The sequence below is a fragment of the Mustelus asterias genome, chromosome 13, assembly GCF_964213995.1.
Source record: "Mustelus asterias chromosome 13, sMusAst1.hap1.1, whole genome shotgun sequence".
NCBI lineage: Eukaryota > Metazoa > Chordata > Chondrichthyes > Carcharhiniformes > Triakidae > Mustelus > Mustelus asterias.
In genome coordinates this window covers 57,311,108-57,765,503 of record NC_135813.1, presented here as the reverse complement: position 1 = coordinate 57,765,503, position 454,396 = coordinate 57,311,108, and the positions used below count along the sequence as shown (strand labels likewise).

Genomic DNA, 454,396 nt, shown 5'->3' with positions numbered 1-454,396 from the left:
TAGGTCAATGGACCTTTGCATAGTCCATTCCGCACCCCCCCAACAACGCCTGCGGTGGGCGGGGACAGCAGGGCCGAACATTTCATTCTTTGCCTTGTGTCAGCGTGGTGAATTCCGATCCATTTCTCAGGTCATGCGTTCAAATCCCACTCCTGACATTTTCCTTTAAAACAAATGCCCCCACCAGTCTGGCAATGACTGCAAGACTCGAATGCAATTTGCATGATGGGTTGGATGATGGGTTGTTTTGGAAGGAGTTGCGTTTGAGTGGCAGCTGTGTTGCTTGGGTTCGGCGAAGCTGTAGATGCAAAAGGGACTGAGAAAAGCATGTTTCCCAACAGATTGTAAAATGGAGTTGGTGTGCAAAAGCTGAGTGAGTGCAGATTGTTTGTGGTGCAGGAATGGAGAGTGTTTGGCACTGCCTGTTCAATCAGGTGGGATGAATGAATAGTTGTGCTTTGTTTTTGCACAAATGAAATGTGTGAGCGCCTGTTCAGTTAGAATACAGAATATGTAGCACACAGTGGAAAGTCTAAGTAAGAGCAAGTTGTCAGGATGGCCGAGTGGTCTAAGGTGCCAGACTCAAGGAGTGTGATTCCTTTCCTTGTGTTAAGGCTGGTGAATTCTGGTCCCTTTCTAGGGGCGTGGGTTCAAATCCCACTCCTGACATTTCCATTTTACATGACAAATGTCGCCACCAGAAACACAATGTCTGCAAGACTCGAGTGCAATTTGCCCCTGCCTCCTTTTACTGCTTCAATGCTATTTACAATTCAAAACAAACACAGCTTCCGTCTCCACAACCATATCATTCACACACAAAACTTTACACACACACATTTGTCTCAATCTTCATGCACCGAATCACAGTGCTTCTTTCAAACTTTAAGATTCAATTCTACAAGCAGCAATCTTAGGACGGCTCAGCTGTGACCACCTGCTTGCTGCATTGCACATTGTTTTCCACCATTATACCTTTCAATCCCATTGAGCACACTGCTGCTTCTGACAAACAGGCCAAGTATCCAAGAATGCAACTTGGTGTGCACAAAGACAACTGGGTTCATAAGATCATAAGAACTTGGAGCAGGCTGCTCGAGCCTGCTCCGCCGTTCAATAAAATCATGGCTGATCTTTTCGTGGACTCAGCTCCACTTACCCGTCCACTCTCCATAACCCTTAATTCCTTTACTGTTTAAAAATGTATCTCTCCTTGCCTTAAAAACATTGTGAGGTAGCCTCAACTGCTTCACTGGGCAGGGACTTCCACAGATTCACAACCCTTTGTGTGAAGAAGTTCCTCCTCAACTCAGTCCTAAATCTGCTTCCCCTTATTTTGAGGCTATGCCCCCTAGTTCTAGTTTCACCCACCAGTGGAAACAACTTCACTGCTTCTATCTTATCTATTCCCTTCATAATCTTATATGTTTCTAAAAGATCTCCCCTTATTCTTCTGAATTCCAAAGAGTATAGCCCTAGTCTACCCAGTCTCTCCTCATAAGCCAACCCTCTCAACTCCGGAACCAACCTCGTGAATCTCCTCTGCACCCCCTCCAGTGCCAGTATATCCTTTCTCAATTAAGGAGACCAAAACTGTACACAGTACTCCAGGTGTGGCCTCACCAGCATCTTATACAGCTGCAACATAATCTCACTGTTTTTAAACTCTATCCCTCTAGCAATGAAGGACAAAATTCCATTTGCCTTCTTAATTACCTGCTGCACCTGCAAACCAACTCGAGATTCCTGCACAAGGACACCCAGGTCCCTCTGCACAGCAGCACGCTGCAATTTTTTACCATTTAAATAATAGTCCATTTTGCTGTTATTCCCACCAAAATGGATGACCTCACATTTACCAACATTGTACTCCATCTGCCAGACCCTCGCCCACTCACTTAGACTATCTATATTCCTTTGCAGACTTTCAGCGTCCTCTGCACACTTTGCTCTTCCACCCATCATAGTGTCATCTGCGAATTTTGGGACACTACACTTGGTCCCCAACTCCAAATCATCTACGTAAATCGTAAACAATTGCGGTCCCAACACTGATCCCTGAGGCACACCACTAGTCACTGATCGCCAACCAGAAAATCACCCATTTACCCCCACTCTTTGCTTTCTGTTTGTCAACCAATCCTCTATCCATGCTAATACATTACCCATAACACTGTGCACCTTTATCTTATGTAGCAGTCGTTCAACTGTTCAACTGTTCGTGATGGAGAGTGTTTGGCACGGCCTGTTCAACCAGTTGGGATGAATGAATGGTTGAGGTTTGTTTTTGAACAAAGGAAATGTGTGTGCTCCAAGTCAGTAAGAATAAAGAATATGGAACACACACTGGAAAGCATATGTTGCAGAAAATTGTCAGGATGGCTGAGTGGTGTAAGGCGCCAGACTTAACCAGTGTGGCAGTATCCTTTGTGTTGTCCAGTCAAGGCACAGCTCCAATCAAGATCGACCGGACATCCCCCAACGCAGAAGCAAGTCAAGTCGCAAGCGCGTGCAGCAAAGTGTGGCGCAGTGATTGTGCGAGTTTTGGAAACAAGCTGTATTATTACCTGACATTGATCAACAATTGTGTTTGATTGTCAGACAGGAGACGTAGAGACTGCTGGAATGAATGCATGCGATTATATCTTTTTAGCATTGAATGTACAGATTTTAACTCAGGTGGGACCAGCAACTGAGGTCCTTCAGCGTTCCCCGCGGGAGGTCCGTGTTAATACTTACTTATATATGGCACACACACATATGCTAGATTGGCCAGTCAGGTGAAGTGTTGGGCATGTTTGCACATCCCCATACATGCAGGAGGAGGAATACCATTACAGCGAATGCCCTTAACATGCTCAGAGTTAGTAATGGTGGATCAAACAGCCCAGGATGATACAAAGATGAGTGGGAAAGCGAATTGCGTGGAGGATGCAGAAAGTCTGCAGAGAGATTTGGATAGGCTAAATGAGTGGGCGAGGATCTGGCAGATAGAGTATAACGTTGACAAGTGTGAGGTTATCCACTTTGGAAGGAATAATAGTAAGATGGACTATTATTTAAATGGTGAAAAATTACAACAGAGGAACCTGGGGGTCCTTGTGCATGAATCGCAAAAACTCAATTTGCAGGTGCAGCAGGTGATCAAGAAGGCAAATGGAATGTTGGCCTTTATCGCGAAGGGGATGGAGTATAAAAGCAGGGAGGTCCTGCTGCAATTGTACAAGGTACTGGTGAAGCCACAACCGGTGTACTGTGTGCAATTTTGGTCCCTTTATTTGCGGAGGGATGTGTTGGCCTTGGAGGGAGTACAGAGAAGGTTCACCATGTTGATACCGGAGATGAGGGGGTTAGCTTATGAGGAGAGATTGAGTAGATTGGGCCTGTACTCGTTGGAGTTTAGAAGGCTGAGGGGAGATCTTATAAAGACATATAAGACAATGAAGGGGCTAGACAGGGTAGAGGCAGAGAGATTCTTTCCACTTAGAAAGGAAACAAGAACTAGAGGACACAGCCTCAAAATAAGGGGGAGTCAGTTTAGGACAGAGTTGAGGAGGAACTTCTTCTCTCAGAGGGTAGTGAATCTCTGGAATTCTCTGCCCATTGAAGCAGTGGAGGCTACCTCGTTAAATATGTTTAAGTCACAGGTAGATAGATTTCTGATCAATAAGGGAATTAAGGGTTATGGGGAGCAGGCGGGTAAGTGGAACTAAACCACTATCAGATCGGCCATGATCTTATTGAATGGCGGGGCAGGCTCGAGGGGCTAGATGGCCTACTCCTGCTCCTATTTCTTATGTTCTTATGTGGAATTCCAAGTATTCTGGACACCCAATACCAGGATCCATCAGTCGAGAGGGAATGAAAGAATTTCATAACACTGAGGCTTATGCAGGGAGGTTGGGTCATTTAAACATCTAGACACCTATCTAGAACCTAGGCAAACCAGCTCCTAGTTTAGTTTTAAAACAGCCAACACCAAAACCAAAGGGGATGGATTGTGTTAGAAACATGGAAGGCCAAGGGGAAAACTTGGGCATGAGAGAATGTGAACACATGGTAGATTGAACCACCCAGCTATGCCTGAGTCCACCCAGTAATGACCAATCTTGCAATATTTATTATTGCTTTAGACGAGGCACCACTTATCCACTCTCAATGGAACATATTGGATTTGTGGGGATAGGGCATATCCTTGCTCCTTGTCGGATGGAAGGGGTGTTACCTTGGATATGTAATCCCATCCATATATCACCCTCCAAAACTCCCTCCGCTGCCAAGACATCAACAAGCTATTACAGAAACAGAATGGTTTTTTGGCATATTGTTTCCCCAATATGGAGCAGCTAAATTAGGAGAGCGAGAAGGGGTCATGAGAAGACCTTGGCGGGTAAGATTAAGGAGAATCCGAAGGCTTTCTACAAATATGTCAAGAGTAAAAGGATGAGATGTGAAGGCATAGGACCCTTAAAAGGTGAAGGGGGAAAGGTTTGTGCGGAACCGTTAGAAATGGCGGAGCTGCTTAATGAATACTTTACCTCGGTATTCACGGTGGAAAGGGATCTGGGTGGTTGTACTGCTGGTTTGCGGTGGACAGAAAGGATCGAGCATGTGGACATAAAGAAAGAGGATGTGTTGGAACTATTGAATGGCATCAAGGTTGGTAAGTCGCCGGGACCGGATGGGATGTACCCCAGGTTACTGTGGGAGGCAAGGGAGGAGATTGCGGAGCCTTTGGCGATGATCTTTGCATCGTCGATGGAGACGGGAGAGGTTCCGGAGGATTGGAGGATTGCAGATGTGGTCCCTATATTCAAGAAAGGGAACAGGGACAGCCCGGGAAATTACCGACCAGTGAGTCTAACCTCAGTGGTTGGTAAGTTGATGGAGAGGATCCTGAGAGACAGGATTTATGATCATCTAGAGAAGTTTAGTATGATCAAAAGTAGTCAGCACGGCTTTGTCAAGGGCAGGTCGTGCCTTACGAGCCTGGTTGAGTTCTTTGAAAATGTGACCAAACACATTGACGAAGGAAGAGCGGTGGATGTGGTCTATATGGACTTCAGCAAGGCGTTCGATAAGGTCCCCCATGCAAGACTTCTTGAGAAAGTGAGAGGGCATGGGATCCAAGGGGCTGTTGCCTTGTGGATCCAGAACTGGCTTGCCTGCAGAAGGCAGAATGTGGCTGTGGAGGGGTCTTTCTCTGCATGGAGGTCAGTGACCAGTGGAGTGCCCCAGGGATCTGTTCTGGGACCTTTGCTGTTTGTCATTTTCATAAATGACCTGGATGAGGAAGTGGAGGGATGGGTTGGTAAGTTTGCTGACGACACCAAGGTAGGTGGTGTTGTGGATAGTTTGGAGGGATGTCAGAAGTTGCAGCGAGACATAGATAGAATGCAAGACTGGGCGGAGAAGTGGCAGATGGACTTCAACCCGGATAAGTGTGTAGTGATCCATTTTGGCAGATCCAATGGGATGAAGCAGCAGTATAATATGAAGGGTACCATTCTTAGCAGTGTAGAGGATCAGAAGGACCTTGGGGTCTGGGTCCATAGGACTCTTAAATCGGCCTCGCAGGTGGAGGATGCGGTCAAGAAGGCGTACGGCGTACTAGCCTTCATTAATCGAGGGATTGAGTTTAGGAGTCGGGAGATAATGCTGCAGCTTTATAGGACCCTGGTTAGACCCCACTTGGAGTACTGCGCGCAGTTCTGGTCACCTCATTACAGGAAAGATGTTGAAGCCATTGAAAGGGTGCAGAGGAGATTTACAAGGATGTTGCCTGGATTGGGGGGCATGCCTTATGAGGATAGGTTGAGGGAGCTTGGTCTCTTCTCCCTGGAGAGACGAAGGATGAGAGGTGACCTGATAGAGGTTTACAAGATGTTGAGAGGTCTGGATAGGGTAGACTCTCAGAGGCTATTTCCAAGGGCTGAAATGGTTGCTACGAGAGGACACAGGTTTAAGGTGCTGGGGGGTAGGTACAGAGGAGATGTCAGGGGTAAGTTTTTCACTCAGAGGGTGGTGGGTGAGTGGAATCGGCTGACGTCGGTGGTGGTGGAGGCAAACTCGTTGGGGTCTTTTAAGAGACTTCTGGATGAGTACATGGGATTTAATGGGATTGAGGGCTATAGATAGGCCTAGAGGTAGGGATATGATCAGCGCAACTTGTGGGCCGAAGGGCCTGTTTGTGCTGTGGCTTTCTATGTTCTATGTTCTAAATCAATGCGTGAAATCCTGGTTCTACACTGCATTTTGGAACAAGTCGCCAATGATACAGCAACTGCCCTTGCTGAGGTTAATGATGAGATGGTAGCCATGCGCACTGTGGTACTTCAACACAGATTGGCATTGGATTATGTCTTGGTGGCAAGGAGTGGGACTTGTGCAGTGATTGGGTCAGAGTGTTGCACGTACATACCAGATAGTTCAGAAAACAGAACTAATCTGGTTAATCGTATCAGGAAAGAGGTGGAGAAACTCACAGACCTTGAACCATTTACCTTAGGTGGTTGGCTCTCAGGCTGGCTGGGTTCCTGGGGAACATCAATCCTACAAGGGATTGCAATATTCTTCATGCTGATCTTGGCATTGATGGTGCTTGTCAATGTAGTTAAGCGTGCCTGTGCAAGGTTGTCCAAGTCCACAGAAGGGATAGTACCAGTGATGGGAGTTAAGTTGAGCAAGCAAGGATACGAAGGGACCAGTCGTCCTTCAGGACACAGGAACAAGTATTGGGACATTTGTATTTAGTGGCCTTATCTTGGGCGATAACCAAGGGTCAAAAGCAGGGACTGATGGGGGGTAGTATAGATTTCTAGTATGAGGCCTTTCATTTTAGTTTTACCTTAATAAGTAGACTAGGTTAAGGTCATTATAAAATGCCATATATATAGTGAGAATTCACAATGTGTCTCAAACAAAATGTGCAAAGGTATTATAAACTGTACAACCACAAATTAACCAAGTCTTATAAGCTTAAACTGTATTTTCAATATATATGCATTGTGCACCTTGGCCAACTTTGTTCTGAATGCAGCATGATGGGAAACACAGTGGTAGACAGACCAACTTCTTTTCATACAATGGAGCACAGAAAGGCAGCTTCTCTTCCCGTTTTTGGATATGCGAAAACAAGTTGAATCATGGGCCTGCTATTTCAGGGAATAAATTTGTTCATGGGTAGCGAGGCTGGAGCAGTCTCTCAAGCTGATAAAGGAGGTCCCGATTCCAGCGAAAGAGTGACTCCGTTCACCAATTAAAAATCACAGATGTTAGCTATGGCCTTGGACACTCGGAATGATGTGGGTTAGGTTTCCGAGATAACGAGAAAGGAACCTACATGGGCAATAAGTTAATAATCTCCTACTCCTGTTGACAGGTGGAATATTATTCGCTCAGGTTATAATGGGTAATGTTGTGATTGGTCCCTCCAGTCTGATTGACAAGACTGGGTGGGATAGTGAAATGTTCAGAATCAAATAAGAATTCTACCTTGCAATATTAGCTCAGAGAGGACATTCTAACCTCATTGACTGTGTCTCCCTCCTGATGCATGCATTAGCAAATCAATTCGTTATTGTTCATTAACAATGCAGTCTATGTATTGGTTGAGTGAGGTTCAAATAATACAGGGCAACCCAGTGGGAGGACACCTCAGAAAATTCCTCCCAAAGTAAAAGCTGAGTGAGTGCAGATTGTTTGTGGTGCAGGAATGGAGAGTGTTTGGCACTGCCTGTTCAATCAGGTGGGATGAATGAATGGTTGAGGTTTGTTTTTGAACAAAGGAAATGTGTGTGCTCCAAGACAGTTAGAATAAAGAGTATGTAACACACCCTGGCAAGCATGCACTGCAGAAAATTGTCAGGATGGCCAAGTGGTCCATGGTGCCAGACTTAACCAGTGTGGCAGTATCCATTGTGTTGTTGTGATGAGTTCTGGCCCCTTTCTTGGGTCGTGGGTTCAAATCCCACTCTTGACATTTTGCACGAAAACAACAAATGCCCCCACCAGTTAGGCAACGTTTGCAAGACTCAAATGCAATTGGCACCTGCCTCCTTTTACTGCTTCAATGCTATTTACAATTCAAAACAAACACAAAGTACATGTCCACAATCATATCATTCACACAGAAATCTTTACACACAACACATTTGTCTCAATCTTCATGCATCGAATCACAGTGCATCTCTAAAACTTTAAGATTCAATTACACAAGCAGCAATCTTAGGACGGCTCAGCTGTGACCACCTGCTTGCTGCATTGCACATTGTTTTCCACCATTATACCTTTCAATCCCATTGAGCACACTGCTGCTTCTGACAAACAGGCCAAGCATCCAAGAATGCGACTTGGTGTGCACAAAGACAACTGGATTCAACTGTCTCACTTTCGTAATTATCTGCAAGGATACCAGTGACTTTCACATTGCAACTCAGTCCAACATTGGAAGCACAAAGCTGCCAGAATTGATGCCTTTGAAGTTTGGGTGTTTCAGGTGGAAATGTTCAGATTAATGCCACTGGGTAGAAGGTCAGGGTGTGCAAATTTCCTTTCTTAAATCTCCAGGATCAGGATGTGCTGGTCATTGTTTGCGGAGAAGTCGTTGCAGATGTATCACGTGAATGTGTTGGAATCGAGGAATGGCATGGGAATGAGAATGTGAAATGTTGAATTGGGAAGATGGCTGGATTATGGGTTTTTTTGGAAGGAGTTGTGGTTGAGTGGCAGCTGTGTTGCTTGGGATAGGCGAAGTTGTCGATGCAAAAGTGATGCGCTATTCAGACACGAGGCTTGAAGCTCAGTCAATGAAAGGCTTTTATTTACTGTTAACGAAGCTACCAGAACTTATATACACTATCCCAGACTGAAGGGGTCCCGGCCAGAGCAGGGACTCTTATACCTCTCCCAGGAGGCGGAGCCCGACTGGGATGTGCCACAACACTACAGTACAAAGGTGTAACAACCCCACCCTAACCCCAACAGCAACAATAGCACAACCCAACAGTAACATATGTACATCCTTGTAGTACTGGCCAGCCCCTGGCTCAGCACTATCCAGTGGGAACCAACGATGGTTCACCACAAAAAGGGACTGAGAAAAGCATATTTCCTAACAGATTGTAAAATGGAGTTGGTGTGCAAAACCTGAGTGAGTGCAGATTGTTTGTGGTGCAGGAATGGAGAGTGTTTGGCACTGCCTGTTCAATCAGGTGGGATGAATGAATGGTTGTGCTTTGTTTTTGCACAAAGGAAATGTGTGCACGACTGTTCAGTTAGAATACAGAATATGTAGCACAGAATGGAAGTCAATCTCACCGCAAGTTGTCAGGATGGCCGAGTGGTCTAAGGTGCCAGACTCAAGGAGTGTGATTCCTTGCGTTATGTTAAGGCTGGTGAATTCTGGTCCCTTTCTAGGGGCGTGGGTTCAAATCCCACTCCTGACATTTCCATTTTACATGACAAATGTTGCCACCAGAAACACAGTGTCTGCAAGACTCGAGTGCAAATTGCCCCTGCCTCCTTTTACTGCTTCAATGCTATTTACAATTCAAAACAAACACAGCGTCCATCTCCACAACCATATCATTCACACACAAAACTTTACACACACACATTTGTCTCAATCTTCATGCACCGAATCACAGTGCTTCTTTCAAAATTTAAGATTCAGTTCTACAAGCAGCAATCTTAGGACGGCTCAGCTGTGACCACCTGCTTGCTGCATTGCACATTGTTTTCCACCATTATACCTTTCAATCCCATTGAGCACACTGCTGCTTCTGACAAACAGGCCAAGTATCCAAGGATGCAACTTGGTGTGCACAAAGACAACTGGATTCAACTGTCTCACTCTCGTAATTATCTGCAAGGATACCAGTGACTTTAACATTGCAACTCAGTCCCTCATTGGAAGCACAAAGCTGCCAGAATTGATGTCTTTGAAGTTTGGATCTGTCAGGTGGAAATGTTCAGATCAATGCCACTGGGTAGAAGGTCAGGGTGTGCAAATTTCCTTTCGTAAATCTCCAGGATCAGGATGTGCTGGTCATTGTTGGCGGAGAAGTCATTGCAGATGTATCACGTTAATGTCTTAGAATCGAGGAATGGCATGGGAATGTGAATGTGAAATGTTTAATTGGGAAGATGGTTGGATTATGGGTTGTTTTGGAAGGAGTTGTGTTTGAGTGGCAGCTGTGTTGCTTGGGTTCGGCGAAGTTGGCGATGCAAAAGGGACTGAGAAAAGCATGTTTCCCAACCGATTGTAAAATGGAGTTGGTGTGCAAAAGCTGAGTGAGTGCAGATTGTTTGTGGTGCAGGAATGGAGAGTGTTTGGCACTGCCTGTTCAATCAGGCGGGATGAATGAATGGTTGTGCTTTGTTTTTGCACAAAGGAAATGTGTGCGCGCCTGTTCAGTTAGAATACAGAATAGGTAACACAGAATGGAAGTGTACACAAGAGCAAGTTGTCAGGATGGCCGAGTGGTCTAAGGCGCCAGACTCAAGGAGTGTGATTCCTTGCCTTGTGTTAAGGCTGGCGAATTCTGGTCCCTTTCTCGGGGCGTGGGTTCAAATCCCACTCCTGACATTTCCATTTTACATGACAAATGTCGCCACCAGAAACACAATGTCTGCAAGACTCGAGTGCAATTTGCCCCTGCCTCCTTTTACTGCTTCAATGCTATTTACAATTCAAAACAAACACAGCGTCCATCTCCACAACCAGATCATTCACACACAAAACTTCACACAGACACATTTGTCTCAATGTTCTTGCACCGAATCACAGTGCATCTTTCAAAATTTAAGATTCAATTCTACAAGCAGCAATCTTAGGACGGCTCAGCTGTGACCACCTGCTTGCTGCATTGCACATTGTTTTCCACCATTATACCTTTCAATCCCATTGAGCACACTGCTGCTTCTGACAAACAGGCCAAGTATCCAAGGATGCAACTTGGTGTGCAAAAAGACAACTGGATTCAACTGTCTCACTTTCGTAATTATCTGCAAGGATACCAGTGACTTTAACATTGCAACTCAGTCCCTCATTGGAAGCACAAAGCTGCCAGAATTGATGTCTTTGAAGTTTGGATCTGTCAGGTGGAAATGTTCAGATCAATGCCACTGGGTAGAAGGTCAGGGTGTGCAAATTTCCTTTCTTAAATCTCCAGGATCAGGATGTGCTGGTCATTGTTGGCGGAGAAGTCATTGCAGATGTATCACGTTAATGTCTTAGAATCGAGGAATGGCATGGGAATGTGAATGTGAAATGTTTAATTGGGAAGATGGCTGGATTATGGGTTGTTTTGGAAGGAGTTGTGGTTGAGTGGCAGCTGTGTTGCTTGGGTTCGGCGAAGTTGGCGATGCAAAAGGGACTGAGAAAAGCATGTTTCCCAACCGATTGTAAAATGGAGTTGGTGTGCAAAAGCTGAGTGAGTGCAGATTGTTTGTGGTGCAGGAATGGAGAGTGTTTGGCACTGCCTGTTCAATCAGGTGGGATGAATGAATGGTTGTGCTTTGTATTTGCACAAAGGAAATGTGTGCGCGCCTGTTCAGTTAGAATACAGAATAGGTAACACGGAATGGAAGTCAATAAGGGAGTGAGTTGTCAGGATGGCCGAGTGGTCTAAGGCGCCAGACTCAAGGAGTGTGATTCCTTGCCTTGTGTTAAGGCTGGTGAATTCTGGTCCCTTTCTAGGGGCGTGGGTTCAAATCCCACTCCTGACATTTCCATTTTACATGACAAATGTCGCCACCAGAAACACAGTGTCTGCAAGACTCGAGTGCAATTTGCCCCTGCCTCCTTTTACTGCTTCAATGCTATTTACAATTCAAAACAAACACAGCGTCCATCTCCACAACCATATCATTCGCACACAAAACTTTACACAGACGCATTTGTCTCAATCTTCACGCACCGAATCACAGTGCATCTTTCAAAATTTAAGATTCAATTCTACAAGCAGCAATCTTAGGACGGCTCAGCTGTGACCACCTGCTTGCTGCATTGCACATTGTTTTCCACCATTATACCTTTCAATCCCATTGAGCACACTGCTGCTTCTGACAAACAGGCCAAGTATCCAAGGATGCAACTTGGTGTGTGTGGTGAACCATAGTTGGTTACCACTATGAGTGCTGAGCCATGGATGGTCAGCACTATGGGTGTTTGTAGATATGTTACTGTTGTTACTGTTGGGGTTAAGGTTGGGCTGTTCTACCTGTTGATATTGTTCTGTGGTACACTCCAGTTGGCTCCGCCTACCTGGGGAGGTATAAAGGTCACTGCACTGCCTGGTGACCTTTTAGTCTGGGATTGTATTGTTTATAGTGTGCTCCATTCTTGTCAGTAATAAAAGCCTTTATTTCCCGGGTACAATCTCGCCTCCCGAGTGATTTAATCACGCATCAATGTGAACAAAGACAACTGGATTCAACTGTCTCACTCTCGTAATTATCTGCAAGGATACCAGTGACTTTAACATTGCAACTCAGTCCCTCATTGGAAGCACAAAGCTGCCAGAATTGATGTCTTTGAAGTTTGGATCTGTCAGGTGGAAATGTTCAGATCAATGCCACTGGGTAGAAGGTCAGGGTGTGCAAATTTCCTTTCTTAAATCTCCAGGATCAGGATGTGCTGGTCATTGTTGGCGGAGAAGTCATTGCAGATGTATCACGTTAATGTCTTAGAATCGAGGAATGGCATGGGAATGTGAATGTGAAATGTTTAATTGGGAAGATGGCTGGATTATGGGTTGTTTTGGAAGGAGTTGTGGTTGAGTGGCAGCTGTGTTGCTTGGGTTCGGCGAAGTTGGCGATGCAAAAGGGACTGAGAAAAGCATGTTTCCCAACAGATTGTAAAATGGAGTTGGTGTGCAAAAGCTGAGTGAGTGCAGATTGTTTGTGGTGCAGGAATGGAGAGTGTTTGGCACTGCCTGTTCAATCAGGCGGGATGAATGAATGGTTGTGCTTTGTATTTGCACAAAGGAAATGTGTGCGCGCCTGTTCAGTTAGAATACAGAATAGGTAACACAGAATGGAAGTCAATAAGAGAGTGAGTTGTCAGGATGGCCGAGTGGTCTAAGGCGCCAGACTCAAGGAGTGTGATTCCTTGCCTTGTGTTAAGGCTGGTGAATTCTGGTCCCTTTTTTAGGGGCGTGGGTTCAAATCCCACTCCTGACATTTCCATTTTACATGACAAATGTCGCCACCAGAAACACAGTGTCTGCAAGACTCGAGTGCAATTTGCCCCTGCCTCCTTTTACTGCTTCAATGCTATTTACAATTCAAAACAAACACAGCGTCCATCTCCACATCCATATCATTCGCACACAAAACTTTACACAGACGCATTTGTCTCAATCTTCATGCACCGAATCACAGTGCATCTTTCAAAATTTAAGATTCAATTCTACAAGCAGCAATCTTAGGACGGCTCAGCTGTGACCACCTGCTTGCTGCATTGCACATTGTTTTCCACCATTATACCTTTCAATCCCATTGAGCACACTGCTGCTTCTGACAAACAGGCCAAGTATCCAAGGATGCAACTTGGTGTGTGTGGTGAACCATTGTTGGTTACCACTATGAGTGCTGAGCTATGGATGGTCAGCACTATGGGTGTTTGTAGATATGTTACTGTTGTTACTGTTGGGGTTAAGGTTGGGCTGTTCTACCTGTTGATATTGTTCTGTGGTACACTCCAGTTGGCTCCGCCTACCTGGGGAGGTATAAAGGTCACTGCACTGCCTGGTGACCTTTTAGTCTGGGATTGTATTGTTTATAGTGTGCTCCATTCTTGTCAGTAATAAAAGCCTTTATTTCCCGGGTACAATCTAGCCTCCCGAGTTATTTAATCACGCATCAATGTGAACAAAGACAACTGGATTCAACTGTCTCACTCTCGTAATTATCTGCAAGGATACCAGTGACTTTAACATTGCAACTCAGTCCCTCATTGGAAGCACAAAGCTGCCAGAATTGATGTCTTTGAAGTTTGGATCTGTCAGGTGGAAATGTTCAGATCAATGCCACTGGGTAGAAGGTCAGGGTGTGCAAATTTCCTTTCTTAAATCTCCAGGATCAGGATGTGCTGGTCATTGTTGGCGGAGAAGTCATTGCAGATGTATCACGTTAATGTCTTAGAATCGAGGAATGGCATGGGAATGTGAATGTGAAATGTTTAATTGGGAAGATGGCTGGATTATGGGTTGTTTTGGAAGGAGTTGTGGTTGAGTGGCAGCTGTGTTGCTTGGGTTCGGCGAAGTTGGCGATGCAAAAGGGACTGAGAAAAGCATGTTTCCCAACAGATTGTAAAATGGAGTTGGTGTGCAAAAGCTGAGTGAGTGCAGATTGTTTGTGGTGCAGGAATGGAGAGTGTTTGGCACTGCCTGTTCAATCAGGCGGGATGAATGAATGGTTGTGCTTTGTATTTGCACAAAGGAAATGTGTGCGCGCCTGTTCAGTTAGAATACAGAATAGGTAACACAGAATGGAAGTCAATAAGAGAGTGAGTTGTCAGGATGGCCGAGTGGTCTAAGGCGCCAGACTCAAGGAGTGTGATTCCTTGCCTTGTGTTAAGGCTGGTGAATTCTGGTCCCTTTTTTAGGGGCGTGGGTTCAAATCCCACTCCTGACATTTCCATTTTACATGACAAATGTCGCCACCAGAAACACAGTGTCTGCAAGACTCGAGTGCAATTTGCCCCTGCCTCCTTTTACTGCTTCAATGCTATTTACAATTCAAAACAAACACAGCGTCCATCTCCACATCCATATCATTCGCACACAAAACTTTACACAGACGCATTTGTCTCAATCTTCATGCACCGAATCACAGTGCATCTTTCAAAATTTAAGATTCAATTCTACAAGCAGCAATCTTAGGACGGCTCAGCTGTGACCACCTGCTTGCTGCATTGCACATTGTTTTCCACCATTATACCTTTCAATCCCATTGAGCACACTGCTGCTTCTGACAAACAGGCCAAGTATCCAAGGATGCAACTTGGTGTGTGTGGTGAACCATTGTTGGTTACCACTATGAGTGCTGAGCTATGGATGGTCAGCACTATGGGTGTTTGTAGATATGTTACTGTTGTTACTGTTGGGGTTAAGGTTGGGCTGTTCTACCTGTTGATATTGTTCTGTGGTACACTCCAGTTGGCTCCGCCTACCTGGGGAGGTATAAAGGTCACTGCACTGCCTGGTGACCTTTTAGTCTGGGATTGTATTGTTTATAGTGTGCTCCATTCTTGTCAGTAATAAAAGCCTTTATTTCCCGGGTACAATCTAGCCTCCCGAGTTATTTAATCACGCATCAATGTGAACAAAGACAACTGGATTCAACTGTCTCACTCTCGTAATTATCTGCAAGGAGATGAGGGGTTTGGATTATGAGGAGAGGCTGAGGAGATTGGGTTTGTACTCGTTGGAGTTTAGAAGGATGAGGGGGATCTTATGGAGACTTATAAGATAATGCGGGGGCTGGATAGGGTGGAGGCGGAGAGATTCTTTCCACTTAGTAAGGAAGTTAAAACTAGAGGACACAGCCTCAAAATAAAGGGGGGTCGGTTTAAGACAGAGTTGAGGAGGAACTTCTTCTCCCAGAGGGTGGTGAATCTCTGGAATTCTCTGCCCACTGAGGTGGTGGAGGCTACCTTGCTGAATATGTTTAAAGCGCGGATGGATGGATTCCTGAGCGGTAAGGGAATTAAGGGTTATGGGGATCAGGCGGGTAAGTGGTACTGATCCACGTCAGATCAGCCATGATCTTATTGAATGGCGGGGCAGGCTCGAGGGGCTAGATGGCCTACTCCTGCTCCTATTTCTTATGTTCTTCTACCAGTGACTTTAACATTGCAACTCAGTCCCTCATTGGAAGCACAAAGCTGCCAGAATTGATGTCTTTGAAGTTTGGGTCTGTCAGGTGGAAATGTTCAGATTAATGGCACTGGGTAGAAGGTCAGGGTGTGCAAATTTCCTTTCTTAAATCTCCAGGATCAGGATGTGCTGGTCATTGTTTGCGGAGAAGTCATTGCAGATGTATCACGCTAATGTCTTAGAATCGAGGAATGGCATGGGAATGAGAATGTGAAATGTTTAATTGGGAAGATGGTTGGATTATGGGTTGTTTTGGAAGGAGTTGTGTTTGAGTGGCAGCTGTGTTGCTTGGGTTCGGCGAAGTTGGCGATGCAAAAGGGACTGAGAAAAGCATGTTTCTGAACAGATTGTAAAATGGAGTTGGTGTGCAAAAGCTGAGTGAGTGCAGATTGTTTGTGGTGCAGGAATCGAGAGTGTTTGGCACTGCCTGTTGAATCAGGTGGGATGAATGAATGGTTGTGCTTTGTTTTTGCACAAAGGAAATGTGTGCACGCCTGTTCAGTTAGAATACAGAATAGGTAACACAGAATGGAAGTCAATGCACGAGCAAGTTGTCAGGATGGCTGAGTGGTCTAAGGTGCCAGACTCAAGGACTGTTAATACTTGCCTTGTGTTAAGGTTGGTGAATTCTGGTCCCTTTCTAGGGGCGTGGGTTCAAATCCCCATCCCTGACATTTCCATTTTACATGACAAATGTCGCCACCAGAAACACAGTGTCTGCAAGACTCGAGTGCAATTTGCCCCTGCCTCCTTTTACTGCTTCAATGCTATTTACAATTCAAAACAAACACAGCGTCCATCTCCACAACCATATCATTCGCACACAAAACTTTACACAGACGCATTTGTCTCAATCTTCACGCACCGAATCACAGTGCATCTTTCAAAATTTAAGATTCAATTCTCCACGCAGCAATCTTAGGACGGCTCAGCTGTGACCACCTGCTTGCTGCATTGCACATTGTTTTCCACCATTATACCTTTCAATCCCATTGAGCACACTGCTGTTTCTGACAAACAGGCCAAGTATCCAAGGATGCAACTTGGTGTGTGTGGTGAACCATAGTTGGTTACCACTATGAGTGCTGAGCCATGGATGGTCAGCACTATGGGTGTTTGTAGATCTGTTACTGTTGTTACTGTTGGGGTTAAGGTTGGGCTGTTCTACCTGTTGATATTGTTCTGTGGTACACTCCAGTTGGCTCCGCCGATCTGGGGAGGTATAAAGGTCACTGCACTGCCTGGTGACCCTTTAGTCTGGGATTGTATTGTTTATAGTGTGCTCCATTCTTGTCAGTAATAAAAGCCTTTATTTCCCGGGTACAATCGAGCCTCCCGAGTGATTTAATCACGCATCAGTGTGCACAAAGACAACTGGATTCAACTGTCTCACTCTCGTAATTATCTGCAAGGATACCAGTGACTTTAACATTGCAACTCAGTCCCTCATTGGAAGCACAAAGCTGCCAGAATTGATGTCTTTGAAGTTTGGATCTGTCAGGTGGAAATGTTCAGATCAATGCCACTGGGTAGAAGGTCAGGGAGTGCAAATTTCCTTTCTTCAATCTCCAGGATCAGGTTGTGCTGGTCATTGTTTGCGTGGAAGACATTGCAGATGTATCACGTTAATGTCTTAGAATCAAGGAATGGCATGGGAATGAGAATGTGAAATGTTTAATTGGGAAGATGGTTGGATTATGGGTTGTTTTGGAAGGAGTTGTGTTTGAGTGGCAGCTGTGTTGCTTGGGTTCGGCGAAGTTGGAGATGCAAAAGGGACTGAGAAAAGCATGTTTCTGAACGGATTGTAAAATGGAGTTGGTGTGCAAAAGCTGAGTGAGTGCAGATTGTTTGTGGTGCAGGAATGGAGAGTGTTTGGCACTGCCTGTTGAATCAGGTGGGATGAATGAATGGTTGTGCTTTGTTTTTGCACAAAGGAAATGTGTGCACGCCTGTTCAGTTAGAATACAGAATATGTAGCACAGAATGGAAGTCAATGCAAGAACAAGTTGTCAGGATGGCCGAGTGGTCTAAGGTGCCAGACTCAAGGACTGTGATCCCTTGCCTTGTGTTAAGGTTGGTGAATTCTGGTCCCTTTCTAGGGGCGTGGGTTCAAATCCCACTCCTGACATTTCCATTTTACATGACAAATGTCGCCACCAGAAACACAGTGTCTGCAAGAGTCGAGTGCAATTTGCCCTGCCTCCTTTTACTACTTCAATGCTATTTACAATTCAAAACAAACACAGCTTCCATCTCCAGAACCATATCATTCACACACAATACTTTACACAGACGCATTTGTCTCAATCTTCATGCACCGAATCACAGTGCATCTTTCAAACTTTAAGATTCAATTATACAAGCAGCAATCTTAGGACGGCTCAGCTGTGACCACCTGCTTGCTGCATTGCACATTGTTTTCCACCATTATACCTTTCAATCCCATTGAGCACACTGCTGCTTCTGACAAACAGGCCAAGTATCCAAGGATGCAACTTGGTGTGTGTGGTGAACCATAGTTGGTTACTGCTATGAGTGCTGAGCCATGGATGGTCAGCACTATGGGTGTTTGCAGATATGTTACTGTTGTTACTGTTGGGGTTAAGGTTGGGCTGTTCTACCTGTTGATATTGTTCTGTGGTACACTCCAGTTGGCTCCGCCTACCTGGGGAGGTATAAAGGTCACTGCACTGCCTGGTGACCCTTTAGTCTGGGATTGTATTGGATATAGTGTGCTCCATTCTTGTTAGTAATAAAAGCCTTTATTTCCCGGGTACAATCTAGCCTCCCGAGTGATTTAATCACGCATCAGTGTGCACAAAGACAACTGGATTCAACTGTCTCACTCTCGTAATTATCTGCAAGGATACCAGTGACTTTAACATTGCAACTCAGTCCCTCATTGGAAGCACAAAGCTGCCAGAATTGATGTCTTTGAAGTTTGGATCTGTCAGGTGGAAATGTTCAGATCAATGCCACTGGGTAGAAGCTCAGGGTGTGCAAATTTCCTTCCCTAAATCTGCAGGATCAGGATGTGCTGGTCATTGTTTGCGGAGAAGACATTGCAGATGTATCACGTTAATGTCTTTGAATCGAGGAATGGCATGGGAATGAGAATGTGAAATGTTTAATTGGGAAGATGGTTGGATTATGGGTTGTTTTGGAAGGAGTTGTGTTTGAGTGGCAGCTGTGTTGCTCGGGTTAGTCGAAGTTGTAGATGCAAAAGGGACTGAGAAAAGCATGTTTCTGAACGGATTGTAAAATGGAGTTGGTGTGCAAAAGCTGAGTGAGTGCAGATTGTTTGTGGTGCAGGAATCGAGAGTGTTTGGCACTGCCTGTTCAATCAGGCGGGATGAATGAATGGTTGTGCTTTGTTTTTGCACAAATGAAATGTGTGCACGCCTGTTCAGTTAGAATACAGAATATGTAACACACAGTGGAAAGTCAAAGCAAAGCAAGTTGTCAGGATGGCCGTGTGGTCTCAAGGAGTGTGATTCCTTCCTTGTATTAAGCCTGGTGAATTCTGGTCCCTTTTGAGAAGCGTGGGTTCAAATCCCACTCCTGACATTTCCATTTTACATGACAAATGTCGCCACCAGAAACACAATGTCTGCAAGACTCGAGTGCAATTTGCCCCTGCCTCCTTTTACTGCTTCAATGCTATTTACAATTCAAAACAAACACAGCGTCCATCTCCACAACCATATCATTCACATACAAAACTTTACACAGACGCATTTGTCTCAATCTTCATGCACCGAATCACAGTGCATCTGTCAAACTTTAAGATTCAATTATACAAGCAGCAATCTTAGGACGGCTCAGCTGTGACCACCTGCTTGCTGCATTGCACATTGTTTTCCACCATTATACCTTTCAATCCCATTGAGCACACTGCTGCTTCTGACAAACAGGCCAAGTATCCAAGGATGCAACTTGGTGTGTGTGGTGAACCATAGTTGGTTACTGCTATGAGTGCTGAGCCATGGATGGTCAGCACTATGGGTGTTTGCAGATATGTTACTGTTGTTACTGTTGGGGTTAGGGTTGGGCTGTTCTACCTGTTGATATTGTTCTGTGGTACACTCCAGTTGGCTCCGCCTACCTGGGGAGGTATAAACGTCACTGCACTGCCTGGTGACCCTTTAGTCTGGGATTGTATTGGATATAGTGTGCTCCATTCTTGTTAGTAATAAAAGCCTTTATTTCCCGGGTACAATCTAGCCTCCCGAGTGATTTAATCACGCATCAATGTGAACAAAGACAACTGGATTCAACTGTCTCACTCTCGTAATTATCTGCAAGGATACCAGTGACTTTAACATTGCAACTCAGTCCCTCATTGGAAGCACAAAGCTGCCAGAATTGATGTCTTTGAAGTTTGGATCTGTCAGGTGGAAATGTTCAGATCAATGCCAGTGGGTAGAAGCTCAGGGTGTGCAAATTTCCTTCCTTAAATCTGCAGGATCAGGATGTGCTGGTCATTGTTTGCGGAGAAGACATTGCAGATGTATCACGTTAATGTCTTTGAATCGAGGAATGGCATGGGAATGAGAATGTGAAATGTTTAATTGGGAAGATGGTTGGATTATGGGTTGTTTTGGAAGGAGTTGTGTTTGAGTGGCAGCTGTGTTGCTTGGGTTAGTCGAAGTTGTAGATGCAAATGGGACTGAGAAAAGCATGTTTCCCAACAGATTGTAAAATGGAGTTGGTGTGCAAGAGCTGAGTGAGTGCAGATTGTTTGTGGTGCAGGAATGGAGAGTGTTTGGCACTGCCTGTTCAATCAGGTGGGATGAATGAATGGTTGTGCTTTGTTTTTGCACAAAGGAAATGTGTGCGCTGCTGTTCAGTTAGAATACAGAATATGTAGCACAGAATGGAAATCAATGCAAGAGCAAGTTGTCAGGATGGCCGAGTGGTTTAAGGCACCAGACTCAAGGAGTGTAATTCCTTACCTTGTGTTAAGGCTGGTGAACTCTGGTCCCATTTTAGGGGCGTGGGTTCAAATCCCACTCCTGACATTTCCATTTTCCATGACAAATGTCGCCACCAGAAACACAGTGTCTGCAAGACTCGAGTGCAATTTGCCCCTGCCTCCTTTTACTGCTTCAATGCTATTTACAATTCAAAACAAACACAGCTTCCGTCTCCAGAACCATATCATTCACACACAAAACTTTACACAGACGCATTTGTCTCAATCTTCTTGCACCGAATCACAGTGCATCTTTCAAAATTTAAGATTCAATTCTACAAGGAGCAATCTTAGGACGGCTCAGCTGTGACCACCTGCTTGCTGCATTGCACATTGTTTTCCACCATTATACCTTTCAATCCCATTGAGCACACTGCTGCTTCTGACAAACAGGCCAAGTATCCAAGGATGCAACTTGGTGTGTGTGGTGAACCATAGTTGGTTACCACTATGAGTGCTGAGCCATGGATGGTCAGCACTATGGGTGTTTGTAGATATGTTACTGTTGTTACTGTTGGGGTTAAGGTTGGGCTGTTCTACCTGTTGATATTGTTCTGTGGTACACTCCAGTTGGCTCCGCCTACCTGGGGTGGTATAAAGGTCACTGCACTGCCTGGTGACCCTTTAGTCTGGGATTGTATTGTTTATAGTGTGCTCCATTCTTGTTAGTAATAAAAGCCTTTATTTCCCGGGTACAATCAAGCCTCCCGAGTGATTTAATCACGCATCAGTGTGCACAAAGACAACTGGATTCAACTGTCTCACTTTCGTAATTATCTGCAAGGATACCAGTGACTTTAACATTGCAACTCAGTCCCTCATTGGAAGCACAAAGCTGCCAGAATTGATGTCTTTGAAGTTTGGATCTGTCAGGTGGAAATGTTCAGATCAATGCCACTGGGTAGAAGGTCAGGGTGTGCAAATTTCCTTTCTTAAATCTCCAGGATCAGCATGTGCTGGTCATTGTTTGCGGAGAAGTCATTGCAGATGTATCACGTTAATGTCTTAGAATCGAGGAATGGCATGGGAATGAGAATGTGTAATGTTTAATTGGGAAGATGGCTGGATTATGGGTTGTTTTGGAAGGAGTTGTGTTTGAGTGGCAGCTGTGTTGCTTGGGTTCGGCGAAGTTGTCGATGCAAAAGGGACTGAGAAAAGCATGTTTCTGAACAGATTGTAAAATGGAGTTGGTGTGCAAAAGCTGAGTGAGTGCAGATTGTTTGTGGTGCAGGAATGGAGAGTGTTTGGCACTGCCTGTTGAATCAGGTGGGATGAATGAATGGTTGTGCTTTGTTTTTGCACAAATGAAATGTGTGCACGCCTGTTCAGTTAGAATACAGAATAGGTAGCACAGAATGGAAGACAGTCTCAAAGTAAGTTGTCAGGATGGCAGAGTGGTCTAAGGCACCAGACTCAAGGAGTGTGATTCCTTGCTTTCTATTCAGGCTGGTGAATTCTGGTCCCTTTCTCGTGGCGTGGGTTTAAATCCCAATCCTGACATTTCCATTTTACATGACAAATGTCGCCACCAGAATCACACTGTCTGCAAGACTCGAGTGCAATTTGCCCCTGCCTCCTTTTACTACTTCAATGCTATTTACAATTCAAAACAAACACAGCTTCCATCTCCACAACCATATCATTCACACACAAAACTTTACACAGACGCATTTGTCTCAATCTTCATGCACCGAATCACAGTGCATCTTTCAAAATTTAAGATTCAATTCTACAAGCAGCAATCTTAGGACGGCTCAGCTGTGACCACCTGCTTGCTGCATTGCACATTGTTTTCCACCATTATACATTTCAATCCCATTGAGCACACTGCTGCTTCTGACAAACAGGCCAAGTATCCAAGGATGCAACTTGGTGTGCACAAATACAACTGGATTCAACTGTCTCACTCTCGTAATTATCTGCAAGGATACCAGTGACTTTAACATTACAACTCAGTCCCTCATTGGAAGCACAAAGCTGCCAGAATTGATGTCTTTGAAGTTTGGATCTGTCAGGTTGAAATGTTCAGATTAATGCCACGGGGTAGAAGGTCAGGGTGTGCAAATTTCCTTTCTTAAATCTCCAGGATCTGGATGTGCTGGTCATTGTTTGCGGAGAAGTCATTGCAGATGTATCACGTTAATGTCTGAGAATCGAGGAATGGCATGGGAATGAGAATGTGAAATGTTGAATTGGGAAGATGGTTGGATTATGGGTCGTTTTGGAAGGAGGTGTGGTTGAGTGGCAGCTGTGTTGCTTGGGTTAGTCGAAGTTGTCGATGCAAAAGGGACTGAGAAAAGCATGTTTCCGAACAGATTGTAAAATGGTGTTGGTGTGCAAAAGCTGAGTGAGTGCAGATTGTTTGTGGTGCAGGAATGGAGAGTGTTTGGCACTGCCTGTTGAATCAGGTGGGATGAATGAATGGTTGTGCTTTGTGATGTGCGATATAACTCACGAGGCTAGAGATGCTCGAGGAAATAAAGGCTTTTATTGACTACTACAATAGAGCTACCATATATAATACACGATCCCAGACTGAGGGGTCCCAGACAGAGCAGTGACCTTTATACCTCTCCCAGGAGGCGGAGCCCGACTGGGATGTACCATAATAACTATATTACAGGTAGAACAGCCCAACCCTAACCCCAACAGTAACATGTAGAACAGCCCAACCCTAACCCCAACAGTAACATATATACAGACTCATAGTACTGGCCAGACCCTGGCTCAGTACTACCTGGTGGGAACCAATGATGGTTCACCACATTCACCCCTCCTTTGAAGACAAAGGCCGGCGGGGTACAAAAAAAACACAGAACAATTGGTCATCAGTCGATAAGTTCAGACGGTCAGGGGGACTGCACCGTCGTTGTGACCTCCTCAACACCGGCGATGACACCGGTGTAGACACTCGCGGTGGCGTTCTCCCCAAGGCGATGTCCAACGGCTCCTCCAATGTCTCACGGGCTGGTTGACCCCGAGGTGGTGACAATCCGCTGAACTCGGACACGCCTTGAAGTGGCGACCATCTCCTGGACTCAGGCAAGCTGTACACGGGAGTAAAAGGGTTAAGTGATGGTCCCGATGCTGCCCGTGCCGTGTCAGGAGGGGAAACAATAGTTGGGGGGTCTCTAACAGGAGGTATGGGAGCGACAGGGGTTTCCAAGCCGCCTGCTGGCGCCAGGTCTCGAATCGAGACCGTGTCCTCTCGCCCGTCAGGGTATGCCACAGAGGCATACTGAGGGTTGACGTGGAGGAGATGGACCTGTTCAACCAAAGGGTCGGACTTGCGGGTCCTAACATGTCGCCGCAGGAGGACAGGTCCTGAGTACGTCAACCAAGACGGTAATGAGGTCCCAGAGGAAGACTTCCGAGCGAATGAAAACAGTCTCTCATGGGGAGTAGCGTTGGTTGCCGTACACAGGAGTGAGCGTATGGAGTGGAGCGCATCAGGGAGCACCTCTTGCCAACGGGAAACTGGAAGGCCTTTTGACTTCAACGCCAGTAAGACAGCCTTCCAGACTGTAGCATTCTCACGTTCCACCTGTCCGTTACCCCTAGGGTTGTAGCTCGTGATTCTTCTAGAGGCAATCCCGTATGAGAGCAGGTGTTGCCTCAAGTCATCGCTCATGAACGACGAGCCCCTATCGCTGTGGATGTAACAGGGGAACCGAACAGGGTGAAAAGATCACGAAATGCCTTGATAACCGTGGCAGCGGTCATATCAGAACAGGGAATGACAAAAGGGAATCGTGAGTACTCATCAAGCACATTGAGGAAGTACACATTCCGATCTGTCGAGGGAAGGGGGCCCTTAAAATCCACACTCAGTCTTTCGAAGGGACGAGTGGCCTTAACGAGTTGTGCCCTGTCAGGTCGGTAAAAGTGCGGTTTGCATTCCGCGCATACCCGGCAGCTTCTGGTTATGGACCTGACATCCTCCACCGAGTAGGGTAGATTCCGGGCTTTTATGAAGCGGTAGAGCCGAGTGACCCCTGGATGGCAGAGGTCATTGTGGAGAGCCTGCAATCGATTCTCCTGCATACTGGCGCATGTTCCACGCAACAGGGCATCCGAGGGCTCGTTGAGTTTCCCTGGACGATACATGATGTCGTAATTATAGGTGGAGAGTTCAATTCTCCACCTCAAGATCTTATCGTTCTTGATCATGCCCCGTAACATGTTATTGAACATGAACGCCACGGACCGCTGGTCCGTGAGCAGGGAGAACCGTTTTCCCGCCATGGAATGGCGCCAATGCCGGACGGCCTCCACAATGGCCTGGGCCTCCTTTTCCACCGCTGAATGTCGAATTTCGGGGCCTTGGAGGGTGCGAGAGAAAAAGGCGACGGGCCTGCCCGCCTGGTTAAGTGTGGCGGCCAGGGCGAAATCAGATGCATCACTCTCCACCTGGAAGGGGATGGACTCATCAATTGCGTGCATCGTGGCTTTCGCGATGTCGGCTTTTAGTTTTTCAAAGGCCAAACGAGCCTCTGGTGCTAGGGAAAAAGTGGTAGACTTGATGAGCGGACGGGCTTTGTCCGCGTAATTGGGAACCCACTGTGCGTAGTAAGAGAAGAAGCCTAAGCATCTTCTCAGTGCTTTTACGCTAGTGGCAGGGGAAGTTCGAGGAGGGGACGCATACGGTCTGGATCAGGGCCAATGACCCCGTTTTCCACCACGTATCCGAGGATAGCTAGGCGGCGCGTGCAAAATACACACTTCTCCCTGTTGTAGGTCAGATTCAGGCGCGATGCAGTGCGTAGGGATCTCAGAAGGTTGGTATCGTGGTCCTGCTGGTCATGGCCGCAGATGGTGACGTTATCCAGGTACGGGAAGGTAGCCCGCAGTCCGTTATGGTCCACCATTCGGTCCATAGCACGCTGGAAGACCGAGACCCCATTGGTGACACCAAAAGGAACCCTTAGAAAATGGTACAAGCGACCATCCGCCTCAAAAGCCGTGTATTGTCGGTCCTCTGGGCGAATGGGGAGCTGGTGGTAGGCAGACTTTAGGTCGATGGTGGAGAACACCCGGTACTGCGCAATCTGGTTGACCATGTCAGAAATGCGCGGGAGGGGATACGCATCCAGCTGCGTGTATCTGTTAATGGTCTGACTATAGTCTATGACCATCCGGGGTTTGTTCCCACTCTTGACCACCACGACCTGCGCTCTCCAAGGACTAGCGCTAGGTTGTATGATCCCTTCCTTGAGGAGCCGCTGAACCTCAGATCGAATTAAGATCCGATCCTCAGCGCTGTAACGCCTACTCTTAGTCGCGATGGGCTTGCAGCCTGGCACGGGGTTCTGGAATAAGGAGGGTGTGGTAATCTTAAGTGTCGAGAGGCTGCATGTTGAACGCGTTGGGCAATGTGGAGACTGCTGTTCTCCCACTGAAAGCGGAGGGAGTGGCCCACCGTACTGTAGGGTTACACTCTTCAAGTGGACCATGAAATTTAGTCCGAGGAGTATTGGCGCGCAAAGGTGCGGTAACGCCAGGAGCTTGAAGCTCTCGTAAACCGTGCCCTGCACCGTTAGATTTACCACGCAACTCCCTAGCACGGTGACAGACCGGGACCTTGACGCCATCGAAATTGTCTGCTTGACAGGCTGGATCTGGAGGCCACACCGCTTCACGGCGTCTGGGTGAATAAAGCTCTCCGTGCTCCCGCTGTCAAACAGACAATAAATCGTGCGTTTGTTTACCTGTATGTCCATCATGGACTTGTCGAGTCTGTGAGGCTTTGCCTGGTCCAGGATGATCGACGCCACCGTTGGTTCGTGAGCGCCACTGCAGGCAGCTGAGATGGATGATGGCGACCCCTGCTGGTCATTCGCGGTCGGTGCCGACCAAAACGGCTGCTCCCATAGGTCGCATGTGGGCGATGGCGCCAAAATCAGCGACCCCTGGTGGTCGTGCGTCTCTTGCGACTCCGTCGTCTGGAATGGCGATGTCCTGGCCTCGCACGTGGAAGAAACCCTTGACGATGCCGACGACGAGGAACCCGGCTCCGGGGAGTCACACGCCGCACTGCTGTTCCTGGATGTAAGTTTGGATCGACATACCTTCGAATAATGCCCCTTCTTGCCGCAGGCAGAGCACAACACCGCTTTAGCGGGACATCGCTGCCGAGTGTGTTTCACTCCCCCACAGAAGTAACACCGCGGGCCGCCTGGAGCTGCTGCCGTCGTCAGGCCCGAGGGTGGGAACGCAATCACGCCGCTTTTCGGACCCGCTGGATGAAGTGGGGTCTGTGACTGCCCCTGCCACGCTGTCTCCACGTGGTCGTCGGGATTTATCGCCAGGCTTTTGGAGGCCGTTTCTAGCGTATCCGCTAACTCTATAGACTTAGTGAGATCGAGATTACCTTGCTCCAACAGCCGAAGTCGGATATAAGACGATCCGATTCCCGCCACAAACGCATCTCGAGCGAGGTCGTTCATGTTCTGGTCCGCCGACACTGCTTTGCAGTTACAGCCCCTGGCTAGCTGTAGGAGCTCGCACGCATACTGTTCCGTCGCTTCACCGGGCTGCCGTCGTCGAGTGGCTAAGAGATATCGAGCATGCATCTCGTTTGGCGGTTTAATGTAGCGCTTCTTAAGAAGCTCGAGGGCCCCTTTGTAGTCGGTGGCCGCACGGATCGCGAGATATATGGCGTCGCTTACCCTCGCGTGGAGGACCCGGAGTCTGTCGTCGTCCGTGGTGACCGCTGCGGAGGCTTCGAGGTAATCCTGAAAACATTTCAACCAGTGGTCGAAGGTGTTGGAGGCGCCCGCCGCACGTGGATCCAGCGTAAGACGTTCGGGTTTAAGCATTTGCTCCATGCTCTCTGTATCGTTTTCTTTTTTTTTCAACGACGAGAGTTCAATTAGTAGTCAATAAAATTGATGTGCGATATAACTCACGAAGCTAGAGATAAAGGCTTTTATTGACTACTACAATAGAGCTACCATATATAATACACGATCCCAGACTGAGGGGTCCCAGACAGAGCAGTGACCTTTATACCTCTCCCAGGAGGCGGAGCCCGACTGGGATGTACCATAATAACTATATTACAGGTAGAACAGCCCAACCCTAACCCCAACAGTAACATGTAGAACAGCCCAACCCTCACCCCAACAGTAACATATATACAGACTCATAGTACTGGCCAGACCCTGGCTCAGTACTACCTGGTGGGAACCAATGATGGTTCACCACACTTTGTTTTTGCACAAAGGAAATGTGTGCGCGCCTGTTCAGTTAGAATACAGAATATGTAGCACAGAATGGAGGTTAATGTAAGAACAAGTTGTCAGGATGGCCGAGTGGTCTAAGGTGCCAGACTCAAGGAGTGTGATTCCTAGCCTTGTGTTAAGGCTGGTGAATTCGGGTCCCTTTCTAGGGGTGTTGGTTCAAATCCCACTCCTGACATTTCCATTTTACATGACAAATGTCGCCACCAGAAACACAGTGTCTGCAAGACTCGAGTGCAATTTGCCCCTGCCTCCTTTTACTGCTTCAATGCTATTTACAATTCAAAACAAACACAGCGTCCATCTCCACAACCATATCATTCACACACAAAACTTTACACACACACATTTGTCTCAATCTTCATGCACCGAATCACAGTGCTTCTTTCAAACTTAAAGATTCAATTATACAAGCAGCAATCTTAGGACGGCTCAGCTGTGACCACCTGCTTGCTGCATTGCACATTGTTTTCCACCATTATACCTTTCAATCCCATTGAGCACACTGCTGCTTCTGACAAACAGGCCAAGTATCCAAGGATGCAACTTGGTGTGCACAAAGACAACTGGATTCAACTGTTTGTGATGCAGGAATGGAGTTTGTTTGGCACAGCCTGTTGAACCAGTTGGAACGAATGAATGGTTGAGGTTTGTTTTTGAACAAAGGAAATGTGTGTGCTCCAAGTCAGTTTGAATAAAGAATATGTAACACACACTGGAAAGGATACATTGCAGGAAATTGTCAGGATGGCTGAGAGGTCTCAAGCGCCAGACTCAAGGAGTGTGATTCCTTGCTGTTGTTGCACCTGCCGCACAGTCTGTTTTAACCCTCATACAGTGGTCAAAGAATTGCACATAGACTTCTTGTACGTACAATAATATTTATTGACACACAATTATTAATCACTCATCCAATCAGCAATAAGTTATCTTCCAGGATACTAAAGTTCATGTCCAATACTAGAATTTCACTTCGCTTTTGCGTGACTGGCAAGTACCCAGGCAGATATTGGCCTTTATCCGCGTGTTGGTCTCTGCAGTCCTCTGCGCAGTCTGGTCCTTTGGTCTGGTCTGGCACTCTGGCTCTGGCCTTCCTTCCTTCTTGGGTGTGGTGGCTCTCCTCGTGCTGGTCGTTGCTGCTGATGGTCACCGTTGTTGTTGTTCATTTGTTGGGGAAGAGAGAGAGAGAGAGATGCTTCCATTGTGCAGCATCTTTTATCTCTCCTTGGTTTTGTGTCCTTTTGGGCGGTCTCTTGATTCTTGTCAATCAATCGATCAGGCCTTGATCACCCTGATCGATAAGAGTCCAATCAGGTGCTGCCACATGGATCTCTGGGTGTGGACACAACGGCCATGCCTGTCGGTGCTGGAGGCACGTAGGTCACATACCTCCCTCCCAAATAAGGGGTTAAGACTCCCCTTTGTCTGGTAAACAAGTCTGTTTGACCAGAGAGTGTCCATTGACTTTGGGGCGGCCTGTTTCCAGTGTATTCAGTTGTCTGAGTGGTAGCCTGTTTATCTCTGTCCAATTTCTTTTGAGGTTGCAGCCTGTCTGTTTCAGTGCTTGTCCAATTATCCCAGCGTGCTCTGCAAACCACCATCTTAGGTGGCCCGTTTGGCCACACTCCCTCCTGTTGATCCTGAACGCGAAACGTGATGGATCACATACTCAGGACCAGTATCTGTCAGGAATTCCCCAGTCACTCCACAGTCAAGCAAGGCCCAGGCATTGGCATGTACAGTAATAATACATCCCGACAACATATTTACATTCCAGAAGCTACAGACAGCAAACATTCTACTGTGACAAACAACCACACATTCTCATACAAGATTGTTACAATAAGCCCATTACAAACAACCAAAACATGCAAAGCAAAACATTACAATAAAGTATTCACCAATCCGGTACATTCCAATATTAAGATTTCCAACTGTCCATTAGTGCAAATGGCAATCCGGCAGGTTTCCTCTAAACATTGCTCTGCTGAATTCGAGGGCACCGCCATTCGAGTGGGGACCCGCCGTCTTGCAAGCCACCATCTTAGGTGGCCCGTTTGGCCACATTGCCTTTTGTAAGCCTGGTGAATTCTGGTCCCTTTTGATATGGTGGTTACAGGGCAGACATGTGACCTAATGAGAAGTGCGGCCTGCGCTGGAGACACTGGACTCAGTTAAAGCCGTCCCCCGGTGGTAAGCCCCAAGATAGTGAGTCTGACGCAGCGATTGAATATTTATTATAATAATAGAAGTAGAGAGAATCTGATCAGATCGAATTTATTCTGATTACTAAATTTAAGGTCGTGAGGCAATCTGGATTCTGTTACAGATTATGTGCACAGAAGATCTCTGACCTGCCGCAGCTGCAGTCAAGGCACAGCTCCAATCAAGATCGACCGGACATTCCCCAACGCAGAAGCAAGTCAAGTCGCGAGCGCGTGCAGCAAAGTGTGGCGCAGCGATTGTGCGAGTTTTGGAAACAAGCTGTATTATTACCTGACATTGATCAACAATTGTGTTTGATTGTCAGACAGGAGACGTAGAGACTGCTGGAATGAATGCATGTGATTATATCTTTTTGGCATTGAATGTACAGATTTTAACTCAGGTGGGACCAGCAACTGAGGTTCTTCAGCGTTCCCCGCGGGAGGTCCGTGTTAATACTTACTTATATATGGCACACACACATATACTAGACTGACCAGTCAGGTGAAGTGTTGGGTATGTTTGCACATCCCCATACACGCAGGAGGGGGAATACCATTACAGCGAATGCCCTTAACATGCTCAGAGTTAGTAATGGTGGATCAAACAGCCCAGAATTCCAAGTATCCTGGACACCTAATACCAGGATCCATCAGTAGAGAGGGAAGGAAAGAATTTCATAACAGTGAGGCTTATGCAGGGAGGTTGAGTCACATAAACACCGAGACACTTATCTATAACCGAGGCAAACCAGCTCCTAGTTCAGTTTTAAAACAGCCAACACCAAAACCAAAGGGGATGGATTGTGTTAGAAACATGGAAGGCCAAGGGGAAAACTTGGGCATGAGAGAATGTGAACACATGGTAGATTGAACCACCCAGCTATGTCTGAGTCCACCCAGTAATGACCAATCTTGCAATATTTATTATTGCTTTAGACGAGGCACCACTTATCCACTCTCAATGGAACATATTGGATTTGTGGGGATAGGGCATATCCTTGCTCCTTGTCGGATGTAAAGGGTTGTGTTACCTTGGATATGTAATCCCATACATATATCACACTCCTAAACTCCCTCCCCAGCCAAGACATTGACAAGCTATTACAGAAACAGAATGGTTCTTTGGCATATTGTTTCCCCAATATGGAGTAGCTAAATCAATGCGTGAAATCCTGGTTCTACACTGCATTTTGGAACAAGTCGCCAATAATACAGCAACTGCCCTTGCTGAGGTTAATGATGAGATGGTAGCCATGCGCATTGTGGTACTTCAACACAGATTGCATTGGATTATGTCTTGGTGGCAAGGAGTGGGACTTGTGCAGTGATTGGGTCAGAGTGTTGCACGTACATACCAGATAGTTCAGAAAACAGAACTAATCTGGTTAATCGTATCAGGAAAGAGGTGGAGAAACTCACAGACCCTGAACCATTTACCTTAGGTGGTTGGCTCTCAGGCTGGCTGGGTTCCTGGGGAACATCAATCCTACAAGGGATTGCAATATTCTTCATGCTGATCTTGGCATTGATGGTGCTTGTCAATGTAGTTAAGCGTGCCTGTGCAAGGTTGTCCAAGTCCACAGAAGGGATAGTACCAGTGATGGGAGTTAAGTTGAGCAAGCAAGGATACGAAGGGACCAGTCGTCCTTCAGGACACAGGAACAAGTATTGGGACATTTGTATTTAGTGGCCTTATCTTGGGCGATAATCAAGGGCCAAAAGCAGGGACTGATGGGGGGTAATATAGATTTCTAGTATGAGGCCTTTCATTTTAGTTTTACCTTAATAAGTAGACTAGGTTAAGGTCATTATAAAATGCCATATATATAGTGAGAATTCACAATGTGTCTCAAACAAAATGTGCAAAGGTATTATAAACTGTACAACCACAAATTAACCAAGTCTTATAAACTGAAACTGTATTTCCAATATATATGCATTGTGCACCTTGGCCAACTTTGTTCTGAATGCAGCATGATGGGAAACAGTGGTAGACAGACCAACTTCTTTTCATACAATGGAGCACAGAAAGGCAGCTTCTCATCTCGTTTTTGGACATGCGAAAACAAGTTGAATCATGGGCCTGCTATTTCAGGGAATAAATTTGTTCATGGGTAGCGAGGCTGGAGCAGTCTCTCAAGCTGATAAAGGAGGTCCCGATTCCAGCGAAAGAGTGACTCCTTTCACCAATTAAAAATCACAGATGTTAGCTATGGCCGTGGACACTCGGAATGATGTGGGTTAGGTTTCCGAGATAACGAGAAAGGAACCTACATGGGCAATAAGTTAATAATCTCCTACTCCTGTTGACAGGTGGAATATTATTCGCTCAGGTTATAATGGGTAACGTTGTGATTGGTCCCTCCAGTCTGATTGACAAGACTGGGTGGGATAGTGAAATGTTCAGAATCAAATAATAATTCTACCTTGCAATATTAGCTCAGAGAGGACATTCTAACCTCATTGACTGTGTCTCCCTCCTGATGTATGCATTAGCAAATAAATCATTTTTCGTTCATTAACAATGCAGTCGATATATTGGTTGAGTGAGGTTCAAAAAAAACAGGGCAACCCAGTGTGGGGGGGGGCGGGGGGGACACTTCAGAAAATTCCTCTTACAGCAAAAGCTGAGTGGGTGCAGATTGTTTGTGGTGCAGGAATGGAGAGTGTTTGGCACTGCCTGTTCAATCAGGTGGGATGAATGAATGGTTGTGCTTTGCTTCTGCACAAAGGAAATGTGTGCACGCCTGTTCAGTTAGAATACAGAATATGTAACACACAGTGGAAAGTCAAAGAAAAGCAAGTTGTCAGGATGGCCGTGTGGTCTCAAGGAGTGTGATTCCTTCCTTGTATTAAGCCTGGTGAATTCTGGTCCCTTTTGAGAAGCGTGGGTTCAAATCCCACTCCTGACATTTCCATTTTACATGACAAATGTCGCCACCAGAAACACAGTGTCTGCAAGACTCGAGTGCAATTTGCCCCTGCCTCCTTTTACTGCTTCAATGCTATTTACAATTCAAAACAAACACAGCTTCCATCTCCACAACTATATCATTCACACACAAAACTTTACACAGACGCATTTGTCTCAATCTTCATGCACCGAATCACAGTGCTTCTTTCAAACATTAAGATTCAATTATACAAGCAGCAATCTTAGGATGGCTCAGCTGTGACCACCTGCTTGCTGCATTGCACATTGTTTTCCACCATTATACCTTTCAATCCCATTGAGCACACTGCTGCTTCCGACAAACAGTCCAAGTATCCAAGGTTGCAACTTGGTGTGCACAAAGACAACTGCATTCAACTGTCTCACTCTCATAATTATCTGCAAGGATACCAGTGACTTTAACGTTGCAACTCAGTCCCTCATTGTAAGCACAAAGCTGCCAGAATTGATGTCTTTGAAGTTTGGGTCTGTCAGGTGGAAATGTTCAGATCAATGCCACTGGGTAGAAGGTCAGGGTGTGCAAATTTCCTTTGTTAAATCTGCAGGATCAGGATGTGCTGGTCATTGTTTGCGGAGAAGTCATTGCAGATGTATCACGTTAATGTCTGAGAATCGAGGAATGGCATGGGAATGAGAATGTGAAATGTTGAATTGGGAAGATGGCTGGATTATGGGTTGTTTTGGAAGGAGTTGTGTTTGTGTGGCAGCTGTGTTGCTTGGGATGGTCGAAGTTGTCGATGCAAAAGGGACTGAGAAAAGCATGTTTCTGAACAGATTGTAAAATGGAGTTGGTGTGCAAAAGCTGAGTGAGTGCAGATTGTTTGTGGTGCAGGAATGGAGAGTGTTTGGCACTGCCTGTTCAATCAGGTGGGATGAATGAATGGTTGTGCTTTGTTTTTGCACAAAGGAAATGTGTGGGCGCCTGTTCAGTTAGAATACAAAATAGGTAACACAGAATGGAAGTCAACATAAGAGCAAGTTGTCAGGATGGCCGAGTGGTCTAAGGCGCCAGACTCAAGGAATGTGATTCCTTGCCTTGTGTTAAGGCTGGTGAATTCTGGTCCCTTTCTAGGGGCGTGGGTTCAAATCCCACTCCTGACATTTCCATTTGACATGACAAATGTCGCCACCAGAAACACAATGTCTGCAAGACTCGAGTGCAATTTGCCCCTGCCTCCTTTTACTGCTTCAATGCTATTTACAATTCAAAACAAACACAGCTTCCATCTCCACAACCATATCATTCACACACAATACTTTACACAGACGCATTTGTCTCAATCTTCATGCACCGAATCACAGTGCATCTTTCAAAATTTAAGATTCAATTCTACAAGCAGCAATCTTAGGACGGCTCAGCTGTGACCACCTGCTTGCTGCATTGCACATTGTTTTCCACCATTGTACACTTCAATCCCATTGAGCACACTGCTGCTTCTGACAAACAGGCCAAGTATCCAAGGATGCAACTTGGTGTGTGTGGTGAACCATAGTTGGTTACCGCTATGAGTGCTGAGCCATGGATGGTCAGCACTATGGGTGTTTGCAGATATGTTACTGTTGTTACTGTTGGGGTTAGGGTTGGGCTGTTCTACCTGTTGATATTGTTCTGTGGTACACTCCAGTTGGCTCCGCCTACCTGGGGAGGTATAAAGGTCACTGCACTGCCTGGTGACCCTTTAGTCTGGGATTGTATTGTATATAGTGTGCTCCATTCTTGTTAGTAATAAAAGCCTTTATTTCCCGGGTACAATCTAGCCTCCCGAGTGATTTAATCACGCATCAGTATGCACAAAGACAACTGGATTCAACTGTCTCACTCTCGTAATTATCTGCAAGGATACCAGTGACTTTAACATTGCAACTCAGTCCCTCATTGGAAGCACAAAGCTGCCAGAATTGATGTCTTTGAAGTTTGGATCTGTCAGGTGGAAATGTTCAGATCAATGCCACTGGGTAGAAGCTCAGGGTGTGCAAATTTCCTTCCTTATATCTGCAGGATCAGGATGTGCTGGTCATTGTTTGCGGAGAAGACATTGCAGATGTATCACGTTAATGTCTTTGAATCGAGGAATGGCATGGGAATGAGAATGTGAAATGTTTAATTGGGAAGATGGTTGGATTATGGGTTGTTTTGGAAGGAGTTGTGTTTGAGTGGCAGCTGTGTTGCTTGGGTTAGTCGAAGTTGTAGATGCAAAAGGGACTGAGAAAAGCATGTTTCCGAACAGATTGTAAAATGGAGTTGGTGTGCAAAAGCTGAGTGAGTGCAGATTGTTTGTGGTGCAGGAATGGAGAGTGTTTGGCACTGCCTGTTCAATCAGGTGGGATGAATGAATGGTTGTGCTTTGTTTTTGCACAAAGGAAATGTGTGCGCTGCTGTTCAGTTAGAATACAGAATATGTAGCACAGAATGGAAATCAATGCAAGAGCAAGTTGTCAGGATGGCCGAGTGGTTTAAGGCGCCAGACTCAAGGAGTGTGATTCCTTACCTTGTGTTAAGGCTGGTGAATTCTGGTCCCTTTCTCGGGGCGTGGGTTCAAATCCCACTCCTGATATTTCCATTTTACATGACAAATGTCGCCACCAGAAACGCAGTGTCTGCAAGACTCGAGTGCAATTTGCCCCTGCCTCCTTTTACTGCTTCAATGCTCTTTGCAATTCAAAACAAACACAGCTTCCATCTCCATATCATTCACACACAAAACTTTACACAGACGCATTTGTCTCAATCTTCATGCACCGAATCACAGTGCATCTTTCAAACTTTAAGATTCAATTTAAGGAGCATCAAACACTTTCGACCACTGGTTGAAGTGTTTCCAAGATTACCTCGACGCCTCCACAGCGGTCGCCGATGACGCCGACAGACTCCGGGTCCTCCACGCGAGGGTAAGCGAGACTGTATACTTAGCGATCGGTGGGGCCACCGACTACAAATGGGCCCTCGAGCTTCTCAAGAAGCGATACAACAAACCGCCGAATGAGATCCATGCTCGATACCTTCTAGCCACTCGACGGCGGCAGCCCGGCGAAACGACGGAACAGTACGCGTGCGAGCTTCAGCAGCTAGCCAGAGCCTGCAACTGCAAGTCAGTGTCGGCAGACCAGTACATGAGCGACCTAGCTCGAGATGCGTTCGTGGCGGGAATCGGCTCATCGTACATCCGCCTTCGGCTGTTGGAGCAAGGTAACCTCGATCTCACTAAAACCATAGAGTTAGCTGACGCTCTAGAAACGGCCTCCAAAAGTCTGGCGATGTACCCCGACGACCACGTGGAGACAGTGTTGCAGGGGCAGTCGCAGACTCCACTTCATTCAGCGGGACCGAAAAACTGCGCGATTGCGTTCCCTGCCTCGGACCTGACGATGGCAGCAGCTCCAGGTGGCCTGATGTGTTACTTCTGTGGGGGGGTGAAACACCCTCGGCAGCGACGTCCAGCTAAAGCGGTGTTGTGCTCCGCCTGCGGCAAGAAGGGGCATTATTCCAAAGTATGCCGGTCCAAACCTCCATCCAAGAACAGCAGTGCGGCATGTGACTCCCCGGAGCCGGCCTCCTTGTCTTCTGCGTCTTCAAGGTCTTCTACCATGTGCGATTCCAGGACATCGCCATTCCGAACGACGGAGTCGCAAGACACGTGCGACCTGCAGGGGCCGCAGGTTTTGGCGCCATCGGCCACGTGCGACCTATGGGGGCAGCCATTTTGGTCGGCACCGACCGCGAATGACCAGCAGGGGTCGTCATCAACCATCTCAGCTGCCTGTAGTTGCACCCACGAACCAACGGTGGCGTCGATCATCCTGGACCAGGGCAAGCCTCACAGACTCAACAAGTCCATGATGGACATACAGGTAAACAGACGCCCGATTTATTGTTTGTTTGACAGCGGGAGCACGGAGAGCTTCATTCACCCGGACACCGTGAAGCGGTGTGGTCTCCAGATTCGGACTGTCAAGCAGACAATTTCGATGGCGTCAAGGTCCCGGTCTGTCACCGTGCTAGGGAGCTGCGTGGTCAATCTGACGGTGCAGGGCACGGTTTACGAGAACTTCAGGCTCCTTGTGTTACCGCACCTTTGCGCGCCAATACTCCTCGGACTAGATTTTATGGTCCACTTGAAGAGTGTAACCCTGCAGTACGATGGGCCACTCCCTCCGCTTTCAGTGGGAGACCCGCAGCCTCTAAATTGCCCAACGCGCTCCACATGTAGTCTCTCAACGCTTAGGATTACCACACCCTCCCTATTCCAGAATCTCGTGCCAGGCTGCAAGCCCATCGCAACAAAGAGCAGGCGTTACAGCGCTGAGGATCGGATCTTCATTCGATCTGAAGTTCAGCGGCTCCTCAAGGAAGGGATCATCCAACCTAGCGCTAGTCCTTGGAGAGCGCAAGTCGTGGTGGTTAAGAATGGGAACAAACCCCGGATGGTCATAGACTATAGTCAGACCATTAACAGATACACGCAGCTGGATGCGTATCCCCTCCCGCGCATAGCTGACATGGTCAACCAGATTGCGCAGTACCGGGTGTTCTCCACCATCAACTTAAAATCTGCTTATCACCAGCTCCCCATTCGCCCAGAGGACCGACAATACACGGCCTTTGAGGCGGATGGTCGCCTGTACCATTTTTGAAGGGTTCCTTTTGGTGTCACGAATGGGGTCTCGGTCTTCCAGCGTGCTATGGACCGAATGGTGGACCAAAACGGGCTGCGGGCTACCTTCCCATAAATGGATAACGTCACCATCTGCGGCCATGACCAGCAGGACCACGATGCCAACCTTCTTAGATTCTTACGCACTGCATCTCGCCTGAATCTGACCTACAACAGGGAGAAGTGTGTATTTCGCACGCGCCGCCTAGCTATCCTCGGATACGTGGTGGAAAACGGGGTCCTTGGCCCTGATCCAGACCGTATGCATCCTCTCCTCGAACTTCCCCTGCCCACTAGCGTCAAAGCACTGAGAAGATGTTTAGGCTTCTTCTCATACTATGCACAGTGGGTTCCCAATTACGCGGACAAAGCCCGTCCGCTTATCAAGTCTACCTCTTTTCCCCTAGCAACAGAGGCTCGCTTAGACTTTGCAAGAATAAAAGCCGACATCGCAAAAGCCACGATGCATGCTATCGATGAGTCCATCCCCTTCCAGGTGGAGAGTGATGCATCTGATTTCGCCCTGGCCGCCACACTTAACCAGGCGGGCAGGCCCGTCGCCTTTTTCTCTCGCACCCTCCAAGGCCCTGAAATTCGACATTCGGCGGTGGAAAAGGAGGCCCAGGCCATTGTGGAGGCCGTTCGGCATTGGCGCCATTACTTGGCGGGAAAACGGTTCACTCTACTCACGGACCAGCGGTCCGTGGCGTTCATGTTCAACAACACGTTACGGAGTAAGATTAAGAATGATAAAATCTTGAGGTGGAGAATCGAACTCTCCACCTACAATTATGATATCATGTACCATCCAGGGAAGCTCAACGAGCCCTCGGATGCCCTGTCGCGTGGAACATGCGCTAGTATGCAGGAGAATCGATTGCAGGCTCTCCACAATGACCTCTGCCATCCGGGGATCACTCGGCTCTTCCACTTCATAAAAGCCCGGAATCTACCCTACTCGGTGGAGGATGTCAGGTCCATAACCAGAAGCTGCCGGGTATGCGCGGAATGCAAACCGCACTTCTACCGACCTGACAGGGTACACCTCGTTAAGGCCACTCGTCCCTTCGAAAGACTGAGTGTGGACTTTAAGGGCCCCCTTCCCTTGACAGATCGGAACGTGTACTTCCTTAATGTGGTTGATGAGTACTCACGATTCCCTTTTGTCATTCCCTGTTCTGATATGACCGCTGCCACGGTTATCAAGGCTTTTCGTGATCTTTTCACCCTGTTCGGTTACCCCTGTTATATCCACAGCGATAGGGGCTCGTCGTTCATGAGCGATGACTTGAGGCAATACCTGCTCTCATATGGGATTGCCTCCAGTAGAACCACGAGCTGCAACCCAAGGGGTAACGGACAGGTCAAACAAGAGAATGCTACAGTCTGGAAGGCTGTCTTACTGGCGTTGAGGTCTAAAGGTGTTCGTCTCCCGTTGGCAAGAGGTGCTCCCTGATGCGCTCCACTCCATACGCTCACTCCTGTGTACGGCAACCAACGCTACTCCTCATGAGAGAATGTTTTCATTCCCTAGGAAGTCTTCCTCTGGGACCTCATTACCGTCTTGGTTGACGTACTCAGGACCTGTCCTCCTGCGGCGGCATGTTAGGACCCGCAAGTCCGACCTTTTGGTTGAACAGGTCCATCTCCTCCACGCCAACCCTCAGTATGCCTACGTGGCATATCCTGACGGGCGAGAGGACACGGTCTCGATTCGAGATCTGGCGCCAGCAGGGGGCGTAGAAACCCCTGTCGCTCCCACACCTCCTGTTAGGGACCCCCCAACCCTTATTTCCCCTCCTGACACGGCGCGGGCAGTATCGGGACCACCACTTAACCCTCTTACTCCCGTGTACAGCTTGCCTGAGTCCAGGAGATGGTCGCCACTTCAAGGCGTGCCCGAGTTCAGCGGATTGTCACCACCTCGGGGTCTACCGGTCTGTGAGGAACTGGAGGAGTCGCTGGACACCGCCTTGGAGAGAAGGTCACCGCGATTGCCTGAACCAGTGTCATCGCCGGTGTTGAGGAGGTCACAACGACGGTGCGGTCCCCCAGACCGTTTGAACGTATAGACTGATGAACAATTGTTCTGTGTTTTGTACCCCGCCGGCCTTTGTTTTCAAAGGAGGGGTGAATGTGGTGAACCATTGTTGGTTCCCACCAGGTAGTGCTGAGCCATGGTCTGGCCAGTACTATGAGTCTGTAGATATGTTACTGTTGGGGTTAGGGTTGGGCTGTTCTACCTGTTAATATAGTTGTTATGGTACACCCCAGTTGGCTCCGCCTCCTGGGAGAGGTATAAAGGTCACTGCTCTGCCTGGTGACCCTTTAGTCTGGGATCGTATACTGTATTCATCATGGCGGATGGAGTTTAATGCGGAGAAGTGTGAGGTAATTCACTTTGGTAGGAATAACAGATGTGTTGAGTATAGGGCTAACGGGAGGACTTTGAATAGTGTGGAGGAGCAGAGGGATCTAGGTGTATGTGTGCATAGATCCCTGAAAGTTGGGAATCAAGTAGATAAGGTTGTTAAGAAGGCATATGGTGTCTTGGCGTTTATTGGTAGGGGGATTGAATTTAGGAGTCGTAGCGTTATGTTGCAACTGTACACAACTCTGGTGCGGCCGCACTTGGAGTACTGTGTGCAGTTCTGGTCCCCACATTACAGGAAGGATGTGGAGGCTTTGGAGAGGGTGCAGAGGAGGTTTACCAGGATGTTGCCTGGTATGGAGGGGAGATCCTATGAGGAGAGGCTGAGGGATTTGGGATTGTTTTCGCTGGAAAGGCGGCGGCTAAGAGGGGATCTTATTGAAACATATAAGATGATTAGAGGTTTAGATAGGGTGGATAGTGATAGCCTTTTTCCTCTGATGGAGAAATCCAGCACGAGGGGGCATGGCTTTAAATTGAGGGGGGGTAGTTATAGAACCGATGTCAGGGGTAGGTTCTTTACCCAGAGGGTGGTGAGGGATTGGAATGCCCTGCCAGCATCAGTAGTAAATGCGCCTAGTTTGGGGGCGTTTAAGAGATCCGTAGATATGTTCATGGACGAAAAGAAATTGGTTTAGGTTGGAGGGTCACAGTTTTTTTTTTTTTAACTGGTCGGTGCAACATCGTGGGCCGAAGGGCCTGTTCTGCGCTGTAATGTTCTATGTTCTATGTTCTATGTATATAGTAGCTCTGTTATTGGTGGCAATAAAAGCCTTTATTTCCCGAGTACATCCAGCCTCTCGTGTGTTATATCGCGCATCACACAAAGACAACTGGATTCAACTGTCTCACTCTCGTAATTATCTGCAACGATACCAGTGACTTTAACATTGCAACTCAGTCCCTCATTGGAAGCACAAAGCTGCCAGAATTGATGTCTTTGAAGTTTGGATCTGTCAGGTGGAAATGTTCAGATCAATGCCACTGGGTAGAAGGTCAGGGTGTGCAAATTTCCTTTCTTAAATCTCCAGGATCAGCATGTGCTGGTCATTGTTTGTGGAGAAGTCATTGCAGATGTATCATGTTAATGTCTTAGAATTGAGGAATGGCATGGGAATGAGAATGTGAAATGTTTAATTGGGAAGATGGTTGGTTTATGGGTTGTTTTGGAAGGAGTTGTGTTTGAGTGGCAGCTGTGTTGCTTGGGTTCGGCGAAGTTGTCGATGCAAAAGGGACTGAGAAAAGCATGTTTCTGAACAGATTGTAAAATGGAGTTGGTGTGCAAAATCTGAGTGAGTGCAGATTGTTTGTGGTGCAGGAATGGAGAGTGTTTGGCACTGCCTGTTGAATCAGGTGGGATGAATGGATGGTTGTGCTTTGTTTTTGCACAAAGGAAATGTGTGCACGCCTGTTCAGTTAGAATACAGAATAGGTAACACAGAATGGAAGTCAATGCACAAGCAAGTTGTCAGGATGGCTGAGTGGTCTAAGGCGCCAGACTCAAGGAATGTGATTCCTTGCCTTGTGTTAAGGCTGGTGAGTTCTGGTCCCTTTCTAGGGGCGTGGGTTCAAATCGCCCTCCTGACATTTCCATTTGACATGACAAATGTCACCACCAGAAACACAGTGTCTGCAAGACTCGAGTGCAATTTGCCCCTGCCTCCTTTTACTGCTTCAATGCTATTTACAATTCAAAACAAACACAGCGTCCATCTCCACAACCATATCATTCACACACAAAACTTCACACAGACGTATTTGTCTCAATCTTCATGCACCGAATCACAGTGCATCTTTCAAAATTTAAGATTCAATTCTACAAGCAGCAATCTTAGGACGGCTCAGCTTTGACCACCAGCTTGCTGCATTGCACATTGTTTTCCACCATTATACCTTTCAATCCCATTGAGCACACTGCTGCTTCTGACAAACAGGCCAAGTATCCAAGGATGCAATTTGGTGTGTGTGGTGAACCATAGTTGGTTACCACGATGGGTGCTGAGCCATGGATGGTCAGCACTATGGGTGTTTGCAGATATGTTACTGTTGTTACTGTTGGGGTTAAGGTTGGGCTGTTCTACCAGTTGATATTGTTCTGTGGTACACTCCAGTTGGCTCCGCCTACATGGGGAGGTATAAAGGTCACTGCACTGCCTGGTGACCCTTTAGTCTGGGATTGTATTGTTTATAGTGTGCTCCATTCTTGTTAGTAATAAAAGCCTTTATTTCCCGGGTACAATCTAGCCTCCCGAGTGATTTAATCACGCATCAGTGTGCACAAAGACAACTGGATTCAACTGTCTCACTCTCGTAATTATCTGCAAGGATACCAGTGACTTTAACATTGCAACTCAGTCCCTCATTGGAAGCACAAAGCTGCCAGAATTGATGTCTTTGAAGTTTGGATCTGTCAGGTGGAAATGTTCAGATCAATGCCACTGGGTAGAAGGTCAGGGTGTGCAAATTTCCTTTCTTAAATCTCCAGGATCAGCATGTGCTGGTCATTGTTTGCGGAGAAGTCATTGCAGATGTATCATGTTAATGTCTTAGAATTGAGGAATGGCATGGGAATGAGAATGTGAAATGTTTAATTGGGAAGATGGTTGGATTATGGGTTGTTTTGGAAGGAGTTGTGGTTGAGTGGCAGCTGTGTTGCTTGGGTTCGGCGAAGTTGTCGATGCAAAAGGGACTGAGAAAAGCATGTTTCCCAACAGATTGTAAAATGGAGTTGGTGTGCAAGAGCTGAGTGAGTGCAGATTGTTTGTGGTGCAGGAATGGAGAGTGTTTGGCACTGCCTGTTCAATGAGGTGGGATGAATGAATGGTTGTGCTTTGTTTTTGCACAAAGGAAATGTGTGCACGCCTGTTCAGTTAGAATACAGAATAGGTAACACAGAATGGAAGTCAATAAACAAGCAAGTTGTCAGGATGGCCGAGTGGTCTAAGGCACCAGACTCAAGGAATGTGATTCCTTGCCTTGTGTTAAGGCTGGTGGATTCTGGTCCCTTTCTAGGGGCGTGGGTTCAAATCCCACTCCTGACATTTCCATTTTACATGACAAATGTCGCCACCAGAAACACAGTGTCTGCAAGACTCGAGTGCAATTTGCCCCTGCCTCCTTTTACTGCTTCAATGCTATTTACAATTCAAAACAAACACAGCTTCCATCTCCAGAACCATATCATTCACACACAAAACTTTACACAGACGCATTTGTCTCAATCTTCACGCACCGAATCACAGTGCATCTTTCAAAATTTAAGATTCAATTCGACAAGCAGCAATCTTAGGACGGCTCAGCTGTGACCACCAGCTTGCTGCATTGCACATTGTTTTCCACCGTTATACCTTTCAATCCCATTGAGCACACTGCTGCCTCTGACAAACAGGCCAAGTATCCAAGGATGCAATTTGGTGTATGTGGCGAACCATAGTTGGTTACCACTATGAGTGCTGAGCCATGGATGGTCAGCACTATGGGTGTTTGCAGATATGTTACTGTTGTTACTGTTGGGGTTAAGGTTGGGCTGTTCTACCAGTTGATATTGTTCTGTGGTACACTCCAGTTGGCTCCGCCTACATGGGGAGGTATAAAGGTCACTGCACTGCCTGGTGACCCTTTAGTCTGGGATTGTATTGTTTATAGTGTGCTCCATTCTTGTTAGTAATAAAAGCCTTTATTTCCCGGGTACAATCTAGCCTCCCGAGTGATTTAATCACGCATCAGTGTGCACAAAGACAACTGGATTCAACTGTCTCACTCTCGTAATTATCTGCAAGGATACCAGTGACTTTAACATTGCAACTCAGTCCCTCATTGGAAGCACAAAGCTGCCAGAATTGATGTCTTTGAAGTTTGGATCTGTCAGGTGGAAATGTTCAGATCAATGCCACTGGGTAGAAGGTCAGGGTGTGCAAATTTCCTTTCTTAAATCTCCAGGATCAGGATGTGCTGGTCATTGTTTGCGGTGAAGTCATTGCAGATGTATCATGTTAATGTCTTAGAATTGAGGAATGGCATGGGAATGAGAATGTGAAATGTTTAATTGGGAAGATGGTTGGATTATGGGTTGTTTTGGAAGGAGTTGTGTTTGAGTGGCAGCTGTGTTGCTTGGGTTCGGCGAAGTTGTCGATGCAAAAGGGACTGAGAAAAGCATGTTTCCGAACAGATTGTAAAATGGTGTTGGTGTGCAAAAGCTGAGTGAGTGCAGATTGTTTGTGGTGCAGGAATGGAGAGTGTTTGGCACTGCCTGTTCAATGAGGTGGGATGAATGAATGGTTGTGCTTTGTTTTTGCACAAAGGAAATGTGTGCACGCCTGTTCAGTTAGAATACAGAATAGGTAACACAGAATGGAAGCCAATGCAATAGCAAGTTGTCAGGATGGCCGAGTGGTCTAAGGCGCCAGACTCAAGGAATGTGATTCCTTGCCTTGTGTTAAGGCTGGTGAATTCTGGTCCCTTTCTAGGGGCGTGGGTTCAAATCCCACTCCTGACATTTCCATTTTACATGACAAATGTCGCCACCAGAAACACAATGTCTGCAAGACTCGAGTGCAATTTGCCCCTGCCTCCTTTCACTGCTTCAATGCTATTTACAATTCAAAACAAACACAGCGTCCATCTCCACAACCATATCATTCACACACAAAACTTTACACAGACGCATTTGTCTCAATCTTCACGCACCGAATCACAGTGCATCTTTCAAAATTTAAGATTCAATTCTCCAAGCAGCAATCTTAGGACGGCTCAGCTGTGACCACCTGCTTGCTGCATTGCACATTGTTTTCCACCATTATACCTTTCAATCCCATTGAGCACACTGCTGCTTCTGACAAACAGGCCAAGTATCCAAGGATACAACTTGGTGTGCACAAAGACAACTGGATTCAACTGTCTCACTTTCGTAATTATCTGCAAGGATCCCAGTGACTTTAACATTGCAACTCAGTCCCTCATTGGAAGCACAAAGCTGCCAGAATTGATGTCTTTGAAGTTTGGGTCTGTCAGGTGGAAATGTTCAGATCAATGCCACTGGGTAGAAGGTCAGGGTGTGCAAATTTCCTTTCTTAAATCTCCAGGATCAGGATGTGCTGGTCATTGTTTGCGTGTAAGACATTGCAGATGTATCACGTTAATGTCTTAGAATCGAGGAATGGCATGGGAATGAGAATGTGAAATGTTTAATTGGGAAGATGGTTGGATTATGGGTTGTTTTGGAAGGAGTTGTGGTTGAGTGGCAGCTGTGTTGCTTGGGTTCGGCGAAGTTGTCGATGCAAAAGGGACTGAGAAAAGCATGTTTCCCAACAGATTGTAAAATGGAGTTGGTGTGCAAAAGCTAAGTGAGTGCAGATTGTTTGTGGTGCAGGAATGGAGAGTGTTTGGCACTGCCTGTTGAATCAGGTGGGATGAATGAATGTTTGTGCTTTGTTTTTGCACAAAGGAAATGTGTGCACTCCTGTTCAGTTAGAATACAGAATAGGTAACACAGAATGGAAGTCAGTATACGAGCAAGTTGTCAGGATGGCCGAGTGGTCTAAGGCGCCAGACTCAAGGAATGTGATTCCTTGCCTTGTGTTAAGGCTGGTGAATTCTGGTCCCTTTCTCGGGGCGTGAGTTCAAATCCCACTCCTGACATTTCCATTTGACATGACAAATGTCGCCACCAGAAACACAGTGTCTGCAAGACTCGAGTGCAATTTGCCCCTGCCTCCTTTTACTGCTTCAATGCTATTTACAATTCAAAACAAACACAGCGTCCATATCATTCACACACAAAACTTTACACAGACGCATTTGTCTCAATCTTCTTGCACCGAATCACAGTGCATCTTTCAAAATTTAAGATTCAGTTCTACAAGCAGCAATCTTAGGACGGCTCAGCTGTGACCACCTGCTTGCTGCATTGCACATTGTTTTCCACCATTATACCTTTCAATCCCATTGAGCACACTGCTGCTTCTGACAAACAGGCCAAGTATCCAAGGATGCAACTTGGTGTGTGTGGTGAACCATAGTTGGTTACCGCTATGAGTGCTGAGCCATGGATGGTCAGCACTATGGGTGTTTGCAGATATGTTACTGTTGTTACTGTTGGGGTTAGGGTTGGGCTGTTCTACCTGTTGATATTGTTCTGTGGTACACTCCAGTTGGCTCCGCCTACCTGGGGAGGTATAAAGGTCACTGCACTGCCTGGTGACCCTTTAGTCTGGGATTGTATTGTATATAGTGTGCTCCATTCTTGTTAGTAATAAAAGCCTTTATTTCCCGGGTACAATCTAGCCTCCCGAGTGATTTAATCACGCATCAGTATGCACAAAGACAACTGGATTCAACTGTCTCACTCTCGTAATTATCTGCAAGGATACCAGTGACTTTAACATTGCAACTCAGTCCCTCATTGGAAGCACAAAGCTGCCAGAATTGATGTCTTTGAAGTTTGGATCTGTCAGGTGGAAATGTTCAGATCAATGCCACTGGGTAGAAGCTCAGGGTGTGCAAATTTCCTTCCTTATATCTGCAGGATCAGGATGTGCTGGTCATTGTTTGCGGAGAAGACACTGCAGATGTATCACGTTAATGTCTTTGAATCGAGGAATGGCATGGGAATGAGAATGTGAAATGTTTAATTGGGAAGATGGTTGGATTATGGGTTGTTTTGGAAGGAGTTGTGTTTGAGTGGCAGCTGTGTTGCTTGGGTTAGTCGAAGTTGTAGATGCAAAAGGGACTGAGAAAAGCATGTTTCCGAACAGATTGTAAAATGGAGTTGGTGTGCAAGAGCTGAGTGAGTGCAGATTGTTTGTGGTGCAGGAATGGAGAGTGTTTGGCACTGCCTGTTCAATCAGGTGGGATGAATGAATGGTTGTGCTTTGTTTTTGCACAAAGGAAATGTGTGCGCTGCTGTTCAGTTAGAATACAGAATATGTAGCACAGAATGGAAATCAATGCAAGAGCAAGTTGTCAGGATGGCCGAGTGGTTTAAGGCGCCAGACTCAAGGAGTGTGATTCCTTACCTTGTGTTAAGGCTGGTGAATTCTGGTCCCTTTCTCGGGGCGTGGGTTCAAATCCCACTCCTGATATTTCCATTTTACATGACAAATGTCGCCACCAGAAACGCAGTGTCTGCAAGACTCGAGTGCAATTTGCCCCTGCCTCCTTTTACTGCTTCAATGCTCTTTGCAATTCAAAACAAACACAGCTTCCATCTCCATATCATTCACACACAAAACTTTACACAGACGCATTTGTCTCAATCTTCATGCACCGAATCACAGTGCATCTTTCAAACTTTAAGATTCAATTTAAGGAGCATCAAACACTTTCGACCACTGGTTGAAGTGTTTCCAAGATTACCTCGACGCCTCCACAGCGGTCGCCGATGACGCCGACAGACTCCGGGTCCTCCACGCGAGGGTAAGCGAGACTGTATACTTAGCGATCGGTGGGGCCACCGACTACAAATGGGCCCTCGAGCTTCTCAAGAAGCGATACAACAAACCGCCGAATGAGATCCATGCTCGATACCTTCTAGCCACTCGACGGCGGCAGCCCGGCGAAACGACGGAACAGTACGCGTGCGAGCTTCAGCAGCTAGCCAGAGCCTGCAACTGCAAGTCAGTGTCGGCAGACCAGTACATGAGCGACCTAGCTCGAGATGCGTTCGTGGCGGGAATCGGCTCATCGTACATCCGCCTTCGGCTGTTGGAGCAAGGTAACCTCGATCTCACTAAAACCATAGAGTTAGCTGACGCTCTAGAAACGGCCTCCAAAAGTCTGGCGATGTACCCCGACGACCACGTGGAGACAGTGTTGCAGGGGCAGTCGCAGACTCCACTTCATTCAGCGGGACCGAAAAACTGCGCGATTGCGTTCCCTGCCTCGGACCTGACGATGGCAGCAGCTCCAGGTGGCCTGATGTGTTACTTCTGTGGGGGGGTGAAACACCCTCGGCAGCGACGTCCAGCTAAAGCGGTGTTGTGCTCCGCCTGCGGCAAGAAGGGGCATTATTCCAAAGTATGCCGGTCCAAACCTCCATCCAAGAACAGCAGTGCGGCGTGTGACTCCCCGGAGCCGGCCTCCTTGTCTTCTGCGTCTTCAAGGTCTTCTACCATGTGCGATTCCAGGACATCGCCATTCCGAACGACGGAGTCGCAAGACACGTGCGACCTGCAGGGGCCGCAGGTTTTGGCGCCATCGGCCACGTGCGACCTATGGGGGCAGCCATTTTGGTCGGCACCGACCGCGAATGACCAGCAGGGGTCGTCATCAACCATCTCAGCTGCCTGTAGTTGCACCCACGAACCAACGGTGGCGTCGATCATCCTGGACCAGGGCAAGCCTCACAGACTCAACAAGTCCATGATGGACATACAGGTAAACAGACGCCCGATTTATTGTTTGTTTGACAGCGGGAGCACGGAGAGCTTCATTCACCCGGACACCGTGAAGCGGTGTGGTCTCCAGATTCGGACTGTCAAGCAGACAATTTCGATGGCGTCAAGGTCCCGGTCTGTCACCGTGCTAGGGAGCTGCGTGGTCAATCTGACGGTGCAGGGCACGGTTTACGAGAACTTCAGGCTCCTTGTGTTACCGCACCTTTGCGCGCCAATACTCCTCGGACTAGATTTTATGGTCCACTTGAAGAGTGTAACCCTGCAGTACGATGGGCCACTCCCTCCGCTTTCAGTGGGAGACCCGCAGCTTCTAAATTGCCCAACGCGCTCCACATGTAGTCTCTCAACGCTTAGGATTACCACACCCTCCCTATTCCAGAATCTCGTGCCAGGCTGCAAGCCCATCGCAACAAAGAGCAGGCGTTACAGCGCTGAGGATCGGATCTTCATTCGATCTGAAGTTCAGCGGCTCCTCAAGGAAGGGATCATCCAACCTAGCGCTAGTCCTTGGAGAGCGCAAGTCGTGGTGGTTAAGAATGGGAACAAACCCCGGATGGTCATAGACTATAGTCAGACCATTAACAGATACACGCAGCTGGATGCGTATCCCCTCCCGCGCATAGCTGACATGGTCAACCAGATTGCGCAGTACCGGGTGTTCTCCACCATCAACTTAAAATCTGCTTATCACCAGCTCCCCATTCGCCCAGAGGACCGACAATACACGGCCTTTGAGGCGGATGGTCGCCTGTACCATTTTTGAAGGGTTCCTTTTGGTGTCACGAATGGGGTCTCGGTCTTCCAGCGTGCTATGGACCGAATGGTGGACCAAAACGGGCTGCGGGCTACCTTCCCATAAATGGATAACGTCACCATCTGCGGCCATGACCAGCAGGACCACGATGCCAACCTTCTTAGATTCTTACGCACTGCATCTCGCCTGAATCTGACCTACAACAGGGAGAAGTGTGTATTTCGCACGCGCCGCCTAGCTATCCTCGGATACGTGGTGGAAAACGGGGTCCTTGGCCCTGATCCAGACCGTATGCATCCTCTCCTCGAACTTCCCCTGCCCACTAGCGTCAAAGCACTGAGAAGATGTTTAGGCTTCTTCTCATACTATGCACAGTGGGTTCCCAATTACGCGGACAAAGCCCGTCCGCTTATCAAGTCTACCTCTTTTCCCCTAGCAACAGAGGCTCGCTTAGACTTTGCAAGAATAAAAGCCGACATCGCAAAAGCCACGATGCATGCTATCGATGAGTCCATCCCCTTCCAGGTGGAGAGTGATGCATCTGATTTCGCCCTGGCCGCCACACTTAACCAGGCGGGCAGGCCCGTCGCCTTTTTCTCTCGCACCCTCCAAGGCCCTGAAATTCGACATTCGGCGGTGGAAAAGGAGGCCCAGGCCATTGTGGAGGCCGTTCGGCATTGGCGCCATTACTTGGCGGGAAAACGGTTCACTCTACTCACGGACCAGCGGTCCGTGGCGTTCATGTTCAACAACACGTTACGGAGTAAGATTAAGAATGATAAAATCTTGAGGTGGAGAATCGAACTCTCCACCTACAATTATGATATCATGTACCATCCAGGGAAGCTCAACGAGCCCTCGGATGCCCTGTCGCGTGGAACATGCGCTAGTATGCAGGAGAATCGATTGCAGGCTCTCCACAATGACCTCTGCCATCCGGGGATCACTCGGCTCTTCCACTTCATAAAAGCCCGGAATCTACCCTACTCGGTGGAGGATGTCAGGTCCATAACCAGAAGCTGCCGGGTATGCGCGGAATGCAAACCGCACTTCTACTGACCTGACAGGGTACACCTCGTTAAGGCCACTCGTCCCTTCGAAAGACTGAGTGTGGACTTTAAGGGCCCCCTTCCCTCGACAGATCGGAACGTGTACTTCCTTAATGTGGTTGATGAGTACTCACGATTCCCTTTTGTCATTCCCTGTTCTGATATGACCGCTGCCACGGTTATCAAGGCTTTTCGTGATCTTTTCACCCTGTTCGGTTACCCCTGTTATATCCACAGCGATAGGGGCTCGTCGTTCATGAGCGATGACTTGAGGCAATACCTGCTCTCATATGGGATTGCCTCCAGTAGAACCACGAGCTGCAACCCAAGGGGTAACGGACAGGTCAAACAAGAGAATGCTACAGTCTGGAAGGCTGTCTTACTGGCGTTGAGGTCTAAAGGTGTTCGTCTCCCGTTGGCAAGAGGTACTCCCTGATGCGCTCCACTCCATACGCTCACTCCTGTGTACGGCAACCAACGCTACTCCTCATGAGAGAATGTTTTCATTCCCTAGGAAGTCTTCCTCTGGGACCTCATTACCGTCTTGGTTGACGTACTCAGGACCTGTCCTCCTGCGGCGGCATGTTAGGACCCGCAAGTCCGACCTTTTGGTTGAACAGGTCCATCTCCTCCACGCCAACCCTCAGTATGCCTATGTGGCATATCCTGACGGGCGAGAGGACACGGTCTCGATTCGAGACCTGGCGCCAGCAGGGGGTTTGGAAAACCCTGTCGCTCCCACACCTCCTGTTAGGGACCCCCCAACCCTTATTTCCCCTCCTGACACGGCGCGGGCAGTATCGGGACCACCACTTAACCCTCTTACTCCCGTGTACAGCTTGCCTGAGTCCAGGAGATGGTCGCCACTTCAAGGCGTGCCCGAGTTCAGCGGATTGTCACCACCTCGGGGTCTACCGGTCTGTGAGGAACTGGAGGAGTCGCTGGACACCGCCTTGGAGAGAAGGTCACCGCGATTGCCTGAACCAGTGTCATCGCCGGTGTTGAGGAGGTCACAGCGACGGTGCGGTCCCCCAGACCGTTTGAACGTATAGACTGATGAACAATTGTTCTGTGTTTTGTACCCCGCCGGCCTTTGTTTTCAAAGGAGGGGTGAATGTGGTGAACCATTGTTGGTTCCCACCAGGTAGTGCTGAGCCATGGTCTGGCCAGTACTATGAGTCTGTAGATATGTTACTGTTGGGGTTAGGGTTGGGCTGTTCTACCTGTTAATATAGTTGTTATGGTACACCCCAGTTGGCTCCGCCTCCTGGGAGAGGTATAAAGGTCACTGCTCTGCCTGGTGACCCTTTAGTCTGGGATCGTATACTGTATATAGTAGCTCTGTTATTGGTGGCAATAAAAGCCTTTATTTCCCGAGTACATCCAGCCTCTCGTGTGTTATATCGCGCATCACACAAAGACAACTGGATTCAACTGTCTCACTCTCGTAATTATCTGCAACGATACCAGTGACTTTAACATTGCAACTCAGTCCCTCATTGGAAGCACAAAGCTGCCAGAATTGATGTCTTTGAAGTTTGGATCTGTCAGGTGGAAATGTTCAGATCAATGCCACTGGGTAGAAGGTCAGGGTGTGCAAATTTCCTTTCTTAAATCTCCAGGATCAGCATGTGCTGGTCATTGTTTGTGGAGAAGTCATTGCAGATGTATCATGTTAATGTCTTAGAATCGAGGAATGGCATGGGAATGAGAATGTGAAATGTTTAATTGGGAAGATGGTTGGTTTATGGGTTGTTTTGGAAGGAGTTGTGTTTGAGTGGCAGCTGTGTTGCTTGGGTTCGGCGAAGTTGTCGATGCAAAAGGGACTGAGAAAAGCATGTTTCTGAACAGATTGTAAAATGGAGTTGGTGTGCAAAATCTGAGTGAGTGCAGATTGTTTGTGGTGCAGGAATGGAGAGTGTTTGGCACTGCCTGTTGAATCAGGTGGGATGAATGAATGGTTGTGCTTTGTTTTTGCACAAAGGAAATGTGTGCACGCCTGTTCAGTTAGAATACAGAATAGGTAACACAGAATGGAAGTCAATGCACGAGCAAGTTGTCAGGATGGCTGAGTGGTCTAAGGCGCCAGACTCAAGGAATGTGATTCCTTGCCTTGTGTTAAGGCTGGTGAGTTCTGGTCCCTTTCTAGGGGTGTGGGTTCAAATCGCCCTCCTGACATTTCCATTTGACATGACAAATGTCACCACCAGAAACACAGTGTCTGCAAGACTCGAGTGCAATTTGCCCCTGCCTCCTTTTACTGCTTCAATGCTATTTACAATTCAAAACAAACACAGCGTCCATCTCCACAACCATATCATTCACACACAAAACTTCACACAGACGTATTTGTCTCAATCTTCATGCACCGAATCACAGTGCATCTTTCAAAATTTAAGATTCAATTCTACAAGCAGCAATCTTAGGACGGCTCAGCTTTGACCACCAGCTTGCTGCATTGCACATTGTTTTCCACCATTATACCTTTCAATCCCATTGAGCACACTGCTGCTTCTGACAAACAGGCCAAGTATCCAAGGATGCAATTTGGTGTGTGTGGTGAACCATAGTTGGTTACCACGATGAGTGCTGAGCCATGGATGGTCAGCACTATGGGTGTTTGCAGATATGTTACTGTTGTTACTGTTGGGGTTAAGGTTGGGCTGTTCTACCAGTTGATATTGTTCTGTGGTACACTCCAGTTGGCTCCGCCTACATGGGGAGGTATAAAGGTCACTGCACTGCCTGGTGACCCTTTAGTCTGGGATTGTATTGTTTATAGTGTGCTCCATTCTTGTTAGTAATAAAAGCCTTTATTTCCCGGGTACAATCTAGCCTCCCGAGTGATTTAATCACGCATCAGTGTGCACAAAGACAACTGGATTCAACTGTCTCACTCTCGTAATTATCTGCAAGGATACCAGTGACTTTAACATTGCAACTCAGTCCCTCATTGGAAGCACAAAGCTGCCAGAATTGATGTCTTTGAAGTTTGGATCTGTCAGGTGGAAATGTTCAGATCAATGCCACTGGGTAGAAGGTCAGGGTGTGCAAACTTCCTTTCTTAAATCTCCAGGATCAGCATGTGCTGGTCATTGTTTGCGGAGAAGTCATTGCAGATGTATCATGTTAATGTCTTAGAATTGAGGAATGGCATGGGAATGAGAATGTGAAATGTTTAATTGGGAAGATGGTTGGATTATGGGTTGTTTTGGAAGGAGTTGTGGTTGAGTGGCAGCTGTGTTGCTTGGGTTCGGCGAAGTTGTCGATGCAAAAGGGACTGAGAAAAGCATGTTTCCCAACAGATTGTAAAATGGAGTTGGTGTGCAAGAGCTGAGTGAGTGCAGATTGTTTGTGGTGCAGGAATGGAGAGTGTTTGGCACTGCCTGTTCAATCAGGTGGGATGAATGAATGGTTGTGCTTTGTTTTTGCACAAAGGAAATGTGTGCACGCCTGTTCAGTTAGAATACAGAATAGGTAACACAGAATGGAAGTCAATAAACAAGCAAGTTGTCAGGATGGCCGAGTGGTCTAAGGCACCAGACTCAAGGAATGTGATTCCTTGCCTTGTGTTAAGGCTGGTGGATTCTGGTCCTTTTCTAGGGGCATGGGTTCAAATCCCACTCCTGACATTTCCATTTTACATGACAAATGTCGCCACCAGAAACACAGTGTCTGCAAGACTCGAGTGCAATTTGCCCCTGCCTCCTTTTACTGCTTCAATGCTATTTACAATTCAAAACAAACACAGCTTCCATCTCCAGAACCATATCATTCACACACAAAACTTTACACAGACGCATTTGTCTCAATCTTCACGCACCGAATCACAGTGCATCTTTCAAAATTTAAGATTCAATTCTGCAAGCAGCAATCTTAGGACGGCTCAGCTGTGACCACCAGCTTGCTGCATTGCACATTGTTTTCCACCGTTATACCTTTCAATCCCATTGAGCACACTGCTGCCTCTGACAAACAGGCCAAGTATCCAAGGATGCAATTTGGTGTATGTGGCGAACCATAGTTGGTTACCACTATGAGTGCTGAGCCATGGATGGTCAGCACTATGGGTGTTTGCAGATATGTTACTGTTGTTACTGTTGGGGTTAAGGTTGGGCTGTTCTACCAGTTGATATTGTTCTGTGGTACACTCCAGTTGGCTCCGCCTACATGGGGAGGTATAAAGGTCACTGCACTGCCTGGTGACCCTTTAGTCTGGGATTGTATTGTTTATAGTGTGCTCCATTCTTGTTAGTAATAAAAGCCTTTATTTCCCGGGTACAATCTAGCCTCCCGAGTGATTTAATCACGCATCAGTGTGCACAAAGACAACTGGATTCAACTGTCTCACTCTCGTAATTATCTGCAAGGATACCAGTGACTTTAACATTGCAACTCAGTCCCTCATTGGAAGCACAAAGCTGCCAGAATTGATGTCTTTGAAGTTTGGATCTGTCAGGTGGAAATGTTCAGATCAATGCCACTGGGTAGAAGGTCAGGGTGTGCAAATTTCCTTTCTTAAATCTCCAGGATCAGGATGTGCTGGTCATTGTTTGCGGTGAAGTCATTGCAGATGTATCATGTTAATGTCTTAGAATTGAGGAATGGCATGGGAATGAGAATGTGAAATGTTTAATTGGGAAGATGGTTGGATTATGGGTTGTTTTGGAAGGAGTTGTGTTTGAGTGGCAGCTGTGTTGCTTGGGTTCGGCGAAGTTGTCGATGCAAAAGGGACTGAGAAAAGCATGTTTCCGAACAGATTGTAAAATGGTGTTGGTGTGCAAAAGCTGAGTGAGTGCAGATTGTTTGTGGTGCAGGAATGGAGAGTGTTTGGCACTGCCTGTTCAATGAGGTGGGATGAATGAATGGTTGTGCTTTGTTTTTGCACAAAGGAAATGTGTGCACGCCTGTTCAGTTAGAATACAGAATAGGTAACACAGAATGGAAGCCAATGCAATAGCAAGTTGTCAGGATGGCCGAGTGGTCTAAGGCGCCAGACTCAAGGAATGTGATTCCTTGCCTTGTGTTAAGGCTGGTGAATTCTGGTCCCTTTCTAGGGGCGTGGGTTCAAATCCCACTCCTGACATTTCCATTTTACATGACAAATGTCGCCACCAGAAACACAATGTCTGCAAGACTCGAGTGCAATTTGCCCCTGCCTCCTTTCACTGCTTCAATGCTATTTACAATTCAAAACAAACACAGCGTCCATCTCCACAACCATATCATTCACACACAAAACTTTACACAGACGCATTTGTCTCAATCTTCACGCACCGAATCACAGTGCATCTTTCAAAATTTAAGATTCAATTCTCCAAGCAGCAATCTTAGGACGGCTCAGCTGTGACCACCTGCTTGCTGCATTGCACATTGTTTTCCACCATTATACCTTTCAATCCCATTGAGCACACTGCTGCTTCTGACAAACAGGCCAAGTATCCAAGGATACAACTTGGTGTGCACAAAGACAACTGGATTCAACTGTCTCACTTTCGTAATTATCTGCAAGGATCCCAGTGACTTTAACATTGCAACTCAGTCCCTCATTGGAAGCACAAAGCTGCCAGAATTGATGTCTTTGAAGTTTGGGTCTGTCAGGTGGAAATGTTCAGATCAATGCCACTGGGTAGAAGGTCAGGGTGTGCAAATTTCCTTTCTTAAATCTCCAGGATCAGGATGTGCTGGTCATTGTTTGCGTGTAAGACATTGCAGATGTATCACGTTAATGTCTTAGAATCGAGGAATGGCATGGGAATGAGAATGTGAAATGTTTAATTGGGAAGATGGTTGGATTATGGGTTGTTTTGGAAGGAGTTGTGGTTGAGTGGCAGCTGTGTTGCTTGGGTTCGGCGAAGTTGTCGATGCAAAAGGGACTGAGAAAAGCATGTTTCCCAACAGATTGTAAAATGGAGTTGGTGTGCAAAAGCTAAGTGAGTGCAGATTGTTTGTGGTGCAGGAATGGAGAGTGTTTGGCACTGCCTGTTGAATCAGGTGGGATGAATGAATGTTTGTGCTTTGTTTTTGCACAAAGGAAATGTGTGCACTCCTGTTCAGTTAGAATACAGAATAGGTAACACAGAATGGAAGTCAGTATACGAGCAAGTTGTCAGGATGGCCGAGTGGTCTAAGGCGCCAGACTCAAGGAATGTGATTCCTTGCCTTGTGTTAAGGCTGGTGAATTCTGGTCCCTTTCTCGGGGCGTGGGTTCAAATCTCACTCCTGACATTTCCATTTGACATGACAAATGTCGCCACCAGAAACACAGTGTCTGCAAGACTCGAGTGCAATTTGCCCCTGCCTCCTTTTACTGCTTCAATGCTATTTACAATTCAAAACAAACACAGCGTCCATCTCCACAACCATATCATTCACACACAAAACTTTACACAGACGCATTTGTCTCAATCTTCTTGCACCGAATCACAGTGCATCTTTCAAAATTTAAGATTCAGTTCTACAAGCAGCAATCTTAGGACGGCTCAGCTGTGACCACCTGCTTGCTGCATTGCACATTGTTTTCCACCATTATACCTTTCAATCCCATTGAGCACACTGCTGCTTCTGACAAACAGGCCAAGTATCCAAGGATGCAACTTGGTGTGTGTGGTGAACCATAGTTGGTTACCACTATGAGTGCTGAGCCATGGATGGTCAGCACTATGGGTGTTTGTAGATATGTTACTGTTGTTACTGTTGGGGTTAAGGTTGGGCTGTTCTACCTGTTGATATTGTTCTGTGGTACACGCCAGTTGGCTCCGCCTACCTGGGGGGGTATAAAGGTCACTGCACTGCCTGGTGACCTTTTAGTCTGGGATTGTATTGTTTATAGTGTGCTCCATTCTTGTTAGTAATTAAAGCCTTTATTTCCCGGGTACAATCTAGCCTCCCGAGTGATTTAATCACGCATCAATGTGAACAAAGACAACTGGATTCAACTGTCTCACTCTCGTAATTATCTGCAAGGATACCAGTGACTTTAACATTGCAACTCAGTCCCTCATTGGAAGCACAAAGCTGCCAGAATTGATGTCTTTGAAGTTTGGATCTGTCAGGTGGAAATGTTCAGATCAATGCCACTGGGTAGAAGGTCAGGGTGTGCAAATTTCCTTTCTTAAATCTCCAGGATCAGGATGTGCTGGTCATTGTTTGCGTGGAAGACATTGCAGATGTATCACGTTAATGTCTTGGAATCGAGGAATGGCATGGGAATGAGAATGTGAAATGTTTAATTGGGAAAATGGTTGGATTATGGGTTGTTTTGGAAGGAGTTGTGTTTGAGTGGCAGCTGTGTTGCTTGGGTTCGTCGAAGTTGTCGATGCAAAAGGGACTGAGAAAAGCATGTTTCTGAACAGATTGTAAAATGGAGTTGGTGTGCAAAAGCTGAGTGAGTGCAGATTGTTTGTGGTGCAGGAATGGAGAGTGTTTGGCACTGCCTGTTCAATCAGGTGGGATGAATGAATGGTTGTGCTTTGTTTTTGCACAAAGGAAATGTGTGCGTGCCTGTTCAGTTAGAATACAGAATATGTAGCACAGAATGGAAGTCGATATACGCGCAAGTTGTCAGGATGGCCGAGTGGTCTAAGGCGCCAGACTCAAGGAGCAAGAATCCTTGCCTTGTGTTAAGGCTGGTGAATTCTGGTCCCTTTCTAGGGGCGTGGGTTCAAATCCCACTCCTGACATTTCCATTTTACATGACAAATGTCGCCACCAGAAACACAGTGTCTGCAAGACTCGAGTGCAATTTGCCCCTGCCTCCTTTTACTGCTTCAATGCTATTTACAATTCAAAACAAACACAGCGTCCATCTCCACAACTATATCATTCACACACAAAACTTTACACACACACATTTGTCTCAATCTTCATGCACCGAATCACAGTGCTTCTTTCAAAATTTTTATATTCAATTCTACAAGCTGCAATCTTAGGACGGCTCAGCTGTGACCACCTGCTTGCTGCATTGCACATTGTTTTCCACCATTATACCTTTCAATCCCATTGAGCACACTGCTGCTTCTGACAAGCAGGCCAAGTATCCAAGGATGCAACTTGGTGTGCACAAAGACAACTGGATTCAACTGTTTGTGATGCAGGAATGGAGAGTGTTTGGCACGGCCTGTTGAACCAGTTGGAACGAATGAATGGTTGAAGGTTGTTTTTGAACAAAGGGAATGTGTGTGCTCCAAGTCAGTTTGAATAAAGAATATGTAACACACACTGGAAAGGATACATTGCAGGAAATTGTCAGGATGGCTGAGAGGTCTCAAGCGCCAGACTCAAGGAGTGTGATTCCTTGCTGTTGTTGCACCTGCCGCACAGTCTGTTTTAACCCTCATACAGTGGTCAAAGAATTGCACATAGACTTCTTGTACGTACAATAATATTTATTGACACACAATTATTAATCACTCATCCAATCAGCAATAAGTTATCTTCCAGGATACTAAAGTTCATGTCCAATACTAGAATTTCACTTCGCTTTTGCGTGACTGGCAAGTACCCAGGCAGATATTGGCCTTTATCCGCGTGTTGGTCTCTGCAGTCCTCTGCGCAGTCTGGTCCTTTGGTCTGGTCTGGCACTCTGGCTCTGGCCTTCCTTCCTTCTTGGGTGTGGTGGCTCTCCTCGTGCTGGTCGTTGCTGCTGATGGTCACCGTTGTTGTTGTTCATTTGTTGGGGAAGAGAGAGAGAGAGAGATGCTTCCATTGTGCAGCATCTTTTATCTCTCCTTGGTTTTGTGTCCTTTTGGGCGGTCTCTTGATTCTTGTCAATCAATCGACCAGGCCTTGATCACCCTGATCGATAAGAGTCCAATCAGGTGCTGCCACATGGATCTCTGGGTGTGGACACAACGGCCATGCCTGTCGGTGCTGGAGGCACGTAGGTCACATACCTCCCTCCCAAATAAGGGGTTAAGACTCCCCTTTGTCTGGTAAACAAGTCTGTTTGACCAGAGAGTGTCCATTGACTTTGGGGCGGCCTGTTTCCAGTGTATTCAGTTGTCTGAGTGGTAGCCTGTTTATCTCTGTCCAATTTCTTTTGAGGTTGCAGCCTGTCTGTTTCAGTGCTTGTCCAATTATCCCAGCGTGCTCTGCAAACCACCATCTTAGGTGGCCCGTTTGGCCACAGTCCCTCCTGTTGATCCTGAACGCGAAACGTGATGGATCACATACTCAGGACCAGTATCTGTCAGGAATTCCCCAGTCACTCCACAGTCAAGCAAGGCCCAGGCATTGGCATGCACAGTAATATCATATCCCGACAACATATTTACAGTCCAGAAGCTACAGACAGCAAACATTCTACTGTGACAAACAACCACAAATTCTCATACAAGATTATTACAATAAGCCCATTACAAACAACCAAAACATTCAAAGCAAAACATTACAATAAAGTATTCACCAATCCGGTACATTCCAATATTAAGATTTCCAACTGTCCATTAGTGCAAATGGCAATCCGGCAGGTTTCCTCTAAACATTGCTCTGCTGAATTCGAGGGCACCGCCATTCGAGTGGGGACCCTCCATCTTGCAAGCCACCATCTTAGGTGGCCCGTTTGGCCACATTGCCTTTTGTAAGCCTGGTGAATTCTGGTCCCTTTTGATATGGTGGTTACAGGGCAGACATGTGACCTAATGAGAAGTGCGGCCTGCGCTGGAGACACTGGACTCAGTTAAAGCCGTCCCCCGGTGGTAAGCCCCAAGATAGTGAGTCTGACGCAGCGATTGAATATTTATTATAATAATAGAAGTAGAGAGAATCTGATCAGATCGAATTTATTCTGATTACTAAATTTAAGGCCGTGAGGCAATCTGGATTCTGTTACAGATTATGTGCACAGAAGATCTCTGACCTGCCGCAGCTGAAGTCAAGGCACAGCTCCAATCAAGATCGACCGGACATCCCCCAACGCAGAAGCAAGTCAAGTCGCGAGCGCGTGCAGCAAAGTGTGGCGCAGTGATTGTGCGAGTTTTGGAAACAAGCTGTATTATTACCTGACATTGATCAACAATTGTGTTTGATTGTCAGACAGGAGACGTAGAGACTGCTGGAATGAATGCATGTGATTATATCTTTTTAGCATTGAATGTACAGATTTTAACTCAGGTGGGACCAGCAACTGAGGTCCTTCAGCGTTCCCCGCGGGAGGTCCGTGTTAATACTTACTTATATATGGCACACACACATATGCTAGACTGGCCAGTCAGGTGAAGTGTTGGGTATGTTTGCACATCCCCATACACGCAGGAGGAGGAATACCATTACAGCGAATGCCCTTAACATGGTCAGAGTTAGTAATGGTGGATCAAACAGCCCAGAATTCCAAGTATCCTGGACACCTAATACCAGGATCCATCAGTAGAGAGGGAAGGAAAGAATTTCATAACAGTGAGGCTTATGCAGGGAGGTTGAGTCACATAAACACCTAGACACTTATCTATAACCGAGGCAAACCAGCTCCTAGTTCAGTTTTAAAACAGCCAACACCAAAACCAAAGGGGATGGATTGTGTTAGAAACATGGAAGGCCAAGGGGAAAACTTGGGCATGAGAGAATGTGAACACATGGTAGATTGAACCACCCAGCTATGCCTGAGTCCACCCAGTAATGACCAATCTTGCAAAATTTCTTATTGCTTTAGAGGAGGCAACACTTATCCACTCTCAATGGAACATATTGGATTTGTGGGGATAGGGCATATCCTTGGCTCCCTGTCAGGTGGAAAGGGTTGTGTTACCTTGGATATGTAATCCCATACATATATCACACTCCTAAACTCCCTCCCCAGCCAAGACATCGACAAGCTATTACAGAAACAGAGTGGTTCTTTGACATATTGTTTCCCCAATATGGAGTAGCTAAATCAATGCGTGAAATCCTGGTTCTACACTGCATTTTGGAACAAGTCGCCAATAATACAGCAACTGCCCTTGCTAAGGTTAATGATGAGATGGTAGCCATGCGCACTGTGGTACTTCAACACAGATTGGCATTGGATTATGTCTTGGTGGCAAGGAGTGGGACTTGTGCAGTGATTGGGTCAGAGTGTTGCACATACATACCAGATAGTTCAGAAAACAGAACTAATCTGGTTAATCGTATCAGGAAAGAGGTGGAGAAACTCACAGACCCTGAACCATTTACCTTAGGTGGTTGGCTCTCAGGCTGGCTGGGTTCCTGGGGAACATCAATCCTACAAGGGATTGCAATATTCTTCATGCTGATCTTGGCATTGATGGTGCTTGTCAATGTAGTTAAGCGTGCCTGTGCAAGGTTGTCCAAGTCCACAGAAGGGATGGTACCAGTGATGGCAGTTAAGTTGAGCAAGCAAGGATACGAAGGGACCAGTCGTCCTTCAGGACACAGGAACAAGTATTGGGACATTTGTATTTAGTGGCCTTATCTTGGGCGATAACCAAGGTCCAAAAGCAGGGACTGATGGGGGGTAATATAGATTTCTAGTATGAGGCCTTTCATTTTAGTTTTACCTTAATAAGTAGACTAGGTTAAGGTCATTATAAAATGCCATATATATAGTGAGAATTCACAATGTGTCTCAAACAAAATGTGCAAAGGTATTATAAACTGTACAACCACAAATTAACCAAGTCTTATAAGCTTAAAATGTATTTTCAATATATATGCATTGTGCACCTTGGCCAACTTTGTTCTGAATGCAGCATGATGGGAAACAGTGGTAGACAGACCAACTTCTTTTCATACAATGGAGCACAGAAAGGCAGCTTCTCTTCTCGTTTTTGGACATGCGAAAACAAGTTGAATCATGGGCCTGCTATTTCAGGGAATAAATTTGTTCATGGGTAGCGAGGCTGGAGCAGTCTCTCAAGCTGATAAAGGAGGTCCCGATTCCAGCGAAAGAGTGACTCCTTTCACCAATTAAAAATCACAGATGTTAGCTATGGCCGTGGACACTCGGAATGATGTGGGTTAGGTTTCCGAGATAACGAGAAAGGAACCTACATGGGCAATAAGTTAATAATCTCCTACTCCTGTTGACAGGTGGAATATTATTCGCTCAGGTTCTAATGGGTAACGTTGTGATTGGTCCCTCCAGTCTGATTGACAAGACTGGGTGGGATAGTGAAATGTTCAGAATCAAATAAGAATTCTACCTTGCAATATTAGCTCAGAGAGGACATTCTAACCTCATTGACTGTGTCTCCCTCCTGATGCATGCATTAGCAAATCAATTCGTTATTGTTCATTAACAATGCAGTCTATGTATTGGTTGAGTGAGGTTCAAATAATACAGGGCAACCCAGTGGGAGGACACCTCAGAAAATTCCTTCCAAAGTAAAAGCTGAGTGAGTGCAGATTGTTTGTGGTGCAGGAATGGAGAGTGTTTGGCACTGCCTGTTCAATCAGGTGGGATGAATGAATGGTTGAGGTTTGTTTTTGAACAAAGGAAATGTGTGTGCTCCAAGACAGTGAGAATAAAGAGTATGTAACACACCCTGGCAAGCATGCACTGCAGAAAATTGTCAGGATGGCCAAGTGGTCCATGGTGCCAGACTTAACCAATGTGGCAGTATCCTTTGTGTTGTTGTGATGAGTTCTGGCCCCTTTCTTGGGTCGTGGGTTCAAATCCCACTCTTGACATTTTGCTCGAAAACAACAAATGCCCCCACCAGTTAGGCAACGTTTGCAAGACTCGAATGCAATTGGCACCTGCCTCCTTTTACTGCTTCAATGCTATTTACAATTCAAAACAAACACAAAGTACATGTCCACAATCATATCATTCACACAGAAATCTTTACACACAACACATCTGTATCAATCTTCATGCACCGAATCACAGTGCATCTCTAAAACTTTAAGATTCAATTACACAAGCAGCAATCTTAGGACGGCTCAGCTGTGACCACCTGCTTGCTGCATTGCACATTGTTTTCCACCATTATACCTTTCAATCCCATTGAGCACACTGCTGCTTCTGGCAAACAGGCCAAGTATCCAAGGGGATGCAACTTGGTGTGCACAAAGACAACTGGATCCAACTGTCTCACTTTCGTAATTATCTGCAAGGATACCAGTGACTTTAACATTGCAACTCAGTCCATCATTGGAAGCACAAAGCTGCCAGAATTGATGCCTTTGAAGTTTGGGTGTTTCAGGTGGAAATGTTCAGATTAATGCCACTGGGTAGAAGGTCAGGGTGTGCAAATTTCCTTTCTTAAATCTCCAGGATCAGGATGTAGTGGTCATTGTTTGCGGAGAAGTCGTTGCAGATGTATCACGTTAATGTGTTGGAATCGAGGAATGGCATGGGAATGAGAATGTGAAATGTTGAATTGGGAAGATGGCTGGATTATGGGTTTTTTTGGAAGGAGTTGTGGTTGAGTGGCAGCTGTGTTGCTTGGGATAGGCGAAGTTGTAGATGCAAAAGTGATGCGCTATTCAGACACGAGGCTTGAAGCTCAGTAAATGAAAGGCTTTTATTTACTGTTAACGAAGCTACCAGAACTTATATACACTATCCCAGACTGAAGGGGTCCCGGCCAGAGCAGGGACTCTTATACCTCTCCCAGGAGGCGGAGCCCGACTGGGATGTGCCACAACACGACAGTACAAAGGTGTAACAACCCCACCCTAACCCCAACAGCAACAATAGCACAACCCAACAGTAACATATGTACATCCTTGTCGTACTGGCCAGCCCCTGGCTCAGCACTATCCAGTGGGAACCAACGATGGTTCTCCACAAAAAGGGACTGAGAAAAGCATGTTTCCTAACAGATTGTAAAATGGAGTTGGTGTGCAAAAGCTGAGTGAGTGCAGATTGTTTGTGGTGCAGGAATGGAGAGTGTTTGGCACTGCCTGTTGAATCAGGTGGGATGAATGAATGGTTGTGCTTTGTTTTTGCACAAAGGAAATGTGTGCGCCTGTTCAGTTAGAATACAGAATAGGTAACACAGAATGTAAGTCAACAAAAGAGCAAGTTGTCAGGATGGCCGAGTGGTCTAAGGTGCCAGACTCAAGGAGTGTGATTCCTTGCCTTGTGTTAAGGCTGGTGAATTCTAGTCCCTTTCTCGGGGCGTGGGTTCAAATCCCACTCCTGACATTTCCATTTTACATGACAAATGTCACCAACAGAAACACAATGTCTGCAAGACTCGAGTGCAATTTGCCCCTGCCTCCTTTTACTACTTCAATGCTATTTACAATTCGAAACAAACACAGCTTCCATCTCCACAACCACATCATTCACACACAAAACTTTACACAGACGCATTTGTCTCAATCTTCATGCACCGAATCACAGTCCATCTTTCAAAATTTAAAATTCAATTCTACAAGCAGCAATCTTAGGACGGCTCAACTGTGACCACCTGCTTGCTGCATTGCACATTGTTTTCCACCATTATACCTTTCAATCCCATTGAGCACACTGCTGCTTCTGACAAACAGGCCAAGTATCCAAGGATGCAACTTGGTGTGTGTGGTGAACCATAGTTGGTTACCACTATGAGTGCTGAGCCATGGATGGTCAGCACTATGGGTGTTTGTAGATATGTTACTGTTGTTACTGTTGGGGTTAAGGTTGGGCTGTTCTACCTGTTGATATTGTTCTGTGGTACACTCCAGTTGGCTCCGCCTACCTGGGGAGGTATAAAGGTCACTGCACTACCTGGTGACCCTTTAGTCTGGGATTGTATTGTATATAGTGTGCTCCATTCTTGTTAGTAATAAAAGCCTTTATTTCCCAGGTGCAATCTAGCCACCCGAGTGATTTAATCACGCATCAGTGTGCACAAAGACAACTGGATTCAACTGTCTCACTCTCGTAATTATCTGCAAGGATACCAGTGACTTTAACATTGCAACTCAGTCCCTCATTGGAAGCACAACGCTGCCAGAATTGATGCCTTTGAAGTTTGGGTCTGTCAGGTGGAAATGTTCAGATCAATGCCACTGGGTAGAAGGTCAGGGTGTGCAAATTTCCTTTCTTAAATCTCCAGGATCAGGATGTGCTGGTCATTGTTTGCGGAGAAGTCATTGCAGAGGTATCACTTTAATGTCTTGGAATCGAGGAATGGCATGGGAATGAGAATGTGAAATGTTTAATTGGGAAGATGGCTGGATTATGGGTTGTTTTGGAAGGAGTTGTGTTTGAGTGGCAGCTGTGTTGCTTGGGTTAGTCGAAGTTGTAGATGCAAAAGGGACTGAGAAAAGCATGTTTCCCAACAGATTGTAAAATGGAGTTGGTGTGCAGGAGCTGAGTGAGTGCAGATTGTTTGTGGTGCAGGAATGGAGAGTGTTTGGCACTGCCTGTTCAATCAGGTGGGATGAATGAATGGTTGTGCTTTGTTTTTGCACAAAGGAAATGTGTGTGCGCCTGTTCAGTTAGAATACAGAATAGGTAACACAGAATGGAAGTCAACGTAAGAGCAAGTTGTCAGGATGGCTGAGTGGTCTAAGGTGCCAGACTCAAGGAGTGTGATACCTTGCCTTGTGTTAAGGCTGGTGGATTCTGGTCCCTTTCTAGGGGCGTGGGTTCAAATCCCACTCCTGACATTTCCATTTTACATGACAAATGTCGCCACCAGAAACACAGTGTCTGCAAGACTCGAGTGCAATTTGCCCCTGCCTCCTTTTACTGCTTCAATGCTATTTACAATTCAAAACAAACACAGCGTCCATCTCCACAACCATATCATTCACACACAAAACTTTACACAGACGCATTTGTCTCAATCTTCATGCACCGAATCACAGTGCATCTTTCAAAATTTAAGATTCAATTCTACAAGCAGCAATCTTAGGATGGCTCAGCTGTGACCACCTGCTTGCTGCATTGCACATTGTTTTCCACCATTATACCTTTCAATCCCATTGAGCACACTGCTGCTTCTGACAAACAGGCCAAGTATCCAAGGATGCAACTTGGTGTGTGTGGTGAACCATAGTTGGTTACCACTATGAGTGCTGAGCCATGGATGGTCAGCACTGTGGGTGTTTGTAGATATGTTACTGTTGTTACTGTTGGGGTTAAGGTTGGGCTGATCTACCTGTTGATATTGTTCTGTGGCTCCGCCTACCTGGGGAGGTATAAAAGTCACTGCACTGCCTGGTGACCGTTTAGTCTGGGATTGTATTGTATATAGTGTGCTCCATTCTTGTTAGTAATAAAAGCCTTTATTTCCCGGGTACAATCTAGCCTCCCGAGTGATTTAATCACGCATCAGTGTGCACAAAGACAACTGGATTCAACTGTCTCACTCTCGTAATTATCTGCAAGGATACCAGTGACTTTAACATAAGAACATAAGAACATAAGAAATAGGAGCAGGAGTAGGCCATCTAGCCCCTCGAGCCTGCCCCGCCATTCAATAAGATCATGGCTGATCTGACGTGGATCAGTACCACTTACCCGCCTGATCCCCATAACCCTTAATTCCCTTACCGATCAGGAATCCATCCATCCGCGCTTTAAACATATTCAGCGAGGTCGCCTCCACCACCTCAGTGGGCAGAGAATTCCAGAGATTCACCACCCTCTGGGAGAAGAAGTTCCTCCTCAACTCTGTCTTAAACCGACCCCCCTTTATTTTGAGGCTGTGTCCTCTAGTTTTAACTTCCTTACTAAGTGGAAAGAATCTCTCCGCCTCCACCCTATCCAGCCCCCGCATTATCTTATAAGTCTCCATAAGATCCGCCCTCATCCTTCTAAACTCCAACGAGTACAAACCCAATCTCCTCAGCCTCTCCTCATAATCCAAACCCCTCATCTCCGGTATCAACCTGGTGAACCTTCTCTGCACTCCCTCCAATGCCAATATATCCTTCCTCATGTAAGGGGACCAATACTGCACACAGTATTCCAGCTGTGGCCTCACCAATGCCCTGTACAGGTGCATCAAGACATCCCTGCTTTTATATTCTATCCCCCTCGCGATATAGGCCAACATTGCAACTCAGTCCCTCATTGGAAGCACAAAGCTGCCAGAATTGATGTCTTTGAAGTTTGGATCTGTCAGGTGGAAATGTTCAGATTAATGCCACTGGGTAGAAGCAGTAAGAAGTTTAACAACACCAGGTTAAAGTCCAACAGGTTTATTTGGTAGCAAAAGCCACACAAGCTTTCGAAGCTCTAAGCCCCTTCTTCAGGTGAGTGGGAATTCTGTTCACAAACAGAGTTTATAAAGACACAGACTCAATTTACATGAATAATGGTTGGAATGCGAATACTTACAACTAATCAAGTCTTTAAGAAACAAAACAATGGGAGTGGAGAGAGCATCAAGACAGGCTAAAAAGATGTGTATTGTCTCCAGACAAGACAGCCAGTGAAACTCTGCAGGTCCACGCAACTGTGGGCGTTACAAATAGTGTGACATGAACCCAATATCCCGGTTGAGGCCGTCCGCGTGTGTGCGGAACTTGGCTATCAGTTTCTGCTCAGCGACTCTGCGCTGTCGTGTGTCGCGAAGGCCGCCTTGGAGAACGCTTACCCGAATATCAGAGGCCGAATGCCCGTGACCGCTGAAGTGCTCCCCAACAGGAAGAGAACAGTCTTGCCTGGTGATTGTCGAGCGGTGTTCATTCATCCGTTGTCGCAGCGTCTGCATAGTTTCCCCAATGTACCATGCCTCGGGACATCCTTTCTTGCAGCGTATCAGGTAGACAACGTTGGCCGAGTTGCAAGAGTATGTACCGTGGACCTGGTGGATGGTGTTCTCACGTGAGATGATGGCATCTGTGTCGATGATCCGGCACGTCTTGCAGAGGTTGCTGTGGCAGGGTTGTGTGGTGTCGTGGTCACTGTTCTCCTGAAGGCTGGGTAGTTTGCTGCGGACAATGGTCTGTTTGAGGTTGTGCGGTTGTTTGAAGGCAAGAAGTGGGGGTGTGGGGATGGCCTTGGCGAGATGTTCGTCTTCATCAATGACATGTTGAAGGCTCCGGAGGAGATGCCGTAGCTTCTCCGCTCCGGGGAAGTACTGGACGACGAAGGGTACTCGGTCCACCGTGTCCCGTGTTTGTCTTCTGAGGAGGTCGGTGCGGTTTTTCGCTGTGGCGCGTCGGAACTGTTGATCAATGAGTCTAGCGCCATATCCTGTTCTTATGAGGGCATCTTTCAGCGTCTGGAGGTGTCTGTTGCGATCCTCCTCATCCGAGCAGATCCTGTGTATACGGAGGGCTTGTCCGTAGGGGATGGCTTCTTTAACGCGTTTAGGGTGGAAGCTGGAGAAGTGGAGCATCGTGAGGCTATCCGTGGGCTTGCGGTACAGCGAGGTGCTGAGGTGACCGTCCTTAATGGAGATGCGTGTGTCCAAGAATGCAACCGATTCCGGAGAGTAGTCTATGGTGAGTCTGATGGTGGGATGGAACTTGTTGATGTCATCATATAGTTGTTTCAGTGTTTGTTCACCATGAGTCCAAAGGAAGAAAATGTCATCGATGTATCTAGTGTATAGCATCGGTTGAAGGTCCCGTGCGGTGAAGAAGTCTTGTTCGAACCTGTGCATGAAGATGTTGGCATATTGAGGTGCAAATTTGGTCCCCATGGCTGTTCCGTGTGTCTGGATGAAGAACTGGTTGTTGAAGGTGAAGATATTGTGGTCCAGGATGAAGCGGATGAGATGTAAAGTTGCATCTGGAAACTGGCAGTTGTTGGCGCTGAGCACTGAGGCCGTTGCAGCAATGCCATCGTCATGGGGGATGCTGGTGTAGAGTGCCGAGACATCCATAAGAGCAGGGGACCAGAGGTGGCACCTTGGCTTCGACTACCAGGAGAATTGTGCTTTATGACCCAAAGATACCAGATGGTCTCTAACCATGATCCAGAGACTATCAGAATTTTAGATTATAGAATAGATTATAGAACAGTACAGCACAGAACTGGTCCTTCAGCTCACGATGTTGTGCCGAGCTTTATCTGAAACCAAGATCAAGCTATCCCACTCCCTATCATCCTGGTGTGCTCCATGTGCCTATCCAATAACCGCTTAAATGTTCCTAAAGTGTCTGACTCCACTATCACTGCAGGCAGTCCATTCCACACCCCAACCACTCTCTGTGTAAAGAACCTACCTCTGATATCCTTCCTGTATCTACCACCACGAACCCTATAGTTATGCCCCGTTGTAACAGCTCCATCCACCCGAGGAAGTTGTCTTTGAACGTTCACTCTATCTATCCCCTTCATCATTTTATAAACCTCTATTAAGTCTCCCCTCAGCCTCCTCCGCTCCAGAGAGAACAGCCCTAGCTCCCGCAACCTTTCCTCATAAGACCTACCCTCCAAACCAGGCAGCATCCTGGTAAATCTCCTCTGCACTCTTTCCAGCGCTTCCACATCCTTCTTATAGTGAGGTGACCAGAACTGCACACAATATTCCAAATGTGGTCTCACCAAGGTCCTGTACAGTTGCAGCATAACCCCACGGCTCTTAAACTCCAACCCCCTGTTAATAAAAGCTAACACACTATCTCTCTGTTCCTCCACAGTCTTCAGAACCCTACCTTTGATGCTGTAATCCACATTTAAATTAGTCCTACCAAAATGAATCACCTCACATTTATCAGGGTTAAACTCCATTTGCCACTTTTCAGCCCAGCTTTGCATCCTATCTATGTCTCTTTGCAGCATACAACAGCCCTCCACCTCATCCACTACTCCACCAAGCTTGGTGTCATCAGCAATTTTACTGATCCACCCTTCAGCCCCCTCCTCTAAGTCATGAAGCTGTGAAAGGAACTATAATTTATGATCAAGGACTGTTAACTGGACTTTGCTTTATGGCTTGTATTGGGAACCCTGATGTATAAATATCCACGCTTCTTGTGTTCAGGGAGAACTTTGGCTTCCGCTTTCAAGGGGTCAAGTTCTCCCATAAACTTGTGAGAATAAAGCCTGACTGTATTTTGACTCATACCAGCCTCAAGAGGTATATTTTCCGACTTCAACAAGAATGGAGCATACTGCTTAACAATACAATCCCAGACGAAAGGGTCACTAGGCAGTGCAGTGACCTTTATACTCCTAGAGGTAGGCGGAGCCAACCGGAGTGTACCACAGAACAATACCAACGGGTAGAACACCCCAACCCTAACCCCAACAGTAACAACAGTAACATATGTACAAGTACCCATAGTGCTAACCATCAATGGTTCAGTACCCATAGTGGTAACCATCTATGGTTCACCACATCCTGCACCACAAACAATCTGCACTCACTCAGCTCTTGCACACCAACACCATTTTACAATCTGTTCGGAAACATGCTTTTCTCAGTCCCATTTGCATCTACAACTTCGACGAACCCAAGCAACACAGCTGCCACTCAAACACAACTCCTTCCAAAACAACCCATAATCCAGCCATCTTCCCAATTCAACATTTCACATTCTCATTCCCATACCATTCCTCGATTCCAAGACATTAACATGATACATCTGCAATGACTTCTCCACAAACAATGACCAGCACATCCTGATCCTGGAGGTTTAAGAAAGGAAATTTGCACACCCTGACCTTCTACCCAGTGGCATTAATCTGAACATTTCCACCTGACAGACCCAAACTTCAAAGGCATCAATTCTGGCAGCTTTGTGCTTCCAATGAGGGACTGAGTTGCAATGTTAAAGTCACTGGTATCCTTGCAGGTAATTACGAGAGTGAGACAGTTGAATCCAGTTGTCTTTGTGCACACTGATGCGTGATTAAATCACTCGGGAGGCTAGATTGTACCCGGGAAATAAAGGCTTTTATTACTAACAAGAATGGAGCATACTATATACAATACAATCCCAGACTAAAGGGTCACCAGGCAGTGCAGTGACGTTTATACCTCCCCAGGTAGGCGGAGCCAACTGGAGTGTACCACAGAACAATATCAACAGGTAGAACAGGTAGAACAGGGACAACAGCCCAACCTTAACCCCAACAGTAACAACAGTAACATATCTACAAACACCCATAGTGCTGACCATCCATGGCTCAGCACTCATAGTGGTAACCAACTATGGTTCACCACACACACCAAGTTGCATCCTTGGATACTTGGCCTGTTTGTCAGAAGCAGCAGTGTGCTCAATGGGATTGAAAGGTATAATGGTGGAAAACAATGTGCAATGCAGCAAGCAGGTGGTCACAGCTGAGCCGTCCTAAGATTGCTGCTTGTAGAATTGAATCGTAAATTTTGAAAGATGCACTGTGATTCGGTGCATGAAGATTGAGACAAATGTGTGTGTGTAAAGTTTTGTGTGTGAATGATATGGTTGTGGAGATGGAAGCTGTGTTTGTTTTGAATTGTAAATAGCATTGAAGCAGTAAAAGGAGGCAGGGGCAAATTGCACTCGAGTCTTGCAGACATTGTGTTTCTGGTGGCGACATTTGTCATGTAAAATGGAAATGTTAGGAGTGGGACTTGAACCCACGCCCCTAGAAAGTGACCAGAATTCGCCAGCCTTAACACAAGGCAAGGAATCACACTCCTTTACTCTGGCGCCTTAGACCACTCGGCCATCCTTGCCTTGTGTTAAGGCTGGTGAATTCTGGTCCCTCTTTAGGGGCGTGGGTTCAAATCCCACTCCTGACATTTCCATTTTACATGACAAATGTCGCCACCAGAAACACAGTGTCTGCAAGACTCGAGTGCAATTTGCACCTGCCTCCTTTTACTGCTTCAATGCTCTTTGCAATTCAAAAGATAAAAAGCTTCCATCTCCACAACCATATCATTCACACACAAAACTTTGCATAGACGCATTTGTCTCAATCTTCATGCACCGAATCACCGTGCTTCTTTCAAACTTTAAGATTCAATTCTACAAGCAGCAATCTTAGGACGGCTCAGCTGTGACCACCTGCTTGCTGCATTGCACATTGTTTTCCACCATTATGCCTTTCAATCCCATTGAGCACACTGCTGCTTCTGACAAACAGGCCAAGTATCCAGGATGCAACTTGGTGTGCACAAAGACAACTGGATTCAACCGTCTCACTTTCGTAATTATCTGCAAGGAGATCAGTGACTTTAACATTACAACTCAGTCCCTCATTGGAAGCACAAAGCTGCCAGAATTGATGTCTTTGAAGTTTGGATCTGTCAGGTGGAAATGTTCAGATCAATGCCACTGGGTAGAAGGTCAGGGTGTGCAAATTTCCTTTCTTAAATCTGCAGGATCAGGATGTGCTGGTCGTTGTTTGTGGAGAAGTCATTGCAGATGTATCACGTTAATGTCTGAGAATCGAGGAATGGCATGGGAATGAGAATGTGAAATGTTGAATTGGGAAGATGGCTGGATTATGGGTCGTTTTGGAAGGAGTTGTGGTTGAGTGGCAGCTGTGTTGCTTGGGTTCGGCGAAGTTGTCGATGCAAAAGGGACTGAGAAAAGCATGTTTCCCAACAGATTGTAAAATGGAGTTGGTGTGCAAAAGCTGAGTGAGTGCAGATTGTTTGTGGTGCAGGAATGGAGAGTGTTTGGCACTGCCTGTTCAATGAGGTGGGATGAATGAATGGTTGTGCTTTGTTTTTGCTCAAAGGAAATGAGTGCACTCCTGTTCAGTTAGAATACAGAATATGTAGCACAGAATGGAAGTCAGTGGCCGAGCCATTTGTCAGGATGGCCGAGTGGTCTAAGGCGCCAGACTCAAGGAGTATGATTCCTTGCCTTGTGTTAAGGCTGGTGAATTCTGGTCCCTTTCTAGGGGCGTGGGTTTAAATCCCACTCCTGACATTTCCATTTTACATGACAAATGTCGCCACCAGAAACACAATGTCTGCAAGACTCGAGTGCAATTTGCCCCTGCCTCCTTTTACTGCTTCAATGCTATTTACAATTCAAAACAAACACAGCTTCCGTCTCCACATCCATATCATTCACACACAAATCTTGATACAGACACACTTGTCTCAATCTTCATGCACCGAATCACAGTGCTTCTTTCAAACTTTAAGATTCAATTATACAAGCAGCAATCTTAGGACGGCTCAGCTGTGACCACCTGCTTGCTGCATGATGCGCTATCAATAAGGCGAAAGACTACCGATATGCCAATATAAGTGTAGGCTTTTATTCACAACAGAATCAGGAGCAGATCCCATCAAATAACCAACCTGGACTGAACAAGGGGGAGGAGACAGCCACCTTTATACTAGGTGCCGAGGGGAGGAACCAAACTGGAAGGGGATGTGTCCAGGTATGACAAACACACACAACGGTGGTCCATATAGGACAAAGGCACAACTGAGGTCCACCACACTGCATTGCACATTGTTTTCCAACATTATACCTTTCAATCCCATTGAGCACACTGCTGCTTCTGACAAACAGGCCAAGTATCCAAGGATGCAACTTGGTGTGCACAAAGACAACTGGATTCAACCGTCTCACTTTCGTAATTATCTGCAAGGATACCAGTGACTTTAACATTGCAACTCAGTCCCTCATTGGAAGCACAAAGCTGCCAGAATTGATGTCTTTGAAGTTTGGATCTGTCAGGTGGAAATGTTCAGATCAATGCCACTGGGTAGAATCTCGGGGTGTGCAAATTTCCTTTCTTAAATCTGCAGGATCAGGATGTGCTGGTCATTGTTTGCGGAGAAGTCATTGCAGATGTATCACGTTAATGTCTTGGAATCGAGGAATGGCATGGGAATGAGAATGTGAAATGTTGAATTGGGAAGATGGCTGGATTATTGGTTGTTTTGGAAGGAGTTGTGGTTGAGTGGCAGCTGTGTTGCTTGGGTTAGGCGAAGTTGTCGCTGCAAAAGGGACTGAGAAAAGCATGTTTCCCAACAGATTGTAAAATGGAGTTAGTGTGCAGGAGCTGAGTGAGAGCAGATTGTTTGTGGTGCAGGAATGGAGAGTGTTTGGCACTGCCTGTTCAATGAGGTGGGATGAATGAATGGTTGTGCTTTGTTTTTGCACAAAGGAAATGTGTGCACTCCTGTTCAGTTAGAATACAGAATATGTAGCACAGAATGGAAATCCATGTCAAAACAAGTTGTCAGGATGGCCGAGTGGTCTAAGGCGCCAGACTCAAGGAGTGTCATTCCTTGCCTAGTGTTAAGGCTGGTGAATTCTGGTCCCTCTTTAGGGGCGTGGGTTCAAATCCCACTCCTGGCATTTCCATTTTACATGACAAATGTCACCAACAGAAACACAATGTCTGCAAGACTCGAGTGCAGTTTGCCCCTGCCTCCTTTTACGACTTCAATGCTATTTACAATTCAAAACAAACACAGCTTCCATCTCCACAACCATATCATTCACACGCAAAACTTTACACAGACGCATTTGTCTCAATTTACATGCACCGAATCGCAGTGCTTCTTTCAAACTTTAAGATTCAATTATACAAGCAGCAATCTTCGGACGGCTCAGCTGTGACCACCTGCTTGCTGCATTGCACATTGTTTTCCACCATTATGCCTTTCAATCCCATTGAGCACACTGCTGCTTCTGACAAACAGGCCAAGTATCCAGGATGCAACTTGGTGTGCACAAAGACAACTGGATTCAACCGTCTCACTTTCGTAATTATCTGCAAGGAGACCAGTGACTTGAACATTACAACTCAGTCCCTCATTGGAAGCACAAAGCTGCCAGAATTGATGTCTTTGAAGTTTGGATCTGTCGGGTGGAAATGTTCAGATCAATGCCACTGGGTAGAAGGTCAGGGTGTGCAAATTTCCTTTCTTAAATCTCCAGGATCAGGATGTGCTGGTCATTGTTTGTGGAGAAGTCATTGCAGATGTATCACGTTAATGTCTGAGAATCGAGGAATGGCATGGGAATGAGAATGTGAAATGTTGAATTGGGAAGATGGCTGGATTATGGGTCGTTTTGGAAGGAGTTGTGGTTGAGTGGCAGCTGTGTTGCTTGGGTTCGGCGAAGTTGTCGATGCAAAAGGGACTGAGAAAAGCATGTTTCCCAACAGATTGTAAAATGGAGTTGGTGTGCAGGAGCTGAGTGAGTGCAGATTGTTTGTGGTGCAGGAATGGAGAGTGTTTGGCACTGCCTGTTCAATCAGGCGGGATGAATGAATGGTTGTGCTTTGTTTTTGCTCAAAGGAAATGAGTGCACTCCTGTTCAGTTAGAATACAGAATATGTAGCACAGAATGGAAGTCAATGGCAGAGCAATTTGTCAGGATGGCCGAGTGGTCTAAGGCGCCAGACTCAAGGAGTATGATTCCTTGCCTTGTGTTAAGGCTGGTGAATTCTGGTTCCTTTCTAGGGGCGTGGGTTCAAATCCCACTCCTGACATTTCCATTTTACATGACAAATGTCGCCACCAGAAACACAATGTCTGCAAGACTCGAGTGCAATTTGCCCCTGCCTCCTTTTACTGCTTCAATGCTATTTACAATTCAAAACAAACACAGCGTCCGTCTCCACATCCATATCATTCACACACAAATCTTGACACAGACACACTTGTCTCAATCTTCATGCACCGAATCACAGTGCTTCTTTCAAACTTTAAGATTCAATTATACAAGCAGCAATCTTAGGACGGCTCAGCTGTGACCACCTGCTTGCTGCATGATGCGCTATCAATAAGGCGAAAGACTACCGATATGCCAATATAAGTGTAGGCTTTTATTCACAACAGAATCAGGAGCAGATCCCATCAAATAACCAACCTGGACTGAACAAGGGGGAGGAGACAGCCACCTTTATACTAGGTGCCGAGGGGAGGAACCAAACTGGAAGGGGATGTGTCCAGGTATGACAAACACACACAACGGTGGTCCATATAGGACAAAGGCACAACTGAGGTCCACCACACTGCATTGCACATTGTTTTCCACCATTATACCTTTCAATCCCATTGAGCACACTGCTGCTTCTGACAAACAGGCCAAGTATCCAAGGATGCAACTTGGTGTGCACAAAGACAACTGGATTCAACCGTCTCACTTTCGTAATTATCTGCAATGATACCAGTGACTTTAACATTGCAACTCAGTCCCTCATTGGAAGCACAAAGCTGCCAGAATTGATGTCTTTGAAGTTTGGATCTGTCAGGTGGAAATGTTCAGATCAATGCCACTGGGTAGAAGGTCAGGGTGTGCAAATTTCCTTTCTTAAATCTGCAGGATCAGGATGTGCTGGTCATTGTTTGTGGAGAAGTCATTGCTGATGTATCATGTTAATGTCTTGGAATCGAGGAATGGCATGGGAATGAGAATGTGAAATGTTGAATTGGGAAGATGGCTGGATTATGGGTCGTTTTGGAAGGAGTTGTGGTTGAGTGGCAGCTGTGTTGCTTGGGTTAGGCGAAGTTGTCGCTGCAAAAGGGACTGAGAAAAGCATGTTTCCCAACAGATTGTAAAATGGAGTTGGTGTGCAGGAGCTGAGTGAGTGCAGATTGTTTGTGGTGCAGGAATGGAGAGTGTTTGGCACTGCCTGTTCAATGAGGTGGGATGAATGAATGGTTGTGCTTTGTTTTTGCACAAAGGAAATGTGTGCACTCCTGTTCAGTTAGAATACAGAATATGTAGCACAGAATGGAAATCCATGTCAAAACAAGTTGTCAGGATGGCCGAGTGGTCTAAGGCGCCAGACTCAAGGAGTGTGATTCCTTGCCTAGTGTTAAGGCTGGTGAATTCTGGTCCCTCTTTAGGGGCGTGGGTTCAAATCCCACTCCTGACATTGCCATTTTACATGACAAATGTCACCAACAGAAACACAGTGTCTGCAAGACTCGAGTGCAGTTTGCACCTGCCTCCTTTTACTGCTTCAATGCTCTTTGCAATTCAAAACAAACACAGCTTCCATTTCCACAACCATATCATTCACACGCAAAACTTTACACAGACGCATTTGTCTCAATTTACATGCACCGAATCACAGTGCTTCTTTCAAACTTTAAGATTCAATTATACAAGCAGCAATCTTCGGACGGCTCAGCTGTGACCACCTGCTTGCTGCATTGCACATTGTTTTCCACCATTATGCCTTTCAATCCCATTGAGCACACTGCTGCTTCTGACAAACAGGCCAAGTATCCAGGATGCAACTTGGTGTGCACAAAGACAACTGGATTCAACCGTCTAACTTTCGTAATTATCTGCAAGGAGACCAGTGACTTGAACATTACAACTCAGTCCCTCATTGGAAGCACAAAGCTGCCAGAATTGATGTCTTTGAAGTTTGGATCTGTCAGGTGGAAATGTTCAGATCAATGCCACTGGGTAGAAGGTCAGGATGTGCAAATTTCCTTTCTTAAATCTCCAGGATCAGGATGTGCTGGTCATTGTTTGTGGAGAAGTCATTGCAGATGTATCACGTTAATGTCTGAGAATCGAGGAATGGCATGGGAATGAGAATGTGAAATGTTGAATTGGGAAGATGGCTGGATTATGGGTCGTTTTGGAAGGAGTTGTGGTTGAGTGGCAGCTGTGTTGCTTGGGTTCGGCGAAGTTGTCGATGCAAAAGGGACTGAGAAAAGCATGTTTCCCAACAGATTGTAAAATGGAGTTGGTGTGCAGGAGCTGAGTGAGTGCAGATTGTTTGTGGTGCAGGAATGGAGAGTGTTTGGCACTGCCTGTTCAATCAGGCGGGATGAATGAATGGTTGTGCTTTGTTTTTGCTCAAAGGAAATGAGTGCACTCCTGTTCAGTTAGAATACAGAATATGTAGCACAGAATGGAAGTCAATGGCAGAGCAATTTGTCAGGATGGCCGAGTGGTCTAAGGCGCCAGACTCAAGGAGTATGATTCCTTGCCTTGTGTTAAGGCTGGTGAATTCTGGTTCCTTTCTAGGGGCGTGGGTTCAAATCCCACTCCTGACATTTCCATTTTACATGACAAATGTCGCCACCAGAAACACAATGTCTGCAAGACTCGAGTGCAATTTGCCCCTGCCTCCTTTTACTGCTTCAATGCTATTTACAATTCAAAACAAACACAGCGTCCGTCTCCACATCCATATCATTCACACACAAATCTTGACACAGACACACTTGTCTCAATCTTCATGCACCGAATCACAGTGCTTCTTTCAAACTTTAAGATTCAATTATACAAGCAGCAATCTTAGGACGGCTCAGCTGTGACCACCTGCTTGCTGCATGATGCGCTATCAATAAGGCGAAAGACTACCGATATGCCAATATAAGTGTAGGCTTTTATTCACAACAGAATCAGGAGCAGATCCCATCAAATAACCAACCTGGACTGAACAAGGGGGAGGAGACAGCCACCTTTATACTAGGTGCCGAGGGGAGGAACCAAACTGGAAGGGGATGTGTCCAGGTATGACAAACACACACAACGGTGGTCCATATAGGACAAAGGCACAACTGAGGTCCACCACACTGCATTGCACATTGTTTTCCACCATTATACCTTTCAATCCCATTGAGCACACTGCTGCTTCTGACAAACAGGCCAAGTATCCAAGGATGCAACTTGGTGTGCACAAAGACAACTGGATTCAACCGTCTCACTTTCGTAATTATCTGCAAGGAGACCAGTGACTTGAACATTACAACTCAGTCCCTCATTGGAAGCACAAAGCTGCCAGAATTGATGTCTTTGAAGTTTGGATCTGTCAGGTGGAAATGTTCAGATCAATGCCACTGGGTAGAAGGTCAGGGTGTGCAAATTTCCTTTCTTAAATCTGCAGGATCAGGATGTGCTGGTCATTGTTTGTGGAGAAGTCATTGCTGATGTATCATGTTAATGTCTTGGAATCGAGGAATGGCATGGGAATGAGAATGTGAAATGTTGAATTGGGAAAATGGCTGGATTATTGGTTGTTTTGGAAGGAGTTGTGGTTGAGTGGCAGCTGTGTTGCTTGGGTTAGGCGAAGTTGTCGCTGCAAAAGGGACTGAGAAAAGCATGTTTCCCAACAGATTGTAAAATGGAGTTAGTGTGCAGGAGCTGAGTGAGTGCAGATTGTTTGTGGTGCAGGAATGGAGAGTGTTTGGCACTGCCTGTTCAATGAGGTGGGATGAATGAATGGTTGTGCTTTGTTTTTGCACAAAGGAAATGTGTGCACTCCTGTTCAGTTAGAATACAGAATATGTAGCACAGAATGGAAATCCATGTCAAAACAAGTTGTCAGGATAGCCGAGTGGTCTAAGGCGCCAGACTCAAGGAGTGTGATTCCTTGCCTAGTGTTAAGGCTGGTGAATTCTGGTCCCTCTTTAGGGGCGTGGGTTCAAATCCCACTCCTGACATTTCCATTTTACATGACAAATGTCACCAACAGAAACACAGTGTCTGCAAGACTCGAGTGCAGTTTGCACCTGCCTCCTTTTACTGCTTCAATGCTCTTTGCAATTCAAAACAAACACAGCTTCCATTTCCACAACCATATCATTCACACGCAAAACTTTACACAGACGCATTTGTCTCAATTTACATGCACCGAATCACAGTGCTTCTTTCAAACTTTAAGATTCAATTATACAAGCAGCAATCTTCGGACGGCTCAGCTGTGACCACCTGCTTGCTGCATTGCACATTGTTTTCCACCATTATGCCTTTCAATCCCATTGAGCACACTGCTGCTTCTGACAAACAGGCCAAGTATCCAGGATGCAACTTGGTGTGCACAAAGACAACTGGATTCAACCGTCTCACTTTCGTAATTATCTGCAAGGAGACCAGTGACTTGAACATTACAACTCAGTCCCTCATTGGAAGCACAAAGCTGCCAGAATTGATGTCTTTGAAGTTTGGATCTGTCAGGTGGAAATGTTCAGATCAATGCCACTGGGTAGAAGGTCAGGGTGTGCAAATTTCCTTTCTTAAATCTCCAGGATCAGGATGTGCTGGTCATTGTTTGTGGAGAAGTCATTGCAGATGTATCACGTTAATGTCTGAGAATCGAGGAATGGCATGGGAATGAGAATGTGAAATGTTGAATTGGGAAGATGGCTGGATTATGGGTCGTTTTGGAAGGAGTTGTGGTTGAGTGGCAGCTGTGTTGCTTGGGTTCGGCGAAGTTGTCGATGCAAAAGGGACTGAGAAAAGCATGTTTCCCAACAGATTGTAAAATGGAGTTGGTGTGCAGGAGCTGAGTGAGTGCAGATTGTTTGTGGTGCAGGAATGGAGAGTGTTTGGCACTGCCTGTTCAATCAGGCGGGATGAATGAATGGTTGTGCTTTGTTTTTGCTCAAAGGAAATGAGTGCACTCCTGTTCAGTTAGAATACAGAATATGTAGCACAGAATGGAAGTCAATGGCAGAGCAATTTGTCAGGATGGCCGAGTGGTCTAAGGCGCCAGACTCAAGGAGTATGATTCCTTGCCTTGTGTTAAGGCTGGTGAATTCTGGTCCCTTTCTAGGGGCGTGGGTTCAAATCCCACTCCTGACATTTCCATTTTACATGACAAATGTCGCCACCAGAAACACAATGTCTGCAAGACTCGAGTGCAATTTGCCCCTCCCTCCTTTTACTGCTTCAATGCTATTTACAATTCAAAACAAACACAGCGTCCATCTCCACATCCATATCATTCACACACAAAACTTTACACAGACGCATTTGTCTCAATCTTCATGCACCGAATCACAGTGCTTCTTTCAAACTTTAAGATTCAATTATACAAGCAGCAATCTTAGGACGGCTCAGCTGTGACCACCTGCTTGCTGCATGATGCGCTATCAATAAGGCGAAAGACTACCGATATGCCAATATAAGTGTAGGCTTTTATTCACAACAGAATCAGGAGCAGATCCCATCAAATAACCAACCTGGACTGAACAAGGGGGAGGAGACAGCCACCTTTATACTAGGTGCCGAGGGGAGGAACCAAACTGGAAGGGGATGTGTCCAGGTATGACAAACACACACAACGGTGGTCCATATAGGACAAAGGCACAACTGAGGTCCACCACACTGCATTGCACATTGTTTTCCACCATTATACCTTTCAATCCCATTGAGCACACTGCTGCTTCTGACAAACAGGCCAAGTATCCAAGGATGCAACTTGGTGTGCACAAAGACAACTGGATTCAACCGTCTCACTTTCGTAATTATCTGCAAGGAGACCAGTGACTTGAACATTACAACTCAGTCCCTCATTGGAAGCACAAAGCTGCCAGAATTGATGTCTTTGAAGTTTGGATCTGTCAGGTGGAAATGTTCAGATCAATGCCACTGGGTAGAAGGTCAGGGTGTGCAAATTTCCTTTCTTAAATCTGCAGGATCAGGATGTGCTGGTCATTGTTTGTGGAGAAGTCATTGCTGATGTATCATGTTAATGTCTTGGAATCGAGGAATGGCATGGGAATGAGAATGTGAAATGTTGAATTGGGAAAATGGCTGGATTATTGGTTGTTTTGGAAGGAGTTGTGGTTGAGTGGCAGCTGTGTTGCTTGGGTTAGGCGAAGTTGTCGCTGCAAAAGGGACTGAGAAAAGCATGTTTCCCAACAGATTGTAAAATGGAGTTAGTGTGCAGGAGCTGAGTGAGTGCAGATTGTTTGTGGTGCAGGAATGGAGAGTGTTTGGCACTGCCTGTTCAATGAGGTGGGATGAATGAATGGTTGTGCTTTGTTTTTGCACAAAGGAAATGTGTGCACTCCTGTTCAGTTAGAATACAGAATATGTAGCACAGAATGGAAATCCATGTCAAAACAAGTTGTCAGGATGGCCGAGTGGTCTAAGGCGCCAGACTCAAGGAGTGTCATTCCTTGCCTAGTGTTAAGGCTGGTGAATTCTGGTCCCTCTTTAGGAGCGTGGGTTCAAATCCCACTCCTGGCATTTCCATTTTACATGACAAATGTCACCAACAGAAACACAATGTCTGCAAGACTCGAGTGCAGTTTGCCCCTGCCTCCTTTTACGACTTCAATGCTATTTACAATTCAAAACAAACACAGCTTCCATCTCCACAACCATATCATTCACACGCAAAACTTTACACAGACGCATTTGTCTCAATTTACATGCACCGAATCGCAGTGCTTCTTTCAAACTTTAAGATTCAATTATACAAGCAGCAATCTTCGGACGGCTCAGCTGTGACCACCTGCTTGCTGCATTGCACATTGTTTTCCACCATTATGCCTTTCAATCCCATTGAGCACACTGCTGCTTCTGACAAACAGGCCAAGTATCCAGGATGCAACTTGGTGTGCACAAAGACAACTGGATTCAACCGTCTCACTTTCGTAATTATCTGCAAGGAGACCAGTGACTTGAACATTACAACTCAGTCCCTCATTGGAAGCACAAAGCTGCCAGAATTGATGTCTTTGAAGTTTGGATCTGTCGGGTGGAAATGTTCAGATCAATGCCACTGGGTAGAAGGTCAGGGTGTGCAAATTTCCTTTCTTAAATCTCCAGGATCAGGATGTGCTGGTCATTGTTTGTGGAGAAGTCATTGCAGATGTATCACGTTAATGTCTGAGAATCGAGGAATGGCATGGGAATGAGAATGTGAAATGTTGAATTGGGAAGATGGCTGGATTATGGGTCGTTTTGGAAGGAGTTGTGGTTGAGTGGCAGCTGTGTTGCTTGGGTTCGGCGAAGTTGTCGATGCAAAAGGGACTGAGAAAAGCATGTTTCCCAACAGATTGTAAAATGGAGTTGGTGTGCAGGAGCTGAGTGAGTGCAGATTGTTTGTGGTGCAGGAATGGAGAGTGTTTGGCACTGCCTGTTCAATCAGGCGGGATGAATGAATGGTTGTGCTTTGTTTTTGCTCAAAGGAAATGAGTGCACTCCTGTTCAGTTAGAATACAGAATATGTAGCACAGAATGGAAGTCAATGGCAGAGCAATTTGTCAGGATGGCCGAGTGGTCTAAGGCGCCAGACTCAAGGAGTATGATTCCTTGCCTTGTGTTAAGGCTGGTGAATTCTGGTTCCTTTCTAGGGGCGTGGGTTCAAATCCCACTCCTGACATTTCCATTGTACATGACAAATGTCGCCACCAGAAACACAATGTCTGCAAGACTCGAGTGCAATTTGCCCCTGCCTCCTTTTACTGCTTCAATGCTATTTACAATTCAAAACAAACACAGCGTCCGTCTCCACATCCATATCATTCACACACAAATCTTGACACAGACACACTTGTCTCAATCTTCATGCACCGAATCACAGTGCTTCTTTCAAACTTTAAGATTCAATTATACAAGCAGCAATCTTAGGACGGCTCAGCTGTGACCACCTGCTTGCTGCATGATGCGCTATCAATAAGGCGAAAGACTACCGATATGCCAATATAAGTGTAGGCTTTTATTCACAACAGAATCAGGAGCAGATCCCATCAAATAACCAACCTGGACTGAACAAGGGGGAGGAGACAGCCACCTTTATACTAGGTGCCGAGGGGAGGAACCAAACTGGAAGGGGATGTGTCCAGGTATGACAAACACACACAACGGTGGTCCATATAGGACAAAGGCACAACTGAGGTCCACCACACTGCATTGCACATTGTTTTCCACCATTATACCTTTCAATCCCATTGAGCACACTGCTGCTTCTGACAAACAGGCCAAGTATCCAAGGATGCAACTTGGTGTGCACAAAGACAACTGGATTCAACCGTCTCACTTTCGTAATTATCTGCAATGATACCAGTGACTTTAACATTGCAACTCAGTCCCTCATTGGAAGCACAAAGCTGCCAGAATTGATGTCTTTGAAGTTTGGATCTGTCAGGTGGAAATGTTCAGATCAATGCCACTGGGTAGAAGGTCAGGGTGTGCAAATTTCCTTTCTTAAATCTGCAGGATCAGGATGTGCTGGTCATTGTTTGTGGAGAAGTCATTGCTGATGTATCATGTTAATGTCTTGGAATCGAGGAATGGCATGGGAATGAGAATGTGAAATGTTGAATTGGGAAGATGGCTGGATTATGGGTCGTTTTGGAAGGAGTTGTGGTTGAGTGGCAGCTGTGTTGCTTGGGTTAGGCGAAGTTGTCGCTGCAAAAGGGACTGAGAAAAGCATGTTTCCCAACAGATTGTAAAATGGAGTTGGTGTGCAGGAGCTGAGTGAGTGCAGATTGTTTGTGGTGCAGGAATGGAGAGTGTTTGGCACTGCCTGTTCAATGAGGTGGGATGAATGAATGGTTGTGCTTTGTTTTTGCACAAAGGAAATGTGTGCACTCCTGTTCAGTTAGAATACAGAATATGTAGCACAGAATGGAAATCCATGTCAAAACAAGTTGTCAGGATGGCCGAGTGGTCTAAGGCGCCAGACTCAAGGAGTGTGATTCCTTGCCTAGTGTTAAGGCTGGTGAATTCTGGTCCCTCTTTAGGGGCGTGGGTTCAAATCCCACTCCTGACATTTCCATTTTACATGACAAATGTCACCAACAGAAACACAGTGTCTGCAAGACTCGAGTGCAGTTTGCACCTGCCTCCTTTTACTGCTTCAATGCTCTTTGCAATTCAAAACAAACACAGCTTCCATTTCCACAACCATATCATTCACACGCAAAACTTTACACAGACGCATTTGTCTCAATTTACATGCACCGAATCACAGTGCTTCTTTCAAACTTTAAGATTGAATTATACAAGCAGCAATCTTCGGACGGCTCAGCTGTGACCACCTGCTTGCTGCATTGCACATTGTTTTCCACCATTATGCCTTTCAATCCCATTGAGCACACTGCTGCTTCTGACAAACAGGCCAAGTATCCAGGATGCAACTTGGTGTGCACAAAGACAACTGGATTCAACCGTCTCACTTTCGTAATTATCTGCAAGGAGACCAGTGACTTGAACATTACAACTCAGTCCCTCATTGGAAGCACAAAGCTGCCAGAATTGATGTCTTTGAAGTTTGGATCTGTCAGGTGGAAATGTTCAGATCAATGCCACTGGGTAGAAGGTCAGGGTGTGCAAATTTCCTTTCTTAAATCTCCAGGATCAGGATGTGCTGGTCATTGTTTGTGGAGAAGTCATTGCAGATGTATCACGTTAATGTCTGAGAATCGAGGAATGGCATGGGAATGAGAATGTGAAATGTTGAATTGGGAAGATGGCTGGATTATGGGTCGTTTTGGAAGGAGTTGTGGTTGAGTGGCAGCTGTGTTGCTTGGGTTCGGCGAAGTTGTCGATGCAAAAGGGACTGAGAAAAGCATGTTTCCCAACAGATTGTAAAATGGAGTTGGTGTGCAGGAGCTGAGTGAGTGCAGATTGTTTGTGGTGCAGGAATGGAGAGTGTTTGGCACTGCCTGTTCAATCAGGCGGGATGAATGAATGGTTGTGCTTTGTTTTTGCTCAAAGGAAATGAGTGCACTCCTGTTCAGTTAGAATACAGAATATGTAGCACAGAATGGAAGTCAATGGCAGAGCAATTTGTCAGGATGGCCGAGTGGTCTAAGGCGCCAGACTCAAGGAGTATGATTCCTTGCCTTGTGTTAAGGCTGGTGAATTCTGGTCCCTTTCTAGGGGCGTGGGTTCAAATCCCACTCCTGACATTTCCATTTTACATGACAAATGTCGCCACCAGAAACACAATGTCTGCAAGACTCGAGTGCAATTTGCCCCTGCCTCCTTTTACTGCTTCAATGCTATTTACAATTCAAAACAAACACAGCTTCCGTCTCCACATCCATATCATTCACACACAAATCTTGACACAGACACACTTGTCTCAATCTTCATGCACCGAATCACAGTGCTTCTTTCAAACTTTAAGATTCAATTATACAAGCAGCAATCTTAGGACGGCTCAGCTGTGACCACCTGCTTGCTGCATGATGCGCTATCAATAAGGCGAAAGACTACCGATATGCCAATATAAGTGTAGGCTTTTATTCACAACAGAATCAGGAGCAGATCCCATCAAATAACCAACCTGGACTGAACAAGGGGGAGGAGACAGCCACCTTTATACTAGGTGCCGAGAGGAGGAACCAAACTGGAAGGGGATGTGTCCAGGTATGACAAACACACACAACGGTGGTCCATATAGGACAAAGGCACAACTGAGGTCCACCACACTGCATTGCACATTGTTTTCCACCATTATACCTTTCAATCCCATTGAGCACACTGCTGCTTCTGACAAACAGGCCAAGTATCCAAGGATGCAACTTGGTGTGCACAAAGACAACTGGATTCAACCGTCTCACTTTCGTAATTATCTGCAAGGATACCAGTGACTTTAACATTGCAACTCAGTCCCTCATTGGAAGCACAAAGCTGCCAGAATTGATGTCTTTGAAGTTTGGATCTGTCAGGTGGAAATGTTCAGATCAATGCCACTGGGTAGAAGGTCAGGGTGTGCAAATTTCCTTTCTTAAATCTGCAGGATCAGGATGTGCTGGTCATTGTTTGTGGAGAAGTCATTGCTGATGTATCATGTTAATGTCTTGGAATCGAGGAATGGCATGGGAATGAGAATGTGAAATGTTGAATTGGGAAAATGGCTGGATTATTGGTTGTTTTGGAAGGAGTTGTGGTTGAGTGGCAGCTGTGTTGCTTGGGTTAGGCGAAGTTGTCGCTGCAAAAGGGACTGAGAAAAGCATGTTTCCCAACAGATTGTAAAATGGAGTTGGTGTGCAGGAGCTGAGTGAGTGCAGATTGTTTGTGGTGCAGGAATGGAGAGTGTTTGGCACTGCCTGTTCAATGAGGTGGGATGAATGAATGGTTGTGCTTTGTTTTTGCACAAAGGAAATGTGTGCACTCCTGTTCAGTTAGAATACAGAATATGTAGCACAGAATGGAAATCCATGTCAAAACAAGTTGTCAGGATGGCCGAGTGGTCTAAGGCGCCAGACTCAAGGAGTGTCATTCCTTGCCTAGTGTTAAGGCTGGTGAATTCTGGTCCCTCTTTAGGGGCGTGGGTTCAAATCCCACTCCTGACATTTCCATTTTACATGACAAATGTCGCCACCAGAAACACAGTGTCTGCAAGACTCGAGTGCAATTTGCACCTGCCTCCTTTTACTGCTTCAATGCTCTTTGCAATTCAAAAGATAAAAAGCTTCCATCTCCACAACCATATCATTCACACACAAAACTTTACATAGACGCATTTGTCTCAATCTTCATGCACCGAATCACAGTGCTTCTTTCAAACTTTAAGATTCAATTCTACAAGCAGCAATCTTCGGACGGCTCAGCTGTGACCACCTGCTTGCTGCATTGCACATTGTTTTCCACCATTATGCCTTTCAATCCCATTGAGCACACTGCTGCTTCTGACAAACAGGCCAAGTATCCAGGATGCAACTTGGTGTGCACAAAGACAACTGGATTCAACCGTCTCACTTTCGTAATTATCTGCAAGGAGACCAGTGACTTGAACATTACAACTCAGTCCCTCATTGGAAGCACAAAGCTGCCAGAATTGATGTCTTTGAAGTTTGGATCTGTCAGGTGGAAATGTTCAGATCAATGCCACTGGGTAGAAGGTCAGGGTGTGCAAATTTCCTTTCTTAAATCTGCAGGATCAGGATGTGCTGGTCGTTGTTTGTGGAGAAGTCATTGCAGATGTATCACGTTAATGTCTGAGAATCGAGGAATGGCATGGGAATGAGAATGTGAAATGTTGAATTGGGAAGATGGCTGGATTATGGGTCGTTTTGGAAGGAGTTGTGGTTGAGTGGCAGCTGTGTTGCTTGGGTTCGGCGAAGTTGTCGATGCAAAAGGGACTGAGAAAAGCATGTTTCCCAACAGATTGTAAAATGGAGTTGGTGTGCAAAAGCTGAGTCAGTGCAGATTGTTTGTGGTGCAGGAATGGAGAGTGTTTGGCACTGCCTGTTCAATGAGGTGGGATGAATGAATGGTTGTGCTTTGTTTTTGCTCAAAGGAAATGAGTGCACTCCTGTTCAGTTAGAATACAGAATATGTAGCACAGAATGGAAGTCAGTGGCCGAGCCATTTGTCAGGATGGCCGAGTGGTCTAAGGCGCCAGACTCAAGGAGTGTGATTCCTTGCCTTGTGTTAAGGCTGGTGAGTTCGGGTCCCTTTCTCGTGGCGTGGGTTTAAATCCCACTCCTGACATTTCCATTTTACATGACAAATGTCGCCACCAGAAACACAATGTCTGCAAGACTCGAGTGCAATTTGCCCCTGCCTCCTTTTACTGCTTCAATGCTATTTACAATTCAAAACAAACACAGCTTCCGTCTCCACATCCATATCATTCACACACAAATCTTGATACAGACACACTTGTCTCAATCTTCATGCACCGAATCACAGTGCTTCTTTCAAACTTTAAGATTCAATTATACAAGCAGCAATCTTAGGACGGCTCAGCTGTGACCACCTGCTTGCTGCATGATGCGCTATCAATAAGGCGAAAGACTACCGATATGCCAATATAAGTGTAGGCTTTTATTCACAACAGAATCAGGAGCAGATCCCATCAAATAACCAACCTGGACTGAACAAGGGGGAGGAGACAGCCACCTTTATACTAGGTGCCGAGGGGAGGAACCAAACTGGAAGGGGATGTGTCCAGGTATGACAAACACACACAACGGTGGTCCATATAGGACAAAGGCACAACTGAGGTCCACCACACTGCATTGCACATTGTTTTCCAACATTATACCTTTCAATCCCATTGAGCACACTGCTGCTTCTGACAAACAGGCCAAGTATCCAAGGATGCAACTTGGTGTGCACAAAGACAACTGGATTCAACCGTCTCACTTTCGTAATTATCTGCAAGGATACCAGTGACTTTAACATTGCAACTCAGTCCCTCATTGGAAGCACAAAGCTGCCAGAATTGATGTCTTTGAAGTTTGGATCTGTCAGGTGGAAATGTTCAGATCAATGCCACTGGGTAGAAGGTCAGGGTGTGCAAATTTCCTTTCTTAAATCTGCAGGATCAGGATGTGCTGGTCATTGTTTGTGGAGAAGTCATTGCTGATGTATCACGTTAATGTCTTGGAATCGAGGAATGGCATGGGAATGAGAATGTGAAATGTTGAATTGGGAAGATGGCTGGATTATTGGTTGTTTTGGAAGGAGTTGTGGTTGAGTGGCAGCTGTGTTGCTTGGGTTAGGCGAAGTTGTCGCTGCAAAAGGGACTGAGAAAAGCATGTTTCCCAACAGATTGTAAAATGGAGTTGGTGTGCAGGAGCTGAGTGAGAGCAGATTGTTTGTGGTGCAGGAATGGAGAGTGTTTGGCACTGCCTGTTCAATGAGGTGGGATGAATGAATGGTTGTGCTTTGTTTTTGCACAAAGGAAATGTGTGCACTCCTGTTCAGTTAGAATACAGAATATGTAGCACAGAATGGAAATCCATGTCAAAACAAGTTGTCAGGATGGCCGAGTGGTCTAAGGCGCCAGACTCAAGGAGTGTGATTCCTTGCCTAGTGTTAAGGCTGGTGAATTCTGGTCCCTCTTTAGGGGCGTGGGTTCAAATCCCACTCCTGGCATTTCCATTTTACATGACAAATGTCACCAACAGAACCACAATGTCTGCAAGACTCGAGTGCAGTTTGCACCTGCCTCCTTTTACTGCTTCAATGCTATTTACAATTCAAAACAAACACAGCTTCCATCTCCACAACCATATCATTCACACGCAAAACTTTACACAGACGCATTTGTCTCAATTTACATGCACCGAATCACAGTGCTTCTTTCAAACTTTAAGATTCAATTATACAAGCAGCAATCTTCGGACGGCTCAGCTGTGACCACCTGCTTGCTGCATTGCACATTGTTTTCCACCATTATGCCTTTCAATCCCATTGAGCACACTGCTGCTTCTGACAAACAGGCCAAGTATCCAGGATGCAACTTGGTGTGCACAAAGACAACTGGATTCAACCGTCTCACTTTCGTAATTATCTGCAAGGAGACCAGTGACTTGAACATTACAACTCAGTCCCTCATTGGAAGCACAAAGCTGCCAGAATTGATGTCTTTGAAGTTTGGATCTGTCAGGTGGAAATGTTCAGATCAATGCCACTGGGTAGAAGGTCAGGGTGTGCAAATTTCCTTTCTTAAATCTCCAGGATCAGGATGTGCTGGTCATTGTTTGTGGAGAAGTCATTGCAGATGTATCACGTTAATGTCTGAGAATCGAGGAATGGCATGGGAATGAGAATGTGAAATGTTGAATTGGGAAGATGGCTGGATTATGGGTCGTTTTGGAAGGAGTTGTGGTTGAGTGGCAGCTGTGTTGCTTGGGTTCGGCGAAGTTGTCGATGCAAAAGGGACTGAGAAAAGCATGTTTCCCAACAGATTGTAAAATGGAGTTGGTGTGCAGGAGCTGAGTGAGTGCAGATTGTTTGTGGTGCAGGAATGGAGAGTGTTTGGCACTGCCTGTTCAATCAGGCGGGATGAATGAATGGTTGTGCTTTGTTTTTGCTCAAAGGAAATGAGTGCACTCCTGTTCAGTTAGAATACAGAATATGTAGCACAGAATGGAAGTCAATGGCAGAGCAATTTGTCAGGATGGCCGAGTGGTCTAAGGCGCCAGACTCAAGGAGTATGATTCCTTGCCTTGTGTTAAGGCTGGTGAATTCTGGTCCCTTTCTAGGGGCGTGGGTTTAAATCCCACTCCTGACATTTCCATTTTACATGACAAATGTCGCCACCAGAAACACAATGTCTGCAAGACTCGAGTGCAATTTGCCCCTGCCTCCTTTTACTACTTCAATGCTATTTACAATTCAAAACAAACACAGCTTCCGTCTCCACATCCATATCATTCACACACAAATCTTGACACAGACACACTTGTCTCAATCTTCATGCACCGAATCACAGTGCTTCTTTCAAACTTTAAGATTCAATTATACAAGCAGCAATCTTAGGACGGCTCAGCTGTGACCACCTGCTTGCTGCATGATGCGCTATCAATAAGGCGAAAGACTACCGATATGCCAATATAAGTGTAGGCTTTTATTCACAACAGAATCAGGAGCTGATCCCATCAAATAACCAACCTGGACTGAACAAGGGGGAGGAGACAGCCACCTTTATACTAGGTGCCGAGGGGAGGAACCAAACTGGAAGGGGATGTGTCCAGGTATGACAAACACACACAACGGTGGTCCATATAGGACAAAGGCACAACTGAGGTCCACCACACTGCATTGCACATTGTTTTCCACCATTATACCTTTCAATCCCATTGAGCACACTGCTGCTTCTGACAAACAGGCCAAGTATCCAAGGATGCAACTTGGTGTGCACAAAGACAACTGGATTCAACCGTCTCACTTTCGTAATTATCTGCAATGATACCAGTGACTTTAACATTGCAACTCAGTCCCTCATTGGAAGCACAAAGCTGCCAGAATTGATGTCTTTGAAGTTTGGATCTGTCAGGTGGAAATGTTCAGATCAATGCCACTGGGTAGAAGGTCAGGGTGTGCAAATTTCCTTTCTTAAATCTGCAGGATCAGGATGTGCTGGTCATTGTTTGTGGAGAAGTCATTGCTGATGTATCATGTTAATGTCTTGGAATCGAGGAATGGCATGGGAATGAGAATGTGAAATGTTGAATTGGGAAGATGGCTGGATTATTGGTTGTTTTGGAAGGAGTTGTGGTTGAGTGGCAGCTGTGTTGCTTGGGTTAGGCGAAGTTGTCGCTGCAAAAGGGACTGAGAAAAGCATGTTTCCCAACAGATTGTAAAATGGAGTTGGTGTGCAGGAGCTGAGTGAGTGCAGATTGTTTGTGGTGCAGGAATGGAGAGTGTTTGGCACTGCCTGTTCAATGAGGTGGGATGAATGAATGGTTGTGCTTTGTTTTTGCACAAAGGAAATGTGTGCACTCCTGTTCAGTTAGAATACAGAATATGTAGCACAGAATGGAAATCCATGTCAAAACAAGTTGTCAGGATGGCCGAGTGGTCTAAGGCGCCAGACTCAAGGAGTGTGATTCCTTGCCTAGTGTTAAGGCTGGTGAATTCTGGTCCCTCTTTAGGGGCGTGGGTTCAAATCCCACTCCTGACATTTCCATTTTACATGACAAATGTCACCAACAGAAACACAGTGTCTGCAAGACTCGAGTGCAGTTTGCACCTGCCTCCTTTTACTACTTCAATGCTATTTACAATTCAAAACAAACACAGCTTCCGTCTCCACATCCATATCATTCACACACAAATCTTGACACAGACACACTTGTCTCAATCTTCATGCACCGAATCACAGTGCTTCTTTCAAACTTTAAGATTCAATTATACAAGCAGCAATCTTAGGACGGCTCAGCTGTGACCACCTGCTTGCTGCATGATGCGCTATCAATAAGGCGAAAGACTACCGCTATGCCAATATAAGTGTAGGCTTTTATTCACAACAGAATCAGGAGCAGATCCCATCAAATAACCAACCTGGACTGAACAAGGGGGAGGAGACAGCCACCTTTATACTAGGTGCCGAGGGGAGGAACCAAACTGGAAGGGGATGTGTCCAGGTATGACAAACACACACAAAGGTGGTCCATATAGGACAGGAATGGTTGTTGGACGTTCCGGGGTATAGATGTTTCACTAAGTGTAGGGAAGCTGGTAAAAGAGGTGGAGGAGTGGCATTGTTAATCAAGGATAGTTGAACGGCTGCGGAAAGGCACTTCGTGGGGGATCTGCACACTGAGGTAATATGGGCTGAAGTTAGAAATAGGAAAGGAGCGGTCACGTTGCTAGGAGTTTACTATAGGCCCCCAAATAGTAATAGAGATGTGGAGGAAGAAATTGCTAAGCAGATTATGGATATGTGTGGGGGTCACAGGGTAGTTGTCATGGGGGACTTTAACTTTCCAAATATTGATTGGAACCTTTGTAGGTCAAATAGTTTGGATGGGGCAGTTTTTGTGCAGTGTGTGCGGGAGGGTTTCCTGACACAATATGTGGATGGGCCGACAAGAGGTGAGGCCACATTGGATTTGGTACTGGGAAATGAACCGGGCCAAGTGTTAGATTTGGTTGTGGGAGAGCAATTTGGAGATAGTGACCACAATTCGGTGTCTTTTGTTATTGCAATGGAGAGGGATAGGGCCGTACGGCAGGGCAAGGTTTACAATTGGGGGAGGGGTAATTATGATGCGATTAGGCAAGAATTAGGGGGCATAAGTTGGGAACAGAAACTGTCAGAGAAAGGAACTAATGAAAAGTGGAATTTTTTCAAGGAACAAATACTGGATGTCCTTGATAGGTATGTTCCTGTCAGGCAGGGAGGAAATGGCCGAGTGAGGGAACCATGGTTCACAAAAGAGGTGGAATGTCTTGTGAAAAGGAAGAGGGAAGCTTATGTAGGGATGAGGAAACAAGGTTCAGATGGCTCGATTAAGGGTTACAAGTTAGCAAGGAATGAGCTGAAAAAGGGGCTTAGGAGAGCTAGGAGGGGACATGAGAAGTCCTTGGCGGGTCGGATCAAGGAAAACCCCAAGGCTTTTTACTCTTGTGTGAGGAATAAAAGAATGACCAGGGTGAGGTTAGGGCTGGTCAAGGACAGTAGTGGGAACTTGTGTATGGAGTCAGTAGAGATAGGCGAGGTGATGAATGAATACTTTTCTTCAGTGTTCACCAAGGAGAGGGGCCATGTTTTTGAGGAAGAGAAGGTGTTACAGGCTAATAGGCTGGAGGAAATAGATGTTCGGAGGGAGGATGTCTTGGCAGTTTTGAATAAACTGAAGGTCGATAAGTCCCCTGGGCCTGATGAAATGTATCCTAGGATTCTTTGGGAGGCAAGGGATGAGATTGCAGAGCCTTTGGCGTTGATCTTTGGGTCCTCGCTGTCCACGGGGATGGTGCCAGAGGACTGGAGAATGGCGAATGTTGTTCCTCTGTTTAAGAAAGGGAATAGAAATGACCCTGGTAATTATAGACCGGTTAGTCTTACTTCGGTGGTTGGTAAATTGATGGAAAGGGTCCTTAGGGATGGGATTTACGACCATTTAGAAAGATGCGGATTAATCCGAGATAGTCAGCACGGATTCGTGAAGGGCAAGTCGTGCCTCACAAATTTGATAGAATTTTTTGAGGAGGTAACTAAGTGTGTTGATGAAGGTAGGGCAGTTGATGTCATATACATGGATTTTAGTAAGGCGTTTGATAAGGTCCCCCATGGTCGGCTTATGATGAAAGTGAGGAGGTGTGGGATAGAGGGAAAGTTGGCCGATTGGATAGGCAACTGGCTGTCTGACCGAAGACAGAGGGTGGTGGTCGATGGAAAATTTTCGGATTGGAGGCAGGTTGCTAGCGGTGTGCCGCAGGGATCAGTGCTTGGTCCTCTGCTCTTTGTGATTTTTATTAATGACTTAGAGGAGGGGGCTGAAGGGTGGATCAGTAAATTTGCTGATGACACCAAGATTGGTGGAGTAGTGGATGAGGTGGAGGGCTGTTGTAGGCTGCAAAGAGACATAGATAGGATGCAAAGCTGGGCTGAAAAATGGCAAATGGAGTTTAACCCTGATAAATTCATTTTGGTAGGACAAATTTAAATGTGGATTACAGGGTCAAAGGTAGGGTTCTGAAGACTGTGGAGGAACAGAGAGATCTTGGGGTCCATATCCACAGATCTCTAAAGGTTGCCACTCAAGTGGATAGAGCTGTGAAGAAGGCCTGTAGTGTGTTAGCCTTTATTAACAGGGGGTTGGAGTTTAAGAGCCGTGGGGTTATGCTGCAACTGTACAGGACCTTACTTAGAGGAGGGGGCTGAAGGGTGGATCAGTAAATTTGCTGATGACACCAAGATTGGTGGAGTAGTGGATGAGGTGGAGGGCTTTTGTAGGCTGCAAAGAGACATAGATAGGATGCAAAGCTGGGCTGAAAAATGGCAAATGGAGTTTAACCCTGATAAATTCATTTTGGTAGGACAAATTTAAATGTGGATTACAGGGTCAAAGGTAGGGTTCTGAAGACTGTGGAGGAACAGAGAGATCTTGGGGTCCATATCCACAGATCTCTAAAGGTTGCCACTCAAGTGGATAGAGCTGTGAAGAAGGCCTGTAGTGTGTTAGCCTTTATTAACAGGGGGTTGGAGTTTAAGAGCCGTGGGGTTATGCTGCAACTGTACAGGACCTTGGTGAGACCACATTTGGAATATTGTGTGCAGTTCTGGTCACCTCACTATAGGAAGGATGTGGAAGCGCTGGAAGGAGTGCAGAGGAGATTTACCAGGATGCTGCCTGGTTTGGAGGGTAGGTCATATGAGGAAAGGTTGAGGGAGCTAGGGCTATTCTCTCTGGAGCGGAGGCGGCTGAGGGGAGACTTGATAGAGGTGTATAAAATGATGAAGGGGATAGATAGAGTGAACGTTCAAAGACTATTTCCTCGGGTGGATGGAGCTATTACAAGGGGGCATAACTATAGGGTTCGTGGTGGGAGATACAGGACGGATATCAGAGGTAGGTTCTTTACGCAGAGAGTGGTTGGGGTGTGGAATGGACTGCCTGCAGTGATAGTGGAGTCAGACACTTTAGAAACATTTAAGCGGTTATTGGATAGGCACATGGAGCACACCAGGATGATAGGGAGTGGGATAGCTTAATCTTGGTTTCAGATAAAGCTCGGCACAACATCGTGGGCCGAAGGGCCTGTTCTGTGCTGTACTGTTCTATGTTCTATGTTCTATATAGGACAAAGGCACAACTGAGGTCCACCACACTGCATTGCACATTGTTTTCCACCATTATACCTTTCAATCCCATTGAGCACACTGCTGCTTCTGACAAACAGGCCAAGTATCCAAGGATGCAACTTGGTGTGCACAAAGACAACTGGATTCAACCGTCTCACTTTCGTAATTATCTGCAATGATACCAGTGACTTTAACATTGCAACTCAGTCCCTCATTGGAAGCACAAAGCTGCCAGAATTGATGTCTTTGAAGTTTGGATCTGTCAGGTGGAAATGTTCAGATCAATGCCACTGGGTAGAAGGTCAGGGTGTGCAAATTTCCTTTCTTAAATCTGCAGGATCAGGATGTGCTGGTCATTGTTTGCGGAGAAGTCATTGCAGACGTATCACGTTAATGTCTTGGAATCGAGGAATGGCATGGGAATGAGAATGTGAAATGTTGAATTGGGAAGATGGCTGGATTATTGGTTGTTTTGGAAGGAGTTGTGGTTGAGTGGCAGCTGTGTTGCTTGGGTTAGGCGAAGTTGTCGCTGCAAAAGGGACTGAGAAAAGCATGTTTCCCAACAGATTGTAAAATGGAGTTGGTGTGCAGGAGCTGAGTGAGTGCAGATTGTTTGTGGTGCAGGAATGGAGAGTGTTTGGCACTGCCTGTTCAATGAGGTGGGATGAATGAATGGTTGTGCTTTGTTTTTGCACAAAGGAAATGTGTGCACTCCTGTTCAGTTAGAATACAGAATATGTAGCACAGAATGGAAATCCATGTCAAAACAAGTTGTCAGGATGGCCGAGTGGTCGAAGGCGCCAGACTCAAGGAGTGTCATTCCTTGCCTAGTGTTAAGGCTGGTGAATTCTGGTCCCTCTTTAGGGGCGTGGGTTCAAATCCCACTCCTGACATTTCCATTTTACATGACAAATGTCACCAACAGAAACACAGTGTCTGCAAGACTCGAGTGCAGTTTGCACCTGCCTCCTTTTACTGCTTCAATGCTATTTACAATTCAAAACAAACACAGCTTCCATCTCCACAACCATATCATTCACACGCAAAACTTTACACAGACGCATTTGTCTCAATTTACATGCACCGAATCACAGTGCTTCTTTCAAACTTTAAGATTCAATTATACAAGCAGCAATCTTCGGACGGCTCAGCTGTGACCACCTGCTTGCTGCATTGCACATTGTTTTCCACCATTATGCCTTTCAATCCCATTGAGCACACTGCTGCTTCTGACAAACAGGCCAAGTATCCAGGATGCAACTTGGTGTGCACAAAGACAACTGGATTCAACCGTCTCACTTTCGTAATTATCTGCAAGGTGACCAGTGACTTGAACATTACAACTCAGTCCCTCATTGGAAGCACAAAGCTGCCAGAATTGATGTCTTTGAAGTTTGGATCTGTCAGGTGGAAATGTTCAGATCAATGCCACTGGGTAGAAGGTCAGGGTGTGCAAATTTCCTTTCTTAAATCTCCAGGATCAGGATGTGCTGGTCATTGTTTGTGGAGAAGTCATTGCAGATGTATCACGTTAATGTCTGAGAATCGAGGAATGGCATGGGAATGAGAATGTGAAATGTTGAATTGGGAAGATGGCTGGATTATGGGTCGTTTTGGAAGGAGTTGTGGTTGAGTGGCAGCTGTGTTGCTTGGGTTCGGCGAAGTTGTCGATGCAAAAGGGACTGAGAAAAGCATGTTTCCCAACAGATTGTAAAATGGAGTTGGTGTGCAGGAGCTGAGTGAGTGCAGATTGTTTGTGGTGCAGGAATGGAGAGTGTTTGGCACTGCCTGTTCAATCAGGCGGGATGAATGAATGGTTGTGCTTTGTTTTTGCTCAAAGGAAATGAGTGCACGCCTGTTCAGTTAGAATACAGAATATGTAGCACAGAATGGAAGTCAATGGCAGAGCAATTTGTCAGGATGGCCGAGTGGTCTAAGGCGCCAGACTCAAGGAGTATGATTCCTTGCCTTGTGTTAAGGCTGGTGAATTCTGGTCCCTTTCTAGGGGCGTGGGTTCAAATCCCACTCCTGACATTTCCATTTTACATGACAAATGTCGCCACCAGAAACACAGTGTCTGCAAGACTCGAGTGCAATTTGCCCCTGCCTCCTTTTACTGCTTCAATGCTATTTACAATTCAAAACAAACACAGCTTCTGTCTCCACATCCATATCATTCACACACAAATCTTGACACAGACACACTTGTCTCAATCTTCATGCACCGAATCACAGTGCTTCTTTCAAACTTTAAGATTCAATTATACAAGCAGCAATCTTAGGACGGCTCAGCTGTGACCACCTGCTTGCTGCATGATGCGCTATCAATAAGGCGAAAGACTACCGATATGCCAATATAAGTGTAGGCTTTTATTCACAACAGAATCAGGAGCAGATCCCATCAAATAACCAACCTGGACTGAACAAGGGGGAGGAGACAGCCACCTTTATACGAGGTGCCGAGGGGAGGAACCAAACTGGAAGGGGATGTGTCCAGGTATGACAAACACACACAACGGTGGTCCATATAGGACAAAGGCACAACTGAGGTCCACCACACTGCATTGCACATTGTTTTCCACCATTATACCTTTCAATCCCATTGAGCACACTGCTGCTTCTGACAAACAGGCCAAGTATCCAAGGATGCAACTTGGTGTGCACAAAGACAACTGGATTCAACCGTCTCACTTTCGTAATTATCTGCAATGATACCAGTGACTTTAACATTGCAACTCAGTCCCTCATTGGAAGCACAAAGCTGCCAGAATTGATGTCTTTGAAGTTTGGATCTGTCAGGTGGAAATGTTCAGATCAATGCCACTGGGTAGAAGGTCAGGGTGTGCAAATTTCCTTTCTTCAATCTGCAGGATCAGGATGTGCTGGTCATTGTTTGTGGAGAAGTCATTGCTGATGTATCACGTTAATGTCTTGGAATCGAGGAATGGCATGGGAATGAGAATGTGAAATGTTGAATTGGGAAGATGGCTGGATTATTGGTTGTTTTGGAAGGAGTTGTGGTTGAGTGGCAGCTGTGTTGCTTGGGTTAGGCAAAGTTGTCGCTGCAAAAGGGACTGAGAAAAGCATGTTTCCCAACAGATTGTAAAATGGAGTTGGTGTGCAGGAGCTGAGTGAGTGCAGATTGTTTGTGGTGCAGGAATGGAGAGTGTTTGGCACTGCCTGTTCAATGAGGTGGGATGAATGAATGGTTGTGCTTTGTTTTTGCACAAAGGAAATGTGTGCACGCCTGTTCAGTTAGAATACAGAATATGTAGCACAGAATGGAAATCCATGTCAAAACAAGTTGTCAGGATGGCCGAGTGGTCTAAGGCGCCAGACTCAAGGAGTGTAATTCCTTGCCTCGTGTTATGGCTGGTGAATTCTGGTCCCTCTTTCGGGGCGTGGGTTCAAATCCCACTCCTGACATTTCCATTTTACATGACAAATGTCACCACCAGAAACACAATGTCTGCAAGACTCGAGTGCAGTTTGCCCCTGCCTCCTTTTACTGCTTCAATGCTATTTACAATTCAAACAAACACAGCTTCCATTTCCACAACCATATCATTCACACGCAAAACTTTACACAGACGCATTTGTCTCAATTTACATGCACCGAATCACAGTGCTTCTTTCAAACTTTAAGATTGAATTATACAAGCAGCAATATTCGGACGGCTCAGCTGTGACCACCTGCTTGCTGCATTGCACATTGTTTTCCACCATTATGCCTTTCAATCCCATTGAGCACACTGCTGCTTCTGACAAACAGGCCAAGTATCCAGGATGCAACTTGGTGTGCACAAAGACAACTGGATTCAACCGTCTCACTTTTGTAATTATCTGCAAGGAGACCAGTGACTTGAACATTACAACTCAGTCCCTCATTGGAAGCACAAAGCTGCCAGAATTGATGTCTTCGAAGTTTGGATCTGTCAGGTGGAAATGTTCAGATCAATGCCACTGGGTAGAAGGTCAGGGTGTGCAAATTTCCTTTCTTAAATCTCCAGGATCAGGATGTGCTGGTCATTGTTTGTGGAGAAGTCATTGCAGATGTATCACGTTAATGTCTGAGAATCGAGGAATGGCATGGGAATGCGAATGTGAAATGTTGAATTGGGAAGATGGCTGGATTATGGGTCGTTTTGGAAGGAGTTGTGGTTGAGTGGCAGCTGTGTTGCTTGGGTTCGGCGAAGTTGTCGATGCAAAAGGGACTGAGAAAAGCATGTTTCCCAACAGATTGTAAAATGGAGTTGGTGTGCAGGAGCTGAGTGAGTGCAGATTGTTTGTGGTGCAGGAATGGAGAGTGTTTGGCACTGCCTGTTCAATCAGGCGGGATGAATGAATGGTTGTGCTTTGTTTTTGCTCAAAGGAAATGAGTGCACGCCTGTTCAGTTAGAATACAGAATATGTAGCACAGAATGGAAGTCAATGGCAGAGCAATTTGTCAGGATGGCCGAGTGGTCTAAGGCGCCAGACTCAAGGAGTATGATTCCTTGCCTTGTGTTAAGGCTGGTGAATTCTGGTCCATTTCTAGGGGCGTGGGTTCAAATCCCACTCCTGACATTTCCATTTTACATGACAAATGTCGCCACCAGAAACACAATGTCTGCAAGACTCGAGTGCAATTTGCCCCTGCCTCCTTTTACTACTTCAATGCTATTTACAATTCAAAACAAACACAGCTTCCGTCTCCACATCCATATCATTCACACACAAATCTTGACACAGACACACTTGTCTCAATCTTCATGCACCGAATCACAGTGCTTCTTTCAAACTTTAAGATTCAATTATACAAGCAGCAATCTTAGGACGGCTCAGCTGTGACCACCTGCTTGCTGCATGATGCGCTATCAATAAGGCGAAAGACTACCGATATGCCAATATAAGTGTAGGCTTTTATTCACAACAGAATCAGGAGCAGATCCCATCAAATAACCAACCTGGACTGAACAAGGGGGAGGAGACAGCCACCTTTATACTAGGTGCCGAGGGGAGGAACCAAACTGGAAGGGGATGTGTCCAGGTATGACAAACACACACAACGGTGGTCCATATAGGACAAAGGCACAACTGAGGTCCACCACACTGCATTGCACATTGTTTTCCACCATTATACCTTTCAATCCCATTGAGCACACTGCTGCTTCTGACAAACAGGCCAAGTATCCAAGGATGCAACTTGGTGTGCACAAAGACAACTGGATTCAACCGTCTCACTTTCGTAATTATCTGCAATGATACCAGTGACTTTAACATTGCAACTCAGTCCCTCATTGGAAGCACAAAGCTGCCAGAATTGATGTCTTTGAAGTTTGGATCTGTCAGGTGGAAATATTCAGATCAATGCCACTGGGTAGAAGGTCAGGGTGTGCAAATTTCCTTTCTTAAATCTGCAGGATCAGGATGTGCTGGTCATTGTTTGTGGAGAAGTCATTGCTGATGTATCATGTTAATGTCTTGGAATCGAGGAATGGCATGGGAATGAGAATGTGAAATGTTGAATTGGGAAGATGGCTGGATTATTGGTTGTTTTGGAAGGAGTTGTGGTTGAGTGGCAGCTGTGTTGCTTGGGTTAGGCGAAGTTGTCGCTGCAAAAGGGACTGAGAAAAGCATGTTTCCCAACAGATTGTAAAATGGAGTTGGTGTGCAGGAGCTGAGTGAGTGCAGATTGGTTGTGGTGCAGGAATGGAGAGTGTTTGGCACTGCCTGTTCAATGAGGTGGGATGAATGAATGGTTGTGCTTTGTTTTTGCACAAAGGAAATGTGTGCACTCCTGTTCAGTTAGAATACAGAATATGTAGCACAGAATGGAAGTCAATGGCAGCGCAATTTGTCAGGATGGCCGAGTGGTCTAAGGCGCCAGACTCAAGGAGTATGATTCCTTGCCTTGTGTTAAGGCTGGTGAGTTCGGGTCCCTTTCTAGGGGCGTGGGTTCAAATCCCACTCCTGACATTTCCATTTTACATGACAAATGTCACCAACAGAAACACAATGTCTGCAAGACTCGAGTGCAGTTTGCCCCTGCCTCCTTTTACTGCTTCAATGCTATTTACAATTCAAAACAAACACAGCTTCCATTTCCACAACCATATCATTCACACGCAAAACTTTACACAGACGCATTTGTCTCAATTTACATGCACCGAATCACAGTGCTTCTTTCAAACTTTAAGATTGAATTATACAAGCAGCAATCTTCGGACGGCTCAGCTGTGACCACCTGCTTGCTGCATTGCACATTGTTTTCCACCATTATGCCTTTCAATCCCATTGAGCACACTGCTGCTTCTGACAAACAGGCCAAGTATCCAGGATGCAACTTGGTGTGCACAAAGACAACTGGATTCAACCGTCTCACTTTCGTAATTATCTGCAAGGAGACCAGTGACTTGAACATTACAACTCAGTCCCTCATTGGAAGCACAAAGCTGCCAGAATTGATGTCTTTGAAGTTTGGATCTGTCAGGTGGAAATGTTCAGATCAATGCCACTGGGTAGAAGGTCAGGGTGTGCAAATTTCCTTTCTTAAATCTCCAGGATCAGGATGTGCTGGTCATTGTTTGTGGAGAAGTCATTGCAGATGTATCACGTTAATGTCTGAGAATCGAGGAATGGCATGGGAATGAGAATGTGAAATGTTGAATTGGGAAGATGGCTGGATTATGGGTCGTTTTGGAAGGAGTTGTGGTTGAGTGGCAGCTGTGTTGCTTGGGTTCGGCGAAGTTGTCGATGCAAAAGGGACTGAGAAAAGCATGTTTCCCAACAGATTGTAAAATGGAGTTGGTGTGCAGGAGCTGAGTGAGTGCAGATTGTTTGTGGTGCAGGAATGGAGAGTGTTTGGCACTGCCTGTTCAATCAGGCGGGATGAATGAATGGTTGTGCTTTGTTTTTGCTCAAAGGAAATGAGTGCACGCCTGTTCAGTTAGAATACAGAATATGTAGCACAGAATGGAAGTCAATGGCAGAGCAATTTGTCAGGATGGCCGAGTGGTCTGAGGCGCCAGACTCAAGAAGTATGATTCCTTGCCTTGTGTTAAGGCTGGTGAATTCTGGTCCCTTTCTAGGGGCGTGGGTTCAAATCCCACTCCTGACATTTCCATTTTACATGACAAATGTCGCCACCAGAAACACAATGTCTGCAAGACTCGAGTGCAATTTGCCCCTGCCTCCTTTTACTGCTTCAATGCTATTTACAATTCAAAACAAACACAGCTTCCGTCTCCACATCCATATCATTCACACACAAATCTTGACACAGACACACTTGTTTCAATCTTCATGCACCGAATCACAGTGCTTCTTTCAAACTTTAAGATTCAATTATACAAGCAGCAATCTTAGGACGGCTCAGCTGTGACCACCTGCTTGCTGCATGATGCGCTATCAATAAGGCGAAAGACTACCGATATGCCAATATAAGTGTAGGCTTTTATTCACAACAGAATCAGGAGCAGATCCCATCAAATAACCAACCTGGACTGAACAAGGGGGAGGAGACAGCCACCTTTATACTCGGTGCCGAGGGGAGGAACCAAACTGGAAGGGGATGTGTCCAGGTATGACAAACACACACAACGGTGGTCCATATAGGACAAAGGCACAACTGAGGTCCACCACACTGCATTGCACATTGTTTTCCACCATTATACCTTTCAATCCCATTGAGCACACTGCTGCTTCTGACAAACAGGCCAAGTATCCAAGGATGCAACTTGGTGTGCACAAAGACAACTGGATTCAACCGTCTCACTTTCGTAATTATCTGCAAGGATACCAGTGACTTTAACATTGCAACTCAGTCCCTCATTGGAAGCACAAAGCTGCCAGAATTGATGTCTTTGAAGTTTGGATCTGTCAGGTGGAAATGTTCAGATCAATGCCACTGGGTAGAATCTCGGGGTGTGCAAATTCCCTTTCTTAAATCTGCAGGATCAGGATGTGCTGGTCATTGTTTGCGGAGAAGTCATTGCAGATGTATCACGTTAATGTCTTGGAATCGAGGAATGGCATGGGAATGAGAATGTGAAATATTGAATTGGGAAGATGGTTGGATTATGGGTTGTTTTGGAAGGAGTTGTATTTGAGTGGCAGCTGTGTTGCTTGGGTTAGGCGAAGTTGTCGCTGTAAAAGGGACTGAGAAAAGCATGTTTCCCAACAGATTGTAAAATGGAGTTGGTGTGCAGGAGCTGAGTGAGTGCAGATTGTTTGTGGTGCAAGAATGGAGAGTGTTTGGCACTGCCTGTTCAATCAGGTGGGATGAATGAATGGTTGTGCTTTGTTTTTGCACAAAGGAAATGTGTGCACTCCTGTTCAGTTAGAATACAGAATATGTAGCACAGAATGGAAATCCATGTCAAAACAAGTTGTCAGGATGGCCGAGTGGTCTAAGGCGCCAGACTCAAGGAGTGTAATTCCTTGCCTAGTGTTAAGGCTGGTGAATTCTGGTCCCTCTTTAGGGGCGTGGGTTCAAATCCCACTCCTGACATTTCCATTTTACATGACAAATGTCGCCACCAGAAACACAATGTCTGCAAGACTCGAGTGCAGTTTGCACCTGCCTCCTTTTACTGCTTCAATGCTATTTACAATTCAAAACAAACACAGCTTCCATCTCCACATCCATATCATTCACACACAAAACTTTACACAGACGCATTTGTCTCAATTTACATGCACCGAATCACAGTGCTTCTTTCAAACTTTAAGATTGAATTATACAAGCAGCAATATTCGGACGGCTCAGCTGTGACCACCTGCTTGCTGCATTGCACATTGTTTTCCACCATTATGCCTTTCAATCCCATTGAGCACACTGCTGCTTCTGACAAACAGGCCAAGTATCCAGGATGCAACTTGGTGTGCACAAAGACAACTGGATTCAACCGTCTCACTTTCGTAATTATCTGCAAGGAGACCAGTGACTTGAACATTACAACTCAGTCCCTCATTGGAAGCACAAAGCTGCCAGAATTGATGTCTTTGAAGTTTGGATCTGTCAGGTGGAAATGTTCAGATCAATGCCACTGGGTAGAAGGTCAGGGTGTGCAAATTTCCTTTCTTAAATCTCCAGGATCAGGATGTGCTGGTCATTGTTTGTGGAGAAGTCATTGCAGATGTATCACGTTAATGTCTGAGAATCGAGGAATGGCATGGGAATGAGAATGTGAAATGTTGAATTGGGAAGATGGCTGGATTATGGGTCGTTTTGGAAGGAGTTGTGGTTGAGTGGCAGCTGTGTTGCTTGGGTTCGGCGAAGTTGTCGATGCAAAAGGGACTGAGAAAAGCATGTTTCCCAACAGATTGTAAAATGGAGTTGGTGTGCAGGAGCTGAGTGAGTGCAGATTGTTTGTGGTGCAGGAATGGAGAGTGTTTGGCACTGCCTGTTCAATGAGGTGGGATGAATGAATGGTTGTGCTTTGTTTTTGCTCAAAGGAAATGAGTGCACTCCTGTTCAGTTAGAATACAGAATATGTAGCACAGAATGGAAGTCAATGGCAGAGCAATTTGTCAGGATGGCCGAGTGGTCTAAGGCGCCAGACTCAAGGAGTGTGATTCCTTGCCTTGTGTTAAGGCTGGTGAATTCTGGTCCCTTTCTAGGGGCGTGGGTTTAAATCCCACTCCTGACATTTCCATTTTACATGACAAATGTCGCCACCAGAAACACAATGTCTGCAAGACTCGAGTGCAATTTGTCCCTGCCTCCTTTTACTGCTTCAATGCTATTTACAATTCAAAACAAACACAGCGTCCATCTCCACAACCATATCATTCACACACAAAACTTTACACAGACGCATTTGTCTCAATCTTCATGCACCGAATCACAGTGCATCTTTCAAAATTTAAGATTCAATTATACAAGCAGCAATCTTAGGACGGCTCAGCTGTGACCACCTGCTTGCTGCATGATGCGCTATCAATAAGGCAAAAGACTACCGATATGCCAATATAAGTGTAGGCTTTTATTCACAACAGAATCAGGAGCAGATCCCATCAAATAACCAACCTGGACTGAACAAGGGGGAGGAGACAGCCACCTTTATACTCGGTGCCGAGGGGAGGAACCAAACTGGAAGGGGATGTGTCCAGGTATGACAAACACACACAACGGTGGTCCATATAGGACAAAGGCACAACTGAGGTCCACCACACTGCATTGCACATTGTTTTCCACCATTATACCTTTCAATCCCATTGAGCACACTGCTGCTTCTGACAAACAGGCCAAGTATCCAAGGATGCAACTTGGTGTGCACAAAGACAACTGGATTCAACCGTCTCACTTTCGTAATTATCTGCAATGATACCAGTGACTTTAACATTGCAACTCAGTCCCTCATTGGAAGCACAAAGCTGCCAGAATTGATGTCTTTGAAGTTTGGATCTGTCAGGTGGAAATGTTCAGATCAATGCCACTGGGTAGAAGGTCAGGGTGTGCAAATTTCCTTTCTTAAATCTGCAGGATCAGGATGTGCTGGTCATTGTTTGTGGAGAAGTCATTGCTGATGTATCACGTTAATGTCTTGGAATCGAGGAATGGCATGGGAATGAGAATGTGAAATGTTTAATTGGGAAGATGGTTGGATTATGGGTTGTTTTGGAAGGAGTTGTGGTTGAGTGGCAGCTGTGTTGCTTGGGTTAGGCGAAGTTGTCGCTGCAAAAGGGACTGAGAAAAGCATGTTTCCCAACAGATTGTAAAATGGAGTTGGTGTGCAGGAGCTGAGTGAGTGCAGATTGTTTGTGGTGCAGGAATGGAGAGTGTTTGGCACTGCCTGTTCAATGAGGTGGGATGAATGAATGGTTGTGCTTTGTTTTTGCACAAAGGAAATGTGTGCACGCCTGTTCAGTTAGAATACAGAATATGTAGCACAGAATGGAAATCCATGTCAAAACAAGTTGTCAGGATGGCCGAGTGGTCTAAGGTGCCAGACTCAAGGAGTGTAATTCCTTGTCTAGTGTTAAGGCTGGTGAATTCTGGTCCCTCTTTAGGGGCGTGGGTTCAAATCCCACTCCTGACATTTCCATTTTACATGACAAATGTCGCCACCAGAAACACAATGTCTGCAAGACTTGAGTGCAATTTGCCCCTGCCTCCTTTTACTGCTTCAATGCTATTTACAATTCAAAACAAACACAGCTTCCATTTCCACAACCATATCATTCACACGCAAAACTTTACACAGACGCATTTGTCTCAATTTACATGCACCGAATCACAGTGCTTCTTTCAAACTTTAAGATTGAATTATACAAGCAGCAATCTTCGGACGGCTCAGCTGTGACCACCTGCTTGCTGCATTGCACATTGTTTTCCACCATTATGCCTTTCAATCCCATTGAGCACACTGCTGCTTCTGACAAACAGGCCAAGTATCCAGGATGCAACTTGGTGTGCACAAAGACAACTGGATTCAACCGTCTCACTTTCGTAATTATCTGCAAGGAGACCAGTGACTTGAACATTACAACTCAGTCCCTCATTGGAAGCACAAAGCTGCCAGAATTGATGTCTTTGAAGTTTGGATCTGTCAGGTGGAAATGTTCAGATCAATGCCACTGGGTAGAAGGTCAGGGTGTGCAAATTTCCTTTCTTAAATCTCCAGGATCAGGATGTGCTGGTCATTGTTTGTGGAGAAGTCATTGCAGATGTATCACGTTAATGTCTGAGAATCGAGGAATGGCATGGGAATGAGAATGTGAAATGTTGAATTGGGAAGATGGCTGGATTATGGGTCGTTTTGGAAGGAGTTGTGGTTGAGTGGCAGCTGTGTTGCTTGGGTTCGGCGAAGTTGTCGATGCAAAAGGGACTGAGAAAAGCATGTTTCCCAACAGATTGTAAAATGGAGTTGGTGTGCAGGAGCTGAGTGAGTGCAGATTGTTTGTGGTGCAGGAATGGAGAGTGTTTGGCACTGCCTGTTCAATCAGGCGGGATGAATGAATGGTTGTGCTTTGTTTTTGCTCAAAGGAAATGAGTGCACGCCTGTTCAGTTGGAATACAGAATATGTAGCACAGAATGGAAGTCAATGGCAGAGCAATTTGTCAGGATGGCCGAGTGGTCTGAGGCGCCAGACTCAAGAAGTATGATTCCTTGCCTTGTGTTAAGGCTGGTGAATTCTGGTCCCTTTCTAGGGGCGTGGGTTCAAATCCCACTCCTGAAATTTCCATTTTACATGACAAATGTCGCCACCAGAAACACAGTGTCTGCAAGACTCGAGTGCAATTTGCCCCTGCCTCCTTTTACTGCTTCAATGCTATTTACAATTCAAAACAAACACAGCTTCCGTCTCCACATCCATATCATTCACACACAAATCTTGACACAGACACACTTGTCTCAATCTTCATGCACCGAATCACAGTGCTTCTTTCAAACTTTAAGATTCAATTATACAAGCAGCAATCTTAGGACGGCTCAGCTGTGACCACCTGCTTGCTGCATGATGCGCTATCAATAAGGCGAAAGACTACCGATATGCCAATATAAGTGTAGGCTTTTATTCACAACAGAATCAGGAGCAGATCCCATCAAATAACCAACCTGGACTGAACAAGGGGGAGGAGACAGCCACCTTTATACTCGGTGCCGAGGGGAGGAACCAAACTGGAAGGGGATGTGTCCAGGTATGACAAACACACACAACGGTGGTCCATATAGGACAAAGGCACAACTGAGGTCCACCACACTGCATTGCACATTGTTTTCCACCATTATACCTTTCAATCCCATTGAGCACACTGCTGCTTCTGACAAACAGGCCAAGTATCCAAGGATGCAACTTGGTGTGCACAAAGACAACTGGATTCAACCGTCTCACTTTCGTAATTATCTGCAATGATACCAGTGACTTGAACATTACAACTCAGTCCCTCATTGGAAGCACAAAGCTGCCAGAATTGATGTCTTTGAAGTTTGGATCTGTCAGGTGGAAATGTTCAGATCAATGCCACTGGGTAGAAGGTCAGGGTGTGCAAATTTCCTTTCTTCAATCTGCAGGATCAGGATGTGCTGGTCATTGTTTGTGGAGAAGTCATTGCTGATGTATCACGTTAATGTCTTGGAATCGAGGAATGGCATGGGAATGAGAATGTGAAATGTTGAATTGGGAAGATGGCTGGATTATTGGTTGTTTTGGAAGGAGTTGTGGTTGAGTGGCAGCTGTGTTGCTTGGGTTCGGCGAAGTTGTCGCTGCAAAAGGGACTGAGAAAAGCATGTTTCCCAACAGATTGTAAAATGGAGTTGGTGTGCAGGAGCTGAGTGAGTGCAGATTGTTTGTGGTGCAGGAATGGAGAGTGTTTGGCACTGCCTGTTCAATGAGGTGGGATGAATGAATGGTTGTGCTTTGTTTTTGCACAAAGGAAATGTGTGCACGCCTGTTCAGTTAGAATACAGAATATGTAGCACAGAATGGAAATCCATGTCAAAACAAGTTGTCAGGATGGCCGAGTGGTCTAAGGCGCCAGACTCAAGGAGTGTAATTCCTTGCCTCGTGTTAAGGCTGGTGAATTCTGGTCCCTCTTTCGGGGCGTGGGTTCAAATCCCACTCCTGACATTTCCATTTTACATGACAAATGTCACCACCAGAAACACAATGTCTGCAAGACTCGAGTGCAGTTTGCCCCTGCCTCCTTTTACTGCTTCAATGCTATTTACAATTCAAAACAAACACAGCTTCCATTTCCACAACCATATCATTCACACGCAAAACTTTACACAGACGCATTTGTCTCAATTTACATGCACCGAATCACAGTGCTTCTTTCAAACTTTAAGATTGAATTATACAAGCAGCAATATTCGGACGGCTCAGCTGTGACCACCTGCTTGCTGCATTGCACATTGTTTTCCACCATTATGCCTTTCAATCCCATTGAGCACACTGCTGCTTCTGACAAACAGGCCAAGTATCCAGGATGCAACTTGGTGTGCACAAAGACAACTGGATTCAACCGTCTCACTTTTGTAATTATCTGCAAGGAGACCAGTGACTTGAACATTACAACTCAGTCCCTCATTGGAAGCACAAAGCTGCCAGAATTGATGTCTTCGAAGTTTGGATCTGTCAGGTGGAAATGTTCAGATCAATGCCACTGGGTAGAAGGTCAGGGTGTGCAAATTTCCTTTCTTAAATCTCCAGGATCAGGATGTGCTGGTCATTGTTTGTGGAGAAGTCATTGCAGATGTATCACGTTAATGTCTGAGAATCGAGGAATGGCATGGGAATGCGAATGTGAAATGTTGAATTGGGAAGATGGCTGGATTATGGGTCGTTTTGGAAGGAGTTGTGGTTGAGTGGCAGCTGTGTTGCTTGGGTTCGGCGAAGTTGTCGATGCAAAAGGGACTGAGAAAAGCATGTTTCCCAACAGATTGTAAAATGGAGTTGGTGTGCAGGAGCTGAGTGAGTGCAGATTGTTTGTGGTGCAGGAATGGAGAGTGTTTGGCACTGCCTGTTCAATCAGGCGGGATGAATGAATGGTTGTGCTTTGTTTTTGCTCAAAGGAAATGAGTGCACGCCTGTTCAGTTAGAATACAGAATATGTAGCACAGAATGGAAGTCAATGGCAGAGCAATTTGTCAGGATGGCCGAGTGGTCTAAGGCGCCAGACTCAAGGAGTATGATTCCTTGCCTTGTGTTAAGGCTGGTGAATTCTGGTCCCTTTCTAGGGGCCTGGGTTCAAATCCCACTCCTGACACTTCCATTTTACATGACAAATGTCGCCACCAGAAACACAATGTCTGCAAGACTCGAGTGCAATTTGCCCCTGCCTCCTTTTACTGCTTCAATGCTATTTACAATTCAAAACAAACACAGCTTCCGTCTCCACAACCATATCATTCACACACAAATCTTGACACAGACACACTTGTCTCAATCTTCATGCACCGAATCACAGTGCTTCTTTCAAACTTTAAGATTCAATTATACAAGCAGCAATCTTAGGACGGCTCAGCTGTGACCACCTGCTTGCTGCATGATGCGCTATCAATAAGGCGAAAGACTACCGATATGCCAATATAAGTGTAGGCTTTTATTCACAACAGAATCAGGAGCAGATCCCATCAAATAACCAACCTGGACTGAACAAGGGGGAGGAGACAGCCACCTTTATACGAGGTGCCGAGGGGAGGAACCAAACTGGAAGGGGATGTGTCCAGGTATGACAAACACACACAACGGTGGTCCATATAGGACAAAGGCACAACTGAGGTCCACCACACTGCATTGCACATTGTTTTCCACCATTATACCTTTCAATCCCATTGAGCACACTGCTGCTTCTGACAAACAGGCCAAGTATCCAAGGATGCAACTTGGTGTGCACAAAGACAACTGGATTCAACCGTCTCACTTTCGTAATTATCTGCAAGGATACCAGTGACTTTAACATTGCAACTCAGTCCCTCATTGGAAGCACAAAGCTGCCAGAATTGATGTCTTTGAAGTTTGGATCTGTCAGGTGGAAATGTTCAGATCAATGCCACTGGGTAGAATCTCGGGGTGTGCAAATTTCCTTTCTTAAATCTGCAGGATCAGGATGTGCTGGTCATTGTTTGCGGAGAAGTCATTGCAGATGTATCACGTTAATGTCTTGGAATCGAGGAATGGCATGGGAATGAGAATGTGAAATATTGAATTGGGAAGATGGTTGGATTATGGGTTGTTTTGGAAGGAGTTGTATTTGAGTGGCAGCTGTGTTGCTTGGGTTAGGCGAAGTTGTCGCTGTAAAAGGGACTGAGAAAAGCATGTTTCCCAACAGATTGTAAAATGGAGTTGGTGTGCAGGAGCTGAGTGAGTGCAGATTGTTTGTGGTGCAGGAATGGAGAGTGTTTGGCACTGCCTGTTCAATGAGGTGGGATGAATGAATGGTTGTGCTTTGTTTTTGCTCAAAGGAAATGAGTGCACTCCTGTTCAGTTAGAATACAGAATATGTAGCACAGAATGGAAGTCAATGGCAGAGCAATTTGTCAGGATGGCCGAGTGGTCCAAGGCGCCAGACTCAAGGAGTGTGATTCCTTGCCTTGTGTTAAGGCTGGTGAATTCTGGTCCCTTTCTAGGGGCGTGGGTTTAAATCCCACTCCTGACATTTCCATTTTACATGACAAATGTCGCCACCAGAAACACAATGTCTGCAAGACTCGAGTGCAATTTGTCCCTGCCTCCTTTTACTGCTTCAATGCTATTTACAATTCAAAACAAACACAGCGTCCATCTCCACAACCATATCATTCACACACAAAACTTTACACAGACGCATTTGTCTCAATCTTCATGCACCGAATCACAGTGCATCTTTCAAAATTTAAGATTCAATTATACAAGCAGCAATCTTAGGACGGCTCAGCTGTGACCACCTGCTTGCTGCATGATGCGCTATCAATAAGGCGAAAGACTACCGATATGCCAATATAAGTGTAGGCTTTTATTCACAACAGAATCAGGAGCAGATCCCATCAAATAACCAACCTGGACTGAACAAGGGGGAGGAGACAGCCACCTTTATACTAGGTGCCGAGGGGAGGAACCAAACTGGAAGGGGATGTGTCCAGGTATGACAAACACACACAACGGTGGTCCATATAGGACAAAGGCACAACTGAGGTCCACCACACTGCATTGCACATTGTTTTCCACCATTATACCTTTCAATCCCATTGAGCACACTGCTGCTTCTGACAAACAGGCCAAGTATCCAAGGATGCAACTTGGTGTGCACAAAGACAACTGGATTCAACCGTCTCACTTTCGTAATTATCTGCAATGATACCAGTGACTTTAACATTGCAACTCAGTCCCTCATTGGAAGCACAAAGCTGCCAGAATTGATGTCTTTGAAGTTTGGATCTGTCAGGTGGAAATGTTCAGATCAATGCCACTGGGTAGAAGGTCAGGGTGTGCAAATTTCCTTTCTTAAATCTGCAGGATCAGGATGTGCTGGTCATTGTCTGTGGAGAAGTCATTGCTGATGTATCACGTTAATGTCTTGGAATCGAGGAATGGCATGGGAATGAGAATGTGAAATGTTGAATTGGGAAGATGGCTGGATTATTGGTTGTTTTGGAAGGAGTTGTGGTTGAGTGGCAGCTGTGTTGCTTGGGTTAGGCGAAGTTGTCGCTGCAAAAGGGACTGAGAAAAGCATGTTTCCCAACAGATTGTAAAATGGAGTTGGTGTGCAGGAGCTGAGTGAGTGCAGATTGTTTGTGGTGCAGGAATGGAGAGTGTTTGGCACTGCCTGTTCAATGAGGTGGGATGAATGAATGGTTGTGCTTTGTTTTTGCACAAAGGAAATGTGTGCACTCCTGTTCAGTTAGAATACAGAATATGTAGCACAGAATGGAAATCCATGTCAAAATAAGTTGTCAGGATGGCCGAGTGGTCTAAGGCGCCAGACTCAAGGAGTGTCATTCCTTGCCTAGTGTTAAGGCTGGTGAATTCTGGTCCCTCTTTAGGGGTGTGGGTTCAAATCCCACTCCTGACATTTCAATTTTACATGACAAATGTCGCCACCAGAAACACAGTGTCTGCAAGACTCGAGTGCAATTTGCCCCTGCCTCCTTTTACGACTTCAATGCTATTTGCAATTCAAAACAAACACAGCTTCCATTTCCACAACCATATCATTCACACGCAAAACTTTACACAGACGCATTTGTCTCAATTTACATGCACCGAATCACAGTGCTTCTTTCAAACATTAAGATTCAATTATACAAGCAGCAATCTTCGGACGGCTCAGCTGTGACCACCTGCTTGCTGCATTGCACATTGTTTTCCACCATTATGCCTTTCAATCCCATTGAGCACACTGCTGCTTCTGACAAACAGGCCAAGTATCCAGGATGCAACTTGGTGTGCACAAAGACAACTGGATTCAACCGTCTCACTTTCGTAATTATCTGCAAGGAGACCAGTGACTTGAACATTACAACTCAGTCCCTCATTGGAAGCACAAAGCTGCCAGAATTGATGTCTTTGAAGTTTGGATCTGTCAGGTGGAAATGTTCAGATCAATGCCACTGGGTAGAAGGTCAGGGTGTGCAAATTTCCTTTCTTAAATCTCCAGGATCAGGATGTGCTGGTCATTGTTTGTGGAGAAGTCATTGCAGATGTATCACGTTAATGTCTGAGAATCGAGGAATGGCATGGGAATGAGAATGTGAAATGTTGAATTGGGAAGATGGCTGGATTATGGGTCGTTTTGGAAGGAGTTGTGGTTGAGTGGCAGCTGTGTTGCTTGGGTTCGGCGAAGTTGTCGATGCAAAAGGGACTGAGAAAAGCATGTTTCCCAACAGATTGTAAAATGGAGTTGGTGTGCAGGAGCTGAGTGAGTGCAGATTGTTTGTGGTGCAGGAATGGAGAGTGTTTGGCACTGCCTGTTCAATCAGGCGGGATGAATGAATGGTTGTGCTTTGTTTTTGCTCAAAGGAAATGAGTGCACGCCTGTTCAGTTAGAATACAGAATATGTAGCACAGAATGGAAGTCAATGGCAGAGCAATTTGTCAGGATGGCCGAGTGGTCTAAGGCGCCAGACTCAAGGAGTATGATTCCTTGCCTTGTGTTCAGGCTGGTGAATTCTGGTCCCTTTCTAGGGGCGTGGGTTCAAATCCCACTCCTGACATTTCCATTTTACATGACAAATGTCGCCACCAGAAACACAGTGTCTGCAAGACTCGAGTGCAATTTGCCCCTGCCTCCTTTTACTACTTCAATGCTATTTACAATTCAAAACAAACACAGCTTCCGTCTCCACATCCATATCATTCACACACAAATCTTGACACAGACACACTTGTCTCAATCTTCATGCACCGAATCACAGTGCTTCTTTCAAACTTTAAGATTCAATTATACAAGCAGCAATCTTAGGACGGCTCAGCTGTGACCACCTGCTTGCTGCATGATGCGCTATCAATAAGGCAAAAGACTACCGATATGCCAATATAAGTGTAGGCTTTTATTCACAACAGAATCAGGAGCAGATCCCATCAAATAACCAACCTGGACTGAACAAGGGGGAGGAGACAGCCACCTTTATACTCGGTGCCGAGGGGAGGAACCAAACTGGAAGGGGATGTGTCCAGGTATGACAAACACACACAATGGTGGTCCATATAGGACAAAGGCACAACTGAGGTCCACCACACTGCATTGCACATTGTTTTCCACCATTATACCTTTCAATCCCATTGAGCACACTGCTGCTTCTGACAAACAGGCCAAGTATCCAAGGATGCAACTTGGTGTGCACAAAGACAACTGGATTCAACCGTCTCACTTTCGTAATTATCTGCAATGATACCAGTGACTTTAACATTGCAACTCAGTCCCTCATTGGAAGCACAAAGCTGCCAGAATTGATGTCTTTGAAGTTTGGATCTGTCAGGTGGAAATGTTCAGATCAATGCCACTGGGTAGAATCTCGGGGTGTGCAAATTTCCTTTCTTAAATCTGCAGGATCAGGATGTGCTGGTCATTGTCTGTGGAGAAGTCATTGCTGATGTATCACGTTAATGTCTTGGAATCGAGGAATGGCATGGGAATGAGAATGTGAAATGTTGAATTGGGAAGATGGCTGGATTATTGGTTGTTTTGGAAGGAGTTGTGGTTGAGTGGCAGCTGTGTTGCTTGGGTTAGGCGAAGTTGTCGCTGCAAAAGGGACTGAGAAAAGCATGTTTCCCAACAGATTGTAAAATGGAGTTGGTGTGCAGGAGCTGAGTGAGTGCAGATTGTTTGTGGTGCAGGAATGGAGAGTGTTTGGCACTGCCTGTTCAATGAGGTGGGATGAATGAATGGTTGTGCTTTGTTTTTGCACAAAGGAAATGTGTGCACGCCTGTTCAGTTAGAATACAGAATATGTAGCACAGAATGGAAATCCATGTCAAAACAAGTTGTCAGGATGGCCGAGTGGTCTAAGGTGCCAGACTCAAGGAGTGTAATTCCTTGTCTAGTGTTAAGGCTGGTGAATTCTGGTCCCTCTTTAGGGGCGTGGGTTCAAATCCCACTCCTGACATTTCCATTTTACATGACAAATGTCGCCACCAGAAACACAATGTCTGCAAGACTCGAGTGCAATTTGCCCCTGCCTCCTTTTACTACTTCAATGCTATTTACAATTCAAAACAAACACAGCTTCCATTTCCACAACCATATCATTCACACGCAAAACTTTACACAGACGCATTTGTCTCAATTTACATGCACCGAATCACAGTGCTTCTTTCAAACTTTAAGATTGAATTATACAAGCAGCAATCTTCGGACGGCTCAGCTGTGACCACCTGCTTGCTGCATTGCACATTGTTTTCCACCATTATGCCTTTCAATCCCATTGAGCACACTGCTGCTTCTGACAAACAGGCCAAGTATCCAGGATGCAACTTGGTGTGCACAAAGACAACTGGATTCAACCGTCTCACTTTCGTAATTATCTGCAAGGAGACCAGTGACTTGAACATTACAACTCAGTCCCTCATTGGAAGCACAAAGCTGCCAGAATTGATGTCTTTGAAGTTTGGATCTGTCAGGTGGAAATGTTCAGATCAATGCCACTGGGTAGAAGGTCAGGGTGTGCAAATTTCCTTTCTTAAATCTCCAGGATCAGGATGTGCTGGTCATTGTTTGTGGAGAAGTCATTGCAGATGTATCACGTTAATGTCTGAGAATCGAGGAATGGCATGGGAATGAGAATGTGAAATGTTGAATTGGGAAGATGGCTGGATTATGGGTCGTTTTGGAAGGAGTTGTGGTTGAGTGGCAGCTGTGTTGCTTGGGTTCGGCGAAGTTGTCGATGCAAAAGGGACTGAGAAAAGCATGTTTCCCAACAGATTGTAAAATGGAGTTGGTGTGCAGGAGCTGAGTGAGTGCAGATTGTTTGTGGTGCAGGAATGGAGAGTGTTTGGCACTGCCTGTTCAATCAGGCGGGATGAATGAATGGTTGTGCTTTGTTTTTGCTCAAAGGAAATGAGTGCACGCCTGTTCAGTTAGAATACAGAATATGTAGCACAGAATGGAAGTCAATGGCAGAACAATTTGTCAGGATGGCCGAGTGGTCTAAGGCGCCAGACTCAAGGAGTATGATTCCTTGCTTTGTGTTAAGGCTGGTGAATTCTGGTCCCTTTCTAGGGGCGTGGGTTCAAATCCCACTCCTGACATTTCCATTTTACATGACAAATGTCGCCACCAGAAACACAGTGTCTGCAAGACTCGAGTGCAATTTGCCCCTGCCTCCTTTTACTGCTTCAATGCTATTTACAATTCAAAACAAACACAGCTTCCGTCTCCACATCCATATCATTCACACACAAATCTTGACACAGACACACTTGTCTCAATCTTCATGCACCGAATCACAGTGCTTCTTTCAAACTTTAAGATTCAATTATACAAGCAGCAATCTTAGGACGGCTCAGCTGTGACCACCTGCTTGCTGCATGATGCGCTATCAATAAGGCGAAAGACTACCGATATGCCAATATAAGTGTAGGCTTTTATTCACAACAGAATCAGGAGCAGATCCCATCAAATAACCAACCTGGACTGAACAAGGGGGAGGAGACAGCCACCTTTATACTCGGTGCCGAGGGGAGGAACCAAACTGGAAGGGGATGTGTCCAGGTATGACAAACACACACAACGGTGGTCCATATAGGACAAAGGCACAACTGAGGTCCACCACACTGCATTGCACATTGTTTTCCACCATTATACCTTTCAATCCCATTGAGCACACTGCTGCTTCTGACAAACAGGCCAAGTATCCAAGGATGCAACTTGGTGTGCACAAAGACAACTGGATTCAACCGTCTCACTTTCGTAATTATCTGCAATGATACCAGTGACTTTAACATTGCAACTCAGTCCCTCATTGGAAGCACAAAGCTGCCAGAATTGATGTCTTTGAAGTTTGGATCTGTCAGGTGGAAATGTTCAGATCAATGCCACTGGGTAGAAGGTCAGGGTGTGCAAATTTCCTTTCTTAAATCTGCAGGATCAGGATGTGCTGGTCATTGTTTGTGGAGAAGTCATTGCTGATGTATCACGTTAATGTCTTGGAATCGAGGAATGGCATGGGAATGAGAATGTGAAATGTTGAATTGGGAAGATGGCTGGATTATTGGTTGTTTTGGAAGGAGTTGTGGTTGAGTGGCAGCTGTGTTGCTTGGGTTCGGCGAAGTTGTCGCTGCAAAAGGGACTGAGAAAAGCATGTTTCCCAACAGATTGTAAAATGGAGTTGGTGTGCAGGAGCTGAGTGAGTGCAGATTGTTTGTGGTGCAGGAATGGAGAGTGTTTGGCACTGCCTGTTCAATGAGGTGGGATGAATGAATGGTTGTGCTTTGTTTTTGCACAAAGGAAATGTGTGCACGCCTGTTCAGTTAGAATACAGAATATGTAGCACAGAATGGAAATCCATGTCAAAACAAGTTGTCAGGATGGCCGAGTGGTCTAAGGCGCCAGACTCAAGGAGTGTAATTCCTTGCCTCGTGTTAAGGCTGGTGAATTCTGGTCCCTCTTTCGGGGCGTGGGTTCAAATCCCACTCCTGGCATTTCCATTTTACATGACAAATGTCACCACCAGAAACACAATGTCTGCAAGACTCGAGTGCAGTTTGCCCCTGCCTCCTTTTACTGCTTCAATGCTATTTACAATTCAAAACAAACACAGCTTCCATTTCCACAACCATATCATTCACACGCAAAACTTTACACAGACGCATTTGTCTCAATTTACATGCACCGAATCACAGTGCTTCTTTCAAACTTTAAGATTGAATTATACAAGCAGCAATATTCGGACGGCTCAGCTGTGACCACCTGCTTGCTGCATTGCACATTGTTTTCCACCATTATGCCTTTCAATCCCATTGAGCACACTGCTGCTTCTGACAAACAGGCCAAGTATCCAGGATGCAACTTGGTGTGCACAAAGACAACTGGATTCAACCGTCTCACTTTTGTAATTATCTGCAAGGAGACCAGTGACTTGAACATTACAACTCAGTCCCTCATTGGAAGCACAAAGCTGCCAGAATTGATGTCTTCGAAGTTTGGATCTGTCAGGTGGAAATGTTCAGATCAATGCCACTGGGTAGAAGGTCAGGGTGTGCAAATTTCCTTTCTTAAATCTCCAGGATCAGGATGTGCTGGTCATTGTTTGTGGAGAAGTCATTGCAGATGTATCACGTTAATGTCTGAGAATCGAGGAATGGCATGGGAATGCGAATGTGAAATGTTGAATTGGGAAGATGGCTGGATTATGGGTCGTTTTGGAAGGAGTTGTGGTTGAGTGGCAGCTGTGTTGCTTGGGTTCGGCGAAGTTGTCGATGCAAAAGGGACTGAGAAAAGCATGTTTCCCAACAGATTGTAAAATGGAGTTGGTGTGCAGGAGCTGAGTGAGTGCAGATTGTTTGTGGTGCAGGAATGGAGAGTGTTTGGCACTGCCTGTTCAATCAGGCGGGATGAATGAATGGTTGTGCTTTGTTTTTGCTCAAAGGAAATGAGTGCACGCCTGTTCAGTTAGAATACAGAATATGTAGCACAGAATGGAAGTCAATGGCAGAGCAATTTGTCAGGATGGCCGAGTGGTCTAAGGCGCCAGACTCAAGGAGTATGATTCCTTGCCTTGTGTTAAGGCTGGTGAATTCTGGTCCCTTTCTAGGGGCCTGGGTTCAAATCCCACTCCTGACATTTCCATTTTACATGACAAATGTCGCCACCAGAAACACAATGTCTGCAAGACTCGAGTGCAATTTGCCCCTGCCTCCTTTTACTGCTTCAATGCTATTTACAATTCAAAACAAACACAGCTTCCGTCTCCACAACCATATCATTCACACACAAATCTTGACACAGACACACTTGTCTCAATCTTCATGCACCGAATCACAGTGCTTCTTTCAAACTTTAAGATTCAATTATACAAGCAGCAATCTTAGGACGGCTCAGCTGTGACCACCTGCTTGCTGCATGATGCGCTATCAATAAGGCGAAAGACTACCGATATGCCAATATAAGTGTAGGCTTTTATTCACAACAGAATCAGGAGCAGATCCCATCAAATAACCAACCTGGACTGAACAAGGGGGAGGAGACAGCCACCTTTATACGAGGTGCCGAGGGGAGGAACCAAACTGGAAGGGGATGTGTCCAGGTATGACAAACACACACAACGGTGGTCCATATAGGACAAAGGCACAACTGAGGTCCACCACACTGCATTGCACATTGTTTTCCACCATTATACCTTTCAATCCCATTGAGCACACTGCTGCTTCTGACAAACAGGCCAAGTATCCAAGGATGCAACTTGGTGTGCACAAAGACAACTGGATTCAACCGTCTCACTTTCGTAATTATCTGCAAGGATACCAGTGACTTTAACATTGCAACTCAGTCCCTCATTGGAAGCACAAAGCTGCCAGAATTGATGTCTTTGAAGTTTGGATCTGTCAGGTGGAAATGTTCAGATCAATGCCACTGGGTAGAATCTCGGGGTGTGCAAATTTCCTTTCTTAAATCTGCAGGATCAGGATGTGCTGGTCATTGTTTGCGGAGAAGTCATTGCAGATGTATCACGTTAATGTCTTGGAATCGAGGAATGGCATGGGAATGAGAATGTGAAATATTGAATTGGGAAGATGGTTGGATTATGGGTTGTTTTGGAAGGAGTTGTATTTGAGTGGCAGCTGTGTTGCTTGGGTTAGGCGAAGTTGTCGCTGTAAAAGGGACTGAGAAAAGCATGTTTCCCAACAGATTGTAAAATGGAGTTGGTGTGCAGGAGCTGAGTGAGTGCAGATTGTTTGTGGTGCAGGAATGGAGAGTGTTTGGCACTGCCTGTTCAATGAGGTGGGATGAATGAATGGTTGTGCTTTGTTTTTGCACAAAGGAAATGTGTGCACTCCTGTTCAGTTAGAATACAGAATATGTAGCACAGAATGGAAATCCATGTCAAAACAAGTTGTCAGGATGGCCGAGTGGTCTAAGGCGCCAGACTCAAGGAGTGTAATTCCTTGCCTAGTGTTAAGGCTGGTGAATTCTGGTCCCTCTTTAGGGGCGTGGGTTCAAATCCCACTCCTGACATTTCCATTTTACATGACAAATGTCGCCACCAGAAACACAATGTCTGCAAGACTCGAGTGCAGTTTGCACCTGCCTCCTTTTACTGCTTCAATGCTATTTACAATTCAAAACAAACACAGCTTCCATCTCCACATCCATATCATTCACACACAAAACTTTACACAGACGCATTTGTCTCAATTTACATGCACCGAATCACAGTGCTTCTTTCAAACTTTAAGATTGAATTATACAAGCAGCAATATTCGGACGGCTCAGCTGTGACCACCTGCTTGCTGCATTGCACATTGTTTTCCACCATTATGCCTTTCAATTCCATTGAGCACACTGCTGCTTCTGACAAACAGGCCAAGTATCCAGGATGCAACTTGGTGTGCACAAAGACAACTGGATTCAACCGTCTCACTTTCGTAATTATCTGCAAGGAGACCAGTGACTTGAACATTACAACTCAGTCCCTCATTGGAAGCACAAAGCTGCCAGAATTGATGTCTTTGAAGTTTGGATCTGTCAGGTGGAAATGTTCAGATCAATGCCACTGGGTAGAAGGTCAGGATGTGCAAATTTCCTTTCTTAAATCTCCAGGATCAGGATGTGCTGGTCATTGTTTGTGGAGAAGTCATTGCAGATGTATCACGTTAATGTCTGAGAATCGAGGAATGGCATGGGAATGAGAATGTGAAATGTTGAATTGGGAAGATGGCTGGATTATGGGTCGTTTTGGAAGGAGTTGTGGTTGAGTGGCAGCTGTGTTGCTTGGGTTCGGCGAAGTTGTCGATGCAAAAGGGACTGAGAAAAGCATGTTTCCCAACAGATTGTAAAATGGAGTTGGTGTGCAGGAGCTGAGTGAGTGCAGATTGTTTGTGGTGCAGGAATGGAGAGTGTTTGGCACTGCCTGTTCAATCAGGCGGGATGAATGAATGGTTGTGCTTTGTTTTTGCTCAAAGGAAATGAGTGCACGCCTGTTCAGTTAGAATACAGAATATGTAGCACAGAATGGAAGTCAATGGCAGAGCAATTTGTCAGGATGGCCGAGTGGTCTAAGGCGCCAGACTCAAGGAGTATGATTCCTTGCCTTGTGTTAAGGCTGGTGAATTCTGGTCCCTTTCTAGGGGCCTGGGTTCAAATCCCACTCCTGACACTTCCATTTTACATGACAAATGTCGCCACCAGAAACACAATGTCTGCAAGACTCGAGTGCAATTTGCCCCGCCTCCTTTTACTGCTTCAATGCTATTTACAATTCAAAACAAACACAGCTTCCGTCTCCACAACCATATCATTCACACACAAATCTTGACACAGACACACTTGTCTCAATCTTCATGCACCGAATCACAGTGCTTCTTTCAAACTTTAAGATTCAATTATACAAGCAGCAATCTTAGGACGGCTCAGCTGTGACCACCTGCTTGCTGCATGATGCGCTATCAATAAGGCGAAAGACTACCGATATGCCAATATAAGTGTAGGCTTTTATTCACAACAGAATCAGGAGCAGATCCCATCAAATAACCAACCTGGACTGAACAAGGGGGAGGAGACAGCCACCTTTATACGAGGTGCCGAGGGGAGGAACCAAACTGGAAGGGGATGTGTCCAGGTATGACAAACACACACAACGGTGGTCCATATAGGACAAAGGCACAACTGAGGTCCACCACACTGCATTGCACATTGTTTTCCACCATTATACCTTTCAATCCCATTGAGCACACTGCTGCTTCTGACAAACAGGCCAAGTATCCAAGGATGCAACTTGGTGTGCACAAAGACAACTGGATTCAACCGTCTCACTTTCGTAATTATCTGCAAGGATACCAGTGACTTTAACATTGCAACTCAGTCCCTCATTGGAAGCACAAAGCTGCCAGAATTGATGTCTTTGAAGTTTGGATCTGTCAGGTGGAAATGTTCAGATCAATGCCACTGGGTAGAATCTCGGGGTGTGCAAATTTCCTTTCTTAAATCTGCAGGATCAGGATGTGCTGGTCATTGTTTGCGGAGAAGTCATTGCAGATGTATCACGTTAATGTCTTGGAATCGAGGAATGGCATGGGAATGAGAATGTGAAATATTGAATTGGGAAGATGGTTGGATTATGGGTTGTTTTGGAAGGAGTTGTATTTGAGTGGCAGCTGTGTTGCTTGGGTTAGGCGAAGTTGTCGCTGTAAAAGGGACTGAGAAAAGCATGTTTCCCAACAGATTGTAAAATGGAGTTGGTGTGCAGGAGCTGAGTGAGTGCAGATTGTTTGTGGTGCAGGAATGGAGAGTGTTTGGCACTGCCTGTTCAATGAGGTGGGATGAATGAATGGTTGTGCTTTGTTTTTGCTCAAAGGAAATGAGTGCACTCCTGTTCAGTTAGAATACAGAATATGTAGCACAGAATGGAAGTCAATGGCAGAGCAATTTGTCAGGATGGCCGAGTGGTCTAAGGCGCCAGACTCAAGGAGTGTGATTCCTTGCCTTGTGTTAAGGCTGGTGAATTCTGGTCCCTTTCTAGGGGCGTGGGTTTAAATCCCACTCCTGACATTTCCATTTTACATGACAAATGTCGCCACCAGAAACACAATGTCTGCAAGACTCGAGTGCAATTTGTCCCTGCCTCCTTTTACTGCTTCAATGCTATTTACAATTCAAAACAAACACAGCGTCCATCTCCACAACCATATCATTCACACACAAAACTTTACACAGACGCATTTGTCTCAATCTTCATGCACCGAATCACAGTGCATCTTTCAAAATTTAAGATTCAATTATACAAGCAGCAATCTTAGGACGGCTCAGCTGTGACCACCTGCTTGCTGCATGATGCGCTATCAATAAGGCGAAAGACTACCGATATGCCAATATAAGTGTAGGCTTTTATTCACAACAGAATCAGGAGCAGATCCCATCAAATAACCAACCTGGACTGAACAAGGGGGAGGAGACAGCCACCTTTATACTAGGTGCCGAGGGGAGGAACCAAACTGGAAGGGGATGTGTCCAGGTATGACAAACACACACAACGGTGGTCCATATAGGACAAAGGCACAACTGAGGTCCACCACACTGCATTGCACATTGTTTTCCACCATTATACCTTTCAATCCCATTGAGCACACTGCTGCTTCTGACAAACAGGCCAAGTATCCAAGGATGCAACTTGGTGTGCACAAAGACAACTGGATTCAACCGTCTCACTTTCGTAATTATCTGCAATGATACCAGTGACTTTAACATTGCAACTCAGTCCCTCATTGGAAGCACAAAGCTGCCAGAATTGATGTCTTTGAAGTTTGGATCTGTCAGGTGGAAATGTTCAGATCAATGCCACTGGGTAGAAGGTCAGGGTGTGCAAATTTCCTTTCTTAAATCTGCAGGATCAGGATATGCTGGTCATTGTTTGTGGAGAAGTCATTGCTGATGTATCATGTTAATGTCTTGGAATCGAGGAATGGCATGGGAATGAGAATGTGAAATGTTGAATTGGGAAGATGGCTGGATTATTGGTTGTTTTGGAAGGAGTTGTGGTTGAGTGGCAGCTGTGTTGCTTGGGTTAGGCGAAGTTGTCGCTGCAAAAGGGACTGAGAAAAGCATGTTTCCCAACAGATTGTAAAATGGAGTTGGTGTGCAGGAGCTGAGTGAGTGCAGATTGTTTGTGGTGCAGGAATGGAGAGTGTTTGGCACTGCCTGTTCAATGAGGTGGGATGAATGAATGGTTGTGCTTTGTTTTTGCACAAAGGAAATGTGTGCACTCCTGTTCAGTTAGAATACAGAATATGTAGCACAGAATGGAAATCCATGTCAAAACAAGTTGTCAGGATGGCCGAGTGGTCTAAGGTGCCAGACTCAAGGAGTGTCATTCCTTGTCTAGTGTTAAGGCTGGTGAATTCTGGTCCCTCTTTAGGGGCGTGGGTTCAAATCCCACTCCTGACATTTCCATTTTACATGACAAATGTCGCCACCAGAAACACAATGTCTGCAAGACTCGAGTGCAATTTGCCCCTGCCTCCTTTTACTACTTCAATGCTATTTACAATTCAAAACAAACACAGCTTCCATTTCCACAACCATATCATTCACACGCAAAACTTTACACAGACGCATTTGTCTCAATTTACATGCACCGAATCACAGTGCTTCTTTCAAACTTTAAGATTGAATTATACAAGCAGCAATCTTCGGACGGCTCAGCTGTGACCACCTGCTTGCTGCATTGCACATTGTTTTCCACCATTATGCCTTTCAATCCCATTGAGCACACTGCTGCTTCTGACAAACAGGCCAAGTATCCAGGATGCAACTTGGTGTGCACAAAGACAACTGGATTCAACCGTCTCACTTTCGTAATTATCTGCAAGGAGACCAGTGACTTGAACATTACAACTCAGTCCCTCATTGGAAGCACAAAGCTGCCAGAATTGATGTCTTTGAAGTTTGGATCTGTCAGGTGGAAATGTTCAGATCAATGCCACTGGGTAGAAGGTCAGGGTGTGCAAATTTCCTTTCTTAAATCTCCAGGATCAGGATGTGCTGGTCATTGTTTGTGGAGAAGTCATTGCAGATGTATCACGTTAATGTCTGAGAATCGAGGAATGGCATGGGAATGAGAATGTGAAATGTTGAATTGGGAAGATGGCTGGATTATGGGTCGTTTTGGAAGGAGTTGTGGTTGAGTGGCAGCTGTGTTGCTTGGGTTCGGCGAAGTTGTCGATGCAAAAGGGACTGAGAAAAGCATGTTTCCCAACAGATTGTAAAATGGAGTTGGTGTGCAGGAGCTGAGTGAGTGCAGATTGTTTGTGGTGCAGGAATGGAGAGTGTTTGGCACTGCCTGTTCAATCAGGCGGGATGAATGAATGGTTGTGCTTTGTTTTTGCTCAAAGGAAATGAGTGCACGCCTGTTCAGTTAGAATACAGAATATGTAGCACAGAATGGAAGTCAATGGCAGAACAATTTGTCAGGATGGCCGAGTGGTCTAAGGCGCCAGACTCAAGGAGTATGATTCCTTGCTTTGTGTTAAGGCTGGTGAATTCTGGTCCCTTTCTAGGGGCGTGGGTTCAAATCCCACTCCTGACATTTCCATTTTACATGACAAATGTCGCCACCAGAAACACAGTGTCTGCAAGACTCGAGTGCAATTTGCCCCTGCCTCCTTTTACTGCTTCAATGCTATTTACAATTCAAAACAAACACAGCTTCCGTCTCCACATCCATATCATTCACACACAAATCTTGACACAGACACACTTGTCTCAATCTTCATGCACCGAATCACAGTGCTTCTTTCAAACTTTAAGATTCAATTATACAAGCAGCAATCTTAGGACGGCTCAGCTGTGACCACCTGCTTGCTGCATGATGCGCTATCAATAAGGCGAAAGACTACCGATATGCCAATATAAGTGTAGGCTTTTATTCACAACAGAATCAGGAGCAGATCCCATCAAATAACCAACCTGGACTGAACAAGGGGGAGGAGACAGCCACCTTTATACTCGGTGCCGAGGGGAGGAACCAAACTGGAAGGGGATGTGTCCAGGTATGACAAACACACACAACGGTGGTCCATATAGGACAAAGGCACAACTGAGGTCCACCACACTGCATTGCACATTGTTTTCCACCATTATACCTTTCAATCCCATTGAGCACACTGCTGCTTCTGACAAACAGGCCAAGTATCCAAGGATGCAACTTGGTGTGCACAAAGACAACTGGATTCAACCGTCTCACTTTCGTAATTATCTGCAATGATACCAGTGACTTTAACATTGCAACTCAGTCCCTCATTGGAAGCACAAAGCTGCCAGAATTGATGTCTTTGAAGTTTGGATCTGTCAGGTGGAAATGTTCAGATCAATGCCACTGGGTAGAAGGTCAGGGTGTGCAAATTTCCTTTCTTAAATCTGCAGGATCAGGATGTGCTGGTCATTGTTTGTGGAGAAGTCATTGCTGATGTATCACGTTAATGTCTTGGAATCGAGGAATGGCATGGGAATGAGAATGTGAAATGTTGAATTGGGAAGATGGCTGGATTATTGGTTGTTTTGGAAGGAGTTGTGGTTGAGTGGCAGCTGTGTTGCTTGGGTTAGGCGAAGTTGTCGCTGCAAAAGGGACTGAGAAAAGCATGTTTCCCAACAGATTGTAAAATGGAGTTGGTGTGCAGGAGCTGAGTGAGTGCAGATTGTTTGTGGTGCAGGAATGGAGAGTGTTTGGCACTGCCTGTTCAATGAGGTGGGATGAATGAATGGTTGTGCTTTGTTTTTGCACAAAGGAAATGTGTGCACGCCTGTTCAGTTAGAATACAGAATATGTAGCACAGAATGGAAATCCATGTCAAAACAAGTTGTCAGGATGGCCGAGTGGTCTAAGGCGCCAGACTCAAGGAGTGTAATTCCTTGCCTCGTGTTAAGGCTGGTGAATTCTGGTCCCTCTTTCGGGGCGTGGGTTCAAATCCCACTCCTGACATTTCCATTTTACATGACAAATGTCACCACCAGAAACACAATGTCTGCAAGACTCGAGTGCAGTTTGCCCCTGCCTCCTTTTACTGCTTCAATGCTATTTACAATTCAAAACAAACACAGCTTCCATTTCCACAACCATATCATTCACACGCAAAACTTTACACAGACGCATTTGTCTCAATTTACATGCACCGAATCACAGTGCTTCTTTCAAACTTTAAGATTGAATTATACAAGCAGCAATATTCGGACGGCTCAGCTGTGACCACCTGCTTGCTGCATTGCACATTGTTTTCCACCATTATGCCTTTCAATCCCATTGAGCACACTGCTGCTTCTGACAAACAGGCCAAGTATCCAGGATGCAACTTGGTGTGCACAAAGACAACTGGATTCAACCGTCTCACTTTTGTAATTATCTGCAAGGAGACCAGTGACTTGAACATTACAACTCAGTCCCTCATTGGAAGCACAAAGCTGCCAGAATTGATGTCTTCGAAGTTTGGATCTGTCAGGTGGAAATGTTCAGATCAATGCCACTGGGTAGAAGGTCAGGGTGTGCAAATTTCCTTTCTTAAATCTCCAGGATCAGGATGTGCTGGTCATTGTTTGTGGAGAAGTCATTGCAGATGTATCACGTTAATGTCTGAGAATCGAGGAATGGCATGGGAATGCGAATGTGAAATGTTGAATTGGGAAGATGGCTGGATTATGGGTCGTTTTGGAAGGAGTTGTGGTTGAGTGGCAGCTGTGTTGCTTGGGTTCGGCGAAGTTGTCGATGCAAAAGGGACTGAGAAAAGCATGTTTCCCAACAGATTGTAAAATGGAGTTGGTGTGCAGGAGCTGAGTGAGTGCAGATTGTTTGTGGTGCAGGAATGGAGAGTGTTTGGCACTGCCTGTTCAATCAGGCGGGATGAATGAATGGTTGTGCTTTGTTTTTGCTCAAAGGAAATGAGTGCACGCCTGTTCAGTTAGAATACAGAATATGTAGCACAGAATGGAAGTCAATGGCAGAGCAATTTGTCAGGATGGCCGAGTGGTCTAAGGTGCCAGACTCAAGGAGTATGATTCCTTGCCTTGTGTTAAGGCTGGTGAATTCTGGTCCCTTTCTAGGGGCCTGGGTTCAAATCCCACTCCTGACATTTCCATTTTACATGACAAATGTCGCCACCAGAAACACAATGTCTGCAAGACTCGAGTGCAATTTGCCCCTGCCTCCTTTTACTGCTTCAATGCTATTTACAATTCAAAACAAACACAGCTTCCGTCTCCACAACCATATCATTCACACACAAATCTTGACACAGACACACTTGTCTCAATCTTCATGCACCGAATCACAGTGCTTCTTTCAAACTTTAAGATTCAATTATACAAGCAGCAATCTTAGGACGGCTCAGCTGTGACCACCTGCTTGCTGCATGATGCGCTATCAATAAGGCGAAAGACTACCGATATGCCAATATAAGTGTAGGCTTTTATTCACAACAGAATCAGGAGCAGATCCCATCAAATAACCAACCTGGACTGAACAAGGGGGAGGAGACAGCCACCTTTATACGAGGTGCCGAGGGGAGGAACCAAACTGGAAGGGGATGTGTCCAGGTATGACAAACACACACAACGGTGGTCCATATAGGACAAAGGCACAACTGAGGTCCACCACACTGCATTGCACATTGTTTTCCACCATTATACCTTTCAATCCCATTGAGCACACTGCTGCTTCTGACAAACAGGCCAAGTATCCAAGGATGCAACTTGGTGTGCACAAAGACAACTGGATTCAACCGTCTCACTTTCGTAATTATCTGCAAGGATACCAGTGACTTTAACATTGCAACTCAGTCCCTCATTGGAAGCACAAAGCTGCCAGAATTGATGTCTTTGAAGTTTGGATCTGTCAGGTGGAAATGTTCAGATCAATGCCACTGGGTAGAATCTCGGGGTGTGCAAATTTCCTTTCTTAAATCTGCAGGATCAGGATGTGCTGGTCATTGTTTGCGGAGAAGTCATTGCAGATGTATCACGTTAATGTCTTGGAATCGAGGAATGGCATGGGAATGAGAATGTGAAATATTGAATTGGGAAGATGGTTGGATTATGGGTTGTTTTGGAAGGAGTTGTATTTGAGTGGCAGCTGTGTTGCTTGGGTTAGGCGAAGTTGTCGCTGTAAAAGGGACTGAGAAAAGCATGTTTCCCAACAGATTGTAAAATGGAGTTGGTGTGCAGGAGCTGAGTGAGTGCAGATTGTTTGTGGTGCAGGAATGGAGAGTGTTTGGCACTGCCTGTTCAATGAGGTGGGATGAATGAATGGTTGTGCTTTGTTTTTGCACAAAGGAAATGTGTGCACTCCTGTTCAGTTAGAATACAGAATATGTAGCACAGAATGGAAATCCATGTCAAAACAAGTTGTCAGGATGGCCGAGTGGTCTAAGGTGCCAGACTCAAGGAGTGTAATTCCTTGTCTAGTGTTAAGGCTGGTGAATTCTGGTCCCTCTTTAGGGGCGTGGGTTCAAATCCCACTCCTGACATTTCCATTTTACATGACAAATGTCGCCACCAGAAACACAATGTCTGCAAGACTCGAGTGCAATTTGCCCCTGCCTCCTTTTACTACTTCAATGCTATTTACAATTCAAAACAAACACAGCTTCCATTTCCACAACCATATCATTCACACGCAAAACTTTACACAGACGCATTTGTCTCAATTTACATGCACCGAATCACAGTGCTTCTTTCAAACTTTAAGATTGAATTATACAAGCAGCAATCTTCGGACGGCTCAGCTGTGACCACCTGCTTGCTGCATTGCACATTGTTTTCCACCATTATGCCTTTCAATCCCATTGAGCACACTGCTGCTTCTGACAAACAGGCCAAGTATCCAGGATGCAACTTGGTGTGCACAAAGACAACTGGATTCAACCGTCTCACTTTCGTAATTATCTGCAAGGAGACCAGTGACTTGAACATTACAACTCAGTCCCTCATTGGAAGCACAAAGCTGCCAGAATTGATGTCTTTGAAGTTTGGATCTGTCAGGTGGAAATGTTCAGATCAATGCCACTGGGTAGAAGGTCAGGGTGTGCAAATTTCCTTTCTTAAATCTCCAGGATCAGGATGTGCTGGTCATTGTTTGTGGAGAAGTCATTGCAGATGTATCACGTTAATGTCTGAGAATCGAGGAATGGCATGGGAATGAGAATGTGAAATGTTGAATTGGGAAGATGGCTGGATTATGGGTCGTTTTGGAAGGAGTTGTGGTTGAGTGGCAGCTGTGTTGCTTGGGTTCGGCGAAGTTGTCGATGCAAAAGGGACTGAGAAAAGCATGTTTCCCAACAGATTGTAAAATGGAGTTGGTGTGCAGGAGCTGAGTGAGTGCAGATTGTTTGTGGTGCAGGAATGGAGAGTGTTTGGCACTGCCTGTTCAATCAGGCGGGATGAATGAATGGTTGTGCTTTGTTTTTGCTCAAAGGAAATGAGTGCACGCCTGTTCAGTTAGAATACAGAATATGTAGCACAGAATGGAAGTCAATGGCAGAACAATTTGTCAGGATGGCCGAGTGGTCTAAGGCGCCAGACTCAAGGAGTATGATTCCTTGCTTTGTGTTAAGGCTGGTGAATTCTGGTCCCTTTCTAGGGGCGTGGGTTCAAATCCCACTCCTGACATTTCCATTTTACATGACAAATGTCGCCACCAGAAACACAGTGTCTGCAAGACTCGAGTGCAATTTGCCCCTGCCTCCTTTTACTGCTTCAATGCTATTTACAATTCAAAACAAACACAGCTTCCGTCTCCACATCCATATCATTCACACACAAATCTTGACACAGACACACTTGTCTCAATCTTCATGCACCGAATCACAGTGCTTCTTTCAAACTTTAAGATTCAATTATACAAGCAGCAATCTTAGGACGGCTCAGCTGTGACCACCTGCTTGCTGCATGATGCGCTATCAATAAGGCGAAAGACTACCGATATGCCAATATAAGTGTAGGCTTTTATTCACAACAGAATCAGGAGCAGATCCCATCAAATAACCAACCTGGACTGAACAAGGGGGAGGAGACAGCCACCTTTATACTCGGTGCCGAGGGGAGGAACCAAACTGGAAGGGGATGTGTCCAGGTATGACAAACACACACAACGGTGGTCCATATAGGACAAAGGCACAACTGAGGTCCACCACACTGCATTGCACATTGTTTTCCACCATTATACCTTTCAATCCCATTGAGCACACTGCTGCTTCTGACAAACAGGCCAAGTATCCAAGGATGCAACTTGGTGTGCACAAAGACAACTGGATTCAACCGTCTCACTTTCGTAATTATCTGCAATGATACCAGTGACTTTAACATTGCAACTCAGTCCCTCATTGGAAGCACAAAGCTGCCAGAATTGATGTCTTTGAAGTTTGGATCTGTCAGGTGGAAATGTTCAGATCAATGCCACTGGGTAGAAGGTCAGGGTGTGCAAATTTCCTTTCTTAAATCTGCAGGATCAGGATGTGCTGGTCATTGTTTGTGGAGAAGTCATTGCTGATGTATCACGTTAATGTCTTGGAATCGAGGAATGGCATGGGAATGAGAATGTGAAATGTTGAATTGGGAAGATGGCTGGATTATTGGTTGTTTTGGAAGGAGTTGTGGTTGAGTGGCAGCTGTGTTGCTTGGGTTAGGCGAAGTTGTCGCTGCAAAAGGGACTGAGAAAAGCATGTTTCCCAACAGATTGTAAAATGGAGTTGGTGTGCAGGAGCTGAGTGAGTGCAGATTGTTTGTGGTGCAGGAATGGAGAGTGTTTGGCACTGCCTGTTCAATGAGGTGGGATGAATGAATGGTTGTGCTTTGTTTTTGCACAAAGGAAATGTGTGCACGCCTGTTCAGTTAGAATACAGAATATGTAGCACAGAATGGAAATCCATGTCAAAACAAGTTGTCAGGATGGCCGAGTGGTCTAAGGCGCCAGACTCAAGGAGTGTAATTCCTTGCCTCGTGTTAAGGCTGGTGAATTCTGGTCCCTCTTTCGGGGCGTGGGTTCAAATCCCACTCCTGACATTTCCATTTTACATGACAAATGTCACCACCAGAAACACAATGTCTGCAAGACTCGAGTGCAGTTTGCCCCTGCCTCCTTTTACTGCTTCAATGCTATTTACAATTCAAAACAAACACAGCTTCCATTTCCACAACCATATCATTCACACGCAAAACTTTACACAGACGCATTTGTCTCAATTTACATGCACCGAATCACAGTGCTTCTTTCAAACTTTAAGATTGAATTATACAAGCAGCAATATTCGGACGGCTCAGCTGTGACCACCTGCTTGCTGCATTGCACATTGTTTTCCACCATTATGCCTTTCAATCCCATTGAGCACACTGCTGCTTCTGACAAACAGGCCAAGTATCCAGGATGCAACTTGGTGTGCACAAAGACAACTGGATTCAACCGTCTCACTTTTGTAATTATCTGCAAGGAGACCAGTGACTTGAACATTACAACTCAGTCCCTCATTGGAAGCACAAAGCTGCCAGAATTGATGTCTTCGAAGTTTGGATCTGTCAGGTGGAAATGTTCAGATCAATGCCACTGGGTAGAAGGTCAGGGTGTGCAAATTTCCTTTCTTAAATCTCCAGGATCAGGATGTGCTGGTCATTGTTTGTGGAGAAGTCATTGCAGATGTATCACGTTAATGTCTGAGAATCGAGGAATGGCATGGGAATGCGAATGTGAAATGTTGAATTGGGAAGATGGCTGGATTATGGGTCGTTTTGGAAGGAGTTGTGGTTGAGTGGCAGCTGTGTTGCTTGGGTTCGGCGAAGTTGTCGATGCAAAAGGGACTGAGAAAAGCATGTTTCCCAACAGATTGTAAAATGGAGTTGGTGTGCAGGAGCTGAGTGAGTGCAGATTGTTTGTGGTGCAGGAATGGAGAGTGTTTGGCACTGCCTGTTCAATCAGGCGGGATGAATGAATGGTTGTGCTTTGTTTTTGCTCAAAGGAAATGAGTGCACGCCTGTTCAGTTAGAATACAGAATATGTAGCACAGAATGGAAGTCAATGGCAGAGCAATTTGTCAGGATGGCCGAGTGGTCTAAGGTGCCAGACTCAAGGAGTATGATTCCTTGCCTTGTGTTAAGGCTGGTGAATTCTGGTCCCTTTCTAGGGGCCTGGGTTCAAATCCCACTCCTGACATTTCCATTTTACATGACAAATGTCGCCACCAGAAACACAATGTCTGCAAGACTCGAGTGCAATTTGCCCCTGCCTCCTTTTACTGCTTCAATGCTATTTACAATTCAAAACAAACACAGCTTCCGTCTCCACAACCATATCATTCACACACAAATCTTGACACAGACACACTTGTCTCAATCTTCATGCACCGAATCACAGTGCTTCTTTCAAACTTTAAGATTCAATTATACAAGCAGCAATCTTAGGACGGCTCAGCTGTGACCACCTGCTTGCTGCATGATGCGCTATCAATAAGGCGAAAGACTACCGATATGCCAATATAAGTGTAGGCTTTTATTCACAACAGAATCAGGAGCAGATCCCATCAAATAACCAACCTGGACTGAACAAGGGGGAGGAGACAGCCACCTTTATACGAGGTGCCGAGGGGAGGAACCAAACTGGAAGGGGATGTGTCCAGGTATGACAAACACACACAACGGTGGTCCATATAGGACAAAGGCACAACTGAGGTCCACCACACTGCATTGCACATTGTTTTCCACCATTATACCTTTCAATCCCATTGAGCACACTGCTGCTTCTGACAAACAGGCCAAGTATCCAAGGATGCAACTTGGTGTGCACAAAGACAACTGGATTCAACCGTCTCACTTTCGTAATTATCTGCAAGGATACCAGTGACTTTAACATTGCAACTCAGTCCCTCATTGGAAGCACAAAGCTGCCAGAATTGATGTCTTTGAAGTTTGGATCTGTCAGGTGGAAATGTTCAGATCAATGCCACTGGGTAGAATCTCGGGGTGTGCAAATTTCCTTTCTTAAATCTGCAGGATCAGGATGTGCTGGTCATTGTTTGCGGAGAAGTCATTGCAGATGTATCACGTTAATGTCTTGGAATCGAGGAATGGCATGGGAATGAGAATGTGAAATATTGAATTGGGAAGATGGTTGGATTATGGGTTGTTTTGGAAGGAGTTGTATTTGAGTGGCAGCTGTGTTGCTTGGGTTAGGCGAAGTTGTCGCTGTAAAAGGGACTGAGAAAAGCATGTTTCCCAACAGATTGTAAAATGGAGTTGGTGTGCAGGAGCTGAGTGAGTGCAGATTGTTTGTGGTGCAGGAATGGAGAGTGTTTGGCACTGCCTGTTCAATGAGGTGGGATGAATGAATGGTTGTGCTTTGTTTTTGCACAAAGGAAATGTGTGCACTCCTGTTCAGTTAGAATACAGAATATGTAGCACAGAATGGAAATCCATGTCAAAACAAGTTGTCAGGATGGCCGAGTGGTCTAAGGCGCCAGACTCAAGGAGTGTAATTCCTTGCCTAGTGTTAAGGCTGGTGAATTCTGGTCCCCCTTTAGGGGCGTGGGTTCAAATCCCACTCCTGACATTTCCATTTTACATGACAAATGTCGCCACCAGAAACACAATGTCTGCAAGACTCGAGTGCAGTTTGCACCTGCCTCCTTTTACTGCTTCAATGCTATTTACAATTCAAAACAAACACAGCTTCCATCTCCACATCCATATCATTCACACACAAAACTTCACACAGACGCATTTGTCTCAATTTACATGCACCGAATCACAGTGCTTCTTTCAAACTTTAAGATTGAATTATACAAGCAGCAATATTCGGACGGCTCAGCTGTGACCACCTGCTTGCTGCATTGCACATTGTTTTCCACCATTATGCCTTTCAATCCCATTGAGCACACTGCTGCTTCTGACAAACAGGCCAAGTATCCAGGATGCAACTTGGTGTGCACAAAGACAACTGGATTCAACCGTCTCACTTTCGTAATTATCTGCAAGGAGACCAGTGACTTGAACATTACAACTCAGTCCCTCATTGGAAGCACAAAGCTGCCAGAATTGATGTCTTTGAAGTTTGGATCTGTCAGGTGGAAATGTTCAGATCAATGCCACTGGGTAGAAGGTCAGGGTGTGCAAATTTCCTTTCTTAAATCTCCAGGATCAGGATGTGCTGGTCATTGTTTGTGGAGAAGTCATTGCAGATGTATCACGTTAATGTCTGAGAATCGAGGAATGGCATGGGAATGAGAATGTGAAATGTTGAATTGGGAAGATGGCTGGATTATGGGTCGTTTTGGAAGGAGTTGTGGTTGAGTGGCAGCTGTGTTGCTTGGGTTCGGCGAAGTTGTCGATGCAAAAGGGACTGAGAAAAGCATGTTTCCCAACAGATTGTAAAATGGAGTTGGTGTGCAGGAGCTGAGTGAGTGCAGATTGTTTGTGGTGCAGGAATGGAGAGTGTTTGGCACTGCCTGTTCAATGAGGTGGGATGAATGAATGGTTGTGCTTTGTTTTTGCTCAAAGGAAATGAGTGCACTCCTGTTCAGTTAGAATACAGAATATGTAGCACAGAATGGAAGTCAATGGCAGAGCAATTTGTCAGGATGGCCGAGTGGTCTAAGGCGCCAGACTCAAGGAGTGTGATTCCTTGCCTTGTGTTAAGGCTGGTGAATTCTGGTCCCTTTCTAGGGGCGTGGGTTTAAATCCCACTCCTGACATTTCCATTTTACATGACAAATGTCGCCACCAGAAACACAATGTCTGCAAGACTCGAGTGCAATTTGTCCCTGCCTCCTTTTACTGCTTCAATGCTATTTACAATTCAAAACAAACACAGCGTCCATCTCCACAACCATATCATTCACACACAAAACTTTACACAGACGCATTTGTCTCAATCTTCATGCACCGAATCACAGTGCATCTTTCAAAATTTAAGATTCAATTATACAAGCAGCAATCTTAGGACGGCTCAGCTGTGACCACCTGCTTGCTGCATGATGCGCTATCAATAAGGCGAAAGACTACCGATATGCCAATATAAGTGTAGGCTTTTATTCACAACAGAATCAGGAGCAGATCCCATCAAATAACCAACCTGGACTGAACAAGGGGGAGGAGACAGCCACCTTTATACTAGGTGCCGAGGGGAGGAACCAAACTGGAAGGGGATGTGTCCAGGTATGACAAACACACACAACGGTGGTCCATATAGGACAAAGGCACAACTGAGGTCCACCACACTGCATTGCACATTGTTTTCCACCATTATACCTTTCAATCCCATTGAGCACACTGCTGCTTCTGACAAACAGGCCAAGTATCCAAGGATGCAACTTGGTGTGCACAAAGACAACTGGATTCAACCGTCTCAGTTTCGTAATTATCTGCAAGGATACCAGTGACTTTAACATTGCAACTCAGTCCCTCATTGGAAGCACAAAGCTGCCAGAATTGATGTCTTTGAAGTTTGGATCTGTCAAGTGGAAATGTTCAGATCAATGCCACTGGGTAGAAGGTCAGGGTGTGCAAATTTCCTTTCTTAAATCTGCAGGATCAGGATGTGCTGGTCATTGTTTGTGGAGAAGTCATTGCTGATGTGTCATGTTAATGTCTTGGAATCGAGGAATGGCATGGGAATGAGAATGTGAAATGTTGAATTGGGAAGATGGCTGGATTATTGGTTGTTTTGGAAGGAGTTGTGGTTGAGTGGCAGCTGTGTTGCTTGGGTTAGGCGAAGTTGTCGCTGCAAAAGGGACTGAGAAAAGCATGTTTCCCAACAGATTGTAAAATGGAGTTGGTGTGCAGGAGCTGAGTGAGTGCAGATTGTTTGTGGTGCAGGAATGGAGAGTGTTTGGCACTGCCTGTTCAATGAGGTGGGATGAATGAATGGTTGTGCTTTGTTTTTGCACAAAGGAAATGTGTGCACTCCTGTTCAGTTAGAATACAGAATATGTAGCACAGAATGGAAATCCATGTCAAAACAAGTTGTCAGGATGGCCGAGTGGTCTAAGGCGCCAGACTCAAGGAGTGTAATTCCTTGCCTAGTGTTAAGGCTGGTGAATTCTGGTCCCTCTTTAGGGGCGTGGGTTCAAATCCCACTCCTGACATTTCCATTTTACATGACAAATGTCACCAACAGAAACACAGTGTCTGCAAGACTCGAGTGCAGTTTGCACCTGCCTCCTTTTACTACTTCAATGCTATTTACAATTCAAAACAAACACAGCTTCCATTTCCACAACCATATCATTCACACGCAAAACTTTACACAGACGCATTTGTCTCAATTTACATGCACCGAATCACAGTGCTTCTTTCAAACTTTAAGATTGAATTATACAAGCAGCAATCTTCGGACGGCTCAGCTGTGACCACCTGCTTGCTGCATTGCACATTGTTTTCCACCATTATGCCTTTCAATCCCATTGAGCACACTGCTGCTTCTGACAAACAGGCCAAGTATCCAGGATGCAACTTGGTGTGCACAAAGACAACTGGATTCAACCGTCTCACTTTTGTAATTATCTGCAAGGAGACCAGTGACTTGAACATTACAACTCAGTCCCTCATTGGAAGCACAAAGCTGCCAGAATTGATGTCTTCGAAGTTTGGATCTGTCAGGTGGAAATGTTCAGATCAATGCCACTGGGTAGAAGGTCAGGGTGTGCAAATTTCCTTTCTTAAATCTCCAGGATCAGGATGTGCTGGTCATTGTTTGTGGAGAAGTCATTGCAGATGTATCACGTTAATGTCTGAGAATCGAGGAATGGCATGGGAATGAGAATGTGAAATGTTGAATTGGGAAGATGGCTGGATTATGGGTCGTTTTGGAAGGAGTTGTGGTTGAGTGGCAGCTGTGTTGCTTGGGTTCGGCGAAGTTGTCGATGCAAAAGGGACTGAGAAAAGCATGTTTCCCAACAGATTGTAAAATGGAGTTGGTGTGCAGGAGCTGAGTGAGTGCAGATTGTTTGTGGTGCAGGAATGGAGAGTGTTTGGCACTGCCTGTTCAATGAGGTGGGATGAATGAATGGTTGTGCTTTGTTTTTGCTCAAAGGAAATGAGTGCACTCCTGTTCAGTTAGAATACAGAATATGTAGCACAGAATGGAAGTCAATGGCAGAGCAATTTGTCAGGATGGCCGAGTGGTCTAAGGCGCCAGACTCAAGGAGTGTGATTCCTTGCCTTGTGTTAAGGCTGGTGAATTCTGGTCCCTTTCTAGGGGCGTGGGTTTAAATCCCACTCCTGACATTTCCATTTTACATGACAAATGTCGCCACCAGAAACACAATGTCTGCAAGACTCGAGTGCAATTTGTCCCTGCCTCCTTTTACTGCTTCAATGCTATTTACAATTCAAAACAAACACAGCGTCCATCTCCACAACCATATCATTCACACACAAAACTTTACACAGACGCATTTGTCTCAATCTTCATGCACCGAATCACAGTGCATCTTTCAAAATTTAAGATTCAATTATACAAGCAGCAATCTTAGGACGGCTCAGCTGTGACCACCTGCTTGCTGCATGATGCGCTATCAATAAGGCGAAAGACTACCGATATGCCAATATAAGTGTAGGCTTTTATTCACAACAGAATCAGGAGCAGATCCCATCAAATAACCAACCTGGACTGAACAAGGGGGAGGAGACAGCCACCTTTATACTAGGTGCCGAGGGGAGGAACCAAACTGGAAGGGGATGTGTCCAGGTATGACAAACACACACAACGGTGGTCCATATAGGACAAAGGCACAACTGAGGTCCACCACACTGCATTGCACATTGTTTTCCACCATTATACCTTTCAATCCCATTGAGCACACTGCTGCTTCTGACAAACAGGCCAAGTATCCAAGGATGCAACTTGGTGTGCACAAAGACAACTGGATTCAACCGTCTCACTTTCGTAATTATCTGCAATGATACCAGTGACTTTAACATTGCAACTCAGTCCCTCATTGGAAGCACAAAGCTGCCAGAATTGATGTCTTTGAAGTTTGGATCTGTCAGGTGGAAATGTTCAGATCAATGCCACTGGGTAGAAGGTCAGGGTGTGCAAATTTCCTTTCTTAAATCTGCAGGATCAGGATGTGCTGGTCATTGTTTGTGGAGAAGTCATTGCTGATGTGTCATGTTAATGTCTTGGAATCGAGGAATGGCATGGGAATGAGAATGTGAAATGTTGAATTGGGAAGATGGCTGGATTATTGGTTGTTTTGGAAGGAGTTGTGGTTGAGTGGCAGCTGTGTTGCTTGGGTTAGGCGAAGTTGTCGCTGCAAAAGGGACTGAGAAAAGCATGTTTCCCAACAGATTGTAAAATGGAGTTGGTGTGCAGGAGCTGAGTGAGTGCAGATTGTTTGTGGTGCAGGAATGGAGAGTGTTTGGCACTGCCTGTTCAATGAGGTGGGATGAATGAATGGTTGTGCTTTGTTTTTGCACAAAGGAAATGTGTGCACTCCTGTTCAGTTAGAATACAGAATATGTAGCACAGAATGGAAATCCATGTCAAAACAAGTTGTCAGGATGGCCGAGTGGTCTAAGGCGCCAGACTCAAGGAGTGTAATTCCTTGCCTAGTGTTAAGGCTGGTGAATTCTGGTCCCTCTTTAGGGGCGTGGGTTCAAATCCCACTCCTGACATTTCCATTTTACATGACAAATGTCACCAACAGAAACACAGTGTCTGCAAGACTCGAGTGCAGTTTGCACCTGCCTCCTTTTACTACTTCAATGCTATTTACAATTCAAAACAAACACAGCTTCCATTTCCACAACCATATCATTCACACGCAAAACTTTACACAGACGCATTTGTCTCAATTTACATGCACCGAATCACAGTGCTTCTTTCAAACTTTAAGATTGAATTATACAAGCAGCAATCTTCGGACGGCTCAGCTGTGACCACCTGCTTGCTGCATTGCACATTGTTTTCCACCATTATGCCTTTCAATCCCATTGAGCACACTGCTGCTTCTGACAAACAGGCCAAGTATCCAGGGTGCAACTTGGTGTGCACAAAGACAACTGGATTCAACCGTCTCACTTTCGTAATTATCTGCAAGGAGACCAGTGACTTGAACATTACAACTCAGTCCCTCATTGGAAGCACAAAGCTGCCAGAATTGATGTCTTTGAAGTTTGGATCTGTCAGGTGGAAATGTTCAGATCAATGCCACTGGGTAGAAGGTCAGGGTGTGCAAATTTCCTTTCTTAAATCTCCAGGATCAGGATGTGCTGGTCATTGTTTGTGGAGAAGTCATTGCAGATGTATCACGTTAATGTCTGAGAATCGAGGAATGGCATGGGAATGAGAATGTGAAATGTTGAATTGGGAAGATGGCTGGATTATGGGTCGTTTTGGAAGGAGTTGTGGTTGAGTGGCAGCTGTGTTGCTTGGGTTCGGCGAAGTTGTCGATGCAAAAGGGACTGAGAAAAGCATGTTTCCCAACAGATTGTAAAATGGAGTTGGTGTGCAGGAGCTGAGTGAGTGCAGATTGTTTGTGGCGCAGGAATGGAGAGTGTTTGGCACTGCCTGTTCAATCAGGCGGGATGAATGAATGGTTGTGCTTTGTTTTTGCTCAAAGGAAATGAGTGCACTCCTGTTCAGTTAGAATACGGAATATGTTGCACAGAATGGAAGTCAAGGGCAGAGCAAGTTGTCAGGATGGCTGAGTGGTCTAAGGTGCCAGACACAAGAAGTGTGATTCCTTGCCTTGTGTTAAGGCTGGTGAATTCTGGTCCCTTTCTAGGGGCGTGGGTTCAAATCCCACTCCTGACATTTCCATTTTACATGACAAATGTCACCACCAGAAACACAGTGTCTGCAAGACTCGAGTGCAATTTGCCCCTGCCTCCTTTTACTGCTTCAATGCTATTTACAATTCAAAACAAACACAGCTTCCGTCTCCACATCCATATCATTCACACACAAATCTTGATACAGACGCACTTGTCTCAATCTTCATGCACCGAATCACAGTGCTTCTTTCAAACTTTAAGATTCAATTATACAAGCAGCAATCTTAGGACAGCTCAGCTGTGACCACCTGCTTGCTGCATGATGCGCTATCAATAAGGCGAAGGACTACCGATATGCCAATATAAGTGTAGGCTTTTATTCACAACAGAATCAGGAGCAGATCCCATCAAATAACCAACCTGGACTGAACAAGGGGGAGGAGACAGCCACCTTTATACTAGGTGCCGAGGGGAGGAACCAAACTGGAAGGGGATGTGTCCAGGTATGACAAACACACACAACGGTGGTCCATATAGGACAAAGGCACAACTGAGGTCCACCACACTGCATTGCACATTGTTTTCCACCATTATACCTTTCAATCCCATTGAGCACACTGCTGCTTCTGACAAACAGGCCAAGTATCCAAGGATGCAACTTGGTGTGCACAAAGACAACTGGATTCAACCGTCTCACTTTCGTAATTATCTGCAATGATACCAGTGACTTTAACATTGCAACTCAGTCCCTCATTGGAAGCACAAAGCTGCTAGAATTGATGTCTTTGAAGTTTGGATCTGTCAGGTGGAAATGTTCAGATCAATGCCACTGGGTAGAAGGTCAGGGTGTGCAAATTTCCTTTCTTAAATCTGCAGGATCAGGATGTGCTGGTCATTGTTTGCGGAGAAGTCATTGCAGATGTATCACGTTAATGTCTTGGAATCGAGGAATGGCATGGGAATGAGAATGTGAAATGTTGAATTGGGAAGATGGCTGGATTATTGGTTGTTTTGGAAGGAGTTGTGGTTGAGTGGCAGCTGTGTTGCTTGGGTTAGGCGAAGTTGTCGCTGCAAAAGGGACTGAGAAAAGCATGTTTCCCAACAGATTGTAAAATGGAGTTGGTGTGCAGGAGCTGAGTGAGTGCAGATTGTTTGTGGTGCAGGAATGGAGAGTGTTTGGCACTGCCTGTTCAATGAGGTGGGATGAATGAATGGTTGTGCTTTGTTTTTGCACAAAGGAAATGTGTGCACTCCTGTTCAGTTAGAATACAGAATATGTAGCACAGAATGGAAATCCATGTCAAAACAAGTTGTCAGGATGGCCGAGTGGTCTAAGGCGCCAGACTCAAGGAGTGTAATTCCTTGCCTAGTGTTAAGGCTGGTGAATTCTGGTCCCTCTTTAGGGGCGTGGGTTCAAATCCCACTCCTGACATTTCCATTTTACATGACAAATGTCACCAACAGAAACACAATGTCTGCAAGACTCGAGTGGAGTTTGCACCTGCCTCCTTTTACTGCTTCAATGCTATTTACAATTCAAAACAAACACAGCTTCCATCTCCACATCCATATCATTCACACGCAAAACTTTACACAGACGCATTTGTCTCAATTTACATGCACCGAATCGCAGTGCTTCTTTCAAACTTTAAGATTGAATTATACAAGCAGCAATCTTCGGACGGCTCAGCTGTGACCACCTGCTTGCTGCATTGCACATTGTTTTCCACCATTATGCCTTTCAATCCCATTGAGCACACTGCTGCTTCTGACAAACAGGCCAAGTATCCAGGATGCAACTTGGTGTGCACAAAGACAACTGGATTCAACCGTCTCACTTTCGTAATTATCTGCAAGGAGACCAGTGACTTTGACATTGCAACTCAGTCCCTCATTGGAAGCACAAAGCTGCCAGAATTGATGTCTTCGAAGTTTGGATCTGTCAGGTGGAAATGTTCAGATCAATGCCACTGGGTAGAAGGTCAGGGTGTGCAAATTTCCTTTCTTAAATCTCCAGGATCAGGATGTGCTGGTCATTGTTTGTGGAGAAGTCATTGCAGATGTATCACGTTAATGTCTGAGAATCGAGGAATGGCATGGGAATGAGAATGTGAAATGTTGAATTGGGAAGATGGCTGGATTATGGGTCGTTTTGGAAGGAGTTGTGGTTGAGTGGCAGCTGTGTTGCTTGGGTTCGGCGAAGTTGTCGATGCAAAAGGGACTGAGAAAAGCATGTTTCCCAACAGATTGTAAAATGGAGTTGGTGTGCAGGAGCTGAGTGAGTGCAGATTGTTTGTGGCGCAGGAATGGAGAGTGTTTGGCACTGCCTGTTCAATCAGGCGGGATGAATGAATGGTTGTGCTTTGTTTTTGCTCAAAGGAAATGAGTGCACTCCTGTTCAGTTAGAATACGGAATATGTTGCACAGAATGGAAGTCAATGGCAGAGCAATTTGTCAGGATGGCCGAGTGGTCTAAGGCGCCAGACTCAAGGAGTATGATTCCTTGCCTTGTGTTGAGGCTGGTGAATTCTGGTCCCTTTCTAGGGGCGTGGGTTTAAATCCCACTCCTGACATTTCCATTTTACATGACAAATGTCACCACCAGAAACACAATGTCTGCAAGACTCGAGTGCAATTTGCCCCTGCCTCCTTTTACTGCTTCAATGCTATTTACAATTCAAAACAAACACAGCTTCCGTCTCCACATCCATATCATTCACACACAAATCTTGATACAGACACACTAGTCTCAATCTTCATGCACCGAATCACAGTGCTTCTTTCAAACTTTAAGATTCAATTATACAAGCAGCAATCTTAGGACGGCTCAGCTGTGACCACCTGCTTGCTGCATGATGCGCTATCAATAAGGCGAAAGACTACCGATATGCCAATATAAGTGTAGGCTTTTATTCACAACAGAATCAGGAGCAGATCCCATCAAATAACCAACCTGGACTGAACAAGGGGGAGGAGACAGCCACCTTTATACTAGGTGCCGAGGGGAGGAACCAAACTGGAAGGGGATGTGTCCAGGTATGACAAACACACACAACGGTGGTCCATATAGGACAAAGGCACAACTGAGGTCCACCACACTGCATTGCACATTGTTTTCCACCATTATACCTTTCAATCCCATTGAGCACACTGCTGCTTCTGACAAACAGGCCAAGTATCCAAGGATGCAACTTGGTGTGCACAAAGACAACTGGATTCAACCGTCTCACTTTCGTAATTATCTGCAATGATACCAGTGACTTTAACATTGCAACTCAGTCCCTCATTGGAAGCACAAAGCTGCCAGAATTGATGTCTTTGAAGTTTGGATCTGTCAGGTGGAAATGTTCAGATCAATGCCACTGGGTAGAATCTCGGGGTGTGCAAATTTCCTTTCTTAAATCTGCAGGATCAGGATGTGCTGGTCATTGTTTGCGGAGAAGTCATTGCAGACGTATCACGTTAATGTCTTGGAATCGAGGAATGGCATGGGAATGAGAATGTGAAATGTTGAATTGGGAAGATGGCTGGATTATTGGTTGTTTTGGAAGGAGTTGTGGTTGAGTGGCAGCTGTGTTGCTTGGGTTAGGCGAAGTTGTCGCTGCAAAAGGGACTGAGAAAAGCATGTTTCCCAACAGATTGTAAAATGGAGTTGGTGTGCAGGAGCTGAGTGAGTGCAGATTGTTTGTGGTGCAGGAATGGAGAGTGTTTGGCACTGCCTGTTCAATGAGGTGGGATGAATGAATGGTTGTGCTTTGTTTTTGCACAAAGGAAATGTGTGCACTCCTGTTCAGTTAGAATACAGAATATGTAGCACAGAATGGAAGTCAATGGCAGAGCAATTTGTCAGGATGGCCGAGTGGTCTAAGGCGCCAGACTCAAGGAGTATGATTCCTTGCCTTGTGTTCAGGCTGGTGAATTCTGGTCCCTTTCTAGGGGCGTGGGTTCAAATCCCACTCCTGACATTTCCATTTTACATGACAAATGTCGCCACCAGAAACACAGTGTCTGCAAGACTCGAGTGCAATTTGCCCCTGCCTCCTTTTACTGCTTCAATGCTATTTACAATTCAAAACAAACACAGCGTCCATCTCCACAACCATATCATTCACACACAAAACTTTACACAGACGCATTTGTCTCAATCTTCATGCACCGAATCACAGTGCATCTTTCAAAATTTAAGATTCAATTATACAAGCAGCAATCTTAGGACGGCTCAGCTGTGACCACCTGCTTGCTGCATGATGCGCTATCAATAAGGCGAAAGACTACCGATATGCCAATATAAGTGTAGGCTTTTATTCACAACAGAATCAGGAGCAGATCCCATCAAATAACCAACCTGGACTGAACAAGGGGGAGGAGACAGCCACCTTTATACTAGGTGCCGAGGGGAGGAACCAAACTGGAAGGGGATGTGTCCAGGTATGACAAACACACACAACGGTGGTCCATATAGGACAAAGGCACAACTGAGGTCCACCACACTGCATTGCACATTGTTTTCCACCATTATACCTTTCAATCCCATTGAGCACACTGCTGCTTCTGACAAACAGGCCAAGTATCCAAGGATGCAACTTGGTGTGCACAAAGACAACTGGATTCAACCGTCTCACTTTCGTAATTATCTGCAATGATACCAGTGACTTTAACATTGCAACTCAGTCCCTCATTGGAAGCACAAAGCTGCCAGAATTGATGTCTTTGAAGTTTGGATCTGTCAGGTGGAAATGTTCAGATCAATGCCACTGGGTAGAAGGTCAGGGTGTGCAAATTTCCTTTCTTAAATCTGCAGGATCAGGATGTGCTGGTCATTGTTTGCGGAGAAGTCATTGCAGATGTATCACGTTAATGTCTTGGAATCGAGGAATGGCATGGGAATGAGAATGTGAAATGTTGAATTGGGAAGATGGCTGGATTATTGGTTGTTTTGGAAGGAGTTGTGGTTGAGTGGCAGCTGTGTTGCTTGGGTTAGGCGAAGTTGTCGCTGCAAAAGGGACTGAGAAAAGCATGTTTCCCAACAGATTGTAAAATGGAGTTGGTGTGCAGGAGCTGAGTGAGTGCAGATTGTTTGTGGTGCAGGAATGGAGAGTGTTTGGCACTGCCTGTTCAATGAGGTGGGATGAATGAATGGTTGTGCTTTGTTTTTGCACAAAGGAAATGTGTGCACTCCTGTTCAGTTAGAATACAGAATATGTAGCACAGAATGGAAATCCATGTCAAAACAAGTTGTCAGGATGGCCGAGTGGTCTAAGGCGCCAGACTCAAGGAGTGTAATTCCTTGCCTAGTGTTAAGGCTGGTGAATTCTGGTCCCTCTTTAGGGGCGTGGGTTCAAATCCCACTCCTGACATTTCCATTTTACATGACAAATGTCACCAACAGAAACACAATGTCTGCAAGACTCGAGTGGAGTTTGCACCTGCCTCCTTTTACTGCTTCAATGCTATTTACAATTCAAAACAAACACAGCTTCCATCTCCACATCCATATCATTCACACGCAAAACTTTACACAGACGCATTTGTCTCAATTTACATGCACCGAATCGCAGTGCTTCTTTCAAACTTTAAGATTGAATTATACAAGCAGCAATCTTCGGACGGCTCAGCTGTGACCACCTGCTTGCTGCATTGCACATTGTTTTCCACCATTATGCCTTTCAATCCCATTGAGCACACTGCTGCTTCTGACAAACAGGCCAAGTATCCAGGATGCAACTTGGTGTGCACAAAGACAACTGGATTCAACCGTCTCACTTTCGTAATTATCTGCAAGGAGACCAGTGACTTTGACATTGCAACTCAGTCCCTCATTGGAAGCACAAAGCTGCCAGAATTGATGTCTTCGAAGTTTGGATCTGTCAGGTGGAAATGTTCAGATCAATGCCACTGGGTAGAAGGTCAGGGTGTGCAAATTTCCTTTCTTAAATCTCCAGGATCAGGATGTGCTGGTCATTGTTTGTGGAGAAGTCATTGCAGATGTATCACGTTAATGTCTGAGAATCGAGGAATGGCATGGGAATGAGAATGTGAAATGTTGAATTGGGAAGATGGCTGGATTATGGGTCGTTTTGGAAGGAGTTGTGGTTGAGTGGCAGCTGTGTTGCTTGGGTTCGGCGAAGTTGTCGATGCAAAAGGGACTGAGAAAAGCATGTTTCCCAACAGATTGTAAAATGGAGTTGGTGTGCAGGAGCTGAGTGAGTGCAGATTGTTTGTGGCGCAGGAATGGAGAGTGTTTGGCACTGCCTGTTCAATCAGGCGGGATGAATGAATGGTTGTGCTTTGTTTTTGCTCAAAGGAAATGAGTGCACTCCTGTTCAGTTAGAATACGGAATATGTTGCACAGAATGGAAGTCAATGGCAGAGCAATTTGTCAGGATGGCCGAGTGGTCTAAGGCGCCAGACTCAAGGAGTATGATTCCTTGCCTTGTGTTGAGGCTGGTGAATTCTGGTCCCTTTCTAGGGGCGTGGGTTTAAATCCCACTCCTGACATTTCCATTTTACATGACAAATGTCACCACCAGAAACACAATGTCTGCAAGACTCGAGTGCAATTTGCCCCTGCCTCCTTTTACTGCTTCAATGCTATTTACAATTCAAAACAAACACAGCTTCCGTCTCCACATCCATATCATTCACACACAAATCTTGATACAGACACACTAGTCTCAATCTTCATGCACCGAATCACAGTGCTTCTTTCAAACTTTAAGATTCAATTATACAAGCAGCAATCTTAGGACGGCTCAGCTGTGACCACCTGCTTGCTGCATGATGCGCTATCAATAAGGCGAAAGACTACCGATATGCCAATATAAGTGTAGGCTTTTATTCACAACAGAATCAGGAGCAGATCCCATCAAATAACCAACCTGGACTGAACAAGGGGGAGGAGACAGCCACCTTTATACTAGGTGCCGAGGGGAGGAACCAAACTGGAAGGGGATGTGTCCAGGTATGACAAACACACACAACGGTGGTCCATATAGGACAAAGGCACAACTGAGGTCCACCACACTGCATTGCACATTGTTTTCCACCATTATACCTTTCAATCCCATTGAGCACACTGCTGCTTCTGACAAACAGGCCAAGTATCCAAGGATGCAACTTGGTGTGCACAAAGACAACTGGATTCAACCGTCTCACTTTCGTAATTATCTGCAATGATACCAGTGACTTTAACATTGCAACTCAGTCCCTCATTGGAAGCACAAAGCTGCCAGAATTGATGTCTTTGAAGTTTGGATCTGTCAGGTGGAAATGTTCAGATCAATGCCACTGGGTAGAATCTCGGGGTGTGCAAATTTCCTTTCTTAAATCTGCAGGATCAGGATGTGCTGGTCATTGTTTGCGGAGAAGTCATTGCAGACATATCACGTTAATGTCTTGGAATCGAGGAATGGCATGGGAATGAGAATGTGAAATGTTGAATTGGGAAGATGGCTGGATTATTGGTTGTTTTGGAAGGAGTTGTGGTTGAGTGGCAGCTGTGTTGCTTGGGTTAGGCGAAGTTGTCGCTGCAAAAGGGACTGAGAAAAGCATGTTTCCCAACAGATTGTAAAATGGAGTTGGTGTGCAGGAGCTGAGTGAGTGCAGATTGTTTGTGGTGCAGGAATGGAGAGTGTTTGGCACTGCCTGTTCAATGAGGTGGGATGAATGAATGGTTGTGCTTTGTTTTTGCACAAAGGAAATGTGTGCACTCCTGTTCAGTTAGAATACAGAATATGTAGCACAGAATGGAAGTCAATGGCAGAGCAATTTGTCAGGATGGCCGAGTGGTCTAAGGCGCCAGACTCAAGGAGTATGATTCCTTGCCTTGTGTTCAGGCTGGTGAATTCTGGTCCCTTTCTAGGGGCGTGGGTTCAAATCCCACTCCTGACATTTCCATTTTACATGACAAATGTCGCCACCAGAAACACAGTGTCTGCAAGACTCGAGTGCAATTTGCCCCTGCCTCCTTTTACTGCTTCAATGCTATTTACAATTCAAAACAAACACAGCGTCCATCTCCACAACCATATCATTCACACACAAAACTTTACACAGACGCATTTGTCTCAATCTTCATGCACCGAATCACAGTGCATCTTTCAAAATTTAAGATTCAATTATACAAGCAGCAATCTTAGGACGGCTCAGCTGTGACCACCTGCTTGCTGCATGATGCGCTATCAATAAGGCGAAAGACTACCGATATGCCAATATAAGTGTAGGCTTTTATTCACAACAGAATCAGGAGCAGATCCCATCAAATAACCAACCTGGACTGAACAAGGGGGAGGAGACAGCCACCTTTATACTAGGTGCCGAGGGGAGGAACCAAACTGGAAGGGGATGTGTCCAGGTATGACAAACACACACAACGGTGGTCCATATAGGACAAAGGCACAACTGAGGTCCACCACACTGCATTGCACATTGTTTTCCACCATTATACCTTTCAATCCCATTGAGCACACTGCTGCTTCTGACAAACAGGCCAAGTATCCAAGGATGCAACTTGGTGTGCACAAAGACAACTGGATTCAACCGTCTCACTTTCGTAATTATCTGCAATGGTACCAGTGACTTTAACATTGCAACTCAGTCCCTCATTGGAAGCACAAAGCTGCCAGAATTGATGTCTTTGAAGTTTGGATCTGTCAGGTGGAAATGTTCAGATCAATGCCACTGGGTAGAAGGTCAGGGTGTGCAAATTTCCTTTCTTAAATCTGCAGGATCAGGATGTGCTGGTCATTGTTTGTGGAGAAGTCATTGCTGATGTATCACGTTAATGTCTTGGAATCGAGGAATGGCATGGGAATGAGAATGTGAAATGTTGAATTGGGAAGATGGCTGGATTATTGGTTGTTTTGGAAGGAGTTGTGGTTGAGTGGCAGCTGTGTTGCTTGGGTTAGGCGAAGTTGTCGCTGCAAAAGGGACTGAGAAAAGCATGTTTCCCAACAGATTGTAAAATGGAGTTGGTGTGCAGGAGCTGAGTGAGTGCAGATTGTTTGTGGTGCAGGAATGGAGAGTGTTTGGCACTGCCTGTTCAATGAGGTGGGATGAATGAATGGTTGTGCTTTGTTTTTGCACAAAGGAAATGTGTGCACTCCTGTTCAGTTAGAATACAGAATATGTAGCACAGAATGGAAATCCATGTCAAAACAAGTTGTCAGGATGGCCGAGTGGTCTAAGGCGCCAGACTCAAGGAGTGTAATTCCTTGCCTAGTGTTAAGGCTGGTGAATTCTGGTCCCTCTTTAGGGGCGTGGGTTCAAATCCCACTCCTGACATTTCCATTTTACATGACAAATGTCACCAACAGAAACACAATGTCTGCAAGACTCGAGTGGAGTTTGCACCTGCCTCCTTTTACTGCTTCAATGCTATTTACAATTCAAAACAAACACAGCTTCCATCTCCACATCCATATCATTCACACGCAAAACTTTACACAGACGCATTTGTCTCAATTTACATGCACCGAATCGCAGTGCTTCTTTCAAACTTTAAGATTGAATTATACAAGCAGCAATCTTCGGACGGCTCAGCTGTGACCACCTGCTTGCTGCATTGCACATTGTTTTCCACCATTATGCCTTTCAATCCCATTGAGCACACTGCTGCTTCTGACAAACAGGCCAAGTATCCAGGATGCAACTTGGTGTGCACAAAGACAACTGGATTCAACCGTCTCACTTTCGTAATTATCTGCAAGGAGACCAGTGACTTTGACATTGCAACTCAGTCCCTCATTGGAAGCACAAAGCTGCCAGAATTGATGTCTTCGAAGTTTGGATCTGTCAGGTGGAAATGTTCAGATCAATGCCACTGGGTAGAAGGTCAGGGTGTGCAAATTTCCTTTCTTAAATCTCCAGGATCAGGATGTGCTGGTCATTGTTTGTGGAGAAGTCATTGCAGATGTATCACGTTAATGTCTGAGAATCGAGGAATGGCATGGGAATGAGAATGTGAAATGTTGAATTGGGAAGATGGCTGGATTATGGGTCGTTTTGGAAGGAGTTGTGGTTGAGTGGCAGCTGTGTTGCTTGGGTTCGGCGAAGTTGTCGATGCAAAAGGGACTGAGAAAAGCATGTTTCCCAACAGATTGTAAAATGGAGTTGGTGTGCAGGAGCTGAGTGAGTGCAGATTGTTTGTGGCGCAGGAATGGAGAGTGTTTGGCACTGCCTGTTCAATCAGGCGGGATGAATGAATGGTTGTGCTTTGTTTTTGCTCAAAGGAAATGAGTGCACTCCTGTTCAGTTAGAATACGGAATATGTTGCACAGAATGGAAGTCAATGGCAGAGCAATTTGTCAGGATGGCCGAGTGGTCTAAGGCGCCAGACTCAAGGAGTATGATTCCTTGCCTTGTGTTGAGGCTGGTGAATTCTGGTCCCTTTCTAGGGGCGTGGGTTTAAATCCCACTCCTGACATTTCCATTTTACATGACAAATGTCACCACCAGAAACACAATGTCTGCAAGACTCGAGTGCAATTTGCCCCTGCCTCCTTTTACTGCTTCAATGCTATTTACAATTCAAAACAAACACAGCTTCCGTCTCCACATCCATATCATTCACACACAAATCTTGATACAGACACACTAGTCTCAATCTTCATGCACCGAATCACAGTGCTTCTTTCAAACTTTAAGATTCAATTATACAAGCAGCAATCTTAGGACGGCTCAGCTGTGACCACCTGCTTGCTGCATGATGCGCTATCAATAAGGCAAAAGACTACCGATATGCCAATATAAGTGTAGGCTTTTATTCACAACAGAATCAGGAGCAGATCCCATCAAATAACCAACCTGGACTGAACAAGGGGGAGGAGACAGCCACCTTTATACTAGGTGCCGAGGGGAGGAACCAAACTGGAAGGGGATGTGTCCAGGTATGACAAACACACACAACGGTGGTCCATATAGGACAAAGGCACAACTGAGGTCCACCACACTGCATTGCACATTGTTTTCCACCATTATACCTTTCAATCCCATTGAGCACACTGCTGCTTCTGACAAACAGGCCAAGTATCCAAGGATGCAACTTGGTGTGCACAAAGACAACTGGATTCAACCGTCTCACTTTCGTAATTATCTGCAATGATACCAGTGACTTTAACATTGCAACTCAGTCCCTCATTGGAAGCACAAAGCTGCCAGAATTGATGTCTTTGAAGTTTGGATCTGTCAGGTGGAAATGTTCAGATCAATGCCACTGGGTAGAATCTCGGGGTGTGCAAATTTCCTTTCTTAAATCTGCAGGATCAGGATGTGCTGGTCATTGTTTGCGGAGAAGTCATTGCAGACGTATCACGTTAATGTCTTGGAATCGAGGAATGGCATGGGAATGAGAATGTGAAATGTTGAATTGGGAAGATGGCTGGATTATTGGTTGTTTTGGAAGGAGTTGTGGTTGAGTGGCAGCTGTGTTGCTTGGGTTAGGCGAAGTTGTCGCTGCAAAAGGGACTGAGAAAAGCATGTTTCCCAACAGATTGTAAAATGGAGTTGGTGTGCAGGAGCTGAGTGAGTGCAGATTGTTTGTGGTGCAGGAATGGAGAGTGTTTGGCACTGCCTGTTCAATGAGGTGGGATGAATGAATGGTTGTGCTTTGTTTTTGCACAAAGGAAATGTGTGCACTCCTGTTCAGTTAGAATACAGAATATGTAGCACAGAATGGAAATCAATGGCAGAGCAATTTGTCAGGATGGCCGAGTGGTCTAAGGCGCCAGACTCAAGGAGTATGATTCCTTGCCTTGTGTTCAGGCTGGTGAATTCTGGTCCCTTTCTAGGGGCGTGGGTTCAAATCCCACTCCTGACATTTCCATTTTACATGACAAATGTCGCCACCAGAAACACAGTGTCTGCAAGACTGGAGTGCAATTTGCCCCTGCCTCCTTTTACTGCTTCAATGCTATTTACAATTCAAAACAAACACAGCGTCCATCTCCACAACCATATCATTCACACACAAAACTTTACACAGACGCATTTGTCTCAATCTTCATGCACCGAATCACAGTGCATCTTTCAAAATTTAAGATTCAATTATACAAGCAGCAATCTTAGGACGGCTCAGCTGTGACCACCTGTTTGCTGCATGATGCGCTATCAATAAGGCGAAAGACTACCGATATGCCAATATAAGTGTAGGCTTTTATTCACAACAGAATCAGGAGCAGATCCCATCAAATAACCAACCTGGACTGAACAAGGGGGAGGAGACAGCCACCTTTATACTAGGTGCCGAGGGGAGGAACCAAACTGGAAGGGGATGTGTCCAGGTATGACAAACACACACAACGGTGGTCCATATAGGACAAAGGCACAACTGAGGTCCACCACACTGCATTGCACATTGTTTTCCACCATTATACCTTTCAATCCCATTGAGCACACTGCTGCTTCTGACAAACAGGCCAAGTATCCAAGGATGCAACTTGGTGTGCACAAAGACAACTGGATTCAACCGTCTCACTTTCGTAATTATCTGCAATGGTACCAGTGACTTTAACATTGCAACTCAGTCCCTCATTGGAAGCACAAAGCTGCCAGAATTGATGTCTTTGAAGTTTGGATCTGTCAGGTGGAAATGTTCAGATCAATGCCACTGGGTAGAAGGTCAGGGTGTGCAAATTTCCTTTCTTAAATCTGCAGGATCAGGATGTGCTGGTCATTGTTTGTGGAGAAGTCATTGCTGATGTATCATGTTAATGTCTTGGAATCGAGGAATGGCATGGGAATGAGAATATGAAATGTTGAATTGGGAAGATGGCTGGATTATTGGTTGTTTTGGAAGGAGTTGTGGTTGAGTGGCAGCTGTGTTGCTTGGGTTAGGCGAAGTTGTCGCTGCAAAAGGGACTGAGAAAAGCATGTTTCCCAACAGATTGTAAAATGGAGTTGGTGTGCAGGAGCTGAGTGAGTGCAGATTGTTTGTGGTGCAGGAATGGAGAGTGTTTGGCACTGCCTGTTCAATGAGGTGGGATGAATGAATGGTTGTGCTTTGTTTTTGCACAAAGGAAATGTGTGCACTCCTGTTCAGTTAGAATACAGAATATGTAGCACAGAATGGAAATCCATGTCAAAACAAGTTGTCAGGATGGCCGAGTGGTCTAAGGCGCCAGACTCAAGGAGTGTCATTCCTTGCCTAGTGTTAAGGCTGGTGAATTCTGGTCCCTCTTTAGGGGCGTGGGTTCAAATCCCACTCCTGACATTTCCATTTTACATGACAAATGTCACCAACAGAAACACAGTGTCTGCAAGACTCGAGTGCAGTTTGCACCTGCCTCCTTTTACTGCTTCAATGCTATTTACAATTCAAAACAAACACAGCTTCCATTTCCACAACCATATCATTCACACGCAAAACTTTACACAGACGCATTTGTCTCAATTTACATGCACCGAATCACAGTGCTTCTTTCAAACTTTAAGATTGAATTATACAAGCAGCAATCTTCGGACGGCTCAGCTGTGACCACCTGCTTGCTGCATTGCACATTGTTTTCCACCATTATGCCTTTCAATCCCATTGAGCACACTGCTGCTTCTGACAAACAGGCCAAGTATCCAGGATGCAACTTGGTGTGCACAAAGACAACTGGATTCAACCGTCTCACTTTCGTAATTATCTGCAAGGAGACCAGTGACTTGAACATTACAACTCAGTCCCTCATTGGAAGCACAAAGCTGCCAGAATTGATGTCTTCGAAGTTTGGATCTGTCAGGTGGAAATGTTCAGATCAATGCCACTGGGTAGAAGGTCAGGGTGTGCAAATTTCCTTTCTTAAATCTCCAGGATCAGGATGTGCTGGTCATTGTTTGTGGAGAAGTCATTGCAGATGTATCACGTTAATGTCTGAGAATCGAGGAATGGCATGGGAATGAGAATGTGAAATGTTGAATTGGGAAGATGGCTGGATTATGGGTCGTTTTGGAAGGAGTTGTGGTTGAGTGGCAGCTGTGTTGCTTGGGTTCGGCGAAGTTGTCGATGCAAAAGGGACTGAGAAAAGCATGTTTCCCAACAGATTGTAAAATGGAGTTGGTGTGCAGGAGCTGAGTGAGTGCAGATTGTTTGTGGTGCAGGAATGGAGAGTGTTTGGCACTGCCTGTTCAATCAGGCGGGATGAATGAATGGTTGTGCTTTGTTTTTGCTCAAAGGAAATGAGTGCACTCCTGTTCAGTTAGAATACAGAATATGTAGCACAGAATGGAAGTCAATGGCAGAGCAATTTGTCAGGATGGCCGAGTGGTCTAAGGCGCCAGACTCAAGGAGTATGATTCCTTGCCTAGTGTTAAGGCTGGTGAATTCTGGTCCCTTTCTAGGGGCGTGGGTTCAAATCCCACTCCTGACATTTCCATTTTACATGACAAATGTCGCCACCAGAAACACAGTGTCTGCAAGACTGGAGTGCAATTTGCCCCTGCCTCCTTTTACTGCTTCAATGCTATTTACAATTCAAAACAAACACAGCGTCCATCTCCACATCCATATCATTCACACACAAAACCTTACACAGACGCATTTGTCTCAATCTTCATGCACCGAATCACAGTGCATCTTTCAAAATTTAAGATTCAATTATACAAGCAGCAATCTTAGGACGGCTCAGCTGTGACCACCTGCTTGCTGCATGATGCGCTATCAATAAGGCGAAAGACTACCGATATGCCAATATAAGTGTAGGCTTTTATTCACAACAGAATCAGGAGCAGATCCCATCAAATAACCAACCTGGACTGAACAAGGGGGAGGAGACAGCCACCTTTATACTAGGTGCCGAGGGGAGGAACCAAACTGGAAGGGGATGTGTCCAGGTATGACAAACACACACAACGGTGGTCCATATAGGACAAAGGCACAACTGAGGTCCACCACACTGCATTGCACATTGTTTTCCACCATTATACCTTTCAATCCCATTGAGCACACTGCTGCTTCTGACAAACAGGCCAAGGATGCAACTTGGTGTGCACAAAGACAACTGGATTCAACCGTCTCACTTTCGTAATTATCTGCAATGATACCAGTGACTTTAACATTGCAACTCAGTCCCTCATTGGAAGCACAAAGCTGCTAGAATTGATGTCTTTGAAGTTTGGATCTGTCAGGTGGAAATGTTCAGATCAATGCCACTGGGTAGAAGGTCAGGGTGTGCAAATTTCCTTTCTTAAATCTGCAGGATCAGGATGTGCTGGTCATTGTTTGTGGAGAAGTAATTGCTGATGTATCATGTTAATGTCTTGGAATCGAGGAATGGCATGGGAATGAGAATGTGAAATGTTGAATTGGGAAGATGGCTGGATTATTGGTTGTTTTGGAAGGAGTTGTGGTTGAGTGGCAGCTGTGTTGCTTGGGTTAGGCGAAGTTGTCGCTGCAAAAGGGACTGAGAAAAGTATGTTTCCCAACAGATTGTAAAATGGAGTTGGTGTGCAGGAGCTGAGTGAGTGCTGATTGTTGCCACCAGTGGTGAACCATCGTTGGTTCCCACTGGATAGTGCTGAGCCAGGGGCTGGCCAGGACTACAAGGATGTACATATGTTACTGTTGGATTGTTGCTGTTGGGTTAGGGTGGGGTTGTTACACCTTTGTACTGTCGTGTTGTGGCACATCCCAGTCGGGCTCCGCCTCCTGGGAGAGGTATAAGAGTCCCTGCTCTGGCCGGGACCCCTTCAGTCTGGGATAGAGTATATAAGTTCTGGTAGCTTCGTTAACAGTAAATAAAAGCCTTCATTTACTGAGCTTCAAGCCTCGTGTCTGAATAGCGCATCAATTTTATTTACTGTCGTTAAACTCTTGTCGGAAAAAAAAAGATAGAGAGTATGGAGCAAATTCTCAAGCCGGAACACCTTACGCTAGATCCACGTGCGGTGGGCGCTTCTAACGCCTTCGACCACTGGCTGAAGTGTTTCGACGACTACCTGGCAGCCTCCGCAGCGGTCACCACAGATGATGACAGACTCCGGGTCCTCCATGCGAGGGTAAGCGACACTGTCTACCTCGCGATCCGTGCGGCCACTAATTACCCTAAGGCCCTCGAGCTTCTAAAGAAGCGCTATACCAAACCACCTAACGAGATACACGCTCGTTACCTCCTAGCCACTCGACGACGGCAGTCTGGCGAAACGATGGAGGACTATGTCAATGAGCTCCTACAGCTAGCCAGGGGCTGTGACTGCAAAGCTGTGTCGGCTGAGCAGAGCATGTACGACCTCGCCCGAGATGCGTTTGTGGCCGGTGTCGGATCGTCGTACATTCGACTTAAACTGTTGGAGAAGGGTTACCTTAATCTTACCCAGGCCATCGAGTTAGCAGAGATGCTCGAGTCGGCTTCAAAGAGCTTAGTTTTATATCCGGAGGACCACGTGTGACAAGGTGGCAGGAGCAGTCGCAAATCCCTCCTCGACCCTCGGGTTCGAAATGCTGTGTAATGGCGTGCTCCCATTCGGGCCAGACGACGGCTGCTGCCCCGTGCGGCCCGCGGTGCTACTTCTGTGGAGGAGCGAAGCATCCCCAGCAAAAGTGTCCCGCTAAAGCTGTATTGTGCACCGCATGCGGTAAAAAAAGGCATTATGCAAAGGTGTGCCGATCTAAACCCAGGAACGGCAGTGCGGCCTGCGATTCTTCAGAGCTTGGGTCATCATCGTCGAAGTCGTCGCGGGGTTCGTCCACGTGCGAGACCAGGACGACGCCATTACGGTCGACGGAGTCGGAGGAGTATGACCACCAGGGGTCGCTGAGTTTGGCGCCCTCACCCACGTGCGATTCATGGGGGCAGCCATGTTGGTCGACACTGACCACGAATGACCAGCAGGGGTCCTCTGCATCGATTTCAGCTGCCTGCAGTGGCGTTCATGAACCAACGGTGGCGACGATCATCCTGGACCAGGCCAAGCCTCATAGACTCGACCGTTCGATGATGAATATCCAGGTAAATAATCATGTGATTTATTGTCTGTTTGACAGCGGGAGCACCGAGAGCTTTATCCACCCAGACACTGTGAAGCGGTGTGGACTCCAGATTCAACCTGCCAAACAGACAATCTCTATGGCATCGAGGTCCCGGTCTGTTGCCGTGCTAGGGAGTTGCGTGGTAACCTTGAAAGTACAAGGCACAGTTTACGAGCGCTTCAAGCTCCTTGTGTTGCCGTATCTTTGCGCGCCAATACTTCTAGGACTAAACTTCATGGTCCACTTGAGGAGTGTAATCCTACAGTACGGTGGGCCACTCACTTCACTGGCAGTGGGAAAACAGCGGCAGCCTCCAAATTGCCCAACGCGCAGCCTCTCGACGCTGAAGATCACCACACCCTCCTTGTTTCAGAATCTTGTGCCAGGCTGCAAGCCCATCGCGACTAAAAGTAGGCGTTACAGCACTGAGGATCGGATCTTCATTAGATCTGAGGTTCAGCAGCTCCTCAAAGAAAGGATCATACAATCCAGTGCTAGTCCGTGGAGAGCGCAGGTCGTGGTGGTCAAGAGCGGGAACAAACCCCGGATGGTCATTGACTACAGTCAGACCATTAACCGATATACGCAGCTGGATGCGTATCCCCTCCCGCGCATATCTGATATGGTCAATCAGATTGCGCAGTACCGGGTGTTCTCCACCATAGACCTCAAGTCTGCCTACCACCAACTCCCCATTCGCCCAGAGGACCGACAATACACGGCCTTTGAGGCGGATGGTCGCTTGTATCATTTTCTCAGGGTTCCCTTTGGTGTCACCAATGAGGTCTCGGTCTTCCAGCGTGCTATGGACCGAATGGTGGACCAGAACGGGCTGCGGGCTACCTTCCCGTACCTGGATAATGTCACCATCTGCGGCCATGACCAACAGGACCACGACACAAACCTCCTGAACTTCTTACGCACTGCATCTCGCCTGAACTTGACCTACAACAGGGAGAAGTGTGTGTTTCGTACGCGCCGTTTAGCCATCCTAGGATACGTGGTGGAAAACGGGGTCATTGGCCCTGATCCAGACCGTATGCGCCCCCTTGCTGAACTTCCCTTACCTACTAGTGCAAAAGCACTGAGAACATGCTTAGGCTTCTTCTCTTATTATGCGCAGTAGGTTCCCAACTACGCGGACAAAGCCCGTCCGCTCATTAAGTCCACGACTTTTCCCCTAACACCAGAGGCCCGATTGGCCTTCGATAAATTGAAAGCCGACATTGCGAAAGCTACGATGCACGCGGTAGACGAGTCCATCCCCTTTCAGGTGGAGAGCGATGCATCTGATTTCGCCCTGGCCGCCACACTTAACCAGGCGGGCAGGCCCGTCGCTTTTTTTTCCCGCACCCTCCAAGGCCCCGAAATTCGGCATTCAGCGGTGGAGAAGGAGGCCCAGGCCATTGTGGAGGCCGTCAGACACTGGCGCCATTACTTGGCGGGAAAACGGTTCACCCTGATCACGGACCAGCGGTCCGTGGCGTTCATGTTTAACAACACGCAGAGGGGCAAGATCAAGAATGACAAGATCTTGCGGTGGAGAATTGAACTCTCCATCTATAACTACGATATCATGTATCGTCCAGGGAAACTCAATGAGCCCTCGGATGCCTTCTCGCGTGGAACATGCGCTAGTATTCAGGAGGACCGTTTGCACGCCCTCCATAATGATCTGTGCCATCCTGGGGTCACTCGGCTCTACCACTTTGTAAAAGCCCGCAACCTGCCTTACTCGGTGGAGGACGTCAGGTTGGTAACAAGGAGCTGTCGGATTTGCGCGGAATGCAAACCGCACTTTTACCGACCTGACCGGGCACATTTAGTCAAGGCCACTCGTCCCTTCGAGAGACTGAGTGTTGATTTTAAGGGCCCCCTTCCCTCAACAGATCGGAACGTGTACTTTCTCAATATCATCGATGAGTACTCTCGGTTCCCTTTTGTTGTTCCCTGCTCGGATACATCCGCTGCCACGGTGATCAAGGCATTCCGTGATCTTTTTACCCTGTTCGGGTTCCCCAGCTACATCCATAGCGACAGGGGCTCGTCGTTCATGAGCGATGACTTGAGGCAATTCCTGCTCTCATACGGGATTGCCTCTAGTAGGAGCACGAGTTACAACCCTAGGGGTAATGGACAGGTGGAACGCGAGAATGCTACAGTCTGGAAGGCTGTCTTACTGGCGTTGAAGTCAAAAGGTCTCCCGTTGGCAAGAGGTGCTCCCTGATGCGCTCCATTTTATTCGCTCCCTCCTGTGTACGGCAACCAATGCTACTCCCCACGCGAGGATGTTCTCATTCCCTCGGAAGTCTTCCTCGGGGACATCATTACCGTCTTGGTTGACGTACTCAGGACCCGTCCTCCTGCGGCGACATGTAAGGGCCCGCAAGTCCGACCCGTTGGTCGAACAGGTCCATCTCCTCCACGCCAACCCTCTGTATGCCTATGTGGCATACCCTGACGGGCGAGAGGATACGGTCTCGATCCGAGACCTGGCGCCAGCAGGGGACGTAGCAACCCCTGTCGCTCCCATACCCCCAGTAACAAACCCATTATCTCTTATTTCTTCCCCGAACACGGCGCGGGCAGCATCGGGACCATTGCTTAACCATTTTACTCCCATGTACAGCTTGCCTGAGCCCAGAAGATGGTCGCCACCGCAGGGCGTGTCAGGATCACCTGGACTACCGTCACCTCAGGGTCAACCAGCCTGTGAGTCCGTGGAAGAACAGCTGGACACCGTTTTGGGGAGAACGCCACCGCAAGTGCCTACTCCGGTGTCACCGCCGGTATTGAGGAGGTCACAACGACGGTGCGGTCCCCCTGACCGTCTGAACTTATAGACTGCTGACATTTTATTCTGGTTTTTGTACCCCGCCGGCCTTTGTTTTCAAAGGAGGGGTGAATGTGGTGAACCATCGTTGGTTCCCACTGGATAGTGCTGAGCCAGGGGCTGGCCAAGACTACAAGGATGTACATATGTTACTGTTGGATTGTGCTATTGTTGCTGTTGGGTTAGGGTGGGGTTGTTACACCTTTGTACTGTAGTGTTGTGGCACATCCCAGTCGGGCTCCGCCTCCTGGAAGAGGTATAAGAGTCCCTGCTCTGGCCGGGACCCCTTCAGTCTGGGATAGTGTATATAAGTTCTGGTAGCTTCATTAACAGTAAATAAAAGCCTTCATTTACTGAGCTTCAAGCCTCGTGTCTGAATAGCGCATCAGTGTGCAAAAGCTGAGTGAGTGCAGATTGTTTGTGGTGCAGGAATGGAGAGTGTTTGGCACTGCCTGTTCAATGAGGTGGGATGAATGAATGGTTGTGCTTTGTTTTTGCACAAAGGAAAAGTGTGCACTCCTGTTCAGTTAGAATACAGAATGTATAGGACAGAATGGAAGTCAATGTCAAAGCAAGTTGTCAGGGTGGCCGCGTGGTCTAAGGTGCCTGACTCAAGGAGTGTGATTCCTTGCCTCGAATTAAGGCTGGTGAATTCTGGTCCCTTTCTAGGGGCGTGGGTTCAAATCCCACTCCTGACATTTCCATTTTACATGACAAATGTCGCCACCAGAAACACAATGTCTGCAAGACTCGAGTGCAATTTGCCCCTGCCTCCTTTTACTGCTTCAATGCTATTTACAATTCAAAACAAACACAGCTTCCATCTCCACAACCATATCATTCACACACAAAACTTTACACAGATGCATTTGTCTCAATCTTCATGCACCGAATCACAGTGCATCTTTCAAAATTTAAGATTCAATTCTACAAGCAGCAATCTTAGGACGGCTCAGCTGTGACCACCTGCTTGCTGCATTGCACATTGTTTTCCACCATTATACCTTTCAATCCCATTGAGCACACTGCTGCTTCTGACAAACAGGCCAAGTATCCAAGGATACAACTTGGTGTGCACAAAGACAACTGGATTCAACTGTCTCACTTTCGTAATTATCTGCAAGGATACCAGTGACTTTAACATTGCAACTCAGTCCCTCATTGGAAGCACAAAGCTGCCAGAATTGATGTCTTTGAAGTTTGGATCTGTCAGGTGGAAATGTTCAAATCAATGCCACTGGGTAGAAGGTCAGGGTGTGCAAATTTCCTTTCTTCAATCTCCAGGATCTGGATGTGCTGGTCATTGTTTGTGGAGAAGTCATTGCAGATGTATCACGTTAATGTCTGAGAATCGTGGAATGGCATGGGAATGAGAATGTGAAATGTTGAATTGGGAAGATGGTTGGATTATGGGTTGTTTTGGAAGGAGTTGTGGTTGAGTGGCAGCTGTGTTGCTTGGGTTCGGCGAAGTTGTCGCTGCAAAAGGGACTGAGAAAAGCATGTTTCCCAACAGATTGTAAAATGGAGTTGGTGTTTTACACCAGCCCGGCAGGTTTTCAGTTTTACACTCGTCCGGAAGATAATGACTGTTACACCAGCCGGGGAGGTTTCCAGTGTTACACCCTTGCGGAAGGCGTTCACTGTTACACCGGTGAGCAGGTGCGCCGGACTAGTTGTCCGGAGTGAAACACTGGCTGCTGGAAGGTTGTGATGAAGCTGAAGGCTTGAGACCGGGACCCGGCTTTGGTTTCAACATGAGAACCAACCGAGTTTATAAACTGTGGATCCACAAGAAGGGATTTGGGGGCAGCGGTGAGTCTGAGAGCGGCTGGAAGCTGCCTGTGCAGCCGGGGGGCGGGACAGAAACCACCCAGTTTAAACCTCAGTCACCCCATCTCCGCTTCTCTGTTTACCAAGCTCTCGCTCTTCAGACTTTAAAAGGGGCTGGGTAGAGTCTGTGACAGCAGGTTCCTTGTGCTGTAATGGAAGGAGGGAGCTTGATGGGCTGAATGGCCGTTTCTTATTCATTGCTGATATCACTGTCATAGTTGCACAGATCATTATATTTAACTGGCAATACGTCGTCAGTGAATTTCGTGCCTGGCCGACCCCTCCATCTCACCCCAGTGCTCACTATGTTGTCCAGCTGGGTGTAACTGCGTATTCCCTGTTCTACTTTTGCCATGGGCAAATGGTGGCACAATGGTTAGTATTGCTGCCTCACAGCGTCAGGGACCCGGGTTCGATTTCTGATTTGGGTCACTGTCTGTGCAGAGTCAGCACTTTCTCCCCATGTCTGCGTGGGTTTCGTCCGGGTGCTCCGGTTTCCTCCCACAGTCTGAAAGACGTGCTGCTTAGGTGCATTGGCAGAAAACACAGCATCCAGGTGGGCACGATGGCGCAGTGCTGCCTCACAGCACTAGGAACCCGGGTTCACTTCTGCCCTTGATGACTGTCTGTGTGGAGTTTGCATGTTCTCCTGTGTGTGCGTGGGTTTCCTCCGGGCGCTCCAGTTTCCTCCCACAGTCCAAAGATGAGCAGGTTAGGTAGATTAACCATGGTAAGTGTTGGAGCTGGGGATCTGGGTAAAATACTTTTTCAGATTGTCGGTGCAGACTTGATGGGCCATGAAAAGGTTGAAAAGCACAAATTTAAAAATCACATGAGTTGAGGCTGAATTTCACTCTCGGGCTATCTAATTGAATGATGCTGCAGTTCATATCTGCCCACTCTAACAAGGAGCAGTGGAAAGGGAAGTTGAGATACTATTGGTCAGAGATATAGATACAAGTTTTAATTGGACATTATACCCTTCTGTATGCATGATGTAAAGATAACTATGATTGGCTAGAGAACTCCTATTCTGTTAATGATGCATGCTAATTACTTGTAATCAATGCTGAGATTTTAATTGCCTTTCCATTTCTGAATTCAGGGTGTTTGTTTTTTTCTGTTAATAAAAATGTTTGTGGTTGAGCCTAAAAGCCTGTCCAAGTTTGTCCTTTATAAATTCCAGGAGTGTGTACCCCTTGCACAATTCATACTCGTGTTTCAGGTTTTGCAGTGAGGGGTACATGTTTAGTACCTTTAAGATACCAAACATGTCCAGATGTTTCACAGCATGATCAGACAAAATTTCTCAGAGTCACATTGAGGTGAAAAAGCAGATGACCAGAAACCTCATCAAAGAGGTCAGTTTGAACACTAAAGAGGAGAAGGGTGAGAGGTGGAGAGAGGGATTCTGGGGTTTAGGTACTTGAAGGCAGAAGCCTCCACATCCAATGGCTCTGCAATGCTCAAGAGGTTACAGTTGGAAGCGCACAGATCTTGGGAGAGCTTTGGGCCTGGAGAAAATTACACAGACACAGGATTTTGAAATCAAGGGTGAAAATTTTTAAATGGAGGCTGAACCAGGTGTCAGTGAGCACCGGGGTGAAGGGTGAACAGCACTTGCTGTCCACCCTGTTCATACCCCTCATAATTTTATAAACCTCAATCATGTCTCCCCTTCGAATTCTCTGCTCTAAAGAAAACAATCCAAGCCTATCCAGTCTCTCCTCGTATCTGTCATGCTCCATCCCAGGCAACATCCTGGTGAATCTCCTCTGAACCCCCTCCAGTGCAGTCACATCCTATAGTCAGGTGATGAGAATTGCACACACTACTCCAGCTGTAGCCTAACCAATGTTCTGTACAGCTCCAACATTACAACCTTGCTCTTATCCTCTATGCAACGACTGATGAAAGCAAGTGTCCCATATGTCTTGTTAACTCCCTATTCACTTGCCTTCAGGAATCTGTGAATAATGAATTGTCTGCTGGTCACTTTTCCTCTCTGAGATAGTAATGTCCCGATGTTAACTTGACTTCAGCCTCAGTGTGTTTTGGAGATTAACCCCCTACAGAGTTTCACCTGTTTGCAGTTTGTGCCCGTGAGGGTTTGGAGTTTTTTTTTATCGGAGGAGATTCCGATCCTACAAAGAGTGGATCAAAACAGAGTGAAGTACGGGGAGAGTCCTTATGTCCTGGGCCACTTTGGTTACTGTGAAAGCCTTTTAGGAACCCAGGAAATACTCAGTAGATGGGGCTCTGGCAAACAAGTCCTCAATGGCCAGACAGGTGTGTGCCATCTAGAATGTCTCCATGGCTGTTCTGTTGAGTGAACACAGTAAGAAGTCTCACAACACCAGGTTAAAGTCCAACAGCTTTATTTGGAATCACAAGCTTTTGGAGCACTGCTCCTTCTTCAGGTGAGTGGAGAGGTAGGTTTCAGAGACACAATTGCAAGGTACTGGTTGGAATGTGAGTCTTTTCAGGTAATCAGCGATGCTGTGTTTGTGAAACTCTCCTCTCCACTCACCTGATGAAGGAGCAGTGCTCCAGGAGCTCGTGATTCCAAATAAGCCTGTTGGACTTTAACCTGGTGTTGTGGGACTTCTTGCTGTGCTCATCCCAGTCCAACGCCGGCATCTCCACATCACTCTGTTGAGTGAAGGCTGCAGCAGTATGAAATTGTCAACCACCTTGGTTTCTTTGCCAACGGATCCAGATTTTGTTCTGTCCGGACATGTGTGGAAGCTGATGTTTCTCTTGACTAAAAGCTGTCACCCACCATCATCCTTCTCTCTGTGCGCAGCTCTCAAGCCCTTGGGCAACCTGCAAATGGCGGTGGGAGCGGGATTGTGACGTCTGGAAGTTTTTTAGTAACGCACAACCAGACATGATGACATATGCCCTCCATTACCACAATGTCCGCAGATCCCGAATCAGCCTTACGAGCCATCTTGGACGATCGTCCGAGCTTCCGAGAGATCCTGTAATTCTAACGATACGAGTTGTCTTTATACTTCCTGTTTCTTGTTTCTCTTTAGACTATGAGTTGATGGTGAACCCCAAAGTCTTCCTTCAGGTGAAGCTGGGCGATATTGTGGAGATTGCACATATCAACGATGAGTACAGGTTAGCAATATTTGCATAAACTGCTTTCTGTTAAATGCTGCTTGTTTTGACATACGGGACCTTTCCTGGGACACTTGCAACCCAGGAAGCTTAATGTCTTGATGGAATGTATTGTTAATTAACTTTGAGTTACCATATCTGTGTAAACCCACAAGAATTCTGTCGTCTTATGGGACATGAACAACTACATCTCTGCTTGTTTAGCTTGTAGTAATTTAGATTTATGTTGACAATTTGGTGTGCGTGTTAAGGGATGTCAGAAAGATGTGTGGCTCCGGTGCACTGCAGATGTCACCTAGTCTCGGCTGCTGTCTGTGCTCATGAGCAGGATTGAGGTGGGAGTGACAGAACGGGGTAGCACGGTGGCACAGTGGTTAGCGCTGCTGCCTCACAGCGCCAAAGACCTGGGTTCAATTCCCGGCTTGGGCCACTGTCTGTGGGGAGTCTGCACGTTGTTCCTGTGTCTGCATGCGTTTCCTCTGGGTGTTCCGGTTTCCTCCCACACTCCACAGATGTACAGGTTAGGTGGATTAGCAATGCTAAATTGCTCCTTAGTGTCCAAAGATGTGTATGTTAGGAGGATTTGCAGGTTAAATATGTGGTGTTATAGGTATCGGGTGAGGGGTGGGCCTGGGTAAGATTCTCTTTTGGAGAGGCAGTACAGACTTGATGGGCCAAATGGCCTCATACTGTACTGCAGAGATTCTAATGCATGGTCGTGCTTTTAAACTTTGCTAAAAGGGCATTACATCCCCTCCAGGACAATAGCTCACAGCTTTACAGTATGCATTATTAGTTCAACACCCCGAGTCCCTCTTTGTGGAAATAAGAGGTGGGCCTTTACATAAAACTACCCAGAAAGCCATTGACTAACCAGGACACCATTTCCATTGGCAATCTGTGTCTCAAACAGCTGTCAATAAAAGTGACTGACACTTGGGTTCAGTGTATCAACTGAGTTTGAGTTAATGATGCCCCTTTAGCTGACGGGCAATAAAGTGTGTATTTTTCTTTTTTGGTAGGATGGCACGGTGGTTAGCACTGCTGCTGCACAGTGCCAGGGTCCCGGGTTCAATTCCCAACTTGGGTCACTGTCTGTGTGGACTCTGCACATTCTCCCCGTGTCTGCGTGGGTTTCCTCCGGGTGCTCCGGTTTCCTCCCACAGTCTGAAAGACGTGCTGGTTAGGTGCGTTCGCCATGCTAAATTCTCCCTCCGTGTACCCAAACAGGCGCCGGTGTGTGTCAACTGGGGGATTTTCACAGTAACTTCATTGCAGTGTTAATGTAACTACTTGTGAAACTAATAAATAAACTTTAAATTATGATGCTGTTTTGTAGAGAAAGGGGGTGTAACTTGTTTCTGAGAGGGGTGGATTACATTGTCAGGCGCAGACTATGGGACACTTTTCCACTCCTCCCGGGAGGTGCGGGTCTGCCCCTGTCACCAGAACTTAGAATTGAAGAGTTCTTCAGAAAGATCACACGGCAATCCATTCGAGATGTCCATGTGACAGTCCCAGTGTATGAGGGCTTTCAGCTGGTGCTTTAACTCCTAAATCTCGGATGACCGATTACATTAACTGAACCTCCCTCTGGTTGCTGCCTTGTGATCACTCTTTAATGAGATTTGCTGCCCAATATTTAACTCCCAACCACTATCACCGGCACAGATGATCTGGCCAGTCTCACCCTGCTGCTGGTGGGAGCTTGCTGTGTACAAACCAGTTACTGCATTCTCTACAGGACAGCAGGGCCTGTAGATGTGAAAGGTGCTGTGAAAATGCATGTATTTTCTCTCTTCCTTTCCTGTGCTAATTAAGATATTGTCTCTGCTATTCACAGCCCTCTTCTACTTCAGGTGAAGTCTTTGAAAGAAGACCTGCAGAAAGGTAATACTGTGAATTATTTTGAGTTGTGGCTGAACGGGTATTTTAATAATTCTTTCACAGGGTGTGGGCGTCACTGGCTGGGCCAGCAGGTTTTATTGCCCTTCCCTAATTGCCCTTGAGAAGCTGGTGGTGAGCTGCCTTCGTGAACCGTTGCAGTCCCTGTGGTGTAGGTGCACCAACAGAGCTCTAACAAAGGGTCATCCAGATCTGTGCTGTCAGACATGCTGAGATTTGCCAGCATTTTCTGTTTTTGTCTCCTGGCTCTACATTTTGCTGTTGATCTGTTGAGTTCCTCACAGTCAGGAACTATATCTTTACAGATGATAGTCTGGATCTGATCCTGTTTTTATTTGTACTGAATGCACTGTCTGAACTCTTCCATTGACTGCCTCTTTATTCATCATGGAATCATCGAATCCCAACAGTGCAGGAGGTGGCTATTCGCCCATTGAGTCCGCACCGATAACAATCCCACCCAGGTCCTAATCCCTATAACCCTATATATTTACCCTGCTAATCCCCCGACACTGAGGGGCAATTTAGCATGGCCAATCAACCTAACCCGCACACCTTCGGAGATCTTGCTAATCTAATCTCGCCCTTTTCCGAATTTTCCCTGTACTTTGTAAAATTCCTGTATTTTGGTGTGTTTAGCTCCCGACATTGCTCGGACTTCAGCCAGATTTCTGCAATTGCATTCTGCTGAATTCTCCTCCCGCCCCTGGTTGTTTTCAAGCTTTTCCCAGTCCAGACTTTAAGAGCTGCAATTCTCCCCCAATTCTCTATTTCCACTCTCTGCGTGGACATGGATGTTGGTTTGATTTACCTGTCTTGTTGGTACAGCTCCCCACACCCCCAACCCGCCTTGACCTTGCCTCTTGCTCACCCCCACCAACTTCGCTCCCCACCCCCCCCCACTCCGTTGCCCCCCACCCCTCCCACTAACCTCTACCTACTGAGTGAGGAGTCTAAAACCTTCACAGGAATGGATTAAGAGTGGAGAGATTTGGGACTGTGTTGCTGAAGACCCCATGTTTATATTAATTGTATCTGCGCATCCACTTTGTTATTCAAAGTATGTGAGATCCATTGTGAAATCAGTTTTAATTGCATGCTTTGCCCTTGTTTTTTGCCTCAGAAACTATTAGTGTGGACCAGACTGTGGCCCAGGTGTTTAAACTCCGAGCTTACCAAGATGTCTATGTTAATATTGTGGATCCCAAGGTAAGTGGTGTGTTTTGTCTTCGTTTCCTCCACCCTGGCTCCTCTATATTGGTTGTTTCAGCAGCTTTTTATACCCTTTCTCCCGGGTTTCTGCTGAAGTCACAGTGGGAGATTACGAAAATGTACAGAAATTCTGCCTGCTTCTGATTATTTTTGATTTGATTTATTATTGTCACATGTATTAGTATACAGTGAAAAATATTGTTTCTTGCGTGCTATACAGACAAAGCATACCGTACATAGAGTACATAGGGGAGACGGAAAGGAGAGGGTGCAGAATGCAGTGTTACAGTAATCGCTAGTGTGTAGAGAAAGATCAACTTAATATATGCTAGGTCCATTCAAAAGTCTGACAGCAGCGGGTAAGTAGCTATTCTTGAGTCGGTTGGTACATGATCTCAGACTTTTGTATCTATTTCCCGACGGAAGAAGGTGGAAGAGAGAATGTCCGGGGTGCGTGGGATCGTTAATTATGCTGGCTGCTTTGCCGAGGCAGCGGGAAGTGTAGACAGAGTCAATGGATGGGAGGCTGGTTTTCGTGATGGATTGGGCTACATTCACAACCTTTTGTAGTTTATTGTGATCTTGGGCAGAGCAGGAGCCGTACCAAGCTGTGATACAACCAGAAAGAATGCTTTCTATAGTGCATCTGTAAAAGTTGGTGAGAGTTGTAGCGAACATGCTAAATTTCCTTAGCCTCCTGAGAAAGTAGAGGCGTTGGTGGGCTTTCTTAACTATAGCGTCGGCATGGGGGGGACCAGGACAGCATCAGGAACAACTTCCAGCTTTTCTTGCAGCTCTCTGAGGCAATCAGTCAAACTTCTCTTAAATAAAAACAGAAAGTGCTGGAATTCCCAGGCAGAATCTGTGGAGAGAGAAACAGTTCACGTTATGAGTTGAATATGATTCTTCTTCAGAAGAAGTCATAGAACCATAGAAATCATACAGCACAGAGGGGGCCATTTGGCCCATCTTGTCCATGGCGACCTAAAGACACCCAGGTGCCCTTTCTAATCCCCACCTTCCTGCAGACAGCCCATTGCCTTGCAGCTTACAGCACTTAAGGTGCAAATCCAGGCGCTTCTAAAAAGAATTTCGGGTCTTTGCCTCCACCACCACCTCAGGCAGCGAATTCCAGACACCCACCACCCTCCGTGTAAAAACAGTTTTTCCTCATGCTCCCTCTAATCCTTCAGCCTCTTAGCTTCAACCTATGATCCCTGTTTTTTGAACCCTCTGCCAAGGGAAACAGGTTACTCCTGTCTACTCTGTCTGCATCCCTCACAATTTTGTATACCTCAATCATATTACCCTTCAACCTTCTCTGTTTCAAGGAAAACAACTCCGACCTCTCCAATCGCTCCTCATAGCTACAATTTTCCAGCCCTGACAACCTTCTAGTAAATCTTCTCTGCATTCTCTCCAGAGCAATTATGTCCTTCCTGTAATGTGGTGAGCAGAACTGCACACAATACTCCAGTGTGGCCTCACCAGTGTCTTACACAGTTCCGTTATTATGTCCCAACTTTTATATTCTATACCTCTGCCAATGAAGAAGAGAATTCTTTACAATCTTATCTATCATATTGGACACAACACATTGACTCTGTTTCTCTTTCCACTGACCAGAGCTGCTGAGTAATGTGCAGCATCTACAGTATTTTGCCTTTATTTTATTATTGTGCCTGGGGAATGGTATGAAATGCACAAATTGCCTCATCAGGGTCAGATATTGGGAAACAGCTCCAAAAACCCCAAGGAGTTTAATGCAGCACGACTGTGTCATAAAGCTCTGATTCATTTGAAGATGATGCTATCAGTTAGTCATGATCCAAGGACCAGCCACTCAGCTCTCAAAACATGATTAGCCAACCAACCACATAAAGGTCCAGAGGCTGAATCTGGAATCCAAGCAGCTCACATGTCCAAGCTCTTACTGTGTGTCGCTCAATTCACACTCAGAGCAATCTCTCTTATTTCAACTCACCCCGACAGAAAAAAAGTTCTTCCCTTACAGGCGGCACAGTGGTTAGCACTGCTGCCTCACAGCGCCAGGGACCCAGGTTTGATTCCTGGCTTAGGTCACTGTCTGTGCGCAGTTTGCACATTCTCCCCGTGTCTGCGTGGGTTTCCTCCCACAGTCCAAAGATGTGTGGGTTAGGTGGATTGGCCATGCTAAATTGACCCTAGTGTCAGGGGACTAGCAGGGTAAATATGTGAAGTTATGGGGATAGGGCCAGGGTGGGTCTGTGGTTGGAGCAGACTCGATGGGCTGAATGGCCTCCTTCTGCTCTGTAGGGATTCCATGATGATTCTTATTCCAGCCTGACTGCCTCCTGTCTTCCATTGAAACTCTGTTCCTGATGTCTTTGAAACTTGCTAAAGGCACCGGTGACACCGCTCAGGAGAACACTTTTTGGGTGTCCACTACTGCAGGGTAAATAGGGCCTGTTACATCGAACACATTCCACTGCCCATACTGTGAGTGCCCCTCTATCAGAGTTTCTCTGGTATATTCTATAACAGAACAGATTTGAGAGCATCATGGAGTGCCTGTCCTGTCTTGTTAAGAGGATCCAATTTGTTTGTTCAAGCAGAAACCAAGACAGAACTTTTCTTTATCAAGAGAGTTTATTGGCTTTGTTCAGTCTCACAGCTCTCCTCCCACATGCCCAGTGTCCCAGATATCCCCTATCTCTACTCACTTTTGATTAAAACAAATCTGTAAAACAGACAAGTTAATAGAGGGGTGACAGCTCCTGGTGGGGCACTGTAACTAAAATAAAACGCCAGGAGGAAAGTTAGTTAATTAAATCAAAAAGTCATTCCCTGCATACTCAGCCCCTGTGGTGCCCACAGTCACGGACGGCTTGAAGCATGTCAGTGGACAGGACATGCTCCTTATCCAAGCCAACCTGGCCACCAGTGTAGCCGCAGCAGAGAGGCAGACCGTTGTGTCCAGTGACCTTCCTCGACCACCCACTACCTGGAACTACCCCCCATTTGCACACTTCTGGTTGAACAAAAGAAAATGGATAAATGAGAAGGGGTGGCATGTCCCTTATTTGCACTCTTTTTAAGAAAACAGTAATCGGTAAATTAAATGCAAATGGCAGGGTTAATAGCCCTGGCTGCAGCACTGTAACTAAAGTAAAACATCAAAAAGAAACTCCACACAGACACTGACCCAAGCTGGGAATTGAACCCGGGTCCGTGGTGCTGTGAGGCAGTAGTGCTAACCACTGTGCTACTATGCCACACTATTATCCCCTGTTTATAAACTATTTTCAGACTGTTTCCTGCAGCATAGAACTGAATAAGGATAAAGCTATTTTAGGTCGACTGTCAAATTTCGGCAGTGGTTTCATAATCATGATCAGACTTCTAACTTCAGCTTTCATTGGACTCAACTTTCATCCTCTGTTATGGTTGGATTCGAACCCTGAATCCCCAGAGCATTACCGTGGCTCTTTGGATTACAGGACCATGACAGTACCGCTGGGCCACCATCCTCATCCCATATTCACATGTGCTCAAAGTACTCCATTAAACAATGCCTTTCTCCTCTCTATCCTAACAATATCATTCGCGTACAATTCGCCTGTATATCCCCAGAGTTCACTGGGTTTAGAAAAATTTCTTTTTTTGCCATTGCCAGTCTTCAGAAACGAGGTGTTTATTCTCAGTTGTATCCTGGTTATAAATATTCCCCTGTGCTCTTTGTCTGAATATACAACAGGACATTACCCTCGACTTGGTGGAGCTTACCTTCAAAGACCAATACATTGGGCGCAGTGACATGTGGCGGTTAAAGAAAAACCTGGTAAGCTGTCCATCTTTCATTACACTTCACTGTGGCCCCAAACCGCTCCTGAATTACTATTTTGCTGCAATAATCATGGAGTCAGCCCCCTGCCTTGGGCTGATTGAGGCTTTAAGTTACCAATTAGAGGCTCATTCCGAGCCTGTTTCCACTGGAGAAAGGTGAAGGAAAATGGACAGCCTCCTACATTCCCAACTCGGGTAAAAGATGGGAAGGAAACCCTTTGCCCATCAGGTGCACCCCCCTCCTTCCCCCTCCTCCTCCCTCCCTCCCTCCCTCCCTCTCCTCTCTCCCCCCCCCCCCCCCCCCCCCCCAACCCCCAATTCGGCCCATCGAGACTGCTCTGCCATTCAATCATGGCTGATTGGATTCTTATCCCCATTCTCCTGCCTTGATCCTATCTGTCTCTGTCTTAAAGACACTCAATGACCTGGCCTCCACAGCCTTCTGCGGCAATGAGTTCCACAGATTCACCACCCTCTGGCTGAAGAAATTCCTCCTCCTCTCAGTTTTAAAGGAGCGTCCCTTCACTCTGAGGTTGTGCCCTCGAGTTCTGGTCCCACCCACTAGCGGAAACATCCTCTCCACGTCCACTCTATCTAGGCCTCTCAGTATTCTGTAAGTTTTGACTAGATTCCCCCTCATCCTTCTAAACTCCATCAAGCTCCAGACTCCTCAACCACTCCTCATATGACAAACCTTTCATTCCTGGGATCATTCTTGTGAACCTCCTCTGGATCCCCTCCAAAGCCAGCACATCCTTCCTTAGGTATGGGGCCCAAAACTGCTCACAGTATTCCAAATGGGGTCTGACCAGAGCCTTATACAGCCTCAGCAGTACTTCCCTGCTCTTGTATTCCAGCTCTCTAGAAATGAATGTTAACATTGAATTTGCCTTCCTAACTGCCGACTGAACCTGCATGTTAACCTTAAGAGACTCCTGTACCAGGACTCCCAAGTCCCTTTGTGCTTCAGATTTCCGAAGTCTTTTAGAAAATAGTCTAAACCTCTATTCTTCCTATCAAAGTGCATGGAGGCAAAGGGCCAACCTGGTTTGGGGAGTAGCTACTGTCGCTTGCACTTGTACAGGTTACTGGTAAATGATGCTCATGAGTGTAATCCACGCTGCCGTTGACACTGGAAGAATGAACTGGAAGCAGTAATCCATCAGGTCAATCTCCAAATTGTAACGTTCAGGTGGTGAATGTTTCTAAAGTGGGACAATAGTTATCTCTGATTTTGTAAGGCTTACCTTTCTCTTCCAGGTTAACACCTGTGCTTACGTTACACAGAAGGTGGAATTTGCTGGAATAAGGTCAGTTTTGTAGTTCTGTTCCATTCCGATCTGGGGAATTGACCCGGTGTCGGTATATAGCATTATTGGTGGTTGGGCTATTGTTTGGCCCTTCATTTTGCACCCTCTGTGCCCCCAGAATAAATACCGCTGGCCTCCTGCCTTTGGTTAGAGCCCCGCGGTATTTATTTTGGGGGCATAGAGGGTGCAAAATGGGGTTGCAGTGTTTGTTGTCAGGGTTCTTCACTCAGCAGCTCCTGCCACCTCGCAGTCAGCTCCTGATAGCTTTGGCACCATCTCAGAGGTGGGTAAGCTGCCACTGTGACTGGGGAAGAGCAAATAAGGACACTGAAACTGAACTTCTATGAATCACTGGCTGGATCTTAGCCGGAACATGGTGTTCTGTTCTGAGCAGCCCTGTTTGGGAAAGATGTCAAGGCCTTTGCGATGGTGCAGGAGAGAGTTACTAAAATAATACCTGGGATGAGAGACTTTGGTTCTGTAGTGAGACTGGAGAAGCTAGGCTTGTTCTCCTTCGAGCAAGGAAGGTTATGAAGAGACTTAATGGAGGCGGTAAAAATGACGACAGGTTATAAAAGAGTAAATAAGAAAACTCTGTTTCAACAGCAGAAGAATCAGTAACTAGAGGACAAAGTTATAGTTATTGGTTTTTAAAAAAACAAAGGGGAGATCGGATTCCTTATGCAACAATAAAACATCCCACGTTGCTTCACAGGAGCATTATAAAACAAAATCTGACACTGATTTATCTATGGAGATATTAGGGCACATGGCCAAAAGTCTTCTCAAAGGTAGCATAGTGGTTAGCACTGCTGCCTCACAGTGCCAGGAACGCAGGTTCGATTCCCAGCTCAGATCACTGTCTGTGCGGTGTCTGCACATTCTCCCTGTGTCGACGTGGGTTTCCACCGGGTGCTTTGGCTTCCTCCCACAGTCTGAAAGACGTACTGGTTAGGTGCATTGGCTGTGCTAAATTCTCCCTCAGTGTACCTGAACGAGCGCCGGAGTGCGGCGATGAGGGGATTTTCACAGTAACTTCATTGCAGTGTTAATGTAAGCCTACCTGTGACACACTTAAAAAAAACTTCAAAGATTTTAAAAGAGGAAAGGGTGGTAAAGAGGCAGAGGGGTTTCGGGAGAGAATTTCAGAGTTTACAACCAAGGCAGCTGAAGGCACAGCTGCCAATGGTGGAACGATTAAAATCAGAGCTGCTCAAGAATGAGGGGCGCGCAATTATCTGAGGATTGGTCGTTGGAGTAGATTACAGATAGAGAGAGAGATGAAGCCGGAGAGAGATACAAAAACAAGGTTGAAAATTTGGGGTGGCATGGTGGTCAGCGCTGGTGCCTCACGGCGCTGGGATCTGGGTTCAATTCTGGCCTCAGATCACTGTCTGTGTGGAGTCTGCACATTCTCCCTGTGTCTGCGCGGGTTTCCTCCGGGTGCTCCGGTTTCCTCCGACAGATGTGCAGGTTAGGTGGATTAGCCAAGGCAAATGTGTGGGGTTGCAGGGATATGGTGGAGGAAAGGGCCTGGGTAAAATACTCTGTCATAGAATTGGTGCAGGCTTGATGGGCTGAATGGCCTCCTTCTGCGTTGTCGGGATTCTATTAAATGGGAGGCAGTGTAAATTGGTGAGCACAGGGATGATGACCGAATGGGTCAGTGCACGTTCAGACACAGGCAGCAGAATCCTGTGACGTCAAGTTGATAGAGGATAAGAAATGGGTGATCGCCAGGAGGGAATTGAAGTAACAAAGGGTTGAGTTGGGGTTTTAGGAGCAGATCGGCGATGGTCGACAGAGTCTGGGTGAAGTATTGGAGGTGGGAGCAGGTGAATGAAGTGATGGTGCCGATATGTGGTCAAAAACTCACTTCTGGGTCAGAGATGGAGCCAAGGTTGTGAACAACTGGATTCGGCCTCGGGCAGCTGTCAGGAGGAGCGAGAGTGTCAGTGGTGATGGAATGGTGTTTATGATGGGGACCAAAGACACAAAAAAAAATCTTTCCAGTATTTAATTGGAGGAAATTTCTGCTCACCCAGTACTGGATTGGAACAAGCAGAATGGTGATGGAGTCCAGCGAGGTGGTGGGGACGGTGAACTAGGTGCCATCAGTCCGCAGGACGTGTTTGTGGACAATGTCACTGAGGGCTGGGGAGAGGGTGTGGCAACAAAGACCCTGGGGGACATCAGATTTTAAAAGAGGAAAGGGTGGTAAAGAGGCAGAGGGGTTTCGGGAGAGAATTTCAGAGTTTACAACCAAGGCAGCTGAAGGCACAGCTGCCAATGGTGGAACGATTAAAATCAGAGCTGCTCAAGAATGAGGGGCGCGCAATTATCTGAGGATTGGTCGTTGGAGTAGATTACAGATAGAGAGAGAGATGAATTAGCAGCATGAGTAGGCCATTCGGCCCCTCGAACCTGCTCCACCATTCAGTAAGACCATGGCTGATCTGAAGGTACACAAACCATTGTTGGTGATTCCCTGACAGCAAGCTCTTTGGATCTGGATTGAAAGGGTGGTGAAAGCAGATTCAATTTTCACATTCGAAAGAGAACCAGGTAAACACAGGGCAATGGGAAAAGAGCAGACGAGAGCGATTTATTGAGTATTCTGTCAAAGAGCTAGCACAGACACGTTAAGGCTGAATGGCCTCCATTCAGTGGTGCTGCGGTATTGTGTTGATGAGAATATTATGTGAGAATGGAGGAGGAGAACGTTGGAGTGCACTCTCGAGATTGAGTTGTGAGTTTCTAGGATTATATTTGAGGAATGTCTGCGCTCTGTTTGCTTGTAATTGAACCCTGGCAGAGAACCCTGGCACTTTCTTGCTGTTTTACTGCAGACTCTTGGTTTCTGTACCACTGATTAAGATGCGAGTGATGTCTGTTTATTGCTTTTAGAGCACAAGCGAGTGAACTGTGGGTTAAAGGTGAAAAGGTTACCTGTGGATACATAAGTGAAGATACCAGGGTAAGACTTTATCTGTGGCTTATTACATTCCCCTTCCCTTGGGGCACGATACTCATTTGTAGAAGCCCCCACTAAATTTTTAAATGGTGGGACATAGCTTTTGCTAACAAGATGGGAAATAATTGTCCATCCTAGTTGCCCTGAGAAAATGGTGTTGCGAGGCTTTTTTAGTGGTTTTTGTAATGGTGTTAAATTAAACTGTCTGTGGAGTCTGCCCGTTCTCCCCATATCAGCATGGGTTTCCTCTGGATGCTCCGGTTTCCTCCCACACTCCAAAGATACGCAGGTTAGGTGGATTGGCTATGCTAAATTGTCCCTTAGTTTCAGGGGATTAGCAGGGTAAGTATGTGGGGTTACGGGGATAGGGTCTGGGTGGGATTGTTCTTGGTGCAGGCTCAATGGGCTGAATGGCCTCCTTCTGCACTGTAGGGATTCTATGGGATTTTATGGTCACTAAACAGATTCTTGTTTAAGATGAAAACATCTTTTAAATTTAGAGGCTTCATTTTCTTTCAGATGTTAGGATGCTATTAAAATGAATGTATAGTTTTTAGCACAAGTAAAATCAAGCTGCCATGCATTTGGTAAACCATGTCTGGCAAGCACCTCAGAGCAAGAAAAGAATGGGGTGTTCTTTGCAATTGATACAATTAGTAGTCCGAGTACTGTGAGCCAGGAAGCAGTTTAGATGTAGATGAGGTGTTGAAGAAGCAGCAGCAAGAGAGAGGGGGGCAACCGTCTTTAGGGAACAGCTCAGCTAGAGATGAAGTGCTGAAGGCAAAAGCCAGTTGCAGAAAAGATCATTTTATTTGCGGAACGGAAGACCATTCCCAGGTCCTGGTCAGTTAAGCTATCACTGACTAGATTTGACTAATAGGCCTATGGTTGTTCCTTGGGAAATGGGATCTGAGCAGAGTTTAGAATTATGGGAGAAGCAGATACTTTTGGGTTTTCAGCCTGTGAGGGACTAAATGCTCATTGTTTGCTGAGGTATAAGATTGTTCTTTGTTGTGTTTTATTATCTTCTATTTTAATAAATACTTTTATTGTTGTTTAACGAAAGAGAAGTTTGAATTCTCATTGTTTCTGCAAACGCTCCTTGCTGATATCCTAAAGACAATCCACCACAGGAAACCAGTACTTCAAGTTGGAATACTCCCACACATAACATCAGCGGGGTTTCATAACAGTGCTTTGAGCTTTGACACAACTGAGTGGCTTACTCAGTGACATAGGTGCCAGCTACAAGTCAACCACGCTGATGTGGGTCTGGAGTCATGTATAGGCCAGACTGGCAATGCATTTTGGGTTTCCTTCCTGAAAGTCACATGGGCAAATGTGTGGATTCATTAAGGAAGGGCAGCACAGATTTGTTAAGGATTGATTGTGCTTAACTAAATTGCTGGCGTTCTTTGATGACGTAACCATGGTTAGGTTGACTGGCTATGTTGAATTGCCCCTTAGTGTCCAGAGATGTGTAGGTTAGGTGGAGTTGCCATGGGAAATGTGTGGGATTATGGGGATAGGACAGGAGGGGGGCCTGGATAAGGGTGGCACAGTGGCACAATGATTAACACTGCTGCTTCACAGTACCATGGACCCCGGTTTGATTCTGGCCTTGGGTGACTGCTGTGTAGCGTTTACACATTCTCCCCGTGTCTGTGTGGGTTTCCTCCGGGTGCTTTGGTTTCCTCCTACAGTCCAAAGATGTGCAGGTTAGATGGATAGGCAATGCTAAATTGCCCCTTGGTGTCCCAGGATGTGAGAGTTAGGGAGATTAGCAGGGTAAATATGTGAGGTCACAGGAATAGGGTCTGGGTGAGGCACTCTGTCAGAGAGTTGGTGCAGGCCTGATAGACCAAATGGCCGCCACCTGCACAGTAGGGATTCTGTGACACGAGGAAAGTCTTTTTTGACACAGCAACTGATTAGGATCTGGAATGTGCTTCCTGAGATTATTGGAGGCACACTCAATCAAAGCCTTGAGCAAGCATTTGAAGGGCTAAGGGGATAAGGTATGAGAGTGGGATCAGGTGGGGGAGTGGCACTGGATGAATTGCTCTTGCAGAGAGCCAGCACAGACGCGATGGGCTGAGTGGCTTCCTGCTACGCTGTGACGATTCTATAAAAGGACCATGGCTGAATCAGTTGGGTCTCAGTGACTGCTCCAGCTGCAGTCCACTCCCTCAGCACAGACAGCAATGAAACCTGGAGCCATTTGCACCGTGTGCTGCTTCATGTGTTGCAGTCACCCAGTGTGCCTCTGGGGGAACCATGTTTTAAATCTCAATTCCTTGTGTCACTCAGTGTGTACGGGGTGACTGCAGCATTCGATGTCACAGGCTGGTTGAACTTTCATTGACCTTTGCCAAAGCTTGACCATTTTTGGTTCAGTGCTTGGCATCATTATAAAGAGTTGTTCCTGTTTCAGGAGTGTGTTAGAGGGAATTTCATGCTGGCATTTAGGAGGAAAGAACGGAAATCCCAACAAAACCCAAAGGGAGATGTTCAAGGGCAGGACTAAAGGAGTCGGATTGAGGTTATTGAGAAATTTCACAGACGGAACCATAGAATCCCTGCAATGCAGAAGGAGGCTATTTGACCCATCGAGCCTTCACTGACCACAATCCCACCCAGGCTCTATCCCCGTAACCCCAGGTATTTACTCTGCTAATCCCCCTGACACTAAGGGTCAATTTAGCATGGCCAATCCACCTAACCCGCACATCTTTGGAATAAGAATATGAGATCATTGCCAGAGATTTCCCATTTGAGATGTAGGGCGATGAGACAGGAGTGTTTTTGAATCTGACTTTTCACACCGTGTTAATTAGCCGATTGCATGCACAGGAAAATGGTTATATTGCGATTAACATTGTTGGTGTCCTTTTTGAAGGTGGTGTTCCGATCTGCCTCTGCCATGGTCTATATCTTCATCCAGATGAGCTGTGAGATGTGGGACTTTGACATCTATGGTAAGATGGTGTTAAAAGAACTGGAACAGATCCTAGCGTCATGAAAACAGAAGTCAGGTTCTATGACAGTACTTGTCGTGGCTGTAACTCTGTTTCAAGTTAACAGTGAATCAAGGATTTTCGATGTTCATTAATCTGAGAGGAGGGTTTTGCAGTTCATGTGGATGCAGCATGATAATGTAGCGCACACACCTTCACACTTTACCCCTGCTGATGACCCTGGTAAGCTCGGCTGGGAATGCTAGCGACATGGCAAACTGACAGCTCGGAGCAATTGAATTATTTGAAGTTGGTATTTCGAAAGGGCACGCCCTTAAGGTGAGAGGGGACAAGTTCAGGGGAGGAGCAAGTGTTTTTACACAGATAGTGATGTCTGGACAATGTTGCCAGGGGTGGTGATGCAGGCAGGTACGAAAGGGGCGTTTTAGGTAAGTACATGAATATGCATATGGACCAAGGGCAGGCAGAAGGGATTAGTTTAATTTGGCGTCATGTTTGACACAACATCGTGGGGCCTGTTCCTGTGCTGTACTGTCCTATGTTCTATAACAAAACTAAATAGTTTGGTCTGTGTTCTGACTAAGTATTGGCTTTCCATTCCTGAAAAGCTCAGTTGCTCTCAAATACTGAGGTCATATCGGCTCTGAGTTCTGTCACTGTGAGCTTTGGCCAGAATCTGAAGCTGAGCTCAATTATTTGCTATTAAAACCATTTTAGGTGATGTGTGTGATATGATACGATATAGAATCCCTATAGTACAGAAAGAGGGCATTCAGCCCATCCAATCTAAACTGACTCTCCAAAAGAGCATTTCACCCAGGCCCAACCTATCTCCATTAGCCTGTGCATTTTACTATGGCTAATCCACCTAACCTGTACATCGCTGGACACTCTCGGTGGCACAGTGGTTAGCACTGCTGCCTCACAGCGCCAGGGACATGGGTTCAATTTCCGGCTTGGGTCACTGTCTGTGCGGAGTCTGCACGTTCTCCCCGTGTCTGCGTGGGTTTCCTCTGGGTACTCTGGTTTCCTCCCACAGTCTGAAAGACGTGCTGGTTAGGTGCATTGACCATGCTAAATTCTCCCTCAGTGTACCCGAACAGACGCCAGAGTGTGGCGACTGGGGAATTTTCACAGTAACTTCATTGCAGTGTTAATGTAAGCCTACTTGTGTGATACTAATAAAATTAACTACTAAGGGACGATTTAGCATAGCCGTTCCACCTATTCCATCTTTGGACTGTGCGAGGAAACTGGAGCACTCGGAGAAAGCCCACGCAGATACTGGGAGAACTGGGCCACAGCTGCCTCACAGTACTAGGGACTCGGGTTCAATTCCGGCATTGGCTGACTGCCTGTGTGGAGTTTGCATATTCTCCCATTATCCCTGTGTCTATGAACGTGCAAACACCACATAGACGGTCACCCAAGGCCGGAATTGAACCTGGTTCCCTGGTGCTGTGAGGCAGCAGTGCTAACCACTGTGCTGCCCCAGTTGTTGAAACATAGAGAATTCTTACAGGGCTGGACAGGATAGAAGCAGAAAGGATGTTTCCCCTGGCTGGGGGAGAGATCTAGAACCCGGGGTCACAGATTCAGGGTAAGGAACAGGCCATTGAGGACTGAGCTGAGAAGAAAGTTCTTCATGGTGGTAAATCTTTGGAGTCCTCTACCTCAGAAAGCAGTGGAAGCTCAGTCATTGAGTATGTTCAAGACAGCTCGATCGATTTCTACATATTAAAGACATCAAGGGATATGGAGATTGTGTGGGGTAGATGGCATTGAGATAGATTTTCATCCATGATTCAATTGAGTGGCAGAGCAGGCTCAAGGGGCTGAATGGCCTACTCCTCCTATTTCCTGTGTTCCCATGCTCAACTTGGAATTTTTGCCTACTCCACCAGTGAATGAGGAAAGGCAATGACCAGAATGCAGATATTTCTCCTCATATTTTGCTGTTATCTAACCATCCTGTGTGTTTCTTTCTCACTTAGGTGACTTGTACTTTGAGAAGGCTGTAAATGGTTTCCTTGCTGACCTGTTTGCCAAATGGAAGGTAAAAAGAAAGGAGCATGGAAACTGATTCCGTCTTCCACTTTCAGTTATAGAAGGAATATAACTGAAAGTGGAAGATGGAATCAGTTTTGCATGTAGTACTTATACTAAATGTTTGCATTTTTCTGCAGTACACCTGTATCATAAAATCTGTAGGATCCCTATATATCTTTGGACACGAAGGAGCAATTTGGCATGGCCAATCCACCTAATAGAATCCCGACAGTGCAGAAGGAGGCCATTTGGTCCATCAAGTTTGTACCAACTCCCCAACAGAGCATCTAGACCCTGTCCCCCTAACCCCATGTATTTACCCCACTAATCCCCCTAACCTACACAGCTTTAGACACTAAGGGGCAATTTAATATGGCCAATCCACCTAACCTGCACATTTTTGGAGTGTGGGAGGAAACCAGAGCATCCAGAGGAAAATGGATGGATTCTCGTTGAATCTGGAAAAGGGGAACATGAGAATACCGCCATTATTACAAGATGTGGCAGTGTACACTCTGGTATACAGGAGCCAATAAGCCAAGAATTCTTGCACCACACCAAGACTGTTAATACAATAAACCCCATTCCTTGCCAGCCATATCAGAGGCACCGTTCAGATCGCACCATCACCGGAAAACTTAAACCATTTTCCACCAAGGCAACCCTACCAGCAAGGAGAAGAAAAATTGTCAAGACATCTATCAATGGGATATCTCTGGGAGAAATACAATTCTCCTTCTCTTGACATTGAGGAAAGTGGGCTACTATTCCGAGGAATTTAGGTGATCTCATTGAAACCTATTAAATGCTTCAAGGCTTGAGGGGTTGTAAGGATGCTTCCCTTGCCGGGGGAGTCAAGAATTGGAGTCACCATCTCAGAATAAGGAGTCAGCCATTTAAAAGGTTGTTAATCTTTGGAATTCTTTACCCAGAGGGCTATGGCTCTGCAGTCATTGAAAAGGTTCAAGACAGAGCTGGATATATTTTTGGATATGAAGGGAATTAAGGGATATGACGATAGTGCAGGAACGTGGAGTTGAGATCAAAGGTCAGCCAGATCATATTGACTGGAACAGCGGGCGCAAAGGGCTGAGGGGCCTACTGCTGCTTCTGTTTCTTGTATTCAGAAGCATTAATATATTGGACAACTCCTCACTCAGTGTGCTTAGTTATGTAACAGGAGGAATGAAAATATTAAATAAATATTCAAAAGTGGATAACCTTGCTGTGCTGATTTATGCAACACTTCCCTCTGTTTTAATTTCAGGAGAAGAATTGCAGCCATGAAGTGACAGTAGTTTTGTTTTCCAGAACTTTCTACGATGCCAAGTCACTGGGTGAGTTAATCCTTTGTCAGTGGTACAGTGAGACTTTGAGTTAAGACCTGACCAAAGATTGCATCAATGCGCTTCATCTGTTGCATGGTATAAAAGTAGTTTAGCCTGGGAATTCACACCAATGGCGCCATCGGTTATCATTGCTGCAACATTGGAAGTGAACTGCAGAGAAATCCATAATTGATTCAAGTGCAAAATTACATTTGCTTTCAGTTCTATCAAGCAGATCCAGTGTGAAGCCAGAACTCTGATCAATGTTGCTGTATTTGCAGTTCATTATCTTTGGCCTGCCATTAAGAAAATAATTAGCGTGGTGGGTAAATCCATTCACCAGTTATAGAAATTGCCATAATTCTTTCATAAGTCATCAACTGGAGCATATTGAGCAAAAAGGCCTTTGCTTGTTTTTGCTGCCACAGTTCACAGCGATATGCTCTATGCTTCAGCTTTGTGGGGCTCAGTTGTTTGCGAGCCTGCCTCTGAGTCAGACCTTTGTGCCTTCAAGCGAGTGGGGGTGGGGTGGAGGGGGCAGGGGGGTAGTCTATCTGATCACCCTACCTCGGGTCAGAAAGGGAGAGTGAGGGCGGGAGGGCCTCCTTCCCAAATCAGGCCTCTCCCACAAGATTCTGGCACTTTGACCCTGGATCTGTTTGTCATCCTAGCAAATGTCGCAGCCTCCAATCTGAGGCCAGAGCGAGGAACAGAAGTCTTGCTTTCAATCAATTAAAGAATGCTCCTTGGAATATTAAGTGGCTGTGAGGAAGCCAAAGTGGCCTGAATGAACAGCCGCTCAGCATGTCTTCGGAATGACACTTAACCTCCTACCCCTTGCTAATTTCCGATACATAGATGATGCATTTGTTGTAACTGCATCTGCCACTGCACGGTAAGGATTTCCTCCCACATCTTAACAGGCTCCAACCTGTGCTCAAATTCACCTTTGAAATGGAGCTCCCTTTCCTTAAAGTACCAGTTGGGAAGCATGCCAATGGATTCTCGACTGTCTACCATAAAACTACCTTCACTGGATAATATGCTTGTTGGGATCGCTGCAGTTCCACACGCTATAAAATTGGCCTCTTCGGCAACTGTGTAAACAGGGCCCAAGTGATTAGCTCACCTTGCAAACTCGATGCCAAAATAGGGCGCATCAAAGCCTTCCTGTGGGATAATGGCTACCCTGAACAGATCATGGCCCAGTGTACATCACGTAAACTCATGAATGGGCTCAAGGTGAACTTTGGTCCTGTAAAATTCCCAGTTATACCTCAGATTACGCTAGAAGGATAAAAATTGGAGCAAGAGGTGAAACCAACCGTTTCACACTCGACGATGCAGCAACAACACGAGTGATATTCTCCACAAACAGGATGCTGCCATTGAGCCAAAAAGACTTTCTGCCTATCACACAAATTAATAATATGCTAGATGAATTTCAGTGCCAGTCTGATGCCAGATATGCAGGCCACACATTCCAACAAGTGGCACATTGTATAAAACAGCATGTCCCTTTGATTGCTTGTAACAGGCAAAGTACTGACCATATCCAAACAGCCTGTGCTCAGAACATAATGTACAATATTAGATGAGATTCCATGATTGAACAGCACTTGTTAAACAATCCTGATTGTGTTCAGAATTACATTGACAACCAATTTAAGATCATCAGTCGGGCTTGTAGTGAGGCTCACTTAACGCATGTTAGAAGCTACATATATTCACACAGGGGCCTGACCTCTGTAGAGAGAAAGAACATGTCTGTGCATTGTTGCCTTTTTCAACCAGAGAAAAGCCTGTGAGACAACCATTCCTTGGTTCTTTTCCCGTGGCAATGCCTTGACCAATCAGAATTGATCAACCTGGTTTGAGTTCAAACAAAAGCTTGGCAGTTAACTGTTCCCTGGTGCATTCTCAACAAGAACACCTCTGCCAATCAGAGTTCACTTGTCAAACAATCTCATGCAGCATGAATTGTTGCTCCCTTTGAAATTTGAGTATTCTTGCAAATGTATCCTAATGAGTGCAGGACCAAAAGATTCAACAGTGTGTCTGTTTTTATCAGCAATCTAGTCACCTTAATTCTTTGTTTCCTTTCTGTCAACTGACTTTGCATATACACTGCCAAATTTTAATCCTTGCAATCGGTTGCAATTTTTGTGAGTTGTCTTATCCAATGTTTTCTGACAGTTCATATGAGCTGTATCTATTGGATTCCATTTAGCTAATCCCTCACTTCTCCCAAAAACATGCCTTGTCTTTACTACATTTCTGCCGGCCTCAGTACTTACCCCGTGCATTTCTAAATGTTCGCTGATTATATAGAACATAGAACAGTACAGCACAGAACAGGCCCTTCGGCCCACGATGTTGTGCCGAGCTTTATCTGAAACCAAGATCAAGCTATCCCACTCCCTATCATCCTGGTGTGCTCCATGTGCCTATCCAATAACCGCTTAAATGTTCCTAAAGTGTCTGACTCCACTATCACTGCAGGCAGTCCATTCCACACCCCAACCACTCTCTGCGTAAAGAACCTACCTCTGATATCCTTCCTGTATCTCCCACCACGAACCCTGTAGTTATGCCCCCTTGTAATAGCTCCATCCACCCGAGGAAATAGTCTTTGAACATTCACTCTATCTATCCCCTTCACCATTTTATAAACCTCTATTAAGTCTCCCCTCAGCCTCCTCTGCTCCAGTGAGAACAGCCCTAGCTCCCTCAACCTTTCCTCATAAGACCTACCCTCCAAACCAGGCAGCATCCTGGTAAATCTCCTCTGCACTCTTTCCAGCGCTTCCACATCCTCCTTATAGTGAGTTGACCAGAACTGCACACAATATTCCAAATGTGGTCTCACCAAGGTCCTGTACAGTTGCAGCATAACCCCACGGCTCTTAAACTCCAACCCCCTGTTAATAAAAGCTAACACACTATAGGCCTTCTTCACAGCTCTATCCACTTGAGTGGCAACCTTTAGAGATCTGTGGATATGGACCCCAAGATCTCTCTGTTCCTCCACAGTCTTCAGAACCCTACCTTTGACCCTGTAATCCACATTTAAATTAGTCCTACCAAAATGAATCACCTCACATTTATCAGGGTTAAACTCCATTTGCCATTTTTCAGCCCAGCTTTGCATCCTATCTATGTCTCTTTGCAGCCGACAACAGCCCTCCACCTCATCCACTACTCCACCAATCTTGGTGTCATCAGCAAATTTACTGATCCACCCTTCAGCCCCCTCCTCTAAGTCATTAATAAAAATCACAAAGAGCAGAGGACCAAGCACTGATCCCTGTGGCACTCCGCTAGCAACCTAGCATGGGATTGAGGGTGATTTTGCGGTTTGGATCAGGAATTGGCTAGCTGTAAGAAGACAGAGAGTGGTGGTTGATGGGAAATGTTCATCCTGGAGTTAGAACATAGAACATAGAACATTACAGCGCAGAACAGGCCCTTCGGCCCACGATGTTGCACCGACCAGTTAAAAAAAAACTGTGACCCTCCAACCTAAACCAATTTCTTTTCGTCCATGAACCTATCTACGGATCTCTTAAACGCCCCCAAACTAGGCGCATTTACTACTGATGCTGGCAGGGCATTCCAATCCCTCACCACCCTCTGGGTAAAGAACCTACCCCTGACATCGGTTCTATAACTACCCCCCCTCAATTTAAAGCCATGCCCCCTCGTGCTGGATTTCTCCATCAGAGGAAAAAGGCTATCACTATCCACCCTATCTAAACCTCTAATCATCTTATATGTTTCAATAAGATCCCCTCTTAGCCGCCGCCTTTCCAGCGAAAACAATCCCAAATCCCTCAGCCTCTCCTCATAGGATCTCCCCTCCATACCAGGCAACATCCTGGTAAACCTCCTCTGCACCCTCTCCAAAGCCTCCACATCCTTCCTGTAATGTGGGGACCAGAACTGCACACAGTACTCCAAGTGCGGCCGCACCAGAGTTGTGTACAGTTGCAACATAACGCTACGACTCCTAAATTCAATCCCCCTACCAATAAACGCCAAGACACCATATGCCTTCTTAACAACCTTATCTACTTGATTCCCAACTTTCAGGGATCTATGCACACATACACCTAGATCCCTCTGCTCCTCCACACTATTCAAAGTCCTCCCGTTAGCCCTATACTCAACACATCTGTTATTCCTACCAAAGTGAATTACCTCACACTTCTCCGCATTAAACTCCATCCGCCACCTCTCGGCCCAACTTTGCAACCTGTCTAAGTCTTCCTGCAAACTACGACACCCTTCCTCACTGTCTACCACACCACCGACTTTGGTGTCATCAGCAAATTTGCTAATCCACCCAACTATACCCTCATCCAGATCATTAATAAATATTACAAACAGCAGTGGCCCCAAAACAGATCCCTGAGGTACACCACTTGTAACCGCACTCCATGATGAATATTTACTATCAACCACCACCCTCTGTTTCCTATCCGCTAGCCAATTCCTGATCCAATTTCCTAGATCACCCCCAATCCCATACATCTGCATTTTCTGCAGAAGCCTACCATGGTGAACCTTATCAAACGCCTTACTAAAATCCATATATACCACGTCCACTGCCTTGCCCCCATCCACCTCCTTGGTCACTTTCTCAAAAAACTCAATAAGGTTAGTAAGGCACGACCTACCTGCCACAAAACCATGCTGACTATCACCTATCAATTCATTACTCTCCAAATAACTATAAATCCTATCCCTTATAATTTTTTCCAACATCTTGCCGACAACAGAAGTGAGACTCACCGGTCTATAATTCCCGGGGAAGTCTCTGTTCCCCTTCTTAAACAATGGGACAACATTCGCTAACCTCCAATCTTCTGGTACTATACCAGAGGCCAACGACGACCTGAAGATCAGAGCCAGAGGCTCTGCAATCACTTCTCTTGCCTCCCAGAGAATCCTTGGATAAATCCCATCCGGACCAGGGGATTTATCTATTTTCAGACCCTCCAGAATATCCTGCACATCCTCCTTATCAACTGTAATACTGTCTATTCTACTCCCTTGCAACCCAGTGTCCTCCTCAGCTATATTCATGTCCCCTTGCGTGAACACCGAAGAGAAATATTGGTTCAATGCTTCACCAATCTCCTCCGGTTCCACACATAACTTCCCTCTGCCATCTATAACTGGCCCTAAACTTGCCCTAACCAACCTTCTGTTCTTGACATACCTATAGAACGCCTTAGGATTCTCTTTAACCCTATCCGCCAAAGTCTTCTCATGTCCCCTTTTAGCCCTTCTAAGCTCGCTCTTCAACTCCCTCTTAGCCAATCTAAAGCTTTCTAGTGCACTACCCGAGTGCTCACGTCTCATCCGAACATAAGCCTCCTTTTTCTTTTTAACCAACAAAGAAACTTTTTTGGTGCACCACGGTTCCCTAGCCCTACCAATTCCTCCTTGCCTGACAGGGACATACCTATCACAGACTCGCAGTAGCTGCTCCTTGAAAAAACTCCACATGTCGGACGTTCCCAGTCCCTGTAATCTCCTAGTCCAACCTATGTTTCCTAATTCTCTCCTAATAGCCTCATAATTACCCTTCCCCCAGCTAAAACCATTGGCCCGAGGTTCATGCCTATCCCTTTCCATCACTAAGGTGAACGTAACCGAATTGTGGTCACTATCACCAAAATGCACACCAACTTCCAAGTCTAGCACCTGGTCTGGCTCATTTCCCAGCACCAGATCCAATATAGCCTCACCTCTAGTTGGCCTGTCTACATACTGAGTCAAAAAACCTTCCTGCACGCTTTGAACAAAAACTGACCCCTCTAACGAGCTAGAGCTATAACAATTCCAGTCAATATTAGTCAAGTTAAAATCCCCCATAACAATTGCCCTATTACTTTCACTCCTAAGCAGGATTGACTCCGCAATCCTTTCCTCAACCTCTCTAGAACTTTTAGGAGGTCTATAAAAGACTCCCAACAGGGTGACCTCTCCTCTCCTATTTCTAATCTCCGCCCATACTACCTCAACAGATAAGTCCTCATCAAACCTCCTCTCTGACACTGTGATACAATCTCTGACCAATAATGCTACCCCTCCCCCTCTTCTACCTCCTTCCCTACTTCGACTAAAACATTTGAACCCCGGGACCTGCAGCATCCATTCCTGCCCCTGCTCTATCCATGTCTCTGAAATAGCCACAACATCGAAGTCCCAGGTACTGATCCACGCTGCAAGTTCACCCACTTTATTGCGAATACTCCTGGCATTGAAGTATACACATTTCAAACCCTGCTCCACCCCACCTCTGCAATGCCATGCATTGCAGTCCCCATCCATGCATCCCTCACTTTCAGCCCCACTACTCAGGATCCCTCCTCCCCCCCGAATCAGTTTAAACCTCCCTGCATGGCCTTAGCAAATTTACCCCCCAGGATATTGGTCCCCTTCTGATTAAGGTGTAGACCATCCTTCTCATAGAGGTCACACCTTCCCCAGTACGAGCCCCAATTGCTTAAGTACCTGAACCCCTCCCTCCTGCACCATCCCCTCAGCCATGAATTCAAACCTTCCCTCTCCCTATTCCTCTCTAAACTATCCCGTGGTACAGGCAAGAGTCCAGAGATAACCACTCTGTCAGTCTTGGCCTTTAGTTTCCACCCCAACTCCATAAATCCCTGCCTAATATCCCCTTCCCCTATCCTCCCTATGTCGTGTGTCCCCACATGTACAATAACTTGTGGTTTATCTCCCTCCCCCCTAAGAGTCCTGAATACCCTGTCAGACACATCCCGGACCCCAGCCCCTGGTAGGCAACACACCAACCCTGAGTCCCTACCTTTAGTTCCGACCCTCCTATCTGTCCCCTTAATTGTGGAGTCCCCAATCACAAGGCCCAGTCTTTTACAGCCCCTAACCACCTGAGCTTTCTCACTCGGCTCACCCCCAGAGATCTGCTCTCTATGCTCAGTTGATTCCTCCTCAACTGTAGCCTCCAGCACCGAAAACCTATTATGGAGGGGAACCGCCCCAGGGGATTGTCTTCCCGATTGCTTCTTACCCCTCCTCCTGGCATTGACCCAAGCCTCATTTTCAGTTACTAGTGGTGTACCGCAAGGATCTGTTTTAGGGCCACTGCTGTTTGTCATTTTTATAAATGACCTGGATGAGGGCGTAGAAGGATGGGTTAAATTTGCGGATGACACTAAAGTCGGTGGAGTTGTGGACAGTGCGGAAGGTTGTTGCAGGCTACAGAGGGACATAGATAAGCTGCAGTGCTGGGCTGAGAGGTGGCAAATGGAGTTCAATGCGGAAAAGTGTGAGGTGATTCACTTTGTAAGGAGTAACAGGATTACAGCGTACTGGGCTAATGGTAAGATACTTGGTAGTGTGGATGAACAGAGAGATCTCGGTGTCCATGTGCATAGATTCCTGAAAGTTGGCACCCAGGTTGATAGGGTTGTTAAGAAGGCGTATGGAGTGTTAGCTTTTATTGGTAGAGGGATTGAGTTTCGGAGCCAGGAGGTCATGTTGCAGCTGTACAAAACTCTGCCTCCAGTCCGAAAATTTTCCATCCACCACCACCCTCTGTCTTCGATCAGACAGCCAGAGATTTCCACCAACTCCAATAGGTCGTGCCTCACAAACAGTTTTGAGTTCTTTGAGAAGGTGACCAGAGAGGTGGATGAGGGTAAAGCAGTTGATGTGGTGTATATGGATTTCAGTAAAGCGTTTGATAAGTTTCCCCATGGTAGGTGCGGCTGCACTTGGAGTATTGTGTACAGTTCTGGTCACCGCATTATAGGAAGGATGTGGAAGCATTGGAAAGGGTGCAGAGGAGATTTACTAGGATGTTGCCTGGTATGGTGGGAAAATCGTATGAGGAAAGGCTGAGTGACTTGAGGTTGTTTTCGTTAGAGAGAAGGTTAAGAGGTGACTTAATAGAGGCATACAAGATGATCGGAGGATTAGATAGGATGGATAGTGAGAGCCTTTTTCCTCGGATGGTGATAGCTACCATGAGGGGACATAGCTTTAAATTGAGGGGTGATAGATATAGGACAGATGTCAGAGGTAGGTTCTTCACTCAGAGAGTAGTAAGGGCGTGGAATGCCCTGCCTGCAGCTGTAGTGGACTCGCCAACATTAAGGGCATTTAAATGGTCATTGGATAAACATATGGATGATATTGGAATAGTGTAGGTTAGATGGGCTTTAGATTGGTTTCACTGGTCGGTGCAACATCGAGGGCCAAAGGGCCTGTACTGAGCTGTAATGTTCTATGTTCTAACACGATGCCACCACCAAACACATCTTTCCCTCTGCTCCTCCCCTCCATCAACATCCTGAAGAGGAGCCCTGATCCACTCCTCTGTCACCCCAAACCCAACATCCTCTTCCCACAACACCTTCCCGTACAGTCATAGGAAGGTGTAACACTTGCCCCATCCCTCCCTCTCACCGTCCACTCCTCCAGGTGAAACAGCGATTGACTTGTATAATTTAGTTTATTGCATTCAATGCTCACAATGTGGTCTCCTGTTGAGTAGGGAGACCAAATGCAGACGGCGTGACTGCTTTGCGGAATATCTCTGCTCAGTCCACATGCATAATTCTGACCTCCTAGCTTCTTGCCATTTTAATTCACCATCTTTCTCTCATGCTCATATTTCTGTTCTTGGCCTCCTGCAACGTGCCAGAGAAGCCCAACGCAAATTGGAGGAACAACACCTCACTTTCCAATTAGGAACTTTACAGCCTCCTGATCTAAACATTGAATTTAGCAACTTTAGACGAGGAACTCGGTTCTCCATTTTAATTAATCTGACCTTTATTCTGCTATTAACACCTACTCACTACCTGTGCTTTTTTTCCTTTAATACAACCATTACCATTTCCTTTCCCTTACATGACATCTCTGTTTGAACCTTCCCCCTCCCTTTAATCTTCACTCTTGTTCCACCTGACCTTCCCTCCTTTTTCCACCCATCATATTTCTATCTCTTTTCAGTTTCAAAGAAGTCATATTGGGCTCGAGACGTCAATTCTGTTTCTCTCTCCACAGATGCTGCCAGTCCTGCTGAGCTTTTCCAGCATTTTCTGTTCTATGTTGAATTGACTCTGTGCATTGTAGCAGATCAAAGCTGACCTGCCTCTTTAAACAAGCTTTTAGTCACCTGCCCTCATATCTTCCCACGTAGTTTGGTGTCAAATTGTGCTTCAGAATGCTCGTGGTGAAGCATTTTGGGGAGTTTTATTACACTGAGGGCACCAAATAAATGCAAGTTGGTGGTGTCAGGGGCAGAAAGACCACAGATTCTCCTTCTGGGGACATTTGTAGCTTGGGCTGCTTTACCCCTCCTGTGGTTGCCTCTGCATGCTCCTGACAATGCTCTGATGATGTATCACTTGTATTTTGGCTCAGTCTGTACTCAGGCCAGTTGTGTTTGTTACAGATGAGTTTCCTGAGAGTCACCGGCCCTCCATTCAGCAGGATCACGAGGGAAGATTCTACGAAGACTTTTATAAGTGAGTGTTGCTGTTGGTGATTTTCCTTCCCCCCCCACTCCACTCCAGGTACACACCCCTGGGTTCACCTCTCAGCTGTCGATTCCAGGGAAAATCTGTGTCCAAACTGAAACGGCTAACACCTGACTGAACAGCAATAGATCCTTTGTGCTACTACTATCAATATATTGTGGGTGTAAAATGAAGAGATATTTATCTAATTGGCCTCGATGGGTATTTTAGAACAGAGAACAGTACAGCACAGGAACAGGCCCTTCGGCCCACTGAGTCTGTGCCGACACAGATGCCTCTCTAATCTAATATTTTCTTGCCTCTACGTGGTCCATATCCCTCTATTCCCTGCCTATTCATGTATCTATCCAGATGCCTCTTGAATGTTGCTACAGAATCTGCTTCCACCGCCTCCTCCGACAATGCATTCCAGGCACTCACCACCTTCTGTGTGGAAAAACTTGCCCCTTACATCTCTTTGAAACTTTCCCCCTCTCAATTTCATCCTATGCCCCCGAGTAATTGACCCTTCGACCTGGGAAAAAGACTCTAACTATCCACTCTATCCAAGCTCGTCATAATCTTGTAAACCTCTATCAGGTCCCCCCTCATCCTCCAACCCTCCAGTGAAAACAATCCAAGTTTGCTCAACCTTTCCTCATAGTCCATATCTTCCAAACCAGGCAACATCCTGGTAAATCTCTTCTTCACCCTTTTCAATGCACCAACATTCTTCTGGTTATGTGACAACCGGAATTGTACATAATACTCCAAATACAGCCTAACCAAAGTCTTATACAGCTGCAACATGATTTTCCAATTCCTATATTCAACGCCCCATTGAATGAGGCGCCCCAACGCCTCATTCGACTGATGAAAGCCAGCATGCCATATGCATTCTTGACCACCTTGTCCACCTGAGTCGTCACCTTCAGGAAACTGTGGATCTGCACGCCTAGATTCCTCTACGTTTGACTGAACTTACAGAATGTTGCTTGCAGGTAAATTTGGTTCACACTGAATCCTGGAGAGAGAGACAAGCAACTGCAATGTTTGTGATAACTGGTTGGAATAGCTGGTGAATGAGCCATTTGGGAGCTAGTCCCATGTACCCTGTCAGTTTTGAGGCGATGGAGGCTCTTTAACTCTTTAGACCCCACTTGGAGTACTGCGCGCAGTTCTGGTCACCTCATTACAGGAAAGATGTTGAAGCCATTGAAAGGGTGCAGAGGAGATTTACAAGGATGTTGCCTGGATTGGGGGGCATGCCTTATGAGGATAGGTTGAGGGAGCTTGGTCTCTTCTCCCTGGAGAGACGAAGGATGAGAGGTGACCTGATAGAGGTTTACAAGATGTTGAGAGGTCTGGATAGGGTAGACTCTCAGAGGCTATTTCCAAGGGCTGAAATGGTTGCTACGAGAGGACACAGGTTTAAGGTGCTGGGGGGTAGGTACAGAGGAGATGTCAGGGGTAAGTTTTTCACTCAGAGGGTGGTGGGTGAGTGGAATCGGCTGACGTCGGTGGTGGTGGAGGCAAACTCGTTGGGGTCTTTTAAGAGACTTCTGGATGAGTACATGGGATTTAATGGGATTGAGGGCTATAGATAGGCCTAGAGGTGGGGATGTGATCGGCGCAACTTGTGGGCCGAAGGGCCTGTTTGTGCTGTGGCTTTCTATGTTCTATGTTAACACAGTCCATTGTAGTTTGCACCTTCAGTGTTGGAATGGTCTTCATCCAGTACTCCCAGCTGAGGTGAGCTTGGCTAACGGACAGAACTCCAAGCCAGCAGTAAGGAACTGCTCTCAGAAACTAAAAGGAACAAGAGGTTTAATTTTTGCTGCCAGTTCAGTCTCATGTTGCCAACTTATCCACCATTTTTAGAAGCAAATTGAGTTAGAGAATCAGAATCCTTGATTTGAGTTGGTGTTGAGTTAGCCTTGTGCTAAGTTAGGGGATGCAGTGCTGCAGTTGTATTGTTGTCAGACTAGTAATCCAGAGACCCAGGGTAATGCTCTGGGGACCTACTTTATATTAAGTTGGTCTTTCTCTACACCCTAGCTATGACTGTAACACTACATTCTGCACTCTCTCCTCTCCTTCTCCCCGATGTACTCTATGAATGGTATATTTTGTCTGCATAGTGTGCAAGAAACAATACTTTTCTCTCTATCCCAATACATGTGACAAATCAAATCAAAATGGCAGATGGTAAAATTTGAATTCTATGAAAATCTGGAATTAAAAGTCTACGGATGACCTTGAAACCATTGTCGATTGTTGTAAAAACCCATCTGGTTCACTAATGTCCTTTAGGGAAGGAAATCTGCCATTCTTACCCAGTTTGGCCTACATGTGACTCCAGAGCCACAGCAATGTGGTTGACTCAGGGCTGGGCATTCGTCCGTTCATGTCCCATGAATGAATGAAAGAAAGGTCAGGGTTGGTTTGCGTGTTATAAATGGGTTCAACATCCCACACTGGAGGGGGTCAAACAAAAATACCTGACTGACTTGGACATGAGCAGGTTCAGCTATAAAACCCCCACAGGTCAAAAAACTCTCAGCCACTTCATTTAATTTATTCACTCATGGGACATGGGCGTCGCTGGCTGGCCAGCATTTACTACCCATCCCTAGTTGTCCTTGAATTGAGTGGCTTGCTAGGGCATTTCAGAGGGCAATTGAGAGTCACATTGTTGTGGCTCTGGAGTCGCATGTAGGCAACGACCAGGTAAGGATGGCAGATTTCCTTCCCTAAAGGACAGTAAAGTTTAAAGTAGTGAACCAGATGGGTTTTTCCGACAATCGACAATGGTTTCATGGTCATCAGTAGATTCTTAAATTCAGATATTTTTTATTGAATTCAAATTTCACCATCTGCCGTGGCGAGATTCGAAGATCCCCAGAACATTAGCTGATTTTCTGGATTAATAGTCTGGTGATAATACCACTAGGCCATTGCCTCTCCTGAAGGCAATTGTAATCCCTCTTTTGTTGACCTAGGTAAGATCTAGTTTCAGCACAGGTGTAAGGTATAGAGTAACCCAATGTAGCCCACTGAACCAAAACACCGAGAATGCTTATGCTCTTGAATAAAAGGGAAGTCGAATGGAAAACCCTTTCATAACTTTCCTTTGAGCAGTCCCCAGAGTTTGCTGTGCATGATGTAATGCTGTTAAACAGCAGTAAGAAGACACCAATGCCGTGGGGCTGATTGCATCAACTTCATTAATAAATTTAATATTTTCACTTATGAACTTGGAGATCTACAGAGACTAGAACAATTGTGGCACATGATTTAACTCGGAGCTTTGAATTACGCCAGCTCTCACGAAACAGACTGCTGATAGAAGTCAACATCAGGCTGTATATAAATGTTGTCCACTAGCTAGCTAATCGCTGGCTACGTTTTTCATCGGACCCAGCTGTTTATTTCCACGGGAGGGTCGGCACTTTTTGTAGAAATATATCAATTTAATCCTTGGTCTAAATGACCTACAAAATCAGCAGGCCGAAATCGGGACTGATGATCTTCCTTTGTTTTCCGATCGTTTTTGTTTCCGCAGAGGCGTTGTCCAGAATGAAAGACGGGAAGAGTGGACTTCACTACTCACAACAATTAAAAAGCTTTTCATTCAGTATCCTGTGCTGGTGCGGTTGCAGGAAGCAGGTATATCTGACAGTAACTATATGAAAGTGGGGAAGATGTTGTACAGTCCACACTGGGAATATTTTGAGGTCCGGTCTCTGTGGCCGACAGATTACTTTTGGTTAGAATGTCGAGTGATCCAAGATTGCAAATTACCATTCCTGCGCTTGAAAATTTCTTTCCTCAAGTCCTGGCTTGTCTTATCTTGCCTGTGTGTCGTGTGAGGGTGGCGTTGGGTTCTCACCAAGCTGAGGGTTTCAGCAAGTGCACGCTTTGATTTTTAAAAAAAATCATTTATGGGACATGTCGTCGTTGGCTGGCCAGTATTTATTATGTGGAGATGCCGGCGTTGGACTGGGGTAAGCACAGTAAGAATTCTCACAACACCAGGTTAAAGTCCAACAGGTTTATTTGTAGCAAACACCACTAGCTTTCGGAACTGGCTGTCCCTTCGTCAGGTGGGTGAGAGTTCTGATCACAAACAGGGCACAAAGACACAAACTCAATAAACATGAATAATGATTGGAATGTGAGTCTTTACAGCTAATCAAGTCTTAAAGGTACAGACAATGTGAGTGGAGAGAGCATTAAGCACAGGTTAAAGAGATGTGTATTGTTTCCAGACAGGAAAGTTAGTGAGATTTTGCAAGTCCAGGCAAGTCGTGGGGGTTATAGATAGTGTGACATGAACCCAAGATCCCGGTTGAGGCCGTCCTCGTGTGTGGAACTTGGCTATCAGTCTCTGCTCAGCGACTCTGCGCTGTCGTGTGTCGTGAAGGCCGCCTTGAAGAACGCTTACCTGAAGATCAGAGGCCGAATGCCCGTGACCGCTGAAGTGTTCCCCAACAGGAAGAGAACAGTCTTGCCTGGTGATTGTCGAGCGGTGTTCATTCATCCGTTGTCGTAGCGTCTGCAATGTCTCCCCAATGTACCATGCCTTGGGACATCCTTTCCTCCAGCGTATCAGGTAGACAACGTTGGCCGAGTTGCAAGAGTATGTACCGTGTACCTGGTGGATGGTGTTCTCACGTGAGATGATGGCAACCGTGTCGATGATCCGGCACGTCTTGCAGAGGTTGCTGTGGCAGGGTTGTGTGACCATGCAGACGCTACGACAACGAATGAATGAACACCATTCAACAATCACCAGGCAGGAGTGTTACCTTCCAATCGGGGAACACTTCAGCAGTCACGGGCATTCAGCCTCTGATCTTCGGGTAAACGTTCTCCAAGGCGGCCTTCACGACACACGACAACTCAGAGTCGCTGAGCAGAGACTGATAGCCAAGTTCCACACACATGAGGACGGCCTCAACCGGGATCTTGGGTTCATGTCACACTATTTGTAACCCCCACGACTTGCCTGGACTTGCAAAATCTCACTAACTGTCCTGTCCGGAGACAATACACATCTCTTTAACCTGTGCTTAACCCTCTTTCCACTCGCATTGTCTGTACCTTTAAGACTTGATTACCTGTAAAGACTCGCATTCCACCCATTATCTTGTAAATTGAGTTTGTGTCTTTATACGCCCTGTTTGTGAACACGAGTCCTCACTCGCCTGAAGAAGGGGCTTGGGGCACCGAAAGCTAGTGCTGCCAAATAAACCTGTTGGACTTTAACCTGGTGTTGTGAAACTTCTTATTGTGCTTACCCCAGTCCAACGCCGGCATCTCCACATCAAGAAGAAACAACTCTCAGCATCCATAGAGAATGATTTCTATTCAACTACCGGACTACCCCTCACGCAATGACAGGAATTGCCCCAGTGGAATGGTTAATGGGATACAGGCTTCGGACGAGGCTCCGCCTATTGTTCCCAAATCTGGGGGAAGGGTGAAGTCCCAACAAAAGAACCAGAATTGAAATCATAATTCTGCAAAGACAGAAAGAACGTCCAAACTGGCGACCCTGAGGAACGTTGCAGACATTTTCAGCTGGGTCCATTCTGAGGGGGCTTAACTAGGTCGATGTTATGAGGACGTTTCCTCCTCTGGGGGAATCTGGAACTTGGGGGCGAGGTTTAAAAATAGAGGGTTTCCCATTTCATGTGGAAGGTTTTTTCACTCAGGGTTATTAGTCAGTGGAATTATTTTCCCCAGAGAGCAATGGAGGCTGGGTCATTGGATATTTTTAAGGCTGAGTTAGGTAGATTTTTGACTGACAAAAGGGTTCAGGGGTGGACGGGGATGTGGAGTCTCCAATCTGGATTGCCATGATTTTATTAAATGACAGAGCAGGCTTAAAGGGCCTGTTGCTGCTCCAGGTTTGTATGTTTGTCTGTTATTTGAGGACAGGATTGTATTCTTTTCCAGATTGTAAAATGAAAATAAAGATTTCCATTTATATCGTGTTTGTCACAGCCTGGAGACACCCCCAAGTACTTTGCAACCAGTTAAGTATCTTTGGAGTGTAGTCATTATTGCAAATGTAGCAGCAAATTTGTGCACAGCATGATCCCACAAACAGTCATGAGATAATGACCTGGCAATAGATTTCATGACATTCATTGATGGGTAAATATCAGCAGGGTTACCGAGGAGAACTTGATTGTCCCTCAGCAAGATTAGGGCAACGAGCTTTTAGAGAGTTTAAAGTCCGTCCGAGAGATGGAACCATCGGCAGTGCTTCACTCCCTCAGCGCTGCACCGCAGCATATAGGTCAGTCTGCATTGTGTTTGAATTTCTGGAAAATGTTGCCTTTAAATCCATGACCTTCTGACAGAGTCAGCAGTGCTACATGCTGGACCAAACCTGTTTCCCTGCAGTCAGAACATTTGCTGACAGTCCACTGTGGCGCTTCACACTTGACCTATTGCCACATGAGTGAGATACCAGAGTACAACCTGGTTTCCCCGGCAGGAGATGAGTGTTTGCAGAAGGGGATGGGTGGGGGGGCGGGGGGATGTGGCGTTCAGTAAGCAAGCACGGGAAGTTTTCCTAGTTTTGTCCATGTCCGTAAGTTTGGACAGAGAGTGGTGTTTTCAGTGTATAATTTGAGAATCTTTGTTTCTGGGTGTTGTAACCGCTTCCCCTGAGGCTAGGGGAGCTGCATTGCCAGTCTGTGCAGGCAGGCTGATTTACTCAGGCTCCTTGTGAGCCCATTGCAGATGGTGGGCTCTGCTCTCCTTGGTGTTATCTGAGCTACAACCCACGGTGCTGTGGTCTAGGAGCTGTCAGCGATATCCATCCCTTCTGCATTATCTTGCTGCTTCCAGTTCTATTCAATTTACAGCTCCGAAGTCAGCACTCTTGTCATACTCCCAGTTAAAAGTAAAGTTGGGTTTCCACCCAATCACTGCATGTTGATAAGTGCTATCAACACCAGTATCAAAGGATGGTAGCTCTGGGGAGAGATTAGATAGCTTCGGGTGATTTTCCTTGGAACAAAGAAGGCTGAGGGATGACTCAATAAAGGTGTACAAAATTATGAGGGAAGAGATAGAGTGGATAGGATAAAATTGTTTCCCTTGGTGGAGAATTCGAGAACCAGGAACATAGATACAAGCTAAGTGAGAGTAGGTGTAGAGGGGACATGAGGAAGAACTTTTATAAGCAAAGGGTGGTGGTGGGTGTCTGGAATTCACTGCCCGAGTTGGTAGTGGAGGCAGAGATCCTAAACTCTTTTTTAAAAGTATCTGGATCTGCACCTCAGGTGCTGTAAGCGAAAGGGCTATGGGCCGGATGCAGGAAGGTGGGATTAGAAAGGGTGTTCTGGAGCTGGCATGGACAAGATGTGCTTTAACTTTTCTATGGTTCTATGGATTTAGCTTGTGACTGCAGAGTGAATGGTCGTTGATGGAACTGTAACACACTAAAAGCTTTGCCATTGTACAAACTGTGCTGCTGCTTTCCTTCCTTTCCTAGATGGTTTTCCACGTGGACAGAACTCTACAGCGGCCCAAGGAAACTATTTGGAGGCTATCAACCTCTCCTTTAATGGTACGTACCCGTGTGTGGCTTGATTCATAAAGGGTGACGTTAACCAGCTTGTCCCCGTGACACTGACAGCTGCGGCTCTGACCCTGAAAGACTACAATAGTCCAGGTGAACTCTGAGTCTGTGCAACCTGGCTGATCACAGGCACTGCAACTTTGTGTCCCTGGACTGACGAGGGAGACATGAGTCAGTTATCCCACCCTGATGGCTGTCCAGTGTCTGCCACAGGAGGCAGTAAGAGGAGCAGCTCTGGACAGGGGCCTAATGCCATCCTTTTCCTCCTATCCCTGGTGTTAAATAGCTCTCCCACCCTCTCTCTCGGAGCCCACGTACATGACAAACAAGAGGGCTGCTGTCACCCATGGATCTGTGCTCAATATGAATTGGAGAAAAAACAATATTCCATTATTCTCGGTCTGTTTGTGATGATGATAACCCAGATGTGAAAATCCTCTTCTGTGAAACTCAGGGATTTACACAGCCTTCAATTGTGGATGTGACCAAGAGTTAATGTTGGCTATTCTGGGCTCTTTAAGTGGGGTTGTGAAGATGGCGGTAGAGGCTATCTGGGTCAAAGTAGTATTTCCAATCTCAGATGTAATCGACATAGGAACCCAACACACTGGGAAGAGAGACGTGCTATCACTTGTAACTGGCTATCCTCCTGTTCTTCCCACACAGTTGGAGTGCTCCCACTGTCATGTACCATCATTAAGAAGCAGTGTGAAGCTGGATCCCAGCACAGTGTGTGTTAGCCCATTGAGCCACCAACTGCCAGCCTCAAAGGCACAATTCAAGCAAAACCAACTTAACGTGTGGCTGTATGTTGATCTCCTACAAAGACTTTTTTGGGTGTTTATATAAAATATTTCTTTCTTTTTTGTAGTGTTTGACAAGCATTACATCAACAGAAACTTTGACCGAACCGGCCAGATGTCTGTGGTGATCACACCGGGGGTGGGAGTATTTGAAGCTGACCGATTGTTAATGATTCTCACCAAACAACGGATGATCGACAACGGTAAGCTTCGATCACGTGGAATGTTTTTAAGGGTGGGTGGGGGGTTGGGTGTAGGGTGGAGGGGCGGGTATAGGTTGGGGGGAGTGGAGGGTGGGGTGCGAGGCAGGGATTGGTATGTCAATTGGACAGAAACTGCAGCTTTAGAGTTAACGAACGTGTCTGATTGCTGCGCAGGCTGTGTGGGGAAGGGCAAAGCAACATCAATTGAATCTACAATGGTGTGTATCCCGTCCGATCGGGATAATGTGTGACAGGAGGAGACAGGGTAGAGAGATGTACAGCTGCTGCATCTGTTGTTTGAAGATGTATGTGTACACTTTAAAAACCAAAATGACATCCGATGTACACATACACACTCTGCTGGGTGCCACCTTGCTGAAGATAATGGCACACTCAGAGCACCCCCCCCCCCCGCCCCCCCCCCCCCGCCCCCCCCCAAATCAGTATGCAATGCTGATTTGACGTTGTGTCTTTTTGGACGCAAATAGATTCTCTTTCTGTACAATCCTCCTGACAAATCCCTGGATGTTCTCATGCTGTCCGACCAGTAACTGATAACTGGAAGCAGATGACATATTGAAATATGACAGGGCAGGGCATTATGCAGTCAAAACCGTTCTCTTTTCATTGGATGGGAGTTCGGAGAATGGCAGGGAAATTGGATTCAAGAAATGAAGACAAAATGCATTCAGAAAGCTGCAGTTTAGGTGCGACAAAGCTTCCAGCAATCACTGGCAAGATAGACAAAATTTGATAAGAAGCGTTGGCTGCTCAGTAACTTAATTTAAGCAGAACTCTCCTGCCAGCATCCCCTCAACCTCACACAACTAATACATGTTAAGTAGCAGGAGAGACAGCCCTTCCATTGCTATTTAAAAGGGGCCAACTATTTACAGATTGGCCGCTGGTTCATTTCTTCAGCTGTTTGCACGATTCCACAAGTTTCTTTGGTTCTTTCAAGTTGCGCAGGTCTGCATGGAGGGGTGTAGTAGGTGCTGAAGGAGCTTTTCCTGATATAAGGTTTCTGCACAAGTCACGGGGCGGCACGGTGGTGCAATGGTGAGGTCTGCTGCCTCACAGCGCCAGGGACCTGGGTTCAATTCCCGGCTTGGGTCACTGTCTGTGTGGAGTCTGCACGTTCTCCCCGTGTCTGCGTGGGTTTCCTCCAGGTGCTCCGGTTTCCTGCCACGCTCCAAAGATAGAACATCGAACATAGAAAAGCTACAGCACAAACAGGCCCTTCGGCCCACAAGTTGCGCCGAACATGTCCCTACCTACTAGGCTTACCTATAACCCTCTATCTTACTAACTTCCATGAACTTATCCAAAAGTCTCTTAAAAGACCCTATCGAATCCGCCTCCACCACCACTACCGGCAACTGATTCCACGCACCCACCACCCTCTGAGTGAAAAAACTTACCCCTGACATCTCCTCTGTACCTACTCCCCAGCACCCTAAACCTGTGACCTCTTGTGGCAACCATTCCAGCCCTTGGTAAAAGCCTCTGAGAATCCACTCTATCACTACCTCTCAACATCTTATACACCTCTATCAGGTCACCTCTCATCCTTCGCCTCTCCAAGGAGAAAAGACCTAGCTCTCTCAACCTATCCTCATAAGGCATGCCATCTAGTCCAGGCAACGTCCTTGAAAATCTCCTCTGCACCCTTTCTATGGCTTCCACATCCTTTCTGTAATGAGGCGACCAGAACTGGGCACAGTACTCCAGGTGGGGTCTGACCAGGGTCCTATACAGCTGCAGCATTATCTCCCGATTTTTAAACTCAATTCCTCTATTGATGAAGGCCAGTATTCCATACGCCCTCTTAATTACAGCCTCTACTTGCGACGCTGCTTTGAGTGTCCTATGAACCCGGACCCCAAGATCCTTCTGATCTTCCACACTGCCAAGCGTCTTACCCTTAATATTATATTCTTTCATCCTATTTGACCTGTCAAAATGAACCACCACACACTTATCTGGGTTGAAGTCCATCTGCCACTTCTCCGCCCAGTCTTGCATCTTATCTATGTCTCGTTGCAACTGCTGACATCCCTCTACACTATCCACAACACCACCAACCTTTGTGTCATCAGCAAACTTGCCAACCCATCCTTCCACTTCCTCATCCAGGTCATTTATAAAAATCACAAAGAGCAAGGGTCCCAGAACAGATCCCCGGGGCACTCCACTGGTGACCGACCTCCATGCTGAAAAAGACCCATCTACAACCACTCTTTGCCTTCTGTGGGCAAGCCAGTTCTGAATCCACAAAGCAATGTCTCCTTGTATCCCATGCCCCTTCACTTTCTCAATAAGCCTTGCATGGGGCACCTTATCAAACGCCTTGCTGAAATCCATATAAACTACATCTACCGCTCTTCCCTCGTCTGTGTGTCTAGTTACATCTTCAAAAAATTCAATTAGGCTTGTAAGGCATGATCTGCCTTGGACAAAGCTGTGCTGGCTATTTCTGATCATACTATTCCTCTCCAGATGTTCATAAATCCTGCCTGTCAGGATCTTCTCCATCAACTTACCAACCACTGAGGCTAGACTCACTGGTCTATAATTTCCCGGGCTATGTCTTCTCCCTTTCTTGAATAATGGAACCACATCCACAATCCTCCAATCCTCCGGAACCTCTCCCGTCTCCATTGATGACACAAAGATCATCGCCAGAGGCTCAGCAATCTCTTCCCTCGCCTCCCACAGTAACCTGGAGTACAGCCCATCCGGTCCCGGCGATTTATCTAACTTGATGCTTTTCAAAAGCTCCAACACATCCTCTCCCCTAATGTCCACATGCTCAATCTTCTCAGTCCAGTGCAAGTCTGTGCTGCAACTACCAAGATCCTTTTCCACTGTGAATACTGAAGCCAAGTATTCATTGAGTACCTCTGCTATTTCTACTGGTTCTATACAGACTTTCCCACCGTCACATTTGATAGGTCCTACTCCTTCACATCTTATCTTCTTGCTCTTAACATACTTGTAGAATGCCTTGGGGTTTTCCTTTATCTTGTCTGCCAAGGCCTTCTCATGACCCCTTCTTGCTCTTCTAATTTCCCTCTTAAGTTCCTTCCTACTAGTCGTATACTCTTCTAGATTTCTAACATTACCTAGCTCCCTGAACCTTTTGTAAGCTTTTCTTTTCTTCTTGACTAAATTTGTTACAGCTTTCGTGCACCATGGTTCCTGTAACCTACCATAACTCCCCTGTCTCATTGGAACGTTGCTGTGTAGAACTCCAGACAAATTTTCCTTGAAAATTTGCCACATTTCTTCTGTACATGTCCCTGAGAAAACCTCCTTCCAATTTATGCCTCTAATTTCCTGCCTAATAGCCTCATAATTGCCCTTACTCCAAATAAACACTTTCCTAGCTTGACTGATCCTATCTCTCTCCAATGCTAATGTAAAGTAGATAGAGTTATGATCACTATCCCCAAAATGCTCTCCCACTGAGAGATCTGACACCTGCCCAGGTTCATTCCCTAATACCAAATCAAGTACAGCCTCTTCTCTTGTAGGCTTATCCACATACTGTATCAAGAGGCCCTCCTGAACACACCTAACAAACTCCTCCCCATCTAAACCCCTTACCCTAGGGATATTCCAATCGATATTTGGGAAATTAAAATCTCCCATCACGACCACTTTGTTATTATCACATCTCTCCAGGATCTGCTTCCCAATCTGCTTCTCCACATCCCTGCTACTATTGGGCGGCCTATAGAAAACACCCAGTAAAGTTATTGGCCCCTTCCTGTTGCGAACCTCCACCCACAGAGATTCCGTAGACAATCCCTCTGTGGCATCCATCTTTTCTACAGCCGTGACACTATCCATGATCAACAGTGCCACTCCCCCACCTCTTTTGCCTCCTTCCCTGTCCCTCCTGAAACATCTGAAACCCGGCACTTGAAGTATCCAGTCCTGTCCCTGAGATAACCAAGTCTCTGTAATGGCCACCACATCCTATTTCCAAGTAGTGATCCACACTCAGCTCATCCATTTTGTTCACTACACTCCTTGCATTAAAATACACACATCTCAACCCTTCGGTCTGAGCGCTCCCCTTCTCCGTCACCTGCCTATCCTCCCTCTGACACCATCTACAAGCCCCTTTTATTTTTAAGCTAACCTCCTCTCTCCCAGTCACCTCATTTTGATTCCCACCCCCCCCAACCATTCTTGTTTAAACACTCCCCAGTAGCCTTAGCAAACCTTCCCGCCAGGGTATTGGTCCCCCTGGGATTTAAGTGAAACCCGTCCTTTTTGTACAGGTCGCACCTGCCCCTAAAGAGGTCCCAATGATCCAGGAACCTGAATCCCTGACCCCTGCTCCAACCCCTCAGCCACGCATTTATCCTCCACCTTATTCCGTCCCTTCCCTCACTGTCCCGTGGCACAGGCAGCAATCCCGAGATTACTACCTTTGCGTTCCTTCTTCTTAACTCCCTACCTAACTTCCTATATACTCCTTTCATAACCCCTTCCCCTTCCCTGCCTATGTCAGTGGTCATGATGTGGAGATGCCGGCGTTGGACTGGGGTAAACACAGTAAGAAGTTTAACAACACCAGGTTAAAGTCCAACAGGTTTATTTGGTAGCAAAAGCCACACAAGCTTTCAGACCTCCAAGCCCCTTCTTCAGGTGAGTGCACTCACCTGAAGAAGGGGCTTGGAGCTCCGAAAGCTTGTGTGGCTTTTGCTACCAAATAAACCTGTTGGACTTTAACCTGGTGTTGTTAAACTTCTTACTATGTCAGTGGTACCAGTATGCACCACGACCTCTGTCTCCTCTCCCTCCCACTTCAGGATTTCTTGGATACGGTCAGAAACATCCCTGATCCTGGCACCAGGGAGGCAAACCACCATCCGCGTTTCTCGATTTCCTCCACAAAAATGTCTGTCTGACCCCCTCACTGTAGAGTCCCCTATCACCACTGCCTTCCTCCTCCTTTCCTTACCCTTCTGTGCTACAAGGCCGGACTCAGCACCGGAGGCACGACCACTGTGGCTTCCACCAGGTGGGCTGTCCACCCCAACGGTACTCAAACAAGAGTACTTATTTTTAAGGGGCACAACCACTGGGGTACTCTCTACCACCTGACCTTTCCCTTTCCTGACTGACCCACTTGCCTGCTTCTTATGGCCCCGGTGTGACCACCTGCCTATAACTCCTATCTATCACCTCGTTTTCCCTGACCAGACGAATGTCCTCAAGCTGCAGCTCCAGTTCCCTAACTCGGTCCCTTAGGAGCTGCAGCTCGACGCACCCAGCGCAGATATGCACTTCTGGAGACTAGGAGACTCCATGACCTCCCACATCCGGCACTGAGAACAGCAAACCGGCCTCACATTCATAAAGCCCCTTTTCCTCAGATTCCACACGGAAAGAACTAAGATTTAAAGTTGAGAAACCTACCCTCCCTCGCCCGTTTCCTCCTAAACCCGTTGAGCCAAAGCCCTTCAGCTCTCACTCTGCTACCTGCTCACTCCGCTGCCCAGAGGTGATGTGCAGGTTAGGTTGATTGGCCGTGATAAATTTCCCCTTAGTGCCAGGGGGACTAGCTAGGGTAATTATGTGGGGTTACCTGAATAGGGCCTGTGTGGGATTGTGGTCGGTGCAGACTTGATGGGCCGAATGGCCGCCTTCTGCACTGTATGGATTCAATGATTTTATGATTCTAAGCCAATCATGGATGCCCCAGTAGGCCTTGCCCTTAGAATAATGGCGACTGGGAGAATGAGCGGAGGCCACGCAGAGTGGAACAAGCTGCTGGAAGAGGAGGAAAGGAACTAGCAATCTCGGCAGCCCCTTTCTGTCCAGGCCATGCATGAGAAACGGCTGAGAGTCGGATATATGTATCATATGCTCGTGATCTGTTTGTCACCAAGGTTCAAACCGTCTGGCTGCATCTGTCATATCCCTCTCTTTCCTGTGCCTACTGGGTATAATTTCCTTTCAGGCTCCCCCACTCTCCCAATTCTAGCCTCAAACTCATTTCCTTCTCTAGTTTCTCTCCAATCTGAGATCATCTTGTCCATGAGATTCATTTTCTGCTCTCTCGACCCAATTGTCACTAAACTATTGACGACCTAACTTCCCTTCCTGGCTGCTATGTTTGGTGACAATGGCTCTCTGCTGAGGTTTAGCCTCTTTCTCCTTCAAATATGCTGTCACCATCCATCTCCTCATAAAACCATTCCTTGGCCCTTCCACCCTTGCGAACAATCGCCTCAACTCCAAACCTTCTTTCCCCTCAAGTCCTTGAACGTGCTGTTGCCACCCAAATGCATGTGCATTTTTCCCAGAACTCGGTTTTTGAATCTGTCCAATTGACTTTCTACCCACGTCACAGAACCGTAACATTCAAGTCATCAGTGATAGCTCTGTGACTGACAAAGATAAACTACCTTTCCTCATCCTTCCTTCTCAACCTGTCTGCTGCCTTTGACCATCCTCCCTCAGTACCCTTCCGCTATCCAACCAGTGCTTTCATTCTGACCCACCTTATTGTAGCCAGAGAATCTCCGTCCAATGCTGCTCGTTCCATTCCTGTCTGCTTACCTTTGATGTCCCCAAAAGATTTATCTATGGACCACTCCACAAGTTATCCCTTGACGACGTCATCCAAAAACAGTTAGTTTTCACATGTACACTGATGACACTCAACTCTACTTCACCACCTCCTCTCCAGCTCCCTCCAATTTGTTTAAACTTGTCCAACATCCAGCACTGAATGAGCAGAAATTTCCTCCAATTAAACATTGAGAATATTGAAGTCATTGCCTCGGATTCCCACTCCAAACTCCGTTCCCTAGCTGCTGACTCTGTCCCTCTCCCTGGCAGCTGCCTGAATCAGAACAAAACTGTTCTCCACCTTGGGGTCATACTTGACCCCGAAATGAACTTTCAACCACAAGATTCGTGCCATTGTTAAAACTGCCAGCTTCCAACTTCTGCAACATCACCCACCTTGGTGTCTGCCTCAGCTCTCTGCTGCTGAAACCCTCACCTGTGCTTTTCTCGCCTCCTAGATTTGACCATTCTAACACAATCCTGGCTGCCCTCCAACATTTTATCCTCTGGGGATTCAGTGCCGCTCCCACGGGCCAGCACCTCAGCAATGCTGGTAATTTGTTGGGTGGGTGATACTGTGTCCAAAATTTAAAATAAATAGAACATAAAACATCCCTCACCACTCTCTCAAAGGCTCCCCATGTTCCATCCTTGCCAACCTATGCCCCTCCACTCACCCCCCCCCCCCCCCCCATGGTTCCTTATATCCTCCATGCCAATCTATGCCCCATATCCATCCCCCATGGCCCTTTATAATCCCAATGCCAACTCATGACCGCCTATGTACCCCCATCTACCATGGCAACTCACCCAACATCCACCACGCAGACCTCGGGATCCACGCAGAAATAAGATAAAATAAAGTTCCGAGTGGCACGGTAGCACAGTGGTTAGCACTGCTGCTTCACAGCTCCAGGGTCCCGGGTTCGATTCCTGGCTCAGGTCACTGTCTGTGTGGAGTTTGCACATTCTCCTCGTGTCTGCGTGGGTTTCCTCCGGGTGCTCCGGTTTCCTCCCACAGTCCAAAGATGTGTGGGTTAGGTTGATTGGCCAGGTTAAAAATTGTCCCTTAGAGTCCTGAGATGCATAGGTTAGAGGGATTAGCGGGTAAATATGTGGGGGTAGGGCCTGGGTGGGATTGTGGTCGGTGCAGACTCGATGGGCCGAATGGCCTCCTTCTGCACTGTAGGGTTTCTATGATTCTATGAGTGTCTACTGCAGACTTCACTATATTGAAAAAAAATCCATGTTCCTAAAAACCCATTTATTGCATTTATATTCCTTCAGCTACCTAAAGCCTTCAAACAACAGACATTTCATTCAACTGTATAATCCCTTTTAGCAACAAGCACCGGAATTCATAGTCCCATTTCAAAGTGTATATAACCACTTGGATTGGGCAAACAAACTTGATAATGAATATTTGTGAAATCAGTCCTGTACCAGTAATCCAATAATAGAAGCTCTCCAGCTTATGTCACTCGACAGGGTGAAATAGTGAGCAATGATTTAAAGACATTTTTTTTCAAATATTTAAAAGGCAGGACTTTTAAATGCCAATGACACTTTGACAGCTGCCTTTAACAAGTGCTTTTGACAATTTCCCTCGACATGTTTGACAAGTCCTCTTGACAGATGGTTTTTGCAGTTTTGACAGTTTATTATGATAGCTCTGTTGCCAGTTCCAATGAGCATGACAGTGAATGAGTTTATGCACTTTTTTTGCACATTTCATGATTACTTTTAACAAAGGGCACCTGACCCCCCCCCCCCCCCCCCCCCACACACACACACACACACCCTTTAAAAGGTGACCCAGGACCACAACCAAAGATATATCTTACCCTTCCAACAAATTCACAATGTCCAGACCTGATCGTACCTGGCCTACTCTGTACACTTGGTGTTTCACACTCCTGAGCTACCAAGATCTCCCATCAACGCCCCTCCATCCCCATGTGAAAACAGGAAGTACCATGTTTGGAGGCAGGACCTTATTGGACATTTCTGCCTTTTTTAGCAGGATGGAGAGGCTCTGATGAAAGGTCATCCAGACTTGAAATGCTGGCTCTATTCTCTCTCCATAGATGCTGCCAGACCTGTTGAGATTTTCCAGCATTTTCTGTTTATTGTTGGAGAGGCTTAATGTTATTGCAAAGATTTGGGCCTAAGCCTCTATTAGACTAAGAATGAAGAACATGTTTTTTTAAGCAAAGCTGTTAGTTTCTGATTTTTTTTAAAGCAGTGATTTCCTTTCTGCAGGTATTGGTGGTGACCTGGTGTGTATGGGCGAACAGCCCCTCCACGCTGTACCATTGTTTAAGGTAAGCAAAGCTGAGAGACTCGGCCTGTAACTGTGGGTACACCTGTTTAAAGAGACACACATGATCAAAATGGTTCAGAAACCTGTGAAAGTTTCAAATTCAGTCTGATAAAATAGTGCAGCAAAACAGCAACTCGAGAACAATCGCTGACCCAGTTTATAGGTGAGAATTTCAGTTTGTGAATCGGCCGTGTGATCTGGTGATGATGGAGTGGGTGTTCAGAGGGAGTAAGCCTGTCACTGGCCTGGCTGAGCAAACATTTGGAGACCACCCGATGCTTTTTGCTGGGAATACATCAACAATTAACCGGCTGCAGGTCGCACCTCAACCTTGGCTCTTGTCTACATGGACTTCTTTTCTTCAGTTCAGCAAATGAGATGTGCCTTTACAGAGATCCACTTCATATCAGCCAAATAGAAACTACTCGTGCACAACATCTGAAGAATGCATCTGTTATAGGAACAGCCATTCAACCCCCAAAGCCTGTTCTGATTTGATTTGATTTATTATTGTCACATGTATGAGTATATAGTGAAAAGTATTGTTTTTTTGCGCGCTTTACAGACAAAAAATACCATTCATTGAGAAGGAAAGGAGAGAGTGCAGAATGTAGTGTTACAGTTATAGCTAGGGTGTAGAGAAAGATCAACTTAGTGCGAGGCAGGTCCATTCAAAAGCAGCAGGGAAGAAGTTGTTCTTGAGTCGGTTGGTACATGACTTCAGACTTTCGTATCTTTCTCCCAACAGAAGAAGGTGGAAGATGGAATGTCCGGGGTGCGTGGAGTCCTTAATTATGCTGATTGTTTTGCCGAGGCAGCGGGAAGTGTAGACAGAGTCAAGGATGGGAGGCTGGTTTGCGTGATGGATTGGGGTTCTGCTGGTCACTGTCTGTGTGGAGTTTGCACATTCTCCTCGTGTCTGTGTGGGTTTCCTCCGGGTGCTCTGGTTTCCTCCCACTGTCCAAAGATGTGCGGGTTAGGTTGATTGGCCATGCTAAAATTGCCCCTTAGTGTCCTGAGATGCGTAGGTTAGAGGGATTAGCAGGTAAATATGTAGGGATATGGGGGTAGGGCCTGGGTGGAATTGTGGTCAGTGCAGACTCGATGGGCCAAATGGCCTCTTTCTGCACTGTAGAGTTTCTATGATCAAGGCTGACCTTTGCTTTAACATAATCTTTCCGACCTGATTGTGTAATCTTCAATACTCTGTCCAAATTGAAGTCTTTCCATCTCCGTTATGAAACTTTCAATGAACGGGCATGTTTCAATGGACGGCACGGTGACACAGTGGTTAGCACTGCTGCCTCACATTGCCAGGGACCCAGGTTCGATTTCCGGCTTGGGTCACTGTCTGTGTGGAGTCTGCACATTCTCCCCGTGTCTGCGAGGGTTTCCTCCGGGTGCTCCTGTTTCCTTCCTCAGTCCAAAAGATGTACAGGTTAGGTGGCATGGCCATGGGAAATGTGTGGGGTTACAGGGATAAGGCAGGGAATTGGGCATGGGTAAGATGCTTTTTTGGAGGGTCGGTGCAGACTGAATGGACCGAGTGGTCTCTTTCTGCAGCATAGAGGTTCAATGGTTCTAACCCTCAGCCTCAACATCTTCTTGGAGGTGAGGATTCCAGATTTCCACCACCCTTTTTTTGTGAAGTAATGCTGCCTGACATCGTTCCTGAGTGGCCTGGCTCAAATTCTGCTGACTGGAAACAAGCCACAAAATAATAGAAAAAATTCCCGATGCCTCCCCACCTTGCCACTTCATGATGGCAGTAATACCATCGTCATGAAGGCCGATTTGAAAAAGCCTCCCATACAGGACTTCAACGCAAATTCCACCTGAACAAATAAATGGGAATCATTGGACATGACAAACAAGTACCTGGTCTCAAACTCAACCCAACGGCTGCCTGGTTTCAACCTTCCAACGAAAGAATGGTCCATCCTCAACAGGGTTCAGGACTGGCCACGGCCCCTGCTCAGCCAACCTCCACACATGGGGCATTAGTGCCAGCCTCCTATATGCCTGTGGGAGAGAGCAAACTATGCAGCACATCCTAGACTGTCCAATCTACAGATTCAGGGGAGACCTATCTGCACGCAACCCAGCAGGCCCAGAAGAAACTGCTTGGCTTTGGGACTTTGCATTTGCTAAATAACTAAAATAATTTTAAGATTGTGCCTGCTTGATCTGAGTTTCTCCCACCAGAAAACATTTCTTTCTACCTACCGTTATCACATCCTTTAAGCTAATTAAACAACTCAATTTGGTCATCTTTCCCCATACTTGAGGGAAGACCAGCTTGGCCTATGCAGTATCTGGAACTGGGCAGACAACAGATGTCCCAGAATAAATTCAGTTTCTGAACCAGCCTGATGAAAACCTGTTCAGCTTTATCAGCAGAAAAGCTGACTGCAAATGCATGAGCTCCAATGCATGCAGTTTTGGTATCCTTATCTGAGGAAGGATGCCCTTGCTATAGAGGGAGTACAGCGAAGGTTTACCAGGTTGATTAGTCAGTTAGGATTATATTCACTGGAGTTTGGAAGAGCGAGAGGCGATCTCAAAGAAGTTTATAAAATTCTAACAGGGTTAGACAGGGTAGATTCAGAAAGAATGTTCCCAGTGGTGGGGGAGTCCAGAACTAGGGGTCATAGTTTGAGGAGAAGGGGTAAACATTTTAGAACTGAGGTGAGGAGAAATTTCTTCACCCAGAGGATGGTGAATGTGTGGCATTCACTACCACAGAATGTGGTTGAGGCCAAAACGTTGTCTGATTTCAAGAAGAAATTAGATACAGCTCTTGGGGCTAAAGGGATTCAGGGATATGGGGGGAAGGGGGGGGATCAGGATATTGAATTTAATGATTAACCATGATCAAGATGAATGGTGGAGCAGGCTCGAAGGGCCGAATGGCCTACTCCTGCTTCTAGTTTCTATGTTTCTATGACAGTTATATCTTTTTTAAATTCAGCACGTTCAGAATGAAAGGGAAAAGCATTTTCTCTTGCTACCTATACATGATCAGCTTTTACAAGCATGAAAGCTACTTACCCGGAATTTCACAGGAGTTATTATAGTGTGTTGTCTGTTTGCCATCTATTGCATATGCTATTTTTCAGATCAGCCAAAGCCCATAAGTCTAATCTGTGTTTTTGGACCTGATGCCTGTTTACTGTAAGCATTGCCTTTCACTAAGCAAACACCATAGATCAAACCGCTCTTGTGCAGTATCTCCATCTTGAAGGCATGTCAAAAGCTACATTGATATTAATGACATGGAAATTCATTTATTCACTGAGCTTCTTACAGAATGGCACACAGTTGATGCTGCAATCAAACCAGTACTTGATTAGAAATGGATATTTGAATGGCTCAGAATTTCTAAAGCTCCTTGTCAGCAGTGAGTAGCTGAGCCATCCGCACTGGAGTATACGCTAAATGATTTAACTTCAGCTGGGCAGTGAAATGATTGTGATGTTTGGTTCGAGTCTTTCTTGATTGAGCGCTGGAAAAGTCGGCCAATTTCTACAGATGAACCATAGGAAGCATCATTTCTGGTTGTATCACAGCTTGGTGCAGCTCCTGCTCTGACCAAGACCACAAGCAACTACAAAGGGTTTGAACATAGCCCAGTCCATCACGCAAACCAGCCTCCCATCCATTGACTCTGTCTACACTTCCCGCTGCCTCGGAAAAGCAGCCAGCATAATTAAGGACCCCACGTACCCCGGACATTCTCTCTTCCATCTTCTTCCATCAGACTTTTGAATGGGCCTACCATATATGAAGTGAATCTTTCTCTACACCCTAGCTATGACTGTAATACTGTATTCTGCACTCTCTCCTTTCCTTCTCCCTTATGTACGCTATGAATGATATGCTTTGTCTGTATAGTGTGCAAGAAACAATACTTTTCACTGTATCTCAATACATGTGGCAATAATAAATCAAATCAAAAAGCTGACTATCCAATAGTGTCTGCTCAACTGCCTCGCTCCTGATTAGCTATCACTCAGGTGAGGACTGGACTGGTTTACCTCCCCTTGTCACATGACTAAGTAGCCTGCTAACAGTAATCAACAAGAATTTACATTTACACAGCACTTTCAGCATGGTGAAAGCATTGTCAGACGAGAACAATGATACTGAAACAAAGAAACGGACATGGGAAAATGGTGTAGAAGATGGGAAGATGTAGGGAGGGGTTTCCTGGGCTTGGGGACCAGGCAACTGAGGATATGTTTGCGAATGGCTGGATGGAGGAAATCGGAAATAGAGGATGGCAGAGATCTTTGAGGGTTTTAGAGCTGGAGATGGTGACAGAGATGGAGAGGGACTAGAATTTTAAAATCAAGGCGTGGGTGCTAGGGTGCTTGCTGTCCGTTGAATTGCATTGGAGCAGGGAATCGTTGGGGGGGGGGATGATGGTGTTTTAATCCAAGTCAGCCGAGATCATAAGTTTTGCACTTTGAATTTAGCACGGGTAAGCGTAAGATGTCCCACTCCAGATATGATTCAAATGACCCACTAGGGAGCTATTATCAAACAAAGTTTAAGAATAAACTATAATAAGAAAATCAGCAATAATTTTTACCAATTCCAAAAACACAATCATAACATTGTATAAACCTTAACAGCTAAATATACTGTTCCAAACCAAACAACCCCCACAAACTTAAACCCTGTCCTAGGCTTAGCACAGAAAGCAAGTATGCTCACATGATGCTGGATCTTGCAGCTTTGCAACACCTGCTGTGAATTAGTCCTTTGGATATGGAATTGAACCGCTGAGGCTTTCCTCCCCTAGAACTTTCAGCACACTTTGAGAGACAGGGACACCGCTTGCCTCTAGCTTCTAGCTAGCCAGCCACCAAGAGCTGAATTTCCAATACCAGGGACAGAGACACAAACACTGTTTCAGTATTCTCCCAACAGCTTCTGCCCAACTGAAGGTAAAGACCTTTGGATTTCTCCTGTGAGAAAGAAACTGTCCCAAATTATCACCTGATCTGTCAATCAGTCGAAAGTCAACAATTTTCAAAATGAATAAACTCCAGAACACTGCATTAGTCCAAATTAGAAATAAACGACATATCTATTATTACGGCTTCAGCAACAGTAAAAGATGCCAGTTCACAGACAGTTTCGGTGCCAAAATAAAAAAAAACAGGCCTGCTTAAAAAGCTGCAGAGAACTTGATTAAAATACATTTTTTAACTGCACCGTAGCATCACTATGGGAAAGGATTGTCAGGAAAAGTACACTTTTCAAATCAAAATACTCTGGATGCTAAAAGTGTTGGAAAAGCTCAGTGGGTCTGGCAGCATCTGTGACGAGAGAAACAGAGTTAACGTCTTCAGTCGAATATGACTATTCAGAACTTCTTCAGCTGCTGCTGCCAGACCTGTTGAATATTTCCAGCACTGTTTGTTATTACTCCTTCCCTTGTTGCCTCTTGAAAACTCGCATCTGCTGATTGTCTTGGAGAGATATTCACTGTTCCGCTTCATTGGTTGGTTTCCACCATCCCCATTTCCGGTTTTATAGTTTTTGCCACTCTCTGTGTGACAGACAGTTGCTGAAACACCCGTCCACGGGCACTGGCCAAGCTCGGCCAGTACTCGCCCAAATGACCCCTCTACCCGTGTTAGCCTTTGCTGATGAATTATTGGACTGGCGAGCACTGCGGCGAGACCTGTTCACCCGCCCTCACTCTGCAGCAGCTGTTAACGGTGCATTCACAGTGCTGCATTTGGAACAGTACAACTCCATTTGAAGGCTTCGATCTCTCCCTTGGGAAATTTTCTGCAGTGAAAACAAATTAAGGCTCATAAAAACAATTGAATCCGAATCGTTCTCACCACTTCTCTTTTGACAGTCTCAGTAGGAAAGGCTACTTTTGAAGATAAAATGCTCATTTCAAATGTGGCTTCGAATGGCCTCCTCCTGCACTGTAGGGATTCTATGATTCAATGATCCGTTTTGGGTGGAAGGAATGTTCTTGATTTGCAGGGCTGCAGGTTTTGTCCTCTAAATCAATCCCAGGAATTGAATCACCTCATTGATAACCATGTCCCATTGATTGGAGAGTTAGCGTCATCGATAATTAGCAGAAATTAATGGAAACCGTAGAATCCCTCCAGTGCAGAAGGAGACCATTCAGCCCATTGCATCTGCACCGACTCTCTCTGACAGGCCCTTTCCCCCACCCTATCCCTGTTACCCCACAGATTTCCCATGGCCAATCCATCTAACCTACACCTGGGTTTGAATCCTGGCTCAGGTTGCTGTCTGTGTGGAGTTTGCACATTCTCCCTGTGTCTGCGTGGGTTTCCTCCGGGTGCTCCGGTTTCCTCCCACAGTCCAAAGATATGCGGGCTAGGTTGATTGGCCTTTCTAAATTGCCCCTTAGTGTCCTGGGTTGCATAGGTTAGAGGGGTTAGTGGGTAAATATGTAGGGATATGTGGATAGGGCCTGGGTGGGATTGTGGTTGGTGCAGACTCGATGGGCCGAATGGCCTCTTTCTGCACTGTAGGATTCTATGATCTTTTGGGTGCTAAGGGGTGATTTAGCACAGCCAATCCACCTAACCTGCACATCTTTGGAGTGTGGAAGGAAACCGGAGCACCCGGAGGAAACCCACGCAGACACGGAGAGAGCGTGCACACTCCACGCAGACTGGGATTGAACCTGGCTCCCTTGCGCTGTGAGGCAGCAGAGCTAATGTTTCATTATCTTGCATTTGTACAGATTAAAATCCACCCATCATTTCTGGTATAGCTGAGAACACGGGCAGGATTTTATGGCTTTGCTCGTCCCAAAACTCTAAAATCCCGCTTGAGGTCAATGGATCTTTCCGTGGTTCGCCCCTCGCCCACTCCGATTCCCGTGGCGGGCGGGACGGTAAAATTCCGGCCCAGGTGTATGTTGTGAGGATTATTGTTGCCAAGTCAAAGAGTGCCAGAGTTCTGGTGCATTTAGCTACAATGCAATCCTTTATTGTTACGTGCAGGGAATGGTGTACTTGCTTGCAGCCATATTGCTGGTTAGCGGAGGAATAGGGGCAGGGTTTCCTGTCGCTTCATTATTGTCACTCAATGCCTGGTGCAGCTCACAGACATATTTCATCAGCTGCACCAGATGTTCAACCTGATGCACCCATCCCCCGTGAAGGAACTGAAACTTGTCGTAACTTTGCTTGAGTCTGAGTGGCATTTTTTGGTTGTGTGTGTAAATTCCCTTTAAGAGAAATTGGAGTGATTTGCAGGGTCGTTTTCACTTTGTTTAAACAGTATGGTAGGTATCGATGCCTAACGCACAATAGTATCCTTTCAGCCGTGTAGCAAAGCTATACTTAATCTTCAGTTTACCAATACAATCCCATTAAGAGTTTTATTATCCTCGCTACAATTTATGGCTTTTGTAGCCATATGGCATGAAAAATTATGTGGCGTTTACGTTTAAGATCCGCGATCTGAAGATCGGGAGATGTGACCATTATAATTAGTTACTGTGTACTTTTTTTTTTGAAGAGGAACACATTTAATAGTGAATGATAAATTACACTCTTGAGCACCTGCTCAGAAAACCATATTTCAGAATTAGTGTGAAATGACAACCTTAAGTAATGAGGATTTTCATCATGGGGTTGTTTATTGAAGTGTAACAGATACAGAGGACCAGAAAAAAACCCAGCCCCCAGCTAGAAGCTTCCAAAAATATCCTGCGTTACTCACTCTTACTCACCTTGCACTCCCACTTGAATTTTCCAATGTATCCCGCTCCACCACCTCCCTGGCAATCTGCTTCATAGAATCATAGAATAGAATCCCAGGGCAGAAGGAGGCCTTTTGGCCCATTGAGCCTGCACTGACAACAATCCCACCCAGGCCCTATCCCCATAGCCCCATTTATATACCCTGCTACTCCCTCTGACACTGAGGGAGAATTTAGCATGGCCAATTAATCTAACCCACACATCTTTGGACTGTGGGAGGAAATTGGAGCAGCCAGAGGAAACCCACGCAGACACGGGGAGAATGTGCAAACTCCTCACAGACAGTGACCAAGGCCGGGAATTGAACCCGGGTTCCTGGCGCTATGGGGCAGCAGTGCAAACCACTGTGCCACCGTGCCGCCCTTGATTTCCTATATTAAACCTGAAAAATGCTGAAAACATGGGTCAGCTGACATTTGTGGAAAGAGAAGTTAATGTTTTACACAGTAGCCTTTTGTCAGAACTCAGGATGTATGATCTTCTGAGTCGAATGCATGATGTGTAAGCTGCTGTTCACTGCACTCCACTCTGAAACTAATGGCCATACCCTCTCATCTTCATTTCATCTTGTATTTGAACTCCTGATGAGTTCCTGCCTTCTGGCCAGCAGAACACAGACTGTTTCAGATGTTTACTACCCTCGGTGTAAAACACATTCAATCTGAATTGTCTGCACACCTGCCAGCTCCCAAGAAACAAAGATAACTTGCATGTTTATTGTACCTTTCAGGTCCAAACACCCATTTGGCCTTGTTTCTGAAGTGTGACCTCTGGGAAAGCCGTTGAGTCTAATTGGCCAGAAACTGCATTAGGTGGTTTGTGTTTTCAAATTGATTTGTTGGATGTGGGCATCGCTGGCAAGGCCGACGGTCAGAACTTTCCGGTAGTTCTCACCGGCAGGATCATCCAGTCCCGCCACGGCTTTCACGATGGCAAGGGGTGCATTCAATTGGAAACCCTGTTGGCAACAGTGGGACCATGATCCTGCCGCTGGCCAATGGTGGGCTGTCTTGGTGGTGGCTTGCGCAGTAAATCCCGCCCATCGTTTATTGCCCAACTCCAATTACTCTTGAGAAGCTAGTGGCGAGCTGTCACCTTGATCCACTGCAGTGCATGGGTTGGAAGTATTGCCCCGTCCTGTTAGGTAGGCTGTTCCAGTATTTTGACCCAGCAACAGTGAAGGAACAGCAATTTCTTTCCAAGTCAGAAAGATGTGTGCCTTGGAGGGGAACTTGCAGGAGGCAGTACATAACGAACGTACAAATTTGGAACAGGAGCAGGTCATTCGGCCCTTGAGCCTGCTCTGCCATTTGATACGATCATGGCTGATCAGATTGCGGTCTCAACTCCACTTTCCTGTCAACCCCCCGTGACCCTTTGACTCCCATGTCAATCAAAAATCCATTAACTCAGTCTTAAAAATACTCAGTGACCCAGCCTCCACCACTCTCTCTTGGGGAAGAGAATTCTCCTCATTTCCCAGCAACCAGTGAAGGAACAGCAGTTTCTTGTTGCTCAGCCTTGAATGGGAGACCTCTTATTTTTAAATTGTGTTCCCTATAGAATCATAGAATCCCTACAGTGCGGAAGGAGGCCGTTTGGCTCATCCAGTCTGCACCGACCACAATCCCACCCAGGCCCTATCCTTCGTTCCAGTCTCTTCCACAAGGGAAACAGCCTCTCAGCATCCACCCTGTCAAGTCCCCTCAGGATCTAATAGGTTTCAACAAGATCATCTCTCTCTTCTAAACTCCAATAGAAACAGGCCTGACCTTTCCTCAGGAGACAATCCCTTCATCCCAGGAATCAATCAAGTGAACCTTCCCTGTGCGGCTTCTAATGAATTCATATTCTTTCTTAAATAAGGAGACTGTACCCAGTACTCTGGATATGGTCTCAGCAACACCCTGTATAACTAGCAAAACTTCCTTCTGTTCCTTACAGGCAGGGTCACTGTCGGTGTGGAGTTTGCACTTCCCGTGTCTGCGTGGGTTTCCTCCAGGTGCTCTGGTTTCCTTCCGCAGTGCAAAGATGTGTAGGTTAGGTGGGTTAGCTACGAGGCTACAGAGAATGGGCAGGGGAGTGGGCTTAGATGAAGTGCACTTTCAGAGGGTCAGTGCAGATTCGATGAGCCAAATGGCGGCCTCCTCCACTGTAGGGATTCTGAGTCTTCAATGAGTTAATTCCCCTTGCAATAAATAATTCCATTTGCCTTCTGAATCAGTTGCTGTGGCTCCATATTAACTCTTTGTGATTCATGTAGAGGACACCCAGTTCCTTCTGCATCGCAGAATTCAACAATCTCTCACCAGCTTATTAAAATGCGCCTTTTCCAATCTACCTGCCAAATTCGCATTTTTCCCACAGTATGCTCCATTTGCCACATCTTTGCCCACTCACTTAGTCCTTCTATATCACTTTGCAAACATCAGCAAATTTAGCAACCGTACATTCAGTCCCTTCATGCAAGTTATTGATATGGATTGTAAATAGCTGAGTACTTATCCCTGTGGCACTCCACTCGTTACATCTTCCCAACCCAAAATGACCCATTTATACCTACTCTCTGTTTCCTGTTCACTAATCAATCCTCTGTAGTGTTCCCATGTGCCTGCTGCCTGTTTCATTCTGGGTGGCAGAGGTCACGGGTTTGAGATGTATTGTTGAAGGAGCCTCGATGAGTTGCTATGGTGTATCTTGTAGATTATGCACATTCCTGCCACAGTATGCTAGTTATGGAGGGAGTGAATGTTTAAAGTGGTGGATGGGATGCCAATCAAGCGGGCTGCTTTGTCCTGGATGATGTTGAGCTTCTTGAGTGTTGCTGGATCTGCACCCATCCAGGCAAGCGGAGAGTATTCCATCACACTCCTGACTTGTGCCTTGTAGATAATGGCCAGGCTTTGGGGAGTCGGGAGGTGTTACTCACTGTAGAATTGCTCTTACAGCTAAATATTTACACGGTTAGTCCAGTTCAGTTTTTGGTCAGTGGTAACCTCCAGGGTGTTGACGGTAATGCCATTGAACGTTCAGGGGAGGTAGACGTTCTCTTGCTGGAGATGACCATTGCCTGGCACTTTTGCATCTGGAATCTCACCACCCCTCAAGCCAAGCCTGCTTGTTGTCTGGGTCTTGTTGCATGTGAGCACAGACTGCCTCAGTATCTGAGGAATTTGAATGGATTCAGCAACCTCTTCAACAATCACTAACTCATGGGTAGGCAGCTCTTCACAGCCAGTGAATTACTTCCAAGCCCCTTGTTGTGTTAAGCGCACTAACCAATCTGTCCCACAAAGAGCAAAAGAGACATGACCAGGTGATCAGCTGGCTACCCTGCGAAGGGAATGTTGTTGAAATAGCGCTACAGGAACTTTAATGTGCTTACCTGGGCAGGTGCGTTGACTTCTAGTGATATGCTGTATTTCCATCCCCCCACTCCCCTCACCAAGAGGGGAGTGCCCTACATTCCGAGCACCAGTTTTTGTGTATTGATTTTGTTGAAGAAAGGGAATATATTCAAGTTGAGCTTCAGTGACAAATCTATCCATGTTTCTGAGGGCCTCGAGCACCCTAGTTCATAAAATCATAGAATCCCCACAGTGCAGAAGGAGGCCATTCGGCCCATTGAGTCTGTACTGACCACATCCCACCCAGGCCCTATCCCCATAACCCCACGTATTTACCCTGCTAATCGCCCTGATACTAGGGTTAATTTAGCATGGCCAATCCACCTAACCCGCACATCTATGGACTGTGGGAGGAAACCGGAGCACCCGGAGGAAACCCACACAGACACGGGGAGAAAGTGCAAACTCCGCACAGTGACCTGAGACTGGAATCGAATCCAGGTCCCGGGCACTGTGAGGCAGCAGTGCTAACAACTGTGCCACCGTGCCGCCCTGTAGCAGTTCTTTTATATTTCCTTGACTTCCTGTAGTTCTTTGTCAAGCCTTTTTCCTAAAAAGAAATCTTCATGACAAAGCATCTTAATTCTGTTAATCATCCTACAGCAAGTGAATCTTTTCAGAGTTGTGTAGAAAGGTTTATGGTCCCTGTTCACCGAGTTTCCCTGGTTTTATATTCTTTTGTGGGCTGGCCAGGCCAAGGTGTGTTGCCCTCAAGAGATGCTCAGCTTCCCATGTCCAGTGTTTGAGTTCCTTGTGTCCTTTCTTTAATGATGTAGGGATTCAATTCTTGGAACTCATTTCTATTTTTCTTGTTATAATCGCGTTAAGTTACAGGCTTTTCTGCTCTTTAGTAAATTGGAAAAGTAGAGATTATTTTGTCTCTTTGTGTTACTGAGATGTTGCTGCTTTTCCATCCACACTTTATCTGCCAGTTGAACCCACGGTGGTTCAGCATCAGTTTGCCCTTCAGGCATCATGACCATTCCGTGCTATGTTACCTCCTTTCCTTTCCCTGCAATGATAATACTCTCTCAAATTGTTTTGAGGGCGTTAGTCATTTTGGCTGTCAGAGCTTTTGTTCATTCTTGCTAATCCTGCCTACTCGGAATCCTCATTTCACACAGGTTACCAGCTGTGTGCCTCATTTTGGAGCTTTCTGAGATGCTTTCACATGGATGGCAGGAGCTGTCAGCAAGAACAGCTCCCCTTCCCATTGTCATCGGCACCTGGCAACATAAAGTCACCAAGCTCTGCTCTGCAGCCTCCATTATTAAACCGGGACTGTGGGAGGCAGTGCAAGGGCTTTGTTAATTCTTTCATAGGAGTGGGCGTCACTGGGAACTGAAAATGGATGAGATTTATACTGTTGTGGCGGGGCAGGAGGTGGAGATAAGCTGTAGGGACTGGATAAAGGGCCAGCGATAGGTGGAGGCTAGGGAGAGATTGATAGAGATGTCATGGATAAAAAGACACAAGGAATGTTCATAGTTTTGTATCATCTACAAGCTTCTTGAAGACTCCCCCAACATTTACATCCAAACCATTTAAATATACCACAAAAATCAAAGGAACCCGTACTGAATCCGGCGGAACCCCACTAGAAGCATTCTTACAATCACCAAAATATCTATCAGAATTGACCCTTTGTTTCCAGCCACTGAACCAATTTTGCATCCAGCTTGCTACATTGCCCTGAATCCTATGGACTTGTATTTTTTTAACTAGTCTGCCATGTTTATTTATTAATGTCACAAGTAAGCTTATTGCAATGAAGTTACTGTGAAAATCCCCTAGTCGCCACACTCCGGTGCCTGTTCGGGTACACTGAGGGAGAATTTAGCATGGCCAATGTACCTAACCAGCCCATCTTTTGGACTGAGAGAGGAAACCGGAGGAAACCCACGCAGACGGGGAGAATATGCAAACTCCACACAGACAGTGACCCAAGGCTGAAATTGGACCTGGATCCCTGGTGCTGTGAGGCAGCAGTGCTAACCACAGTGCCACCAATGGGACCTTGTCAAAAACCTTGCTAAGATCCATGTAGACCACATCAACTACGTTACCCTCATCCATCCTCCTTGTTGCTTCCTCAAAAAAGTTCAGTCAGATTAGTCAGACAAAACCTTCCTTTAATAGATCCATAACTATTCCTGATTAATCCATCTTTCTAAGTGGCAGTTTATCCTGTCCCTCAGAATTGATTCAAGTAATTTGCTCTCTACTGTGTTGAGACTGACTACTCTAATTTTTCAGTCTATCCCTCGCTCCCTTTTAAAACAAAGGTACAAATTAGCAATACTCCAAACCCCCAACACCAAACCTGTATCCAGTGAGGATTGGAAAATGATAGTCAGATCCTCCACAATATTCACCCTGGCTTATTTTAGCAGCCTGGGTTACATTTCCCCCTGCCCTTTATCTACTTTCAAGGATGCTAATCCTCTTTAATAACTTCCTAATACTAATGACCCTTTGAGAGAAAAAAAATCATCTCATCTCCATCTTAAATGGTAGACCTCTTGTTGATAGAATCCCAACAGTGCAGAAGGAGGCCATTTGTCCCATCGAGCCACATTGGATTTGGTACTGGGAAATGAACCGGGCCAAGTGTTAGATTTGGTTGTGGGAGAGCACTTTGGAGATAGTGACCACAATTCGGTGTCTTTTGTTATTGCAATGGAGAGGGATAGGACCGTACGGCAGGGCAAGGTTTACAATTGGGGGAGAGGTAATTATGATGCGATTAGGCAAGAATTAGGGGGCATAAGTTGGGAACAGAAACTGTCAGAGAAAGGAACTAATGAAAAGTGGAATTTTTTCAAGGAACAAATACTGGATGTCCTTGATAGGTATGTCCCTGTCAGGCAGGGAGGAAATGGCCGAGTGAGGGAACCATGGTTCACGAAAGAGGTGGAATGTCTTGTGAAAAGAAAGAGGGAAGCTTATGTAGGGATGAGGAAACAAGGTTCAGATGGCTCGATTGAGGGTTACAAGTTAGCAAGGAATGAGCTGAAAAAGGGGCTCAGGAGAGCTAGGAGGGGACACGAGAAGTCCTTGGCGGGTCGGATCAAGGAAAACCCCAAGGCTTTTTACTCTTGTGTGAGGAATAAAAGAATGACCAGGGTGAGGTTGGGGCCGGTCAAGGACAGTAGTGGGAACTTGTGTATGGAGTCAGTAGAGATAGGCGAGGTGATGAATGAATACTTTTCTTCAGTGTTCACCAAGGAGAGGGGCCATGTTTTTGAGGAAGAGAAGGTGTTACAAGCTAATAGGCTGGAGGAAATAGATGTTCGGAGGGAGGATGTCCTGGCAGTTTTGAATAAACTGAAGGTCGATAAGTCCCCTGGGCCTGATGAAATGTATCCTAGGATTCTTTGGGAGGCAAGGGATGAGATTGCAGAGCCTTTGGCTTTGATCTTTGGGTCCTCGCTGTCCACGGGGATGGTGCCAGAGGACTGGAGAATGGCGAATGTTGTTCCTCTGTTTAAGAAAGGGAATAGAAATGACCCTGGTAATTATAGACCGGTTAGTCTTACTTCGGTGGTTGGTAAATTGATGGAAAAGGTCCTTAGAGATGGGATTTACGACCATTTAGAAAGATGCGGATTAATCTGGGATAGTCAGCACGGATTCGTGAGGGGCAAGCCGTGCCTCACAAATTTGATAGAATTTTTTGAGGAGGTAACTAAGTGTGTTGATGAAGGTAGGGCAGTTGATGTCATATACATGGATTTTAGTAAGGCGTTTGATAAGGTCCCCCATGGTCGGCTTATGATGAAAGTGAGGAGGTGTGGGATAGAGGGAAAGTTGGCCGATTGGATAGGTAACTGGCTGTCTGATCGAAGACAGAGGGTGATGGTCGATGGAAAATTTTCGGATTGGAGACAGGTTGCTAGCGGAGTGCCACAGGGATCAGTGCTTGGTCCTCTGCTCTTTGTGATTTTTATTAATGACTTGGAGGAGGGGGCTGAAGGGTGGATCAGTAAATTTGCTGATGACACCAAGATTGGTGGAGTAGTGGATGAGGTGGAGGGCTGTTGTAGACTGCAAAGAGACATAGATAGGATGCAAAGCTGGGCTGAAAAATGGCAGATGGAGTTTAACCCTGATAAATGTGAGGTGATTCATTTTGGTAGGACTAATTTAAATGTGGATTACAGGGTCAAAGGTAGGGTTCTGAACACTGTGGAGGAACAGAGAGATCTTGGGGTTCATATCCACAGATCTCTAAAGGTTGCCACTCAAGTGGATAGAGCTGTGAAGAAGGCCTGTAGTGTGTTAGCTTTTATTAACAGGGGGTTGGAGTTTAAGAGCCGTGGGGTTATGCTGCAACTGTACAGGACCTTGGTGAGACCACATTTGGAATATTGTGTGCAGTTCTGGTCACCTCACTATAAGAAGGATGTGGAAGCGCTGGAAAGAGTGCAGAGAAGATTTACCAGGATGCTGCCTGGTTTGGAGGGTAGGTCTTATGAGGAAAGGTTGAGGGAGCTAGGGCTATTCTCTCTGGAGCGGAGGAGGCTGAGGGGAGACTTAATAGAGGTTTATAAAATGATGAAGGGGATAGATAGAGTGAACGTTCAAAGACTATTTCCTCGGGTGGATGGAGCTATTACAAGGGGGCATAACTATAGGGTTCGTGGTGGGAGATACAGGAAGGATATCAGAGGTAGGTTCTTTACGCAGAGAGTGGTTGGGGTGTGGAATGGACTGCCTGCAGTGATAGTGGAGTCAGACACTTTAGGAACATTTAAGCGGTTATTGGATAGGCACATGGAGCACACCAGGATGATAGGGAGTGGGATAGCTTGATCTTGGTTTCAGATAAAGCTCGGCACAACATCGTGGGCCGAAGGGCCTGTTCTGTGCTGTACTGTTCTATGTTCTATGAGCCTGCACTGACCACAATCCCACCCAAGCCTTATTCTGTAACCCCACACATTTACCCTGCTAATCCCCCTGACACTGGTGGCAATTTAGCATGGCCAATCAACCTAACCCGTACATCTTTGGAGTGTGGGAGGAAACTGGAGCACCTGGAGAAATCCCACGTGGACACGGGGAGAACGTGCAAACTCCACACAGACAGTCACCCAATTGGAATTGAACCCGGGTCCTTGGCACTGCGAGGCAGCAATGCTAATCACTGTGCCACCGTGCTTTCTCCTCTGATTCTCTTCTCTCTCGCAAGGGGACACATCCTCCGAGGATTTGATATGTTTCAATAAGACAGTTTCACATTCTTCCAAACTTCAATGGGTGCACCCCAGCCTTTCTTCATAGGATAAGCATGTCATCCCAAGAATAAGTCGCGTGAACCTTCTCTGAACTATTTCGAACAAAATTATATATTTTTTCAAGTAAAACTTTCCTACTTCTATATTCCATTCTGCTTACAATAAACGCTAAACTTCCACTTGCCTTTCTCATCATTTGCTGCACCCATACGTTAACCTTTTGTGATTCATGTACCAGGACACCCAGATCCCTCTGCACCACAGTTCTTCAATCTCTCTCTCGCTATTTAAATCGTATATTGCTGTTGTTACTCTTCCAGCCAATGTGGACAAGTCACATTTTCTCACATTATACTGCATCTGCCAAACGCAACCTGTCGACATTTTAAGTTATGAAGAGAGGTTGGGTAGGCTTGGGTTGTTTTCGTTGGAGCAGAGAAGACTGAGGGGTGACCTGATCGAGGTGGACAAGATTATGAGAGACATGGACAGGGTGGATAAGGAGCAGCTGTTCCTCTTAGTTGAAGGGTCAGTCATGAGGGGACATAGATTCAAGGTGAGGGATATGAGGCTAAGGGGGAATGTAAAGAAAAACATTTTTACCCAGAGGGTGGTGACAGTCTGGAATGCGCTGCCTGTGAGTGTGGTAGAGGCGGGTTGCCTCACATCCTTCAAAAAGTATCTGGATGAGCTCTTGCCACGTCATAACATTCAGGGCTATGGGCCAAGTGCTGGTAAATGGAATTAGGTGGGAGTTCTGGTGTTTCTCGTGCGTTGGCGTGGACTCGATGGGCCGAGGGGCCTCTTCTGCACTGTATGACTCTAAAGTATCCCTTTTCGGACTCTTAATTCCTGATACCCAAGAATCAACAGTGACTCATAACAACAGCATTCATTTATGTTAGTTTACAGTGCCATATTACTGTGCATTTCAAAATACTGAAAAAGTTGGAAAAATCAAAATTTCCCATGGGACAACATTGATGGGCTACTCATCAGGAATAAAATTAATACAGCGATCAATTTCTTCCTTCAAAAAGAATTCTAAATTTGCCACTACAAAATTTATACTTCTGTGCTTTTCAATGCTTTTCCCCTGTTATAGATCTGACAGAATACTTACTGGGCACGGCTGCCACAAAAAAAAACACTGTTATTTCTACTTCACTCTCATTGTCACTGTCACTTTTGGTACAACGTTTCAGTTTTCAAGCCAACAGAAACGCCAAAAGTAGTTGCAAACACTGCTGAAATCCACAACATAGATAGGAGGTTGCCACAAAACAATGGCCTTAATCAAGAGTAAACTTAACCAAGACCACAAGGAACTACAAAAGGTCATGAATGTAGCCCAATCCATCACGCAAACCAGCCTCCCTTCCGTTGACTCTGTCTACAATTCCTGCTGTCTCGGCAAAGCAGCCAGCATAATTAAGGACCCCAGGCACTCTGGACATACTCTCTTCCACCTTCTTCCTTCGGGAAAAAGATACAAAAGTCTGAGGTCACATACCAACTGACTCGAGAACAGCTTCCTCCCTGCTGCTGTCAGACTTTTGAATGGACCTGCCTCGCACTAAGTTGATCTTTCTGTACACCCTATCTATGAATGCAACACTACATTCTGCACTCTCTCCTTTCCTTCTCTATGAACGGTATGCTTTGTCTGTACAGCACATAAGAAACAATACTTTTCACTATGTTAATACATGTGACAATAATAAATCAAATCAAATCATGGGCCTTTATTCATTAACTGTTTCTCAGTTGCAGCTTTTTTTTATAGTTAGCATTTTAAAGTTGTTCATTGAGCTTTCAGTTTTGTGAGTTGGTGCAACTGGAAAATCAGATAATATTTACATGGGTGGCACAGTGATTAGCACTGCTGACTCTCAGCGCCAGGGGCCTGGGTTCGATTCCCGTCTTGGGTTACTGTCTGTGTGGAGTCTGCATGTTTTTCCCCATGTCTGCATGGGTTTCCTCCGGGTGCTCTGGTTTCCTCCCACAGTCTGAAAGGCGTGCTGGTTAGGTGCATTGGCCATGCTAAATTCTCCCTCAGTGTACCCGAACAGGCGCCAGAGTGTGGCAACTAAGGGATTTTCAAAGTAACTTCATTACAGTGTTAATGTAAGCCTCCTTGTGACTAATAAATAAACTTTAAAGTTAACTTTAAAACTTAAAAAAAAAACTATTGTGCAAACTTCATAGGAAAGGGCGGCACGGTAGCACAGTGGTTAGCACTGCTGCTTCACAGCTCCAGGGACCTGGGTTCGATTCCCGGCTTGGGTCACTGTCTGTGTGGAGTTTGCACATTCTCTTCCTGTCTGCGTGGGTTTCCTCCGGGTGCTCCGGTTTCCTCCCACAATCCAAAGATGTGTGGGTTAGGTTGATTGGCCATGCTAAAATTGCCCCTTAGTGTCTTGAGATGGCGTAGTTAAGAGGGATTAGCGGGTAAATGTGTAGGGGTATGGGGGTAGGGCCTGGGTGGGATTGTGGTCGGTGCAGACTCGATGGGCCAGGTGGCCTCTTTCTGCACTGTAGGGTTCCTATGATTTCTATGAAAGCTTTTACCCTGTGCTGATCATGTGTCTGATGCTGAAGGATCACTTTTAAGCAGTTTGGAGTTTGTTATTAATTGCTTTATGTCTATTCCCTTAAGTTTGAAAACCAACATCAACTAGTCAAATGTTAGTGATTGGAATTGGGTGTTTATAGAATGCTTGATAAGTAGCAAAGAAATCGCTCTCTGAATTCATGGTGTGGTCCTGATGTAAAAGGAGCCATACATGCTCGGCCAAGTGAATGTAAAGTGTCGCAGAGGCACATCAGACCTCAGTCTCGTGTGTCCAACAATGCTGTGTATTATAGATGTGGCCTCTGCACGATCATCTTTCAATGGTAGTACATTGGTAAATAAATGCTGGTGTTCTGGCGCTATAGAAGACAGTCTGACACCATCATGAAAACCTCTGTTTGTTCATGCAATTCCTAGTTTCACTCTTTTTGGTAAGTGTGGTGGACCTCAGTTGTGCCTTTGTCCTATATGGACCACCGTTGTGTGTGTTTGTCATACCTGGACACATCCCCTTCCAGTTTGGTTCCTCCCCTCAGCACCTAGTATAAAGGTGGCTGTCTCCTCCCCCTTGTTCAGTCCAGGTCGGTTAATTGTTGGGATCTGCTCCTGATTCTGTTGTGAATAAAAGCCTACACTTATATTGGCATATCGGTAGCCTTTCGCCTTATTGATAGCGCATCAGTAAGCACCCACCAACAAGCATCAAGAGTGTGAGGGAATAGGTGGGGCAAACTTTCACCTCACCCGCCCACTGGGAAACGGCTCCGACTGGGTGCGTGGCTGGGTTAACACCCTCCCTGATTTCACTCCCCACAGGACAGTAATATTGGTCAATGTGCAAAGCCAGTGTCCCACCCAATCCTGTTGATTTCCTGCCTGATGAGTTAGGTTAAAATCATCCTTTAATATTTAAAAAAAAAATCCCTGTAATGTTCTCCAGTTCAATTCTGCTTGCCAGACCACCAGAAGGATGTGGAGGCTTTGGAGAGGGTACAGAAAAGATTTACCAGGATATTGGCTGGTATGGAGGGCATTAGCTATGAGGAGAGTTTGGAGAAACTTGGTTTGTTCTCACTGGAATGACGGAGATTGAGGGGCGACTTGATAGAAGTCTACAAGATTATGAGGGGCATGGACAGAGTGGATAGTCAGAAGCTTTTTCCCAGGGTGGAAGAGCCAATTACTAGGGGGCATAAGTTTAAGGTGCGAGGGGCAAGGTTTAAAGGAGATGTATGAGGCAGGTTTTTTACACGAGGGTGGTGGATGCCTGGAACTCGCTGCCGGGGGAGGTAGTGGAAGCAGATACGATAGTGATTTTTAAGGGGCGTCTTGATAAATACATGAATAGGATGGGAATAGAGGGATATGGTCCCCGGAAGGGTCGGGGGTTTTAGTTCACTCAGGCAGTATGGTCGGTGCAGCCTTGGAGGGCTGAAGGGCCTGTTTCTGTGCTGTAATTTTCTTCGTTCTTATAATATTTCAGCTTTTCCTCTTTTTTTTAAACAGTTGCACAATCGAAGTATCCCTGGAGATTCTCGTCTGGGTGACGATTACAATATTCCCCACTGGATAAACCACAGGTTGGTGGTGGTTTCTGTACAGTTTCCTGTGTTGGTGATGTAAATGGGGAGATGTGCTGTGACTGTTGTAGGTTTGCTACAAAGACCGACACTCTGAGTGCCGTGGTCGAGTGGCAGCACTCTCAGCTCTAGGTTCATTCCAGAGACTTGAGCATGTCACCCAGGCTGGCACTTCACTGTCGTATTGAGGGAGTGCTGCACTGTCAGAGGTGCCATCTTTCAAAAGAAAGGTTAGGCAACAGATCTGTCTGCATTCTTGGATGAGCATAAAAGATCTCAAGTGGGAGCACAGAGTTCTCCAGTGTCTTGGCCAACATTCATCCCTCAACCAGCATCACTCGAACAGATAATCTGGTCATTATCACCTTGCTGTTCATCAATAAAATCCTGCAGCACCCAGAAGGAACCCACGCAGATATGGAGAGAACAGGCAAACTCCACACAGACAGGCACCATCGAAACCCTACAGTGCAGAATGAGATTATTCGGCCCATCAAGTCTGCACCGACTCTCCAAAAGAGCATCCCATCCAAACCCATACCTGCATCTCCACATATTTATCCTACTAATCCCCTTAACCCACACATCTTTGGACACTAAGGGACAATTAACCATGGCCAATTCACCTAACCTGCGCATCTTTGGACTGTGGGAGGAAACCGGAGCACCCGGAGGAAACCCACGCAGACACGGGGATGACATACAAACTCCACACTGTCAACCAAGGCTGGAATTGAACCCGGGTCCCCGGCGCTGTGAGGCAGCAGCTGTAATCGCTGTGCCACCAGCCCTGTTTCGTTCAAGGGATGTGGGCATCGCTGGCTGGGCCAGCATTTATTACCTATCTCTGGGGGATTTAAACGTCAACCACATTGTGGGTCTGGAGTCGCATGAAGGCCAGACCAGATAAGGACAACAGTTTACCTTCCCTAAAGGACATTAGTGAAGCAGATGGATTTTTACAATAACTGACAATGGTTTCGTGGTCATCAGTCAACTTTTAATTCAGATTCAGATAAGGGGGAGCTGATGGCCTAGTGGTATTATTGCTAGACTATTAATCCAGAAACTCAGTTAATATTCTGGGGACCTGAGTTCAAATCCCGCCATGGCAGATGGTGGAATATGAATTCAATTAAAAATAGCTGGAATTAATAATCTACTGATGACCATTGTTGTTTGTTGGAAAAACCCATCCGGTTCACTAATGTCCTTTAGGGAAGGAAATCTACCGTCCTTACCTGGTCTGGCCTACATGTGATCCCAGAGCCACAGCAATGTGGCTGACTTTCAACTGCCCCCTGAAATGGGCTAGCAAGCCACTCCATTCAAGGGCAACTAGGGATGGGCAATAAATGCTGGCCAGGCAGCAACGCCCGTGCCCCACAAATGAATTTTTAAAAATTTGCTTGACAACAAACAGCAAGGGTAAGTACCCCGAGATCGCCGGAACTCCAGAACAGCTTCCTGGTCTGTTTAGCATTGGGAGTTGCCACCTCAGCCTGGGCTTTCAGCGCCGGGACTCGTTGAACAAGTAGTAATTTGCAAAGGGTTGTGGAGAAGTCTGAGGCTACCCCTCCCCCATGCCCCCCCACGAAAGAAAAAAAAATTGTTTTGTTGAATTCAAATTGCACCATCTGCCGTGATGGGATTCGAACCCGGGTCCCCAGAGCATTACCCTGGGTCTCTGGAGTATTAGCCCAGTAACAACACCACTGCCTCCCTGCTTTTTGCAACCACTGAACATCTCAAAGCACATTACAGCCACTGAGTCCTTTTTGTAGTGCACTCACTGTTGTAATGTAGGAATGAGTGAATTAGAGAGTGGGGTAGAATGAGAGAGAGAGAGAGAATTGGAGAGCTGATTTTTATTCTTGTCTCTGGACTTCTCCAGGCGGAAATCAGCCAGTTCTCATCGATAAGAAACATGGACGCGGCTGCCCTCAATCCGCCTCCAAATCATTTTGCTGCAGGCTCTCTGTCTCCCCCAAATTGATAACCATTGCAATCTTTCCACCCTCCCACTTCCGTGGATTGTTGTGACGCGCCACACATCCGAGGCAGAGAGAGTGGAAAGAGGGATGAAGTCAGCCTTGTGCCGGTCAGCATTTGCAATAATGAACTCAATCCTGTGAGCCGTTCGTAACATTTTTTTAAAAATGTGTTTTTATTTGGTGTTTGGAATCAATGTCCACATTGTGGGCAGCTTCCTGTTGGACTGACCCGGTCTCATTGCTTTATTTGCAGCTTCTACACATCCAAGAGTCAGTTATATTATAATAGTTTCACTCCTCGCATTAAACTTGCAGCAAGGAAGGTGAGTTGAGGCCTGGTTGAAGACACACTGTGGTCGCGTTTGAAAAATGATAGTTATTAGCTTCTGGCTGCTATTAAAGCCTGCCATTATTCATCCAAAGTGAGAGGCGGCAGCTTTGTATTGGCTGTTTGTGTGTATGATGCATTGCTTTGTTCTCCACAATTATTTCTAATTCAGCGACATTAAGAACGTTCCTCAGAGGGCCACCGGGTGGAACCAGCATTTAATATAACTGAATGACGCACGGACTAGAAGGTTCCAGATTCTGGTTCTGAGCTGTGTTCAGTTGGTCTGAGCAGGGCTGCAGGTTGCTGCATTGCGAAGGAAAGAGAAAGTGCAGCCAGGTTTACTGACTTCTGTTCAGCACTTCCCTGTGGAACTTGTATTTGTGTTTCCCAGCACCTGACTGAGATGTAATCATCATGGACAATGTAGATGGGCCAATCGTATAAAATGTTTGTTGCCGATCTGGCTTTGGATTATTCTAGTCCAGCATTTTTTGATTTGATTAATTACAGTCTCATCTATCGGTATACAGTGAAAAGGATTTAAAAAGGATTTAATCATATTTTGCATTCACTAGCCTTTATAAAATCTATTTAGTGCGATTGCATCCCCTGTGCAGTTGGGAGAATTACACAATCCACAGTCTAACTGTTCAAAGATTTCCTACAGTGCAGATAGAGGCCATTCAGCCCATCTATTCTGCACTGACAACAACCCCAGCCAGGCCCTATCCCCGTAGCCCTGCGTATTTACCCTGCTAAGCATGGTAGCACAGTGGTTAGCACTGCTGCCTCACACCAGGAACTCGGGTTCGATTCCCGGCTTGGGTCACTGTGCGGAGTCTGAACATTCTCCCCGTATCTGCATGGGTTTCCTCTGGGTGCACCAGTTTCCTCCCACAGTCTGAAAGACGTGCTGGTTAGGTGCATTGGCCATGCTAAACTCTCCCTCAGTGTACCCGAACAGGCGCCGAAGTGTGACGACTATAGAACATAGAACAGTACAGCACAGAACAGGCCTTTCGGCCTACGATGTTGTGCCGAGCTGTATTTGAAACCAAGATCAAGCTATCCCACTCCCTATCATCCTGGTGTGCTCCATGTGCCTATCCAATAACCGCTTAAATGTTCCTAAAGTGTCTGACTCCACTATCACTGCAGGCAGTCCATTCCACACCCCAACCACTCTCTGCGTAAAGAACCTCCTCTGATATCCTTCCTGTATCTCCCACCATGAACCCTATAGTTATGCCCCCCTGTAATAGCTCCATCCACCCGAGGAAATAGTCTTTGAACGTTCACTCTATCTATCCCCTTCATCATTTTATAAACCTCTATTAAGTCTCCCCTCAGCCTCCTCCGCTCCAGAGATACAGCCCTAGCTCCCTCAACCTTTCCTCATAAGACCTACCCTCCAAACCAGGCAGCATCCTGGTAAATCTCCTCTGCACTCTTTCCAGCGCTTCCACATCCTTCTTATAGTGAGGTGACCAGAACTGCACACAATATTCCAAATGTGGTCTCACCAAGGTCCTGTACAGTTGCAGCATAACCCCACGGCTCTTAAACTCCAACCCCCTGTTAATAAAAGCTAACACACTATAGGCCTTCTTCACAGCTCTATCCACTTGAGTGGCAACCTTTAGAGATCTGTGGATATGGACCCCAAGATCTCTCTGTTCCTCCACAGTCTTCAGAACCCTACCTTTGACCCTGTAATCCACATTTAAATTAGTCCTACCAAAATGAATCCCCTCACATTTATCAGGGTTAAACTCCATTTGCCATTTTTCAGCCCAGCTTTGCATCCTATCTATGTCTCTTTGCAGTCTACAACAGCCCTCCACCTCATCCACTACTCCACCAATCTTGGTGTCATCAGCAAATTTACTGATCCACCCTTCAGCCCCCTCCTCCAAGTCATTAATAAAAATCACAAAGAGCAGAGGACCAAGCACTGATCCCTGTGACACTCCGCTAGCAACCTGCCTCCAGTCCGAAAATTTTCCATCCACCACCACCCTCTGTCTTCGATTAGATAGCCAGTTACCTATCCAATCGGCCAACTTTCCCTCTATCCCACACGTCCTTACTTTCATCATAAGCCGACCATGGGGGACCTTATCAAACGCCTTACTAAAATCCATGTATATGACATCAACTGCCCTACCTTCAACACACTTAGTTACCTCCTCAAAAAATTCTATCAAATTTGTGAGGCACGACTTGCCCTTCACGAATCCGTGCTGACTATCCCGGATTAATCCGCATCTTTCTAAATGGTCGTAAATCCCATCCCTAAGGACCTTTTCCAGGGAATTTTCACAGTAACTTCATTGCAGTGTTAATGTAAACCTACTTGTGACACTAATAAATAAAACTTAAAAATCCCCTTGACACTAAGAGGCAATTTAGCTCAACCAATCAAGCTAACTCGCACATCTTTGGACTGTGGGAGGAAACCGGAGCACCCGAAGGAAACCCACGCAGACACGGGGAGAACGTGCAAACTCCACACAGACAGTGATCCGAGCCTGGAATTGAACCTGGGTCCCTGACACTGAGAGGCAGAAGTGCTTGTCACTGTGCCGCCCACAATCTAAGCCTTTGCCCTGGTGTACCCTCTAAGAGGAACTTGTCCGACCCAACTTTTTTGTTTCATTTCCAAGAATGGAAGTTTATCTTCTTTTTGTTCTGTGTTTGTTTTGAGGGGCCCATTTGCTAAATGTGAAATTTGATTCCCAGTATCTTGCACAGCGTTTGGATTTTGATTTGTGCCAAGATTGTCTTACATCTGCTCTCTGTGTTTCTAGGCGCCAGCAGAGAAAGGCAAGAATAATAAAGATAACAGTAAGTGGTCGCATCGTTTTGTACTCTCCCATTGTCATGGAGACAGCAAGCCCCTTGTTGAAGTTGGATAGTGGGCCCTGGCTGTGATATATTCGTCATGTTGTCATGTTGGAGGCTCCTTGGGTTCCTGTGGGAGGGATTGCTTTTGGATTTTTTAGCTTTCTACTGGTCAATAATCCTGCTGCCTTTAAGTTTAGAACTCTGCTGGATGGCTGCCTGGAGGTTTCATAACTTGATCTCCTGGCTCGAAGCACGCTGCTCACACACTCTCACATGCACGCACACACAGACTCATGCACAGACTCGCATGTAGAAATGCACGTGGACACACAGACACATGCAGACAGACACACACGCAGAGACACACAGACAACACGCACACAAGCTGACGCGCACACACACTTTCACCTTTGACCCATTTTTTCATGCTGATTTGAGATTGAACAGACTCTGTTACTCAGCTTGATTAGTCTTGACTGTTAGTGATGGAGCCTTTAATCCCCAGCGCCAATACTTTTATCACTAATAAATGAATATAAATCATAGGGAGCTCGTTTTTCTCCAGAGTCACTGCCACCAGTGTTTTGGAATTTAGTCTTCTAATTCGTGGAGACTTCAGGCCAATCCTGGAGAGTTGGTAAACTGAGGCTCATCCTTCCCTGAACAAGAGTGGGATGAACCAAGTAACATGGGCTCTTGCATCCCAGTGGTCTGGCACTGAACTGGACGGATTGGATTCCTGTTCTGTGCCGACTGAGCCAAGGTGGTGATGAGAGGACCCCTGTGTGAGAGGCAGGGAAAAGCTGAGAGGTTTTCTGTGTCCGATTTGTTACTTCCTGCTCTGAAAGTACCAGCACGTAGATGTCGAGTGCGGACTGTGCGGGATTTGGTGGTAAATTGATAACATGCTAACATTGATTGTCACAATGAATTCTAGCCATCTGGGTGAGCAACAAGGAAGCTACCAGTGTCTGTGCATTGATAGCTCTCAAAATAGGAACGGCGAAAAGTAGAGAGATCTCTGAAATAATTTATTGGTAAAGAAAGGAACACTTGGTGGTTTTTTTTTAATTGTCACGTTCAGGATTATGTGCCCTCAAGTGGGACATAATCCACTTTCCTCAACCCTTACAGAACATCCTTGCTCCATCCGCTGTCTCTGTTTCCTACCCTGACACCCCAGTGGCTTCTCGGGAGTGAGACTGCCACTTTAGTACTAGGGAGTTTGTACCCTCTGGGAATCGGATTTGATTCTGCCCAGGCTTGTTTCTCTGGCAACGCTCGCAGCCAGCGAAGTGGAGAGACAGAGTGTGAGCAGTGTGCTAACCAACAACGCCATCCAGTGCCCACTATAAACCTGCGCTCTGATCCATTCATCACCTGGGATTATATTCATTGGAGTTTAGGAGATTGAGGGGAGATCTGATAGAAACTTACAAGATAATGAACGGCTTAGATAGGATGGACGTAGGGAAGTTGTTTCCATTAACAGGGGAGACTAGGACGCGGGGGCACAGCCTTAGAATAAAAGGGAGTCACTTTAGAACAGAGATGAGGAGAAATTTCTTCAGCCAGAGGGTGGTGGGTCTGTGGAATTCATTGCCACAGAGGGCTGTGGAGGCCGAGACGTTGAGCGTCTTCAAGACAAATTGATAAATTCTTGATTTCTCGAGGAATTAAGGGCTATGGGGAGAGAGCGGGTAAATGGAGTTGAAATCAACCATGATTGAATGGTGGAGTGGACTCGATGGGCCGAATGGCCTTACTTCCGCTCCTATGTCTTATGGTCTTATGATCACCTGGTTTGTGATGGATCCGAATTAACAGCCACTTGGGAGTGAGTTCCAAAACGCCTGTTTGCTTCAGGGAATATCCTTGGTCATGAGCAGAAAACTCTGAATTGGTTAAGAATCAGTTTAGCACTAAGATTATAATAGTACTGACAATTGTATTTTCCAGCACATATTATAAAATCTGTATGTAGGGTGAGAGATATTGTATTTGGAGTTTTTCTCTGGTTGCTGTAACTACTTCATGTCATGAATATATGGTGAACACAATAATTTATTGATGTTTTGTGACCTCAGTATTGACCATGGATTTGAGATGACTATATGATGATTAGCGGGAGAATGTGTATGTAGTGTGACTATTTGAATGTCGTCATTCTCTCGGATTTGAGGCCAATTAGCTGATTTATATTGTGCAGTAACCATGCTAGTGGGAGCAGGGCTCTGCACACCAGAATCACACAGTAACCAATTGTAATCCCACCGGGAATAGTTTTCGTGCAGAGCCCTTCTCACCATGGACTCCACAAAGCTGAAAATCTGAAATAAACAACCCAAAATGTAGGAAACATTCTGCAGGTCAGCGAGTCCCAGCAGAGAGAGACAAAGGTGTGATTAACTTTGTAGCTGACCTGAAGTGTGTACTCTGCCGTTTCCTCCTCGCACGTGCTGCCTGACTGGAGTGCTTCCAGTTTTCCCTGTTTTTATTACATGATGCTGTGTGGGTGCTGACTGTCAGACTGCACGGGAAGCTGATGCCTCTAGCACGCTCTCAGAAGCATTGATGTGACTTCAGAATGTGCTGCTGAGACCCATAGTCTGGCGCTCTCCTCTGCTCTCTTGTGGTCGCACTTGCTCCTACCTTCTTTCCTTGTGCTTCCTTTTGCTTCTGTTTAAAGTTTATTTATTTGTGTCACAGGTAGGTGGCACAGTGGTTAGATGCATTAACCCAAACAGGCGCCGGAGTGTGGCGACTAGGGGAATTTCACACTAACTTCATTGCAGTGTTAATGTAAGCCTTACTTGTGACTAATAAACTTTAAGTTTAGTACTTTTACTTTGGTTGGTACTACTGCCTCACAGCGCCAGGGACCCGGGTTTGATTCCCAGCTTGGGTCACTGTGTGGAGTCTGCATGTTCTCCCCGTGTCTGCGTGGGTTCAATGTAAGCCTAAAGTTTATTTATTAGTGCCACAAGTAAGGCTTATATTAACACTGCAATGAAGTTACTGTGACAATCCTCATGCTGCAACTGTACAAAACTCTGGTGCGGCTGCACTTGGAGCATTGCGTACAGTTCTGGTCGCCGTATTATAGGAAAGATGTGGAAGTGTTGGAAAGGGTGCAGAGGAGATTTACCAGGATGTTGCCTGGTATGGTGGGAAAATCGTATGAGGAAAGGCTGAGGGGCTTGAGGTTGTTTTCGTTAGAGAGAAGAAGGTTAAGAGGTGACTTAATAGAGGCATACAAGATGATCAGAGGATTAAATAGGGTGGATAGTGAGAGCCTTTTTCCTCGGATGGTGTTGGCTAGCACGAGGGGACATAGCTTTAAATTGAGGGGTGATAGATATAGGACAGATGTTAGAGGTAGGTTCTTTACTCAGAGAGTAGTAAGGGAGTGGAATGCCCTGCCTGCAGCAGTAGTGGACTCGTCAACATTAAGAGCATTCAAATGGTTATTGGATAAACATATGGATGATATTGGAATAGTGTAGATTAGAGGGGCTTTAGATTGGTACAACTGGTCGGCGCAACATTGAGGGCCGAAGGGCCTGTACTGCGCTGTTATGTTCTATGTTGCCACACTCCGGTGCCTGTTCGGGTACACTGAGGGAGAATTTAGCATGGCCAATGCACCTAACCAATCTTTTGGACTGTGGGAGGAAACCAGAGCACCTGGAGGAAACCCACACAGACACGGGGAGAATGTGCAAACTCCACACAGACAGTGCCCCAAGCTGGGAATCGAACCCGAGTTTCTGGCACTGTGAGGCAGCAGTGCTAACCACTGTGCCACTGTGCTGCCCAGCTTGCTCTCACTTTCGTTTGCTCTTGTCATCAATCTTGCTTAATCTCACTCTCACTGTTGCCCTCACTCTCACCCTTGCCCACACTCGCATCTCACTCTTGCCTGCTCTTGTCCTCGCTTACTCACACTCCGCTCTCGCTCCCACTCTCTCTCCACTCTTGCTTTCACTGTCCCTCTCGCCCCATTCTCATTCCCTCTCTTGCTCTGCTCTCACTCTCACTCATTCTCTGTTGGTTTCACTCTCACTCTCGCTTACACTCTGACTCTCACTTACTCTCTGAATGCTGTCTCAGTGGCTGCATGCCCCAGCAGAGGAATCGGGGCGAATCTCTCTCTCTTTTTCATCATAGTGGAAGTATTTCAGTTGGGAGGTTTTGCTTTGAATGTCTGAATCTTATCCAGTTGCGACAGTAATACAGAGCTTTAATAAGACTCACACCCTGAACTCTGTTACAGAATTCCATTTTTATCTTGATGGTCAGAACATAAATATTTCAAAAGCTTGTGAGCTGAAGCTTGCTGCCAGCTCTGTGACTTGGTACAACAGGGCATTCTGTAGGTCTCTTAAGGATTTATATGTGATTTTGGCAGTGATATTGTGACCCTGTGTTCAGAGTTCCCACAACCTCAGAAAATACTGAATATTTGCCATTTATTAACTGGTGCATTTCTTCCTCTTTAGCAATTGGGGCCAGCAGTCCAAAGGACTCTGAGAATAGCCTCCCAATCCAGGTGGATTACGATGCGTATGATGCTCAGGTATTCCGGTTGCCTGGTCCATCTCGAGTCCAGCGGCCCACCTCCTTCAGGTGAGTTTTCCATTGGTTCCAGGAGACGTCTGGGGTCCAAGATGCACTCTTGAAGTAGTTTCCTCCTTGAGTTTCGCAGCTCCTCTGTCACAGAGTGGTGAGCTGCTACTTGCTGCTTCTAACCCTTTGCTGTGTTGATCTGCAACAACAACTTGCATTTATATATCAACTTTTACGCAGTCAAATGACAGGAAGTAGGATATAAATAACCTGGGCGAACTCATCCACTGATGCTTGCTTTTTTTTTATGACATCCATCGAACCATAGAAAAGTTATGGCACAGAAGAAGGCCATTCGGCCCATCTTGTCCATGCCAGCCCAAGGAAACTCGGGTGCCCTTTCTAATCCCACTTTACTGCACCTGGCCCATAGCCCTGCAGATCCAGGTACTTTTTAGGGTCTCTGCCTCTACCACCAACTCAGGCAATGAATTCCAGATACCCACCACCCTTTGCGTGTAAAGGTTCTTCCTCATGTCCCCTCTACACCACCTGTCACTTATCTTAAATCTATGTCCTTGGTTCTAGAATTCTCCACCAAGGGAAACAATTTTACCCTGTCCACTCTATCTCTACCTCTTATAATTTTGTACACTTCTATCAAGTCATCCCTCGGCCTTCTTTGTTCCAAGGAAAATAACCCCAAACTATCCAGTTTCTCCTCATAGCTACACCTTTCTAGCCCTGGCAACATTCTTGTAAACCTCCCTGACCTGGACATTTCCCCACAAGTCACGAGCTGTGTGGGGATTGTTAACGGTGGGGTTGCTGAGTGATGGTATTCCGTCACTATGCTGTCACATTTCTTTGTGTTCTGCCTGTTAGGAGGTTATGAAATTTCCGTTCTTTTGTTCCTTGCAGTTATGTTGCAGATGATGGTTGGCGCTGCCTGAGTGATACTGTGTGCTGATCTCCATTTATTGTCTCTGACCTCAGGCCTGTTCGAGAAAGCCACACCAGGAAAAGTTCCAGCTCCTACGACGTCTCGAACAGCCCGCCCCACCACAGGGGGACCCTGCCCCTGGAGGAGGTCAGGAGCCAGGCCTCTGACGACAGCTCCCTCGGCAAGATTTCAAATATCCTCCTGATCCCACGGCCTCACCTCCACCAGTATGAAGTTAGCAGCTCCCTGGGGTACACCAGCACCAGGGGTAAGGAACAGGCTGCAGTTTCGTATTTTCAAATGGCTTTCTCCTGGGCGCTGTCTGTTGTGCAGGGTTTTTAGGAGGGGGGGGGGCACGAGGAAGGGGTAGCCTCCGACTTCTCCACAACCCTTTGCAAATTACTACTTTCTGTTCAACAAGTCCCAGCGCTGAAAGCCTGGGCTGAGGTGCAACTCCCAGTGTTAAACAGACCAGGAAGCTGTTCTGGAGTTCCGGTGATCTCGGGGGTACTTTGGTATTGTGCACCCTTGCTGTTTGTTGTCAAGCAAGTTTTTTTATTCATTCGTGGGACATGGACGTTTCTCGCTGGCCAGCATTTATTGCCCATCCCTAGTTGCCCTTGAGAAGGTGCTGGTGTGCTGCCTTCTTGAATCGCTGCAGTCCATGTTCTGTGGGTTGACCCACAATGCCGTTAGGGAGGGAATTCCAGGATTTTGACCCAGCGATTGCGAAGGAACGGTGATATATTTCCAAGTCAGGATGGTGAGTGGCTTGGCGGGGAACTTGCAGGTGGTGGCGTTCCCATGCATCTGCTGCTCTGTTCTTCTAGATGGAAGTGGTCTTGGGTTTGGAAGGTGCTGTCTAAGGATCTTTGGTGAATTGCTGCAATGCATCTTGTAGATAGAACACACTGCTGCTACTGAGTGTCGATGATGAGGGAGTGGATGTTTGATGAGGGAGTGGATGTTTGTGGATGTGGTGCCAATCTGGTGGGTTGCTTTGTCCTGGATGGTGTCAAGGTTCTTGAGTGTTGTTGGAGCTGCAGCCACGCAGGCAAGTGGGGAGTATTCCATCACACTCCTGATTTGTGCCTTGTAAATAATGGACAGACTTTGGGGAGTCAGGAGGTGAGTTACTCGCCGCAGTATCCCTAGCCTCTGACCTGCTCTTATAGCCACTGTGTTTATGTGATGAGTCCAGTTGAGTTTCTGGTCAATGGTGACTCCAAATCTGGCACCCTGAGTGTAAGCAAGTTATTGAACATACAAACCAAGAGGAGGAAGCCATTCTACCCCTCTGTCCCCCTAGCCTGCTTCACCGTTTATTAAGATCATGGCTGATCTGATTGTTGCTTCAAATCTGCATCCTGCCTATTACCCGATAGTCTATCAACCCCTTGCTTACCAAACTACCCCAGTCCAACGCCAGCAACTCCACATCAAGACTCTATCCACCTCCTGACTTTAATCAAAGACTCTGCTTTCACTGCCCGTTCAGGACGAGAGTTGCAAAGACTGACGACCCTCTGAGATGAAACATTTCACCTCTATCTGAAATAAGCAATCTGTTTATTTTGAAACTGTGAGCCCTACTTTTAGATCCTCCCACAAGAGGAAGCACCCTCCCCACATCCACCCTGCTGAGACCCCGCAAGATTATTTTTGTTTCAATCAGGTCATCTCTTACTCTTCTAAACTCAAATGGATACAAGCCTCACCTGTTCAACCTTTCCCCTCACAAGACAACCCACCCAACCCAGGTGGACTGCTTCAGAAGATTAGGAGATCACAATGTAGGGTTGCAATGACACTCATCAACTTGGCAATTGGCAGGAAAAAAGTTGGAAATCATTTGAATTCATTTTCACAACAGGTACCCTTCCTGTAGAAATGTCTCTATTGGGACACTCAGCGTAGGCTGTTGTTTGTTTGTTAGGCCAGTTCTATGATCACACTTGTAGTAGAAATACCCACATGCCGTATGAGCTGGGAACAAGTATCTTTATTGAAAATGTGCCACTGTCAAAATACTTTATAATAATACCGATGCTCACACCTCTGCTTCCAGTCTTTACCTTTGACCCTCAGTCTGCATTCACTGAGTGTAATTGGGCCTCATCATAGAAACCCTACAGTGTAGAAGGAGGCCATTCAGCCCATTGAGTCTGCACCGACTCTCTGACAGAGCATCTTACCCAAGCCCGTGCCCCGCAACCTATCTCCATAACCTCACCCATTTACCCTGCTAATCCCCCTAACCTACACATATTTGGACACTAAGGGGCAATTTACCATGGCCAATTCAGCTAACCAGCACATCTTTGGAGTGTGGGAGGAAGCCAGAGCACCCAGGGGAAACACAGACACGGGGAGAATATGCAAACTCCACACAGACAGTCACCCAACTCATGACCCAAGTCATTCAGGTTAACATTGAGTGAAAAGACACAAACAGAGAGAGTTGCTCCTGATTGGAGATCTGCCCGGCCTCCACAGCAGGAATGCAAGAGCAAGCCACACTTGACCTCTCATAGGAAAGGACCATTGAAATTATAATAATATGGGACTCGGGCAAATGCTGCACTGTTTGCAGGCATACCTGGCACAAGTGAAGAGGTTATTGGGGGGTCAATCATCTCAGCTCCAGGACACCACTGCAGGAGTCCCTCAGGGTAGTATCCTAGGCCCAACCATCTTCAGCTGCTTCAACAATGACCTGCCCTCCAATATATGGTCAGAAATGGCGATGTGCATGTTCAGAACCATTCACAGCTCCTTAGATAGTGAAGCTGTCCATGTCCAAATGCAGCAAGACCTCGACAATATCCAGGCTTGGGTTGACAAATGGAAAGTAACGTTTACGCCACGCAAGTGCCAGGCAATGGTCATCTTCAACAGGAGGAAATCTAACCATCGTCCTTTGACATTCAGTGGCATTACCATCACTGAATCCTCCACTATCAGCATCCTGGGGGTTATCATTGACCAGAAACTGAACTGGACTCGCCATATAAATACTGTGGTTACAAGAGCAGGTCAGAGGCATGAATCCTGTGGTGAGTGACTCACCTCCTGACTCCCCAAAGCCTGTCCACCCTCTACAAGGCACAAGTCAGGAGTGTGATGGAATAATTCCCTCTTCCCTGGATGAGTGCAGCTCTAACAACACTCAAGAAGCTCAACACCATTCAAGACAAAGTAGCTCCCTTGACTGGTATCCCTTCCATGAGCATTCAATCCCTCCACTACCAACGCACACTAACAGCAGTGTGTACCACCTACAAGATACACAGCAGGAACTCACCAAGGCTCCTTAGGCAGCACCTTCTGAACCCATGACCACTATCATCTGGCAAGCCAAGAGCAGCAGACACAGGGGAACACCAGCACTTGGAGGTTATCCTTCAAGCCACTCACCATCCTGACTTGGAAATATATCGTTGTTCCTTCACTGAGTCAGATTCTGGAACTTCCTCCCTAAGAGCACTGTGGGTGTACCTACACCTCGGGGACTGAGGCAGTTCAAGAAGACAGCTCACCACTACCTTCCCAAAGGCAATTAGGGATAGGCAATAAATGCTGGCCTAGCCAGTGAATGAATATAATAAAAATAAAGTCTGCCTCTTGGGAGATACCAACCAGAAAAGGTCACAGCCACATTGAAAGAAATGCTGTCTTACTCCTCAATGTTGAGAGTTTTTCAGACTCTGGTACAGTCCCAGTAAAGAATAAAGTCTGTACTATGGAGCCTGGTACGATGGTTTCTCGAGACTAGCATCCCCACCCCAGACCACCTCACATGTATTGAAGAGCTCTGGCTCCCTCCCTCAGCTAAAACTAGCAAACACTGACCTGCTGGTCTACAGTTGTTCTGGTTTCCATGTCAGCCAGTGAGTGAATTAGCAGCAAGATTGTTGAGGAGGGCACAGACCATCTAGTTGTGGGCGATCTTTTGAATCCATTCTAATGTTAGAGCCTTTGAAAGCTCACATCACCTCAGCACCTCAGCCTGCTCTCAGAATGCTGCTGCTCCTTCAGACCTCACAGTGCCCTTGGACTAATGGGGTTTTCACAGTCCCTATTGTAGTGACCCTGTGAAGAAGCTCCCTTCCCCCCACTGTTTTCCCCCAGTTGATAGCCTCAGGTTTGTTGTTAATTTCTGGGGGTGAATATGCCTGCCCAGTCGATGTGATTAACTGTTTAGGTGCTGATTGCAAAGAACTCAGTCTGACTGGCTTCCTCGAGTTTCAAAGAAGGGTTAGTTTTTTCACTGAGTGAAAAACCACCCCTGAAAATATATTAAAATAGCAATACATTTACACGTCCCGCTGCGGCAATACTGGCCTGGGAGGGGGAATGTTTGGTGGTGAGGGGGAGGGAGTGATAGCAAGGTAGATGGGGAGAGGGTGGCAGTGACAGGTAGAGTGCGAGGGGATAGCAGTGAGGGGCTGAGGTGGTAGTGAGGGGTGAGGTTGGGGGCAGAGGGAGGGAGGGCCATGAAGTGTCCTTGAGAAGAATTGAAGTCTGGGGGTAAGTATTAATGGGCAGAAAGCCGCAGAATGGGCTGGAATGGCAGTTTTACCCACTAACTGGTTTTATGCTGATTAGTGGAGATAAAACAAAGACACAGTTTCTTTGTACACTGGAGCGAGATTATTGACAGTTCACATTACGCTCTATCCAGTGTTACTCTCCATTTCAGTACCTACCTGACTGCGTGCATGTGCGTGCGGGGGTTGGGTGGGTGGGAGGGGGGGGGGGGGGGCGGCCGTGTGCACACGCAGAGTGCAGCTTAACGTTGCCTTGCTAACTGTCCACAATCTGTTAGTTGTGCTGATTCTGAGCTTGACTTTGCAGATATCCTGGAGAGAATGATCGATTCACAGCAGAGGGATTCCAGTGCCCCAGGGCGTTTCCACGTGGGCAGTGCTGAGTCCATGCTTCACATTCGACCAGGCGGATACACCCCTCAGCGGGCACTCATTAATCCCTTTGCACCTTCCCGGATGCCAATGAAGCTGACATCAAACAGGAGGAGGTGGATGCACACATTCCCAGTGGGTAGGTCAGACAGACTGGCAGCTCAATGGGCAGGGCAATGAATTGGGGAGGTGGGGGGGGGGGGGGGGGGGGGCGGGGAGGTGGTGGTGTATGTGAGGTGTGGGGAACATGCAGACTCCGCACAGACAGTCACCCAAGGCTGGAATTGAACCTGGGTCCCTGGTGCTGTGAGGCAGCAGCGCTAGCCACTGTGCCACCGTGCTGCCCAAAATAATGGGTGCAATCCCCAAATGGCCCATGTCTTCCTGACTCAGAGGCAAGATTGCCATCACCAGAATCAAAGCAGCACTTTAAACTTCAGACTGGATGAAATCATTTCCTTCCTTGCAATGTATATTAGCTGGGGTTTGTGTGTGTGTGTGTGGTTGCCATGGTGTTCAGTGTGACTGTACATTCTCTTTGCAGGTCCCTCTGGAGAGGCGATCCAAATCCATCACCAGACCAGGCAGCATATGGCAGAGCTTCAGGGAAGCAGCATGCGAGATCCCACCCACACCTCCGCAGAGCTGCTGGAGCTGGCGTACCATGAAGCGACTGGCAGGTTGGCATGGATGAGAGCATTGGCAATTCACAAAGACAAACCCATGTTGTGGTGCATCAGGAACTAGGAATGTTGACGTGTACCCAGCCTGTTTGCCATTCTTCCTCTCTTCCTCCTGTTTACCTTGCACCATTTGCAGCAGCTGATCATCCCCCGGATATCCTGAAATGTGTCTAAAGTTACGAATGAGATCATAGAATCCCTACAGTGCAGAAGGAAGCCATTCGGCCCATCGAGTCTGCACTGACCGCTGGTCCCCCTGACACTAAGGGGCAATTTAGCATGGCCAATCCACCTAACCCGCACATCTTTGGAGATGTGAATTGTAAACAGTGGTTGTTACATAGGAAACGTAGCAATCAGATTGAATACAGCAAACTCTCTCACACAGCAAATTAGGTCAAAGTTAACAAAAACAGAAAATGCTGGAAAACCTCAGGAGGTCTGACAGCATCTGTGGAGAGAGAATAGAGCCAATGTTTCAAGTCTGGATGACCCTTCAGTTATCCAGACTTGAAACGTCGACTCTATTCTCTCTCCACAGGTGCTGTCAGACCGACTGAGATTTTCCAGCATTTTCTGTTTTTGTTTCAGATTCCACCACCTGCAGCATTTTGCATTTATCTTGGATCAAAGTTAATCCAGTTTTGCTGCTGCTATTTAAGAGAGGAATGTTGACCGGGTCTCCCGGATAGTGCCACGGAGTTATCTTTGTCCATTTGGCAGGGCAGATTCAGCTTGAGTAGAATGTCTAATTTCAAAGATAGTAGCTCCCAGAATGCAGCATTCTGTACCTCACTGGAGCCAGCCTCCATTATAGGCTTCAGACCCAAGGTGTGATCCACAAAGTTTCGTAAAGGGGATGCTTCCGCTAAAGGGACGTCCCCAGTAAAGGGCTTTTCCCATTAAGGGGACATTCCTGGTAAAGAGGATTTTCCCGTTAAAGGGACTTTTCCAGTTAAAGGGACAGTCCCAGTGCAGGGATGCCCCTGGTCAAGGGATGCTGCCAAGTTAAAGGGATTTTCCCGTTAAAGAGACATACCTGATTATTCAAGGGCGTCCCAGATGTAACCCATAGCAGATTAGCAATGGTGATGCTGTGGAAAGGTTTGCTTCATAGACAGGCTGCATTGTTTTAATCGCTGTGAATCAAAATCCACAGAAAATCACAAATACTCGTGGTTACAATTAACTGTATGAGGAGGGTATGCATCATCTCCTATTGCTGATCACTGATCTCCGGTAAGACCCAGAAGAGCAGCCTTCACTTTTGGGATGGGCGGGTAGATAGGATTTGTTGCTATTTACACAGTTGCACAAACGGGTGAGAATATAACAACCCATTCTTCCTAATTTGTGATATGATTGGAATGGAACCTCACGGCGCAAGAGAGCTACAGAAGATGTCTATCCCACCGGCTGTGTGGGATCAGTGAGCAGAAACAGGATATGGGAGAGAGACGGGGCCAGAACACCGATCCTCCCTCAGACACCTTTTGTTCAGTCTGTGCCTCTCCTTTATCCTAATCTGTGGTTCAGGGTTTTAATCACGTATAATTAGTCTAAACTTTGACAGGCCATGACTTCTAAAGTTGGTTTAATTCTGAAGTATTAGCGTTGACAGTAAAGAGTACAGTTTACAATTTGTCCATTCCTAGAATTACAATGTGATCAGTGTGATGTCTAACATCCTGAATCTTGGCTGGAAAGCCAGTGAGCGTTTGCGATCTTGTCACTTTTGTCCTTCACCTCTCCAGGAATTTCTAATCACAGCCTGTCTTCCATCTGGCAAGACTTTTTCGACTTTGATCAAAATTAAAAAGTGATAGTAAGATGATGATTCTGAATGTGTCATTGTATAGCGTTAGAGAGTTCCTGCTGCTTATTGTAATGTATCTCTGGTGTGTATCTCTTCTCTCTCTGCCCCCCCCCCCCCCTCCCCCAGGCGGAGCACTGCCAAGCAGGCTGTCGATAACCTATCTTTCCTGGGGTGTACAGGAGCAGAGGAGTTTGCCACAAGTCCTGCCAGCAGCCACAGTGCAGGTGAGAATATGAAAGGCCTGGAGCTTGTTCTCTTCTTGGTCTGTCTCTATGATCATAGAACCATAGAATCCTACAGTGCAGAAGGAGACCATTTGGTCCATTGAGTCTGCACCAACCACCCTATCCCCGTGACCCCACATTTTTACCCTACCAGCCAACCTGGCACTAAGGGGCAATTTATCATGGCCAATCAACCTAACCCATACATCTTTTGGACTGTGGGAGGAAACCGGGGCACCCGGAGGAAATACACGCAGATACGGGGCAGACTCCACACAGACAATGACCCAAGGCTGGAATAGAACCTGGGTCCTGGTGCTGTGAGGCAGCAGTGCTAACCACTGTGCCACCACCCGTAGGTTCATTTAAGTATCAGTTTCACTGTTTCCCATGACTACTGACTTCAAGTGTTGAGTTGAGACATGCTAATACAGAACTGGAAATGCGATAATACCCACAATGCACTTCAACGAGCTGAACAGAGATTAGCCTTTGGGCCTCCTCCCAGCCATCCGATGAGGTTATGGCTGATCTATATCCTAGCCCCCGATACCAGTGCTTGCCCCATGTGTATAATATTTCCATTTACTAAAAATCTAACACTTACAGCTTTAAGTTTCTAACAGCTTTAAGTTTCAACAAGTTATCTGACATCAAATGCCGTTTGCGGAAGAGAATTCCAAGTCTCGTGTGTGTGTGTGTACGTGTGTGTGTACGTGTGTGTGTACGTGTGTGTGTACGTGTGTGTGTACGTGTGTGTGTGTACGCACGTGTACGTGTGTGTACGCACGTGTACGTGTGTGTGTGTACGCACGTGTACGTGTGTGTGTGTACGCACGTGTACGTGTGTGTGTGTACGCACGTGTACGTGTGTGTGTGTACGCACGTGTACGTGTGTGTGTGTGTACGCACGTGTACGTGTGTGTGTGTACGCACGTGTACGTGTGTGTGTGTGTACGCACGTGTACGTGTGTGTGTACGCACGTGTACGTGTGTGTGTGTACGCACGTGTACGTGTGTGTGTACGCACGTGTACGTGTGTGTGTACGTACGTGTGCGTGTGTGTGTACGTGTGTGTGTACGCACGCGTACGTGTGTGTGTGTGGGCACGTGTACGTGTGTGTGTACGCACGCGTACGTGTGTGTGTGTGGGCACGCGTACGTGTGTGTGTGTGGGCACGCGTACGTGTGTGTGTGTGGGCACGCGTACGTGTGTGTGTGTGGGCACGCGTACGTGTGTGTGTGGGCACGCGTACGTGTGTGTGTGTGGGCACGCGTACGTGTGTGTGTGTGGGCACGCGTACGTGTGTGTGTGTGGGCACGCGTACGTGTGTGTGGGCACGTGTACGTGTGTGTGTGTGGGCACGCGTACGTGTGTGTGTCTGGGCACGCGTACGTGTGTGTGTGTGGGCACGCGTACGTGTGTGTGTGGGCACGCGTACGTGTGTGTGTGTGGGCACGCGTACGTGTGTGTGTGTGGGCACGCGTACGTGTGTGTGTGTGGGCACGCGTACGTGTGTGTGTGTGCGTATGTGTGTGTGTGTGGGCACGCGTACGTGTGTGTGTGTGGGCACGCGTACGTGTGTGTGTGTGGGCACGCGTACGTGTGTGTGTGTGGGCACGCGTTCGTGTGTGTGTGTGGGCACGCGTTCGTGTGTGTGTGTGGGCACGCGTTCGTGTGTGTGTGTGGGCACGCGTTCGTGTGTGTGTGGGCACGCGTTCGTGTGTGTGTGTGGGCACGCGTTCGTGTGTGTGTGTGGGCACGCGTACGTGTGTGTGTGTGGGCACGCGTACGTGTGTGTGTGGGCACGCGTACGTGTGTGTGTGGGCACGCGTACGTGTGTGTGTGGGCACGCGTACGTGTGTGTGTGTGGGCACGCGTACGTGTGTGTGTGTAGGCACGCGTACGTGTGTGTAGGCACGCGTACGTGTGTGTGTGTAGGTACGTGTGTGTGTGTAGGCACGCGTACGTGTGTGTGTGTAGGCACGCGTACGTGTGTGTGTGTAGGCACGCGTACGTGTGTGTGTGTAGGCACGCGTACGTGTGTGTGTGTAGGCACGCGTACGTGTGTGTGTGTAGGCACGCGTACGTGTGTGTGTGTAGGCACGCGTACGTGTGTGTGTGTAGGCACGCGTACGTGTGTGTGTGTAGGCACGCGTACGTGTGTGTGTGTAGGCACGCGTATGTGTGTGTGTAGGCACGCGTACGTGTGTGTGTGTGTAGGCACGCGTGTGTGTGTGTGCGTGCGTGCATGCGTGTGTGTGCGTGTGTACGTGTGTGTGTGTAGGCACGCGTACGTGTGTGTGTAGGCACGCGTACGTGTGTGTGTGTAGGCACGCGTACGTGTGTGTGTAGGCACGCGTACGTGTGTGTGTGTAGGCACGCGTACGTGTGTGTGTGTGTAGGCACGCGTACGTGTGTGTGTGTAGGCAAGCGTACGTGTGTGTGTGTAGGCACGCGTACGTGTGTGTGTGTAGGCACGCGTACGTGTGTGTGTGTAGGCACGCGTACGTGTGTGTGTGTAGGCACGCGTACGTGTGTGTGTGTAGGCACGCGTACGTGTGTGTGTGTACGCACGCGTACGTGTGTTTGTGCGCACGCGTACGTGTGTGTGTGTGCGCACGCGTACGTGTGTGTGTGCGCACGCGTACGTGTGTGTGTGCGCACGCCTACGTGTGTGTGTGTGTGCGCACGCGTACGTGTGTGTGTGCGTGTGTACGTGTGTGTACGCACGCGTACGTGTGTGTGTACGCACGCGTACGTGTGTGTGTGTACGCACGCGTACGTGTGTGTGTGCGCACGCGTACGTGTGTGTGTGCGCACACGTGTGTGTGTGTGTGTGCGTGCGTGCATGCGTGTGTGTGCGTGTGTACGTGTGTGTGTGTACGCACGCGTACGTGTGTGTGTGCGCACGCGTACGTGTGTGTGTGTGTGCGCACGCGTACGTGTGTGTGTGTGCGCACGCGTACGTGTGTGTGTGCGCGCACGCGTACGTTTGTGTGTGCGCGCACGCGTACGTGTGTGTGCGCACGCGTACGTGTGTGTGTGTGCGCACGCGTACGTGTGTGTGTGTGCGCACGCGTACGTGTGTGTGTGTGCGCACGCGTACGTGTGTGTGTGTGCGCACGCGTACGTGTGTGTGTGTGTGCGCACGCGTACGTGTGTGTGCGCAAGCGTACGTGTGTGCGCACGCGTACGTGTGTGCGCACGCGTACGTGTGTGCGCACGCGTACGTGTGTGCGCACGCGTACGTGTGTGCGTATGTGTGTGCGCACGCGTGTGTGCGTGCGTACGTGTGTGTGCGTGCGTACGTGTGTGGTGCGTGCGTGCGTACGTGTGTGGTGCGTGCGTACGTGTGTGGTACGTGCGTACGTGTGTGTGCGTGCGTACGTGTGTGTGCGTGCGTACGTGTGTGTGCGTGCGTACGTGTGTGTGCGTGCGTACGTGTGTGCGTGCGTACATGTGTGTGCGTGCGTACGTGTGTGCGTGCGTACGTGTGTGCGTGCGTACGTGTGTGCGTGCGTACGTGTGTGTGTACGTTTGTGTGCGTGTACGCGTACGTGTGTGTGTACGCGTACGTGTGTGTGTACGCGTACGTGTGTGTGTACGCGTACGTGTGTGTGCACGCGTACGTGTGTGCGTACGTGTGTGTGTGTACGTGTGTGTGTACGCGTACGTGTGTGTGTACGCGTACGTGTGTGTGTACGCGTACGTGTGTGTGTACGCGTACGTGTGTGTGTACGCGTACGTGTGTGTGTGTACGCGTAAGTGTGTGTGTGTACGCGTAAGTGTGTGTGTGTACGCGTAAGTGTGTGTGTGTACGCGTACGTGTGTGTACGCGTACGTGTGTGTGTACGCGTACGTGTGTGTGTACGCGTACGTGTGTCTACGCGTACGTGTGTGTGTACACGTGTGTGTCTACGCGTACGCGCGTGTGTGTGTACGCATACGCGTGTGTACGCGTACGCGTACACGTGTGTGTACGCGTATGCGTGTGTGTGTACGCGTGTGTGTGTACGCGTGTGTGTGTGTACGCGTGTGTGTACGCGTGTGTGTGTGTACGCGTGTGTGTGTGTGTACGCGTGTGTGTGTGTGTACGCGTGTGTGTGTGTGTACGCGTGTGTGTGTGTGTACGCGTACGTGTGTGTGTACACGTGTGTGTCTACGCGTACGCGCGTGTGTGTGTACGCATACGCGTGTGTACGCGTACGCGTACACGTGTGTGTGTACGCGTATGCGTGTGTGTGTACGCGTGTGTGTGTACGCGTGTGTGTGTACGCGTGTGTGTGTGTACGCGTGTGTGTGTGTACGCGTGTGTGTGTGTGTACGCGTGTGTGTGTGTGTACGCGTGTGTGTGTGTGTACGCGTGTGTGTGTGTGTACGCGTACATGTGTGTGTACACGTACATGTGTGTGTCTGTACGCGTACGTATGTGTGTGTGTGTATATCCGTATATGTGTGTGTGTGTGTGTAAGCGTACGTACGTGTGTGTACGCGTATGTTTGTGTGTGTGTGTACGCGTATGTTTGTGTGTGTGTACGCGTATGTTTGTGTGTGTACGCGTACGTGTGTGTACGCGTGTGTGTGTGTGTATGCGTACGTGTGTGTGTACGCGTACGTGTGTGTACGCGTACGTGTGTGTACGCGTACGTGTGTGTGTACGCGTACATGTGTGTGTACGCGTACGTGTGTGTGTACGCGTACGTGTGTGTGTACGCGTCCGTGTGTGTGTATGCATGCGTCCGTGTGTGTGTATGCATGCGTCCGTGTGTGTGTATGCATGCGTCCGTGTGTGTGCATGCATGCGTCCGTGTGTGTGTATGCATGCGTCCGTGTGTGTGTATGCATGCGTCCGTGTGTGTGTATGCATGCGTCCGTGTGTGTGTATGCATGCGTCCGTGTGTGTGTATGCATGCGTCCGTGTGTGTGTATGCATGCGTCCGTGTGTGTGTATGCATGCATCCGTGTGTGTGTATGTGTACGCGTCCGTGTGTGTATGTGTACGCGTCCGTGTGTGTGTGTACGCGCCCGTGCGTGTGTACGCGCCCGTGCGTGTGTACGCGCCCGTGCGTGTGTACGCGCCCGTGCGTGTGTACGCGCCCGTGCGTGTGTACGCGCCCGTGCGTGTACGCGCCCGTGCGTGTGTACGCGCCCGTGCGTGTGTACGCGCCCGTGCGTGTGTACGCGTCCGTGCGTGTGTACGCGTGCGTGCGTGTGTACGTGTGCGTGTACGCGTGCGTGTGTGTGCGTGTGCGCGCACGCACGTGTATTGTGTGTGTGGAGAAGTATTGCCTAAAGTACTGGCGCTAATGTTTAGACTCTGCCCCCATAATCCTCGGCTCAGCAGAAATAGTTGCTCTCTATCCACCCAAACTGTTTCTTTTAATATCTTGAAAACTTGGATCAAATCAGCCCCTGTCTTAATTCTAAGGAATGCAACCCTAGTTTGTGGAAGCGCTCTCGTAATTTAACACTTGTTGTCCGGGTCTCATTGTGGTTAATCTGCGCTGCACTCCCTTCATGGCCAATGTACCCTTTCTAGGATGTGGTGTCCAGAAATACACTCCATGCTCTAATCGGGGCTTTCTATATCTGAAACATGACTGCTATCCCCTCTAGATACAAAGACCAGTATTCTGTGGGTCATGTTGATTATATTCCCCATCATGACATTTTGGAGTCTCAGTACCAAGATCATTGGAGTTTCCTGGGAGCTCTGTGTTTAGAAAGTCCCTGTCCTTTCCTTTTTGGTTCAAAGTGGGTGATGTCATATTTCCCTCCATTGGAATCTATTCATCGGAAAAGCAGTGTGACAGACAATTCCGAGACAGTGGAAGGGTCAGGGGAGGTCGTGCTGGGTGTCACCGGTGTACATGTGGATCCTGACCTTGTGTTTTCACATGATGTTGCTGGGGGGGGGGGGACAGCAGAGGTCACTGCAGATGATTCTCCGGCTGTGATTGGATGGAACAGGATGAGTGCAGTTGGGTAACAGTGCAGGGAGATTCTGGATAATGTTGTGAGCAGCTGCAGACAGGTTTGCGAGAATGAGGAAAGGATTGTTTACCAAGATAACAGTCACACAGGATGTCATCTGTAACTGCGATAGGAGCCGCTTTGACACACGGGTGAGGCAGAAACGTGATTGGAAGGTTTCAGACACGAGGTTGCAGGAAAGATGGGCCCGAATGAGGGAGATAACAACATGGTCACGGACTTTGGAGTGGAAAGCAATGCTTTGCTTAAATTGAGAGACATTAGGGGAGTTCTGGGTTCCTCCCTGCGATGTACTGAGTCAGCCGATCTTGCAATGCCACTTAGTTGGTGTGGGAGGTGTTTTGGGAGGGGGGAGTGGGAGGGTGCCCCAGCTCCTACACGGGGCGAGACACGGAAGGGCCATGTTGGAAATGTGAAGTTGTCGACTGAGGTCAGAATTTACATTTTACTTGTGTCCTTTTCTACAGTCGAATAGCCTGTCAATACTTTGGATGGCACAGTGGTGCTTCCTCACAGCGCCAGGGACCCGGGTTCAATTCCCGGTTTGGGTCACTGTCTGTGCGGAGTCTGCACGTTCTCCCCATGTCTGCATGGGTTTCCTCCGCGTGCTCCGGTTTCCTCCCACATCCAAAGACGTGCTGGTTAGGTGCTTTGGCCGTGCTAAATTCTCCCTCAGTGTACTTGAACAGGCGCCGGAGTGTGGCAACTAGGGGATTTTCACAGTAACTTCATTGCAGTGTTAATGTAAGCCTACTTGTGACACTAATAAATAAACTTTAAACACCTTCCCTGCCAATCCCTTAAGCATGCTACCTCCTTGTGGAAATAACCATGAGTTTGGATGTGCTGATTTGGCACAGTTATGGGTGTGGAGGTGGTGAGGGTTTGAGACGGGGGGGTCTTGCCATTCTTCCAGAGAGGAAAATGGTGTTGATTTAGCGCAGCGCAGTCAGTTTCAGGTGCAGGACAGGCACCTGGAGAAGGACAGTGGAGGTTTCAGTTCAATAAAGAGTAGCACTACCCCACATCGGGCTAGTAACAAACTTGTGGTTAGTCTTTAATTTGAACCAGTGATTGGCAAACGGGCTGAATTTCTCTGTGCCGTGCGGTCCCCGATTCTATACCATTTTGGATTGAACCTCCTGCAGGCAGTTTCTGATTTCATTGGACAATAATAAATTACTCGCTGGAGTCCGCTATCTGATTAATACAGTGTGGTGACCTTTCGTGAATGTAGCCCAGGGTGACCCAGACTCCGGGATCCAGCCTGATGTCAGAATCTGTCTGTGCGCACGCTGGTTTCTCAGGATAGGCAGAGGGAAAGACCCAGAAATAAGGCCCTTGCTTAAAAATGTCATCTGATTGCAGCTGTATTGTATTACTGAGAGGAGTTTGCTTAATGTAAAATACAAAAAGGGGATGCCTGTTCAGTGTCAGTGAGCAGAGAAGCTCCAAACCTGTCCTGTTCAGTACAACTGGGGCCACTCCAACTGTCATTGTAGCAAACAAACCGTGTGCAGTTTGGGATTCTTGTGAGTGGAGTGATGTGTCTGACCCAGGGGAACATGTTTTATCAATGGAGAGAGGGGGGAGGGGGGGGGGAAGATGATTCATTCCAAGCATTGTTTCAAGCCAGAATCATCTAGTGTCACAAACACTGCATGATAAAGTGGTTTTGGGAAGATGGGACTTTGTGAGGTTGTTTTCTTTGGTCTGATTTAGTTGCATATCTGTGAGAACTGACCAGTCTGTTAGTACCTGCTGATCGGGGCAGCACAGTGGTTAGCATTGCCGACTTACAACTCCAGGGACCCAGGTTTGATTCCAGCCTTGGATGACTGTCTGTGCAAAGTCTGCACATTCTCCCCATGTCTGCGTGGGTTTCCTCCAGGTGCTCTGGTTTCCTCCCACTGTCCAAATATGTGCAGATTAGGTGGATTGGCCATGCTAAATTGCCCCCTAATGTTGCAAGTTGTACATTGGGAGGATTATCGGGGTAAATGCATGGGTTTGCGTGGATAGGGCAGGGTTAGGGTTGGCTCAGATGCTCTGTCAGATAGTCAATTAAGACTTGATATGCTGAATAGCTGCCTTCTGCAATGTAGGGTTTCTATGATTCAGTGAGAAGAAAGCTTGCAGTGGCATTGTTGGTGAGGTTAGAAGCCAGTGTGATGATACAGCGCTATTTATATATTTCATGTTTCTTTAGAATGTTTTAAAGTTGTGTGTTTTTACAGGGAGTTGGTATGTCTGGAAAACATACAGCTCAGATGCTGGGAAATTACTCATTTTAGCCATGTAGTGTTTACTTAGGGTAAAGCTAATAGGCTTTTGTTTAGAAATGGGAAAGAACTCTTTTTCTATTAAAGAAATGGAATGTGAATATCGAGTTGTGAGATACTAGGTTAATGGGAGGAGCTAGGTTTGTAGTAGTGAATCAGTTTCTCTTTCATTTTCATTTTTCAAGTGAGTTGATGGCTAGAGCTGTTTAAAGACACAGCCTGCTCTGAAAATCAGAACCTCTTTGAAGGCTTCAAGGCTGTTAACCGTGCGGGCGGCACAATGGTTCGCACTGCTGCCTCTCAGTGCCAGGGACCCGAGTTCGATTCCGGACCCGGGTTACAGTTTGTGTGGAGTTTGCACATTCTTCCCGTGACTGCATGGGTTTCTTCCAGGTGCTCCGGTTTCCTCCCATACTCCAAAGATGTACGGGTTAGGTGGATTGGCCATTCTAAATTGCCCCTTAATGTCATGGGGATTAGGAGGATAAATATGTGGGGTTACAGAAATAGGACCTGGGTGGGATTGTTGCTGGTGCAGACTCGATGGGCTGGATAACCTCCTTCTGCACTGTAGGTTCTATGATTCTGTGATAAGCCATGATTGTATCGAATGGCAGGGCAGGCTCGATGGCCTATTCCTGTTCCTATGAATCAGCAGAATACAGTGGGAATACTGGGATCGCCAGGATATGTTGAGAATACGGGGATCAATTGGACACGTTGGGCATCTTGGAAAATTGCCCCTTCTGAGACACCAGGTCAGGTTTAGTGACAGATTGTTGTCAGTATAGGCTCGATGGGTCAAATGGCCTCCTCCTGCACTGTTGATTCAATGATAACCAATTTAAAGCAAGTATGCCTGGGTTTGATAACTATATTTAAAGTGGGTTTGAGTCTATGGGAAGACTGGTGCTTAATAGGAACTGAAATAGTAATAAGTTAGAAATTAGAGTTGTTTCTTTTCATGTTTAAAGATTGTTCAAAAGTTAAGAGTTAAACTGTTTCATTCTGTTAGCGTTATATGTAAACTGAGTTCTGAACAAAGCTTGTTTTAATAAAATATCCCTAGTTTGTCAGTGGAGTTACTCCTGGAGCAAAGCAACTTTCATCACATTTATGCCAAAATAAAAAAAAATTAGGGTCTAGCCTAGCTTCACAATATACCTTGGGGTCTGGTCTGGAATCTTAACACCAGCTGGGAACTTAACACCACCCGAACAGGCGCCGGAGTGTGGCAACTAGGGGATTTTCACAGTAACTTTATTGCAGTGTGAATATAAGCCTTACTTGTGACACTAATAAATAAACTTTAACTTTACTTTTAGTTTTAAAACACACAGTATTACACATCTCCTTGCCTTCTGACTCTGCACCGCCTGCTCGAGGTCTAAGTGACTGATAATGTCTGTTTTTGTTCCAGGGACCCCGCTGAACCAGGCCTCATCCTACGAGGACCCTTCTACTGGCCGCGATCCAAGTGAGTTATAGACATTCAGGGAGTGCATGGGTGAACTGCAACAATTGTTTATTTCTGTCTGGCACAAAGTAAAACAGGAAAGGTGGCCAAACCAAGGTCTACAAAGGAAATTAGAGATAGTATTAGATTCAAGGAAGAGGCACACAAATCAGCCAGGAAAAAACAGCAGACCTGAGGATTGGGAGCAGTTTAGAATTCAACAAAGGAGGACCAAGGGAATGATTAACAAGGGGAAAATAGAGTACGAGAATAGGCTTATGGGAACATAAAAGCTGCCTGTAAAACCTACAAGTATGTGATGAGAAAAAGATTAGTGAAGACAAATGTAGGTCCTTTACAGTCAGAAATAGGGAAATTTATAATGGGGAACAAGGAAATGACTGGCCAACTAAGTGCATTCTTTGCTTTTGTCTTCACAAGGGAGGACACAAATAACATACCAGAAATGTTGGGGAACACATGGTTTAGTGAGAGGGAGGAACTGAATGAGATCAGTATAGCAGAGTAATGGTGTTGAGGAAATTGATGGGATTGAAGGCTGATAAATCCCCAGGGCCTGATAATCTACATCCCAGAGTACTTAAGGAAGTGGCCCTAGAAGTAGTGGATGCATTGGTGATCATCTTCCAAGATTCCAAAGACTCTGGAACAGTTCCTACAGAATGGAGGGTAGCTAATGTAACCCCACTGTTTAAACAGGGAGGTAGAGAGAAAATAGGGAATTATGGACCAATACGTTTGAGGTTGGTAGTGGGGAAAATACTGGAGTCCATTATCAAAGATTTAATAGCAGAGCGTTTGGTGAACAGTGGCAGAATTGGACAGCATCAGCACGGATTTATGAAAGGGAAATCATGCTTGACAAATCTACTGGAATTCTTCAAGGCTGTAACTAGTAGAGTTGATGAGGGGGAGCCAGTGGATGTGGTTTATTTGGACTTTCAGAAGGCTTTCGACAAAGTCCCACATAAGAGATTAGCGTGTAAAATTAAAGCGCACGTAATTGGGGGTCATGTATTGAGATGGATAGAAAACTGGTTGGTAGACAGGAAACAAGCAGAATAAACAGGTCTCTTTCGAATGGCAGGCAATGACAACTAGGGTACCGCAGGGACCAGTGCTGGGACCCCAGCTATTCACAATATAAATGATTTAGATGAGGGAACTAAATGTAATATTGTCAGGTTTTCAGGTGACATAAAGCTGGGTTGGAGGGTGAGCTGTGAGGAGGATGCAGAGATGGTTCAGTGTGATTTAGACAAGCTGAGTGAGTGGGCAAATGCATGGTAGACACAGTATAATGTGGATAAGTGTGAGGTTATCCACTTTGGTAGCAAAAAACAAGAAGGTAGATTATTATCTGAATGGCTATAGATTGAGAGAGGAGAGCATGCAACGAGACCTGTGTGGTCTCTTACACCAGTCACTGAAATTAAGCATGCAGTTGCAGCAAGTGGTGAAGAAGGCAAGTGGTATGTTGGCCTTCATAGCGAGAGGATTTGAGTATAGCGGCAGGGATGTCTTGCTGCAATTATACAGGGCCTTGGTGAGGCCACGTCTGGAATACTGTGTGCAGCTTTGGTCTCCCTTTCTGAGAAAGGTTATTCTTGCTATAGAGGGAGTGCAGCGAAGGTTTACCAGACTGATTCCTGGGATGGCGGGACTGACGTATGAGGAGAGATTGGGGGTCGATTAGGATTGTACTTGTTGGAGTTTAGAAGAATGAGGGGGGGGATCTCAGAGTAAACTACAAAATTCTAACAGGGCTAGATAGAGTAGATGCAGGAAGGATGTTCCCGATGATGGGCGAGTCCAAAACCAGGGGTCACAGTTTAAAGATATGGGATAAACCATTTAGGTCTGAGATGAGGAGAAATTTCTTCACCCAGCGAGTGGTGAGTCTGTGGAATTCGTTACCACAGAAAGCAGTTAATGATGTTTTCCAGAAGGAGTTAGATGTAGCTCTTGGGGGCAAAGGGATCAGAGGATATGGGGGAGGGCGGGCTGATCATTTGGATGGTCAACCATGATTATAATAAAGGGTGGAGCAGGCTCGAAGGGCTGAATGGCCTACTTTTGCTCCTAGTTTCTTTGTTTCAATTGAGCCAAACTGCAGAGGAGTAAAAGCAAATGATGTGAATGTGGAGAACGGTGAAAGTAGATTGCAGGCCAACCATATCTAACTGAGGAAAAAACAGGTTCATGTCCAGGAGGAGACCAATCAGAATTCTGAGGAAACATGAATCTGTGTCTCTTCATTCAGATGCTGCTGTGAATTTACAGCATTTTCAGTTATAACCAGAGAGCTTTTCCTCCCTCTCCCTCAGCCAAATGTTAACAGCTAAATAATTTAATCATTTTCAGACGTCTGTGGACTGTGAGCTGTAGAACTGCATTTCACAGTGATGCATTGCATCTTTTTCTCAAGATGTTTTGATTTTTATCTTTTTGTCCCCTTTTTTTCTGCCCGTCAAGTCTAATCCTTCGCCCAAGTTTTAAGTTTATTTATTAGTGTCACAAGTAGGCTTACATCAACACTGCAATGAAGTCGCTGTGAAAAAATCCCCTAATCGCCACACCCCGGCTCCTGTTCGAGGGAGAATTTAGCATGGCCAATGCCCCTAACCAGCACACCTTTCGGACTGTGGGAGAAAATCAGAGCACCTGGAGGAAACCCACGCAGATACGGGGAGAACGTGCAAACTCTGCACAGACAGTGACCCAAGCCGGAAATCAAGCTAACCACCGTGCCACCCAAAGAACGTGAGCTCACGGCTTCCTCTTTGTCGCCTCTGATAAGTAACAATCCGAGGTCGGGAGAGAGACAGGCCATGACTGACTGACTGCCTGTCTGGCTCTCCTCTGCTTGTGGGGAGTTGGAAGTGGCTTTCACACAATGTCTCTCAGCTTGGGGCAACACGAGGGGATCGGACATTGGCCATTGTCTGCCCTACTCCACTTGTCCTTATACATGGGGCATCTTCCCCAACTGCACACCCATCGTCACCGCCCCATCCCAGTCTGTATATTGTATTCAAAAAAATATAAGTTCGTCTTTTTACTGCCAGCATTTATTTTTACATTAACTGTAAAACTATTACATGCTGTTGTGATATTTCCCCTGCGGTTGTGCCCACACTCTGTCCCTGAAGTGCCTTTAAGCTGAAAGCACATTAGTCTGACCTATTGCTTTGTGTGAAGTGATAATGAAGATGTGCTTTAGCAGGGCCTGGGTGGGTAGCCAGCCGCCTTCGAAAGCTTTACTGCTGCCAAAACCTCACAATCCTGGAACAGTGAATTTAATGTTTGTGTTGGGCCCGAGTCGTGTTGATAGCATTACATCAGAACAGAGGAGTTAGAAGCAGGAGGCCATTCAGCCTTTCGAGCCTGCTCCGCCATTCAATAAGATCATGGCCGATCTGATTGTGTCTCGACTCCACTTTCCTGTCTGCCCCCAAACCACCACCCCCCCCCCCCCCCCCCCCCCCCTCACCCCCCCCTGCTGCGGATGTTGGGATTTGAAACAAAAACAGTAAATGCTAGAAAGTCTCAGCTGATCTGGCAGCATCTGTGTCCCCGGACCCCTTATCTCTGAAAAATCTAACTCAGCCTTGAATAAATCCAATGATTGAGCCAATGACTGAGCCACCACTGCTCACTGCAGAGAATTCCACACATTAACCACCCTCTGAGAAAAAAATTCTCCTCATCTCCGTCTTAAATGATAAACCCCTTATTTTTAAACCTGTGTCCCTCTGGTTCTAAACTCTCTCACCAAAGGAAACATTCTCTCAGAATCCACCCTATCAAATCCCCTCAGGATCTTGTATGTTTCAGTAAGATCACCTCTGAGTCTTCTAAACTCTGATGAGTATAGACCCAAACCGGTTCAAACTCTCTTCATAAGATAAGCCCCTCATTCCAGGAATGAGTCGAGTGAACCTTCTCTGAACTGCTTCTGGTGAAATTATAATGCAATTTATGCATTGAGGGTGCAGTATATTTTAAAGTACTGTTTAAAAATAAAACTTACAACCACCCATCTGGTGTTGATATGTCACCTTTTTGACCCTGACCTTGATACCATTGCTTTACGCTGACTAGTTTATTTTAATCTACGCCCTTCGCACTGCTCTCCTGTTCCAGACCTCCTTTCCGCTTGCTGACTGGCTCTGAGACTTAGATTCTGCAGCTGGGTTCTTGTGTGTAATGCTGGTATTGATATCTGAAACTCCTAGAGGCGGAAACCAGTAACTGAACTGGAATCACACCACCCCATCTCAGCTTTGAATTGCAATGTAATCACTCCTGTTCACATTCATAGAATCATAAAATCCCTGCAGTGCAGATAGAGTCCATTCAGCCCATCGAGTCTGCACCAATTCTCCGCGAAGCATTTGACCCAGGCCCTATCCCCGTAACCCCTCGTATTTACCCCACTAATCCCCCTGATTTACACATTTTAGGACACCAAGGGGTAATTTAGCATAGCTAATCCACCTAATCTGCATATCCACAGATCTCTGAAGGTTGCCACTCAAGTGGATAGAGCCATGAAGAAGGCCTATAGTGTGTTGGCGTTTATTAACAGGGGGTTTGAGTTTAAGAGCCGTGGGGCATGCTGCAACTGTTCAGGACCTTGGTGAGACCACATTTGGAATATTGTGTGCAGTTCTGGTCACCTCACTATAAGAAGGATGTGGAAGCATTGGAAAGAGTGCAAAGGAGATTTACCAGGATGCTGCCTGGTTTGGAGGGTAGGTCTTATGAGGAAAGGTTCAGGGAGCTAGGGCTTTTCTCTTTAGAGCGGAGGAGGATGAGAGGCGACTTAATAGAGGTTTATAAGATGGTGAGGGGGATAGATAGAGTGGACATTCAGAGACTATTTCCTCGGGTGGATGTAGCTGTTACTAGGGGGCATAACTATAGGGTTCATGGTGGGAGATATAGGAGGGATGTCCGAGGTAGGTTCTTTACTCAGCGAGTGGTTGGGGTGTGGAATGGACTGCCCTGCTGTGATAGTGGAGTCGGACACTTTAGGAACTTTCAAGCAGTTATTGGATAGGCACATGGAGCACACCAGAATGATAGGGAGTGGGATAGCTTGATCTTGGTTTCAGACAAAGATCAGCACAACATCGAGGGCCGAATGCCCTGTACTGTGCTGTACTATTCTATGTTCTATCTTTGCACCTAGCCACATTGATCCAAGCCCAGATGAATGAAGGCACCAGCTGGTGTAGCCGCACACAGCAGTCGTCCCAGGGCCTACACCGAGTTAGTTGAGCTTATCCAGGTCTAAGATTGTGATGTTAGAATTGGGCACATAGCTGTTCAGAGTGGGATGGAGGCCAGAATTCCCATTACTGTTGGAAAGTTCACCTCAGCGATACCTTACCCATGGGAAGAATGGAGAAAACAGGAAATAATGAGGCAACAAAACTTGATCAGCCATGTGGAAAATTTCCAAATAAATTGGTTGAATATTCTTCCACTGTTAACTGCAAGACAAAGGCTGGAACTCTACCACCTTGCCCGCCACAGAATCGGAGCGGGCGAGGATCCGACACCAGAAATCTCCATTGACCTTGGGTGGGAATTTCCGGTTTCGCCTGAGCGAGTCCGTAAAATCCCGCCCAAAATGTCTGGTTAAATTTGACTTTAAATTGGAGTTTATTTATTAGCTTATTAATTTTTTTTACTAATATTTTTTTAACTAAAATATGTGGGGGTTTTTTACTAATTGAAACTATCGTTATCCTGATGCTTTGATGCTGTCTGTGTAAAGATGCGTAGCTCTTTCAATGGGCTGCCAGGTAACCCGGTGTAACCCATGTCTCTCACTCAGTTCGTGTTCCAGCCAAGGGTGGTGGGGGGGTGGGGGCAGGGTATGTGAGTGAGAGGGGCAGACTACAATTCGCTTTGTATTTTGGAGTTGATGGATTGGGGATCGGGGCTGTAAATCAGTGACTGCTGCTGAGTAATGTGCATGTTTAACTGTCAGCCCAGGGCAGGATTAGCCTTGCTCCAGACTACCCGACTGTCTCTGGTTGTCTAGACTGGCTGGTTAGGACTGGCGCTGGAGGGAAGCTTGTGCCCATGGTGAGAGCACCTTGTGCAAAAGAGAGGAGAGAGTCAGAAGGATTAAAAGTGTACTTGGTTCGAACATCACTAACTGCATGTAATTGACCTGATTAAAGTTAAAAGTAACAATTATCTGATGTACTAATGGGATTGTAATGTTAGTGTAACAGGTTTAATCTGATCTGCACAGCACTCGATGTCAATACAGTTAAACAGCAGACGTAATCCTATTGAACACAGGACAGTGGTGCCTTGTGTCTGTGGCTATTTCAGTTTGCGTTTTAACCTTTGTATGTCTCATACTACTTGACCGCAGCTAGGAGCCCTCGCACGTATCCTTACATTGAAGTAGCTTGGGAAAGGTTCTGTCTGATCCCTGGTGTAGCAGTAGGAGGAAACCCATATTTACACCTGGTTGTGCTAAATGTTGCAGGATCTGATGCTGGAATGACTTAATTTTCCACTTTGATTTCTGCTTTTTTTTGTGCCTGTTTTTCCCGCTCTGAAACTCACTGGCATGGTCTGTGATTGTGACACATCTCCTGTATAATCCATGTGTTAGATCCGTACACAGTGAAACCTTAATTTCCTTAATGACCCCGATCCTGCTGCTTATTAACAGCGGATGAAAAGATGTGATTAGCAAGCAAATAATCCCTTCTGTTGTTTTGCGTACTTTGCAATTAATTTGTATGCTTAACAATTACTAAAAAAAATCTGTGTTTTGATATTGCTGTCAAATTATGCACAATGATGTATATGCATGTTAAAATTTGGATAGCAAGAATCTTTTAATTTTTTTTAACAGCAAATAATAATTTTTTTCTTTCTTCTCACTCTTCCTTCTTCCCTTTGTGCTCAATCATTGGCTTTAATTTTCTCTTTCCTCCCCTCCTCTCCCTTCCCTCCTTTCCCTTCCCTCTTTCTCCTTGTCCTGGAATTCGGTGTCCGTATCATTTTCTGACGTGCTGAAGTTCTGATGCTGTCTGCTCCCCCTGTAGTGCCCAGTTTCTGTTGCACAGTGGGTGTTGACTGGAAGTCTCTCACCACACCTGCCTGCTTGCCACTCACTACGGACTACTTTCCCGATCGTCAGAGCCTCCAGAACGACTACACAGAGGGCTGCTACGACCTCCTCCCAGAAACTGATGGTGACAGGTCTGTTAAATTCTCCTCTTTCACTTTGTTTAAATTAGCAGGATGTGAAGTGGGGCGCAAGGGGAGAAACGGGGGGGAATGTGTGCACTTGTAGTCAAAAAGACATACGGCATGTTTGCCTTCATTGGCCGGGGCATTGAGTTTAAAAATTGGCAAGTCACGTTGCAGCTTTATAGAACCTTAGTTAGGCCGCACTTGAAATATAGTGTTCAATTTTGGCCACCACACTACCAGAAAGATGGCTTTGGAGAGGATACAGACAGTGAAGAAAGTTATCTCCAATTGCAACGGGATCTTGATCAATTGGACCAGTGGGCTGACGAATGGCAGATGGAGTTTAATTTAGACAAATGCGAGGTGATGCATTTTGGTAGATTGAACCAGGGCAGGACTTACTCAGTTAATAGTTGAGGAGAGTTACAGAACAAAGAAATCTAGGGGTACATGTTCATATCTCCTTGAAAGTGGAGTCACAGGTGGACAGAGTAGCGAAGAAGGCATTCGGCATGCTTGGTTTCATTGGTCAGAACATTGAATACAGGAGTTAGGACGTCTTGTTGAAGTTGTACAAGACATTGATAAGGCCACACTTGGAATACTGTGTGCAGTTCTGGTCATCCTATTATAGAAAGGATATTATTAAACTAGAAAGAGTGCAGAAGAGATTTACTAGGATGCTACTGGGACTTGATGGTTTGGGTTATAAGGAGAGGCTGGATAGACTGGGACTTTTTTCTCTGGAGCGTAGGAGGCTGAAGGGTGATCTTATGGAGGTCTATAAAATAATGAGAGGCACAGATCAGCCAGATAGTCAAGATCTTTTCCCAAAAGTAGGGGAGTCTAAAACTAGAGGGCATAGATTTAAGGTGAGAGGGGAGAGATACAAAAGTGTCCAGAGGGGCAATTTTTTCACACAGAGGGTGGTGAGTGTCTGGAACAAACTGCCAGAGATAGTAGAGGCGGGTATAATGTTGTCTTTTAAAAAGCATTTAGATAGTTACATGGATAAGATGGGTATAGAGGGATATGGGCCAAATGTGGGTTTAAAAAAAGGACGGCAAGTTGGGCCGAAGGATCTGATTCCATGCTGTAAACCTCTATGACAGAAAAGATTTACCAGGATGTTGCCTGGTATGGAGGGCATTAGCTATGAGGAGAGGTTGGAGAAACTTGGTTTGTTCTCACTGGAACGATGGAGGTTGAGGGGTGACCTGATAGAAGTCTGCAAGATTATGAGGGGCATGGACAGAATGGATAGTCAGAAACTTTTTCCCAGAGTGGAAGAGTCAATTACGAGGGGGCACAGGTTTAAGGTGCGAGCAGCAAGGTTTAAAGGAGATGTATGAGGCAGGTGTTTTTACACAGAGGGTGGTGGCTGCCTGGAACTCGCTGCCGGGGGAAGTAGTGACTTTTAAGGGATGTCTGGACAAATGAATGAATAGGATGGGGATAAAGGAATATGGTCCCCGGAAGGGTAGGGGTTTTAGTTCAGTCAGGCAGCATGGTTGGTGCAGGCTTGGAGGGCCGAAGGCCTGCTTTAATATTCTTTGTTCTTTGTTGTACTGAGGGTGGGGAGTATGTGACGGGCACAACAGATTCAGTCATTAGTGGCTTTCATATTGCAGCCTGCTTTTCAACTCCAGCTCCTCATTGCAGTGGACACCGTCTGATTTATGTTGTAAATCAATCAACCATAGGAGTCGCTGTTCACTGAGGGTAATTGGTGTGACCTGATGTACGCCTGTTGGAAATTGCGGGGGAGCAGGTTTTATGTTTGTGATAACCCTCAGGACTTGAATGGGGAATCATTGATTGACCTTCCTGTAGGAATCATAGAATCCCTACAGTGCAGAGGGAGGCCATTCAGCCCATCGAGCCTGCACCGACAATGATCCCACCCAGGCCTTATCCCTGTACCCCTATATATTTACTCTGCTAATCCCCTGACGCTAAGGGCCAATTTAGCATGGCCAATCCACTAATCCACACATTTTTGGACTGTGGGAGGAAACCGGAGCACCCGGAGGAAACCCACGCAGACACGGGAGAATGTGCAAACTCCACACAGACAGTGACTCGAGGCTGGAATTGAACCCGAATCCCTGTCTCTGTGAGGGAGCAGTGCTAACCACTGTGCCGCCCCGTTGAATATGAACTCCCTGGGGATTGGTAATTAACTCACCAGGTGGAGCTCGTATACCGAGCCCTGTATAAAGCAGGCCCCTGAGTGGGTCCATTATTCCATCGTCCCAGTTGGGATGTGTTTGTATTCACCACAGGCTTATGGTTTTTCTTTATTTTGAGCAATAAAGCACCGTTCCTTTACAGCCGACCCCTGGAGTTATTATAGTGTTTGAAGAGATTCTGAGTTCCATATTACTAACCCTCCCACTGATTGGATTTGGACCAGCCAGGTTCTCTGCTTCCTACCTTCCAGCAGGTGTCAGTGTTTTACTATCATTTCCCCCTCTCCGCAGATGCGGCAGTGATTGGAAACAGAATTTCTGAATACTCAGCTTGCTCTGAAATTCCTCAAGCTTCTTTGGACCTGTGCATCTTTAACAATGTACGCCTTAGATTTTTTTCCAGAGTAATGGGCTCCAGTATAAAGGGATGCATAATGTAATCATTCAATGCCCTGGTTGGTGATTGCTTCCTGGAACATTATCCTAGAAGGTCATGTTCCTTCACTGCAGAAATATTCACAGCAGTTATAATGTTACCCCATCCCTCCTCAGCTACAGTTGAAAGTTGCTGAAGATGCACTCACTGCCTAATCTTTCCTGATCCTCCAAATCCACACACCAGTCATTTTCCAGTGTCTGTAAAGTATGGGCAGTTCTTTGTGAATTTACCAGAAGGTTCTTTTATTCATTCAAGGGATGTGGGTGTCGCTGGCTAGGCCAGCATTAGTTACCCAACCCTAAGCACCCTCGAGAAGGTGGTGGTAAGCGGCTTTCTTGAACCGCTGCAGTCCACGTGGTGTAGGCACACCCACAGCGCTGTTAGGGTGAAGGGTAGTGAAGGAACAACGATATAATTTCCAAGTCAGGATGGTGCATGGCTTGGAGGGGAATCTCCAGGTGGTGGTGTTCCCAGCTATTGGCTGCCCTTGTCCTTTAGGTGTTAGGTCACAGGTTTGGAAGGTGCTATCAAAGCAGCCTTGCTAAGCTGCTGCGCTACATCTTGTAGATGGTGCACCCGCTACCACTGTGCGTCGGTGGTGGGGGGAGTGGACGTTTGTGTGGGGCGCCAATTAAGGGGGCAGCCTTGTCCTGGATGGTGTTGAGCTTCTGGAGTGTTGTTGGAGCTGCACTCATCCAGGCACACTCCTGACTTGTGCTTTGTAGATGGTGGATAGGCTTTGGGGAGTCAGGAGGTGAGTTACTCACTGCAGGATTCCCAGCCTCTGACCTGCTCTTGCAGCCACTGTATTTATGGCTGGTCTAATGCAGTTTCTGGTCAATGGTAACCCCAGGGTGCTGAGGGTGCTGGGAAATTCAGTGATGACAATGCCATTGAATGTCAAGGAGCGATGGTTAAAGTTCTCTCTTGTGGAGACAGTTATTACCTGGCTCTTGTGTGATGCGAATGTTGCTTGTCAGCCCAAGCCTGGATATTGTCCAGGTCTTGCTGCATTTGGACGGGGACTGTTTCAGTATCTGAGGAGTCGCAAATGCTGAACATTGTGCAGTCATCAACAAACATCCCACTTCTGAACTTACGACGGAGAGAAATCATAGAAATCATAGAAATCATAGAAACCCTACAGTACAGAAAGAGGCCATTCGGCCCATCGAGTCTGCACCGACCACAATCCCACCCAGGCCCCACCCCCATATCCCTACACATTTTACCCACTAATCCCTCTAACCTACACATCCCAGGACACTAAGGGACAATTTAGCATGGCCAATCAACCTAACCCGCACATCTTTGGACTGTGGGAGGAAACCGGAGCACCCGGAGGAAACCCACGCAGACACGGGGAGAATGTGCAAACTCCACACAGACAGTGACCCGAGCCGGGAATCGAACCCAGGTCCCTGGAGCTGTGAAGCAACAGTGCTAACCACTGTGCTACCGTGCCGCTGAAGATTGTTGGGCCTAGGACACTACCCTGAGGAACTCCTGCAGTGATGTCCTGGAGCTGAGATGACTGACCCTCCAACAACCACAGCCATCTTCCTTTGTGCAGGTACGGGAGAGTTTCCCCCTGATTCTTACTGATTCCAGTTTTGCTAGGGCTCCTTGATGCCGCACACGGTCCAATGCTGCCTTGATGTCAAGGACAGTCATTCTCACCACACCTAGAGTTCAACTCTTTGTCCATATTTTAAACCAAGGCTGTAATGAGGTTAGGAGCTGAGTGACCCTGGTGGAGCCCAAACCGAGTGCCAGTGTGCAGTTATTTAGTAAATAAACGTGTCTTGGAGCACTGTCGATGACAATATCCATCACTTCGCTGATGATTGAGAGTGGGTTGCTGGGATGGTAATTGGCCGGGTTGGATTTGTCCTGTGTTTTATGGACAGAGTAAGAGTTTTAACAACACCAGGTTAAAGTCCAACAGGTTTATTTGGTAGCAAACACCATTAGCTTTCGGAGCGCTAGTGGACAGGGCATAACTGGGCAATTTTCCACAATGCCAGTTAGATGCCAGTGTTGTAACTGTAGTGGAAGAGCTTGGCTAGGGGAGTGGCAAGTTCTGGAGCACAATTCTTTAGTAATGTTGTCAGGGCCCCATTGCCTTTGCAGTATCCAGTGCCTCCAGCTGTTTCTTGATATAACATGGAGTGAATCAAGTTGGCTGGAGACTGACATTTGTGATGCTGGGATCCTCCGGAGGAGGCCGCGATGGATCATCCACGCAGAACCCCTGACTGAACATTGATGTTGGAGACAAGGCTCCATAAGACATTGAGAGTGAAAATGTTCCTGGCGCCACCTCCTCACTTTAGCTATTTAATTGTTCACCACCATTCAGAGATGGATGTGGTAGGATGGCAGAGCTGTGATCGGAGCCCTTTGATTTGGTACCAGTCAGCTCTGACTATCAATATTGTCTTTCTAATATATTTATTCATTCATGGGATGTGTCCATTGCTGGCTGGGTCAGCATTTATTACCCATCCTTCATTGCCCTTGAGACTGTTAGAGCCTCTCGGTTGCTGTAAAGGAGACACGGGTTCTGCTCCTTCATAAACTACCTTTATTACTTTGATCCAACTCCACATACAATTCTCCCCAACTCCCACTGCCACCAGTAGCTCCTTTGTACATCAGTGACTTTTATTGAATAATTGACATCAAAATTAGGACTTAATTGGAAGGTCTGTTGACCCATTCCTAACTGAGGAGGTTGTGGTGAGTTACCGGTTTGAACTGTTAGTTCATATGGCGTAGGTACGCCACAGTGTTGTTAGGGAGGGAGTTCCAGGATTTTGACCCAGCGATAGTGAAGGAATGGTGACATATTTCCAAGTCAGGATGGAGAGGGACTTGGAGGGGAACCTGCAGGTGCAGTGTCCCCATGTATCTGCTGCCCTTACTGATTCTGCTGTTTGCCACAATTGTGTTGTAGCTTGGACCTCATATTTAGGTTGGTCTGCTGCTCCTGCCGTGCCCTCCTGCACTCCTCATATGTTAACAGAATCATAGAATCCCTACAGTGCAGAAGGAGACCATTCGCTCCATCAAGTCTGCACCAACTCTCCAACAGAGCATCCCACCCAGGTTCATTCCCCATCAGCCCATGTATTTACTCCAACAATCCCCCTAACCAATACGTTTTGGGACACTGAGGGGAAATTTAGCATGGCCAATCCACCTAACCCGCACATCTTTGGACTGTGGGAGGAAACCGGAGCACCCAGAGGAAACCCACGCAGACTCCACACATACAGCCACCCAGGGCCAGAATTGAACTCAGGTCCCCGGTGCTGTGAGGCAATAGTGCTAACCACTGTGCCACCATGCCGCCCTTTTATTGTCACCGGTGCAGTGGAAGGAGAGAGGAATTTGGTAGAGTGAGTGTGATCTGTCCTGTAGCCCTTTACAGCCCTTTACACCATTGCAGTGATCCACAAAGAATGTAATGTCTTTCCGAGAGTGGGCTGTATGTCATGTGGACAGAGAGGCCCATTAGCATGTTGTACCGAATGTGGGCCAATCACTCCTGCAATGCCCCTGTTAGCCATTGATTCAGGATGGCTCTGGCTCGGTGGTAGTGCCTACACATCTGGGTCAAAAGATCATGCATGTCCACATGACATACAGCCCACTCTCGGAAAGACATTACATTCTTTGTGGATCACTGCAATGGTGTAAAGGGCTGTAAAGGGCTACAGGACAGATCACACTCACTCTACCAAATTCCTCTCTCCTTCCACTGCACCGGTGACAATAAAAGGGCGGCATGGTGGCACAGTGGTTAGCACTATTGCCTCACAGCACCGGGGACCTGAGTTCAATTCTGGCCCTGGGTGGCTGTATGTGTGGAGTCTGCGTGGGTTTCCTCCGGGTGCTCCGGTTTCCTCCCACAGTCCAAAGATGTGCGGATTAGGTGGATTGGCCATGCTAAATTTCCCCTCAGTGTCCCAGGAACAAGCTCTGATGTCCAAGCCCACACCCCATGCTGAGGGAGTGCTGTATTGTTGGAGATGCCATTTTTAGGTAAGATGCTGAACCAGAACCCCGTCTGGACCACCTGGAGGATGTGAAAGGTGCTATATAAATGCAAATCTGCCGCACGATCATAGCAGAGCTAATGCAGGTTCTGTTGAACTGAGTCAGGGATCCTGCTGGAAAGTCTGTGTGTGGAGTGGATTGCCAAGCAAGCCCCCAAACCACCACCTGTGGGAACAGAACCTTCGGATTAGGGAGTGGGCTCTGGAGAGGGGGAGAAGGGGGGTTTGGGGAGGAGGGGGAATGAGTGGGGTTTGGGGAGTGGGCTCTGGGGTTTGGGGAGGGGGAAGGAGTTTGGGGAGTGAGGGAGGGGGGTTTTGCAGAGTGGGGTTTGGGGAGGGGGAGGAGGTTTGGGGAATGGGTTTGGGGGAGTGGGCTCTGGGGTTTGGGGAGGGGGGAAGGAGTTTGGGGAGTGAGGGAGGGGGGTTTTGCAGAGTGGAGTTTGGGGAGGGGTTTGGGGGAGGAGGTTTGGGGAATGGGTTTGGGGGAGTGGGCTCTGGGGTTTGGGGAGGGGGAAAAAGTTTGGGGACTGGGGGAGGGGGCTTTGTTGCCTGTTGAATGATGCAAAATGTGGTAAAAGTGTAAAGTGAAAGTAAGCAGGTGAGTTGGTAAAATATAAATGAAAGCAAATCATGCACTGGAGTTTTATGAAAAATGAGAAATTAGTTTGTGTTTAGAACAAAAGAATATATTTTTGGAAAATGTAAACACTCATTACAGCAGCCTACAGCTTTACACGTGGATTATCATTGGGACAGACACTACGGGGTGAGATATAGGCCTGGATCTTCAGTCAGTGTGTGAAGGGATGAATGAATTGTTATTGTTGGTTTGACCCGACCTCAGTGTTGCAGCGCTTGCTGACATCATTCTTCTGCTCGTTTGCAGGCGGGATGAGGACGGGCCAGTCCTGACAGCCCAGCAGGTGTTTGAGGAGTTTATCTGCCAGCGCCTCATGCAGGGCTACCAGATTATCGTGCAGACCAAAAACAAGCTGTCTAACCCTGCAGCCTCAGCCCCTCTCAGCAGCAGCCCCCTCTACACACGGGGTAAGGGGTCACACAGCCTGGTTACTGAGCTGGAGCTTTGTGTTGGTCATTGAGATGTGGAGTGTGATGGTTCCGCGGTATGTCTCTGAGGTATCCAGGGCAGTTTCTAATCACACGAGTTTGCTAATGTTTTCACATATTTCTCCTTGACACTGGAGTAGCCCACTGTGTCCCCGTGAAGGAGGGCAGACAGCGATGGAGCTTTCACTGTCTGGGATCTCTACCCAATAGATACGGTCTGCAAGTGTGCTTGTGTAAGTGCAGGATTGGTGGGATTGTGGTCAGTGCAGACTCGATGGGCCGAATGGCCTCTTTCTGTACTGTAGGGTTTCTATGATATTTCTATGATTCTATGATTGGACTGAGCTATGATACCCCCACAGCCGAACAGCCTTCAGTGCCTCTGCTTACACATGAATAAGAACATAAGAACTAGGAGCAGGAGTAGGCCATCTGGCCCCTCGAGCCTGCTCCGCCATTCAATAAGATCATGGCTGATCTTTGTGGTCTCAGCTCCACTTACCCGCCCGCTCGCCATAACCCTTAATTCCTTAACTGTTCAAAAATGTATCTATCCTTGCCTTAAAAACATTCAATGAGGTAGCCTCAACTGCTTCACTGGGCAGGGAATTCCACAGATTCACAACCCTTTGTGTGAAGAAGTTCCTCCTCAACTCAATCCTAAATCTGCTTCCCCTTATTTTGAGGCAATGCCCCCTAGTTCTAGTTTCACCCACCAGTGGAAACAACTTCCCTGCTTCTATCTTATCTATTCCCTTCGTAATCTTATATGTTTCTATAAGATCTCCCCTCATTCTTCTTAATTCCAATGAGTATAGCCCCAGTGTACTCAGTCTCTCCTCATAAGCCAACCCTCTCAACTCCGGAATCAACCTAGTGAATCTCCTCTGCACCCCCTCCAGTGCCAGTATATCCTTTCTCAAGTAAGGAGACCAAAACTGTACACCGTACTCCAGGTGTGGTCTCACCAGCACCTTATACAGCTGCAACATAATCTCGCTGTTTTTAAACTCCATCCCTCTAGCAATGAAGGACAAAATTCCATTTGCCTTCTTAATTACCTGCTGCACCTGCAAACCAACTCCTTGTGATTCCTGCACAAGGACACCCAGGTCCCTCTGCACAGCAGCATGCTGCAATTTTTTACTATTTAAATAATAGTCCATTTTGCTGTTATTCCTACCAAAATGGATGACCTCACATTTACCAACATTGTACTCCATCTGCCAGACCCATGCCCACTCACTTAGACTGTCTATATCCCTTTGCAGACTTTCAGCGTCCTCTGCACATTTTGCTCTTCCACCCATCTTTGTATCATCTGCGAATTTTGACACACTACACTTGGTCCCCAACTCCAAATCATCTATGTAAATCGTAAACAATTGCGGTCCCAACACTGATCCCTGAAGCACACCACTAGTCACTGATCGCCAACCAGAAAAACACCCATTTACCCCTACTCTTTGCTTTCTGTTAGTTAACCAATCCTCTATCCATGCCAATACATTACCCGTAACACTGTGCACCTTTATCTTATGTAGCAGTCTTTGGTGCGGCACCTTGTCAAATGCCTTCTGGAAATCCAGATACACCACATCCACAGGTTCCCCATTGTCCACTGCACGTGTAATGTTCTCAAAGAATTCCACCAAATTAGTCAAACATGATCTGCCCTTCATGAACCCATGCTGCATCTTACCAATGGGACAAGTTGTATCCAGACGTCTCGCTATTTCTTCCTTGATGATCGATTCAAGCATTTTCCCTACTACAGAAGTTAAGCTAACCGGCCTATAGCTATCTGCCTTTTGTCTATCTCCTTTTTTAAACAGTGGTGTCACATTTCCAATCTGCGGGAACCACCCCAGAGTCCAGCGGATTTTGGTAAATTACCACGAGTGCATTTGCTATTTGTCCCGCCGTCTCTTTTAGTACCTTGAGATGCATTCCATCAGGACCAGGAGACTTGTCTACCTTTAGCCCCATTAACTTGCCCAACACTACCTCATTCGTGATAATGATAGTTTCTAGGTTCTCACCTGCCATAGCCTTCCTGTCATCAATTTTTGGCATGTTATTTGTCTCTTCCACTGTGAAGACCGACACAAAATACCTGTTCAATGCCTCAGCCATTTCCTCATTTCCAGTTATTACATCCCACTTCTCATCCTCTAAAGGACCAATGTTTACTTTAGCCAGTCTTTTTCGTTTTATATATTTGTAGAAAATTTTGCTATCTGTTTTTATATTCTGAGCTAGTTTACTCTCATAATCCATCTTACTTTTCTTTATAGCTTTTTTCGTGACTTTCTGCTGACCTTTAAAGATTTCCCAATCCTCTAGGTTCCCACTAATCTTTGCCACTTTGTATGCATTTTCTTTCAATTTGATAGCCTCCTTTATTTCCTTAGATATCCATGGCTGATCATCTCTTTCTCTACAGTCCTTCCTTATCACTGGTATATACTTTTGCTGAGCACTGTGAAAGATCGCTTTGAAGGTCCTCCACTGTTCCCCAATTGTCCCACCATAAAGTTTTTGCTCCCAGTCTACCTTAGCCAACTCCTCCCTCACCCCTTTGTAGTCTCCTTTGTTTAAGCACAAGACACTAGTATTGGATTTTACCTTCTCACGCTCCATCTGTATTTTAAATTCAACCATACTGTGATCGGTCCTTCTGAGAGGATCCCTAACTGTAAGATCATTAATTATTCCCGTCTCGTTACACAGGACCAGATCTAGGATAGCTTGCTCCCTTATCGGTTCCATTACATACTGTTCAAGGAAGCTATCGCGACACATTCTATGAACTCCTCCTCAAAGCTGCCTTGAAGGAGGAGGATGTATGTTGGGCAGGGGATACAGGAGGTGACTTGGAACCATGCCTAATCTTCATGGAGAGATGGGTTTGGCACAAAAAGAGCCAGAGTTGGCAAGTTGCAGCCACCTATTGTAAGAGCCCTTGTGATGGACCACCTCTCCCCCCCCCCCCCCCCCCCCCCCCCCAAGTCGCTCCCCCTTGCTGCATAGAAAGATGGGAAATTGGAGCAGGAGGAGGCCATTCGGCCCTCCGAGCCTGCTCCGCCATTCATTATGATCATGGCTGATCATCCAACTCAATAGCCTGATCCCGCCTTTACCCCAATATCCTTTAATCTCCTTCCCCCAAGTGCTATATCTAACTGCTTCTTAAATCAGAAAATGTTTTGGCAGAAGAAGGCATACGGCATGCTTGCCTTCATCAGCCAGGGTATTGAGTTTAAAAATTGGCAAGTCATGTTGCAGCTTTATAGGACCTTAGTTAGACCACACTTGGAATATAGTGTTCAATTCTGGTCGCCACACTACCAGAAGGATGTGGAGGCTTTGGAGAGGGTACAGAAAAGATTTACCAGGATATTGCCTGGTATGGAGGGTATTAGCTATGAGGAGAGGTTGGAGAAACTTGGTTTGTTCTCACTGGAGCGAGGGAGGTTGAGGGGAGATCTGATAGAAGTCTACAAGATTATGAGAGGCATGGGTAGAGTGGATAGTCAAAAGCTTTTTCCCAAGGTGGAAGAGTCAATTACTAGGGGGCATAGGTTTAAAGGAGATGTACAGGGCAGATTTTTTACACAGAGAATAGTGGGTGCCTGGAACCCGTTGCCAGGGGAGGTAGTGGAAGCGGATACGGTAGTGATTTTTAAGGGGCGTCTTGACAAGTACATGAATAGGATGGGAATAGAGGGATATGGTCCCCGGAAGCGTAGGGGGTTTTAGTTAAGTTGGGCAGCATGGTCGGTGCAGGCTTGGAGGGCCGAAGGGCCTGTTCCTGTGCTGTGATTTTCTTTGTTCTAATTGCTTTCTGTAGTAGTGAATTCCACACATTCCACACATTCACCACTCTCTGGGTGAAGAAATTTCTCCTCATCTCCGTCCTAAACGGTCTACCCCTTATCCTCAGACTGTGACGCCTGCTCCTGGACTCCCCACCATCGGGAACATCCTTCCTGCATCTACCCTGTCTAGTCCTGTTAGAATTTTATAAGTTTCTATGAGATCCCACTTCACTCTTCTGAACTCCAGCGAATACAATCCTAACCGACTCGAGCTCTCTTCGTACGTCAGTCCCGCCATTCCAGGAATCAGTCTGATAAACCAGGCTGATTCCTGGGAAGGCAGGTCTGTCATATGAGGAGAGACTAAGTTGGTTAGGATTATTTTCATTGGCGTTTAGAAGAGTGAGAGGGGATCTCATAGAAACTTAGAATTTTATAACCGGGTTAGACAGGTTGGATTCAGAAAGAATGTTCCCAGTGGTGGGGGAGTCCAGAACTCGGGGCTATGGTCTGAGGATAATGGGTAAACCTTTTAGGACTGAGGTGAGGAGAAATTTCTTCATCCAGAGAGTGGTGAATGTGTGGATTTCACTACCACAGAAAGTAGTTGAAACCAAAACGTTTTCTGATTTCAAGAAGAAATTAGATATAACACTTGGGTCTAAAGGGATCAGGGGATATGGGGGTAAGGGGGGATCAAGAAATTGAATTTGATGATCAGCCATGATTGAAAAGAATGGCGGGGCAGGCTCGAAGGGCCGAATGGCCTCCTCCTACTTCTAGTTTCTATGTAAACCTTCTCTGCATTTCCATTGTAGCAAGAACATCCTTCCTCAGATAAGGACCAAAACTGCACACAATATTCCAGGTATGGTCTCACCAAGGCCCTGTAGAATCTAGAGAAAGATGACGATGTGACTAAGGTCCCGGATCAGCCATGATCCCAGTGAATGATGGAACAAGCCCGAGAGGCTCAATTATCAACTCCTCTTCCTGTTCCGTCATTGGCCACGTTCTTTGAGTGAAGGAAAGTGTATGATCCCCTGATCTTCCTGCCCTTGTGACAGAGCGAATGCAAAGCCAAGCTGTGAGTTGAAGGTCAGCACATAGACCATTAGCAAAACCATACCTACAACTTTTTGTGGCCATTATAGGTCTCTGGGATCGAACTGGTCTCTGTAGTAGATCCCACTGCCTAGATCCCACAGGCCAGTCAGCAAGACCTTGGGATTTCGGCAGTGAGTTAACACTGACCACGCTATATTTGAAAGATCCTTTCAGGTCAGCTTTACCTAGAGTCATAGAGATATGCAGCACGGAAACAGGCCCTTCGGCCCAACTTGTCCATGCTAACCAGGATTCCTAAACTGAACTAGTTCCATTTGCCTGTATTTGGTCCATATCCCGCTAAACCTTTCCCATCCATATACCTGTCCAAATGTATTGTACCCGCCTCTATCACCTCCACTGGCAGCTCATTCCATACACGCACCACCCTGTGTGTGAAAAAGTTGCCCCTCTGGTCCCTTTTAAACCTTTCCCCTCTCACCTTAAACCTCTGCCCTCTAGTTTTGGATTCCCCTACCCTGGGGAAAAGACCTTGACCATTCACCTTATCTGTGCCCCTCATGATTTTATAAACCTCTGTAATAGTTCTGAAATGCCTGGGTGCTGCTTCTTAGTGACTGGTGTGGTGTCTGTGTCCACAGGCCTGGTGTCTCGTAACAAGCTGGAGGAGGAGGAGACTGCCTATTGGCTGAGCATGGGGCGCACCTTTCATAAGGTCTGCTTAAAAGACAAGATTATAACCGTCACACGCTACCTACCCAAGTAAGTGTGGAGTGAGTGAATGCTACCAGTCACGGGGCTGGGGTTTGAATAGTTTAATCAAGATGGGATGGACGGTTTGCGTCTTACTTCAAAGAAAAAGGAGAACACAGGTTTGTAAATGAGAGCGTGCCTCGAGTGTTTAACTAGCCCAACTCGAGGCCATACAATGAGGTGCCATCTGAGTGTCGCAGAGATCTGTGACCTGGTTTTATAAGCCGGTTTGACAGGAGCAGACACAAGTGGCCTCGTTCTGTGCCGTGACCTTTCTGTGGTTGGATTAAATCTTCAGCAGTGAAAAGCTTGGCTGAGTATTCACCGAGATCAAATCAGGTCATCACTGGATCACTGCTCTTAAATATCAAAACTGTAAAATATCTAAAACAAAATGAGCAAAATAAATTGCACTTATGTAGCAACTTTCATGACTTTGGGGATCCGCTCAAGTAGTTTACCGCCTGTATTTGAATTGTACACGGTATTATCACCCAGCTTTGTGGCCTCCTGTATTTTTCCCAGATGCCTTGCTTTGTGGTTTCACTGCACCCTCACACACTCGTGCCTGAGGTGTTGAGCGGTGATATCTTAGCCGGGTTAGTGAGCCATCTTCAGGTTGGCAAACTGTGTGACCCCTAGGGATCTGCTGGGGCCTCCACTGTTGACAATCTATATGAATGACTTTGAAGGAATGGCAGTACTGTCGCCACATTTGCTGATGCAACAACGATATGATGTGGAGATGCCGGCGTTGGACTGGGGTGAACACAGTAAGAAGTCTAACAACACCAGGTTAATGTCCAACAGGTTTATTTGGTAGCAAAAGCCACTTTTGCTCCCAAATAAACCTGTTGGACTTTAACTGGTGTTGTTAGACTTCTTACTGAAACAACGATGGGCAGGAAAACAAGTTGTGAAGAGGACGCAAAGAGGTGAATTTTCCCGTTCCGCCTGCCATGGGAATCGGAGCGGGGGAGGGGCGGACCACAGAAAGGTCCGTTGATCTCGGGCAGGATTTTCTGGTTTTGGGGCAAGTGCATCCGGAAAATCCCGTCTGGAGAGTTTACAAAGGAATATAGATAGGGTAAGTGAGTGTGCAAAGATTTGACAGGTTGAGTATCATGTTGGGAAATGTGAGGTTGTCCACTTTGGCAGGAAGAATAGAAAAGCAGAGCATTATTTAAATAGAGAGAGAGAGTGTAGAATGCTGTGGTACAGAGGGATCTGGGTGTCATTGTACACAAATCACAAGAAGTCAGCAAGTAATTGGGAAGACAAATGGAATATTGTCCTTTATTGCAAGGGAGTATAGAAGTAAGGAATTCTTGCTACAGCTATGCAGGGCATTAGTGAGACCACACTCGCAGGAGGGGTATACTCGCATGGCAGTTGGTTCAGAGAAGGTTGATAAGGCTGATCATTGGGTTGAAGGGCTTATCTTATAAACAGGTGAGCAGGTTGGGCCCATATTCATTGCTTTCGGAGAATGAGAAATGATCTTATTGAAACATTTTTGGTCTGAAGGGGCTTGGCAAAGTAGATGCTCGGAAGATGTTTCCCCTCATGGGGAAATCCAGTGTTTATCACTGCTGCCTCACAGCACCAGGGACTCGGGTTCAATTCCGGCCTTGGATGACTGTCTGTGTGGAGTTTGCACATTCTCCCCGTGTCTGTGGATTTTCACCCGATTCTCCAGTTTCCTCCCACAGTCCAAAGATGTGCTGGTTAGGTGGATTGGCCGTGCTAAATTGTCCCTTAGTGTCCAAAGATGTCTAGATTAGATGGATGAGCCATGGTGAATGTGTGGGGTTTCGGGGATAGGGTGAGGGAAAGTACCTGCATAAGGTACTCTGTTAGAGAGTTGGTGCAGGCTTGATGGGCCGAATGGCCTCCTGCACTGTACAGATTCTATAATGGGCAGTTTTTTGAAATAAGTGGCCAGATTTTTTCTACCAAGACAGGTAGTTCGAGTGGGGAAATTTCTTGATTCAGTAGACCAGCTTCAGTGTAAAGTGCTCCTTTGCACGCTATTTTCTCTCCAGGGAGGCAAGGGTGGGGTAGAGTTTGCCCCGTCATTCCCAAAAACAGATCAAAACGACCATGGGGTGGCCAAGTGTCAATAGGGGCTGTTTAAAGGTCCACTTTGGTTCTCTGGGACTTTGTCCTCGTTAGTTGGTTATATTTTAGGCCCTCTATCCTCACCTCCCACTCCCATCACTTTCCTACCCAACACCCATGTCACCTCCATGCAAACTCACTGTTAACTCATGTCCTACACTCAACCCCATGACCTCTTATCAACCCCATGCTAAAGAATAGCCTTTCCATGCCCATTCACCCGATATACACAATGTACAGAACCAATGAAACTTCAAAGACAGCCCAGGCTCATCAAAAATATTGAGTTTGTTTGTTTACTCAGGTGCAGAGAAGTATTGACTTTGCATGATTGTCATCCTTATGAAGTTATAAGAAGTTATTTTTTCCTTTGTTCTCTTCTATCAATGTCTCAATGTTCATTTGATGTGGAGATGCTGGCGTTGGACTGGGGTGGGCGCAGTAAGAATCTCACAACACCAGGTTAAAGTCCAACAGGTTTATTTGGAATCACGTGTTTTTGGAGCACTGCTCCTTCATCAATGTTTATTTGCACATGGTTGAGGTGTGAATTTTTTAAACATTCTGTCTTTGATAATTTAATGTTCTGTTTAATTGGCCCTGTTATACGGATGGTTTTTTTTTCAAATAATTATGAATGTGTGTTTTCTAAGCAGTTTTACGCATGCCATTGTTACTATTGGGTTCATTCTGTGCACAGTGTAAGCTGGGTGAATGGGCATGAAAGAGTCACGACTTGGCTTGGAGTCAGTCGCGGGGGGAGGGAGAGGAGAGATGCCGAGAGATAACTACCCCTGCAATGGAACTTGTCGGCTTGGGAATACAGGGTGTGGGCTTGCTCCTTCACTCTGTGCCACTGAAAATGGGGAGCGCCAGGAATGGGGGCAGGAATCCTGGAATCGGACCCCACTCACCATTTTTAAATGATTCCAGACTCCTTCCACATCTGTTAAAATCGGGCCGAGCAGTCCCCCCATGAAAGGTGGAGATGAGGAGGATTTTCTCCACTCAGCCGGCCACTATAATCTTGGGAATTCTCTTCTGAAGGTGGAGTGGGCGCTGGGCCTCTTAATATATTCAAGGCTGAGTTTGACAGATTTTTGATTGACAAGAGAATCGAGGCTTAAGGGGACAGGCAGGGACGTGGACTGAAGGCCACAATTGGATCAGCCGTAGTCTTATCAAATAGAGCAGGATTGATGGGCTGAATGGCCTGCTCCTAATTCTTATGAGCTTATGATTTATTTAAAAATAAAACTACGACATATTTTATTTTTTTATCAGTGTCCCAAGTAGGCTTGCATTAACACTGAAATAAAGTTTCTGTGAAAATCCCCTTGTTGCCACACTCCGGCGCCTGTTCGGGTACACTGAGGGAGAATTCAGCATGGCCAATGCACCTAACCAGCACGTCTTTCGGACTGTGGGAGGAAACTGGAGCACCCGGAGGAAACTCACGCAGACACGGGAGAACGTGCAGACTCCACACGCACAGTCACCCAGGCCGGGAATTGAACCCAGGTCCCTGATGCTGTGAGGCAGCAGTGCTACATCTTAAAGGTTTCAGTTCAAGTCCCACACAGCACTGAGGGGGCACTTGATCCCGGCCAACACTTTGGTGTCGCGCTGAGGGAGCACTGCCTTGTCAGATGTGCCATCTTTCTAATCGGAGGCTCTTCCTCTTTTCCAGTGCTCCAACTGGGCTTAAACAATCCCACAATGCTCTCTGAGGTAGCGTATGGAGTTCCCCTGACACTTCTGCCCTCAGTCTTCACCGACACCACGTTGCTCTGTTGTCTGTGGGATCTTGTTTCGGATGTTGCTGAGGGATGTGGCTCTATAACTGCAACCCTTTTTTACAAAGGGGTGTAATTTTGGAAGAAGCTGTGACAGTAGAGTGGGCACAGTAAGAAGTTTAACAACACCAGGTTAAAGTCCAACAGGTTTATTTGGTAGCAAAAGCCACACAAGCTTTCGAGGCTCTAAGCCCCTTCTTCAGGTGAGTGGGAATTCTGTTCACAAACAGAACTTATAAAGACACAGACTCATAATTTATAATTTATAAGTTCTGTTTGTGAACAGAATTCCCACTCACCTGAAGAAGGGGCTTGGAGCCTCGAAAGCTTGTGTGGCTTTTGCTACCAAATAAACCTGTTGGACTTTAACCTGGTGTTGTTAAACTTCTTACTGTGTTTACCCCAGTCCAACGCCGGCATCTCCACAGTAGAGTGGCACAGAAAGCAGAGATTTGCCCCCACGGGTATGCACTGGTTTCAGCAGTTACTTTGGGACAGATTCTTTGATTTGGGGAGGAGACTGGGAGTTGGTGAGGAGTGGGCCCTGCCTCCACACAGAGTGGAGCAGGAAGATGGCTTGCTGTGTAACTCTGGCAGGCCCAGAAACAACTGCAAATCAGATCGACGCGAGCTTCCGAAGGAAACCTATATCTGAAAAAGAATGCTTTCCCTTGAGTTCTTGAAGTCTGCACCTTTCTAGGGTGGAAATGAGTTTGGGAAGTGTAGAGTCAGAAGAAATGATGGCTTTAGGCCTATGTATTTTATACTGTTTCTAAAAGCACATTGACCTCTTCCCCTTGCATTCTGCGAATGTTTTATGGTGAGGGAGCGGGGAAAGAAATGAATTGGGGCGGCACGATGACACAGTGGTTAGCACTGCTACTTCACAGTGCTAGTGACCCAGGTTCAATTCCGGCCTTGGGTGACTGTCTGTGTGGAGTTTGCACATTCTCCCCGTGTCTGCGTGGGTTTCCTCCGGGTGCTCCGGTTTCCTTCCACACTCCAAAGATGTGCTGATTAGGTGGATTGGCCATGTTCAATTGCCCGTTAATGTCCCAAGATGTGTAGGTTGGATGGAATGGCCATGGGAAATGTTTGGGGTTACAGGAATGGGTGGGAAGAGGGTCTGGGTAAGACACTCTGAGAGTCGGTGTAGACTCAATGGGCCGAATGGTCTTTTGTGCACTGCAGGGATTCTGTGATTGCAGAACTAGGAACAGTAGCTGTGTTCTGCCTCTTGATTGCTACTTTCTTTGGTCTGGATCAGGTATCCTTATGAGTCTGCTCAGATTCAGTACAGTTACAGCCTCTGCCCACCGCACTCCAGCATTGAGTTTGTGTCGTGCTGGGTAGAGTTCTCCCACGAGCGGCTGGAGGAGTACAAATGGAATTACCTGGATCAGTACATCTGCTCGTCAGGCTCCGAGGATTTCAGGTACGTGTCTCCCCATCCCATCACTAAACCCCCACCGGGACTCCGACTTCTTTTTCAGATCCATCGGCGTAAGAGTAACACTGACGCTGTGTCACTGCAGCACTGAACTCAACACAGGAGCTAAAGAATACAACTCTCACAGAGTCCCGGACTCGCACTGACATACAACTGGAGAGATGGGGGCATTGGGAAATATTGTATGCGCTTACTGCTGGTTTATACTGAAAGGATTTTAAGTACTATCAGCTATGTGCAAGATCGTGTGTGAATGGGGAGTCAGCTGGTGACTGGGACCAGGCCAGGAGCAGAAATCTCAGTAAGATTCACCTCGCTCCGGACGTGACTATTCCAACGTTCTCCTGGCCCTGGAGTTCATTGCAATCTCTGGCCTTGTCCCTCCCCCTGTCTTTGTATCCTCCAACCCTCAGGATCTCTGCATCCTTTGATTTTGGCCTCTTGACCATCCCTCAGTTTAATCGCTCCACCATTGGCTGGCATGCTGTGTGTTTCAAATTGGACTCTGGAATTCTCTCTCTGAACCTCCCTGCCCCTCTCTCTACCTTTAAAACATTCCTTAAAAACTACCTCTTTGATGAGCCTTTTGGTCTCCCGTCCTGATGTCACCCTGTGCATCTTGCTGTCAAATTTAGTCCAACAACCCTCTTGTGGAGCAACCTCGGATATATTTGCTATGTTAAAGGTGCTATGTAAGTTGTTGTTGTTGTGAGTAAGAGGCTGACAGCACTGGGTAAATTCTCTTGGGTTGCTGCTTGACAGCCTGATCGAATCCCTGAAGTTCTGGCGAACCAGGTTCCTGTTGTTGCCAGCCTGCGTAACGGCTACAAAACGGATCATGGAGGGAGAGAGCCGCTGTGACGTCTACGGGGAGAAGCTGCGCTCTGACCAGGAGGAGTGGCAGCTGCAGGATGGCTTCATCCGGTTTGTGGAGGGTTTGAACCGAATCCGGAGAAGGCATCGCTCCGACAGGATCATACGGGTGAGAATGCATCTTCTTTTTTCAGTGGAGCAACTGGTAACCTAGACAGCGGGGTGTTTATAGGAGGTGAGGTGTTTTTAATCCCTTTAAAGTACTGGGCTGTCAATAATTTGCTCTATCTCACTGGATCTGTGTATTTTTATAATTTTAGATAAATCAGATGGTTAGTTTTAGCCTGGTGCGATGTTTAGGAGTCAGGGGAGCATAGTGGCATTGAGATCTCCAATGGTTGGATACTGTAGTTAGAGAATAATTCTAGGCCTATTATCTCAGTCATGGAGTGTATAGGAGCACAGATCTTAAATCAAAAGAGACTTGAGTTGCTCATGGAAGTGAGATTTTGAAGTGAACCGAGATATAAAATGATTTTGATGTATTGTGATAGGTGGTCCTACCAGATTGAAGCTTTACAATGGAGGATCAGTTTGGGTCTGTGTTTTCTATCTGCTCATTGCTCTGCCTCGTGGTGTGGGAACATTCTGATGGATCAGAATATAAAATATTTAACACTATGGAAGATTGAAAGTAATTTTGATCTTGTCTGGGAGGTACCTGCATAAGACATGTAGGTCAGACTTCTGGAACATTCCTGTTACCCTTTTGTTTTCCTCTATTTATTGAGATTGATTCCCAGAGAGGGGAGAGGCTGGGATTGATTCCCAGAGGGGGGAGAGGCTGGGATTGATTCCCAGAGAGGGGAGAGGCTGGGATTGATTCCCAGAGGGGGGAGAGGCTGGGATTGATTCCCAGAGGGGGGAGAGGCTGGGATTGATTCCCAGAGGGGGGAGAGGCTGGGATTGATTCCCAGAGGGGGGAGAGGCTGGGATTGATTCCCAGAGGGGGGAGAGGCTGGGATTGATTCCCAGAGGGGGGAGAGGCTGGGATTGATTCCCAGAGGGGGGAGAGGCTGGGATTGATTCCCAGAGGGGGGAGAGGCTGGGATTGATTCCCAGAGGGGGGAGAGGCTGGGATTGATTCCCAGAGGGGGGAGAGGCTGGGATTGATTCCCAGAGGGGGGAGAGGCTGGGATTGATTCCCAGAGGGGGGGGAGAGGCTGGCTTTCAGCTGCTCATGAACGCAAGGTCTGTTTAACTCATGCAGGTTTTCCTATTCACCTTTCAGAAGGGGGTTCCCATTAAAGGCCTGCAGGTGACGGGGCCCATCTCAAACTATCCCACTGAGCCAGCCGGCCCACCTCTCGGGAAGAAGGGAACGTCTGCTTTGTCAGCTTTGTTGGAGATGGAGGCCAACCAGAGGTGAGGTCTCCTTTGTATTGAGTTCCCTGGTTCCACAGGAGTCAGTCACATAGAAAACAGGTGCAGGCATAGGCCATTCGGCCCTTCGAGCCTGCACCACCATTCAAATGCTTCAAGCGACAATCAAACATTTTTTGCTTCAACTGGATGAGTTCTTACTGGTTTCACTCGAGCTGTTAGATGGAACAACAATGTGGAGCAAGATAATGTCAAATCAAGTCTTAATTATCCCACTGGAGAGATAACTTTAATCTCATCATTCTATGTAACTCGGGTAAGAAGAGGGACAGTTTTTCTCAGAGTTCATGCTTGCTCCCAGTTGAAGCAATATGCTTTATTTGTGATGGCAATCATTCGGACAAAAGAAGATACTTTTTTGGGGAAAACTTACCTTTTCAAGAGTAAAGATGTGAAGGTCCCAGCACTGAACCCTATGGTACCCTACTAGTCATTGCCAGCCACTCTGAAAGGGACCCGTTCATTCCCATTCTGCTCCCTGTCTGCCAACCAGTTCTCTATCCAAATCAATAGCATGAGTTTTAAATTTGCTCACTAGTCTCTTGTGTGGGACCTTGTCAAAAGCCTTTTGAAAGTCCAGATGCACAACATCCACTGGTTCACCCTTGCCCACTCTACTGGTCACATCCTCAAAAAATTCCAGAAGATTTGTCAAGCACGATTTCCCTTTAGTGGATCCTTGGACCGATCCTGTCACTGTTTTCCAAATGCTCAATTATTACATCCTTAATAATTGACTCCGGCATTTTCCCCACCACCGATGTCAGGCTAATCGGTCTAAAATTCCCCGTTTTCTCTCCCTTTTTTAAAAAGTGGGGTTACTTTGGCTACACTTCAATCCATTGGAACTCTTCCAGAGTCTATAGAATGCTGGAAAATGATTACCAATGTGTCCGCTATTTCTAGAGCCACTTCCTTGAATACTCTGGGATACAGAGCATCAGGCTCTGGATTTATCAGGTTTTAATCCAAACAAGTTCCCGAATATAATTTTTTGACTAATAAAGGATTTCCTGCAGTTCCTTCTTCATACTAGACCCTCTGTCCCCTAGTATTTTTGGAAGGTTATTTGTGTCCTCCATAGTGAAGACAGATCCAAGGTATTTGTTCAGCTGGTCTGCCATTTCTTTGTTGCCCATTGTGATTCTAACTGTAAGGGACCTACATTTGTCTTCACCAGTCTTTTTCTCTTCACATATCTGTGGAAACGTTTGCAGTCAGTTTTTATGTTTCCTGGAAGCCTACTCTCCTCTTCTATTTTCCCTTTCCAAATTAAACCCTTTGTCCTCCTCTGCTGGATTTTAAAGTCCAATGCCGGCATCTCCACATTTTAAATTTCTCCCAGTCCTCAGGTTGTTGCTTTTTCTGGCCAATTTATATGCCTCCTCTTTGGCTTTAACACTATCCCTGATTTCCCTTGTTAGCCATGGATGAGCCACCTTCCCCGTTTTACTCTTCAGACAGGGATGTACAGTTGTCGAAGTTCATCCATGTGTTCTTTAAATGTCTGCCATTGCCTATTCACTGTCAACCCCTTAAGTATCCTTTGCCAGCTTATCCTAGCCAATGCACGTCTCATATCATCAAAGTTAGCTTTCCTTAAGTTCAGGATCCTAATCTCAGATTTAACTGTCACACTCTAAGTTAATGAAGAATTTTACCATATTATGCCCACTCTTCCCCAAAGGATCTCGCACCACAAGGTTGCTAATTAATCCTCTCATTACACAATACCCAGTCTAGGATGGCCTGCTCTCTAGTTGGCTCCTCGACAGATTGGTCGAGCAAACCATCCCTTATACATTCCAGGAAATCCTCCTCCACATTGCTACCAGTTTGATGAGCCCAGTCAATATGCAGATTGAAGTCACCCATAATAACTGCTGTACCCTTACTGCTCGCATCTCAAATTTCCTGCTTGATGCCATCCCCAACATCACTGCTACTGTTTGGTGGTCTGTACACAACTCCCACTAATGTTTTCAGTCCTTTGGAGTTCTGCAGCTCCACCCATTCAGATTTCACATTGTTTGGGCTAATGTCCTATCGTACTATTGTGTTAATCTCCTCTTTGACCAGTAACCCCCCCCCCCACATCTATCTTTCCTGAATATTGAATACTCCTGGATGTTGAATTGCCGTCCCTGGACACCCTGGAGCCTGGTCGCTGTGACGGTACACATTGCTGCCAGTGTTCGTCAGCGGTGGAGGACGTGTGTGTTTTTGGGTGGTATGCGAATCAAGCGAATTGCTTTGTCCTGGATGATGTTGGGCTTCTTGAGTGTTGGAGCTGCACTCATCCAGACCAGAGAAGACTGTTCCGTCACACTCCTGACATGTGCCTTGTAGATGATGGACAGGCTTTGGGGAATCAGGTGGTGAGTTACATACCACAGAATTCACAGCCCCTGACCTACCACAATACTTATATGACTGGTCCAGTTCAGTTTCTGGTCAGTGGTAACCCCCCAGGATGATGGCCCTTTAATTAAACCCACCTTATAACGACACAATGAGGAGAAGCTAGGAATCCACACCCTGATGTTAAAGGGATTCTAGATGAAGGTGGAGCTCATCCTGCCTCAGACCACCTGAATCTCAGCTACAGGGTTCAGTTTAGCACTGCTGCCATATTACCGTCTGCTTTACAAATGCAGATGTGAATATATTTCTCTTCTAATTGCCTGTAGGAGCTTTGAGGAGCAGCAAGCCGCAGTGCATTCTGGGAAAGGTGTTGGCCCAGCCTCTGACAGCGCCCCGCATTCTGGGACAAATGTTGCCATCACTCCCAGCTATGTCGACAGCCCGAGGAAGGTAAGACGAGTGCTCATGTTTCATATCGCTGCATTCTTTTAACCTGTTTGAGTCACGAGCATTGATCCTGTGTCCCCAGTGCCCAGTTAAATCAGGTAGAAAAACATTCCCTTTTTTTGCCAAAATAAACTTGGTGTTAAAAGTTAAAGTTTATTTATTAGTCACAAGTGAGGCTTACATTAACACTGCAATGAAGTTACTGTGAAATTCCCCTAGTTGCCACAGTCCGGCGCCTGTTCGCACCTAACCAGCACGTCTTTCAGAATGTGGGAGGAAACCAGAGCTCCTGGACGAAACCCACGTAGACACGGGGAGAACATACAGACTCCATACAGGCAGTGACCCAAGCTGGGAATTGAACCTGGGTCCCTGACGCTGTGAAGCAGCAGTGCTAACTACTGTGCCACCATGCCGCCCCCGAGTGGTGTTGCCACTCCTGTTTTATATATTGGCATCATTGTGCTGCTAGTACTATGGCACGTAAAGCACAATGCCTAAATATTGTGAAAAATGTGTGGTAATATTCATTCTCCTATCTATTTGCTCTTAACATTTCCAGCAACAGTCCCATACCTTGTTAGGGACCAGATCAGACACCCCTTGGTATGTTATGAAGTTAGACTAGACCCCAACTATTTTTTATTATTTTGGCATTCGTGTGAAGATAAGGGGGGGGAATTCTCCCATTCTGCCTACCACGGGAATCATAGCGGGTCAGGGGTGGTGGGGGGGCGGACCATGCAAAGGTCTGTTGACCTCGGGTGGGATTTTCTGGTTTTGGGGCGAGGGCAGCCGGAAAATCCCCCTCAAGGTGTTTCATTCCAGGTGTGACACACTAAGAAGCTTTTGTCAAAACAAACTTTATGTTTAACAATACAGTTTAACTATAACAGGTAAATTAGCTTAACTTTTACCAATTAAAATATCTAAACCAGAGCTTTAGTACTGTAGGGGGTCAGAAGGACCTTGGACTCTAAAATCGGCCCCGCAGGTGGAGGGGGTGGTTAAGAAGGCGTATGGTGTGCTGGCCTTTATCAATCGAGGGATTTGAGTTTAGGAGTCCGGGGATAATGATGCAGCTATATAAGACCCTCGTCAGACCACACTTGGAGTACTGTGCTCAGTTCTGGTCGCCTCATTACAGGAAGGATGTGGAAAAGATTGAAAGGGTGCAGAGGAGATTTACAAGGATGTTGCCTGGATTGAGTGGCATGCCTTATGAGGATAGGCTGAGGGAGCTCGGTCTTTTCTCCTTGGAGAGACGTAGGATGAGAGGAGACCTAATAGAGGTGTATAAGTTGTTGAGAGGCATAGATTGGGTGGACTCTCAGAGGCTTTTTCCCAGGGTGGAAATGGCTGCTATGAGAAGACATAGGTTTAAGGTGCTGGGGGGTAGGTACAGGGGAAATGTTAGGGGGAAGTTTTTCACACAGAGGGTGGTGGGTGAGTGGAATCAGCTGCTGTCAGTGGTGGTGGAGGCAAACTCAATAGGGTCTTTTAAGAGACTCCTGGATGAGTACATGGGACCTAATAGGATGGAGGGTTATAGGTAGGCCTAAAAGGTAGGGATATGTTCGGCGCAACTTGTGGGGCCGAAGGGCCTGTTTTGTGCTGTCGTTTTCTATGTTTCTAAACGTGACAAGATACAGTTCTTAACTGCTAATCTATCTCTATTAGTTCCAATTCAAGCATTATTCCTCATGGACTTAAATTCTTCTTCAAAATCAGTTTGTAAACAGCGCAGGCTTACCGGTATGTGGGCAGCCACTCCTCAAGCCTCCAGAATACGTCTGGAGAGAGAGACCTATTTTACTGAACAAGTCACAAATAGCAGACTCCAGAGAGAGGGAGAGAATGACCTCTTGCTTCTTTCAGAACCAAGCAGAAAACAGTTTTTCCCTGTAAACTTGACTCCTCCCATTCACACATGACTTTTAACGATCAAACTAATTAAACGTAGGATGAGAGGAGACCTAATAGACGTTTTTTACACAGAGGGTGGTGGGGGCCTGGAATGCGCTGCCAAGTAGGGTGGTGGAGGCAGGCACGCTGACATCGTTTAAGACTTACCTGGATAGTCACATGAGCAGCCTGGGAATGGAGGGATACAAACGATTGGTCTAGTTGGACCAAGGAGCGGCACAGGCTTGGAGGGCCAAAGGGCCTGTTTCCTGGGCTGTACTGTTCTTTGTTCTTTGTTCTTTGAAACCCGAGGGGAAAAACCAAAAATAAACAAAAATGCATGAACTCAGATTAAAACAAAATCCATCAGCGAAAATCGATTATTTTCCTGCATTCTCAGCAGACAAATAGGCACCGTGTGTACAGAGCTGAATTCTAAACATACCCCTCACAAGAAACATGATGAAAATACATTTCTTAAAGGCACAGTATCGTCACAATCTTCCCAGTACTTCATCACAGGGTTATATGCATGTGTGCTGTCTTGTTCAAGTTTACTGTACGTTTTGCTACAGTTCAGAAGGGCGTGGTCTGCAAATTGCACACAACCTTCGTGGCAGCCCTATATTGAGAAGGTAAAGTTTAAAATCGTGACGAGAAATTGAACCATGTTTCTCGTTTAAAAATGAAAGCAAAAAGCTGTGGATGCTGGAGGCCTGCAGTAAACATTGAAAATGATGTGCATGCACAGCAAGTCAGGCATCATCTGTAGAGACACAAAGAGTTAATGGCCTGATTTTAACCCGTGCAAAACTCATCCACTTGCATGGAGTTAAAATCAGGCCCAGCGTCTCGGGTTGAATGGGAGAAGTTACGCCGGCAGGTTGTGGATTAGAAGTGAGCAGCGTTTCTGCTCACTCCTGTAGTAAGCAGCAACAAATTTTAATAGAACAACAACTTGTATTTATTTTATTTAAACATTCAAGGCACTTCACAGGAGCATGACACCCAGCGACACGGGGGGATAATTGATCAGACAATTAGCAGCATGGACAATGAAGTTTGAGTGTCTTAAAGCGGGGAAACAATGCAGAGGGAATTCCGGGGTCTTGGGAGGGAATTCCGGATCTCGGGAGGGAATTCCAGAGCTTAGGGCCCAGGCAGCTGAAAGCAGGGCCAACATTGGCGGAGCGATCACAATCGAGGATGCAGAGGAGGGCAGAATCAGAGGAGGGCAGAGATCTCGGAGGGTTGTGGGGCTGGAGGAGATTACAGAGATGGGGAGGGGCAAGACCATGGAGGGATTTGTAAACATAGTTGAGAATTTTAAAATAAAGATGTTGTTTGACCAGGATGCAGCGTAGGTCAGTGAGCACAGGGTGATGGGTGTAGAGGATTCTGTGGGAGTGAGAGTACGGGCAGTTTTGGATGGCCTTCACAGAAGGTAGAGAGTGCATTGGAGTAGTCAAGCCCAGAGGTAACAGTAATAATGACTCTTACGGGAACAGAATTTACCTGAATATGACAGCCTGCCACAAAAAGATGTTAGCCGGAACTCTACCACCTTGCCCGTCCAGAATCGGAGCGGGCGAGGGTCCGACAACGGAAATCTTCATTGACCTTGGGTGGGAATTTTCAGTCTCGCCTGAGCGTGGCCATAAAATCCTGCCCATTAAGTCACATGACCAAAAGCTTGGCCAAAGAGGTCGGGTTAAAGCAATGTCTTAGAAGAGGAAAATGAGGTAGAGAAACTGAGGAAGAAGATTCCAGAACTTAGGCTCACGGCCATCAATGGTGGAGCAGTTAGAATTAGGGATGTGCAGGAGACCAGGATTGGAGGAACGCAGAGACCTGAGTGATACAGAACTGGAGGAGCGAGTTAGGGAGGGTTAGGCCGTGGAAGGACTTGCAAGCAAGGATGAGAATTTTAGAATCAAGACCAGGATTTAGATACCGATCAGCAAGAACAAAGTTTCCTTTCAGTTTGTAGCTGATGTTTTATTCTGATGTGCTTTTTTTAAAAAGGGTGGATCTGTATGAAATGGTGCAGGAATTGAAATAGTCATGTACAACATAACAGGTTTACGGTATCTCTGCCTTAGCCAAGCTCAGTTTAATGTAGCAATCGTTCAGTTGAGATGTGTTTAGCTGAGGCCCTTTCTGCTGTCTCAGGCAGCCACGAGAGATCCCAAGGGAGAATTCGAAAAAGGAAAGGTTAGTTCTCCCTGATGTCTTGGCCAACATTCATCCCTCAGACAACATCACTGAAACAGATTACCTGGTCATTATTGCGATGGCGTTTAATGGAGCCTGGCTGTGTGCATCGCCTGTAGTACAGCAGTGACTACACTCAAAATTTCTTCATTGTTGTAAACTGCTCAAGGTTGCACTGAGGTTGTGAAAGATGCTATATAAATGCAGATCATTCCTCCTTTTCTTTGGTCTGATTGCAGTAGTCTTTCTACCCTGCCATATTCTGGCTCTCGTATCTGAGAGAAACCTTCAATAAGCCACCTTCAGTGGCTTTATCTGCTCCATCCTTAACTTCTAGCGGCAGCTAGCACCATGCTTGTATTTTTACAATTAGTTTTTTGTTAACCTCACAGCTGCCCTTCCCTGAATCTGCCAGTTCTAGATTTCATAGAGCAGCTAAATTGGGTGATGGATTATCGCAGCCAGATCCGGTCCAATCCAGCAAACAGATCCTGCATCTGGAGACCCTTTATCCAAGTTGGACCTCGTGGGTTTAGTCTGCAAAATGCCACAATATTCCTGCCGGCAATTTTTCAGCATCAAACTGCAAAATGTCTGCAGCATCCCTGAATGATCCGCCTGTCTCCTGGCGGACGAGATTTCCTCCGCTACCTATTACAAGTTTCAGGGGGAGATCATTTTGAGTCATTCCAGGGATTGCCCCAAGCTGGGCCACAGCAGCCTAGTGCTGGATTCATTTATCTCCGGAAACAGGCACTGAACAGTAGGGCTCTCTCTCACTTCCTCGCAATGGAACAAGGGGTATCATCTGCTTGTTGTACACAAGGCGCACCACACCACATATCTGGGATAAATGATCTTCTTGCAATCCAAGTGGTTTGTTTCGCTTCGAAGCAAGACCTGGAGAATCCATTCCAAACTGGCTGTTGGATAGCTGGGCTTTTCCTCCATGTGGTGTCCCCCAGCAGCCCAAAGTCCCACCACTGAAAGTTAAAACTCTTTTGACTCGTGCAGTGGCCATATCTTGGGCTGACGGACATTTCCTGAGGTGAGGTAGACGCTGTGCCGCATCGGAGTGAGTGGGGAGAGATTCTCAGTGGCCGAGTGATAGGGTGGAAACCCAAATGACTTATTTTCCCCCCCACGCCCCCATGCACAATGGCGACGTTTGATTCACAGTTGCCTAAGAATTTCGCTGTTCTCTTGTGCTCATTCTTTACACGGGATGGATTAGAAAGACACGTCCCAGTTTATTTTGAATCTGGTGGACTGCATCATGTAATGCAGTAAACTGTGTGTTGCCAGGCAGAATTCTCTCCTAACCGGAAATTGTAATGTTCCCCTAATGTAAATCATCAGTTTACTTCAAGCAGAAGCAATTACTAAGTTATGTGGCACCCCTACCTGTATACTGTATTATTTTATACTTAAATTTATGTTTTGATGCTTTAATTTACATTTAATTGTTGAAGACTAGAAGTAAAAAATAATACTATTCTTTACTTCCTACCTACCATAGAACTATAGAATCCCTACAGTGCAGAAAGAGGCCATTTGGCCCATCGATTCTGCACCAATTCTCCAAAAGAGCACCCCACCCAGGCCCATCCGCCGCCCTATCCCTGTAACCCCACGCATTTCCCATGGCCAATCCACCTAACCTGCCTATCTTGGAACATTAAGGGGCAATTTAACGTAGCCAATCCATCTAACCAGCACGTCTTTCAGACTGTGGGAGGAAACCGGAGCATCTGGCGGAAACCCACGCAGACACGGGGAGGACGTGTAAACTCCGCACAGGCAGTGACCCTGGCGCTGTGAGGCTGATGGTAGTCATGATGTGGAGATGCCGGCATTGGACTGGGGTGAACACAGTAACAGTTTTAACAACACCAGGTTAAAGTCCAACAGGTTTATTTGGTAGTAAATACCATTAGCTTTCGGAGCACTGCTCCTTCGTCAGATGGAGTGGTGCGAGCAGATATCCACTCCATCTGACGAAGGAGCAGCGCTCCGAAAGCTAATGGTATTTGCTACCAAATAAACCTGTTGGACTTTAACCTGGTGTTAAAACTGTTGCTGTGAGGCAGCAGTGCTAACCACTGTGCTGCCCAACATTTGTTCGTGCTGCAAGTGGTGAACTGTATTCCGTGGTAGATGGAACTCTTGGTTAACCGGTATTTTTGATGAACTACCCATTCCCTATGCAGGCCTGATAATATAGATTTAACTGAGGAACATTTTGGGATGGTAGCTGCCAAACTTCAAATCAGTCCAAAATGCTGCATAGTACAAGCTTCCATTAGGACATATCGAGGAAACCAGCTGTCAGTGAAATGATCTTCTTTGCAATCTGCCAAGTTGAAATTGGTTTTGAATGAAATGCGTTGTTAGCTTTGCTCAGTTCTGTTCATGGGGTTTAAAATAGTCAAAGTCATTATGTAGTACCACATGCATGCACAGCAATAGAGGGAACATGTGTCGATAGAAGCAGGAGGCAGTCATTCATTTCCATCCAGCCCTTAACCTGGATCATGGCTGACCTGTACCCTTGTCTTTATTCCCCCAATAGTCCGGCCTCATCGTGATCTACCCGCCTCAATCTTTAAAACTTCAATTGTCACTCTGGGGACTATCATGAACCATTGTGGAAAAATCTCTGGATTTTACTCCTGAATGCCACTTTGCTCATTTTAAAGCTGCGACCCCATGATGGCGTTATCACTGCAGTTTCTTTATCTCAAGAATCCCTTTAGCATTTTGAAGGTATTGAGCCAGAAACGGTTTCAGATTATTGTTGCTAAGGGCGTTGGAGTGAGTCACTCCTCAGTGATTAGCAGGAGCTGCAGTAAATACAGGTATATGTGCATGCACCTTGATGATTGTTGCTGTTTTCTCCACTCGGTGATGAATTACTCCAAAGTTGCATTATGCCGCTGTTCTGGAATATTCTTGATGCAAAGGAGGTGCATTTAATTCAAAGGGTCTGAATAATTAGAGGCCCCTTCTGGCCGTGAACTCTTCCCTCCCATTTACCACTCTCAGTTGGCACTGTCACTGCTCCAGCTGTTTTATTTATGAGCCTTTTCCAGCAGACTCAACATGAATTGATTGCAGCCTTGGTCGGTGTTAATTATGTATCAAACCCGGGCTGCACTCTGTATATCAAAGAGAGTCATTACTATCACAGCACAATTAACCACGCTGTGATGGGGAATTTCTAATTCACTGTGTCTGCTGAGTGTGAGATTCTCTGCCACAGGCTTTTACCAGCCCCTCTGAAGCAACGAAGGGGTGAACTTCCTCCATCGACAGGAATACAGTATCCTGTCTGGTTGTAATTTTGTTGTGGTTAATTTGTCTGTATGTTTTGCAAATCGAAGTTTAATTTCGAAAGAGCAGAACCCTAGTGACTGTCAGTGGGTGCGTATCGGCTCTGCCCTCTCTCCACTGAAGGAGCAGAGCTCTTTGTACCAGGCTTCTCCATAGATGCTACCATCTGATGAAATGGTTATCTGTTTGTAGTGTACATTAATGACCCGGGGTGAATGTGCGGGGTCTGATCAGTAAGATGACATGAAAATTGGTGTGGTAAATAGCAAGGAGGAAAGCCTTAGATTTTTAAAGTATATTTATTAGTCACAAGTAAGGCTTACATTAACACTGCAATGAAGTTACTGTGAAATTCCCCTAGTCGCCACACTCCGGCGCCTGTTCGGGTCAATGCACCTAACCAACACGACTTTCTGATTAGATTACAGGGTGACATAGATGGGCTGGTCAGATGGGCAGAACAGTGGCAAATGGAATTTAACCCTGAAAAGTATGAAGTGATGCATTTTGAGAGAACTAACAAGGCAAGGGAATACACAATGAATGGAAAGTACAGAGGACAGAGGGATCTTGGGGTGCATGTCCAAAGATACCGGAAGGCAGCAGGACAGTGTGAGGATAAGTTCAGTTGCATAGAAATTTTTAAAAATCAAAGTGTAAAGAGAAGGTTAATGATGAGACTAATTGTTACCATGAAAGGAAGTGACAGAACATGGGAACATCATATTACACCAGGAAATCATTGCAAGCGTAGGGAAAATTAATAATAGGACAAACTTAAAGGCTTTGTACCTGAATGCACAAAGCAAGTTGTAATAAGGAAATAAAAGAAATTTGCAAATGGATATGGCTAGGTTTGGCGAGTGGACCAATGGAATTTAATGTGAATAAGTGTGAGGTTATCCATTTTGGTCGGATGAATAGAAAAGCAACTTATTATCTAAATGGAGTGAAACTTCAAAATGCTTCAGTGCTGAGGGATCTGGGTGACCTCACGCACGAATATCAGAAAGTTAGTATGCAGGTGCAGCAGATAATAAGGAAACCAAATGCAATTTTAGCATTCATTGATAATGAAATTAAGTATAAAAATAGGGAAGTGCTGTTGCAACTGTATAGGGCATTGCTGAGACCACATTTGGAGTACTGCGCACAGTCTTGCTCCCTTTACTTGAGGAAGAATGTAACTGTATTTGAGGTGGTTCAAAGGAGGTTCCCTAGATTGAATCCAGGAGTTTAGAAGAATGCGAAGTGACCTCATTGAGACATTTCGGATTCTCAGGGGGTTTGACAGGGTGGATGCTGAGAGGTTGTTTCCTCTTGTGGGAGAGTCTAGGACCAGAGGGCATAATCTCAGAGTAAGGAGGTCACGATTTAAGGCAGATGAGGAGGAATTTCTTCACTCAGAGGGTAGTGAATCTGTGGAATTCTTTACCGGAGAGGGCTGTAGAGACTGGGTCGTTAAGTATGTTCAAGGCTGAGATAGACAGATTTTTAATCAGTAAGGGAATCAAGAGTTATGGGGATAAGGCAGGAAAGTGGAGTTGAGGATTGTTATTTCAGATCAGTCACGATCTCATTGAATGGCGGAGCAGACTCGATGGGCCGAATGGCCTACTTCTGCTCCTACGTCTTATGGTCTCACCAATTTAATTTTGGGCGGTAACCTTGATTTATTTTCAGCCCTCACTTGCCGGAAGCACTCAGCACTGACTGAAGATTGAATCTGGGCCTTCCATGTTGTACCTCTTGGTGTTCTTACTCATTGAACCGCGAGGGATAGTTTCTTAAACTTCTGGCATTGGGTTTTTTTTAATCATAGAATCATACAGCACAAAAGGGGCCCATTTGACCCAATGCCCCTGTGCCAGCTGTTGGAAAGAGCTGCCCAATTAATTTCATTCCCCATCGCACTTTTCCCATACTCCTGCCAAGCATTTATGTAAATCCATTTTGAAAGTTATTGCTGACTCTCTGTCATGCTGGTGGTTTTTATGTTTGCATTACTGATTAAAGTAATGTTATCCTACACTTGCAACTTGAAGATGGTCATTTAGAGTTATTTTACCTCAGTAGGGTAACGCCCTTCAACTGCGTGACACATGTTTGTTGTTAGCATTTTCTGATTTTGGTTCATCCTTGCTTTCCCACAGTTGCCTATTGCCAGCTTTCTGTAGTTTCCTCAGAACATCCTCCCCACCCATTTGAACCCTGCATTAATCAGGTGGCTGACAGGCCTGATGGTGTGTCTGTGTCTGCCAGATTCCCCCCCTCCCACTAAAGGTGGCTATGGCCTGCCACAGCTAAACACGTTGAACAGCATCTTCCCAGGCCATTGGTGGCAGGTTTGGGGTTTGATTTGATTTATTATTGTCACATGAATTAGTAAAGTGAAAAGTATTGTTTCTTGTGCGCTATACAGACAAAGCATACCGTTCATAGAGAAGGAAAGGAGAGAGTGCAGAATGTAGTGTTACAGTCATAGCTAGGGTGTAGAGAAAGATCAACTTAATGCGAGGTCGGTCCATTCAAAAGTCTGACAGCAGCAGGGAAGAAGCTGTTCTTGAGTCGGTTGGTACATGATCTCAGACTTTTGTATCTTTTTCCCGACAGAAGAATGTGGAAGAGAGTCGGTCCAGGGTGTGTGGGGTCTTGATAATGCTGGCTGCTTTTCCGAGGCAGCAGCAAGTGTAGACGGTATCGATGGATGGGAGGCTGGTTTGCGCAATGGACTGGGTTTCGTTCAGAAATGTTTGTAGCTTCTTGCAAATTAATTTCCTTTGCCCACCCGTTATGGATCTACAGTCAACGCAGCTCAAAGCGAGATCAAACCCAAGACTCAGCTCCAAACTGTACCCGAAGTGGAACTATAAAACCCCAAAAATGGAAATATCTTCCAGTTCTGCTCCACACCTGTCAGAGCAGGAGCCATACCAAACTGTGATACATCCGGAAAGGATGCTTTCTATGGTGCACCTACAAAAATTGGTGAGAGTTGTAGCGGACATGCCGAATTTCCTTAGCCTCCTGAGAAAGTGGAGAGGCGTCTCGGAAATTGACATTGGATAGGGATCCCAACATGAACTTGATCTCTTCCGGCTTTGCCTGGGGTGGGTTTGAAGGCAAGATCCTCTAGGACCTGTTGGTTAGGTAATTAATTAGTTGTTGAATTTAAGTCAGTCATGAGGTGCTTTAAGGTCTGAATCCTGGATTTCCAGCCACACAACCTGTTTGCCAAGCTGTCAGCATCTCTCCACAGTCACCATCCACCTTGGCTGAGAGTCTGGGGCAGGGGCTTTCCACTTCACATACTCTCGATGCAGCAACAGCAGCAGCAGGTGCCCTCTCCATAACCCTCGATGGGGCAGGAGAAATAGGCATTGGGATACAACTGGAAGTAGGTGAGAAACAGGATTTACAGGCAGAGATCCACATCAAGGTTCACTACACAAGAGTTGGGTAGAGGAGTGACTAACTAACAAGGGACAGAGAGTTGGGATAATTGGGTCATTTTCAGCTTGGCACACTGGAGAAGTATCACCAGGATCAGTGCTGGAACCTCAGCTATTTACAATATATATTCATGACGTGGATTTAGGTACCCTGTTTATTGTCGCCACATTGCTGATGATTCAAAGGTAGGTCGGAAACTAGATTGTGAGGAGGAGACAAAGGGCCAGATCTTTCCCTGGGCTCTGGAAAAGCTGACCTGAGCACTTCTGTGGATCACAAACTACACAGCCAACCCATAAGTGACTTCATGTGCCTTTAATGTCTTTACACGCCAGGTTTGGGTTAACCGTGGCAGGAGGAATGTGGGTGCAGAGGCTCCCTCGGTTCTACAGTGCAGGATCCCAGCTTCCAGCAGGACCCCTAAACCCCACCTCCCTCACCCCCCCACCCACCCCTGTGCCATCCCATGCTCCCTCAGGTTGTTCATGCCATCGCTATATCTCCATGTTATCTCCATAGCCTCTTAGCAGTATGCACCATGTACAGTTCTTGAGTTCCATTCAGTCTCAGTGGCAAATATTTTATATTTATTTGGGGAAAACCCAAAGCTGGATATCCGTTAATCAGTGTAGGAAAACAGATGGTTAGTTTTTTTTCAAGTGTCAAACCAAGCTCTTATTTCAACCAGCCAGGTCATTTAAATCACAGTCAAAAATGTGACAGTGCAGGTTGACAAGACATTTTGGTAGATTTTCCATTGCATTGTGGGACTTTTTCCATTGGGAAAGTACTGTAACGCATGTTTTATTATGTTTTTATTCATTTACGGGATGTGAATGTCGCTGACTAGGCCAGCATTTTTTGCCCATCCCTGATTGTCCTTTAGAAGGTTATGGTGAGCTGCCTTGAACTGCTGCAGTCCCTGAGGTGTAGGCACACCCACAGTGCTGTTAGGGAGGGAGTTCCGGGTTTTGACCCAGAAACGGTGAAGGAATGAGGATATATTTCCAAGTCAGGCTGGTGAGTGACTTGGAGGGAACTTTCAGGTGGTGGTGTTCCCAGGTAATTGCTGCTCTTGTCCTTCTGGATGGCAGTAGTTGTGGGTTTGGAAGGTGCTGCCTGAGGAACCTTTGTGAGTTCCTGAAGTTCATCTTCCAGATGGTGCACACGACTGCTACTGTTCAGCGGTGGTGGAGGAATGAAATATTTGTGGAAGGTGTAGCAATCAAACAGGCTGCTTTGTTCTGGATGGTGTTGAGCTTCTTGAGTGTTGCTGGAGCTGCACTCATCCAGGCAAGTGGAGAGTATTCCATCACACTCCTGACTTGGGCCTTGTGGATGGTGGACAGATTATGAGGAATTAGGAGGTGAGTTACTCGCTGCCACAGGATTCCTAGCCTTTGACCTACTCTGGTAGCCACAGTGTTTATATGTCTAGCTGAGTTCAGTTTCTGGTCAAAGATAACCCCCAGGATTTTGATAGTGGGGGATTCAGCAATGGTAATGCCTTGGGACAGCTTGCCTCACTGCAGCCTCTCTGGTCCCTCAGTGGGATTGCTGTTTGAGCTAGGGACCCAGAGGTAGGGAGCTGCCGTCCCAGCCTGCTCCTCCACTGCTCTGCTTGCTGCAGCCTGAGAAATCCAAGTGCCATTAATCGTTACTAGAATCTGCCAGAGTCCCTTGAAACAGAAACCCATCCTTTGACATCCCACTCTCCCTCCTGGTTGATTGGGGGAACGCAGAGGTGGGAGGTCAATCGATTTACTCTGATAATGAGCAACAGCTAGCAGGGTGGGGGTGTGCAGGGTGGGATGAGGGGAGAAGAGGGGAGAGTGACCAGAGAGATGGATTCCACGTCCAAAAGTACTCCTGTCCTTGTAGAAGGGACTGAAGGGGTCGGAATCTGCCCTTAACCCTCCCTCTTAACTTGCCTTTGTGTGGATGTGCTTCGAGAAGCGGCCTTGTCCCTCTAGCCAATGACTGCTCAGACGCGATACGGGTATTTGAAGCTCCAAGCTTGTGTGTTTTGTGCCTGGAATGAAGCTGATGTCTTGTAGAGTAAGATCATTGAGCCAAGAGCATTGACCAGACTGTGAGAAATACCCACAAATCTTCCATCTTTCCTTTTACCAACATATTAAAAGAAAGCTAAACCTTTTTGAAGGAACTCCCTACTTTACCTTGCGGAGATTTGTAATCATAGAATCCCTACAGTGCAGGAGAAGGCCATTTGGCCCATCAAGTCTGCACAGACAGCAGGTCCACCCAGGTCCCATCCCCATAACCCCACATATTTACCCTCCAAATCCCCTTGACATGAAGGGCAATTTAGCATGGCCAATCAACCTAACCCGCACATCTTTGGATTGTGGGAGGAAACCGGAGCACCCGGAGGAAACCCATGCAGACACGGAGAATGTGCAAACTCCAGACAAACGGTGACCCAAGCCGGGAATTGAACCTGGGCCCCTGATGCTGAGAGGCAGCAGTGCTAACCACTGTGCCACCATGCTGCCTCTAATAAAATTACAACTAACTCCGTTTCTGATTGTGAACTCTGCTTGCACTACTTTCTAATCTGTCTTGTGTAGACTAGTGGACAAGGTGGCAGTGCTCATTCACAGTGTCATTCTATCCTGATTTAGCACCTTGTTTATGAACAGTGGTACATTTATTCAGGGCCATATCTCTTCAGTGTCTGCTGCTTCTTCATTGCCCAGGATGGAGGTCCTGATTTATGGTCGAATCACTCCTCCTTGTGCCGTGCTATCAAACCGTGTGGTTACACTTTCTCTGATAGGGGTACTCCAATGCCACTTTTATGTTAAATGGTACAGACATTCTTTTTGTTTCTTTATCGTGCACGCAGGTTCAAGGAGACCAGGTGTCAAGTGGCACTGACTATTCAGAATACAGCCCTGCTTCAGGAACCACAATGCCAACTGGAGACAAGTCCAGCACTTTGGGTAATGCTCACACCTCTACCATGGGTGCCAGTCAGGGGACAGGAGAGCAGCCTCCTGCCACTTTAGAGGGCAGGTAAGATTGTCACAAAGCTAGCAAGCATTGATCGAGGTCTGCTGTATCAACAAATCATGTTCTCTTTATGCAGAATTGGAAGTGTTTTCTGATATTGCTTTTCCTGCTATGATGGTGCTATATAGTGGGTCTGGGATCTGCATTGAATGTGTAGATTATACATTTACAATGGCCCAGGTCTCCAAATCATCAGACACCGGACGTGCCCCTCGAGATGCTCAGTGGGACCCCACAGGAGGCCCAATGCACTGACTCTGTGGAAACTGCATGGGAGGTTAGAGCTGCCGGTTAGCAGTTCCCCTGCTCCCCAGGACCCTCCCAAAACGTCTTTAAATCCAAGTTAGAGTGGGAGAGCTGACTTCATGTTACCTGACTTAATTAATAGGAAATGTTACAATGAAAAATCCGAGTGTAACTCTGGACTAACTATATCCACTCTGCCCCATCGCTATCCTGTAATGCCCACTCTGCCCCATCCCAACCCTGTAATATCCACTCTGCCCCATCGCTATCCTGTAATACCCACTCTGCCCCATCCCAATCCTGTAATATCCACTCTGCTTCATTCCTATCCTGTAATATCCACTCTGCCCCATCGCTATCCTGTAATATCCCCTCTGCTTCATTCCTATCCTGTAATATCCACTCTCCTTCATCACTATCCTGTAATATCCACTCTGCTTCATCACTATCCTGTAATATCCACTCTGCTTCATTCCTATCCTGTAATATCCACTCTGCTTCATCACTATCCTGTAATATCCACTCTGCTTCATCACTATCTTGTAATATCCACTCTGCCCCATCGCAATCCTGTAAAAAAAAAAGAACTCCTGGAATAAAATACAGAGAGTCATCAATTGATAAATAATGTGATTGATGTTTGAGTGAACATTGATGCATCGGCAAGAAATATACTGAATTTTTATTTATTCTGTCACGCAATAAAGGTGTTGCTGGCTCGACCAGCATTTATTGCCCATCCCTAATTGCCCTTGAGAAGGTGGTGGTGAGCTACCTCCCTGAACCACTGTAACCCATGTGGTGTAGGTACACCCACAGTGCTGTTAGGGAGGGAAGTCCAGGATATTGGCCCAGCTACAGTGAAGGAACGGCGATATGTTTCCAAGTCAGGATGCTGAGTGACTTGGAGAGGAATTTGCAGGTGGTGTTCCCATGTATCTGTCCCTGTACTTTGAGGTAGTAGAGGTTGTGGGTTTGGAAGGTGCTGTCGAAGAAGCCTTGACTGCACGCTGACTGTTCAGTTTTAAGGTGCAATAGAAAAGTCTGATAAGAACATAAGAACATAAGAAATAGGAGCAGGAGTAGGCCATCTGGCCCTTCGAGCCTGCCCCGCCATTCAACAAGATCATGGCTGATCTGAAGCGAATCAGTTCCACTTACCCGCCTGCTCCCCATATCCCCTAATTCCCTTATCGATCAGAAAACTATCTACCCGTGATTTAAACATATTCAATGAGGAAGCCTCCACCACTTCAATGGGCAGAGAATTCCAGAGATTCACTACCCTCTGAGAGAAGAAGTTCCCCCTCAACTCTGTTCTGTACCGGCCCCCCCTTATTTTGAGGCTGTGCCCTCTAGTTCTGGTTTCCCTTCTAAGTGGAAAGAATCTCTCTACCTCTACCCTATCCAGCCCCTTCATTATCTTATATGACTCTATAAGATCACCCCTCATCCTTCTAAACTCCAACGAGTACAGACCCAATCTGTTTAATCTCTCCTCATAAGCTACACCCCTCATCTCCAGTATCAACCTGGTGAACCTTCTCTGCACTCCCTCCAAGGCCAATATATCCTTTCGCAAATAAGGGGACCAAAACTGCAAACAGTACTCCAGTTGCGGCCTCACCAGTGCCTTGTACAGTTGCAGCAAGACCTCCCTGCTTTTATATTCTATCCCCCTCGCGATAAAGGCCAACATTCCATTCGACATTTTGATCACCTGCTGCACCTGCAGACCGATGGGCGTGTTAATCACAGCATCGGAATTCTGCTCAGGAAGAAAGCATTTAAACAATCTATTCTTCACACCCTGCAGGCGTTATAGCCAGTATAGGTAAAGTTCTTGAAGAGAAGGACTCACTGCGTTAGGATTCTCTGATTAAGCTGCTGTACATTACTAAGTGCAGCGTAGCTAAAACATCTGCTATGACGGGATTTGAACCCGGGTCCCCAGAACATTAGCTGAGTTTCTGGATTGATAGTTCAGTGATAATGCCACTAGGCCATTGCCTTCTCTGTATCTACAATATTGAGTGTGTTTTGTTATGTTGCAGCAACCAGCTGTCCTCTGGGATCGCAAATTCACTCACCTCCTCCTCATCACTGGCAGAAATTCTGGAAACCATGAAGCACCCTACGTGAGTGTTTAAATTAACCAGCTTTGCCCTGCCTGTGTGTCTGTGAGACTGGCTGTTGTGTACACTTCAGGGTTTAAAGTTTATTTATTAGTGTCACAAGTAGGCTTACATTAACATTGCAATGAAGTTACTGTGAAAATCCCCTAGTCGCCACACTCCGGCGCCTGTTCGGGTACACTGAGAGAATTTAGCATGGCCAATGCACCTAACCATAAGACATAGGAGCAGAATTAGGTCCATCGAGTCTGCTCCGCCATTCAATCATGGCTGATTTTTTTTCTCATCCCCATTCTCCTGTCTTTTCCCCATAACCCCTGATCCCTTTATCAATCAAGAACCTATCTATCTCTGTCTTAAAGACACTCAGTGACCTGGCCTCCACAGCCTTCTGCGGCAAAGAGTTCCACAGATTCACCACTCTCTGGCTGAAGAAATTCCTCCTCATCTCTGTTTTAAAGGATCGTCCCTTTACCCTGAGGTTGTTCCCTCTGGTTCTAGTTTTTCCTACTAGTGGAAACATCCTCTCCATGTCCGCTCTATCCAGGCCTCGCAGTATCCTGTAAGTTTCAATGAGATCCCCCCTCATTCTTCTAAGCTCCAACGAGGACAGACCCAGAGTCCTCAACCATTCCTCGTACGACAAGCTCTTCATTCCAGGGATCATTCTTGTGAACCTCCTCTGGACCCTTTTCAAGGCCAGCACATCCTTAGATATGGGGTCCAAAACTGCTCACTATAGTCCAAATAGGGTCTGACCAGAGCCTGAGACAGGCTCAGAAGTACATCCCTGCTCTTGTATTCTAGCCCTCTCGACATGAATGCTAACATTGCATTTGCCTTCCGAACTGCCGACTGAACATGCACGTTACCCTTAGGAGAATCTTGAACAATGACTCCCAAGTCCCTTTGTGTTTCTGATTTCCTAAGCATTTTCCCATTTAGAAAATAGTCTGTGCCTCCATTCCTCCTTCCAAAGTGCATAACCTCACACTTTTCCACATTGTATTCCATCTGCCACTTCTTTGCCCACTCTCCTAACCTGTCCAAGTCTTTCTGCAGCCTCCCTGCTTCCCGAATACTACCTGTCCCTCTACATATCTTTGTATCATCTGCAAACTTAACAACAGTGCCTTCAGTTCCTTTCTCCAAATCGTTAATGTATAGTGTGAAAAGCTGTGGTCCCAGCACTGACTCCTGAGGCACACCACTAGTCACCGGCTGCCATCCTGAGAAAGACCCCTTTAACCCCACTTTCTGCTTTTTGCCAGTCAACCAATCCTCTATCCATGCCAGGATCTTACCCTTAACACCATGGGCAGCACTTTCAGACTGTGGGAGGAAACCGGAGCACCTGGAGGAAACCCAAGCAGACACGGGGGGAACATGCAGACTCCGCACAGACAGTGACCCAAGCCAGGAATCGAATCCGGGTCCCTGGCACTGTGAGGCAGCAGTGTTAACCACTGTGCCGCCCTCCTTTCTGTAAAAATTGTATTGTGTTTATTTACCAGATTGTTACGGTAACAAATGTGACCCTGTTAGGTATGGAATTTGGTTCTAAGGTTACAGCAGATAAATGCAAGAGCTTCATTGGCCTTTCCTGATGAGAACAAGGATGAAATAGTTCAGACCCATGAGTGGTTGTTTAGGGTACAGCTCCAGAGGTCCTGTATCTGGGGGTTGGTTTAGCTCAGTTGGCTGGATGGCTGGTCATGCAGAGCAATGCCAACAGGTCGGGTTCAATTCCCGTACCAACTGAGGTTATTCATGAAGGTGGCACAGTGAGTTAGCACTGCTGCCTCACAGATCAGGGACCTGGGTTCAATTCCCAGCTTGGGTCACTGTCTGTGTGGAGTTTGCACATTCTCCCTGCGTCGGCGTGGGTTTCCTCCCACAGTCCGAAAAATGTGCTGGTTACATGCATTGGCCATGCTAAATTCTCCCTCAGTGTACCCGAACAGGCGCCAGAGTGTGGCGACTAGGGGATTTTCACACTAACTTCATTGCAGTGTAAGCCTTACTTGCGACACTAATAAATAAACTTAAACTTAATAAACTTAGGCTCTGCCCTCTGAACCTTGCCCCTAGCCTGAGGTGTGGTGATCCTCAGGTTAAATCACCACCAGTCAGCTCTCCCCCTCAAAGTGGTGAGCAGACATCTGGGACTATGGCGACTTTACCTTTACCACAACACGGAGCAGCCCAGAGTACAACAACTTCAGTATGGAGAATGTCTCGAGCTTCAGAAGGATTGGAAAAAACAAACATTAAACCTAAGAAAAATAGATTTAGGAGTCCAAAGTCCTGGACAAAGATTTGGGGATTAAGGAAATTGGAGGGAATTGTACAGCAGGAGGGAGTGTTGAAACAATATCTGCCCTGTTGCTGTCCCATATGAACATTACTTTGTGCAGCTCCTTGTGTTTGGCAGGAGATGATCGATACCTCAGACATCCCTTTCCAGCTCTCAAGTGACTGTTCCAGAACTCTGAGCACAGTTCTAACAAAGTGGGCCAAGGGTGGTGGGGAGCTAATGTGATTTAAAGAAACTGGGGATTGGATTCTCCAGCTGCGCTCGCCTGAAACCGGAGATTCCCGCCCAACTTCAATGGACCTTCACATGGTCCCCCACCACCCGCTAGGATTCCAGGGACTGGTGGGATGGGAGAATTCCGGCCTGAGTGTTGAATAGTGAGTCCACAAAACTACCAAGTTTAAAGTTTTAAAGTTTATTTCTTAGTGTTACAAGTAGGCTTACATTGACACTGCAGTGAATTTACTGTGAAAATCCACTAGTCGCCACACTCTGGTGCCTATTCGGGTACACTGAGGGAGAATTTATCATGGCCAATGCACCCAACCAGCACTTCTTTCAGACTGTGGGAGGAAACTGGAGCACCCGGAGGAAACCCACGCAGACACGAGGAGAACGTGCAAACTCCACACAGACAGTCACCCAAGCCGGGATTCGAACCCGGGTCCCTGGCGCTGTGAGGCAGCAGTGCTAACCACTGTGCCACAGAGTCAGGTCGAGGATGGTGGAGAGGTCACTTTAAAATACACGATTATTCCATGTATTGTTGAAACGTACAGCATTGTGTTGGGTTGCTTTAACGCTGAAAGTGTGTCTGACCTCAGGCTTTGCTGTTTGTGCAGTCAATTAATAAAATGCCATGTTAATAAGAGTGCTAATTAATAAGATAATGTGCAAACCAGGCTGGAAAGTTATGGGGCGGAATTTTCCCGTCCCGCCCACCACGGGAATCATAGCGGGTGGGACACGGACCATGCGAAGGTCCGTTGACCTCGGGATTTTCCGGTCTTGGAGCGAGCGCGGCTGGAAAATCCCGCCCACAATCTTAAAAAATTTTTTTTAATGGATTAAGAATGAAATGGGGGAAATGTGGTAGTTTCTGTTTGTTCTCCATTCCCAGGACTGGTATTCAGCTACTCCCAGAACAGAGGGGCTTGCACCCCAACTGCTTCATCAGTGCAGAGGTGGTCCACTGGCTTATCAGCAATGTCGAAGGTGTCCAGACTCAGCCCATGGCCATTGACATTATGCAGGTAAGTGCACAGACAACAATTCCTTCTCACCGCTCCTTCGACAGAGTTTGTGAAAGGCCCTGGTTTAGCCACAGCTGTGCAGGTCTACAATTGGCCTCAGTGCCTCCTAGTCTGAGAACATTTCGCCCAGCTCCGCAGTCACTATCCCAAGACAACCTGCGTGTTTGTGTGGCCAGGAGACATGATCAGGCGTGGCTTCGATGCCTTGTCATCCTTGGTCAAGTAGCCAGATTCTCTTATTAAGAATGAGCAGTGGAGCGAAATGGCAAAGGGGGCAAGTTTCACCCACTGAGGTCCTCACAGAAGTTAGCGCCGTGGTGAGGTGGGGGAGGGAATCAAATCATCACCAGAAACTGCACCTTTCCTGAAAACTGCAAGGAGGTGCAAACATCACCAAAGCCAGCGTGTGAACTAGTGTTTGCACTGGAGGAGAAGTGCTCGTTATCAGCAGTGCTAAATAGGCTCGAATGGAGTTGGCAGGCTGAATTTTGAAGTCAAATGAGAAAGTATATAAAACTAGTGATGGTGTGAAATGCCCTGCAAGTTCACACTGATTAAACTGAATTGATATCTTTACAATCCCTCCCTCTTGCTATTTTAGAATTCCTTAATCTTTCACTTTAAAAACCCATATTTTCATCTCACCCACTTTTGTTTCTAATTTTCAAATCCCCTGAGTTTTAACCTACCTGTTTTCTAGAATTGGTTCCTTTGTAACAGTTTTCCAAAAACGTTTGCAAATCTGGACTTTTAAAAAAAAATTATGAGGGTTCTTCGTAAAGTCTCCTGTCCTTGCTGCAGCCACCCCGCTGCCCAGCTCCCTGGAGTTCCAGCTTCTCTGCCGAGGCAGATATTCAGAGGCCCCGGCTCACAGAGCTCAGTCTGCCACTGCCTTTCGTGAGAAACAGCTTCTCCCAAAGACCCAGGCCAGATCTGAAACTCCCGGTGTGAGTGATCCTGTGTGTGTGTCGACGTGTGCATGTATACACGTGTGTATGTGTCGCGTGGGTGTTTACTGCTGAAGCTCTATAAGGCTCTGGTCAGACCCCATTTGGAGTATTGTGAGCAGTTTTGGGCCCTGTATCTAAGGAAGGATGTGCTGGCCTTGGAGTGCAGAGGAGATTCACAAGAATGATCCCAGGAATGAAGGGTTTGTCATACGAGGAGTGGCTGAAGAGTCTGGGTCTGTACTCGATGGAGTTTGGAAGGATGAGGGGGGATCTAATTGAAACTTACAGAATACTGAGAGGCCTAGATAGAGTGGACGTGGAGAGGATGTTTCCACTAGTGGGAGAGACTAGAACTCGAGGGCACAACCTGAGAGTGAAGGGACGCTCCTTTAAAACTGAGATGAGGAGGAATTTCTTCACACAGAGGATGGTGAATCTGTGGAATTCATTGCCACAGAGGGCTGTGGAGGCCAGGTCATTGAGTATCTTTCAGACAGAGATAGATAGGTTCTTAATCAATAGGGGGATCAAGGGTTATGGGAAGAAGGCAGGAGAATGGGGATGAGTATCATATCGGCCATGATTGAATGGTGGAGCAGGTTTGATGGGCCAAATGGTCTAATTCTGCTCATATGTCTTATGGTGTGTGCATGTGCTTTTAAGTTTTAAGTTTATTTATTAGTGTCACAAGTAGGCTTCCTGTGCACGTGTGGGTGTGTGTGTGCATGTGGGTGGGTGTATATGGGTGCGTGTGCATGTGGGTGGGTGTATATGGGTGTGTGCACACATGGGTGGGTGTGTGCACGCGTGTGGGTGGGTGTGTGCGTGTGTGGGTATGCGTATCTACTCCATCCTGCTGACACAGACACTGGCGCCCCATGGGCCTCTGCTGGCTTTGTTGATCTTGGCAGATATTTAAGGACAGGGTTTGTGAACCTGACCATTGCTCTGTGTGCACCTTTCTGCAGAAGATGCTGGATGAGCAACTCATTGTCCATGCTTTTGGGGAGTCAATGCGGGCGTTTGTGTATGGCTTCTACCTGTACAGGCTTGTCACAGACAAAGACACCGAGAAAGGTAAAGTTGTACTTCAGAAAAACAATTTTGGTAACTGGCTTGTTAATGATAAAAGTTGCAATCCTCCAAACTGTTCACATTGCCCCACCCCACATATCATTTTCCAACTTGTGTGCCCTTTCCCCCGACAAGCTGAGAAAGCAGTGGCTGCTGGGAATGTCTTGTGCCCTTCTGTCCTCTGCATGCCATCAGTGAAGGGTCACCGTGAGGCATGGTGGGAGAGCTCAGTAGGCCAAGTGGAGTGTGAGAATTGACGGCTTAGATAGGGCGTGAGGTGCCAGCAGGGAGAGAGCGAGATGTGTTGTTCTCTGGTGTGCTGAAGACACAGGACATTTCAGAATGGGGAGACGCCTGACCTGCCACGTGTCCGCCCTGCTCTCCCGTGGTCCTGGATCCTCTTGGTGAGGGTTGGAGCAAACGTATTTCTGCTGCTGACTTCCTCGGACACACCAATCCTCACCTCTTGACTAGAGGAATTATTCTCTTCCACCCATCACTTGGAGAGGTCCCCCATTGGGCCCCCTTCAGACCCTCCAGCTATACTCCAGGTATCAGAGTGAGAGGCAGCATTCCCAGCGTTCCTCTCTGTGGGTACTGCAGCCTGAACATTTCAAGTGCTGGCCAGCTTTTCTGAAACCTGCTGTGCGGGGTCCCTTTAAGAGAAACCTTTCCACTGACAAAATGGCCACATCACCTCGCTCGCCCTCCCATAATGACTGGGAAGCTGAGTAGCTGTTAATCCCTTTGAGTGACTCTGCACAGCATGTATTTTCTGTCGTGTTTCCAACATTACAATAGTGAGCGGGATTTTCCAACCACACGCCCCAAAACCGGAAATTCCCAGCCAAGGTCAGCGGACCTTTAAATGGTCCGTAAAATTTTCTGTCCCACCGCGATGATTCCCGTGGCGGCAGGGCGGGAAAATTCCGCCCAGTGACACTTCTTCCAAAATAGCTGACTGACTGGGATGTCCTGGGGGTTGTGAAGGGCACTATATAAATGTAAGACTTACACCAGGTTATGCATTGACCCACTGAGCCAACTGTAAGGAAATGAAAACAGAATTCTTTTGATAATCAAAGGGTTAATTGTGCTAGTTTTTTTTCTGTGATATGATATCCCCTTTTACCTTTAGAGAAACCAGATCCAAAACCCAGCCAGCAGGAGGGTGCAAGCTGCCTCTTGGTGTTGGAGTGTGCCCTTGTTGTGTGTACTTGTGCAGAGCCGAGGGATTAAACATAACCTGTGATGATTATTTGTGACAACAGAAACACACAAAGCTTGATCCACGCTCGGGTTTTCAGATTTTGTTTCTGGAGCAGCCAGATGTGATGTTGATTTGATTTGATTTATTATTGTCACATGTATTAACATACAGTGAAAAGTGTTGTTTCTTGCGCGCTATACAGACAAAACATACCGTTCATAGAGAAGGAAACGAGAGAGTGCAGAATGTAGTGTTGCAGTCATAGTTAAGGTGTAGGGAAAGATCAGCGTAGTGTGAGGTAGGTCCATTCAAAAGTCTGATGGCACCAGGGAAGAAGCTGCTCTTGAGTTGGTTGGAACGTCACCTCAGACTTTTGTATCTTTTTCCCAATGAAAGAAGGTAGAAGAGAGAATGTCCAGGGTGCATGGGTTGTATGATGGGCTACCCGAATCGCCCCATTTCATCACTTGGACTCCATGAAAGAAGGGGACTTTATCAGAATGACTTTGTGTTGGTCAGATTTCCAGACCCCTGTTGGTATTGCTAAAGTTGAATGTGTTTTTTTTATCGCTTTTGGGAGCAGTTAATATCTGGTGCCACCTCCCTTTAATCTTTGCTTTTCTTGACGTGCGATAGGACTTATTTAAAGGAGGTCGACCGTGACCTGGTAAGTCATACCTTTGCTGGAGTCAGAAGGTGTTTGAGTTCAAATCCCGTTCTAGAGGCTGGAGCAGACAGAATCCAGATTGCTCTCCAGTGCAATGATGAGGTACTGCTGCAGTACCAGAGGTGCTGTCCATCAAATGAGATGGATGTGAAGAGATCCTGTGGCATGCTTGTTTGTTTGTTGTTTCTCCGTCTGGGTAAATTCCCAAACTTTTTCTTATTTCTTTGGGTAGAACTGCTGCCCCAGGTCCAAACTTCAACATCTTGGGCTCGGCACCTCCCTCTGCGACTGGATCCTGAACTTCCTAACCCACAGACCACACTCAGTAAGGATGGGCAACACCTCATCCATGATCATCCTCAACACCAGTACCCCACAAGGCTGTGTTCTCAACCCCCGACTATACTCCTTATACACCTATGACTGTGTGGCCAAATTCCCCTCCAATTCGATTTTCAAGTTTGCTGATGACATCACCGTAGTGGGTCAGATCTCAAACAATGACAAGACAGAGTGCAGGAATGAGATAGAAAATCTGGTGAACTGGTGCGGCAACAATAATCTCTCCCTCAATGTCAACAAAACGAAGGAGATAGTCATCGACTTCAGGAAGTGCAGTGGAGAACACGCCCCTGTCTACATCAATGGGGACGAAGTAGAAAGAGTCGAGAGCTTCAAGTTTTTAGGTGTCCAGATCACCAACAACCTATCCTGGTCCCCCCATGCCGACACTATAGTTAAGAAAGCCCACCAACGCCTCTACTTTCTCAGAAGACTAAGGAAATTTTGCAAGTCAGCTACGACTCTCACCAACTTTTACAGATGCACCATAGAAAGCATTCTTTCTGGTTGTATCACAGCTTGGTATGGCTCCTGCTCTGCCCAAGACCGCAATAAACTTCAAAGGGTAGTGAATGAAGCCCAGTCCATCACGCAAACCAGCCTCCCATCCCTTGACACTGTCTACACTTCCCGGTGCCACAGAAAAGCAGCCAGCATAATTAAGGACCCCACGCACCCCAGACATTCTCTCTTCCACCTTCTTCCATCCGGAAAAAGATACAAAAGTCTGCGGTCATGTACCAACCGACTCAAGAACAGCTTCTTCCCTGCTGCCATCAGACTTTTGAATGGGCCTATCTCGCATTAAGTTGATCTTTATCCTAGCTATGACTGTAACACTACATTCTGCACTCTCTCCTTTTCCTTCTCTATGAACCGGTATGCTCTGCCTGGATAGAGCGCAAGAAACAATACTTTTCACTATATATTAATACATGTGACAATAAATCAAATCGAGGTGGTGTGACGCTGATTGAGAGAATGACTAATTCCTGTATAAAATGGCTGCTCGCTAAACTGTTTGAAAGTGACTCTCTTCCCATCCTCCCACTTACAGGAAGTTTGCAGTCTTCCACGATCTGGTATACATCGACGATGGACGACCTGGCTGCGTTCCAGCGCAAGTGGTTTGAGGTGGCTTTCCTCACGGAAGAGAGGCTTCACGTTGACATTCCGGCCTTCCTGTTGCCATGGTTACCCAGTAGGCCCGCGTCCTATGCAAGTAGGCACAGTTCCTTCAGCCGCAGTTTTGGAGGACGGAGTCAAGCTGCTGCCTTACTAGGTAGATGCACACCACAGACAGCGGGGCAGCGGTCTCCAAGGGAATGAGTTCATGTGGACAGCAGCCATTTGCCTTCCGCCCCCGCCCCCGTTCTCCTCATCAGCTGCTCAAACCATTCATTTGCCTGTGTTTATCTATTCTGTGTTTGCTTCACAAGGCAGAAATCCCTTGTTTTATCATAGCTTGCTGAATTTAGAACCCATACCATACCATAGTGACTTCACACAGACTGAGAGGGGATCTCATAGAAACTGATAAAATTAGACAGGGTAGATTCAGAAAGAATGTTCCCGATGGTGGGGGAGTCCAGAACTAGGGGTCATAGTTTGAGGAGAAGGGGTAAACCTTTTAGAAATGAGGCGAGGAGAAATCTCTTCACCCAGAGGGTGGTGAATGTGTGGAATTTACTACCACAGAAAGTAGTTGAGGCCAAAACATTGTCTGATTTCAAGAAGAAATTAGACATAGCTCTTGGGGATAAAGGGATCATGGGATGTTGGGGTAAGGTCGGGGGGTGGGGGGAGTCAGGAAATTGAATTTGATGATCAGCCGTGATCAAAATGAATGGTAGAGTAGGCTCGAAGGGCCGAATGGCCTCCTCCTGCTTCTAGTTTCTATGTAGGAGGCAACACTTGGGGTACATAGTTGCTTGGTTTATTTAAAGAGGGAGAATCTCTGCGGGAGGCAGGATGCTGTACTTTCTGTTTAAATTATGCCTCCACATCCCATCATCTTTCTCACAGAAATGAAATGTTATCAATATAAATTTTATTCATTTTTGTTCCCCAACCTATAAGCTCAGACCTATTAGCTCCCCTCCCTTTCTCTGCTGCTTATCAGAGGCGCTGCCAGTGTCCTAGATTTCATAGAGGATAGAGGCTATCATTTCAAACCAGGTCACCAGACTCCAGATGAGCCATGGTGTCCCATACACATAGTTGGCCGCTCTGAAGCCGAATGTTCTATCATCGAGTGGTTCCACGTCAGTGCAGAAGAGGCTAAAGTTCAGACTCCCGTCGACATTTTTTATTTATTCATGGGACATGGGCCCCAGCATTTATTGCCCATCCCTAGTTGCTCTTGAACTGAGTGGCTTGCTAGGCCATTTCAGAGGGCAGTTGAGAGTCAACCACATTGCTGTTGCTCTGGAGTCACAGGTTGGCCAGACCGGGTAAGGACGGCAGATTTCCTTCTCTAAAGGACATTAGTGAACTAGATGGGTTCTTCCAACAATGAACAATGGCTTCATGGTCATCAGTAGATCCTTAATTCTAGATATTTTTTATTGAATTCAAATTCCACCACTTGCCGTGGCGGGATTCGAACCCAGGTCCCTAGAACATTGGCTGAGTTTCTGGATTAATAGCCTACCAATAATACCACTAAGCCATCACCGTCCCAAGACATACAGTGGCTCCCTCCCCCTTCGTTTACCCGACTGTGGTAGCTGCGAAGGTCAGCGGTGCTTTGAACAGAGAGTACCGGATCTTGTCCTTCACAATTAAAGGAACCAAGCATCTTGTGTTCACCTTGTAATGAAAACACTAACATTACCTAGGCTTTTTGTTTTAAATTAATTGGTGGGATGTGGGCATCGCTGCCCGCTTTTGGTTGACCTGAGAAGGCTGCCACTTTCACTGCAGTATCTGTAGTAGTTTGAAGCAGCAGTGTGATTTGTGAGGCCCCTCAGAAGGCAGTGAAGTGTCGGCCATATTGGTGTGGGTCTGAGGTCACATCGAAGCCAGGTCCAACATGGATGCCAAGTTTCCTTTCCTGAAGGACATTAGTAAACCAGTTGGGTTCTTAACCACAATCTGATGGCTTCATTGTTAAACTAATAGCAGCTTTTCAAAATCTCAGACTGCCAATGGCATATTTAATAACCTTCAAACTCAACAATGAAAAATATTTTAATTTATTTTGCCGTCTCCTTTCCACTCTCTAATTCTTCCCTTTTGCTTTAACTTTAATTAGAATGTTTTTCGATCCAGTTTAATCATAGAATCAATCATAGAATCCCTACAGTGCAGAAGGAGGCCATTCGGCCCATTGAGTCTGCACCAACAACAATCCCACCCAGGCCCTACCACCGTAATCCCTCATATTTATCCTGCTAGTCCCCCTGACACCAAGGGGCAATAGCATGGCCAATCAACCTAACTTCTACATCTTTAGACTGGGAGGAAACCGGAGCACCCGGCCAAAACCCACGCAGACACGGGAGAACATGCAGACTCCGCATAGACAGTGACCCAAGGCCAGAATTGAACCCGAGTCCCTGGCGCTGTGAGGTAGCAGTGCTAACCACCATCCAAATACACCTTCCCTGATGGGGAACCGAACCTGGGCACAGCAGTGAGAGCACCGAATCCTAACCACTCGGCCACCAGGGAAAACCTGATCGTTCTCATTAAAGTTTGGATATGGGAGCATGAGAACATAAGAAATAGGAGCAGGAGTAGGCCATCTAGCCCCTCAAGCCTGCCCCGCCATTCAATATGATCATGGCTGATCTGAAGTGAATCAGTTCCACTTACCCGCCTGCTCCCCATAACCCTTAATTCCCTTACCGATCAGAAATCCATCTATCCGTGATTTAAACATATTCAGCGAGGTAGCCTCCACCACTTCAGTGGGCAGAGATTCACCACCCTCTGAGAGAAGAAGTTCCTCCTCAACTCTGTCCTAAACTGACCCCCCTTTATTTTGAGGCTGTGCCCTCTAATTCTGGTTTCCTTTCTAAGTGGAAAGAATCTCTCCACTTCTACCCTATCCAGCCCCTTCATTATCTTATAGGTCTCTATAAGATCCCCCCTCAGCCTTCTAAACTCCAACGAGTACAAACCTAATCTGCTCAATCTCTTATAATCTACACCCCTCATCTCCTAACCTTATTGAGTTTTTTGAGAAAGTGACCAAGGAGGTGGATGGGGGCAAGGCAGTGGACGTGGTATATATGGATTTTAGTAAGGCGTTTGATAAGGTTCACCATGGTAGGCTTCTGCAGAAAATACAGATGTATGGGATTGGGGGTGATCTAGGAAATTGGATCAGGAATTGGCTAGCGGATAGGAAACAGAGGGTGGTGGTTGATAGTAAATATTCATCATGGAGTGCGGTTACAAGTGGTGTACCTCAGGGATCTGTTTTGGGGCCACTGCTGTTTGTAATATTTATTAATGATCTGGATGAGGGTATAGTTGGGTGGATTAGCAAATTTGCTGATGACACCAAAGTCGGTGGTGTGGTAGACAGTGAGGAAGGGTGTCGTAGTTTGCAGGAAGACTTAGACAGGTTGCAAAGTTGGGCCGAGAGGTGGCAGATGGAGTTTAATGCGGAGAAGTGTGAGGTAATTCACTTTGGTAGGAATAACAGATGTGTTGAGTATAGGGCTAACGGGAGGACTTTGAATAGTGTGGAGGAGCAGAGGGATCTAGGTGTATGTGTGCATAGATCCCTGAAAGTTGGGAATCAAGTAGATAAGGTTGTTAAGAAGGCATATGGTGTCTTGGCGTTTATTGGTAGGGGGATTGAATTTAGGAGTCGTAGCGTTATGTTGCAACTGTACACAACTCTGGTGCGGCCGCACTTGGAGTACTGTGTGCAGTTCTGGTCCCCACATTACAGGAAGGATGTGGAGGCTTTGGAGAGGGTGCAGAGGAGGTTTACCAGGATGTTGCCTGGTATGGAGGGGAGATCCTATGAGGAGAGGCTGAGGGATTTGGGATTGTTTTCGCTGGAAAGGCGGCGGCTAAGAGGGGATCTTATTGAAACATATAAGATGATTAGAGGTTTAGATAGGGTGGATAGTGATAGCCTTTTTCCTCTGATGGAGAAATCCAGCACGAGGGGGCATGGCTTTAAATTGAGGGGGGGTAGTTATAGAACCGATGTCAGGGGTAGGTTCTTTACCCAGAGGGTGGTGAGGGATTGGAATGCCCTGCCAGCATCAGTAGTAAATGCGCCTAGTTTGGGGGCGTTTAAGAGATCCGTAGATAGGTTCATGGACGAAAAGAAATTGGTTTAGGTTGGAGGGTCACAGTTTTTTTTTAACTGGTCGGTGCAACATCGTGGGCCGAAGGGCCTGTTCTGCGCTGTAATGTTCTATGTTCTATGTTCTCCGGTATCAACCTGGTGAACCTACTCTGCACTCCCTCCAAGTCCAATATATCCTTTCGCAAATAAGGGGACCAAAACTGCACACAGTATTCCAGCTGCGGCCTCACCAACGCCTTGTACAGATGCAGCAAGACTTCTCTGCTTTTATATTCTATCCCCCTTGCGATAAATGCCAACATCCCATTTGCCTTCTTGATCACCTGTTGTACCTGCAGACTGAGTTTTTGCGACTCATGCACAAGGACCCCCAGGACCCTTTGCACAGGAGCATGTTGTAATTTTTTTCCATTTAAATAATAATCCAATTTGCTATTATTTCTTCCAAAGTGAATAACCTCACATTTGTCAACGTTATACTCCATCTGCCAGATCCTTGCCCACTCACTCAGCCTATTCAAATCTCTCTGCAGACCTTCCGCTTCCTCCACGCAATTCACTTTCCCACTTATCTTCGTGTCGTCAGCAAACTTTGTTACCCTACACTCAGTCCCCTCCTCCAGATCGTCTATGTAAATAGTAAACAGTTGAGGCCCCAGTACCGATCCCTGCGGCACGCCACTAGTCACCACCTGCCAACCAGAAAAGCACCCATTTATTCCAACTCTCTGCTTCCTGTTGGATAGCCAATCCCCAATCCACGCTAACACCCTACCCCCAACTCCGTGTACCCCAATCTTCTGCAGCAACCTTTTGTGAGGCACCTTATCGAACGCCTTTTGGAAATCCAAAAACACCACATCCACCGGTTCCCCTCCGTCAACCGCACTAGTCACATCTTCATAAAAATCCAGTAAGTTCGTCAAACACGACTTTCCCCTCATGAATCCATGCTGCGTCTGCTTGATCGAACCATTCTTATCCAGATGGTCTGCTATTTCTTCTTTAATGATGGATTCCAGCATTTTCCCAACTACAGACGTTAAGCTAACCGGCCTGTAGTTACCGGCCTGTAGTTACCCGCCTTTTGTCTACTTCCTTTTTTAAACAGTGGCGTAACAGTAGCCGTTTTCCAATCAGCCGGCACTACCCCAGAGTCCAGTGAATTTTGATAAATAACCACTAACGCATCCGCAATTACCTCTGACATTTCTTTCAGTACCCTGGAATGCATTCCATCCGGGCCCGGGGACTTGTCTACCTTCAGTCCCGTTAGTCTACCAAGCACTGCCTCTCTAGTAACAATAATTGTATTGAGTACCTCTCCTCCTACCAACACTTGATTGTTAATATTCGGTAAACTATTTGAGTCTTCCACCATGAAGACCGACACAAAAAACCTATTTAAAGTCTCAGCCATTTCCTCGTTTTCCACTATTAAATCCTCCCCTCTCGTCCTCCAAGGGTTCAACATTCACTCTAGCCACTCTGTTCCTTTTTATATATTTGTAAAAACTTTTACTATTATTTTTTATATTTAGAGCTAGTTTAGTTTCATAATCTATCTTTCCTTTCTTTGAAGGAAGTCCTTTCACTGACTGAAGCACAGTCTGAGGAGAGGCCTGATCCTGTCAGGGGTATGATGGATTGACTAACTGTTTAAAAAGCAATAACAGGCTGTCCAAGCTGCTGCTTCCATGCCCCAGGGCTATCGGGATAATTAAAATCATTCATGGTGCAGGAAATGTTTATCCAGATAAAATTTCTAAAACGGAATGGGTCTTGATAACATTGAGTCAAGCCAATTACCTGGAATCGATGGTTTTAATTTTACAAAATCTCCAAGCTCATAACTGAAACTAAAGCAGGTGGAGCCTCCAAGACGGCACGGTGGCACAGTGGTTAACACTGCTGCCTCACAGTGGTTAACACTGCTGCCTCACAGTGGTTAACACTGCTGCCTCACAGTGGTTAGCACTGCTGCCTCACAGTGCCAGGGACCCGGGTTCGATTCCCGGCTTGGGTCACTGTCTGTACGGAGTCTGCACGTTCTCTTTGTGTCTGTGTGGGTTTCCTCCGGGCTCTCTGATTTCCTCCCACAGTCCAAAGACGTGCTCTCCAAGGGACAAGTGTTAGCTGGATTTGTCATGATAAATTGCCGCTTAGCATCTAGAGATGTGTAGGAGGGGTGGATTAGCGGGGTAAATACGTAGGGCTACATGGAAAGGGTCTGGGTCAGATGCTCCATCAGAGAGTCAGTGCAGATCCGTTGGGCCGAATGGCCTGCTTCTGCACTGAAGGGATTCTCTGATTCCTGATTTCGGAGCAGCACCAAGTGCAGTGAGTGGAGGATAGTCACATGGGTTAGGTATGTAAAACCAATCGGAGTGATTTACAGCAGACCTGCCTCCAGTTTGTGAGTGACAGGGGAATGACCCAATTATCTCCATTCTGACCGGGGTTTGTGACGCCACTGTGTTCAGAAAGCCAGGGTGTAACTGGAGATTGGGTGAGAATAAATAACCATCCAGAGCCCTAAAACCCTGTTACTTCACAGAGGGAGGCATGTGATAGGTTATTTCATTCATAACTGAGGGCACAACTTATTCACCAAACAAGGACTGCCTGTTGAAACAGACTTCACAGAATTGGCAAATTTCTTCTGCCAATTTCCACCCAGTAAGCTTTACTAACCACGAGCACCCAAGAAATGCTTATTCTGACACAACTCTGCATTGTTTCCATGACGGTGCAGCTTGCAGCTGCTGAAATCCGTTCCGGCTGTTTTATGCTGAGCTTTCAGGCTAACGTACTGTATCCATTCACATTCTGACTTCTGGTTAGTGGCTAATGTCCATGAAGCTTTTGCTAAATCTCCACCCTGTCCACATGATCTCATTGGTTCCTCTCTTGGGTATCATTGACCGAGTCCATTTGCTGAGCCTGTGATGTGGAACTGCATGCGTAACTGGAGCTCAGGAACAAGCTCAAACAACTCACTGTGATCTAAGGAATCCCACACCGGTAACCTGTCCCATTAGATTATCCTGCATGACCTCCTCCCCTCTTTAATGTGGTTAATCTGGGGGGTACATTGGCACAACGGTGCAGCACGGTGGCACAGTGATTAGCACTGCTATCTCAGTGCCAGGGTCCCAGGTTCAATTCCGGCCTCGGGTCACTGTCTGTGTGGAGTTTGCACATTCTCCCCGTGTCTGCGCGGGTTCTTCCGGGTGCTTCGGTTTCCTCCCACAGCCCAAAGATGTGCTGGTTAGGTGAATTGGCCATGCTAAATTGTCCATTAATGTCAGGGGGACTAGCTAGGGTAAATGCATGGGGTTGTGGGGATAGGGCCTGGATGGGATTGTGGTCGGTGCGGACTCGATGGACTGAATGGCCTCCTTCTGCACTGTAGATCCTATGATTCTATGAACTTGACTTGGTAAAGACTTTAAAGATCTTGTGAGATAGGCGACACAGTGCTAAGTTCCGTAGGTTGGGAAGGCCCCACCACACTCTGTATTGAATTTGCCGATTTTGACAGGGGTGGAGGATTCACACTGACTGTTACTGATTGCCATCCAGTGACCTCGTGCTGGGCAGTGTGGGTATTTGGTGAGGATGGAATCAGACTTGTTTGCACAGTGCAGTCAAACATTCTGGCAGCTGCCTGGAAGGGCCATGTGTCCAGTGGTTCACCAAAGCCATTTATTGAGCCAGTTGTTCCAACTTAGGGCTGTCCAGAGAAGGGGGTAAAGAATTGAAGGTGGAAATACATTGTGATAATTATTGCCATGTTTTGCAGTTGGTTTGCGTCCCTCCCCTTGGATTATCACAGCCCTACTCGCCTTTTACAGGTGGGGGGTTTGCTTCAGTGCTTGACTGAAGACTTGAAGCTGAGAGAAGAGCTCTCCTGATGTTCCTCCCTATCCCTAATGTGCAGGATGACACAGTCCCTCCTCTGATACCTGAGTTCAGCTGATCAGTGGGAGGGGAGGGTGGGTACAGTCCCATTTGTCACTGCTCTGTTACATTGGGAAGGGTGCAGAATTGTAGGAAATGTCCAGCACATTATTGATTACCTGTTAAAAGCTGTGCACACTTTAGTGACCGAGGGGCTATCTCAATCCACAGTTAAGGGCCTGTTAATCTGCAGGATAATACCTGGTATCACTGTCTCTCTCTCTCTCTCTCGGGTAGTGCCTCAAATCAAGGATTTGCCACAGAGTACATCCCACGGCAAGATCCTAAACATGGTGTGTTTTAACTTGAGCCGTGCTGCAGTGGTTGTGACTCACGCTCTGCCCTATGGGTACTGGGAGGATCTGCATTGATCATCATAGAATCCCTACAGTGCAGAAGGAGGCCATTTGGCCCATCGAGCCTGCACTGACAACTGTCCCACCCAGGCCCAATCCCCATTTTTACCCCACGTATTTACCCTAGCTAGTCCCCCGACACGAAGGGGCAATTTAGCATGGCCAATCAACCTAACCTACACATCATTGGACTGTGGGAGGCAGCTGGAGCACCTGGAGGAAACCCACGCAGACACGGGGAGAACGTGCAAACTCTGCGCAAACAGTCACCCAAGGCTGGAATTGAACCCGGGTCCCTGGCACTGTGAGGCCTGCCACACTCTGAAAGACGTGCTGGTTAGGTGCATTGGTCATGCTAAATTCTCCCTCAGTGCTGGAGTGTGGCGACTAGGGGATTTTCACAGTAACTTCATTGCAGTGTTAATGTAAGCCTACTAGTGACACTAATAAATAAAAGTGTTTCCCTGGAGAGTGGAATTAGTGTCAGAGGAAAGATGCATCTCGGTGTCCCCAGAATCAGGTGACTGCTCCCTACTCCAAGTTCCAGTTAAAGGCACCAGGCTAGTGAGGTCAAAGATTTGGGACACAACTTGCTGTCATTGAAGGAGACTTCTAACATGAAGCAGTGTCTGCTTGGCAGCTCAGGCCTCGTGTTTGTGAGCCTGGAATTCCACAAAACTGCAAAAAACATTGTCATTTTCCAAGCATGGAGGATGAGAAAACTGCTTTGATTGTTGCGGGTGGGATTTAGAGGTGAAAGTCTCGGTAGTTGATTTTTACAATTTGCGCTCAGTAATGCATCGCGCTTTCTTCCACCTGTAGAATGATGTTAAAACCCAGCTCCATCTAATGGAATGTAGCAACTAGCAAATGAAGGCACCACTTCGTATAAAACAACACCACCCAGGCCCAAAGTTCCCTCATGAAAGTGAAATACTGCGGATGCTGGAATCTGAAACAAAAACAGAAAATGCTGGAAAATCTCAGCAAGTCTGACAGCGTCTGTGGAGAGAGAATAGAGCCAACGTTTCGGGTCTGGATGACCCTTCATCAGAGCGCCCTGATCTGCACTGAATTAACTGATCTCGGTCAAAACTCTACAGTTGACCTTTGCGTTCTCGTACAGAGGGGAAAACACTGCGTAGTGACCGAAGTGGAAGCCCCAGTGTCCATCTGGTGCACTGGATGAGGACAGTATCAAAACTCCCACTCTGCTGGAATATCAGGCCACACTTCAAGCACCGAGAAGGATTGATGAGGGTAGTGTGGTGGATGTTGTCTATATGGATTTCAATAAGGTTCCACATGCCAGACTGGTCAAAAAAGTGCGATACAGGGTAAGATGGCAGGTTGGATCAGTGACAGGATAGAAATTTCAGGTTGATGGATGTTTTTATGAACGGAAACAATTTGCAGTGGTGTTCCACAGGGCTTAGTGTTGGGGCCCTTGCTGTTTGTTGTATATATTAATAATTTGGACTTAAATATGGGTGGCACGATTGGGAAATGTGCTTGACACAAAAACTGGCTGTATCGTTGATATTGAAGAGGATTATTGTCAACTCCAGAATTATATCCATGGTCTGGCTGAGTGGACAGAGAATGGAATTCAATCAGGAAACATGCGAGGGGTGATGGATTGGGGGAGGGCAAACAAAGCAAGGGAAGATTCAATAGGCAGATATTGAGAGGGGTTGCAAAGTGATAGACTTTGGGGTGCATGTTCACTGGTGCTTAAAGGAGACAGGACAGGTGGATAATAAAGAAAGCATATGGAATGCTTTCCTTTATTGAATGCAAAAGCCAGGATGTAATGATGAAACCGTTGTAAACTGCTGGAATTTTGTGTGCAGTTCTGGTCACCACGTTACAGGATGGACATGATTGCTCTGGAGAGAGTGGAGAGGAGGTTTACAAGAATGTGGCAAAGACATGAAAATTGCAGCTATGAGGAGAGATTGGGTAGGCTGGGGTTGTTTTACTTAGTAAGAAGTCTCACAACACCAGGTTAAAGTCCAACAGGTTTATTAGGTAGCACAAGCCACTAGCTTTCGGAGCGCTGCTCCTTCATCAGGTGAGTGGGAGTTCTGTTCACAAACAGGACATATAAAGACACAAACTCAATTTACAAAATAATGGTTGGAATGCGAGTCTTTACAGGTAATCAAGTCACAATGTGAGTGGGAGAGGGTTAAGCACAGGTTAAAGAGGTGTGTATTGCCTCCAGCCAGGACAGTTAGTGAGATTTTGTAAGCCCAGGCAAGTCGTGGGGGTCACAGATTGTGTGACATGAACCCAAGATCCTGTCCTCATGTGTGCGGAACTTGGCTATCAGTCTCTGCTCAGCGACTCTGCGCTGTCGTGTGTCGTGAAGGCCGCCTTGGAGAACGCTTACCCGAAGATCAGAGGCTGAATGCCCGTGACCACTGAAGTGTTCCCCAACAGGAAGAGAACAGTCTTGCCTGGTGATTGTCGAGCGGTGTTCATTCATCCGTTGTCGTAGCGTCTGCATGGTCTCCCCAATGTACCATGCCTCGGGACATCCTTTCCTGCAGCGTACCAGGTAGACAACTTTGGCCGAGTTGCAAGTGTATGTACCGTGTACCTGGTGGATGGTGTTCTCACGTGAGATGATGGCATCCGTGTCGATGATCCGGCACGTCTTGCAGAGGTTGCTGTGGCAGGGTTGTGTGGTGTCGTGGTCACTGTTCTCCTGAAGGCTGGGTAGTTTGCTGCGGACAATGGTCTGAGATTGTGCGGTTGTTTGAAGGCAAGAAGTGGGGGTGTGGAGATGGCCTTGGCGAGATGTTCGTCTTTTTCTTAGCCATGATGTGGAGATGCCGGCGTTGGACTGAGGTAAGCACAGTAAGAAGTCTCACAACACCAGGTTAAAGTCCAACAGGTTTATTTGGTAGCACAAGCTTTTGGAGTGTCACTCCTTCTTCAGGTGAGTTGTTTTACTTCGAACAGAGGTGGCTGAGGGGTGACCTAATTGACGTGTACAAAATGATGAAGGGCCCGATAGAATACACAGAAAAGGCTTGTTTCTCCTAGCAAGGGGTAAATTACCAGGCGACAAAGAAAGATCAGAGGGGATATGAGGAAAATCTTTTTCACCCAGAGGGTGGTGGGTGTCTGGAATTCGCTGCCCAAGTTGGTGATTGAGGCTGAAACTCTCAACTCATTTAAAAGGTTCTTGGATCAGTGTCTGAAATGCTGGAAGCTGCAAGGCTACAGACTGGAAAATGGATTTCTTTTTTGTCTTTTTGGCTGGCGCAGACGCGATGGGATGAATGGCCTCTTTCTGCACCGTAATCTCTCTATGGTTCTGAGTTTAGGCTACACGTAAGCTGATAGGATGAGGTGGTGCTGTGCTGCTGGTGCCCCGGACTGTAGCCCTGCAGGAATCGGCACCATCGTCACAAGAAGAAGCAGAAGCTGCAAAGTGCTTGTGTGAGAGGGTCCTCAGAAAGCCAGCCTGCTCTGTCAGCAGCCAGTGAAGCAGAGCTCCCGCCACAAAGAGCCTCTTACCACCTACAGCTGGGACAACAAATTACAGCTTTGTGCAGATGGGGATGAATTTACCAGAGAGATAATGATCACTTCCATCATCTTCTTTTATTCAGTCTTGTACCCAGTAATTATCTACCCTGTGCTGCAGAGGCGCACTCTGCTTTTCGCTTTATTCCTAAGCTGTTTTTCTGCCTTTTCTTTTCGATTGTAACCGGTCGGGAACCAAAGCAAACTGACCTCAGCATTTTGCCAGTGAGGACCCAAAAACTGTACTTGTTCATAGGAATCGCTGGGTCAGCATTTGTTGCTCATCCCTCATTTCCCTGAACGGAATGGCTTGCCAGGCCATTTCAAAGGGCGTTTTAAGAGTCAGCTACATTGCTGTGGCTTTGGAGTCACATGTAGGCCAGACCAGGTAAGGGCGGCAGATTTCCTTCCCTAAAGGACAATAGGGGTGGCATGGCGGCACAGTGGTAGGCACATTCTCCCTGTGTCTGCGTGGGCTTCCTCCGGCTGCTCCGGTTTTCTCCCGCAGTCTGAAAGACGTGCTGGTTAGGTGCATTGGCCATGCTAAATTCTCTCTGTGTACCCGAACAGGCGCCGGAGTGTGGCGACTAAGGGATTTTCACAGTAACTTAATTGCAGTGTCAATGTAAGCCAACTTGTGACACTAATAAATAAACTTAAACTTATAAACTTTAGTGAACCAGATGGGTTTTTTTTATGACAATCGACAATGGTTTCATGGCCATCTTTAGACTTTTAATTCAAGATTTTTCCTGAATTCAAATTTCACCATCTGCCAGGGATTCGAAGCTGGGTCCCCAGAGCATCACCCTGGGTCTCTGAATTACTAGTCCAGTGATAATACCACTGTGTCCACTGCCTCAAAAGTAATCTGTGACCTGTTACAATGTTGAAGATGCTTTATAAACCCAGGTTGTTGTCACTTTCTGCTGTTAATTTGGAACAATGAAGGGGTACTTTCCTGGGTTCAGTGCTCTCATTGTCTGTCAAACACATTTTCGCTCTGCTCTTGAGTTAACCCATACAGTCTGATAGCTACACCAACAGTAATGTAAGCCAGGTGAGTCACAGCACTACCCCTCCCTGTCTAAGACAGATACTTCGATCCAACACACATTTGTTTTTAGAATCCCTCTGAAGACCAGCATGTTAACACTTGATTAGATAACATTTGATTTGTGTCAGAAAGCTGCTGTATTCTAAACTAAGGTAAACGGGTCTGACCAGAGTTACTTCAAATGCTGCAAGAAAGTGCGACACCATTTCCACTCTGGTGTGTCCTGCTTTAGGTAAAATAATCCCTCTATCTTCTGCCCCACTGCCAAGGTAGAATCATTTGATCAGTAGGCCCTGTCATACAACCAGCAGGCTTTTCAAGTAACCCAGGCAAATAAGCTAAGTGCCTCACTGTTTTGACTAGACTTTCGAGGTATATTTCGATTAAGGAGGTGGTAAGTCAGACTCTGGGAAACACTTTTTTCCGGTCTGAGCTGGTGTATTGGATGGCAGAAATCCCCATGAAATGGTGAACCTGTCCCTGAGCTCCATTTAACTGGAGTTGCTTTCTCTCAAACTTTCCCGCTGTCCATTCCTCACACAAATCTCATTTTAAAAGTTTCAATTGACCCCCAACATTTGCAGCCTTTTGGGGAAGAAAGTTCCAGATTTCTAAAGTTCTGTGTAAAAAATATCTGCTGCCTGATTTCCTGCCGAAATGGCTTTACTCTAATTTCAAGATTATGCCTCATCCTTGATTTTCCCACATTGCTAACCCTGCGACGTGTGCAGTATTGTTAACCCTGCGACGTGTGCAGTATTGTTAACCCTGCGACGTGTGCAGTATTGTTAACCCTGCGACGTGTGCAGTATTGTTAACCCTGCGACGTGTGCAGTATTGTTAACCCTGCGACGTGTGCAGTATTGTTAACCCTGCGACGTGTGCAGTATTGTTAACCCTGCGACGTGTGCAGTATTGTTAACCCTGCGACGTGTGCAGTGCTGCTAACCCGTGTGCTGCTAACCAGTTCTGGTCGCCGCACTACCAGAAGGACGTGGAGGCTTTGGAGAGAGTGCAGAGAAGGTTTTCCAGGATGTTGCCTGGTATGGAGGGTCTTAGCTATGAGGAGAGATTGGGTAAACTGGGGTTGTTCTCCCTGGAAAGACGGAGAATGAGGGGAGATCTAATAGAAGTGTACAAGATTATGAAGGGTATAGATAGGGTGAACAGTGGGAAGCTTTTTCCCAGATCAGAAGTGACGATCACGAGGGGTCACGGGCTCAAGGTGAGAGGGGCGAAGTATAACTCAGATATTAGAGGGATGTTTTTTACACAGAGGGTGGTGGGGGCCTGGAATGCGCTGCCAAGTAGGGTGGTGGAGGCAGGCATGCTGACATCGTTTAAGACTTGCCTGGATAGTCACATGAGCAGCCTGGGAATGGAGGGATACAAACGATTGGTCTAGTTGGACCAAGGAGCAGCACAGGCTTGGAGGGCCGAAGGGCCTGTTTCCTGTGCTGTACTGTTCTTTGTTCTTTGTTCTAACCCTGCGACGTGTGCAGTGCTGCTAACCCTGAGACGTGTGCAGTATTGCTAACCCTGCGACGTGTGCAGTGTTGCTAACCCTGCGACGTGTGCACTATTGTTAATCCTGCAACGTGTGCAGTATTGTTAATCCTGCAACGTGTGCAGTATTGCTAACCCTGTGACGTGTGCAGTATTGTTAATCCTGCAACGTGTGCAGTATTGTTAATCCTGCAACGTGTGCAGTATTGTTAATCCTGCAACGTGTGCAGTATTGCTAACCCTGTGACGTGTGCAGTATTGTTAATCCTGCAACGTGTGCAGTATTGCTAACCCTGTGACGTGTGCAGTATTGTTAATCCTGCAACGTGTGCAGTATTGCTAACCCTGTGACGTGTGCACTATTGTTAATCCTGCAACGTGTGCAGTATTGCTAACCCTGTGACGTGTGCAGTATTGTTAATCCTGCGACGTGTGCAGTATTGTTAATCCTGCGACGTGTGCAGTATTGTTAATCCTGCGACGTGTGCAGTATTGCTAACCCTGTGACGTGTGCAGTATTGTTAATCCTGCGACGTGTGCAGTATTGTTAATCCTGTGACGTGTGCACTATTGTTAATCCTGCAACGTGTGCAGTATTGTTAACCCTGTGACGTGTGCAGTATTGTTAATCCTGCGACGTGTGCAGTATTGTTAATCCTGCGACGTGTGCAGTATTGTTAATCCTGCGACGTGTGCAGTATTGCTAACCCTGTGACGTGTGCAGTATTGTTAATCCTGCAACGTGTGCACTGCTGCTAACCCTGCGACGTGTGCAGTATTGCTAACCCTGCAACGTGTGCAGTATTGCTAATCCTGCGACGTGTGCAGTATTGCTAATCCTGCGACGTGTGCAGTATTGTTAATCCTGCGACGTGTGCAGTATTGTTAATCCTGCGACGTGTGCAGTATTGTTAATCCTGCGACGTGTGCAGTATTGTTAATCCTGCGACGTGTGCAGTATTGCTAATCCTGCGACGTGTGCAGTGCTGCTAACCCTGCAATGTGTGCACTATTGTTAATCCTGCGACGCGTGCACTGCTGCGAACCCTGCGACGCGTGCAGTGCTGCTAACCCTGCGACGCGTGCACTGCTGCGAACCCTGCGACGCGTGCACTGCTGCGAACCCTGCGACGCGTGCACTGCTGCGAACCCTGCGACATGTTGCAGTGCTGCGAACCCTGCGACATGTGCAGTATTGCTAACCCTGCGACGCGTGCAGTGCTGCTAAGTAGTACTCTGAACGTAGTGAAATTTGAGTTTCATTTTAATTACTTTTTGCTGCTTCCTTCTGATCCTTTTCCCCTGTAGCTGCCACAGTCCCTGAGCAGAAGACGGTGACCCTGGATGTGGATGTGAATAACCGCTCAGGCCGTGTTGAATGGTGCAGTTGCTATTACCATGGGAACTACTCGATAAATGCTGCATTTGAAGTCAAGTTGCACTGGATGGCTGTAACATCGGCTGTGCTCTTTGAAATGGTAGGTGGGAATAAGCAATCCAGTTCGATCACAGGAAAGGCTGAAAACTGCAGTCTGTCCAAAGATACAAATGTAAACGCAGCCGTTCCTATCTGCACCGCTCCCTGACACCCAGTTACAACCCAATTGTAAACTTCCTGGGCCATGTTAAGTTAGGCAATGAGGAAACGCGTTCTTTAAATTAATTTTTGGTGTTTGTTTTTGGTAGCAAGGCCTTTATTAATTGCCCATCCCTTGAGAAGGTATTGGATTTCTGAGGAGGAATCCTTTGTATTGCAACCAAAGTATCAGAGTTATAGTTTAACAAGTTCGTCCAATCCTGGAGTATGCAGCTTATATAGCAAGAGATAGAAATACGGTTGAAGTGATCCAAAGAGTCGCTGTACGCATTTGCACAAATCAGTGTTGGAAATACAGCAATGTCAAATCTCAGATCAGGAGGGAGAGAAACAGACTGAGCATGTTCTGTAAAATATGGAATGGGCTGCTGGGAATTGCAGAAACTAGTCGCTGCTGCTTCCCAATAATGAGAAAACATCAAGTATCACCCACACAAACTGCAACGACCCCTTGTTTCCAAGACACTATCAACAATCTTCCATCACAAGAACAAGCTCACAGTGGAACAAGCTGCCAAAGGAAATAGCTAAAACCCCATCACTTCAAATCATCACTTGTGGCCCCTCTTTAGATTATTTCCATTTATAGGTTGTCGTTACCTGGGGCTGCTATCGCAGCAGCTGGGTTAGCTCGTGCCACCTGTATAAATGTTGATGCAATCCAGATATTAGCCTGAAGCAGACAGTGAGCCGCTCTCTGGAACCTCTGCAGTGCACTTTCTGTCACAGGATGTGGGCATCACTGCCTAGGTCAGCATTTTATTGTCCACCGCCAATTATCCTTCAGAAGGTGGTGAGCAGCTGCGTTCCTGAACCACTGCAGCCATGTGGTATAGATTCACTGGTTGAATGGACCCATCACATATTATGCTGATTTTTCTCTACACCCTATCTGTAACTGTAACACTACATTCTGCACCCCCTCCTTTCTTTCTCCCCTATATAGTCTATGAACAGTATATTTTGTCTGTATAGTGCGCAAGAAACAATACTCCAACAACACTCAAGAAGCTCGACACCATCCAGGACAAAGCAGCCCACTTGATTGGCGCCACATCTACAAACATTCAATCCCTCCACAACCAACACTCAATAGCAGCAGTGTGTACTATCTACAAGATGCACTGCAGCAATTCACCAAAGATCCTTAGACAGCACCTTCCAAACCTACGACCACTTCTATCTAGAGGGACAAGGGCGGAGACATGGGAGCACCACCACCTGCAAGTTTCCCTCCAAGCCACTCACCATCCTGACTTGGAAATATATCGCTGTTCCTTCACAGTCGCTGGGTCAAAATCCTGGAATTCCCTCCCTAACGGCATTGTGGGTCAACCCACAGAACATGGACTGCAGCGATTCAAGAAGGCAGCTCACCACCACCTTCTCAAGGGCAACTAGGAATGGGCAATAAATGCTGGCCAGCCAGCGACGCCCATGTCCCATGAATGAATTTTAAAAATCTGTATCCCAATACATGTGACAATAATAACTCAATTCAAACACCTATGTGTACCTACACAGTGCTATTAGGGAGAGAGCTCCAGCTTTTTGACCCGGAGACGGTCCATGAAGGAATGGTGATATATTTCCAAGTTGGGGTGGTGTGTGGCTCAGAGGGGACCTTGCAGGTGATGTTGTTCACTTTGCTTATTCCTCTAGATGTTGGAGGTTGTGGGTTTGGAAAGTGCTAGAAAAGGAGCCTGGGTGAGTTGCTGTAGGGTACACACTGCTGCTACTGTGCAGCAGTGACGGAGGGAGTGAATGTTTAAGGTGGTGAATGGGATGCTGATCAATGCACTGGTTTGTCTCGGATGGTTTTGAGTTTTTACCATGTCTTCAGAGCCAGTGACCTTGCCGAGCACAGTCAGATTTATTCTTGGCTTGTAGCCAACAGTGAAAGACCCCAGATGTCAGGAGCCATTGCCAAGAGTACAGACGTTGGTGCAAGTATAAGGATAGATATAACAAACCAGTCCCACGCTGTCTGGTGTGACATGATGTGTTAGAGAAAGTACTGATATATTCTGCAATGGCTGAGAAGAAAAACTTGCAGTCCAGAAGGTAGCTTTAGTGCATTTTACTGATAAAACACCGAATGGGAAATGTTTACCAGTAGTTTATAGCCTGTGATATCATTGCCAATAATCAGAAAACAGCAAGTATTCACTCGCCTCTCATTACACTTCAGGAGAGGATAAAAAATATCTGATGTAAAATAATAATTGTATTTGAAATCTGAATAACTTCCATCATTTTCAAACAAGAATTCTGAAAAATGAAGGAAAAAAGACCCAAAATCTATTTCATTTTTGTGGGTCTACTTAATCTTCTAGTATCCTTCAATCCATACTCTCGACAGACTTGTGCCCTGCTCTCTTGCCCCCTCTCGCATGCTTCCCCCCATTGCGCTTCCCTCTTTTCCCTCTATCCTCAAGGTCATCTTTCTTTCCGGTATTTCCTCATCCCTTCTCCCTATTTTCATGTTCCCTTTCTCCCCATTTCCTGACTTCCCTCCATTGTCGTTTTTTTTTCTCTGCCTCGTTGCGGGTGGCACAGGCTTGGGTCACTGTCTGTGTGGAATCTGCACGTTCTCCCTGTGTCTGCATGGGTTTCCTCCGGGTGCTCCGGTTTCCTCCCACAGTCCAAAAGATGTGCTGGTTAGATGCATTGGCCATGCTAAATTCTCCCTCAGTGTACCCGAACAGGCGCCGGAGTGTGGCGACTAGGGGATTTTCACAATAACTTCATTGCAGTGTTAATGTAGGCCTACTTGTGATACTAATAAATAAACTTTAAAACTTAAAACTTTATTTAAATTTAAATTTTCTCAATACTGAAATGTGAACGCCGCTGAAAGTGGAAATGAGTTCAGTCAGGAGTTCAAACATGCCTGAAGTTAGCAACTTAATGGCTGATACTTATCAAAATGTCCCCTGATTGATTGTGCAATGATATAATTATGTCAGGCAGCGTAATGTCCTCACTATGTTCCGGGCCGTGGGTTTCAACAAAAAGATGTGGTTTGCACACGTAGATTCAAATTAACAACAACAGGTTTATTCTCAGACTTGCCTGTACAGAGTAGAAACTGAAAGTAAAACAGCAACCTCTGCAAACACCCTAATGACATCACCATCAAATCATGTGATCAGTTCTCAAAGCAACCTGCAACCCTTTTAAATACATAACAGGCAGTTTGCTTCATTTGGCTCTGGTTACCTGCATTAACCTCAAAGCAGATCTTCTTCATTAATTGATGTTTGTGTTCTAACAGTGTTTCACTGAATTCAGCACTCATCGACACAACCCCAGCTCCGTGGGTCGGGAATCCGCTTTGCCTGGGGTGACGGGACTTTCACACATGAATGTTAACAGTGGCTCAAGGTGACTCAGCACCAGTGTACGGGGGACTGGAGATGAACAATCAAAGCCAGCCATCAGTGATGTCCGGTTCCTGAGAGTGAATTCTCAGCTATTGCTGCAGGCTTTGTGCTGACGTTTCAGTTGGGCAGCTTGTCGTTTAGTAGCCAGTCCTTGTCTTGCCTCACTGTATCAATGTTGATCTGTATTTTTTTTCTCTCATTCTTCCTGAACACTTCCTCCCATCACAATCTTCCTCCTCCATGCATCCTCAGTCTTCAGAATTCCAGAATCACATTCAACCATCTCCGGCAAAGAGAGACACACCCTGTGTTTATCACAGAATCCCTACAGTGCACAAGGAGGCCATCCGGCCCATTAAGCCTGCACCGACAACAATCCCACCCAGGCCCTATATATCCCTGTAACCCTACATATTTACTCTGCTAATCCCTCTGACACTAAGGGTCAATGTAGCATGGTCAATCTACCCAAGCCACACATCTTTTGGACTGTGGGAGGAAACCGGAGCACCTGGAGGAAACCCACACAGACACGGGGAGAACATGCAGACTCCACGCATTCAGAAATCGGAAGCTCAAAGGGACTTGGGAGTCCTAGTTCAGGACTCTCAAGGTTAACTTGCAGGTTGAGTTGGTAGTTAGGAAGGCAAATGCATTGTTAGCATTCATTTCGAGAGGACTAGAATACAAAAGCAGGGATGTACTGCTGAGGCTTTATAAAGCTCTGGTCAGACCACATTTGGAATATTGTGAACAATTTTGGGCCCCATCTGTCTGGAAAGACGTGCTGGCCCTGGAGAGGGTCCAGACGAGGTTCACAAGAGTGATCCTAGGAATGAAATGAAATGAGGAGCATCTGAGGACTCTGGGTGTGTACTCGATGGAGTTTAGAAGGATGAGGGGTGGGGATCTCATTGAAAATAACAGAATACTGAAAGGCCTGGATAGAGTGGATGTGGGGAAGATGTTTCCATTAGTCGGAGAGACTAGTATCTGAGGGCACAGCCTTAGAGTAAAGGGACCACCCTTTAGAACTGAGATAAGGAGAAAGATCTATGGAATTCATTGCCACAGAAGGCTTTGGAGGCCAAGTCATTTGGGTGTATTTAAGGTAGATAGATAGTTTCTTGATTGGTAAGGGGATCAAAGGGTACGGAGAAAAGGCAGGAGAATGGGGTTGAGAAACTTATCAGCCATGATTGAATGGTAGAGCAGACCTGATGGGCCGAATGGCCTAATTCAGCTCCTATACCTTATGTCTTATGGAGACAGAGGATTGCTCATTAACATATTTGAGTCAGTGGGCTTCAGGGTTTTTTTCTGCAGCTTTAATGCTGGACAAATATGTTTCCCAGGCCTTGGGAAATCTGTCAGCTAAACAGATATGAGGAATGGATGCAACAGGTAAGTGCGTTTCCAGCATAGCTTGGGGGCTCAGAGGAGCAAGAATGCTTCTCCCACACCTGAGCCATCCTGTTATCCTCCCGCAGTGATGCAGCACCTAACTCCCCAGAGAGACCTCGAAACATCTTCCTCAACCCCTCACGCCCTCCTCTGAGTTACTATCAGGGCTATAATTTCACTTTGCCATGTAGCTGGCCCTCCTAAATATAGAAACTGATATTAATTCCTGTGATACTGTCACTGATGTGTTGCAAAGTTCACCCATTGTCCTGTTAATGGTTTTATATTTTATTGCTTTGAATGATTTCTCGGAGGGAATTTGTTCACTGGTTCATGTCTTATCAGCCCTTCTTCCTCTGCCAGCGTGGGAGGAAATGGTCTAATCCTGCCATGCTGTGAATGGCCAGCTTCACTGCTGGTCATTTTCCAAAGAGATCCTGGTAACTGTGGGCACAGCGGGTGCTGGGAATTGCTGGAGCTGCAGAGGGGGGAGTGCCCTCCCCCACCATGAGCAAGGCGGATCCTGGCTCTGTGCCCAACTGGTGCCAATTGGAGCAACAATCAGAGTACAAAAAAGTGGGCGGGGAGGGAATCTGCCAGCTTCTTCGATGCCTGATTGCGAAATGTCAGGATTGCAATTTGACCTGAAATTAGGCTCAGTTGTTGTACTTGTCTTGGTTCAATAGCAGGCTGATCAACCATTCATTCAATTTACTCACCTAGGTTCAAGGCTGGCATCGGAAGGCCACCTCCTGTGGCTTCCTCTTGGTACCTGTCCTCGAAGGTCCGTTTGCCCTGCCCAGCTACCTGTATGGAGACCCGCTGCGAACTCAGCTCTTCATCCCCCTGAATATCAGCTGCTTGGTGAAGGAAGGTGCTGAACATCTCTTCGATGGTAAGTGTCTCTCTGTGTCCTGCCGCAGAGTCCAAACTAACTGATCAATGAACCGTCAGTAAGTGTGCTGGTGGGGGGATGGAACTCTTCGTTCACTAGTTGCACAGTAAGATGGTAACTGGACTGGCCTTGGACTGTGCCGCTCTCTCACTCTGTGTGGAGTGCTTGGAAGCAAATCGATAACCTTAGGTCTCATTTAGAATATTGTGTACAATTCTGGTCGCCACACTACCAGAAGGACGTGAATGCTTTGGAGAGGGTACAGAAGAGGTTTACCAGGATGCTGCCTGGTCTGGAGGGTATTAGCTATGAGGGGAGGTTGGATAAACTCAGTTTGTTCTCACTGGAACGATGGAGGTTGAGGAGTGACCTGATAGAGGTTTACAAGATTCAGTGGCATGGACAGAGTGGATAGTCAGAAGCTTTTTCCTAGGGTAGAAAAGTCAAGTACTAGGGGACATAGGTTTAAGGTGCGTGGGGAAACGTTTAGAGGAGATGTGCGAGGCACGTTTTTTACACAGAGGGTGGTGAATGTCTGGAAGACACTGCCTGGGGAAGTGGTGAGAGCAGGTACGACAGCGGCATTTAAGGGGCAACTAGATGAATACATGAATAGGATGGGAATGGAAGGATCCGGACTCCGGAAGTGCATACGGTTTTAGTTTAGGCAGGCATCAGGATTGGTGCAGGCTTGGAGGGCCGAAGGGCCTATTCCTGTGCTGTACTTTTCTTTGTTCTTTGATAGATAAAGAGTATCATCCAAATTAAAGAGGTGTCGGAACTCTTTTTGTTAGGTTCACTGGTGCTGGGGCCTGGAGTTAGCCTGGTGAGAGAACTGATGAAGTAATCGCTGATTTTTCCAGTTTCAGATTTCCAGTGTTAGCGTTTCAAGGTTTGGGGGGAGGCGGAGATCAGTTTTTCTTATTCATTTATCGGGTTTGGGCGTCGCAGCATTTATTGCCCATCCCTAATTGCCCTTGGGAAGGTGATGGTGAGCCGCCATCTTGAACTGCTGCAGTCCATGTGGTGTAGATACACCCACAGTGCTGTTATGGAGGGAGTTGCAGGGTTTTGATCCAACGACCGTGAAGGAATGGCGATATATTTCCAAGTCAGGATGGTGTGTTTCTTGTAGGTGGTGGTGTTCCCATGTGCCTGCTACTCTTGTTGTTCTAGGCAGTAGAGAAGAGGGACCCAACCTTTTGTGTAAGGGGCCCCATATTGTTTCTCACTCACAGGACAGGTGAGCAGATTTTGGAAAGATGAGGCAGTAGAAATTTTGGAACAGAAACCAATTGGCCATTCAGCCCCTCAAGCCTGCTCTATCATTCTATTAAATCCTGGCTGATCTATGACGGGAGGAGCAACTCCTTACAGAATCTGCCACATTCACTTTATGCTTTTTCAACACTAGTTGGCTGGCAGGACGGAAACCTTTGGTGAGCCAGAATCCTATGTTGGACAACTCTGCAGTAGAGATTTGCGGTTTGGAAGGTGCTGTCAAAAGAGTCTTGGCAAATTGCTGCAGTGCATCTTGTAGATGGTAAACACTGTGTCAGTGGTGGAGGGAGTGAATGTTTGTGGATGTGGTACCAATCAAGCGGGCTGCTTTGTCCTGGATGGTGTCAAGCTTCTTGAGTGTTGTTGGAGCTGCACCCATCCAGGTAACTGGGGAGCATTCCATCACACTCCTGACTTGTGCCTTGCATACTGTAGACAGGCTTTGGGGATTCAGCAGGTGAGTTACTCGCCGCAGGATTTCCTAGCCTTTGACCTGCTTTACTAATCATAGTATTTGTATATCCCGTCCAGCTGAGTTGCTCATGAATGTATTTCCCAGGATGTTAATAGTGGGGATTCATCGGTGGTAATGCCATTGAATGTCAGGCGGCAATGGTTAGACTCTCTTGTTGGAGATGGTCACTTGTGTGGCATTATCAGCCCAAGCCTGAATGTTGTCCAGGTCACACGGCATTTGGACATGGACTGCTCCAGTATCACTGTGAATGCCACTGAACATAATGCAGTCATCAGTAAACATCCCCACCTCTGACCTTATGATGGAGGGAAGATCATTGATGAAGCAGCTGAAGATGTTTGAACCCAGGACACTATCCCTGCAGTGATGTCCTTGGACTGAGATGATTGGAATTCAACCACCACAACCATCTTCCTTTGTGTCAGGTATGATTCCAACCAGTGGAGAGTTTCCCCCCGATTCCCATTCGCTTCTAATTTTGCGAGGGCTCCTTGATGCCACACTCTGGTCAAATGTGGCCTTGATGTCAAGGGCTATCACTCTCACCTCACCTCTGGAGTTCAGCTCTTTTGTCCACGTTTGAACCAAAGCTGTAATGGGGTCAGGAGCTGAGTGACCCTGGCGGAACCCAAACCGAGTGTCACTGAGCAGGTTATTGCTGAGTAAGTGCTGTTGATGGCCCCTTCCATCACTTTACTGATGATCAAGAGTAGACTGCTGAGGTGGTAACTGGCCGGATTGGATTTGTGCTGTTGTTTTGTGTAATTGACAATCCTGGGCAATTTTCCATATTGTCAGTTTGATGCCCATGTTGTCTCCGTACTGGAACAGCTTGGCTAAGAGCACAATTAGTTCTAAACACAAGTCTGCAGTACCACAGCCAGAATCTTGTCAGGGCCCATTGCCTCTGCTATATCCAACTGATTTGTATCTAACTCCATCTACTTTTTAACAACCTCAGCTGGGTTATAGAGTTAGCAGCTGTACAGTATCTTTGTAACGTTGGACTCTGTAAATACATCTAAACCTGAGTAAAGATTGACTGTATTCCCCTCGTAAGTTTAACACGGTAACAGGGAATGGTTACCTAAAGGCGAAGGTTGAAGTTAAGATTATTTTCTTAATACAGAAGATTTGAATCTGATTAGCTTTGTGTGAAGTGGCTGACAGCAAGTGTAAATGGCCAGTTGATGATTGCCCGCCAATGTTCTCAGAGCCTGAGCCTTAATGATGAGTGTGAGAATGAAGTGGACACGGGGTGCATCCCCATCAAAGAAACATTACCGCTTCCTAACAAAAGTCAAATCAGAAGCAAAGTGTTTGGTGAGCTGGGAGTCCATTAGTTGGGAAATTTGATTTGATTTATTATTGTCACATGTATTGTTTCTTGCGCGCTGTACAGACAAAGCATACCATTCATAGAGAAGGAAACGAGAGAGTGCAGAATGCAGTGTTACAGTCATAGCTAGGGTGTAGAGAAAGATCAATTTAATGCAAGGTAAGTCCATTCAAAAGTCTGACAGCAGCAGGGAAGAAGCTGTTCTTGAGTCGGTTGGTACGTGACCCCAGACTTTTGTATCTTATCCGAAGGAAGAAGGTGGAAGAGAGAATGTCCGGGGTGCGTGTGGTCCTTAATTATGTTGGCTGCTTTGCCGAGGCAGCGGGAAGTGTAGACAGTCAATGGAAGGGAGACTGGTTTGCGTGATGGATTGGGCTACATTCACGACCTTTTGTAAATCCTTACAGTCTTGGGTAGAGCAGGAGCCATACCAAGCTATGATATAGCCAGAAAGAATGCTTTCTATGGTGCATCTGTAAAAGTTGATGAGAGCCATAGCTGACATGCCAAATTTCCTTAGTCTTCTGAGAAAGTAGATGCGTTAGTGGGCTTTCTTAACTATAGTGTCAGCATGGGGGGACCAGGACAGGTTGTTGGTGATCTGGACACTTAAAAACGTGACGCTCTCGACCCTTTCTACTTCGTCCCTATTGATGTAGACAGGTGCATGTTCTCTTTACACTTCCTGAAGTTGATGACAATATCTTCATTTTGTTGACATTGAGGGAGAGATTCTTGTTGCCGCACCAGTTCACCAGATTCTCTATCTCATTCCTGTACTCTGTCTCATCATTGTTTGAGATCCGACCCACTACGGTGCTATCGTCAGCAAACTTGAAAATTGAATTGGAGGGGAATTTGGCCCCACAGTCATCGGTGTATAAGTAGTATAGTAGGGACTAAGAGCACAGCCTTGTGGGGCACTGGTGTTGAGGATGATCGTAGAGGGGTGTTGTTGCCTATCCTTACTGACTGTGGTCTGTGAGTTAGGAAGTTCAGGATCCAGTTGCAGAGGGAGGTGCCGAGGCCCAGGCCATGGAGTTTGGAGATGAGTTTCGTGGGAATAATGGTGTTGAAGGCTGAGCTGTAGTCGATAAATAGGAGTCTGACATAGGTGTCCTTGTTATCGAGGTGTTCCAGGGTTGAGTGTAGGGCCAGGGAAATGGTGTCCGCTGTGGAACTGTTGCGATGGTAGGTGAACTGTAGTGAATCCAGGCAGCCCGGGAGGCTGGAATTGATTCGTGCCATGACTAGCCTTTCAAAGTACTTCATAATGATGGACGTCAGAGCCACCGGCCGATAGTCATTAAGGCACACTGCTTGGTTTTTCTTACGTACTGGGATGATGGTCGTCTTCTTGAAGCAGAGAGGGACAGATAGGAAATGAGGAATGTTTGCCCCTTCTAATAGGTTTCATGGTTGAGATTTACTCGAACGATGATCATGGTCAGACTTTGATAGATTTGGAAAGATGAAGAGTGTAGTCGGTAAAAAAATACCTCTGAGGCTGGTATGAGTCAAAATAGAGTAGGCTTTATTCTCACAAGCTTGCGGGAGAACCTGACCCCTGGAAAGCGGAAGCCAAAGTTCTCCCTGAACACAGAAAAGTGGGGATATATATATACAGCATGGCTTCTAATACTGGTCACGAATCAACCCCAGACCAGTCACGACTCAGAAATACAATTTACAACTGCTGGTCACGAAGCAAGCTTCCAGACCAACTACAATAAATACATTGAAAACTCCTGACCATAAACCAGTGTAGCTGGCATTCTCAACTCATGAAGCGCAGGTCTTCTATTTCCTGTTCTTCCCGCGGTTCCCCTTTGAAGTTCCGACGCTCGTCCAGCTGCCTCAGCGGGAGTTCCTCTTCAAACGGCTGATATCGCGCTCCACACCATGGAATCGCTTGTCTTCCGCAAACCACACACAAACTTGTAGGAAAGGTAAGACTTCACAAACACATTCACATTTACATTGACTATCTATTGTTATAAAAACAAAAGTTAACTGGTATTAATGTCAGAAGCAGTACAAACAAGAATAACTTTTATTCATGTCAAAAGCAGTATAAACCTGAGGGAAAGCAGTATAAACCTGAGGGAGATTAGCCACAATGAAGGGTTATGCTTGTGATACATTCTAAGTACAAAGTTCAACCTTTTTGGTACAAAATACATTGAGTACAAAAAACATTAACCCTTTCCCTTCTTCAAAGAGTAATTCCATAGAAGAATACATCATGGATTTTAACAGACCGTGTCTAACATTGCAGCAATTCCATTTGGAGGTTCCTCGTTCAGTGCTCTCATTTATATTACTGGATTGTGCTGAGGTGTCGCTTTTGCGCAGGTTCCTGCTCTTATCCAGAGTTCAGTTCCCCAGAAGAACGCAGATGTCTGGGAAACTTGGTGGCAAAGCCATCATTTCCAGAAGCCTTGATGCCCAAATGGGAAATTCTACCCAAAGATTGCAGCTTTTAGCTATGAGGAGAGGTTGGAGAAACTTGGTTTGTTCTCACTGGAACGACGGAGATTGAGGGGTGACCTGATAGAGGTCTACAAGATTATGAGGGGCATGGCCAGAGTGGATAGTCAGAAGATTTTTCCCAGGGTGGAAGAGTCAATTACTAGGGGGCACATGTTTAAGGTGTGAGGGGCAAGGTTTAAAGGAGATGTACGAGGCAGATTTTTTACACAGAGGGTGGTGGGTGCCTCGAACTCGCTGCTGAGGGAGGTAGTGGAAGCGGATACGGTAGTGACTTTTAAGGGGCGTCTTGATAAATACATGAACAGGATGAGAATAGAGGGAAATGATCCCGGGAAGGGTAGGGGGTTTTAGTTCAGTCGGGCAGCATGGTCAGTGCAGGCTTGAAGGGCCGAAGGGCCAGTTCCTGTGCTGCAATTTTCTTTGTTCTTTAAGACTCCACAACTACCAGAAGTAAACACCAGTACAAAGGAAGAGTTAGAGACAGCAGGAATGAGGATGAAAGCACTTTTTAGCAGATCTGGATATCACAGCAAATAAAGAATACTTGGATATACACTTGAAAGTGCTGTAATCTGCATGGGTACAAACAAAGAGCTGGAAAGTGGGGCTAATCTGGGTTGACTCTTTTCATCCAGCAGTAACACAATGGGCCGAAGGGTCTCCGCCTATGCTGTAAAACTTTCTGTGGTACAGCTAGGTGCTATATGAGTGGCAGAGTGGATGTCACTGCTGCCTCAAGGTGCCAGGTGCCTGGGTTCAACTCCCAGCTTGGACGATTGTTTGCATGGGGTTTTTCCCACAGTCTAAAGAGGTGTAGGTTAGTGCTAAATTGCTCCTTAGTGTCTAAAGGTGTGTAGGTTAGGTGAATTAGCCATGGTAAATGTGCGGATTATGGGGATAGGGCGGGGTAAGATGCTCTTTCTGGAGTGTTGGTGCAGACTTGATGAGCTAAATGGCCACCACCTGCACTATACGGATTCTATGATTCAAAATATGAAGGCAAGATCGGGACTATGTACCTGCAAATCTTTCCTTTATCTCGTGGGTATATATAATCCAAGGGTTTTCACAAGTCTTGCTCCAGTTACTCACTTTGCAGCCATATTGCTGCCAGTTAGTGGATAGGAAGGTTCTCCTGACACAATCCGCAGACACTATGAACAGACGCACTATCTGGCACAAGGCACATGAGGGATGTCCGAGAACAGTGAACTCTCACCGCATTCCCCTCTGCCCCTCACACCTGCCCAGTATCTGTTCTGTCATGAGGGAGGGGTACAGTCACATCCCGTTGCACCAGTCACTGTTTGCAGTGATGAAGTGCTTGGAACAACCTGAATCTGCTTTCCTGAAGCTAGCTCCTCCAGTACCAACTGTGTTCATACACAGCCGAGGGGAGGGTGATTATTGAACAACAGTTGCTTCTGTTCTACTGTCTAACCTGCTTGGATAATATTAGTATAATTGGCTCCAGAAACATCATTATCCACAGTACATATTGGGAATATGTAAAAAATGAGAGATGATTACATTGAAACCTACAAAAAACTGGAAGGAATAGACAAGATGGATGCAGGTAAGATGGTTGGGGAGTCTAGAACCCGGGACACAATTTCAAAATAAGGGAGAAGCCACTTGGGACCAAGGTGAGGAGATTGTTTTTGTACTCAGGGTTGTGAATCTTTGGAATTCTCTACCCCAGGGGGCTGTGGAAGCTTGGTCATTCAGTATGGTTAAGGTAGAGATTGATTTCAGATTAACAACATATAAGGGGTTATCGATAGAGTGGGTAAAAAGATGTGCGGGTAAGGTTGATTGGCTAGGTTAAACAAATTGCCCCTTAGAGTCCTGGGATGCGTAGGTTAAAGGGATTAGCGGGTAAAATATGTAGGGGTAGGGCCTGGGTGGGATTGTGGTCGGTGCAGACTCGATGGGCCGAATGGCCTCCTTCTGCACTGTAGGGTTTCTATGAAAAAGGCATTGATATGTGTCCGATAGGACACCGATTAGGGGTAGCACGGTGGCACTGTTGTCATTACAGCTGCCTCACAGCGCCAGGGATCCGGGTTCAATTCCAGCCTCAGGTCGCTGTCTGTGTGGAGTTTGCACGTTCTCCCCGTGTCTGTGTGGGTTTCCCCCGGATGCTCCGGTTTCCTCCCACAGTCCAAAGATGTGCGGGTTTGGTTGATTGGCCATGGTAAATTGCCCCTTAGTGTCAGGGGGATTAGCAGGGTAAATATGTGGGGTTACGAGGATAGGACCTGGGTGGGATTGTTGCTGGTGCAGGCTCGATGAACCAAATGGCCTCCTTCTGCACTGTAGATTCTATGGTTCTATGATAAGCCCTGATTGTATCGAATTGTTGTCGGTGCAGGCTCGATGGGCTGAATGGCCTATTCCTGTTCCTATGAATCAGCAGAGTACAGTGGGAATACTGGGATCGCCAGGATATGTTGGGAATATTGGCCACATTGGGTATATTGGAAAATTACCCGTTCTGAGACACCAGGTCAGTTTTAGAGACAGATTTGCTTGCTATAGCAGAGTAGTGATGAATTAGCAGTGCCAGTTTAACAGCTTGCTGTGCTGTTTCTGTTGTTCCAGGGTTCGAGCCTGAGACGTACTGGGATCGAATGCAGCTGCTGCAAGAAGCCATTCTTGCCAGGTACAGTACTTCAGTATACCTGTGGGGGCAGCACTGTTACACACAGGAGTTTTAACTGGGATTTTCATTCAGTGTGAATCTGATCAGAGCTTGTTTCGATGCCTATTCCAGCTAACAGCAGTCGTTAAGACTCTCAGCCTACAGGACTCAGGGGCTTTTCTCTGTTAATTAAAGCAGTTTTGGTTCATGGTGGTAATCTTTCCATTTCTTTTCCTCCCCATCTCACCGAACACCACCCCCCCCCCCCTCCCCCCTGCCCCCCCCCCCCCCCCCCCCCCATCTTTAAATTATTTCCCCCATTGCCCCAGCCCTCCTCAGTCAGGCTCTAGTTCCGCAGCTTGGAGACTGCCACGCTGTAATCACAAGAGGGTGTATGAGCTTGTCATGGTACAACGACCAATGTAGTTCATTCTTTACATGAAACCTTTACCCCATCGTCTGTGAGCTGTTCACAGCGTCTCATTCGGTGTGTTACAAGAAATCCAGTTTGCTGATTGTGCAAGATAAAAGCAAAATACTGCGGATGCTGGAATCTGAAACAAAAAGAGAAAATGCTGGAAAATCTCAGCAGGTCTGGCAGCATCTGTGGAGAGAGAATAGAGCCAATGTTTTGAGTCTGGATGACCCTTCCTCAGAGCTGAGAGCAAAGAGAATCTGGAGATTTATACTATGGGGGGTGGAATGGGACAAAAGGAATGTAAATGAGGATACAGAAGGCTGTGAAAGATGCTAAAAGTGTCCATTAAGTGATCAGAATGTGTGGATGGCAGAACAGAGGTACAGATTGTTAAAGGACTGCCTGAGGAATGTGGCTGTTACCCTGAAGGAGGGAGGGGACAAGGAGGAGAGCTGGAATGGAAAGTGGAAAAACGGAGGTGAGAAAGAAGGATGATAAAATGGATGAATGAGATGAAATAAAATAAAATAAAATAAATGGGAATGGGGTGAAGGTGGAGGGGAGAGTTCATGCTCTGAAGTTGTTGAACTCGATGTTTAGTCCGGAAGGTTGTAAAGTGCCCAATCGGAAGATGAGCTGCTGTTCCTCCAGTTTTGCAAAGTGACAGATGCAGCGCAGACCTCGTCCTGCCAGACAAATCGAATCCGGCCTGGGAGTTTCCGCTCCTACCCACAGCAGGCACACTGGCGGGCCAGAGGGGAAGATATCCCTTTCCCATCGGGACAAAAACAGGCTACTGCCGTCAGATTTCACCCCCTGTACTGGCGTGCGAGTCCCACTGCACTCTTCCAGATTTTTGGGGTCGGTCTCTAACCTGGAGTAGTCCTGAGGACACAGACATTAAAAGGTCAGTGTATGGTGTGGGAGTGGGGGTACAGTTTTAATCTGACCCTCGGGAGCGAGGGTATGCTGAGGTCACAGGGGAGCCAGTGAATCAGAGGCTGCCAACTGGTGAGACAATGTGCTTCCAGCTGATACGTTGTTAATGAGGCGTGATGTGGCCAATCCTGCGCCAACGCACACCTTTGCAGTTGGCAGGGAAATATCCGCTCTCACCGCCTACCATCATGGGAGGTCAACGGAGGGGAACCTGCTCCTCTCTTCCCCCCCCCCCCCCCCCCCCCCCCCCGCCAAGGGCAGCCAGAGCTTGAATTAAAGCACGGTTAGAATGTTGATTATTTGATTTGATTTTTTATTGTCATGTGTATTAACATACAGTGAAAAGTATTGTTTCTTGCGCACTATACAGACAAATCATACAATACATAGAGAAGGAGAGGGTGCAGAATGTAGTGTTACAGCTAGGGTGTAGAGAGAGATCAACTTAATGCAAGGTAAGTCCATTCAAAAGTCTGATGGCAGCAGGGAAGAAGCTGTTCTTGAGTCGGTTGGTACGTGACCTCAGACTTTTGTATCTTTTTCCCAAAGGAAGAAGGTGGAAGAGAGAATGTCCGAGGGCGTGGGGTCCTTAATTATGCTGGCTGCTTTTCCGAGGCAGTGGGAAGTGTGGACGCAGTCATTGAATGGGAGGCTGGTTTGCGTGATGGATTGGGCTACATTCACGATCTTTTGTAGTTCCTTGTGATCTTGGGCAGAGCAGGAGCCATACCAAGCTGTGATACAACCAGAAAGAATGCTTTCTATGGTGCATCTGTAAAAGTTGGTGAGAGTCGTAGCTGACATGCCGAATTTCCTTAGTCTTCTGAGAAAGTAGAGGCGTTGGTGGGCTTTCTTAACTATAGCGTCGGCATGGGGGACCAGGACAGGTTGTTCGTACCTGTTGGGTACTTAAAACCTTGAAGCTTTCGACCCTTTTTACTTCGTCCCCGCTGATGTAGACAGGGGCATGTTCTCCTTTACGCTTCCTGAAGTCGATGACAATCTCCTTTGTTTTGTTGACATTGAGGGAGAGATTATTGTTGCCGCACCAGTTCACCAGATTCTCTATCTCATTCCTGTATTCTGTCTCGAGATCCAAGATCCGACCCACTATGGTGGTGTCATCAGCAATCTTGAAAATCGAATTGGAAGGGAATTTGGCCACACAGTCATAGGTGAATAAGGAGTATAGTACGGGGCTAAGAACATAGTCCTGTGGGGCACCGGTGTTGAGGATGATCATGGAGGAGGTGTTGTTGCCTATCCTTATCGATTGTGGTCTGTGAGTCTCTTTTTTCTTCCCTCAGCTCGATCAGAAATGGTGAGAGACGGTCTATTCTCACCAACGTAGACGAGGGAAGAGCGGTAGATGTAGTTTATATCGATTTCAGCAAGGCGTTTGATAAGGTGCCCCATGCAAGGCTTATTGAGAAAGTGAAGGGGCATGGGATACAAGGGGGCATTGCTTTGTGGATTCAGAACTGGCTTGCCCAGAGAAGGCAAAGAATGTTTGTAGATGGGTCTTTTTCAGCATGGAGGTCGGAGACCAGTGGAGTGCCCCAGGGATCTGTTCTGGGACCCTTGCTCTTTGTGATTTTTATAAATGACCTGGATGAGGAAGTGGAAGGATGGGTTGGCAAGTTTGCTGATGACACAAAGGTTGGTGGTGTTGTGGATAGTGTAGAGGGATGTCAGCAGTTGCAACGAGACATAGATAAGATGCAAGACTGGGCAGAGAAGTGGCAGATGGACTTCAACCCAGATAAGTGTGTGGTGGTTCATTTTGGCAGGTCGAATAGGATGAAAGAATATAATATTAAGGGTAAGACGCTTGGCAGTGTGGAAGATCAGAAGGATCTTGGAGTCCGGGTTCATAGGACGCTCAAAGCAGCGTCGCAGGTAGAGGCTGTGGTTAAGAAGGCGTATGGAATACTGGCCTTCATCAATAGAGGAATTGAGTTTAGAAATCGGGAGATAATGCTGCAGCTATATAGGACCCTGGTCAGACCCCAACTGGAGTACTGTGCCCAGTTCTGGTCGCCTCATTACAGAAAGGATGTGGAAGCCATAGAAAGGGTGCAGAGGAGATTTACAAGGATGTTGCCTGAATTAGGTGGCATGCCTTATAAGGATAGGATGAGAGAGCTAGGTCTTTTCTCCTTGGAGAGGCGAAGATGAGAGGTGACCTGATAGAGGTGTATAAGATGTTGAGAGGTATTGATAGAGTGGATTCTCAGAGGCTTTTACCCAGGGCTGAAATGGTTGCCACAAGAGGTCACAGGTTTAGGGTGCTGGGGAGTAGGTACAGAGATGTTAGGGGTAGGTTTTTCACTCAGAGGGTGGTGGGTGCGTGGAATCGGCTGCCGGTAGTGGTGGTGGAGGCGGATTCGATAGGGTCTTTTAAGAGACTTTTGGATAAGTTCATGAAAGTTAGTAAGATAGAGGTTTATAGGTAAGCCTAGTAGGTAGGGACATGTTCGGCGCAACTTGTGGGCCGAAGGGCCTGTTTGTGCTGTAGCTTTTCTATGTTCTATGTTCTAACTCGCCTTCGCAATGGCTGCTATACGATTGCCGTCCATAAAATGCCAAATCCTTCAACTTGATTTTCAATGTTATCAGCAATCCTAATGTGCATTTAGATAGCACCTTTCACATCCCAAGCAAAGACCACAGAGCAAAGAGTCATTTTTGTTCTTTCATAGGATGTGGGCATCGCTGGTGAGGCCAGCATTTGTTGCCCATCCCTAATTACCCTTGAATTGTGTGGTTTATAGAATCATAAATGCTCGGCTGTTTCAGAGGGCAACATTGTTGTGGGTCTGGAGTCACAAGTAGACCAGACCAGGTGAGGATGACAGATTTCCTTCTCTAAAGGACATTAGTGAACCAGATGGGTTTTCCCGGCAATCGACAATGTTTTGATGGTCATCAGTAGATTCTTAATTCCAGATAGTTTTTATGAAATTCAAATTCCACCATCTGCCATGGCGGGATTCGAACTGGGTCTCCAGAACACTGCCCTGGGTCTCTGGATTACTAATCCACTGATAATGCTACCTCATCACCACCCCCCATAAAGGGGAACGTCAGGGGTGGGATTTGAACTCTCGCCGCTAGAAAGGGACCAGAATTCACTTGGTATACATAAGACAAGGAATCATACTCTTTGAGTCTGGCGCCTTAGACCACTCGCCCATCTTGTTTCATGTGAGCCCAGAATCAGAAGTCCAATGTGAGGCCCGCAGGTTGAAAACTAATGCTCAATAATTTGCTTTTCCAGTAGAGCTGATTTCCATGGTGAGGTAGACACACACAGCTGTAGTCAATGGTACAGAAGTTCAAATGTTCAAGTAGAAACAGTGTAGATGGGGGCAGACATTCAAACTTGGGACAGAGCCCCTTTTCTGAGCTGCGACTTGCTGGATGGAAGGTGACAGACTGATTTGCTGTACAGCAGGCAGTGTAACAGCCAGGGGGTTGACATGTTACACGACTCCCACTCTCCGTTTTGTCTTTGACAAAGGCTGTATATTCATTGGTCAGCTCGGATTGTTAATGTTTCAACCCATCAGGAATTGGAAAGGAAGTTGCAGGGTCTTTTGTCCCAGCAGATGACGCAGCTCTGGTTGGCCCGGCTTGGCTTATGAAACGGAGATGACCTTTGTGGAATTCCCTTTGGATTTGGTCTGTGCAGTCCATATCGGTCATTAGTGCCTCTTCAGAGATAACAAGCCGCAAGTTTATTTGATACTGCCAGACTAGCTCCTGTTGTTGGAAGGTCGCAGCAAGACCTGGCTTCAGTCATTTTAGAAGGTCATTAGCCAGTTGTAAAATTTTAGAACATATGAAACTAGAAGCAGGAGTAGGCCATTCAGCCCTTTGAGCCTGCCCCGCCATTCATTTCAATCATGGCTGATCATCAAATTCAATATCCTGATTCCCCCTTCCCTCCATATACCTGAATCCCTTTAGCCCCAAGAGCTGAATGTATGTTTGTTGTAAAGGTATCTACATAGTGACCTTCATTTGCCAACCCAGACTCTCCTTTATCTCTGTGAGAATGTTTTGTATAATGAGAGACCGTTCAAGTTTAAGGTTTTTAATTAGCCTCTCTTTTCACTATTTTATCCAACTATATGGGCATTGCGTTCTAAGTAGCCTTAATATTGCCGTACATAGACAAACTTCTAACTTGTTTTATGTACGTCAGAATTCTTAATAGGATCTCATTTTAAATGTGCACTCTTGAATAATGTGTTTTCAAAAAAAAGAAAGTTGAGAGATTAATTTCTTCTTGAAACCATACAACGTTTTGGCCTCAACTACTTTCTATGGTAGTGAATTCCCACCCTCTGGGTGATGTATTATATGTAATATTTCATATATTTAATAATTTTATATATTTAATATTATATGTAACATTTCATAAAGATGTAGTGTAAGGTCTTAGCCCTATTGTAGCAGATACATGCCAGCGAGTTAAGGTCACTGTGGGTGGGTCATTCTGCCCCTGACCAGGGAGGGATACAGACCCCTGTGGTTAAACTCAGTGCTTTCAACTTACACCGCTCGACCCTGTCAATCTGCTGTAACAGGACCATAAGATCAAAGGGTAAAGAACCAGGCTCTTTAGATGCCGTAGCCCCTGGGTTACCATAATTGCAGGATCATCCTCGGATTTCTGGGAATTAATCTTCTGATGCCGCAAGTAACCTCGGAGGTCAGTCATGGAGGAAACTTTATAAAGTTTCCTTTGTCTCTCACCCCCACCACCACCACCCCCCCCCCCCATCCCCCCTCCAAAGACCCTTGTGTTCTCATGCTCCCTCCCCCCTTACTGTCACCTACACTCTGACCAGTGAAGTGAGGACCTACCAGTCTAGTCTACGGAGGTCTTGCTGCCCAATGGTCAGTGTGTCTCAGGCCAGGCTCTCTGCTTTGCATTCATCTTTCTTATCTCCCTGTCACAGGTTTGGTTTTGTCCAAGACAAGTACACGGCCTCGGCCTTTAACTTCCCTGCAGAGAATAAGCCGCAGTACATTCATGTCACAGGTGAGTTCCGGGTCTTGGAGTGCGGGTCTATTCATGTAGCTCTCAGACTGACTGTGTAAGAGTGACAGGTACTAAACCGCTAGCAGATGGGGAATGTGCGTTCTCACCCATCCAGAATAGGTCCAGAGAAAGGAAGGGGATTGTGACCGGTTAAAGACCAGAGTGACATTGAGGGCTGCTCTGTGGGGAAGAGGATTCCAAAGACCAACAACCCTCAGAGTGAAGAAACTCTTCCTCATCTCCAGCTGACTGGAAAACCCCTTATCTGTAAACTGTGTTTCCCCTGTTCCCGACTCCCCCTCAAGAGGAAACATCCTCTACAATCCTCTCTGTAAATGTCCTCGGGATCTTGTATGTTTCAATAAGATCACACCTCACTCTTCCAAACTCCAATGAGTACGGGCCCAGCCTGTGCAATCTTGCCTCATAACTCCCACATATCAGGACTCAGTTGAGTGAACCTTCTCTAAACTGCTTCTATTGCAGTTGTATTATTTCTTAAGTAAGTAGACCTAATCTGTACACAGTACTCCAGATTTCTTTCTCATCCATGCCCTACCTAATTGTAGCAAAACCTCCTTACTTCCGACAGGCTGGATGGCCTCCTGTGCTGTGATTCCGATAAGGTGTAAATGGTTGTAGTGCAGTCACAGGGCAAAGTGGAAAATCTGTGAAGCAACCAGAGTTGCCACAGCCTTGGAAAGTGGCACAAGGAAGGTGGGCAGACCACCCCCCCCAAATCCCCCCAACCTATGGGGTGATCGCCACCCAAAGCACCCGCCCATTCCTCGACTTCCATTGGCTCTGGTGTGGCCATCTGTCATTAGCAGCTATGCTTGGGGGCCAGCAATGTTCCAGAATCAAAAGGGGGAAGCTGTAGGATTCTGTTAACTGGATCAGACATAATGTCGAGACTATTATGTAAAGTATAAGTTTAACCTGTGCTTTGTCTCCAAAGTGGACAGTGTTCAGACAATCCATTAACTCAGTGGCGCAGTGGTTAGCACTGCTGCCTCACAGCACCAGGGACCCGGGTTCAATTCCTGGCTTGGGTTACTGTCTGTGTGGAATTTGCATGTCTGTGTGGGTTTCCTCCGGGTGCTCCAGTTTCCTCCCACAGTCTGAAAGACGTGCTGGTTAGGTGCATTGGTCATGCTAAATTCTCCCTCAGTGTACCCGAACAGGCGCTGGAGTGTTGCGACTAGAGGATTTTCACAGTAACTTCATTACAGTGTTAATGTAAGCTTACTTGTAACACTAATAAATAAACTTGAACTTATAAACTGAATTCCAACTTGCCGTGTTGTATTGCTCCCTCCAGGTACGGTATTTCTTCAGCTGCCATATTCCAAACGCAAGTTCACCAGCGGCCAGCAGCGACGGCGGAGAAACTCCACCAGCTCCAGCACCCAGAGCCTCTTTGGAGAGGAGAAGATCGGCTACAACTGGGCCTACAACACCATGCTGACCAAGACCTGGCGCTCCAGTGCCACCGGCGATGAGAAGTTTGCCGACCGCCTGCTCAAGGATTTTAACGACTTCTGCTCCAACAGGGAGAACCGCCTGGTCAGCTTCTGGGAGAGCTGCCTGGAGAAGATGCATTCCAGTGCACCCTGAGGAGGGGGGGGAGCCCAAACAGGAAAGGCTGAGAGAGGCAGGGAATTGCCCTGAGGACTTGTGCAAACACTGGTGGCAAGTGTGTCTATTCTTTGCCCTTTGGAAGCACATTTAATATCCATTGGCCAGAGTCACGTTATAATTCCATGTGACGCTACTCTGCAGTTTGGTGCCTGTGTTTGCCCAAAACAATGACTATTTCATCCACTCGGTCCTGTTGTGTCCTAGTCAGCCTTAGCCACAATCTGGTCATATTATTTCCAGATATGGTCGCCACTTCAGCCACCCTGATAAAGCCTGGTGTGGAATACTGAGTGAATCTGATCGAGCAGCTGTAGGAATGAGTTCCTGTGGGTGTGTCTCAGTAATAGATGTTTGGAAAGGAATTGTGATGAAATCTGAGCGAAAGGAGCTTGGTTTGCTGATGTTTGCCCTCGTTATCCAGTCAGAGCTCTTCAGCAAACTGCTCTCTCAAACTGCCAGCTCTTGTCTCGGGGAGGATTCTTGCTCATTTCAAACCTCAGTTGGATGAGCTCATTAGAATAGCGGATCTCAGTCCCTGCACTTTGTAACTGTGTGCCTTTGCCTGGGACTGTCTAGTCCAGAGGATGATTAATTAGTTCTTGTGTTAATTAATTATTTAAGCTGTTGAGTGGTGAATGCTTCCTTTCAGTTTTGTTTAGAGGCAATGAATCGACAAGAGGCTTCATACTGAGCACAACCTCCCAGTGGATCTTGGAAATCTCAACTTGGCCATTATCTGACCCGCTGCGGCGTTGCCCGTCCCGGTGTGGATCACAAGCGTTACATTTGTGACCAGTTTCTGAATTCTATCACATTCTAACGCATCCTAGCCCAGGGTCTCTCTTCTCAGTTGATTTGGAAGCGGTGGGAGTCGGGGGAGAGCATGCTGAGTGTGGGAGTCTACACGAGAGAGCATAAGAGAAACATTGGAGCCTCCATCTAATCCAATCTCAGTCACTTAATGTGTCCCAAAACTGGACTCAAATCTTCAACTCGCTTCACATTATTTGTTGATTTACGTGGATTGTGTAACATGATATTCACCTACACTCCTCAATCAGCCGGGTTATACAAATGGGTAAACAAGGCCACTGGCACATGAAGTGTGTATCCCACCTGTACAAGGTCCCTCTGAGTCCTGTACAGAGTCCCTCTGAGATTAGAAACCTAGCCCCTAATGTGCAGAATCCCTCTGAGTGTGTGAATCCAGTCCCTCCTGCCTGGGGTCCCTCTGTATGTCCAGCGCTGGGGTGTATTCCACTCCATTCGGTTCAGACAGCGTGACCCTGAAGATAGCTGTCGTGGAATCATGAGGTCCAGAGATGGCACAGCATTTATCGAGCGGGTTTTTCACACACCAACTGTACAGTATTTATTGTGTGGGTTTTTCACACACTGTACAGTATTTCAGAGCGATCCCTGGAGAAGCTGACATATTCGAACTCGGAGGCTGTGGGAAGTTGTTCAATGTTTATAGAATATTGTGCAGTTATTGTCTAATGCTCTTAATTCCGCTGCTCACAATGTTCCCGCGGCCATTGACTGCTGCTCTTGGTGTTAGACTGCACCTCTGTGAGTGACACAGCCTCCATTTAGACTGACCTGGGCCTATCCATGTACCTGACTGATGCACTGTTTACTTTAAGTCTATATTTGCAAATAAAAAGCAAAAAAAGCTTTATTTTTTAAACCATTTTTTATAATTGTGTACGGAGACTTGCTGGGTTGTCCGGTGGTACATCACCAGAACGAGATGGACGTATCCCGTGAATACATTTGTAGGATGGGATTTTATGGCCTCGCTCTAACGAGACTGGAAATTCACACCTGGGGTCAACGGACATTTCCGTTGTCGGCCTCTCGCCCGCTCTGATTCTGTGGTGGGCTGGGCGGTAGAATTCCGGCGTTAATCTCCATGAATATTCAGTTGATTTTTTTTTTCTTTCACTCTTGAGATTTTAGTCACAAAAGCAATGAAAGGCTGGCATGAAGCAACCTCAGTGAGACCTCCACTTGGTTAGGCCGGAGAAATCTCTTTTTAAGGGACTGTATAAAACATCCATGGAAAGGATGGGACGCTGGTAAGGCCACACTTGGAGTATTGTGTGCAGTTTTGGTGTCTTTATCTGAGGAAGGATGTCCTTTCTATGGAGAGAGTGCAGCGAAGGTTTACCAGGCTGATTCCTGCGTTGGCAGGTCTGTCATATGAGGAGAGACTAAGTCGATTAGGATTATATTCACTGGAGTTTAGAAGAGTGAGAAGGGATCTCATAGAAACTTATAAAATTCTCAAAAGTTCGAAAGGGTAGATTCAGAAAGAATGTTCCCAGTGGTGGGGGAGTCCAGAACTAGGGGGTCATAGTTTGAGAATAAACCTTTTAGGACTGAGGTGAGGAGAAATTTCTTCATCCAGAGGGCAGTGAATGTGTGGAATTCACTACCACAGAAAGTAGTTGAGGCCAAAACGTTGTCTGATTTCAAGAAGAAATTAGATATAGCTCTTGGGGCTAAAAGGATCAAGGGATATGGGATAAGGGGGAATCAGGATATTGAATTCGATGGTCAGCCATGATCAAAATGAATGGCGGGGCAGGCTCGAAGGGCCGAATGGCCTACTCCTGCTTCTGTTTCTAACAGAAGCAAATGGAGAAGAAAGCAAGATTTAAACCCTGCGCTGTCTGCAAATCCAACAGGTTCAGTCGAGGCAGGAAATGCAGAACCTCACTGTGCTACGAGCAGCTTGCGGGTGCAGCACAGGCACAGTGGAGGAAAGCCTGGTCTCTCAACCTCCAGGACCTGCTGAGTGTGGAACATCACCCTGCCCGTTTGGGGCAGAAATATGGAACCAGGTCATCAGCTGAGAGCAAGAGGTGAAGATTGGTGGGTTTTTTAAAGTGACATTATTCTATTTATACACTTGATTATAAAAATGATGCCATCAATGCACAGGCTCCACCATTTTCCCTTCTCTTCGGTTTTCCTGCTGAAGAACTTTGCTTTAACAATAACTGGCTGTTGTGGCAGTCTCTCTTTTCCCAGGAATTTGCAGTAACCAGTGTGCGAAACATCAATAACGGGTGTTGCTCCTTCAGGTTTCTTCATAAAATAGAATCATAGAATCTCTTCAGTGCAGGAGGAGGCCATTCAGCCCATCGAGCCTGCTCCACTCTCGGCGGAGTTCAATCTGGTCTGTTCACTGACCAGTATCCACAGCTTATCCAGATTTATGGTCAGATAGAACAACTGATTCTTTAGATGGTAATATCTCGTATGTTGTTTGATGTTATGTAATCCTGTGTCCAGATTAAAATGGGGATATACTCAGTTCTATCCGACACTGCACAGAGGGCAATTCAAAATTCTAAAAATTTGTGTTCTCATTTCAATTATTTTAAGGAAAGCAAGAAATGTGACTTCAATGGCTATTTTACTTTCATAACCAGCTGTTCCACTGCTTGCTCTTTGGAACTCATAGAATTCTACAGTGCAGAAGAAGGCCATTCGGCCCATCGAGTCTGCACTGACTCTGACTGACCCAGGCTATCTCTCCACCCTATCCCCATAACTCCACACATTTACCCTGGCTGATCCATCTAACCTAGACATCTTGAGACAGTAAGGGGCAATTTAGCATGACCAATCCACCTAATCTTTGTGGGAGAAAACCGGAGCACCCGGAGGAAACCCACGCAGACACGGGGAGAACATGCAAACTCCACACAGCCAGTCACCCAAGGCCGGAATTGAATCTGGGTCCCTGGCGCTGTGAGGCACTGTGCCACCCTGCCGCCCATTTAGCACCTCAAGTTTACATGCGCTGGCAATGTTTGGCATCCGCTTGCTCTCGGCAGTGAAATTAGAGGTGTTCAGCTCCTTCCTGATGCTTTTCCTCCACCTCAGGCTGTCATGGGCCAGGATTCGCAGGTGTCACTAGGAGGTTGTACTTTTTCAAGGAGGCTTTGAGGATGTCCTTGAAGTGTTTTCTCTGCCCTCCTGTGCTTACTATGTTGAAGCTCAGAGTCCAGTGCTTGTTTCTGGAATTGTGTGTCAGGCGTGCAGATAATATAGGGTGCCCTGTGGAGGGAATAGCGTGTGGTCAATGCTTCAATGCTGGAGATGTTGACCTGAGTGAGAACACTGACAGTGCAGCTATCCTGCCAATGGATTTATAGCACCTTGCAGGGACAATGCTGGTGATACCTCTCCAGTGCTGAAGAAAGGATTTGATTTTCAAAACGAGAACATCTATATGGATTGCCCTGTACTGCGATTGTTGCAGACATCGTGTCTCCAGTTCTTTAGCTGCTAATTATCTTACTTTTCTTTCCGCTAATCACTTTAGTTAACATTGCTCCAACCTTTTGAGTGAAATGAATTGCAAGCTTATTTGAATTACTTCCACTTCAGGGTTGATCATCAGTTTCTTGGCGAGATGAATCCATTTTAACTACAATCGAAAACTATGTTCCAAAAAATATTCTAAAACAAATGGACTACATATTCACAACAGTGTGGAGATGGCCACAGTGAGATAGCTCTGAGAATTCCTCAGTTCCTTGCAACTTTTCCTTACAAAGTTCATCCATGGGGTGCTTTTAACTTCTAATATACATACTTGGCATTTGCCAGTGTTAAACTTCATTCCCCAGTCATCCATCCAGGTGAAAATCCTCTCCAGTTGAGTTACATACTACTAGCCCACGAATCTCCCAGCTTAATCAGATCTATGAATTTAATTTCTTGCAGCAAAACTAAGCTGATTTATATGTACTGATTAAAATCCAAGATTGATCGAGTCAAGTTGTCCCTTCAGTAACGTTCTAACTTTGTTAGGGGTTGTGGGTTTTACGCAAAAAGAAAAGGCCCTGGTTTGCACACGTAGATTTAAACTAACAACAGATTTATTCCAGGACCTCTTGTACAGAGTACAAACTGAAGGTAAAACAGCAGCCTGTGCAACACCCTAAAGACATCACCATCAAATCATGTGATTAGCTCTTAAAGCAATCTGCAACTACTTAAATGCGTACCACCTGCTGAAGCCTCGTTGGCTGTCACTAGTTTCTTGATTCACAGCAGACTGACATTGAGTTTTTTTTCTGTAAAAACAGGTAGGTTTTCAAGCAGCACTGTGTCAGAAACACAGACACCTTCTGTATTCATTCCATTCACCCAGCAGGGCACAGTTTTAATCTGATGATTCTGTTGATGATGGTATCCACTTCAATGATTTCTGATGATGAAACTGAACATCGACACACCCAGTCACGCACTGAATTCAGAATGTTTATAATCTTTGTTTCCAATGCAGAGCTGCTGTTTATTCCCACTTGATGTAACAGGTAATGGAGATTCACATTGCAACCTCACAAATACTTGTAATGTCAGTGTCCATTCTCAAACATTCATAGAATCACTACAGTGAGAAGAAGGCCGTTTGGCCCGTCAAGTCTGTACCGACCACAATCCCACCCAGGCCCTATCCCCATAACCCCATGTATTCACTCTAAAGCAATGGAACAGACGTTAACAGGACTTTCAGCGATTAACAAAGCCTTCCAAACCATTAAGCCAGATCTCCTGATTGGCTAAAGCAACCGTGAGATCCAGCAGCTAGGGGAGAATATATAAAAATAGGAATTGCTTGTAGATCTGGGTTCTTCCGAGGAGACCGGCGTGGCAAAAAGGCAGAGATCAGCTGACCGTCCGGAGCGAGAGGAAGAGAGAACGATTGCACAGTTTCACTGACAGGAGAGCGGTTTTGCAGTCCCCAGACAATCTCGGTGGAATTTTCCTGTCCCGCCCACCACGGGAATGGTAGCAGACAGGACAGGACCATGCAAAGATCCATTGACCTCGGGTGGGATATTTTGGTCTTGGGGTGAGCGTGGCTGGAAAATCCTGCCACAGAGAGAGAGAGAGAACAACTGCGCAAATCTACAAGAAACTCCGGAAATATTGTCAGCTTAAAGCGGCTGGATAGGATCGGAGGTAAGATTAAAGGCTATTGTAATTTGTTTCCAAATAAAGTTGTGACTGCATTGGTACCGGCATATGTTCACCGCTTGTGATGGGACTGCTGAGGGATTGTGGGACACTTGTGCAAATTCATTCAGAATATTCTGGTTGGAGTTGTCTAACTTACTTAAGGAGACACAGGCAACCTCTGACATATTTACTGAGGAACTAGAAAACACCATCAACACTGAACTGGACCCAGCCAGTTATAGAGAATCTAACCATCTCCTCTTGACATTCCAATGGCGTTACCATCACTGAATCCCCTCCCCCACTATCAACATCCTGGGGGTTACCATTGACCAGAGACTGAACTGGACCCAGCCATATAAATACTGACTACTAGATCAGTAAGAAGTCTCACGACACCAGGTTAAAGTCCAACAGGTTTATTTGGTAGCAAAAGCCACTAGCTTTCGGAGCGCTGCCCCTTCATCAGGTAAGTCGGAGTTCTGTTCACAAACCTACTTACCTGATGAAGGGGCAGCGTTCCGAAAGCTAGTGCTACTAAATAAACCTGTTGGACGTTAACCTGGTGTTGTGAGACTTCTTACTGTGTTTACCCCAGTCCAACGCCAGCATCTCCACATTATGATTACGAGATCAAATCAGAGGCTGGGAATCCTGCAGCAAAGGACTTGCCTCCTGACTCCCCTAAGCTTGTCCATCTACAAGGCACAAGTCAGGAGTGCGATGGAATAATCTCCACCTGCCTGGATGGGTGCAGCTCCAACAACACTCAAGAAGCTCAACATCATCCAGGACAATGCAGCCTGTTTGATTGGCACCACATTTAACACCTTAAATATTCGCCTCATGCACAGTGGCAGCAGTGTGTGCCATCTACAAGATGCACTGCAACTCAGCAAGTTTCATACAATAGCACCTTCCAAGACCCCATTCTCGAAGGACAAGGGCAGCAGATACAAGGGAACAGCGCCACCTGGAGGTTTCCCTCCAATCCATTCACCGCCCTAATGGAAATATATTGCTGTTCGTTACTTCACTGTCACTGGATCAAAATCCCAGAATTCCCTCCCAAATGGCACTGTGGCTGTACTTACACTACGTGGACTGCAGTGGTTCAAGAAGGCAGCTCACTACCTTCTCAAGGGCAACTAGGGATGAGCTGGTCTAGCCAGTGACACCTATGCCCAATAATTAATTTTTAAAATATGCAATGCTATTTACTGCTCAATTGTTCGGTTTGGATTCAAATGGTAGAGCGTGCAAATGAATGATGTGAAACACAATGGCTTTCTTCGGCAATGTAGGGAAATATTCTGGATCTGGAGGTCTGTATGTTAATAAAAGCTGGATTAAATGTTTAGAGTTAACATTCTGATCACTCACACATAGTTGGAATACGAAAGCTATGTGTCAACAACACATTAAAAAAACATCAGAGAAGATGCAGTTGCCCGTGGTAACAAACCATTCCTCCTTATTCAGCAGCAAGGAGAGAAATGTTACCAGCATTGCACAGGAGGAACCCTGGACAGCCTCTCCCTTCCAGAAAGAGAATGATCCTCAGGATGTGTCTCGAGCCTTCCCTAAAGACAGACAGCACCTAGACAAATGTCACTCAACAAAAATCATTCACATTAACACCACTATAAAGACAGGCAATTTTAGTATCTAACCTGCACAGTACCTGTCCTGGGAGTGTTTGATGGGGACAGTGTATAGGGAGCTTTAGTCTGTATCTAACCCCGTGCTGTACCTGTCCAGGGAAAGTTTGATGGGGACAGTGTAGAAGGAGCTTTATTCTGGGGGGAGGTTGGGCTGGGGGGGGGTAGGGGTGAGGGGGGGGGGGGGGGGGCGGTGGTGAGGGTGGGGGTGGATAGACTCAGAAATGTTCCTCCATCGGGAAAAAGATACAAAAGTCTGAGGTCATGTACCAACCGACTCAAGAACAGCTTCGTCCCTGCTGCCATCAGACTTTTGAATGGGCCTATTTATATTGTTGGTCCAGTTCAGTTTCTGGTCAGGGTGTTAATATGGGGGAATGCAGTGATGGTAACACCATTGAATGTCAAGGGGCTCTGATGACCAGTCATCCAGACTTTAGTTTAATTTTATTAGTGTATATTTCAGATTTGCAGAATCCATGGTATTGTATCTTTGTATCAGTGTAGGGAGGTTGTTACTCTGTAACCTGTGCTAAATCTGTTTATGGGAGTATTTGATGGGATAGTGTGGAGAGAATGTTACTCTGTATCTAAGCCCATTTTAGATCTAACCTGGGCAGGCTTGATATTAACATCTGAAATATAAATGTTTAATTTCCCCAGCAATCACATCCTTCACCTTCAAGAGAAAGAAATTCACCAAAAAATCCTCTGCAAACCCTTGATAAACATTTTTGTAACATGATAGATTTTTAGTTTGACAATTTGTTACAGATCTTACCCATTGGTGAAGCCACAGTTTAAAATTCTGGGGCAGGAATTCTCGTGGAAGGACAATGCATAATCCGTCCAAAACTATTTGGAGTCTTCTCGGAAGGGGCTTGCGGCAGGTGTGGGGATGGTAGAATAGAATAGAATAGAATTTCATAGAATCCCTACAGTACAGAAGGAGGCCATTCGGCCCATTGAGTCTGTACCAACCACAATCCCACCCAAGCCCTAGTCCCACAACCCCACACTGCTAATCTTCCTGATGCTAAGGGGCAATTTAGCACGGCCAATCAACCCAACACGCACACCTTTGGACTGTGGGAGGAAACCGGAACACCCGGAGGAAACCCACACAGAGACGGGGAGAATGTGCAGACTCCACACAGACAGTGACCCAAGGCTGGAATTGATCCTGTGACCCTGGCGCTGTGAGGCAGCAGTGCTAACCACTGTGCCACCCGTGCCATGGTCTTCTAGAAGGGGCTCTGGATGGGGTCAAGATGGTCTGGGTGAGCTCAGGCTGGTTTAGTCTGGACTGAGTGGAGTTGGACTGGTCTGGGCAGGATCAGACCGGTCTGGCTGAGCTGGACTGAGTCAGGCTGAGATGGACCAGGCAGGATGGGGCTGGACTGGGTCAGTCTGGTTTGGTTTGAGTCAGTTGGGCTAGCCTGGGTCAGGGCTGGGCTGGGTCAATCAGTTTGGGTGGGTTTAGATCAGTTGGTCTGGGTGGGGCTGGGTCAGTGTGGGTGGGGCTGGGTCAGTGTGGGTGGGGCTGGGTCAGTTGGTCTGGGTGGGGCTAGGTCAGTTGGTCTGGGTGGGGCATGGGCAGTTTGGGTGGGGCTGGGTCGGTCTGGGTGGGACTGGGTCAGTGGGTGGGGCAGGGTGGGGCTGGGTCAATCTGGGTGGGGCTGGGTCAGTTGGTCTGGGTGGGGCTGCGTCAGTCTGGGTGGGACAGGGGCAGTCTGTGTGGGGCTGGGTCAGTCTGTGTGGGGCTGGGTCAGTCTGTGTGGGGTTGGGTGGAGCTGGGTCAGTCTGTGTGGGGCTGGGTCAGTCTGTGTGGGGCTGGGTCAGTCTGTGTGGGGTTGGGTCAGTCTGTGTGGGGTTGGGTGGAGCTGGGTCAGTCTGTGTGGGGCTGGGTCAGTCTGTGTGGGGTTGGGTCAGTCTGTGGGGTTGGGTGGAGCTGGGTCAGTCTGTGTGGGGCTGGGTCAGTCTGTGTGGGGTTGGGTGGAGCTGGGTCAGTCTGTGTGGGGCTGGGTCAGTCTGTGTGGGGCTGGGTCAGTCTGTGTGGGGTTGGGTGGAGCTGGGTCAGTCTGTGTGGGGCTGGGTCAGTCTGTGTGGGGCTGGGTCAGTCTGTGTGGGGTTGGGTCAGTCTGTGTGGGGCTGGGTCAGTCTGTGTGGGGTTGGGTGGAGCTGGGTCAGTCTGTGTGGGGCTGGGTCAGTCTGTGTGGGGCTGTGTGGGTCTGGGTCAGTCTGTGTGGGGCTGGGTCAGTCTGTGTGGAGCTGGGTCAGTCTGTGTGGGGTTGGGTGGAGCTGGGTCAGTCTGTGTGGGGCTGGGTCAGTCTGTGTGGGGTTGGGTGGAGCTGGGTCAGTCTGTGTGGGGCTGGGTCAGTCTGCGTGGGGTTGGGTGGAGCTGGGTCAGTCTGTGTGAGTCAGGGTCAGTGGGTGGGGCAGGGGCGTAAGTCAGGGGCGGCACGGTAGCACAGTGGTTAGCACTGCTGCTTCACAGCTCCAGGGACCTGGGTTCGATTCCCGGCTTGGGTCACTGTCTGTGTGGAGTTTGCACATTCTCCTCGTGTCTGCGTGGGTTTCCTCCGGGTGCTCCGGTTTCCTCCCACAGTCCAAAGATGTGCGGGTTAGGTTGATTGGCCATGCTAAAATTGCCCTTAGTGTCCTGGGATGCGTAGGTTAGAGGGATTAGTGGGTAAATATGTGGGGGTAGGGCCTGGGTGGGATTGTGGTCGGTGCAGACTCGATGGGCCGAATGGCCTCTTTCTGTGCTGTAGGGATTCTAAGATTCTTCATTCTAAGGGTCAGTGTGTGTGGGTCTGGGTCAGTCGAAGTGGTGCTGGGTCAGTCTGTGTGGGTTTGGGTGGGTCAGGGTCAGTCTGGGTGGGTCTGGGTCAGTCTGTGTGGAGCTGGGTCAGTGTGTGTGGGGCTGGGTGGGTCAGGGTCAGTCTGGGTGGGGCTGGGTGCGTCTGGGTCAGTCTAAGTGGGTCAGGGTCAGTCTGTGTGGGACTGTTTGGGTGTGTGTCAGTCTGGGTGGGTCTGGGTCAGTCTAAGTGGGGCTGGGTCAGTCTATGTGGGGCTGGGTCAGTCTGTGTGGGGTTGGGTGGGTCAGGGTCAGTCTGGGTGGGGCTTGGTCAGTCTGTGTGGGACTGTTTGGGTGTGTGTCAGTCTGGGTGGGGCTGGGTCAGTCTGGCTGGGTCTGGGCCAGTCTGGGTCAGTGGGAGTTTGGAGCGGGTGTATTTGGGATTTTCTGTTGTCCACACTCGGGATTGGGAGACTCTCGGGAATCTCGGGGCTGCGGGTGGAAACTCTGAGGAAAAGTTATTCAGGAAAATCCCATTCCCGCCCGCGGAGCCCGAGAGAAACATTCCCGAACCCGGGACAATCCCAAACCCGGGACAATCCCGAACCCGGGACAATCCCAATCCCGGGGGGGATCTCAGTCCCCGGAGCGCTCCTGTTGGCAGGGCGGGATGTGGGGAAGTGGGGTAGGGATGGAGGGCGGGTGTTGGATGGGGGGAATGTCGGGGGGTCGGGACTCCCAGACACTGAGAGCCGCCGTCAGAGAATTGCTGCAAACCCGGGAGTTCCACACAGCAACAAGATTACTGCAGGTAGGAGGCTGACCCATTACACTGACCCCTGACCCCCACACTGACCACTGACCCCTCACACTGACCCCTTACACTAACCCCTGACCCCCACACTGACCCCTCACACTGACCCCTGACCCCTCACACTGAACCCTCACACTGACCACTGACCCCTCACACTGACCCCTGATCCCTCACACTAGCCCCTGACGTCTCGCACTGACCCCTGACACTGACCCCTGATACTGACCCCTGACCCATCATCCTGACCCCTCACACTGACCCCATGACCCTTCACCCTGACCCTCACACTGAACCCTCACACTGACCCCTCACCCTGAACCCTCACACTGACCATTGACACTGATTCCTGACCCCTCACACTGACCCCTGACCTGTCACACAGACCCCTCACACTGACCCCTGACCCCTCACACTGACCCCTCACCCCTCACACTGAACCCTCACACTGACCCCTGATCCCTCACACTGACCCCTGATCCCTCACACTAGCCCCTGATGTCTCGCACTGACCCCTGACACTGACCCCTGACCCATCACCCTGACCCCTCACACTGACCCCATGACCCCTCACCCTGACCCTCACACTGACCCCTCACCCTGAACCCTCACCCTGAACCCTCACACTGACCCCTGAACCCTCACACTGACCATTGACACTGATTCCTGACCCCTGACACTGACCCCTGACCTGTCGCACTGACCCCTTTCCTCTCGCACTGACTCCTCACACTGACCCCTGACCCCTCACACTGACCCATGACCCCTCACCCTGACCCCCCTCACACTGACCCCTGACCTCTCACACTGACCCCTGGCCCCTCACACTGACCCCTGGCCCCTCACACTGACCTGACACTGACTTCTGACCCCTCACACTGACCCCTGACCTCTCACAGTGACTCCTGACTCCTCACACTGACCAATTAAAATCAATATAGTCACAATCTGTAGCCACCTGTTTGAAGCTTCCCAGGTGTAATCATCAGATCCAGCGAATTTGGTGACTTTTAGACCTGTAATTTCCTCAAACATTTTACAATTTTTATTAATTACTTTGTATTCCTCATTCCCCTTGTTCCCTGCATTTCTGATCAGTATTTTACCACGAAGACAGATATAAAGTATTTTTAATGTCTTTGCGATTTCCGTATTCCTTGTTGTTATTTCACCTCCTTCTGTCTCTGATGAGCCCACGTTTATTTTCACTAATCTTTTTATTTCATGTGAAAGCTCTTACAATCAATTTATATTTCTTCCTACTTTGTTCTCGTTCTATGTTCTCCCTCTTTATCACTTCCGTAGTCACCCATTGCTTATTTCCCAAAACTCTTTCTACTTTTTTTGGCAACATTGTAAGTCTTTCATTTCAATCTAATACTTCCCCAGTCGCCACTTTTGTATCACTTTTACACAGGAGATTTTTACTCCTCCGTGGAATGGCTATTTGATGATAATGGTGAGTTATTTCCTTTTAATGATCATTTACTGTCATATCTTTTCATCTGAGTTCCCAATCTACCTCAGCCTGCTCACCTCTTGTACCTCCATAATTGGCTATGTTTAAATCAAAGGCCATGGATGGGACTTTACGGCCTTGCTTGTCCCGAAACCGTAAAATCCCGCCCGAGGTCAACGGACCACCTCTCGTCCGCTCTGATTCCCGTGGCGAGTGAGGTGGTAAAATTCTGGCGCAAAGTTTTGGACCTAATCATCACACTCTCAAACTTAACATGAAATTCCATTATGTTATGATCACACTTCCCCAGAGAATCCTTTACTTTAAAATTACTAATTGGCCCTGTCTCATTATACAAAGTTGAATCTAAAATAGCCTGTTTCCTAGTTTAAATTGAATTGTAGAAAATTGTCTCAAATGCATGACATGAACATAACCCCAAAGTGGCCTTTTACCAACTTGGTTTCCACGATCAATATGAAGATTGTCCCATGATTATTACATTCTTCTTGTTATGTGCTCCTCAAGTTTCCGGATGTACACTCTGTCCCGCACTGTAATCACTGTTCGGGGACCTATAAACTACTTCTATTAGTGTTTTCTCTCTTTATCTACTTTGCAGTTCCATGTTCTATATCCCGATTTTCTAGGTGAGGATCCCTACTCCCTTTAGCTCATTCCTTATGATCAGGGCTGCCCCTATTTGTCCAACTTTTCTGAAAGTCAGATACCTTTGAATATCTGTTTCCAATTCTGGTCACTCTGAACCTCATCTGAATAATAGTTCCCAGATCTAACCCTTTTATCTTTATCTGTTCCATTTATTCACCTACCTTGTTTTGAAACCGGAGCATCCGGAGGATGCCCACGCAGACACGGGGAGAACGTGCAGATTCCGCACAGACAGTGACTCAAGCCAGGAATCGAACCTGAGTCCCTGGCACTGTGAGGCAGCAGTGCTAACCACTATGCCACTGTGCTGTGAGCTTGATGTTTCTAGTCATAGTGGATGCCCACTCCAACTGGATGAACATCCATAGGGTGAATTTGGCCACAACAATAATGGTGGAGAAGTTTTGCACCTCATTTTTGACACATGGAATCCCAGAGGTGCTGATCTCTGATAATGGTCGTCATGATGTGGAGATGCCGGCGTTGGACTGGGGTAAACACAGTAAGAGGTTTAACAACACCAGGTTAAAGTCCAACAGGTTTATTTGGTAGCAAAAACCACAAGCTTTCTGAGCCTTAAGCTCCTTCTTCAGGTGAGTGAAGAAGGAGCTTAAGGCTCCGAAAGCTAGTGGCTTTTGCTACCAATTAAACCTGTTGGACTTTAACCTGGTGTTGTTAAACTTCTTACTCTAATGGACCAGCTTTTGCCAGCCAGGAGTTCACCAGGTTCATGAGTCAAATGGGATTCGACACATCAGAACAGCATCATACCATCCATCATCGAACAGCCTCGCAGAGAGAGAGATCCAGACTTTAAAAGCTGCTTTCCAAAAACAGCCGACAGACCCAATAGACACCAAGCTCTCCCATTGGTTACTTGCCTTTGTGCCTGAAGCTCTTCTAGGAGTGGAATAGAGTTTGTAAATGAAGGATATCTGGCAAAAGGACATGGGCCTCTGAGGAGTTACTTCAAATCTGTTTGTATTTATATTGATTTGAGGGAGAAATATGGCCTGGAGTCTGGGGACAATCCCCCTGCTGTTCTTTGAATTATGCCATCCTCTCTGTCCACTGAGGGAGCAGACGAGTCCTCGGTTTAAGCTGTCTTTAGACAGTTGCCTTCCTTGGTTCAGTGCTGGACAATCAGCCTGGATAATGCACCGTGTAACATCAGGATAAATGGAAATAATGTCGAGCTATCTAATCACTCCTAATTCGGCCCCACAGATCTACAACTTTGGGTATATAGAACATAGAACATAGAAAAGCTACAGCACAAACAGGCCCTTTGGCCCACAAGTTGCACCGAACATGTCCCTACCAACTAGGCTTACCTATAAACCTCTATCTTACTAACTTTCATGAACTTATCCAAAAGTCTCTTAAAAGACCCTATCGAATCTGACTCCACCACTACTACCAGCAGCCGATTCCACGCACCCACCACCCTCTGAGTGAAAAACTTACCCCTAACATCTCCTCTGTACCTACTCCCCAGCACCCTAAACCTGTGACCTCTTGTGACAACCATTTCAGCCCTGGGTAAAAGCCTCTGAGAATCCACTCTATCAATACCTCTCAACATCTTATACACCTCTATCAGGTCACCTCTCATCCTTCGCCTCTCCAAGGAGAAAAGACCTAGCTCTCTCAACCTATCCTCATAAGGCATGCCATCTAATCCAGGCAACATCCTTGTAAATCTCCTCTGCACCCTTTCTATCGCTTCCACATACTTTCTGTAATGAGGCAGCCAGAACTGGGCACAGTACTCCAGGTGGGGTCTGACCAGGGTCCTATACAGCTGCAGCATTATCTCCCGATTTCTAAACTCAATTCCTCTATTGATGAAGGCCAGCATTCCATACGCCTTCTTAACCACAGCCTCTACCTGCGACGCTGCTTTGAGCGTCCTATGAACCCGGACTCCAAGATCCTTCTGATCTTCCACACTGCCAAGCGTCTTACCCTTAATATTATATTCTTTCATCCTATTCGACCTGCCAAAATGAACCACCACATATTTATCTGGGTTGAAGTCCATCTGCCACTTCTCCGCCCAGTTGCACCTTATCTATGTTTCGTTGCAACTGCTGACATCCCTCTACACTATCCACAACACCACCAACCTTTGTGTCATCAGCAAATTTGCCAACTCATCCTTCCACTTCCTCATCCAGTTCATTTATAAAAATCACAAAGAGCAAAGGTCCCAGAACAGATCCCTGGGGCACTCCACTGGTGACCGACCTCCATGCTGAAAAAGACCCATCTACAACCACTCTTTGCCTTCTGTGGGCAAGCCAGTTCTGAATCCAGAACTGGATATTCTGAATATATTCTGAATATTTCCAATTCCTTTTTGAAAGGCCAATTGTGGAGGTTATTCTTAAAGGGAAATGGCACTAAAAACGTATTTCAACATAGACAAACTGCCAGAAGCAGATGGTTTAGATCCAAGGGTAAATAGCAGAGCTTTTGAGTATAATTTTGAAGCAAAGCTGCCCCCAGAACTCAAGGATTATCAAGATTGCTGCCTTTGAGTGTAACCCTGTCCTCATCTAATATCTACGTACACAAACTGTGCAGCGAAGGGCATTTGATCATTTTTTTCGTTCCTTCATGGGACTGTCATTGGCTAGCCAGCATTTACTGCCCATCTCTGATTGCCCTTGAGAAGGTGGTGGTGAGCAATTCTTCTTGAATTACTGCAGTCCACATACTGTGGGTTGATCCACAATGCCCTTAGGGAGGGAATTCCAGGATTTTGACCCAGCGATTGCGAAGGAACGACGATATATTTCCAAGTCAGGACAGTGAGCGATTTGGAGGGGAACTTGCAGATGGTGGAGTTCCCATGTAGCTGCTACCCTTGTCCTTCCAGATGGAAATAGTCGTACGTTTGGAAGATGCTGGGGAGAGAGGGGGGGGGGCGGGGTGGTCACTGAGGTTCATTGTACCAAACTTGCTGTGATTTACAGCTATGGAGAACACTGATACATCAATAACAATGCTGAATGGACAGAGAAAGCTCAGTGAAAAAGGAGACGGGAGCTAGAGAATCTCCAGGGATTGTCCTGACGGGTTACACTGGCCTGATCTTACTTGCTTTACTGTGTCCTTTCCTGGGATGAACATGCTGAGGAGCAGGACTCCTGCATGTAAAGGACATGGACAGTGAGAAAGCTGAGTGGTACCAACTGGGAGGAAGGCACTGGAACGTATGTAAAATATGGAATGATGTTGAGGTAAGACTGGAATATTACTGGAATGAATCCAGGAAAGTAGGCCAGGAAGATACAATTCTGGAAAAAATACATTTACACAAAGAGTTAGGTTGTGGGAAGTAGCAACAAATTTCAGCGATTTTCCAGAAGAGTGTTAGATGCTCTGTTGGGATGGTTCGGATTTTGGAGAGATTGGGATACATTGGAGAGTTTTGATTCTGGAGGATTGGGGGGTTAGTGTCCCCCATTTAATGGAGGTTTCAGGAAGAGTAGAGAGTGGTGATGAGGAGAGATGGGAGGAATAGGTGGCACAGTGGTTAACACTGCTGCCTCACAATGCCAGGGACCTGGGTCTGATTCCCGGCTTGGGTCACTGTCTGTGCATAATCTGCACGTTCTCCCAGCATGTGTCTGCGTAGGATTCCTCCGGGTGCTCCAGTTTCCTCCCATAGTCCGAAAGACGTGTTGGTTATGTACATTGGCCGTGCTAAATTTTCCCTCAGTGCACCTGAACAGATGCCGGAGTGTGGCCATTAGGGGATTTTCACAGTAACTTCATTGCAATGTTAATGTAAAGTCTAAAGATGTGCGGGCTAAGTGCATTGGCCATGCTAAATTACCCGTTAGTGTCCCGGGATGCATAGGTTAGAGGGATTAGTGGGGTAAATGTGTGGGGTTACTGGGATAGGGGCTGGGTGGTTTTATGGTCCGTGCAGACTCGATGGGCTGAATGGCCTCTTTCTGCACTGTGGGATTCTATGGTGAATTCTGTCCAGTAACTGGCAGTTGTTTCATGTCAGACCTGCAGGATTGAAGAGCCGGGGGATGTGCGGTCGCTGTGGTATGAAGTCCATTATACCAAACTGAAAGAAGAACTCGGAAAGGACAGCCTGACCCCTGTGCAACGATTCCGCTGCAGGAAGAGGTACACTATAGATAATAAAGCTGCCCAGTCGCTCACTGCAGCTGAATGGGAGAGAGCCCGCTGGCTCTCTGTACAGGATAGTGTGATCATGTCGACTTTACTCATTTGCCATAATCACAGAATTGTAAGGACAGAAATAGGTTATTTGGTCTGCCGGTGTTTATGTTCCATGTAAACTTCATTAACCCTTTCAGCATAACCTTCAACTACTTTCTGGGGGTTACGAGAATAAGGTCTGGGTGGGATTGTGGTTGGTGCGGACTCCATGGGCCGAATGGCCTCCTTCTGCACTGCAGGATTCCATGATTGTCTTCATTTGGCTTCCCCTTAATTGTTATTCACACTCAAGTCCCATGGAAAATAGGAGCAGGAGGAGGCCATTCGGCCCTTCGAGCCTCCTCTGCCGTTCATTATGATCATGGCTGATCATCCAACTCAGCCACATGATCCCGCTTTCCCCCCATATCCTTTGATCCCATTCGTCCCAAGAGCTTTATCTAACTGCTTCTTGAAAACTCCATCTTACCGCCCGTTCATGCCGCGCTCCCGCTGCAGCGAAGATGGAAAATCTGGCGACAAGCCGGGAATCTCCGTTCACTGCAGCGGGATGGGAAAATCCCGCTGGTGTGAATGGCCGGAAAATTCCAGCCACAGTGTTTTGGCCTCAACTACTTTCTGTGTTAGCTAATTCCACAGACTCACCACTCTCTGGGTGAAGATATTTCTCTTCATCTCAGTCCTAAATGCTCTAAATGCTCAGACTGAGACCCCTGATTCTGGATTCCCCCATCATCGGGAACATCTTTCTTGCATCAATCCTATCTAGTCTTGTTAGAATTCTACAGGTTTCTATGGGATTCCCTCTCATTCTTCTGAACTCCAATGAATACAATCCTAACCGACTCAATATCTCCTCATACGCCAGTCGCGCCATCCCAGGAATCAGCCCGGTAAACCTTTGCTGCACTTTCTCCAAAGCAAGGACATCCTTCCTCAGATAAGGAGACCAAAACTGCACACAATACTCAAGGTGTGGCCTCACCAAGGCCCTGTGTAATTGCAGCAACACATTCCTGCTCCTGTACTCTAACCCTCTTGTTATGAAGGCCAACATGCCATTTGCCGCCTTTACCGCCTGCTGCACCTGCGTGCTTGATGAAGGATGCCTCATAAGATGGTGGGAAATAGTGATGATGATTGACTTCATGCCAAAGGCCTGAGAGAAGCCAAGCAACAGCCAAACCAGCCGCTCAGAATCAGCGCCGATGCTGATGTTTAGTTCAGATTTGTATTAGTCACAAGTTGGCTTACATTAACACCGCAATGAAGTTACTGTGAAAATCCCCTAGTCGTCACACTCTGGCGTCTGTTCGGGTACACTGAGGGAGAATTTGGCATGGCCAATGCACCTTTCAGACTGTGGGAAGAAACCGGAGCACCCAGAGAAAACCCACGCAGACACGGAGAGAACGTGCAGACTCCGCCCAGACAGTGGCCCAAGCCAGGAATTGAACCCGAGTCCCTGGCACTGTGAGGCAGCAGTGCTAACCACTGTCACAGCTCCTAATAAACTCACAGATATCCATCAGCGGAGAAGGTCAGTGGATGGTAAACACCAGCTCTGAAGCTGTCTCTCGAGACTATCCCAGAGCAGACGGACTTCTCCAGCCCTCACACACAAGAGAATGTGCACACTGCCCTGACGCTAACTAAGTCAGGCCAAGCACCAGGAGCCAATGGAATTTGTCCAGATTTCCTGAAGAATACTAGAACACCGGGAAGGAAGTGGTTCGGAAAACTGGTTCCCAACATCCACAACACTGGCAGCATTCCAAACATCTGGCACCAATCCAAGATAGTGGCCATTGCCAAGCCAGAGAAACTGCTGGGGAACCCATGCAGCTACTGCTTCAGCGCCCATCCTCAATAACATATCAGCTCATAGAGTGTTTAGGAGGAGGCATTCCGAGCTCCCCTACACCCCCCCACCTTCCAGGGAGAGGCTGTAACTGCTGTGAGCAAGTACTGACACTGAGCTCACGTTGAGGCTGATTTCCAGAGAGGCCGGAAGACAGGAAGTGTCTTTGTTGACTCATCCTGTGCGTGTGAGCCATTGTGGCACACACGCATACTGCTAAAACTCTGCAAAAACCATCTGCTGTGTGAGAAGCCGACAACTAATCCACTCCAAACTCAGCAACCGACACTTCAGTCTGCACCTTGACGATCAAATCAGCTGCTTACACAGTGGGCTCCCACAGAGATCAGCCCTCACACCAGCTCTCCTCAGCAGTGACCTCCTTCCCACAAAGTCATGAACAGAGAACAGTACAGCACAGGAACAGGTCCTTCGGCCCACCGAGTCTGTGCCGACAGAGATGCCTCTCTAATCTAATATTTTCTTGCCTTTGCGTGGTCCATATCCCTCTATTCCCTGCCTATCCATGTATCTATCCAGGTGCCTCTTGAACGTTGTTATAGAATCTGCTTCCACCACCTCCTGGTAAATCTCTTCTGCACCCTTTCCAATGCAGCAACATCCTTCCGGTAGTGTGGCAACCGGAATTGTACACAATACTCCAAATACAGCCTAACCAAAGTCTTATACAGCTGCAACATGATTTTCCAATTCCTGTACTCAACGCCCCAACCGATGAAGGCCATACGCATTCTTGACCACCTTGTCCATCTGAGTTGCCACCTTCAAGGAACTGTGGATCTGCACGTCTAGATCCCTCTGTATGCTAATATTTCTAAGGGCTCTACCATTTACTCCATATTTTCCTTCTGCAGTAGCCATTCCAAATTGCATCGCCTCACATTTGTCCGGATTAAATTCCATCTGCCATCTTTTGGCCCAGGTCTCCAGCTGATTTATATTCTGCTGTATAATCTGACAATCCTCCCCACTATCCGCTACTCCCCCAATTTTTGAATCATCTGCAAATTTACGAATCAGACCACGTACATTTTCCTGCAAATCATTTATATATATTACAAGCAACAAAGGCCCCAGGACTGATCCTTGTGGAACACCGCTTGTCACAGACCTCCAGTTAGAAAAATACCCTTCCACTGCTACTCTGTGCTTTCTAGGTCCAAGCCAGTTTTGTATCCATCTAAGCAGCTCACCCCGGATCCCATATGACTTCACCTTCTGTATCAGCCTGCCATGAGGAACCTTATCGAAGGCTTTATTAAACTTCATGTATACAACATCCACTGCCCTGCCTTGGTCAATTTTTTTTTGTCACTTCCTCAAGGAACTCCATTAAATTTGTGAGACACGATCTCCCCTTCAGAAAACCATGTCGCCTATTGGTAATAAGCCTATTCTTTTCCAAATGTGAGTACATCCTGTCCCTGAGAATCTTCTCCAATTATTTCCCCACCACTGATGTAAGGCTCACAGGCCTGTAATTTCCCGGGTTGTCTCTTCCACCCTTCTTAAACAGAGGCCCATCCTAAAGCAGCTGAAGGTTCTCCAGATTTTCCATGGGAGGTTGAAACCTGGGACTTCACCACTCGGGTCAGTTTCCAGATTACTAACACGAGTTGTCAGGGACAGTGGAGGGAATTTGTGTGTGGAGCCAGATGAGGTGGGTGAGGTCTTTAACGAATACTTTGGATCAGTATTCACAAAGGAGAAGGATATGGTGGATAAGAGTGTGGAAAGGAGGATGTTGACATTCTAGGACATGTTGAGTTAAAAAGGGAGGAGGTATTGGAGGTTTTGAAAAACATTAAGGTGGGCAAGTCTCCAGGGCCAGATAGGGTCAATCCCAGAATATTGAGAGAGGCGAGGGAAGGAATTGCTGAGGCCTTGGCCAAAATCTTTGTATCCTCTGAAGCCATTGAATGGATTGTTAACCTCAGTATCATGCAGTAATTGCTTCCCTAGCCATATTAATAAAACAAAATCACTAACTACTTCATATGATAGTGCGTCCTACATTCTCACTCTCTGTTTTATCAATGTGCACTGTTTTCAAAGCTCCTCACAACTTTTCAGTTTAATTGTTTGAAATCTTGGGTTGTGAGTGTTACTGGGAAGGCCAGCATTTGTTGCCCATCCCTAAATGCCCTTGAACTGAGTGATTGGCTGAGGCTATTTCAGAGGGCAGTTAAGAATCAACCACGTTGCTGTGGCTCTGGAGTCACATGTAGGCCAGACCGGGTAAGGACGGCAGATTTCCTTCCCTAAAGGACATTAGTGAACCAGATGGATTTTTCCGACAACCAACAATGGTTTCATGGTCATCAGTAGATTCTTAATTCCAGGTATTTTTTTATTGAATTCAAATTTCACCACCTGCCGTGGTGGGATTCGAACCCTTGGTTCTCTGGATTACTAGTCCAGCAACAATCATAGAATCCCTACAGTGCAAAAGGGACCATTCAACCCATCGAAACTGCACAGGCTCTCCGACAGAGAGACTAACTTACACAGGCCCTCTCCCCCACATTTCCCATGGCCAATCCATCTAACCTGCACATCTTTGGACTGTGGGAGGAAACCGGAGCACCTGGAGGAAAACCATGCAGACACAGGGAGAACGTGCAGACTTCAGACAGTCACCCAAGGCTAGAATCAAACCCGGTCGCTTGTGCCGTGAGTCAGCAGTGCTAACCACTGTGCCACCGTGCCGCCTACAATACCACTACAGTGCTGTCTCCACTGGCATGCCAATGGCAGCAGGAATCACATAGGGAGGGGACACTGCACTGTCGCTTTACTATTTCTGGTGGAAATACTTCCACTCAACTTAGACCAGTTTATAATGCTGGCCTGATTCGGTGTGCAAGTGTGTTTTACTCCTTTAGAATCATAGAAACTAGAAGCTCTTCGAGCCTGCTCCACCATTTATTTTGATCATGGCTGATCATCAAATTCAATAACCTGAACCCCCCTCCCCTCCATATCCCCTGATCCCTTTAGCCCCAAGAGCTATATCTAATTTCTTCTTGAAATCAGACAACGTTTTGGCCTCAACTACTTTCTGTGGTAGCAAATTCCACACATTCACCACTCTTTGGGTGAAGAAATTTCTCCTCACCTCAGTTCCAAAAGGTTTACCCCTTACCCTCAAACTATGACCCCTAGTTCTGGACTCCCCTACCACTGGGAACATTCTTTCTGAATCTACCCTGTCTAACCCTGTTAGAATTTTATAAGTTTCTATGAGATCCCCTCTCACTCTTCTAAACTCCAGTGAATATAATCCTAACCAATTTAGTCTCTCCTCACATGACAGACTTGCCATCCCAGGAATCAGCCTGGTAAACCTTTGCTGCACTCCCTCTATAGCAAGGACATCCTTCCTCAGATAAGGACACCAAAACTGCACACAATACTCCAGATGTTGCTTCACCAACACCCTGTACAATTGCAGCAAAACATCCCTATCCTTATACTCAAATCCTCACACTATGAAGGCCAACATACCATTTGCCTTCTTTACTGCCTGCTGTACTTGCACGTTTACTTTCAGCAACTGATGCACAAGGACTCCAAGATCTCACTGAGTATCCACCTCTCTCAACTTCCATCCATTCAAGTAATAATCTGTCTTCCTATTATTGCTACCAAAGTGGATAACCTCACATTTATCCACATTATACTGTATCTGCCATGCAGATACCCACACACACAGCCTGTCCAAATCACGCTGAAGCATCTCTGCATCCTCCTCACAGCTCACCCTCCCACCCAACTTTGTATCATCTGCAAATTTGGAGATAATACATTCAGTTCCCTCTTCCAAATCATTCATATACAATGTGAACAGTTGGGGTCCTAGCACAGATCCCTGCAGAACCCCACTAGTCACTGACTGCCAATCAGAAAAAGACACTTCCTATCTGCTAACCAGCTTTCTAGTCATCTCAAGACATTACCCGCAATTTTAATTTTACATAGTATTCTGTAATGTGAGACCTTGTCAACCCCCTTGACTGGGGGTCGGTTTAGCTCAGTTGGCTGGATAGCTGGTTAGTGATGCAGAGCAACACCAACAGTGCAGGTTCAATTCCCGTACCAGCTGAGGTTATTCTTGAAGGCCCTGCCTTCTCAACCTTGCCTCTTGTCTGAGGTGTGGAGATCCTCAGGTTGCATCACCACCAGACCAGCCTATGGTCATCTGGGACCTTGGCGACTTTACCTTTGACTCTAAGTTGGAGGAATGGGTCTGTGTACGTGTGACATTGGGGGGAGAGTAAGTTTATCACGAGTGGAAACTGGACACTGGGTTATGTCAGAGAGTTGGTGTATTTAATAACGATATTCCATACATCTTCTAGGAACCCTCCACCCTGGTCCCTCTGTCCAGAAGAAGTCAAGACGAGGAATCTATCCGTTGAGGCGAGGCGGTACCTGACAGCCTGGGCTGAAAGAAACAATATCAGCCCGAGTGTGACTGAGAGGGTAAAGGAAGAAAGATTTTGTATAGCGCCCTTCCAAGCCTCAGGGCATCCCGAGGCGCTTTACACATGAAATACTTTGGAAGTTTAATTACTACCGTAATACCGGAAATGCAGCAGCCAGCTGGTGCACAGTAAGATCCCACACACAGCAATAATGCCCAGATCAGCATTTTCTAAGTGATGTAGGCTGCAGGATAAATATTGGCCAAGATCCGGGGATGAGCAATGGGAGGCGCTTCTGCAGAATAGCGCCGTAGGATCTATCATGTCCGCCCGCGACGGGGGGCCATTGTTCAGCATCTCGTCTGCAAGACGGACCCTCTGCCTGGATTCACGTCCAAGTCTCCAGGGCTGGTGTTGACCTCCTGACTCTGATGTGGCAGGAGCTCAGACTGACGCACCAATCAGATTGAGATGTCCATCGATGGGCTCGCTGTGTCCCACCGTGTCAGCTGACACTGCAGGAGATGTCAGCCAATCAGATTGACCGGTAGCTCTCGAGGGCAGACATCCTCCCACTGAGGGATGGGCCTCCCACTCCCAGCCTCGTATCAGTGCCCGGCATCCTGTTTTAAATCAATTGGCATCTCGACTTGGGGGGGCGGGGCGGGGGGGGGGGGGGGGGGAGGTGGGGAGGGAAACGACACATTACACCTCTCCCCCCGCCCCCCTCCAGTAAAATTCACCGCCCAGTATACACTGAGTGCTGTGTGTGTACACTTAGTGTACAGTGAGTGCTGTGTGTGTACTCCGGGAGTACAGTGAGTGCTATGTGTGTGCTCCTAGTGTACACTGAATGCTGTGTGTGTACTCCTAGTATACACTGAGCGCTGTGTGTACTTTGGGTGTACATTGAGTGCTGTGTGTGTGCTCCTAGTGTACACTGAGTGGTGTGTGCATACTCTGGGAGTACACTGAGTGCTATGTGTGTACTCCTGGTGTACAGTGAGTGCTGTGTGTGTACTCTGGGTGTACACGGAGTGCTGTGTGTGTACTCCTGGTGTACAGTGAGTGCTGTATGTGTACTCCGCGAATACACTGAGTGCTGTGTGTGTACTCCGGGAGTACACTGAGTGTCGTGTGTGTACTCTGGGTGTACAATGAGTGTTGTGTGTGTACTCTGGGAGTACACTGAGTGCTGTGTGTGTACTCCGGGAGTACACTGAGTGTCGTGTGTGTACTCTGGGTGTACAATGAGTGTTGTGTGTGTACTCTGGGAGTACACTGAGTGTCGTGTGTGTACTCTGGGTGTACAATGAGTGTTGTGTGTGTACTCTGGGAGTACACTGAGTGCTGTGTGTGTACTCTGGGAGTACATTGAGTGTCGTGTGTGTACTCTGGGTGTACAATGAGTGCTGTGTGTGTACTCTGGGTGTACAATGAGTGTTGTGTGTGTACTCTGGGAGTACACTGAGTGCTGTGTGTGTACTCTGGGAGTACATTGAGTGTCGTGTGTGTACTCTGGGTGTACAATGAGTGCTGTGTGTGTACTCTGGGTGTACAATGAGTGTTGTGTGTGTACTCTGGGAGTACACTGAGTGTCGTGTGTGTACTCTGGGTGTACAATGAGTGTTGTGTGTGTACTCTGGGAGTACACTGAGTGCTGTGTGTGTACTCTGGGAGTACACTGAGTGTCGTGTGTGTACTCTGGGAGTACACTGAGTGCTGTGTGTGTACTCTGGGAGTACATTGAGTGTCGTGTGTGTACTCTGGGTGTACAATGAGTGCTGTGTGTGTACTCTGGGTGTACAGTGAGTGCTGTATGTGTACTCCGGGAGTACACTGAGTGCTGTGTGTGTACTCCGGGAGTACACTGAGTGCTGTGTGTGTACTCCGGGAGTACACTGAGTGTTGTGTGTGTACTCTGGGAGTACACTGAGTGCTGTGTGTGTACTCTGGGAGTACATTGAGTGTCGTGTGTGTACTCTGGGTGTACAATGAGTGCTGTGTGTGTACTCTGGGTGTACAGTGAGTGCTGTATGTGTACTCCGGGAGTACACTGAGTGCTGTGTGTGTACTCCGGGAGTACACTGAGTGCTGTGTGTGTACTCCGGGAGTACACTGAGTGTTGTGTGTGTACTCTGGGAGTACACTGAGTGCTGTGTGTGTACTCCGGGAGTACACTGAGTGTTGTGTGTGTACTCTGGGAGTACACTGAGTGCTGTGTGTGTACTCTGGGAGTACACTGAGTGCTGTGTATGTACTCCGTGTGTTGTCGGGTATCTGTTTTTACTGATGGTGCGTTGTGATTTGCGGTTCCCTTCCCGGGGGGGCTGGTGACTGAGTTTCACCCACACCTGTCTATCTGCTTGTGTGTAGGAGCAGCTGATCAAAGACACCGGTCTCAGAAAACAGCAAATTTACAACTGGTTTGCAAACTACAGGCGGCGACAGAGGAGAATGAACAGGCTGCGAGAGCGAAAGGGGAATATCACACACAATACCGACTGTCACAAGACAGCTCGCAGACTGGCCTCCAGATATCCACAAGCATTCCCTTCAGGTATTCCGATCCAGTGGGAGAAACCTTGTGGGCAGTGAGTTCGAGGTCATTGCCGCTGGCTGGGTTAAGATGTTCCTCTTCACATTCCCCCTATATCCCTTAACCAAAGCCTTAATTCTGCTACCATCAGCCAATGGGAATTAGTGTTTCTTGGTCTACCACATCCAATCCAATGGAAATTTGATAGACAGTTGGAAGGCCACAGGGATGGAAAGGGTGAATGGGACTCCCACTCTGCAGTGAGGCTGAATAGCCCCAAAGGGCTGAATGGCCTCGACCTGTGCTGTAAATGACTCTGAGGTGAATTTTGCAGGGGATGGTATTCCTTGCCCCCTCCTCTTAGGGTCAAAAACTCTGTCAGCACCTTGCCAGCTTTAACCCTGGCCACCCCGCGGGGGTGATCGGCTGGGGGGGAGGCCACCTTCCTGTCCCCCAGCCCTCGGGCACAGCAAAGCCCACCCCAAGAGCTGCTGAGCAATCTGATTGGCCAGCTCCTCTGGAGTGCCAACAGCAACCACTGCTGGGGCTCCGAGCACTCCCCAGGAAGGACACGGATAACTGCAGTAAATCCGGGCATTCTGTCTGGGAAGGCAATGGAGACCCTAGAAATTGTGTGTTGGTGGGGGGAAGATCCCATTCCCATTCCACCTCCCGCTCCTGCTCCCATTCCCATTCGCATTCCCGCTTCTGCTCCCATTCCCGCTCCCGTTCCCAGTCCCATTCCCATTCCCCAGCTTCCCTTCCCTCTCTCCTTTACCCATGCAGTCAAAGCTGCTGGGCTGGCCAGCCACACTGACTCCCGCAGTCGAGGCAGAATGAGGCCTCCAGATGGTGCGTAAGGGCCTCACTCAGCCTGAGGGTGGGCAGGCTGACTGATGCCTTGGCCGCCCTCTGTAATACGGGGGGAGAGGCCAGGGGTGGGCGGGTAGACAGGGGGCTTTATTGTACATGACCAACTCACCCTGCAGCCTCCCCCAACACCCCCCTAAGGCATCACCCTCCCACCACCACGTTCAATACACCAGAGGGAGTGGGAGAGGGGGGTGGGGGGAAGGTTATAAAATTTGCCCCTATAATTGTGTAGGACTGGAGCGAGTGCTTCTCAGTGACCCGTCACGTCCCGAGTTTCTGTTCTTTCACTAGGTGGGGACACCTCGGCAGACACCGCTTGCGTTGTTCAGGAAGGACAGATGCAGGAGGAGCAAAGCAGGGGCACAGAGGCTGCGGCCCAGACACCAGCACTGCCCAGTCTACAGTAAGCAGAGCTGTGTAAACACATCGTAATGGGCTGGGGGGAAGCTGTGCAAACTCACTCCATGAATACGTCCCAACTCGACAAATCCAGGCACCAGATGCTCCTTTCAAGTTTAAAGTTTATTTATTAGTCTCACAAGTAGGCTTACATTAACACTGCAATGAAGTTACTGTGAAAATCCCCAAGTCGCCACACTCCGGCACCTGTTCGGGTACACTGAGGGAGAATTTAGCACGGCCAATGCACCTAACCAGCACGTCTTTCAGACTGTGGGAGGAAGCCAGAGCTCCCGGAGGAAACCCACGCAGACACGGGGAGAACGTGCAGACTCCGCACAGACAGTGACCCAAGCCAGGAATTGAACTCTGGCGTTGTGAGGCAGCAGTGCTAACCATTGTGCCAGTTAAAATGAGCATTCTCCTGAAATAATTTTAAATGTGGGGAGGACGGCGTGGGGGGGGTAATGATGTTAAAATAACTGGCTGTTCAAGAGGTTGTGCGGAGATCCCTCAGGGTTGGGGGGGTGGGGCGGGGGGGGGGGGGGGGGTTCCTGCCTGACTCTCTGCAACGGAAACACGGGTTTTGATTTATTATTGTCACATGTATTGATATGGAGTGAAAGTATTGTTTCTTGCGCGCTATACAGACAAAGCATACCGTTCAAAGAGAAGGAAACGAGAGAGTGCAGAATGTAGTGTTACAGTCATAGCTAGGGTGCAGAGAAAGATCAAGTTAATGCGAGGTAGGTCCATTCAAAGGTCTGACAGCAGCAGGGAAGAAGCTGTTTTTGAGTCAGTTGGTATGTGATCTCAGATTTTTGTATCTTTTTCCCAACGGAAGAAGGTGGAAGGGAGTATGTCCGGGGTGTGTGGGATCCTTAATTATGCTGGCTGCTTTTCCGAGGCAGCGGGAAGTGTAGACGGAGTCATTGGATGGGAGGCTGGTTTGAGTGATGGACTGGGCTTCGTTCACAACCGTTTATAGTTCCTTGCGGTCTTGGACAGAGCAGGAGCCATACCAAGTGTGATTCAACCAGAAAGAATGCTTTCTATGGTGCATCAGTAACAGTTGGTGAGAGTCGTAGCTGACATACCAAATTTCCTTAGTCTTCTGAGAAAGTAGAGGCGTTGGAGGGCTTTCTTAACTATAGCATCAGCGTGGAGGGACCAGGACAGGTTAAGGATCAGTGAGATGCATCCTCTGGGAGATGGCAGGCTAGCGCAGAGGTAACCAAATTCTGGTGCCCCTGAGACATCCCAGCCTTTGGAGGAGAAGCCATTTTTTCCTCAAATCCCTGCGTTCAGCAGAGGTGGAATCTCCAAGGTGAACTTAAAAGAATTATAGAATCCCGACAGTACAGAAGGAGGCCATTTGGCCCATCAAGTCTGCACCGACCCCAATCCCACCCAGGCTCTATCCCCATCACCCCACATATTTAACCTGTTAATCCCCCTGACACTAGGGCCAATTTAGCATGGCCAATCAACCTAACCCGCACATCTTTGGACTGTGGGAGGAAAGCGCAGCACCCGAAGGAAACCCGTGCAGACACGGGGAGAACGTGCAAACTCCACACAGACAGTGACCCAGGCCAGGAATCGAACCCGGGTCCCTGGCTCTGTGAGGCAGCAGTGCTAACCACTGTGCCACCGTGCCAATTCTTCGAGCTGCATTCAAAGCTGGCTCAGAATATCACTTCAAACTGAGCAGTTCAGAGTGGAGGGCACAGGTTCAAACAGTTAAGGTGTTCGGACCGATATCGAAAGATACAGGAATAGTTTGATCAACAGATGAAATAAACTCCCAGATGGAGCAGAGAAAGAAAATTCCAGGAGGTTTCCGAATTGGTTGGATGTCACAGTGAAAAGACAAGCTGAAATAATTTAAAATGCAGGATCTGGATGGGAAGTGGGCTGGGATTGTCCATTTTGGATGGGAAAACTCCATTGGGATTGGGAGATCCAGGCGGATGAAGCTCTGGGACCTGGGTAATCTTGTGGCTATTGGATTCCAGCCGCTGACAGGCTCTCTCTCCATCGCTAATCACTGGCTGCGAGTGATGTGTCTGCGCTAGGGAGCGGGGAGGGGAGAGGGGAGGGGAGGGGAGGGGAGAGGGGAGGGGAGAGGAAGACCAAGGTGTGAGGAGGAGGAAGATGGAAGGGAGAATGAGGAGGCAGAGGAGGGGAAGGTGGAAAAGGAGGAATATCGCGGGGAAGGGAAGGGAAGGCAGAGGGGGAAGTGAATATTCAATGTGCTGTGAAGACTAATCAAAATCTTTCTGTTTTCCAGATGCTGTCTGTTGGGCCTCTCCTGCCCTCAGCTCCTGCTGCCTCGGGTGGACCCAGTAACTTTGCCGAATACAAATACTTCAGGTTACTTGTACAGGTCACCAGAAACATTGAACATCTGCCCCTGCCTCTCGCTGGCTGCAGATCTCGCCCACCCCTGCCCAGTGCTGGGCCCTCCACAGCCCGCCTATCCCAGTGGACTCTTACCATGCTCAGTATCGGGAAGCGAGAGCGTGTCGAATCTTGAGCACTGCCACCTGAAGGAAGAGTTTCGCAATCCAAGTGACTTGAGTCGGTACAACAGTTCCACAAAGTGGCCGGTACCCCTGTCGATATTCCCAAATAATCCCAGCCAGTTCCTCTCATCCAGTGATCCCTTCCTGACAAGTGAAGAGCAATCCAATATCTTGGCACAGCTAAAGGAGGAAACGGTTACTGACGGACATCTGCAAAACTGCCTGCTGATGTGTCCAGTTGCCCCAGGATGTGATGTGCTCGATTCCAGCCACACACTGCCAATGGGAAACATCGGTGATGGTAAAGACCATGATCAGCTAAAGGCATCTCTGAGTAACACCAGCTGTTACCTAGGTAACAACAGGACTGCTGAGACCCTGTTGGGCTTTGTTTGATGTGATAGATCAGAGAGTTACCAGGATGTACGAAGCCCATTTAATGATTGGTTAATGTAGTGGGCCTCAGAATCTTTACACTATAGAGCCTCTTCCCATGAAGACACCAACTGTTATTGGGATGCATTCCCACCAGCGTTCAATTGCCCATTTACCCTGTGTGGGCAAACTGAGTGGTGACAGCCAGCGAAAATGTTTGAGGTTGTAACTAAAGTCATAGATGTGGCGAAAGTCTGTCTATTTAAAATGGGCGCCAGGTGGCACAGTGGTTAGCACTGCTGCCTCACAGTGCCAGGGACCTGGGTTCAATTCCGGCCTCGAGTCACTGTCTGTGCGGAGGTTGCACGTTCACCCTGTGTCTGCGTAGGTTTCCTCCGGGTGCTCTGGTTTCCTCCCACAGTCCAAAGATCATAGAATCCTACAGTGCAGAAGGAGGCCATTCAAGCCTGCACCAACCACAATCCCCCATCCCCACAGCCCCATGCGTTTTCCCTAGCTAGTTCCCTGACACTAGGGGGCAATTTAGCAAGGCCAATCAACCTAACCCGCACATCTTTGGACTGTGGAAGGAAACCAGAGCACCCGGAGGAAACTCATGCAGACATGGGGAGAACGTGCAGACTCCGCACAGACCCAAGGCTGGAATTGAACCCGGGTCCCTGGCGCTGTGAGGCAGCAGTGCTAACCACTGTGCCACCATACCACACAGTAAAGGGTTAGGTGGATTGGCCATGATAAATTTCCCCTTAGTGTCAGGGGGATTAGTGGGGTAAATACATGGGGTTACGGGGATAGGGCCTGGGTGGGATTGTTGTCAGTGCAGACTCGATGGGCCAAATGGCCTCCTTCTGCACTGTAGGGTTCTATGATTCTATTGAGGTAGTATACTTGGGCTTCCAGAAGACATTCAGGAAGGTTCCACAGAAGAGACTGAAGCTAAAATGGAATGGTTGGCAAATTATTGACCTGGTTAGGAAGATAAGACAGAGTGGGGATAAGGGTGTTCCTTGATTGGAAGGTAGCACCCAGCGCTGTCTCATGAAAATCTTTTCACGATATTAATGTCTGGGTTTTCACAATGGAGAGCACAGTAAGAAGTCTCACAACACCAGGTTAAAGTCCAACAGGTTTATTTGGAATCTCGAGCTTTCGGAGCGCCAATCCTTCATCAGGTGAGTGTGGTGACGAGGGGATTTTCACAGTAACTTCATTGCAGTGTTGGTGTAAGCCTACTTGTGACACCAATACATAAAGAAAAAGAGTCATTGATATTTGCAGAGGACCGGAATAAAACGGGTTGTGGCTTTGAGAGAATTCTATAATGCCGTGTTTATCTTGTGAGAATTATTTACCGTGTGAGATGTATTAGACATGTGAGATGAGAAGATTACCTGTTGTGTTAACTGAGTCACCCTCCTTCTCCCAGCTTTAGATCTGCCATCACAATGGACCCTTGGGGCTGTCTCTCCAGATGCCAGTGCGCAGAGCAGAGGTGAAGATGCTGAGAGAGATTACAGCGGGTAAGTACGTTCAGGAAGGTTCAGTACACCTTAGGCCTTTTAAGCAATCCTCCTGTGCCTCGTATTTTAAGCAAAGCCTCTCAATCGCCGACAAGATTAGTTTGTCCTGAGAGATTTTTTCCGTTTCTTTAAGTCAAGGTTTTCCCTGTTTCTTAAAAACAAATGAAAGAAAAGCGCAAAACAAGACTACCGGAACCTTCTATCTATCCAACCTCACCCGCCACCCTTCCCCGAACACCAGGACCCTGCAAGCTGATGTCTGGGGTTTTCTTGCTCCCTCCCCTCCCAAAGGTAGGCTCCAGGAATCCACAATTGCTCCCAATGCTCCCTCTTCCCACCCCACAGGTAGACAGGTTTTCTTGGTAACTGGGGGAAGACAAGAGAGAGCATTTCAACTCCGATATGTTTGTGTTGTGAGGCCTCAGTTCCTCCCATAGAATCCCCACAGTGCAGAAGAGGCCATTCAGCCCATTGAGTTTGCACCGGCTCTCTGACAGATCATCTTACCCAGGCCCTCTCCCCATGTATTTACCCCGCTAATCCCCCTAACCTACACATCTTGGGACACTAACGGGCAATTTACCATGGCCAATCAACCTAACCCGCACATCTTTGGACTGTGGGGGGAAACCGGAGCACCCGGAGGAAACCCACACAGACACGGGGAGAACGTGCAGACTCCACACAGACAGTGACCCAAGCTGGGAATTGAACGTGGGTCCCTGGCGCTGTGAGGCAGCAGTGCTAACCACTGTGCCACTGTGCCGCCCAGACATCATCACCGTCTGCAGTAACCATCCTGTATTAACCGCAAGATCTGCTGGATGAAACAATGTCCAGCATTGAATATTCATCGATTACAGATTTTACTATCACTGAATTCAACAAGAAGGAAACTGCAGTGGATTCTGGGACCAGGATAATTCTTCCCAACGGACTTTCCATTGCAGGTTTTACCCACCTGATAGATGCTGACAGCATCGGAGCTGGTGAGTGAAGCGGAAAGCAAGACTCAGAGCTTTTCTGTATTGAGAGAGGTTTTGATTTTGTCCAGCCATTAGACCATAAGATATAGAAGCAGAATTAGGCCATTCAGCCCATCGGGTTTGCTCCGCTGTTCAATCATGGCTGATCTGATTCTCATCCCCGTTCTCCTGCCTTCTCCCCGTAACCCTTGATCCCCTTATTGATCAAGAACCTATCTTTCTCTGTTTTAAAGACACTCAATGACCTGGCCTCCACTGTGGCAATGAATTCCACAGATTCACCACCCTCTGGCCGACGAAATTCCTCCTCATCCCAGTTTTAAAGGAGCATCCCTTACTCTGAAGTTGTGCCCTCGAGTTCTAGTCTCTCCCACTAGTGGAAACATCCTCTCCACATCCAGTATATCTAGGCCTCTCAGTATTCTATAAGTTTCAATTAGATCCCCCTCATCCTTCTAAACTCCATTGAGTACAGATCCAGGCTCCTCGATCACTCCTCATTCCTGGAATCATCCTCTCACACAACCCAGTGTCCCAGCCGTCCCCTATTTCTACATGTTCAAAGACAATTAAGATCCATCACCTGTTTCTCTCAACTGTAACAATGTAATTGGCATCAATAAAGTGTAACAATGTAATTAACAAGACATCAACCATTTAGACAAAAAGCTACCACCTTCTCGTGTCTTGCGTACATTGGGATATTTTGTCCAATTGCTGTATTCTCTACAACTGTGTCCTGGAGGAGGGGACAGAGTTTGTGATAGTGCAACAACAACTTGCATTTATATAGAATTTAAATGTAGTAAAGGCCCCCAAGGAGCGTCACGCCATTCAAAATTGATAGGGCAGAGGACGAAAAGCTTGGTCAAAAAGGTAGGTTTTAAGGAGTGTCTCCAGAGGAGGAACAAGAATTGAGAGGTTTCAGGAGGGAATCGCAGAGCTTGGGGCCTTGGCTTCTGAAGGCACGGCCACCAAAGGTGGAGCGATTCACGTCAGGGATGCATAAGAGGCCAAAATTAGAGGCATGCAGATATCTGGGAGGATTGTGGGGCAGGAGGGGGTTACGAAGTAGAGAGGAGCAAGGATATGGTTCGAAAACAAGGATAGGAATTTTAAACTCGTGGTTGCAGGTCTGGGAGACAGTCCCAGTCAGCGAGCACAGAGGTGGCAGCTGAACGGGATTTGGTGTGGGTTAAGATACAGGCAGCTTTTGGATAAGTTTATGGAGGGTCGAAGGTGAGAGGTCAGCCGGGGGGCATCGGAACCTTTTAGATTTTATTGATTTATTTATTGATTATTAGTGTCACAAGTAGGCTTACATTAACACTGCAATGAAGTCACTATGAAAATCCCCTAGTCGCCACACTCCGGTGCCTGTTCAGGTACACTGAGGGAGAATTTAGCATGGCCAATCCACCTAACCAGCACGTCTTTCAGGCTGTGGGAGGAAACCGGAGCACCCAGAGGAAGCCCACGCAGACACGGGGAGAACATGCAGACTCCACACAATCAATGACCCAAGGCCAGAATTGAACTCGGGTCCCTGGAGCTGTGAGGCAGCAGTGCTAACCACTGTACCACCATGCCGCCCACAAGAGGTACCAAAGGCATGATGAGAAGTGTCTGGAAGGCTGGGAGTGGTCTAACTGGAGAGGATTTAGAGTAAATATTCAGGAAAACATCTTCCAAAGGGCGAATAGTCACTAACAAGAACAAATTTACATGTGAAATATTCACAAGTACATCTGAATACTTACTAATATCAGGAGATTTACACAGTAAGCATTCACACATACATCACTCACCCTTCACAGCAACACATCTAAGCGTAGATTCTCAGTCCCTGATTTAATATTCCACATTAAACACAATTCGGAGCAGAGAAGACAGTGAGGCGATTCCAGCCTGTAAAATCTGACTGGAATTTTTATGTTGTCTGCTCCACCTCTAGCTTGTACCTCCTGCTTGGCCGTGAAGAACCAATTGCTTCAATATTCTCTTTCCTGAATTTCCCCTTCCTTCAAGTCGAGTGAACTTTGGGATTGAGACGGAGGATCACGTGGAGGTCAAAAGTCATTTCCTGGGTTTGGCCAATAGCAGGTGTCACCATCTCAATCTCCATTTCAGCTTCTCCCACCCGGGCACAAGCCCCAATCCTGTAACCCCCTCTGTCCCGAGGCAGTCCTACACTCTTCACCGCACCCCCCCCCCCCCCCCCCCCCACCCCACCCACTCACCACCCTCTCCACCATCCCCCCCCGCCCACCCCACCCACCCACCATCCAGTCCCCTGGGGCCTTCGATCCCCTGACTTTCCCACTCATGATGTGGAGATGCCGGCGTTGGACTGGGGTAAACACAGTAAGAAGTCCCACAACACCAGGTTAAAGTCCAACAGGTTTATTTGGTAGCAAAAGCCACTAGCTTTCAGAGCGCTGCCCCTTCGTCAGGTGAATGGGATTTCAGTTCACAAACAGGGCATATAAATTGAGTTTGTCTTGATATACCCCGTTTGTGAACTGAAATCCCACTCACCTGACAAAGGAGCAGCGCTCCGAAAGCTAGTGGCTTTTGCTACCAAATAAACCTGTTGGACTTTAACCTGGTGTTGTGGGACTTCTTACTGTGTTTTTCCCACTCATCCAGCAGCCAGCCAGATTGACACTGTGAGAATCCGGAACTCTGCTTACTCGGGATTTACATCCCATTTCACCTCCGCACGCTTGCACTTCCCCCAACCAAACACCCAGCGAAGGAACTCCCAGTTACTGCCTCCTTGGAAATCTCAGCTCAGTGGTTGAGGGGTCAATCTTGAGGGGGCAAAGTTTTAGGGTGGGAGGCAGGAGATTCAGAGGGAATTTGAGGGTGGTGAGAATCTGGAATGTGCTGCCTCGGAAGGTAGTGGAGGCCGGAAACCTTACAACCTTTAAAAAGTATTTGGATGAGCACTTGAAACATAACATTGAAGGATATGGGACAAGGATATGGCAGAGGTGCTTAATGAGTATTTTGCCTCGGTTTTCACAGAGGAAAAGGACCTGGGTGGATGTACTGCGGGCTTGCGGTGGACTGAAAAGATTGAGTATGTGGACTTTAAGAAAGAGGTCGTGATGGAATCTTTGAATGGCATCAAGATAGATAAGTCGCCGGGTCCGGATGGGATGTACCCCAGGTTACTGTGGGAGGCGAGGGAAGAGATTCCAGAGCCTCTGGCGATGATCTTTGCGTCGTCGATGGAGACAGGAGAGGTGCCGGAGGATTGTGGATGTGGTTCCTATTTTCAAGAAGGGGAATAGGAATAGCCCAGGAAATTACCGACCGGTGAGTCTGACCTCAGTGGTTGGTAAGCTGATGGAGAAGATCCTGAGGGACAGGATTTATGAGCATTTAGAGAGGTTTAATATGCTCAAGAATACTCAGCAAGGCTTTGTCAAAGGCAGATCGTGCCTTACGAGCCTGGTGGAGTTCTTCGAAAATGTGAAGGGAAAGCGGTAGATGTGGTTTATATGGATTTTAGCAAGGCGTTCGATAAGGTCCCCCATGCAAGGCTTCTAGAAAAAGTGAGAGGGCATGGGATCCAAGGTGCTGCTGCCCTGTGGATCCAGAACTGGCTTGCCCAAAGGAGGCAGAGAGTGGGTATAGATGGGTCTTTTTCTAAATAGAGGTCGGTCACTAGTGGTGTGCTCCAGGGATCTGTTCTGGGACCCTTGCTGTTTGTCAATTTCATAAATGATCTGGATGAGGAAGTGGAGGGACGGGTTGGTAAGTTTGCCGACGACACGAAGGTTGGTGGGGTTGTGGATAGTCTGGAGGGATGTTAGAAGTTACAGAGGGACATAGATAGGATGCAAGACTGGGCGGACAAGTGGCAGATGGACTTCAACCCAGATAAATGCGTAGTGGTCCATTTTGGCAGGTCAAATGGGATGAAGTAGTACAATATTAAGGGAAAGACTCTTAGTACTGTAGAGGATCAGAAGGACCTTGGGGTCCGGGTCCATAGGACTCTAAAATCGGCCCCGCAGGTGGAGGAGTTGGTTAAGAAGGCGTATGGTGTGCTGGCCTTTATCAATCGAGGGATTGAGTTTAGGAGTCCGGGGATAATGATGCAGCTATATAAGACCCTCGTCAGACCCGACTTGGAGTACTGTGCTCAGTTCTGGTCGCCTCATTACAGGAAGGATGTGGAAAAGATTGAAAGGGTGCAGAGGAGATTTACAAGGATGTTGCCTGGATTGAGTGGCATGCCTTATGAGGATAGGCTGAGGGAGCTCGGTCTTTTCTCCTTGGAGAGACGTAGGATGAGAGGAGACCTAATAGAGGTATATAAGATGTTGAGAGGCATAGATCGGGTGGACTCTCAGAGGCTTTTTCCCAGGGTGGAAATGGCTGCTACGAGAGGACACAGGTTTAAGGTGCTGGGGGGTAGGTACAGGGGAAATGTTAGGGGGAAGTTTTTCACACAGAGGGTGGTGGGCGAGTGGAATCGGCTGCCGTCAGTGGTGGTGGAGGCAAACTCAATAGGGATGAGCACATGGGACTTAATAGGATGGAGGGTTATAGGTAGGCCTAAAAGGTAGGGATATGTTCGGCACAACTTGTGGGGCCGAAGGGCCTGTTTGTGCTGTAGTTTTTCTATGTTTCTAAGTGCACAGTGGTTAGCACTACGACCTCACAGCACCAGGGAGCCGGGTTCAATTCCCGGCTTGGGTCACTGTCTGTGCGGAGTCTGCAGATTCTCCCCGTGTCTGCGTGGGTTTCCTCCGGGTGCTCCGGTTTCCTCCCACAGTCTGAAAGATGTGCAGGTTAGGTGAATCAGCCATGCTAAATTCTCCCTCAGTGTACCTGAACAGGTGCTGGGAGTGTGGCGACTAGGGGATTTTCACAGTAACTTCATTGTAGTGTTAATGTAAGCCTGCTTTGTGTCTAATAAAAACTAAAAACTAAACTAAGTGCAGGAAAATGGGATTAGTGCGACTTCAGTTCACCAGGTAGTGGTAGTTACTGTCAGTGCAGACTCGATGGGCCAAAGGGCCTTTTCTGTGCTGTATGACACTATGACCTTTGACCAGTACAAAGGAAACTCTGCTGAAAGGTCATTGATTCATCGTTATCTCTGTCTCTCTCCACAGAGGCTGACAGGCCTGCTGAGTGTTTGCAGCATCGGGTTTCCACATCAGGGGCCCGATTCTCCCATCCTGATGCGCATGTTTTTTGACGCGTCAGTTTGGGAGATGCGCGTGTCGGCTATTTAGCGGGATTCATGCATGCGTTCCCGACGCATGCGCGTCTCCCAGAGCCAAGAAACAGGCGCAGTCGGGACCTTGCTGGAAACCAGCAGGAAGACAAGAGAAGTGATTTAAATCTGTTTTTAATCTTATTTAAATGTCATTATCGGGCCCGGGACTGAATTCTCCAGCCCGATAGCATCTCCCACCCCGCCGGGAGTATTTCACTTCTTGGGGTTTAGAGTAGTTCCCCACTTGCGGGGAACTAGTGGGAGACCCTGTCAGAGTGAAGGGGGGGGCAATTGGGGCCCCCCAGGGAGTCGGGTGGTGGGGGGTGGTGCCCCCTGGGCATGGGCACCCTGGCAGTGCCAGCCTATGCCCTTAGCATTGCCTAAGGAGCAAAGTGCGCATGCCCAGGGACACCTTGGCACCTCCCACTGGGCATTGGGCAGTGCCAAGGGGGTGGGGCCTAGGGGCTGGGGCAGGGACGGGGCCTATTGTGGGTGGGGCATAGGGGTGATCAGGGGGGTAGGGATCCCGCTGCCATTCTGCAGATAGGATCGGTCGGGGTTGGAGGAAGGCCAGCGATTGGGGGGGGTTTGCCTCCTGGGAAGGGGGGGGTCTGCCACCTGGGGGTGGGTTTGCCTCCCAGGGGGGTCTGCCTCCTGTGGGAAAGGGGGGTTGCCTCCTGGGGGGGTTGCCACCTGGGGGGAAGGTGTTTGCCTCCTGGGGGGAGGGTTTGCCTCCCGGGGGGTTTGCCTCCCGGGAGGGTCTGCCTCCTGTGGGGGTCTGCCTCCATGGGGTGGGTCTGCCTCCCAGGGGTGGAATCAGCAGTGAGGGGGTTGTGGGGGGAATCGTCATTGCTGGGGGGTGTGGGGGGTGGGGAGCGGGCTGGAGATTGCGGTGCTCCGGGACGATGGGGGTGGGCAGTCGGAGCTGGCCCGGGAATGCTCAGGGGGGCGTGATTGGGCCTTGGGAGGGTGGTGTTGGAGGAGCAGCACCGCGAGGGTCCCGAGCTGGCCAGCAAAGTGAGGCTGACAGTTCGGGGCCACTGCGCATGTGCAGAGTTCCGGAACTGTCAGCCTCCAGCGTGAATAGGCCCCCCCCACCCCCAAGCTTTTAATGATATTCACGATTGTGACCTCTGCATTGCACAGAGTGTGGGAGATTCAAGTGTGAACTCGTGATTACATCATTTTTCTTGCCAATTCAGCACTTAGAATTTTCTGGGGAGAATCGGGCCCCAGATTTGTGTCTTTGACATTATTTTACTTTGGACTCCTGGATAGATATTTAGTGAGCGTCCCTCTGCTTACCCTGGCTGAGCTGCCATTCACTGTGGTCAGGAGCAGCCAGGACTTCACTCACACTACATAGTCAACAAGCTAATTGCTTTGTGGCCATCTTTATTTTTAAGATTACCTTCCCCGCCTGCTGATAGACTCGTTTAGATGTAAACGATGCTCCTTAAGGTGCCGGCTCACTAATTGTGCATCATTGCTGCTCTCTTGTCACCCCCGAGAGGGAGCTGCTGTCTCTGCATTGTCCACATTCACCACCATCTCCTCATTAACAACCGGTCTCGCCTCGGATTTCACTTCCCAATGAAATTACCTAACACCATTCACCACACACTCTCTCCAGCCTGAGCCTGAACTTGTGCTGATGTGTCGGGACCCCTCGGCCATTAACCCTGGGTCACTTACCCCTGTTCCCTTTCCAGTAGAAGCCCTCTTGCTCTTTGAGTCTCCTTCTGGCTGTTTGACCCTCTGTAATGTGTTTAACCCGCCCCTTGCCCCCATGTTCCCTGCTGATGGGTTTGAAAGTGGGGAGTGTGTGATCTTCTCCCCATCTACCTGCCCTCCCTGATTTGGCTGCCATTTTACAGGCAGGCGGTGGAGGCCTTGTGTCCACCCTTGGACCCATTGAGGTCCTTAAGTGACCAGCTTACAGCTGGTTAAGTTCCTCATCCCACCCCCGCTGCTATTTCACCAGTGTTGGAGGGGGGAAGGCCCACAATACAGGGGTAACCAGGCAGCTGTGTGAGCTGGTGTCGGGTAAGGGGAGGCGTCTCCAGGCGGTCTCCTATGGCCATTGGAGGCATCCCTTCCCTGGTGATATCCCTATTTAACCCTCCTGTCTCCAGCCTCTCAAACCTGACATCCTCAACCCATTTAGTCCCCACACGGGGGCCTGTCAGCCAGGCCTCACCGATACCCCAGACTTAGATTCAGTCTGGCTTCTGTTACCTCCTGTTGCCAGAGGAGACGGCAACCGGACACTGAGGGGATTATAGAGCGGCTGGTTATCCAATCAGCTGACAGCTTGCCCAGGTGGGACTTCCTCCCTGTATGGGGCAGAGGCTTAACCTGACCCAACTAATACCCGTCAAGTGTTTGATGGCTGCGGGGAGCCAATATCCAGTCCAAAAACAGGAATCCAGGGTCATTGATAGGGCGGCACAGTGGCACAGTGGTTAGCACTGCTGCCTCACAGTGCCAGGCACCCGGGTTTGATTCCTGGCTTGGGTGACTGTCTGCACGGAGTTTGCACGTTCTCCCCATGTCTGCATAGATTTTGTCCGGATGCTCTGGTTTCCTCCACGCTCCAAAGATGTGTAGATTAGCGGAGTAAATGCGTGGGATTACAGGAATAGGGTCTGGGTAGGATGCTCTTTTGGAGAGTCGGTGCAGACTCGATGGGTCAAATGGCCTCCTTCTGCACTGTGGGGATTCTATGATTCTAAAAATGAGTATCCTTTAACAACAAGGCACTATCCTCAACATGGAGGTGAATTTTACAGATCTAATATTTCGGACATGTGGCTACGACTCAATATAACTCCAAAATACTGACACAGCCTAATCTCTTAAAGCAGGACTATCCAATATTTCTGTCCAGGCTCTATTTTAAATCTTTCTTCCCATAAGAATCATAGAATCAGTGCAGAAGAGGCCCTTTGGCCCACCGAGTCCACACCAACACACGAGAAACACCTGTACTCCCACCTAATCCCATCTGCTAGCACTGGGTCCATAGCCCTGAATGTTATGATGTGCCAAGTTCTCATCCAGATACTTTTTAAAGGATGTGAGGCAACCCGTCTCTACCACCCTCCCAGGCAGCGCATTCCAGACCCTCACCACCCTCTGGGTAAAAACGTTTTTCCTCCAATCCCTCCTAAACCTCCTGCCCCTCACCTTGAACTCAATTTACAAAATTTTGTACCTATATATGTCCTGTTTGTGAACAGAACTCCCACTCACCTGACGAAGGGGCAGCGCTCCGAAAGGTAGTGGCTTTTGATACCAAATAAACCTGTTGGACTTTAACCTGGTGTTGTGAGACTTCTTACTATGTTTACCCCAGTCCAACACCGGCATCTCCACATCATTACTACAACTGAGCCAGTTTTGAATCCACTTTATCACATTATCTTCTATCTCATGTTCATTTGCCTTCTTTACAAGTCCCCCATGTGGGACCTTATCCATATAATCTACATTGATGGCACTACCCTCATCATTAGCTGGCCTATAACTCAGGCGGTGCAAACACATGTAAGTGTTGTGACGGAGGAGAGAATAAATGCAGTTTCAAAACCCGAGACCCTCAAATTCAAACAGAGCAACCCAATGAATGAAGAATATACAAAAGGAATACTTGCATTTATATAGCACCTTTCACAAGCTCAGAACATCCTAAAGTGCCTTATCGCCAACACAGTACATTTGAAGTGTAGTCATTATTGTCATGCAATTTAAACATAGCACTCATCCAAACTGCAATTGGTTAGTGACCAGGTAAGTGGGTTTTGTGTTGAGGGATTACTGTTGACCAGGGGTCAAACTAGCCAAGAAACCCGACACCATCCAGAACAAAGCACTGATTTGGTTGATTGGCACCCCATCCACCACCTCAAACATTCACTCCCTCTACCACCGACAGCAGTGTGTACCTTCTACAAGATACACTGCAGGAACTTAGCATGGCTCCTTAGGCAGCACCTTCCAAACCCACGACCACTTCTATCTAGAAGGACAAGGGCAGCAGATACCTGGAAATGCCACCACCTGCAGGTTCCCCGGAAGTCACTCACCATCCTTGGAAATATATCGCCATTCCTTCACTGTCGCTGGGCCTGGAGCTCCCTCCCTAACAGCACAATGGATGTACCTACACCTCAGGGACTGCAGTGGTTCAAGATGGCAGTTCACCACCACCTTCTCAAGGGGCAATTAGAAAATGCTGGTCTAGCCAAGCAAGGTCCACATCCTGTGAACGAATGAGCAACGGGGCAGGGGGGGTGTCCCCTGCTCTTCTTTGAGTACTGACGTGGGACGTTTTACTCCCAGCTGAGACGGAGGATGGGGCCTCAATTTAACATCTCATCCATGACTCTACAATTCCAACAGTGTGGCACTCCCTCAGTACTGCGGTGGAGTGTCAGCCTGGCTTTGGTGCTTAGGACCCTGGAGTGAGATCCTATTAGCTCAGAGGCAAGCGCCACCCACTGAACCAATGGCTGAGCGAAGTGAGACTCACCCGGTCTTTCCGAGCTGGATTGACAGGGAAGCGGCTGCAACTGGCACATGGACTTCCCTTAAAACAATCCGCCTTCTAGAAACATCCATAGTGAGAGCTGTGAGAAAGTGAGCCCACAGTGATGGTGGATCAAGGTCTTGCTGCATCACATCCAAAATACTCAGCCCGTCTGACAAGATACTGTGATCGGGATGGGAGGTTTACCAGGATGTTGCCTGGGTTGGAAAGTTTTAGTTCTGAAGAGAGAATGGATAGACTGGGGTTGTTTTCCTTACAACAGAGGAGACTGAGGGGGACATGGTTCAGATGTATAACATTATGAGGGGCATAGATAGACAGGAAGAAACTTTTCCCTTGGTGGACGCATCAATGACCAAGGGGCACAGATTTCAGGTATGGGGCAGGAGGACAATCTTTTTTCACCCAGAGGGTGGTGGGAGTCTGGAACTCACTGCCTGAAAAGATGATAGAGGCAGAGAAAGTAATTTAAAAGTATTTAGATGTACGTTCGTGATGCCAAGGTATACAAGGCTCTGGGCCAAGTGCTGGAAAATGGGATTAGAATAGTTGGGTGGTTTGTCTTTAACCAGCACAGACGCGATGGGCTGAAGGGCCTTTTTCTGTGCTGTAGACCTCTCTGACTCTGTCTTAAAGCTATTTCACATCGAATGTTGGATTGGATGAAGTTTTAACTCACGGTGACGATTCATTTTACTCTTGCATTCATAGGCTGGCAGATCTGAAGGTTGAGACAGGTGAATTCTGCAGTGCTGGACACAGCCAGGTCAGTCAGATCAATTCAAAGCTTCCCCTTTGCTCTTTGGAAGTGGAGGTCGCTGGTTCTGGGGATTAAAAGACTGAGCTGGATTTCATAAACCTCCAGCCTGGGTGGGTTTGCTGGTAAAATGCCGCATGTGTCCTTCCCGCCCACATCAGGCCTGTCCCCCATCTTACAGTGGGCGGGGCTGCTATAAAGCAGCCCGCTCGCCTTTGAACTTATTGAGTGGCTATTTCAGTGTCTTGTTCTTTTATTTTATTCATGGAACATGGGCGGCTCTGGCTGGCCAGCATTTATTGCCCATCCCTAGTTGCCTGAGGGCAGTTAAGAGTCAACCGCATTGCTGTGGAGAGTCATGTAGGCCAGATCAGGTAAGGACGGCAGGTTTCTTTCCCTAAAGGACATTAGTGAACCAGATGGGTTTTCCCGACAATCGACAATGGTTGCGTGGTCATCAGTAGATTCTTAATTCCAGATATTTTTTAATTGAATTCAAATTCCACCACCTGCCGTGGCGAGATTCGAATCCGGATCCCCAGAACATTAGCTGAGTTTCTGGATTAATATTCTAGCGACAATACCACTAGGCCATCGCCTCCCCACCCCCAGCACTATTTCAGCCCTGGAAGAAAGAGAGGCCCACGCCAGGGGATGGGCCCGATATCTCTCACTGTGCAGCCTGGGGTCCCGGCAAGAGGGTCATTGGAGTGACTCTCCCCATTTAACCATTGACCTCCTAACCGGCCTCTCAAATCCAATCCCATCAGTCCCCTCTCATTGCGAGCCAGGCCCTGCTCTAACCCCAATGTCCTCCACTTTGGGGACTGCCTGTAGTGTCTACCACTCGAACCTGGCGCTGTTGGGACTTACAAGGATTGGATGACAGCTCTGCAATGTGGGGCGTCCTCCCTACACAGAGGCAGAAGTCTCACCTTGTGCCAACTAACACTGTCCCCTGCAGAAAATGGCTTTCGGGAGTTTAGTTGGGAGGGCTCCCAAACAGCTTCCCAGTTGGGTGGGAGTGGGGAATACAGTGGCCTGTAAATACCAGCCCGCCTGTCCACCACTAACCATTGTCCCCAGCCTTCTCCATACTCATCTCCAATAACAAATGGCACGGTGGCACAGTGGTTAGCACTGCTGCCTCAAAGCGCCAGGGACCCGGGTTCAATTCCGACCTTGGATCACTGTCTGTGTGGAGTTTGCACATTCTCTCCCCATGTCTACGTGGGTTTCCTCCGGGTGCTCCAGTTTCCTCCCACAGACATGCGGGTTAGGTGGATTAGCCATGCTAAATTGCCCGTTAGTGCCAGGGGGACTCGGTAGGTTAAATGCCTGGGGTTATGGGTATAGGGCCTGGGTGAGATTGTGGTCGGTGCAGACTCAGTGGGCCAGAGGGCCTCCTTCTGCACTGTAAGATTCTATGATTCTAAGTTCAAGGGCTTTGACATACGTATCAAGGCTGTCCAGCCAGCTGCCTGCGCTGCTCCCTCCTTCACCCTAACCATTGGACAAATATCCTGCTTATGTCCCTCTGCCAACCTAACCCCAAATTCATGTCTGACTAGATTCCATCCCTTCACTTGCCCTGTTCTCTCCGAGCTCACCTTGTCTGTGAGATCCGCTCCTTCTCCCTTGGCCACATTTCAAACTATTGACCCAACCTCCCTTCCTGGTGTCCATGTTAGCTGGTATTGCTAACGGTTTCCTCTGCTTAGATACGGTACTCCTTCCCTTCAAATCTGCTGTCATCACCCCTCAAACTGCCAACCATCTCCAGCTCCCTTCCCTCTCTCCAAAGTCCTGGAGCATGTTGTCCCTTCCCTGGGAATGATTTCACCATTTCTTCACTGTTGCTAGGTCAAAATCTTAGGAGTCCCCCCTCACAGCACTGAGGGTATACTCAACCCCATATTGTTATAACCATAGCAGATGTTATTCACTGAGCAGGCCAGATCCCAGAGGGAAAGCTGTCTTAATGATCACAACTTTTTTTTTATTAAAACAAGGAGAAAAAACGACTGATCCCAGAAGCATAGAACTCCAGTAACACTTCAGGATTTCAAAAATTATCAACAAGAAGAAAAAACTTAATCATTTAAGATTGAAGCAGTACAGTTAAAACAGTCTGACAAAAACCACCCCAAAAACCCATATGGTCAGAACAAACATGGCAATAACTCCCTTATCGATTTTTAACTATAAAACGCCACTAATATTACCCAAAGAAAAACAAAATCTTTTCTGGACCACTACTTGAAATCCCAGCACAGAGCTGGTCTCAGGCTACCTCCCCCACACTACCCATAACTCCGCTCAACATCTTTCCTTCAATATCCGCATTGAACTCAACTTTTCCAAAATATAAAAATCTCTCATGTTTCCCTATTGTCTCCACTCACAACTCAATAAAATTCAGTGACTTTCCCCTGTTTAATTCTGAAACCTTTAAGTTGTAACTTGTTACTTCTAAACTCCTTTGAAATTGAAGTTGAAAAACCAAGTGCCTAATTATCTCCTCATGCAAATTTAAAATCCAACATACTTGTAAATCCACCCTCACTGACATTACTACATGCACCTAGTACCTTAGCCATTTATCTCTTGGTCTCACAGACAAGATGTCTCTATTAACCTTCCCCCAGTATAATTAATCATGGATGCACTCACACACCAACACATAGCTTCTTTACAGAATATCACTGTAGACCCAAAAATCTTAAAAACAATAACATGCATCATAACAACATAGACTGCATGTGGTTCAATAAGGTCATTAGATGTAATAGCAGAAGTAGGCCATTTGGCCCATCAGGTCTGCTCCACTATTCAATGAGATCGTGACTGATCTGATATGATAATCCTAAAATCCACTTTCCACCCTTATCCCCATAACTCTTGATTCCTTTACCGTTTAAAATCCCTGTTTTAACTGGGCGACCACTTACCCTAAGATTACACCCTCTGGTCCTAGATTCTCCTAAAGGAGAATTAACCTCTCAGTGTCTATCCTGTTAAGCCCCCTGAGAATCCTAGATATCTCAATAAGGTCACCTCTCATTCTTCTAAACTCCATGAGTACAGATCGAATCTACTCAACCTCTCCTCATAAGAAAATCCCTCCGTACCTGGGATCAACCTCGTGCACCTTCTCTGGTCTGCCTTCAATGCTAGAATATCTTTCCATAGATAAGAGGAGCAAAACTGTTCAAGAAGGCAGCTCACCACCACCTTCCCAAGGGCAATTAGGGATGGATAATAAATGTTGGCCTAGCCAGTGACGCTCACATCCTGTGAATGATTCAGAAAGAATATTCGACGTGGGAGGAACATTCAGTTTGAACAGTACAAATTTCTGCCCAAATAGGTTGCAGGTTTCCTTTTGTCTGCTGACTGAGGTACCTCTGCTGTCCAAATCCAACCCTCCATGTGTTTGTATCCACAAGACTGTGTCAGAGCACAAAATGTCTGACTTTTATCTCACACCTCTCAAACGTCTCAAAGTACTCGTCAATGCAGGATTTCAGAACTTTGTGACTATCATTATTTGAGTAAATATTCAGGAATAACAAGGTTCCACAGACTCTGGGAGAACCATAGAATCTCTACAGAGCAGAAAGAGGCCCTTCGAGTCTGCACTGATCTTCTGAACGAGCTTCCCACCCTGACTCTTCCCTCTGCTCTATCCCGTAACCCTGTGCATTTACCATGGCCAATCCACCTAACTTACCCATCTTTGGACACTAAGGGGCAATTTACACTGCATTGCCCTGCCTTGAGGTGTGAAAGGAACACTAATGTCCACCTAAACAGGCATCTCTAATGCAGCACTCTGTTAGTTTAGATTTGATATTGAAAACTCTGGTAAGGCTTTATCCTGTAACTCGGTGATGCAAGCTGCACAGTAAGAAATGAAGGGTCATTTGCCTATTTAAAAAACGCAAGGGATGTTCCAGTCAACCTCCGTAACCTTCGTGTGAGGGGAGGGAACATTCACCCGTGCCTTCACTAACACCCTGAGTTGTCTCGATTCTGAATTGGTAAGCTCATGTTCAACTCCACAGCCTTCTGAATCTCGATTGAAGTCGCAATCAGTACTGAGGGAGTGCTGCAATGTAGCTGGTCCCATTGTTTGGGTGAAGCTTTAATCTGTAACGTGGCTGAGGTGAATATAAAACATCTGAAGATGTTATTTAGAATAAGAGCAGGAGAGTTCTCCTGCTATCCTGTTCAATAAAAGTTATCTAGTTATTATCAAGAAAGGGAATAGGGATAGCCCAGGAAATTACCGACCGGTGAGTCTAACCTCAGTGGTTGGTAAGTTGATGGAGAAGATCCTGAGGGACAGGATTTATGAACATTTAGAGAAGTTTAGTATGCTCAAAGGTAGTCAGCACGGCTTTGTCAAAGGCAAATCGTGCCTTACGAGCCTGGTGGAGTTCTTTGAAAATGTGACTAAACACATTGACGAAGGAAAAGCGGTAGATGTGGTTTACATGGACTTCAGCAAGGCGTTCGATAAGGTCCCCCATGCAAGACTTCTCGAGAAAGTGAGAGGGCATAGGATCCAAGGAGCTGTTGCCTTGTGGATTCAGAACTGGCTTGCCTGCAGAAGGCAGAGAGTGGTTGTAGACAGGTCTTTTTCTGAATGGAGGTCGGTCACCAGTGGAGTGCCCCAGGGATCTGTTCTGGGACCCTCGATGTTTGTCATTTTCATAAATGACCTGGATGAGGAAGTGGAGGGATGGGTTGGTAAGTTTGCCGACGACACGAAGGTTGGTGGGGTTGTGGATAGGTTGGAGGGATGTCAGAAGCTGCAGCGTGACATAGATAGGATGCAAGACTGGGCGGAGAAGTGGCAGATGGACTTCAACCTGGATAGATGTGTAGTGGTCCATTTTGGTAGGTCAAATGGGATGAAGGAGTATAATATCAAGGGTAAGACTCTTAGCAGTGTAGAGGATCAGAAGGACCTTGGGGTCCGGGTCCATAGGACTCTTAAATTGGCCTCGCAGGTAGAGGAGGTGGTTAAGAAGGCATATGGTGTGCTGGCCTTCATCAATCGAGGGATTGAGTTTAGGAGTCGGGAGATAATGATGCAGCTTTATAAGACCCTCGTCAGACCCCACTTGGAACATTAAAACTGACAAAGCCCCAGGGCCTGATGGCATCTATCCTCGACTGCTCAGGGAGACGAGAGAGGAAATTGCTGGGCCTCTGACGGAAATCTTTGTCGCTTCTTTGGACACGGGTGAGGTCCCTGAGGATTGGAGGATAGCGAATGTGGTCCCGTTGTTTAAGAAGGGTAGCAGGGATAACCCAGGAAATTATAGGCCGGTGAGCTTGACGTCCGTGGTAGGGAAGTTGTTGGAGAGGATTCTTAGAGACAGGATGTATGTGCATTTAGAACGGAACAATCTCATTAGTGACAGACAGCATGGTTTTGTAAGAGGGAGGTCGTGCCTTACAAATTTGGTGGAGTTTTTTGAGGAAGTGACAAAAACGGTTGATGAAGGAAGGGCCGTGGATGTCGTCTATATGGATTTCAGTAAGGCATTTGACAAAGTCCCACATGGCAGGTTGGTTAAGAAGGTTAAGGCTCATGGGATACAAGGAGAAGTGGCTCGATGGGTGGAGAACTGGCTTGGCCATAGGAGACAGAGGGTAGTGGTCGAAGGGTCTTTTTCCGGCTGGAGGTCTGTGACCAGTGGTGTTCCGCAGGGCTCTGTACTGGGACCTCTGCTATTTGTGATATATATAAATGATTTGGAAGAAGGTGTAACTGGTGTAATCAGCAAGTTTGCGCATGACACAAAGATGGCTGGAATTGCGGATAGCGAAGAGCATTGTCGGGCAATACAGCAGGATATAGATAGGCTGGAAAATTGGGCGGAGAGGTGGCAGATGGAATTTAATCCGGATAAATGCGAAGTGATGCATTTTGGAAGAAATAATGTAGGGAGGAGTTATGCAATAAATGGCAGAGTCATCAGGAGTATAGAAACACAGAGGGACCTAGGTGTGCAAGTCCACAAATCCTTGAAGGTGGCAACACAGGTGGAGAAGGTGGTGAAGAAGGCATATGGTATGCTTGCCTTTATAGGACGGGGTATAGAGTATAAAAGCTGGAGTCTGATGATGCAGCTGTATAGAACGCTGGTTAGGCCGCATTTGGAGTACTGCGTCCAGTTCTGGTCGCCGCACTACCAGAAGGACGTGGAGGCATTGGAGAGAGTGCAGAGAAGGTTTACCAGGATGTTGCCTGGTATGGAGGGTCTTAGCTATGAGGAGAGATTGGGTAGACTGGGGTTGTTCTCCTTGGAAAGACGGAGAATGAGGGGAGATCTAATAGAGGTATACAAGATTATGAAGGGTATAGATAGGGTGAACAGTGGGAAGCTTTTTCCCAGGTCGGAGGTGACGATCACGAGGGGTCACGGGCTCAAGCTGAGAGGGGCGAAGTATAACTCAGACATCAGAGGGACGTTTTTTACACAGAGGGTGGTGGGGGCCTGGAATGCGCTGCCAAGTAGGGTGGTGGAGGCAGGCACGCTGACATCGTTTAAGACTTACCTGGATAGTCACATGAGCAGCCTGGGAATGGAGGGATACAAACGATTGGTCTAGTTGGACCAAGGAGCGGCACAGGCTTGGAGGGCCGAAGGGCCTGTTTCCTGTGCTGTACTGTTCTTTGTTCTTTGAGTACTGTGCTCAGTTCTGGTCGCCTCATTACAGGAGGGATGTGGAAATGATTGAAAGGGTGCAGAGAAGATTTACAAGGATGTTGCCTGGATTGGTTGGCATGCCTTATGGGGATAAGCTGAGGGAGCTCGGTCTTTTCTCCTTGGAGAGACGAAGGATGAGAGGTGACCTGATAGAGGTGTACAAGATGTTGAGAGGTATAGATCGGGTGGATTCTCGGAGGCTTTTTCCCAGGGCTGAAATGGCTGCTATGAGAGGACACAGGTTTAAGGTGCTGGGGAGTAGGTACAGAGGAGATGTCAGGGGTAAGTTTTTCACTCAGGGTGGTGGGTGAGTGGAATCGGCTGCCGTCAGTGGTGGTGGAGGCAAACTCGATAGGGTCTTTTAAGAGACTTCTGGATGAGTACATGGGACTTAATAGGATTGAGGGTTATAGGTAAGCCTATATATAAGCCTAGGTAGGTAGGGACATGACCGGCGCAACTTGTGGGCCAAAGGGCCTGTTTGTGCTGTATTTTTTCTATGTTCTATGTTCTATCTCCAGTTTCCTCCCACAATCCCAAAATGTGCAGGTTAGGTGGATTAGCATGCTAAATTGCCCCTTACTGTCCAAAGATTGTAGGTTAGGGGATTAGCGGGGTAAATACATGGGGTTGCGGGGATAGGGCCTGGGTGGGATTGATGGGCCAAATGCCTCCCCTTCTGCATTGTGGGGATTCTATGGTTCTACGGAGTTGTGAAAGGCACTATATCTTAAGACCATAAGACCATAAGACATAGGAGCGGAAGTAAGGCCATTCGGCCCATCGAGTCCACTCCACCATTCAATCATGGTTGATTTCAACTCCATTTACCCGCTCTCTCCCCATAGCCCTTAATTCCTCGAGAAATCAAGAATTTATCAATTTCTGTCTTGAAGACGCTCAACGTCTCGGCCTCCACAGCCCTCTGTGGCAATGAATTCCACAGACCCACCACTCTCTGGCTGAAGAAATTTCTCCTCATCTCTGTTCTAAAGTGACTCCCTTTTATTCTAAGGCTGTGCCCCCGCGTCCTAGTCTCCCCTGCTAATGGAAACAACTTCCCTACGTCCATCCTATCTAAGCCGTTCATTATCTTGTAAGTTTCTATCAGATCTCCCCTCAACCTCCTAAACTCCAATGAATATAATCCCACGATCCTCAGACGTTCATCGTATGTCAGGCCTACCATTCCTGGGATCATCCGTGTGAATCTCCGCTGGACCCGCTCCAGTGCCAGTATGTCCTTCCTGAGGTGTGGGGCCCAAAATTGCTCACAGTACTCCAAATGGGGCCTAACCAGTGCTTTATAAAGCCTCAGAAGTACATCCCTGCTTTTGTATTCCAAGCCTCTTGAGATAAATGACAACATTACATTTTGTGAAAGGTCTTTCGCTCTCTGGGTGAAATTCAGGCGCACAGACAGAGGAGGCTGGGCAATCATTCCTGCCAACGAGCTCTGCACTTCAATAGGTGCCTGTAAGGGGGGGGGCTACTGATGTGAGAAAGCAGCAGCTGTCTCTGCCCATGGAACGGCCCGGGTTAGTGACCCGGGTTAGTGACCCGGGTTAGTGACCCCAGCCCGGGTTAGTGACCTGGGTTAGTGACCCGGGTTAGTGACCCCAGCCCGGGTTAGTGACCTGGGTTAGTGACCCCAGCCCGGGTTAGTGACCCGGGTTAGTGACCCCAGCCCGGGTTAGTGACCCCAACCCGGGTTAGTGACCCCCGGTTAGTGACTCCAGCCCTGGTTAGTGACCCTGGGTTAGTGACCCCAGCCCGGGTTAGTGACCCCGGGTTAGTGACCCCAGCCCGGGTTAGTGACCCCGGGTTAGTGACCCCAGCCCGGGTTAGTGACCCGGGTTAGTGACCCCAGCCCGGGTTAGTGACCCCAACCCGGGTTAGTGACCCCTGGTTAGTGACCCCAGCCCGGGTTAGTGACCCAGGTTAGTGACCCCAGCCCGGGTTAGTGACCCTAGCCTGGGTTAGTGACCCTGGGTTAGTGACCCCAGCCCGGGTTAGTGACCCCGGGTTAGTGACCCCAGCCCGGGTTAGTGACCCCGGGTTAGTGACCCCAGCCCGGGTTAGTGACCCCGGGTTAGTGACCCCAGCCCGGGTTAGTGACCCCGGGTTAGTGACCCCAGCCTGGGTTAGTGACCCCGGGTTAGTGACCCCAGCCCGGGTTAGTGACCCCGGGTTAGTGACCCCAGCCTGGGTTAGTGACCCCGGGTTAGTGACCCCAGCCTGGGTTAGTGACCCCGGGTTAGTGACCCCAGCCCGGGTTAGTGACCCTGCGTTAGTGACCCCAGGCCATGTTTGTGACCCCAGGTTAGTGACCCCAGAACGAGTTAGTGGCCCGGCCTGGGTTAGTGATCCCAGGCCGGGTTAGTGATCCCAGCCCGGGTTAGTGACCCCTCCCAGGGTTAGTGACCCCAGCCCGGGTTAGTGACCCCGGCCTGGATTAGTGACCCCAGCCTGGGTTACTGACCCCAGGCCAGCTTAGTGACTCAGCCGGGGTTAGTGACTCCAGGGCGGGTTAGTGACCCTGGGTTAGTGACCCCGGGTTAGTGACCCCAGCCCGGGTTACTGACCCCAGGCCAGCTTAATGACTCAGCCGGGGTTAGTGACCCCAGGCCGGGTTAGTGACTCCAGGGCGGGTTAGTGACCCCAGCCCGGGTTAGTGACTCCAGGGTGGGTTAGTGACCCTGGGTTAGTGACCCCGGGTTAGTGACCCCAGGCCGGGTTAGTGACCCCAGGCCGGGTTAGTGACCCCAGCCCGGGTAAGTGACCTCGGTACGGGGAGGGGATAAGGACACAACAAGAAACGTGTTTCATGTCTTTCAGATTCCGCAAGACGCAGAGCTGGATATTGTGGCCCAGGCCCTGATTCAGCTCTCACAGATTCCTGCTGGAGATGCTTCAAGGCTGAATCCTTAACACTTCCCTGGGCTGCCAGCAAGAGAGCTCTTGTAAGAAAAATAAATTATTGTCGCCAAAGAAGAATGTTTTCCTCTATCTCAGCTTCCTATGGAGTTGGGATACTCAGTAACTGTGCCCCTCCCCAAGCATTGTAAGCAGGCTGGGGTTACTAATTGTAGAATCATACAGCACAGAGGAGGCCATTCAGCCCACCAGATCCAGGCCAGCTCTCTGAGAGAATGATCCAATAAGTACCACTTGCTGGATCTTTCCACACAAAGCTGCAAGTTTATTTCTTTATCTTCAATCTTCTTACAAAGTTACCATTGAACCTGCTTCCATCGCCCTTTAAGGGAGCGCATTCTAGCTCGAACAATTCGCTGAATCAAGTCAATTCTCCTCTCCTCACTCGTTCCTTTGCCAATCACCATCGGTCTGTACCCGCTGGCCAGTGAGCTTCCCGCCAGCGGGAAGGTTTTGACACTGTGAAACATTAGGACTGAGCTGGCACCAATTTCCTCGCTGTACTGAGCTCCACTCTCGACTCATCCTTTACTCCTCACTGAGCGAGAGGGGAAGAGGAACGGGAGTGAGTCATTTCTGTGGGGCTCACATTCCCTCCCACCAGTCATGGGAAGGGTAGCAAAGAATTGTTGCCTTTGCGAGCAGAGGCTGGTGTGTGTCACGGGGCACAGTGCAGTGGCTGAATGGCTGCAAAGACAGAGTTGGCAAACGTTTCTGGGTGAGGTTGTTCAACCTCGATTGGTTTGCTTTGCCTCTTGACTGCACAGTCTGGCAAACTTGCTCTCCATTTCTAACGGCCTCCTCCTTCTCCAATGAACAACCCGTTTGTGCCAACTGAATTATTACCTCCAAAGGGTTGGAAGACTGTCTGCCTGTGGGCCGAAGCATTGACATTAACCATTGCCTAGCAGTGACGAGCAAAGTGACATGACGATAGGGAAGGCCATTCAGTCCAACTCACAAGATTTCCCGTGCACTGAGACAGGGAGAACGACTGATTTGACCCATAAACCAAGAGGAAAAACCAATAGAACTTGGAATTGTCTGCTACCAGTCCGGACTGGAGTTCTATTTTAAGGTATACAAGACCAGTTTAGACCAGTACCAGAGTCATTTCCCAAGTTTTACTTTCCTCCGAGAAAGCAGTTCCTTTCCGAATGGCGCGCAATCACATTACGGAGGCTGTCTAAACCATTGATTGAAAAAGACCCACAGGTTTCCTTCAAACTGTAACATTCGATAATCCTTCAAATCTCAGTCTCTCAGCAGTGAGATACCGTACCTTCACAATAAAAAGATACTGCAGTAACAAAGCCACTCAAGTGACAAGTGGACACAGATACCTTTCCATGATAATGTGGTAAGTTGACAGGATAGAGGAGAAGTGAGTGTGCGAGCACGGTGTCCCACCATCTCCTGATCTGACCAGCCATTGGATGGAGTGTGTGTGTGCTTACAACATTGGGCAGGACTCATTTTCAATCCCACTTTGTTGCTTGTTTCTCACACGGAGCTTGATCCCCAGTGATCATTTCACTGGAAAGATCCAAACAAACATTCGGAGATAATCCCTCAGGAAGCAACTTGTCCTGACATGGATTTCCCAGAACTCAGTGCTCTGGGGCTGAATGAACTCTGTTTTGTTCTGTCCCCTTATTTAAACTCCCCCACCAGCAAAATATGTATCTATCCATCCACCCTATCAATTCCCTGTATTCAAATCCTCAATTCAATCACCTAGAACCTTCCATGTTCCAGGCAATACTGGCCCAATTCATGGAATCTCCCCTCATGATCCTGTCTTTGGAGCCCTGGAAACATCCGGGTGAATCGACATTGTCCCCCAGGCTACCAAGTCCTTCCGCAAGTACGGTATCCAGAACTGAGCAAAGTATTCCGGATGATACCTGTCTTCTTCCCCTTTCTATTCTAATAAAGAGTAACATTCTGCTAACCCTTTTGACGATTTATTTACGATGTTTTAGTGAGCTATGTACCTGCACGCCAGATCTCTTTGGACCTCCGGTGTGCCTAGCTTTTCATGATGTAACAACACTCTGATCAATCCTTTGGTCCAAAACGTGTGAGCTCACATTTATCCCGTGTTGGAATCGATCTGTCACAGCTTTGCCCACACACCTCAAAGTCCCTTTGTAGGCTCCTGCCTACAACACCATACCATCAAAGAACAAAGAAAATCACAGCAAAGGAACAGGCTCTTTGGCCCTCCAAGCCTGCACCGACCATACTGCCCATATGCCATCAACTCTGTGCCGTCATCAGATTGTACATGTGGTTATTCTATATGGTCAGAATATATTTGCTTCTTTATTGAGTTATCCAAGTTCTGAGGTTTGTTTCAGGTTCGAACGGGCCGAGTGTTTTTGGACTGTTGGTTTTGCACGTTCATGTAAATCAAGTTATGAAAGTTTCAAAAATGTTCACTTATTGTTGCACTTTCAACCTTTAAGATGTAAATTGTTGCATCAGCAATGTTAGCGTTTGCCTGTTTATTGGGGAATCTGTTGTGGAATTGAGTCAAGCTGTTTCTGGGCTTGTTGTCTGACTTTTTTAACTGCGAGATTTGGGGTGCAGAGTGGGGGAGAACCCGGCCACCTCCAGTCGGTCCCCTGTTCCTCGGTAAACGGCTGGGCCCCAGCAAGCAAAAGTACCATTTGGTCGATCGTGGGACAAGGTGACGGGAAGGAGGTTGTGATTCCGAGGAGAAAGTGATCACTGGGCAGACAATCACTTTTGCTGGTTTTGTGTTCTGAAATGACTTTGTATTTGGGTTTGTGTAAATTTTAACCGAGTTTGTGTTAATAAAGTTATTGATGGTCTGGGTGTGCGAGATTGCTGCTTTCAAATCTCACAAGGAGATTTCCCATTCACTGAGACAGGGAGAAAGATTAATTCGACCCAGGAAAACCCAGTGAAACTTGGAAATATCTGCTACTGCTCCACACTGGAGTTCCATTTGAAGGTACACAAGACCAGTTCAGACCAGCCATTTCCCAAGTTTTACTTGTTTTTCCTTCTGGGGAACTGGCTCCTTCGAGATAGGGTGTGCATTCCTTGTTATGGAGTCTGTCCAATTCATGTCAACTCTTTGTGACGTTCTGCAGGGTTTCACCCCATCTCCCAATGGTGAATCGAACTGAATATCCAACTCGGTAAATTACACACAATTGTCATGACACAGAAGGAGGACATTTGGCCCAGTGCTTAGCACTGCTGCCCCACAGCGCCAGGGACCCGGGTTTGATTCCCGGCTTGGGTCACTGTCTGTGTGGAGTTTACATGTTCTCCCATGTCTGTGTGAGTTTCCTCTGGTTTCCTCCCACAGCCTGAAAGACTGCTGGTTAAGTGTATTGGCCATGCTGAATTCTCCCTCAGCGTACCGGAGTGTGGTGATTAGGGCATTTTCACAGTAACTTCATTGCGGTGTTAATCTACTTGTGACTAATAAATAAATCAACTAAAACTTTCTATTCAAATAATTATCTAATGCCCTTTTGAATGTCTCATCAGCTACTTTTGTTGCTATGATATTTCGATTGGATTCAGGTTACACACAATATTCTTGTATAATAATCTCTGTATTTAAATTTATAATCCTCATCAGATAGTCTTCCCACTTAAAAAAAAGGTATTTTACGAAGTTGTTAAACACTATTTATTATTACTTGTGAGTGCATTCCCTGCTCTGTGGCAGAGGGTCCTTTTGATTTCAATTCTTGCTTCTGGTTTATTCCTTACTTAGAATCCCTACAGTGCAGAAGAAGGCCATTCGGCCCATTGAGTCTGCACCGACTCTCTTATCCAGGACCACGCCCGCCATCCCTGTAACCCCGAGTACACATTGGCTAATCCATCTAACCTGCACATCTTGGGACACCAAGGGGCAATTTTAGCATGGCCAATCCATCTAACCCACAATTTTGGAGTGTGAGGGGAAACCAGAATACCTGGAGGAAACCCACGCAGACATGGGGAGAACGTACAAACTCCACACAGATAATCACCCGAGGCCAGAATCGAATCCAGGTCCCTGACATCATGAGGCAGCAGTGATAACCACTGTGCCACCTTGCTGCCCTATGTCTTCTGGTTCTGTGTTCACAGCTAAAGTTACATAACACGATTCAATCTGGGCTTGATGAGATACTGAATCATTTATGCTCTCAATCTTACATCGAGCAGTGCTGAGCAATGAGATTTCAATTCTCGGAGGTGTGGCATTATCTCGAGAGCTGAGCTCAAAGCGATCATTCCCCTCCCAGCTCAAAGATTGTCACGCTTCCTTCAAAGATAGAATCCTAAAACTGAAATGTAAAATAATTAATGACAGACCAGGATCTGGCACAATCCACATTCGAAATGCCTGAGAGAAAGGGATAACGAAAGGTTCGCTTCTGCTGACGGATTCTAATGGGAACCTGCATTTTCCCCCTGCAGATTCTTCAGGCAGGATTCTTGCCTAGAGTTTGTTAAGAATAGTATTTGACAAATCAAAAGAACAAAACAGAAAATGTTGGAATGATACATAAAGGCTGAACTTTCTGGTCATTTCTGCCGGCGAGTCCCATTGGGGGGGTGTTCCCCATACATGCGGGGTGGGGGGTCGGGGGGGGAGGGGTGGTGCAGCTTGTCCCAATGCTTGTGGGAGGCGGGTTGGGCCAGAGCTGTGAGAGGTTGGGGGTGGTTGCCAGTGATGAGGAGGGAGGGGCCACCCTGATTACTGTGAGGGAGGTGGGGCAATGCCCCGATGACTCCAATGTGAAGGGGCTGCTCAGGGAACAGCCGATTTGGGGAAGATTTTGCTTTTATGCCTCTTGGACACAGCCCAGAAGAATAGGTCAGCAGCTTGGGTAAGGAACGGCGGGGAGGGGTGGGGCGAAGGGTACAAAAGCTCCTGGATTCAAGGGTCACAACATCAGAAGAAAATATCGAAGCTGGATACGACTCAGGATATGGGATATGGGACTCAGAATCCACACTTCTAGATGCGCTGGGGAGAATCGATGGAGCATTTTAAATATTGATTAAAGTCCTGATTAAACTGAGATGCTGATTGAGACTCTCAGTGATTCTGAGTGAAGAGTATTTTTTTTAATTCATTTGCGGGACGTGGGCGTGGCTGGCTGGCCAGCATTTATTGCCCATCCCTATTTACCCTTGAGGAGGTGATGGTGAGCTGCCTCCTTGAATCACTGTAGTCCATTCAGATAAGAAAAAGGGTGCAGTAGATAAAAGAGAATGACTTCATTAATGGGAGTAATTGGGGGCCATGATTAATAATCTTTAGTTATGGCCCCAGAGTGAGAAAAACCTCACAGTGAAAATCCCATTCACATCATTCTCCACAACTCTGCCTGATAAATGTGAATAAAGATTATCTTTTCATATAAAAATTGTAACAGTTACCTAAGCTTTTCTTTCATTTCTTGAGTTCCTCCCCCTCTCCTGTCCCAATAGTCCTATCCCAGGACCGGTTGTTCTGCTGGGTTTTTTTCAGTAATGTATGTGTGTGTTCAGTGCAGTGTGAGCAGTGTCACAGTGAAACCTGTCCCTCTCCTTACCAGCCCCCTGTTCCCACACTCTGGGAGCATAGACACAGCCCCAGCCCCTGAGACAACAGCAGTGGCAGAGAGGAGCAGCTAGCTCTGGTAGTGGAGGATGCGCAGTTGCTGCCACCATCTGGAAGCACACTCTCAGGACATCCCTGATGGAGGCAGCTTCATCTCTGCCCACCCGCCACTGATGCAGTCTTTGTCCAGGAGGAGATCCTCCTGCCTCTCAGCAGGCATCTTCCAACGTGGCAGCATCCACATGGAGGACCAGGGCAAGAGACCACCAACAACCTGTCCTGGTCCCCCCATGCCGACACTATAGTTAAAAAAGCCCACCAATGCCTCTACTTTCTCAGAAGACTGAGGAAATTTGGCATGTCCACTACGACTCACCAACTTTTACAGATGCACCATAGAAAGCATTCTTTCTGGTTGTATCACAGCTTAGTACGGCTCCTACTCTGCCCAAGTCCGCAAGAAACCACAAAAGGTCGTGAATATAGCCTAATCCATCACGCAAACCAGCCTCCCATCCATTGACTCTGTCTATACTTCCCGCTGCCTCGGCAAAGCAGCCAGCATAATTAAGAACCCCACGCACCCCGGACATTCTCTCTTCCACCTTCTTCCATCGAGAAAAAGATACAAAAGTTTGAGGTCACGTACCAACTGACTCAAGAACAACTTCTTCCCTGCTGCCATCAGACTTTTGAATGGACCTACCTCACACTTAGTAGCTCAGTTCAATCAGGGCTTTGCTGCATTTCGATCAGTATTTAAAATGTTCAATCAATTCTCCCCAGCACATCTAGATGTGAGGATTCTGACTTTTGCATCTTTTTCCTGACAGAAGAAGGTGGAAGAGAGAATGTCCGAGGTGCGTGGGGTTCTTGATTATGCTGGCTGCTTTTCCAAGGCAGCGGGAAGTGTAGACAGAGTCAATGGATGGGAGGCTGGTTTGTGTGGTGGACTGGGCTGAATTCAGTAAAAATCTGGAATTAAAAATCTCACGATTGTCATAAAAACCCATCTGGTTCACTGATGGAAAATCTGCCATCCTTAACCGGTCTGGCCTACATGTGACTCCAGATCCACAGCAATGTGGTTGACGCTCAACTGCCCCCAGGGATGGGCAGATACCCATCACCCCTGAACGAAGGAAAAAACCACGACACTTGGGCTTGTGGTGATATAGCAGCGCCTTAATTTGGTATCACAGTGTCACAACTGCCGTTATGCAGATAGGTAGAGCAATTTCCAATGGAACAGTTGACAGGAAAATTTACCTTGTTAAATCAGCTCAGTTTAATCAATCCATTGGGAATAGTTTTAACCCAACACTTTGAATGAATGAAAATGAAATACTGGAAACCTGAAATAAACACAATGTGCTGCATAAACTCAGCAGGTTTGGCAGCAGCTGTGGAGAGAGAAACAGAGTCTGAATGACCCTTCTCCAGAACTAAAGTAAACTAATCTGAGTTCCAGGGCATCACTGCTGGAGTTCCTCGGAGTAGGAACACAGGAACATAGGAATTAGGAGCAGAAGTAGGCAAATTCAGCCCTTCAAGCCTATTCCGCCAGATCATAGCTGCTCTCTCCCTGGTCTCAAATCCACCTCCCCATCTGTTCCCCATATCCATTTTTTAATTAGAAATATATCTACTTCTTGAAACCATTCAATGATTCAGACTCCACTGCGCTATGGGACAGCGAGTTCCACAAATTCACCACACTCCCCAAGACGTAATTCCTCCTCCTCTCAGTTTTAAATCTGCCGCCTCTCAACCTATACCTGTGATCTCTTGTTCGAGATTGCCCCACAAGGGGAAACATTTGGTCTAGATTTACTTTATCAATCCCTTTTAAAATTTTATAAATCTCGATCAGATCCCCTCTCATCCTTCTAAACTTCAGCGAGTCTCAGCCCAAACTGTTTAATCTCTCCTCATAATGTCTTAGACCCAACCATCTTCAGTTGCTTCATCAACGACCTTCCATCCATCAGTGAATGCAAGCAGGCTTTTTCCACTGAGGCTAGGGGAGAAAAAAACCAGAGGGCATGGGTTAAGGGTGAAAGGAGAAAAGTTTAAAGGGAATATTAGGGGGGGCTTCTTCACGCAGAGAGTGGTGGGAGTGTGGAATGAGCTGCCGGATAAAGTGGTAAATACGGGGTCACTTTTAACATTTAAGAAAAACTTGGACAGGCTCATGGATGAGAGGGGTGTGGAGGGATATGGTTCAAGTGCAGGTCAGTGGGACTAGGCATAAAATGGTTCGGCACAGACAAGAAGGGCCAAAAGGCCTGTTTCTGAGCTGTAATTTTCTATGGTTCTATGGTTCTATTAGATCAGAAGTGGGGATGTTCGCCGATGATTGCACAATGTTCAGCACCATTCACAACTCCTCAGATACTGAAGCAGTCCATGTCCAAACGCAGCAAGATCTGGACAATATCCGAGGATGAGGACACAGACAGCGGGGCAGATGGATGTCCCAATCCAGGGTACCCTGGACGCCTCCTCGTGCTCGAACCCTGACCCCACCCTGGGAGACAGGAAGGGAGATACAAGAGACCCCACTTTGGGGCAATGGAAAATGGTTGGGGGAAGTTATAAGAGATTGATATGCCCTCAGTACAGTTCAGAACATAAGAACTAGGAGCAGGAGTAGGCCATCTAGCCCCTCGAGCCTGCTCCGCCATTCAATAAGATCATGGCTGATCTTTTCAGCTCCACTTACCTGCCCGCTCACCATAACTCTCAATTCCTTTACTGTTCAAAAATTTATCTATCCTTACCTTAAAAACATTGTGAGGTAGCCTCAACTGCTTCACTGGGCAGGGAATTCCACAGATTCACAACCCTTTGTGTGAAGAAGTTCCTCCTCAACTCAGTCCTAAATCTGCTTCCCCTTATTTTGAGGCTATGCCCCCTAGTTCTAGTTTCACCCGCCAGTGGAAACAACTTCCCTGCTTCTATCTTTTCTATTCCCTTCATAATCTTATATGTTTCTATAAGAACTCCCCTCATTCTTCTGAATTCCAATGAGTATAGCCCCAGTCTACTCAGTCTCTCCTCATAAGCCAACCCTCTCAACTCTGGAATCAACCTAGTGAATCTCCTCTGCACCCCCTCCACTGCCAGTATATCCTTTCTCAAGTAAGGAGACCAAAACTGTACACAGTACTCCAGGTGTGGCCTCACCAGCACCTTATACAGCTGCAACATAACCTCGCTGTTTTTAAACTCCATCCCTCGAGCAATGAGGGACAAAATTCCATTTGCCTTCTTAATTACCTGCTGCACCTGCAAACCAACTCCTTGAGATTCTTGCACAAGGACACCCAGATCCCTCTGCACAGCAGCATGCTGCAATTTTTTACCATTTAAATAATAGTCCATTTTGCTGTTATTCCTACCAAAATGGATGACCTCACATTTGCCAATATTGTATTCCATCTGCCAGACCCTCGCCCACTCACTTAGATTATCTATATCCCTTTGCAGACTTTCAGCATCCTCTGCACACTTTGCTCTTCCACCCATCTTAGTGTCATCTGCGAATTTTGACACACTACACTTGGTCCCCAACTCCAAATCATCTATGTAAATTGTAACCAATTGCGGTCCCAACACTGATCCCTGAGACACACCACTAGTCACTGATCGCTAACTAGAAAAACACCCATTTACCCCTACTCTTTGCTTTCTGTTAGTTAACCAATCCTCTATCCATGCTAATACATTACCCTTAACACTGTGCAACTTTATCTTATGTAGCAGTCTTTGGTGCGGCACCTTGCCAAATGCCTTCTGGAAATCCAGATACACCACATCCACAGGTTCCCCATTGTCCACCGCGCATGTAATGTTCTCAAAGAATTCCACCAAATTAGTCAAACATGACCTGCCCTTCATGAACCCATGCTGCGTCTTACCAATGGGACAATTTATATCCAGATGTCTCGCTATTTCTTCCTTGATGATAGGGAAAATGCTTGAATCTACTACAGAAGTTAAGCTAACTGGCCTATAGTTACCTGCCTTTTGTCTACCTCCTTTTTTAAACAGTGGCATCACATTTGCTGTTTTCCAATCTGCGGGAACCACCCCAGAGTCCAGCGAATTTTGGTAAATTACCACGAGTGCATTTGCTATTTCACCCGGCATCTCTTTTAGTACCCTGGGATGCATTCCATCAGGACCAGGAGACTTGTCTACCTTTAGCCCCATTAACTTGCCCAACACAATCTCTTTCATGATAATGATAGTTTCCAGGTCCTCACCTGCCATAGCCTTCCTGTCATCAATTTTCGGCAGGTTATTTGTGTCTTCCACTGTGAAGACCGACACAAAATACCTGTTCAATGCCTCAGCCATTTTCTCATTTCGTTATTATATCCCCCTTCTCATCCTGTAAAGGACCAATGTTTACTTTTGCCACTCTTTTTTGTTTTATATATTTGTAGAAACGTTTGCTATCTGTTTTTATATTCTGAGCTAGTTTACTCTCATAATCCATCTTACTTTTCTTTATCGCTTTTTTCGTGGCTTTCTGCTGACCTTTAAAGATTTCCCAATCCTCTCGGTTTCCACTAATCTTTGCCACTTTGTATGCATTTTCTCTCAATTTGATACCCTCCTTTATTTCCTTAGATATCCATGGCTGATCATCTCTTTTTCTACAGTCCTTCCTTATCACTGGTATATACTTTTGCTGAGCACTGTGAAAAATCGCTTTGAAAGTCCTCCACTGTTCCTCAATTGTCCCACCATAAAGTTTTTGCTCCTTGTCTACCTTAACCAACTCCTCCCTCATCCCTTTATAGTCTCCTTTGTTTCAGCACAAGACACTGGTGTTGGATTTTACCTTCTCATGCTCCATCTGTATTTTAAATTCAATGATACTGTGATCGCTTCTTCTGAGAGGATCCCTAACTGTAAGATCATTAATTATTCCTGTCTCATTACACAGGATCAGATCTGGGATAGCTTGCTCCCTCGTAGGTTCCATTACATACTGTGAAGGAAGCTATCATGGATACATTCTATGAACTCCTCCTCAAGGCTGCCTTGACTGACCTGACAGACACAGAGCACTGGAGCACAGACACACAAAACCAAACAGGACACTCCATTAAAACACACACACTCAAACTGAATCCACTCACATACTCGGCACATCTTTGGAATGTGGGAGGAAACCGGAGCACCCAGAGGAAACCCACGCAGACACGGGGAGATCATGCACACTCCACACACAGTCACCCAAGGCTGGAATGGAACCCAGGTCCCTGGCGCTGTGAGGCAGCAGTGCTAACCACTGTGCCCCATGCCATTCATACAGGGATAGGGCAGATAGGGCTGTTGCAGAGTCGATGGAAACTCGATGGGCCAAATGGTCTCTTCCTTTGGTTCAGTGGCTGGGAATCCTGTGGTGAGTAACTCAATCCCTGATTCCCCAAAACCTATCCAGCACCAAGGCACAAGTCAGGAGTGTGATGGCATACTCTCCACTTGCCTGGATGAGTGCGACTCCAACAACACTCCAGGACAAAGCAGCCTGATTGATCAGCACCACATCCGGAACATTCACTCCCACCACCACTGACACCCAACGGCAGCCATGTATATCATCTACACTGCAGCAAATCACCATGACTCCTCTTACAGCACCTTCCAAACCCACCACCTCTACCACCTAGAAGGACTGATGCCCGGGAACCAGCTGCAAGCTTCCATGGAACCAGAGCAACCTAGACTGAGAAGATGGGAGCAGGAGTAGGCCATTCGGCCCTTCGAGTCTGCTCCGCCATTCAACATGATCATGGCTGATCCTCTAACCCAACACCATACTCTCGCTCTCTCCCTAATGCCCCCTTCAGAGTCGAGAAATCAATTTTCTTCTTAAATATAATCAATGACTTAGCCTTCACAGATGTGTGGTAGAGAATTCACCACCCGCTGAAGGAAGACGTTTCTCCTCATCTACGGCATAAATCAGACTGTGACCCCTTGTTCTAGACCCTCCCCAAGCCAGAGGAAACAACATCTGTGTCCAGTCTGTCCAGCCCTGTTAGAATTTCATATGTTTCAAAGAGATTCCCTCTTTTTCTCTTACACTCCAGTGAATACAGGCCCAGTCGACCTGTCTCTCTTCATATAACAATCCTGCCATCCTAGGAATCAGTCTGGGGAATCATCCCATCGTGGGCACAATAGTTAACGATAGTCAGCATGGTTTTGTGAGAGGGAGGTCATGCCTCACTAACCTGGTGGAGTTTTTTGAAGAAGTGGCCAAAATGGTTGACGAGGGAAGGGCCGTGGATGTTGTCTATATGGACTTTAGTAAAGCATTTGACAAAGTCCCTCATGGTAGGCTGGTGAAAAAGGTTGGATCTCATAGGATAAAGGGGGAGGTGGCTACATGGGTGGAGAACTGGCTTGGTCACAGAAGACAGAGGGTGGTAGTGGAAGGGTCTTTTACCGGCTGGAGGCCTGTGACTAGTGGTGTTCCGCAGGGCTCTGTATTGGGACCTCTGCTGTTTGTGATTTATATAAATGATCTGGAAGAAGGTGTAACTGGGGTGATCAGTAAGTTTGCGGACGACACAAAATTGGCAGGACTTGCAGATAGTGAGGAGCATTGTCAGAAGCTACAGAAGGATATAGATAGGCTGGAAATTTGGGCAAAGAAATGGCAGATGGAGTTCAATCCTGATAAATGCGAAGTGATGCATTTTGGTAGAAATAATGTAGGGAGGAGCTATACGATAAATGGCAGAACCATAAAGGGTGTAGATACGCAGAGGGACCTGGGTGTGCAAGTCCACAGATCCTTGAAAGTGACGTCACAGGTGGAGAAGGTGGTGAAGAAGGCATATGGCATGCTTGCCTTTATAGGACGGGGCATAGAGTATAAAAGTTGGGGTCTGATGTTGCAGATGTATAGAACGTTGGTTCGGCCGCATTTGGAATACTGTGTCCAGTTCTGGTCGCCACACTACCAGAAGGACGTGGAGGCTTTGGAGAGAGTACAGAGGAGGTTTACCAGGATGTTACCTGGTATGGAGGGGCTTAGTTATGAGGAGAGATTGGGTAAACTGGGGTTGTTCTCCCTGGAAAGACGGAGGATGAGGGGAGACTTAATAGAGGTGTATAAAATTATGAAAGGCATAGATAGGGTGAACGGTGGGAAGCTTTTCCCCAGGTCGGTGGTGACGTTCACGAGGGGTCATAGGTTCAAGGTGAAGGGGGGGAGGTTTAACACAGATGTCAGAAGGACATATTTTACACAGAGGGTGGTGGGGGCCTGGAATGCGCTGCCAGGCAAGGTGGTGGAGGCGGACACACTGGGAACGTTTAAGACTTATCTAGACAGCCATATGAACGGAGTGGGAATGGAGGGATACAAAAGAATGGTCTAGTTTGGACCAGGGAGCGGCGTGGGCTTGGAAGGCCGAAGGGCCTGTTCCTGTGCTGTATTGTTCTTTGTTCTTTGGGCCCATCTTGGCTGCACCTACCCTCTGACACCCAGGCCCTCTTCCCCATCCTATCCCAGTAACTCAGCACATTTACCATGGCTAATCCATATAACCTCGGGACACTAGACATCAATTTAGCACGGCCAATCCACTGCACATCTTTGGATTGTGGGAGGAAACTGGAGCACCCAGAGGAAACCCATGCAGACACGGGGAGAACGTGCAAACTCCACACAGACAGACAGTTACCCAAGGCCAGAATCGAACCCGGGTCTCTGGCGCTGCGAGGCAACAGTGCTAACCACTGTGCCACCGTGACGCCCATCGATCATCCTACACTGTCGCTGGGAATATATCGCTGTTCCTTCACTGTCGCTGGATCAAAATCCTGAAACTCCCTCCCTAACAGTACTGTGGGTGCACATACACTACAGGGAATGCAGCGGTTCACCAACCCCTTCTCAAGGGGCAATTAGGGATGGACAATAAATGTTGGCCTAGCCAGCGACGCCCGCATTTAAAGGAAGTCTAATAAACACCTTGCTGGAGCAAGCACAAGGCTTGGGAATGCGATGTTTCTAACTCGAGACACAGATGATGAATATCACTTACACCAATCACAGAGTTAAACCCATGGTAAAAATGTGATTTGATTTGTCACATGTATTAACATACAGTAAAAAGTATTGTTTCTTGCACGCTATACAGACAAAGCATACCGTTCATAGAGAAGGAAATGAGAGAGTGCAGAATGTAGTGTTACAGTCATAGCGAGGGTGTAGAGAAAGATCAACTTAATGCAAGGTAGGTCCATTCAGAAGTCTGATGGCAGCAGGGAAGAAGCTGTTCTTGAGTCGGTTGGTATGTGACCTCAGACTTTTGTATCTTTATCCCGACGGAAGAAGGTGGAAGAGAGAATGTTCGGGGTGCGTGGGGTCCTTAATTACCCCACGGCTGCTTTTCCGAGACAGCAGGAAGTGTAAGACAGAGTCAATGGATGGGAGGCTGGTTTGAGTGATGGATTGAAAAATGCCTCTACACTGCTCCAACAACACACCCTGACTTCCGGTGTATTGAAAAGCCAGAAGGTACCGTAACATGTTCCATGTGAATAAGTTTTCTTTCTAAATCTTTGTCCACGATGGTCATCTCGAGTCCTATTAGCAAGAGTTCAGACACGCACACAACGACCATTCTCCCATTACTGTTCTCCCTTTATCTTTTAAAAACAATAGCAGTTCTCCTGTACTGCTTATTTTCTGCAACTTAGGCAGTGGTGGTCGACTGTTCAACCACAACAGGCATCGCAGTTAAGTTTCACTGCTTCTGCTCTTCACAGAGGTATTAACTCCAAAGTCACTCCCAGTCGTGTACTGTGACCACTCCAGCCAAACCATCCAATCTGGGATCTTGCTGATCTACAAAATGCAGCTCCCCACTGGATAAGACTCGGGTGCCCAGTGTTTTGTCTTCCTCCCCTTCACTCCTGAGGCACTGACTCTTACTGGATCCATCTCCATGGGATACTCGAGCAGCGCAGCGGGCTGGGAGAATCACCCCCAATATTTTTTATTGATTTTTAAAAAGATTTTCGCATTAAATATTTCAGTTATTTAAGTTTGTATTTCTCGTGTGAAAGTTCATAAATGGAGGCAATACTGTGAGCCAGAGTTCCAGATGACCATAGGCTGCTCTCCCCTATGGGAGGGGGGGGGGGGGAGGGGTGGGGGGGTGTGAGCTGATTGGTGGCGATTTAACCTGAGGGTCACCACACCTCAGGCAAGGGGCAAGGGTGAGGAGGCGGGGCCTTCATAATTAACCTCGACCGGTACGGGAATTGAACCCGTGCTGTTGGCATCGCTCTGCAACACTAACCAGCCATCCCACCAACTGAGCTAAACTGACTCCCAATATCTTACCGGCAATGATAGGGTGAACCTGGGCCTACCTCTGTGAACGGAGCCTCATGATTCGGGCAGGAAGTGATGAGAGCAATTTGCAGGTGCTATTCCGCTGACATTCGCTGCCTCATTTTGTTTATTGTCTAATCCAATGTTGAGAATGCCAACTGGCACAGCTAGGTTATCATAGAAATCATAGAAACCCTACAGTACAGAAAGAGGCCATTCGGCCCATCGAGTCTGCACCGACCACAATCCCACCCAGGCCCTACCCCCATACCCCTACACATTTACCCGCTAATCCACGCATCTCAGGACACTAAGGGGCAATTTTTAACCTGGCCAATCAACCTAATCCGCACATCTTTGGACTGTGGGAGGAAACCGGAGCACCCGGAGGAAACCCACGCAGACACGAGGAGAATGTGCAAACTCCACACAGACAGTGACCCGAGCCGGGAATCGAACCCGGGACCCTGGAGCTGTGAAGCAGCAGTGCTAACCACTGTGCTACCGTGCCGCCCACTGTTGTGGGAAACAGTAAGAGTTCTGCGAGAGCGCAGTGTGAAACACATGGATATTCACGTCCCACAGGTCACCAAACTGTGCCCATAGCCATCTCTGTAAATTTCAGTCTCAGTGTCCGATTCACCCTGAGCTCCGTGAATTCCTTTTGATATTTTTATGCCAATGGGCGGAACGTTCCAGCCATTCAAGATGCTGGGGTTTTCCAGTCCTGCCACTGGTTTCACAGCTGTGGGGGATGCATTCACCGGGAAATCCCATTGATAATCGTGGGACCAGAAGATCCTGCCGCTAGCTAATGGTGGGCTGCCTCCCACTGCCGTGAAACACGCCACGGGGAGTGTGGAAAATCCTGCCCAATGTCATTGATGATTCAAGAGAAAGTGTCTAACTCGATCACCTATCCAGTCAAAGGTACGGATTTACCTGTTCCGCCTGCCACGGGAATCGGAGCAGGTGAGGGGCGGACCATGGAAAGGTGCGTTGATCTCAGCTGGGATTTTCCGGTTTCGGGGTGAGCGTGGCCAGAAAATCTCGCCCAAAGTCTTCCATACCTGTGGAGAGGAAGTAGTATTCAAACCTCTCTTGCCGTGTTTTAAGATGAGTGGGGATGAGGTCGAATGTGGTTTTGCCAACAGGATTTGTTGATGCCAGCTCGAACATCTCAATCAATCCATTTGTCACTTTTTCCTTGCCAGTTTTGGTCTGAAGCCTTGATGTTTATCTGTGGCAGTCAGAATGTTCACGTTTATCCCCCACGTTTTAACATTCAGTTCATTCAGATTCCTGACTATATCTGAAAGAAATGTGAGTTTAATCACCACATATTAAATGTTTGTGTTGCAATTCACAAAGTTAAAAACTCTATCAGCGCATTAAGAGCTCATAAACACGAGAGACAGCCATCTGTGTTCATGGGTAAACCCTGGTACTCAGCTCCCATCTCCTCATACTAAATAGCAAACAAATGGATTTCAAGGGCGGTGACTTCACATAATTCATGATTTTCACTATTTGGTCTAACACTGTAGTGAACTCTGATAGCATTGTTTTGGTAACAAGGTGCAGGAGACAATGTCTGACCTGGATGTCAGGATTCTGTTCTTTCACCTTACTCACGAATCCTTTGACTTTCCCCATCATTGAAGCTGCTCCGTCAGTGCAGATGCAATTGCACTCGCTCCAGTTAAGATTGTTTCCCTCCAGATCAGCAGCTGTGACACGAAAGATTTCTTCTCTGGTCACATGACCAGGTAACTCTTTACAAAAGAAGAAATTCTCTTTGATAGAATCCCTATCAAAATACCTGATATTGGCTAAGATCTGCCAGTGTCCACTAATATCTCCGAGTTGTCAATCTGCAGGACTAATGTTCAATATCAGTGGACACTTTATCAATGCATCATTTGATTGTATGATCAGAAAGAGGAACTGTGTCGATTTCTTTGGCAGCGTCGGTTCCCGACGTCACTCTGGATACCTTCGGCAGAATTAGGGTTTCGGCAGTGATGTGCGGCTTCTTTGATTCCACTTTGAGCTTTGCCACCAGGTAACTCCCCTCCTCACATTCTCTGAAACCCGCACATGCTCCACCATGCGTTGATTTTGTTTCATGTTTTGTTCTCTCAGGTGTTTGAAGTACTGTCTCTCCTGCTGCAGAGACAATATTGAAATGACGCTTCAATTGACTCGGTGTCTTTGCAGCCTTGGATTCTCCCTGCAAATTCGACATTCTGGGACAGGACTGGACTCATCATCAATCCGGGAAAATCCAGAGGCCAAATAGCTGTCTCTGTCTGTGTATAAACCTCGCTTTTCTCTCTCCTCAGGTTCTGTTCTTTCAGCCATATCTGAATCAGAGTGAGATTCTTCACTTCAAGAACGTATCCAAGGCAAACTGTGGCCAAACACACTACACGGCACAATAAACACCATCAAGCAGTAACTCAGAAGCACAATTTCAGCACTCTGGAGGAGTAGGTTTTGGCTAGGCAGAGCCAAAGGTGTCTCCTTGCCCCAACACCCGTCAGCTCACAGTTACACACCTTCAGTTACCTTCTCAGATCTTTGGGGCTTGTTTCGGAGTCTCTTCGATAGCTTGGATCCACTTCACTCCTCGCAGGCCTTTCTCTAACTTTCTCAGCTTTATTGGTTCCTCTTTCATCCATTTCTGGGAACATTGTTTTTTTTCACTTCTCTCTGTCTCCTCTCCTCTTTTGTTTTAACCTCTGTCTCCCTTGCTACTCCCAGAGCTTTCACATCCTTCTTGTATTTGTGCTTTTTGCAGAGATGCACAGGACCTGGGCTGTCTGCTCCGTGATCGACGCCTCCCAGCCCCGAGGAGAATGGGGTCTACCCCCCTGCCCCAGCCCGGGAAAAGACCCGAAGTGCACGGTTTGGAGTTTTTACATTGGTCACACACACTGGAGGGGGACGGCATGCGCGTGAGGGCCAAGGTTCTTCAGGACTTGGAGATATTGACCCCAGAGCTGAAAACATAGGTTAGATTTAGTTTATTTACATTAACTTTTAATCTTATTTTCCAACACACCATTGTGATACATTGTGATCTATCTTAAAGAGGAGGATCCCTCACAGAACTGTGCTTTTTTTCTTTTTTCCTGGCGAAGGAGATCTAATCCAAAGACAAAATGGGATGCACGTGTGACTGAGCTCGATAACGATCCTGGTCAGAGCCAGACAGTCAGATTGATGAGACATTGCAATGTCCTTCACCTATGGGTGTCTGACAGTCTGGGGGAGGGGGGGGGGGGGAGAGCTGGACCCTTCATAATGTTCTTTTGTGGTAAATCAATTGAACGAAATTAAAACAAACTCAGGGACAAAACAGGAAGGGCAGCCCCCAAAAAAGAAGGGAACCACCTGAAACAGAAGACAAAGCAGAGAGGAAACTTAAAACACTAAACCAAAAGGTGATCAAAGGAGTCAATAACACACCCCAGTCCCTGCGGTGCCCAACGGGCACAGGAAGCCTCGGCTGCACCCAAGGACACCGCATGCTCCCTCTCCAGGGACACGCGGCAGTTAATGTAGCTGCGATGGAGGGGCAGAGAGCTGGGTCGGACAGTTACCCTTGGTCGCCCACTGCCTGGACCTGTTGAGAGTGTGTTTGGCGAGGCCCAGAAGCAGCGCAGGGGAAAGATAACCCAGAGAGCAGTAGGGATAACCATGCATTCCCACCAGGGAAAGTGGCCCAGTTGGTTGTGGTCAAATGCACCCAAATATTCCAATAGCACCGGCTACCGGTTCATCGCCCACCCCAGCTTGTGTTGTCAGTGTAATGTTAGTTGGTTATGTTGCGGGTCTCAGTGTGTGTGTGGCTGGAGGGGGACAGCAGGGCGGTGGCTGGAGGGGGACGGCAGGGCGGTGGCTGGAGGGGGGCGGCAGGGCGGTGGCTGGAGGGGGGCGGCAGGGCGGTGGCTGGAGGGGGACGGCAGGGCGGTGGCTGGAGGGGGACGTCAGGGCGGTGGCTGGAGGGGGACGGCAGGGCGGTGGCTGCAGGGGGACGGCAGGGCGGTGGCTGCAGGGGGACGGCAGGGCGGTGGCTGCAGGGGGACGGCAGGGCGGTGGCTGCAGGGGGACGGCAGGGCGGTGGCTGCAGGGGGACGGCAGGGCGGTGGCTGCAGGGGGACGGCAGGGCGGTGGCTGGAGGGGGACGGCAGGGCGGTGGCTGCAGGGGGACGGCAGGGCGGTGGCTGGAGGGGGACGGCAGGGCGGTGGCTGGAGGGGGACGGCAGGGCGGTGGCTGGAGGGGGACGGCAGGGCGGTGGCTGGAGGGGGACGGCAGGGCGGTGGCTGGAGGGGGACGGCAGGGCGGTGGCTGGAGGGGGACGGCAGGGCGGTGGCTGCAGGGGGCGGCAGGGCGGTGGCTGGAGGGGGACGGCAGGGCGGTGGCTGGAGGGGGGCAGCAGGGGGGTGGCTGGAGGGGGGCAGCAGCCATTGCTGTCACTGCAGCTGTTCTCAGAGACCGTGCAATCCATGGAGCCCTGACCAATCAGCGCCCACTATCACCGCATTCAACCAATCAGCGCCGACCTCTCCGCCCTCGGCCAATCAGCGGGCCAGTACCCCAGCTACCTCTCAACCAATCAGCGGCGGTCCTCACACCGGCCCACCTGTCTGAGCCAATCAGCGGGCGGCGCACCTTCCAACCGCCGGAATGCTCCAATCAGCGACGATCCCCACCTCAGCCCTTGCCGCAAGGCCACTGCAGGGCCTAGCAACACGCCTGCGCAGTGCGCAGCAGCCCCTCCCTCCTCCCAGAGCCGGCAGCACAGTGACCGCGCGGCCTGGGCACGAGAGGGAGGGAGCGGGCTGTGGTTAGAGGGGGGGGTAGGTCGTGGGGCGGGAATGGCGGGGGTGGGAGAGGGGTGGTAGATCCTATTCCCGACCCAGGGAGAGGGCGGCCGCCAGGCGCCTGCGCGCTGAGGGCCCGGCCTTGGGGCCGGATGCGCGTGCGCGGGGTCTGGCCCCGCCCCTCGGAAAAATCCGCATGGTTCTATAATTAGCTGGTGACGTCACCGCCGATTGGGCGGGGCAGCGGCGTGGACGCAGTGCGCATGCTCGACTGCGGCAGGCGCGGGGGTTTGTGGGTAGGTGGGTGTGTGGGGGAGGGGCTGCGGGCTCAGACTGGGAGTCAGAGGCAGAGAGAGGAGTGTGTGCTCCATCGCAGGCAGCAGCGCAGCCAGACACAGCCCTCAGACACACCGCCTCCCGGACACCCCTCCCCCCGCCGCCTCCGACATGGTGGACCGAGAGCAGTTGGTGCAGCGAGCCAGGCTGGCCGAGCAAGCCGAGAGATACGATGACATGGCGGCCGCCATGAAGTCGGTGAGTGCAAACCGTGTGGACTCAATCCCCCCCCTGTGTCCCCGGGAGCAGGGCTGCCCCTGGCCGCAGTGCCACCGCCCCACCCGGCCCTGGGAACACTGCTGGGCATGGTCTGGGATCCAGAGAAACACTGGATCCCGGGGGAGATCTGTCTGTGATCCAGAGGGAGATCTGTCTGTGATCCCGGGGGAGATCTGTCTGTGATCCAGAGGGAGATCTGTCTGTGATCCAGGGGGAGATCTGTCTGTGATCCAGGGGGGAGATCTATCTGTGATCCAGGGGGGAGATCTGTCTGTGATCCAGGGGGGAGATCTGTCTGTGATCCAGGGGGGAGATCTGTCTGTGATCCAGGGGGGAGATCTGTCTGTGATCCAGGGGGGAGATCTGTCTGTGATCCAGGGGGGGAGATCTGTCTGTGATCCAGGGGGGAGATCTGTCTGTGATCCAGGGGGGGAGATCTGTCTGTGATCCAGGGGGGAGATCTGTCTGTGATCCAGGGGGGAGATCTGTCTGTGATCCAGGGGGGAGATCTGTCTGTGATCCAGGGGGGAGATCTGTCTGTGATCCAGGGGGGAGATCTGTCTGTGATCCAGGGGGGGAGATCTGTCTGTGATCCAGGGGGGAGATCTGTCTGTGATCCAGGGGGGAGATCTGTCTGTGATCCAGGGGGAGATCTGTCTGTGATCCAGGGGGAGATCTGTCTGTGATCCAGGGGGAGATCTGTCTGTGATCCAGGGGGAGATCTGTCTGTGATCCAGGGCGAGATCTGTCTGTGATCCAGGGAGAGATCTGTCTGTGATCCAGGGGGAGATCTGTCTGTGATCCAGGGGGGAGATCTGTCTGTGATCCAGGGGGAGATCTGTCTGTGATCCAGGGGGAGATCTGTCTGTGATCCAGGGGGGAGATCTGTCTGTGATCCAGGGGGGGAGATCTGTCTGTGATCCAGGGGGGAGATCTGTCTGTGATCCAGGAGGGAGATCTGTCTGTGATCCAGGGGGGGAGATCTGTCTTTGTCCCAGGGGGGAGATCTGTCTTTGTCCCAGGGGGGAGATCTGTCTTTGTCCCAGGGGGGAGATCTGTCTGTGATCCAGGGGGGAGATCTGTCTGTGATCCGGGGGGGAGATCTGTCTTTGACCCAGGGGGGAGATCTGTCTGTGATCCAGAGGGGGGGGGGATCTGTCTGTGATCCAGGGGGGGGAGATCTGTCTGTGATCCGGGGGGGAGATCTGCCCGTGATCCAGGGGGAGATCTGCCCATGATCCAGGGGGAGATCTGCCCGTGATCCATGGGTAGATCTGCGTGTGATCCAGGGGGAGATCTGCGTGTGATCCAGGGGGTGATCTGTCTGTGATCCAGAGGAGGGGGAGATCTGTCTGTGATCCGGGGGGAAGATCTGTCTGTGATCCGGGGGGAAGATCTGTCTGTGATCCGGGGGGGGAGATCTGTCTGTGGTCCGGGGGGGGGGGAGATCTGTCTGTGATCCGGGCAGGGGGGGGATCTGTCTGTAATCCTGGGGGGAGATCTGTGTGTGAACCAGGGGGTGATCTGTCTGTGATCCAGGGGGAGATCTGCGTGTGATCCAGGGGGAGATCTGCCCGTGATCCAGGGGGAGATCTGCCCGTGATCCAGGGGGAGATCTGCCCGTGATCCAGGGGGAGATCTTCCCGTGATCCAGGGGGAGATCTGCCCGTGATCCAGGGGGAGATCTGCCCATGATCCAGGGGGAGATCTGCCCGTGATCCATGGGTAGATCTGCGTGTGATCCATGAGTAGATCTGCGTGTGATCCAGGGGGAGATCTGCCTGTGATCCAGAGGAGGGGGAAGATCTGTCTGTGATCCAGCGGGGAGATCTGTCTGTGATCCAGGGGGGAGATCTGTCTGTGATCCAGGGGGGAGATCTGTCTGTGATCCAGGGGGGAGATCTGTCTGTGATCCAGGGGGGAGATCTGTCTGTGATCCAGGGGGGAGATCTGTCTGTGATCCAGGGGGGAGATCTGTCTGTGATCCAGGGGGGAGATCTGTCTGTGATCCAGGGGGGAGATCTGTCTGTGATCCAGGAGGGAGATCTGTCTGTGATCCGGGGGGAGATATGTCTGTGATCCGGGGGGAAGATCTGTCTGTGATCCGGGGGGGGGATCTGTCTGTGATCCTGGGGGGAGATCTGTGTGTGAACCAGGGGGGGGGGATCTGTCTGTGATCCTGGGGGAAGATCTGTGTGTGAACCAGGGGGTGATCTGTCTGTGAACCAAGGGGAGATCTGCCTGTGATCCAGGGGGAGATCTGCCTGTGATCCAGGGGGAGATCTGCCTGTGATCCAGGGGGAGATCTGCCTGTGATCCAGGGGGAGATCTGCCTGTGTTCACGGGGGAGATCTGCCCGTGATCCAGGGGGAGATCTGCCTGTGTTCACGGGGGAGATCTGCCCGTGATCCAGGGGGAGATCTGCCCGTGATCCAGGGGGAGATCTGCCCGTGATCCAGGGGGAGATCTGCCCGTGATCCAGGGGGAGATCTGCCCGTGATCCAGGGGGAGATCTGCCTGCGATCCAGGGGGAGATCTGCCTGCGATCCGACAGGAGGTCTGTCTGCGATCCGACAGGAGATCTGTCTGCGATCCGACAGGAGATCTGTCTGCGATCCGACAGGAGATCTGTCTGCGATCCGACAGGAGATCTGTCTGCGATCCGACAGGAGATCTGTCTGCGATCCGACAGGAGATCTGTCTGCGATCCGACAGGAGATCTGTCTGCGATCCGACAGGAGATCTGTCTACGATCCGACAGGAGATCTGTCTGCGATCCAGGGGCCGGGATGGGGAGATCTTTCTCCGATCCAGCGGGGAGATCTGTCTGCGATCCAGGGGGGAGATCTGTCTGCGATCCAGGGGGGAGATCTGTCTGCGATCCAGGGGGGAGATCTGTCTGCGATCCAGGGGGGAGATCTGTCTGCGATCCAGGGGGGAGATCTGTCTGCGATCCAGGGGGGAGATCTGTCTGCGATCCAGGGGGGAGATCTGTCTGCGATCCAGGGGGGAGATCTGTCTGCGATCCAGGGGGGAGATCTGTCTGCGATCCAGGGGGGAGATCTGTCTGCGATCCAGTGGGAGATCTGTCTGCGATCCAGTGGGAGATCTGTCTGCGATCCAGGGGGGAGATTTGTCTGCGATCCGACAGGAGGTCTGTCTGTGATCCGGGGGGGGGGGATCTGTCTGCGATGCAGGGGGGAGATCTGTCTGCGATCCAGGGGGGAGACCTGTCTGCGATCCAGGGGGGAGATCTGTCTGCGATCCAGGGGGGAGATCTGCCTGCGATCCAGGGGGGAGACCTGCCTGCGATCCAGCGGGGAGACCTGCCTGCGATCCAGGGGGGAGATCTGCCTGCGATCCAGAGGAGAGATCTGCCTGCGATCCAGGGGGGAGATCTGCCTGCGATCCAGGGGGGAGATCTGCCTGCGATCCAGGGGGGAGATCTGCCTGCGATCCAGGGGGGAGATCTGCCTGCGATCCAGGGGGGAGATCTGCCTGCAATCCAGGGGGGAGATCTGCCTGCGATCCGGGGGAGATCTGCCTGCGATCCATTGGGAAATCCGTCTGCGATCCAGGGGGGAGATCTGCCTGCGATCCAGGGGGGAGATCTGCCTGCGATCCAGGGGGGAGATCTGCCTGCGATCCAGGGGAGATCTGCCTGCGATCCATTGGGAAAATCTGCCTGCGATCCAGGGGGGAGATCTGCCTGCGATCCAGGGGGGAGATCTGCCTGCGATCCAGGGGGGAGATCTGTCTGCGATCCGGGGGGAGGGAGGGAGATCTGCCTGCAATTCGGGGGAGAGATCTGCCGGCGATCCGAGGGGGAGATCTGCCTGCGATCCGGGGGAGAGATCTGCCTGCAATCCGGGGGGGAGATCTGCCTGTTACCCGGGGGGTAGATCTGCCTGTGATCCGGGGCGAGATCTGCCTGTGATCCAGCAGGGGGGAGATCTGTTTGTGATCTGGGTGGGGAGATCTGTCTGTGGTCCAGGGGGAATTGGTTCATTGGTGATCCAGGGGGAATCTCTGTAATCCATAGAAACACTGGATCCAGGGGGGATATCTGTCTGTAATCCAGATGAACACTGGATCCAGGTGAATGGGGAATCTAATAGTGTTCCTGGGACAATCTGACTGTAATCCAGCAAACACTGGATTCAGAGATAATCCAGAGGAACACTGGATCCAGGGGCAATCTGTCTGTAATTCAGGGGGAAGGGGATTCCTGTCTATAAATCTCAGTGTTACATCAAACCACTGCAAGGTTCTGTTCAGTATCTGAATCTTGCACCCCTGAAACAGGGGCAATGCTGTTTTCCTCATTGTTATCATGATGGAAAAGTGCTTCTTTTGTTGGTATTATTTGACATGTGGAGTCCACGTGTTGGTGTTGCATGTCCTGCTATTTTATGTTGCGGCCAGACTTGTTCTCTTGTCTCCAGTTAATCCCACATCGAGCCAAGAGGAGTGAGTGCTTTGGGCAGATTGGGATTACAGTAACTGGGTGTGGTCTGCATCAGAAAATATCTCTGGCAGGGTGGCGAGTTTGATTTTGACCCTTCTCCGATTGAGATTTGGAAACCAGGGATAGTGGAAACATTGAGTGGTCTATTTTTCTTTTTTTTTTAAAAAAGAACAAATGACTTGCCACAGGTACAGAATCTCCCCACTTCCCAATGGAACTGGGTGCGATTTAGCGGGAGATGGGGAATTGGATTCATTCTGAATCTTGTTTTCCAGGTTGGGTGGCAAAGTGGAGAAAATACTGAATTTGCTGACAAATAAATGTAGTGGGTGGTGGGATCTGTAGATGACATTCTGAATGAGCAGAAAGGTGGGAGATCGGAGGGAGCGGGTGGTAATCCAAGCTCAGTAAATGCAGGAGTTGCTGCTATTCACAGTAACCATTTCTTGAACAATTGTACCTTTTTTACATGCGGGATCTTGGATTTGCCGAAATAAGCCGTCAGTTTAAATAACCCGATTGTTCTCAGTATGTTGTCCTATTGAATGGACTGCTTTAAATACCTGATTTGCCACCCGTCAGTGAGAGATGGTTTAAGCCTCGTTAGCATTGAGCGCACCGTAACAGCAGTGTAATAATGAGCTGGGGGTTGGGGGGGGCTTTAGCTCGATCCTTTCTGACTCAGTCGGGCACTTGTGTGGCACGGTGGCCGCAGGTCTCTCAGCCAGAGTCTTGTCAAATTCCGGGGGGTAGTCTGGGCGGGACTGCATTCTGAACAGCTGATTACAAACTGATCCTGAGGGCGGGGAACGCCTGCATCGTGACAGTTATATGCACAGGCAATGGGAGGGCTTTGGCTTTGCAGTTTGTGGAGCCCAGGGTGTGGGCATCACGCTGCGTCTGAGGGCGTACTCCCAAGCTGACGTTGGTCTCTGAATGAACAATCTATTTGCACCTTGTGAATAGTTCAAAAGCTGAATGCTTCCTAAGCAGCTCTCCCGTTGATTAACTGATGAAAAGTCCCACGGGCTGTGGCTGGTTTTCACTGCGGGAGTATTGAGAGCGCGGGCAGATGAGTGTGGCTGGTATTATGAGATGCTGGAGAACACAGCTGACAGTTGGAAGGCTCCACTGGGAATCCACAATAGCTTGGCGATCATTCAGCAGCACTGGGCGAAGTTGCCTTGGTTTTTACTGTGATGTTGTTTCAGTGCAGTTGCTGTGATGTGATCCAACCGCCTTTTAGGAATGAGGGTGGGGGTGGCTGAGAGAATGATTAAATCATTTCCACCCAGGCCTGGACTGGGTGTGACCCTGTGCTCAGAGAGAGCTCCTTCTCCCAGGGAGTTGAGTAAACCACATCCATTTTTTATTGAATTGGATTCTGTGCTTTTTAGTGTTTGATCGTGAACCAGTAATCTGGATCTTAATGTCCACTTGTTCCACAAAGACATCAGTCTCTGGATTGGTGGGCTGGGTTGGATGTGAAGGAGTCACATTTCAGACTACACATTGTGGTGAGGGTGTCCCATGGATGAACAGGGATATCCACCGCTTGCTGAAGTCCAGGTCTGAGGCGTTCAAGTCAGGCGACCCTGACCTATACAAGAAAGTAACAGTTTTAACAACACCAGGTTAAAGTCCAACAGGTTTATTTGGTAGCAAATGCCATTAGCTTTCGGAGCGCTGCTCCTTCGTCAGATGGAGTGGAAATCTGCTCTCAAACAGGGCACAGAGACACAAAATCAAGTTACAGAATACTGATTAGAATGCGAATCTCTACAGCCAACCAGTAGAGATTGGCTGTAGAGATTCGCATTCTAATCAGTATTCTGTAACTTGATTTTGTGTCTCTGTACCCTGTTTGAGAGCAGATTTCCACTCCACCTGACGAAGGAGCAGCGCTCTGAAAGCTAATGGCATTTGCTACTGAATAGACCTGTTGGACTTTAACCTGGTGTTGTTAAAACTCTTACTGTGTTTACCCGAGTCCAACGCTGGCACCTCCACATCTCTACAAGAAAGCCAGATATGATCTAAGGAGATCCATCAAAGATGCCAAAAGACAGTGCCGGACCAAGCCAGAGTCCCAGGCCAGCCACACCGACCCCCGCCGACTATGGCAAGGTCTGCAAGACATAACAGGCTACAAGATGAAGGTATGTAAAATCGCTGGCTCCAACGGTTCCTGATGAGCTCAATGCATTCTATGCCCATTTTGAGCAAGAGGTCAGTGAGAGCCCGCCCTCCACCCTGGGAGCCCTGGTCGAACCTGTATCAGAGGTCACCATTGCAGATGTCAGAACGGCCTTCTCAAAAGTCAACCCAGAGAAAGCGACTGGATTGGATGGGGTACCTGGACGAGCACTCAGATCCTGCGCGGGTCAGCTGGCGGGGGTATTCGCAGACATCTTCAACCTCTCTTTACACCAATCTGAGGTCCCTATCTGCTTCAAGATGACCATCATCCTGGGACCAAAGTTGCGTGCCTTAGTAACTATCATCCGGTGGCTCTGACATCCATCATTATGAAGTACTTCGAAAGGCTAGTCATGGCACGAATCAATTCCAGTGTCCCCGATTGCCTGGATCCACTACGGTTCGCCTACCGCCGCAACAGCAGACGTCATCTCCCTGGCCCTGCACTCAACCCTGGAATACCTAGATAACAAAGACACCTATGTCAGACTCCTATTTACTGACTACAGCTCAGCCTTCAACACCATTATTACTACGAGACTCAACTCCAAACTCTGTGGCCTGGGGCTCGGCTCCTCCCTCTGCGACTGGATCCTGAACTTCCTAACTCACAGACCACAGTCAGTAAGGATAACAACAACACGCCCTCCACGATCATCCTCAACACCGGTGCCCCACAAGGCTGTGTCTTCAGCCCCTTAAAAGATACAAAAGTCTGAAGACATGTACCAGCCGACTCGAGAACAGCTTCTTCCCTGCTGCCATCAGACTTTTGAATGACTTACATCATATTAAGTTGATCTTTCTCTACACCCTGGCTATGACTGTAACACTACATTCTGCACTCTCTCCTTTCCTTCTCTATGAATGGTATGTTCTGTCTGTATAGCGCGCAGGAAACAATGCGTTTCACTGTGATAATACATGTGACAATAAATGAAATCCAAGGGGAGGGTGAATGTCCATTCCAGGCTGGTGTATAAATGCCTGTTGTAAACAATGGTTTACATTGGTTGCGTGGTTTTCATTTTGGCACATGTTAAGCTTGCCCCGGCCCGGGTGACTGTTTTGGTTCTAAGAGTGATTAAGTCTGGGCAGGTTGTGGGTACTTGAGATTAGTGAGCTGTGAATGCAACCCTGGTATTTCAGGAGTAATGGGGTGCTTGTGTGTGACTGGCTCTGCATGTACCTTCCGGGATAACTGGAATTGTTGTATTTTGAATAGCGACGTTCAAAATAACCGAGGGTTGATGGGTTAAATAAGGCAGATCGTCAAATAATAAACTAACAGATGGGAATTCTCAGCTGTGAATGATGTGAAATGTTCTGTCTGGAAGGATGGTGGAAGAAGGAAAACTGAAAAGAGAATTCGATTTGGGGAAGTGTGGGCTCATTGGCAGCTTTTTGAAAGGGATGCAATGGGCTGAATGGTCACCTCCTGTGCTGTGCGATTCGAAGAGTATAACGGGGGGGGGTGATGAATGCGTGGTGTAGTGAGAGGGTAGTGCTTTAAGAGCTGGTATCTTAGAAACATAGAAAAACTACAGCACAAACAGGCCCTTCGGCCCCACAAGTTGTGCCGAACATATCCCTACCTTCTAGACCTACATATAACCCTCCATCCTATTAAGTCCCATGTACTCATCCAGGAGTCTCTTAAAAGTCCCTATTGGGTGAGGACTCATGAGGAAGCCACAGCCAGTTGCCTCCACGCTGTAAAGTGTGGAATGGAGAAAGAATTGCTCGTGTCTAGACATTTCCGGGTACGCTACCATCGAAGTGCAGTTTGGGAGCTGGATAGTTTAACCCCCCTCCCCAGGGCAGGCAGCAAAAAAGGGGGTCAGTTACTGTGAACCAACTGGCTTCATTCACCGTGCTGAGCAGAGAATCTGATTGCCCGCATTCCAGCCTCCCTTAACGCAGCTGGGATACTGTTTGACACGAACGCCTCAGGAAGCCTTGGGAGCAGGGTGTCGACTGGAAATAGTTTTAATATTCAATCCTTTCTGCCTCATTTGTGCGTTTGTCTCTGGGTTGGATTATTGGAACTGTAATGTCAGTGCTGCATTGCTTACAGAGAGCTTGTGCCCGGAGCAGTGAAACTGCTGCCTCTGTCCATCTCCTGGGCTCTTGGGTGTTGGATTTCCTTGGCAGTTTGAACAGTAGTCAAATACGTCCCATTAGCGAACTTCTTCAAGACTAATGCACATTATAAGGACATGGCTAAAGCTGCAGTGTGTCACAGTTACTAATAATAATTCTCTCTCTCTCTCCCACTTGCCGCAACCAGGGCTGCCTGGATGTTCCAGCTATCTGTAATGGTGCTAGATTTTAACATGGTCTCATTTGGATCATTGTTACCACCACTTCTGCTTTGTTTTAGCAAAGAGCAGACTTGTGGTTCGAACCAACCCCCAACCACCCTTCACACACACACACACCCTCCTTTCTGTTGTAAGAAGAGGAATTGGGAGGGTGGTACATTTTCCTTCACTGTCTGTACTAGTACTTCCCAACACTCCAACCCCACATAGATGTTCCAGTCTGGCCACCCTCAGGCTCCATTGGTCTACTCCCTTTCCTTTTCTCCACCCTCCTGCCAGATCTCCCTCTGTCGTGTGTTAAATTGTCCAGTGTGCTACTCTGTCTCCCATTCTTCCTCTGAAGACGGCCCTTGATGACCGTTGACTTGGCAGTACCTGCACACTGCTGTTCTTGTCTTCCTCCCGCCCCCGACATCCTTTTCTGTGGTTCTGTATTGAGCCACAGTTTCCCTGTTCAAAGCTGTGACCCTGTCACTGGCTCCACAGGTGTCAGTTGGCTCCTGTTGGCCATCGATGGAGTTGATGAGTGATTCCGGGGGCTTATTGAGGAGGTGACAGTGGAGCCCTGTGGCTTTGCTGGCAGCATTGCAATGTTCCCCAGCCAAGGTGAGGTCAGCCTGGGATTTGGGCCCATTTCCATCCTGGTTTGATGCAGTTAGTCACAGGAACCCATGGCTGTTCAGCTGGACACGCTGTGACGGTGAAACGAGTAGACAGACTGCACCAGCTTTCTCCATGTCTTTGCAAAACTGAATGTCCTGGGGGCGAATTATTTAATTGCCTTTAGACATGTTGGCTGGGATTGTACTGCAAAAATCTCAGTCAGTGTGTGTGTACACTTCAATCGACAGCTCTGCAGCAGTAAAGCTTTCCATGAGTTACCTTGTAGGTTGTATTTGATTGATTCTGCATCTTAACGGCCAACTTCTTCCACCCACTTTGCAAAAAGCACTGCTGTCTGTTACCTTGTTTTATACTGAGCGTTGGCAATAACCTGAGTAAATGCCCCCCCCCCACCTCCCCCTCTCAAGCTGTAACATAAATGCAGTTCATTCCCCACCTCCCTGCACTGCCACCCATGTCACTAACACTGCTTCAGCAACCTCTCTCATGGAGCCAGTTCGCTCCCGTCACTTTGTGTCGCTGCTCCCTCACCTCAAGCCGTGAGGGGAGGTGTGGGTCTATTAATCTGATGCATCCCTGGTCGGCTCCATGAATTCCTGGGATTCTTGGAAGCATTCCAGTCACACAAGGTTTGCCGAGTGGTGACTTGTGCAAAGGTAGCTCAGGACAATTAACATCCATCGTTTTGCGAAGTTACAAGAAATAGCGGTGGGTTGGGTAGCAATGGCACCACAATGGTTTCAACACACATGCAAGGCAAAGGTGCGGAACATTAGATTTTAATGCACCCATTACCTGATGCGGGCCTCACTGCCGGTGTTAGGGTGAGGGGCCGCGCCGCCGGTGTTAGGGTGAGGGGCCGCGCCACCGGTGTTAGGGTGAGGGGCTGTGTCGCTGGTGTTAGGGTGCGGGGCCGCGCCGCCGGTGTTAGGGTGCGGGGCTGTGCCGCCGGTGTTAGGGTGCGGGGCCGTGCCGCCGGTGTTAGGGTGCGGAGCCGTGCCGCCGGTGTCGGGATGCGGGGCCACGCCGCCGGTGTTAGGGTGCGGAGCCGTGCCGCCGGTGTCGGGATGCGGGGCCACGCCGCCGGTGTTAGGGTGCGGAGCCGTGTTGCTGGTGTTGGGGTGCGGGGCCTTGTTGCCGGTGTTAGGGTGCGGGGCCGTGCCGCCGGTGTTAGGGTGCGGGGCCGTGCCGCCGGTGTTAGGGTGCGGGGCCGTGTCGCCGGTGTTAGGGTGCGGGGCCGTGTCACCGGTGTTAGGGTGCGGGGCCGTGTCGCCGGTGTTAGGGTGCGGGGCCGTGTCGCCGGTGTTAGGGTGCGGGGCCGTGCCGCCGGTGTTAGGGTGCGGGGCCGTGCCGCCGGTGTTAGGGTGCGGGGCCGTGCCGCCGGTGTTAGGGTGCGGGGCCGTGCCGCCGGTGTTAGGGTGCGGGGCTGTGTCGCCGGTGTTAGGGTGCGGGGCTGTGTTGCCGTTGTTAGGGTGCGGGGCCGTGTCGCCGGTGTTGGGGTGCGGGGCTGTGTCGCCGGTGTTAGGTTGCGGGGCTGTGTTGCCGGTGTTAGGGTGCGGGGCTGTGTTGCCGGTGTTAGGGTGCGGGGCCGTGTCGCCGGTTTTAGGGTGCGGGGCCGTGTCGCCGGTGTTAGGGTGTGGGGCCGTGTTGCCGGTGTTGGGATGCGGGGCCGTGTCGCCAGTGTTAGGGTGCGGGGCCGTGCCGCCGGTGTTGGGATGCGGGGCCGTGTCGCCGGAGTTAGGGTGCGGGGCCGTGCCGCCCGTGTTGGGGTGCCGGGCCGTGTCTCCGGTGTTGGGATACGGGGCCGTGCCGCCCGTGTTGGGGTGCCGGGCCGTGTCTCCGGTGTTGGGATGCGGGGCCGTGCCGCCCGTGTTGGGGTGCGGGGCCATGTCGCCGGTGTTGTGATGCGGGGCCGTGCCGCCGGTGTTATGGTGCGGGGCCGTGCCGCCGGTGTTAGGGTGCGGGGCCGTGCCGCCGGTGTTAGGGTGCGGGGCTGTGTCGCCGGTGTTAGGGTGCGGGGCTGTGTCGCCGGTGTTAGGGTGCGGGGCCGTGTCGCCGGTGTTAGGGTGCGGGGCCGTGTCGCCGGAGTTAGGGTACGGGGCCGTGTCGCCGGTGTTAGGGTGCGGGGCTGTGTCGCCGGTGTTAGGGTGCGGGGCCGTGTCGCCGGTGTTAGGGTGCGGGGCTGTGTCGCCGGTGTTAGGGTGCGGCGCCGTGCCGCCGGTGTTAGGGTGCGGGTCTGCGTCGCCGGTGTTACGGTGCGGGGCCGTGTCGCCGGTGTTAGGCTGCGGGGCCGTGTTGCCGGTTGGAGTGCGGTGCCGTGCCGCCGGTGTTAGGGTGCGGGGACGTGTTGCCGGTGTTAGGGTGCGGGGCTGTGCCGCCGGTGTTAGGGTGCGGGGCCGTGTTGCCGGTGTTAGGGTGCGGGGCCTTGCCTCCGGTGTTAGGGTGCGGGGCCGTGTTGCCGGTGTTAGGGTGCGGGGCCCTGTCACTGGTATTAGGGTGCGGGGCCCTGTCACCGGTGTTAGGGTGCAGGGCCCTGTCACCGGTGTTAGGGTGCGGGGCCCTGTCACCGGTATTAGGGTGCGGGGCCGTGTCGCCGGTGTTAGGGCGCGGGGCCCTGTCGCCGGTGTTAGAATGCGGGGCCGTGTTGCCGGTGTTAGGGTGCGGGGCCGTGCCGCCGGTGTTAGGGTGCGGGGCCTTGTCGCCGGTGTTGCGCAGGGCCGTGTCGCCAGTGTTAGGCTGCGGGGCCGTGCCGCTGGTGTTAGGGTGCGGGGCCGTGCCGCCGGTCCACAGATTAGGGTGCGGGGCTGTGTTGCCGGTGTTAGGGTGCGGGGCCGTGTCGCCGGTGTTAGGGTGCGGGGCCGTGCCGCCGGTGTTAGGGTGCGGGGCCGTGTTGCCGGTGTTAGGGTGCGTGGCCGTGTTGCCGGTGTTAGGGTGCGGGGCCGTGTTGCCGGTGTTAGGGTGTGGGGCCGCGTTGCCGGTGTTGTGCGGGGCCGTGCCGCCGGTGTTGGGATGCGGGGCCGTGTTGCCGGTGTTAGGGTGCGGGGCCGGGTTGCCGGTGTTAGGGTGCGGGGCCGTGTTGCCGGTGTTAGGGTGCGGGGCCGTGTTGCCGGTGTTAGGGTGCGGGGCCGTGTTGCCGGTGTTAGGGTGCGGAGCCGTGTTGCCGGTGTTATGGTGCGGGGCCGTGTTGCCGGTGTTATGGTGCGGGGCCGTGTTGCCGGTGTTATGGTGCGGGGCCGTGTTGCCGGTGTTATGGTGCGGGGCCGTGTTGCCGGTGTTAGGGTGCGGGGATGTGTTGCCGTTGTTAGGGTGCGGGGCCGTGTCGCCGGTGTTGGGGTGCGGGGCTGTGTTGCCGGTGTTAGGGTGCGGGGCTGTGTTGCCGGTGTTAGGGTGCGGGGCTGTGTTGCCGGTGTTAGGGTGCGGGGCCGTGTCGCCGGTGTTGGGGTGCGGGGCTGTGTTGCCGGTGTTAGGGTGCGGGGCTGTGTTGCCGGTGTTAGGGTGCGGGGCTGTGTTGCCGGTGTTAGGGGGCGGGGCCGTGTCGCCGGTGTTAGGGTGCGGGGCCGTGTCGCCCGTGTTAGGGTGCGGGGCCGTGTCGCCGGTGTTAAGGTGCGGGGATGTGTTGCCGTTGTTAGGGTGCGGGGCCGTGTCGCCGGTGTTGGGGTGCGGGGCTGTGTTGCCGGTGTTAGGGTGCGGGGCTGTGTTGCCGGTGTTAGGGTGCGGGGCTGTGTTGCCGGTGTTAGGGTGCGGGGCCGTGTCGCCGGTGTTGGGGTGCGGGGCTGTGTTGCCGGTGTTAGGGTGCGGGGCTGTGTTGCCGGTGTTAGGGTGCGGGGCTGTGTTGCCGGTGTTAGGGGGCGGGGCCGTGTCGCCGGTGTTAGGGTGCGGGGCCGTGTCGCCGGTGTTAGGGTGTGGGGCCGTGTTGCCGGTGTTCGGGTGCGGGGCCGTGCCGCCCTTGTTGGGGTGCCGGGCCGTGTCTCCGGTGTTGGGATGCGTGGCCGTGCCGCCCGTGTTAGGGTGCGGGGCCGTGTCGCCGGTGTTAAGGTGCGGGGCCGTGCCGCCGGTGTTAGGGTGCGGGGCCGTGCCACCGGTGTTAGGGTGCAGGGCCGTGCCGCCGGTGTTGGGACGCGGGGCCACGCCGCCGGTGTTAGGGTGCGGGGCCGTGCCTCCGGTGTTAGGATGCGTGTCCGTGTCGCCGGTGTTTGGGTGCGGGCTGTGTCGCCGGTGTTAGGGTGCGGGGCCGTGTCGCCGGTGTTAGGGTGCGGGGCCGTGTCGCCGGTCTTATGGTGCTGGGCCGTGTCACCGGTGTTAGGGTGCGGGGCCGTGTTGCCGGTTTTGGGTGCGTGGCCACGCAGCCGGTGTTAGGGTGCGGGGCCGTGCCGCCAGTGTTGGGGTGCGGGGCCGTGCCGCCGGTGTTAGGGTGCGGGGCCGTGCCTCCGGTCTTGGGACGCGGGGCCACGCCGCCGGTGTTAGGGTGCGTGTCCGTGTCGCCGGTGTTTGGGTGCGGGGCTGTGTCGCCGGTGTTAGGGTGCGGGGCCGTGTCACCGGTTTTAGGGTGCGGGGCCGTGTTGCCGGTGTTAGGGTGCGGCGCCGTGCCGCCGGTGTTAGGGTGCGGGTCTGCGTCGCCGGTGTTACGGTGCGGGGCCGTGTCGCCGGTGTTAGGGTGCGGGGCCGTGTCGCCGGTGTTAGGCTGCGGGGCCGTGTTGCCGGTTGGGGTGCGGTGCCGTGCCGCCGGTGTTAGGGTGCGGGGACGTGTTGCCGGTGTTAGGGTGCGGGGCTGTGCCGCCGGTGTTAGGGTGCGGGGCCGTGTTGCCGGTGTTAGGGTGCGGGGCCTTGCCTCCGGTGTTAGGGTGCGGGGCCGTGTTGCCGGTGTTAGGGTGCGGGGCCCTGTCACTGGTATTAGGGTGCGGGGCCCTGTCACCGGTATTAGGGTGCGGGGCCGTGTCGCCGGTGTTAGGGCGCGGGGCCCTGTCGCCGGTGTTAGAATGCGGGGCCGTGTCGCCGGTGTTAGGGTGCGGGGCCGTGTCGCCGGTGTTGTGCAGGGCCGTGTCGCCAATGTTAGGCTGCGGGGCCGTGCCGCTGGTGTTAGGGTGCGGGGCCGTGCCGCCGGTCCACCGATTCGGGTGCGGGGCTGTGTTGCCGGTGTTAGGGTGCGGGGCCGTGTCGCCGGTGTTAGGGTGCAGGGCCGTGCCGCCGGTGTTAGGGTGCGGGGCCGTGTTGCCGGTGTTAGGGTGCGTGGCCGTGTTGCCGGTGTTAGGGTGCGGGGCCGTGTTGCCGGTGTTAGGGTGTGGGGCCGTGTTGCCGGTGTTGTGCGGGGCCGTGCCGCCGGTGTTGAGATGCGGGGCCGTGTTGCCGGTGTTAGGGTGCGGGGCCGTGTTGCCGGTGTTAGGGTGCGGGGGCGTGTTGCCGGTGTTAGGGTGCGGGGCCGTGTTGCTGGTGTTAGGGTGCGGGGCCGTGTCGCCGGTGTTAGGGTGTGGGGCCGTGTTGCCGGTGTTAGGGTGCGGGGCCGTGCCGCCCTTGTTGGGGTGCCGGGCCGTGTCTCCGGTGTTGGGATGCGTGGCCGTGCCGCCCGTGTTAGGGTGCGGGGCCGTGTCGCCGGTGTTAAGGTGCGGGGCCGTGCCGCCGGTGTTAGGGTGCGGGGCCGTGCCACCGGTGTTAGGGTGCAGGGCCGTGCCGCCGGTGTTGGGACGCGGGGCCACGCCGCCGGTGTTAGGGTGCGGGGCCGTGCCTCCGGTGTTAGGATGCGTGTCCGTGTCGCCGGTGTTTGGGTGCGGGCTGTGTCGCCGGTGTTAGGGTGCGGGGCCGTGTCGCCGGTGTTAGGGTGCGGGGCCGTGTCGCCGGTCTTATGGTGCGGGGCCGTGTCACCGGTGTTAGGGTGCGGGGCCGTGTTGCCGGTTTTGGGTGCGTGGCCACGCAGCCGGTGTTAGGGTGCGGGGCCGTGCCGCCAGTGTTGGGGTGCGGGGCCGTGCTGCCGGTGTTAGGGTGCGGGGCCGTGCCTCCGGTGTTGGGACGCGGGGCCACGCCGCCGGTGTTAGGGTGCGTGTCCGTGTCGCCGGTGTTTGGGTGCGGGGCTGTGTCGCCGGTGTTAGGGTGCGGGGCCGTGTCACCGGTTTTAGGGTGCGGGGCCGTGTTGCCGGTGTTAGGGTGCGGCGCCGTGCCGCCGGTGTTAGGGTGCGGGTCTGCGTCGCCGGTGTTACGGTGCGGGGCCGTGTCGCCGGTGTTAGGGTGCGGGGCCGTGTCGCCGGTGTTAGGCTGCGGGGCCGTGTTGCCGGTTGGGGTGCGGTGCCGTGCCGCCGGTGTTAGGGTGCGGGGACGTGTTGCCGGTGTTAGGGTGCGGGGCTGTGCCGCCGGTGTTAGGGTGCGGGGCCGTGTTGCCGGTGTTAGGGTGCGGGGCCTTGCCTCCGGTGTTAGGGTGCGGGGCCGTGTTGCCGGTGTTAGGGTGCGGGGCCCTGTCACTGGTATTAGGTTGCGGGGCCCTGTCACCGGTGTTAGGGTGCAGGGCCCTGTCACCGGTGTTAGGGTGCGGGGCCCTGTCACCGGTATTAGGGTGCGGGGCCGTGTCGCCGGTGTTAGGGCGCGGGGCCCTGTCGCCGGTGTTAGAATGCGGGGCCGTGTCGCCGGTGTTAGGGTGCGGGGCCGTGCCGCCGGTGTTAGGGTGCGGGGCCGTGTCGCCGGTGTTATGGTGCGGGGCCGTGTTGCCGGTGTTATGGTGCGGGGCCGTGTTGCCGGTGTTATGGTGCGGGGCCGTGTTGCCGGTGTTAAGGTGCGGGGATGTGTTGCCGTTGTTAGGGTGCGGGGCCGTGTCGCCGGTGTTGGGGTGCGGGGCTGTGTTGCCGGTGTTGGGGTGCGGGGCTGTGTTGCCGGTGTTAGGGTGCGGGGCTGTGTTGCCGGTGTTAGGGTGCGGGGCCGTGTTGCCGGTGTTAGGGTGCGGGGCCGTGTCGCCGGTGTTGGGGTGCGGGGCTGTGTTGCCGGTGTTAGGGTGCGGGGCTGTGTTGCCGGTGTTAGGGTGCGGGGCCGTGTTGCCGGTGTTAGGGGGCGGGGCCGTGTCGCCGGTGTTAGGGTGCGGGGCCGTGTCGCCGGTGTTAGGGTGTGGGGCCGTGTTACCGGTGTTGGGGTGCGGGGCCGTGCCGCCCTTGTTGGGGTGCCGGGCCGTGTCTCCGGTGTTGGGATGCGTGGCCGTGCCGCCCGTGTTAGGGTGCGGGGCCGTGTCGCCGGTGTTAAGGTGCGGGGCCGTGCCGCCAGTGTTAGGGTGCGGGGCCGTGCCGCCGGTGTTAGGGTGCAGGGCCGTGCCGCCGGTGTTGGGACGCGGGGCCACGCCGCCGGTGTTAGGGTGCGGGGCCGTGCCTCCGGTGTTAGGATGCGTGTCCGTGTCGCCGGTGTTTGGGTGCGGGGCTGTGTCGCCGGTGTTAGGGTGCGGGGCCGTGTCGCCGGTGTTAGGGTGCGGGGCCGTGTCGCCGGTCTTATGGTGCGGGGCCGTGTCACCGGTGTTAGGGTGCGGGGCCGTGATGCCGGTTTTGGGTGCGTGGCCACGCCGCCGGTGTTAGGGTGCGGGGCCGTGCCGCCAGTGTTGGGGTGCGGGGCCGTGCCGCCGGTGTTAGGGTGCGGGGCCGTGCCTCCGGTGTTGGGACGCGGGGCCACGCCGCCGGTGTTAGGGTGCGTGGCCACGCCGCCGGTGTTAGGGTGCGGGGCTGTGCTGCCGGTGTTAGGGTGCGGGGCCACGCCGCCGGTGTTAGGGTGCGGGGCTGTGTCGCCGGTGTTAGGGTGCGGGGCTGTGTCGCCGGTGTTGGGACGCGGGGCCACGCCGCCGGTGTTAGGGTGCGGGGCCATGCCGCTGGTGTTAGTGTGCGGGGCTGTGCTGCCGGTGTTAGGGTGCGGGGCCACGCCGCCGGTGTTAGGGTGCGGGGCTGTGTCGCCGGTGTTGGGACGCGGGGCCACGCCGCCGGTGTTAGGGTGCGGGGCTGTGCTGCCGGTGTTAGGGTGCGGGGCCACGCCGCCGGTGTTAGGGTGCGGGGCTGTGTCGCCAGTGTTGGGACGCGGGGCCACGCCGCCGGTGTTAGGGTGCGGGGCCGTGCCTCCGGTGTTAGGATGCGTGTCCGTGTCACCGGTGTTAGGGTGCGGGGCTGTGTCGCCGGTGTTAGGTTGCGGGGCCGTGTCGCCGGTGTTAGGGTGCGGGGCCGTGTCACCGGTGTTAGGGTGCGGGTCTGCGTCGCCGGTGTTACGGTCCGGGGCCGTGTCGCCGGTGTTAGGGTGCGGGGCCGTGTCGCCGGTGTTAGGGTGCGGGGCCGTGTTGCCGGTTGGGGTGCGGTGCCGTGCCGCCGGTGTTAGGGTGCGGGGACGTGTTGCCGGTGTTAGGGTGCGGGGCCGTGTCGCTGGTGTTAGGGTGCGGGGCCGTGTTGCCGGTGTTAGGGTGCGGGGCCCTGTCACCGGTGTTAGGGTGCAGGGCCCTGTCACCGGTGTTAGGGTGCGGGGCCCTGTCACCGGTATTAGGGTGCGGGGCCATGTCGCCGGTGTTAGGGCGCGGGGCCCTGTCGCCGGTGTTAGAATGCGGGGCCGTGTCGCCGGTGTTAGGGTGCGGGGCCGTGCCGCCGGTGTTAGGGTGCGGGGCTGTGTCGCCGGTGTTGGGACGCGGGGCCACGCCGCCGGTGTTAGGGTGCGGGGCTGTGCTGCCGGTGTTAGGGTGCGGGGCCACGCCGCCGGTGTTAGGGTGCGGGGCTGTGTCGCCGGTGTTAGGTTGCGGGGCCGTGTCGCCGGTGTTAGGGTGCGGGGCCGTGCCGCCGGTGTTGGGACGCGGGGCCACGCCGCCGGTGTTAGGGTGCGGGGCCGTGCCTCCGGTGTTAGGATGCGTGTCCGTGTCACCGGTGTTAGGGTGCGGGGCCGTGTCGCCGGTGTTAGGGTGCGGGGCCGTGTAGCCGGTGTTAGGGTGCGGGGCTGTGCCGCCGGTGTTAGGGTGCGGGGCCGTGTTGCCGGTGTTAGGGTGCGGGGCCATCCCGCCGGTGTTAGGGTGCGGGGCCGTGTTGCCGGTGTTAGGGTCCGGGGCCCTGTCACTGGTGTTAGGGTGCGGGGCCCTGTCACCGGTGTTAGGGCGCGGGGCCGTGTCGCCGCTGTTAGGGCGCGGGGCCCTGTCGCCGGTGTTAGAATGCGGGGCTGTGTTGCCGGTGTTCGGGTGCGGGGCCGTGTCGCCGGTCTGAGGGTGCGGGGCCGTGTCGCCGGTGTTTGGGTGCGGGGCTGTGTCGCCGATGTTAGGGTGCGGGGCCGTGTCGCCGGTGTTTGGGTGCGGGGCCGTGTCGCCTGTGTTAGGGTGCGGGGCCGTGTCACCGGTGTTAGGGTGCGGGGAAGCGCCACCGGTGTTAGGGTGCGGGGCCGTGTCTCCGGTGTTGGGATGCGTGGCCGTGCCGCCCGTGTTGGGGTGCGGGGCCGTGTCGCCGGTGTTGTGATGCGGGGCCGTGCTCCCGGTGTTAGGGTGCGGGGCCGTGCCGCCGGTGTTAGGGTGCGGGGCCGTGCCGCCGGTGTTAGGGTGCGGGGCCGTGTTGCCGGTGTTAGGGTGCGGGGCCCTGTCACTGGTGTTAGGGTGCGGGGCCCTGTCACCGGTGTTAGGGTGCGGGGCCCTGTCACCGGTGTTAGGGTGCGGGGCCCAGTCACCGGTGTTGGGGTGCGGGGCCGTGTCGCCGGTGTTAGGGTGCGGGGCCGTGCCGCCGGTGTTGGGACGTGGGGCCACGCCGCCGGTGTTAGGGTGCGGGGCCGTGCCTCCGGTGTTAGGATGCGTGTCCGTGTCGCCGGTGTTTGGGTGCGGGGCTGTGTCGCCGATGTTAGGGTGCGGGGCCGTGTCGCCGGTGTTTGGGTGCGGGGCCGTGTCGCCTGTGTTAGGGTGCGGGGCCGTGTCACCGGTGTTAGGGTGCGGGGAAGCGCCACCGGTGTTAGGGTGCGGGGCCGTGTCTCCGGTGTTGGGATGCGTGGCCGTGCCGCCCGTGTTGGGGTGCGGGGCCGTGTCGCCGGTGTTGTGATGCGGGGCCGTGCTCCCGGTGTTAGGGTGCGGGGCCGTGCCGCCGGTGTTAGGGTGCGGGGCCGTGTTGCCGGTGTTAGGGTGCGGGGCCCTGTCACTGGTGTTAGGGTGCGGGGCCCTGTCACCGGTGTTAGGGTGCGGGGCCCTGTCACCGGTGTTAGGGTGCGGGGCCCTGTCACCGGTGTTGGGGTGCGGGGCCGTGTCGCCGGTGTTAGGGCGCGGGGCCGTGGCGCCGGTGTTAGGGTGCGGGGCCGTGCCGCCGGTGTTAGGGTGCGGGGCCGTGCCGCCGGTGTTAGGGTGCGGGGCCGTGCCGCCGGTGTTAGGGTGCGGGGCCGTGCCGCCGGTGTTAGGGTGCGGGGCCGTGCCGCCGGTGTTAGGGTGCGGGGCCGTGTCGCCAGTGTTAGGGTGCGGGGCCGTGCCGCCCTTGTTGGGGTGCCGGGCCGTGTCTCCGGTGTTGGGATGCGTGGCCGAGCCTCCGGTGTTAGGATGCGTGTCCGTGTCGCCGGTGTTGGGGTGCGGGGCCGTGTCGCCGGTGTTAGGGCGCGGGGCTGTGTCGCCGGTGTTAGGGGGCGGGGCCGTGCCGCCGGTGTCAGGGTGCGGGGCCGTGCCGCCGGTGTTAGGGTGCGGGGCCGTGTCGCCGGTGTTGTGCAGGGCCGTGTCGCCAGTGTTAGGGTGCGGGGCCGTGCCGCCCTTGTTGGGGTGCCGGGCCGTGTCTCCGGTGTTGGGATGAGTGGCCGTGCCGCCCGTGTTAGGGTGCGGGGCCGTGTTGCCGGTGTTAAGGTGCGGGGCCGTGCCGCCAGTGTTAGGGTGCGGGGCCGTGCCGCCGGTGTTAGGGTGCAGGGCCGTGCCGCCGGTGTTGGGACGCGGGGCCACGCCGCCGGTGTTAGGGTGCGGGGCCGTGCCTCCGGTGTTAGGATGCGTGTCCGTGTCGCCGGTGTTTGGGTGCGGGGCTGTGTCGCCGGTGTTAGGGTGCGGGGCCGTGTCGCCGGTGTTAGGGTGCGGGGCCGTGTCGCCGGTCTTATGGTGCGGGGCCGTGTCACCGGTGTTAGGGTGCGGGGCCGTGATGCCGGTTTTGGGTGCGTGGCCACGCCGCCGGTGTTAGGGTGCGGGGCCGTGCCGCCAGTGTTGGCGTGCGGGGCCGTGCCGCCGGTGTTAGGGTGCGGGGCCGTGCCTCCGGTGTTGGGACGCGGGGCCACGCCGCCGGTGTTAGGGTGCGTGGCCACGCCGCCGGTGTTAGGGTGCGGGGCTGTGCTGCCGGTGTTAGGGTGCGGGGCCACGCCGCCGGTGTTAGGGTGCGGGGCTGTGTCGCCGGTGTTAGGGTGCGGGGCTGTGTCGCCGGTGTTGGGACGCGGGGCCACGCCGCCGGTGTTAGGGTGCGGGGCCATGCCGCTGGTGTTAGGGTGCGGGGCTGTGCTGCCGGTGTTAGGGTGCGGGGCCACGCCGCCGTTGTTAGGGTGCGGGGCTGTGTCGCCGGTGTTAGGGTGCGGGGCCACGCCGCCGTTGTTAGGGTGCGGGGCTGTGTCGCCGGTGTTGGGACGCGGGGCCACGCCGCCGGTGTTAGGGTGCGGGGCTGTGCTGCCGGTGTTAGGGTGCGGGTCCACGCCGCCGGTGTTAGGGTGCGGGGCTGTGTCGCCGGTGTTAGGGTGCGTGGCCGTGTCGCCGGTGTTAGGGTGCGGGGCCGTGTCGCCAGTGTTGGGACGCGGGGCCACGCCGCCGGTGTTAGGGTGCGGGGCCGTGCCTCCGGTGTTAGGATGCGTGTCCGTGTCACCGGTGTTAGGGTGCGGGGCTGTGTCGCCGGTGTTAGGTTGCGGGGCCGTGTCGCCGGTGTTAGGGTGCGGGGCCGTGTCACCGGTGTTAGGGTGCGGGTCTGCGTCGCCAGTGTTACGGTCCGGGGCCGTGTCGCCGGTGTTAGGGTGCGGGGCCGTGTCGCCGGTGTTAGGCTGCGGGGCCGTGTTGCCGGTTGGGGTGCGGTGCCGTGCCGCCGGTGTTAGGGTGCGGGGACGTGTTGCCGGTGTTAGGGTGCGGGGCCGTGTCGCCGGTGTTAGGGTGCGGGGCCGTGTTGCCGGTGTTAGGGTGCGGGGCCGTGTCGCCGGTGTTAGGGTGCGGGGCCGTGTCGCTGGTGTTAGGGTGCGGGTCCGTGCCGCCGGTGTTAGGGTGCGGGGCCGTGTCGCCGGTGTTAGGGTGCGGGGCCGTGTCGCCGGTGTTAGGGTGCGGGGCTGTGCCGCCGGTGTTAGGGTGCGGGGCCGTGTTGCCGGTGTTAGGGTGCGGGTCCATCCCGCCGGTGTTAGGGTGCGGGGCCGTGTTGCCGGTGTTAGGGTCCGGGGCCCTGTCACTGGTGTTAGGGTGCGGGGCCCTGTCGCCGGTGTTAGGGTGCGGGGCCGTGTCGCCGGTGTTAGGGCGCGGGGCCCTGTCGCCGGTGTTAGGGTGCGGGGCCGTGTCGCCGGTGTTAGGGCGCGGGGCCCTGTCGCCGGTGTTAGAATGCGGGGCTGTGTTGCCGGTGTTCGGGTGCGGGGCCGTGTCGCCGGTCTGAGGGTGCGGGGCCGTGCCGCCGGTGTTAGGGTGCGGGGCCGTGCTGCCGGTGTTAGGGTGCGGGGCCGTGCCGCCGGTGTTGGGACGTGGGGCCACGCCGCCGGTGTTAGGGTGCGGGGCCGTGCCTCCGGTGTTAGGGTGCGTGTCCGTGTCGCCGGTGTTTGGGTGCGGGGCTGTGTCGCCTGTGTTAGGGTGCGGGGCCGTGCTGCCGGTGTTAGGGTGCGGGGCCGTGCCGCCGGTGTTGGGACGTGGGGCCACGCCGCCGGTGTTAGGGTGCGGGGCCGTGCCTCCGGTGTTAGGATGCGTGTCCGTGTCTCCGGTGTTTGGGTGTGGGGCTGTGTCGCCGATGTTAGGGTGCGGGGCCGTGTCGCCGGTGTTTGGGTGCGGGGCCGTGTCGCCTGTGTTAGGGTGCGGGGCCGTGTCACCGGTGTTAGGGTGCGGGGAAGCGCCACCGGTGTTAGGGTGCGGGGCCGTGTCTCCGGTGTTGGGATGCGTGGCCGTGCCGCCCGTGTTGGGGTGCGGGGCCGTGTCGCCGGTGTTGTGATCCGGGGCCGTGCTCCCCGTGTTAGGGTGCGGGGCCGTGCCGCCGGTGTTAGGGTGCGGGGCCGTGCCGCCGGTGTTAGGGTGCGGGGCCGTGTTGCCGGTGTTAGGGTGCGGGGCCCTGTCACTGGTGTTAGGGTGCGGGGCCCTGTCACCGGTGTTAGGGTGCGGGGCCCTGTCACCGGTGTTAGGGTGCGGGGCCCTGTCACCGGTGTTGGGGTGCGGGGCCGTGTCGCCGGTGTTAGGGTGCGGGGCCGTGTCGCCGGTGTTAGGGTGCGGGGCCGTGCCGCCGGTGTTAGGGTGCGGGGCCGTGCCGCCGGTGTTAGGGTGCGGGGCCGTGTTGCTGGTGTTGTGCAGGGCCGTGTCGCCAGTGTTAGGGTGCGGGGCCGTGCCGCTGGTGTTAGGGTGCGGGGCCGTGCCGCCGGTCCACCGATTAGGGTGCGGGGCTGTGTTGCCGGTGTTGGGGTGCGGGGCCGTGTCGCCGGTGTTAGGGTGCGGGGCCGTGCCGCCGGTGTTAGGGTGCGGGGCCGTGTTGCCGGTGTTAGGGTGCGGGGCCGTGTTGCCGGTGTTAGGGTGCAGGGCCGTGTTGCCGGTGTTAGGGTGCGGGGCCGTGTTGCCGGTGTTGTGCGGGGCCGTGTTGCCGGTGTTAGGGTGCGGGGCCGTGTTGCCGGTGTTAGGGTGCAGGGCCGTGTTGCCGGTGTTAGGGTGCGGGGCCGTGTTGCCGGTGTTGTGCGGGGCCGTGCCGCCGGTGTTGGGATGCGGGGCCGTGTTGCCGGTGTTGGGATGCGGGGCCGTGTTGCCGGTGTTAGGGTGCGGGGCCGTGTTGCCGGTGTTAGGGTGCGGGGCCGTGTTGCCGGTGTTAGGGTGCGGGGCCGTGTTGCCGGTCTTATGGTGCGGGGCCGTGTTGCCGGTGTTATGGTGCGGGGCCGTGCCTCCGGTGTTAGGATGTGTGTCCGTGTCACCGGTGTTAGGGTGCGGGGCTGTGTCGCCGGTGTTAGGTTGCGGGGCCGTGTCGCCGGTGTTAGGGTGCGGGGCCGTGTCACCGGTGTTAGGGTGCGGGTCTGCGTCGCCAGTGTTACGGTCCGGGGCCGTGTCGCCGGTGTTAGGGTGCGGGGCCGTGTCGCCGGTGTTAGGCTGCGGGGCTGTGTTGCCGGTTGGGGTGCGGTGCCGTGCCGCCGGTGTTAGGGTGCGGGGACGTGTTGCCGGTGTTAGGGTGCGGGGCCGTGTCGCCGGTGTTGTGATGCGGGGCCGTGCCCCCGGTGTTAGGGTGCGGGGCCGTGCTGCCGGTTTTAGGGTGCGGGGCCGTGCCGCCGGTGTTGGGACTCGGGGCCACGCCGCCGGTGTTAGGGTGCGGGGCCGTGCCTCCGGTGTTAGGATGCGTGTCCATGTCGCCGGTGTTTGGGTGCGGGGCTGTGTCGCCGGTGTTAGGGTGCGGGGCCGTGTCGCCGGTGTTAGGGTGCGGGGCCGTGTCGCCGGTGTTAGGGTGCGGGGCCGTGTCACCGGTGTTAGGGTGCGGGGAAGCGCCACCGGTGTTAGGGTGCGGGGCCGTGTCGCCGGTGTTGGGAAGCGGGGCCACGCCGTCGGTGTTAGGGTGCGGGGCTGTGTTGCCGGTGTTAGGGTGCGGGGCCGTGTTGCTGGTGTTAGGGTGCGGGGCTGTGTTGCCGTTGTTAGGGTGCGGGGCCGTGTCGCCGGTGTTGGGGTGCGGGGCTGTGTTGCCAGTGTTAGGGTGCGGGGCTGTGTTGCTGGTGTTAGGGTGCGGGGCTGTCTTGCCGGTGTTGGGGTGCGGGGCTGTGTTGCCGGTGTTAGGGTGCGGGGCTGTGTTGCCGGTGTTAGGGTGCGGGGCCGTGTCGCCGGTGTTAGGGTGCGGGGAAGCGCCACCGGTGTTAGGGTGCGGGGCCGTGTCGCCGGTGTTGGGAAGCGGGGCCACGCCGTCGGTGTTAGGGTGCGGGGCTGTGTTGCCGGTGTTAGGGTGCGGGGCCCTGTCACTGGTGTTAGGGTGCGGGGCCCTGTCACCGGTGTTAGGGTGCGGGGCCCTGTCACTGGTGTTAGGGTGCGGGGCCCTGTCACCGGTGTTAGGGTGCGGGGCCCTGTCACCGGTGTTAGGGTGCGGGGCCGTGCCGCCGGTGTTAGGGTGCGGGGCCGTGTTGCCGGTGTTAGGGTGCGGGGCCCTGTCACTGGTGTTAGGGTGCGGGGCCCTGTCACCGGTGTTAGGGTGCGGGGCCCTGTCACCGGTGTTAGGGTGCGGGGCCCTGTCACCGGTGTTAGGGTGCGGGGCCGTGCCGCCGGTGTTAGGGTGCGGGGCCGTGTCGCCGGTGTTGTGCGGGGCCGTGCCGCTGGTGTTCGGGTGCGGGGCCGTGCCGCCGGTCCACCGATTAGGGTGCGGGGCTGTGTTGCCGGTGTTAGGGTGCGGGGCCGTGTCGCCGGTGTTAGGGTGCGGGGCCGTGCCGCCGGTGTTAGGGTGCGGGGCCGTGTTGCCGGTGTTAGGGTGCGGGGCCGTGTTGCCGGTGTTAGGGTGCGGGGCCGTGTTGCCGGTGTTAGGGTGCGGGGCCGTGTTGCCGGTGTTGTGCGGGGCCGTGCTGCCGGTGTTGGGATGCGGGGCCGTGTTGCCGGTGTTAGGGTGCGGGGCCGTGTTGCCGGTGTTGGGATGCGGGGCCGTGTTGCCGGTGTTAGGGTGCGGGGCCGTGTTGCCGGTGTTAGGGTGCGGGGCCGTGTTGCCGGTGTTAGGGTGCGGGGCCGTGTTGCCGGTGTTATGGTGCGGGGCCGTGTTGCCGGTGTTATGGTGCGGGGCCGTGTTGCCGGTGTTATGGTGCGGGGCCGTGTTGCCGGTGTTATGGTGCGGGGCCGTGTTGCCGGTGTTAGGGTGCGGGGCCGTGTTGCCGTTGTTAGGGTGCGGGGCCGTGTTGCCGTTGTTAGGGTGCGGGGCCGTGTCGCCGGTGTTATGGTGCGGGGCCGTGTTGCCGGTGTTATGGTGGGGGGCCGTGTTGCCGGTGTTATGGTGCGGGGCCGTGTTGCCGGTGTTAGGGTGCGGGGCTGTGTTGCCGTTGTTAGGGTGCGGGGCCGTGTTGCCGTTGTTAGGGTGCGGGGCCGTGTCGCCGGTGTTGGGGTGCGGGGCTGTGTTGCCGGTGTTAGGGTGCGGGGCTGTGTCGCCGGTGTTAGGGTGCGGGGCCGTGCCTCCGGTGTTAGGATGCGTGTCCGTGTCGCCGGTGTTTGGGTGCGGGGCCGTGTCACCGGTGTTAGGGTGCGGGGCCGTGTCGCCGGTGTTAGGGTGCGGGGCCGTGTCGCCGGTGTTAGGGTGCGGGGCCGTGTCGCCGGTGTTAGGGTGCGGGGCCGTGTCACCGGTGTTAGGGTGCGGGGAAGCGCCACCGGTGTTAGGGTGCGGGGCCGTGTCGCCGGTGTTGGGAAGCGGGCCACGCCGTCGGTGTTAGGGTGCGGGGCTGTGTTGCCGGTGTTAGGGTGCGGGGCCGTGTCGCCGGTGTTGGGGTGCGGGGCCGTGTTGCCGGTGTTAGGGTGCGGGGCCCTGTCACTGGTGTTAGGGTGCGGGGCCCTGTCACCGGTGTTAGGGTGCGGGGCCCTGTCACCGGTGTTAGGGTGCCGGGCCCTGTCACCGGTGTTAGGGTGCGGGGCCGTGCCGCCGGTGTTGGGATGCGGGGCCGTGTTGCCGGTGTTGGGATGCGGGGCCGTGTTGCCGGTGTTAGGGTGCGGGGCCGTGTTGCCGGTGTTAGGGTGCGGGGCCGTGTTGCCGGTGTTAGGGTGCGGGGCCGTGTTGCCGGTGTTATGGTGCGGGGCCGTGTTGCCGGTGTTATGGTGCGGGGCCGTGCCTCCAGTGTTAGGATGTGTGTCCGTGTCACCGGTGTTAGGGTGCGGGGCTGTGTCGCCGGTGTTAGGTTGCGGGGCCGTGTCGCCGGTGTTAGGGTGCGGGGCCGTGTCACCGGTGTTAGGGTGCGGGTCTGCGTCGCCAGTGTTACGGTCCGGGGCCGTGTCGCCGGTGTTAGGGTGCGGGGCCGTGTCGCCGGTGTTAGGCTGCGGGGCCGTGTTGCCGGTTGGGGTGCGGTGCCGTGCCGCCGGTGTTAGGGTGCGGGGACGTGTTGCCGGTGTTAGGGTGCGGGGCCGTGTCGCCGGTGTTAGGGTGCGGGGCTGTGTTGCCGGTGTTAGGGTGCGGGGCCGTGTCGCCGGTGTTAGGGTG

The 454,396-nt window shown here is 47.9% G+C and overlaps 1 protein-coding gene and 83 non-coding genes across 87 annotated transcripts; all 84 read left to right on the top strand.

Moving 5' to 3' along the window:
- The first annotated feature begins 549 nt into the window (after positions 1–549).
- trnal-caa (transfer RNA leucine (anticodon CAA)) lies at positions 550–669 on the top strand. Its single transcript has 2 exons — positions 550–587; positions 624–669. It is a non-coding gene; the product is annotated as a tRNA-Leu (tRNA).
- An 8,657-nt stretch (positions 670–9,326) lies between these two features.
- Positions 9,327–9,446, top strand: trnal-caa (transfer RNA leucine (anticodon CAA)). The gene is made up of 2 exons: positions 9,327–9,364; positions 9,401–9,446. It is a non-coding gene; the product is annotated as a tRNA-Leu (tRNA).
- A 1,022-nt stretch (positions 9,447–10,468) lies between these two features.
- Positions 10,469–10,588, top strand: trnal-caa (transfer RNA leucine (anticodon CAA)). Its single transcript has 2 exons — positions 10,469–10,506; positions 10,543–10,588. It is a non-coding gene; the product is annotated as a tRNA-Leu (tRNA).
- Positions 10,589–11,610: 1,022 nt separating this feature from the next.
- Positions 11,611–11,730, top strand: trnal-caa (transfer RNA leucine (anticodon CAA)). Its single transcript has 2 exons — positions 11,611–11,648; positions 11,685–11,730. It is a non-coding gene; the product is annotated as a tRNA-Leu (tRNA).
- A 1,334-nt stretch (positions 11,731–13,064) lies between these two features.
- trnal-caa (transfer RNA leucine (anticodon CAA)) lies at positions 13,065–13,185 on the top strand. Its single transcript has 2 exons — positions 13,065–13,102; positions 13,139–13,185. It is a non-coding gene; the product is annotated as a tRNA-Leu (tRNA).
- Positions 13,186–14,519: 1,334 nt separating this feature from the next.
- On the top strand, positions 14,520–14,640 carry trnal-caa (transfer RNA leucine (anticodon CAA)). The gene is made up of 2 exons: positions 14,520–14,557; positions 14,594–14,640. It is a non-coding gene; the product is annotated as a tRNA-Leu (tRNA).
- Positions 14,641–17,892: 3,252 nt separating this feature from the next.
- Positions 17,893–18,012, top strand: trnal-caa (transfer RNA leucine (anticodon CAA)). The gene is made up of 2 exons: positions 17,893–17,930; positions 17,967–18,012. It is a non-coding gene; the product is annotated as a tRNA-Leu (tRNA).
- A 2,773-nt stretch (positions 18,013–20,785) lies between these two features.
- On the top strand, positions 20,786–20,905 carry trnal-caa (transfer RNA leucine (anticodon CAA)). The gene is made up of 2 exons: positions 20,786–20,823; positions 20,860–20,905. It is a non-coding gene; the product is annotated as a tRNA-Leu (tRNA).
- A 13,336-nt stretch (positions 20,906–34,241) lies between these two features.
- Positions 34,242–34,361, top strand: trnal-caa (transfer RNA leucine (anticodon CAA)). The gene is made up of 2 exons: positions 34,242–34,279; positions 34,316–34,361. It is a non-coding gene; the product is annotated as a tRNA-Leu (tRNA).
- Positions 34,362–35,695: 1,334 nt separating this feature from the next.
- trnal-caa (transfer RNA leucine (anticodon CAA)) lies at positions 35,696–35,815 on the top strand. Its single transcript has 2 exons — positions 35,696–35,733; positions 35,770–35,815. It is a non-coding gene; the product is annotated as a tRNA-Leu (tRNA).
- Positions 35,816–43,264: 7,449 nt separating this feature from the next.
- On the top strand, positions 43,265–43,384 carry trnal-caa (transfer RNA leucine (anticodon CAA)). The gene is made up of 2 exons: positions 43,265–43,302; positions 43,339–43,384. It is a non-coding gene; the product is annotated as a tRNA-Leu (tRNA).
- A 1,334-nt stretch (positions 43,385–44,718) lies between these two features.
- Positions 44,719–44,838, top strand: trnal-caa (transfer RNA leucine (anticodon CAA)). The gene is made up of 2 exons: positions 44,719–44,756; positions 44,793–44,838. It is a non-coding gene; the product is annotated as a tRNA-Leu (tRNA).
- A 1,022-nt stretch (positions 44,839–45,860) lies between these two features.
- Positions 45,861–45,980, top strand: trnal-caa (transfer RNA leucine (anticodon CAA)). Its single transcript has 2 exons — positions 45,861–45,898; positions 45,935–45,980. It is a non-coding gene; the product is annotated as a tRNA-Leu (tRNA).
- Positions 45,981–47,302: 1,322 nt separating this feature from the next.
- Positions 47,303–47,422, top strand: trnal-caa (transfer RNA leucine (anticodon CAA)). Its single transcript has 2 exons — positions 47,303–47,340; positions 47,377–47,422. It is a non-coding gene; the product is annotated as a tRNA-Leu (tRNA).
- A 6,629-nt stretch (positions 47,423–54,051) lies between these two features.
- On the top strand, positions 54,052–54,171 carry trnal-caa (transfer RNA leucine (anticodon CAA)). Its single transcript has 2 exons — positions 54,052–54,089; positions 54,126–54,171. It is a non-coding gene; the product is annotated as a tRNA-Leu (tRNA).
- Positions 54,172–55,505: 1,334 nt separating this feature from the next.
- On the top strand, positions 55,506–55,625 carry trnal-caa (transfer RNA leucine (anticodon CAA)). The gene is made up of 2 exons: positions 55,506–55,543; positions 55,580–55,625. It is a non-coding gene; the product is annotated as a tRNA-Leu (tRNA).
- A 1,022-nt stretch (positions 55,626–56,647) lies between these two features.
- Positions 56,648–56,767, top strand: trnal-caa (transfer RNA leucine (anticodon CAA)). Its single transcript has 2 exons — positions 56,648–56,685; positions 56,722–56,767. It is a non-coding gene; the product is annotated as a tRNA-Leu (tRNA).
- Positions 56,768–58,101: 1,334 nt separating this feature from the next.
- Positions 58,102–58,221, top strand: trnal-caa (transfer RNA leucine (anticodon CAA)). The gene is made up of 2 exons: positions 58,102–58,139; positions 58,176–58,221. It is a non-coding gene; the product is annotated as a tRNA-Leu (tRNA).
- Positions 58,222–64,511: 6,290 nt separating this feature from the next.
- Positions 64,512–64,631, top strand: trnal-caa (transfer RNA leucine (anticodon CAA)). The gene is made up of 2 exons: positions 64,512–64,549; positions 64,597–64,631. It is a non-coding gene; the product is annotated as a tRNA-Leu (tRNA).
- A 1,334-nt stretch (positions 64,632–65,965) lies between these two features.
- Positions 65,966–66,085, top strand: trnal-caa (transfer RNA leucine (anticodon CAA)). The gene is made up of 2 exons: positions 65,966–66,003; positions 66,040–66,085. It is a non-coding gene; the product is annotated as a tRNA-Leu (tRNA).
- Positions 66,086–73,132: 7,047 nt separating this feature from the next.
- Positions 73,133–73,252, top strand: trnal-caa (transfer RNA leucine (anticodon CAA)). Its single transcript has 2 exons — positions 73,133–73,170; positions 73,207–73,252. It is a non-coding gene; the product is annotated as a tRNA-Leu (tRNA).
- Positions 73,253–74,524: 1,272 nt separating this feature from the next.
- On the top strand, positions 74,525–74,644 carry trnal-caa (transfer RNA leucine (anticodon CAA)). Its single transcript has 2 exons — positions 74,525–74,562; positions 74,599–74,644. It is a non-coding gene; the product is annotated as a tRNA-Leu (tRNA).
- A 1,021-nt stretch (positions 74,645–75,665) lies between these two features.
- On the top strand, positions 75,666–75,785 carry trnal-caa (transfer RNA leucine (anticodon CAA)). The gene is made up of 2 exons: positions 75,666–75,703; positions 75,740–75,785. It is a non-coding gene; the product is annotated as a tRNA-Leu (tRNA).
- A 1,272-nt stretch (positions 75,786–77,057) lies between these two features.
- Positions 77,058–77,177, top strand: trnal-caa (transfer RNA leucine (anticodon CAA)). The gene is made up of 2 exons: positions 77,058–77,095; positions 77,132–77,177. It is a non-coding gene; the product is annotated as a tRNA-Leu (tRNA).
- A 1,021-nt stretch (positions 77,178–78,198) lies between these two features.
- On the top strand, positions 78,199–78,318 carry trnal-caa (transfer RNA leucine (anticodon CAA)). The gene is made up of 2 exons: positions 78,199–78,236; positions 78,273–78,318. It is a non-coding gene; the product is annotated as a tRNA-Leu (tRNA).
- Positions 78,319–79,590: 1,272 nt separating this feature from the next.
- trnal-caa (transfer RNA leucine (anticodon CAA)) lies at positions 79,591–79,710 on the top strand. The gene is made up of 2 exons: positions 79,591–79,628; positions 79,665–79,710. It is a non-coding gene; the product is annotated as a tRNA-Leu (tRNA).
- Positions 79,711–80,731: 1,021 nt separating this feature from the next.
- trnal-caa (transfer RNA leucine (anticodon CAA)) lies at positions 80,732–80,851 on the top strand. The gene is made up of 2 exons: positions 80,732–80,769; positions 80,806–80,851. It is a non-coding gene; the product is annotated as a tRNA-Leu (tRNA).
- A 1,272-nt stretch (positions 80,852–82,123) lies between these two features.
- trnal-caa (transfer RNA leucine (anticodon CAA)) lies at positions 82,124–82,243 on the top strand. Its single transcript has 2 exons — positions 82,124–82,161; positions 82,198–82,243. It is a non-coding gene; the product is annotated as a tRNA-Leu (tRNA).
- Positions 82,244–83,264: 1,021 nt separating this feature from the next.
- Positions 83,265–83,384, top strand: trnal-caa (transfer RNA leucine (anticodon CAA)). Its single transcript has 2 exons — positions 83,265–83,302; positions 83,339–83,384. It is a non-coding gene; the product is annotated as a tRNA-Leu (tRNA).
- A 1,272-nt stretch (positions 83,385–84,656) lies between these two features.
- trnal-caa (transfer RNA leucine (anticodon CAA)) lies at positions 84,657–84,776 on the top strand. Its single transcript has 2 exons — positions 84,657–84,694; positions 84,731–84,776. It is a non-coding gene; the product is annotated as a tRNA-Leu (tRNA).
- Positions 84,777–85,797: 1,021 nt separating this feature from the next.
- On the top strand, positions 85,798–85,917 carry trnal-caa (transfer RNA leucine (anticodon CAA)). Its single transcript has 2 exons — positions 85,798–85,835; positions 85,872–85,917. It is a non-coding gene; the product is annotated as a tRNA-Leu (tRNA).
- Positions 85,918–87,189: 1,272 nt separating this feature from the next.
- trnal-caa (transfer RNA leucine (anticodon CAA)) lies at positions 87,190–87,309 on the top strand. The gene is made up of 2 exons: positions 87,190–87,227; positions 87,264–87,309. It is a non-coding gene; the product is annotated as a tRNA-Leu (tRNA).
- A 1,021-nt stretch (positions 87,310–88,330) lies between these two features.
- Positions 88,331–88,450, top strand: trnal-caa (transfer RNA leucine (anticodon CAA)). The gene is made up of 2 exons: positions 88,331–88,368; positions 88,416–88,450. It is a non-coding gene; the product is annotated as a tRNA-Leu (tRNA).
- A 1,272-nt stretch (positions 88,451–89,722) lies between these two features.
- Positions 89,723–89,842, top strand: trnal-caa (transfer RNA leucine (anticodon CAA)). The gene is made up of 2 exons: positions 89,723–89,760; positions 89,797–89,842. It is a non-coding gene; the product is annotated as a tRNA-Leu (tRNA).
- A 1,021-nt stretch (positions 89,843–90,863) lies between these two features.
- trnal-caa (transfer RNA leucine (anticodon CAA)) lies at positions 90,864–90,983 on the top strand. Its single transcript has 2 exons — positions 90,864–90,901; positions 90,938–90,983. It is a non-coding gene; the product is annotated as a tRNA-Leu (tRNA).
- A 1,272-nt stretch (positions 90,984–92,255) lies between these two features.
- trnal-caa (transfer RNA leucine (anticodon CAA)) lies at positions 92,256–92,375 on the top strand. The gene is made up of 2 exons: positions 92,256–92,293; positions 92,330–92,375. It is a non-coding gene; the product is annotated as a tRNA-Leu (tRNA).
- A 4,400-nt stretch (positions 92,376–96,775) lies between these two features.
- On the top strand, positions 96,776–96,895 carry trnal-caa (transfer RNA leucine (anticodon CAA)). Its single transcript has 2 exons — positions 96,776–96,813; positions 96,850–96,895. It is a non-coding gene; the product is annotated as a tRNA-Leu (tRNA).
- A 1,021-nt stretch (positions 96,896–97,916) lies between these two features.
- Positions 97,917–98,036, top strand: trnal-caa (transfer RNA leucine (anticodon CAA)). The gene is made up of 2 exons: positions 97,917–97,954; positions 97,991–98,036. It is a non-coding gene; the product is annotated as a tRNA-Leu (tRNA).
- A 1,272-nt stretch (positions 98,037–99,308) lies between these two features.
- Positions 99,309–99,428, top strand: trnal-caa (transfer RNA leucine (anticodon CAA)). The gene is made up of 2 exons: positions 99,309–99,346; positions 99,383–99,428. It is a non-coding gene; the product is annotated as a tRNA-Leu (tRNA).
- Positions 99,429–100,448: 1,020 nt separating this feature from the next.
- Positions 100,449–100,568, top strand: trnal-caa (transfer RNA leucine (anticodon CAA)). The gene is made up of 2 exons: positions 100,449–100,486; positions 100,534–100,568. It is a non-coding gene; the product is annotated as a tRNA-Leu (tRNA).
- Positions 100,569–101,840: 1,272 nt separating this feature from the next.
- On the top strand, positions 101,841–101,960 carry trnal-caa (transfer RNA leucine (anticodon CAA)). The gene is made up of 2 exons: positions 101,841–101,878; positions 101,926–101,960. It is a non-coding gene; the product is annotated as a tRNA-Leu (tRNA).
- Positions 101,961–102,981: 1,021 nt separating this feature from the next.
- On the top strand, positions 102,982–103,101 carry trnal-caa (transfer RNA leucine (anticodon CAA)). Its single transcript has 2 exons — positions 102,982–103,019; positions 103,056–103,101. It is a non-coding gene; the product is annotated as a tRNA-Leu (tRNA).
- A 1,272-nt stretch (positions 103,102–104,373) lies between these two features.
- Positions 104,374–104,493, top strand: trnal-caa (transfer RNA leucine (anticodon CAA)). The gene is made up of 2 exons: positions 104,374–104,411; positions 104,448–104,493. It is a non-coding gene; the product is annotated as a tRNA-Leu (tRNA).
- A 1,021-nt stretch (positions 104,494–105,514) lies between these two features.
- On the top strand, positions 105,515–105,634 carry trnal-caa (transfer RNA leucine (anticodon CAA)). Its single transcript has 2 exons — positions 105,515–105,552; positions 105,589–105,634. It is a non-coding gene; the product is annotated as a tRNA-Leu (tRNA).
- Positions 105,635–106,906: 1,272 nt separating this feature from the next.
- On the top strand, positions 106,907–107,026 carry trnal-caa (transfer RNA leucine (anticodon CAA)). Its single transcript has 2 exons — positions 106,907–106,944; positions 106,981–107,026. It is a non-coding gene; the product is annotated as a tRNA-Leu (tRNA).
- A 1,021-nt stretch (positions 107,027–108,047) lies between these two features.
- trnal-caa (transfer RNA leucine (anticodon CAA)) lies at positions 108,048–108,167 on the top strand. The gene is made up of 2 exons: positions 108,048–108,085; positions 108,122–108,167. It is a non-coding gene; the product is annotated as a tRNA-Leu (tRNA).
- Positions 108,168–109,439: 1,272 nt separating this feature from the next.
- Positions 109,440–109,559, top strand: trnal-caa (transfer RNA leucine (anticodon CAA)). Its single transcript has 2 exons — positions 109,440–109,477; positions 109,514–109,559. It is a non-coding gene; the product is annotated as a tRNA-Leu (tRNA).
- A 1,021-nt stretch (positions 109,560–110,580) lies between these two features.
- trnal-caa (transfer RNA leucine (anticodon CAA)) lies at positions 110,581–110,700 on the top strand. The gene is made up of 2 exons: positions 110,581–110,618; positions 110,655–110,700. It is a non-coding gene; the product is annotated as a tRNA-Leu (tRNA).
- A 1,272-nt stretch (positions 110,701–111,972) lies between these two features.
- Positions 111,973–112,092, top strand: trnal-caa (transfer RNA leucine (anticodon CAA)). The gene is made up of 2 exons: positions 111,973–112,010; positions 112,047–112,092. It is a non-coding gene; the product is annotated as a tRNA-Leu (tRNA).
- Positions 112,093–113,364: 1,272 nt separating this feature from the next.
- On the top strand, positions 113,365–113,484 carry trnal-caa (transfer RNA leucine (anticodon CAA)). The gene is made up of 2 exons: positions 113,365–113,402; positions 113,439–113,484. It is a non-coding gene; the product is annotated as a tRNA-Leu (tRNA).
- Positions 113,485–114,505: 1,021 nt separating this feature from the next.
- Positions 114,506–114,625, top strand: trnal-caa (transfer RNA leucine (anticodon CAA)). The gene is made up of 2 exons: positions 114,506–114,543; positions 114,580–114,625. It is a non-coding gene; the product is annotated as a tRNA-Leu (tRNA).
- A 1,272-nt stretch (positions 114,626–115,897) lies between these two features.
- trnal-caa (transfer RNA leucine (anticodon CAA)) lies at positions 115,898–116,017 on the top strand. The gene is made up of 2 exons: positions 115,898–115,935; positions 115,972–116,017. It is a non-coding gene; the product is annotated as a tRNA-Leu (tRNA).
- Positions 116,018–117,038: 1,021 nt separating this feature from the next.
- trnal-caa (transfer RNA leucine (anticodon CAA)) lies at positions 117,039–117,158 on the top strand. Its single transcript has 2 exons — positions 117,039–117,076; positions 117,113–117,158. It is a non-coding gene; the product is annotated as a tRNA-Leu (tRNA).
- A 1,272-nt stretch (positions 117,159–118,430) lies between these two features.
- On the top strand, positions 118,431–118,550 carry trnal-caa (transfer RNA leucine (anticodon CAA)). Its single transcript has 2 exons — positions 118,431–118,468; positions 118,505–118,550. It is a non-coding gene; the product is annotated as a tRNA-Leu (tRNA).
- A 1,021-nt stretch (positions 118,551–119,571) lies between these two features.
- On the top strand, positions 119,572–119,691 carry trnal-caa (transfer RNA leucine (anticodon CAA)). Its single transcript has 2 exons — positions 119,572–119,609; positions 119,646–119,691. It is a non-coding gene; the product is annotated as a tRNA-Leu (tRNA).
- A 1,272-nt stretch (positions 119,692–120,963) lies between these two features.
- trnal-caa (transfer RNA leucine (anticodon CAA)) lies at positions 120,964–121,083 on the top strand. The gene is made up of 2 exons: positions 120,964–121,001; positions 121,038–121,083. It is a non-coding gene; the product is annotated as a tRNA-Leu (tRNA).
- A 1,021-nt stretch (positions 121,084–122,104) lies between these two features.
- trnal-caa (transfer RNA leucine (anticodon CAA)) lies at positions 122,105–122,224 on the top strand. Its single transcript has 2 exons — positions 122,105–122,142; positions 122,179–122,224. It is a non-coding gene; the product is annotated as a tRNA-Leu (tRNA).
- A 1,271-nt stretch (positions 122,225–123,495) lies between these two features.
- On the top strand, positions 123,496–123,615 carry trnal-caa (transfer RNA leucine (anticodon CAA)). The gene is made up of 2 exons: positions 123,496–123,533; positions 123,570–123,615. It is a non-coding gene; the product is annotated as a tRNA-Leu (tRNA).
- A 1,272-nt stretch (positions 123,616–124,887) lies between these two features.
- trnal-caa (transfer RNA leucine (anticodon CAA)) lies at positions 124,888–125,007 on the top strand. Its single transcript has 2 exons — positions 124,888–124,925; positions 124,962–125,007. It is a non-coding gene; the product is annotated as a tRNA-Leu (tRNA).
- Positions 125,008–126,028: 1,021 nt separating this feature from the next.
- trnal-caa (transfer RNA leucine (anticodon CAA)) lies at positions 126,029–126,148 on the top strand. The gene is made up of 2 exons: positions 126,029–126,066; positions 126,103–126,148. It is a non-coding gene; the product is annotated as a tRNA-Leu (tRNA).
- A 1,272-nt stretch (positions 126,149–127,420) lies between these two features.
- Positions 127,421–127,540, top strand: trnal-caa (transfer RNA leucine (anticodon CAA)). The gene is made up of 2 exons: positions 127,421–127,458; positions 127,495–127,540. It is a non-coding gene; the product is annotated as a tRNA-Leu (tRNA).
- A 1,021-nt stretch (positions 127,541–128,561) lies between these two features.
- trnal-caa (transfer RNA leucine (anticodon CAA)) lies at positions 128,562–128,681 on the top strand. Its single transcript has 2 exons — positions 128,562–128,599; positions 128,636–128,681. It is a non-coding gene; the product is annotated as a tRNA-Leu (tRNA).
- A 1,272-nt stretch (positions 128,682–129,953) lies between these two features.
- trnal-caa (transfer RNA leucine (anticodon CAA)) lies at positions 129,954–130,073 on the top strand. The gene is made up of 2 exons: positions 129,954–129,991; positions 130,028–130,073. It is a non-coding gene; the product is annotated as a tRNA-Leu (tRNA).
- A 1,021-nt stretch (positions 130,074–131,094) lies between these two features.
- On the top strand, positions 131,095–131,214 carry trnal-caa (transfer RNA leucine (anticodon CAA)). The gene is made up of 2 exons: positions 131,095–131,132; positions 131,169–131,214. It is a non-coding gene; the product is annotated as a tRNA-Leu (tRNA).
- A 1,272-nt stretch (positions 131,215–132,486) lies between these two features.
- trnal-caa (transfer RNA leucine (anticodon CAA)) lies at positions 132,487–132,606 on the top strand. The gene is made up of 2 exons: positions 132,487–132,524; positions 132,561–132,606. It is a non-coding gene; the product is annotated as a tRNA-Leu (tRNA).
- Positions 132,607–133,627: 1,021 nt separating this feature from the next.
- On the top strand, positions 133,628–133,747 carry trnal-caa (transfer RNA leucine (anticodon CAA)). Its single transcript has 2 exons — positions 133,628–133,665; positions 133,702–133,747. It is a non-coding gene; the product is annotated as a tRNA-Leu (tRNA).
- Positions 133,748–135,019: 1,272 nt separating this feature from the next.
- Positions 135,020–135,139, top strand: trnal-caa (transfer RNA leucine (anticodon CAA)). The gene is made up of 2 exons: positions 135,020–135,057; positions 135,094–135,139. It is a non-coding gene; the product is annotated as a tRNA-Leu (tRNA).
- A 1,021-nt stretch (positions 135,140–136,160) lies between these two features.
- trnal-caa (transfer RNA leucine (anticodon CAA)) lies at positions 136,161–136,280 on the top strand. The gene is made up of 2 exons: positions 136,161–136,198; positions 136,235–136,280. It is a non-coding gene; the product is annotated as a tRNA-Leu (tRNA).
- A 1,272-nt stretch (positions 136,281–137,552) lies between these two features.
- Positions 137,553–137,672, top strand: trnal-caa (transfer RNA leucine (anticodon CAA)). Its single transcript has 2 exons — positions 137,553–137,590; positions 137,627–137,672. It is a non-coding gene; the product is annotated as a tRNA-Leu (tRNA).
- Positions 137,673–138,693: 1,021 nt separating this feature from the next.
- Positions 138,694–138,813, top strand: trnal-caa (transfer RNA leucine (anticodon CAA)). Its single transcript has 2 exons — positions 138,694–138,731; positions 138,768–138,813. It is a non-coding gene; the product is annotated as a tRNA-Leu (tRNA).
- Positions 138,814–140,085: 1,272 nt separating this feature from the next.
- Positions 140,086–140,205, top strand: trnal-caa (transfer RNA leucine (anticodon CAA)). The gene is made up of 2 exons: positions 140,086–140,123; positions 140,160–140,205. It is a non-coding gene; the product is annotated as a tRNA-Leu (tRNA).
- Positions 140,206–141,226: 1,021 nt separating this feature from the next.
- On the top strand, positions 141,227–141,346 carry trnal-caa (transfer RNA leucine (anticodon CAA)). Its single transcript has 2 exons — positions 141,227–141,264; positions 141,301–141,346. It is a non-coding gene; the product is annotated as a tRNA-Leu (tRNA).
- A 1,272-nt stretch (positions 141,347–142,618) lies between these two features.
- Positions 142,619–142,738, top strand: trnal-caa (transfer RNA leucine (anticodon CAA)). The gene is made up of 2 exons: positions 142,619–142,656; positions 142,693–142,738. It is a non-coding gene; the product is annotated as a tRNA-Leu (tRNA).
- A 1,021-nt stretch (positions 142,739–143,759) lies between these two features.
- On the top strand, positions 143,760–143,879 carry trnal-caa (transfer RNA leucine (anticodon CAA)). Its single transcript has 2 exons — positions 143,760–143,797; positions 143,834–143,879. It is a non-coding gene; the product is annotated as a tRNA-Leu (tRNA).
- Positions 143,880–145,151: 1,272 nt separating this feature from the next.
- On the top strand, positions 145,152–145,271 carry trnal-caa (transfer RNA leucine (anticodon CAA)). The gene is made up of 2 exons: positions 145,152–145,189; positions 145,226–145,271. It is a non-coding gene; the product is annotated as a tRNA-Leu (tRNA).
- Positions 145,272–146,543: 1,272 nt separating this feature from the next.
- trnal-caa (transfer RNA leucine (anticodon CAA)) lies at positions 146,544–146,663 on the top strand. The gene is made up of 2 exons: positions 146,544–146,581; positions 146,618–146,663. It is a non-coding gene; the product is annotated as a tRNA-Leu (tRNA).
- Positions 146,664–147,684: 1,021 nt separating this feature from the next.
- trnal-caa (transfer RNA leucine (anticodon CAA)) lies at positions 147,685–147,804 on the top strand. The gene is made up of 2 exons: positions 147,685–147,722; positions 147,759–147,804. It is a non-coding gene; the product is annotated as a tRNA-Leu (tRNA).
- A 1,272-nt stretch (positions 147,805–149,076) lies between these two features.
- On the top strand, positions 149,077–149,196 carry trnal-caa (transfer RNA leucine (anticodon CAA)). Its single transcript has 2 exons — positions 149,077–149,114; positions 149,151–149,196. It is a non-coding gene; the product is annotated as a tRNA-Leu (tRNA).
- A 1,272-nt stretch (positions 149,197–150,468) lies between these two features.
- On the top strand, positions 150,469–150,588 carry trnal-caa (transfer RNA leucine (anticodon CAA)). The gene is made up of 2 exons: positions 150,469–150,506; positions 150,543–150,588. It is a non-coding gene; the product is annotated as a tRNA-Leu (tRNA).
- A 1,021-nt stretch (positions 150,589–151,609) lies between these two features.
- On the top strand, positions 151,610–151,729 carry trnal-caa (transfer RNA leucine (anticodon CAA)). The gene is made up of 2 exons: positions 151,610–151,647; positions 151,684–151,729. It is a non-coding gene; the product is annotated as a tRNA-Leu (tRNA).
- A 1,272-nt stretch (positions 151,730–153,001) lies between these two features.
- trnal-caa (transfer RNA leucine (anticodon CAA)) lies at positions 153,002–153,121 on the top strand. Its single transcript has 2 exons — positions 153,002–153,039; positions 153,076–153,121. It is a non-coding gene; the product is annotated as a tRNA-Leu (tRNA).
- A 1,272-nt stretch (positions 153,122–154,393) lies between these two features.
- Positions 154,394–154,513, top strand: trnal-caa (transfer RNA leucine (anticodon CAA)). Its single transcript has 2 exons — positions 154,394–154,431; positions 154,468–154,513. It is a non-coding gene; the product is annotated as a tRNA-Leu (tRNA).
- A 1,021-nt stretch (positions 154,514–155,534) lies between these two features.
- trnal-caa (transfer RNA leucine (anticodon CAA)) lies at positions 155,535–155,654 on the top strand. The gene is made up of 2 exons: positions 155,535–155,572; positions 155,609–155,654. It is a non-coding gene; the product is annotated as a tRNA-Leu (tRNA).
- Positions 155,655–162,745: 7,091 nt separating this feature from the next.
- On the top strand, positions 162,746–355,499 carry depdc5 (DEP domain containing 5, GATOR1 subcomplex subunit). 4 transcript variants are annotated; one of them, XM_078226820.1, is made up of 41 exons: positions 162,746–162,896; positions 165,956–166,043; positions 167,887–167,933; positions 169,072–169,157; positions 172,897–172,980; positions 174,246–174,295; positions 177,203–177,272; positions 180,169–180,247; positions 182,242–182,303; positions 183,564–183,633; positions 193,082–193,154; positions 196,711–196,814; positions 200,662–200,736; positions 201,620–201,754; positions 210,611–210,672; positions 231,178–231,251; positions 233,499–233,568; positions 236,387–236,423; positions 240,926–241,052; positions 241,989–242,203; positions 246,793–246,996; positions 247,402–247,537; positions 249,483–249,580; positions 259,281–259,337; positions 266,423–266,579; positions 274,155–274,315; positions 279,867–279,987; positions 285,163–285,330; positions 286,108–286,327; positions 287,450–287,583; positions 290,292–290,415; positions 304,187–304,356; positions 306,654–306,737; positions 310,172–310,304; positions 312,223–312,331; positions 315,605–315,829; positions 331,556–331,725; positions 337,358–337,529; positions 345,725–345,785; positions 352,092–352,174; positions 353,496–355,499. In XM_078226820.1, the coding sequence occupies exons 1-41, from the start codon at positions 162,839–162,841 to the stop codon at positions 353,789–353,791; spliced, it is 4,749 nt and encodes a 1,582-aa protein (XP_078082946.1). In that variant the 5' UTR covers positions 162,746–162,838; the 3' UTR covers positions 353,792–355,499. The 4 variants fall into 4 exon arrangements, with proteins under 4 accessions (XP_078082946.1, XP_078082947.1, XP_078082945.1 ...); XM_078226821.1 differs by having other exon boundaries at positions 266,396–266,579; positions 315,605–315,769; XM_078226819.1 differs by having other exon boundaries at positions 266,396–266,579.
- The last annotated feature ends 98,897 nt before the right edge of the window (positions 355,500–454,396 follow it).

Excerpts from the sequence above, each read along its gene's own strand:
- depdc5 (XM_078226819.1), top strand. The coding sequence starts at position 162,839 with ATGAGAACCAACCGAGTTTATAAACTGTGGATCCACAAGAAGGGATTT. Across the intron at positions 201,755-210,610 it reads ACAACGGATGATCGACAACG|GTATTGGTGGTGACCTGGTG; the intron begins GTAAGCTTCGAT and ends TCCTTTCTGCAG. Across the intron at positions 210,673-231,177 it reads ACGCTGTACCATTGTTTAAG|TTGCACAATCGAAGTATCCC; the intron begins GTAAGCAAAGCT and ends TTTTTTAAACAG.